The sequence below is a fragment of the Rattus norvegicus genome, chromosome 14 (genome assembly GCF_036323735.1).
Source record: "Rattus norvegicus strain BN/NHsdMcwi chromosome 14, GRCr8, whole genome shotgun sequence".
NCBI lineage: Eukaryota > Metazoa > Chordata > Mammalia > Rodentia > Muridae > Rattus > Rattus norvegicus.
The window spans coordinates 7710522-8218834 of NC_086032.1; the positions used below are offsets into that span (position 1 = coordinate 7710522).

At 46.2% G+C, this 508313-nt stretch overlaps 2 protein-coding genes, 4 long non-coding RNA genes and 2 pseudogenes across 18 annotated transcripts in view; 3 read left to right on the plus strand and 5 right to left on the minus strand.

The window, feature by feature from the left end:
- Nucleotides 1-2320, minus strand: part of LOC120096727 (uncharacterized) — a 6342-nt gene extending 4022 nt beyond the window's left edge. The window contains exon 1 of the long non-coding RNA XR_005493556.2: nt 2132-2320. This is a non-coding gene — a long non-coding RNA (uncharacterized LOC120096727). The remainder of the gene's footprint in view (nt 1-2131) is intronic.
- Nucleotides 2321-27650: 25330 nt separating this feature from the next.
- Nucleotides 27651-53113, plus strand: LOC134481825 (uncharacterized). Its single transcript, XR_010057670.1, has 2 exons — nt 27651-28005; nt 52446-53113. It is a non-coding gene; the product is annotated as an uncharacterized LOC134481825 (long non-coding RNA).
- Nucleotides 53114-59300: 6187 nt separating this feature from the next.
- On the minus strand, nt 59301-76939 carry Pcna-ps3 (proliferating cell nuclear antigen, pseudogene 3; annotated as a pseudogene).
- Nucleotides 76940-118073: 41134 nt separating this feature from the next.
- On the minus strand, nt 118074-124786 carry Tbc1d1-ps1 (TBC1 domain family member 1, pseudogene 1; annotated as a pseudogene).
- A 38638-nt stretch (nt 124787-163424) lies between these two features.
- On the plus strand, nt 163425-404481 carry Wdfy3 (WD repeat and FYVE domain containing 3). Of its 10 annotated transcripts, none has more exons than XM_039091828.2 (67): nt 163425-163527; nt 200630-200718; nt 257423-257633; nt 266846-266969; nt 274309-274418; nt 278032-278193; nt 284300-284492; nt 285778-285964; nt 288605-288771; nt 292361-292828; nt 293622-293723; nt 296422-296615; nt 301813-302270; nt 303494-303577; nt 308685-308862; nt 309596-309810; nt 313039-313151; nt 315402-315633; nt 316628-316728; nt 316851-317069; nt 317986-318167; nt 320099-320330; nt 321599-321759; nt 323689-323800; nt 327091-327281; nt 328258-328410; nt 331528-331601; nt 331685-331846; nt 332781-332875; nt 337446-337566; nt 337900-338117; nt 339724-339959; nt 341411-341545; nt 342932-343111; nt 344150-344383; nt 349828-349927; nt 351326-351486; nt 352837-353066; nt 354306-354415; nt 356041-356223; nt 357213-357370; nt 358341-358418; nt 358680-358907; nt 363268-363321; nt 365355-365523; nt 367738-367901; nt 371751-371899; nt 374020-374140; nt 374602-374687; nt 376509-376589; nt 378321-378375; nt 378570-378689; nt 380772-380889; nt 381921-382027; nt 383327-383480; nt 385256-385347; nt 385545-385757; nt 388658-388805; nt 388944-389098; nt 390088-390246; nt 392055-392234; nt 393065-393247; nt 394399-394495; nt 396893-397210; nt 397442-397553; nt 397903-398100; nt 401158-404247. In XM_039091828.2, the coding sequence occupies exons 3-67, from the start codon at nt 257454-257456 to the stop codon at nt 401279-401281; spliced, it is 10578 nt and encodes a 3525-aa protein (XP_038947756.1). In that variant the 5' UTR covers nt 163425-163527; nt 200630-200718; nt 257423-257453; the 3' UTR covers nt 401282-404247.
- On the minus strand, nt 403583-412825 carry LOC134481826 (uncharacterized). Of its 2 annotated transcripts, none has more exons than XR_010057672.1 (2): nt 412248-412825; nt 403583-410004 (listed from the first exon to the last, which is right to left on the minus strand). It is a non-coding gene; the product is annotated as an uncharacterized LOC134481826 (long non-coding RNA). The 2 variants fall into 2 exon arrangements; XR_010057671.1 differs by having other exon boundaries at nt 411427-412825.
- A 3331-nt stretch (nt 412826-416156) lies between these two features.
- Cds1 (CDP-diacylglycerol synthase 1) lies at nt 416157-476722 on the minus strand. The gene is made up of 13 exons (NM_031242.2): nt 476547-476722; nt 460461-460588; nt 448573-448669; nt 442548-442645; nt 441064-441203; nt 430971-431029; nt 429154-429236; nt 427879-427966; nt 425198-425266; nt 423175-423327; nt 421582-421701; nt 419718-419821; nt 416157-416788 (listed from the first exon to the last, which is right to left on the minus strand). The coding sequence occupies exons 1-13, from the start codon at nt 476661-476663 to the stop codon at nt 416659-416661; spliced, it is 1386 nt and encodes a 461-aa protein (NP_112521.2). The 5' UTR covers nt 476664-476722; the 3' UTR covers nt 416157-416658.
- A 332-nt stretch (nt 476723-477054) lies between these two features.
- On the plus strand, nt 477055-478646 carry LOC108352705 (uncharacterized). Of its 3 annotated transcripts, none has more exons than XR_005493133.2 (3): nt 477055-477921; nt 478028-478228; nt 478405-478646. It is a non-coding gene; the product is annotated as an uncharacterized LOC108352705 (long non-coding RNA). The 3 variants fall into 3 exon arrangements; XR_005493132.2 differs by having other exon boundaries at nt 478028-478220; XR_001841064.3 differs by having other exon boundaries at nt 478028-478646.
- Nucleotides 478647-508313: the final 29667 nt, after the last annotated feature.

Sequence of the window (508313 nt, forward strand, 5' to 3'; positions counted from 1 at the left end):
ATGGGTCTGCTTAATCAATATTGTGAAAATCGCCACATTGCTGAAAGTTAATACAGGTTCTACGCAGCACACATCAAAATTCCAATAACATTTTTTGCAGGATTAGAAAAAAATATAAATTTGTATGGGAACACAAAGACTCTGAATCGCCAAAGAAAAATATTAAGCAGAAAGAATAATGCTGAAGGCCTCACAATATTTAATCTCAAATTATACCACGGAGCAATAGTGACAAAACCAGCTTGGTACTGTCACAAAAACAAACATGCAAACCACAGAATTTAATAGAGAACCCAGAAATAAGCCCACTCACCTACTGCCTCTTGGTTTTTGACCAAGTTGTCAAAAGACTACACTGAACAAAGATAACTTCCTCAACAAATACTGTCCGTGAAAGTAGAGAGCTACAAATAATAATGAAAACCTATCCACAATCCTCACTTTGTACAAAACATCGAATCAGACCTCAACAGAAGGCTTTCGCTCTGGTAAAGGGGAACATGGGGGAGGAGTTCTGCCAAGGACTCCAGGAACTCAGGAAGCAATAGTAAAAACATATCATGGGATTGAATGAAGTGTCAGTGTTTCATCACAGCAAAAGAAACAGTTGCACGGTGAAGAAAAGTCTAAAGACAGAAGAAACCATCATTGTCAGCTACACCTCAGATGAGATTAGTTCCAGAGGAAAGAAAGTAACCCAAAAATTTAAACACTCACACAAAAATCAACGGTCAAGTCACCGCCATAAACACGTCTCTAAAGAAGACACAGAACAGTAAATATATGAAAAATGTCCAACATCCTTAACCATCAGAGAAAAGCAAATTAAAGCTACTTTGATATTCCGTCTCAAGCCAGCAAGAAAGGCTGCTCTGCATAAAACGGTCATCAGAAACCCCAGTTAGGACAGAAGGCGGAGAACAAACCTTTACCACCACTGGTGGGAATGGGAACTGAGCACTGTGGAGGTCAGGGTGAAGGTTCCTCGACGAATTGCCGAAAGAAGCACGAGCCACATGACCCAGCTCATCACCTCTGGCCACACACCCGAAGGAATCTGTCACTGGAATTCCACGGATACTTACACATTCATTTTTTGTCACTCTTTTAATAATCAAGATTATTAACATCAAACCTATGAGATCAGCCCAGACGCCCATCAGCAGACGGATAGTTTTCACTGTGGTACAGGGGAGCTGTAAAGTCAGTTGTATATAACCGCCAATCAAATGAGGTCATTTTAAGGAAAATAGGTAGATGTTAAATGAAGTAAGCCAGAATCAGGAATACAAATATTACATGTCCATCCCATACATAGAATCTAGCTTTATATATGTTTACTTAATAGCTTTATGACATCCATATATATATATATATATATATACGTGTGTGTGTGTGTGTATGTGTATTGTATGGATTTATATCTATAGAGAGGAATACATGATGAAAGGAAGGGGCCTAAAGTGAGGAGAAGGGAGAATGAGAAAGGGCAATTAACAAAATTGGGAGAAAAAGACAGACATCACATGTTTCCAGTCACACAGATAATCTAGATTTAGGTATATTCACACTTGTACAAATTCTGTCTACAACATTTTTGGCATTTTTTCCCTCTTCAACAGATAGATCTCTCTACATGTCTTCTAATATTTATATAAATTTTCTTTTTAAAAACATATTCATAGATTTTTAAACAAAACAAAGGACCTCCCTCTCCCAAAATAAAAGATAAAAACCCATGTGAGCCCTTTGTCAATGCTACATTTAAGGAAAGCGGGAACCAAGGAAACGGTGCTGCTCCGTTTTAGACACAGGTAATGGTTGTGAAGTGTGTACATGCCACAATCATTGTGGAAGTGCAGCTTTGAGGAAAACCTGGAGTCAGCTGGACAAGCAGCTATGGAATGGCGGAAGGGGGCCTGCCTTAAATGGGTCCAAACGCTCTAGCGGCAGGCGTGGGTGGGCACGGTTTACAGTGCACGTGGTAAAGTGAAGTAATGCGGAGCTTCGGAGATGCAGACATGTTTCTGCTATGAATTCTCTCCCAGCAAGCTCAGCTGGCTGCAGCTCAGTGCTTGTACCTGTGGCTTAACTCAAATCTGTGAAATAAAAAAAGAAGCCAAATCTGTACCGTGTTCAAAGTGTCTCCAGTGACTAGTTTTGTTGTAGTGACCTCGTGTTCTAGACTACAGCACCCTCATGTTCCAGACCACAGCGCCCTCTTGTGTTCTAGACTACAGAGACCTCATGTTCCGGACTACAACGGACCCCCATGTTCTAGACTATGGCGCCCTCATGTTCTAGACTACGGTGCCCTCATGTTCTAGACTACAGCGCCCTCGTGTTCTACACTACGGCAGAATTCATGGATATGTTAGTCCCATTGGGAAATTTTTCATTGAAAAAAGAAATTTGTTGAGAGGTAAGAGAATCTGTCATTGAATTAACTGTTTTTAATGGGGCAAGGAGCTGGAGAGATGGCTCCGTGGTTAAGAGCACTGGAGACTCATACAGAGAAGCCACGTTTCATTCCCAGCTCCCACAGGACAGTTCACTTAAGTTCTGGGGGATCTGATGCCCTCTTCTGGCTCCTGGGTGCACTGCACAAAAGTGGAACATGGACATACAGACAGGGGAAACACCCACAAACAAAAAGTAATAAGATAATTATTTAAATGGTGGGGGGGAAAAGTTGTTGATTAATCCTCTGGATCAGCCTGGTACACTTAGTTTATAGAGAAGGACAAAAGAGAAATTGAAGCTCTCTTCAACATCTTCTCATAGCCAGGCACTGGTGGAACACCTTCAATTCTAACACTGGGGAGGCAGAGGTAGGCCGAGCTCTGACTCTGAGGCCAGCCTGGTCTACAGAGCAAGTTCTATGACAGCCAAGGCTACACAGAGAGACCCTAACTCGAGAAACAAAGAAAGAAAAAGGAAAAGGAAGATTAATTTTTCTCATTTCATTTCTGATTTAGCTAGTATCAACTAATTTCCTAATGCTATAGATAAAATGGCCAATTAATTCCTCTTTGGTTCTAAAAATGTACATCCTTTTTCCCTTACATTTTCTACAATCATGTTTCCATCAGGGCCCCACGTCCCAGAAACCTGAGGGGCTGGATCACTGAGAGGACCGAGCTCAACTACAGTCTCTCTTGGACATTGCTAAGGTAAAGGAAATGGACTCTAGTCCTACAGCACTCTTTACTCCTTCAGGGCCTCAGTTTCCTTCAGAGATGATGGGATTAGACTGTAAATTTCCTAGTAAAGTGCTTTTGAGAGAAAATTATATGGACTGCAAACCCACCTGGACAGAGTACAGCCACTAAACCAGACCTTCCTATGGTATTTTCCACAGTCACCTCATTTAATTGAATGTATTTGCACCCCGTGGCATACTACAAATCGCTCCCCATTGGGTCAGGGATTCCCCCTCCATGCCACTTGATAGTTTCCCAGTACCCTTTGGAAAATGAGACTTAACCAAGCATTTCCAGAAAGGTCTGAAGAGACATTACTGCTTACACATGTAACTGGGAAAGGCCGCAGCAGGACTGAACTGATGGTGAATAAATTGAGCTGGCCGGCTGCTGAGCTTCTCAGCTACAGAATGCCGTGTCCCTTGGGTGTAGTTATTAGTTTTGTCTGGCTTCCTCCCATTCTACAGAACGAACTGGTTTCAGGAGCAGGCTGACCAAAGAGGCCGCAGGGAAAAGCACCTAAACATGTCAGCTTGAGGGAGACTAGAACTTCACCCTCTGCTCCCTCTGAGCTGATATCCACTCTGAAAACCTCCAGTTCTTGGCACAAAGACGGAGTGAGCCTCTGATGAGTTTCAGGAAGGAGCCAGTTGTGGCTATACCTGTTCTGCCTGCCGGCTCGGCCTTGGATCTGGCTGACTGCAGAGTGAGAGACCTTTGGCTGTTATTTCAAGCTCTTGGAACAGAGGGCGGACTCTGCCCCCTCCCCCAAATTGGAGATTTCGATTCAAAGGAGTTTAGAGTGGGATACCTTGGTTTTGGAATGCCAAGAAGCAGACAGGAAAGGTGATTTGGTAACAAACACAACACTCAGTGTCACGGGCCTGGGTGACAATGTGCACCTTTGAGGCTTTTGGGGCACGGTTGCAGTGGAATGCACAGCTGTGTGCTTGTGCCTCTAGTGCAGCTTACACAGCAGTCTTAGACCTCGGATTTAAAGAGATGAGACGCACGAGGACTGTTGGTGGTGAGAGGGAGGCCGCAGTTCATGGTGGTTCCACCACATATGGGCAGCTGTTTTTATACAAGGGGCCGGTTTTCCCAACCAGAGCTTCCCATGCATTAAATAAAGCCACGCAGGCCACTGAAACTTCTGGAAGCTGGCCATAGTAGCTTAACCTTGATCTACCCACCAGATATAAACAGTGTGCAGAATGTTTGTTACTATGGTTGTTGATCTCACCGCTTTAAATTATGAATCCAGGCATTGCCCTTAAAGTACACAACAAACGTGTTTGTGTGATGTAAGGCTTTGGGGAACCCGTGTTGAAGTCTTAGCTTTAAGTGTGGGCGTGTACGGTGCCTTCAAGAACAGAAAATACCCATTCATCCTAAACTATCCTAAGGATTCAAACATTTCAAAGACAATGTCGATTCAGACTCTGGTAAGGAGGCTTCTGTAGCCAGAGCAAGGCGAAGCTAGTGTAAGAGTTCTTGTGGCTAAGAAATTTTACAACAGAGGCATAAGGTCCGTCGTGGGGAGAGTGAAAGGTACGTGCGTACGACTATCCACAAGAGATTATCATCATAACCAGGGAAAGTGTAGACAGACCATTTCCCACAGAAGGAACTAGAAGCCCCTCCTAGTGAGCAATGCTGAGCCTTCACAGGCAGAGCAGAGTGTGCACTGACAGATGATGTTCCCTTCAAGAGCTGACCTTCCTGCTAAAACTGGAACCGTGTGGGTGACCAGTCCCTACGGAAACCCATTTCTCAGATCCTGGATCCTGAGAAAACTGTCCGGAATGGAAAGCAGCAGATAGAGGTCAGCATCCCCACCTGATCTCAGGGACTGAGTAGCTTCTGGAATTTTGGGCACTGTCAAATATTGACTGTCCCCTGAAAAATCTTCCCCCCGGATCCAGGCATGGATTTTGTAACTTTGGTGGAAATAGAGCCCATGTCATAATAATCTTTGAAGCTTCCTTTAAAGAGGCTGGAGAGATGGCTCAGTGGTTAGGAGCACTGTCTTGAAAGACCCACCCCATGAGTCTTAACTCAGAGCTGCAACAGGCTTGAACGAGCCCAGGCACGCCCAGATACCTAGGGCCAAGTCACCGTTAAAACTAACAGACCATAAAAGGAAAGGAATACAGAACAGACTAGGAGTACCGGATCTGACTCACAGGCCACCTGGCAGGAAGGGATAAGCCCCTAGCCCCCGACATTCAGGACGTCCCAGCCCGCACGTACTCTCTTACCACGTTACAACCTCATTCAAATATGATTCAAACCTGCCAATGTGTGTAGCTATACCTTATTACCTCATCATGTGAGATAACCAATCATATGTGAACATGTCTATATGCCTCGTTTAAACCCACCAATCCCCGTAACTATGCATCTGCTTCTGTACACCCGTTTCTGCTTCCCCAAACCCTATAGAAGCCCCATGCTGGAGCTGCTGGGCGCGCAAGTCCTCCGAAGAGACTGTGTGCCCGCAGGTACCTGTGTTTTCCAGTAAACCCTCTTGCTGATTGCATCCGAGTGGCCTCGGCTCAGTCATTGGGCGCTTGGGTCTCCTCCTGAGGGAAAGGTCCTCTCTGGAGGTCTTTCATTTTGGGGGCTCATCTGGGATCTGGAGATCCTCCGCCCAGAGATCACCGACCACCCACCGGGAGGTAAGCCGGCCGGCATCTGTCGTGTCTTGCCCTGTCTTGTCTTGTCTTGTCCTGTGCTCGTGTTCAGTTTGTCTCAGTTTTGGACTCAGATCTGGGTTTTGGTCGGAGGAGAAGGCCCAGGGCCTTCGGTGTCTCAGGGTTCAGGACCCTCAGCGCCTCCGTTTGGGCGGGTCAGAGAAGGAGCTGACGAGCTCGGACTTCTCCGCCCGCAGCCCTGGAAGACGTTCCAAGGGTGTCTGGAACCCGGTTCTTTGGGGCTCAGCTCGTATCGGAGGGATACGTGGTTTTGGTTGGAGGAGAGGGTCCAAGACCCTCGGCACCTCCATCTAACTCTTTGTTTTGGGTTTTATGTCGAAGCCGTGCGGCGCGTCTGTCTGTTATTTGTCTGATCGTTGGATTTGTCTGTCTAATTTGTGCCCTAATTTTCTCTGAAGCTACCATGGGACAATCGCTAACAACCCCCTTGAGTCTCACTCTAGACCATTGGAAGGACGTCCGAGACCGAGCACGTGATCAGTCGGTCGAGATCAAGAAAGGAAAATGGCAGACCCTCTGCACGTCCGAGGGGCCCACTTACGATGTGGGATGGCCGGTGAACAGCACTTTTAACAAGACCACTATTTTGCAGGTTAAAGACCTGATTTTCCGCCAGAAGCCATACGGACACCCTGACCAGGTGCCCTACATTGTCACCTGGGAGAGCTTAGCATTTAGCCCTCCTCCTTGGGCAGAACCCTTTGTGGACCCAAATTGGCTTCCTGTTTCCCCTAAACCTGTTTCCCCGAGCCCACCTGACCCTTTGGTTGCTTCTTCCTCTCTCTATCCTGCTCTAACTCTCTAACCAAGGAAGAGCCTCCCAAAGTCCCTCCCCCGAAACCTATCCTCCCAGTGGACCCAAATTCCCCCCTTATAGATCTCCTGTCGGAAGAACCTCCTCCATACCTACAGCCCCGCCCAGAGAAGAGGAAGTGGAGCCGCCTGCTAGACCGCGACATGAGGCGGCCCCTTCCCCTGTGGCTGGAAGACTGCAGGGACGATGAGAGGTGGCGCCAGACTCCACCTCCCAGGCCTTTCCGCTTAGACAAGGGGCTGGCAGCCAGACGCAATACTGGCCGTTCTCAGCGGCTGACATATATAACTGGAAACAACACAACCCCCCCCCTTTTCTAAGGATCCGGTGGCTCTCACCGACCTGATAGAATCTGTCTTGCTCACCCATCAGCCCACTTGGGATGATATCCAGCAACTTTTACAGGCCCTCCTGACCTCTGAGGAGAAGCAGAGAATGCTCTTAGAGGCCAGGAAACATGTTTTCGGGGACAATGGACGCCCCACCTTGCTCCAGGAAGAGATCGATGACGCATTCCCACTTACGAGACCTGATTGGGATTTCACCACGGCTGAAGGTAGGAGACACCTACACCTTTATCGCCAGTTGCTCCTAGCGGGTCTCCGAGGGGTGGCACGACGCCCCACCAATTTGGCTCAGGTGAAACAAATGGTACAAGAGGCTGCAGAGACTCCCTCAGCCTTCCTAGAGAGACTTAAGGAAGCTTATCGCATGTATACCCCTTATGATCCAGATAATCCAGGACAAATGACAAGTGTCTCCATGTCCTTCATCTGGCAGGCAGCACCAGATATCAGGGCCAAGCTACAGAGACTAGAAAATTTACAAGGGTATACGTTGCAGGATTTACTTAAGGAGGCAGAAAGAATTTATAACAAGAGAGAGACACAAGAAGAAAAGGAAGATAGAGTACGTAGAGAAAAGGATGAGAGAGACCGAAAAAGAAGCAGAGTTGAGTCGAATCTTGGCCGCCATAGTTCAGGGTCAAGAGAAAAGGGGAGAGAGGGTGGGAGTTCGAAAGAGGCCAAAGCTAGATAAGGATCAATGTGCTTATTGCAAAGAAAGAGGACACTGGGCCAGAGATTGCCCTAAGAAACCCGAAGACCCTGCCCACAGACCTCCCTCTTGGCCCTGGATGAAGATTAGGGAGGTCAGGGCCAGGAGCCCCCCCCCCCCCGAGCCCAGGATAACTCTTGAAGTTGGGGGGCAGCCAGTCACCTTTCTGGTGGACACAGGAGCCCAGCACTCAGCCCTCACCCAGGCCCCTGGACAACTCAGCGACCGGACGGCCTGGGTACAAGGAGCCACTGGCAGCAAGAGATACCGTTGGACTACAGATCGCCGGGTTCAGTTGGCTACTGGTAAGGTGACTCATTCCTTCTTACATGTTCCAGACTGCCCATACCCTCTGCTGGGCCGTGACTTGCTTACCAAATTAAAAGCTCAGATCCATTTTGAAGAAGGAGGGACCCGAGAAACCGGCCCCCGCGGTACTCCTCTTCAGATTTTAACCCTTCAGTTAGAAGATGAATATAGATTATATGAACCAGAACAGGACAAGCCAAAATCTCTAGAAATAGACTCTTGGGTCACGAAATTCCCACTGGCCTGGGCGGAAACTGGCGGGATGGGGTTGGTGCTCCAACAGCCTCCCCTAATTATCCAGTTAAAGGCCACCGTGACTTCTGTCTCCATTAAACAGTACCCCATGTCATGGGAAGCCTATCAGGGCATAAAGCCACATATCAGGAGGCTCTTAGACCAAGGCATCCTAGTCCCTTGCCGGTCACCCTGGAATACGCCTCTGCTGCCTGTTAAGAAGCCCAGCACTGTTGGGGATTTAGCTCAGTGGTAGAGCACTTGCCTAGCAAGCACAAGGCCCTGGGTTCGATCCTCAGCTCCGGGGAAGGTAAAATAAATAAATAAATAAATAAATAAATAAATAAATAAATAAATAAATAAAAAAGACAAAATAAAAAAGAAGCCCGGCACTGGAGACTATAGGCCGGTACAAGATTTGAGAGAGGTCAACAAAAGAGTAGAAGATATTCATCCAACTGTCCCAAACTCTTATAACCTACTCAGCACCCTGCCTCCCACCCATACTTGGTATACGGTCTTAGATCTGAAGGATGCTTTCTTCTGCCTCCGGCTGAGCCCGGAAAGCCAGCCCTTATTTGCTTTTGAGTGGAAAGACTCTGAAATGGGGCTTTCGGGACAGTTGACTTGGACAAGGTTCAGCGCGTGAGGCTGCCATGGGCACCCAAGTTCTGTCCTTAAAAGACCAAGATCAATCCACATCTCCACAGCCAGAACAGACTGGTTGGCTCTACACCACGGAGGACATGAAGCTCCTACAGAAAATGGGGGCCGTTTGGTAACCACAACTAAAATGGTGGGTCTACACAGGGAAAACAGTTATGCCTACGAAAATGACCTTTGAATTAATCTCCTACCTACATAAATTAACACACCTGGACTCAAGAAGATGAAGACCCTCTTAAGATGAGAAGAGATTGACACCTACCTCCTGGGACGAGATCAGGCCTTGTGGGAGGTGACTGAAAGCTGCAGGGCCTGCGCTCAGGTAAACCCAGGAAAAGCTAAAATTGGACAAGGAGTCCATCCCCGAGGACATTGGCCTGGTACCCACTGGGAAATTGACTTCACTGAAATCAAGCCTGGTATGTACGGACACAAATACCTCTTAGTGTTCATAGATACCTTCTCCGGATGGGTAGAGGCTTTCCCCACAAAACATGAAACGGCCAAGGTGGTGACCAAGAAGCTCCTCGAAGAAATCTTCCCCAGGTATGGAATGCCCCAAGTATTGGGGTCAGATAACGGGCCCGATTTCATCTCCCAGGTAAGTCAGTTGGTGGCCAAGTTATTGGGGATTGATTGGAAGTTACATTGTGCTTATAGACCCCAAAGTTCAGGATAGGTAGAGCACATGAATAGAACAATTAAGGAGACTTTATCTAAATTAACGCTTGCAACTGGCTCAAAGGATTGGGTGTCCCTACTACCCCTAGTCCTATACCGGGCCTGGAATACACCGGGCTCTCATGGCCTGACTCCCTTTGAAATAGTATATGGGACCCCACCCCCATTTATCAATTTCTTTGATTCAAATATCACTGAATTCGCTAATAGCCCTTCCTTGGCAGCACATCTTCAGGCCCTACAAATCGTGCAGAGAGACATCTGGAAACCTCTAGCCGCGGCCTACCAAGACAGGCTTGAACAACCGACGGTGCCACACCCGTTCCAGATCGGAGACACCGTGTGGGTGCGCAGACATCAGACCAAGAATATCGAGCCTCGGGGGCTGGGGATTTAGCTCAGTGGTAGAGCGCTTACCTAGGAAGCGCAAGGCCCTGGGTTCGGTCCCCAGCTCCGAAAAGAAGAACCAAAAAAAAAAAAAAAAAAAAAAAAAAAAAAAAAGAATAACGAGCCTCGGTGGAAAGGACCCTATACAGTTCTCCTGACTACCCCGACAGCCTTGAAGGTAGACGGAATTGCGGCTTGGATCCACGCATCTCACTGCCAAGGCAGCCCGACCTGAGGAAACGGCAGATCACAACATCGCGCCCCAGACATGGAAGGGTCAACGCACTCAAAACCCCCTAAAGCTAAGATTTTCACGTTGTTGCTCTTAACTGTCTTATGGACTAGGGGTGGGGCGAGTCTGGGGGCTAGCCCTCACCAGGTCTACAATATGTCCTGGATAATAACTAATTTAGAGACGGGCTGGTCTCAAGTCCTAGCTAATGGTAAGCATGCTGAAGGAACCTGGTGGCCCCCTTTGACTTTCGACCTTTGTCAACTGGCTAAGGACTCCTGGGAGCATACTGAGCGGACTCCCCACAACTCATACCCACCCTGCAGACACTCTGATTGGTATACTTGTCCCGGAGGTAAGAGGACACGGGAGTGCAGAGGTCCTGAGACCTTCTACTGCGCTAAGTGGGGGTGTGAGACACTCGAGGATGGTGGGGGACCAAGGACTCCTGTTCTCCCTCCAACTGGTGAGAGAATGAGTCAGACAAGAGATTGGTTCAAACCCAGTCCTCATGGATCAAAACCCCCCTTCCCGACCAGCACTGGCACTGCCCCCAGTCGAACCCCCACTATGGCTAAACACCACTCAGAACTCCGGGGATATCTTGACAACTCCCTCCCCGACTAGGGACCCTTCCACACCGGCCCCTCCGCTGCTAGGAACAGGAGACCGGCTAATCAACTTAGTGACCGGGGCATACTTGGCACTCAATTATTCAGAACCTGACAAGACCCAAGAATGCTGGCTGTGCCTGGTCTCTAGCCCGCCCTATTATGAGGGTGTGGCAGTCATGGGGAATTATGCTAATCAGACCATGGCCCGACCAGCTGCATAACCCTCCCTAGCCATAGGCTGACGTTGCCAGAAGTCTCAGGACAGGGACTCTGTATAGGGACCATACCCCCCACTCACCAGGTCCTCTGCACTATCACCAAGAGGATCCCCACTGGAAGCTACTATCTAGCAGCTCCTACAGGCACCTATTGGGCCTGCAACACCGGATTGACACCTTGCATCTCCGCCGCAATCCTCCGACTACTGTGTACTGGTAGAAATCTGGCCTAAGGTCACCTACCATGGGCCCGAGTACATATACTCACATTTTGAGGGGCTGACTCAATTCAGGCAAGAACCCATCACCATGACCCTAGCTCTACTCTTAGGAGGAATCACCTTAGGAGGAATGGCTGCAGATATAGGGATGGGGACCACCGCCCTCATCGAGACGGGTCACTTTCGTCAGCTACAAGCAGCCACGAATGCAGATCTAAAAGCTATCGAGGAATCCATGAGTGCATTAGAAAAGTCCTTAACATCTTTGTCTGAAGTAGTCTTACAAAATAGGAGAGGGAGAGACATGCTGTTCCTTCTCGAAGGAGGGCTATGTGCTGCTCTAAAAGAAGAATGTTGGGGTTGGGGATTTAGCTCAGTGGTAGAGCGCTTGCCTAGGAAGCGCAAGGCCCTGGGTTCGGTCCCCAGCTCCGAAAAAAAAAAAAAAAAGAAGAATGTTGTTTCTATGCAGACCATACAGGATTAGTGAGAGACAACATGGCTAAGCTCCGAGAACGCTTGGCCCAGAGACAGAAACTGTTTGATTCCCAACAAGGCTGGTTCGAGGGGTGGTTTAACCGATCCCCTTGGTTTGCTACCCTGGTGTCCACCTTGATGGGACCCTTAATCATCCTCCTCCTAATCCTCCTCTTTGGCCCCTGCATTCTAAACAGATTGATGCAGTTCATAAAGAACAGACTCTCAGTCATTCAGACCCTTGTTCTCACCCAACAATACCAGAGGGTAAGACAACCGGAAGAGATTCCTTAGAATTCGATTTGAGTAAAGGATTTTACTCAAGTCTAAAAGAAAATGGGGGAAAATGAAAGACCCACCCCATGAGTCTTAACTCAGAGCTGCAACAGGCTTGAACGAGCCCAGGCACGCCCAGATACCTAGGGCCAAGTCACCGTTAAAACTAACAGACCATAAAAGGAAAGGAATACAGAACAGACTAGGAGTACCGGATCTGACTCACAGGCCACCTGGCAGGAAGGGATAAGCCCCTAGCCCCCGACATTCAGGACGTCCCAGCCTGCACGTACTCTCTTACCACGTTACAACCTCATTCGAATATGATTCAAACCTGCCAATGTGTGTAGCTATACCTTATTACCTCATCATGTGAGATAACCAATCATATGTGAACATGTCTATATGCCTCGTTTAAACCCACCAATCCCCGTAACTATGCATCTGCTTCTGTACACCCGTTTCTGCTTCCCCAAACCCTATAAAAGCCCCATGCTGGAGCTGCTGGGCGCGCAAGTCCTCTGAAGAGACTGTGTGCCCGCAGGTACCTGTGTTTTCCAATAAACCCTCTTACTGATTGCATCCGAGTGGCCTCAGCTCAGTCATTGGGCGCTTGGGTCTCCTCCTGAGGGAAAGGTCCTCTCTGGAGGTCTTTCAGTCTGCTCTTCCAAAAGCCCAGGGGTTCGATTCCCAGCACCCACATGGCAGCTCACAGCTGTCTGTAATTCCAGTTCCAGGGGATCTGACACCCTCACACAGACATACACGTAGACAGAATGTCAATGAACATAATACATAAATAAATAAGTCATTTTTAACTTTAAATTTTTTTTTAAGAAACTCAAGGCACGTCAGAAACTTGACATTGGATCCGTGCAATATCTGAGGCTATGGGGATGAAAGACCCCAGCTTAGCAGCAGTAACGCCATTTTGCAAGGCTGTACTTAAGATGACTAGTTCAGAGAAAGGTTAAAACACTGAGTACAAAGCGGCTGCCAAGTAGGATGTGTTTGGTTGAAGGCCTGGCAACAGGACGACTGCGGTTGAGCACCTGACATTGAAAAAAGCCCCGGGAGAGGTCCCACACCCTGGTGGGGGGCCGAGTCAGTCGTTATGTTCCAAGAAGGTAGCTAAGAAACTTGCCCCGGGGCTGAACCCTTGCCATATTAGAATCCACCAATTATATCCCTGTAACCATGCATCTGCTTCTGTATGCTTGCTTCTGCCCCCCAAAATCCTATAAAAGCCCATCCTTGGTTCCGTGGGGCGCGCCAGTCCCCCGAGTGACTGAAGCGCCCGCAGGTGCCTGTGCCTGTGTATCCCGACAATAAACCAAATCCTCTTGCTGATTGCATCCTGTGGTGTCTCGGTCTGGTCTTTAAAGTTGGAGGGTCTCCATCCCGAGGGAAAGTTCTCCCTGAGAGCTTTTCAGGGAAACCACACTCGTCCCATGAGCCATGAGAAACACTGGTGCTGCAAATAACTGCTGTTTTCACAGCTGTCAGGCACCCCATGCTGACACTGACCAAACTAGACATTGGAGAGAGTTGAGTTTTTGGTGGCTTTTTTTTTTTTAAACTAATTTCTTTGAAATCATAGAAGTCGAACAATCTGAGTTTGGTTTTCTGTTTGAAAGCTTAAGTTCATACTCTAACTTTTGTAAAGGCGTGTAGACGGAGAATTTTATTTAAATTTAGGAAAACCTAGCTTGAGCGCTGGAATAGCCTCATATGCTCACTCAGTATCGTTTCTAACCTTGCCCATAACCTTGAACAATGAATGTGGATAAAATCTGGGCAGAAAATGGGAAGTCACGGAATCACACTTTGAGATGTGTCACATACACAATGTCTCTCTTAGACATTTGGGGTAGGGGGAGATGTCTCTCCCATGAGCAAATTCAGACAGTGCCAATAAAGGTCCGACGGGAGTGTCTGGACAATCGTCTCACGACAGTGGAGCAAAGCTACCTCCATAGGCTGCAGATAATCCAAGTAAAACAGCAGCAGCCTGCATCCCTCAGACAGTGTGTGAACCCAGAGAAAATGGGGCAGGCTTTTTCAGTCTTTACCTAACGACCAATTTTCTGAAATGATGTTTTTCCAAGGTTTCATACCCTAAGAGTCAGTTCTCTTACTGGGGAATTTGAGGGGAATTAGGTGGGCAAGGCTCAGAATGCTGTCCCAACTGCCTGGCTTCTGACCCAGTGACAAGGGACTGAGGTACATATTTTGCATTTCAAAGCAGGCCTGACCTCCAAGTTCTCTCAGCATTCACCAGTTCCTACCTGGCATACCCTGCCCCCAGCCCTAATCTTTTCAGTCCAAGGTCTCAGAGGCTCTTCCCTACAGAATCCAGACATTTTGTCCTCCCTCCCTTCCCCCCTCCTCCTCCTCCCCACTCCACCTTGGGGCCAGTGAACTCACCAGAGAGCAGCTTTCCAGTAAACCTGCCTTTAGTATATTCTAATCTGGCTTGAGAAATAACCTATCACCAGCATTCGTGAGGAAGTCCTTTAGATTTTGTTATAAACCGGGGAGCTTCCCAAAAAAGAATTTCCGCATTTTGAATTTGTTCTTCCTGGGACTGCTGTTTGCAATTAATCTACGCTCGTTTTTTGCTACTTCCTTAAATTCATTTCAAAATATTTTTTAATGATCACAAAGGATAAAGGCGGTATTTTGATCTCTATATCTTCACACACACACACCACACACACTCAGGGAAGGAAACCCAAGACCTCGTTCATCGGGTTTTCTTAAGGATGTACAGGATGAAGGAAAAGGACATCCTCTCTCTATTTAGTACGTTGAGGATCGATCCCAAAGAAAGACAAAGGCACCGTGCTTCCCTCGAGTTAACGAGCTAACAAGAATAAGAGCAGAAGTAGATACACCATGCTCAGGGTCTCCAGTCCACCGCCCACAGGTTTTATGTGTGTAAAGGACACTCTGTGGAGCATTTTTGAGCGTCTGAGCTTCAGGGGCCAAGCATTCCTGTCTGAAAACAAGCGTCAGATCAGATAAAAGTTAGGAAGAAACCAAAAGCTGAGGCCGAGCTAATGCATGGGAGTGTAACAATGGCGCCGCTTGGTCCCTGGAAGGTAACCACCCGTGCTCCCCGCCTCTCCCTCCACACTTAGCATCTGTGTCAGCCTCGAGCATCCAATGTGACTGTCAGCAAGATGGCGGTGTACAAAAGCAGCCAGAGCGCTGAGGCAAACCGAGGAACGAGAGGGAGGCGGAGCTTCATCCCAGATGCGCTTGACTCCGGAAGCCCGCCTCCATCTCCTTAGGGACCATGCCAGCAACTCTATTGGCTTATTTAAGGTTTGAAACATTTGCTTTCCTATGACACTGGCCAACTTTCCGAGTCAAATAAATCTGTTCTTCCACCTAAAGTTTAATCACGCCCAGGGTTTTCCTAAAGTGCAGCCATTAGCTGAAGCTAGGGGTACAGGTCAGAACCAGGGGGTTAAAGTCCCACCTTCCTTCTTGTTTCTAGTGTTTCCTATGGCCCATGCTTTCAAACAGTGGGGAAATTAACAGACAGTTCCGTCCCAGTAAAAATCCAACCAGTTAGCCCCCTTCAGATCAACTGTCTGAGCTATTTACACAGCTGCTTATTGTTTTCTGGTTCGTTGGTTTGAGGAAGGGGCTCGCTGCATAGCCCAGCCGGCATGAAGAGTGTGGCTTTCCTCCTGCCTCAGCCTCCCAAATGTTAGGATTCCAAGCATGGACAAGCCAAACTGTTCTACGTCAGAAAAAGATAAACGTTGACTTTGTTTCCGCGCTTAACACCCACAAGGAGAAAACTCCATGCTTCTTTGTTTTGTCTCCAAGTGGCTTCAGTACAAAGCAAGGCGTGATTTTCATACATGGAAAAGCATTTCTTCAGATTTTAGCACTGCCCAACTGTTGCCAGCATCAGACTGTCTAGGCAAGATTTGAATCGTGAACTAGAAAGATTGAAAATAACCAGAGCGCCCTGACCCGCCCCCTCTCCAACCACAGATAAAGACCTAGATGACACGAGAACATGCAAACTAGAGAAGGTTCATGAGTGCCCAGAAGCAGGGGTGAACCAGAATGGAAATGGTATCTGGCTGTCATGAGCTTTCAGAGTTGTAATTAAATATAATAATTCTATGCTACACACACAAACGTGAGCACGCATGCACACACACACACACACACACGCACTATAAGCAAGTTTCCGAGCCATATTCTAGCTTAATCATACATCCACGCTGGTTGTTGACTGATCCACTCTATAGAATTCAAGGGACTTAAGGTGCTACACTCTTCCACATAATTTTGTCTGTAACTTTTTAGTCCTTCTTGTCACTTATGCACAACACACCAAAAACACATTCTCCCACCTCTGAGAGTTCGGAAGTAATATGCAGTAGGAAGAATTCCCCTAAGACTCTAACTCCTCTCGGGGGTCAGAAGCGAACCCCAGGTGAGCACAATTCACTCCCACTGGAGAGCATGAATTGTTTTCCGTCTCCCCCTTCCTCCTCTCCTGGTTGAACTGCCGACAATCTTCCCCCATTATCTTGGTCAGATGAGAAAAGGTGAGTTAATCTGCAGAAATCTCTTGACAAAATCCATGCCTACTGTGTTCTGTCCTCAGGTAATTGGCTCCGGCAGGATGCACTCGCCTCTGAATGGGAGTTCACACTAGAAGCTCTTATTCATAATTGATGCTGACATTGAATACAACCTCTCGACGGCATAATAATCCACTTTAAATCCAGAGTCACGGAACTGGCGGGTTTCGGGCTTAGTCTGTGTGCACCTCACCCACCTGAATACATCTGCGACCTCTGGCTCGCTGCAATACTGTTTTCAGAGGACAAAAAAATCAGACATGATCTCCACATTCACCAACCTTTAGAAGGAAAACTACCAAAGACAAAATAAAACCACTGCATCAAACTTAACACCGCAGCAACCTAGCAAAACACAGCATGCACATGAAAGCCGGCGTTTGCCTCATCAGAAAGTCATAGAGCCTCACAATTCTATTTGGTAAAAAATAAAGCTCACAGCTTTACCCTAACAGCACTGGCATAAACCTTTTCTTCAAGACGGGGATTTTTAGTTGGACTTTTGTGGCTTGCCTAAACTGTTACTGTTTACTTTCGACATATACAACGAACGAATAAATTGTATGTGGGTACTCACAGCACAGATCTTAACATCAGACGAGGAGGCTGCAGACTGAACGCTACTACTGGAGAGAGGCGCTCTATTTTCCTTACAAAATAGCACCCCCTAGTGGCATCTCCGAAAGGATCTAGGCGTGCGGGCCGAGCACGTGATAGGATTTGTTTACTATCAAATTACGCAATGTCAAAACACTCTGGCGAGAACAAAAGCTGAGGGTGGAGGTGACCCGCACCGGTTCTGTGTTCTCCTGGCCTCTCTCTGGGGTTTGTAAATAAAAAGATGTTTAAACATCGTTCCCAGGTCTCATTTGGAAGGTGTGTCTGATGAAAATATAAGCTTCCCACGTAGCATTTTATCATTTCTATTATTATTATTATTATTATTATTATTATTATTACTATGCAATTATCGTCGCTAATAATACTAACAGAAAAGTTACCATTTACTAGAAAACATTCATGGTTTTACATACTAAAACTCACTATGAGTGTGGGAATGAAGAAGCTCAATTGACAGAGAACTTCCTAACTTAGACGAAGTAGGTCCGCGCCCCCGAACTTAGCCAAACGGAGCCTGCTGGCACACACCTGTATCCTGAAGATTTGAGAGGTGGAAACAGGAGGGTCAGAAGTTCTCTATCATCCACAGCTACACTGTAGATTCAAGGCTAGCCTGGGCTACCTGAGAGCATGCCTCAAACAACCAAACAAGCCCACCCCTCCCGGTGAGCGAGTAAATAACCCTAGGCTTAGTCCCAACTGAGGTCTACCTATCTATATATAACATGAGCTGTCCAGTCTCAGTAGGAAGAGGGAGAGGAAGAACTAAGACTGTGTTTTTAATATTTACAAACTCTCAGGACCCTGAGTTGACAAGCAGAAAAGACAGCTAGTTACTTCCAAAATCTAGTCTCGTCAGAATGTAAAACCCAGTGTAAATGAAGGTGACAGACATGACTAACACTTTGATTTTAGTACAGGTAGAAGTTTGGCTTTAAGTTTAGGTTAGAAATACAACCACTTCTTGTCGTTAATAAAAGTCAAATGACAGTGGTAACAGAGAGAGAGAGAGAGAGAGAGAGAGAGAGAGAGAGAGAGAGAGAGAGAGTGTCTAGGAAGCCAGTTTCTCTCCTTGAGTTTTACCATACACTGGCTCATATGCTGTATTCTAGTAAAATAGAGACAGATACATTCATTCAGCTAGGCTTTTGACACATTAATCCAATATTGTCAGCATCACCTCAGTTCTCATGGTTGTCAATGCCCTTGGTACTAAGCCAGTTACTGTGTAAATATCAAAAGTTATCAAAAAAAAAAAAAAGGAAGACCCCTGAGCGAATTTTCCATAGCTTCAAAATGTATCTAGTCCATTCTTAACGTCATACGAGATCCCCAGAAGATAAATGCTTTTTTAATGTTTATGAAAGCTTCTCAAAGGACCAAGAGAAAAGCAAACCAAAAAGAGCATTCTGTGTCTCCTGCATGTTTCCCTGTGGCATCGACTGCATAAACCCTTTTGTTTGGCTTCTTATGAACACGGTGGGGATGCCTCTCCAGCCCACACGGGCATTGGTTCCACCGCATAGCTAACTGGTCCACGGGACCTGAGCCGCGGCAACGCGTATCACCTCCCTGCCCAGCCCACAGCAAACCTTTCTGGTTCCGTGTTCCTTTGCCCTCCGAGTGTCTGTCTGGACAGCCCGTGCCGGGAAGGCATACCAAAGCATGAGATTCAGACAGCTAAAAATCCCACATACTCACAATAAGTAGCATTCAACCTGAGTCAGACCTGACCCTTGTCACCACCAATCACAAGCCCTGTGCTCCTTGTTGCGTCGATGGTCCATCCCTTCGACTCTTCCCATAACAGAACGTGTTCCTCCATACTTTTGTCACTGCAAACCTGAATTTTTGAAGACTCATTTTGCAGTTGTGTGTGAATCAGACTCCGTTCACACGGAATGCCTTGACACTGCACCCAGCTGAAGGGCAAGCCCCTTATTTTGATTTCATGGCGAAGATGAAAAAATATGGTCGGAACGACACCCTAATTAGAAAAGCTTCTATTTGGGGGAGTCCAGCTAGTTTTATTGGCCCACGAAACCATTTCATTAAATCTTATATCAGTGAGCTGAGAAAGTGTGATTCTCTTACAGAAAAGTGGTGGGGGAGGGGGGATGACCGAGACAAAGAACATGGCGCCCACGCTGCTTCTGCTCAGCAAAGCCATACGGAATCCTGTCACGTGACCAAAGACGACATCACAGGATGGAAAGGCGCTCGAGCTCTGCGCTCAGTGAGCATGGGAAACCGGGTCAGGTGCCGGTAGCAGTCCGTGCCGCCGTGCCAGCTCTAAACGGCGTGGATGACGCATTAGAATCTAGCCAATTCTAAATAAATATTTTTTTCACTTGTGCTTTTCTGTGTCCCTTCAATTTTTGCCTAAACATCAGAAAGAATTCTGTCTACCAGGGATCAAACACAGTATTTTGGAGGTCGAACAGGGGAAATGTTTTCAAGACTATGACAAAGTTAAAAGGAAAATAACCGCAATTAAAGTATGGGAAAGGTAACAGAGACATCACGAGTGGGGAAGGGATGTGATGGGGCTGTGAATTGAAGATAGAGAATGAATGCCACTTGAACAGAAATTAGATTCCTGAAACACTCCTGACACACGTGCAAACACACACACACACACACACACACACTTAGATTTTCTTTAAACTATGGGTTATAAGACAGCTCAGTGTCAGCACATAGGGTTTGTCAGCGAATGCAAAGAAGAACAAACGAAAGATGTGTTGGTCAATGAACAGCAGAGGAGAGGGGTGTGGACAAGGAGTCGGGCTGAGGTACAGCACTTTCCTCACCACAGATGGCGTTTGCCAGTCATTTGCTCGTCATTTCCTCGTCACAGAGCCCTCTTAGGTTTGAAAGGAAATTCCTTCTCAAAGGTGTGACCAATGGGTCTCTGGTTGTTAATAGCTTCACCAACTTGGGCATATTGAGCCCAAATTTTGTTTCAAATATTCTGGATCATTCTGATTGGAAGCATCCAAAGAGATGGTGCCTAACTCTGATAAATTTGTTTCTGTTGTCTTACAAAACACCGGTCGGGAGCCCTCTAGGAAAGGCAAAGGCTAGCAGGGGACTTCCCTGGAGGTGGCCTTCTGTGGCTTAGGATGGGTGAGCTCCGAAAGGCAAGGTCTCAAGAGACTTCATCCCAGAATTGCTTCTTGTAGCTGATATGCCTTTCCTGTCACTACTGCATCGCCTAAGGACTCCCGGACAAAGCCCACACTATTGAGCAGATTTCCTGCAAATCAACATAAAGATGAACTTTCATGAATTAATGCTGCTCCGATTTATTAAGAAGTCTATACAATTCCTGGTTTGATTCAAATAATTTTAGGAAGAAAGTTTTAAAAGGTGGTCTTAGTTGCTTTGCTAGAAAGAGGTAATAAAAAATAGAATGTGCCCACTTCTCTTTTTCTTTTTTTTAGATTTATTTGTTTTTATCTATATGAGTGAACTGTTGCTGTCTTCAGACACACCAGAAGAGGGCATCAGACCCCATTACAGATGGTTGTGAGCCACCATGTGGTTGCTGGGAATTGAACTCAGGACCTCTAGAAGACCAGTCAGTGCTCTTAACCACTGAGCCATTTCTCCAGGTCCCTACTTCTCATGTGGTAAGTAAAGGCTGCATAATAACAAATACAGTGAGCTTTCATAATCACACTTAAAATGAGAAATAGGCTTGGGACAAATCTGTGTTCAAGGAAAACATTTAGGGCCAAGCATAAAGCCACAGGTATGCAGTATGGTAAAGTGAGGGCAGTAATAAAACTGTGGCCCAGCAAACACCAAAATAGCTCTTTGAAAATCTGACTTCAAAATCTGATTTCTCAGAACTCAAGTTGCATAGTTCGGTCACATTGAATTTTTGATAAACTGATGAATGAAGAGTGAATGAATGAATGAGAAAATTCTCTGTTTCCTATTATTTTATTAACTCGTTTGACACTTAGGAAATTCCACAGTCTGACTCAGTTTCCTACTTTTTCTTTGGATAACCGAGATGTGGCGTGCACAGAGAGTGAAATTATAGAACAATAGGAGAACTAAAGATTCTCCTCTAACAAGTGAGTGCAGATAATCAGGACAGTGGTCATCTCACTGAACATCGGAACTCCGCGGTCACCGCAGCTCCTGGGACTGCACATGATCGTGTTGTCCAGGTTGGGTCTCACTATCAGACTGAAGCTTCCCTGAGGACTGGCCTCGGGACTGAACAGAGAAGTGGCTTCAGTCAGATGCAATGAGTAGGAAGGAAACACGTGGAAACCAGTTAACTTTTAAGTCACATTTACTCATTCATTTATTTACTTTTGGGGGAGCTCATGGCGGTGCTCAAATCAGTTTGAGGGAATCAGTTATTTCTTCATACCAGGTGGATGCCAAGAACTGGTGGCAGGTGCCTCTACCCACTAAGAAATATCACCAGCCTGTAGGCGTTTTTTAATGTATGTGAGTACACCGTCGCAGTCTTCAGACACACCAGAAGAGGGCATCGGATCCCATTACGGATGCTTGTGAGGCACCATGTGGGTGCTGGGAATTGAACTCAGGACGTCTGGAAGAGCAGTCAGTGTTCTGCATGTGACCATTGAGCCATCTCTCCAACCCCCTGTAAGCAAACTTTAAAAATACTTTTTTTTTTAAATAAAAATGAAAGTTTCTTTTGTTTAGAACCCGGTAGGATGAGGGGATGAGAGAAGGCTGAGTTATATGGGTGTTACTATTCAGAGTTCTCCTGGAGGATTCTTCTCACCTTTGCCGATGAACTGGGCTAGAGGTGCCTCAGCTCTCTTCAATACTGAGCAGAATTGAAGGGGGGAGGGCAGTAGACATATGTAAATTTACTCTACTCGTGACAGGAGCTTAATGTTCCAGCAAAACGGTCTCACTAGTTGGTTTATTTGGAGGACAAAATAAAGTGTACAAAACAACAAATTCACTCACACAAAGTGGAGAGATACTCAGTGGGTTTGGCATGATGGTCCACACAAGCTGACCTGACGGTAAACGGAACGAGTTGCGAGCAGGTTACAACTGCGCTCATCAGAACAAAAGCTCTACAGATGACCAGAGGCGGCAAGGGGTTCCGACGACGCAGGAGCTGAAGAGGACGAGAGAACCCAATCTGTGGTTAGGAACAACTCATCCTAACCAAACGTGTCGGTTAAGTCTTCGGAGCAACTGTCTGTATCCCAAAGGTCACGTGAACAAACCAGCGGCAGGGCACCTGGGAAGGGCAAGATGGGGTCCCTGTTCTCCTTTACCTCAGCCTACAGTCTTCTCACAGAGTTTGCCACGCCCCTCATTCGGGCACACCTTCTCGGGACGCATTAGAGAAAGGTCAAGGTAACTAGTTCAACATGATATTGAGGTGAAGCGGAAAAGAAAAAGCAAACGGCTGCCTCGCCTTTGCTCTACACAGTCTGCTTCCAGATTGTCGGAGTCATCAAGGAAGCGCGCCACTGACAAGCTCTAGGTGTAGAGCAGGGATTGAATAGTAAAACTAGAGTGAGCACTATGCCCCCTGTCAAAGCAACAGTTCTTCAAAGGTCACACAAGCCATCCGCCAAGACTGCAATAAGGTTATAATGATGGAATTGGTGGGCCAGCTGATATCTGGATGCTCCCAACAACCAGACATTTACCAACCAAGCTTCATCACACAACAACCAAACTGCTGCTTCCTCTTCTTCTTCATCGTCATCCTCTCTCTCTCTCTCTCTCTCTCTCTCTCTCTCTCTCTCTCTCACACACACACACACACACACACACACACACACACACACACACACTATAGCTGAAAAAGTCTTCTTGCCAAAGCAAATAACTAAAAGGCATGAATGAATTTCAAGCCTTTGGGATTCATTACTGCTTTAGGGACAGCCCAAGAGGGGAGGGTGCTAAGTAGCAGTTGGTGGAAGCCTAAAATCAGGACAGAGGAAGTTCTGACCACAGATGATCCATTTTCTTCAGCAAGAAAATGAAAAGGAGAAAAATACACACACACACACACACACACACACACACACACACACACACACAAAAGAGAGAGATTCTAGTGAGAACAATTGTGTGCCCTGATGCAGGCAAAGAGCAGTTCTAAGCAATGCTTAGCTCTGGACCTGAGTCATGCTATCGCCAAATAGACACATAGGAGCCAATCTGAAATTTGGTTGTGAAAAGGATATTTACTGATTAAGAAATGGTTGTCAATTCGGCACATCATGGCATTAAAAGCAGTCCTTAGTCTTTAGAATATATTCTGAGTTTTACAGATGCGCACATCATAGGCTGTTTGAATTTTGCTTCCATACCTGATTTAAGAGAGTGCAGCTTTAAGACAGGTGAGCTTTTGCTGGTAATGTCGAAGCTAGGCAGTCAGTTATTCGTACTATTTTCATTAGCCTGTTGTTGTTGTTCCCATAATGAATAAGAGGCAAGAAGAGAGAGAGAGAGAGAGAGAGAGAGAGAGAGAGAGAGAGAGAGAGAGAGAAGACAACTTGTAAGAGTTGATTTTCTTCTTCCACCCTGTGGATTCTAAGGATTGAACTCAGATCACCAGGCTTGGCAGCAAACTCTCTCACCTGCTGAGCCATCTCGCTCTCCCTGCCCCATGTTTTCCTAAGCATGTTTATGTCACTGACTGATGACGCACTTCCGTCGGGGAGCCCTGGCATGTAAAAAGTACCTTCTCATGTTCTTTCTCCGCGGTGGGGAGATGCTGGGGGGCGCCCTTGGCAGGTTCAGGTATGCCACCATCCTCCTTGGAGCCTCTGAGCTGACCTGCTTTCTTGTGTCAGAAATTTTTAAATGCTCTGTCGCTGCAAACAGCCTTTGGAAAGCTACTAACTCATCTCCTGGGTTAGCTAACACGGCATGACAGACCGTTACAATAGAAATCTCACTTCCGGTTCCACAAGGGCTAGATTGGATTCAGTATTTTAAAGCCTGAAACGTAACTGCCAAACTCCAAAGTTCTTGAGAGTCAAACGCGGTATGAAATGGAGAACGTCATAGACAAAGCAGAAATTCATACCTCTGGGTGTGCACCCTGGCTTGCGGAACTGTTTCTGTCTCTGAGGAATGTCGGTCAGGTGTCTAATTCACGGCCTCGAAGGTTATTGGGAATGGCTTCCTCCTCTGTAGGCAGCAGCTGGTATAGCCAAGAATTGAAATTACAGGACTCTGATCACGGGTCAAAAGAACAAACCTGGGCCTAGTCTCTGACCTTGGCGGGTCCATTAACAGATAACTATCTAAGCCTTACATAAAAGGATTACTATTTGATGAAAGGCTTTCTGTCGAAGAAGAAGAGCAACATGTCATTGTCCCCTGCCTTAGAAGAGCTCCTCTAAATGAGTCTGTCAATCACCTGGACAGGAAAACGTTCTCCATGGGATGCTCTCCCCAAGATTTTAGAAACAGCATAAAGTCTGCCTCCTGGTGCAGTGGCCTCTTCGTCCATTGTCCCCTATCAGCTCTTGCTGATATTTTATTTTACTCTGAAATAAATCCTACCTATCCTTACTCCATGTTCTCTGTGCCTTCTGTGAAGACCAAGGAGCGGAGGGGAAGCCCTGGGGAGGTCCCAGTGGCTGCTAACAAGATTTACAAGTAGGGCACATATTTTAACTGCTAATTCCACACAATGTAGAAAGACTTAAGAGGGGATTCTAGTGAGGAGTTGTTCCCATCAGATTGGCCCAAGGGCATGCTTGCAGGAATTGTCCTTAACTACCTGGGAAGGTCCAGTCCACTGTGGGTGACAGCCTTGGGCTTTGGGTCCTGGAGTTTGTTAGATAGAGTTAGCAACTCCATGGTCCTCCCTTGACTTCCCTTTCCCTCCAGATGATGGACGGTAACCTGGGCTGGTAAAGAAAGCCTTTCTCCCCTAAGCTGCTTCCTGAAACCATATTTTATCATGACAACAGAAACCAGGACTATTGAAATATCTGGGAAAAAAGCTGTACTACGTTCTATATCATTTGAACACACACACACACACACACACACACACACACACACATTTAGGAATAAAATTCAAGGTCACTAATATGGTTCCAGAGCAGTGCAAAGTCATAAAAGTTAGCTATCTAAAGATATTTTAACCTCTCCTTAATATATAACTTTAAAAAAAATTAAGCGATGAAAGGAAATTGCCTAGAAAAATGAATTTACTTGAAAGACTCACTTTTGAGATTGATACTTTCTGGGAAAACCTTAGAGTTAACCATTTGCCTGATCATGGAGAAATAATATGAAGATCTGGCAGGAAAGTTAGACGTGGGTAGGAAGAGTTTCACAGTGACAGTCAGAGTGAGTGTCCCAGCCATGGTTCCAGGTTCACATTATCACAAGCTGCACCGTCTAAATGACATTTTCTGGGGCTCAGCTCACTGGGTAGAGAATGAGGCATTTGCCCTTTCCCCTTCCAAGATGACTTCCACAACTTAATAAATCAAAAACTTAGAGGTAGGGAGGGAAGGAGGGAGGGAAGGAGGGAGGGAGGAAGGGAGGCAGAGAGAGAGAGAGAGAGAGAGAGAGAGAGAGAGAGAGAGAGAGAGAATTTGGGGGTTGTTGGGTTTTCTTTTTTAAGCTAAAACAGGAGAATAGCCACTCCACTGGAAAAAAAGAAAAGAAAGCAGCATTAGTTGTTACAGACTTTGCTGAAGAAACAAACCATTATGCTGAGACCCAGTAGGTGAGTCTAAATTGTCCTAGAAGAATAAAACTGAAAAAAAAAAACTATTGATCATGGACAACCTATGACCAAAAATGTTCAACAGTCAATGAGACACCGGTTCCAAGGCTGAGTCCCCAAGGCTCAGGAAACATCACACACGGGAGGTGAGAATGTTCCCACCGGAGGGCGGAGAGGAGTTGCTGGGATCTTCTCTACTCTCTTCCGGACCTGGTGGTTGTATGTAGGAACCCACAGAAGCTGCCCTCGCCCACACAAGATCAAGCCAGGTTAAAACTCCAACCTGGGTGAGAGAGGAGCTACCAATGCCCCACTCTTACCTGAGTATCTACCAGCAGTTGATGGCCGCTGGTGGAAGGAGAGTCACTTTTCTTTGGGAAGGTGACCATTGATAAGTAGTTGTTCCTGCCCCAGTGGATGACTGCACACCTACACACTCATGCACATACGAGCAGTGCTTATTGGACTCAGTGGGTTAAAAAACAACAGCAGCAATAACAACAACAACAATAGCAATAATAATAATAAAGTTGGGATGGATATGTGTTGGGGTATTGGATCCCCCACCCCAGGGAGATTGGAAGAGAAAATGGATGTATGACCAACACAGTCTATACATATGTATGAAATTTTCGAAGAACAAATAACTATTATTAAAGATATTTGAAGGAACTAAGTCATTTCCTTACTATAACAGAGAATTAGACTTAGCATTGCTAAAATTTTATCATTTAACTAATTGAGATTTTGTACGACAATATGCTGAGGACCTTCAATATAATATTGGTGTGGACGGTGTTACCACAGACATAGAACCTGGTCTGTATTGGAACGGAGCCCTAACTGTGCTCTTCTGACTGTAAACCCAGGTTAAAATTTTCGTGCAGATGTGAACAGGGGACTGGAATATTTTTATTCCTTGGGTTTTTTTTGTTTTGTTTTGTTTTGTTTTAAGATTGATGCTATGTTGATCCCTAGGAGGTCCATGTGCTTCTTGAAATTCATTGTGCTTGAGGAAAGAATTGTGTGAGGAACTTAAGTGATGTTTAAGTTACAGGACAGACGCAGCCCCTCCTCCTACAGCTCGCTGAAAGTCATGGGGGTGTTTAATAATACTTATTTATTACTGTTGCTGTAAAATTATTTTAAAAAATGCTGCCTTTTACCCTGCACTAGGTCTGGCACCTTGGTGCCCCAAGATGTCTGTTGGATGTCTTTATCTCAGTCAGCAAAGCCTCTCACCCGCTTTGCTCCATCCCACATCACACTGGCAATGGTTCCTCTCTGAACCTGGCAACAATCTCTCTACCCATCTAGTTCCCAAGGTAGATTGCCACCATGCCAGAAATATACATCCCAATTCCATGGTGGCCCAGTGTCTCCAGCCACCACATTCTCTCTTGAACTTAAATCACCACATGAAAGAACACACAACACAATAACCTCTGACCCAATTGATAAGATAGAATTGCCCACCTGGACATACAGAGCCCTGTACACATCCATCCCTTAAAAGTATTCATAACAACCTATAAATGTGCAGAGAGGAATCTTAACACCTGCCTCCGTGTTCTCTCGGCTGCCTCTCTCTCTCTCTTGGAGTTCCAGTCTCCTCCCCTTCCCTCAAACTTCTCTCCCGCCCATCATTGCTTCTTGTCCAATGACAGGCCTCATTCTATCTTGTACCTGCCTTCCCCTGTATGATGTCATCCTACATGTTACCATGGTTCCACAGCGTGTATCCAACTTATCTAAGAGAATTGAGGGCACTTTCAAGTAAAAGAAGCCCATACCAATTACATGTGCCGCTCTTGAAGATGCCTTCTGCCCGTTGGGATAATATGTCCGCCAGTTGTAATTACAAGTTACTGTGGTAAAAAGTATTTGAAGAATGAAGACACGGAATAACCAAGCAAACATTGCTGATTTTGCACTCAACAGGTATGGATGACAAAGGTCTTTATGTGTCCTTGGCTACTAGGGTCCTGAGAGACAAGATCATACTCAAGGGATGAACTGGAACTGGACCAGCCAATGGTGGTATCCCAGTCCCCTTGGAAGGGGTTGGTTCAGATGGGAATGTGACTGTGGTGGTTTGCATATGCTTGGTCCGGGGAGTAGCACCATATGGAGGTCTGGCCTTGTCAGAGGAGGTGTGGCCTTGTCAGAGGAGGTGTGGCCTTGTCAGAGGAGGTGTGGCCTTGTCAGAGTAGGTGTGGTCTTGTTGGAGTGGGTGTGTCACTGTGGGCGTGGGCTTTAAGACCCTCAACCTAGCTGCCTGGAAATCAGTATTCCGCTAGCAGCCTTCAGATGAAGATGTAGAACTCTCAGCTCCACCTGCACCATGCCTGCCTGGATGCTGCCATGTTCCTGCCTTGATGATAATGGACTGAACTTTGAACCTGTCAGCCCCAATTAAATGTCGTCCTTTATAAGACTTGCCTTGATCGTGGCGTCTGTTCACAGCAGTAAAACCCTAAGACAGTGACCAAATTCTAGTGGATGAGACCAGCAGGTTAATCTGCATTTCTAAAAATAGTTCCCTTTGGTAATAATAATGCAAGAAAAAACTACCGTCTTCCTCTTCACTGTCTGTTGTCTATCATCTATCTATCTATCTATCGTCTATCTATCATCTATAATCTATCTATCATCTATCTATCTATCATCTGTCTATATATCTACTATCATCTATCTACCTATTTATTATTATTCTGTGTGTGGTGCATGCAGTAGGAAAGTTTTTATTCATTTCAGTAATTTAAAATGAAAAAAAATAAAAACCAGGGTCCTAAGGCTTGTGTTATGGCTGTCAATAAAGTGTTTTCCACGAATCACAAGAACCCTGAGTTCCATCTCCCAAGTCATGTTTCAATCAGCAAGGCATGGTGGTACATGCTTGTAACAGCAGATCTTCTGAGGAAGAGAAAAGTTCTTGGGTTCCCCTAGGTAAGCAATTTCAGCCTTATCAGCAAGCTCCAAGCCAGTCGAGACCCTGTCTCAAGAAACAAAGTAGACTGCTCTGAAGAAATGACACCTAAAACTGACCTCTGACCTCTCTCCCCATATACATGCACTCACACAAATATCACACACACACACACACACACACACACACACACACACACACACACACACGGGTCCTTAAGGACATTATAAAGTTACCTCATCAACGAACACTGGAACTTGCCTAACTCCTGTCTTCCCATAATCTAGGGAGTTATACCCTGTGTAAAAACAAGGACAATCATATTATGTCATCCTTACTACATCCAGGACTTGCTATAAGTAAGGACGTGCTATACGTAACACACAGAATTGGAGCACGGACCCTGAAGCAAAGCCCAGTTCCCCATTGACTGGATTTACATTGGAATAGAGATAATTACCTGTCTAGTTTCTTCTCTCTGGCTTTCCTATATACTATAAATTAATCCCAGTTGAGTACATTAGCATGCTGTGTACAAGAGAAGTAGTACATTGTGTTTTGTTTAGAAATAGAACCAGAGGGCCTGTGAGCGTAGTGTGAAATGAGGGCTAAGGACTTGACTCTTTAATTCAAGTCCTTATATACTGGCTGATCAGATAATTTCTTCTTCAATATAGGACTTGTCCAAGTGAAAAGAACCACTATTCTGATTATTAAAATTATGCATATAATTAAAGTTACATAACTTTAGAAGGGTTTGTTGAAAAGCAATGGGCTCTATTTCAAAAACATTCTCAATATTTAAATTGTATATTTCACATATATTAACACAAATGATTAAAAATATTGACATTGATTTTTTGATTATTTCAAAACAAAGTAAGCATACCGTGTTGTCTGGGTGTGCATGCACACCATCTGCCTCCCTGGCATGTCTCTGACACACTTGTTCCAATTTGCTTTTCCCTTCATGCTTTTTTCTTCTCTTGTCTCAAAAGTACCTGCATCTGCTTTGAATTTGCTTTTTCAGAAGTGACAGATTTTATTTCTAAATGAAGTCATACTTAATGAGTTTCTTCTTTCTAGTTTTATTTTTATAATTTTTCAAGTAAAATATAATTGTATAATTTCCCCTTCTTTTTCTCTCTCCAACCCTTCCCATGTGTACCCATTCTAGCTGTCAAATTCATGCTTTCTCCTTTGTTACCACATGTGCATACACACACACACACACACACACACACATGCATGCATGCATACACACACGCATGCACTCACACACATGCATGCATGCACACACATGCATACACACATGCATGCACACACACATGCACACACACACATGCACACACACATGCACACACACACACACACACACACACACACACTTCTTAATATAAAAATACTACCTACTCAGTTCATCTAGTATCTAAGGATGGAGCCCTGTGAGAGTCCTCTCAGGCTGGCAGGACTATTGGTGTTGCCTTGTTGACTGCTGGTTCGGGCTGCCATGTTGACGAGACCTTGTGGGTGTGGCTTCTCTGACATTTCTAGTTGATGCAACCTCACAGCAAACTTCCTGTTCCTCTGGTTCTTGGGAATTCTTCCCATCCCCTCTTCCCTCCAATCCTTGAGCCTTGGGTGCAGGAATTGTGCTGTGGGTGTCCCACTCCATCACTGGCTCCCGCATTTGAGCGCTTGTGGTGTTTTGTCTCGGTCTCCACTAAGAGAAGTTTGATGAAGGGTGCTGTTTTTAATTGGGAAGATAGTTTCACCCTAAAAAGAGTGGGTTTTTGTTTTCTCCAATTAGAAATTTTTTTAAGGAACTCGGTGTTTTCAGAGTTTTCCACTCTTACCTACCTTGAGATCAAATGGCAAACGCTTTTGTGACACAGAATATGTCAGATAAGTTGTCTCCATTCTTTATTCTTGCCTCCTACACACGAATAAAGACCCTGTAGCGGGAGAACTGCAGAAGGCTAGCCCATCCCAGTCTACTTAGGGGAAATGTAGTAATAGCTCGCTACAGTCAGAAATGGTAAATTAGGACAACCCCAGACAGCTCAAGGTACACAGTCATCCACTGCTGTAGTAAAATTATTTAAAATAAAATGCAGTCTTTTATCCCCACTAGGTCCGGAACCACAGTGCCCCAAGATACCTGGTAGATATCTTGCCAGAAACACACATCCCAATTCCGTGGCGGCCCAGTGTCTCTAACCGCCACACACTCTCTTAAACTTAAATCGCTACATGAAAGAACACACAACACAATAACTCTGATCCAATTGATAAGATATAATTGCCCACCTAAACATACAAGGCCCCATACACATCCACCATAACAACTTGTAAATATACAGAGTGGAATCGACGTCAGCCTCCGTGCTCTCTCCGCAGCTTCTTCCGCAGTCTCCTTCCATTCCAGTCTCCTCCTCTTCCCTCAGAATTTTCTCCCACCCATCCTTCCTTCTCGTCCAATGACGGGCCCCATTCTATCTTGTACCTGCCCTCCCCCGTATGACACGCTACAATCCACCTAGGGTGCGATGTCTGCGGACGCTACCTGAGTGTTCCAGTTTTAAGGAGAGTTAAAAAAATGAAGGACTTGCTAAGCAGTCCACTTAGTCAGAACTGTAGACGTTTTCTTTCACTCTCAATCATTAGCCTGGAAATCATGGACACGGAGTACACTTGCCAGGTAGCTTCTCAATTCTAAGTTCTGTCTTCACAGGCTTCCATGATGTGTAAGTAAAGTATGTGATTTGAAACTCAGGCATGGCCAGCAGAAGTGGCTTTAGGGAGGAGGAACAAACGGGATGAGCTTTGGTTCCTTGAGGAATCAGAACAGCGCGAGACTTGGAGAGAAAACAAAAAAGTTCAGAACAACAAGCTTCCCCTTTAAGAAGAGAAATAACTGTTAAGGTGGAGTGTGAAACAATTACTGACTGAATTCGCTTGATTCTGGAGTCATCAGGCAAATTGCCCTCCTTGGTAACAGGCGCCCTGCCTTGCGATGTTCAAAATTATGTATTAGCTTTGCTAAGCTAAAAATCAAAGATTCTGGTTCTGATCGTTAGACTGCGCTCGGCACCCAATGTGCTCCGATACCAAACATCTAAGGGAAGACAGACTCTCAGACGCCTGTGCTCCCTTCTAAACTCCAGATCCTAACTCCTACTCTGGTACACAGCTCAAGTTGTAAGAAATGGTAGCATTTAATAAACACATCACCACGTCTATCTAGCAGACAGGAAAAGGGAATTCTTCCTGATTTCTGCTCACTACCACCGAGAGAGAGAATGAATTTGCAAATACTTCTTTCTTGCGTTGCCTGGGTCTTTCGTTTTCTGATCATTAAAAAAAATAATATTAATAACCTCCACAATGTCATACTCTTAAAAAAAAAGTCAGTGGCTTAATAAATGAATTGGAGAGACAAATCTATGCTTTGAATAAATGATGCAGATGGTCTGCCCTCGAAGGGATAACGCATAATACCTACATCGACTCTCAGGCCTAAAGACCAGTCCAGTGCTTTATCTAAATTAGACATGGGTGAGGTATAAAAACACCTTTCCCCCTGAGGCTAATTGCTTTCTAACTGTGAACCTGTGACAGCAAGGACACATATGCTTCCAAGCTACCACGATGGGACATAAGCTAGGCACTATCATGGGAAAAGAAAATATAAACAAAAGGCAAAAGATTAGCAGGTCACAACTCTAAACCCAATGAGCTGAATAGCATTAAATCTTTATTTTGCTTTTAGTTTTTATACACCGTATGGGTCCATGATTCGCCAAAGAATGATACCTTGGACTCCCAGTATGTGCTAAGAGAGTTTTATTCTGCAGAAGTCCAGCGTGCTGGGGCCTCCCGTGATCAAGAAAGAGAGCCAACCAAGTGAAAGGGCATGCTGGACTTAAAGCACGTTGTAGTTCTGGGGTAGATGAGCTTTATCTTACTCTGTCTCAAGGCATTCCATAGCCATTACCAGGGCATAGAGTCTGGAGCCTGGGTCTTTTTTTTTTTTTTCTATTACTAATTGACTTGCCCGGGCTTGCCCAGTTCTTAGGCCTCATCTTCTGAAATGCCAATTTGAAGCCTGTCGTAGAGTCAGCCTTGCCTTCTCAACATGTATATATTATATATTTAGCATATGCCTGCCTATGTGAGGGTCCAAAAATCATTAAAGGAAGACCCCCAGACTCAGAAAGTAGGCAAACACAAGAGCATTTATTTTGTAGAAATAGCGAGCATACAGGGGTCAAACATTCCTTAAAATGGCAACCCCAGACAAAGGCAGGCAGGCCTTCTTATAGGTAACCCAGGGAACTCTCTGAAAGGATTAGGTAATCTAAAACTTCATTGGTGAGTGTTAGGGGGTCACTGGTGGTCAGTGGTCTGCATTCCTATGTCATGAACGTTCAACCATGTGACGAAACAGGGCTGCCCAGCACAGATGGCCCATTCTGAGAGAAGATATTTCCACATTTTTGTGGTTATCCCCAGGCTGTTCTTTGGGAATGGGTTTTATGAGCTTGCTCTGGATTTTAGGGTCTGTTTCTAGAGCTGGTGTCTTGTGACTTAGTTTCTGGGATTTATGGTCTATTCTTGAAGTTGGTACTTTATGACCTTTTTTGAAATCAGGCCTGGCCCTTAAAATGGAGACAAATGGGGTCCTTCAATGGAGACAAGTGGGGTTTATAGTGTCCTTTCACCCACACCCCTCTACCCTCATTCCCACCCCAACCCCTTCTGATGCCTTCCTTTTTGTCTTCATAGACAACTTTACTTCCATTTTCACGGCATTAAATCGAGTTAGAGAACAAAATCCGAATCCATGTGATGAGTTCCAGATAACATGGGGTAAGGATTCGGTCCCTAAAGACAGAGTCTTCTGCCTCCCTGGCTCTCTTTGGCAAGGTCCTAGGCAAACCACAAAGCCCACTTTCCCAGATTGGGGCTGCATAGTGTGGCTGTACAGTTGTCGGGTCTCAGGAGCATCCTGCCTCTGTGACATTACTAGGCATAGCTCTTCTAGGGTCCCTGTTGGTAGAGGTGTCCTGTGAAAGCCAGAAGTAGGAATTCACGCCACTGAAGCTCTCTCACTCAGGGTCAGCTCAGCCAGCACCGTGTGGACACTGCTCAGATCTGGGACTCACATCTGTTGGTATTCTGTCTAAGCTCCACCCCCATAGTTACCTGGCAACAGCCAGGTATGCTCCGCCCATAGTTGCCTGGCAACAGCCAGGTATGCTCCGCCCACAGTTGCCTGGCAACAGCCAGGCATGTCTGACTATAAAAGGGAACTGCTGCCCCCTTCTCTCCCTCTTGCTCTTGCTCTTTGCTCTCTTCTCTTCCCATCCCCCCTCCTCCCTACGTGCCCATGGCCAGACTCCTTTGTTTCTCCCCTCTCCTACTCTTCTTCTCTCATTAATCCTCTCCACGTGGAACCATGTTGGCTTGGTGTGTGCTGTCTGGATGCGAGCTGAGATTTAAACCCCAACAACATCCCTGTAAAATAATTGTGGGATGGTTTTCTATACCTACCCTTGCTCTGAAATAATGACACCGGGACCTGTTTTTTGTTTGTTTGTTTGTTTGTTTTTTGTTTTCAATGAGCTTCAAGCAATAAACTGGGCAGGTTTTGAACTTTTCTAGCCCAGCTATGTTGGCCTGGACTAATTCCTGGCCACATGCCCCATTAGTTGCTGTCTTGGGGTTTTATTGCTATGAACAGACACCATGACCAAGGCAAGTCTTATAAAGGACAACATTTAATTGGGGCTGGCTTACAGGTTCAGAGGTTCAGTCCATTATCATCAAGGCAGGAGCATGGCAGCATCCAGGCAGGCATGGTGCAGGAGAAGCTGAGTTCTACATCTTCATCCGAAGGAAGCCAGGAGCAGATTGAGCATCCTAGGAAGAACTAGTAGGAGGGTCTCGAAGCCCACCCCCACAGTGACACACTTCCTCCAACAAGCCACACCTTCTAATAGTGCCACTCTCAGCCAGCCTTCCTTTTCCACTGCCCAGTCACAGGTTCTTGCCTTATCTTGTGCCTGCCCTCACCTGCATACAGACAGCAACCCACACTCTGGTCTATGTGTGTCTCATGACTGCTCTCACATCGCAACTTCATGGTGAATCCTGGTCCTCCTCCTCCTCCTCTCTCCCTCTCTTTCTAAGACCCCCTGACTGGGATCAAAAGTCCTGCCCTGTTCTCATCTCCTGCCCAGTTATTGACTGATCAGCACTTTATTAACCAATCAGAGGCGATGGAAAACATTCTCGGCACATCATTGAGCCAGGAGATGCTCTAATAATCATGACAATGTCAATGTCCTGACTGCAGCCAGAGATCTGGGCACAGCAATCAGCATCTGAATACACAGGGCATAGAGCCATCCCCCTGCACACCAGCACATCCTAAGGATCAGGGATCTAAGATGCACTTGCAGTCCTCAGTCAAGGACACAGTATGCTGTGACGCTCTTCCATCGCCTGTTTTTCCCTAGACTCCTGCTCTCCCCACCCTCTCTGCTGACATTACACACAGGCTAAGACTAACAAATGCTCTTCCTGCCTTCAGTCAGTCAGGAACCACAGACACCTGGGCTACAAGCTTATATGATAGACAACTGGTCAATCTCATGCTATAGGACATCTCACTTCCTCCACAGTGTAGAAGAAAGACTTCTTACTCTGCCATGTGAGCCTATTCTCTCCCCTCAGATGTCCGTCATGTTGCTATGTCATTACTAACTTTTAGTAGAGTAAATCTCTTATTCAAACAGCAATCTGCCTCAGTGTTCCCCCTTGAATCCAAAACCTAAAACCTCCCAGAGCTAACCTGAGCAATGTGGGAGCTGCTTGGAAGTGTTGTGTAGAAATATGGGAGGCAGAGGTTTGAAGGATAATTAGAAATCCAGTCCCACAATGCCCTTGACCTTCTTAGGAATCCAGACGTCGAGGCCTGTGATAGGGGTAGCAGAGATGTCTGAAATGCCTCCTCCCTGCAACAGAGGCTCTTCCCACCGCTCACTTCAAAACCATTCCACCCTCTATTCAGTACCCGCCAGGTCCAGGAGCTGCTTTCACTCTGTAAGCTATTCATTAAAGTTGTTGGCAGCAGAAGCTGGTCGCCTCTGAATCCAGCAAAGACATCACCCCTAGGCAACAAGGACCTTCCTGAGTCTGTTGCCATGGCAACTGCCACACATTCCCAGCATGCACCTCACCTGTGCTCTTTACCTGGGCATCTCGCCTGTGCTGTGCGAAGTGGTGTGCATGATTTAAAGACAGAGATCCCCAACCCATCACCCTTTTTTTCTTCACCCCCTCATTCCTCCTCCTCTTCCCCACTTCTCCCAATAAACCTCTTTTCGTGGAGCTGTGCTGGCCTAGTGTGCTCTGTCTGGATATGAGTCGCCTTCTAACACAACCAAAGTTACAGCCTTGTCTCTGACTTACTCCATTTTTGTTACTATAACAAAATACTACAGCCCGGGGGACTGATTTTTTTTTTTAATGGAAATTCAGCTTTTACAGTTCAGAGGCTGAGTCCAAGATCAGGACACCAGTAGGTGTAGCTGTCTGCAGAGGGCTGTTCTCTGATGCCAAGATGGGATCTTGACTACTGGGTCTTTCCACGGTAGAAAGTAAAAGGAGGCAGAAAACCAAGTCCCTCTGTCACCCCCTCTATAATGGCATTCATGACCTAAATACCACCCACAAATACCATCCCAGAACAGTTGCATTGGGGATTAAATTTGCAACATGTGAATTTTAGGGAAGCATTTGCTCCTACTAAGTGGCGTCATTGTCAGTTTCCTAAGGCCTTGTGCTTAATGTGGCCAGAAAAGGAGCTGGCACTTTTGTTAATGCTGCGCTGGGGTTTTGTTGTTAAGAGGGTGGCAATTTAAAAGCACCAATTAAAACAACCTCCTTCTGGATGAAAAGAAAACACTCATTAAAGTGTTTCTTCCTCCGAGCTCTCTGTCAGCTAAAATTGACAAAATAAAAACCATCAAGCATGGATACCCAACCCCAGCCCATGGAACTCTCTACAGATATGTTCAGTCTTTCTATTGACTTTCAGGAAGGTAAATACGAGAGTAAAGGAAAATACTCACTGTCAAGAAGCATCCATTGCATGCAAAAGAATTCTCTGTGCCTTGTCGGATGCTCTGGATAGCCCTGAGATTTGCATACCCTCCCAGTCATTTTCCAGAGAAAAATTAAGACCTGAACCATAAGCATCTTGTTCTAAGACACACAACTCATAGACCTGAAACAGTCTTTGACTGTCCCACCATACCAATGAGTTTCTTGTGGAAGTAGTATATTCTAGAAGGACCTGCTCTTCCCTGGATCAGAGGACAACAGCCACAGAGGAACTGACAGATCAACTAAGATAGCCAGATAGGTCAGCGGCAGGCATCTTCACAGATGAGATTAAAGCAAAGGTTACCCCACTCCTATGGACATGAGCACCTGTCCTTACCATTCATCATTCTTCAGGACAGACATTGTTACTTCCTCTGCCATGGACTTTGTGGTGGTTAACCTTCATTGTTGATTTGATGGGATCTGGACTCATCCTAGAAAGAAACCTCTGGATGTGGATCTGTCTATGGGAGATTTTCTAGATTAGGGTGATCATGGTGGACAACCCATCCTAAGTGCGATAGACACCTTTCCGTGGGCTGGAAACCATGATTGAATGAGAAGGAGAAAAGAGCTCTGACCAGCAACACCTATTGCTCTGCTTCCTCATTCAGGTGCTGTCTGACCAGTGGCCTCACACCTCAGCCCTCTGGCCCCTACTATACTGGACTCTTATAGTCAAAATAAACCCATTTCCCTGTATTTGTTGCAGAATCAGGACAAAGCAACCACTACAAACCCGGAATTCATATCATCATCACTATCACAAAGAAAAACACAGCAGTGTATCCACACTAGGATTCCTAGGGATACTGGCAAATCTCGGAATTTCTAGAACATTCCAATGTGAAGACCACCCAAGGAGACCCTCTGAGAAGGGCATGGAAGCTACTCCTCAGCTGTGCTCACTCCTCTGCTTGTCTGTCTATTGGAAAAGAGCACCACAAAAGATATACATTGTATCTCACACTGCAGTGTATCCAGTGGCCACTACCGCAGCTTTCTGCTGAACTTAGCGCTTGCTGGAAGCAGCCGGCTCCGACTGTCCATACAACAGCGCCAGATGGAGAGCCTGGATGTACTTTTTCTATTGCATCGCCTACATTTTCTGCAGACATTAGGCAGTAGCGAGCCTTGAATGAAAGCACAAACTTAAATAGAATATGAATTCTTAAATAGACAAGGAAACTAAAAATTAGCCAATTATCTGCACGTCTTTAAATCTCTCCCTAAGCTGCAACTGTGCAATAAAACTCACTTTTCTGAATTCTAGGCATTTGGGATGTATGTGAATTTCATTAGAGTTATGAGATGAATCACTGTGTTGTGAGTGATCATGTTTACTTTAACTGTAGGACTTGGAGAGGCCCTTAATAGTAATAGCACAGTATGAGTTTATTTTTAAAATAGCATCTGTTCCTAGCCTGACAATTATCAAACTATGGATGGCCATCGATAATGCTGTGTGTACACACGTGTACGTGCATAAGCAAGCTCATGGGTGTGCACTGCCAACTTCCCACACAAGTCCATGAACTTTGCTGTTTTGCAAAAATGTGAGCATGCTGTAAGTGCTCTTGACTGCAACACAAAAGAAAGGCAATGTAAATGGCTTTTCTACCATATTTTTTCCAGATTTTAAAACAAGCTGTAAAGAGAAAAAAAAAATGTAAAGATTCCGTATGTTAACAAAGCAATATATGCAGCAAAACTTGGCTTGCTATCTTTGCGTCACTGAAAGAGAAATTAGGATAATATCACGGTTTATAATTCTGTTGAGAGCTGGACCAGTAAAGGCTTTCTCAGAGGGAATCTAGTTCTGTGACCTTGGGCAGGCTTTCCTCTCTGAGGAGCCTGAGGCGATCAGTCCCAGGACTGCCCTATGTTTAGCCCGTCACACTCTTGAGATGGCATTGCTTGATTGGCCTCCCCCTCCCTTCGTCTCATTGTATGATAGCTTCTGCTGACTTCATCCATTGCCCCCCTGTAAATAGTACATGAGGTGCTCTACTTATTGGCATTCCACAAAGTCTGTGCAAGACCTCCATCCCTCCGCTTTCTCTCCTCTGCCTTCTATCTCCTGTGTCTTCCTCATCCCCTGGTCTTTTCTCAAGACCCCAGGTCTACTCTTAGGTTACACATTGGGGAAGCAGTCACTGAAGAATGACCAGAACAGTCCAGATCACAACTCTTTGCCAATACATCCAGAATGGGATTTTATTAATCTGTAAAGAAAAATAAAAGTCTGCAGGAAAATGGTTGCATCTGTAAACAACAGCGAGCAAGAGAGTCCAAGACAAAGGCCTTGCGTTCTGTTGCACAGCGTCTCATTTTTCGTGTGTGCCTTTGTGTGGAAGCGAGCACGGATGGGAAGAAGGGAGCCAGAAAGGGGCCCATGAGAGGAGAAGTGTTGAGGGAACCGTTGGAGAGAAGGTAATAGAACATGACGTGGACAAGGTGGTGGAAAAGAAAGTACTGGGGACAGAGGGTTACGAACCGGCAGGCTGAGGAGACGAGCGAAAGGAGAGAGAAAGGAGGACCAGCCACAGCAATGTCTGAAAATTACATGAAGCAATCTGTCGCCGCATATGCTAGTTTGAAACAGCACATGCCGAGAATCCCTGGCTGACAATTTATAACTCTTTGATTTATAATTGTTGATATAGTAACTATTGATTTTCCACTTCCGTGAAGGCCATATACATTCCGTCGGAACCAAATCTGGGCCTCTAGCTGATCGCTCATGACATCTAGCACAATTCTGTTTCAGGATGCGGGGCAGGAACTGTAAGCCCCAGCCTCCAGCCGTGGCCACAGTTATGAGGAGAAAGATGTAGCACAGTGCACTCTGTTGCTAAGCCATGCCGTTTCGTAGGCCAAGCGTATTAAATGCATTTACAACTTACTGTATTTTCTCTATACAGAGGGGTGGTTGGGACATAGCCCTTCATAAGTCGAGGATCGACTTTATATGCAGAGGCTAAATTACAGCCCCTGAAATTAAAATCTCACTAGTAGCTTAGGTTGGGGTGAGCCTCTCGTAAGCGTTTTGTCTTACAGTGTCGCTAACCTATGCCTTTGCCTTTAACTTCAGCTCATCTTCTGGACACCAGCTATGACCTTGAAATTAACCCGTTAGAATTTAATTTTGCTTATCCTAGCACATGGGCCAAGTTCTAACTTTCCACTCATCTCTGAAACACCAATTCTGGCACAGAACTGCCCCCCCTCCCTAATCTTTGCGTTATCCATATTGCTGTGCAGACCTGACCTGTTGCATTTTATTTTAGAGGACTGGTTTCCTTGGAACACTAGACGCAAACACAGCTCTAGCACGGGACTTTCAAAGCGTGGCTCTAACAAGCCGCATTTTGGCACCGTAAGTGGAACACCTCTCAGGACTGGTGCTGTACTCATGTGTGGCTTAAGGACCTGGATATTAGGACACAGTTAGAAATGATGCTGGTGCAGAATGTGGCAACTGTAGGTCCTCCTCTAAGATCCACGACTTTCGTAGCCCTAGTGTAGATTGCTGTCTGTCAGCAGGTGAGGGCAGGTGAAAGACAAGGCCAGAGCCTGTGATTGGACAGTAGAAAAGGAAGGCTAGAGCCTGTGATTGGACAGTAGAAAAGGAGGGCGGGCGCAGAGTTTTGAGAGGCAGGAGAGATAGGAGAGGAGAAGGAAGAAAAATGGAGGAAGAGAAGGACGACCCAGATCCGTGTGGCTTTAAATGGCCACGGGTAGCTATGAATATCTTATAAGGAATAAATAATTACAGGACAATTTTGTCCTTTCTAGGTGGGCGGTTTATATCAATATCAATTGGCTCTGAGTTTATTGTGTGGATGTTTTGTGGGGTGAGGATTTACTGATATAAATCTGATTAATAAATTACAAGCCTCTAGAGTTTTGATTTTACCAGGTTACAGGGATTTGAGACAGCTAACTGCGAGATGGGTCGCTACATGGGGCTGGCATGGCAGCAACCTGCCACAGTAGTTTATCGAGTTGGATAGAGAGATTCAGAGCAAAGGGTCAGAGAGTCTGCCAAGATGAGAACACCCCGCTGGTGCCACGCGGCCCGCCGGTAGTGTGGGATGGCGTATTCCTTTTTTATTATTAACACTCTGGGGATTTGGTTAAGTTTCCAGCCCTGGTACAATTTTTCTCTGTTGAGTGGGATCTTAAATCCGTTTAGAAAGCTGTTGGTTACCAAGATATAAGTACAGAACCGCAGACAGATGCCCCGTGGGAGCACATACGAAGTCTAACAAGCCTACCAATTGATTGGAAAGTTAAAACTAATTGCTTTTTTTAGCCTAGGTTTCCTCATCCGAGGATGGACCAGGGACCACTCAAGATGTGTTTTTCCTCTCAGTTCATTTGTATGGCGCAATTGTCACAGCAGTACTCTAATGAGTTATAGGTATTTGGGGTCTTACTTTGATTTTTTTTTTTGAGTCAGGGTCTTCAGTACGTAACCTACACTAACTTGAACTCAGGACATTCCAAGAGCCCGTCTCCCACGTCCTGGGATTACAGGTGTGCGATATACCTGCTACCTTTCTTGTAACCTGTGAGCAAGCAACTTGAGGAGGAAGAACTTCCTTTGGATCTAGTTTCAGAGTCCATGGTCCACCATGGTGAGAAAAGGTCTTGTGGAATCGGTGTCTGTGAGGGTACGTGGCTGGGACTGCTCATTGCATCTTCCTCGGAAGGAAGAGCTGAGATTAAAAAGTCAGTCACCACCGCGGGTTCTGTCATCCCACAGGCAGACACGCAATCACTAACAATTCCCCTCTATCTCTTTTCTTCCAGTCGCTGTAGGTGACCAATGAGGTGCCAGTTTCCAACTTGGCACCAGCGCACTTGTCCAGTGCCTACCACTGTTTACTTCGATCAAGTTCCCTGTCTCCCAACTTCGAATAGGTCAGGCATAACTCCCTGTCATGGTTCAATCGACCAGGTAGTGGAAGTGAAGCAGCTCCTGGAGTTCAGAAGTAGGCTATACAGAGCCTTGCCTTCAGGGCATACAAGAAATCAACATTTCCAAGGATGGGCAGGAAAGAGATCAGGGTCTTCACTACCAAAAAGGCATTCATTGTGTGCCTGGTTGCACACGACCCAGTCTTTTGTCCTCAGACAGCTCCCAACACACCACAGCATTTGTCAATAATTAGCCGAGGGGTGAGCATGCAGTGGTAGCATGTTCGACTGTCATGGGGCAAGTTAGTGATAAATATCTCTATCACGCACATGTTGGTTAGGATGTGTGAGGTGGGGGAAAAAATCTCTTCTGGATTCTTGTTAAAGGTCTGGTATTCTTTCTGCCTGTTTTAAAGTTATCTTCGTGGGAAAACAAATATCCCAACACCCTCAAATTAGTCTTCCTAAATGCAAAAGATGACAGACAAATCGATGTGCTGTAAGCAAAAGGAAGCACATGCAGTCGCCCTCGCATGCGTGCTGAGTAGACACAAACCGGTATGCGCGAAAGGCAGAGTGGCCCCTCGGAGTCTTTGATTCCGACTTCTGCTCAGTTTGTCTGTCATTCCGGCGTTCGAGGTCTGTTTCAAGAATTGAAATATTTCACATCTCACCCGAGCTTTTACATCCCCATTATGTGATCTCCGTTATTCTTGACAACTCAAGATAAAAGTCTTTCTTGTTCTCCAGATCTTCACACAGATCCAGGAGTTCCTCTGGACACATCATCAATAACAAAGAACAGCAAACGTTGGCATGAGCGTGGGGAGAGAGGAGCTGTTATCCACTGCTGGTACAGCCATTTTAGAAATTGGTCTGGAAGATTATCCAAACAAAAACAAAAACAAAAACAAAAACAAAAACAAAAACTAAAAATAGATGGAACAAATGACTCAGATAGAACACTCCAGCCACAGCCTAAGAGCTCTGCACCCTGCTAGGGACAACTCACACATCCATGTCCCTCACAGCTCTATTCACTATAACTAGGCAGTGGACTCAGCCTAGGCGTCTAAAGAAAATGTAGAATTTTATTCAGTTGCAAAAAAAAATGAATTATGAAGTTTACAGGTAAATGATACACTTTGGTTTTGTGTGTTTAACTCAGTATCTGCGGAGGCCAGGAAATGACAAAGTAGCCATGAAGAGGAGGGAGGGATATGTTGAGGGAGAGGGAGTGATAGAACGTAAGTCAAATGGATTCTAGGAACAAAAGGTTGAAACAGGAGGAATGAGGGTTGGGGAGATACAAGGGAGAGGCAGTGAGGGAGGGTTGATTGAGATAAAGAAAGCTATATGAGAAAGCCAGTCAGCGGTGGTGCACGTCAAAGGCAGGAGGACTCTGTGAGTTCAAGGCTAGCTTGGTCTACAGAGTGAGTTCCAGGACAGACAGGACTACAACTTGAAACTCTGTCTCAGAAAACCAAAAAATAAAAAACAGACAGACAGACAGACAGACAGAGAGAAAAAAAAAGAAAAGAAAAGAAAAGGCAAGAAGAACACTGACTATCTTGTAACTCAATTTTAAAATGTAAAAGAGTGTTTAAAGGAGGTGTTCTGCATGGTTAAATAATACTGTTTCTGGGGGTTGGGGACTTAGCTCAGAGGTAGAGCGCTTGCCTAGGAAGTGCAAGGCCCTGGGTTTGGTCCCCAGCTCTGAAAAAAAAAAAAGAACCAATAATAATAATAATAATAATAATAATAATAATAATAATAATAATAATACTGTTTCTGGAGACAGTGCCGATATGGGATGCCTCCATATAAATTATGGGTCAGGGATGCTCCAGAAGGCTCAAAACAACACATGACTTTACCATTCCTCTCCATTTCCCACAATAACTAAATGATAAGACCCTGTCATTGAAAACGCCACACACCTCAGTAGAACGATACAGAGAAATGGAGCTAAAACTAATCTGGAAGCCTTGTCTGTGCTTTTGAAGTACCATAAGGTGACACACTTCTGGGGAAGAAAACGCACCAAGATCGCCATGCAATTGGGAACACTCTGAACTATAAGACCACTATGATAGGCAAGACGTGGTATAATACCACACCAGTGCAACAGTGGTACAACTGTGGTGCGGTTAACCAACCACTCTCTGATTATATCCCATGCCCGCCTACTCCACAGGACTTCACACTCAATTAACTTATGCACGTCTGGAAAAATCACAGACACAAGCAGGGAACATCTCTGCTGGTTAGCTAAACTGGTATAATGTCAAGCTGTCTTCTAAATACCTATGTTCATACCCACAAATGCTACTCACAACCCAAAACTCTACTCAAAACTAGAGAGGATGTGAGTGTGGACTTCCATGCTTTCTAAGATGTTGAAAATATGGGATGGTTGAAGGCTCAGCCCTAACTGAGACTCGTATCGCACTCCCTCTAAGGCTCAGGGACCAGCGTAGAAGCAGAAAGAATAGATGAGATGGTAGGTAGTGAGAGGAGCTGAGAAACACCACTGCAATCGTGGACTCTCACCAGCCACATGCACTGAGCTGGAACAGGTCTGACCCTCTCGGCAGTCAGTCAGCTCACGCAGCTCTGCCTTTCCTCGATGAACTATTGGCTACCAATAGATTCTAGGGGAAGAAAAGTTATCGTCTCAGAGAGAAGGAGGCGTGTTCAGTTGAATACCTACCGTTAAACCCATCAGGTTCCAACTGAGAGCTCCAAACGCATGGTCACAAAGACACATCTGCTTAAGCTAAGTGGTCACAGGACAGGATGCATGAGGGAGGGAAGACTGACAGGACGGAAGGGAAAATAAAAGACAGTTTGGGGTGAAAACAATCAGAACGTGTGATATGCGCATATGAAATTGCCAAAATAACAAATTCAGTCAACAAACAGTTCTGTGGGATTATTAATTCCTAATTCCCATATATTATTATTTATAAAAAATACCCAAAATATTTATTCGATACCCCCTTATTATTATGTTTTTGCTTGTTGTTTTCATCTATGGCTAATATTATCTCATCTGTTTGGAATATTATGATTTTCTTCTTTTACCCTTTTGCTTATAATATTCCTCTTAAATTTCTTATGTTAATTGTACGGATGCTGCTCCTGAGTTTATGTCTATGCCCCACTTGTGTGCCTTGTACCTGCAGAGACCAAAAGGGGGCATCAGATCCTTTTTAACTGGAATTACAGATGGTTGTAAGCCACCGTATGGTTGTTCAAATCCAGGCCCCCTGGAAGAGAAGCAAATGCTCTTAAGTCATCTCTCCAGCCTTGTTTATAGTTCTCTTAATTTCTACTTATTTGATTTGGTTTCTGCCTTTGGGAAAAGCTATTGGCCCTTGGTTAGCAGCCATTCTCTTGAAGAGTGTAGCTCCAGAAAAACCCTGAGCAGGTGCTCTTTGTAGAAGTGGGAATTCTTGAGAGACACCGACGGACCCTGAAGGAAACAGACCGGATAAACAGTTCTCTGCACCCAAATCCCGTGGGAGGGAGAGCTAAACCTTCAGAGAGGCAGACAAGCCTGGGAAACCAGAAGAGACTGCTCCCTGCACACACATCTCGGACGCCAGAGGAAAAAGCCAAAGACCATCTGGAACCCTGGTGCACTGAAGCTCCCGGAAGGGGCGGCACAGGTCTTCCTGGTTGCTGCCGCTGCAGAGAGCCCTTGGCAGCACCCCACGAGCGAACCTGAGCCTCGGGACCACAGGTAAGACCAAATTTTCTGCTGCAAGAAAGCTGCCTGGTGAACTCAAGACACAGGCCCACAGGAACAGCTGAAGACCTGTAGAGAGGAAAAACTACACGCCCGAAAGCAGAACACTCTGTCCCCAGAACTGACTGAAAGAGAGGAAAACAGGTCTACAGCACTCCTGACACACAGGCTTATAGGACAGTCTAGCCACTGTCAGAAATAGCAGAACAAAGTAACACTAGAGATAATCTGATGGCGAGAGGCAAGCGCAGGAACCCAAGCAACAGAAACCAAGACTACATGCCATCATCGGAGCCCAATTCTCCCACCAAAACAAACATGGAATATCCAAACACACCAGAAAAGCAAGATCTAGTTTCAAAATCATATTTGATCATGATGCTGGAGGACCTCAAGAAAGACATGAACACACTTAGGGAAACACAGGAAAACATTAATAAACAAGTAGAAGCCTACAGAGAGGAATCGCAAAAATCCCTGAAAGAATTCCAGGAAAACACAATCAAACAGTTGAAGGAATTAAAAATGGAAATAGAAGCAATCAAGAAAGAACACATGGAAACAACCCTGGATATAGAAAACCAAAAGAAGAGACAAGGAGCTGTAGATACGAGCTTCACCAACAGAATACAAGAGATGGAAGAGAGAATCTCAGGAGCAGAAGATTCCATAGAAATCATTGACTCAACTGTCAAAGATAATGTAAAGCGGAAAAAGCTACTGGTCCAAAACATACAGGAAATCCAGGACTCAATGAGAAGATCAAACCTAAGGATAATAGGTATAGAAGAGAGTGAAGACTCCCAGCTCAAAGGACCAGTAAATATCTTCAACAAAATCATAGAAGAAAACTTCCCTAACCTAAAAAAAGAGATACCCATAGACATACAAGAAGCCTACAGAACTCCAAATAGATTGGACCAGAAAAGAAACACCTCCCGTCACATAATTGTCAAAACACCAAACGCACAAAATAAAGAAAGAATATTAAAAGCAGTAAGGGAAAAAGGTCAAGTAACATATAAAGGGAGACCTATCAGAATCACACCAGACTTCTCACCAGAAACTATGAAGGCCAGAAGATCCTGGACTGATGTCATACAGACCCTAAGAGAACACAAATGCCAGCCCAGGTTACTGTATCCTGCAAAACTCTCAATTAACATTGATGGAGAGACCAAGATATTCCATGACAAAACCAAATTTACACAATATGTTTCTACAAATCCAGCACTACAAAGGATAATAAATGGTAAAGCCCAACATAAGGAGGCAAGCTATACCCTAGAAGAAGCAAGAAACTAATCGTCTTGGCAACAAAACAAAGAGAATGAAAGCACACAAACATAACCTCACATCCAAATATGAATATAACGGGAAGCAATAATCACTATTCCTTAATATCTCTCAATATCAATGGCCTCAACTCCCCAATAAAAAGACATAGATTAACAAACTGGATACGCAACGAGGACCCTGCATTCTGCTGCCTACAGGAAACACACCTCAGAGACAAAGACAGACACTACCTCAAAGTGAAAGGCTGGAAAACAACTTTCCAAGCAAATGGTCAGAAGAAGCAAGCTGGAGTAGCCATTCTAATATCAAATAAAATCAATTTTCAATTAAAAGTCATCAAAAAAGATAAGGAAGGACACTTCATATTCATCAAAGGAAAAATCAACCAAGATGAACTCTCAATCCTAAATATCTATGCCCCAAATACAAGGGCACCTACATACGTAAAAGAAACCTTACTAAAGCTCAAAACACACATTGCACCTCACACAATAATAGTGGGAGATTTCAACACCCCACTCTCATCAATGGACAGATCATGGAAACAGAAATTAAACAGTGATGTCGACAGACTAAGAGAAGTCATGAGCCAAATGGATTTAACGGATATTTATAGAACATTCTATCCTAAAGCAAAAGGATATACCTTCTTCTCAGCTCCTCATGGTACTTTCTCCAAAATTGACCATATAATTGGTCAAAAAACGGGCCTCAACAGGTACAGAAAGATAGAAATAATCCCATGCATGCTATCGGACCACCACGGCCTAAAACTGGTCTTCAATAACAATAAGGGAAGAATGCCCACATATACGTGGAAATTGAACAATGCTCTACTCAATGATAACCTGGTCAAGGAAGAAATAAAGAAAGAAATTAAAAACTTTTTAGAATTTAATGAAAATGAAGATACAACATACTCAAACTTATGGGACACAATGAAAGCTGTGCTAAGAGGAAAACTCATAGCGCTGAGTGCCTGCAGAAAGAAACAGGAAAGAGCATATGTCAGCAGCTTGACAGCACACCTAAAAGCTCTAGAACAAAAAGAAGCAAATACACCCAGGAGGAGTAGAAGGCAGGAAATAATCAAACTCAGAGCTGAAATCAACCAAGTAGAAACAAAAAGGACCATAGAAAGAATCAACAGAACCAAAAGTTGGTTCTTTGAGAAAATCAACAAGATAGATAAACCCTTAGCCAGACTAACGAGAGGACACAGAGAGTGCGTCCAAATTAACAAAATCAGAAATGAAAAGGGAGACATAACTACAGATTCGGAGGAAATTCAAAAAATCATCAGATCTTACTATAAAAACCTATATTCAACAAAATTTGAAAATCTTCAGGAAATGGACAATTTCCTAGACAGATACCAGGTATCGAAGTTAAATCAGGAACAGATAAACCAGTTAAACAACCCCATAACTCCTAAGGAAATAGAAGCAGTCATTAAAGGTCTCCCAACCAAAAAGAGCCCAGGTCCAGACGGGTTTAGTGCAGAATTCTATCAAACCTTCATAGAAGACCTCATACCAATATTATCCAAACTATTCCACAAAATTGAAACAGATGGAGCCCTACCGAATTCCTTCTATGAAGCCACAATTACTCTTATACCTAAACCACACAAAGACACAACAAAGAAAGAGAACTTCAGACCAATTTCCCTTATGAATGTTGACGCAAAAATACTCAATAAAATTCTGGCAAACCGAATTCAAGAGCACATCAAAACAATCATCCACCATGATCAAGTAGGCTTCATCCCAGGCATGCAGGGATGGTTTAATATACGGAAAACCATCAACGTGATCCATTATATAAACAAACTGAAAGAACAGAACCACATGATCATTTCATTAGATGCTGAGAAAGCATTTGACAAAATTCAACACCCCTTCATGATAAAAGTCCTGGAAAGAATAGGAATTCAAGGCCCATACCTAAACATAGTAAAAGCCATATACAGCAAACCAGTTGCTAACATTAAACTAAATGGAGAGAAACTTGAAGCAATCCCACTAAAATCAGGGACTAGACAAGGCTGCCCACTCTCTCCCTACTTATTCAATATAGTTCTTGAAGTTCTAGCCAGAGCAATCAGACAACAAAAGGAGATCAAAGGGATACAGATCGGAAAAGAAGAGGTCAAAATATCACTATTTGCAGGTGACATGATAGTATATTTAAGTGATCCCAAAAGTTCCACCAGAGAACTACTAAAGCTGATAAACAACTTCAGCAAAGTGGCTGGGTATAAAATTAACTCAAATAAATCAGTTGCCTTCCTCTATACAAAAGAGAAACAAGCCGAGAAAGAAATTAGGGAAACGACACCCTTCATAATAGACCCAAATAATATAAAGTACCTCGGTGTGACTTTAACCAAGCAAGTAAAAGATCTGTACAATAAGAACTTCAAGACACTGAGGAAAGAAATTGAAGAAGACCTCAGAAGATGGAAAGATCTCCCATGCTCATGGATTGGCAGGATTAATATAGTAAAAATGGCCATTTTACCAAAAGCAATCTACAGATTCAATGCAATCCCCATCAAAATACCAATCCAATTCTTCAAAGAGTTAGACAGAACAATTTGCAAATTCATCTGGAATAACAAAAAACCCAGGATAGCTAAAGCTATCCTCAACAATAAAAGGACTTCAGGGGGAATCACTATCCCTGAACTCAAGCAGTATTACAGAGCAATAGTGATAAAAACTGCATGGTATTGGTACAGAGACAGACAGATAGACCAATGGAATATAATTGAAGACCCAGAAATGAACCCACACACCTATGGTCACTTGATTTTTGACAAAGGAGCCAAAACCATCCAATGGAAAAAAGATAGCATTTTCAGCAAATGGTGCTGGTTCAACTGGAGGGCAACATGTAGAAGAATGCAGATCGATCCATGCTTATCACCCTGTACAAAGCTTAAGTCCAAGTGGATCAAGGACCTCCACATCAAACCAGACACACTCAAACTAATAGAAGAAAAACTAGGGAAGCATCTGGAACACATGGGCACTGGAAAAAATTTCCTGAACAAAACACCAATGGCTTATGCTCTAAGATCAAGAATCGACAAATGGGATCTCATAAAACTGCAAAGCTTCTGTAAGGCAAAGGACATTGTGGTTAGGACAAAACGGCAACCAACAGATTGGGAAAAGATCTTTACCAATCCTACAACAGATAGAGGCCTTATATCCAAAATATACAAAGAACTCAAGAAGTTAGACCGCAGGGAAACAAATAACCCTATTAAAAAATGGGGTTCAGAGCTAAACAAAGAATTCACAGCTGAGGAATGCCGAATGGCTGAGAAACACCTAAAGAAATGTTCAACATCTTTAGTCATAAGGGAAATGCAAATCAAAACAACCCTGAGATTTCACCTCACACCAGTGCGATTGGCTAAGATCAAAAACTCAGGTGACAGCAGATGCTGGCGAGGATGTGGAGAAAGAGGAACACTCCTCCATTGTTGGTGGGGTTGCAGACTGGTAAAACCATTCTGGAAATCAGTCTGGAGGTTCCTCAGAAAATTGGACATTGAACTGCCTGAGGATCCAGCTATACCTCTCTTGGGCATATACCCAAAAGATGCCTCAACATATAAAAGAGACACGTGCTCCACTATGTTCATCGCAGCCTTATTTATAATAGCCAGAAAATGGAAAGAACCCAGATGCCCTTCAACAGAGGAATGGATACAGAAAATGTGGTACATCTACACAATGGAATATTACTCAGCTATCAAAAACAACGAGTTTATGAAATTCGTAGGCAAATGGTTGGAACTGGAAAATATCATCCTGAGTGAGCTAACCCAATCACAGAAAGACATACATGGTATGCACTCATTGATAAGTGGCTATTAGCCCAAATGCTTGAATTACCCTAGATCCCTAGAACAAACGAAACTCAAGACAGATGATCAAAATGTGAATGCTTCACTCCTTCTTTAAATGAGGAAAAAGAATACCCTTGGCAGGGAAGGGAGAGGCAAAGATTAAAACAGAGACTGAAGGAACACCCATTCAGAGCCTGCCCCACAGGTGGCCCATACATATACAGCCACCCAATTAGACAAGATGGATGAAGCAAAGAAGTGCAGACCGACAGGAGCCGGATGTAGATCGCTCCTGAGAGACACAGCCAGAATACAGCAAATACAGAGGCGAATGCCAGCAGCAAACCACTGAACTGAGAATAGGTCCCCTATTGAAGGAATCAGAGAAAGAACTGGAAGAGCTTGAAGGGGCTCGAGACCCCAAAAGTACTACAATGCCAAGCAACCAGAGCTTCCAGGGACTAAGCCACTACCTAAATACTATACATGGACGGACCCTGGACTCTGACCCCATAGGTAGCAATGAATATCCTAGTAAGAGCACCAGTGGAAGGGGTAGCCCTGGGTCCTGCTAAGACTGAACCCCCAGTGAACTAGTCTATGGGGGGAGGGCGGTAATGGGGGGAGGGTTGGGAGGGGAACACCCATAAGGAAGGGGAGGGGGGAGGGGGATGTTTGCCCGGAAACCGGGAAAGGGAATAACACTTGAAATGTATATAAGAAATACTCAAGTTAATAAAAAAAAAAAAAAAAGAAGTGGGAATTCTTTTCTCTACCTCTCTGATGTTGAGTGTGAGGTCCCATGTCACTGGCTACCCTGGACACCAGAAGATGTTTACTCTTGGACTGGTAATTTTGACCAGAGAGCAACTCTCTAGTTCTTACTTGAGAGCTGCCCTATTTCATCAGAACCAATGTAGGGATTGAGAAAGAGAGGAATAAACATCATATTTAGATATGTGTTTAGTATCTTCGTTTTGATGGCTCCCTCCTTTCAGTTGTGTCCAAGTTCAAGTCTTACTGAGCCCCTTTAGAAACAACCTCTTCTGCTCTATCCCTATGGTCACTGAGCCCTGATAAAGGAAGACAGAGGAGGAACTTAGCTTAATACACACATGTGTATTCAGCCTCCCCGCAACTCCTTCTCCTCAGAAACGAAAGGAAATGCTGGTCTCCTGGGTTCTGTGATCTGACTTGGCTCCTCCGTGTGTCCTGCTCTTTGATGCTGGGTCTGTTTCTTCAGGTCTCCTAAGTTTGAGACTATTCACCTGTCTGTGTGAAGATGCCAGTGCACTTTGCTCCACACACTCTACGGAGACATCAGTTCTCCTGAGACAATTATATTACCCCGTCAAGTATGGCAGAAAGAGAACCGTGTCAACAACCTATCCCGAGCCTGTTTCTTACACACTCTAAGATCCCTTCTCTTTCAGTAGACCAGTGGGGGAAGCAATGTAGCAAAGCCCAGCTGAGACTAAAGAGTGAGGAGACCCGCCTAAGCCCAGACTTCCAGCTGCCCCCCATCGCCGATGTGGATCAAGCCGTCCGAGGTGCTCTCGATCATCCCAGCAGCCAGAGAAAAGCCACTGATCAACTACAGTGCTCAGGGAATGGAATAACCCTACCGCTGAACCCTGCCCCAATTCTTAAGGAGAGATAGCATGAGGTGTGCTCCTGGGGTTTTCCCTGAAAGACTCCAGGTCTCCTTTCTGCAGAGACTCTTGTCCATCAATGTTGACAGCAGCACTACTCACAACGGGTAAGTTATGGAGACAGGCTAGGCGTCTGTCTACCGAGGACTGGATAAAGAAAATACGGTATACGCACAGCATGGATTCATCTTCAGGTGAAAACAATGAAACTGTGTTGTTTCCAGAAGACAGATGCAACTGGAGAAGACGCATTCTAAGCAGGTTAAGTCAATCTTAGAAAGACAAACATGGGGTTGGGGATTTGGCTCAGTGGTAGAGCGCTTGCCTAATAAGCGCAAGGCCCTGGGTTTGGTCCCCAGCTCCGAAAAAAAGAAAAGAAAAAAAAAAAACTTAACTCTGGAGCCCAGTGTCACGTAACTCAATTAAAATACATTATTAATAAAACAAAAGTATTGTGAGATGCGATATAATTGTTGTGTTAACCCACTATCCTTGGGGATAGTCTTGCAGCCACAGACCAACAAAACAACTTGGCTTTCCCTTTCGAATTGCAAATTACACTGTATCTCCCCCACATCTCTGAGTCCTTTTATCTTTGGGGCTTCATGGCTTTTATTAAATCCATGCCTTGCCATTCCTGGGAGCACTCAGCGGCCGTGAGCTCGTGTGTTATCCATCTTACTTCATCAGAAGTCGCCTCATTCATGCCTTAATCTCTATTACAGTCTGAGCTATGAGTCACGTTGGGCGTATTTTATTATTAGGTTTTGTTATATTTTCCAAGACTAAATGAAAATTTTTGATAGCATGAGAATTCTCTCCCATTAATTATCTCTCCACGCACCAAAGTCATTCTAGCAAAACAATTGTGATATTGAGTTATAGTTCTAATAAAGTTTAGAATTCGTTATTCCTCCGAGAAGAACGTCAGATAGATAACAGCAAGAGTTTAATGTCACGTGTCAGCTTTTTTTTTTTTCCCACAGAACCGAAGATACTGTCCTTTTCAAAAATCTAGTTAAAGGAACATCTAATCTCATCTTTTCCTCTAGCTTCTGACAGGGACCATCAGTAATCAGTAAACCTGAATCAAATTAAAGCTTTCTAACATGTGGTAACAGTCAATAAGGCCATTCATTAGTGTTTGAGATACGTGGAGCACATGGGCAGATGGAGGTAGAGCAGTAGCATGCCGTCTCAGAGACAAGCACGTGACCGCAATTTCCCCGGCGGTAGCATGCCGTCTCAGAGACAAGCACGCGACCGCAATTTCCCCGGCGGTAGCATGCCGTCTCAGAGACAAGCACGTGACCGCAATTTCCCCGGCGGTCAGCCCCGACATATGGCTAAATATCAACTACAGTGACTGAGAGATGTGTATGAGCTTATAACTCCCGTTACTGAGGCTTTCATTATAACAGAGGATCTAAAATCAGGGAAGGTGATTTCTCTCCCTCTCCCTCTCCCTCTCCCTTTCCCCTCCCTCCCTCCCGGCCCCCCTCCCCCCACCTCTCTCTGAGACAGTTCTTGTTGGCCTAAAACTGCCTATGTAGATGAAGATTGCCCTTGAGAAGGCAGAGGCCTGCTCCTGCTCCTAAGTGCTAGCATTAATGGAGTATATTGCAATACCCAGCACGTACTTTTATGTTTTTATTAATTCTTTAAAAGCTCTGTGATCATTCTCACCTTCCCGCCCCCTGCTCCAAGATACACCATGCCTTCACTGCCCATCCAACATCGTGTCTCATTTTATACCAGTGAAGTCCAGTTTATGTTGCCCATATATTCTTGGCTATGCAACCTTCCACTAGGACATGCTCAACTTACCGCCCTATGCTCTTAAAGAAAGCAAACTGTCCCTCTCCCAGTAGCTAACGATTGCCCACGGCTCCTGGGCTGTGGGTGGGACTGTGAGCCCACCTCCCCTCTGCATGCTGGGTATTGGTCTGACTTGAGCTTAAGAAGGTTTTAGGTCATGTGTATGCTGTCACAACACTGAAGTTCACAGGTGCAGCTGCAGTGTTATGCCCAGAAGACCCCCTTCCCTTATAGTCAAACACAACCTCACCACACTTTCCCGTGAGCCTTGACAGGAGAGCAGTGGAATACAGATGTCCTTCTTACGGCTGGGTACCCAGCGGCCTCTTATTTACTCTCTGCACCTTGATCAGTTGTGGGTCTCTGTGTTGATTGACACCTACTGCAAGACGCTTCTCTGGTGAGGAGTGAGCAATGCATTGACCTGGAAGTATAAGAATGACCTTCAGAGTTCCTTGACCCTTCATGGACTATTCACTGAACACCGTTAGAGGGAGCCAGTTTGGAAGAAGGATTCAGCGTCCACCTGTTGGAGTGACAGTTCTACTTCATTGGACCTCACTGCTGTCCCATGTTTTCCATATTTAATAAGATCTCTGTGGTGCTGAAACTGCCGGTCATCAGAATACGTGTTGATAAGTAAAATTGTAGCTGGCTGTTTATGTCTCTCTTCTCTCATTAAATTAAGAATTTATACACACTCCCTTCCACCACTGCTTCCTAACACGGTGTTAAAAGCAAGTTCTTGATAATGTCCTTGGGTGGAATTAAGAGAAACAGTACCCAAGAAGAGGCAAAGAATCTGACCACATATATCTGGCTCCTTGAACAAATGCTAAATGTTTTTTGAAATTCTACTTTTTACTGTTCCTACATGATAGAAACAACATAATGAAACCACCACTGAGAACATGCGAGCAACACAAAAAGGACACCGTAGTCCCTTTCATCTGAGGGTATATAACAGGAAGACAGGACATTAGCTGTGTGACAGGGAATCTAAATATCAATTTGTAAGTGATTATGATCAGATCAATACCCAAATGATTATTGTAGGTGGTGGAGTACACCTGTTATGTTTTTATAAAAAAAACAAAGGGGAAAGAATATGTTTGGTGGAGGCGCAGTATGGTGTGGGAGAAGGGGGTGTCTCTGCTGGCCCATGCTGAGACATCCATTCCCCCTGAGGGACCAGCCACATGATGGTATAGTATAGAATAAGAGTTTATTCAGAGCATGGGGATAGGAGTTGAGGGAGTAGAGACAGAAAAAGGGAAAGAGAGAGAGAGGGAGAGGAATAGGGAGAGGGGGAGAGAGAAAGAGGGGAGGAAGAGGAGGAGGAGGGGGGAGGAGGAGGGGGGGAGGAGGAGGAGGAGGAAGAGGAGGAGGAGGAGGAAAGAGGCCAGCCATGTGCACATGAAGAGAAAGGGGGAGAGAAGAGAGGTGGAGCAGGACAGGAGGACAGAGGGAGAGCAAGAAGGCGAGAGAGGAGGGGGTAAGCAGCGCCTTTTGTAGTGAGTCAGGCACATCTGGCTGATGCCAGGTAACTGTGGGTCAGAGCCTAGACAAAGTGTTAACAACACCTAAATAAGGATGTAGGAAATTATAGCTGGGGAAATCTGGAAAAGTTTGGAAGGATAATAAGTGGAAGGATGGGTGGGCGAATGGATAAACTGATAGTGGAATGGAGGGAGGGAAGAAAGGAGGGAAGGGAGGAGAGCAGAAGTAGAGGAAAGGAGGGGAGGAGGGATAGAAAGATGGAGGAATAGATGAATGGATGGATGGAAGGATGGATGGAGAGACGGAAGGATGGAAGGATGGATGGATGGATGGATGGATGGGGGATAGAAAGATGGAGGAATAGATGAGTGGATGGATGGAAGGATGGATGGATGGATGGATAGATGGATGGACGGATGGATAGATGGATGGATGGACGGACAGACGGACGGACGGATGGATGATGGATGGATGGAGATGGATGGATGGATGGATGGATGGATAGATGGATGGACAGACGGACGGACGGATGGACGGACGGATGGATGGATGGATGGACGGACGGACGGATGGATGGATGGGGGATAGAAAGATGGAGGAATAGATGAATGGATGGATGGAAGGATGGATGGAGGGACGGAAGGAAGGATGGATGGATGGATGGATGGATGGATGGATGGATGGATGGGGATAGAAAGATAGGTAGAGAAGTGAATCAATGGATGGATGGAGGGAGGGATAATGGATTGGTGGATGGATGAATCTGTCTCTCTATGCCTTGGTCTGATATGTGGGCAGGATACATAGATGATAGAACCTTCCCTCCAAAAGGTGCCCACATTCTTCTGCTGCATGGAAGAATTTAACAAGTTTATTTCATTCATTCGACCTGTGATCCAACAGCCCCACTTGCCCTACAGCACTTGTCTCAGCATAGTGAACGCCTCAGGACAAACAAGATACTCTAACATTCTACTGTGACTCTTAAGCTTCTGTTTTATGTTCAGAATGCTCTCGGTAATAAGAAAACAGGCAGGGTTATTTATCCCACGGGACCTGTAAATTCAGTATATAGCATCCTGTATTGCCCTGAAAATGAATCACATCCCAGAGTGCTTCAAAATGAACTTTAGCAAATGACAGAGCCGTGATAAAATTTGCATATCACATTTGAGTGCATTCGAGGTTTCTGTTTGCCCCCGACTCAGCACCGCTCTCCTAAGTGAGATTACACATGTGCAGAGGTGAAGGGGCTCCACAGAATGCCAGCCTGGCTGAAACAGAGACAGGGGGTGACTCTTCGCCCTCTGAGACCACGGGGTTGGGGTGGGGGGGTGCGGGCGGTACTCATGCAAATAGCAAAGCTGGAATTTGGATTTTTCCGGTTGAGTTCCCTTTATTTAGTAGGATTTGATTGTCTCTTACTGGTGGTTTTATGACGGGAATGTGGAGCCATTTAAGATTATAGAGGGAGAAACATGTGACTCATGTTAGTCAAGGCTACTGACACCAGGTCAGATGAAAGAAAAAAAAATGCGAAGAAATCCTCACCCTAACTTCTCAGCGTCCGCTGCACTCATCGGGTGATGCTTGTCTCCCACCTTGCATTATGCACACCTCGCTGAATTTTCTGTTCTCAGAACCTCCTCTTTCTGTGCCTCCACGCCTTGCTTCTCAAGACAGAACGTGGGGACCCCGGAAGAGCTGCTGGGTAGCATTGCACCAGAAGATACTGAGAGAGTAACCACGTGACTCATAGCGGAAGACACAACGAGACAAGCACACAAAGATGCAACCTACATTTACATTCATTTTAAAGGAAAAGCGCAAATTTACTCCAATTTGTCTCCCCAAGCCTTATCAGTCACCACCACCTCAGGGGTAAGTCTGCCTGTGTAGTGTCCTCTGCCTTGAAGGGAGCATGCGCTGTTCAGCCCACGCCTGCTCTAATGACTCAGACGATAGGCCTGCGTGTGTAGGAGGCTCTGAAAGCTAAGTGTGTGCCGTGTGCTGCGTCCACACGTGTAGGTAAATGCACCGATAACACGGAGTGAGGCCCGGAGGCTGTGTTTTACAAAAAGACAGAAGAGAGAAGAGATGTGTTTGATGGAGGCCTGGGATGGTGTGGGGGAAGGGGGCACCTCTGTGGGCCCACATGAGGCATCCCTTCCCCCCACACACCAGGTACCAGCCACATGAAGGTATAGTGTAGAATAAAGTTTATTCAGGGCATGGGGAGGGGAGTTGAGGGGGTAGAGACAGGAAAAGGGGGAGGGAGGGAGGGAGAGAGAGAGAGAGAGAGAGAGAGAGAGAGGAAGAAGAAGAAGAAGAAGAAGAAGAAGAAGAAGAAGAAGAAGAAGAAGAAGAAGAAGAAGAAGAAGAAGAAGAAGAAGAAGAAGAAGAAGAAGAAGAAGAAGAAAGGGAAGGAAGAAAGAAAGAAAGAAAGAGAGAGAGAGGGAGGGAGGGAGAGAGGGAGAGAGGGAGGGAGGGAGGGAGGGAGGAGGGAGGGAGGAAGAGGAGGAGAGAGGCCAGCCATGAGCACATGGAGAGAGAGGGAGGCAGGGAATGGAGAGAGTAGGGGAAGAGGGTGAGGAAGCAGGAGCAAGAGGAGAGACCAAGAGAGAGAGGAGGGGGCAAGCAGCCCCTTTTATAGTGAGTCAGGCACACCTGGCTGTTGCCAGGTAACTGTGGGGCGGAGCCTAGAAGAAATGCCAACATGGAAGAAATCAGAGTCGAAGGAAGAACCATTCTCATCCCCTCCACAGAGAGATTCTTTATGACTTGTCTCATACCTTGAACTATTCATTTAGTGAATAAACAGTTAGTCCCCTGTCTCTGTAAGTCAGACGACCCATTTCTGGGTCTCCGTTAACTCACTCAGGTTGATATTCTTTGAATAGTTGGGAGGGGTCTAACTATTTCTCTTCAAATTTTATGATTTCATGGTTTGTTTTTTTTTTTCCCGGAGGTTTTTTTTTTTTTTTTTTTTTTTTACTTTTCGAAATCAGTTAACTTTATCTAAATTGAAAAATATTTCTTAAAACTGCACTTAGCGTCAAGATCATTTATGAAAATCTCCAGTATCTGTAAGGCACATTTGTAACATTTATGTTAACAAAACCCGTTTCTACTTTAAGCAAATCGTGGAGAACGGAGAGGGGGGGGGGGGAAAGTAGGTTATTGACAGAAGATATCTACATTTTACTTCAATATTTAAGAATACGCAGGCACAAACTGGGTGACAGGAAAGACCTCAGAACAGGCTGGCATCTCAGAAGCAACCTTCAAAGGTTTAGTTTCCTCAATTTCTAGCTACGCCTAAGATCCGTCTTCATCTTCGAACTCGGGGACGCATGTCAGCATTTTATACTCTAAACAAGAGGTTCACCTGCAGACATACTGAGTGTTACTGTGGGAGACAGTGGGTGACTTTTGTGAATAAGTTCGGGTACCTCAGAGCAAAGGCTAGCAGAACTGTCTTGTTCACCCCTCTGGCTACAGCCTCCCCTTCATCAACATTGTTTGTGGCAACATAATGTTTCCTTTGCGAAGCTCTCCACTTGCAGAAAACTTCACCCCACCCTTTCTTTGCACAGGCTATCACAACGGCATCTCCAATATGGCTAATGTCCCGGCATATACGTGCAAATTCACCCGATGGCATCTTTACTACGCCACTGTACTCCTGTTCCGGGATTCCAAGTTGCTCAACGTCTAAGCCGATTAACTTCATTTCGTAGTCTGGAACTTTCTCTTGATTTGGTGCTTCAAATACCAGTGCTAAGGTATCAGCATCATCTTCAGCCGTTAAGGTCACGATGTCTTCATTCCTAGCACATTTTAGAATTTTGGACACGCTGGTGACGTTCACGCCCGTGGCCAGGCTGCGATCGCAGCGGCTTGTGTCGAAGCCTTCGGAGTGCAGAGTAAGCGGCACCAAGCAGACGTGAGACAAGTGCATGCCCTGTAGGTTCGCGCCAACCGAGCTGATGTCCCTGCAGGTCTCACTGATGAGGTCTTTAAGAGCCTCCAGCACCTCCTTCAGGACGGAGCCCTGGATCAGGCAGGTGACAACTACCCCTGCGCCTGCAACCGTTTCTTGCTGATTTCATGCTTCTGACAGCTGAGCGAGTAACTGAGTATATCGCTCAGGGGTATCACCTTTTCTGTCAACTGCGAGCAGGTGAAGGCAGGTGAAAGGCAAGGCTAGAGCCTGTGATTGGACGGTAGAAAAGGAGGGCGGGCGCAGAGTTTTTGAGAGGCATGAGAGATGGGAGGGAGGGGAAAAGGAACGAAGATGGCGGAAGAGAAGGGCGACCCAGATCCGTGTAGCTTATTTAAATGGCCACAGGTAGCTATGAATATCATAAAAGGGATGGATAATTACAGGACAATATGTCTTCTCTTGGGGGGCAGCTTAGATCAATATCAATTGGTATATTTGCTGACATAAATCTGACTAATTACAAGCCTCTAGAGTTTTGATTTTACCAGGTTACAGGGATCTGTGACAGCTGACCACGAGATGGGCGGTTGCCGCATGGGGCTAGCTCTAGAGGCAATGAGATCGCTAGCCTGGAGTGGTGCATCCTTACTTTTTTATTATTTAATGCAACATAGGTTGTTTCTGATTTTTTGGCTATTATGAATAGAGCAGCAATACCGTGGCTAAGCCAGTGTCTCCATAGGAGGATGAACCATCTTTTGGGTATATGCCCAGAGTGGTATAGCTGGGTCTTGGGGGAGAGATATATTTCCAGGTTCCTAAGAAACCACAACACTGACTTTAATAATGACTCTACAAGTTTGCACTCCCATGAGCAATGGAGGAGTGGCCCCTTATTTCACAGCATGGGTTGTCACTTGTATGATCGATCTTAACCATTCTGACAGCTGGATGTGGAACTTTTCTGTCTTTATGTGCTTCTCGACCATTTTTTTTTCTTTTGAAAATTCTAGGGTCATCTCTGCACCTCATGTTTAATCAGGCTGATTTCCTGATATCTAGTTTTCTTGAGTTATTTATATATTTTCGAGATTAGCCCTGCGTCAGATGTGAATTTAGTAAAACCTTCTCCCATTCTGCAGACTGTCACTCTGTGCAAACGGTGGTGACCTGTTGACCTCTGTCATGCAGAAGCTTTTCAACTTCATGAGGTCTCCCTTATTAATTTGATCTTAGGACCTGCATTGTCAGACTTCAGGAAGCCTTTTCCTGTGGCAACAATTCAAAGCTATCCTCTAGTTTCTCTTCTATCGAATTCAGTCTCTCTGGTTTTATGTTGAGGTCTTCAATCCATTTGTATTGGAGTTCCGTGAAGGGTGACAAGCACAGATCTGTTTCCGTTCTCCTACTGTTATGCCCAAGTCTCAGAGACCTCAAAGACCACCAAGGAGTCAATCCCGATGCAAACACACAAGGGTTTTTATTAAGAACTCCCAAGCAAGGTCTCTCACTGCCACTGTCACAGCAGGTCAGAGTGAGAAGCCTGAGTTTAGGGATGCAGGGTTTTTATTGTGGTTACAGCAAGCTTGGGGAACTTCAATACAGGTTAGCGAGTTAATATTTTTTTTTTTTTGCGAGTTAATATTTTTAAAACTGCATTTCTGGCGTAATCTTCAGGAACCAACACAGGGGCAAAACCACCTGACAAACAGGATGGCTAGGTTATCTATTCTCTGCAGAATGTCTTAGGTCATCTATGTGTTCCTTGACCCTGCTGTTGTAGCCTGACTGGCTGTTGCTAAAGGTGGGGGCGGGGTTTACCATGGAATGCTTGCTCAAGCGAACTTTGGGGTTTTCTTCCTGGGATTGGAGTTTAGGCCCTGGTCTCACACAAAATGGAGTTTCTTCAAAAACCTTTACTCTACGGGCAGCCATCCAGTTTGACCAGCGCTGTTTGTCGAAGATGCTGTATTTTCCCAGTGTGTGTTTCTGGCTTCCCTATCAAAAATCAGGCATTCATAGGTGTGCAGATTTATGTCTGGGTCTTCAATTCAAATCGATACACTGATCAACGTATCTGCTTTTAGGACGATACCACGCTGTTTTTATTACTGTAACTATGTAGCACTATTTGAGAGCCAGCATGGTGATACCACCAGCAGATGGCGATATCACTCATTCATTCATTCATTCATTCATTCATTCACTTCCTTATTTCACATCCCATGGAAGCTTCCCTTACCTCCTCTCCTCCCAGTCCCTCCTTCGTACGTCCCCTTCCCCTATCACCTCTCACTTTCTCCTCCAGAAAGGGATATCAACCAGCCTTGGCATATCAAGTTGCAGTAAAACTAGGTGCACCTTTCTCCTGCTGGGCCTAGAAAAGGCTGCCCAATTAGGAGGAAGGGGTCCGAAGACGGACAACAGAGTCAGAGACAGCCCCTGCTCCAGCCATTGGGATCCCAGGTGAGGTCCAAGCTGTACACCTACTACATATGTGTAGGGCGCCTAGGTCGAGCCCATGCACGCTTTTTGGTTGGTGGATCAGTCTCTGTGGGCGCCTAGGAGCCCAGGTTAGTTGATTCTGTAGGTTTTCTTGTGGTGTCCTTGACCCTTCTGGCTCCTTTAGTCCTTCCTCAGCCTTTTCCACAAGATTCCCTGAGCTCCACCTAATGTTTGGCTGTGGGTCTCTGCATCTGTTTCCATCAGCTGCTGGGTGAAGCCTCTCAGATGACAGTTATGCTAGGCTCCTGTCTGCAAGTATAGCAGAGTATCATTAGCAATGTCAGAGGTGAGGTCTGTCTGTCTGTCTGTCTGCCTCTCTCTCTCTCTCTCTCTCTCTCTCTCTCTCTCTCTCTCTCTCCTCTTTCTCTCTCTCCCTCCCTCTCTCTCTTTTCTCAGTATGGGTCTCAAGCTGGTCCAGTCATCAGTTGTCCATTCCCTCAGTTTCTGCTCCAACTTTATCCCTACACATCTTGTAGGCAGGACGAACTTTGGATTGAAGGGTTTGTGGGTGCATTGGTGTCCCATCCCTCCATTGGAAGACTTGCCTGGTTACAAAAGGTGGCTCCTTCAGGCTCCATATCACCTACTGATAGGAGTCTTAGCGAAAGTCACCCTCATAAGTTCCTGAAAGTTTCCCTAGTCCTAGGTTTCTAGGTTTTCCCAGAAATACCCCCATCCCACTTCTCTCTCTCTCCCAGTACTCTCTCCTTCAACCCTATCCAGAGATGATCCCTCCTCACCCTTCTCCCACCCAGTTTCCTTCCTCCACCCTCTAATATCTATTTTATTCCCCTTCTGAGTGAGACTCGCCATTGTCCCTTAGGTTCACCTTGCTATTTAACTTCTTTGGGTCTGTGGATTGTCCCATGGTTATCCAATAATTTATCACTAAGATCCAAGTGAGGACACACCATGCATGTCTTTCTGGGTCCAAGTTACCTCACTCAGGATATTTTCTGGTTCCTTCCATTTGCCTGAAAATGTCACGGTGTCCTTGTTTTTAATAGCTGAATAGTAGTCCATCTTGTAGATGGACCATATTTTTTTTACCCATTCCTCAATTGAAGGACATCAAGGTTGTTTCCAGTTTTGGGCTATTACCAATACAGCTGCTATTAACATAGTTGGACGAGTATCCTTGTGTGATGGTGAGACATCTTTTGGGTATATGCCCAGGAGTTGTATAGCTAAGTCTTGATGTAGAACTATCCCCAATTTTTTGAGAAATTGCCATATTGTCCAAGCAAAGAGGTTGTACAAGTTTGCACTCCCACTGGCAACGGAGGAGTGTTCTTCTTGACCCACACCCTCCCCAGCATGTCCTGTCACTTGTGTTTTTGACCTTAGCCATTCTGACAGGGGTAAGAGGGAATCTCAGAGTTGTTTTGATTTGCATTTTCCTGGTGACTAAAGATGTTGAATGTTAAGTGCCTCTTGGCCATCAGAGACTTCTCTGTTGAGACATCTGTTTAGCTCCACACCCCATTTTTTAAATAGGATTGTTTGGATTGTAGTGACTACTTGATTGAGCTCTTCATATATTTTGGATATTAGCCCTCTGTTGAATGTAGGGTTGGTGAAGATCTTTCCCCATTCTGTAGGCTGCCAATTTGACCTATTGATAGTGTCCTTTGCCCTATAGAAGCTTTTCATGAGGACCCATTTATTAATTGCTGATCTTAGTGACCGAGCTGTTGGTGTTTTATTAGGAAGTTGTCTCCTGTACCAATGCATTCAAAGCAGTTCCCCACTTTCTGTTCTATCAGATTTAGTGTATCCAGTCTTTACGTTGAGGTCTTTGATCCACGTAGACGCGGGTAATGTGCATGCAGACATCCGCTTGCATGCACATTAATTTGTTGAAGATGCTTTTGTTTTTCTATTGTCTACTTTTGGCTTCTTTGTCAAAAAGTGTCTATAGTGTGTGTATTTATCTCTGGGTCTTCAATTCTATTCCACGGATCAACCTGTCGCTGTCAACACCTGTATGTCAATGCCATGTGGTTTTTATGACTATCGCTGTCTGGTACAGCCTGAAGTCAAAGATGGTCATACCTCCAGAAGCTCTTTTACTGTCCGGGATTATTTTGAACAATCCTGTGTTTTCTGTTTTTCCATATGAAGTTGCATATCGTTCTTTCAGTGTCTGTAAGGAATTGTGTTGGAATTTTGATGGAAATTGTGCTGGATCTGTAGATTGCTTTTGGTAAGATGACCATTTTCTTTATTGAGTCTGTGTGGGTTAGGTATCAGGGTATCGTTGGTCTCCTTCTTCTTTGAAAGCCTGGTAGAATTATGTGTTAAAATAATCTGGCCTCTGGCCCTGAGGTTTGTTTTATGGTGTGGGGATAGGGGTCCTAGAGTGTTAAAAGACAATTTCCTTATGGATTATAGGACTATTCCAATTGCTAACCTGATCTAGATTTAACTTTGGTAAGTTGTATCTATCTCTAGGATTCTCTCAGTTTGTGGGAGTGTTTTTGGAGGGTGGGGGTGGGAATGGTTTAGTTTGGCTTTTTTGCTTCTATTTCCGTTTTTGGGTCTCGAACTGTTTCATTCATTTCTGTCACCTGTTTGTATTTTCCTTTATTTCTTTAAGGGATTTCTTTATTCCCTCCTCAAAGGCCTCTATCTCTTTATAAGATTGGACCTGAGGTTATTTTCTTGTGATTTGGCTCTTAAGATATACAGGCCTTGCTGTAGCATGTAGTAGAATGGTTGGGCTCTTGTGGTGCCATAGAGCTGTGCCTCTTCTCAGTTATGTTCTTAGGCTGGCCTTTAGCTATCTGGCTATCCCTGGTGCTGGTAGGCCACCAGGAATGCATGGAGAGTTGTGAGCCTGAAAACAGAGCTCAGGGGAGCAGGTGTAGCTCACTGCTGTTGGGTGAGCTTTAGGGGGACTTACCAGGCAGGGGATTGGTGGGGAAGGGTCTAATGTGGTTGTTCTTGTTGCTCGAAGGCCTCAGGGAATGCAGGCAGCATTGTGGGCTGGAAATGTAGTGTGGGGTCAGGGTGTAGTTGGCCACTGCTGGGTCTGGTTAAAGGGACCAGGTAGACGAAGGACCTGGGGCAGAGTCCTCCCTGGTTGTCCCAGATGCTTGCAGGCCTGGTTGTCCTTGGTGCTGGTGTGCCTCCAGGAGTGTAGATCCAGCCGTTCTTTTAACATTCAGGATCATTTCAGCTGTCCTGGGTTTTTATGTTTCCATAGGAAGCTGAAAATTAGCTTTTCAAGATCTCTGAAATATCGTGTTGTGGAGGTTTGTATTGAACCTGTAGGTTGCTTTTGGTGGTGTCTTATTGTGGATTTTATTGCTGTGAAGAGACACCATGATCGAGGCAACTCGGATAAAGGTAAACATTTGGTTGGAGGTGGCTTACAGATTCAGAGGTTCAGTCCATTATCATCGTGGTGGGAAGCATGGCAGCATCCAGGCAGACATGGTGCAAGAGGAGCTAAGAGTTCTCCATCTTGATCGAAGGCAACCAGGAGGAGACTCTCTTCTGCCTTGGGCAAGCTTAAGCATTGGACCTCAAAGCCCACCCCCACAGTGACACACTTCCTCCAACAAGGCCACACCTATTCCAACAAGACCACACCTCCTAGTAGGGCCACTTCCCGTGGGCCAAGAGCCTTCAAACTTTCAAACCAGCACAGGTAGGGTGGCCATTTTCACTATATTAGTCCTACCAACCCATGAGCTTGGAAGACATTTCTATCTATCTTCCTCAACTTCTTTCTTCCATTTCTTAAACTTCTTAATCATATAAGCCTTTCGCTTGCTTCCTTAGAGTTATCCCAAGATATCTAACATTTTTAGATTACGGCAAAGTGTTGTTTCCATGATTTATTTCTGGGTCTGTTTGTCGTCTGTATACAGGAAGGCCGCTGACTTCTGTGAACTAGTTCTTTTAGCCAGCTACTTTGCTGAAAGCGTTTATCATCTGTAGATGTTTTCCAGTGGGGTTTTTAGAGCCACTTTAGTATGATACTATATCATCTGCAACGAAAGACGCTTTGGCTTCTCCCTTCTTCTTTGTATCTCTTTAATCTCCGTCAGTTGTCTTAATGCTCCAGCTAAGGCTGTAAGTTCTATATCGAGTAGGAATGGAGTGAGTGGACAACCTTGTCTTCTTCCTGATTTTATTGGAATTGCTGTGAGGTTGTTTTTTTTTTTCCCCTGTTTAGGTTGATATTGACCGTGGGATCGTTTTGAATTGCCTCTACTTTGTTAAGGTATATACCTTGTACCCTCTAATCTCTCCTGGACTTTTATCATGAAGGAGTGTTGGATTTTGTCAAAGCTCTTTTCTGCATCTAATGAGGTTAACATGTGGTTTTTGTCTTTCAGTTTGTTTATATGGTGGATTATACTTATTGATTTACATACGTTGAACTACCCCTGCATCTCTGAGATGCAGCCTGCTTGATCATATCGGGTGATCTTTTTTATGTGTTCTTGGATTTGGTTTGAAAGGATTTTTCTTGAGAAATTTTGCAACAGTATTCATGAGAGGCTGATCTATAATCCTCTTTCTTTGTTGAGTTTTTATGTGGTTTAGGTATCAAGGTAACTGGCCTCATAAAATGGATTGGGGAATGTTCCTTCTGTTTCTATCTTGTGGAATAATTTGAGGAGTGTTGATGTTAATTCTTCTTTGATGGTCTTGTAGAATTGTGCACTCAATCTATCTAGCCCTGGGCTTTTGTGGTTGGTAGATTTTTTTTTAATGGCTGCTTTTGTGTCACTAGGCGTTATTAGGTCTGTTTAAATTGAATGTCTAATCTTTATTCAACTTTGATACCTGATATGTATCAAGAAAATTATCCATTTCTTCTAGATTTTCCAAGTTGGTGAAATACTGGTTTTTAAAGTATGTCCTTATGATTGTCTAGATTCCCTCGGTATCTGATGTTATGGTCTCCTTTTCATCTCTTATTTTGGTAATTTGGATCTTTTCTCTCTGCCTTTTGGTTAATTTAGTTAAGGGTTTGTCAATCTTATAGATTTTCCTTAAAACCAACTCTTTGTTTCATTGATTCTTTGTAATTGTTTGTTTGTTTCTATTTTAATGATTTCAACCCTGAGTTTGATTATTTCTTGCTGTTCAATCCTTTTGGGTGTGATTTCTTCTTTTTGTTCTAGAGCTTTCCAGTATGCTGCTAAATTACTAGTATGCAGTCTTTCTAACTTCCTTATGCAGGCACTTAGTGCTGTAAATTTCCCTCTTGGACAGCCCTTATTTTGTCCCATACATTTGGGTGTGTTGTGTTTTCATGTTCATTCTATTCTAGAAAGATTTTAATTTCCTTCTTAATTTCTGTCTTGACTCATTTATTTTTTCATTCAGTAATGAGTTGTTCAGTTCCCATGAGTTTATAAGCTTTCTGTTGTTGTTAATATCCAACTTTAATCCATGGCAGTCAGATAGGATTCAAGGTGTTATTTCAATTATTTTTTTTTTATCTATTGAGACTTTCTTGGTGCCTGAGTATGCGGTCAGTTTTGTAGAAAGTTATACGAGGGGCTGAGAAGAAAGTATACTCTTTTGTGTTTGGGCGAGATGGTCTGTAAATATCTGATAGGTCCATATGGTTTATAATGACAGCTTCAGAATTTCTCTGGTTTGGGTCTGGATGATCTGTTTATTGGCAACAAGGGAGAATTGAAGTCTCCTACTATCAGTATGTGGGGGCCTGTATGTGATTTAAGCTTAGTAGTGTTTCTTTTACTAACTTGGGTCCCTTGTGTTTGGTGTATAGATGTTAAGATTGCAGTGTCCTCTTGGCGGATTTTTTTTCTTTGATGAGTATGCTGTGTAGTTCCCTATCTCTTCTGACTAGCTTTGGTTTGAAGTCTATTAGTCAGGTATTAAAAAGGACACATCTGCTTTTCTTCTCAGGTCCATTTGCTTGGAATACCTTTTTGATCCTTTTACCCTGGGGTGATGTCTAACCTTGGTGTTAAGGTGTATACCTTAGATGTAGTAGAAGGATGGACTCTGTTTTTAAATCCATTCTGTTAGTCTGCATCTTTTTATTAGGCAATTAATGCTGAGAGATATCGATGAGCAGTGTTTGCTCTTTTGTTGTTGGGGTGTGTATCTGTGTGAGTGTGTGTGTGTATGTGTGTGTGTGTGTGTGTGTGTGTGTGTGTGTGTGTGTTGGTGCATGTGTGTTTCCCCTCTTTTGATTTGCTTATCTGGGATTATTTATTCTTGTGTTTTCTGGGTGTGCTTAACCTTTTTAATTTGGAGTTTTTCTTCTGGTGCCTTCTGTAGGGCTGGATCTGTAGACAGACAAAGGGAGAGGCTTCCCTGGTCAGTTGGCTGCCTACTACTCCTACCAGCGTGCCCCTTCCATCAAAGTAAACTATACCCAAGCACAAAACACCAAAGAAGACTTTTTCTTCTATAAGTTGCTTTTGTCAAATGCAGCAAGTGTGAAGTCAAGGATGACCAATCCTTGGGCTCACTACAATGCACTTAAGGGCTCAGGTTAAAGGATTGACTTCATGTCAAATGTGCACACCCCTCCTATAATCTGCCTAAGTAATGTTTAAGGTAAGTTTGTTTTTATAACCACGTCCTGCCTTGAGGCCAAGTGTGCCAATGGTGTGAGTTTGAACAGTACATGTACAATAAAAAAAGACTTGAAATATGCAAGGGCTACAGAAATGGCTCAAGGATTTTTGATTGTTTGCTGCTCTTTCAGAGGATCAGAATTCAGTTCCTAATACCTACCTCTGGGTACACTACAATTCCTGTAACTTCAGCTACAGAGGATCTGATGTCCTTTCTGACCTCCCTGGACACAAACACACACACACACACACACACACACACACACACACACACACACACACACACTGTAAATATTTAATGGGCAGATTGTATAATTCTATTAGAAGTTTGAACTGAGTTGAACAGAAAATCCACAGCCATCAGTAATTAAAACCGGATCTTCAAGGACCAAGGAGAAATGAGGACAAGGACACCAGCCCAGTGCTAACAAGTTCAAACACCCAGCCACATGCTTGACCTTGGAAACACACAGGAGCTCTGGGTCAACTATATCCATTGGAACATTCCCAATTATTTGTCAAAGGCCTACAGCTGCTGTGGTTAGCAGACAGAGAGAAGAGGGAACACTGGGAGATGAGGCGAGACTCACTCCGGACTGTTACATTGTAACTCCTCGATTGTTTCAGCAACGTCTAATTCCCCAAACCCAAGTTTACAAACAGAAGCTGCCAAGCTAGTCATTAAGTCTAATCCACGGGCAGGACTGTCAGTGAACCATGTGACTACTTTGTCTCTAATTTTAAAGTAGTTCATCCCTTTGCTGGGTGTGCAGCTGAGCTATAGAGAAAGTCGTGCATCTGTCACACCAACCGCTGCTGGCATTCCAAGGCTTTAGAAACTTTGGGCTAGAGACATCACTATGCACTGGGGGCTCCCCACCAGCCAACATGCCCCACTTAGGTCCTTGTTGAACTTCACTTTTCAAGCTTATATTGTGCAAATTTCTGCTGAAGTTGAGAATACTCTCCAAAAGTTTCTGGAGTCCCTCTGCTATTATGTTACTGTGAATGATCCTTGAATCCGTAATTGTATTTAGTGCACGGATTCTTTCTTTGTAGAAGTATTTGTAGCCTTGTGGTTTTCAAAGGTCTGATTGTGTTCTCTGAGAATAACAGCCTTGAGAGTCTAGGTGTTTGCTTCCCAGTTCCTCTTGCGGAGTCCTACAGTGTTTGCGGGCCATTGTCTGTGCTCAGTGGGACGGCCCTAGTCCTCTTCTTATGGAAGGAGGGAATGAAGGCATTTGGAGTCTGGGAACAATAGACCACAAAGGCAGATTTGGACTGCTTTGCTTTTGAAAACTGTGTTCCTTGGGCAACTGTGTTCAGATTGCATCCTTCCCAGCATCTCTCCACCTGAATCTCACAGTGAGAAAATTTCTGAAGAATTTTCATAAGTGGACCTCTGAATTGTACCATAGCAAAGGTCAATAGCGTTACCTGGTCTTTTGTCCATCTGAAAAACATTCCAAACTGTTGGGTTCCAGTGAACTCGAGTCTGTAAAGGTTTTTTCCTTCAACGAGACTGACAAAGGATAAATACAAGTCAAGAAAATTCACCAGCAATGTTTTAAGAGGGCTGGTTCACTGGGCTGTGCCCCCGTTCTTCTCATGGCAGAATCAAATCCTCTATCCGAGATTCCTTCTCCCTATGATCTTTAGATAAAGAACCCTGGGCTTTTTCATGGGGAATTTTCAAGGAGCCCTAATAAATTTGTCAATAGTCTCATCCATCCTGGCACTGCCCATTTTGCTACCTGCCTCCTAGGAATCTGTTCCCACTGAGGCATCGTCAAAGCTACTTCAGATTAGTATTTGGGAGGTATAGTTTGGAGCCACTCCGTAAGCGTCTCCTTCTTTATAACCAAAACTCATGAGGACTTACCATCCTAGCACCAGGGTGAGGGACATTTCCCGGACTTCCGCCCCTGATCTTTGTATCTCCATCCCCTTTGTGAAAACGCCCATCATTTCACATGGTTGCCTGTGTCCCCTGCAAGGCTAAAGTACAGGGTTTTTATTGTTATCTGGGCATCTTCAGCCCCAGCTCTGCACCCTCCTCATCCCAAGCAAAGGGCTCTTCCAAGCAAGAGCTGTTCATTATCAAGACAGGGAGCCCGTTAAAGCTGGCTTATCGACATTACACTAAAAAGTGTGACCACAGGCTTCCAGTGTGAACAAGTGCCTTGAGCAGACGTTGGGCACTGGCTCTGCAACTAGTCTCACAACACCCAGAGGAAGCCCGACTCCGAGGTGCTCTAAAACGCTCAGGATCAGACTTGAGGAGGCCACAGACAACAACATCTGCCCCCAACACCGGAGTAACTGGGTCCCCCGGGATCCAGACAGGCAGGAACCCAGCCCGGCCAGGGGCATGGGTCCCTTCCAGTCTGAACCAGTACCCTGGGCAGACATTGGGCGCTGGCTCCACACCCATTCCCATAATTCCCAAAGAGTGCCCGACTCTCACATGCTCGGAAATACCCAGGATCACAGGAGAGGCCACAACAGCTGCCCCAACACCTGGAGAGAATGGATCCTCCAGGATCTAGGGACCCAGGAGCCCCTGCCCAGGCAGGGGCACGGGTCCCTTTCAGTCTGAACCAGTGCCCTGAGCAGACATGGGGTGCTGGCTTCGCAACCAGTCCCACAACACCAGAAGAAAGTGGGAAAGCAGAATCCCAGGCACTCTAACAGGTGCAGGATCAGAGAGAGGGGATCAAAAATACCCAGGCTCACAGGATCACAGAGGAAGCACGACTCCTAGGAGATCAGACACAACCAGAATATCAGAAACACAGGATCCCAGAATCATAGAATCACAGAGACAGCTGGACTCTGAGGAGTCCAGGTAACAGGAGGGACAGGTTGCAGTGAGAGACAGCAGGGGCAGATAACACTAGAGATAACCGAATGTCGAAAAACAAGCACAAGAACATAAGCAACAGAAACCAAGGCTGTGACCACACACTCACAGTCTGAACAAGTGCCTTGAGCAGACATTAGGCTACTCCAGCTTGTTTCTAGCCAGCCAGTAGAATGGCTACTTGGCATCATCAGAACCCAGTTCTCCCACCACAGCAAGTACTGGATACCCAGCACACCTGAAAAGCAAGATTTGGATTTAAAATCACATTTCATGATAATGTTAGAGGACTTTAAGGAGGACAAAAATAACTCCCTTAAAGAAATACAGGACAAGACAGGTGAACAGATAGAAGCCCTTAAAGAGGAGACACAAAAATCCCTTGAAGAATTACAGGAAACTACAACAAAACAGGTGAAAGAATTGAACAATACCATCCAGGATCTAAAAATGGAAATAGAAACAATAAAGAAATCACAAAGGGAGACACCCTGGAGATAGAAAACCTAGGGAAGAGATCAGGAGTCATAGATGCAAGCATCACCAACAGAATACGAGAGACAGAGGAGAGAATCTCAGGGGCAGAAGATATCATAGAAAACATTGGCAAAACCGTCAAAGAAAATGCAAAATGCAAAATGCTCCTAGCCCAAAACATCCAGGAAATAAAGGACACAATGAGAAGATCAAACCTAAAGATAAGAGGTGGGGAAGAGAACCAAGATATTCCCAACTTAAAGGGCCAGTAAATATCTTCAACAAAATTATAGAGGAAAACTTCCCTAGCCTAAAGAAAGAGATTTCCATGAACACACAAGAAGTGTACAGAATTCCAAATAGACTGCACCAGAAAAGAAATTCCTCCCATCACATAATAGTCAAAATACCAAATGCACAAAACAAAGAAAGAATATTAAAAGCAGTAAGCAGGAAAGGTCAAGTAACATATAAAGGAAGGTAGACCTATCAGAATTACACCAGACTTTTCTTTTTTTTTTTTTTTTCTTTTTTTCGGAGCTGGGGACCGAACCCAGAGCCTTGTGCTTGCTAGGCAAGCGCTCTACCACTGAGCTAAATCCCCAACCCCTACACCAGACTTTTCAACAGAGACTATGAAAGTCAGAAGATCCTGCACAGATGTCATACAGACCCTAAGAGAACACAAATGCCAGCCCACTACTATATCCAGCAAAACTCTCCATTACCATAGATGGAGAAACCAAGATATCCCATGACAAAACCAAATTTACACTGTATCTTCACACAAATCTGTGTAGGGCTATTCTCTAGCCCTATAGAGAATAATGGATGGAAAGCTTCAACACAAGGCGGGAAACTACACCCTAGAAAAAACAAGAAAGTAATCTTCTCTCAACAAGCCAAAAAGAACATAGCTACACAAACATAATTCCACTCTAACAACAAAAATAACAGAAAACAACAATCGCTATTCCTTAATATCTCTCAACATCAATGGACTCAATTCCCTGATAAAAAGACATAGACTAAATGACTAGATACATAAACAGGACCCAGCATCTTGCTGTGTACAGGAAATGCACCACAGTGACAAAGACAGACACTACCTCAGAGTAAAAGGCTGGAAAACAATTTTCCAAGCAAATGGTCCCAAGAAACAAGCTGGAGTAGCCATTCTAATATCGACTAAAATTGACTTTCAACCAAAAGTTATCAAAAAAGATAAGAAAGGACACTTTATACTCTTCAAAGGAAAAATCTACAAAGATGACCTTTCAATTCTGAACATTTATGCTGCAAATGCAAGGTCACCCACATTCATAAAAGAAACTTTACTAAAGCTCAAAGCATACATAATACCTCACACAATAATAGTGGGAGACTTCAACACCCCCCCCCTCATCAATGCACAGATCATGGAAACAAACTAAACAGAGACACAGTGAAACTAACAGAAGTTATGAACCAAATGAATTTAACAGATATCTATAGAACATTTCATCCTAAAACAAAAGAATATACCTTCTTCTTAGCACCTCACAGTACCTTCTCAGAAACTAATCATATAATTGATCACAAAATAGTCCTTAACAGATACAAGAATTGAAATAATCCCTTGCTTCCTATCAGATCACCACAGACTAAGGCTAGTCTTCAATAATAACAGAAACAACAGAAAGCCCACATACACATGGAAGCTGAACAACGCTCTACTCAACGATAACTTGGTCAAGGAAAAAAATAAAGAAAGAAATTAAAGACATTTTAGAATTTATTGAAAATGTAAGCACAATATACCAAAATTTATGGGACACAATGAAATCAGTGCTAAGAGGAAAACACATAGCTCTGAGTGCCTCCAAAAAGAAACTGGAAATAGCAAACACTAGCAGCTTGACAGCACACCTAAAAGCTCTAGAATAAAAAGAAGCAAATACACCCAAGAGGAGTAGAAGACAGGAAATAATCAAACTCAGGGCTGAAATCAACCAAGTAGAAACAAAAAGAAGTATACAAAGAATCAAAAAACCAGGAGCTGGTTCTTTGAGAAAATCAACAAGATAGATAAACCCCTAGCCAGACTAACCAGAAGGCACAGAGAGTGTGTACAAATTAACAAAATCAGAAAAGAAAAGGGAGATATAACAGAAACTCAGGAAATTAAAATTAACAGATCTTACTACAAAAGCCTATACTCAACAAAACTGGAAAATCTGGAGGAAATGGACAATTTTCTAGACAAATACCAGGTACCAACGTTAAATCAGGATCAGATAAACCATCTAAACAGTCCCATAACCCCCAAAGAAATAGAAGCAGTCATTAAAAGTCTCCCAACTAAAAATGGCCCAGGACTAGATGGGTTTAGTGCAGAATTTTATCAGACCTTTAAAGAAGACCTCATACCAATACTCTTCAAACTATTCCACAAAAGAGAAACAGAGGGAACACTACCGAATTCCTTCTATGAAGCCACAATTACACTTATACCTAAACCACACAAAGACCCAACAAAGAAAGGGAACTTCAGACCAATATCAGTGCAAAAATACTCGATAAAGTTCTTGCAACCTGAATGCAAGACTACATCAAAACCATCATCCATCACGATCAAGTAGGCTTCATCCCAGGGATACAGGGATGGCTCAATATACAGAAATCCATCAACGTAATCCACTATGTAAACAAACTCAAAGGAAAGAAAGCACATGATCATCTCATTTCCCGTGTGACTAATGAAGCTGCATTATAATTTGCACGCTTTCTTAATATATATATCCAGCCATGTGCACACATAAAAAGAGACTATAAATTAGCAGTGACTCACAACATGTTCTTAAAGTGTACAGTGAAGTATTTCTTAAAGAAAAGAATAAAAGAAAATAGGCAGATGTCAGGAAGAACCAAATGGCACAGGGGCAATTGGCAATCCCATGAACAATGACCCACATCTGAGTCATGAGGAAACACAAATCAGAGCACAGGGTACTACACACCAATGAGAAAGATACACATAAAAAGTGACAAGACCAAATTGTCAAGGACACAGAAAAACTGGATGGCTTACATCTTGCTAGGGTTGGGGGCTTAAAATTAGAAATCCGCTAAATATTCAACTCCTACACAACCTGCCAGCCACTCTCCCAAGCACTGATGCCAGGCATGTGAAATAAAAATTTACAGTCACAAAAGCAACTACATATGAATGTCCTCAGCGCCATTCACAGCATCTCCATCTGTAAGTCCTTCAATACATAAAAGATGTGTGGGTGGTTTTGTCGTTGTATAGATTTTCACATTTTAATGTACAGGTTTGAGCGTTTTTGCCTGTGTTTATGTCTGAACGTCCTGTATGTGCCTGGTGTCCTTAGAGATCATATGAGGGCACCTTGTCCCCTGGAACTGAAGTGACAGATGGTTGTGAGCCACCATGTGGGTGCTGAGGATTGAATCCTGGTCCTCTGTAAGAGCAACACCTGTTGCTCATTAACAAGTGCTCTCCGGCCACACAGGTTTAGTGACATCTGGTATACCTGCACCATGATGCACAACTTGGCAGTAAAATGGACAATCATCAGTGCTTATGACAGCTTTTACTGTGAGAAAAAAAGAGAGCCAACTCCAAAAGGCTGGACACTGTGACTTCAGCTGTATGACATTCTGGAGAGAGTGCATTTATGGAGACAGAACTAAATGAGAGAGTTGGGTAGATGGAGATCAGTGGTTGTGTAGACTTCTGGGGTATTAGGTAACTGGGAGACAGGAAGAGGTCTAGAACCCCAATATTACTTTGTGTGATACTAGCATGGTGGATGGATGCTTTCATTCCAAATTCCTCAAAGCCCAAAAAGAGGTTGAACACTGGGAGCAAGTCTTAATGTGAACAGGGGCTTCGGGTAATGATTGTCGATGTAGGTTCACAGGCTCATGGATCCCAGTAGCGGTTCCATTGCAATCAGCAATGCCAGCAGGGCAGAGGACAGGGCAGGTAGAGCAGAGTGTGTAAGAGAGCTCTCCGTAATGCTCAGTTTGGCTGTGAACACAAACCCACCTATCAAGCCATGCCGACTTTTAAAAGCTTTGACCCTATGTGATTCACCGGGGCACACCTTTGTCAGAAAAGCACAACACAGGAAGAAAAAGAAGATTCTGCTAAAGGGTTCTGGGGATGGAAGGAGGTGAACAAAGGTATAAAAGAGCAAGGGTGCACTCCTTGGGTGGGAACTCTTCGATTTCTCACCTACAAGATGGTAAAACTACATAGAACAGGTACACGTACATGGTAAAACATGAAACTGAACTCAGACGAGGATCTGACGGACTGCAACAGCAGCATCCTGACCAACAGCACAAGAGAACCATTACACAGGGGTGAAGCTGGGCAACCCATGCATACAAGCGATCGGTCAGTCATTGTAGACTCGTTAAAGAACTCCCTAAATCCTCCATCAAGCTTTAAAGAATTTTGAGTGGTGAAATTTGGCAGTCCGATTAGTGGGGGGGTCCCCTTCAGAGACCCACGGGCCGGTGGCATCGGCGCGGAGTGCCCGGGTTCACAGTGCAGCTTGTGGCTCGCGTCCATCTTGCAGGGGGGTCTTGGAGATGAAGGGGTGGGGTGGGGAAATCTTCCTAGGCTTTTAGGAGATTTCACTCCTCTTTTCCTGTTCAATGGTCTCTTTGGTCAGCAGGGTGTTCTTCTCCTGCATCTCCATTTTCTTCAGCTTGGCCTTATCGAAGCTGGTGATTTCCCCCCATGTCCGGCTTGTCTGCTATTTTCTTACAACTCGTGGATTCTCGTTCCGAGCTCGCGCTCCAGGTACTCCCACTTGCGTTGCTGCAGCAAGAGACCCTTTTTCTTTTTTTAATAATTTATTTATTTTTATTTTATGTGCCTTGGTGTTTTGCCTGCATGTGTGTCTGTGAGGGAGTGTTGGATTCTGGAATTACAGACTGTTGTGAGCTGCCATGTGGGTGCTGGGAATTGAACCTAGGTCTTCCGGAAGAGCGGTGTTCTTAACCACTAAGCCATCTCTTCAGCTCTTGACTGTTTCTGGTACCTTTGTTAGCTGAAAATGCATGGGTCTGAATTCTTTTCTGTTAATCTACTGGTCTGTTTTGCTGTTTGGTTTTTGAATGAGTATAGCTTTCTAATGCACACACATTAAAATTAACTATGTTGGTATCAACAAGCTTTGTTCTTTCTTGATATTGCTTAGCTATTTGGAGTCATTTGTTATTCCATATTAATTTTAGGGTTGGTTTTTACTGTTGAAAATGCCCTCATAAATTTGGTAGGATTCCCATTAAATCAACAGATAGTTCTCTATTTGATTTTATTGGTGAGAAAGTGTTAGTACTTACAGCCAATGTTGACACAGTAGCCTAAGCCACCGACATTCACAAGGGAAAGTGTCTCTCTGAGAACAGAAAGCTATTCAAACCTTGAAAATTGTCTGGTGTCCTTGGCAGCTGGGGTGTGCCTCACCGTGCCTTGTAAAGCTACGTAGTCCTGGTTTCCAGAGAGCAAAGAAGCTAAAGTTGACACAGAGGCCATCTAATGTTCCATGGCTCACAAGCTAGTTGACATCGCTGAGCCATCTGTGGAAGCAATCTGCTTAATGAGGCTAAAATGGCAAGTTACAGCCCAAGGGGGAAATCTTGCCATGAAAACTTATGTATTAAAGACGCAGGCAACCACCAACATAAACATCGTGATGTAAGGCTGGGTAGAAAGAGAACCAGAAGGGCTACAAAGATTTCTTCCTCTTCCTCAGTAAAAACACTCTATTTTCATCATGGTCCCAGAACAAAAAGAAGTTTCATTTGCTATGCTATCCAAGGTGATAGATAGATAGATAGATAGATAGATAGATAGATAGATAGATAGATGATAGATAGATAGATGATAGATAGATAGATAGATAGATAGATAGGATAGATAGGTGATAGATAGGATAGATGGATGATAGATAGATAGGATAGATAGATGATAGATAGATAGATAGATAGATAGATAGATAGATAGATAGATAGGATAGATAGATGATACATAGGATAGATAGATGATACATAGGTAGGTAGATAGATAGATGATAGATAGATAGATAGATAGATGATAGATAGATAGATAGATAGATAGGATAGATAAGATAGATAGAGAGATAGATAGATGATAGATAGATAGATAGATAGATAGATAGATAGATAGATAGATAGATGAGAGAGAGAGAGAGAGAGAGAGAGAGAGAGAAAGTAACTGACCCCACTTAACAGGAAATGCAAGACTGTGGGTAGATGGACTTGACATCCTGAATAATCAATTTAGAATATGAAGAGACTAAACCCTGACGAGAACCCAGGTGGGAGGGAGGGAGGGAGACAAGGCTGCTCTAGATCCTTGAATCATTCTGGATTGCATTCCCCTCCTCCAGCTGCTCCTCCTCCAACCACTCTTTTCTGTAGGTTTTTAATTTTAAGAGTTGGGATTCAATCGGGTGGTTTCTCAGAAAAATGAGGAATAGTTCTACCTCAAGACCCAGCTATGCCACTCCTGGCCATATACCCAAAAGATGCTCTACCGTAGCACAAGGACCCTTGCTCAACTACGTTCATGGCAGCCTTATTTGTAAGGGCCAGAAACTGGAAACAACCCAGATGTCCCTTAACCGAAGAATGGATAGGAAAATGTGGCACATCCACACAATGGCACATCTACTCGGCCTTTAGAAGCAAAGACATCACGAAATTTGCAGGCAGATGGATGGAACTAGAAAATATCATCCTGAGTGAGGTACCCCACAGCCAGAAAGACACACATGGTCTGCACTCACTGATAAGTGAACATTAGCCATAAAGTGCAGGATAACCATGGGACACCCTACAGACCCAAAGAAACTAAGTAACAAGGAGGGCCCAAGGATAATGCATGAATCTCACTCAAAAGGGGAAATAAAATAGTCATTAGAGGTGAACAGAGGGAGGGAACTGGGTGGGAGAGGGAGTGAGGAGGGGAACAGGGATAGGAATCAGGTATGAGGAGAGGACTGGGAGTGAGAAGGGAAGTCATTGGGGGAAATCTTTGGAACTAGAGCTGGGACAGGGGAGGCTCCCATGAGTCTATAGGGGTGACCCTAACTGAAACTCCTAGCAGTGGGGATGTGGAGACTGAAGTGGCCACCTCCTGTAGCCAGATGGGACTTCCAGTGGAGGGAAGGGCCCATTGACCCGCCCACAAAACCTACGACCCAAAATGTGTCCTGCCTACAGCGATAAAAACAGAGCAGAGATTGGGGGAAAGGCCAATCAATGACTGGACCAACTTGAGAGCCAACCGATGGGGAAGAGCTGACCCATGACACTATTAATGATATTCTGTTATGCTTGCAGACAGGAGGCTAGCATAACCATCTCCTGAGAGACTTCAGCAGCAGCCAATGGACACAGATGCAGAGACCCACAGCCAAACATCAGGCAGAGCTCAGAGAGTCTTGTGGAAGAGTGGGATAGGACTGAGTGAGCCAGTGGGGTCAAGGACACCACAAGAAGACCTACAGAGTCAACTAACCTGGGCCCATTGGGGATTCACAGAGACTGAGCCACCAACCAAAGAGCTTGCAGGGGCTGGACCTAGGCCTCCTGTAGCAGATATGCAGCTTGGTCTTCTTGTGGGTCCCCTAACAATTAGAGTGGGGACTGTCTCTGACTCTTGTCTACCTTTGGATCCTTTCTCCTAGCTGGGCTGCCTTGCTGGCCTCAGTAGGAGAGGATGTATTTAGTCCTGTTGGGACTTGATGGGCCAGGATGGGTTGGTACCCATGGGGTATTGACTCCCCTTTTCAGAGTAGAAGGGAAGGAGGTATTGAGGGAGGGGTGTGAAGGTGGGGCTGGGAGGAAAGGGGGCTGCCATTAGGATGTAAGGTCAATAAATAAATGAATTAATGAAGAGACAAGAAGATTCCTCATTCAACCAGAAAAATCTTTTGTCTTTACCTGGACAGCTGATTTGTGAGCTTAAGACATGTCTATAAATTCAGACAGACTTGAAGGAAGGAAAAAAAATTCTAGAGATGTATTTGCTTTGGGGACTGAGAAGTTGCTGGAGAGGGGCTTATGCAAAGAATAGAAATGACTTGGTCAACTGCCAACCTGAGTCATTGGCAGAGAGAAAGGAGAGTGTTCTGAAGACCCATTGGTGCACTCTTCCATCCTCATTTATATGTAAATATATATAAAACATTGTCTTAGTCAGGGCTTCTATTCCTGCACAAACTTCATGACCAAGAAGCAAGTTGGGGAGGAAAGAGTTTATTCAGCTTACACTTCCACATTGCTGTTCATCACCAAAGGAAGTCAGGACTGGAACTCAAGCAGGTCAGGAAGCAGGAGCTGATGCAGAGGCCATGGAGGGATGCTGCTTACTGGCTTGCTCAGCTTGCTCTCTTATAGAACCCAGGACCACCAGCCCAGGGATGGGACCTCCCCACTTGATCACTAATTGAGAAAATGCCTTACAGCTGGGTCTCATGGAGGCATTTCCACAACGGAGGCTCCTTTCTCTGGGATAACTCCAGCTTGTGTCAAGTTGACACACAAGACCAGCCAGTAGAACAGTCTTCCATAGTAAGAGATATGCGTAGGTGGTGTTTCTCCTACCAAAGGCAGCACCAGTTTTTCTTTTTGTTTGATGTCCTCACGACAAATAACACCCAAAGTAAGAGAGAGACACTCTCCTGCCTCTTTTCACAGAGAGTCAGGTGTGGCTGTGAGCCACAAGTGCTCAAGTGAAGACCCTCTAGAGTCTGCCCTTGCCTTTAAGCGTACAATGAAAACATTAGCATGTGGTGGTGATGCCTGTGGCCATGCCTTGTTGTGGACATCAAAGACAGCCAGCAAAATGTCTTTGCAGAACTGGAGGGAGTTAAGTAGGACCGCCTGTGAGATCCCAAGAGCTATCTGGGGATTCCAGGAAGGTTAAAAACAAATGAGTTGTGGTCGAGATCACCAGAGATCACATAGTAAAAATATCCTCCAAATAGAAATGAAATAGCAGGCTTCCGGAAGTGTGCGATTTCTCTATAAAGCTCTACAGCACAGCGAAATGCAGCTCTCATGTTCAGGGACCTTGCTTTTGCTTAACAAAGGTCCTGGATTGAAACCAGTTGACTGGGTTGGGGATTTAGCTCAGTGGTAGAGCACTTGCCTAGCAAGCACAAGGCCCTGGGTTCGGTCCCCAGCTCTGAAAAAAAGAAAAAAAGAAACCAGTTGACTGATGGTCTCTTCCCAAGACTACCTAAGTGGTGCTTATTGATGCCTTTCTGGTTATTATATAGTTCGCAAAACACGGCTTTCCCCTTTGATGGGTATCTGTCTCGGTGTGGGAGGAGGGTACTTATGTGTGTTTGTAAATTAGAACTTCAAAGAGTAGTCGCATATTGACTGACTGCCAGGCAGGAACTAACAACGGTGTAGCTGTGAGGCTATACTCATGGGAGGGCGGAAACCGAATCTCCCCATAAAATACACTCGGTTCAGACTTTCAACACCCACTGTGTTCTGTGATTTCACCAGAGTGCCCAATAAATCCCCTCCCCTCCACAGCGGCTTCCCCATAGCCAGTTTCAGTCACTGTTCCCACACGGGAGCTGCACCGTTTGAATAAGGGTCTCTAAGGTCCTTTGTGCTCTATTCCGTGCCTCCTGCATTTGAACTGTTACTTCCCCGGAGGGCTTCGCGCCGCGCACCTTCTCCAGGCTCCGCACTTTATCTGCACAGCCATATTCACCTTCCATTTCTTTCTCAAGAGTGAGCACTGGCCTGGTGTCTTTAGTCTCCACAAGGAGCCATGACACCGGCCCTTTATCTTTGTGGCTGTCTTTATTAATGCCCCCTGACTGTCACAGAAGGTTGGGGTCAGGCAGCGTTCCAAGGCGGGTGGCCTCCAAGCCGTGCGACATGCTTTTATAATAATGTGCATGAGAGATGCATTAGCTTTCCTGATGAGTACATTTCCGCTCTGCTGCACCTCACCTACTAACTGAGCTGATAACCTTCCCTTAGGGGACAGCTATTTTTTTTTTCTTCTTTTTTCTTTTTTTTTCAGAGCTGGGGACCGAACCCAGGGCCTTGCGCTTCCTAGGTAAGCGCTCTACCACTGAGCTAAATCCCCAGCCCCGGGGACGGCTATTTTTATAGATTTTCTTTTTCAGGCTTCGACTTATTTCTTTTCACCATTTTACTAAACTTCTCCTCCATGCTGACAACTATACTCTCTTTAATTAATAAAAGCAATTAAAGGGGCCAGGGGAATGGCTTCATGATTAAAGTGCTGGCTGTGGACACACAAGGACCTGAGTTCAGACCCCGGCACGCCCATCGGGAGCTGGGTGTGGCAGCTCATGTCTGTAAAGTCATCCTGGGGAAGCAATGAGAAGATCCTTGGAGCTCAACTGTTAGCCAGGCAAACTGCAGGGTCAGCAAGCAATCCTGCTTCAGAAATGAGGTACAGGGCTGGAGAGATGGCTCAGCGGTTAAGAGCACTAACTGCTCTTCCAGAGGTCCTGAGTTCAAATCCCAGCAACCACATGGTGGCTCACAACCATCTGTAATGGGATCTGATGCCCTCTTCTGGTGTGTCTGAAGACAGGTACTGTGTAGTCATACATAAAATAAATCTTTTAGGGGTTGGGGGTTTAGCTCAGTGGTAGAGCGCTTGCCTAGCAAGCACAAGGCCCTGGGTTCAGTCCCCAGCTCTGAAAAAATAAAAAAAAAAAAAGAAAAAAGAAGAAAAAAAATAAAATAAATCTTTTAAAATAATAAGGTACAGCAGTATTGAGAAAATTAACCTCGAAAACCTCTGACCTAGGTACACATTCTCACATGCAAATATGCACACATACACAAATACACACACATACACACACACACACATACACACACATACCTACACACTCACATACACATACACACACATACACATACACACACATACATACACACTCACATACACATACACACACATACATACACACTCACATACACATACACACACATACATACACACTCACATACACATACACATACACACACATACATACACACTCACATACACACACATACACACATACACACACATACATACACACATACATACACACACATACACCCACATACATACAAACACACATACACATACACACATACGCACACACACACATGAGCATGCACAAGCACATGAGCATATAAGCATGCACACATACAAACATACGAACACAAACACACTAACGACAAAAATACTTAAAATAATTATGTTCCTAAGTGATACTATTCTCCTAATAAGCAAATTTATGTAAATATTTTATTTCACCATAATACCACATATATTACTTAGGTTTCATGTGCTGTGATAAGACACCATGACCAAAAGCAACTTGGGGAAGAAACGGTTTGTTTACTGTTTCCATATATCTATAAAGATGCACTTTGTGTATCTGACAGAAGAGAAACAACAACAACAACAAACCACTCTGAGCTAGTTCTCCCATTAAACTGCAGCCCATGGTTAACAAATGGAAATGGGTTTGTTTCCCAGATAGCCAGTAGATGACGAGAGTAAGAACGAGCCACGAGATGACCATACTGGATGTATGTACAAGGGTGTTTGGTGAGTACACTGAGCGACGGCTGGGGAAACAGAGAGAGCAGAAGGCACAACAGGCTTTCTGAAAGTGAGGAAGGAGGTCATCTCAACTCCCGAGGAGAGACAGGGACTAAAGCACTATTTTCAGGCTTTGCTGGGGTTAACTTACTTTCCCAGGATACCCTCTAATGCTTGAATCCAATAGGCATGGCTACCGTTTTCAGTGAACTATCCCTCTCCTCTTGTTAAATCCATAAGTTCATGCCATTTTTCTCTGTCACATAGAACCCAAATAAAGACCCAAAGGGATTTCATCTTATTTGACTGAGATCTTCCAAGATCTCATGCAAAAAGAAGCCACAGGCTTGCTGTATATTGTCGCACTCCTTGCCTGTAAACTGGCAACTCCTGCCACCTCGTGGCACACTGTGGTATTACAGCTCGACAAACTAGTATCTTGCGCGCTTTCAGCTTTCAAAGGCAACTGGAAAGGATTGGTTCCCTACATGAATCAGTTATTGTGAGATAATCTCTCATACTGTTATGTAGCGAGTCTTCCGTAGAATGGTATTAGATGAAAGGTATATTTTAATGATTAGAGCCAATCAAGACAAATATCAAAATAAAACTATTTTATGCTAGGACTGTAATTCTTTTTCTTTCCTCAAGGTAAGAACAACTCCATCCAAGTGATCAGAAAGCAGACTTTAGTAAAAACTAGCATTAGGAATGCCTTTAATCTACTGCAATCAGAGTGTTTCCTTTCCCTTTCTTTTTTTTTTTTTTTTTTTTTTTTTTTTTTTTTTTTTTGTCCTGTTGTTGTCTTTGTTTTGAAATAGGCCTCACTCAGTATAGAACCCAAACTGGTCTTGAATTTACAGCAACCCTCCTTCTCCCTCAGGCCCTGTGTGCTGAGATTCCAGGCAGAGGTCACCATGCCCAGCAGATCACACTCTAGACAGTAGTAAGAGCACTCCAGGAACTCACCTACTGCGTCTTATATAGAAAAAAACATTTACAAAGTATCAACATACACAACACACAATAGGCGTTTAAGTGTAATAGCCCGGGACATGACAGAAGAGATGTTAGCATTTCTTCCGGGTGGAAGTTGTCCCAACTCGTTCCCATTTTCAGTCCATAGGTGAATGGGCATACTGTGTGCAAAGCACTCATGGGGCAAATGGTGCCCAGTAGAAAACAAACATGGCTTGTCCCTGATCCCACAGGGCTTATACTACAAGGCAGGAGACAAATAATAGTCACGAAGCAAAGTAAGTCACCCCCATCAGGCAGCCCGTGCTCCAGAGGTAATAACAAGGCAAATAAGTCACCCAACCCGTGCTCCAGAGGTCTGCCATGACACTGCACCCAAGTAAAGGGGCAGAAAGTAGGAGGACTTTCCCCTACACTGACATATGAGGAAATATGTAAGGGCTTTAAAGAGTGAGAAAAACGGTGTCTTGTACAGAATGAACAGGAAGCTCACATAGTTAAAAGTAGGGACTGGCTAAGCATGAAGTGGTAAATACGTAATCCCCTCTGAACTCCCCACTAGAGGCTGGAGCGCGTCTTGCAACCGCCCAATGCTCTGGAATCCCTGAATGAAAGACACATACATGCAGCTTTATTTTTGAAATGTCCTAAGCAGCGCGCAATGGCTGGGCCACTCCCTAACTCCACGTGGCTAACACACACTCCCCTCCGATGTTCCTGAGTGATTACTGACTAAAATCGATATTTTATCTTTGCTGCCCTGGACCTTGCTGGGCAGCCCTCCTGGGGCCGCTTCCCCCTGCACCTACAGGTCGGTTGGCAAGTTCTCCTTCCTGCACCTTTCCCGTGTGGCCTGTCTCCTTCGCCCTCCTCACAATGGAATCCCCTCTTCCTCCTCCTCAGTCCCTTTTTGGGAATCCTAAAAGTCCCACCTCTGTCACCCTGCCCAATCATATGCTGCCAGCAACTATATTGACCAATCAAAGTCAGATGGGGGCGGGGACTGTCAGTGTCTTACAGGCACAGAACCAATCCCCAACATAAGCATGTTTGAGAGGTGACTAAAGATGGCTGGCTGTCTTAGCCGAAGATAGAAAAACAGTAATAAAACAGAGCATTGGGAACTTTACCTCAGAAGAGCCTTGTAAGGGAGAAGGGCAGCATGGACTCTGACTATGTTGTGAGAACTCAGAGCAGAGAGGGGACCTGAAAATCGCCATTGAGCCAACAAGAGTGAGCTGTGGTGTGGAGCTATTTGGTAAAGTATCCACCTAGTCCGGGATTGGGGATTTAGCAAGTGCAAGGTTTGGTCCTCAGTTCCTGGGGATGGGAGTGGGGGTGGGGGAACCAAAAGACAAAATAACAAAAAGTATCCACCTAGTCTTGCAGCGCATCTAAAAGTGCTACAAGCAAACTGTTCAAAACAAAACTAAGGGGCCAGCAAGATGGCTCGGTGTATAAAAAGGGCTTGCCTGCAAGTCTTACCTCCCGAGTTCAGTCCCGGGATCTCCAGAAGGCACATGAAAGAGGATAGAAAGATCTGAATCCATGGAGTTTCCCTCTCTACACATGCCATGGCACGCATGGACCCACATGCCCACAATAAAACAAAGTAAAAATGGTGAGTAAAATATTAGTGAAGTTGGTTTCATTCTGCATTGGGGTACAGAGCTAGACTGGAAATCCAGTTGGGAGGACAAATAGGAATCGGGCAGAAATGAAGGAGTAAGAAGGGAGTATACGAGCCGTTACCACCGTTACTTAACCCCATGAGACCGGTGAGATGTGAAAAGGAAGGACTCCAGGGGTTGGGTGGTGGGAGCTCCACTGTCTAAAAAGAGGTACAAGAAAGTATGCACTGGAGAGTAACACAGGCTAGCGAGAAAAACAGTGGGAGAAAACAAAAGGAATCCAAGTAACCATTAGCATTTCTCTCCAACTAGTAAGTCCCCAAGAAAGCTGGCAGCTGACTGTCCAATTCTTTAAGACATCTCACCACTGATCTCACCCCTGACAGTCACTGGGAACTGGTGTATGAAGTATCACAGAAGCTTGAGTGAGTTCTATGCCAAGCACTGGTGTCCACTGCCTTGTGTCGGTCACACCATCAGGCACCATTATTTGCAGTCTTTTGTATGATTACATCACACCCCCTTCCCTTTCTGCTTCATGGCTGTGCCTCTAATTGACGGATGCATGCTTGGCAAGGTTGCTCTTAGGATTAACACGCTCTCCTAACCCAGCTCACAGCTAAGCAGATGGTTGGCCCTCCATAAGCCACTGCTGCTTCTTAGACTAACGGAAACTACTCATTTTCCTGCTCTCAAGCGTGGGGGGCAAGTTTTAGATCTATCTTTTGCAGATTAGTAAGGCAGGTGCTATCACAAAACATCGCAGACTGAGGTGGGTTAAACAACAAAATTTAATCCCCACAGATCTGGAATCCAGGAAGTCCCAAATCTAGATGCAGCTGATTTAGTTCCCGGTGGGAGTTCTTTCTCGTCTACTGGCACGGTTGCCTACTTCCTGTGTCCCCAATTGGCAGAGCTCTCTTGGGTCTGTCACTTCAAAGTCGAACTCATGATTTTGTTTGACCTAAACTTGCTTCTTTACTCCAAATACAGTTTCTTCCACAGGGGAATTCTGGAGAAGCACAATTCCGTCCACAGCAATCCTGCCGACTGATATATAAACTGTACAGTTGTGTGTACATGTCCCATGGGTGTGTGACATAGAGGGTGTGTGATTCCCAGAGGTAAAGTCTGAAATTTGCTCAACACAGGATGCAGTGTGCACCTGCAGGTGCCCTAACGCATCGCCGTAATGCGGATGCGAAAAGAACCGAGGCGCTTGCCTGACTCTGCAAACTGTAAATGTCGCCGCTCTCACAGGGCACACCGTCCAGCAAGGTCAGCTGACACAAGCTGTAAGAACATAGATGGTTAACTGGGTAAATGTACCAATAAAATCCATTTTTATTATTTCTCTCTATCTCTCTTTGAGTAAAGTAATAGTGAAATTTCAGAGTAAGATGGTGGGTTACCCACCACCAGAGCTCCCACTACCCTGGGCTCACCCAGCCAAAGGGCATATAAAAAGGAAAATGGCAACTTCAAAACAGCACTCCATGCAAACGGAACTAGAAAGCAAATGGGGTCACTACAATGATTACTGAGAAGAGACCTGGGACCAAAATTGGTCAGGAGAGAGAAAGAAGGTCTATTCTACTCAGGAAAGAAATAACTCGAAAAGCTACTACCAGCCCAAGCATGCACATGCAAAACTGCTGTGCTCCATTTCATGAAACACACACTACTAGACATAAATAGGTCTACACAGTACAGAATGACACAGTAACAGTGAGTAATTTCAGCACCCTGCTTCCTCTAACAGACAGGTCACTCCAATAGAAGGAGAGGAACATTGTAATTAAATGGCGTCGTAGACCAAACATCTACAGAAAATTCCATACAAACCAAGCAAATTACACATTCCTTTGGGGAGCTCATGGAACTTTCTCTAAAATAGATTGTGCAGTACAGCAGAGTGAGTCTTAACAAATACAGGAAGATTTCAATCGTTTCTTCTGTTCTGTCCGGTCACAATGGGACAAAGCTAGAAGTTACCAAGAGAAACAGAAGATGCGTCACTCAGGACACTGAACAATGCACTACTAGTTGATGGATGGATCGCCAAGGAAACTAAAAAGAAAACTTTTCAGTTCCTATCAGCAAATGAAAATGAAATCACAGCCTGCCAACACTCATGGGATAAACAAAGGCAGTAGGAAAGGTGTGGGTCATAGCTCTAAGTGCCTATATTAAAAAAACAAAAAACCAGAGAGCTCTCATCCAAAAATGTACCTCACCTTTGATAGCTCAAAGCACGTCAGTGGGTAGGAAAGAAGTAATCAAGATCAGAACATAATGAAATAAAAACAGAAAACACCAGAGAGTCAACTGAGCCAACGGTGGGATCTTTAAAAAGGTCAGCCCACAGCCAGACTCAGTGAAGGACAGACAGGAGCTAAACACAGCTCAGCAGTTAAGAGCCCTGGCTGCTCCTCCAGAGGACTCTGGTTCAGCTCCCAGCACCCACATGGCAGCTCGCAGCCATCTGTAACTCTGCTGCCATTGCACAGAAATGCACTCGGTCTAAACGCCTATCCGCATAAAATAAAATAAACTAATGATTTAAAATATCGAAGAAAGAGAAAACCCAAATGGAATTAAAAGGCAGATGTTACCATAGCTACCAATCCTATTCAAAAAATTTCTAGGACATGTTTTAAAAGCTTATATCCCACCAAATTAGAAAATACAAAGTAAATGGCTAGACTCATCCCGACTCATCTGACCTACCAAATTAAACGAAATATTTGATCAGACCTATAACAAACAGTGAGATTAACATAGTAATTATGAAATCTCCCTCCTTTAAACAAACAGAAAAGTTCAGACAGATAGATTCACTGAGGGATTTTAGAGAACTAACCCCAGTGTTTCTCATACTGTTCCACATTACCTAACTCTCTTTTACAATACCAGGATTACTCTGATAGAAAAACCACATAAACACACAACACCAAAGGGCCACAACAATCCACCTGATAGATAAAAATTTTATGTCAATAAAATATTTACAAACTGAACTCAAGGACACATCAGATTAACATTCACCATAACCATACTAGTATCCAGAGTCGTAGGGATGGTTCAACATATATAAACCAATACCTGTAAAAAAAAAATGAACCCAAGAACAGAAACCACGAGGTCATCAATAGATGCCAAAGGGGCCTCTGAAAAAAAAATAAAGCAACATTTCTTCATGGTAAAAATGTGAAGAAAGTGGGACTAGAAGGAATGCATCTCAACACAGTGAAGGCTGTGCACAGCTCACCTGCAGCAGACAATGCACCAGTGAGATAAAAAATAAGATCAGAACGTCTGTGTCCCATTTTTATTCAATATGATGCTTGAAGACTTTTAGCAACAAGAGGAGGAAGGGAAGTCAAGAGAAGGATACAAATAGGAAAGGAAGTCAGATGTTCGTAGATGCTATGCTACTACATAAAAAAGACCCTAAAGACTCCATGGAGAATGATAAAAACGGATAAATGCTTTCAGCAAAGTATCAAGACACCAAATTAACATACAACAATCGTTAGCCTTCCTATATAACATATACGCTGAGAAAGAAATCAAGGAAACAATACAATTCACATTTACCTTTAAAAAAAATCCACGCAAAAAATATACATAGATATATAGATAGATAGATACAGATATATAGATATATAGATATATAGATATCAGCATAATCTTCACTAAGGGCAGAAAAGACCTCTAAGGTGAAAACGAAAATACAAGAAAGCAATTGAAGAAACTGCTAGACAGTGGGTGGTAAGATCCGCGTACTCGTGGAATTCAGGAATTAACATTGTAAAATCTATCATCAATGAGGGTCAGCTTTCTGTCTCCAGAACAAATATTGAGGGTTTAAAAGAGTAGGGGTTGGGGATTTAGCTCAGTGGTAGAGCGCTTGCCTAGGAAGCGCAAGGCCCTGGGTTCGGTCCCCAGCTCTGAAAAAAAGAACCAAAAAAAAAAAAAAAAAAAAAAAAAGAGTAAAGGTGTCGTTAGTAACGTCTTGGGGTCATGGTCTCTTAGCTACCTTGCTTTTTTGGGACGTGCTGCTGGAGAAAAGTGGCTAAGAAAAACAGCTCACCTCAGAGAAAACATGCAGCGACAAGACGAAGCCAAGTTCTCATTAGCTTCTTCAGGCACAACCTAATCGACTTCCTCTAGGCTCCACCTCCCAGTATCTTCACAGCTACTGGCTGTGAAGACAGCTGGCAATCAAGTCTTCAGCCAATGGCCTTTCAGGGACCTTTAGGGTCCAAACAACAGTTCAACTTCCTCAGTTAGTCCCTAGGCTTAACTGTCTACTTACAGCCTAAAGTGGATAACTAAAATCATATCCATCATGGCCTGACTTACATCAGCACCGGCAGCAAAGAAGGACAAAGGATCTCTGCTAGAATCACATACGGAAAGGAGAGAGTTGCTCGTGAAACCTCGAGATTAAACTAAGAGAGGCCCATAGAAGCGTGAAACATCAGGGATCGTCCCATCCTACGTTCTTGGACTCTGTCAGTCTTCCTTTGTATGTTAAGACGGCAAAGTCAGCCCTTAAATAGCGTGTTTACCATTAATACATTTCTCTGGGAACTTAGAACTGTTTAATATATATGTTATATATTAATTTATATATTAATATATATATAAATTTTATATATACATATACATATACATATACATATACATATACATATACATATACATATACATATACATATACATATACATATATATATAACTGGTTACTACAGAACTACAGAACTGATGGTTTCTACCAAAATACTTAAGCGCTGTGAGGTTTAGGAAAATAACATTTAGAAGGCATTGTTCTTTATTTTTTTTTGTGTGATCATGTCTGAAAGTATTAATGATGCCATACAAGAATAAACTGATCTTTTATACAATTAAGGAACACAAAGCAAAACAACAATAATAACAAAACCTCTAGTCCACTAGGGGAATATAATGAATCGAGAAAGCATTGTTCTATTTCTACCACACGGCACAGTTATCACAAGCAAACAAAAAAGGGAAAATCTCCAGACACGGCCTGGAATTATTCATCATGTTAAAGGAAATTCTCATACTTTTAAAGAGTTAAAGTGTGTGTGTGTGTGTGTGTGTGTGTGTGTGTGTGTGCACGCGCGCGCGCGTGCGTGCCTGCATGCGTGCGAGCCTGAGTGCCTGCGTGCCTGCGTGAGTGTGTGTGTGTGTGTGTGTGTGTGTGTGTGTGTGTGTGTATGTTTGTATGGCTGTGTTCATGTATGATTGTGGTACAAAGGCTATTGTGAGGTATTGTCTTAGTTACAGTTACTGTTGCTGTGGTGAAGCACCATGACCAAAGCAACTTGGAGAAGAAAGGGTTTATTTGACTCACAGTTCTACAGAATAGGTCATCATCAAAAGCAGTGAGGGCAGGAACCTGGAAGCAGAGGTGACGCAGAGGCCTCGGAGGGGTGCTGCTTACTGGCTTGCTCAACACGGCTTGCTCAGCCTGCTTTCTTATAGGACCCAGGACCACCAGCCTCGGGGGTAGCCACACCCACAATGGGCGGGGCCCTCCCCTATTGATCGCCAATTAAGAAAATGACATACAGGCTTGCCTATCGCCTATCTTAGGGTGGCATTTTCTTAAGTGAGGCTCCCTCCTCGCAGATGACTTTAGCCTGTGTCAAGTTAACATAAAACGATTCAGCGTCTTTGATATTCATCTTCAAAACAAAAACAAAAAAACCCAGGATCTCCAGCTAAACTGGAGTTTATCAACTCAGCTAGGCTTCTAGACCAATGAGTTCCAGGGATCTACTTGTCTCTACTTCCTGCCACCTCAGTGCTGGGTCTACAGGTATGGGAGTCACCGCTACCAGCTTTTCCTCGTTTATTTTTCCCATGGGTACTGATGCTCTGAACTGAGGTCTTCATCCTGTGTCTCAAACACTTCACTGAGTCATCTGGAGTTCCTAGAAACGTGGACTTTTCTTTCTTACCCTAACAAAGGACTATCAAAATCTGTTAGGCTGTTCTGAATAACCCATCTTCACTTGGCTAGGGGAGGTTTACAAGACATTGTCATCGTTGCTTTTGTACAAGTCTTTTTCTGTCCTTTTTGCATTCTGTATTTTCTTGGAGATCCCCGGGTAGCCTCTATAGGAAAAGGCTATTTTTGCTTCTAGCAAGAAGACTGAAAGGTAGGATGTTCCTGAGGTTTTGAGTTTACATCAACTGTGCATTGGAATGTCATAATTAGTGTTAATTGTCTGAGAAGGGAGTCTCAATCAAGAGATTGGATGCGTTTCGCCTGTGAGCCTGTCTGCGGGGATTTGCTTGATTGACAGTTGATATAGGAAAGCCCAACCCACTTTGGGAGGTACCGTTTCTTGGGCAGGTGGTCTGGGTTATAGTTTGGGCTACCTTTGAAAGCCACCAAGTTGTTTGAGTACAAATACGACTCCGGAATACCGCGAGATCGATCAACTGTAGAACCCTATTTTACAACAGGGCAGTCCCATTTTTCTTCCAAGCATTCTGTCTATAAGATTTGAGGTTCTTTTCAACCCATTTACTCTCTCATTGATTAAACAGCAGAGTGGGGAGCTATGCACAGCCTAAGCTATGACAAATTGCTTATTAATACCATCCAAATTAATGAGGTGTGTGTGTGTGTGTGTGTGTGTGTTTTCCCAGGGCAAAACGAATATTAAGAATTGAAATGCCCAAAGATCCAAAGATGTGTAAAAGCTGTTTGCATTTAGCAATCAGAAAAGCAGATATCTCGAAACCATTTAATATTTTTCTTCCTGTTACTATGGAAATGCATTTGAGTCCCCTTAGACAAAAAAAAAAAAATCCTACCGCTGTGACAATAAATTTTTATAGTTTTAGAGTAGAAGTTTTAAAATTTCAAATCATCAGTGAATATCTTTTGCACAATGTAAAAATAACCGACTGAGTAGAACTTCGATTAAGAGACATAAATGAACAGCATCCCTGGGCTTCTTTTGTATATCCATCAAAGCTACCTCTGGGAAGCAGAGACCTTCACGATGTTACACTCATTTACCAAACCCACAAAGCAATGACAAGAACAGGGTGAAAGACGTCCCTCTCTTCTGCTAAGGGAGATGCAGTTGATCTCCTATGGGTGCAGATTTTGTCCTAAGCTAAGAGTGTGTCCCACTAAGAGTATGACTGTAATAATTCACCCATAACAACAACATTAATAACAGGACACTGTTTATGAATGGGATTTTGTTTCCTCATAGGGCTTTCCCCTGTCCCACAAATAACAAATGATCCCCAGGCCACGTAAAGTATATACTGGAGATGGCAACGGTGGTAATGGAGGATTGAGGGTGAAGCTTGGCAGACTCTCTTTCCCCGGCAGTGTGACCACATGCAAAGAAAAGCAAAGCCCTAAAACAAAGTGGGCAAACTAGTCGAGGAAACCACTGGTTCCTGGGTGTGTGTAGCTGAACGCTTGGCTACCCACGCCACCAGAGGGGCTTCTCTGAGGACAGAGTGAAGTGGCAATGTGTTAAACACACAGGAGAAGAAAACAACCAAAAGCAGGGCCCCTGAGGCTCCTTGGGGTAGATGAGCATTATGGCAGCCTACCCAAGGGTCCCCTTCTTTCTCCTTTCCTGGGCTAGAAAAGCATCTGAGCAGAAGCAAGTGAAGGTGTCTCTTGCCTTGCTGCTAATTCGTTTGCAAGTTGGTAAGAGAAAGTCAAAAGGAGGTGGTGCCACCTCTTCTGGCCTTGGCAGACGGGATCAATATTGATGGTTTTGTTGGCCACAGGCTGTTTGTCCAGCTGTTAATAACTGTTCCGTCCCCCATTCAAGTTCATGACTGCACCTAAAGCCTCTCCAACCAAACCCTTAGGTGGCTCTAAACTGGCTTTTGACTCTAGCTTTTGACTGACATAGTTAACTAAGAGTTAGGGCTAGGGATAGAATTAGAGTTAGGGATAGAATTAGGGCTAAGGCTAGGGCTAGGGCTAGGGTTAGGACTAGCGTTAAGACTAAGGTTACAGTTAGGGGTAGGGCTAGGTCTCTGACTAGGATTAGGGGTAGGGCTAGGTCTTGTTCTAGATTTACGGCTAGCGTTAGGATTGCTTTCATCAAATCCTTGGGTTGGCTCTGAGCTTTCTTTTAAAAAAAAAAAAAGATTCATTTTTATGAGTACACTGTCACTTTTTTTCAAACACACCAGAAGAGGACATCAGATCCCGTTACAGATGGTTGTGAGCCACCGTGTTGCTACTGGGAATTGAACTCTACCTCTGGAAGAGTAGTCAGTGCCCTTAACCACTGAGCCATCTCACCAGCCCTGCTCTGATCTTTCTTTTGCCTGACTTTGCAGAGTGACTTTCCAGGACCTCATAACCACACAGAGTGAACCATCACTCTCTTCCTTGAAGGTGCCACCATGACATCCACTTCTCTAACTGCTGATGTCCAAAGCTAAGCAGACTCTTTTTCTTTTGTAAGTGTAAGTGCTTATAATACATACAGGGAAGCATACATGTGTGCTGTCCAATTATAATATATTTCTTTTTGAGTAAACGCAGACTTATGGGTGATCATTCGGTTTTACATGTGTTTTTAGGCAACATTTTCTAATTCTGAGGAATGATGAAAATTTTAGTTTTCTCTGTGAAGGAAGTCTTGAATTAAAACATGTTTGAATGGGATGTCATATGTTTCACTCCCAAACGTCATTTGCCAAGTATTCTCATAGTACTTGAGACACCCAAATAGGCACTTCCTGCAGCCAGGAAAAAAAATGGCAATACTCTCTCTTATTGGGTTTCAGTCTAGAAATATCACCATCTGCTATTTATTTTCCTTATTTTGAACGCAGCTCCACGGAGACACAACAAGTCTAGTTGGGTTTGAAAGACTCCATAGTTTATAGATTTCCATCTGGTGAGCTGGGAGAGATTTTAAGGGAGATGAGTCCTTTCCTCTCACTTACTCTTGTGAGGAATGGCAGAGACTCTGAGGACAGGCACGGTGAAGACCATCCCAGCTTGAGGGGAACTGAACCTAGCACCCCAGTTAACTCTTCATTTCCCCATGCACAAAAGGAAACCAACAGGCATCCCTAGCGTTGTGTTTAAAGATGAAATGAGAGAGACTGTGTATGAAGACCAGGGTTCATGTAGCTATCATGGCACAGTAGTCACGATGCGTGAGCTGGGATATAGCCCCAAGCTACACGCCGGCACCCCAGTGTTTGATCTACCCAGCCACTGTTTATATCAATCTATATATGGCTCAGTCACAGTTGAAATCATTGAGATGTCAGTATGGCTTGGGGATGTTGCTAGGTTGACAGGCACAAATCTTCTGTGTGTGAAGCCTTGGGTTGGAACTCCAGCCGTTCATAAACCACATACAGTGACGGATGCATATAGGCCAGTACTCAGAAAGTAGAGGCATGAAGAATAAAAGTTCAAGGTTATCTTCCAAATAATACAGAGAATAAGGCTAGCCTGGGCTACAGGAGACCCTGTCTCAAAAATTATAGATAATAATAATAATGATGATGATGATGATGATGGTGGATGGGGAGAGAGGGAGAGAGGTGATGGATGGGTGTATGGATAGACAGACAGACAGACAGACAGCTGGAAATAGATAGATAGATAGATAGATAGATAGATAGATAGATAGATAGATAGATAGGATGGATGGACAGACAGACAGACAGATAGACAGATAGATGAATATAGATAGATATAGGTAGATGGATAGATAGATAGATAGATGATGGATGGATAGATAGATGATGGATGGATAGATAGATAGTTGATGGATGGATGGATGGATAGATAGATAGATAGATAGATAGATAGATAGATAGATAGATAGACAGACAGAGAGATGGATATAGATATAGATAGATAGATAGATAGATAGATAGATAGATAGATAGATAGATAGATAGATAGATAGATGGACGGACGGACAGACAGACAGACAGACAGACAGACAGAGGCTTCTGAAGCTGGCGATTCCTGTAGTGACCCATACACCAGAGAAGAAATGAGGTTGTTAGGTACTGGCACTCCAAAAGCATGAGAGTCATGGCAGACAAACAACAGAGCAAAGGGGATTCATGTCTCCCCACATACAGTGAGAGGGATAGCCTGTGGTACATCCTGGGAAAGGGATAGCCTGTGATGAACCCTAGGAAAGGCTGGCTTCCAACACATTGGAAGCCAATAGACTATGACATCCAGGTTACTTCTTCCCACAGGTCCTGAGCTTGCTTCTGCCGTGCTCTACCTGCCGCCACTTCTGCACCCAGCACCACACTGTCCCTGTCCTCATTGATGCCGCCTCACGACTCAGCGTGCTGCCCCCCTTGCCTGTCACCCCAGTTGTGGGGTTAAAGAGAACTCGGTGGCCATGGGGAGGAGGTGCTGGAACACAGAGCCACAGATGTTTTCCCTTTCCTTCACCACACTGCCTTCTGCAGGCTGACGTCATGATGCAGGTGAAGGCAGACGAGATAAAACGAGGCCTGTCATTGGACGAGAAGGAAGGGAGGCAGGAGTAGCGGTTTTAGAAGGGAGATCAGAGTGGGGGCCGGAGGGAGGAAGAAGCTGGGAGAACATGGCGGCGGATGTCAAGATTCTTCTCTGCACACAGCTACAGATTGTTATGACTATTCTTAAGGGGTGGGTGTGTACAGGATTTGGTGCTGTCTAGACGGGCAAATTATACCTTATCAATTGGATCAGAGGCTATTGTGTGGTGTATTTTTTCATGTGGTGACTTAATTGAGTTCAACAAAGTGTATGGTGGTGGGATGCACTGGTCCGCCGTAGAACTGGTGTGGGTATGCATGGCGTGGAACTACCCGCCCAGGGAACTAGATGGGTAGAGAGATTGCTGCCTGGGTCACAGAGTACTTGGAGGTAGCATGGAGCTGCTGAGATGAATTAGCACTAATTCCAACGGCCCTCTGGAGCCTGAACTAGCGAGAGCGCCCCCGCCAGGTATGTGTGGGAACTGGTTCTGCCCTTTTTTTATTTTTTACCTAAACAGTCTTCTGTAACTGGAAAGCCAAAAAACCGTACGACCCTTCCCAAACTCCAAGAAGAGGAAAAAGTACAAAATGGAGATCCTGGACCCAACATTGATTGGATTAAGATTCCCTGAATCAAAACCCAGATAGGTTTAAGTGCTATACCTGTTCCCTCTATAACAAAAGCCATGGGGCTGGGGAGGTGGCTCAGAGGTTAAGAGCGCTAACTGCTTCCAGAGGACTCTGGTTCAGCTCCCAGCACCCACATAGCAGCTAACAACTCTGGGTAACTCTGGTCCCAGGAGATCTATTACCCTCCTCTGGCTTCCAAAGGCATTCCACACACATAAAGTAAAAGTGAGTCTCATGGAAAAAGAAGCTGTTCGTGTTTGGGATCTATATTTTCATAGCTTCTGCACCTATGATCTCTTTCCACCTTTTAAGATGTTTTTCACATAGAATCAGTACAGCCGTCCTTGCTGGGAGCCTCTCTGCACCTTCTCCACTGATAATTACCCAGAAGCCTCTCTGCTTCTCCCCTCACCAACAAAATCTCGCTGGAAGTGTGATGTTATTAGTGATATGTCCAGATTAAAAGGAAGGAAGAAAGGAAGAGAGAGAGAGAGAGAGAGAGAGAGAGAGAGAGAGAAGGAGGAGAAGGAGGAGAAGGAGGAGAAGGAGGAGGAGGAGGAGGAGGAGGGGGGGGGGCGGGATACTCGTTTCTAAGAATCCAAATCAGATGATAAGATATCAATGAGACAAAATTCTGGCCAATGAGCTACAGATGGAAGGCTTTGGTAAAGACAGAAAGCTCCTTGGAAGGAGCAGGATTGTGCTAGTGTGGGGTTCCGCACTGGTTACAGAACACGTGGAAGAGGGAGCATAGGGGAGGGGGATTCCTGGAACCTGCCGCCCACGCAGTCTGGCCAATTGGTGAGCCTCAGTTCAGTGAGAGACCTCAGCAAATAAAATGCAGGGAATAATTGAGAAATCTGACATTGACCTCTGGGCTCTGCGTGCGCACACACACACACACACACACACACACACACACACACACACCTTACCTCACACCTCCCCAAGGATGGTTCCAAGGGAGAGCAGAAAGAGTCAGGATGGCAGAGAGGTTCGCTCTATCTATCTGGAACATCTCTTCCAACTATCCTTACATTAGCAGGTTACAGTCAAGCTCTTTTCTATTTAAACTCTACTTAGGGTTTCCATACATTCAGCTAATCTCAGTGTCTAACTCATATATGTGGGTGTCTTAGCAGGGTTTCTGTTCCTGCACAAAACATCAGGACCAAGAAGCAAGTTGGGGAGGAAAGGGTTGATTCAGCTTACACTTCCACACTGCTGTTCATCACCAAAGGAAGTGAGGACTGGAACTCAAGCAGGTCAGGAAGCAGGAGCTGATGCAGAGGCCATGGAGGGATGTTACTTACTGGCTTGCTTCCTCTGGCTTGCTCAGCTTGCTTTCTTATAGAACCCAGGACCACCAGCCCAGGGATGGCTCCACCCACAATGGGCTGGGTCCTTCCTGCTTGATCACTAATTGAGAAAATGCCTTACAGCTGGGTCTCATGGAGGCATTTCCTCAAGGGAGGCTCCTTTCTCTGTAATAACTCCAGCTTGTGTCAAGTTGACCCAGGAAACCAGCCAGTACAGTGAGTATCAGTGTCCCCAGTCACACATAAATGTAAGGGGCACCATGTAATGACACAGTCCAACAGAGAGTATGATGTCTAAGCAGGCATGTTTAATTACATAGTATTTGCATCTTAAAAGAATACTGATGGAATTTGATTGGGGGACAGTTCTTTTTCTCCTACATTCACACTCTTATCCTGCTGGACCATTCCCTTTAGACTCCGAACGCACTGTACTGGACCAATGAGAAAGCACACTGAGAAGCTTAGCAATAATATCCTTCCTCGCCTTCAGAGAAGTCCACAACTTCAGGGAAATGGATGCATCTATGCAATCAAGCGGTGCACATAGGAAAAACATGGCTATGTGGATGATACAAGAGACGTCATGGGAAAACAAAGAAGAGAGCTCCTCTACCAGTTCTCTGATTTCTTTAAAAAAAATCTTGACTAATTATCAAGACATACAGAAAACCAAACTCCAGGAAACTGAGCTACTGTGTTTGAGTCATCTAACCGATGATTTTCTCCTCTGGGAGTGGAGGGGGAGCCATACCAATGGCCTCTGGCAACCTGACCCTCTCTTGGTGTTCAGTATGCATCGAGCCTTTGCCTTGCTTATTATATTCCTGATGTACAGAGGCAAAGTCTATCCCCCAGGTATCATCCCTACATTTAGTCCCTTCTGTGTCTGCGCACAGTCCTGCTACTTACTCTCAGCACTGGACACCATGCCTCTGAGTCCACTATGTAATGAGGCTGTCTCCACAGCGCCCTTCTTCATTTCTGGCCCTCCTGGGTAGGATGGCAGTTGAACTGACACAGTGAGTTCTTCTACTTCTCCTGCGTGGACCCAGGAACAAAAAGTTCCTTCTCTCTAACTGCACTCGAGGGTCCACCTCCAATCTGTGAGCCTAAAATACGAAGACACCTTTTGTTATTGCCAACCAGAAGCTCAAGGAAGCGAATAAGCTGGTTTCTTTCGCTGGCTGCCTGGATGTCCTTCGCTTTCTGCGGAAGGGCATGTTTCCTGAGGTTCTGAAAAGGAGAACACAATGGGAGACTGGGAGACCACAGAACGCTGCCCTTGATCTTCTTTTAGCTGGCTAGTCGTTCACTCACCTTTCACCTCTGACTTTGCATTACGGATCCATCTCCCTGCTCTTGGGAACATCAAGCCTTGCTATGGTGCCTCCCACCAGTGACCAGAGTCAATGTGGAATCACTTGACACCTGAAAAGGCCAAGACAGGTTTCTGAGAAGAGACACAGCATATAACAGTGACAAGAGAGGCAAAGTCACAGCTCACTTCGCTCGTCCCCAGTGCCATTACATCATAGTGTAGACTGTTTCATGTACACATGATAATCCTCTTTGTCTCCGTAACTTCCGAATCAAGGATTCCTACTCCTACCTCACTTCTCAACACAGCGTCTCCAGCGATCCCATTTGTCACCATAGCTATGCTACTTGAAGGTCACTAGTCTGCGGAAACAAAGGCTTCGAATTCCTATCCTGGCTAAGCCAATAACTTCTGATGTGACCTTGTAGGAATTAGCCAATCTCCACACGCTCACTTCTAGAACAGCAGAAGCCATCACCCATCTTGTCCCCATCGGAACAAGGACGGTTTTTCAAATAACGATGAAATGCTTTTAATAAACAAAGACGTGTGAAGCTGTGTGACTGCTCGCAGACATGCTGTATCTTCAATTACAACGTGAGTCATTGATTAAGCACTGTGAGAGCAGCGGTGCCCTCCTGGGAAATGCAGCCGTGTGTCACAAGCACTCCGGGATGAATGTGCACTGAACTCACACTCATATAACCTGATTCAAAGATGCCATTTGATGTTTTCATCATCACAAAGCAGGAGCTCTTGTGTCTGCACATTCGGAAGCTTGGTGGAGAGAGGGCAAGGGTGAGAACACAGGTCCCACCATTTTCCTGGCCGTGTTAGCGTCGAAGAATCACTGATGAGACTGTCACTGATGCTGCCATCTCCTGTCCTATCTATCTGAGCTCAATGCCTAAGGTGGCTGGCTTAGCATGTTGTATAAGAAATCAGGTTCAAATGGCAAATGTGTGCTTGTCACAAGACCCCGGTGTGCTAGCAGTCTTCATTCTCATATAGCAGTCCTCGCTCATCCCCAAGAGACCAACTATATTTTTATGCACTATATAGTTCAGGAGTGTTCAGCCTTCATGCAGCCTAGTGTAGCTTTGAATGCAGCCCGACACAGAGGCATAAACTCGCTTAAGCATTGTGAGATGGGTTTCCGGAACCTCATTGTCCAGTTCTTGGGAATAAACATTGTAGACAGCAATGTTATATGTCGATATTACATGGTGCTGTTTATGTGCATGTGTGGTATCTTGAATGGGAGTGGCCTCCAAGGGCTCATATATTTGAATACTTGGTTCCCAGTTGCAGGAAGTGGGAAGGATTAGAAGATGTGGCTTTGTTTAAGGAGGTGTGTCAAGGTTGGGGATTTAGCTCAGCGGTAGAGCGCTTGCCTAGGAAGCGCAAGGCCCTGGGTTCCGTCCCCAGTTCCGGGGGGTGGGGGGGGGGGTGGGGGTGGGGGGAGGAGGTGTGTCAGTGGGGGTGGACTTTAGGATTAAAGTATTCTCTCTCTCTCTCTCTCTCTCTCTCTCTCTCTCTCTCTCTCTCTCTCTCTCTCTCCTCTTCATGCAAGTAGATCAAGATGTAAACTCTCAGCTACTGCTCTAGCACCATGCCCACCAACCCACTGCCATGTTTCCCATCACGATAGTCATGGACTCGTCCTCCTAGACTCTGAGCCCAGCAAACTCTTCTATAAGTTGCCTTGGCTTCGGTTTCTCTTCACATCAATAGAAAAGTAACCAAGACACGAGGCCCCAGCTTTATGGCGGTACGTGGCTTCTAGTATGTTATCTTCCAAGTACGAAGAGTCAAGTTGGTACCACCAGACTTGACGTGCTCCTGTGAAGGTTTAGCAAGTAAAACCCATGACTGTCAATAATATTCCAGCCTACGGTTGAGACAAGAGGTCCTAAATGTTATTTAGAACACAGGAGTTGGTTGTATTCTTTTTCTTTTTCTTTTTTTTTTTAAAGCTTCCATATGGTTGCTGGGAATTGAACTCGCGTCCCGTGGAAGAGCAGCCATTGCTGAGCCTTCTCTCCAGACCAACAGGTTGCATTCTTATCCCATTGCTAAGGGTACCTCCACATGTTAGCCGTGCTTCAGCACTGCTCACTGTGCTTCACGGTTTCCTCTCGCTCCACACTGCACCGGCAGATGCGACGCAGAAGAGTCCGAACCCTGCTCTTTCCTTTTCGCCTGTGACTCCTATAACAGAAAGAAGCATAGTCCCTTGTCTCGCGTTATTTTCTTAACCCCAACATGGCTTCAGCAACATCTCAAAGGAAAGAAAATATAGGAAAAGAGAGGTTACGTGTCCGACGCGTGAACAGATGACTTTTTTTTTTTTCGGAGCTGGGGCTGAACCCAGGGCCTTGCGCTTGCTAGGCAAGCGCTCTACCACTGAGCCAAATCCCCAACCCTCAGGCTTCAATTTCAGAAAGCATCCTATGCCTGCTGGTCGCCAATTAGGATGCTGGCAAACCCAGTGCACACAAAATGTTAAGTCACAGAACAAAACTTTTTAAAATGTACAACTTTTTTTTTTTTTTTTGGTTCTTTTTTTCGGAGCTGGGGACCGAACCCAGGGCCTTGCGCTTCCTAGGCAAGCGCTCTACCACTGAGCTAAATCCCCAGCCCCACAACTTTTTAAAATGGGGCATTTTTTTAGCCTAAACTTTGTAGATGGCGACGGCACGCTGCAGTGTCACGTGATGCTGTTTGCTCGTTGCATGACCTTGTGGTCTGAACCACAACAATAAAAGACCCTTAAAAAAAAAAAAAAAAAAAAAAAGATGGCGCCTATTGTAAAAGCCAGCTGTGTGCTTGCATATTTAATATCCTCCCTAAAAGCAAAGCTGCTATTGACTGTGAGTGTGTTGAGGAAATATGGAGACCGCCACAGATACAGTACGCCCTGTAAAGGGTGGGGAGGAGGAGTGTTTTAAATCAGTGTCTCAGCAGGCCAGAGACGGGCAAAGTGAAGAAGCTGGAAAATCTATCGGATCAATCCGGAGAGCGGAGCTGCTAATTTTAGCTGCCGCGCCTTGGGATGGAAGCCAGCACAAATCTGCATCTGTGGCTCCGCTGACGTTTATATTAGAGGCACTGGTTACAAGTCCAGCGCCCCTGAAGGAATGGCTTCATCCATCCATCGGCTAAAAGATAGAGCTAGATCAAAGGTTTAGCCGAAGCGGCAGGAGAGCTGTGAACGTGGCTTTTCTCTGTCCATTATCAGCTTGTCTGGTGCAGCTACGGATGGCGTCTCGAGGATGATAGCGAAGAGAGACTTGCAAAATTAACAGAAGACGATACCACCCCAGACTGAGGCCTAAGGAGGTGCTGCTGCACGGGTACATCAAGAAAAGGCGAGCACCCACGCGATGAAAACCGCCGCCATGGAGAAAATCCCAGCAAGGCTGAATTTCCTAAGGACCACGTGATTAAACCGTAGCCGGTTCCAGAAATCCCTTAGAGTGTTGATGCTTAATATGACCACATTATTGACGCATGAGGGTTGCTAAGTCCAGGCTGAATGATGAAAACACTTCTTGGTTTATGACCCGTCAGGTCATTTAATGGTGCCAGAACCAAAATTAACTTGATGATGGGAATCAGCTTGCATATCTCGCATGTATAGTAAACGTAACTGCTCATCTCGGCGAACTAAATTGAGCCTTGAATACAGTGTCTCGAGTCATTCCAGCTGGAACCAAAACTATGTCAGGATCAAAAGAAGGCACAAATGTGCATCTTGACACACTGACCAAACGCACCCATCAGGAGGAGAAAAAGGTAGTGTTGTCTTTCAATTCGGAATAAGACTTTGCAGACAAATGTCAAGATTTCGGTGAAAATAATAGTCTGAATATTCGCGACTCCACTCTCGGTTGGTGTAAGCAGGTTACCTGCTCTTTTTCAACATGGAACGCGTAGGGCTCCAGGCTGACATTTAACCTGAAGAAATTTTGGTCACGTTGTCTTTACTACCTGGGGCCCTAGCTTCCCAGAGACAAACGCCCACGGTTGCTTTCTATCAGTGTCCGCGCTTGCCAACGGTTGTTTTCAAGAAGGAAGCACAGTGAGATTAAACTAAAAAACCGTCCGATGGGCCGCAGCGAACCCACCAAACATGGCGGCTCCTTCCGTCCAACCCAATACCAATGCACTGGTGTCTCCAACGCCCGTGCCTGTAGCCCACTAACTTTATGACAGCCTCTTTTCTTTGCATATATAATGATTGTCTGCTGAGCTTTTGCTCCTGTGTGATGCTGGGTATCGTGGAAACTGTATACAAACCTTTATTTTTCGTCAGCTTTCCTTAGCATGTTTAACGGAAGCCGAGACAACTCCTCTTTGCCTGATAGGGCCCAGAGAAGCCAAAAAGTTAAAGCCCCACCCCCCACCCACTCTGGAGCTTTTATGCTTCTTGTGCTGTGCCCCCCCCCAATCCAAAAATCTCAGCAGAGCTCCGCTTCTGATATCTTTATTGCTAACATTTCTGTGAGGCTTTAAATTTAACCCCTCAAGTATTCTCTCCTAAAGTTCCGTTGCTGATTTTCCTGCTTTTCTTGGCCCTGCCTATTTTGGTTCTCCCACAGTTCCCTTTTTTCAATGTCCATAGTCCCTTTGTGCTCTCCAGTGAAAGTGGTTATGGATGTAATAAAATATAAATATACATAGATAGGGCAGGTGGTCCCTGTTGTCTTCTCCCCCTCCCCCTCCCCTTCCCCTCCCCTTACCCTTCCCCTACCCCTCCCCCTCGTCCTCCTTGGGTGTCTTTCCCCGTTCGGCCAGCAGAGGGCGTTCGGAAAATGTGGATCAGACGCTTAGAACCCTGTGGCTCTTGGAATAAAAAGGTGTATGCTCTGGAGACTAGCTACCTTCCAACCCGTTCCCAAAGCCTCTCTCTGTCCCGCCACGCTAGCAGCCACTCTGCCCTTCTTCCTCCCCGAGCATTGTCAGGAAACCGGGCTCTTTTCCCTCGCTCCCATCTTCAGCTCTGTACTCAGACCTCGCCTCACATTGATGCCAACCCTGCCCATGCTATCACTCAGTCTTCTGAATCTTCGTTACTCTTCTGATGTGTATCCACCACCACCACGAGCGTCACCAATCTAGCCATGCATTTGTTCACTTGTTTGTAAACCTATTCAAATGACTCCGTGACTGATGGGAAACTTGTCCACCACGGCATGCATATATATCCAGCAATTGATCAGCGCGTCACCCAAAGCAAGTGTTCAATAGGTACACGCTGCTAAATGGTGAGGAAAGGAGAAGGAAGGTAGATTGGGGGACAAAGGCCTAAAAGCAGGAGAGAGAGCGGGAGCGAGGGAGAGAGGGGAAGATGTTAGAACTAGAAGGCAATAGCATGACATTTTCAGAAGCTTTTACAAGAAAATGGAGCAGATTCTGCCCACCATCCCCACTTCCTGTCCCTCCCCCTAGAACTTCGAAATCATGGACTCCTACAGTCTTCCCTTGGCAGAGATTTTCCAGGAAATGGAGTGCAATCTTCGGCTAAGCTTAGTAGCTCTTTGCCACTTGTTAACAATGGGAAGTGAAAGGCAGTCTTGAGAGCTCCTACGTCTTTTGTGGCAATTTCTGCTTCTGTGTTAGGAGGCAGTAAAAAAACATGCAACACTTGTAACAATGTCTACAGCCTCGACAGCCCTCCCCAGCGCCTTCTTGGCCATTCCTTGCCCAGGTACTTGCAGTCACGGTTCTTAAGCATTGAGAACAATCTTCCCTGGATATCACCCCTTGATTTTACAAGCAATGGAACACTTTTCAGAGTAGGAAAGCTAGTAAGTAGCCGTCTCAGGGTAGTGTGTGGGGCTTTCTTACTCAAAATAGCACAGAACAGTATGATAATTGAGCCTTCAAATTTTTCAAAGAAAATGACTCACATGTGAGCGGCTTAGATTTCTGCTGTGTTTCCTGCAAACTTCGGGAACTCCAAAGAGACATTCTAAAGTTTAAGAATCTCAGTACTGGGGCTGGAGAGATGGCTCAGCGATTAAGAGCACTGGTTGCTTTTCCAGAGGTCCTGAGTTCAAATCCCAGCACCCACATGGTGGCTCACAACCATCTGGAATGGGATTCGACGCCCTCTTCTGGTGTCTGAAGACAGCTATAGTGTACTTATATAGAATAAATAAATCTTTAAAAAAAAAAATCTCAGTACTGGAGTCCCAGTTTCCTGATGCCCAAGCTCCAACCACTTGACCCTTTGCAAATGACTTCTCTGCTTGTAAGATAGCTGATAATACAGTTAAAACACCTAAGGCTTTATCCTTCACGGTTATGTGATATACCATTTCACATTAATTGTGGTGCAAATTAACATAATTAAAACAAGTTTGTGGGGTTGGGGATTTAGTTCAGTGGTAGAGCGCTTGACTAGAAAGCGTAAGGCCCTAGGTTCAGTCCTCAGCTCCGGAAAAAAAAAAAAAAAACAAGTTTGTGGGGGAGAGAGTAGTGGATACAGGGAAAGGCATCATAAGACCTGAATTCAACCCAGCCTTACTGTCTATTGACTGATTGCACAGGCTAACTAATATCCACTTCCTGTTCGTCCTGGGTAAAGGAAGGTGCTACTTTACGGTGAGTGAACATGAAGAAAAGAAAGGAATCAAGAAATAAAGATGTCAGTCACAGAGCAGTCCGGTGTGGCTGATTACATGACAGGAGACAGGGAAGACGGGAGTGACCAGACAGGTGTGAGAAGCCCTGGGATGTCACGTAATGGCACCCCAAGAAGAAACTGGATCAGAGGAGTCCCTCTGACCACCTTCGTCAAACTCCCTGATAGACAGAACATGGACAGGAGCTGAACCACTACATTTAGAACCGTGGAACCAACTGTACCTTGACAGGGATCGGTCCTGCAGTATGCTACGAGACCCATCCTGGTTGGACTCAAGCCCAAGATAGCTGGTGCGTCCAGCACCTGCCAGCAGCCCCTCTTGTTTTGACATCTACGTTGAGCTTCTCATTGTCTTGACTTTGTGACCAATCACAAAAGTTTCTAGTCTCATCGTTTCTTTGACAGCTTTCATTCACTTTACCTTTTACCACAGCACTGCCGGAAAGCCAAGTATTTTCTTCTCTAAGTCTACAACTGACCAGCTGAATGTGGCCGGGGGGGAAAAGTTGCAAAGACCCAGTGACAGCTCTTCTGAGGAGTTCTGCAGCGAAGAAAATACCTGGCAGGCAGTAGTCACCAGTGAGAGAATGAAGCAAAAGACTTGACTTTGCATGAGAGAAATAGCATTTTGTCTGCACGTCGGGGTGGGAGTAGCCTAGTGACGTGCTAAGGAAGTATGGATGAGACAGTGGAATGTCTTGATCTGTAGGTACAAGCTGCGAAACAGAGTGAGCGTGAGGGCTTAGATATGGGTAGACGTGGGGTGGGAATGTTACAGAAGTTTCTTCTATCACTTCTGCTTTCCTGGCGAAGAGGTTGAAAGGGAGATGGTCTGAAATGTGAAGTGGACGCCTAGGAGGATGGGAAATGGGTCCCACAGACTGCTCCTGCAGGGTTTACCACAAGCAAAACATGGGAATGGTCAGTGCGCAAGACCAAGCTTTCTTCCAGAAGTGTCGAAGTGGATGGACACAGGCTGAGGAAAGGAAATTATTGGTGTAATAAGGATGTCAAAGGCAGGGTTGGTGTTTAAAGGTGCTGACCCCATAGCGGTGGGATGGGGGTGTCAAGAGAACTCAGGAACAAAGAGTTAAGATGGCGGAGGCCACAATCTTCATGCTCAGCGGTCATCACAAAGTCTAGGATACAAAGCCTTGTGAGAGGCTAGAGGCAATCACTGAGAAAGCTCAGAGAACTAATTAGGTCCAGCTTCTTGGAAGGCTTTGTGTCCACATTAAAATCAGCGAGAATCAGGAGTACACCGGACAGAACAGCAAGGAAGGCAACGTGGAGGTAGGTAAGAGGAAATGACTGGGGAGTCACGTGACTGCAGGTAAGAGAAAACGAGAAATAAATGACAACCAAAGAGTAACGTTGAACATCGGAGGTGGAAGTGTTTTATGGAAACATCAATAAAGTCTTCCACCTGAGGGGTGGGTGGGCATGGGAGAGGGATGATCCAGCATTTGAGGCAGCTAGAATCAGGAAGACTGAAGGAACCAGGTCTCCCTCCTACTGGAGAGAGGGGAAATGATTTCCAGGTAATAGGCTGAACAGACAGGGGACTTTGCATCTAAGGGAGCTGGAAGACTGCAGGAAAATGCAGGCTTGTGGGGATTAGTGAAAGGGGAGGGAGAACAGAATGCAAGCATATGGTGCTCTGTGGGGGTTAGAGAACACAAGAGGAAGGCTGACCTGGATATCTAGGGCTTCTTTGAGAGCTGACAGAAATAGATACCAATGGAATGGTGGAGCAGACGCAATAGACTAGAGGCAGATGCAGCATGACTGTGGGTGTCAGAGGGGGAAGGAAGGATGCGTTTCTAGGGCTTCCTGACAACAAGGCTGGAAGACTCTCGTGGGATACATGTGGTCCTGATGCAACAGTTTTCTTTTCTTTTTTTTTTTTTTTTTTCAGAGCTGGGAGCCGAACCCAGGGCCTTGCGCTTGCTAGGCAAGCGCTCTACCACTGAGCTAAATCCCCAACCAGCAACAGTTTTCTTAATCTCTGTCAGTAGAGGAATGGTTTTCTTTTCAGCTTTTAGGCCCTGTAATGACTTAAGAATCCTGGAATCAGCAGATACCATGTAAGCTGTTCCTTATCTCGTCCCCATTCCAACATTGTCCCACCAAGGCGATGGCTATAGTAAGGACGATTTGGAAAGTTAGAACATATAGCAACATTATGGAAGAGCAGCAAAAATTGATGCCCCCCCTCCCAGAAGGTTCTGCCTTGTCTATGTCTCTCCAATGCGATTATCTGAATAACCTAATGAATACATCCATGTAAAAGAAATTGCCACAGGCAACTGCATCATCCAAGTTCCTTTAACCACCTAAAACACTCGTGAAGGGGAGAGTACCATATAGAAAGAGACTCAACAAGGAACCAAATCAGGTGTGTGAAATGAATGTGTTCCTCGGGCAAATCCACAAACCAACGACACCTGTTAGGCCTAGAAGTAGCCATGGTCTTCTGCAGAGAAAGTGCGATTGTTGCCCATTTGTGTCTCAACAGGAAGCCTTCAAAATGAACCACACAGCACTTCCTCTTCCTTCCACCTCCTAATAGCCTATTGTTGGCATTCATTGTCCAAACTCAACTGAAGACCAGAGAGTGCAGAAGCTCATTACTGCAGTCATTAAAACATCTTCCTGGTGCTGACACAGGATAAAGAAGAGAGAAGAGGGGAGAAGGATCCGGAGAGACTAATACAGAGTATCTACCACAGGAGCTGATGCACATGAGATACAACAAAACCATAGGGGACAGGAAATGGAGAGTGGTTATTGATGAACCAACAGGAAACAGGGGAGTGTTACTGGCTGGTTATAAAGTGCCTTCATAGGCTCATGTGAGTGAACACCTAGTACCCAGATTGTGACCTTGTCTTGAGAGGTAGTTGAAAAATGGAAACACAAAATCTAGCTACCTGTTACAGGCAACAAGAAACGGGCCTTTGAGGACTACAGCCCAGACCCACTTCCAAGTTAGTCTTCTTCGTTGCTGCTATGATGTGACCGACTACCTCACACTTCCACTGCACAGACAGAAGCAAGTCCAGCAGCAGGCCTTCCCATCATGGTGGATAATTCCTTATGAATTGTGATTCATAATAAGCCTTTCTTCCCTTGATCTGCTTCCGCTGGGTATTTATTCTGTCACAGTGATAAGAAAAGCAACCGGCACAGAGGACATCTGAGTCCCAAGAGGAAGATTGAAGCTCTGCTGACAGACAGCCGTGCCTCGGTTCTGCTTCCTAGCATCCCTAAAATTGGGACTCCTCATGAGACCAAGACTAACAAAGGAGATCCCAAATGGTTAGAACATTGGGGTTCATGTGAAGAGTGCTGGGTATCAGAACCTAATGACTCAATGCCTTCAAAGTTCTAAGAAAACGTTTAACCTATTAAATTCTAGTTTGTCAAATAATTAAAATGTGGACAAGGGGCTGATGATGTAGCATGTATGAACCCCTGGGTTCGAACCCCCCAGAGTCACATAAGCAGGTGTGTTGGTAAATACCTGAAATCCCAGCACTCTGGAAATGGTAGCCAGAGGATCAGAAGTGCAAAGAAAGCTTCAGCGATGTGGAAAGTTTGAGGCCAGTTTGGAACAAGAAACTCTGTCCAAAAGGGGGTGTACACGTGAACCAACTTGTTTACAGTACTCCCCTTTAAAACTATGTGTGCCTACTGTGGTCCCCCTTTCTCCCCAGGGCCGTTGGCCAACATCCCACAAGGACAAAGGGGACACTGCTTCAGTAGGCCTGTGAGTACAATGGAAGTGGCGATGGCACCACTCTGAGGTGAGCTTCGGGGACACAGATCAGCTTTATTCTGGATTATCAAAGGTTATATAGTTTTAGGGAAGGAAGTAGGAATATCCAGGATTGGCAAAGGTCATTGGATAAGGTACTGAGATGCCATGATGACAGCATGAGGAGGCACTCAGGGATCTCAGGTGCTTCACTCAACGTTTCTTACGAGGAGAAAGGAAGTTGGACCTGTAATCTCACAAAAGCCCCATGATACTCCACAGGTAGAAGATATGGGGGCTTCAAGGTCCCCAGACAAGGTCAGAAAAGGAGAAGCCCTGGTGGTAAAGGGAATCACTATTTTGCATCAAGCTCAGGGCTTTCCAGTAACGTCAGACTTTGACTTTAGCAAGGTCCAACACCTGCTTCCTATCCTCCAGTGTTAAGTCAGCTGGTCATAATCAGACATTCCGAATGCATGTATAGCACACATAACACACACACACACACACACTACTGACTCATTCTCTGACCAAAGGTTTATAAATCATCCCTCCTTTACTTTACCAGGGCCTTCCTTTCAGCTTTCATTATCATAATGGCCTCTTAGGTGGTCTCTCCCACTATTTCCCAACACGCCAATCAATATTCACACTGCTGCCAAGGGGCATTCTCACAGTCCCCTTCATCTTCTCTGAAACTCACCAATGTATCATAAAACCCAGATCCCTTAGCATGACGTAGAAAAACCTAAACGTATTCCCCCAGAGACATCTTATGTCCCAGTCACTCCAAACTTTACACATTTCTCCAACAGAGCAAGATTTTATGTTGGAAATTGTATCTGATAAATTCAATTAATTACAAATCCTAATTGCATTGTATAAGCCATCATTGATTACAAGTCATTCTTCCTAGGAATTAATTGTTGACTAACAAAGGAGGAAGGAAAACAAGCCTCCCACAGACAAGCATCATAGCATGTGAGTGCCTTGAGCATATGGCTGTGGGCTCTGCCAGACGCAGAAGTCTTTGGACTTCTATTCTTGGGTTCTGTTTCCCACTGACATCTATGGTCAATGCAAAGAGCACTCACACAAGGTCAGAGCTCAGGGACAGAAGAGTCAGAGGCTGTGTATGCCAAAAAAGTAAAAACAAAGAAAATATTTAGTTTAGATTTCTCCCATCTTGATTTTTGTTTTGCTTATAATGTAAAACATACTCAGAACAATAGCTTGTGTGTTATTCAAATTTCTGCAAACAAGGAAAATGAATTTCATATTCAGATTTTGAAGCTCTCTGTCACGTAAGCTGTTTTTTTTTCCATTGAAAACTTACAAGCTGACTTTTGATACTGAAGGAATCTTTTTTTTCTTTCCCCTCCCCATCCTCCCCCCATTATCGCCCTCCCCCCAACAATCACGTTCACTGGAGGTTCAGTCTTAGCAGGACCCAGGGCTTCCCCTTCCACTGGTGCTCATACTAGGCTATTCATTGCTACCTATGAGGTTGGAGCCCAGGGTTAGTCCATGTATAGTCTTTGGGTAGTGGCTTAGTCCCTGGAAGCTCTGGTTGGTTGGCATTGTTGTTCATGTGGGGTCTCGAGCCCCTTCAAGCTCTTCCAGTCCTTTCTCTGATTCCTTCAACGAGGGTCCCGTTCTCAGTTCAGTGGTTTGCTGCTGGCATTCGTCTCTGTATTTGCTGTATTCTGGCTGTGTCTCTCAGGAGAGATCTACATCCGGCTCCTGTCAGCCTGCACGTCTTTGCTTCATCCATCTTGTCTAATTGGGTGGCTGTATGTGTATGGGCCACATGTGGGGCAGGCTCTGAATGGGTGTTCCTTCTGCCTCTGTTCTAAACTTTGCCTCCCTATTCCCTGCCAAGGGTATTCTTGTTCCCCTTTTAAAGAAGGAGTGAAGCATTCACATTTTGGTCATCCTTCTTGAGTTTCATGTGTTCTGTGCATCTAGGGCAATTCAAGCATTTGGGCTAATAGCCATTTATCAGTGAGTGCACATCATGTGTGTTTTTCTGTGATTGGGTTACCTCACTCAGGATGATAGTTTCCAGTTCCCTCCATTTGCCTATGAATTTCATAAAGTCATTGTTTTTGATAGCTGAGTAGTACTCCATTGTGTAGATGTACCACATTGTCTGATACTGAGGGAATCTTAGACACGCCACCAAGTACACTGTACTTTCCTCTACCCAGTCAAGCAGCCGGTCCTCTGTGACTTAGTAAAAATACCATTACTTTTGGAAAGTTATTTCTTTCTGTATCTTTACGTCTGCCACCGTGACAGTCTAGGTTGAGTTCTTTCTTTAAGCTTGGCAGTTAGCAATCATATATCATCCCCTGACCCATCAGAGAAGGAACTGGGAGAAGCCTTTCTTCACCACTGCATCACCTTAGGGTCAGGTAACACTTCCTACAGGATGCAATGTGCTTGTTAAAGGGAAGTGATAGAGAAGCTAGGTGTCTATATTACCAGAACTCTACAGGCTGAGGCAGGAGGATTGCCATGGATTTGAGACCAGCCTATGCTGCAGAATGAGACTCTGTCTCAGAAGAAGAGGATGGAGAAGGAGGAAGAAGAGGAGGAGGAAGAAGAAAGAGGACGTTGCTGTGGAAAGCCGCAATAACATTTGCCATCACAAGATGGCGCTGGCTTCCGCTGCGCCAGCCTGACTTCCTTTCAGGAAGCTAGCTGTGTGCGCATGTGCAAGAGTGTGTTCGCGCCAAGTCTTTGCCCACCCCGGGGCGTGCCTATGAGATCATGGGTAAGCGACCAATCAGGTGTGGACGCGCCGCGCTAGGGTGTATATAAACAGCGCCATTCTGGGGCTCGGCTCTCTCCTCTTCAAGATGCAATAAACGCTTTGCTACAGAAGGATCCTGGTGTCCGCGTGTGCGTTCTTGCTGGCGAGACAATAGCGCGGGACACGTTGCTGTGAGTAATTGTGTGATACCTACAGACCCTATGACTCTAAACCTTACTGAGTTTTTTTTCTAGATTATAAATGAAGCATCTTTATAAAGACAAATTCCAGGGCTCTACATTTCTGAGTTATAATAATTGTTTTTCAGCATCCATCGCGGTAATCCACATGCAACCTGGGGGAGCACACTGGAGAAAGCCACCCTGTTAACTTTATACTTGGGGAGTTTCTTCTGAGACTTTTCTGGGAAGACGTGAGAAAAACACCTATTCACCCCAGATGAGGCACCTAGAAGAAACCAAAGAAACAATCCTACCCCTGTCTAACTCCGTGACTTAACATGGGGTCACCTACAGACATGTAGGTGAGGTGTTTCTTATAGGAACATGGACAAAAGTAGCTACATTGCAAAAGAGCCTACCCCAGCCCAGATGATAGATTAGGAAATCCCCAGCAGTTTCCTAAAGGACTTGAAGGCAGCTCCACCAGAGTCCCCTCTCCCCAGCAACTGTCTTCTGCATATGTAACCTGAGAGCATAGCCTTGACACTTGCAACTTCCTGAACTTCTTGAGTCTTGTAAGTTTCATGAGCTTCCTAAGCTTTGTCATTCCATTAGTTTCCTGAGTCTTTAGAGCCTCACTCCTCCCACCAGGGAATAATGCTTCACTTTGGAATGAACTGCTACAAACAGTGCTGATCTTCATGTCAACCATCATCCATCTTGCCTGATAAAAAGGATTATTGGCCTTGTCCTCGAAAAATCGATTTTCTTGCCAAACTCAAAAGAAATTTGGAAACCAAGAGCTCACAAAACATGCTGATAGCTTCAAATGAGCTTTTGTCGGGGGGGAAGGGGGCTGCCATTAGTGCATAACACACAGCCTTTCCCCTTACCCCATGCACAGCGCATTGAGACAACCATGTGTGCCTCTTTGTGCCTTTGCTTAGGAGTAGCTATACTCACAGACTTTAAAAAGAACTGTACCCATGTGAGCAGCTAAAAGTATCATTAGTGCCTGAATGTCAGGGTCCTCACAGTCGATGGTATACTGTATCCGTTAATGGCAACTTTGACCAAAATGAGCAGTGTAAGTTTACGTTGGTTTCCCACAAGGTCACAAGTGTATCTCACAGCTTGTGGTCATAAAGCACGGGACTGCTCTCTTTGTGTGCCTAGATGTAGGAAAAGAAGAGGATTTTTCTAAACAATGCTTGGTTATATAACAGAATGATTTGTAAGTTTTCTAAAGTTGAATTATCATAGCTGACAAGTCAAAAGTGAACTGTGACAGGAGCATATGACACTACTGGGAAATTCAATTTAGAGCAGAGCACACTGAACACTAAAAATGGACCCCTTACCCTATATGTAAAGTAAGTCTCCCTGACTGAAAATATCGAATTATTTTGTGGGGCTGGAGAGTGGGGGGAGTGACATAGAGGGGCATGAAGGAATTTTGGAGGTCGTGGAAATGTTATATATATTTTATTATGGTTGACGGTTATTTGGGCTGCCATATTTGTCAAAAGTATTCAAACGTGAAAAGGAACTTACTTCATTTTCTCTGACTTACACCTCAGTACAGGAGTTTTTAAAAATCGATTGAAGTGAAGCGAAGCGAAGCTCTGATTTTGTTTTCAGGACCCATCGAGTTGCTCTTTTCCATATCGACATTTATCAAGGCTGGGATCTATGAGGTTGTCGTGACTCCTCCTTCCTTCTGGATTAAAAAATAACATATGTAAAGTGAGAGATGATGAAATTCATTTCTGTATGAAGATAAACTGTGAGTGCCTAACAACTTCGTAAAATGGCTGGGCTTCCTGAGTATATTAATATGCACATCAAATTCCATATCTGTAAGAGTTTACCATCCAGTGCCAGGGCCTATTCAAAAGAAATGCAAGTAGGAGATAAACTCATACATTCACAGTCCACCTAAGCTCTGTGCCACATAGGTGGAGAAGCTGTCGCGTGGAAATGAATGAACTTGGAGAAACAGACGAACTTCGATAATGACGCTGGTTATCATCGAGATGATAATCCCCAAGGTAACAATTATTACTTGATGCTACAACTGGTGAGTGTCTGTGATACCGTCCATGAAGGCCCTCGCTTGCATGACCTCACATCGTATTTTAAATATCTTTTCCATTTCATCGTTTTGTTTCTTGAGCTTTGCCCTCCCAAGATAATAAAAAAATTGTTTTAAATAGGAGTGGGGCTATTTCCCACCATTCTTAGCATCTCTCCATTGGATGCATCCACACAGGGCTTTGCACAGCACACGATGTCTGGAGACAGGCAAAGCACTGAGCATGTTTTTCTGGATTGTAGCTACTATGTGGAGGGGAACAGTTCTACAACAGGAGAATTCTTCTAGGTGCTTCCAGGGTTAGGTGGCTTGTTAACTGGGCTAGTCTGTAGTGGGCTCTGGTTAAGGTTCATTATTTCTATTCGATCCGGCTGTTATCTCTACCCCAGTCACTATACACGCTCTCTTATAATGCAGACATCACCCAACTTGTTCATCACCATATGACTGAACCCAGAAGAGTGGAAAGCAGTCCCATAGAGGTTAGAACACTTCTAAGGCTCAGAAAACACTGTAGCAGACAGGACAGGAAGATTTTTTAAGAGCCAGAGGAGCTGTGTGGTGGTACCACGGGCCTCCATGTGTGTGTGTGTGTGTGTGTGTGTGTGTGTGTGTGTGTGTGTGTATTATCTGTTTTATTGCTTGTTTCTTACTTGTAGAGTCAGTGTTTTAGAACAGTAATAAGATGTCCAAAATTCAACATTAAAGCATTCAAACAATGAAATACAAGGTAGGAAGAAGCTGTCCACTGTTACCCTCCTCCCCCCACCCCTGCTTGAACCAACTGGGACGGGTCCTATTGGTTTATGGAGAGAACTCTCTGACCCAAGACCATAAGGGAGCCTTCCATTCCTCTTGGCTATTTGGTGTTCCTTTGAGAGGGCTAGGAGATCCCAAATGACCCCAACAGTGGTGATCTCTCCTTACACCCCAGGCTTACAAGGCTCTTTTCCTACCACGAGAGCAGCAACAGACCTCCATGATTAGGAGGCCAGTAGAGCACAAGGTAGGACCAATTCCGATAAGCAGGAGCCCCCACCCGCACCCCCCAAGCTGGTGATTCTTCCTTATGCCTCTGTTTGTATGTTTAAAAAAAATTCTTGGGGTTGGGGATTTAGCTCAGTGGTAGAGCGCTTGCCTAGCAAGCGCAAGGCCCTGGGTTCGGTCCCCAGCTCCGAAAAAAAAGAAAAGAAAAAAAATTCTTGTTGCACACACAGGTGACGCTCCACACAGGACCAGCTGGAAGCAGGGCGCCTGTGCGCTGCACTCCGCTTGAAGGCACAGGGTCCTCGCCATCCCAAGGAAGGAGTGCACATGTTTGAGTGCTTTTCAAAACACACTTCCTACCTCTGAAAAGCTGTCCGCTGCCACACATCTGACTGCAATTCCAGCCTGGTTTCTTTGGCAGCGTTTCAGAATCCCGGGAGCCCCTGGAAAGCTCGATATGTTTTGTTCCTTCTGTGAGGAATCAGATTTCCAAGAGGTCAAGGCTCAAAGGATGACATAGCTGTGGTACATACACCATTCGACAGACAAAAATAAATGTGTGACCCTATGGTGTGGATACGAAACAATCACAAAGAAGTAAATATGTCAGACCCCAGAGTCACAGGCTGCACACTGGCAATAACAAGGGATCTAAAAACCGTGATTTCTTGTGAAACATTTACTACTGTGACTTCGAAGGGTAAGCGAACACAGTAAAATACTGTGTTTGTAAAGATGAGCTTCTTCGGTACCACTGGGAGTGACCGTGGAGTCAGGAACGACCAAGACGTCCGATTTAAATAAATCCCTTGCATTCTTCCCCACGGTCACGTCAGGGCCCACTGTACCTCATGGTGACACCAAGGGCACGGTCACAGGAACCTTTCTTGCAGACTGACAAAGGGTCACACTTTTGCCTGAGGAATTATTCCAAGCCCTTCTTGCTTCTGAAACCCATGAATGCGCTTTTCACACGACGTGTCTCTGAAGGAGGAGGAACCAGAAAGGTAACGTATTCACGTCCACGCCATCTAAAGCTACAACAGCCAGGACTGAAAGGGGATCGAGCAGAACCAAAAAGAACGATAACTCTGAGATTTTTGTCCTCCATTTCCAAGTCTGAGCTCAAAAGAATCTGCAGGCTGGTCAGCCAGTCTCCTCTGAGAAGCTCTCACGTTTCTGCCTCCAGCTTCTACCCCTTAATTAAGTCTGGGACTGTGTGAGTGGCGCGTGCGCAGTCCTTCCTGGCAGCCATCAGTCAGTGTAGGTTCCCGCAGAGAGCAGTCTGGCTCCCGAGTGCTGGGCTGGGCACTTTGCCTCCGCAGCTCCTCCACTGTCTGCAGCAGCGGGCAGAGCGCTCTACCTCCAGGGTCAGCACAGCCTGCTTCAGCCTACTCTCGCTGATAAGAAGCTTCTCCACCTTGGCTTCAAGGCTTTGGATCCTAGCATTTGCTACCTGCAATTGTTCCAGGAGGTCAAGGTTCTGTTTGCACAAGCTTCTGTTGGTTTTCTCCAATTTATCCATTCTTTGGTTGTCACTGAGAGGGAAGGAATCAGTAAGTTCTTCTTGGAGCACATGGTACTCAACCTCATAGGCTTGTAGCTGTTTGGCGATGTCCATTTCAAACACCTGACTGATGGTCTTCTCCATCTGCACCAAGCCCAGGTTGGGGAGTGTGCTCTTTGTGAAGTCCACTACGGTTTCCGGGTTCGCACGCTGCAGAATCAAGGGATTATGCCTCCCCCAAAAGACTGAAAGCTACTTTAAATATAACCTGTGATCCCTGAAGGAAGATCAGATCAAAGACTCTGGCTTCGAAGCCGAGTGGGAACTGTGAGGTGAACACGGTGAGAAACCAGGGAGCCGCGTAGAGGCTGGGGCCGATCTCATGCTCTTCTGGGTAGTTGTAGAGGTCTCAGTGGTCAACATGGAGGAGCCTCGACAGCTGGTACATCTGGATCTATCTGACCGATACTGTTTCCACAGCCCCGTGTCAAACATCAGGAAGTTGAACATCTTGAACGCTTCTTCCTCACTCATATGAAGGCGCAAAATGCCCGCCACGAAGCTGAGACCTTGACCGAAGTGAGTAGGCCCTCAGAATGTCCGGAAGTGGCAGCTGACCTGCTTCAAGCTGAGCAGAGAAATGTGGATGTGTTGGAAAGGCTCGCCCAAGGTCAATGAGCCCAGCATGCTGCTGAGAGGGCGGCTTCTTCAAGAGTTCTTTGTAGGGCACATCTTTGGCTGCTGTTTACTGGGAAACCGATGTTCAGGGTGGCGCTGCTCAGCTAGAAACTTCCAGATCTCACCGCCGTGATGGCGTGGCTCACCTTACCCGACAGCCGAGGGCACGTTTTCCACATCAAACTTAATTTTGGGTCTTCCTGGAGCGCTAAGCATCTTTTCCCACACTGTAGCTACTTCTGTAAGACAGGGAGTGACTTCTTCATAATCAAGCTTCAAGCATTCGTTCAGCAAATCATTCTCAGAGGCTTGTAGCTTCTGATTCTCCTTCTTCATCCTGAGCAGCAGATCTGCTGCAAGATGGCCCTTCTCCACAGCTCTCGAAGCTCACGAGTGTCCTTTCCTTGTCTTCCTGTACCGGGCCAACGGTCCATCTTCACACACTGGTTCTGAAGGGGAGTGGAGGGAGCTCTCCCAGCTCTGTAGTCCAACTAATCCAACAATGGGCAGCTGTGGAGGGGAAGTCCAAGAATCTAGCAGTTGCTCAGCCCCACGAGGCTGATTATTTCAGCCAACATCTGAAGGTTCCAACAGATGTGCTGGCAAGTAAGTGCAAGCAGGAGAAGACGAGCGGGTGCCACACGCCCTTAAGGCCAGCATTTAGGAGACAGAGGCAGGTAGATCTCTGAGCTTGAGGTCAGCCTGGTCTAGGATAGCCAGGGTTATGCAGAGAAACTGTCTCAGAAAAGAAAGAAAAAAATAAACAGCCAGAGGATGAGTACATTTGCTTTAAGATTGTGTCTCCTGGGAATGTCAGGTTCTACGCCCACAAAGTCTCACTAACAAGATTGTATAACCGTGAGCTGAAGGAGGGCAACAGACACATCACAGTGGACTGTGGAAAGTCCAGGAGGCCTCCATCCTCCACAGAGAATGACAGCAACTAAGGGATGCCGAGATGGGGAGAGATCATCTTCCCAGGCAAGAGCACGTCAACTGGTTATCCAATACCTAATGGTCAGCCCTGAAAAACAAACTTAAAAGTAGCATTATATACAGGCTAAGCAGGTTATATTTAGAGGTGTGTGTGTGTGTGTGTGTGTGTACCTGCAAGTAAAGACAATAAGACAGGAGTGCATGGATTTGAAAAACAGAAGGGAGGATATAGTGAGGGCATGGACAGAGGAAAGTAAGGGATGTGATATGATTATGTTAGAATCTTAAAGATAAAAGAAAGAAGCTGGGCAATGGAGGCACAGGCTTTAAATCCCAGTACTTGGGAGGCAGAGGCAGGGGGATCTCTGTGAGTTGAGGCCAGCCTGGTCTACAGAGCTAGTTCCAGGATAGCCAGGGCTACACACAGAGAAACCCTATCTCAAAGAAAAACAAAACAATACAAATTAATAATAATAATAATAATAATAATAATAATAATAATGAAATAAAAATAAAGACTCAGTGAACTCATGAGTTGGCATTTGGGGGACAAATAGCCAATAAAGTTCTCTCATGTCTCTCAAGTGCAGACGGCTCTAGTGTCATAATGAAGAAGGTCTGTTTGCGGCCTAGAGATTTATATGATTAAATAACAATGAAATTGTGTTGTCAATTAATTTGGTATACATAGAAAAAGCTAAACTTTTATACAATTTCTAGATTTTTATCATAAGGTCAGAAAGAGGTCAATGAAAAAAATTATTAATATATAATGTTATTAGTAAATATCATTTGCTAATCAGTAAACGCTAATAGCAATGCTATCTTAGTAAGTATCCTTGCTAACATAGGCTCTGTGCCACATATGCCGGCGTGCATTTACGTCATCGGAAATTTACCATAGTCCTTTGGATGAACTCCGCTTGCCCGGACGGTTTTAGAGAGTTGGTGGTGACAGCTCAGGCTGTGGTTATAAAAGTGGAGGTGTTGAAGTACTAAACTTTAACCTTTGGAGTTTTAAAAAGGGGGTCAAGAACCGCGAGCACTGAAAGGACCAGAAGGGAAAGTTGTGTGGAGGTTTATGATCACTGGGCTGCAAAACCAGACACGAACGTGAGCAGGAGCTGCTCCAGAGAGTTAGTGATGGAAGTCTGAGAAGTCTTAAAGGAACACATCGGCTAGAAGCCTTGACGCTGTGGAAAATGACAGGACAGGAGCAAGAGATTAAGCTGACCACGGAGTGCGAAGTCGCACACAGGTGGATTTATAACTCAACCAAACGAACGTCTTTTTAGACATTTCAATATTGCCTTCATCTCGTTGTTTATTTCAAAAACTGTTCTCATAATGAGTTTACATTTCTTTTAGGGTAAGGCGCCAAAGTCAGCTAGCTTGAGAGACCCGCGCAGTAGGTAATACCGTACAAATATGGAGGGACAAGGACTGTGTAGAACCTCAGACAATTGTCTCACAGACATGCACTCGTGCATTAAACCAGAGATGGCGCTTAAATCCGCGCCTGCGCCCAGCCAAACAGCGCCCGGAACCCTCACACAGCCCTGGACCAGTCAATCCAATGCCTGAGCGCCTTTTCTCCAGAGTTCAGGCTTGCAACCGGAAATCCAAAGTGTTCTGCTCTTGCTCTGCCCGCTGCTTCTTTCTCCTTCATTAAGGTTTCCCCATTGTCTTGAAAAGCTCTCAGGGAGAACTTTCCCTCTGGATGGAGACCCTCCAACTCCAAAGACCAGACCGAGACACCACAGGATGCAATCAGCAAGAGGATTTGGTTTATTGTCGGGATACACAGGCACAGGCACCTGCGGGCGCTTCAGTCACTCGGGGGACTGGCGCGCCCCACGGAACCAAGGATGGGCTTTTATAGGATTTTGGGGAGCAGAAGCAAGCATACAGAAGCAGATGCATGGTTACAGGGATATAATTGGTGGATTCTAATATGGCAAGGGTTTAGCCCGGGGGCAAGTTTCCTAGCTACCTTCCAGAAACATAACGGCTGACTCGGCCCCCCAAGGGTTCAGCCCGGGGGCAAGTTTCTTAGCTACCTTTCTGGAACATAACAACTGACTCAGCCCCCCACCAGGGTGTGGGACCTCTCCCGGGGCTTTTTTTTCATTGTCAGGTGCTCAACCGAAGTCGTCCTGTTGCCAGGCCTTCAACCAAACACATCCTGCTTGGCAGCCGCTGTGTACTCAGTGTTCTAACTTTTCCCTGAACCAGTCATCTTAAGTACAGCCTTGCAAAATGGCGTTACTGCTGCTAAGCTGGGGTCTTTCAGTCTCCCACTCTGGGGACTTCATTTCATGCTTGCATTCCCATCCAGTTAGACACTAATTGTTCCCTGATATCACAGTTCCGATCTCCTTCCCTACGTTATGACAGCACCGCGCTAGGGGACAGACAAGTAAGGCGGCAGAGGCTTGACGCACAGACTAAAGATAAAGAGTACATTTTGCTGAATGTGGCTTCCCGTTAGGCCTCTTAAAGCAGAACGCGGGAGCTTGATTTGAAATCGTTAGATTTTCATTTAGTTCTTGGTTTGGCCTTTTCATCATTAGCTGACATAACAAGTGTGAGAATGCACCTATACATGTGCGAGAACGTGCATGCGCGGGCACACACACACACACACACACACACACACACACACACACACACACGACATGCTTTTAGCATTCATCCTTGCATTCATTCTAGTCAGCCTTTGCCCGAGCACGCCCTCTGTACAACTGCACTGACTGCTAAGAAACTTCATTTTCCCCTTTATGAGCAGCTAATGTAAAGTTAATCATTGTCCAATATTCTTCTAGGATATCTTCCCCCAAACTAGTTTTACTACTAAAAATGAGAATATTAAGACATTAATTTAGCTGTGATTCTCCGTGCTGACTTAATTACAACTTTTATTGCCTTGCCTGAGTCTGCTGCTCTTCAAGGTTTAATAAGCATGTGCTACAGGCTAGACACCGTCTCTGGGGCAGGTTAACGTCGAAGTGTGAGATAGTCAGCACATACAGTATCACTTCCCTCAGAAGGCTCGCATGAGAGACCTATTATAAATAGTCCAATCTACCTTTCAGCCACATGTTTATGTTACGCATTTTTGGATTTTATTCTGGTTATATTAAACTATTTCCCAAATAAGGTTAGACTTGAGCCTTGGATCTTGTATTCTACAGTTTCGATATGTGATTCCAACTTTGAAATATTGATATCTAAGAACTCCCACATACCCCAGGAAGAAAGTGTAAAACAGACAGGGTGATGTGTGTGTTTGTGTGCACGCACGTGAGCCAATGAGGGCTTTCAGGGTCGCTTACAGACGCAATCACACAGCCATGGGCTCCTACCTGTATCTCCACCACTTTTCTCTACCTCTGCTAAGAATCCTTAGTTACCTATGAAAGCTCAGGAGGGTCAGGGGCTCCTTGAGCTTCCTTCCTCCCTAGTACAACTTCGAAGACCCAGTTCTATAATTCCAGCTAGTGAGAGTTCTAGTGTGTGATAGTCACAGTGTCCCATAGCATTTCACCCTTTACTCTGTCTCATACCTTCCTCAAGCCCCTCTTCCAAGATGCACCCTGAGCCTAAGAGGAGTGACGCAGACGTCCCCTTTAAGGGTGAGCATTTAACAGTCGTCGTCTATCCTCGATGCTCTGACCAGTTATGAATATCTGCAGTAACCATTGTGGAGGGAGGGGGAGCTCTGACCAAAGCTGATAGCAGAATAAATCTACAGTAATAAACACGAATTTTTAGAAGAAAATTTGGCAGGTGCATAATTTCCATCTAATAGAACAACAACAGTAACTTCTCCACCAGGGCCCATGGCATGCCCAGCCACAAGAGCTTCTGACCAGGCTTACCGTACCTGGTGTGAATTCCCTCCTGGAAAATGGTTAATCCAATTAGAACGCAACTGTTTGCCTCCACAATAGTCATGAGGCGATTGCTCTAACGGGGACAGAAGGGCTATTTTGTGTAGACATTTAAGCAGGGAGACTGTACAGGGTTTTCTTCTTTTCCCAATTTCTCAACCTGGCTGGTGCCAGACTTAGAGTGAGCACTAGCGAATAGCGTGTAACTGAAGTGCATGTTTTTGAAGGGAGAGTACAGGTCCAGTACGTTCATGCTAACCTATGTATATCACAGAGACTGAAGTGCATAGTGAACGGAAGCCTATAAGGCCCAAGAAAGTGTCCTGGGGCTCTCCAGCACTAGATGCTCCTCCTCTCAAATCCCCAGTTCCCCAATCTGTGAGGTGCGGTTAGCCACAGTGCTGAGGTGAAAGCTGAACAAGAGGTCAACCACGATAGATTTTCTTGTTTCCCTAACGCTTTTTACTTTTCTATCTTCAAAAGCAGTGTTTAAGGTTAGCTAAGCCAACCCAAGGTCGAGATCCTGCAGCGGCAGAGATTGTCTCTTACAACTGAGCAGCGCCAAGAGCTTTTCTTTAGAGAAGGGGGAGCAGCAATGTCTTGTCAGGAAATGGGTTGGGGGTCTTTTCTAAAATAAGGTGAATCAGAATTAGAAGCATGCATCTCAGAATTCCAAGTTTTACCTTGGCTATATCGGACAGAACGATGGAGCGTTTGTCTTCCAGCACAGCCGCGGTTCTTGCGGAGCCTCACTAGCCGTGAAGAGAATGGGTGAGGGCAGTCTCCCCGGTCCCTGTACTGAACACACCAGTTGCTGCACTTTCACATGCTGACCTTCTTCTTACCTTTTGCTTTCACCCTTATCTGTCCTCCATGCTGCTGACTCGTCCGTCACCATGACAACAGTCCCACTAAAGTTCAGAGAAGCTCCTTCTTGGAGTAGATTTAGCACAGAGACCCACAACTAGACAAAGTGAGAAACTTTGGAGCACCCAGTCATAAATGGGGTGTCTTCATCAAACGCCCCCCGTCGGGGCTCAGAGAGCTACAAGGGAAAGGAACAGGAACGATCAACCATAAGAGCCAGAGGTGGTGGATAGCTCCAAGGAAACTGTGTCTTCCAGACACAGCAGGACTGGTGCACACAGACTGAGCTCACAGACTGTGGCAGCATCACAGGGCGCGCACAGGTTCGGGCTAGACAGGGTCCCAGCTCTAAGATGGAGAAGTGGACCTGGTGGTTCTGCCCCTAACCAAGAAGCTGTCTGGAATTCTTAACTACTAGCAAAGGGAAAATCAGTTTTCCCCAAGAGAGACTCACTGGGTAAATCAACCATACTCTAGGGCAGGCCCATGCCCAGGAATCGTTGGCTAACAATGAACTCAAAATGGTATTTTGTTTCATTTTGTTTTGTTCTGGGATTTTTTTTTTCTGTCTTAGTGTGGATTTTGTGGTTTTTTTTTTTTTTTAAGAGAAAAGAAAAAGAAAATTGAGTGAGTGGGGAGACAGGAGGATCTGGGAGGAATTAGGGGAGGGGGACGACATGGTTAAAATATATTGCATGAAAAGTGTTTTTAGCTAAAGAAAAATGCTCAATGAAGGCTTTGAACAAATGATCAGTAGTTAACTGACTTAGGGGGCATTGCGTGGGGGTGTGTTTGCGTGTAATTGCATCCGTATGAATAGGTGCACATACGGACACACGTCTGAAGACCAGGTGACATGGGTTTCCTCCACCTCATATTTGGAGATGGTCTCTCAGCAGCCTGCAGCTTGACACCGGCTAACGCCTGAGAGTTCCACAGACCCATCTGTCTCCAGGGCTCGAAGTGCCGGGCTTTCAGGTACACAGCACTGCCTGTGGGTGCCAAGGATCTGAGCTCAGCTTTTCTTGCCTGCACAGCAAGCAGCTGATTGACACAGCCAACTCTCCAGGCCTTAATTAAATAATGAATTAAACCAAATGCTGGGAGAGTGAGGGTCATGAAGGAGAAACAGTGATATTTTTGTGAATATTCTTCTCAGTTCATTAAAAGGGTCAGATCATTGTGATTCCCTATTTCACTGATTTTAATGCCTTCCTCTGCTGGCAACGCTACTTATGACCTCTGCAATTAAATTAAAGGAGGCAAGAAGTCAGATTAGCATTTTACACCATTCAAGGGATTAAAGTTAATTGACTCCGTTATTTAAGTCAGCTTAACAATACTTCCACCTGGAGACCTTTCTTCCTCTTGAGTGTCTCAAGGTAGTTTATAAATCCTCAGTTTATAAACCTTACTTTCCACTTTAAACAGTAAGACACAGAGACACAATTAGCTTTAATGAAATTTTCCAGTGAAAAAAGATTCGCTCTGAGTTGAATATGTCAGAATGCAGTTCCCAGGGCATCTCAAGACAGTGTCAAATGAGACATTGTAAACAGTGGGAAATCATTCTTTCTGAGACACTGCAGGGTGCTCTTGCCACCCCTCCCTCTCCAAGAGCCTCTCTTAAAGGGAAATGAAAAGAAAACTTGCAAAAGAAAGTACTAAACCGGGGTTGGGGATTTAGCTCAGTGGTAGAGCGCTTGCCTAGCAAGCTCAAGGCCCTGGGTTCGGTCCTCAGCTCCAAAAAAAAAGAAAAAAGAAAAGAAAGAAAGTACTAAACCAGCTACATTTGGGCCTGGGTGCAAACGCAGAACCAACCTATTAGCTGTGTGACATCAAGCTGCCTAACCTCTATAGTTCTTATTTCCCTTGTGTGCACGATGAAGAGAACAACAGTGTTCCCCACGTGGGACTGAGGTGAGATTGAAGGCTCCATAAACTGAGGGACATTGTGTCTTCTGCACAATGAGCAACCAGCATACACGCTACATCATCATATGGACCACCTGTGGTGGTCAATGGTTTGCTCAACATAGAGAATGTTTTCTAAGTCGGTGATCTTTGAGTAAGTGGATCACCATCTGTAATGAAGATGGGCCTCATCTAGTCAGCAGAAGAAGTAAATGGCTGTCCAATAGCTAATAACAAAATAATGGTCTTTCTAAGAAAGATGCCATGCCTTGAGTCTCAACCGTCACCACAACATTTCTATGGTCTAGGCTGTGGCCCTCAGATTGGAACTAAAAAAGGGGGGGTCATCTGGATCTCACATCAGCTAGCTCCCAATGCAGATATGGACTTCTATAAGCACATGAGCTAATTCCAATAGGAAGACAGACAGACAGAAGGAAGATAGATGGTAAGTAGGTAAATGATAGATGGATGGATAGATAGATAGATAGATAGATAGATAGATAGATGATAGATGATGGGTTGGTAGATGGATAGATAGATGGATCTGTAGACAGGTAGACAAGCATAGGTAATAAGTAGATAGGTAGATGATAGAAGATAGATAATAATAGGTAGATACATAGATAGTATATACATAATATTGGTATGGTTCTCTTGAAACCTCTGAAACAGAACCAGATACAAGCATGGAAACCTAAATTACTAAAAATAAATTTGACGATTAAACACTCGGGTATCAACACACCCGGACATAAGACTCTTAAAAGCATGCAACCTGGAGGCATTAGTCATGCGATACATATCCACTAAATACTTCAAGAGTCTCCCCATAAATATATTTTAGCGCAGCCACGCAAATATTATGACATTTTTTAAAGGAACATGTGAACTGAAATGCGTGAGACACATCCTTACACACGTCATGTTAAAAAGGCGCGAGATGAAGAAGCCTTCAAGTTACCAGCTTTGCCAGATGGCTGGGAGAGCGAGTGAGCTTCCCCAAATGTCAGCCTGGGGAACAGAGTGTCCCAAAGGAACTGAAAGCTAGGGAGTAGATGAATCACATCTGCTGTCGTCATGGATACCGTTCATCTTCTCCTCGTGAACTTGAAAACCGAAAGCACTCTAGAATAGAGTGGCTAGCTCCTTAATTGAGGCCTCATCTGTTACCAAAGACTTAGGCTGATAGAACATCCTTAATGTTTAATAAGCACAGAGAGAGGACTCGGCCTCTCGCAAAACGTGCCAGATGTGCACAGGCAGTCTCTTTTTCCTGTTTGGATATTCTCTCTGCCAGGAACCAATGGGGACATATTAAAACATCTTCAATGCACCCCTGCACAAGATATTCTGACTTAGAAGCTTGAGGTGGCTATTCGAAGGACCCCCTGTGTATTTCTATTTAAACGATGATTCTGTCTTCTTCGTGCCTAGATTCTTCCATGTTTTGTAATCACCTCAGTGCTCCTAATCTCCTTAGGCAGGGAGCCTAAAGAGGCAGGACGGCAGGCAACAGTAGATCACAGGCTGTGCATTGGTAAGAAGCGGGATAGAGAAAGGACTTGAAGCTCACGGTTAAAAACAACATTTCTACCAAGTCCCAAATCTAGGACAAGTACGGGGGTAAAAAGGATTAACTCAATTAGAGACAAAATTGATTTTTGAGTTGTTGTTGTTGTTTTTGGTTTGTTTTCATTTGTTTGCTTTATTTTGTTTTTTGTTTTTTTCCAGACAGGGCCTCCCTGTGTAGCCTTGACTGTCCTAGAACTCACTTTGTAGACAAGGCTGGCCTCGAACTCACAGTAACCCAGGTTATGTGTGGAGAGGAACTCACAGAGAGTGCTCAGCCTCTGCCTTCCAAGAGCTTCGATTAAAGATGTGTGCCACCACCACCCTGACAGATTGTGTGCGTTTTAAAGTAGCAACGTGTCTAAAAATAAGTGAGTTTATGAGCAAATATTGTTATTCTCTAAAACAGCTGTTTTTGTACAAGTAACTGAGTTTTCAATTCTGCTCAATGTTTTTCTCAGCTGCATCTTTTGTTTGTGGAAAGTGAAAATAAAAACTCAGGGCTGTCATTCTCCTTTTTCTTTTAACCAGACTAGTGAGCCTCGAGCCGTGCTTTTACTGCGGGAGACAGAGGAAATGGATGATTAGAAACAGAGACGGGCATTTCCTAGATCAAGTTTGGCGAAATGAATATTCGACGGGGTATTAGAGTGTCTTGGTCTTCCAACAGCATCAGAAGCTCTTAGGCAGCATATGTGACTGTGTTTAGAATATCGAAAGTCTCCGGGTCCCACATAGTAAAGACCCTGCCTCCAGCTTGTCACTCTCAGAGGTCTTCCCATCAGCAGGGTGTTTGCTGTTGGAACCCTGTTTTCCTTTTCTTCCTCTCCACACATAACCTGGGTCATTGGGCTTCCCTGGCTGTTGTCTCCCTTCACACACGTTCTAAACCAAGCAGGGTTGTCTAATCCTGAACTGAAACCTCCAAAATCAAAAGCCAAAGTAAGCCTTGTCTGTCCCTGGTACTTTATGATGGTGATGTTTGATGGTTTGTATATACTTGGCCCAGGGAGTGGCACTATTAGAAGATGTGGCCTTGTTGGAGTAGGTGTATCACTAGATGTGGGCTTTAAGACCCTCAACCTAGCTGTCTGGTAGCCAGCCATTCTGCTAGCAGCCTTCAGATGAAGATGTAGAACTCTCAGCTCCTCCTGCACCATGCCTGTCTGGATGCTGCCATGCTCCCACCTTGATGATAATGGATTGAACTTCTAAACCTGCCAGCCCCAATTAAATGTTATCCTTTATAAGACTTGCCTTGGTCATGGTGTCTCTTCACAGCAATAAAACCCTAACTAAGACAGAACTGTGGTGAACAAACACCATGACCAAGGCAAGTCTTATAAGGACATTTAATTGGAGATGGCCTACAGGTTCAGAGGTTCAGTCCATTATCATCAAGGTGGGAACATGGCAGCATCCAGGCAGGCACGGTGCAGGCAGAGCTGAGAGTTCTACATCTTCATCTGAAGGCTGCTAGCAGAATACTGGCTTCTAGGCAGCTAGGATGAGGGGCTAAAAGCCCATGCCCATAGTGACACACCTACTCCAACATGGCCGTACCTCCCAATAGTGCCACTCCCTGGGCCAAGCACACACAAACATAATGGAAAACTGAGTAGCCCATAGTCAACGCAACAGACAAGTCTCCCCACTCACAGATGCTGTAATTACATAAACAAACATGGAGCTGGACCCCTACTGTCACTGTCAAATCATGAGCTAACTCAGTTCAGAGCATCCCTGATCCCAAATCTCTCAGGAACCTGGGGTGTGGCCCTATAGTTGTTCTTCAAAACTCTGAGGAAGATGGTAGACTGAATGAGCCACTTCTGGTAACAAAGAAAAGAGATTCACTCTGTTTGGTTTTGAGAGTACATATGGATATTTTTAAAGACAGAAATATTTCAAATATCTGCTGATCGAAACCGTGGACTGCAGCAACAATACTTAATAAGCATCACCTCTTTCTCCAATCTTGTTACATGAACATTATTATGTGATATATATATATATGTGTGTGTGTGTGTTATGATAATATTATATACTATATTCTTACATTTGTCCTATCCCTCACACATTATTCATAATCTATTTCTATTTGATAAACCAAAGCAATATTCAGATATGTAAAATGTGCCAACAGGGGCTGGAGACATGGCTCAGTAGCTAAAAGTACTAACTGTTCTCTCAGAGGACCCAGTTCAGTTCCCAAGACCCACATCAGTTGGCTCACAACCAGCTGTAACTCCAGGTCCAGGAGATCCAACACCCTCTTCTGACCTCCACAGATCCCTGCATGCGTGTGGTACACACATATGCAGTTAGGCACACATACACACACACACACACACACACACACACACACACACATAGACACATAAAGTAACACAATAAGTATGAAATAAGTTTTTAAAATGCTAACGGGATTTTGTGATCATTCTTGAATAGGACACTAAAATATAAGGCAATGATAGTAAGTTGAAAAGGTGGTTTGGACTACAGCAAGGTTTAAAGTTCTATGCATGAAAGGATAAACCCAAAGAGAGGAGAAAATATTCATAGCTGCATCCACAAGCTTGAGAATGGTGTGAAGAAATGACCGGTAGGTACCCGGGAACCTCCGCATGACTTACCTAGAAAGATAATAAATGAGACCTCCACAACACACTGTTTTACCTCTATTCAGACGGCTACTGTAAAACTAGCAAGCATTAGTAAGGATGTGGAGAAATTAAAACTTCTCTATGCTGCTGGATGGAATACATGATGATGTAGTTAGTGGATAAGTGCAGGCGTGTGTGTGTGTGTGTGTGTGTGTGTGTGTGTGTGTGTGTGAAAAAGAGAGTGGAGTGTGTGTGTGTATGTGTGTGTGAAAAAGAGAATGGAGTGTGTGTATATGTAAAAGAGAGTGGAGTGTGTGTTTGTGAAAAAGAGAATGGAGTGTGTGTAAAAGAGAGTGGAGTGTGTGTGTGTGTAAAAGAGAGTGGAGTGTGTGTGTATGTGTGTGTGTGAGAGAGAGAGCAGAGTGTGTGTGTGTGTGTGAAAAGAGAGAAGAGTGTGTGTGTGTGTAAAAAAGAGTGGAGTGTGTGTGTAAAAGAGAATGGAGTGTGTGTGTGTAAAAGAGAGTGGAGTGTGCATGTGTGTAAAAGAGAGTGAAGTGTGTGTATAAAAGAGAATGGAGTGTGTGTGTGAGTGTGAAAAAGAGAGTGGAGTATATGTGTGTGTGTAAAAGAGAGTGGAGTGTGTATGTGTGTGAAAAAGAGAGTGGAGTGTGTGTATATGTAAAAGAGAGTGGAGTGTGTGTTTGTGAAAAAGAGAATGGAGTGTGTGTAAAAGAGAGTGGAGTGTGTGTGTATGTGTGTGTGTGAGAGAGAGAGAGCAGAGTGTGTGTGTGTGTGAAAAGAGAGAAGAGTGTGTGTGTGTAAGAGTGGAGTGTGTGTGTAAAAGAGAATGGAGTGTGTGTGTGTAAAAGAGAGTGGAGTGTGTGTGTGTGTGTAAAAGAGAGTGAAGTGTGTGCATAAAAGAGAATGGAGTGTGTGTGTGTGAGTGTGAAAAGAGAGTGGAGTATATGTGTGTGTGTAAAAGAGAGTGGAGTGTGTGTGTGTATGTGTGAGAGAAAGAGAACATAGTGAGTGTGTGTGTGTGTGCGTGTGTGTAAAAGAGAGAAGAGTGTGTGTGTGTGTGTAAAAGAGAGAGGAGTGTGTGTGCAATTCAACCTTTAAAGGGAAAGTGATTCTTATGCATACCGCCCCATGAATGATGAAATTGTATACAAATGAAATAAGATGAGTATTAAAAAATGCTGTATTACCCCATGGATGCCTAGACTAATCAAATCATGTAGGTAGAAAGCTAGAATGGAGGGAGCTATGGAGAGGGAGCCACCTAATGGCCTCAGAAGTTGAGTTTTGTCTGATTGCATGAGTTGTAGAGACAAGTGGTGACCACGGTCATGTAGCAATGGGGATGTACATGAATGTCACGCAGCTATATGTTGAAAAGTTTTAAAGCAAGGTGTGATAATGCACACCTGTAACCCCAGGGCTTTGTAGGAGCCCAAGAGAAGAGAAACTTGGTTTGAGGCCAGCCTGTGCTACTAAGTGAGTTCCTGACTAATCTGGGCTACATACTGAGTTAGGCCAGGGTGGGATGAGGAGGGATGTAAGCTAAAATGTAAGGTGTTCTATGGATATTTTGCCACAATAAAAAATAAATAGAATGAAATCAAATCAATAACTGTCGCTTATTTTCCTCATGAACCCATAATTTGGGCAAGGCTGATAGCGTGGTCAGATTCTATGGAGGTTGCCGTTGAAGATCCAGTTCCAAGATGTCGCACACACAGCTATGAAGCTGGTGCTCCTGGTGGCCAGGCTTCCAGCCCAGGCTGTCAGATAAGAGCTTTAGTTCTCTGTGTAGATAACAGCAGGAGCCTTCTGCATGGCAGTAGTATATGCCTTGTTTCTTAGAACAATATTCAAAGATCCAGGAATAGAAAATTTACAGTCTCTTCAGATCACACCTACACTGTCCTATGGGTAAAATAGTCAAATAATAACAAACAAGCAAGGAACACACTCATTAGAGGGATGAACATAAAGGACCTAGACCTTACCTCCGAGTAAGGAAACTTGACATAGTACATGGTCGTGCACACCTTTAATCCCAGCACCGGGGAGGCAAAGGCAGGAGGATGGGACCAGTCTGATCTACATAGTGAGTTCCAGGATAACCAGAACTACACTGTGAGACCCTGTCTTGAAAAGGAAAGAGAAAGAGAGAGACAGAGAGAGACAAAGACAGAGAAAGACACAGAGAGAGATAGAAACAGAAACAGAGAGAGAGACAGAGACAGAGAGAGAGAGAGAGAGAGAGAGAGAGAGAGAGAGAGGAGGAGGAGGAGGAGGAGGAGGAGGAGGAGGAGGAGGAGGGGGAGGCTGGCCAGGAACACCTGGGGAGAGATGGGAGAGGGGGAAGGGGAAAGAGGGGAAAAGGGAGAAAGGGGTCAGAGAGAAGAAAGAAAAGGAAGAAAGAAAGGGAAGAAGGAAAGAAAGAAAGAAAGAAAGAAAGAAAGAAAGAAAGAAAGAAAGAAAGAAAGGGAAGAAGGAAAGAAAGAAAGAAAGAAAGAAAGAAAGGGAAGAAGGAAAGAAAGAAAGAAAGAAGAAAGAAAGGAAGGAAGGAAAGGAAAGGAAAGGAAGGAAGGAAGGAAGGAAGGAAGGAAGGAAGGAAGATTGTCAACGGATTTGTAGCCATCTTTGGTCAGACACACCAATTAGCTTATTCCAGAGCTTTCCTCCAGCTGACACCTTGTCTTCATGACTCATTGTATGCCCCTTTCACAGAGCTAAGTTCCTCGTGCATAGCTGCCACTGTGAATATATGGTGCAGCCTCGAAGCCGCTATTACCTGCCCGACTCTGTCTTTTTTTTAGTTTGTATAAATAACAGTGAGGTTGTAATTGGCTCAGATTTCTATTTCACATTAAACTATGCAGGACATAGGTGACCAAAAAATGCCTGGCTGCCTTTATACCCAGTACTCATATCTAGTACCAGTCCATCACACCCAGTGTTCATAGCTAGCACCAGTAGCCAATGGGGCTGTGCCACATGATACAAGGTATGGCGTATTGCTTCTCCTAATGCATACACAGTGAGCATGAAGGTCAGAGCCATGGCTGTGTCTGTGTAATGTCTGTGAATACAGCAGGCACCATCTGTTCCCCAAATGCAGTAGTTGCTGGAAATGTTTATATAGATAACAACTGCTACATAAGTCATCACTATGTTAAAAAAAAAAATAGTGATTGATTCTCCCCTTTCTTGTGAGAGTTAATCTTGATTCCCAAGTTGACGTACCTGTTGGGAGACAATCTCGATTGAGAAACTGCCTCCTACAGATTGATCTGTGAGCATGTCTATGATTGCTAATGTAGACGGGCCAAACCCATTACATGGACGATCCGTCCTACACAGGTGGGCCTGGGCTGACTAAGTCAGGGAGCAAGCCTGCAGGAAGTGTTTCTCTCTCTCTCTCTCTCTCTCTCTCTCTCTCTCTCTCTCTCTCTCTCTCTCTCTCTCTCTCCTCTTTGAGCAGGGTCTCTCACTGAACCTGGAGCTCACCAAATTTGCTAGACTACCTGGTCAGCCAGACTCTAGGACCTGGGACCTTCCCGTGTCCCTCCCAGCCCAGGTATCACAGGTACATGGGTACACCATGCCGGATCTCACAAGCTCTTAGCAGATATGTGCTGGGTGCGTGTGTGATGAATAATGTCATTCACAAATATCCAGCTTTCTGCTAGGAAGCTCTTCCTCTCAGTGTACCAAAACCCTAGAGACATGTATAGCCATGATTGATCTCACCTGTCCTCCAGGAGTTGGAAGGCTGCCCCATCTGGAAAGTAGGAAAGACTCAATAGAGATGGAGAAATTAACCCTTAGGAATATGGACGGTGGCAGTTCAACTATGAATATTGCAACTCGAGAGAAGTCAAACACTCTTCCTTTCTTATTAGCTGTTGTATCCAGATGTATAGTTTTAAAAGCTGAGGTAAGAACTTGCCGTTATCCATTAATCTGTCCTGATATCAGAGCGATGAAAAAATAAGGATATAGAAAATAAAACCGATTAAAAGTGCAAAGTTCAGATACACAGTCCCTCAACAACATTTTTGCATTTCCAATTTATGGATCAGGCCCTCAAAGGTATAATAGGAAGTCAAGTAAAAGTACAAAATATTAGCGATCTGCCTTGCATGCTGAGCTTTAAAAAACGGACAGACAGGGTAGGCTTTTAAGGAGCTCTAAAAGGAAACGTCACAGGGAGAGCCTTGCATCTTGCCAGCCAGCACTGTCTTGCACACGTGTTTATCACACTGACACTAAGCGTTGCCCACCAGAATGCACTTCCACATCACAACCTAATCTTCAACACAGGTGTCAAGATGGATAAAATTAGCTCGTAGCACCTGCTGCCAACGTTTGGCATTCATGGCTTCTGCCGGAGCCCCGGGTCATTAGAGCTGAAATATTATAGTATATGAATGTCTTTTTGTTGTGACAAATTGCAAACACCAAAACTTTATAGTTAGCAAAGATAAACAATTATAAAAGCAGCAGATACAGAGATAAAGATTAATAAAGCCTCACTGCTAATTCTATCTCCAAGGAGAAGCTAACAATCGCAATGGCGGTTGTCTATTCTGAATATCTCTGCCTTTCTGCCCTGATAAGTTTCAAAATCAAAACTTCATAGCTAGGAAAATTATCAAGATCAAGATATGTAAGAACAAATTTAACTCCCTGTGCCGTCATCCTAATTGAAAATAAAATAGCAATTGAAACAATCTTGTTTCTATGACTATGAGGTCAAGAGAAATTATCTTTTTCCATTTTTAAAACATAATTTGTTGGATCTCTTAGAAAATCACAGCAGAAGCTGGACCGTGAGGCCACGGCGATGGGAGCTGCTGAGTTTACAGTCATTGCCTAGCAACCAGAATTTCCCCAGACTACAAGTGACTAAACTCAGAAATCCAGGAGAGCAGCTGGGATGGTTTTCTCTGGGAGTCTCAGGTCTACACTGCTACTGTTCTCCACTGTGGTCCAGGCTTCAAAGTCATCTCATTCATCAGCTTGTCAACAAATATCTAGGTATCTACTAAACTCCAAACGTGCATAAACAATGTTCCTAGGGAGCTTACGTTCTTGGCAGGAGATAGGGTGAATAATCAAGTAAGCGGTAGTCCGTGTCCTATGATGGGTCCGCATGTGCCTACGGTTGAGGAGAGAAAAGGCAAACGACAGAAGCGAGTGCTTAAATAGGATGGCCTGAGTCATGCTCATCGGCAAACGGACCTTTAAAATGCTAAAGGTAATAAGGGGTGTAGCTGGGCAGTAACTGTGATCTGTGAGTTCTAGGCAGAGGCACACATGCCCCGAGAGTTCTAGAAGTAAAGGTCGGTGTGACCGGAGCAATGGGAGGTGGAGACGTTCTAAGAACCAGATCATGGCGCTGGAGGGGTAGTGGCATGGTTGAGTTCTTCCTGATGCCCCAGAGTTCCAGAGCTTGGGTCCCAGCACCCACACTGTGCGGTTTCCAGCTGCCTGTAACTCCAGCTCCAGGATTTGACAGCCTTCTCTGTCTTTCACATGTACCTGGACATATGAGCAAACCTTCCCACACACCTATGCACATGCAAAGGTAAATTTTTAAAAAGGAACCAGGTTATGTGTGCTCTTGGAGTCCAATATTAAATGCAGGTAGCAGGTAGCGGGGTTAGCAGAAGGCTTGAGATACCCTTAAAGAGGCCCTGTTCTCTCTTAGGAGGGGGCTGCATTAGAATCTCTATTGTACTCCTGGACTGAGAGAAGTCTAAAGCGGATCAGGGCGTCCCTGTAAACACAGGGGCGGGGCCTGAAGAGTAACCCCTGCAGCTATTGGTCAGCTGCACTCCCTACAGGAGGAAGCCTGGGGACTCCATTTTCTTGAGCACAAATAAAGCCAGAAAGAAGGGAGTAGTCAGACAACATTGTATCTGGTATGCAGTGCTACAAAGCTTTGCATGTGCCCCAGTGATCTTCCAGTGTGAGCGCTTGAGGGAAGAAAAGAAACAAAAGCGGTCAGGAGAGAGCTGTGAGGTAGGATTAACTGGACAGACTGGAAAATTAGACCCGACAAGACAGCAGAGCTTTGACTCCCAGATTCCTGTCATGGGAAATGTATGTGTTGCATGAAGTTAATATTTGGGGGGGGGGGGTGACTGACATTCACTTCTTACTACCAGGAGAACTAATGCATTCTCCCGTCAGTCACGCTTAAAACGTTGCCTTGTTTCTAACTCGATCCGGCATTATTAAATACTTACATAAATAATGCACCACCTTCTGCCTTGCAGGAGCTGTTCCCTCTGGCCCTGAGGTTCCCTCAGCCCTGAGGTGATAGCTCTCGGGCTTAGCACTGGAGTTATGCTAATAGGAAAAAAAAAATCTAAATTCTCCATGCTGAAAATAGATCAATTTTTAGAAGAAAGCTGGGAGAGGTACAATATCCCGTGCTGAGGCAAGGACAGGAAGGAGAGGATTGCTGCTATTAGAACTCCTGCAGAAAAGGAAGCCAGCAACTGTAGAGAGGCTGAGGAGAGCAGATCCACCAGTCGCCCTCTACAAACCAAAAGCCCTCGGGAAGCAGCAGATGCCTGGCTTGCCCAATCTGTGGCAGGAAAACTGAAAGGAAGGCCGAAATGCCCTAGACCAGGACTTGGGGTCACAGGCCACGGATAATGGGAAAGACAGTGTATTCCTTAGCAATGCTTAGGGCTTAAGAAAGGAAACAGAGTGGACCCTCAGGGAAGACAGAGACCTCAGTGGAGAAAGAGAGCAGAGTCAGGGCTCTCCTCCCAGAGCTCCAAATCTATGGATTCACCAACTCAGGGCTGAAAAATATTTGCGGAAAAACTAACGTCTCTACTAAACCTGTGTAGACTTTTCCCTATCATCCCCCCCCCCCAAAAATAGCAAAGTACAGGGGCTGGAGAGATGGCTCAGCAGTTAAGAGCAGTGGCTGCTCTTCCAGAGGCCGTGAGCAACCACATGGTGGCTCACAGTCTGAAACCCTCTTCTGGTCCGCAGGCATTCATGCAGACAAAGCATCCATATGCATAAAAAGAAATCCTTAGGAAAAAATAAAAAATAAAGTACTACAAATATTCTCGTGGCTTTTATTGTCTTAGCTGTTTTAGGTCATCTAGGAATAACTTCAAGTATACCACAAGGATGTGCTTTAGTTCTATGCGAATATTAAATCGTTTTACATAAGGGACTTGAACATTATCAGATTTTGGCATCCTTGGAGTCCTGGAAGAAATGCCCCACAGATATGACAAGGGAGTAAGGGACAGGCAGAGAAAGAACAGACTGTGAGTGAAGGTAAGAATAGCGTTCAATGCAAGGCTTGCTTCTCTATAAACATGGGGGAAATTCGATTACTGAGAGCATGAACCTCTCTTCATAGACCTTTGCACCAGTTTAAGGTGTCTGTCTGAACAGCAATTTTTTTTTTTTTGGTTCTTTTTTTCGGAGCTGGGGACCGAACCCAGGGCCTTGCGCTTCCTAGGTAAGCGCTCTACCACTGAGCTAAATCCCCAGCCCCTGAACAGCAAATTTTTAAAAGAACTGACTAGCTATAGTTCAAAGCAGCATAGGAATGGGTGCGTGTGCATGTGTGCATTCATGTGTGTGTGTCAGGGGGTCATCACTCAAGAAGACAGACTTCTGCCATTGTGAGATATGCCCTAGTCCTGTGACATTAGTAGGTTTATAGACTTACTTTCTGAAGACAGTATCAAGGAATAACTTCCACACTTCTACAGTTCATACTGAAAAATTACAAATTTCAATAAAAATTAAGCCGCAATATTTGTAGTAAATAATAACCACTACTAACTAGTAAAGAAAGAGCTAACCAGACAGAAGTAGGTGTTTTCAAGTTGGACATAGTGCCTATGCCTGTAATACCAGCACTAGGGGGCTGAAGCCCAACGGCCACAGTTCAAGGCCAGCCTGAGTGTTTGTTTTCAAAAGCTCGTTTGAATTAGAGATTTGGTTTTATTGTAAAGTTAAGAAGGTTTTTTTGGTTGGGACGAAAAACTTACCTTTTTTCACACTTGACATACTCTTGCGTATCCCAGACTGGCCTCTTATTGGTTACATCTGACTGACCTTGGACTCCTGGTCCTCGAAATTTTACTTCTCAGGTGTTGAAATTACAGGTGTGCCCCAGCACACCTGGATCAACTTTGAACTTTTAACGCTGAACCCAACCATCACTCGATTTGTTTTTTAAAAATGTTAAAAATTGGGAGGCAAAGTTTAGAACAGAGGCTGAAGGAACACCCATTCAGAGCCTGCCCCACATGTGGCCCATACATATACAGCCACCAAACTAGATAAGATGGATGAAGCAAAGAAGTGCAGGCTGACAGGAACTGGATGTAGATCTCTCCTGAGAGACACAGCCAGAATACGGCAAATACAGAGACGAATGCCAGCAGCAAACCACTGACCTGAGAACAGGATCCCCGTTGAAGGAATCACAGAAAGAACTGGAAGAGCTTGAAGGGGCTCGAGACCCCATATGAACAACAATGCCAGCCAACCAGAGCTTCAAGGGACTAAGCCACTACCCAAAGACTGGGCTCCAACCACATAGGTAGCAATGAATAGCCTAGTAAGAGCACCAGTGGAAGGGGAAGCCTTTGGTCCTGCTAAGACTGAACCCCCAGTGAACGTGATTGTTGAGGGGAGGACGGTAATGGGGGAAGGATGGGGAGGGGAACACCCATGGAGAAGGGGAGAGGAAGGGGTTAGGGGGATGTTGGCCCAGAAACCGGGAAAGGGAATAACATTTGAAATGTAAATAAGAAATACCCAATTTAATAAAGATGGAAAAAAATGTTAAAAATTATCAGTAACTTTTCTAGAGATTGAAGTAAAACATTTGGCTTTGTCTTCATAACAAAAATATTTACATCAGATTATAACCTAGCAAACTACACAAAACAGTTTATACTGAGTTTTTTTAACCTCAAATAATCGCATTATTTCCGTTATTTCTAAAGGTATTAATTTCTTACATTCTAGCAACTTTCTATCTCCACATTGTAAACCCCATGGGAGACAAAATTAGTCTGTCACCTTGGCAATTTTCCCGTTCCCTGCAAAGCCTAGAAATATCAGACATTAATTAAATAATGATGGAACAAGTCAATGATAATGTTGATCTGTGAGTGAGTGTGTGTGTGTGTGTACGTGTGTGTGGGTGGGGTGCACTCGCCTATGGAAGCACATGTCTAAGCCAGAGGGTGACAGTTCAGGTGCCTTCCTTTATCTCACCCTGTATTTTTGTTTGGGGGGATTTTGTTTGCCTGCCTGCCTGTTTACTTCCTTGCTTGCTTGTCTGTGTTTCGCTCTGACAAACGGCTCTATTCAGGAAAGTCTAACAGAAAGTATGAAATTTGCTTAGAGATCTTCAGAGAGAACCTTGAAGACAGATTTCCCTGTGCAGTAACTGAGTCTGACGTACAAACAGAGAGCACTCTTCAGGAACTGGGGGACGCAAGCTATGTTTATTTTAAAAGTGCCGGCTAGAAATAGCCACGCCACAAGAGGAAAGGATGTCTAATGGGAGCTCTAGTTAAAAGTCACAAGGACAGACATTCTAAAATGAAGACGTGGACGCATCTTTTCGAAGCTTCTCACTTGAGCAACTCTAGACAAGGCGAGCCCGCTGGGGCGCAGGACCCATCTTTAGTCCTCAGGAGAACATTAGCGGTGATCAGTGACTCCTGCACGCCACACTGAGCTCTAGAATCCCGAGGAAGCCATGAGGAACGCAAGGGCTGCTGGATAGCAATGACGCCCTTGCGTTAGTCAGAATGACCGAAAAACAGTGAAGAATGAGGTCATAGCTACGTTCTGTTTGTATATTAACCAGGGACTTTCAAGGAGTGACTTTTAAGTGGTGTTTTAGAACTGAATATACATGGCTGGGAACATCACTCAGTGGTACTCAAGGGCATATCCCGAAAATGCAATTCAGTTCTCAGCACTGCAAGAATTATCATCACGGTAAAAAGAATGGAGTAGATCACTGTGGCCTGGCATTCTGTGGAACATACACTAACACCAGGCACCTCACCGCCTCACACTGATCCCACCGTGGTAGGATCACAGGTGGGACGTGGGTCCACCTCCTCCTTCCCCGACATGATAAAGACGAGGAGCAAAGAGCTCAACTCATAACACAAACTCCAGCCACTCGAAAAGCATAACTAAATTCACTTCAGGAGAAGGTATGTCCTGTATAAGTTACAGCACCCACAGTTCCCCCACATTTGTGCTGTAGAAAATCCGGGGCAGCTCTGATGACGTCATCTGCTCCCAATCACATAGTTTATTCTTAGCAAATGGCTATTCTGTGCTTATAATTAAGGATTCATAATGACACCTAGGAAGTCATAGAAAGGTGCAGTGCACAAGTTTACATAATATGTTTATGTAGCAGAAAAGCTATATATAGAGATAGGTGATAAATAGGTAGGTAGGTACATAGATGGATGAATAGATAGATAGATTGATAGTAGATAGGTAGATGATAGATAGATTGATAGTAGATAGGTAGATGATAGATAGATGATAGATAAATAGATAGATAGATGATAGATAGATGATAGATGATAGATAGATAGATGATAGATAAATAGATAGATAGTAGATAGATAGATAGATAAATAGATAGATAAATAGATAGATAGTAGATAGATAGATAGATAGATAGATAGTAATAGATAGAAGATAGATAGATAGATAGATAGATAGATAGATAGATAGATAGATGATAGTAGATAGATAGATAGATAGATAGATAGATAGATAGATAGATAGTTAGACAGACATATGAACACATACATAAATATATAGGTAGACAGACCACAGCAGATAACAGAAAAGACTTTAGATAATTATGATGCCAAAAGTCATTAATCAAACCTAACACATGTATTAATTTCACAATATAGGAATTCATTTAAAGAAGTTACTATAAATGTGTCAAGATAACAGAATAGCAAGTCATCTAAAATCAAGTAAAAAGACATTTTGGGCTGAAGAATTCATAGTTCGCCAACATTTTTGTGCAGTCTAAACCTGGCTCAGATCAAAGTTTAGAGGCCAAAGGTCTAACACAGTCTTCTTGGCACGAACGCTGTGGCTGCCAGTGCCAAACGCTGTGGATGTCTGAAAAGTTTCCTCTAAAACTTAATCATTATCATTCTAGTTGACGTCTGATTCAAAGTCCATCCTATCCCCTTGCCTGCCTCCTTACCCCTAAGTCTCACAGTTAAGAAACCAAACAGGATTAAGATTTAGAGATACTCAGTATAATGATGATTTCAACTAAGCCATGAAACATGGGTCCTCTGGTCTTCTAAGTGGCAATGTCTCAGCTGCTGTGACATAGGCTCTGTCTGAGCTTCTGAGAATGATTCCCAGGACCAGGGACTGGCTGATATGCCAATCAATGTTCCATCACTGACCTTCGTAATAAATAAATAAATGAATACATAAATAAATAATCACATTCACTGTAGCCATCCCAGAGAGGAGAAGTGAGTAGAACAGAGAGACTAAGACCCAGCTCTTCACCTACCAGATAGAAAGCCACACCGCTATCAACTGAGTCAAATTTCCTTTAACTTTGTGCCTTTTAAAGTGGGGTCGTATTGTAGGTACCATTTTATACACAGCCTTATCACTCAGATAACACAGAGCTTTCTTTTTGGTTAGAATCACTGAATTCAAGACACAGGAGCTCATCAAAGAATCTTGGATCAAAAATAGGATCGATGCGGGAATCCCTGGAGGAGGGGCGTCCAGCAGACCCTGCACCGTCATGCATACACAATGTCAACACAACGTAACTATACTCTCTGTGTCTCACTGCAAACTAATTGTCAAGAATTTAATTAATATTTTCCTTGACTTGAAAGCTACAGTGGTTCCAGCAGTCCTAGTGGATGGGAGAATGGTTACTTCAGCCGATCCTTAAGTGAATCCAGTAATTCAAATCTAAAATAGTTACGAGGGGCCAAACATCTCCACTGTAACTTAGAGTCCTTTTCTTCTTTTGAGGCAAGGGCTCAAACAGCCTGCTCTGGCCACCACGTCATCATGAGGTGAACTTGAACTTCTGAGTGTCCGGTCTGTACAAGCCTGGACCACCGTACGCTGCTGTCCACCCTGAATCTCTTGCATTTGAGCATTCACAGTATCGTTTCTCCCGTGCTCTGCGGATCGAGTTCAGGGTCTTCTTTGTAATGGGCACTCGTGTCTCCACACTGCCCCCAGCCCCTCTATCACGTCGAGAAAAAGCTTGGTGATGTGTAAAGATGTTACATGTAAGTGACACTTAATTTGGGATATTTGTATAGGCTCTGGCCATTTCGTTTTGCTTTCCAAGATATATGAAAAGCTGTAATGTTTGTCAGCATGTCTCTGGAGACATCGAAAATTCAAAAATGAAACTCTCGGAAGGAATATCAGAGGTACTTGGATGCTAGAGCCCACTAGCTATCCAATAAAATCTCTTTCCTTCTTCCTAAACATAACCAATCTGCATCACCCGGAGTTCTTGGCACGTAAGTGTGCCCTTGTAACTAAACTCTCATGTATCGTAACATGGGAATGAGTGTCAGGCCCTAGCTTGAGGACGTTGACATGCTTCCTCTTGGTACTGAGTCTGTAAGGCCTCCCTGCTAACCTTCCCCAAAAGAGACAGAGCAGAGAGAGAGAGCAGTAAATGTCTGCTACTCATGCCACTACACCCTAGAGCCTATGTGCTCCCTCAGAAAATGTTGTTTAGTGCATATAATGTTCAGAAAACTCTCATTGGCCTGTGCTCCCTTTGGTGTTATAGGAAAGTTCTATTTTTCTACAACTGACTCAACAGAGAAAGTCATTTAAAATCTTTTCTTTTTTCCTTTAAAAAACTGCTAGGTGGAGTCCACAGTTAAGATCACTGGCTGCTCTTTCAGAGGTCCTGAGTTCAATTTCCAGCAATCACATGGTGGCTCACAACCATCTGTAATGGCATTGGGCGCCCTCTTCTGGCCTGCAGGTGTACATGCAGGTAGAGCCCTCACACATAAAATAAATCTTTTTAGAACTGCTGTGTGATTTGAGCATCTGGGGTTTGTGATCATTTGTGGTTTTTCATTTATGGATTTCCAGTTTCTATTTTTCGATGTCTTTTCTGTCGCGAATTTGTAAGAACTTTTCATAGAAAATGCGAGAAAAAGATGAAATAAGACGAGAAAAGCCTTTCTCACTGTGAAACTGGAAGATAGCACACGAGGGGTTCATTATGTGACTGTCTCTATTTTTGCACACTCAAAATTGTCTATAAGAAGTGAAGTTGCATGACAAATGCAGTGCCATACACTTGTAATCCTAGCACATGAGAGCCAAGGAATTGAGAGTTCAAGACCCTTCAGTCCCAGGGATGTGACAAGACCTAGTATCAAAAAATAAATTTTTATGAAGAAATAATTTTTAAAGTCTTTATTAAATTATTTTATGTATTTAAAGCCCAAGAGTTGCCCCCCTTCCTGGTCCCCCATACCAGAGTTCTTCACCCCACCCCCACCTCTGAGGGGTTGCTCCCCCACCCACCCACCCCCACCTCACCCTCCTCTTCCTTGGGGAGTCACATTCCCTCAGAGTCGAGCGCATCTTCTCCCACTGAGGACAAACATTGTGTAGTCCTCTGCTACACGTGTGCCTGGGGCTGCAAACCAGGACATGTGCGCTCTTTGGTTGTTGGCTCAGTCTCTGGAGGCTCTGAGGGAGCTGGGTTAGTCCACACAGTTATTCTTCTATGGGGCTGTGCCGTCCCCTTCAGTTCCTTTGGTCCTTCCTCTAACTCTTCCACAGAGGTCCCTGACAGTTGGCTGTGAGTATCTGTGTCTCGTCTGTCTCAGTCAGCTTGCTGGTAGAACCTCTCCGAGGACAGCCATGCCAGGCTCCTGTCTGCATGCACAATATGGCCTCAGTAATAGTGTCAGGATTTGGTGTCCACACACAGGGTGGATCCCACGTTGGGCTGGTCACTGAATGGCCTTTCTTTCAGTCCCAGCTCCATTTTTGTCCCTGCATTGCCTTTAGACAGGAACAACTCTGAGTTGCAATTTTTGAAGATGGGTGGGTGGCCCCCTACCTGGGCTGGGAGCTATGTCTATCTACCGGAGGTAGTCTCTTCTGGTTCTATCTCTCCACTATTGGGCATTAATATCATCCCCATTGAGTCCTGGTAGCCTCTCGCATCCCAGGAATCTGGGACTTTCTACGGGTTCCCCATGCCCCTAAGACCCATTTTGAATCATTCTCCTGGCCCTTTGGGCATCCCTCCTATCTCTCCCCATGGTTGATCTGCCCCTCCTTTTCTCTTTCCCACTCCCTTCTCCCACCAGGTTCCTCCCTCCCTCTGCCTCCCATGATTATTCTGTTCCCCTTCTAAGTGGTTACAGGTATCCACACTTGGGCCCTCCTTCTTGTTAAGCTTCCTATGATCTGTGAGTTGTATCATGGGTATTCTGGACTTTTTGGCTAATATCCACGTATCACTGAATACATACCATGCATGTCCTTTCAGGTCTGGATTACCTCACTCAGGATGGTATTTCCTAGTTCCATCCATTTGCCTGCAAAATTCATGATATCCTCATTTTAAATGGCAGAATAGTATTTCGCTGTGTAAATGAACCACGTTTCTGTATCCTTTCTTTGGTTGACGGACATCTGGGTTGTTTCCAGGTTCTAGATACTACAAATATGGCTGCTATGAACATATAGTGGAGCATCCTTTGGGTATATGTCCAGGTATAGCTGGGTCTTCAGGTAGAGCTATTTCCAATTTTCTGAAGAACCACCAAAATAAGGATCCTACCAGAAGCAATCTACAGATTCAATGCAATAGCCATCAAAATCTCAACATGATTCTTCACAGACATGGAAAGAGCAATTAGCAGCCTCATACGGAAAAAAAAAAAAACCAAAAACCCCAAGATAGTCAAAACAATTCTCAACAATAAAAGAACTTCCAGGGGAATCACCATCCCTGACCTCAAGCTGTACTACAGAGCAATATTGATAAAAACCCACATGGTATTGGTACAGACACAGACAGGACAATCAGTGGAATAGAATTGAAGACCCAGAAATAAATCTACACACCTATGGACACTTGATCTTTGACAAAGAAGCCAAAGCCATACAGTGGAACAAAGAAAGCATCTTCAACAAATGGTGCTGGTCTAATTGTCGGTCTGCATATAGAATTATTTATCTCCTTGTACAAAGCTCAAGTCCAAGTGGATCAAGGACTTCCACATAACACCAGATATGCTGGATCTAATAGAAAAGAAAGTGGGAAAGAGCCTCGAGTACATGAGCACAGGGGAAAATTTCCTGAACAGAACACCAGTGGCTTATGCTCTAAGATCAACAATTGACAAATGGGACCTCATAAAACTGCAAAGCTTCTGTAAGGCCAAGGACACTGTCATTAGGACAAAAGAGCAACCAACAGATTGGGAAAAGATCTTCACTAATCCGACATCTGATAGAGGGCTAATATCCAAAATATACAAAGAACTCCAGAAGTTAAACTGCAGAAAACCAAATAACCTGATTTAAAAATAAGGTACAGAGCTAAACAGGGAATTATCAACAGAGGAATCTCAAGTGGCTGAGAAGCACTTAAAGAAATGTTCCACATCCTTAGTCATTTGCATTTTGCAGGGAAATAAAAATCAAAAGGACCCTGAGATTGCACCTCACGCCCATCAGAATGGCTAAGATCAAACACTCAAGGGACAGCAGATGCTGACGAAGATGTGGAGAAAGAGGGACAAACACTCTTCCATTGCTGGAGGATTGGAACCTGGTACAACCACTCTGGAAATCAGTCTGGAGGTTCCTCAGAAAATTGGAAAGAAATAAAAATTTTAAACACATTATTTCTCAGAATTTACTGAAAAGACCTAAAAGCAATAACCAAACTTAATGTCATGTTATTTTTGTACTGAATTAATACTGAATCTTCTTCTGAAGGCTAGCCTTGAACTTGCTATGTTACCCAGGATAGCCCTTGTAACTTCATTAATTCCTATAGGTCTCATCTCTTACCACTGTTGCATTGAATTTTGGGAGTATCGGGACTCAGACATTTAAACCATAGCTTAATACCGGTCATTGTAAGAAAGTTATTAGAGGAAAACTGTAGGTGATGAATGAAAAGCCTTGACTGAAAAAAAATAGAATGATCAAGAAAAAGCTAAAAGAGAAACTTTAGTTGGAGGAGGACCAGGAGTAGTGGCGCACACCTTTAACCTCAGTACTTGGGAAACAGAGTCAGGTAGATCTCTGAGTTCTGGGCCAGCCTGGTCTACAGAGCTAGTTCCAGAGCAGCCAAGGTTACACAAAGAAACTCAGTCTCAAAATAAAACCAACCAATCAATCAATAAATCAATAAACAACAAAAACAAAGCAAAAAAAAAAATAGGCCATTGTGTCACCGGTAGGTGACTAAATCTGACCAAGTAGTCCCAGTACTCAAGAGGCAGATGAACTCTTGAGTTTAAGGCCAGCCTGACCAAAATAGTGAGTTCCAGGCTAGCCAGAGCTACATGGAGAAACCCAGTCTCAAAAAAAAAAAAAAAAAAAAAAAAAAAAAACCAACCAGGGATGAAAACTGTCAATCCATGCTGTGAGCTGTTAGGAACGTGGGTTGGAAAACACCACACTTTCATCAAACAAAAAGTGCAAACGCAGTCCAAACAAAGCTTTCGATGCGCTGGAGCTAAGAAATCCAGAGCGGACGCGTTAGACACATCCCCATGAGAGCAACTGGGTAATAGCGCTGTTGATATCCTGAGGGTGCACGAATCAGTTTGCTGTTGTTTTAATAACAACGCTAAATTTAAAGAGAAGATAAATGAGACTATTTAGGTTAAACGAGAGCACACAATGTAAGTGTGAATCTCTTATGCATCCAATCAGTGGGCCGTGTGTGAATTTTTGTTTGCCTCCTAAGTTAAATAAACAGCCATAGAAAGACTTTTTTTTTTTTTTTTTGCACAACTGGGGAAATTCCAATATAGATTATGTATTAAATAATATTAAGGACATAATCATATTTGATGTAACAATTATGTTTATATTAAGAAAAAATGAAATGCTTGCTTGCTAGTGGTATTAAACCATCTGTGGACAACATGACCTAATATGAGAAGTTTATCTTTAATATTATATAGAGAAGGCAGGAAAGATGGCTTGGTGGGTAAAGTCCTTGCTTCAGGACCTGAGTTTGAATCCCCGGTACCCCTGTAAAATCCAGGCATGGTTTGCACATGACTGTTATGGAGGATTAAAGATAAGCAGATCCTGGGGTCTCATTGGTCATCCACTCAACTAAAATCAATGACCTTCCGGTTCAGTCAAAGATGCTATGTCCAGAAAATGGGGGTTGGGGAGCCGAAAGCGAGCCTGCACTTCCTCTGAGCTCTGCATGTGCTGACATGAACCTACACCACATGCACACAGACCCGGGGTTTTAAAAAGTAAGAAATCAAGGAGTAAAGGGGTGTGAACACAGACCGCAAACACTGAATGGAACCCACAATGGAAATGCGAGCGTTCCCCACACAATCCTCCACTTTAGGTAATTTAAAAAAAAAAAAAAAACCCACTACGTTTTGTTCTCTTTATCTGATTCCAATTTTGGTCTTTTGAAGCTCAATTAGATTCAACATCTAGTACTGCTCAGTTCTCTACGAGCATGCAGATGCACCAGGGACTTCCAAGAGTGTAGTTTAAGGAAGAGCACGGAAGAAAGGGCAGAATTCAGCCTCGCTTGGGAGCATCCCCCATGCCTCTACCCCCAACCCTCACCCCAGGGTGGGGGTGGAGGGTGGGAAGTGGATGGGCGGGGGGGGGGGGGGAAGTGGGAGGGAGGTGAGCGGGGGGAGGGGGACAGGGAGAGGAGGCGGAGGTGGGAGGGGGGATAGGCTTTACCATCTAGCAGTAAACTGTTCTATGCAGAGGATAAGGAAGGGAGGTAGGAAGACCTGGAAATGTTGAAACTTCGGTGCTTATACCATGAAGGGGTTGTCTGGTACTGCTTGTCTTCAAACCTTGAATTCTGTATCCCAAGATCCGATTACTCCAAGAAGAACGAATCCTCATGCGTACCAGCTTTTGTCCTGTAAACCTCTCCCCCAAGGTATTCCCTGATTGGTTAATAAAGATGCCTGTAGCCTATAGCTGCAGAAGAAAGGTGGGCGGGGCTCCGGGTCCTAGGCTTGGGTTCTCAGGCAGAGACCACGAGGAAAAGGAAGTCACCCTGGGTTAGGTGGATCGTGAGTCCATGGCCATGAGGGCTGGCCTGTTGGAATAGGAACAGCCTAGGCTGAACATAGCAAGTGATGTGGTAGGATTTTTGACAGGAAGTAGACAAAATAGCATAGAGGGTTGATATCTGTCCAGCCCTAGTACTTTTAAGCTTATTGTGTACATAAAGGCTTTTTTTGTGTCTTTTCTTTGGGGATTGTACGGTCTAAGTGGGGGAAACACCAAAAATACTATTCACTACAACAATACCATGTTTCTACCTTGCTTTTCTTATTCAGATGTGGCTTGGAACAGGGACTGGAAAACTGATAAAGTTCCGGAGCGGGCCGCCCGTCTGTTTCCGTCATGACATTTTGCTCACTTGTGTTTTCATGTTATAGGCTGTTTTTATGGTACAATGACAGAACTGAGTACTGACCTCATACCTGTAGACGTTCTTTGGATAAATACAGCACCTAAAGTACTCCTTTTCAATTATATGCCAATAAAATATACTTCAAAGATAAATAGTATATTAGATAAATTATGCTGGATGTCACTTATTAAGCATACAGTTCTCTCTCTCTCTCTCTCTCTCTCTCTCTCAGTGGTATCAGTCTTCTGAGGTTGCACTAACAAAATTCTGCAGGTTGAACTGTTCAGTATCTTGGTTCGCAGGTCTTCGGTGCCTTCAGATGACAGGAGGGACTAAAGCACTGTGGGACTAAAGACCCTTGCATAACAAGGTCACTGATCCCAGTCGGGGCTCTCAATCCAGTGTCCATCTCCTCCCAAGGATATGTCTCAAGTTCTAGAACCCTGAGAACTGGGTTTCCTAATCAGGAGGATGCAAACGCCGGCATACGGCAGCAGCGTTTGCAATATGTGGTGAGATTAACATGTCTAGAAAGAAATTGTGACTACTTTATTCTACTATTTTTAATATAGTATTTTGACAATTTTGATCTTAACTTTATCCAGCTACATATACTTTTTTATGTGAAGACTGTATAGCATCTTCCGAAATATGTGCTTTAATGCTTGTTAAAAGTGATTTCAGTTCAGTCTACTCCTTAGGCAGAGAATTGTTGAAATCCGGAGGTTTTTTTGTGTTTCATGAGTTTAGATACTTTTGAATACATTGCAAATCTATTGTTAATTTTTGGAGTGATTTTGGAAATTAGTTCAAAGCCATGGGAACTCTTTAAATGAATTTTTTTTTTTGAGACAAGGTTTCTCTGCATAGCCCTTGCTGGCCTGGATCTTACTCTGAAGACCAAGCTGGCCTCGAAATCAGAGATTTGCTTCCCAAGTGCTGAGATTAAAGTCACGCACCGTCACTGCCCAATCCAGAAGGAATATTTTTAAGCTAAGAAAACCCATTTCCAAAACCCAGAGTTTTAGGAGGTGATATATTTCACAACTTAAACTCTCAGAAGGCAGACATTGTTGCATTTATTGGAAAGACGTGTGTCAGGGACTGAAGTCCACAAGGGAAATGGGTAGAAAAGGCAAAAGAAGCAAAGTCTGCTGGGCCAGCAGTGCCGTACTGCCCCACCACCCGTCTGGAGCAAGTGTGTGTGTGGAAGAAAAGGCCTGAGCCTTATACAGTTTCCCATCACAGGACACCCGGTCTCAATGGAAGGCTGTGAGCTCTGCAGCTCAGACTGATCTGGAAGGAGGTGACCGACCGCAGGATGCTGACCTTGAGAGCTGAGCATCAAATCCTTTCTGACCTGGGCATCTTGACTCACTATGTCCCATGCATCTCATAAAGACAGAAAGTTCCCACAAATCCTGTTTTGTGATACTAGAGGTTAAAACCGGAACTTTGCCCATGTTAGGCAAACATTCTACCTCCGAGTTCCATCCTCAGCCCCCCGGAGACTGTACATTTCAAGGTTCTCTTCACGATTTGACTTCCTTGGAGACTGGGGTTGATGGAACACACCTAGAATCCCAGCACTAGATCTAGGCAGAAGCAGAAACAGTGCACGGTCATCCTTGGCTACATGTAATGACTTTGGGGCCACTGGGGGGCTGCATGAGACCCTGCCTCAAAGTAACAACATCAACGGACTCCTAGGAGATAGGTATAGTCCCTTTCTTATTGTTTAAAGAAACCCCACATTTCCCTTGGACAAGCACACATTTAAGTTTCTACTATCTGACAGGTTTTGGGGGGCTCTGCAGCCACCCCACTCAACAGAGTAATGAACCACGGGAGTGGTTCAGGTCACCACAACTCGATATGAGTCATTTATTATGGGCATATTTAAACACAGCACGGTTTGATGAAAAATTTTCCTGGTGTTATTAAATCAGTGTTGTGTGCAATACAACATAACTATGTCTGAACTCTTTGTACAGTACACACGTGACATTTCTCATAATGATGGGAATTTCTAGGAACTTAGAAAAACAAGTGCTTATCAGGGTCAAGGGAGGATCTGCTGTGGTTTCTGTCATACAGCACTAAGGTCACTAGGCTATTAACCGTCTGCTCCAAGCCTTCTGGGCAGAAAACAGACGTCCATTCTCTTGAAGGAACAACTCTGTGTTTAGCATTCCAGTCTCCCCCGTGGTTGTCTATGAGCACAGGAATCTCCATGTCTCCCACAGCAGGTGGCACGTAGTGAGACGTATAAAAGGCAGTTACATTTGTTACATTGTTGCCTTGAAGAGAAAAGGCGTTTTGTCCTTCTTTTGAAGAAAAATAGGTGTCAGTTGCTGATGTTTGGATCTTGAACATCCTCGGAGGTTCTTGTGTCAAAAGTCTAGTTCCTATCTGGTGCTATTACCAAATGCCCTGAAGCTTTAAGAGGTAGAGCCTGGTGGGAGGTCTGTGGGTCACTGAGGAAGGGGACTATGTGACCCCCCCCACCCCTCTTCTTTCTTTCCCCTTCTGGTCCTGAAGTGAGTTTTCCTCTGCCACAAGTTCCCCCCTTGATATGCTGCCTCGCTACGGGCCAGGAAGGAATGGATTAACCTATCATGTTCTGGACCCTCCAAAGCTGAGAACCAAGGTCAACCTTTAATCTTTATAAGCTGACTTCCTGAGGTCTTTTGCTACAGTCATGAGTACAGACAAATTCAGTTTCTTTGACACCTAGTACAGTCTCACTGATACTGTAAAAGATTTCATGCTTATAGCATACATTTAATACTTAAAGCTTTATCATACATTTTAATTGTATGACATTAACCATGTTGTTGATATTGTTTAGCACTTTGTTTTGTGGGCTTTTTTGCTCGCTTGCTTGGTTACTTAGTGTTTTCTTGTAGAGGAAACTCAAGGCTTTACCTATGTAATGCAAGCACGCTCTCACTGAGCTGTGTATGCTCCTGGCCCGAATCCCTATGCACTTTGTGTACAAATGACTTCAGTCTTGCTTTTTGTATTGATGATGATGGAATACTTGAATTGCAGTGAATTTATTGTTGTCTAAATCCATCTTTGACCTTTTTAACTCTGCAATTCAACTTGGATAATATATGTAATTTTTCTAGGAAACATTGTTTCTATTAATAAAGTTACAATTTTTTTGAAAGCTACCCTATCCAGGCTCATTTTTAAAATTTCTTTATTACCTTTCTCATTACTACTGCTGTTGTTATTGTTTTCATATAGTCTAAGCTAGCCTCAAACTTACCTAAGACTGGCCTCAAACTCTTGCTCCTACTCTCTCTACCTCCTGACTACTGAGATTATAGGTCTGAACCATGCCCAGCCCTGACTTATAGTCTTTCTTCCCATACGATTTATTCTTTTTTATGATTATGAGTGTTTTGTCTATGTGTATTCCTGGTGACTGCGTATGCCAGAAAAAAAAAAACAAATCCCCCTGGAACTGGAGTTACAAACAGTTATGAGCCCCCCAACCACCAGGGGAAGGATACTGGAAACTCTACCCAGGTCCTCTGTTACCCACTAAGCCATCTCTACAGCCTATGTTCCATTTTTAAATTTAACAGCTACTACTGATTTTACTTTAACCTTAAGGGCATTCTCATATGAATTTATGTGTATATAATGTAAGCATATTATATATAGTGATGAATTTATATATATGCTTATACATTGAATTCTGTTTATATTCTATATTCTTCTTATCCATATAGTAATCTAGTCTAAAAAAATCACAGCAGAGTAACCAATTTTAGATTGTAGACTCCCTAAATTGTCCTTCTAAACCAAATGTGCAAAGCTACTCCCACTCCTGTGTTTGCCTCACGGAGCTTTAAATTCCTGTATATGGGATCTATTTTTAACAAAGCTAAACCCCTTAAAATGTGCACTTAGGGAATCCTGTTCAGAAAAGACCAATGGAACAGCAAGACCTAAGCCAGCAAGTAAGGAAGTGACACGCGATCCACTCCTCCTGCCAGAGTGTAAGGTTTTAAGCGATAATGAAAAATCAATTGATAATTTAATTGATACATGGAAATATGAGGAGAGGCAGCCAAATTCTGTCAATAAAGACAACCAAGGTATTGATGCGCACTGCGGCAGCTCAGGAAGTGAGCATTCTCCCTGTTGAGAACTGGCTCAACTGGCTAAACTGAAAGACACAGCCAGAATATGGCAAATACATAGGCGAATGCCAGCAACAAACCACTGAACTGAGAATAGGACCCCCGTTGAAGGAATCAGAGAAAGAACTGGAAGAGCTTGAAGGTGCTTGAGACCCCTTATGAACAACAATGCCAACCAACCAGAGCTTCCAGGGACTAAGCCACTACCCAAAGTCTATACATGGACTGACCCTGGACTCTGACCTCATAGGTAGCAATGAATATCCTAGTAAGAGCACCAGTGCAAGGGGAAGCCCTTGGTCCTGCCAAGACTGAACCCCAGTGAACGTGATTGTTGTGGGGAGGGCAGTAATGGGGGGAGGATGGGGAGGGGAACACCCATATAGGAGGGGAGGGGGAGGGGTTAGGGGGATGTTGGCCTGGAAACCGGGCAAGGGAATAACAATCGAAATGTAAATAAGAAACACCCAAGTTAATAAAGATGAAAAAAAAAAAAAGATACTGGCTAAAGATTAGAATGCCGTTTTGACACTGAGCATCTAGAACACAAATGAAGACAAATGTTATTACTACTTCAGTCGTGTCTGACAGCACAGTCACCTCAGGATTTCACAAGGCTTCCCTAGAATTTAATAAAATTACAGAGCATCTTCTTCAGCTTTTCTTAATAATTCATTAAAGGCAAAGCTGATGTTCTTTACCTTGTCAGCAAAATGGGTGAAATGATACATCTGTTTTAGTCAGGTTCTCTAGAGGAACAGAATCTAGAGGAACGTTACACACTCACGCACGCGCGCACGTGTGCACACACACACAGAGAGAGAGAGAGAGAGAGAGAGAGAGAGAGAGAGAGAGAGAGAGAGAGAGTAGTCTTTAAAATACTGAGAGAGAGCTGAGAACCCTACACTGGGCCCCGGAGGTGGAGCCTGGTCAGTCCCAATTGTCCCACAATAGCGACTCTTACAGGGGCCAATGACCAATCTGGATGGCCCAGGCCTCTGCAGTCCCAGTCTGGCACTGGAGTCACTGGTCAATGGTCAAAGCTTGGAAACGCTCGTTCGGATATCTGCAAAGGAACCGGCAGCAGCTGCAGGACAGATGAACAGGGCGGTAGAAGCGAAGGCCACGAAAGGAGTAGGCGAGATGATCCTCCTCCTGAAATAGCCTCCTCATCTGGGCTGCCACCCACGTGAGAAGCTGCCTCCCTGACTGATCAAGGCAATCAGGACAGTTCTGCAGCGGGTGAGGCTCCCTACTCAGGTGGCAAGTTCACGTTAAAAGAACTGTAATACCAGCTAATGTAGCGGTGAGCCAACAGGCAGAAGGCGTTAAATGATGCAGCCGTTCCTGAGGCTGTGAGAACTCCTTACTACAGCTTGCCTGTATGGGACCTGCCTGCCGAGCATCAGAGCATCGCTGCTTCACCAAGGGGGAATCTGTCAGCATTTGCTTGACTCCGCCCCTTCCCTGTACTTTTCCATGCGTTTTATAACATTATCGATTAAAACCTTACACTCTGGCAGGAGGAGTGGATCGCGTGTCACTTCCTTACTTGCTGGCTTAGGTCTTGCTGTTCCATTGGCCTTTTCTGAACAGGATTCCCTAAGTGCACATTTTAAGGGGTTTAGCTTTGTTAAAAATAGATCCCATATACAGGAATTTAAAGCTCCGTGAGGCAAACACAGGAGTGGGAGTAGCTTTGCACATTTGGTTTAGAAGGACAATTTAGGGAGTCTACAATCTAAAATTGGTTACTCTGCTGTGATTTTTAGACTAGATTACTACCTAGAGAAGAGGAATATAGAATATGAACAGAATTAAAAAGAAAATATAAATTCAACATTTATATATACACATGTATATGAAGATACCATTATCCGTGCTTGAAACGATTGAAGTTTAAAGAAAGAAAGAAAAACAGAACAGAGACTGGAGAGATGGCTCAATCTTCCAAGCAACGACCTCTACTCCAGAGGACCCAGGCTCAGTTCTCAGCGCCTACAGACAGCTCACAGTCATCTGCAACTCTGTTTCAGGGCATCTGATGGTCTCTTCTTTTTTTTTTAATTTATTTATTAAATATAAGTACACTGTAGCATCTTCAGACACACCAGAAGAAGACATTGGATCTCATTACAGATGGTTGTGAGCCACCATGTGGTTGCTGGGATTTGAACTCAGGACCTCTGGAAGAGCAGTCAGTGCTCTTAACCACTGAGCCATCTCTCCAGCCCCTAATGGTCTCTTCTACCTTCTGAGGGCACCTATCAGGTACAAATAGGGTATACAGACATACATATATACATATATACAGCACATATACATATACATATATATAATAAATAAAAATTTCTACAAAACTGGATCATCATCATCATCATTTTTTCTCAGTCTTTTGGCTAAAATCAAGTGCAGCATTCGTTCTTATCAGTTCAAAAGCTGGAACATCAGATCAAAGCAGGAGAGGCAAACACCAAATCTGAGCACTGCTGTAGAGGCAAGAGGGTCACAAGTTCAAGGTCATGTTTGGCTGCATAATGACCTTGAGGCCAGCCCAAGTTACCTGAGACCCTGTCTCAAAAATAAGCAAACACTCTGGATTAAAAAAAAAACAAACAAACCCTGGAACATCTAATTTATAAGTTCTTATAGGTGGCCATGTGCACTGAAGGTGAGAAAGCCAGAGACGCCACTGGGAAACCGTCTGCACTGCCATGCTCCTATAGGGCCTTTGAACTGAACAGGGCAAGGTGCTGGACCACCTGACAGACTTTTCCACATTGGGCATTGTGCTGCTAAGCATTCATTGATTTCTGACCTAACAGGATCTAGAGTCATCTAGGAGACAAGTCTTTAGGTTGTTTATAAAGATGTTTTTAGATCAGGTTCACTGAGGTAGAAAGACCCACACTCGCTGTGGGTGCCACCATTCCATGGGCTGGGGTCTCCTACCAAATGAAGGGAGAGAGCAAGCTGAGAACCAGCATGCACAGCTCTCTGCCTCCCTCCCGGCTGTGGCTGCATCGCTCTCCAGCGGCCGTGTCTTCCCTACATGACTGACTATAATCCTTCAAACGGCGAGCCACAGGAAACGCGTCTCACCTTAGGTTGCTTCCTGTTGAGTACTTTGGCCACAACAAGCAAGGAAAGTAATCATTACAGGGGATTTACTTGTATGTCCGACAGCAGCAAATTTAGCTTCCGTCTTATTTTTAAATCTCAAAATTACATGTGGGAGCTGGATAGATGGCTCAGTTAGAAGAGTGCGCTTGCCTAGCATGCAGGAAGTCCTGGGTTCCATCCTCAGCACAACACAAAGTCAGGCATTGCGGCAACGCCTCTAATCCCAGCAAACAGGAGGTGCCTGCTGGGCAATAGAAGCCAAGGTCTTCCTTGCCTACCCAGAAAGTCCAAGGACAATTTCGAGTAACAAGACTTGTTCTCAAAAAACAGTAACAATTTCACAAATGACTAGTGTCGGGATGGAAATCGCAGCTCGGGTTGAGACAAACCACACCAAGCCAACACGGTCTCACGTGGAGGAGGTTTATTGAGATGGCGGAAACGGGGGTTGGGGATGGGGGGTTGGGGCTGGGGAGTAGGGGAGGGCTACGAGGTGGTAAGAGAGGGAGGAGAGAGAGAGAAAAGGGTAGGGGGCAGGAAAGGTCTGCCTTTTATTTGAAATGCGATGTAGCTGCTCCTGATGCTGGGAATGTATGACCGTTGCCATGGCAACAGATGCGCAGGTGACGTCACTGATTGCTGGAGGTGAAAGCAGTTCCTGAGACCAATAACTAGTTCCTCACATCCAGTAAAGTTCTTTATGAATTCCTGGATCCCACTAACAAGCCCTGTAAGCCTTTGTCTTTAAAGATTTGCTTTTATTCATGTGTGCATGCGTATGTGCGTGCGTGCGTACGTGCGTGCGTGTTTACCACATGTATGAGGGCACCTGTGGCAGCCAGAAGAGGGTATCAGACCTCCTGGACCTGGAATTACAAGCAGTTGAACAGCCCAACATAGGTTCTGGGACCAGGGTCCTCCAGAAGAGCAGCGAGAGCTCTTAATTGCTGAGCCATCTCTCCGCGCTACCTTTCCGCTTTTAAAATGTTTTAAAAATACGTTATATGTGGGCTAAGTTGCTCAACCTCTGAGTCTCGTTTTACTCGTCGTCAAGGTGGTAATTGTCACAATGCTATTTCGGCAGATTGGCTATGATCGTCAACCTGAGTGTTATGTAAACGAGCATTGTTAGACATTCTTTAACTGCTGGTTAATAGGAATTAACCAGTTGAGTAGGATTTGTCAGCCTGTAGGGTACGGAGATCAGGCACGAATGAAGGAGTGTAGAAGGTGGACTGTACAGTGCTATTTGTATAGAAATCTTGGTTTCTAAGACTTTAAAGAATTGGCAGTGGCCAGGTACAGTGGGTGCAAACCTCTGATCCCAGCGTTCAGGAGGCAGTCAGGATCTCAGTGAGTTCCAGGCTAGATCTACATAGCAGGCTGTGGTCTACATAGCAAGATCCAGACTAGAGCTACAGAGTGAAACCCTGTCTCGAAACACAAACAAACAAACAACAACAACACTAACAATTCTTTATATGACAGTAAGGTACCCTGATAATATACCATGATGATATGCCCCAAACTTGAAAATTAACAAATTTTCTCAAACAATGTTACCTTGAAATATCCAGATAATGTATGCATTGGAGCAGGGGGAAGTACTAAATAATAATATCACAATCATATTCAGGTTCAAAGTATCACCCACTCCACAATTATTATGAACTATGCCTTTAATCTTAGTACCAACTTTAATTTAAATCAATTTAAAACTCTTGTTTAAAGAGGTTACACCCAGATTAACTTGTCTGCTAATATGAGAGACTATTATAAACACTAGTTGGATAACTTTGCACAGTGCCTGCAAATGACCAAATTTAACAGTTCCAGGGATTTATTTGTTGATTTACCTGTTCTTGGTGACTTTATTTTTTAAGGCTGGAGACTGACTGTACGGACTCATGGAAAATCACAAACTCCACCACTAAGACACCCAGCCTCCAAGACTAAACCTTTATTTCTACTGCTTTTCCTGATGTCTGCAAGAGTTCTTCCTTTCTCACTAGAACACTACTTATACATAGATTACTGTTAAATAATATTTGATTCAATTTTCTGTTCAGAATTGTAGTTCTCCCCCACTTTAATCTCCTTGTTTGTGTGTATTGGGGCGGGGCATACTTAGACTCCAATCTTCTGAGAATGAAGTTTCCACACTCTACAATCAACCCCATCCCCATTCAGTTGCCAAGCCCCAGACACCCTGACAGTGAAACTGTGTGCTTGGAAGCCTAGTGACAGGAAAGTTGTCTTTCAATAGCTTCCCTTTTCTCTTCAAATTCACACAAAGCAAAATCGTCATGAGTCTTCCACTAGAAGATTTATCATCTCTACCTTAGGATTCTGGTATTGTCACTCCAAACCAGGGCTTGGGATCTCCACACATAAGCCCTGCCACTCACGTGCAGACCTCCAACCCTCTCCAATGTTCAAACCTCCCAGTGTCTATTGACACAGCTCAGATTCCTAAATCTGCTGTTCAGATTTGATCACATTTTCCTCACACAGACAACGCAACCATCACTCACTCACACCGGGTGCTTCTCCACATCTTGTGAGGTCACAGATGGAAGGAAAGGCCTTTCTCCTCCTGTTTCCTACTTTTCCATTCATCACCACTCAGTGATTCATTCATCAAGTATGTATTGAGTACCACCAGAGTACCAGGACCGTGACAACAGAGGAGAACAAGCCAGGGCCTTGTAATCACAAGACACTAAGGCCTGGAGAGACGGCTCAGTGGTGAAGAGCAATGATTGCTTTTCCAGAGGTCTTGAGTTCAATTTCCAGCAACCATATGGTGGCTCACAACCATCTGCAATGCAATCTGATGCCTTCTTCTGGTGTGTCTGAAGAGAGTGACAGTGTACTCATAAATACAAAATAAATAAATAAATAAATAAATAAATAAATAAATAAATAAAGACACTAAAACAACTTATACATGTGTATCAATTACTTTCCTTTTACTGTGATAACACACGACCAAGGGAACTTATAGAAGAAGGAGTTTGCTTGCCTTGTCATTCCAGGGACAGAAGAGCTGGCAGGCTTAGCAGCAGGCACAGGAAGAGGAGAGCTCACATCTTGAACCAGAAACAGAAAGCAGAGAGAGCAAACTGGAAGTGTCAGAGAGGACTTTTTTCCTTAAAGCTTTTCCCCAGTAAGGTTCATTCCTCCAGGAAGCCAAACAACCTAAAGCTCCACAATGGCTCCCCTACTGGAGATCAAGTGTTCGAATGCCTGGGACTGTAGGAGACACTTCTCATACAAACCATCACAGCATGTGGTGGTGAATATTGACTGTCAGTGTGACTGAAATCGGTTAGAAGGCAAACCTCTAACATGATGCCCTTGAGGGATTATATTGATTATCCTAATTGAGGTGCGAAGAGCCACCTTAAAATTGGGTGGTGTCATTCCCTAGGCTGGGGTCCTGGACTGCACAAAATGGAGAAAGCTATCTGAATGTGTGCAATCATCTCTCGAAGCCTCTTGATGGCAGGTGCGATGTGACCAGATGCCTTGAATTCCTGCCAAGTTTTCTCCACCCTTGAACTGCGAGCCAAAATAGACCCTTTGTCTCTTAAATTACGTTTGTCACAGATTTTTATCACAGCAACAAGAAAAAGACACTAACACACAGTAATGGGGAGGGGAGGCATAAAACAGGACTAATGCATACTTAAAATCAGCTAAGGGTTAGTCTAATTTTTTTTCCTAAAATTTGAGAGGAATGTCTCATATTGTGAGTAGGAAAAAAGTTCACTTTGGCAATCATGAAGCCAGGAGGAAAGATGTGAAACATATTTTAGCCAGTGGATAATTGCTAAGAAAGACAAAACACATTAAAGCTAATGAAGATTCCAAGTCATGCTTGAAACATTGTTTTAGCTCATCTTCTACCTACTTGTTAGCCAGCGATTGAGATACAGGGTAATGTGGCTATCCAATAGATGCTACTGTTTCTACTAGATCATGTCCTGCTGGAGGCCAGCAATACCTAGACTTTAATGTATTTGCAACCACTACAAAAAGCGAGGGTTAGGCTAAATGATATATCATTGATCCAATGAGCATTTGTCCTGCTCTCTTCGACCAAGATATTAATTTCAAAGACAACTACAAAAAATTATTCTAAACATAATGACTGTTGCAAATCTCGGTAGTGTGTATTATTTAATTGGCGGTGATCTGTCACTTGTTATATTGCCAACCCGGTGGAAACAATCCATTAAGATAAAACTGTTTGTTTTCTTAGTTTGTCATGGGAACATTTATCTGCTCCCTGCTTGTGCTTGCGGGAAGACACAATTCTCATAACTGGAGTCAGTAGCCCTTCTGTATTATGTGGAAGCAAACAGCCAGTCAATATTCAGAGAGCAAGTGCAATATGTCTGCACCAATAAGGAATGAGGAAACCAGAGGTCGAGACAAGATAAGAGCGGCGAAGCAGATGCAGAATGAGAACAGATCTTTCACACGGGCCAAAGGAAGCCGAGAGGGAAGGAAGCAGACAGACGGAGAAGTAAGCAACATTTAGATGTGGAGGCCAGGCGCAGGTATCTTCACAAGAAGAGTACTGCCGAAAGATCGTAGATTGATGAAGTTCATTGATCAGGAAGGATATAGCAGCTGGGAATATGGGTAGTGGGGAGACTGGCCCACAGACGCCGCTAACAGGTAAAAATCTTCTCCCTGCACTCCCTGAGGAGAGAGATGCAGTTGCCATGCTTCCTCACCTGAACCAGCTACATAATTCTATCTCTGGAGCCTTGTTGGGGAGTTTCTGCCAACCATACACCATACACAATGAGCTACAAATATTTATCCCTGAGCCCCAGGGAGTCCACAGCTCAGTGAGATGAACTGCCCCTGTTTATGTGAAGAAAAATATTCAGTGCCTCAAGACGCTGAAGTCCTTGGGTTCAAGTTCACTGTGTAGAAGTTTCTGTAAACTCAGTTTACTTCTGCTTAATTATTGGCAACAGTTTTTATCTCCATCTTAGACTGTTTCTTGAAGCAAACTTTGTATTGGTCATGGTGGTGATGGTACTGGGGATTGAACCAAGGGCCTTGTACATTCTAGGCAGTGCTTCTCCACTGAACTGTATCCCCAGCCCAGATCGATTAGTTCTTCATGAGGATAATTAAAAAAGAAAAAAATGGAGGAGGAGGAGGATAATAAACCAGGGGTCACTGGAAATGGCGGCTAACACCTTAATTCCATGTCTTAGGTTGCTTCTGTTACTCTGATAAAATATTGAACAACTTGGGGAAGAAATAACTTTGTTTGGCTTGCAGTTTACAATGCATCACTGAGGGATCCACAGTAGGAACTCTAGGCAGGACCTGAAGCAGAAGCCATGGAGGAATGCTGCTCACTGACCTGCTCCCGGGCGGCTCATTCAGTTGGCTTTTTTATACCCAGCCCACCTGCCTCCTCATGTCAGTCACTAAGCAAGCAATGCCCCACAAACACGCCCACCAGCTGCACCGAGACAATTCAGAAGCTAAAGTCCCCTTTCCCCAGGTGACACTAGTGTGTGTGAAGTTGACAAAACTAACCAACACATCCCAGTACCTGAGGAAGAAAGCCAGGAGGATTGCCGTGAGTTTGAGACCGGTCTGAATGACACAGCTAGTTACAGAACACCCTGGGCCTTGTTTAAAAAGTCAAGTGATTGGAAGTGTGAGATGTGTCTAAAGCAGACAGCAGGAGGAGGGGGTCTCTTCTGCTACTACGTCTAGGAGGAAGGATCACCAATGGGGGCTTTTGCAGCACTGTGGCACGGTTGTAAGAAGGAGGCACACACAGAACTTACAGTCGATCGATTCTGTTCACGTAAGGTAAGAGTGCTCCTTATGCAGCTCAAGGTGCTCCTCGACGTTTTACTCCTGAGGTGTGGAAGGATCTACAGTCTGACTTTGACATGACTACCTCAGGAATGAAGTTGTGTTCACAGTGTCAGAGCACCCCACTCTTGGCTTGGTTGGCTCACTGATGACAAACCACGCATGCTTACATCTGGATTTTTGGCTTTCCTTTCTTCCCAATTTTGTGTGTTGCCTTCTGCCTCAGTCACCCTCATTCCTTATGCACCGTGGTGGTTTGAATGAACATGGCTCCCATAGGCTCATAGGGACTGGCACCATTAGGAGGCGTCGCCTTGCTGGAGTAAGTGTGACACTGGGGACGGCTTTAAGGTTTTAGCTCCTCCAGTCAGACCCGGTATGGCCCTCTCTTGTTGCTGTATGCCAGTCCAGATGTAGAACTCTCAAAGACCTCTCCAGCACCCTGTCTGCCTGTGTCCCTCCGTGCTTTCCACCGTGACAGTGGCAAAGAGTTGCCATGGTCAGCCAGGCTTGGTGGCACACGGCTTTAGTTCCAACACTCAGGAGACAGAGGCAGGTTTATCTCTGAGTTCAAGGCCAGCTTGGTGTACACGCAGGGGAGAGAGAGAGAGAAGAGAGAGAGAGAGAGAGAGAGAGAGAGAGAGAGAGAGAGAGAGTTCTAGAACAGCCAAGACCATTCCACACAGAGATGTCCTGTCATAGTATCTCTTCATAGCAACAGGAACCCTAAGACAGGTACCCAGCTCATCTTTTAGGATTGGACTCAGCCAGACACAGTGGTGCACGCCTGTAATCCCAGCCCTCAGGGGGACTCAAGGTACAAAGATTGTGAATTGGAGGTCATCGAAGACTACCTGGTAGAAACTGCCTTGGGGGTGGGGGGGAGGAGCGGTCTATAAAAACCAAAGTGATTGGATATTTCATAAACACAGTACTTACATAATTTGCTTGAAAAACCCCTACAACCTTTAAGGATTTCCATTCCATGTGTGTATTATTTGTGTTGCTCATATGTCCGTGTGCCTGTATGCATGAGAGTGTCGATGTCTGTGTAGGTCAGAGGAAGACACTGTCTCCTGTGGAGCAGCGATTGTGAGCGCTCTGATGTGGGCGCTGGGAACCAAACTTGAAGCCCTCTTAGCTGCCGAACCATCTCTCCACTCCCTTTAGCATTCCACACTCCTATCACGGATCATTTACATTTTGAAATGTAACTATTCAATTTGCCCGCCATCCTAGCCAGATCTGAAGACCCTTGACGTCTGTATAAGACAAGCCGATGGCGAGCGGCGGTCTCTTTACTCTCCACGGCTGTATTAATATTTCATTTCTACCTCTTGCACATTTCGGTAGTAATGGTTGTGGTTTCGTGCTCTGGTAGGCAGGCGAAAGTGGAAGTTTTCCACGTCCCCCTTTTACTTCTAGAGTGGTTTAAATTGTGCTGTTAGCCCGTAAATTGGGCAATCTGATGTTGCCCACCCCTTCTTCACCTTCCCGTCCCAGTGGATGTAACCTATGGAAATAGAAGCAAGACACTAAGTCTTAAGTCTTACCAGCCAAAGGTCTGAGTCTAGATTTCAATACAAGAAATGCATTGACAGGTTAGACACTCAAGTGTGGGAAGTCCTCCTCCAGCCGTGTCCCTGGCACCGTGCTTCTGTATGTGCAGCTTCTCCTGATGCCCTCTATAGAGGTGACAACCGGGAGGAGGTGGCAGGCAATCTGAGAAGGTGGCAGACCATCACCTTTCCATGGTGACCTCACCTATTTCAGCGGTGCACACAGCACAGCCACGATTCCCCAGGACGTGTTGGGACACTGAGAATACAGGAGATGTGGGTTCGGGTTTGAATACCCGTGGCCAGAACACCATGAGGATCTTCATTCCTAAAGCACATTTTATGCAGAGTGCCATCGAGGAGAAGCACCAGGAGTGAGAGCAGGTTTAGGAGATGGTACCCACTTTTAAAGAGCTCAGTATGAAGCGTCAAGAAGACCATTGGCTCTAAGCTGAAAGCGTGGGTTGGATACACTGGTTTATGCCTTCTGTGTATAGCCTTGAAGTCACCAGACTGCAGAAGAGAGCATTAGGGTGATAGCATCAATGTAGCCAGCAGGAATGGAGGTGGGGGGAGTGGATGCGGGGTCAGGCAGCGGAAGCTGGTCAAGCAAAGGAGAAAGCATGAGAGGAACCAGGAAGACACAGAGTGCCCATACCAGGGAAGAGCTTGGCAAAGGGACAGGGCGCCTAGCATGCTGGGAGATAGTGTCTTATGGTGCATTGGGAGCTCATTGAAGACTTTGGTGTGGGCTTCAACAGGGAAGAAGTGTTGGGAGTCAGAGACAGAACTGACAAAGAGTGGATATTGGAAACCGAGGTGTTGTATATCTGTAACCTCAGAACTCAGGAGGTGAGGCCAGACGTCCCAAGTTCCAGGCCAGTTGGCTCATATAGGAAGGCTGTATTTCAACAATGACAAAAGAAGACACTCCAGAAGTTACATGCGCTTATAGTCAGTCTTGAATATCATAGACTTATTTGCTGGGCTTCCCCAGAGGGGGCAGTGACCAATCTGAACATCCTCATCACCGGAAACACACTCTTGGACACAGCGGGATCATTTTTAACCAGATAGCTGGGAGATCCAAGGAATCTGATACCTAAAATTGGTCTTCACAGTCATTGAATGAAATTCAGATTTATTTGAAAAATATTTGGCATAGAGTATATAATGTAATTGATTTTTACAGAACTTTAAATTGAATATAGAATTTAATTTCTTGACAAGACTAGAAATAGGGCACTCTCTGCTGACGAGTGATTCTGTACAGAAGCCCAAACTCTTGAGACAATTTGAAAAAATGCACAGCCGGGCACAGGTAATCCCAGCCCCTGGGAAGTAGAGTCGGAAGGATTGTGAACTTGAGGCTAGCTAGTTACATCTTGAGATTATATAGTAGGACTGGGCTACATAGTGGGTTTACATGAGTTCGAGGCTAGACTGGTCTACATAGCAGGATTCAGGCCAGGAAGGGCTGCATTGTGAAATCCTGTAACAAAAGGAAAGGAAATCAGGGGACAGAAGCAATGGCTCAGTACTACATAAGAATAATTCCTGGTCTTCAGAGGACCCAGGTTTAGCTCCCATTACCTGCATGGCAGCTGGCGAATTGTTATTTCAGTTCTAAGGGGGTCTGGCACCCTCTGGTGGCCTCCCAGAGCATTAGGTACATGGTGCACATATGTACATGTAGACAAGCACTCAGATACATAAAGTGAAATTCATTTGAGGGAAGGCAAAGAGCGAGTGGGCGTGTTCCGTGAGTGGGCGTGTTCCCGGTTGTCTCCTTTGTTATTGCGTCACGCTGATTCTCATTGCATGGGCATGTCAAAGGTTCCACTAAAAAGAAACTTTATTTTTAAAGGTAGCAGATGCCAAGAGGAAAGAAAGAACAAGAGGTAAAAACACCAAATATCAGCTGTGGAAGGTCTAGATCCAGCTAGGGCAGCATCGCACAGATGCTTTCCAAATATGATGCCATCTTAAAGACAGCTTGCTTCCAAATTAGTGATGCCGAGATTTGCATAGCAGAGCCCAGGAGGCAATTGTGAAGAAAACAAATATGTTTTCTACTCTTAGCACAACATATAGGAAAGAACTACGAACAAATAATGAGCCGTATGAATATTTATATTCCAACAGAAAGTAGTCCGTGTTTAAGGTCATCAATAATCCAGGATGTTTTATCCATTCGTTAAATTACTATATTTCATTAAGCTGCGATAATTCCTAATTGCTTGTCGACACTTTTCTACTATGAGGTAAACACTTCTCTAATGGAAAGCAATGTTACCAAAACAGGAAAAGCCCCAACAACTGCCGACTGGTCCTGCTGAGTTTGCAGGTATGAACCAGATATAACCACAGAGCAGTTCCATCCGCGTTGCAGAGAAAGGCTGGCTCAGGGCTTTTATAAATGCGCTTTTGGAGTAGGTGAAGAACAGGCCAGGGTGGGTCAGCCTGGATAAAGGTCCTGTGGCAGAGGGGCAACATAAGAAGAGGAGACTAGAAGCAGGCCAGCATGAAAAAGTGCAAGAAACCACATTCTGAGTGGAGACTGGAGTTATAGGTAGCTGTCCCAAACGCTGTGAAGATTCTTCAGCCGACACAGTGGACCAGAAGGAGTCCAGGGAAATGTGAGTGGAGCAGAGGTGAGGCTGTTGTAGCTGTAATTGGGAAACCAGATTAGTATCAGAGAAAACAGAAAGCACAGTTCCTATTTAAGAAGATGCGGGAAGTCCGGCTGCTTGGCAGTGGACTGGAGGAAGGGGAAGAGAGAGATTGAAATGTCACAAGTCTGCCTGAGAGACTTCCTAGTGAAACAGTTACACTTAAGGAAACCCAGCACAGGAGGGTGAAACATAGACTTCCTGGCAGCCCTGAGCATCGTTTGTAAACGTTACAGCCAGACTTGTATTGTGCACCTGTTGGTAATACTTTGTGTGCACTATTGGGGTAGAACCGAAAATTCTTGTATCTTCTGCCTGGTGCTATTATGTCATTTAATAGTGTTGAATTAGAACATAAGAATTAATTATTCTTCACCCCTTATATTTTTGGCACGATTAGCAGACTTAGAACAGGCTGTGTTATGGCTAACTCAGTAGCCTAACATGAGGAGGCCTTGCTGAAGCCGTAGGCATGGGCGGTGAGCCTGGAATCTAAGTTCTTTGCAGGCAGAGGCCTGTGGCTTGTGGAAATTTCAAGCCAACTAGGGCTACCTAGGGAGAACTTGTTTCAAAAAAAGAGATAAACAAAAGAGAATAAATTCCTAGTTTTTTTTTTTTCTTGCTTCGAGATGGCTGACATTTTCACTCTGGCCGGCAGATGGCGGTATGTTATCTTGTTTAAGCATTTATAATCAGTTTTTGTTTTGAATTCTCCAGGCAATCCAAGAAATGACAGGGACCTTTTGAGAGTTCACCTTACACGTTTTTGACCCCCAAACTCCCTCAAACTCCTGTTCACTCTGAGTTTTACTAGTTTGTTGCAAATAATCATTTCTAGTTTCGTAAGTAGGAACCCCTACATTGTTTTTTTTTTTTTTTTTTTTTTTTTTTTTTTTTTTTTTTTTTTTAAATCTTTCCACAAAACTTTGCTGTGTAGCCCAGGCTGGCCTCCGATTCTCACCACCACATTTATCTTCTTAAACTTTATTCCTTAACATTTCTTTTTCTGAAAAAAAAGTCAATAGTGATCAGAAATTCTAAAAATAAAGTTTAATGTGTTTAATAGGGCACGATTGAAGATTTGACTGGCTTCCCTTTCCCATCAGAAAGATGAACCCCTTCTGCTCTGAAGTCTCTGGGCTTGAGACTTCACAGTCACATTCCCATGGTTGACTGTATGCTGATGCCTTCATATATATATATATATATGTAAATATATGTATATGCTCATAGCTGTTTGATGAATTAACCCCAGTGCTCAGACTGCTATCTTGCACTTGGGAAAACATTAGAAATATGCTGGTTTTGAAGTTCTAAGTTCTTCATAACTCCATAAAGAAATACAGAGAAGTGGGAAATCAAAACATACAAGTGGCCTTGAGTTCTGCAGAGCAAGTCCCAGCCCATCCTGGCCTACATAGTAATTATCTCAAAAAAAAAAAACAAAAAAACAAAAAACAAAAAAACACACCAAAGACAAAATATCAGGAGGCCTCCACTATATCCAGAACTAGGCGTGCTTTCAACAACATCTTCAAAATATCCCATTTCCATTATAATCATGATCATTATGATAATCAAGAGAAAAAGTGTGGCTGCTCAGTTTCCTCCTGTGGTCTTGTTACGCTAAAGCTCACAGAAGCCTCATTTGTGTTATTTACTTAAGTGTAAACAGAAACAATCCACCAAGCTACAAACTCCCCAAACAAAGGGGCTGGACGCTCCAGCGCCTCCTTTGAATGTACGTACAAGAACAAGAGGGAAAAATGCCTCTAATTGGAACTTTCCAAATGCATTTCTCCCCAATTAGAGTCAGTAACGACTGTAAATGGCACCGTCTTGGGGACAGCTCATCAGTTAATTATACGGAGTCCTCTAAATTGAGGAGGGAAGAATGATGCTCGGTTTTGATCATTACAGATAAATATGGCTTGTCATTAATCACTTGAGAGTTTTAGACAGTCTGTCAGAGGCAAACAGGGAGCAGAAATACTCGTCTTTTACAAAGAACAGAGATTATGACAATAGCAGGGAACATTTACTTAACTCTGCCTTCCTGTCTGGGGTATGCTTTTTCACAAACATTTCGGTCACGTGATCCCCAGAGACTCCCATTTGCTTGCCCAGTTTCTCTTCCATCTGCTTCTTCTAAACAAGGGGAAACAATACGGTAATTCTATTATTGTAGCTAATAACCTGGGAAAATGGAAGTACATTTTAAATAGGATAGTTACATAATTTAGCATGTTAAGTGAAATCTGAATGTGTCAATATGGCTAACATCTATGTAACTTTCGTCTTCTAACATCTTTAACACTCCATGTTCTGGTAACATCTTAAAATTCTAGAATTTGCTTCATTTACATACATATGTATATTGTATGAATATGTACACAACGTATATATCAACATGTACATATATATGTATATACGTGAATGATAATCCCATTTGCCATTAACCTTTCATTTTATAAGTAAAACATAAAAGAAGCAATTGTCTAAATAGAGAAATTTGAGTTTATTATTTCTCTTGGCAATTTTCGAATTGCTCTTTCAAAGCATGTCCTTCCTCCTCGCCGTCTCTCCCGTCAGTCACTTGTTGTCCTCTGCTTGTGTTCACAGAGTCACCACGAATCCGTGGCTTTTGCTTGTTGTCGGGCACAGCCCCTCAACTGCTATTGTCTACAGTCACCTCGATTCTGAATGGAAGTTAGGAACCAGACTCCTGGTGCAGAACTGTTTAGCAATAGCCCTTCAGCTTCCTCTATCCCCAGAGGAGTTTGCTGCACATGCCTAGAACTCCCTCCATCTGGCCTCCGCACAAAGGGCTTATCCCACTTTAACACAGTCTTTGTTTTATGAGGAGTGTGAGTTCATCGGAGTGAATACACATGACACAGTAGTCATGTTGCTGGAGAACCTGATCTGACCATTTCTTTTTTCCTAATACTTAACCCCAAGATGACAGAAACTACATTTGGCCGGCAACAAAGATCCAGGAAGGTAAGGGCTATGACGGTGACAGATCTGAAGCAGAGCTGAGAGAAAGCAACTGGGAAGGGTCTTTTCCTGACCATTCTTATAATACTTATATTTGTATGGCTTCGGCAAAACAATAGAAGGCAGCTGGGTTTGTGTTTGTGCACTGGGAGAAAACCTTTGTGAAATACTGTCCATAAGATGCCAGCAAGAACATTGCCACATTTGCATACTGATGCACCCTTGAACTTTATTGCAATGTTATTTTTTCAATGGAAAAAAACATTTATAATCACTGTACTGATGTCTTAAATTTCATAAATTTTCTTCTTACAATTTCAATTACAAAAATTAATTCGAAACCTCATTATTTAGTTGAAGAGCTTCCTTTTTAAAATGCATGGTGGTCTCAGTGTTGACTCAACCGATTTTCTCACCCTAAAGTAGCCATGCATCCAGTAGTTCTTCTCACCACACTCCTAGGCTGAAGAGCCCAGAATTTTGTGGTTACATTTGTGTAATGATAGATTGGAGAAAAGAATCAAAAGATTACACATCAAAGGGCCAAAGAGGAGAGAGCAGCAAGAAGGAAACAGAAGCAGGCACACCCCTCCCCCACCCAGCGACTTGGCCCGTAATGATTAATTTAAAACCGTATTACAGAACGCTGTAGCAAAGACTATTTGGGTTTAAAAGAATTCTGTACATGGCGCAGAATGAATTAAAACAGTCGAATGGCCAGTTTCACTACGGTTTACTCTGTGAGCCTTAGAAGAAAACCTTCAGATTCCTGTTCCCCCTTAGAAGATCTTGTTATAAAAGTAGGTTTTTGAAAACGGTTTGTTCTGGTCTATTCTTTCTGAACTTAAGAACATTTACATTTTTTTATTCTGAAGTCTGATCCTTGTCTCTTCCCTTCCCTGCCTCCCTAACTCAGAGCAATTCTTCTATCCCCCTGAAGCACCCCCCAACCTCATCCATCCCACAGCAGCCTCAGCACCGGTTGTACACGCATGGCTCTCCACACCTGGGTGAAGGTGCTTTTTCCTGCCAGCGGGGGGTGCCCATAAACAGCAGGAACCGCCCCCTCCCCATAAAAGCTACGTCTGTCAGTCCAGTGCTGACTGAACCTTGTAGCAAACAGCGAGTAAATCATTACAACTGGATCCAATTCCAAACACAAACTGGCTTTAAAAAAAGGACACAGCAAGTCCAAATTGCTTCGGTTTTGTTTTGTTTTGTTTTTTTGGTTTTTTTTTTTTTTTTTTTTTTAAAGAGGAAATCCTGAAACTGCTGTAGATTGCAGTGTTGGGAAAACAAGCTCGTGTCTCCAGTTTCTGTAACCCTACTTCCCCACTCTGAGCTGTTTAAAGGAGTTTCAAGCATTCGTGCTGACTCAGTTTCGTCCCCGCTGCCAGAAGTGTGACCCAAACGGTGTGCTGGGTTGACTAGAACAGAGACAAACTGATGACCGCTTGGCTGCTTCAGGTGTTCCAACCAATCCATACTTATTTGGTGCAAACATTGTGTTGGTCAGGTCTATGGAGGTCTAAAGAATGACCTTTCCAAACAGGGCGAACCTAAAATCTCAGTGGAAGGTCTCAAGGTCATTGACCCAGGACAACCGTGGAGACTGGAAACTCCTGGGTCCCCCAGCAGCGCCGGAGGAGGTGGGGGGTTCGAGGCTGCGTAGTGAGAGAGCTGGCGTGGGCAGTTCTTTTGTACTCCAGCTGGAGTAAAATGAACGCAGGCTTGCGTGTTTTCATCGCTGGTGACAGCATTCAGCAATGGGTGTAGGGTTCAGGGGCGCGCAGCGGTGCTTTCTCAGCAGGGTCCCCCGAGAAACCGGCGGAGAGGGTGAGCGCCGCGCCAGCGGATCCGGGAGCCCCGAGGCGAGGATAGAAGGGCACGGGGCGCGGACCGGGCTGCGCTCCTGCCGAGGGTGCGGGCAAGCAGGAGCAGCGGCGAGGGAAGGAAGTAGGAAAGAGGAAGGAAAGGCGGGAGGGGCCGGGCCCGGCCGCGCGGCTGCAGTTTCTGCGGCCGGCCTGGTAGGAGGAGCGGGAGGAGCGGGAGGTGGATCCCGAGCCGTCCGTCAGCCGGCGCGGGAGGTGGGGAGAGCGGGAGGAGGGGGAGGATTAAAGATGGCCACCAGCAGCTGCGGGAGACGGCCACCAGCCCTCACTTTCCGGGATGTTCCCCGCGGCCCGGCCCGGCCTTGATGGAGAGGAGCAGCCCGTGCAGCGCCGAGGCTGAGGCGGCGGCGGGGACCCGGCGAGGGAGAAGACGCGGCAGAACAGGGACCCGGGCGGGAGAAGGGAGCGGCGGCGGCGTCGCTGCCCTGGCCGCCTAGCACGGCTGCCGCCCCGGCCCCGCGGCTCGCGGACTGCAGCGGGCGCTCGGCCCCGGCCCGGCCTGGCCTGAGGGGCTTCCGGGCCCCGCGGCCCGGCCAGCGCGTCCGCGGTGAGTGCTGCTTGCCGGCTCGCCCGCTCGCCCGCGGGGCGCTTTGTTCCTGCGGGGCGGAGGCGCTGTCCGCGCGGGGACAGGCCGCGGCCCAGCCGCTCCCCCACCCGCGTCCTCCTCCGGGCCTGGAGAGGGCGCCGTCGGCGGCTGGTCCCGGGCGGCCGGCGGAGGGGCGTGCGGGGGCCTCGAGGATGGGGAGGCGGGGGTTGGGGGGGAGCGACCGCCGCTTCGGGCGGGCGGGGGCGTAACCCGGCGGCGTCCGAGGGTGGGGGTCAGGCCTGTCCCCTCGGGAGGACCCTCCCGGTGCCCATTCCCGGATCCCCCAGCCCCCACCCGCGCGCGCCAGGGCGCAGCGGAGCGCGGCCTCCATCCCTTGGGCGCCGTCTCCAGGGCCGCGGGCCTCTCCTGGCTCATCCCTCTACGCCCTGAGCTGCAAACCCTTCCCTGTGGAAGGGACCTGGGATGCTTCTGTTCTGCATCGGGGATGTGGTGGCATCACCAGCATTTCGCGGTTATGGCGGGGGTTGAAAAGGCAGCGGTGACCTTTCCGACCAGAGCCCTCTGGACTGTGGTCGCATCCGAGGTGCTGCGTTCCACTGATTTTTGACTCTCTGAGTCGGAGAGACAGATGATGAGTTCTTCCGTCGTAGAAATAATAGGAGAGAATCATAACAAGCAGATGTTTACCGTATGCATAGGTTTTCGGTACCTCACCGATGGTTAAGTGTTTTCTGTGGGAAAATGGTACTTGTGCATGTGAAAAACTATTTTTGTTCACTAATAGCTATGGATTGGTCAGTACCAAGTGGTTATTATGGTGTCTGAAAACCAAAAAAAAAAAAAGAAAAACAAAACCTTTTGCGTCGAGACAGCAGATTTCCACGTTGGCGACTATCAGCAGGTTTCACTGTCAAGACTGTATAGCAAGTAAAAATAACAAAAGAATTAAAATTTTACTCATTTACAGAAAAACTGGATGTGGTGTTAGTGTATAGTCTACTAAAAGACTGTACTCTATTAGTGTATAGGTCTAGTAAAAGTAAATTCCTCTGTAAATAAACGTGTCACCATGGGACCCTGCTGTGTACGAATTAGCTTGGCTTCCATTTATGTTTGAAAAGATCCGTGTTGCATTAGATTTGAGAACTAATGGTATTCGAAATCAGTACGTGTTAAACTTCGAACAGTTCTGCCTCAAGGAACTAGAAATACCGGTCTTTAAATAGTTTCTTTTCCTTAGTTGAAACCCATTCATGTAAAAATATGCTTCTAACAGAAAAATTTCTCTACAAATGTGCTGTGAGTTGGGAAACATGAGGCTCTGAAGTTACTTGGAAAATAGGAAAGGCAGTTAAACAGTAGCGTAATATTCCAGGATGAGAGCCTGTACTCTGAAGACGCCGAACTTTGCAAGCCTTCCGTGTTTACGTCTGGCATCCTCAGTATCACTAGTGTGCGCGTTCACTGGCGTCCTGGAATTTCCAGAAACTACCCTCAGAATGCAGCCTGCATTGGTGCTCCCCCACCCCCACCCACATTTCGGAACCACAAAGGATGGTGAACAAATGGACATCATAGTTAAAAGAATAAATATCATACTTGGGTGTGGTGATTCATACCCATTAGCCCAGTCCTGGGGAGGCCAAAAAAAGAGAATAAATAGCTAGGCCTTGTGGTTGCAGGCCAATCCGAGGAGCACGTGACACCGTCTCCAGAAACTAAAAGTTAGCGTGTGTGCTTTCCACCTGATTGTGTCTGGTGTCTGATGTCTGTGATCGGGAGTATAGCAGCGTACCACGTAAAGGTGGAGTGGATGACAGGTGGCGTGTAGAGCGTTCATTCACTCGCTCTCAATGAGACGTTAGGAAGACGTTGATCCCATTGTACAGATGAGGAATTAGGCAACTTTAGTGAAAGTCTAGGACCCCAGACGGTCTAAACTGAGAGCCAGTGATAGCCGTTGGTAGACGAGTAACGGATGTTTTAGGGGCTTGCTGGGGTGATCCAGGTATGCACACAGCTCTGCAGGCAAACCGCAAAGCCGTTCCTGCGGCATCCCTCCCACAACCACCTACCTTCCCGAGTTAGTGTTCTCTGTGATCCCACTGCACACGTCCCCTGCCTTTCCATCGCTTACGTCTCCGAGAGCCTGCTTGTCTGGCGTTTGCTCTGAGTTCCAGCCCCCTTCTGCATAGCCAATCTAGTCTGCACCCACAGCACCATTCACAAATTAACGACCGACCGCTTTAGTGTTTCTCAGGTTGGGTTTTACTTAGCAGTCATCGCCACGTGGGGACAGTTTACCTGTATCTGCAGTTGGGTGGTCTGTAGTACAGACAAGCGGAGCCTGTTGTGTGTCCCTAGGAAGGCCTTTTCATGCCTCTCCGCTTAGTCCTCAAGTCCTTGGCAACCGTTAATGTCCTCTGGGGAGCACCATCCAGATGCATGGTCGTACAGGATGTTGTCTTTTGTAACTTGGTGCATTCAGTGTAATGCCTGTGCTGTATGTAGAGCAGTGGAATAGCCGTGGGCTGGTCAGTGGGAACAACTGTGGCAATTGTTCTAGAGTAACAGTTATCATGGCCCATAGTAAGCTTTATAAACCAACACGAGAACTCACCCAAGGGCTCTGTTTAGCTGGTACTAACCAGCTCCAACAAACCGCTAACACTATGGCTTTTTTTTTTTTTTTTTTTTTTAAGCACGGTCCTGCCTTTTGTCTGTTCGTGATTGATACAGGTTTTGGTTAGTTAGGAGTACAGGTATTCTTGCCTTCAGCATGCAGGTCTGGTTTCCTTGACTTCATATGCAGAGGTCGAACTTTTAGGCCCTATCGGAAGTATCGAGGCAACTTGATCACGCTGCTGTACTGTTTGGCACGACTGCCAGCAGTGTCGCCATTCCTGGGCCAGCACCTCTTGTTGTTGGTTAGCCATTTATTGTGTCGATATCCATGTGAGCATGTGTTTTTAATATCTTTGGCTTCTTAGTTCATGTTTTCAGTAGTGTCTGGGACAGCAGGAAGTTTAGGACGCACGTCTCTCAGAACCCATTTTTGTCTCAGCTGTCAGCTACCTGTCTCACAGTGATAGCCGTAGCGTAATCCTCAGAGATTTTCCTCGTGACTTAGGACTTACTTACCTTTCATGTTGGGAAGTTAGCTCTTTGTAAGGAGATTGCTAAGAAATTTCTGTTTCAGCTCTTGCTCAGGCTTGGAAAAAAAAAAAATCCCAAGTTGCCATGCAGCTTGGGTTTCTGTTCGACTTTGCACTGAGGAGATTTTACCAAGGCCTTTTTAACAGTTCTAAAGCTAAAGCCAGGCGTGGTGCCAGCACTTGGGAGGAGGAGGCAGGCGCCCAGGAGTCTAAGGCTAGCCCCGGTTAAGTGGCAAGTTCGAGGGAAGTGCTGTATAGTTCTAGGGTAGGCGAAGTGTTGTGTTGAATTATATATATATTCATTGTAAACACTTAAAGTTTAAAAGTACTTATTTAAATTTTATGACACATGCACGTGTATGCAAACGCACCCCAAGAGGCCGGAGGTATGGGACCCCCTTGAGTTGGCCTTACGGGCAGTTGTGGGACTCATGACTCAGGTGCTGGGAATTGAACCCAGGTCCTTTGAAAAGCAGTATGCGCCTTGAATGGCTGAGCCATCATTCCAGCCCCCCCCCCCCCCCCCGTGCATTTAATGTTTAATAGTAAAATACATTTAATTAGTTAAATACATTTAGTCTAATAGTTTTAGAATACTATATTGTCAATTAGGCAGGAATTGTAAAATATGTAAGGAGTCAGATTACAATTTTGAATAATTACACTCGAGTACCTGCCATGTCAGACGCACCTGTGTAACCTCATCTGTTGGGTCATTGATTCTTTGTGACACTCATAACATGCATCTCGGGCAGGCGGCTTGCAAAACACTTGGAACAGCAGAGCTTAGAATCGAGTGGAAGAGACTATTAAACAGAGCCTCGCCTTAGTGATCCCCTGATGCATATGGGGCGGGGAGTCCCAAGAACCCTGATCTCAGATTAGTCAGGATTTCCTGCAGAAGCCCCCTTTACCTGGAGAAATCCAGAGTGCCAGGGGGGTGACTTGGCTTCCGGTGACAACAGGATGTGCAGATTCCCTCAGGAGGAGGGAGGCTGAATAGCAATGCTGTTTTCAGTCTAGTCCTTCACTCACTGCCCAACCTAATCTAGATTTAGGATGGCTAATACAAGAAAACTTGAGAAAAATCCAAACAGCAGGTCTGTTCTCTGCTACTGAGTTGTTATTTTGATAATTTGCCGTAGGTGGGGGCATTTATGGACTGAATACATTTAACTGTGTAGACTTTGATGTTACCCTCAGTCTGTGTTAAAACAAAATCACTACAGGAAAATGCAGTCGTGGCGTTGCTTTTTAGCATGTGTTCTTGGTTAAAGCATGTTTGGTATTTGTGACTACCATTGTGTTTTTTATTACGCACTATTTGTTAGCCTGTAAAGATACGATTTTTTTTTTTGATGCTAACATAAGGTGATATTTAGGTTTTCACAAGGAGAAACATATCTGACACCTAGTCATTCACTTAACATTTTGAAATAGTAGATGTGTAATTTTCTTCTTCTCATTTTGAGACCTGGTCTCTGTAGAATCCATTCTGCACTCTCCTCCTCTTGATGGCTAGCCTTCCTGACCGTTGGTCTGCACTGTCCTCTTGATGGCTGGCCTTCCTGACTGTTAGCAGTACTGTCCTTTTGGAGTCTACCATATCCAACTGCCATTTAATTAAAACAGAGCAGAACCAGCCCAAACCATACTGTTGAGTTCTACATCTGTATGCTGATATCCAACTGCTAGTCCGTGTGTAGCCACTGCGCGGTTGCTCAGGCCTGTCCACCTCAACATGTCTGAAACCTCCCTGGTTTCCTTCTCCCCCAGAGTTTATCCACTGTGCCTGCCTTCTTAGCTTTTTATGCTTCATCTCCTGTGCGGTTACGAGATTGAGACCCAGAATTCGTCACCCATTCCTCGGGAGTCCTGAGATCCACAGTCGCAGATGTCTCAGTCCTAATGCCTTCATCTTCTAAATATTACTCCTCATTGGCCTCCCGCCCCCCAAGATGCTTTTCAGCCCCCTGATTGCTTGGTGAAGGGTTACAGTGATCTTGTAATGATCTCAGCTCCATTCTACCCCAGTTTCCCCATAGATGCCCCTTTCATAATAAATTCTCTTTGTAAATTTTGAAAACTGTGAAACCTTTCACAGATTCATTTCCCCCCCTGCATAGAATCCTCGAATTTCTTGAGTTAGTATCCAATTTCTATGAAAGCAGTCAGCCCCGGTGGAGACAAAGGCCCACTTGACCTGGCCACAGCTCCTCCAGTCCTTTCTCTGTTGGCCACTGATTGTCCAGGGAGCACCTTCTGTCTGCTGTGGTGCACACTGCAAGGTTGTAGAGCTCTCTAACTTGGTGCAAATGGTACAGTGGAGGCATTGATGCCAACCGCGTGCCGTCGTCAGCTACATGGACAACAGCAGCCACTCTGAGCGCTGTTACAGTGTTTGCTATAGCCGTGGGTTCCCCCATGTCCCTGAAGGGCTGTAGGTACCATAGAGGAACAGGCTGGGTTGGTTCAGAGGATAAAGGCAGGACTGGGGTGCTGTGTGGGTGGGAGGAACGCTTTGTGGTAGAGAAGACATGTGAAGTTGTTGGGGAGAGGAAAGGCTGTAGATCTGAGAGGAGAGTTAATGCTGAGACAGGAGGATGTGTGCTGTGTACAGAGAGAGAAGGAAAGGGCAGGCTACAGAGAGGCCAGAGGAGAGCAGCAGTCCGTGTCCTTTGTAGGGACTTTGATTTCTGAGTGCGAGATTTTTTTGGCCCATGTTGCGTTCTCTGCAGGGGCAGAGACGTGTTCCTGGCTTCCTCCTGAAGGCTCAAAGCATGGCGTCCTCCCTGGCCTCTTATGGTCCACGGGTGGTCTGCTGGGTTAGAGCAGAGAGTCGCTCCTTAGTCAGTCTCCTGTTCTTAGGTCAGGGTCTCTGGGGTGTGGAGGGGAGGGCAGGATCTCTTTTCAGTTCCAGAGCTCCGGTTTCAGTGTGTAAATGTTTGTGAAATTATGGAATTGCTGAGAATGGGGTCTGTCGTTGATAACTGGGTAGTGGACACCCTGGGGTGCTGCGGTGAGGTGAGTCATGGCTCCCAGGATGCGGAGTCGGCAGCACCCTGAGGATTTTATACTGTGTGTATGGGTGCTCAGTAAATCCATGTGAGTGGTCAAGTGCAGAGCCACGTGCTGACTCCGAGACTCTTCATCTACTTCCCCCAAGTGGACATCTCCCCAATCCCACAATGCATCTCACCACTGCCTTATCCCCCACACTGATGCCATGCTCAGGAAATGCTACAGTAGCAAAGAGATGGAGACATCACCACAAGCTAAACGTAGGGGTTCATTACAGAGGGTCAGCTCATTCATTCATTCTCCCCTTGCCTTTTTATACAAGACATTTTTTAGGTTAATTTTTGTATGGCCTCATTAGTCTTTATTTGCAAAACATCGGTAGGTCTAGAATATAAATTCTGCATACCTATATATAGAAACGCGAGTCTTTCAGAATTTTAAAAATTTAGCACCCAAAACGCAGCCAACGGTGTTTCTTACTGTTTCGTTTGGCTGAGCAAGGATTTATCCTGTAGTTTATTTACTCAACCCGGTTGGTTTAGGACTTTGGTGGGGGAGGGGGGGTTGAGTCTAGATGTCTCAAATTCCAACAGAGACCTTTCAGATCTGGAGCGAGCATTTTAGTCCCATCCTGGGCATTTGCCACCATTTGCCACCTGCAGTTCTAGGCCAGCCGCTTCTAGTCTTCAGACTCCCAAACCCCGAAGTTCCTGCTTTTTTTTTTAACTTCTGGGGAAGGGCCCTGGGAGACCTCAATGCAGACCCTGCAGAGGCTGTTAAGTCTAGAGGGAAAGCACTCACACCTGTCAGTCATGTGGATCTTGCCTCCCATTACTCTTTAACCAAAAGGCATCATGTCCAGGAGGCCGAACACAGCAGCTCATGAATACTGGGTTATTGATCTTACATAATGTGTTATAGTTTGACCATCTAAGCGGCTGATTTCACTGAAGACTCCTGGGCTGCTGTTTGTGTTTAGTGCTCCCGTGCGAACAAGGTTTGGGTTTTATTTCTCCGTCAGAGTGGTCTCATGCGCTTGGGGCTTTTCAGTAAAGGTTTTTCTTTTTTTTTTTCCCCGTTAAAGTTTTAGCCCCTAGTTAAACTTTTTAACTTTGCTTCCCTTTGTGTATTAGTGTGTTTGAGTGTGCCCTGTGGTTTTACCTGAGTGTGCCCTGTGGTTTTACCTGGTGTTAAGGCCCCTCGTCATTTCCGCATCATTCTTCTTGACGGTCCACAACAGAGCAGTGCTGCCCTACCTACTGCAGCAAGGGTGGGGCGTCACCTGGTTCCCGGCCCAGGGAGAGCTGGCTTCAGTGGGACTTCAGTCCGGCATTGGGTGAGATTGGAAGCTGGGCTTAGAAGCTGTAAGTCAGCGAGCTGGTCTGTGGGAAGGCACTGTAGACTTAAAGAGTGGTTCTTGCCACTTCCCACTAGATGAGCGTTTACAGAGGTATCTTAGCGGCCCGACCCTTCTATGTATGGTCTTGTCCCTTTAGAGTGTCTCTCAGCCTTCCTGATGCTGCAACCCTGTGTAGTACAGTTCCTCAAGTTGTGGTGACCCCCCCCTAAACCATAGAGTCGTTTCACTGTTAATTTTGCCTACTGTATGGATTGTAATGTAAACATCTGTATTTTCTGAAGGTCTTAGGTAACCCCTGTGAAAGAGTCCTTCGAACCCTAAGGGGTTGAGACCCACACACAGGTTGAGAACCGATGCTCTGAGGCCTTTGTTACTACTGTGAAAGATCCGAATTAAAGCTCAGAGGTAAGGCTCCTCTCTCTGCTGTGTGCAGGTCGTCTAGCCTGTCTAACCTCCTCGCCAGCCCTTTTCATTCCAGATCCTCTTCTTAGTACTGACAGCTGAGCTCCTCCCCATAGCCTCAGTTTGCTTGGTTTCTTAAGCCTTTGGTACTTAGTGGAGTGGAGATCATGTGACAAGGTAGTTTCTGACACATCATTGGTATGTCAACACATAATGAATCGTACATGGTCAGTACCAGCACAGCCCAGCTTCCTCTTCCTGTATGCAGTTTCTTCTTGGTGTAGTTGATATTTCATCTCAGACGGGAGGTTCCTATGGGCCTGTTTCCCGCTGTTCTTCAGCCAGTGTGGACTCTGAGGAGGCCTACCATCTGCATTGGAAAAGAAGAATCTAAAACTTGGCCCTTATTGGGTTTGTTAGAGAGTTGAGCTTAAGGATTTTGTGTTACCTGCTGCTTTTAAACCTGCTCTGACCAAAGTCCCCGAGTAGACAAATCACACATGAGCTGCGATATGGGAAGTGTTCTAATTTTGCAAGGGACTCAGCATTTTTACAAGAATTTCTGCCACTCTGTCTTCTCAAACTGTGGAAATTACTTAGTATATTTTAAGCACAAGTTTGGACACTTTGCCTGTTTTAATTTCACTGAATATTAAAACCGTTTATTACCTTACCGATTGTTTTGAAGTGTTTATAAGTGCACAGAAGTCAGAGAGAGAGAGAGAGAGAGAGAGAGAGAGAGAGAGAGAGACTCTCGTTCCATCACCCAGCTAACAGCCACGTGCCAGCTGCTTGAGTGACTTACATCCTATTACTAAGAGCATCTGACCTCTTCACTTGGAACAATGTTGGCAGGTGCAGGAATGTGGATGCCTTTGTCCCGTGTCTCCTCTACTAGGCAGCCCAGGAAAGGGGCTTCTTTCCTCCATTTCCTGCTGATAGTTAACTGGGCTAATAGCTGGCTATTTTCAGCTTGGTAAATCTGTCAAAGCCATGGCCAATAGTCATGTAAAAATTTAATTACATGGCATTTTCTCCATAATTCTCCTTTTTTAACAACTTCCTCTTTTAATAAGTACTGAATTGGCTTACTGGGTACTTTCATCCCTAACATGTAAAAGAAGGCAGAGTGAGATATGTTCAGTCATCAGTCTGGGTTAATTACTGTTGGGCATGCTCAGTTTAGAGGAGCTGTTGTGGGGAAGGGAGGGTGTTTGTATCACACTTAGATGAAGCAATAAACACCACCATCACAGACAGTGTCCAGTCAGCACAATGTTGTACTTTAAACATGGCAAGGCATGAAGTTGGTTTTCATTATACATTTGAGTAATATGTACGTAATAATAATCATCATAGAATTATGTAAGCCTTATGAACACTGCTAAGGGCTTGGGATTTAGCGCACTTGGTGGAATCCTTAGGTGGCACACACAAAGCTGTGAGTTATAGCACCCTGTCCCCACAAGCACTGAATAAAATGGGGCACAGTGTTAACATGCCTGCCTCTAATCCCAGCCTGGGGAAGGTTGAGGTTCAGACATTCAAGATCATTCTCTGCTACATTAGCTAGTTCAAGGCCAGCCAGGGCTTCATGAGACCCTGTTTCAAAATTGAAATAAAGTAAAATAAGAAAGGTTGATTGTTACTCTTGGGAAATGTGCAGCATCACTGTTGGGGGCGTGTCTTCCTTGTCTCTTTTCCGTTCCTCTTAGAAATCCCTAGGTAAACTTACCATCAGATTTTGAGTAGCGTCTCAGTATCTCTGACTCTTAATTGTATGTTCTTACCGTATGATAACTGCTTATAGAATACAGGGCTAGGTGACTTGTGTGCCAGAGGCCATGCTTGTTTTAGAAGACCCTGTCCCTCTGTAGCACAAACTGGCCTTGATCTAAAAATCTTCCCGCTTCCGCCGTATGAATGCTGGGATATGCAGGCTTCTCCATCTTCACTGTGCCTGGCATCAACAGCAAAATAAAAACAAGCTCTTTCATTTATATTTGGAGTAATTGTTGTGCATAGACCGCCTAGTAACTTTGGATTCTGTGGTTTTATTTGTGTAACATATACTGACCAAATTAAAAGCAAAAGGAGTTATCCTAGCTGCTTGGGACCCAAATGATACTGTGACCCTTAATATTAAATTCTGTGATTCTTGCTAAATGTATCACTGGTGATGTCAGGACGCACTTATGCAGCTATAGTTTTAGAGCACAGATTAGAGAATGAGTAGTTGCCTGCTATGTACAGAGGTCTGTGGGTACTTACCGAGTTGAGAGGTTACGCTGAGTGATGTGATTGTGAGAACCCTGAAGTGATACTTGGTTTGGGTGACAGGGGAGTGAGAGAGTCTCCTTGGCAAAACCGGTAAGGCTTACTTTATACCAAGATTATAGAAATTAAAGTTTGGGGGCTGGAGAGGTGGCTCAGTGGTTAAGAGCAGTGACTGCTGCTCCTGAGTTCAAATCCCAGCAACCACACGGTGGCTCCCAACCAAGGGTAATGGGATCTGATGCCCTCTTCTGGTGTGTCTGAAGACAGCTACAGTGTACTCACATACATTGAATAAATAAATCTTAAAAAAAAAAAAAGAAATTAAAGGTTAGTTGGCCTTACTCTTTGAGTCAGAAGAGTCTTAGGGTGGGTATCGTATAACTTAATGAATAGAAACGAAGTCATATGCTTAGCCAAAAACTTTGTGTACCCCGGTACTGTGTGTGGGTGTGTCTGTGCGTGCAAATCCATGTGCACATGTATGGGAGTTTATGCAGAGGCCTGAAGTCAACATCGAGTGTCTTCCTCAGTGGCTCTCCCTTATTTTTGAGACAAGCTCTCCCACTGCCCTGGAGCTCTCCACTAGACTGCTGCCCAGCGAGCCCCAGACTCCACATCCTTACCTCATGGCTCCTGGAGATGGACCAGGGTTTCAGTGCTTGGGTGGCAGGCACTTTACCAATGGAGCCGTGCATCCCTGGGTCCTTTGTTTTCAATTTTATGAATAAAAGAGAACCGCAGTCTGTTCCCTTAGCCGCTCTCCCTTTGCAGTATAATGTATTGTCATCTTTATGTTTTCATTAGAACCCTAGACTTCTTCATTCTGTTCTGTCCCTCGAATCCTTTGGCCTGCACCTTCCTGTTTCCACCACCCCTCCATGTTGTAACCATCACTGAAACTCCACGTGCAGATGGAGTCCTTCATTATTCCTGACCCTCTGTATCTGATTAGTTTACATAGAACCATGCCCGTTAGCTTTACCTGTGTTGTGACAGATGACAAGGTCTCCTCTTTCAGGGCTGAATTGTTTATGTGTAGATAGGAAGGTAGTTAGCTTGGGTCGACTGGTGTCATATTTGTTGTTTTAAGTCTACTCAGGCATCAGCAGAGACACCTAGATTGTTTGTTTGTAGAAACAGTTGCGAGGTCATTCATGTCTGGTCACATCACAGTGAATCTATAGGTTCCTCTGTTAGGTATCTCAGTTCTTTATATTTCAGAGGGATCTTTGGGTCACAAATAATTCTGATTTTAATTTCTTTTAAAATATTATCATTACTTTATGCACGTGTGTGTTTGTTTCTGTGTGTGTCTTTGTGGGTGTGTGTCATTTATGTGTGTGCCTGTGGAAAGCCAGATGAGGGAGCTGACCTGGAGCTGGAGTTACACATGGTTGTGAGCTGCCCAGTACGGGCTGAACTCAGGTTCTCTGCAAGGGCAGGAAGTGCTCTTAACTGGTGAGCTGGCCCTGTAGCTGCAGTCCTGGTTCTGTTCTGTTCTGTTCTGTTCTGTTCTGTTCTGTTCTTTCTTTCTTTTTAAAGATTTATTTATTTTATGTATGTGAGTACACTGTAGCTGTCTTCAGACACACCAGAAGAGGGCATCAGATCCCATTACAGATGGTTGTGAGCCACCATGTAGTTGCTGGGATTTGAACTCAGGACCTCTGGAAGGGCAGCCAGTGCTCTTAACCACTGAGCCAACTCTCTAGCCCACTGGTTTTAGTTTCTTAAGGAGAATCTGTCTACACTATTTCATGATGGCTGCCTAGTGTCTTCCCTCGGGATCTGTTGAGGGTTAGCTCCCAGACCTGGTAGATATAAAAATCCAACTGTGTTCCAGTTCTTTATAAAATGGTATAGTATTTGCATTTCACATATGCACAGCTGTAGATTATATAACATACCTAAAGTAAAACATCCAGTACCATAGAAACACTAAGTAAACATGTCTTGTCCTGTAGTATTTAGGAGAGAGTTACAAGAAGACAAAAGTTTCTACGTGATCAGTGTAGACACATTTTGTATTTTGTCAGTCAGGTATTGAATCCCAGGTCTCCCAGTCCAGGGAGACCTTCTGCCTCTAAACAGTGTGCTGAGCCCTATCCCCACCCTCCCTTACATGTTTCCCACCCGGGAGTGGTTGAATCCATGGAACCAGAACCTATAGATACATAGTTTCAGTTTATACCTTGAAGGTAGCATAGTGTATTGTATAAAGGGTAGATGTGCTTTGAGAATTTCATTTAATATGTTAACTGAAGAATAAATTAGGTGACATATATTTGGTCAAAATGAAAACTGATATTGCTGGGTTTGTTTGTTTTCCCCTTTTAAAAAAGACTTATCTAGTCATTTCATGTATGAGTACATTGTAACTCACTCATTGGATCCCGTTACAGATGGTTGTGAGCCACCATGTGGCTGCTGGGAATAGAACTCAGGACCTTGGGCAGAGCAGTCAGTGCTTTTAACCGCTGAGCCATCTCTCCAGCCCCTTTTAATTTGGGAAGTTCTAGTGTTTGAAGTATCTCTTTGCATCTCTCCCTTTTTTTTTTTTAAGATTAGCACTGAAAGAATTTGGGAGTATTATGGGATGTAGGATTGCTTAATGGTCAGCTTAAATGTCTCAGGGGGAAAAAGAAAGGACAGTTGGGTGAGTGGCAAGTGACAGGAGACAAGGGAGGGCCAATGCCTCCTGTGTAATGGGTTGGTCTGCTAAAATTCTATCCTATTTCCTTTCCTGGGGGGGGGGGTAATTGCAAGGCTATAGCGCAGATATAAAAGGACAAGGAGATGAGTGAGATTGGGGTACATAATCTGAAATTCGGAAATAATCAATAAAAAGTTCAAAAAATAAGGTAAAGAATTATAGAAGAAAACACTGTACCCCCACCTTTGTTCTCCACACATTTGCATATGAATGAAAGCACCCTTATGTACACACACACACACACACACACACACACACACACACACTCCTACTAACAGTCGGTATTAGAATTACGTGTACCAAGCTTAAGTCCAAGTGGATCAAGGACCTCCACATCAAACTAGACACACTCAAACTAATAGAAGAAAAACTAGGGAAGCATCTGGAACACATGGGCACTGGAAAAAATTTCCTGAACAAAACACCAATGGCTTATGCTCTAAGATCAAGAATCGACAAATGGGATCTCATAAAACTGCAAAGCTTCTGTAAGGCAAAGGACACTGTGGTTAGGACAAAACGGCAACCAACAGATTGGGAAAAGATCTTTACCAATCCTTATATCCAAAATATACAAAGAACTCAAGAAGTTAGACCGCACGGAGACAAATAACCCTATTAAAAATGGGGTTCAGAGCTAAACAAAGAATTCACAGCTGAGGAATGCCAAATGGCTGAGAAACACCTAAAGAAATGTTCAACATCTTTAGTCATAAGGGAAATGCAAATCAAAACAACCCTGAGATTTCACCTCACACCAGTGAGAATGGCTAAGATCAAAAACTCAAGTGACAGCAGATGCTGGCGAGGATGTGGAGAAAGAGGAACACTCCTCCATTGTTGGTGGGATTGCAGACTGGTAAAACCGTTCTGGAAATCAGTCTGGAGGTTCCTCAGAAAATTGGACATTGAACTGCCTGAGGATCCAGCTATACCTCTCTTGGGCATATACCCAAAAGATGCCTCAACATATAAAAGAGACATGTGCTCCACTATGTTCATCGCAGCCTTATTTATAATAGCCAGAAAATGGAAAGAACCCAGATGCCCTTCAACAGAGGAATGGATACAGAAAATGTGGTACATCTACACAATGGAATATTACTCAGCTATCAAAAACAACGAGTTTATGAAATTCGTAGGCAAATGGTTGGAACTGGAAAATATCATCCTGAGTGAGCTAACCCAATCACAGAAAGACATACATGGTATGCACTCCTTGATAAGTGGCTATTAGCCCAAATGCTTGAATTACCCTAGATGCCTAGAACAAACGAAACTCAAGATGGATGATCAAAATGTGAATGCTTCACTCCTTCTTTAAATGAGGAAAAAGAATACCCTTGGCAGGGAAGGGAGAGGCAACTCAGGGTACCTAGTGCAGCTGAAGTCTATCCTCCCAACCTATGAAGGGTAGACATTTTTGGACTTAGTTGTGCAACAGATGTTAATGGGAATTGTCTCACTATATCCACTGCGCTCCCCACCCCCTTCTTCACCGACACCCAGATTAACGTCTGACTCACGGGAGTAAATAATCTCTGTGCCGCCCAGCTAGTGCTGGGTTACATAACCGTGCCGGGTTGGCCTAGGTGTGCTAGAGCCTCTCCGAAGGGGACGGGGAAGCTGGGGAAGACATGGCCACTGCTCAGAGCACTTCAAGCCTTGCGGTCACTGGTGTGGACGTGTGTGCTTGTGACAGGGTAGTGGGTCCACTTGCTGGGAATTCAGCGGCTTGGAGGCAAGTTGTGCATCTCTTTAAAGAAAGAGCTTGACTTCCTCTATGTGGATTTTCATATATTTTGACTTTTTCCTCATCTTGACTAATTTTCTCTTCCCTCTGTTGGGGATCAACCCTAAGGCTTGACCCACAGGAGGAAAGTCCCATAAGGAATATTTCCATTATTATTATTATTATTATTATTATTATTATTATTATTATTATTATATTATTATTATCATCTTATTGTCATTACTGATGATTGTTAGAGAAAGGAGCTTTGCATTGGAGCCTCTCTTCTTGATAGTCTGGTAGGTAACCGGCTTAGCCAGACATTACTTGTTATGTTGCATATTCTGAGTCACAGGACTGAGAAGCTCTCCTTTAAGTAAAAGCACGGTTGTAGTGGAAACGTTGTTTGCACCTCTGCATCTAATTGCAACTTGGGTATTTCTCCCACGTGGTCTCTTAGGTGAGTTGATGGCTGCTTATAACCCCCCCCTTTTTTTTTTATAATATTTTCTCCTCCTGATGGTTGGTTTCCATCAACTTGGCACAGATTGGAATCTCCTGGGAAGCTGTACCCTCAACTGAGGAACTGCCTCTGTTAGGTTGGCCTGTGGACAAGTCTAGGGGACAGATTTTTGATAAATGTTAGATGTGAAAGGCCCAGCCAACCAAAGGTGATGTCACCTCAGAGCAGGTGGTCCTGAGTCAAGTGAGAGACTGGGTTGAGCAAGCTAAGAACAGGCGAGTAAGCAGCTGGCCTCTACAGAAGGGTCTCTGCCTCTGTTCCTGCCTTGGTTTCCCTGTGGGAGGCCTCCACAGGGGACCAGTCTCAGGCTGTAAACAGCAGGGAAGAGGAAGCTGAGGTTGAAGCTCTCTACACACACTGACATTTGTCAGAGTTTGCACTCAGTCAGTCATGGGGAAGGCCTTTCCCTCAACTTGACCTGGGAAGGCACTGGGGTCCTGGACACAGCCAGGCTCTGTCAAACACTACATGTTCCCTCTGGACTTCATCTGCTTTCCACAGGAAAACAGGGGAGTATAGAATTAAGTGAAAGAGAGTTGCTCCATAAGAGGGTGAGTGTGAACAGAGCAAGTGTGTGTGAGGGGCGTTGCCCAGTGGAGCCATAGGGACCCGTGTGAGTACAGGGTCCTCCCTGGTGGCAGGATGAGTGTGTGACACACCTTTGCTACCACCCGGATCCTTTGCCTCAAGCACATTTCTATTGTGTCCACTTGATAGGCGGAAACTGTGAAGTGGGTCTGATGCTGTTCCTCTGTGCACAGCACGCTCGGCCTGTCAGCTGGTTTAGATTAGGAAGAATTAGCAGCACAGCAGCCTCCGCTCCCGAGTGCCCTTGGCTTCCGGTCTCACCCGTGTTTGGAATTCCAGATTCAGCCTGTTACACTTGTCCCACAGCTCTGGTCTCCTGGGGCCTCTGGCAAACACACGTACTTTCCTCTCTGAATCTTGGCTACTTGGTGTTTAGTGCTTTATACCGTAGAGGACCTCATTTCTTGTTTGTTCTTTAGATGGTATCTTGCTTGTAAAGAAAGCCAGTGACCAGAGCAACTCCAGCAGGACTGTCCTCGTGACCAAATAGAATTATGGTAAAAATGGTAGGAATTCCATTGGAAGGCCATCGTGGGCTTATAAGTCTAATGAGTTTTAGTCATTCATTCATGCTTTATTTTATTTTGAGACGGGGTCTCACTATGTAGCTTTAACTGGCCTGGAAGGAATTTTCTATGTAGACCAGGCTGATCTCAAACTCCCAGAGGCCCCACCTCTGCCTCCAGAGTGCCGGGACAAAAGGAGTGAGCCACCATGCTGGAAAAAAAAGAAGTCAGCATTGATGCAGCGACATTGGTTTCTGTGACCACAAATGTACACCATCTTATCGTTCTTGTTTACCTTGTCTGTTCTATATCGTGACTTCTGCTGAAACTTGGGAATCAGATGGTCATCTTGATACTTTTATACCCCCCACCCACCCCCCACCTCCCACACACATACACACCACACCACTTTTTTTTCTCTGTATTTACAGTCTGTAGTCTGGTGATTGAAAAATGAGTAAAACTTGGTCTGGAAACATCCAGCCACTCTTCCTGCATTGTTTTGCTTTTGTTTTAATCAAGCAGAATTTCAGTTTCACACAATGTTTCCTTTTCCTTTCTGTTTATCTAGTTGTATTTCTAAATTTTTGGTGTTTACTTCTTGTTGCCTTTTGTGAAAGCTTTGTAGTATTTGTTCTTGGCCAGAGCACGGTGGTAAGTCTCAGAGCTGTTTCAGAGCTGGCTAGACGGTTGGTGTTACACTGGATGGGCTAGACTGAGTGACACGAGTTACAGCCAGTCTAGCCAAGTACAGGTGCTAAGGGGCCTCCTTGGTAGCCATGGCAGCGGCAAAGCGGCTGAGAATAGTGCAGCTCTGGGATTCAGGTGAAGACACACATGGAGTGTCTGTACAGGTGGCGGCTAGCTAGCTCTCTGTATACCCTGGGCTGCGGGTTATGGTTTACAACCACTCTTTGGGTTTGGGGCTGGTAATGCGTCCTGGTCTTTGGAATGGTTGAGACAGGGACCAGAGTAGAGACCTCTAAAACAAAACAAAACAAACAAACAAACAACTACAAAACCAGACAAACAAACCCCAGAAGTCTGCTTCTACTAACTTAGCTGTTGAACAGGGTTAAGATAGTGAAGCAGGAGCAGACGGCAACAGTGTAACAGTTTAGAAATCCTAGCCACCCACCTCAGGAGCAGAGGAGAAGCAGCGGGATGTCTGTCCAGGTTGCCATTCTTTTCTGTTAGGTGCCTTTTCCGGGTAAGATTAGCTCCGGAGTTAATCAGTGACCACCCTTCTGCTCTGTTGGCATCACGAGACCTCCGAGAGTGCTGACTTTTTCCAGTGCTGCCTTCAACCGGGAACTGGTGCTCACAGACAGAAGTAAGCTCTGTGGTGGATGTGCTTCCTTGCAGAATTTCTAGGAGGATGTGAGAAAGCACTTGGGGCCTCTGGCCCTGATGTCGCAGCTCTGGAGGCGAACTCGCATGTGGAGTGACAGGAAGCATGGTTGTGAGGCCACTCCATGGTGAGTGTGAGTGAGCTTCTGGGGTCCCGCAGAGCAGACTTTTAGTTGCACTTGGTGGAGAGAGGGACCACATGGGAATTCAGGAGCAAGACCTGTTCTGGGTGTTATTAGTAGGAGTTCCTTGGTCATTGTTGAGACGGAGTCTGTGGCCCAGACTGGATTTGGAGTTACTGCTTTCCTGCCTCAGCCTCCAGGTGTTGATTACTGGCGTGTGTTTCTACACTGAGGGGGTAAGAGGGTGGGTGATGGCGATAGTTTTTAGACATAACCTTTCCCCAGGCTCCTGACATGAACGTTGCTCTGCTGGAAAGATTGAGTTGGATCAGCCCTGTTCAGGTCAGGATTGGCCCTGTGAGAGTAGAGATAGGATACCTGGCCAAGAGCCTGGGGTTCGTTCTTTGTGCACTGAGGGCCATCCCCAAAGAAGCAGAAATCAAAATTGCCCTTCCTAGCAGTGGTTAGAATGTCTCCTTGGTAACCCCATTTTTTTGTTCTGTTGCTGCTTATACTTACAAAGAGACATAGCCCTGCCAGCTTATCTCTTTTGTTTGTTTGATTCATGGTTATTTGAAACAAGGTTTCGAGGTTTAGCCCAGGCTGGCCTGGGACTCCTGGTAGTGCTCCTGCCTCAGCAGTGTGCACCAGATCACTAACCAGGGGCTAAGCAGTCGGCTTGGGCAGCTTTTCCTGTGGAAGGAAACCCAGGTGCAAGCTGACGTGGCCCAGCAAGAGTCAGAGTCGGGGTAGCACAGACTGGGCAGTTAGCAGGCAATGCCAATGTCCTTGTTTCTTGGCATTGCATATGGCAACTGTTTTTCCTGTGTGATGGAAAAAAATGTATTTAGAGAAAGATCAGAGGTCCTTGCTGCACTCTGGGACCAGTAGGGATGTACATGGTGGCTGAAGCCCTCAAAATGTCTGTCTTGACAAATCCCAAACCAGTTCACTCCAGACTCGATAACTTGCTCTCTGCTACGGTTTTGGCTTATGAGGGCCATGTCCCTAAGCAGGCCAGCTCGGTTTTTCAGTCCCCAGAGGCTTCTTGGTCTTCCCAGACCCAGGGTACAGAGGCAGATTTCCCTTAATAGTCAGAGAAGGCAGCCAGTTCATGCATGTGCTTCCTTTCTCTTCTCTGTGTATGGTGGCATTTTATCCCTTTCAGAATTGAAGATGGTTTCATTGGTTAAGTATCTAGGAGTTGGTCTGTCACGTTGGGTCCTTAGCAAAAAGTGCTAGGGGCAACGATCCCAGTATTAGGTAGACAAAGGTAGTAGGATCCCAAGGCCAGGTTGGCCAACTGGTCTACCTTCATCAGTGAGCTCCAGGTTCTATGGGAGACCTGCCACAAGATAGCTAGATAGATGACACAAGACAGACAGACAGACAACTGACAAAGGCACCCGCTATTGACCTCTGTGCCTATGTGCACACAACAGTTACTGTGTACTTACACACCAAACCTATGCTTGTTTGCTAGCTTTCTTTTAAATTGAGTTGATGTTTTGTTATATATGTCGAATACCAGTTTTTCACATTTCACAAATGTTTTCTCCCAGTTTATAGCTCCTTAATTATATAAGTGCTTTTTAAAGAGTAGACATTAATTTTGGTGGTCATAGGCAGGGTACCAGGAACATGAGAAAGCTGGCCACCCTGCATCTGTAGTTGGTTGACAGAGATGAATTCCAGTGCTGCCTTTCTCCTTTCCCCTTTTTTATTTAGTCTGGAACCCAGCTCTGTATGGTGCCTCCCACATTGAGGGTGAGTCTCCCCAGCTCAATTAAACCTTCCTGGAAACACCCCCATGGGCACACCATGATTTAGAATCATGGTGATTCTAAATCCAGCCAAGATAGCAGTGAAGACGGCCACCATAGCTCTACCTTGTCAGCTTGGTGCTTTCTATCACAACATTACACCCTGGCCACCAATGTTTCCCTTTTATCTCGATATAAAATTCTCTTAGTCCTCAGTTTTAGGACTCCATAGCCCTCAGTCTTTGTCAGTGCCAGTACTGTTCAAAAGTCTCTTCTAACATTCAGGCTGATCTCATAATCGTGAGTCTCTATTAAAAACGAACAGGGGACATGCATTTAATGCACACAGTAAACATTCCCATTTCAAAATGATGTAATGGGCAGATAGCGAGCAAACTTGCTCAATACCAAACAGTCCTGCTCCATACCTGGTGACCGGGTTTGACCCTGTGATCACCTGGGTCCCGTAGGCAGCCAAGTTCTCCAGCTCTGCTGCCCACTGTAAGGAGCAGCTCTTACACTTGATGTCTGCAGCTTTCCTCGGAGGACGTCCCATGGCCGTGGAGTTAGGAGTGTCAGAGACACACCAGATTAACAGTCAGACCCGTGAGCCACCGAGTAATTTGTATGGCTGTTTTTGTCTTTCGTTTATTTTTTTATTTTTATTTTTGGGAAACCAGGTCTCACTCTGTATCCCGGGCTGCATAATTCTACTGTGTGCTGGGTTTCTGCTTTCATTGCTTGAGGCTGGAGACTTTGTTTTTCCTTCACGGTTAATACCTTCAGATATGCGTGTGAGTTTTGGCTCGCTAATATTTTGTTGAAAGTTCTTGATGTGCGAATGCACGGGGCGTTGTTTCCAGTCATCCCTTCTCTTACTGTCTAGCTTTGTTGTCATGGCATTGCTGCTGTGTAAGATTTGTAGAGATCTTCAGCCTGGATGGCGATGCTGTCATTTGTGAGTAGAAGGGAAACAAAAGTGTACACACGTCTGCTTGAATTTATCAAGAGAAGGGATAAAGAGAGGTGTTGTGGTCAAAGGTTTAGGGAAGGGAGTGGCACTTGAAAGTTACACCTTTTTATATACTTTTTCAAGCCTGCTACTTTTAATATTTAAGATGAGAATGGGAGTTGGGAAAATCCCGAATTGTCAAAAACAAGCGAACCAGGTTACATTTTCAATTAGTAATCTAAGTTACTTATTAGCACTGCTGAAGCATTTACCCCTCAGCTTGAACGGAGGCGGAGGAACAAAAGTCCTGAACTCTTTCTAGTGTGTTTAGTATTTGCACTCATGTGGACAAAATACTTTAGGGACATTGTTAGGTATCTTGAGGATTGAGTTTTGACTTTTGAAGTTGTTGGAACAAAGGTCTCCTTGAGAAAGGAGAGATGTATAATATGGGATAGGAGGAGGCAAATATAAATTTTTGGGGGATGAATTATAGTTGAAGACACTGGTTTATCTTTTGTGTTTTAAAAACCAGTATATATATATATCTATATATATATATTAATCCATATCATAATAAACTGAATAATAAGCAAATGAGTGGGGGTCGGCTCTTGCTGAAGTAGGACTCAAGTTTAAGAGCTGGGCTGTCACTGTCACTTTGTAGCCAAGTAGCATGTCTGGTGATGATTAGTGGCCTCAAGGATGTAAACAAAGGCAGGGGGACACCGACCAGGGGCATGGATTCCCATGCTCTTAAAGCATTTCCCTACCGTCTTAGTTTGGTTTTTAACTACTGTGACCAGACACCATGAAAACAATGAGTTGGGCCTGGCTTCCAGTTTCAGAGGATCAGTCCGTTGAGAAGCTTGACAACATCCAGGCAGACATGGAGCTGGAGGAGCCGAGAGGTCTACATCTTGATCTGCAGGCAGCAAAGGAGACCGAGTGCCACACTGGGCATGGCTTGAGTATAGCAGACCTCAAAGCCCACCCCCACAACGAAACACTTCCTCTAACAAAGCCTCACCTCCTCCAACAAGGCCACACCTCCTAGTAGTGCCACTCCCTGTGGGCCATGCATTCAAATACTTGAATCTATGTGGGCCATACCTATTCAAACCATGGCACCCACAGACTGTGGGATTTGTAGCAAGGAATGCACAGCAACAATATGGAACTGATGGTCACCGTGTGACTGCATTTACGACACCCCAAAGGGACACATCCTCATCTGTGCCCGAAGTGACCTGACCTCAGACTGGGAGCAAGGGTCATGCAAATCCTAAATCAGAAATGTTGCACTTTTTAAGAAGGAGCAGATGGGGAGGGGCTGAGTTTTAGGAATAAGTAAGCTCTGTACATGACCAAGGCTGCAGAGTGAGCCTTATTCCCGTGAAAGGCTGGGAGGGCAGAATGAACCAGCAGTATGACATGCGACCTTACACTGGATGAGAGCCGTAGGGGACAGTATTGGATCACTTGAGGAATTTGACCACACAGACCAAGAAATAGATAAAGGTTTTATAATGACTTCAATCAGCTGGAGTTGATGGCTGTGGTTTGTCTATAGAGCAAAGTACCTACCTCTAAAGAACAGCACGGTCTAGTGAGGAAGCCAAGGGCTGTGATGCGCATGGCCCGCGGGATTCATCCCGGGCAGGTTGGAGGTGGCTAAGAACAGATAAACACAGATTAAAGGGGGTTGCTGATAATAGCTGAACCTGGGTGTGATTCTGCCTTTTGTGTCCTCCAACAGCCCCTGTAAAGTTGGAAATTATTTCCAAGCAAAATATCTGAAACATTAAAGACAATCCGGCCTTTATTTCAGACCTTTCTCATTTACAAAGACCTCGTTTCTTTGTCTGGAGCTGGGATTCGGAAGGAGCATTTTTTACAATATTTCCCTCTGTTTCGGTGTTGTGAGCTACCCTTGTTAAATGTGGCAGTGGTTAGTGGAAACCAAGCCATTCTGTGGGCTGTGCAGCCTCAGTGTGGGGGTGGGTTTTACCAGTGTGACCGAGGTGACACCTGCTACGGCAACGGCTGTCGTCAGGATTGTCATTGTGTCATATTTTAAAGACATTTTAGAATGGTCAACTTGTATTTAAAAAGTGCCATGAGTTTATAGCTCTTTACTCCCCTAATAGCGATGAACTTGCTTGATGAACTTGCTTATTAATTACCTCTCGCTGTTACCCTCTCCCCTTTGCCAGGCATTGACGGTGTAACATCACACAAAACAAAGTTTCTGCTTTCATGGGGTTTAGTTTTTTATGTGTGTTGGGGAAAGGAAAAGTTTGGAAGAGCCGGGAGAAATCAGCTGGTAACGTTGGAGAAATATCAGAGGAGGGATCTAGGGAAAGCCAGAGCTGACTCAGGAGGAATACCCAGGAGGCATTTCAGCAGTGACTTAGAGATAGGAGGGAAAGGCTGTGAAAAAATGTCTCATAAAGACGCCTCTAGACAGAACAGCAAGTGGAATGGCCATGTGGCGTGATGTGCTCAGTTTGCAGGAAGTGTGAGCAAGTTGTGGGAAGTGGTGTTGGGAGCTCAGCGGATGTCATATTGGGTCTTCCGTGACTGCGCCGGTTCCTACCGTGAGGCAACGAGAGGGTGAGATAGGGGTGTTTCTCACGTTGTATGGTGTAGGCTGTGTGGTCTGATCACCCTCACTACGTTGACGAGAAGGGACTGGAATAGTCGTGTAGACATTGGTTGGTCAGCTCCTAAGCTGGTAGAAACTCGAGAGGGAGGATGGCGCAGACGTCGAGGTGCCCAGGTACTGAGGGAAGTAGCAGACTCGGGGTTTACTTTGGGAACAGTCAGTAGCAGCGTTTGCTGATGGAGTACGGGGAAGGGACCGGAACCAGAACTCCTGAGGTTGGGAAGAGGGGGAATCAGTCAAGGAGGAGATGGGGAGGCAAACCGAGAGTGTGAGCAGCAGGGAAGGGAAGCACGCCAGAGTGCGGCAGACATGCCAGGTGCTGCCCATAGCTCAAGAGGGATGGGGTCTGCCGGCCTTCAGAGTTCACGGTGTAGGTGATGGGAAAGGCTTGTGTATTGTCTGGTAACTGAGGACCTGTCTTGAGAGGAGACAGACAAGGGATTTAACAGCACTGCTCCTCCTCAGCAGGAGGCTGACGCCTGCAGTGGCAGAGGTTAGACCACCTGTGTCCTGAGCGGACGCAGTGGGAGGTGGGTGCTGTCAGCCCCTGCCCAGGTCGGATGGTCTGTGGGATCAGGTGAGCATGTGGACGGCACAGATTTCGTGTGGCTCTGTCGTTTGTCCCCTGTGTGCTTTTCATTATATGATCTGGCAGGTGTCCCACAAGGGCCATGAGAGGTTATAAAACTGCTTATTAAAAGTTTCTTTCAAGAAAATGGGCATTTTGTTATTATTTGATGCTCCACTTTGTTTAAACCCAGAGACCCCTGAAAATTGCTAAAGACTGAGAAACAGTATCATCCCCACTGATCTACAAACTGAAGAGTTTGATTGTTTTTTAGCCTCTTAGACTTTGCTGGGTGAACCCTTGTGTTTAGTGACACGGGGTTCCGTGAGACAAAGGTGTAGCTAAGTCTGGACTTCAGGCGACTGCTTCTAACTTACATGATTTAGTTTGGAAATTCAGATTTTTATGTATGAGCATTTGTGCATTTAAAAAAAAATACTCAACCTTTGATATCATACCAGATTTATCCTAAAGTGGAAGCAGGCAAAGCATGAAATAAATATATGTATGTTTATAAGGGTCAGAGTTGAAATACTGTCTAACTTGTGGCCTGTTTAGAACTTGGCACCTTGCAGTTGGGTTGTGCACTGTGGTTGGAACGTACCTGCATCATTTCCTAAGCGTTTCTTTTGGCTGAGCCTACACTGAAATCAAAGCTTAGAAGGCTCCATCAGCTGGGTAGTATTTTATGTCTGCGTCCCACAGTGTCTGTAGATTGCACGCTGCTCATCAGGATGGACTGAGGTTGGCGCTCTAGCTTGCTGTCTCCAGTTGCCTGGCTTCCGGCTGCCTCTACTTCTACTTATCTGCTATCTGCTTGGGCCTGGCCACTGAGAACTGGCCAAACCAGATAATCTGCACCCAAAGCATGTGTAAGAGAAGAACAACCATTCAGGAAGAGAGTGAGCAAAAGATAGGGAAAGGCCGGGCTGGAGAGGTGGCTCAGCAGTTAAGAGCACTGACTGCTCTTCCGGAGGTCCTGAGTTCAATTCCCAGCAACCACATGGTGGCTCACAACCATCTGTAATGGGATCCGATGCCCTCTTCTGGTGTGTCTAAGACAGTGTACTCATATACATAAAATAAGAATTTTAAAAAAAAGATAGGGATAGGCCTTTCACCAAAGGGAAAGCATGAATTCACCAAAAATATAGTCAAATGTGCACCATCATTAATGAGCAAGAAGATGCCAGTCTAATCCATTTTATATCCTCCAAGTAAGGAAGTGAATGGGTGTGGCTAAATAGGGATGGTTATAGAGCGTAACTGCTGAGCACATTGTGGGGAGTGCATTTGGTGTCATCATGAAAATTGTATGGACGAGTCTTGGAAATGTAATATTGAATGAAAGTATTGAGTCTTGTAAGACAAGGTCTGGTTTTTTTTTTTTTTTTTTGGTTCTTTTTTTTTTTCGGACCTGGGGACCGAACCCAGGGCCTTGCGCTTCCTAGGCAAGTGCTCTAACCACTGAGCTAAATCCCCAACCCCGACAAGGTCTGTTTGATGTCACTGACTTACATCCTTGAGTTGGGTCGGTTACCTAGGTGTTCTGCATTTTGTTTGTTGTGTGAGCATGTAGACCAGGCTAGCTTCCAGTTTGCTGGGTAGCTGAGGAAGGCCTTGAATTCTTGAATACTCAGCCTCCACCTCCCAGGCTGCTGTTGCCAGTGGACGTGGTTCACTGGGTCTCACTGTAGAATGGCCCTGTGCTCTGTAAATGGACCCCGGTGTAGTGACTATCTCCTTGGTTAAAAACGTCACATTTTTGTTTTGCTATTTTACATGTATATGCTGGGAAAGTTCTGGAGCTTGTCTCCTGTTCCACATGTCATAATTCTCCTGAAATGCACGCTGAAGAATTAAGGAAAACATGTCCATTCAGTTTTCATCTGGTAGGATTGAGAGACTTGAGCCCGGTGATTTTCCTGCTATTGCTTTCCTTTGGGTTGAACTAAATATTTACAAATAATCGTTGTAGGTAGCAAATATAATTAAGGCTGGGCCGTCGTTCTCTTAGTAGTTGCCTAGCATTTCTGGGTGTTGGGAACGAAATACTGAATGAAACTGTTAAGTCCTGTAAGACAAGGGCCATGTGATATCGTTTCTGTGGATTTGTTTGTGGAATCCCCAGCATTCTGTGAATGAACTGTGAGGGCTCACTCCTATAATCCTCGCCCTTCAGAGGTGGACACCGGGATCATCTGTAGAGGGAGTTCAAGCCCAGCCTCTGTGCATAAGACCTGATTATTAAGCCATACTCTGAGGACAGAATTTAGGACACATGTTCATCACTTCTCGTTTCTCCCCTACTGGCATTTGAACTCCTTATACTGCTATTAAGTTGCTCCGTTTAAAGGCTTCTCCCTCAGTAAGCTGGTACGTGCTTGTCTACTTCTGATACAGCGTACAGCTGAGACTTGTGGAAGATGCGATACAGTATTTTAAAAAGGAATGTTTATTATGTGAGCCTGTGTCTGGGGGAGGGCTGCCTCTGTGCTATGGCATACTGTCCGAGTTCATGTTTCCTTGCTGTGAAGAGACACCATGACCAAGGCAACTCTTATACAAACGTAATTGTGGCTGGCTTACAGTTTCAGAGGTTGGGTCCATTGTCATCGTGGTAGGAAGCATGGCAGCGTACAGACAGACGTGGTGCTGGAGGAGCTAAGAGTTCTACATCTTGATCTGAAAGCAGCCAGGAGGAAACTGATTCTTCTTCACTGGGCGGAGCTTGAGCACTAGGAGACCTCAAAGCCCAGCCCCACAGTGACACACTTCCTCCAACAAGGCCACACCTCCTAACAGTGCCACTCCCATGGGCTGAGCGTATTCAAACCACCGCACATGCTTCCGAAGTCAGGACAGCTTGCCAGAGTTGGCTGTCTTCTTCCACCATATGGGTCCTAGGGTTGTATCCAGGTCATCACGTTAGGGACAAGGTGCCTTTCTTTCTAACTTTGCCTTCTAATGAAGTAAGCAGCAGCCAAACTTGGTTGGCGTAATGGTATATGCCTGTAATTCCAACACTTAGAACAGGCTAGACTGGGTTGCACAAGACCTTATCTCAACAAATAAACACAAATAAAAATCCTAGCAACAATAAAAAACACCAGCGAAGGAGTGAGGTACTCGTCACAACTAGATTATCCTTGAATAGGTGTTTACATGGTAGTTAACTGATTTCTGTTTGAATTGCTGTATTATGGTCAAAGGGTTTAACAAGGTTTTTGATCCAGTCTAGTAGTATGCAGAAAAGCAGAATGTTTGGTAACCATGACGATGCTTCTGGAGGCACAGAATACTGGTCAAGAGTAAGAATGGTGTTAGGAGGTTTGGAATTAGTGCAGGCTACTCATTCCTGCAGACGGGAGACGAGACCAGGGAAGTAATTTAAAACCGTGGAAAGTTTCTAGAGCAGAGTTGGTGTTGCCCCAGGCCTAAACTCCATATCCGTATGCTAGGGCTCTCCTACTGAAATATGGGCTCACAAATCAGAGAGGTCCTCAGGTAGTCTGTGTGATGTGGCCAGAGTGTGACCGGCGAGGGAGGATGGGGATTTCCTGGTTTTAAATCTGCGCACATCCAATCAGCTCTCTATTTGGTTTACCTTCCGATGCCTGACAATCGCACCTGCGGAAATACTCTTTGGTTCTTTGGCCTTTTATCCTCCCCAAAGGGGAGAGGAGACAGTGTGCTCTGTGTTATGCCCCCAAGGGGTGGAGCTAGGGTTAGGTCTGCCCCGACCCTGACCATGGTGCCAGCACAGTGTCTTACGTAACTTCTCCAGGTCTCAACTTTTTCACCAGCGAAAAAAGCCAAACTGGGTGATTTGGAGTGAATACTTGAATTGACCTACTTTTTGTGGATTTTTTTTTTTTAAAGCACATCAGCTATATTTCTTTTTTAAAAGCTTCTTTTTACATTTTATATATTCACTGTACATGCGTGCACACATGCCTTTGGCAACCTTGTGGAGGTCAGAGGAGGGCTTGCAAGTATCAGTTCTTTCCTTCATAGGTTCTAGGGTTCAGACAAAGGTTATGGTTGTCAGGTTTGGTGGCAAAGCACCTTTACCTGCTCAGCCATCTTGCTGGCCCCCTTTTCACTGGTGTTTTTTTTTTTTTTTTTTGTTCTTTTTTTCGGAGCTGGGGACCGAACCCAGGGCCTTGCGCTTCCTAGGCAAGCGCTCTACCACTGAGCTAAATCCCCAACCCCTTTTTTTTTTCTTTTTTGTTTTTTTTTAAGATTTATTTATTTTATGTATGTGAATACACTGTAGCTGTCTTCAGACACACCAGAAGAGGGCATCAGATCCCATTACAGATGGTTGTGAGCCACCATGTGGTTGCTGGGATTTGAACTCAGGACCTCTGGAAGAGCAGTCAGTGCTCTTAACCACTGAGCCGTCTCTCCAGCCCTATCACAGATTGTTTTAAAAGCTGCTTATCTCCCTGAAGTGGCGTATTCTGAGGTGCTAAGGGAGCAGAGAGGGTGCTGGGTGAGCTGGTATGCTGAACACGAGCTAAATCTCGCCCTTTGTCTCTCACAGGTGTGACACTTCCCGACATCTGCTTCAGGAAGAACGTGCCTGTCACTCCTGTCTTCGCAGATTCATGCCAGCCCAGCACACAGCGTCAGGTCAGTTGTAGGGCCTCAGAAAGGACAGAGGGATGGAATCCTTGAGACACAGCATGTCTACCGAGCTGGGATTCAGAAGAACCAGGTTTCAATCCCGCTTCATCCCTGCGAGCCGGGTCAACTAGGGAAAGCCATTTTCCCACCACGACAGTTAATATTCTCATCCAAACTAGGTATCTTGGGATTCACCATCTTCGGCGACAAGTGTGCCTTTAAATCAGTATTTTTGTTGTGGGTACCTACCTGTAAATGACAAAATTAGGTGTTAGAAACATTTCCTTTATCTCTTTCCTGGAAACTGCCATTGAGTTCTGATGGACTAACACATCAGAAAACTAAATTATAGCTGACTGTTAGTGCACTGACCTTGAGGGGCTTCGTAGCCTAGCAACAGGACCTGCCCACTGCAGAGCTTCAAACACCCAGTTGCCTGACCTGTCACTCACCCTCCTGACTTGCTGACTGGGAGCTGAGGCTCTCTGCCTCTGTCCATCATCAGAGAATATTACACCATCCCTGGCCCCTGGGAAAGATCAAAATTCAAAATCAAAAGCGAGGTTTGTAGGAGACGGGTACTGTTTGAGCCGCAGCGAAGTCAGCAGCAGGGTGCGGGGACCATCTGTAGTTACGTCAAAGCGCAGCCTCTGTAATCAGCTACGCTGCTCCCACTGAGAGTGACCGGGTTGAGTGGAAAATGGCATTGTAATGTACCTGTGAGTCCCAGGACTCAGCGACTGCCTTGACTGGTGTTCCACTAACTGTGGGCTTTTACTTTTTCATGACTTTCAGCCCTTTGGTAATGGTTTTTACTTAAGAGATGGTGCCTTTCTGGTCATGGTAGTTCTCTGCTGGTCAAAAATCCCTCAACTGAAATTAGCTTAACCACAAAGGGCAGGGTGTCAGGCTTTTGGGGGTGCTCCAGACACACGTCCATGGCCAGAAACACAGCTGACTAACACAGACGACTAACACGACTAAACACAGAGGCCTAAGGACAGAGCTCTCAGCAGAGGGCCTGTCTGCTGCACACACAGGTGTTTCCCTGTCCTCTGCACACAGCTGTGCTCACCTTTCACCGTCTGCTGCACACACTGTCTTTTGCTGTCTCCGGCACCTTGCCGTCTTTAGCCCATCCTTTGGACAGAAGCACACTTAGTCACTGTGTCTTAGTGTAGACTCCCCTGGCAGGCTTTTCTACCAGGTACCAACCTACACTTGCCAGGGTCCAGCATTCCTCACGCAGCCCCAGGCAGGCTTAGGAGAGCCACATTTAAAATCTAAAATCACCTGACTTCTTCCTCCTGACGTGTGGTTACAGTAGTCGGCCAGTGCCCCTCAGCAGACAGGCCCCGAAAGCTCACTGGAGCAGCACATGTTGACATTCAATTCCCAGCACCAACTGAGGAGTCTTGAAAAGTTCAGGGAAGGAACTCAGAAAATCCCAGGCGAATTTGCGAATACACATACTGACTGTGAAACTCAAAGTGCTGGGGGGGGGGGGGGTGTAAGAAGTTTCTGTCATCAGAAAAGACAGTGGTGAAATAAAATCGCGTGGCTAATGCTTTAGAATTTAAAGTTATAATTCGGTTTTCCTTAATTTTAAGAAACGATGGTTAAAACTTAGGACCCAGGAGGTCTAGATGAGCCTCCATTGTTGGTAGAGCACCCGTCCGGCATGGTTAAGGCCTTGAGTCTGGTCTTCTTCACTGTAGATAAACTAATGCCACTAAGTAAGTAAGTAATTTAAGGCTCAGGAATATCGATAATCTTCGTCAGACCTTTATCTCTTGCTGTGGAACTTTGTGTAGTCTTTCCCGTTCCTGTAGGCTTTAAGTAATGCCTCGTTCGCACACCATCTCGCTGAGCTGAATTTTAAATCCATTGTACTCTCCACAGATAGAGCACTGACTTGGAGAGCAATGTGTCCGTTGACCTCCACTAGTCAATGAAAATCAACCCCCGTGGAGTGTCCCTGGTGGTATGAGTGGGAACCCAAACTATTTAGCTCATGGCCTGGTTGCTGTCAACTGTCTGTTTGGGGCGGGTTTCCTGAGCTCTTCTCATTTTGCATTGGACGTGGCTTTGTTCTTGGTTGTTAACAGAACAAAGTGTCTGGTGCCATGGTCGCTCACAGGCAGCCTGGCACAGTCGGTGAGAGAGCTTTGCTTGACCTGGGAAATGGAGCAGAAGAGACACAGGGATGCACTTCTCCTCGTGGCCTGGCCAAGGATGCCAGCCGTGCCCCCCACCCCCCACTGCTTTTTGTTTGTTTATTCATTTTATATCCCAATCTCAGCCCCCACCCCTTTTCCCAGGCCCACCCTTACAAATTCCTTCCCACTATCCCTTTCCCTTCTCAGAGGAGGAGGAGCCCCTTTTGGGTACCACCCTCCCCTGGAGCATCTCATCCCAGCAGGACTAAGCACATCCTCTCCCACTGAGGCCCAACCATGGGTAGGGGGAGGGGATCCAGTGGCAGGGAACAGAGAGCGAGACAGCCCCTGCTCCACTTGTTAGAGACCCACGTGAAGACCAAGCTGCACAATTGCTACAAATGTGTCGAAGGCCTAGGTCTTGGTCCTCCACGCGCTCTGGTTGGTAGCCCATGCTCTTGTGAGTGAGTCCCTGTGGTAGTCTTCTATCTTTCTCTGGTAGGAATCTCAGCTAGGGTCACCCCCATAGGTTCCCTCAATCCTCCTGCTCCGAGCCTCTAGCTAGTCACCAGGGATACCACCCCATGCCCTGCCCCCATTTCCCTTCTCACCCCCAGCCCTCTCACCCCCACAACACCTGATCCCCAGCCCTGTTCCCCTCCTCATCCCCTTTCCTGCCCGGGTCCCTCTCTCCATCCACCCCTCCTGACTCTTTAGTTTCTCCTCCCAGTGAGATTCTTGAACGCTCCCTTGGGCCCTCCTTATTACCCAGTTTCTTTGGGTCTTTGGAGTGTAGCACGGCTATCCTTTACTTTATGGCCAGTGTCCACTCATACACGAGTCCAGACCATATGTGTCTTTCTGTGTCTGTGGGGTGTAGCACGGCTATCCTTTACTTTATGGCCAGTGTCCACTCACAAGTGAGTCCATACTATGTGTCTTTCTGGCTCTGGGTACCTCACTCAGGATGATACTTTCTGCAGAATTCAAGAATCTTTGTTTTTAACAGCTGAATAGTATTCCACTATGTAGATGTACCACACTTTTTTATCCCCTTGTGGACTATTTCACCAGGATCTCCACTAAGACCACTGGAATGTATTAATATGGTTGGGAGATATCTGTGGCTGCTTAGGGACCTCCTGAGGGAGCTAATCTTTGAAAAAAAAAATGTATCTGTGGGTAAGTAAAGAGAAGGGAGGAATTCAGAGGAGGAAGTCGCCCCTACCCAAACACTTTGACCTAATTTGGTCAGGCATCAGACATGTGCCCAAACACTCTTTTTCCCTTTATATAATAAAAAGGAAGCCTGCTTTTTTTTTTAGGAGTGCGTGGGCACTTGTAACCCCAACACCTGGAGGCCACAGTTGGACTGTGAGGTCAGCCTGGACTATCAGGGATATCCTGTCAGGAAGAAAAGAACAAACACAAACGAGTCCTCATGCGGTACAAATGACACAGAAGAGAGATAGGCAGTGGGAAGTCTGTGGAACGTGAGCTCTTCGGGAGCTGGGCTTTGCATGCATTGAACAAAACAAAACAAAACAACAAAACAAAACTGGCCTAGACTCATACTTCAAAAGTCCAGGTTCAAGATCCTGTGAATGCACGGAGGTTTATATGAAGGCAGGTGGGGTGAACAGCCAGATGTGTGTGTGTGTGTGTGTATGTGTATGTATATATGACTTACCTTCTATATAACATATATATATATATACATACACACACACACACACATCTGGCTGTGTGTATATATATACACACCTACCTAATATTTTTTAATATCAAATTAAGGCTGTCTCATTTCCTAGTTCAAGAAAGGTCTTTAAGAACCTCACAGGTGGACTGGAGAGAGGGCTCAGTGGTTAAGAGCACTGACTACTCTTCCTGAGGTCCTGAGTTCAATTCCCAGCAACCACATGGTGGCTCACAACCATCTGTAATGGGATCCGATGCCTTCTTCTGGTGTGTCTGAAGACAGCTACATATAACAAGTAAATTAATCTTTAAAAGAAACCAAATACCTCACAGTTAGAACTATTTACCTCTGCCACAGTTTTGATTTAAAAGTTAAAATTTAAAGAGCAGAGTTAAGATTTGGCTTAGTTAAAAAGCACACCTTACCTTGTCCATTAATCAGCAGATAAGCAAGTCTTGTGTTTTGCCAGGCATGTGCGTGTTTACATATCTTTGAGGGAAAGCTACTAAACGTTTTCTAGAAAGCAAGCAATCTCACTTGAAAGAATGGTTCATGGCAGGCTGAGGGGAAGGCAAGTCTCAGCCAGACAAGACAGCGAGTGTCTTCAGTGACAGATTGGGAGGTGGGGAGAGGAGACTTCCTGGGAGCTATGGTCTGGGGTATGTAGTAGCACATAATAAAGAGACTGTCTCAGACCAGACAGAGTGCAGGCGCTATCCCTAGGGCTGTCCTCTGTCTTCCATATGCATGGTGTCTCTCTCTCAAATACACACTCATGCATGCACACACACACATACACGCACATGTACGCATGAGTACACACATATGCACATGCATACACATATACACACATGTACACACATACACAAACATGTACACACTTGTACATACACAAGTAGATATACACACATGTACACACATACGTACATGCAATGCATACACATATACACACATATGTACACATATACACATAGCTACACAGACACACATGTACACACATATACATACACATATACACATACACACAGAGACACATACATATACATACCCACACAGAGATACACATACATACATACACACACATACACACACATACATACATATATACACGCGTGCGCACACACACACATACACACACACATACATATTGAGGATTAAGGGACAAAAGAATGCACTGTGTGTGCCTGGCTGTGGGGTCTTCCCACACACTTAGTTTGCCTAGAAACCAGGGAGCACATTCTCATGTGGATTTATCTTTGTCTCTGTTTCTTGGATGATGCCTTTCAGTGTTTTTCGTGTCTTGCACCTGCCGAAGAGTGGCCTGTTCAAAGAATGTAGATTGATAATGTCGTATTTATAGTTGAGGTCCGCCCACTTTATCTCAATAGTAGCTAATGGTAATAAAAAGTATTCTTAGCAGGTAGCACTTACTGTTTCTTTCTTCCTTTGTTCTTTCTAATAAATACACTCCATTATTGTTATTCTAATTTTCTGTGGGGAGGCGAGGGGCTCCCCAGCAACTGTGTGGGAATCCCAGGGAAACATGTCACTTTTCCCTTTTTTGACTCTAAAAGGGTATAGAGCGTTTTGACCGTGTATGGGTTTGAATTTAGTATCTGAAGATGACCATTAATGGCCTATGGAAGGTTATTGTGTTAAACTTGGGTTTCAAACATCTTATTCTGTCTGTGAGAACAATTACAGATTCCTGGTAGGAAAGTGTTTGGAGTAAAGTGTTTCATGTCTGCTCTGACTCTGGGGTTAAATTCTATCTGGGGAGAGAACGTCCTGACTTGAAACTGAATCTCCAGCATTGCCGGACCTGGTCGTATTTTTGCTATTTAGTGCGTTATTTTACTGTGTAGGCAGACAGGTGCCCACGTTTACCCTTCTCTGTGGACAGTGCCGTGTACGAGACAGGATTTCACTTGGTAGTCCCTGTAGGTTTCGAACTTGTGACCCTCCAGTGTGCAGGGATTACTCCACAGCTGGCTTTGCAGAGTTACTTTGAAAACTGTTATCTTAGTGCCAAATACTACAGGACTCCAGCACGGGAAGTGCGGCTGGGCTGCGAGAGTCAGGATGTTATAGGTGTCCGTCCCTCTGCTTCTGTTCCAGTGTAGCTTGTACTCTCGCTTTCGTTTCTTCCTGCTGATTGCCCGGCTTTCTTAGCATGTTCAGAGTCTGTGTGTGAAGGCCAGCTAGCCAGCCACCTTGGTTGTTCTAAAGGATGACCAGTAGCCATTCTCGAAGGAGGCCATTCGGTAGGAGAGAAGAGTGGCCCCGTTCTGAGGGCTGCTGGTAGCCGTTCTCAGAAGAGTCCAGTTTAGTGTTCACACTGGAGCTTGCTCTCGGGAGCAGGGCGGGGTAGGAGGATTCTCTATGACGACGCAGTGGCGTGGCGGGGAGACAGTGAGTATGTTCACTGTGGTTAACTACGGAGGGAACTGAGAGACTCGTCCCTGCAGAAAACCTTTGAGATTGAAGTTCAAAACTCTCTCAAGGTTATTAATTGGAGGTAGCTCTTCTTTATGAGTCTGAGTGAGAATAGATCTAAATCTCCTAGTGCAGCCAGGTGTCTAGCCGTATGAATGCCTCAGTCTGACCTTGTAGCTCTGTTCGAGGTGCAGTGGCCTCAAACAGGTCAAACCTGCTTTGGTGAGTACAGCAAAACCAGGTGTGACCTTTGACATCTTTTCCGTTGTCTCCAAACTGAACATACGACTCGTTTTTTGTTTTTTGTTTGTTTTGTTTGTTTGTTTGTTTGTTTAGCTTTATTTTATCTTCCCAGACAGAATCTCAGTCTGTATCCTTGGCTGTCCTAGAACTCACTATGTAGGCCGGACTAGCCTTGAACTCACAGAAATGCACCTGCCTCTGCCTCATGGGTAGTCGGATTACAGATTACGGAAAACGTTTGCTCCTTTGGTGTGCAGATGTGTGGCCAAGCACTGACACCGCATTGCAGGTGGGGGTCCCAGGCCTTCAGTGGTTGTCTCTGTCCTACCACCTCGTGGCTTCTAAAGCTTGGGTCATCAGGTGGTGGCAGGTGCCCTTACCCTCTGCGCCATCCTACCCGCCCTCTACTCCTCCTGAGTCCCGGGTCTCAGAACGTTTAGACTTTTTAAGAATAGAAAACAACTCACCCTATAATTAGTAGACGGGACGTAAGACATTGTAAATAATTCATGTTTTATGAGAACATAATTTAGTCCTCTAATTTTTGGCTTTCCCTGCTGAGACACTCCACTGAGCCCTGTCATATGTGTGCGTTAAGGAGAGATGTGTGCAGCTCAGCCACATCTCCATCCGTGCGCCAAGACAGTGACCTGGCTCTGTGGTGGAGGAGAGTCACGTGCATTTGTTTACTGAAGGGAAAGAGAGAGCAGTCATCATGTAGGGTTCCTCTCACCTTTACCCTGACCCCACCGTTCTGAGAGCAGGTGGTGAACACTTCCAGGAAGTTCCTTCCACTCCGAGGGGCGGGGGGCGCTGGAAATGGAACCCAGGGACAGGGAGCTCAGTAGCAGAGCGTTTGCTGAGCGGGCGTGGGCTTTGTTGTCAGGGCTCTAGAGCTCCCCCAACAACACAAACAGCCGAAACAAAAGCCTGAGAACTCTAAAACCAGTGAGAGTGTGACTTACTCCATACATGCGTGCGTCCCCTCTCACTTTTCTTCTTGGGACAATCTCACTTGGTAGCCCAATTCTGCATCAAACTTAGGATTTTTGTGTCTCAGCCTCCTGAGTCCCAGGGTCCTAGGCACAGCACCCAGCCATGCCCGAGTCCCGGCGTCCTAGGCACAGCACCCAGCCATGCCTGAGTCCCAGGGTCCTAGGCACAGCACCCAGCCATGCCCGAGTCCCGGCGTCCTAGGCACAGCACCCAGCCATGCCCGAGTCCCGGCGTCCTAGGCACAGCACCCAGCCATGCCTGAGTCCCAGGGTCCTAGGCACAGCACCCAGCCATGCCCGAGTCCCGGCGTCCTAGGCACAGCACCCAGCCATGCCCGAGTCCCGGCGTCCTAGGCACAGCACCCAGCCATGCCTGAGTCCCAGGGTCCTAGGCACAGCACCCAGCCATGCCCGAGTCCCGGCGTCCTAGGCACAGCACCCAGCCATGCCTGAGTCCCAGGGTCCTAGGCACAGCACCCAGCCATGCCCGAGTCCCGGCGTCCTAGGCACAGCACCCAGCCATGCCTGAGTCCCAGGGTCCTAGGCACAGCACCCAGCCATGCCTGAGTCCCAGGGTCCTAGGCACAGCACCCAGCCATGCCTGAGTCCCAGGGTCCTAGGCACAGCACCCAGCCATGACTGAGTCCCGGCGTCCTAGGCACAGCACCCAGCCACGCCCAGCTTTTCCCCCCATTGTAATGATGGTCTTTGGAGATAGATGAGAGTTAATTCTATGGAAACCCACATTCTTTATTTGTTTCTTCCTGAAGTCTGCCTAGGGAGGTGAGAAAATATCCCTGTCCATCGTAGGAGCAGGAAGCTATGTGAGCTTAAAAGAAAATCCCAGGAAGTTGGATAGCAACAGAGTAGTTATGGCTTGACTGAGGTTAATGTATGAGCAGGTGAGGTTTCTTTCAGGTTAGTGACTCAGAGTGTGGAGCGTAGTGAGCCCGGGTTGGCGTGATTTTTGTTTGGAAGGCAAGAGACATTTTGTCAGTTTGTCAGGAGGCTTTCTCTGCGGGTGCACAGGTTAAAAAAAATATTTCGAATTGCTTCTTGCAAATTTTCAAGGACCTATTCAGAGTCCTGCTTTCACACGGTGGTTGTTTGACCATGTGGTCGTGGGACGAGATTCAGAATCAGATTGCGGTTGTAATCTGGTTTCTATCGGTGTTAGGTAAGCAGCTCCATTCAGGCCTGGAGCCTTGTGCCACTCACTTCCTTCTTTGTGGTGAGGAAGCCCCTGGTGTAGGGAAAAGCCCTGGTACTGGCACAGGGACCTGCGACTGCCTCACTTCGTTCTCAGCTTAGTAAATTAGTAACATTCTTCCCAATTAGTAAAACTAAAGATACTCTTCACAGCTTGCTCTAAGCACCAAAAATTAACACCAATAGGATTGATACTATCTCCGTCATCGGATTTCTTGTCGGGGTTTAACAAGCTAACTTGTGATGGATGCTGAAAGTTGACTCGAAATAGGGCAGCTTCTTGGACCAAGTCAAGTGTGAGGTCACTGTGCTGAGAATAAAGGCCTGCGCAGAAGGCCTGCGCGGAAGGCCTGCGCGGAAGGCCCGCGCGGAAGACCCGCAGACGCCTTTAGGAAGTAAGATGTGGGTCTGAGCCGTGCACGACCGTCATCCACATTGCAGAAATGTCTAAGTAATGATGTCCTGAGGGACACAAGTAGTACGTGCTAGAGAGTAAGGTTTCATTGAGAGACCATTTGAAGAGAGCAGCGTGGAGAGCTGTTTGCATATAGAGCGATGGTTCCTTTGATCTCTCCGTGTAGACCGCTGAGGTTGGAGCGCCTGAGCGGCGGCCGTATTTGTAGTCTCCCAGTGCATCCCTTTTGATGTTGCTTAGAGGAACTTGCTTTATTTTTAAACATTTTTGTAAAAACAAAATAATCCTGTCACAGCACTTGCAGCTTGACAGCGAGCGGAGAGTAATGCCAGCTCACGGGGCTAAGGGACCGTTCTGTGATCCAACTGGAATTTTAATTTTTGACGCTTAGACCCAGCTGTGAAAATAGTCTTTAGTTTACTGAATATCTCATTGCCCTTTCCCATGTAAGGAGACAAAATCTCAGCTCTGCCTTCCTCTGGCGGGGCTGGGCCAGGTGATTAAGTTGAATACTGACAGGCTAACCCGGCTGTTCCACTGCCGTGGATGTGGGAAGGAGAGCGCCTTGAAGGAGCAACTGACTTTGCCACCGAGGTTTTCATCTGGGATTGGCTGCTGTGCTGCTCTTCTGAGCTGTGCCAAAGGACACCTTGGACGAAGGAAAATGGAGCAAGTCTCATTCTATGGCAGCCAGCAAGCTGAGAGATGGGGAAGGTAGGAAAGGGCGGTGTCCTTCAACAGCTTGCCCATGGTGACCCATGGCTGCCAGCCAGGCTTCACCTCCTTCTTCCTTCTGTCACAGCTGGAGATTTAGCCTGTCACACATGTACCTGTGGGGGACATTTGCTATCAAAGCGATAACATGTCACATGGTGCAGAAAATAAGGGGACATTTGATATTAAAGTGATGCTGCACGTATAAGAAATAAGGAAATATTTCAGAAAGAAACAAAGAACTGGAGAAGCAGCTGGGATAGAACATTTCTGTAGGAAGTTGAACAGAATGTTAAGTTGAGAGAATCTGATGAAGGCAGGATGGTTCCTTTCCATGGGGTCCTTAAACAGGGAGAGGCATGGCTAAGACAAGGGCAGGGCCGCAATGTTGTCTGCCCTGGTTTTCCAATGACATCAGGTTCTCATTCTTCGTGATGAAGACCTAGGTGCTTCTAGTAGAAAGTGAGCATTGTCTACATGTGGATTTTATTCCCCTTGTTTAGCCACACGTGGCGACATTGCACACCTGTAATCCTAGGATGATAGAAGTCGAGGCAGGAGGACTGCAACAATTAAACTACAGCCTGGAGTAGTTTAAATAATTTTAAATTCAAAGTAGTGTGAATAAGAATGGTGCCCTAGGCTCACATATTTGAGTGCTTAGTCATCAGGGAGTGGCACTATTTGAGAAGGATCAGGAGGTGTGGCCTTGCTGGGGTGGGGCTAGCCTTGTTGGAGGAAGTGTGTCTGTAGGGTTGGGTTTTAAGGTTACCAAAAGCTCATACTGGGCCCAAGGTTTTGTTTCTCTCAGCTGTGGATCAGGGTGTAGCCCTCAGCCTCTTGTCCAGGGCACTGTGTGGCACCATGCTCTCCTAACCTCTGCCACAGTGATAATGGACTAAACCCCTGAGTAAGCCCCGGTTAACAGCTTTCTTTTGTAAGAGTTGCCCCTTCATGGTGTCTTTTCACAGCCATAGATCAGTGACCAAGACAACTGCATAGTGAGTCCCAGGCAGCCTGGGTTACAGAGGACCCTGACTCCATCTGCCAGTCGGTCAGCTACTAGGAAGGGGAGCAGCATGGAACAGTGTATTTTGAGTCTATTTTTGACTTCCGCATCCCAAAAGGCCAATATGGGTTCTCTCTCCCCCAAGAGGAGAGGCCTAAAGAGGAAGGAGCTCTTAGCAGCTTCCAGCTAAGTGGAAGTGAAGGTCAAACAGGGTCCACATTGGGCTCCTTTTAGTTCTTTAAGCAGTCTGTATGAAAAGCCAGTTAAATGACTTGGCTGCACATAAAATTCTGCATTGTGTTTCGTTTTGTTTAGCAAGAGCTAAATTGGAACTGAGAGGATCTTTGACCTTCCCCCCTCCCACGACGTATAATTTAAGTTAAAGATTGAAAGCCAAATGCTGTCTTATGAAAATAGTCATCAAAGGCAGGGTTTACGCTCTGTGGAGAGAGGTCACACTGTGCACGGGTCCTGGGATCTTCACACTTGTGTCCAGCTCTCTGGCTTTTTCCCCTGTGTGAAGTGGAGGTCTACCCTGGTCCTGAGTAGCCGAGACTCCTCGTGGATCTCGACATCTGTCGTGTCTAACATTCTTTGTGTGGCACGTCAAGGAAATATTTATGCTTATAAAATATTCCAAAGGTTCCTCATGGAGGTTACCTGAACCTGTTACTGTTATCCAAAGTCAGTAGGTCCGGTAAGCCAGATACAGGTACATTGTCCAACTTTGGTATACAGTACGCATAGGTTTGTGTGTGTGTGGCTTCAGGCATCCATGGTTGCGTGTTAATTCCCTGAACTAAACAAATCTGCAGAAAGAAAGCAACAGAGACAGCCATTTCAGTTCTTACAGAACATGTCGCTAGGACTGTCCCATGTCACATCTGAGGTGTCAGAGAATGATAAAAAGTGGCTCTTCAGAGCCAGCCTTGATGGTGCAGCCTCCCCGTGAGTCTAGCCTGTGATGCATGGTGAGACCCGGTCTCCAACAAAGCAGATAAACAGCAGTTTTCCCTGGTGGTGTCCACTTGGCTTGTCTGCAGGATGTAGAGCCTGGTTAATGCTTAGGATGCTGCCTTGTTAAATAGACGAGGGGCTGCTGTGCTGTGTAATCTGACAGGACAGACTTCCCTCATGTTCTCTATGCTCTCCGCCCCTTTTCCTTCCCTACGCTGCAACTCCTCTCCATTTTCCTTACCCTCTCTTCTCTGTGTTTCCTCTTCTCTTCCTGGGATTCTGCTCCCTGTCATCTGTGAAGGAAGCACAGACTGAATCACTTCACAGTAGGTGCCATGAGAGTGGCTCCCAGAGGGCCAGCCCAGCGGGTCAGCAGGAGAAGGAGCTTGCCTGAAGCCTGGCAAATGGGAAGTTCAGTCCCTGGAACCGACGTGGTGGAAAGTGGGGACCAACTCCTGGGAGTTGTCCTTGACCTGCAAGTACACAAACACGTGCACACACATGCACACTAAAACAAACAAACGTCAAAGGAAATAAAAGATGGCCTCTGCAGTGGCCTCCTGACTGAGCTCATGGTACTCACTGGACAGTACCTTTGGGAAGTTACAAAAGTCCCTGGGTAGTAATATTTGCACATTTCTCAAGATCCAAAAGGAGGAAGAAAGATCTACAAACACATCTGCAGTGCATTTTGTCAGTGCCGTGACTTTTGAATTCATATAGTAAGTTCTTTCCTGTCTAATCCACTTCCTGTTAAGTAACCTAGAAGGATCATGGTCAGATTTCATCTGACCATGGAATGAAGTGGGACTCTAAGCAGTGTGCAGGATGACTCCTGGCCATGGCGAGTAGGTGACAATACTCATTAGATGAAGTGCACAGATGCTGGGCCACTTGATCGTGGACGGGGAAAACCCAAAAGTAGGCAGCTATCTCGAGGGTACACTTTTGGGTGTGGGGCTTGAAGGAAAGGGAGGGAAAGTGATATCATTGCATAATGTAGGTCATGGGCAAGCTTTTTAGCTTGCCAATTGGTTGCCGCTAGACACCTGAAATAGAACAGATCTGTTTCGGAGGTTGTCTTTCAGAAATAATTTCTAACATTATAGAGAAGTTACAAAAGATAGTATAGAGAACAGTGTTTCTTTTGCATATTGTTGTCCTTTTCTTGCAGGGGATTTATTACTCATTTAAGTGTGACTGTTTCTATGAATACGCCTATGTATATGTATAAACACACACAGACATGTAAGAGCTCCATCAATACGTGACAGCCCTTTTGCTATAAGTCTCAGTGTGGATTCTAAGAATGTAATCTCTTAGTCATCAGGCTTCTGTGTGCCCAAGCCTGCTATGTTACCTTAACCTACCATTTTCCTTCCGCTTGGCGGCAGACGAATGGTCTTTAAGCAGCTTGCTCTCCTTCCAGTGCATGAGCTCATCTGTGGTCCTGTGCTGATCTGGATGTTGTACCAAGTCCCCTTTGCTTAGCTGTGATCAGAGCTCTGAGAGAGAACTTCAAGAGGAGGGGGTGCTGCTCATGGTTCCAGAGGGTCATCCCGTGGTTGGGTGGTCCCACCACTCGGGCAGAAAATCGTGGATGCTAAATTATGGCAGAGGCTCAGCTTCTCAGGATGCAGAAGAGGTAAAGGAGACTAACCATCAGAGTTACCTTGGTAACCTCCTTCCTGCCAGGTACCACCAGCTAAAGTCCGAGCATTCAATACCTGAGCTGGCTGGGGACATTTCATGCTCAGGCTGTAGCTCTGACTGTCTCTCACTCTGGAATAGGTGTTCACACCATGCCTGTTGTTGAATGTCTTGAGTGTGCAGCGTGCACTTACCCCACCTTTTCCTGTTTTACTGTGCGCCTCTTACTTGCCGTGATTGTGTCCTTGGATGAAATATTACATGAGGAACATGTCTTGCCCGTTATCTGAGATAACAGATTTTGACCACCCATTTCCCTGTCTGATTTCCTCCCCTTTGTGGTCATTGTAACTCCTTGGCAGCGAGTGAAGACTCTGTGGGCAAGGAGGCACTATAAGATAATGGAAACGCAATTCCTCACCATATTTCATCTTCTGAATGTAACATTTCTTGGTGATAATTGTTGGAGTTATTACTCTTTGTTATTGGCATGCATTCACTCTTTTCTCCCCCCTCCCTCATGATTATCGATTCATTATTTTCTCAGAATTGGGTTCTCAAACTGCCCTTTGTCTCACTGGACTTTCATGTGCCCAACAATTCCTTTTAAACGAGCCTGTCCTTATTTTTACCCTTCATAAAGGCTTATCATGTGCCTTGGACACTCAGCACTGGGAGTTAGTCAGTGCCCCGAGTGGATGTGGTTCTTCACCAAGAAGAAATCAAGATGGAGACCCTTGGCACATCTGTCAGCGCTGGGTACTTTGTTTATAGGCTCCCTCAGGGAACAAAGCTAGTAAATGTATGTGTCTTTAGACATAAAGACATATCCATATGCGTGGATCGTTTGTGTGTATATTTCATGCTCCCGTTACATAGATAGATGGATGAAGTTATGTTTTGCTGCTGTTTGCTCTTTTGAGGCAGGGTCTTCTGTAGTCCCAAACTCACTATGTAGCCAGGGATGGCCTAGAACTCGTGAGCGCTAAGATGACAGGTGGACCAGGCCCAGCTGCATTTTGAAATACAGATTCACGTTAACCCCTTCATCTGACCCTCCCTCCAATGAGAACGGGATCCTCACCCATCAGCTTCTTCACCTGTTTGTGCAAAAGGAATGGCACAAGGAAGGTACTTGTCACATTCCTCCGTTTTCTCCAGGTTTCCGGGTTTCAACCATTCAACCCATGATGCATTAGTCGAGCTGCTCTGTCACACGCATCGTAAATGTTTCCTTATTTGGCTTTTGACATCGCTTACAGTGGGTTTTGCCGCTCAGAGATTTGAAGCTTTTATGAATCCTATTTGCTAATGACTCTGTTTTGTTCTAACGTTCTGCATAATAGGAAACACAATGAATTTAAATGAACTGACCGTAAAACAGAAAAGAAGCGGAGTAGTCATTTTCTAGAGAATAGGACTGATTCTCCATGCTGTCAGCATGTCATAGTCTTACGTGTTAAAGCTGGAGTGTCATTTCAGTTACAGCGTAAACTTCCTTTCTTTAAACCTCACTACAGGATTTTCAAATACCGTAGGCTGTATCTGTCCCCTGGCTTCAGTGGTCATCGGTCCTCTGAAGGCTACCAACCCACGTGGCCGAGACCCCAGCTCTCGGTGAAAAGGGGAGTCTGAGCTCACCCAGGGGCCTTGGCTGGTCCCCAGGTCTCTCTCCCTTTTTAGTGTTCTCGGGACAGCCCTCCCCGAGCGCTGCAGCCCAGTCTGTAGCTCTGTCATCTGAACAAGTCAGAAATTTATAGAAAAGGGATGAAGGATATCCATGCAGTGCTTCAGATGGCTTGTTAGATTACAAATCAAAATTGTCTGACCTTGGCCAGGCATGGCGTTGCACCCCTTTCATCTGGGGAAGTTGGGGTGTAGGAACCAGAGGATCTTTGTGAGTTCAAGGCCAACATTGTGAGTTCTAGGACTGCCAAGACTACGTAGAGATCTTGTGTCAAAAAGGGCGCCAGATCAATAGATAAAAACTGTCTGTCTAATTTAAGTCAAGGAGCACGGGATTTACTGGATAGGAGTCGGTGAAGTTGTGAGTAGAGGTGGGCCGTTGGTATGGGGACAGCTTGTCAAGGAAATCCAGTGTGTCAGCCCTGTAGGCATGGCAAAGTCTTCCCTTCCCCTGGTGAAGCTCAGAGGGATGGCAAACCCTTCCTCAGGATGAAGTGTGAATGTTGACAGTGTGTGCAGAAAGCATCCTCCAAAGCCTTCTCTCCCCAGATGTTAATGGCCTAAGACCTACTTAGCTTAGCTGACCCCACCTCGTTCTTCTGCTGTATACACTGACCCCGCCTCCTTGTTCTACTGTATACACTAACCCCGTCTCCTTGTTTAGCTGTATACACTGACCCCGCCTCCTTGTTCTACTGTATACACTAACCCCGTCTCCTTGTTTAGCTGTATACACTGACCCCGCCTCCTTCCTGTTTAGTTGTGTATAATAAACACTCTGAGCTTTCACGGTGTAGCACTTCAAAGAGCCCGGCCCACCAGTCACATCCTAGATTTTTTTGTATGCGTGCCTTCTGTGTATCTGTTTTTTCTTTATTCCCCTGCCACTCCAGGTGGGCCAACCCTTGGAGCTATGCAAGGACACGGCACTGTGGATTTTTATGGTCGATGAATTTAATCATAATGACATAATTAAGTCATCAACAATGGCTAATATTGTTAAAGTAGAACTACCAGTATCATGGTATTGGTGGGGTCTAAAGAGGCAGCTTATAAACATTCGATGGTCAGAATCCAAACGCAACAAGAGAGGATTCTCAAAACTTCCAGTTTGCTCAAAGGGCTATTCTTAGCCTCTCGGTTTTAAACGGCAGTCACACTGAGTGGAGTTATTTTAACTCTGTGTATTAATTCTAGTTTATTAAGAGTTGGATTAATTTGAAGAATGATTAAAGATCACAAGAGGTCTAGAGTTTCTTTTTATTCTTGATTGATTCTGTTGTTTGACAATCTCGACTCTGTTGGGATTCCTCTCCCTCACCCCGCCTCTTACCTCCCTCCCTTCCCTGACAGGCCCACTCACCATCGCCAGTTCCCAGGCTCATGACTAATGATTTTGTTTTGTGATGATATGATTTAACTGGGGCAATCTGTGTGGCTGTTGGATTGGAACTATTGAGGCCTGGTGACGTCATCAGTGGTTCTCCATCCCCTGAATCTGTCAGAAGCAAATAGTCCAGCCGTGAGTGGTACGGACGGTCTCCTGAGGCCGGACTGACTGTCGGTGGGCTCATTTTTGGGCAGAATCGGTGCAGGCGTCCACAGCTGCTGTGACTTTGTGGTTGGCATGGCTGTGTCCTGACTAGGAAATAGCGTGTCAAAGCCCTTCGTCTGACTCTTACATTGTTCCTGTCCTCTTACGCTATTCCCTGAGCCTCAGTGCAGTGTCTTGTGTAGGGCCAAGCATGCATTCACCATTTGTTCCTGCATTCCCACTCTCCTCTGGAGAAGCGAGGCTTCTCTGATTCCGGCAGAGAGTAGCCTGTGTCAGCGTCAATGGGTATAAACACAGCTGTTTAGAAGGCAGCTTGGCACTGTGCTATTTGCTAAGATACCGTATTGAGAGGGCATGTGATTCTCCCGCCGTGGCTTTCAGGTTTACAGTCCTGTGCGTGGATTCCTTCCTATGGAGTAGAGATCTCAAGTCTGCTCAGAGAGCAGTTGGTTACGCACTTGGCTGTAGAACCACTATTGCACAAATGGGCGTATCTTGCCTGGCAGCTGGGCTAATTGATGTTCTCAGGTCGACTCACTACCCCAGCAAGCCTGCACAGTGGACTCTGGGACAATGGACGCTGTCTGCCTGCCAGGGAGGAGGCTTCCAGCTCACTTCTGCTCCATTTCTTTCTGTCATTGTTCAAGGAGTGTGGTGCTTTGGGCAAGAGGGTGGTGGGCAACCACAAGTACGTCAGGAACCTGCACTATTTGGGGATCTTTTGGGGCCTCCTTGCAGGTATCCCATACCTGTCAGTGGAGTGTTAGTCAAATAACCCACGGCTTCTGGTAGCTTTCTGTAGCTCTGTACGGTGTTCCCCTCAAGCTCTTCTTTAATCATCGTTGTAAGTGATATCATTTTGTTTATTTGGTTGAGCAAAGGTCTTACTGTGTGTTCTTTGCTGGCCTGGAGCTCAGTGTGCAGGCCAGGCTAACCTCTTCTCTCCCCTTGTCCTCATCTCCCTGCTGTCTCTGGCTCTCATCAACACCCCTCTCCACGTGTGCTCCCCAGGTTCTCCTAGCCCCCCTCCCTCAGTAGTTCTCTCTCAGTGGCCCTTTTCCAGTTCCTGGCTTCCATAGATACTCAAAATCAGATACACAAAGTTAGAGACTCGAAGCTAGGAGCCACCTAGAACAGAGCGCGCACGCCGTTGGTTTCTCTGACGGAGTAATGCTCAGTGTAGTTTTTCTAGCTCTATACGTTTGCCCGCAAACTTCATAATATTTTTTACATTTGAGTAAAATGGCCTCCTTGTATTTATATACCATATGTTCAGTCTTTCCCTTCCTCCATGATGGACACCTAGGCCGATTCATTTCTTAGCTATTGCGGCGTAGATGTGCCATTTGCAACCCATTCTGGGTACCCTGGAAGGCAGGGGAAGTTTGCAGTGAAAGCCTTTCCCTCCTGCTTAAGAAGCAGATTGCCTGCTGGTAATCCTAGGCTGCCTGGCGATCTCCAGGATTGGGAAGGAAGACAGTAGCACTTCACTCGCACTGACAGTAAAGAGCACATCTGGTTCCTGCTCACGGGGACCTGCAGTGGGGCCACAGAGACAGGCAGGTCTGACAGGAATTGGGTGAGGAACGGAGTCACTGTGGAGCTGCAGCTGCCTGGACTTGTGCTGTTTCCTGTGGCCATCTCTTGAGAGCCGCCCAGAGGGACTTCTGCCTGCGTTTCTTGACCTGTTGTCTTTGTGTCTTCTGTTTTTAGCTCATGACGATGTTTATTGCCTCTCAGAAATTACAGGCCGTCTGCAAACCGGATGTTTTCCTGCAGCCAGCCAACTCATAATAAAACACGAGCTTTTTAAAATGAGCGCTTGCCCTCAGACCCATAACAGGGCACTGGCTTTCCAGTTAAGAGCATCAGCTGTAATTTCAGGGTTAGCGGATTACGAGACGGGCTCTTGATTAGTTTGTGAAGAATGCCAGCCCTCGTGACTAGAAAACAGCACAGAGGGTGTTTGGCTCTGCACCACTTGGCAGCATCACGGAGCTCACCATCGGTGTGCGTTTTTATAGAATTAGGCCTTTTCTAGTCTCGTCCCTGTTAACTAAAGCTTGGGCCCTATTTCTGCTCCCTGCTGGTATCTAAGTTTTGGTGGTTTTCCTTTACTGTCCCCTTTTAAATATTAGAGTGCATATATTTTCTCTTGGGACTCCTAGCTTTTTAAAAGAAAAGTTTTAATTGTTTATTTATTTAGTTTGTATGAGTACGCTGTAGCTGTGCTGTCTTCAGACACACCAGGAGAGGGCATCTGAGCCACCACCATGTGGGTGCTGGGAATTGAACTCAGGACCTTTGGAAGAGCAGTCAGTGCTCTTAACCACTGAGCCATCTCTCCAGCCTGGGGTAGGGTGGGGTCGATCCTAGTTTTAAGCTAGAATAACAGAGAATTTGAGATATGGAAATAGAAAATATGTAAAAATAGACAACCTAAGACCTCCAGCCTTCATTGACCTTTTCTTTTATTTCTTCAGAATGTCTGAGTTTCCCTCACAATTTGAATCCCATGGTCATGCTTTCAGAGCAAGCGCATCAGGCTCCTTGGTTGTCCTGTGTAATGTGACCAGAGCATTCACGCTCTGTCAGCCATGTCCACTTTTACTCTGAATGGTGTCAGTTTATGTTACTTTGGAATTCCGTTTTACCAGGCTTTAGATTCGTTCAAATCCTACGAATAACGTAGTAATAAATGAATCTTTACTACGACTGGATGTGCGCACTCTAAGAAGTGCTGTCTTGATTAGACGAAACCGCAGTTCATTGATACTCTGTGCACTCAGAATGGTTTGCAGGCATCACTTCTAGGTCCAAAACTTTCCATTATCTCAGATAGAATCTCCACTGACTCGGAGCTCTCCTGCTGCTTATTCCTGGCCCCTGGCAACCTCTGTTCTACTCTCATCTCTGCGTATGCCTATCTCAGTCAGACACTTCACGTGTGACCTTAAGACATTTACCCCTTCACCTATGCCTCTTCTATTTAGGGTGTTTACAAGGTTCATCCATGTTGCTACATGTATCAAACCTTTTTTGTTTTTAGGGCAGAATGATACTTTATCATGAGTATTTGCCACGTTCTGTTGTAGACTTTTCTCTTGATAGACAGTTGAGTTTTATCTACTTTTTGGTGTCATGAAAGCCGCTCTGAGGACCTTAGCATCTCTGTCTGAGTCTGTGTTCAGAGCTTTAACAAAAAAAGCTTCCCGAGTCATACAGGTACCAGTCTTTTAGGAAGCTCTGAGCTCACATTCCGCATGAGTACATGGTCCATAGTAGTAACACGTAAGTGTTTGTGTGTGTGCGTGGGGCGGGGGGGGGGTGGAGAGGGGGAGCGGGGGGAAAGGAAGAGGGGCAGAGACTCTCTCTTGGCCAGGACGTGGCACTGTTAGGAGGTATGGCCTTGTCACTGTAGGCATAGGTTTTAATACCCTTGTCTTAGCTGCCTGGAAGCCAGTCTTCTGTTTACCTTCCTAACAAGATGTAGAACTTTCAGCTCCTCCTATACCATGCCTGCCCTGGATGCTGCCATGCCTTGATGATAATGGACTGAGTCTCTGAATCTGTAAGCCAGCCCCAATTACATGTTGTCCTTATAAGAGTTGCCTTAATCATGGTGTCTGTTCACAGCAGTAAGCCCCTAACTAAGATACTTGGCTATTTCAAGATTGTGTTAACCTTCTTGTTGGTGAGTTATAAGGCACCTCTTTGTATACTGGATATTAAACCACCATGAGATACATCAGTTTTGTTGATGAGGTCATTAATACATCGAATTTTACTGAAGATTTTTGTTTCTACTAATATCTACTATTTTCTTGTTTTGTTGACATACTTGAAGCAAACCATGGTGACATTCAAGATCACAAAGATCTGCCTGTTTGCTTGTTTGAGCTTTATAGTTTCATCTTAAAAATTTACATCGGTAGTGTATTAGAAGTCAGCTTTCACATAGTTATTACTATTTTCAGAGTATTTTTGTCATTTATGTAGGCTTTTTTTTTTTTCCTCTGGTGAATGGTCCTAGTCTCCCTATCCCATTGGAAATCCATTGGCTGTTCGTGCAAGGGGTTTTCCTGGGCATCCAGTTCTGTTTTATAGCCATGTGTCCATCATTCCAATGGCATGCTATTTCATTATATTAACTTGCCATACTCTGTGTGTGTGCATGTGAATGAGTGTTGGCACCTCAGCCATCCACTCCCATCTCCACTGCAGTTTCTCTGCTGTGTGACTAGAGCAGCTGCCTGTGAGCTTTCATGGATTCACCTGCCTCCACTTCCCATCTGCCCATCGCAGACCAGGTGAGATCAGATGCTCCTGACGTTCATCTGCCTTCTAACATGTGCCCATTGCTGTGATTCACCAGTCCAATTTTCCAGCCACTAGATAATACTTTTAATATATAATTTGAAAAAATATTTCTAAGGACTGGGGATAAAGTTCAGTGAGAGAGATGCACACGCACACGCACACACACCCACACCCACGCACATATTCATACACACTCACACACATACTCACATACATTCACACACACACATACACATACTCACATACACTTACACACATACACACTCACACATACATATTCATACACACACATACACACACCTACATGCACACACATGCACACACGCACACACACGCACACACGCACACACGCACACACGCACACACGCATACACACGCACACACGCACACACGCACACACGCACACATGCACACATGCACACACGCACACACGCACACATGCACACACACGTGCACTCCTGATATATTTCTCAAGTCATGCTGTTGAGACCCTTGACCCCGCCTCCTGACTGCTCGGGGTTGCAAGCATGTGCACAGATCCATCTTAAGTTCTGCCCTTAGTTTCATTCACTTTGTGGTACTTAAGAAAGAACTCCAAGTGTCAACTTTATTATAAATTCCGATGGGTGTCGTTTAAGCAACATCAGTGCCCAGCTTAGCAAATGTTTGGTTATTCAATTGGTGCTGTGATTTCTTTAGTAACTATATACTTGGGGCTGTAGAGGTAGCTCGGTGTTAAGAGCTTCTTGTTTCAGAGGACCTGGGTTCGATTCCCAGCACCCACAGGGCTCACAGCAATTCATTATTCCAGTCCCAGGGAATCTAACTCCCTCTTCTGACTTCCTAGGCCACCAGGAGTGCATGTAGCCCACAGACACGCATGTGAGCGAAACTAGGTACTTAGAAAAGCATGAGGACATTAATGATTACTTTATACTTCATAATCGACTGCAGGAAGAACAGAGGAAGGAGAGATGCTGATTATCGACATGACGAGAGATCGATCATTTACACGATTTTTTTTTAAGTTAGTGGCTTGGTTTGGTTTTGCTTTATTTGAGACAGATTTCCATGCCCTCAAATCTGTTTATTTTTCCAGCATGTGTTGGTGGTATTTTAGTATGTCTCTGTACATGGGGAGCATGTTTGTATGCGCACACAAGTATATCTGTGGGCGGGTACACACTTGCATGTCAAGACCCAAGATTAACGTCTTCTTCCTTGGATGTCTCTCTTCCTTCTGTGTTGAGGCAGGATTTCTCCATGAACACATCTCCCACCATTTCTGTTTCTCCCTCCCCAGGGTAACTGGGATAATTACCAGATTACGCGCCTGGCATTTGTATTGGTTCCGAAGACCCAAACTCTGGTTCTCATGTGGTTCAACCATAATGCTGTCTCCTCTGCCCCCAAACTTGAACTTCTGATCTTCACTGTGATCCGTCTTGTGGACTGCAAATCTGTGCACCGTGCCTTGAAATCCTGTGTTCTGTCAGCTTTGGCTGAAGCGAGAGTGTGGTGCCCAGCAGTTTTCTTACCCACAGAACTCGTGTCTCATTTGCCACCCACCACTCTCATTCTCTGCCCTTCTGTTCTCCTTCCAGAGCAGCTCCGCTCCTCCTCCCCCATCCTCTGGAACTTTATATTGTTCCCTTAGATTCTCAGGTAGTATTTTATATTTGTTTTATTTATGTATTTGTTATTATTATGGTTTCTTTGGGTGAAAGTCATGTTATGTAGTCTCGGTTGGCCTGATACTTGCCATGTAGTCCAGAATGGCCTCAAACTCACATTAAGACACCTGCCTAGGTCTCCCGAGTACTGAGATTTTAGGTGTGAGCCACCATACCTGGCATTTATGTATGTATTTGTAGAGCGCCCACAGAGTGATGGTAGGGTAGGCTGCTCTTTCCCTCTGTGATAGTCAGCTAGGTCTTGTGTTCCTGCTGTCTCCATAGGATTTGACACAGAGGAATGCAGGACAAAGGAGTGCTGACCAGTAGTCATTAAATGAACACATGTGTGTTAGTCACATCATGATGCTATTCAGACATGCCAGCTTAGAAAGACACACCTATTTTCCTGATTCCTGTGGGCTAGGCATTCAGGACGGGGTTAGCTGAGTGGTCTGGCTTTGGATGTGTCAAGAGATTATAGCCAGAACGTTGGCTGGGCACCTAAGGTTGTCACTGGGCGGGGCTCCTTTCCCGGATGGCTCACACCCATGGCTGCTGACTGAGACTGCAGCTTCTTACTGGTTGTCTTCAGGAAGCCTCTTGTCTGCTCACATGGGGCTTCTCTATAGGGCTGCCTGTGCGTCTTCACTGCATGGAAGCCGGCTCCCTTCAGAGCAAATGGGGTATGAGAGAGGCAGAGGAAGCTGCCTGCCTTTCATGAACTAGCCACACATCATCACTTCCTCTGTGTTCCTCCCTAGGTGTAGGCCACAGAAGGACAGGGCAATTAGGCTCCATTTGAAGGAGGTATATAAAGCAAGAGTCTGCATGCATTTTATAGCTAACACAGAATAGATGGTAATATACTTTTTGGTTTTGGACCTGGCTACAATGTATCATTTTCTCGATCTTAAAACAGTAGTCCCATAGAAATAGTTATAGACATTTTAAATAGTACTTTTAAAATATTTGCTTGTTTTTTTCAAATCATGCCAAGTAGCAGGGCTACATATAAATATAATTAATTGGGTTGCTACCTAAATATTTATAATTTTATTTCAAATTTTTTTACCGAGAATCTGGAAATGTGAAAATTGTGTGTGGAGTTCTATGTTGCCTGGAAAAGAAGTGTGGTGCAAAATCCACTGCATCTTCTAGACGGAATTCTGTGGATGCATTTATGCAGGGGTGGAGAAAGAAGTATAGTCTTTTGAAATTTGTAACCTAGAACAATTTAAAATAAACAACAGTTAAAGACTTATTTAAAGCCATAATTTCTTGCATATTAAGAAAAATTTGAGTTTCACTGAATGCCATGTACTGAGTATTGATCACAAGACAGGCATGTCCTGTCTATGTGGAGGTCATGATCTGGTGGAGAGTCATAGTAACACAATATTGACAAGGGCAGTGTGTGGGATGCATAGATATTTGTCAATATTGATAAATAAGGGCAGTCTGAGGGAAGACAAGGACAGGTGAGGGGACAACACAGTGAGGAGAGAGATGCACCTGCGGTGTCAGAAACACAGTAGAGTGAACCTTAAAGTTGAGGACTAAGGCTCTCTTGCCAGGAGCTCACAGCAGGAAGCAGGCCCTATGCCCTGAGCAGTGGGTGTGTGAGGAGTTGAAGTGATGCTGGAGCTCTTCAGCTGGAGACTGGAGAGGGAGGAAGCGATCAGATCACCTGGAGTCATGATAGAGCATGGAATTTATCCAGTGCATGGAGAACTATTTGTGGGCTCACCTTTGCCAATTAGGGTTTCTGTTAATTAACCAGAGGTGCCTTGTCTGCAGAGATAGAAATGACGGCGTGCAGAATTGTTGAAAACAGGAAAGAGGCCATCACAGTCCAAAGACAGGATGGCGTGGCAGTTACATATAGAGTGATCAGAAAAATAGAAGGAGCTGAGCCATGGGTTGGTAGAGCTGATGAGAATCACAAGGTATGCAGGACATGAGGAGAGTAGGTTTGTGGTTAAAGCAGATGGATGGATGGATGGATGGATGGATGGATGGATGGATGGATGGAGAGATGGATGGATGGATAGATGGATGGATGGATGGATGGATGGATGGATGGATGGATGGACAAATGGCGCTGCCATAAAATGAGACCGAGGTTGGGAGACAGAAAACACACATTTATTTTGAACATGTTGATTATATGTGGCCTGCCTGTCATCTGGTAGAGAAGTTGCTCAGCCCTGGAATCTGGGGGCTTTCGAAGAGATAAGTAACGGACATTTAAAGGTATGAAGTGGGTCACACTGGGCCTGGGAATTGCAGCTTTGAGTGTGTGTGCGTGAGCCATGTTCTCACTTCCTTCATCACAACGAGAAAGGGCAGCACAGAACGCTTGCTTTGCTGATGTACACACAGGAACACCAGGGCATGTGTAAGCTTATTTTCCTATTGCTCCAATATGATGACCCCACAAATCAAGAACTTGATCCCTAGTGCATGTCTCCAGGGAGGTCAAGCTGAAAGGACCTGAGGCATGTGATCATTTCATATGCACAGACAGAGCCAGAGAACGATGAATTTTAATGCATGTGTGCTACTGCCTGGCTCATCTCTATGCGAGTACATCAAAATCTCCTTCCTAGAGAATGTTGCCTCCCAAAGCGGATGGGTCTTCCCAACTCAATTAATACAGTCCACCCCCAAAACTGCTTCCGGGTCAACCAAATCTAGACCCTACTCAGAGACTCTCCAGGTGATTCTAACCAGTGCCAATTAGTCAATTAAAACCAAGTCACAAGAGAACATGTGTTTTCTTTTTTAATTTTGTTGAGTCCTGAGAGAGATGTGAGTCTTCCCATTGGCTGGCTGTTGAGTGAGCAAAGACACACCCTTGTTTGGCTTCAGGAGTTACCTCTGAGCCTTACCTTGTGCCCTAGTGACAGCCGGCACGGAGTTATTAGTAAGGTTAAAGTGTCTCTGTCAGCCTGTTCACAGTAAGCACAAAGCATTCTTTTATTTCCCCATTCTTTGCTGTCATTTTGTGGATGCCCTTGAGTCAGAGGATGCTCAGTGTCCCTTCTCTTATGTGGTGACTTATATTTGTTTGTTTTTTTTTTTTTCTGAGACAAGGTCTCACTCTGTAGCCTTGGTTGGCCTGGATGTAGCCTAAAACTGGCCTCAAACCTAGAGAGATCTGTGTGCATCTGCCTGCCTGCTGTGTGCTGGGATTAAAGGTGTTCACTTTCATACCTGGTCCTCACCTGTGGTTTTAGATAGCAGGTACATATCACATAAATATATGAAGATAGGGCTCATATATGAAGTGTGTGATGCTCTTCCTGAAACATCCATTTTAATTTCCTCATGCTTTTCTCAGTCTGTAAAAACTTCAATGCAGCAGCGTTCAGGTTTTTTACTTAAACTGCAAAAGTCTTAAACAGTGTCTTACTAATTTTTAGTGGCTAGAATCACTTGAGAATCTCTGAGGGAGGGTCTAGATTTGTTTGACCCATGTCTAAAAGTTTTAGAGTCTGTTGAGTAGAGCAGATTAATTATTAATAAACAATTTAGAGCCAGGCTGTCCGAGATTGGTCTGGTGCCGCTATGTATTCAAATGCTAAATACTGGCCCACAAGATCTGGCTGAAGACTAGATGCGCTTTCTCATGCACGCCAAACTTTGCTCACCTAGGCTGGTGTAACTTATGAACTATCTCAGGTTCATCAGGGTCTTGGCACTGACCTGGCAAGGGCTTCTATGTTGTGCCATCATGTGACAAAGGGAATCATGTGGCACAACAATAAGCCTACTCTATGTTCTTCCAACCTGTAGATTAAGTAGAGCCGTTTTTTATTCTATGGCCGCTCTATCCAACTCTACTCTATGGCCGCTCTATCCAACTCTACTCTATGGCCGCTCTATCCAACTCTACTCTATGGCCGCTCTATCCAACTCTACTCTATGGCCGCTCTATCCAACTCTACTCTATGGCCGCTCTATCCAACGCTACTCTATGGTTGTGCTATCCAATACTCTATGGCGGCTCTATCCAACTCTACTCTATGGTTGCTTTAACTTATTCACGAGGACAGAGCCTTCATGGCTGCTTCACCTCTTAATACCATTATTAGAGGTAACTAAATTTCAACATGATGCAAAGACTATATTTGATAAAGTGTAAAATCCAGTGTGAAGCTCTGCAGCTCCTGAACAGCTATTACAACCGTATCACGGTTTGCTGCGATGTCTAGTATTTTGGTCCAGTTAATTTTGATGTATGATGTTTTTCTTTGCAGTTTCTTTATAATAACGTTATTATTTACCAAAGCATTTTACAATCCTGTAGAACATTGCATATACTCTACAATCAGAGGAAGCAGATGGAAGCGATTTCAGAATCATGCTAAATTAATATGATAAATAATTCACATGTAATGTAGATTACATTATAAAAAAGGCTTATACTGTCATCTTTATAGATTTTGCTGATTTAACAAGTTTATATTCCACCATGTACTGGTAATAGATGGGATTTTAACCAATGCTTGCCTTTTAGAGTTTCTCTCTTCCTTCCTCCTTCTTTCTACCTATTCATCTCATGTAGATCAGGCTGGACTCAAACTGATTTAGCCACAGATGGTCTTGAGCCTTACATCTTCCTGCCTCTACCTCCCACATGCCGCCGAACTCCAGCCACGAGCCACCATGCCGTGCCAGCTTTTCTGGAATATCTTCATAGGAACTCACAAGCTTTGCTTAGTTACATGAGGATGGTTACCTTTCTTCTTTACTCAGGTACCTTTCTAACTCAATGATTCCTTCAGGCTTCATTTTAAAGTATCCATTCCAACAAGTTAATTCCATGCCCAAGAGACTCAAACTCAGTAGTGGAGTGTTAGGCTGAAGTCAAAGCCCATGGTCCCAAAAAGAAAGGAGAAGCCACACAAACTGTGGCTTGGATGAAGGTCGTCTCTACCTTCCAGGGACGGTTGCCAAGCTGTGAGAGCACAGCCTCTGGGCTTCATTTAGGTCTGGACGGGCAGGGCTCTATGTAGTCAATGTCTCATACACAGTCACTTCATTCACATGCTCCAGGATGCTTGCCAGGTAGTTGCTCCCAGAATGGCCATATCACTGAAGTATACAGCCATTGTTTCTTCTTGTAGATCTCATTTCTGCACTTCCTGCAGTGGAACTCTTCCAGAAGAGTCTCAGTGCCTCGGCCATTAAGCAGGAACTTTTACTCATGTCCTTGTCTGTAAATTTTATGTGAATAGACAGGAGATTTCCGCGTTGGAGTGTAGTGTAGATTTGGGGATCCAGCCGTCCTTTATGTGGATAGCGTGACGAGTCTTAGCAAGCTGTGTGGCTCGCCTGAGAATGGCAGGTTGGTATCCGTGGGCTAGCGTTTGTCTGTTTCTGTACATGGCATCACTCATTACTGAAGGTTCTACAGTAGAGTTTTGGCCAACTACCACGGATCCGTAATGCTTGGAAATGTCGTTCTCTCTCCAGTGATAGCTCAGCTCGCTCGCCATCAGCTCCCACTAAGACCACGTCATTCATGGTGTTACCCACATACCAGGTGGCGAACTTACTCCATTCCTCTTGTGAGGAGAGCATCATGGCGGCCAGAGGGTGGTGGGGCACGCTGCCTACCTCAGGGCAGCCAGGATACCGAGCTCTTGCTGGCCCTTCACTAATGGGTGAAGCATAATGTGACCGATGCTCCCTACGCTCCGACTGCTCACAGAACGCCATGGGAGGGAAGTCAACCTAATAACAAGGAGATTTCTCTTCTACATCTGCATTCTTTGTGATACGAGTTGATTTTTTTTTTTTTTCAGTTGTGCTCACCTTTCACTCGGCGGCATAATTAGGCTTTTAAATTTTCAAATTCTGAGAACGTTTCTTCAGAGAGACCGAAGCCTAAAAGGAGTTTCTGAGAAGCTGCTGCTTCTCCTTCTCACACATACTGTGGTCTGGTATCAATCAAGAAGCTTTGTATTGCTGATGCCAGTGACAAACCAGGAAGGGAGATCAAGGCCGGGTTGGGATGTGGACTCCCGCCTGACCAGTTCTCAGAAGTCACATGGTGTCCGTCTCTGTGTATTTATTAGGACTTCCACTCAAGGGGAGTAGAGAAGGGGTCCATTAAAGGTAGGCCTGTGGGTTGACGGACTGGCATTTTAATCGCCACAAACCAGAACTGCTGGGGATTTCAGGATAAGCTGCTCTCTGGTGGGAGTTTTAGTTGGCTCTTTGGTACCTATGTAAATGAACTCCTGTCTACAGGTTTTAGCCATGGATGGGTTCTGTTACACACGGAGTACCTATTCTGGGTAGTTCACAAGCTCCTTTTACTATGTGTGCATGTGTAAGGCGTTTGCATGTATGTGGTGCACAAGGGTACGGGTGTATGTATATGTGTGTGTGTGGAGAGCAGAGGCTATGTTAAACGTCTTGGCTGACCAGTGTCCAGTGTCTTGCCTGAATGTAGAGCGCTTGCTCTTTCGAGTGGCTTAACTGGCTCAGTAGAGCCTGCGACTCTGGTTCTCAAAGTGTTAAGGTTGTGGGAGGGGGGCGGGCATCACCCCTCGTCATGCTTTTGTGGGCTCTGGGGATGGGAACTCAGGTTCTCAGGCTTGCAGAGCGATTGCCCCTCCCCCCGACACACACACACACACACACACACACACACACACACACGTTGCTTTTCTTATAAGGGCTTGGTTGCTTTTATGGTGTTCTGGTGCAGGGGAAGTGAGATTCTAATTCTTTACTAACACCTTGGAAATGGGACAAAGCTTTGAGAGAATGGGAAAACTTGCATATGTGAAAATGACTGAATTCCCTGATGTAAACCATATCTCTGTGTCTACAGTTAGTCTTCAGAACAGAAGGAAAGCACTCTGAGAGATAACATGAATCATAGCATTTCCTTGTGTCGTGCGTCAAGTTCAGCAGGGAAAGGGTAGCACATTCAGATGCCAACTGATAGTTATTTCTCCACCAGTGAAATGAGCTAATGCAAGGCGGGTTAGATTATATTAAAGGCAGGGATATATATTAAAGGAGCAGCTCTTGGGCAGGTGCGTTCTCTGGCTCTGAGGAAGGAAGCCAGGGAAGTCACCATGGGGTAAGAGGGAGGTAGGAGAGGGGGAGAGAAAGAGAAAAAAGGCATGTATGTTAGAGAAGGGAAGAAATAGAAGAGAGAGAGAGAGAGAGAGCGCACACGAGCGTGCAAAATGTCCAGATTATATGTAGGGAGGAGCCTCTGGGCTGGAAAGTTCAAGGATGGGGGCAGGGTATGCAGGTAGGGACTGAGGGATGCTGGGAGAATCTGGAGGCCAGGTCTGCTTTGGTAAAATATGCACCTCATTCCCTTAACCTGGGTCAGAAACCAAACACCAACTTATCAAAGTGTACAGAAAAACCATAGAAAATTAGCATCATTTATTGACTTCATGCCCTGTACTGAGCCAACGATAACATCAGGAATGAAATCCACACCCGTAGAGACTCAGATTACACTTTTTCTGCTGTTCTTCCGGGGAAAGATTGCTCGAATTTGCCAGGTGGCCGTACTCGTCTTCAATTCCAGCCCCGGGGAAGCGGAGGCAGGCAGGTCAGTTCAAGGCCAGCCTGGTGCATGGAGCAGCGAGTTCCAGGACAGCCAGGGCTACACAGAGAAACCCTGTCTCAGAAAAACCAAAGCAAACAAAACAAAAACGAACAACAAAAAAGAAATTGTTCAAATTCTTTGTCCAGAATTTAGGGGACAATTTTTTGTTCGTTTTTTTTAACTATCTTCTCTTTTTGTCTATATCGCCTCCTCCAAGATTTAGTTCTTAAAACAACTGAAAACTGATGGCTGCAGGAGGTGACAAGCAGATCTCAGTAATGGTTGGATAAACCTCTTATTAGAGTCTGTACAGAACAGTTGTTCCCCCTCCCCCATCTCCTCTCCCTCCCCCCTCCCTCCGTCTGAGGAGCCCTCATTGTCAGTCACAGCTACTCTGCTGCCTCTGAGCTGTGAGCCCAGCCAGGATGTCTGTCTCCGCTGTCTGCCCAGATGTTCCCAGTGTAAAAGCCATCACTGGAATGTCTGCTCAGAACAGCAGCTCACCTGATGATAAGGCCTTGAAGACCACATTGGTCAGTGCCAGTTGAGGCCGCCATCTGTGTCGGGGACGTCGCGTTTGATGTTGGTTACATTGGACATAAAGAGCAGTTTGGGGGTAAAAGAGAAAGGCCAGCCATCTTGGGGATACCGAATGCCGATGATGTTGGAGTTGATGGGGAGGCAAAGGGTGCCTGTCTAGCTGTGATTGTCTCTTTTGTCATGTCCCAGGACTGTGAGGGCATCAGAGCAGGTCCTGCTTACCTTGGGGTCAGAAGACGGCTGCATAGTCTTGGGTCGGACGTACTACTGTTGATAGGATTTTATGTGTAGCTTTGAAAAGCAAGCTCTTCCCTGGTTTCTGTTGGCTTGTGATCGATGGTTGGAGCACCGTTCTTCTGCCAGTTTAATGTAATCTTTGAACATTGATTAAAAACCATAGACTGTTTTCCCGGATTACATTGACAAGTCAGGATGATATTATTCACAAGGTAATACTGTGCAGTTTAACCTGCTTAATAACTGAAATGCCCCACATGGTTTTCTCTAAGGGGACCATGACTGACCACAGTCCACATGGGACACATGAAGTTTTCTACCTAATATACTGAAATTAATATGAGTTTAAGCCACGTGAAGCCGATGGCTGCCGTAGTGGACAATACAGACTCAAACTCTTCCAGGTTCTGTGGGTTAGAAAGGTCTGCATGCGGAATTGATTTAGAATTTCATTTGCTCACCTCCCTTCTGAATATCGCAGCCAGCTGGTAGTCATAGTACCCCGCTGTCTAAGTGAATCGTAACACTCTTTTCAGGGTTGGAGTCTGTAGTGAGAGTCCATAGTCGGTTGGTCCCGGGCTGTTATGTTTATTGAGATGATGTAAGGCGAGTAGCTGTGGAAGGCTTTGGTGGAACCTCCTCGTTACTGTGTCCCCGTTAGGACTCTGCTGATTTAAAGCCATAGTTGCCCAGACATTTAAAAAATGGGGCTCCCGTACTGGAACATCACTGAGGGCTAAGATCAGAACTTGAGCAGTGGTCTTTATAAAATCTCATGTTTTATTTCTGTGGTGATGGTTCTCAGTCTTGGTGCGTGTTAGAGGCAACGAGGAAAGTCTTATGTCCCTGCCACTGCTCCAGCCTCGGGCTTCCCAGCTTGGGCAGGAGAGGGTGTGGGCAGCAGGGCTTGTACACCTATGAATGGAATAATTAGTGGGCCTGAGGTAATTAGCAAATGTGGGTTTCTAATTCATAATATCCCTTCCCTTTTCCAGTTGGAACCCCGATTTCAAGTCCTGAGTGAAGTGCCATCTGTGGATGGGACCCACTGTGCTCACACACTCAGAAGGAGCTGTCCAAGGAATGCCCTAAAGGTCAGTGCTTGGGAGAGAGAGATCCAGAGGGCTTGTGTTCAGTTGTTACTGTCATGGAATTTATTAGGTCACTGCGATGATGAATTTGTGAGTAGAAATGGCTTCTTAAGTTGACTTGATTAATAGTTCTGTCTTCATGCATGGTGATTATTTAAAAATATTAGCGACTATAAAATGTCTTAGGAATTACATTGGACTGGGCTGTTTAAGGCAGGATGTATAGTGGATGTTCACGTATATAGGTGTGCAATGTGCAAGGAAGGACATTCAAGAAATGGCGGTGGGGATGGAGACTGGAGATGAGGCTGGGGGCGCTTTGCAGCGAATATTTGTTTATTACTATGATCTTTTAAAACGACTGATTATGCTAAATTAAAAAAAAATGACCGGCTAAAAATATTTTAGAATTTTTACGGTTTTTCACACTAAGAAGATAGAAAGCAAGACAGTTTTTGTTGGAGTTGGTGGCCCCCCGCTGATTTGGCTTGGGTGCATGACTTAGGGGCAGGGCACTCTTCAGCTTTCCCTATCCTGAACCCATGGCGTAGGGCTTGGTTTTCCTATGCATCTTCTCATGCTCCATTTAATTCATTGTGGCCAGGTTTGTCTTTTTGACCTCTAATCATAACTCTTAGAGCGGGCTCTTTCTCCAGGTCAGTTCCAGCGCACAGCTGGATGTCAGTGCTGTGTGTCTTATCCTATAATTCCGAAGGATACAAGTTCCCAGGTTGTTGATCCTGTGTTGATGATGGCATCCCTTGCCCCACCGCTACCCCACCTTTGTCAAGGAAGCAGCATTAAATTCATCCACCGAACAGCACACACTGTGTTTAAAGATTATTATCAGTTTCACACATAAGCCTTTAATGATCTGTTTGTGTCTGCCTTTCTTAAGCAGGTCTAACATCATCCCCCCAGGCTCACCCTGTGTTCTTACCGTACCTGGTAGTGAGAGGACCCAGGGTACGTCTTATGCACCTCCCTCTGATCCCTGGTCTGTTTACTGTGCATTAGGCGAGGTCCATGTCTGGTTCAGATGTTGCCTCTGTGTTTCCAGGCATCCTGTCATTTAAGCGTTGTCACTGTAGCCCGTACACCTGACAGATGTCTTCTCATTCATTCACTCACAAGAGTGTGGCCTGCTGACTTTCCTGTCACTGACATCTAGCCTTCTAGTACCTGGATGTGTTTCCAACTGATCACGGAAGTAGAAGTTAATGTGTTCCGGCTTTATATTCTTGCCTGTAAGTACTTGCATTGGCCACTTCAGTGTTTTTGATAATTATATAAGACCTCACTAAAATTGACATTTATGAAGAAAAGGATCATTGGGTTCTTTTACTTGAGAAGAACAGAAATGATCATCTTTAAAGGAACCAAACATGTTTCTCACCAATGTCTCCTGTGGCGATTACAGGCCAGGTGGACTTCCACTTTACATCCATTGCTTTGCTTAGACGGTTTGCTTTCTCTTCCCTACACTGTCATTTGGACATTGGAATGTTTGCCATGTTGTGGTTTGAGTGTACACCTGGTTAGAAGTGTACACACCTGGTTGGAGGTGTACACACCTGGTTGGAAGTGTACACACCTGGTTGGAAGTGTACACATCTGGTTGGAAGTGTACACATCTGGTTGGAAGTGTACACATCTGGTTAGAGGTGTACACACCTGGTTAGAGGTGTACACACCTGGTTGGAAGTGTACACATCTGGTTGGAAGTGTACACATCTGGTTGGAAGTGTACACATCTGGTTAGAGGTGTACACACCTGGTTAGAGGTGTACACACCTGGTTGGAGGTGTCCACACCTGGTTAGAAGTGTACACACCTGGTTGGAAGTGTACACACCTGGTTAGAAGTGTACACACCTGGTTAGAGGTGTACACACCTGGTTGAAGTGTACATCTATTTTTATACACGCCGTGCTCTAATGAACGAACTTTCAGAGCTGCCTCTGTGCTGAGAAACTACTTGTAAGTGTGTGGATCTTGGTGTTTTAGAATTTTTCAGTTTTAGAATTTCTCAACATTCCAAGTAGGGAAACAGGTTGGCAGAGAAGTTTAAGTTCTATCCATCCCGGTCCAAGTATGTACACTGACATATAGCAGAGGAGAAATGTAAGTTCTGCCCACCATCCAGGTTGTGCACTCTGACAGACAGGAGATGAGGAAAGGAGTCCATTCAGACTTGGCGGAAGTGGGCACAGCAGAGAGTGTTAAGGATACCTGTAACATTGTTTCTCTCCTTCCCTTTAAAATCTAAGCTCTAGAACGACACATAATTACCAAACCCATTTTAACCACTTAATAAATACTTGATAGATTGAGCCAGATGTGTGAGCTCACAGCTGTAATCTCAGTACTCGAGTACTCAGGACTGAAATGGGCCGGTCACAGGTTCAAGTACTCAGAGTACTCAGGTCTGAAATGTACTGGTCACAGGTTCAAGACCAGCTTGAGCTGCATAGTATAGACCAGGTCTGCCAGGACTACACCAAGTTATTAAACAAACAAATATACATGAAGGACTTCTGATAGGAATTGTCCAAGGAGAAGGGTTACGAGCCGTTATCGTCCAGTGGCAGTAAATGGTCCTTGTTTTGAGTCTCATTCACAGATGAGAACTATAGGAATAAGGATGACACTGATCAGATGATTCGGAAGCTGGGTTTTGAGGTGAACAGTGGGGGTTAGCCAGGTGTGTTGCTACATGCCTGTAAGTCCCAGCACCAGGAGGGTGAAGGATCTCAAGTTCAAGGTGTGGACTTTGTGGCTATCTCCTGTAATTCCTGCTGCTCGGGAGGTGCAGTAAGGGAGATTGTAAATCCAGGGTTGGTGACAGACACTCACTGGGTGGAAGGGCCCGTCCTGCTTGCAGGTTCCCATCCTTAATGGAAGGAAGTCGTAGCAGGAGCCTCAGGGAGGAGCTGAAGCAGCAGTCCCCCAGGAGCAGTGGTTCGAGGCTTGCTTCTAGACTCAGGCTCAGGCTCAGCTTGTGCAACCCAGGCAGCCTGCCTAGGAATGGCTCTGCCCAGAAATGCCACAGACATGCCCAACCAGCCCCATGTGATGGAGACAGTTTGTTCCCTCGTCCCAGATCCGTCAGGTTCATGGATACCTAGCATGTATGAAGGCGTGCTATTGGCTTCCAGTCCACACAGACCAGAGATGCAGCTTTTGGAAAAAGTAGTTTTGATCCATTAAAAGCAAAAGAGTTTGGCAGTGGTAACCCAGGCCCACCATCCCTGGTGTTGGGAAGTAGAGGCGAAGGTCAGTTCAAGGTCAGCCCCAGCTGTGAGAGTGAGTCCCTCCTGCTGTTTGTCTGTTGGCTGTCCTAGAACTCACCAGACCAGATGGCGTCCGCATCTCCCTAGTGCCCAGATTAAAGGTGTGTGCCACCACGCCCAGCTCTGAGGCTTTTTTTTTCCTTCGACAAAACCAAACATTTTCCTATAGACTAAATCCCAAGGCAGCATACCTGCCCTCTGATTTCCAAGTCCATGACTCAGTTTTCCTGATCTCTGAAAGGACATGGCCACTCTTCCACGTGGCTCAAACACGATAAATACTCCAACGTTAGGGGTCAGTCTTAATTTTAGAATGATGTTCAGCGTGGCTCTGCTGCCTCCTGTGTAAAGCTAAGGTGAACCTCAGTTCAGTGCCCTGCTTTTAGAGGATCAGCTTGAAAGCATCTGCAGCCTCTCCCCTCCCTTTCTCTCTGTGTTGGCTCTTTTTGTCTTATCTTATGATATAGCCCTCAAACGCAATCCTTTGGCCTCGGCATTCTGAGTACGGTGGCCATAGGAATGTCCCCTAATGCTAACTGATGTTTTTCATTTCCCCCCTTGGTCTAAAGGATATGGAATGTTATGATTCCTCTATGAATATGAATTGTTTCTTATTGGGCATTCTGTCTTTACATTTCAAATGTCATCCCCTTCCTCCCCCATCCTGTACCTGTCCCCCGTACCCCGGCTTCTGTGAAGACGCTTCCACCCACCTACTCCCACCTCAGCACCCTGACATCCCCTACCCTGGGCCATGGAGCCTTCCCAGGACCAAAGGCCTCCCCTCCCATTGATGTCTGACAAGGCCGTCCTCTGCTACATATGTAGCTGGAGCCATAGGTCCCTCCACGTGTAATCTCTGGTTGGTGGTTTAGTCCCTGGGAGCTCTGGTTGGTTGATATTGTTGTTCTTCCTATGGGGTTGCAAACCCCTTCAGCTACCTCAGTCCTTTCTCTAACTCCTCCATCGGGGACCCCGTTCTCAGTCCAACGGTTGGCTGTGAGCATCCGCCTCTGTATTCGTCAGGCTCTGGCAGAGCCTCTCAGGAGACAGCTGTATCAGGCTCCTGTGAGAACGTACTTCTTTGTATCAGCAATAGTGTCTGAGTGTGGTGTTTGTATGTGGGGTGGATCCCCATGTGTGGCAGTCTCTGGATGGCCCTTCCTTCAGTCTCTGCTCCACACTTTGTCTTCATATTTACTCCCGTGAGCATTTTGCATCCATGCTTTGGTCTTCCTTCTTCCTGAGCTTCCTGTGGTCTGTGGACTGTTGTTTCTTGGGTGCGTTTTTCATTTTGCAAGCTTATAGTGATTCCCAGTGAACGTTTAATAGATTATTTACAGTATATTCCTAAAATATAATGCCAAGGTAAGGTTGTATGAGAAATGCACACATAGGTGCTGAACTAGGGACTGCAGAAACAGCACCCGTTCCCATCAGTTCAGCAGGGATGCTGTCATCCAGCACCAGGGAATATCCAGTCACGGAGCAGAGGGAGAGGCTGAAGGAACACCCCAACTTAAACAGATTTCCCTGTCCTGTGCTACAGAACAGACTGCTAAACACACTTTTTTTTTTTGGCTCTTTTTTTCGGAGCTGGGGACTGAACCCAGGGCCTTGCGCTTCCTAGGTAAGCGCTCTACCACTGAGCTAAATCCCCAGCCCCTAAATACACTTTTAAAATTTATCCTCACTTTATGAATGTGTGCTTTGCCTGCACAAGTGTCCCCAGTGTCTGAAGATCCAGAGAGGGTGTTGGGTCCCCTGGAGCTGGAGTTGTAGACAGTTGTGAGCTTCTGTGTGGGTGCTAGGACCCAAACTGAGTCCTCCGAAAGGTCAGCAGTGGCCCCAAACTCCCGAGCCACCTCTCCAGCCCCCACTACAGACGTCTTCCATGTGGGTGTGCAGGAGATGTGCGGGCCTGGCCAACTCAGAGTCCTCAGAGTCGTAGGCCAAATTTCCACTGTGACCTGATGATGCGTGTTACTTGAATTGTGAGTAGACTGTCGTTTTTAAATATTTGAAAACTGTCAAGAAAGAACAATTTGCAGATCGTAGCCACACTTACTGCGTTGACTGCTCTCACCTCTACAATGGCAGTGCTAAGCAGGTACAACATAAACTGCCGGACAGAGCTGTTATTCTCTGGTCCTGAGTTACTATTGTTCATTTCCTCCCCAACCCCCAGTTTTAAATATTATTTTCTTATTCGTGAAGACGTTTGTAAGGACTTTTAAAATCCTGTGCCACATTAACTGCCAATGTAGTTCTCCTCGATGAGTTCTTCCAGGGACTCGTCCTGGAATATTCCGAGTGCTATTCTCCTTTGGGCCTAGGGCACAGTCGCTATAATCAGGGGAAAACAAACGAAACAACAGGAAATGTTTAAGAGAGAAGAAAATGTAGCTCAGTGTCTAGAACACTCCCCGAAGGTCAGATGTGTCTGGGGACATTAGAATTCTCTGGCAAGGTTATAACACATAGCAGAATTCTTGTCGGTTACTGTCTGGTTACAATGCTGGTGGAAGAAACAGAGTGAACATAGGGTCAGTCATATTCGAGCACTGCTGTGTTTGTCTGTGTGCATATGCATGCTCATGTGTGCATGCGCGTATATGTGTGCATGTATATGTGTGTGTACACACATGAGTTGTGTGTACATGTGTGTAAATGTATATGTGTGTGTGCTCATGTATGTAGTGTGTGTATATGTGCCTGTGTGAGTGTGGTGTGTGTGCATGTGTGTGTGTGTGCGTGTTGCTTTGTGTGTATTTGTGGGTGTTGTGGGTGTGTGCATGTGCACTTGTGAGTTTGTGCATGTTGTATGTGTGTATGCGTGTGTGAGCATGTGCGTGTGTAAAAGCATCTTTTTATGTAAAAGTACTTCATGTGGTGGTTTTCTCTGAATGCTAGAAGAGGAACAAGTCATATTGCCTTTGTAGGACTAGCTAGAAGATAAGATATCATTTCAATATGTAGTTATTTCCTGGGTCGGAGAGGTAACTGGGTGGCTGACTGATGACTTCAGTGTAGCACCCCAGCACCCATTTAAAAGCAGGCTGTGGCCGTGTGCACTTGTAAGCCCAGTACTTGGGAGACAGGCAGCTCCTCAGACTCTAAGTCCAACCAGTGAGCTCTGGTGTCTGTGATTAAGGAAGGAAGATACCCTCTGTGTCTACAGGCACCGGCAGGGACGTATGCAAATGTGCACACACATCGCGCACACGCACACACACATACACACACACACACATACACACACACACAATGTTATCCATGAGTTAGCTTCCAATTGATAATACAAGATTAGATAAGGAGTTCTCTATCTTAAAATTTTAGCTAGGGTTGGCTTTTCAATCTCCCTGCGAGATTTTAATCTCTCTGAGTGTGTTTCTCCATCGCTTATTTTGGACAATAAATACATGGATCCATTTCTCTGAAAGTACTGGATGCTGTGTGTGTGACCAAGGATCTTAGGTTGCACTTCCAAAATGAAAACTGACCCACAGGCAGGAAGCAAGAGCTCCCTAGGGACTAACGCCGGCCCTGACTACTAAGTGCAGACGTGGTCCAGTTAGACTCTTAACATGATTCAGGGGTGGAAGAGCTGGTGGCTTCCCTTTGGGAAGACTGCTTACTAGCCGAGGAGGGCAAAAGACTGAGCAGTTAGCAGGCAGAGGCTGCACTGGTCTGAAGACAGGCTAAGGACCACCGTTCGCTTCTTCTTGAAGTCAAAAACCTTGTAAACATGTATGTATGTAGCCGGGACATTCTTCCCCCAAGGCCCCAGCTCCCAGCAGCTGGGTTCTGTTTCCCTTATCAGCCTTGCCTCTCTCTGCTATAAAGGGCGTGGACCTCTCATCTATCTGTATTTTCACCGCCACCAGATTGTCTCAAGGGAGGTGGCATTCTCTGGTAAATGGCATGTGACTCCTGCTGGGCGGAACTTACTGTATCCTAGGGACCTGCTTACCCAGGGGATGGTTAACAACTGGTAAATTATTCATGACATGTCATTTAGAGCCACAGTTCTTACCTTATAGCCACAGAGCAGATGGGAGGACACAGTAAAGTTCATGGTGAACCCCCAAATACAAACAAATCGGGAGTGATTGACCACTGCAGACTTGGTTCGTTCTGATGTTGTTGAAGATCGGGGAGGGCCCGCCTTGGGAGTATGAGATCAGATGTACTGGGTCATTGAGCATGGCAGTTTGTCTGGATGCTATTTTAAAGTACTCAGTTTTATTCTTCTTTCTCCCTTGCGTCGGAGTCTTCGTGGGGTTGAGGGAGCTGACTAGTTTGTTCCTTCTCCTTCTCTAGAGTCTCTGGGCTGGACTCCATTTCCCTAAGGACAGACACTTGCCAGGTTGCCACGAGTGGCTGGGAGAGCAAGAACCCTTCCCCAGAGGACAGAGAAGCCTCACCGGGTTTTGTTTGTGTTTATAGGAGTCTGATGGTCACAACCGCTAACCAAGCCTTAAAACAACCACAACAAAACCTAACCTACTTCCAGCTAAACAGATCTCCGGGTGTAGAACTTTTCTTGTTACTTGCTGAACAGACAAATTATATTTCCTTTAACTTTTTTTTAAAGGTTTAGAGCATTAAAATTGGTGTTTAAATATTTAATTTTAGGTGTCTAATGTAAATCTATTATTTTTAAAAATTAGTGTGTGTGTATGTGTGTGTGTGTGTGTGTGTGTCTGTGTGTCTTAGCTTTTGTGTCTATGTACCATGTGAGTACCTAGTGCCTTTGGAGGCCAGAAGAGGGTACTGGGTCCCCTCAAATTAGAGAGAGCTGCCCAGGAACCTGTCCTGGAACCCAGGTGCTCTTAAATGACACATGATCTCTCCAGCCACCTATAAATAAATTCATATACAAAGTTGTCATTTGTTAGGGTTTGCTTAACGAAATTCAGAAGTATTACAGAATAATTAAATCCTTTAAAAAGCTGTGCTTTTAGAGAGGGTTTATTTTGTTTTTAAGTATGTGTAAATGTATGTCTGTATGGGGGATGGTCTGTGCACATCTGTGTTGAGAGCCCAAGCAGACCAGAAGAGGGTGTTGGATCCCCTGAGTTACAGGCCTTTGAGAGCCACGAGGTGTGGCTGGGAACTGCACCCAGGTCAGTTCCTCGAGGGGCAGGCAGGCTTTGAACTGTTGAACTTTGCCTCCAGTCCCTACTTGCAGTTTTGTTTAATGATGGAGATGCACAGCCATTCCAAAGCAGGTGATGTCAGCTGGTATTGTTATGTTTTTGAAGTTGTGTTATGGGTATCTTTGCATTTCTAAAAACTAATATTTATTTAACCATCTTTTGAAGTTCTTTTTACCTCCCACTGTATTCTTTAAGGGCTCGAATTATAAATTGTGTGAACTGTATCATTTTAAGTGGGTCTGCATGGTTGTGGTTCATCTTGTTCTGTCTTTACTTGCTACTCTAACTTTTTAAAAACGTTCTATTGTGTGCATGTATGAGTGTGTGTGTGTGTATATGTGTATGTGTGTATTTATGTGTGCATTTGTGTGTGTATTTATGTGTGCATTTGTGTGTGCGTGTGTGTGTATTTATGTGTGCATTTGTGTGTGTGTGTGCGTGTGTGTGTGTGTGTGTGTGTGTATTTATGTGTGCATTTGTGTGTGCTCATGCCGGTGAGCCGATGAGTAGAAACAGGCTCTTTCCTTTGATCTTGTGGGTCCCAGATCTCAAACTCAGGTGACACTTGGTGGCAAACTCCCTTCCCCACCAAGCGGTGGCGTCATACGCTATGCATGTTCTCAGTGCCAGTGCCTGCATAGTTGCTGTCAAGGCCATAGCACCTAAAGACAGCACAGGGAAGTCCTTGTGCGAGCCCCATGTCATGGGCATTTCTTGAGCGCAGAGTTGGAAGCAGGGCTCTTGAGATGCAGGAGTCCCCTTGGAGCCCTCTGCTGGTGTGTTCTCACAGCCTGGAGCCTGTCCACAGACACTCTTCGCTTTCTGACCAATACTGGTTCACAGCATTTCCTTGTGTGACCTGTACCTCCTGGTGTCAGTGTCATTGAAGCATCCTGGTGTGTCTTATATTTTGCCTTCATTAGATTGCTGTACTCTGCTGATTTGGGAATTATTTGTAACGCCCAGTTGCTGACCAGTTTAGATCATTGAGATTTCTTCTTCCCTTGTGTTCCCGCTTTTCAGTTGGTTCACAGTATTCTTTCCAAATTATTTAATTTCAAATCCTGATTTCTCCAGAAGATAAAATTTAATGTTTAAAAATAAAAAAAAGAGACTGAAAAGCAGTTAGACTTCCTCACAGTTGCTCCTTGGTTTATTATATATTTGTGTTGTCTGCAAACAACACAAAACCAACAACACAGACCCCAGTACACTGGAAGAGTCATGAATTTTGAAAGCACAGACATCCCTAACACACGAGAGCCCTACCTTGGTGGCGTGCTGTGCTGCAGCTCGTCACGGTTTTATTTGGTGGTTGACTGAGAACGGTAGCTTGTTGCCACTGCCCAGAATACAGTAGCACATGACTAGTCCTAGAAAGGTCAGAATGGACAGCCTGTCGTACGGTCCCTACTGATTGTATCTCTCTGCTCTGTGCCATTGAATTGTTGAAGAATTGTAATCCAAGCCATCCTAAGCCAGAAACCCTCTGTGTAGTTATTTAAGCTTTTATTATGGTGTGTGTGTGTGTGTGTGTGTGTGTGTGTGTGTGTGTATGAGAGAGAGAGAGAGAGAGAGAGAGAGAGAGATATCAGGGGACAACCTGTGGGAGCTGGTTCTTCCCTTCTGCCATCTAGATCCCAGGGATTGAACTCAGATCATCTGGGGTTTTTACCTGTAGATTTACCTGCTGAGCCATCTGTAGATTTCAAGAAACTTGTAAAGAATTGTAGAGCCACCCCTTTAAGTTGAAAACCATTTTTATATTTAAAGAAAGCAATTAAGAAATCTAATGCAGTTACTTTAAAGTAATATATAATTGTATATTTGATAATAAATATATAATTGTACCTAAAAGACACTGATCAAGTATCTTCAGCTTGTAAATTTAAAAAAGTCATAGTGCCTGCTAAAAGGTTGAACCCTTGTCCACATTGGGAAGCTCAGAAGATACAGTGTTCAGGAAACTTGACAGTGAAGTTAGGTACGTCTTAGACTGAAAACAGCCCTTCTCAAACCTTGGTAATCAGTCCAGACAGTTATAGGAAGACACCAACTGCGGGGCAGAGGAGAGGAACTGGGAGACACAGCCTCTGGCATCTGACTTTCTCGAGACACTGCTGAGTGGACGGGTGTGTAAAACTACTTTCTACGGCGCACTTTGTGAACCAAAGACCCAAATGGGAGTGGTGAAGTTCAAGTTGTTCATGTGGCTATCCTGAACTGTTGTCTTTAGTTTGTTCAATACAAACTGTCATTCCTATCATATATGTTAACATGTATCTAACACGAGCCACTGCAAGCACACATCGAAACTGTGTTGTGACCATTGAGACTCTGTTACTTCCCAAGAGAATTAGATGACGACATGAACAGTTACGTCCTGCATGGCAGAGTTTTCTGTTTAGGCCATTAGACAGGAAGTGTACACAGGAGAGTATTACTTGGCTTTGACTGTCAAAGGCAGCAGACATGTTTAACCTATTTCAGGTGTGTGCCTCTGTTCCCATCCCAGCTCTTGTCAGCTGTTGTCAGTGGGAGAAGAGACTGGCCTCACTCTCCATCCTGAGGAGAAGGCCGCACATCGTCAGGCTGTTAGCCCATGGTGCCTGGCGTTGTTATAGCATGTCTTCAAACACACACTCAATCCTCCACCATCAGAGGAGAAGTCTAAGGAACTATTTACGTATTTTATGATGCGGCGTCCGTCTTTCTTCTGAGAGGAAGATGGGCCACCAGAAGAAGATGTAGTGGGCGGATTCAGATGTGGCCCAGACTAACTTACCCACGGGTTATAGAAAGGCAATGCCTTCAAAGGAGTGCCTCTGTCACATGGGTTTTGCGCACACGGCATGGCTGGCTGATGAAATCCACATCTGTCCGAGCAGCAAGCAACTCTCTCCAGACTGAACGTGTTAGCTTAACCGTATGTGAAGCTGACCGGGCTGGGTGGAAGAGTGCATCGAGGAATGCTCGTACTGACCGGCGGTGAGCATCTTCCCCTGTAAATCCAAACTTATGACATATGTCTTCTCTTTAGTCATTTAGTGAGGACGCATGAGTGGGAAGGTGGCATCTAATGTCACCCAGACACAAACAGCCTTGTTACTCTCTTATTGATCCCAGCTCTTGGGAGACAAGAGGCAGGAGAGTTTAAGGTCAGCCTGGACTACATAACTAGTTCTGAGACATCCAGGGCTAAGCAGTGAGATCCTGTCTCCAAATTAAAAAAGAAGAAGAAAAGGAAGAGGAAGAGGAAGAGGAGGAAGAAAAAGTTAGGGGAGAGGGAAGTGGGGATTTCCCTCTGTTTCCCCCAAAGGTGGTTTTTGAAATGGCCGCATGTGACCAACAGTGAAATGATGTAATTCGGACATTGCTCTCTGTAGAAGCCAGTCTTGTGTTCTGATAATGCTGCAAGGGTCAGAGGTATCAGTTTCTTACTCTTTCCCCCTTCCCCACCCACCCCTGCTCTGCTTTTTTTTTTTTTTTTTTTTTGGTTCTTTTTTTTTTCCGGAGCTGGGGATCGAACCCAGGGCCTTGCGCTTCCTAGGTAAGCGCTCTACCACTGAGCTAAATCCCCAGCCCCAGAATGAGTGTTCTTAACAACTGAGCCACCTCTCCAGTCCATCCTGCTCTGCTTTTTAGGGTTCATCCCTCAGGCCCATCAGTGGGACCAGCCCTTGCTCCCCAAACACAAGGCTGAAGGTGTGGTTTTTATTCCGTTTGTGTTTGTGAGCTATCGTATAAACCCTGCTGCTGCTGAAACAGAAGAGTGAATAGCTCTGACAGGCGGTCTGATCCAGTACTGAGGGCTGTTTGTGTCTGCTGGGTCGTTACTAATGCCGCTGGTATTTAAACGTGTTCCTTTGTGGCTTCATAGTACCTAATCTTCCCATTCGTGTGTCCTTGCTGGGTGGCTAAACAGTAGATGGTATCTTTAAGGTAGTTTTGTTAGAGAATTTACAGGGAAAAAATGACTTACTGTCAGCAAGAATATTCCTTGGCTCATCCGGCCCTGGCGTGTCTCACACTTTTGTTAAGATAATGTGTTCAGTACTAGGGAGATGGATTAGTCAGTGAGGGGCTGGCTGCTCAGAGAGGAGAGACTATGTTCAGCTCCCAGAGCCCACACTGGGTACTGTACTGCTGTATACGCCTCAGAATCCAAGCAGATCCCCTGGGCTAGAGAGCCCAACCAGCAGAGCTGAAATGGAGCTTACGGCTCATTTAAGAGCCTTGTCTCAGACATTGGATGGCTCAGGACAGGGAAACACTGTGCTCGCCTGCATCCACAGGAAGAACATCCTCAGTGTGCAGCAGACCGTGCCGAACACTAAAGGCAGGCATGTCAACGAGAGTAGCCCACAGGTCTCTGATTGACACGAAGTATATGTAAAAGCAGTCGTAGTCACATGTTCCTTGGAAATCCCCCTCAGAAGTCCCAAGACACTTTTACTGACCTCTGGTAGGTTGAGAAATGGCCTTGGGGATCAGCCTTGGTCACTGGCTGCTGGCCAGCACATCCTGATGGAAGGACTGTGTGTGGTGTACGCAGAGTGTACTTTGACCAGCAGTGAGCAGTGACTGGTTTTGGCTAAGTGGGTGTGAGGCCAGGCAACAGCAGACCTGCAGGTAAGTGTGTAAACGGGCGTCCTCACAGGGCGGGGCTGTGGAAAGTTGAATTCAGTGCTTATTCACTACGTAGTAAGGACTGGGGCAGGCACTTCACATTGGGAAGAGCCTTCCCTCCGGTAGCTGTACCCATTGCATGAGGCAGGCGTGTTTTCCCACGCTTCCTTTCGCAATTACAAAGCCTGCTGTATACACACATGCACACACCGAGGGGAGCAGCTGATAAACTGGTCTTGAGAGTCTTTTACTTTATGATCTCAAGAATTGCATTTTAATTAGAGTTCAATTTCATGGATATACCCACACAGTGTGTGTGTGTGTATGTATGTGTGTATCATGTGTGAGTGTCCGAAGACTGAGATAGGGGAAGGGCAATAAAATGTCTCATGGAATGTCTAGCAACTGATCCGCATGGTGAGAAAGTTTTCAAGGTCTATAAATTGCAAAATGTTCCATGATATAAAGACATGGACTTGGAACTGAATTGGGAAATCAAAACCGAAAAGCACAAACAAGTACCCCCACTTACATGACCTTGCATGCTTCAGGAAGCCACGCCTCCCATCTCCAGGGAGCAGGAAGCCACGCCTCCCGTCTCCAGGGAGCAGGAAGCCATGCCTCCTGTCTCCAGGGAGCCACCCACTTTCCTGCTTATTTCTTCCTTCGCTTTCCATGTGTATTGAATATGAACAAAATGGAAAGAATACATCGTAGACTCACAGTTCTACAAACAGTATTAACAGGAATGCGTACGTAAGGCTGTCTGGTTGTGTTCCAGAGATTTATTTCAAAAAGTGGTATAACAGCACATGTTACACTCTTACTGTTTTTATATGTAATCATGTAGTAAATCACAAATTATCCCCTGTGGATGCTCCTTCTCCAATACATCCTGTGCACACGAAAGAGGGCCTCTGCGCATGTGCCTGGGAGCAGAGTTGCTGGAGGAGGCAGCGTGCCGTGCTCGGTGTCACCCCATTGCCAGGCAGTTTCCTTGGTCTTAAGTTTTTACTTTTGGGTCCTGAGGTCAGAACTCCGAAATTGCACTAACAGTGCAAATGGGGTGTCCAGGAGCTGTCTGGGTTCCTTCTGAAGGTATCGGGTGAGGCAATGTGAGGCTCTTCCTCTCCCTCGTCGGCTTCTGGGGCTGCCACATTCCTGGCTCTTGGCTGCATCTCCCTGATGCCACGTCCACAGCCACAACTAGTCTCATTCTCACACTCCTCCTCCCGCTGACTTCGTGGTCACACCAGCACGGCTGAGACCTTACAGAACGTTCTCATTTCAGGGTCCCTGACTTCATCATACTCTCAAAGCCCTTTTGATTTGTATTGGGGGCCGGCCTCACTATGTAGCCCTGGCTTATTTGTTATGCTTTGGGGGCAGATTTCAACTATGTAGACTAGGCTGGCCCTGAAGAACAGCCTGCTGGGATCAAATGCAGTCAAAAGCACTTGCTCCCAGCTGCCTCTAACTTCTGTCCTGGCACACGTGAGGGGGGAGTGGGCACGGACGGACGGGGGCACTCCCGCGCCCTCTTCTGGACGCCAAGGGCACTGCACACACGGTCTATTTATATTCAAGTACGTAAAAACACACACATAAAGTAAAAATAAAGTTTTAAAAAAGCACGTAAAGACACGTGTGCCACAGTCCTTTTCTGCCATGTAAGCCACCGTGTATCGTAGGAGTGAGGGTGGAGCTAACTTTGGCTGAAGCCTTATCTGCTTTATATAGATGTGAACTTTCATTTTATTGTGAGATGTTATCTTGGCTCACTCTAAACTTGTTTTATTAAGTTGTGTTTCCTTTATCAGTAGCCAGGTTGCACAGCCTTCCTAAGACTTGTGGTCATTCATTTATTTTTCTGTGAAAGTATCCTTGTGCTTCGCTCGAGTTTGGCATGGTGTTTATTTGCTTTTCTGTCATTGATTTTGAAGGTGCTCTTTGTATGTTTTGGATCTCACGCTTTTCTATTTGTGTAGATATCACAGGTTGTTCCCTCTTCCCAGTTTGGACCTTGCATGTTATTAGTTTGTGTTTCTTTTGTTGACTTGGATGTGCAGTGGCTTTTAATTTTGACAAAGTTGATTGTGTGTGCACATGTCTAGTTTTGCTTAACATTATTTTTATCCTGAACATTGTGAATATTTTTCATTGCTGTTCCCCCGCAACACTCAGGAGAGTGTATGAGGCAGGAGGACCATGACTTTGAGTCCATCTGGCTTACATTGCGAGACTCTTTAAAAACAAGTTTTATTGTCCCTCATGTCTATACTCCGGTGTCGAAAGCAGAGGGGGAGTGAGTGACCGTGGGCATTTGTGTGTTCACAATTGCCTTAGGACTGGGAAAATCAAGTATGCATGGTAAACTGTCGGGCAGTTAAATTTTAGTTTTCATTTCAAGCAGAAGAAAGTCTCTGTGGAGAAAGCTCAGGTTGCAACATGCATGGCAGGTTGAGAGAGATGCATGCGTCCGTCCAGAGTTTGAGGACCTCTGGCCTAGCGTATGGTGGTCCGGCTCACTTTTAGGCAGAATACGTACTAACTTGTTAGAACTTTGGGGAAAGACGTGTCGCCACACCATGGATGGAGTAAACACTGGAGCTGGCATTTGTGCGATGTTTTATATATGACAGGCACTCAGGGAATTCAATTTCAACAAAGCTTTCCCTGTGGCTAGAATCCAACGACAGTGACCCCAGCCCATTGTTGGTGGCTTCAGTGGAATTCTATGCTCAGTGAATGGGCACACAGACTTTGGGGAAGTCTGGGAACAAAGTCAGATGAGGAAGCTGGGTAATTTCACTTTTGCTAAAACAGACAAGGTGACAATGATTTTTACATGGGGCTTCTTAGCACTCTGAAAGCCGTTTAGGTGTGTGGCGGAGCCTCCAGACAGGTTCAGCTGCACCTCACTGCATAGCCCAGGTTGTCCTCACCTCACTGTGTAGCCCAGGCTGTCCTTGAACTCACATTTCTTTTGTCTCCACCCACAGAGGTGGGATCACCCTTGTTTTAGTGAACTGAGGATTAAACCAAGTATCCTACTTGCTGGGGAGATGCTCAGTTGCTGCCCTACATCCCCAGGCCCTCCAATTTACTTTTCCTTATTTTGATTTTGAGATGGAGTCATACCTTATCTCAGGCTGCCCCACCCCCCTTAGCCTCGAGGGCTAGCATTACAGATCTACCAGGGTCTTGATACACACACACACACACACACACACACACATACACACACACACACACACACACACACACACACACACACACAAGCTGGTCTCCGATTTGAGCTCCTCCCTGCCTTTGCTTCCTGAGCTCTGGGATTGTGGGTCCCCATCCCTGTGCTTGGCCACCTGACACGTTTTAAGTCGTCCGCACTGCCTCTGCCTTGGGATACCTTTAATTTATTCATCTCAACTACATTGCTCATCCTTTACTCTTCCATCAGTCCCTTTGTCACACTCTCTCTGTGTGTCTCTGTCTCCTCTCATTGAGACAGTGTCTCACTGTGTAGTCCTGGAACTGATATAGACTAGGCTGCCCTCAAACCTCCCACAGATCCACCTGCCTCTGCTCCCCAGTTGCTGGGCTTAAGGCGTGCTTCTTCCTGCTGCTTCTTTACCACGTATCGTCAGGATTGGGCTAGAAAAGTTGAGTGGGGCATCACCTTTGCTTCCTGCTCTGTATACTTCTTTTGATCTGGTGTTGGAAAAAGACAATAGCAATTCCACAGTGCACTGTGGGGATGAGAGAGAGACTTGCTGTGAACCCCGGGGGTTGGGGGGAATGTTAGGGAGGCTTTCTCCAAAGAAGCTGAGCTCTTTAGTGGCACAGAGAAGCAAGTCCTGGGTGTCACAGTCCCGCCTTCTGTGCAGGGACCACACAGGGAAGCCCCACAGAGTGGCTGGTCACCTATCATCAATTGTCCGTGCACTCACCTCTTCACTTTTAGTGTGCACTCGGCCCCATGAGTAGCTGAGGATTTGTAGACCACAGGGAGATGTGAGGGAATTCACACATCGGGGAGAGATCTCAGTGATCGGATAGCAACAAGTTTTCTTGAAGCAAATTGGTACCTTTTCAACTTAGACAAATGCATAGCCCAGCCTTTGTCCTGCAGACAGTTAAGGGGTTTTGTGAAGATTTATTCATTTGGTAAGAAGCAGCATACATAAATTATGAGTTTTTAAAAGATTACATGCTATAATACTTAACTTTTTGAGGAACAATGAATCTGGCCTACACAGAGATCCGAATAACTTGAGAGAAAAAAAAGGTCTGATTTTGCCACTTACTGGGCGGTTTTTGCCTGCCGGTCCTGAGAGCGCACCCGCTGGCTCACGCAGCAGCTCATCGCAGTTCCCCCCAAGGTTTCCACTGGTTCCTGACTCCACAGGTTTCTGATATAAAGCAAACTTTTTTACCCCATCCCTCCAAGGCCAAGAAGAGTCTTTCCTGTTTACTCAATGGCTTCCTGTGTGAGGGCCAGAATCTTAAGAATTTTATATGATAAACTCTAGTTTTGCTTTTTCTTTAACTTTTTTCTGTAACTAGTTTTCAACACTCTATCTATACTTTGGGCGCACCACGCCATACCACTGCCAGCAGCCGTTCCGTTCATGTGGGGGCGCGTCCCGGTAACGATGAGTCCTGGCCAGCCTTCGGTCTGATGGAGAACCCAGAGGTCATAGACCACTCGGCACCTTGCATGGTATGTGTGTGACCTCCGTATCCTGTAGAACAGGATTATTAAGGACGTAGTACGTGCTGAGAAACCAGTCATGGAACCATCGGATGCTCCAGGAAAACAGTGCCTTAGGCTCTCATCAACAATGTCTGCACCTCTCCATTTTTGCTGTTGTTGCGAAGTACGTAGTTTATAAATTCTTAGTTTTGTCAAACTGATAAACAGATACTTTTTTGTTTTATTTGCATCTCTGGTGCTCTCGATACACGCACAATGACCTGCTCGTTTTACCTGCGGTGGTTTGTTATCTTAATAAATTGATTTGTGGTTTTCATCGAGACAGCTAGCCTTGCTCTTTAGGCCTCCTGGGTGCCTGGATTGTACATGTGAGCTGTTTGTTAGGTTTGTCTGTTTTTTTATTTCAGGTACATATTGGTCTAGGGTGTTTGATTAAAATAAACCCGTAGGTATTCTAGCTGCTAATTCTCGATTAAACAATGCATTTTGTACCTGTGTTTTTTATTAGCTCATTTCTTTCTGTCTTTGTTGTTTATTTATGTTTCTTTTAGACAGGCATGTTTCTGCTTGTCTTGTATGTCATAACGTTGCGATATTTTTACTCGAAAAAAATTTTTTTAATCATAACATTACCTTAGGTTTTTTGAGATAGGCTCTCTCTGTGTAACTCTGGTGAGCCCTGTCTATGCTGGCCAGACCGACTTCACAGAGATGTGCCTGTGTCTGCCTCCCAGTGCTGGAGCGCTGGGATTAAAGGCCTGCGCCACTTGCCCATCATGACATATATTTTAAACTGGGTAAGGAATGGTAGAATTTTTCTCCACCTTAGCCCAGCAGCAAACTTCGAGGTTGGGAAATTCTGTGGTTGATCTTATCCAGGTGTGAATTCTGGGAAACCGTCAGAGTGAGAGTGCGGAAGAGTGGAGAGCCGAGCACCTGACCTGGACTTGAGCAGAATAATCTAGAGTACAAAGTCTGTCAGGCAGCCAGAAATCTTTTACAGAAGCCCTGAGCTGTAAAAAAAAAAAATCTTTACAAGTCTTCCATCCAATATATAGACATTTGCTTTTAGAGCATGCCAGTGATTGTGGGTATGACTAAAAGCATTTATTTCACAGTGTAATCGAATTATACTAATTCGTAATACCAACTGACCTTCATTAGGGTAAATGCTGCTCTGAGGTGTCTGTCAGCGATGGTTATCCTGATAGAGGGAGAGCCCTGGGAGTCCGAGCCGGAGGTGGTCCGATGCTTGCCCGGAGATGTCTACAGTATCTGCTCAGAGCTGTCAGTCTTGCCTGAGTGTTCTCGGTGGTTCTGAGCTTCTTTCGTATGCTTTCTTCGCTGACAAAAGATTAAAGAATTAAAGGGATGATGCGTTTAGCTTGGAGAATGTCAGGAAATAGGTATTTTGTCCTGTAAAGGAAATGGGTGGTTTTAGAACATCTCACAGTGAGCTAAACTCTTGGTGACTGACATTGAAAGGCAAAGAGCTCAGACCTCAGGGGCAGAAATTCTGTCATCATTTCGTCATCATCCTCATTCTCACTGTGTAGTCTAATGTTCTGTGTTGCCTTGAACTCACAAAAATCTACCTACTTCTGCCTCAAGAATGCTGGTATTCAAGCTGTGGCCACCACGCCTGGTAAGAATTTCACGTACTCTGAATAGTCTTAGTGGCGGTCGCCCTGGCCATTAGGATCTCTAACCGATGTAGAATTTTTAAATTGTGGCTCAAAAGTATGTCTGTAGCTGTTTTCTAATTCACATGTGAAGTCATTGCCTTACCTGGACTTTGTGGCACCCTCTAAAGTTTGGCCCTTACTCTTCCAGTGTAAGAAAAATCAAAAGGAGGAAGCATGTGTGTGTGTGTGTGTGTGTGTGTGTGTGTGTGTGTTTCTTCTAAGATGAAGCCTCTGGGAGGCAGTGCAGACTTCGCTTGGGCTGTAAGCCTCTGTGACTTAAGTAATGAAAATCCTTTTTACAGGCTTTTGGAGGGGGGAGGTGTAAAATGGTTTTCAGGCATTAGCATGAAAGGTTAGATTAAGGAGTACTGTCTGGATTCAGGCTCTTTATCCCACTGATACTGAAATACCCTCCTGTTGGTAGTACAAACACTTTTTTCTTGTGTTGGGGGAAAAATTGGGTTTAACAGGAAAGCCTGTGAAACACAATAATCTTCATAATTATATTTAAGAAAAAAAAAAACAACCCTAAACCTATAACATTCTTCCCAAAATGTAACTTCATAGTTTGTTCTCCTGCTGGGTATCTTCTATATTTCTCTAATCTTCTGCTTGAGAAGTCTCCTCTTGCGTTGGGCATGGTGGCCCAGGCCTTTAAATCTCCTCAGCTCCTAAAAGACTGAGCCATAAGAGCCTAGTCAGACCTCAGGAGAGCAGTAGTATAGCGGGCAGACTCTGTCCAGTCCAAACAATAACATCTGTCCTTGAGCCTCAACTACAGAATTAATTAATTATTTTTTACTCAATTCAACAGCTACAGTTATAAAAAGGAATGAAGTCTGATAGCCAAGGTAATGGAAGAAAGTAAATGTTCACTGAATGTCAGCAATGCACTTAGAACGTCACATAAATGTTTGCGTCCACCAAAAGGCTGTGAGGGAAGATGTCGCAGGTGAAGCTCGGTGCAGGGCGTTGAGAGCCGTAAGCTGCAAGCTCTACGGAGTTCTCTTCCTTCCTGTAGCTGTGGGTTTGTCATGACCCTCTAGCCTCAGCCTGTGTGTGTGGGGCAAGGGCTAGCACCTACGTGTGTAGCCTTGCGGGTTTTCTTTCTTTTCTTTTTTTTTTTAAGGAGTGAAATTTTCTTCATTTATCTCCAGGAAAAATTCCAGATTCTGATGATTTCTTTATGTTAAATGAACAGGAAGTTTGCAGTTTCCAAGAATCGTTTGCTCTACAATAGATACAGAAGAGCTGGAAAGCCAGATGCAGAACGAGTGAGAGAGGAAGGCCCAGAGTCTCCTCCAGCCTTATTTTCGCCCCTCTGGTAATAGAGGTGATTTATTTGTCTTCTCGTGGACTTTGTTAGAAAGAGAAAACAGTTTCCCAGTAGAGCAAAAACGCTATGATTCATAGCCATGAGCATAAGTAAAAGATTTCTACACTAAAATTACTGATCACTGATGAGAGGTGGAGGGGAGACGGGTAAAGCAGATATTCTGTGCTTGGGGATCGGGTGGATTAATGTAAAAACGATCGCAGTGTCCGTTCCATTGCTGTCCAAACCTAGAAGGGAATAAACAAGTGAACGAACCAAACCATGGATGAACGGCAGCAGCGAGGGGCAGGGTGCACTGGTGTCCAGGCTGTCTGTGCAGGAGGCGCGGACAAGCAGCCCTAATGCAGACTGGAAGTTGGAGGCTAATGTTCAACATGGCAAGATCTGCTCTTGTCTGAAGTAAAAACAAAGCAAAAATCTTAATAGAGATACTCACAGCTTACAGCGGTCTTGAAGAAGAAAATATTAACAAAGCTGGAGGCTTTCTGTTTTCTGGTTCCCAAATACATCACACATCAAGGGTAGCTCTAAGGTTTAGATCAGTGAGAGAGAACAGCCAAGTAGAGGGAAAGAAGTAAACTAGATTAGAAGTAAACTCACCTTCTTCAGCAGATGTACCAAGGACACACACGGTCCCTATAATAAATGGACTTGGGGAAACTGGGAACCCAACCGCAGAGAACTGAAGTTAGACTCTTAACTTTACAGGGTATGTAAAGCCAAGTCAAAGTAGTTTAAACTAGAACCAAAAGCTACTAGGGAAAGCAGTGAAGGCTTCTTGCTGTTGGTTTAGGAAATAATATTGTTGGTTTTGGCACCAAGAAGTCAACAAAAGCAGCCAGTGAGACTGCATTAGGGGTGAACCTCTCTCTGCAGAGCAAAGGCAACAGCCAGGAGTGAAGAGACCACCTAGGGGCAGCAGGAAATGCCCTAGGTGCCTGTATCTGTTAAGAGGTTAGGTCTCAAACGTATGAGAGACTTCGCCAGTAAATTCCCAGATAACCCAATTAAAAACTGAGCCAAAGGCCTGGACAGATACTTCTCAAAAGAATGTATTACAGCGGGCGAGCGAGGTTTATATGGAAACCGTGCTTAGTACCACCCAGCTTCGGTGAGATGCAGACCCAAACCACAGGCTGCTCCTGTAGTGTGGGGGTGGCTGTTACATAAGAAATGTTGGCCGGGTTGGGGGAAAGGCAGCCTTTGTACGATGTTGGTAGGAATGGAAATGAATACAGCTATTGCAGAAACTGCAGAGGAGCATAAACATGCTAAAATCAGAGCCAAGCAATAACCCGGCAGTCCTACTTCTAGATGCTGAAGTGACATTGATCGCTGATATCTCCCTTCCCTTGCTTGCCCTCGGGTTATTCACAATAGCCACGTTAGAGAAAACAACCTACAGGCCTCTTGCTGTGGTGGTTTGAATGTATATTGGTGCCCGTAGGCTTCTTTCTGTCTGTGGATGTTTGGTCCCCAGTTGGTGGACTCTTTAGGAAGTGTAAACCCAAGTGTGGCCTTTGTTGGAGGGAGGGTTACTGGGAGTGGGCTTTGAGGTTTCAAAAGCCCACACCAAGCCCAGTCAGTCTGTCTCCCTCTCTCTGTCTGCCTTCCTGGTTGTCTGGCTGGCTGGCTATCTTGTACATAAGATACAAGCTCTCCACTGCTGGTCCAGTGCCGTCTGTGCCTGCTGTGCTCCCTGCCATGATGAGCACGGACTAATGCTTGCTTACGTGACATTGTAAGCAAGCCCCTGTTAAGTGTTTTGAATAAATCGCCTTGGCCATGGTGCCCCGTCACCACAATAAAACGGTAACTAATACAGTATATAAATGGATTAAAAAGAATGGCTTAAGAATATGTACCCAGCGGAATATTACTCAGCCATAGAGAATACAGAAAAATACAGAAGCCCTTTCATTTGCAAACGATAAGAGATGAACCTTGAGTTCATTAAGTGTGAATTAAGATGGCTTTGCAAGCACAGATACTGTATGTTGCCTGTTACGTGACAACTCAGGCTACTCAGACACTAGAGTTGGGGTAAATGGAGGAGCTGTTGATCCGGGTGCAAAGCTCTGGACACCCGCTCCACAGCAGTGTGACTCAGTGACCTCAGTTGAGTGAGCAGCATTTGCTAAGTGGACCGATGGACGGGTCCTCACCTGTAGTCCCCTCCTGCCCCCCCCTTGTTTTTTTACAAGATTCATTTTTTGTATGAATGTGTGTGCTCTCCCGTGTGATTTTTAAGGGCACCGCATGTGTGCAGGTGCCTACGGAGCCGGAGGAGGGCACCGAAGGCCTTGGAACTGAGGCCGCAGATGATTGTGTGCGTGCTTACCAATCCCGACCAGGATTGTTTTTCATCTGGAGGTTTCTCGGAGGTTTCCAGCACGTTAGTAGGCCTCTTGGATGTGTTTGCTGAAATCCTTTTACTAACACTGGGCGGACTAAAGTCATACTTTTAAGACATGAGTATGTGGGCATCCCTGAACCGAGCCATTTTCCTTTGTTACTTTGTAGGTGTTTTTAGCTCTTTGCCTGTGTCCAAGCCCTCCTTGCGGCACTGGGGCACTTGACTGTGTATTGATTGTGCTTTGCACAGCAGGGCCTCCACACACGCAGCACAGCCCGAGACAGAGCAGGGGAGATAGAGTGCCAAGTCCTGACCTGTGGCCAGACACAAATCCTCGCTCAGACACAGCCTTTCATTTCCTGAGCAGTGGCACTGGTTCATGTAACTGCAGCAAAAATAAAAGCAGGCGTGGCTACTTTCTTGCAGACTGAAAAGAAACTGTGTTTCATCCAGATTCTCCTTATCCCTAATGTTCTTCCAGCCTTCCTGGTTCTTTTGTTAGATTTCCTGGCTTTGTGTCTGAGATTAGCTAATTCCCGGCACAGTCCGGAGTAATTGGATGGCTGTTGATGCTTTCTGAACATATGATTGAGTCCACATATTCTTGTGAACTCAGTGGTTAGTTTACTGGCATGGGTCCAGCAAGGAATGCATGTTATGTAACTGCACAGTGTACAGGAATGTATCTTACCTAAAATCTGCATTACTGGAGACTGACCACTCTTACCACATGCAGCCCATTGGCTTCTTCTGCGATTTCTTTTTAAAAAATGTCTATTGCTGTGATGAGTTAATGAGACTTAACAAAGGTTTCCAACCACAGTTTAAGAAAGCAGTTTTGAGTTCTGCCATGAACCTTTTTATATTTATAACATGTAAGGGGATATCATTCCATTTAAGTTTGTGTCTTTCGAGATTAACAAATTGCTCATCACATGCACAAACCCTTCACATCAAAACGTTTTAAAATTGCAACTAGAAAATGTGTGGGTTTTGATTTTAGGTGTTCTAGGTCAGGGTTCACTTCCTGGATTTATTCCTTTTACACGTGCTTAACTGGTAAGCCACAGGGGTAGCGAGGTTTCTGATCCCTTTGTGATTTGCACTTGATATTAAATGAATGGGGAAGCATTTTTTTTTTTATTTGCCCCATTGTATTGTATATAAATTGTTGGAACTGGTATGGAGTTGAGGTTGCGTGGTTCATAGGGTTGTTCTGGGGGTTTACCAACCCTACCTCTGTGTTTAAAGAATGTTGGCCCGTCATAGGACTATTTAAAGTTCTCACATGCTTGCTTAGCCGGGGCAAGGCGGGGGACATGCTGACTCTCCGTGTCTTGACATTTTCCTACAGAAACAGAAGTGCACTTCGCCCACCAGCCAAGATGAACATGGTGAAGAGGATCATGGGGCGGCCTCGGCAGGAGGAGTGCAGCCCTCAGGACAACGCCCTGGGCCTGATGCACCTCCGACGGCTCTTCACCGAGCTGTGCCACCCTCCGAGGCACATGACCCAGAAGGAGCAGGAGGAGAAGCTGTACATGATGCTGCCAGTGTTCAACAGGGTGAGTCCAGCCTGCCAGAACCCTCCTTCCAGGACAGCTGTTGCTGCGGAAACCTTACTGTGGCTGGCAGGCCAGCGGTGGATGGCAGCAGGGGTCCTCTTTTGTTTAGTTTGCTGTCAGCCAGATGTTGAGCACACGTCTCTCAGTAGTCACCGAACCCCGAACCCTGGAGACTGAGAAGATGGCAGGCCCACTGTGGGGAGAGCCGCAGTGGCTCTAAAGCTTTCCGCTTTCCGTTAGTGAGAGGCTGAAAGCTGGCAAGTGTGGCAGGATGACTGAGTCCTCGGCAGCCCTGAGGTAGAAGAGGCAAGATTGCCCGTTGTCCTGTGTTACTCTGTTGTGCGGTTGCCAAGCCCTTTGTAGCTCCGAAATCATCACAGATTTTGAAATGGCAGTGCCCCCTTTAACCCTGGCACTCGGGAGGCAGGTGGATCTCTTGAGTTCCAGGCTAGCCTGGGCTACATAGTGAGAGCATCTCAACCGAAAAAGCCACCACACCGTGCTCTGCTCAGCTGACTTTCCTGCCCGTCCCGTAAGGGGATAGTCTTTGCCTACAGAGAACGTAAGGCGGCCATGTTTTCTTGTACTGCTAACACAGCACTAAATGGTATTGTCACACTTTTTAAAACAGCTTTTTGGTATCGACCAAAGGTTTGCATGCGTGCAGTTTTGAGAAGTTTGGGAGCTCGGTGGTGGGCTTGGAGCTCACTGCTAATGCTGCTGCCCTTAACGCAGGCTTTTATAGTTCTGCCCTGACTGTCCTTTTGTAACTGACTTCCTACTAAAAATGTGAGAACTTGCTTCCTGCCCCTCCCAACCCCAACACACTCAATCCCCTGCCTCACACACTCAATCCCCTGCCTCACACACCCCTCTCTCTCCTCCTCCATGTAGTTGGGCCTAATGAGTTCTCAGTGTTGTTGTCCCCTGGCTGAGGGAGGGGTCAGTGTCCTGCAAAGATGAATCTTTGTCACCTTTGCTCCTGATGTAATCTCTTGAGTTTCTGACTCTCTCCTCCCTGCCTGTTCTTCCTCTTCTCTCCCCACCCCCATCCCCCCTTCTCTCTGATCTCTGTGCTCCTGGTTCCTTTCTTCTTTCCTCTCTCTGTTTCTTACTCCTGACTCCATCTCTCTGTGCCTCATCCCTCTACCACACATCCCTCAGGTCTCCTGTCTCTTCCTCCCTCCCTAGTTTCTGACTCACTCCCCTCATCTCTACATCATTCTCTCTGTCGGCATGTTGTCTGGAAACCGTGCAGACTGTTCTTGTCTCCCAGTCGTCTGCGCTGATATTTAAGGACGAGATATTGAAAATATTCTGGAAACTACATGTATAGAGAAGTGGGAGCTCGTGTGGTGATATGACATGGCTTCCGTAGTTGAGATCTCTCCCGGTCATGAGACCCACAGGGCTGATTTCTTGAGTGTGCTCTTATCTCAGGAAGCAGGAGTTTTTACCAGCTTGACCCTAGTGTTCTCCTAAAGCCACGTTGTGGAGTGAAGTTGATACCTCATATTCATCATGTAAAATGTTACCCAATCTCCAGTTTTCTGTATCACTGCCTTGCCTTTGTCTCAGCTAGAGTCAGGATTTCAGTTGTGTTATTGCTCTTGGAGAGAGGCAGTCATCTCTGTTTTCTAGGCTGTAAAATAAGAACAGATTTCCACCTTAGTGGTTACTTTTCTCATTACCGCATTAACATTCCCGACCAACATAACTTAAGGAACACTTAACATTCGTTCTGACTCTCGCTTTAAAGTCCTGGGCTGTAGAGGTCGTAATGGCAGGAGTTTGAGGGAACTGATCACATCGCATCCACAGTGGGGAAGCAGAGAACGATGAGTACTCAGTGCTCCCCGAGTTTCCCCGAGTGCTGCTCAGTTAGCTGAGTCCTTCTGCCTCAGTCAGTATGAACTAGATGATCCCTCTCAGGCTCACTCAGAGGCCAGCCTAAACAGAAGTCCTCATGGGAGCCCCCAGACGCTAACCTGGCTAACCCTAACAGTCTTCACAAGTGTGCCCAGATGCTAATAACCTAACCAGAAAGCCCTCAGGTGTGCCCAGAGGCTAACCTAAGCAGACAGTCCTCACCAGGCATCCCTCACATGTATGCCCAGAGGCTAAGTGGGCTAACCTGAGTAGACAGTCCTCACATGTATGCCCAGAGGCTAAGTGGGCTAACCTTGCTAACATAAGCAGACAGTCCAGAGTGGAGCTAGAAGGCAGAGTTGAGGAATGAATGGGAGAAGAAAGGAATATACTAGGTTTGCTGAGTTTGAAAGAACTTCTAAAAAAAAAAAAAAGATACCAGTACAAGTTCAGTTAGCCTGGTGCCACTATAATGAAAACACCTGAGGTTGGGCACTTTGGGTGAGACAAGTTCAGTTAGCCTGGTGCCACTATAACGAAAACACCTGAGGTTGGGCACTTTGGGTGAGACAGAAGTTGGCAGTTCTTCACAGAAAAGGTGCTGAGTCGGGCTAGAGAAGCAAAAGAAAGATCACGTGGGTCCCTGAGGGAAATCAGTGGAGGAGCTCAGGCAGGAGCAGGAGGAGGAACCGTAGAGAGGCACTGCTCCCTGGCTTGTTCACCCTGCTTCCTCATACAACCCAGAGCCCTCCGTGGAGTGGGCCTCCCACGTCAGTCATTAATTAAGACGGTGACCTGCAGATACCCACCGGCCACCTGTGGAGGCCACTCCTCATTTGAGGAGTCCTAGATGACTGCAGTTTGTGTCGAGTTGGCAGAAGCCTAGCAGCACATAAGGGGGTTTAGTGGGGTTTTTGTTTGTTTGTTTGTTTGTTTTGTTTTGTTGTACGTTTCAAAAATTTTGCTCTTTTTTGAAGATTAGGAAGATTCAGGCTTAATCGTTAAAAAAAGGAAGAGATTTGTAAACTTTCAGGGAGAGCAAACTTAGATCAAAGGGGGAAGAGCCCGATGTCAGGGTACAGATGGATGGATAAGCAGGGCACAGTATCACCGAGCTTATCGCAGGGAGACACAGTCACTGGCGTGAGTGCAGACTTGGGATGCTGGTGGGGGAGACCTTCCCTGGAGACCTTAACTTCCTGTTGGTTTTGGCAGAAAATGTCCTTCGTGGACATAGAGTAAGGAGACTGAGTGGTGAGCCCAAGGAAAGTTGGTTTTACTTTAGTTTTGGAACACTAGTGTGGACTGATTATGATTAAGAGTGGAGGGGCCATCGGAGGTGACTGCGTCCTCACTGTGTGCTGTCCAGACTGTTCTGTTGTGGAGACAGCGGGTCCACCTTGTGTTTGAGGATGCGCTGGCCGGTCAGTCGGAAGAGCTGGGATAGGAGGAGCGCTGAGAGGATTACATCACACTGCATCTACTGGGCTGTGCTCCGTAGAATACAGAGAGAATGGAAATACCAGTACGTTCACAGAACATGCTTCTCTTTCCTTTGCTATCTGCAATCTGCAGAGAATGCAAGAGTGATGAGGGAGGAGACAGTAGAAGGTTAAAACAGCCATTTTAAAATGGTAGCAGAAATCAGCAGTGAGCGGGGTTCAAGCCCTGTTCAGAAAAGTCATTGGTCTTACTGGAACCAGCAGAATTTACAAGAACGCTGTAGGACTCTTGTCTTTTCTACCTCCTAGTTGTCTCTCTAAAACATTTATGACACTCTCCTGCCCTTGGTTAGTGTAGGATGATTCCCTTCTCCCAGCCTAGGAGCATTTCAAAGGCACGACAATTGCTCAAAGTCTCCTGTGTGCTAGACAAGAAGTGTACCCCTGAGCTACCTGCCCAGTTCACTTCTGTCTGCCCTCTCAGCAGGACCTTTAATGTGGCATCTGACTTCTGCCTGATTAGAAGTACAGGTATATACAGTTTCCTAAGCCTCTGAATATTGAATTACTTGACCCTCAGAAGTTTGGTACCACCACCCCACCCCAACCCCTGTGCCTGCATGCGTGCGTGCGTGCGTGTGTGCGTGAGTGTGTGTGTGTGGTGGGCACGCCTCTTACATGCGTAGGCAAGTATCCTACCACAGAGGTACACTTAGCTTCCTAGGAAAGTCCCAAAAGATGTAAGGATTAGATGTAATCTCTATACCATTATGACTGATAAAAATATACGATTTACACTCACTACATGGACACTAACAAGCACAAATTTCCATTCCTATCCAATCTATGAATTGATAATTATTTCTTTAGTAATGTTTGGCCATGTGTGTGTGGACATTCTCTGCCAACAGGAAATAGTTTTGGTGAATTGAGTGACTTAGTATGGCGATATGGCCAACCAGTGTTTGCGAAAATGAGTTGATTTTTTTGTGTGTAGCTTTGCCTAATTTGTGCTTCATGCTAGGCAAACAGATTTGGTTGGACACAGGCTTCTCTATGCAGGTAGCTTCTAAAGTTTGCCTGTGAGTGTTCTCAGCGTGTGACGTTTCTTCTCGGGACATGGGTTGGCATTGACATGTGCTGAGCATTTTTTCTGGGCCAGGCTTTAGGCACAGAGCTTGAAATGCCTCCCGTGGTCTCCGTCATGGACCTGCAGGGGGCGTTGCTGTTACCCCCCCCCATCTCAGACAAGAGATTATGGGGAGTCTGAGAACAGAGGATAATGTTTACTTGGCATTCTAAAAAATAATTAACCTTTCCGTCCAGAGACAAAGCCGCACAGGAAAAATGCTGAGAATGAACCTTTTCAAAATGAATTAGGTTTTTATTGTCGGATATTTCATAAGAGGCCATTGTTAATTAGCATAGTATATTATCGTAGTCTTATTTTGAAATTAATATTTATGAATTCGATCCTCAAGAAATTCCTCTTTCTTTTGAAAGCACTTCCAACTTCTGTTTGAGAAGTATCCAAGTTGAAGACTGTCCAAGTCCTTACAAGTGACTTTGCTTTTAAAACTGTAGACAGGGACACTCACGCTTAGACTCAGGCAAGAAAAAGATCCCGAATTCAAACAGATTATGTGTTTTATTGCATCTTTTATATCCACAACAATTTATTTAAGGACCATTGGTCAGTATCATAATTTATTTTGCATATTGCACATAGTTAAGATACAAAATACCCTATGTAGAAGATTTTGTAAACATTCCAACTTCTTTTATTCCCTGTATGCCCTTCATGTTTAATAATATCATTCAATAACAGATACAGACTAGGGGCCCAACTTATGCATATTGTTAAATAACGCCATTCATTTATTTTCTCTGAATATGCTAAAAATATTTGTTTTAGTTCAAGTGCTAGGAAATTTTTCAACATTTAGGTAGATATTAAAAATTAATTTTTTAAAAGATTTATTTATCTATTTTACACATATGAGTACATTGTCACTCTCTTCAGACACACCAGAAGAGGGCATCGGATCCCATTACAGATGGTTGTGAGCCACCATGTGGTTGCTGGGAATTGAACTCAGGACCTCTGGAAGAGCAGTTGGTGATCTTACCCGCTGAGCTGTCTCTCCAGCCCTGAAAGGCGGATTTAGGGAATAACATGTCTGTCCCATGCGCAAGGCCCTAGGTTTGGTTCCCAGCACTGTTACGATTAAACCCAGAGGGGTAGCTCTCAATGCCAAGTCCGTCCCGTTCCATCTTGTTAAAGCGTAAAGTATTCAGAGTCACAAGGATAGGGCTCAGCGTTCACTGAGAGAACTGTACCAAGTGCTTCTCAGAGTACTCTCGCTCCCTCTCCGTCTCCGTCTCCGTCTCCGTCTCCGTCTCCGTCTCCCTCTCCCTCTCCCTCTCCCTCTCCCTCTCCCTCTCCCTCTCCCTCTCTCTCTCTCTCTCTCTCTCTCTCTCTCTCTCTCTCTCTCTCTCTGTGGCATATGTTAACTTAGCTGACCCTTAAACCCCTTAGCTGTGAAGGGAGAAGGGTAACCGCCCCTGCCCTGTAGAGGTTAATTAGACTTAATTAGTGACGTCTTCAGCATTTGAACCCTGCTAGAAACTCTGTGAATCCTTGTCATTTCTAAGTATTCTTGTAATTGACTGTGTTACGCGGCATTTATGTTCCTCAGATCTGTCATACCTGCAACCCACAGTCTGGGTCACAAATGGCGCAACTCTACTGTACAACCACCCTTTTTGTGTTAAATGTGCTGAGTCTCCTTGACTCTCTCCCTTGATGGGTGGGGAATCACTTGAGCAGAAGTTTCAGAGAGACAGAGACAGAGACAGAGACAGAGAGCATTGGAGGACAGCACAAGAACCCGTCTCCTCACAGCTCCACGCGCTCTCCTTCCCGGCACACGTTTCTGTGTGTTGCTTTGTTTGGTTGAAGGTGTTTATGGATGGAGTTACTGCAGTCAGGTACATAGAACACGCTTTGGTTGGTGCCCCCATGTGGTCATCTTCCCCACACTGAGGCTTTACCCGCTCGGTTCGTCCATCTTACCTTGGTCCAGGTCATCTTCATCCTCTCTCTACCACTGTGACCTCACTGGACTGTGACCTCAGTGGACTGTGACCTCACTGGACTGTGACCTCACTGGACTATGACCTCACTGGACTGTGACCTCACTGGACTGTGACCTCACTGGACTGTGACCTCACTAGACTGTGACCTCACTGAACTGTGACCTCATTGGACTGTGACCTCACTGGACTGTGACCTCACTGGACTATGACCTCACTGGACTGTGACCTCACTGGACTATGACCTCACCGAACTGTGACGTCATTGGACTGTGACCTCACTGGACTGTGACCTCATTGAACTGTGACCTCACTGGACTGTGACCTCACTGGACTGTGACCTCACTGGACTGTGAGCTCACTGGACTGTGACCTCACTGGACTGTGACCTCACTGAACTGTGACCTCATTGAACTGTGACTTCACTGGACTGTGACCTCACTGGACTGTGACCTCACTGGACTGTGACCTCACTAGACTGTGACCTCACTGAACTGTGACGTCATTGGACTGTGGCAGTATAGAAGGTAGTCATCATTTGCCTGTGAGTTCACAACTCTTAGATCACAGCTTGGCACATGAGAGAGGTCAGGAGCTGTTCACAAATACTTTTGAATTTTTTGAAAAGATTTCTTGATAAATAAAGTAAAAAAAAATCAAGTGTGCTTGAATCACTGCATTCTTATGCTACAGGAGACGTGACTTTATAAACTTTCTTCAACTCTTATAAGCGGTAAGAATTCAAGTGCATGTCACTAATAGGTGTTTGAATTTTCATCATTTCGTAGTCTGTTGAGGTTTATTGGTCCGACTTGCAGTGTAGCCCAGCTGGTAGAGATACTTGTCCGGCATGCTTGAAGCTGCGAACTCAGACACAAGTATCTATGTCTTATTTAACAGGTAATAGATTTAACTAGTTTTCTTTTCAGAGACTTGTAGCAAGGGACTGGAGAGATGTGTCAGTGAGGATCTGGAGAGATGGGTCTGTGAGGGGCTGGAGGGATGGGTCTGTGAGGGGCTGGAGGGATTGGTCTGTGAGGGGCTGGAGGGATGGGTCAGTGAGGGAATGGGGAGGTGGTGTGTCAGTGAGGGGCTGGAGGGATGGGTCAGTGAAGGGCTGGAGGGATGGGTCAGTGAAGGGCTGGAGGGATGGGTCAGTGAGGGACTGGAGAGATGGGTCTGTGGTTAAGGACACAGGCAGGCAGGCAGGCAGGCAGGCAGGCAGCCTACAGCAGGAAAGAACTGAGGAATTCTGTAAAAATAGATTTGTTCTTTGACCCTGTAAAAATTCCTCCTGTGCAGTTGCTGGAACAGGTTACCCCTTGATCAGAGCAGCCTCTGCACACGGTTTCTGTTGTCTTTAACTTAATTTGAAGCAGTATCAGGATGTAGGAAACCTCTTCCATTAAAATGGTGTTGTGAGGTTTTCTGCATATGTTACTAGGCTCTGTGGAATAAAGTCTTTTATTATTATATGGAAAAGCCCCCATACATATAGCATTCGTGTATGATAGGTGCTGAGAAGTCCACAGGCATACATGTACAACATGCTGACACGTCCACATGCATGTAGCATACATGTTTGACAGATGCCGAGACGTCCACATGCATATATGTTTGACAAATGCTGACACGTCCACATGCATGTAGCATACATGTTTGACAGATGCTGAGACATCCACATGCGTACAGTATACATGTATGACAGATGCTGAGACGTCCACATGCGTACAGTATACACGTATGACGGGGCTGTCTTGGTGATGAGTAGGAGTATAATTGCTAGGCTTTTCTCTTTGACTAATTGAGCCAACCCTTGTGAGCACAGCATGGGCCCCTCTGTGGTTCTGGCTCTTCATCCACTGCTTTGCTTTTGGTGTTGAGACAGCGTCTTACTATGCGGCACAGGCTGGCTCTGGCCTGCGGGCTCCATCCCAGCGTCCTGAGCTAGGGTAGAGTTGTGTACGGCCGTTCTTCCTTTCAGCCCCAGCATCCCCATAACAGTCTCCAGGTAGCATTTGCTTGTAGGAACAGCCTTCCACGTAGGGGGCGCTCCTGCAAAAGCATAGTGTGGTGTTGGCTTGGGGAACTGTGTGAACTGCATTTGATCTCTTTATAGTGACATTGGAATAGTAAATCCATATCATAAATGGGAACATGGCTGTGAGCCACCATGTGGTTGCTGGGATTGAACTCAGGACCTCTGGAAGAGCAGTCAGTGCTCTTAACTGCTGAGCCTTCTCTCCAGACCAAAACACTACTTTTCTCATGACAGGCTGCCCAGTTTTCACTCTGTCCCTCTTTGCTGAGCCCACACCAGCTTATCTGTTAGAATTATTTATTCCAACGTTCATTTGTCTAATTTCCACAAAAGCAAGTTTATTTACGAGCTTCCTATCCATTCCTTAGTCATTTTCCCGACAGCCTTATATTAGAGATGAGAAACTTCTGAAATATCAAATGAAGGGTGAGCCCTGCTCACTGTCTGTCACCCCTGCATCTTCCCCCTTCTGTGACATCTCTCTAAGGTCTGGGTGAGGTTTCCTCAGAGAATGGTTGTGTTTTCTGAGGTTGAGACGTTCCCATTTGACTTAGTCATATACTCAGTACATGTATAAAGACGTGGCCAGATGTGTTCTTTCAAAAGCCATGATCTTTGGGTGTGAGCAGGCCCAGAGTAAACGTAGCTGCACTCGTGTGCCTCAATCTTCAAGTTACACTACATTTTGAACTTGATGATTTAAGAAAAAAACCAAAAAACCAAAAAGGGGCGGCAACTCATTAAATGCGTTCTTTCACCTACAGGTTTTTGGAAATGCCCCGCCAAGTACAATGACAGAAAAGTTTTCTGACCTTCTGCAGTTCACCACGCAAGTCTCCCGACTAATGGTGACGGAGATTCGGAGGAGAGCGTCAAACAAATCCACAGGTACTTACAGACGCAGACCTGAGTCTACAAGTGCTGTTGAAATTCAGTGAGAGGGTGTCCAGTCAGTCTGCAGTCTGCCCACCCAGCGGCTTCTCTTCATTCTTGCTTCCTTTCTGTATTTTCATCAAAATAAGATTTTGCAGCCTGTGCACACACTCCTTTCTGGACAAGCTCCTCCCCCAAGGACAGTCCTTACCTCAGTTTCTCTCACTGCCACCCTGGAATGCTCTTGACTGCTGTAATCAAAACAGTTTTCTTCCAAACTACTCTTCTGTTTCTCAGCTTCTTGAGTGGGATGTGTGCGCACGCAAGTGCACGTGTGTGTGTGTGTGTGTGTGTGTGTGTGTGTGTGTGTGTGTGTGTTCCCTGTTACACCATAAACATCTTAAGGGCTGTTGTGTTTGTTTTCAGCATGACAAAAGTTACAATCACTTGCGCTGAGGGAGCCTCAGTTGAGAACAGTGCCCTCACTAGATGACCTGTGGGGCATTTTCTTGATTAGTGATTGCTATGGGAGGGCTCAGCTCACTAGGCAGAGGGCAGGCAGCTCTCTAAAAGGCAGTGCCACCCCTGGACCCATGACCTTGGATGGTTTGGGAAAGCAGGCTGAGCAAGCCAATAAAGAACGTTCCTCCATGGCCTTTGTTTCTGTCCCCTGCCCTGAGTTCCTCTGACTCTCCTGAGTGATGGGCTCTTGCCTAGAAGTGTGAGATGAGATGAACTTTTCCTCTACAAGTTGCCTGTGGTCATGTGTTTCGTCCCAGCAATAGGAACCCCAGGTTGGGTTAGGCCAACGAGGTCACTCTGCAGGAGCCCGCGGAGGCAGTCATCGGGACAATCTTGTAGCAAGGATTGGATCAATCCTTTCAACAAAAAGTTCTGGTTGTGGCTACAACCCGGTTCTGTGAGGTTGGAGTGAGGTTGCTGTCTTGAGTCATTTTGTTGGTGATTTTTCTCTTCATGAAAGAAGGATTTCCGAGAGAATTATTCAGACTGTGCCTAGAAGACATTATCTGACTTGGGAGTTTGAAAGCCAACAGGAGGGGAGGAGGAAGGTTGTGCACTCTCTGTGTTAAGTTTCTGCTTTGTCCTTGTATACTGGTGTTTCTTCTGCTTTACAGATAGCTCCCATCTCTCCCTGAACTCAACTGGGAGACAGAAAGCCAGCCAGTTATCAGGACTTTTGTACTGTGTGTACTCATCCCGTTGTGAGGGACTCACCCTGCTTTCTTCCCAGACGCCCAAACTGTGCGTCAGGTCACAATGGGAGTTCAGAACAGAGCAGGGGCACTTCAGCAAATAGTGAAGTGCATGACCTGAGATGTTCATCTTAACCCAAGCCCGTCAGGTAGCCTGTGGAGTAATTAGAATGTCTTTAATTGAGGTTTAAATCCATTCATGTGGGGCAAGACAATATGTGATTCAATGAACAGATTTGAAACTAAGGAGGCTCTGACTACGTTTGTACCTGAAAAGCATCTAATGAGAGGGACGGTTAAAGTGTCTGACCCCACTCCCTTCCGCACCCAAGGTGGGACTGAATCCTCTCTTAGCACACACTCTTGTTCTAGTTGATTTTGTCAGAATGAAGATTTGTGATGTAAGATTTGTGTGGCTTTAGACAGGTGGCAGGAAGGGGAATTTTGCTGTGATGTTAGCTCCGGTCATCGTGTTTTCTGTACAGGTGACACCTGAGGTTAGGTAAGGGTCCCAAGCTTGTTTCACTGGCTTCTCTGTCACCGTTGTTGATCCTTTCATGCTGAGCTGTCTGTGGGAAGACACGCTGCTAACTACAGATTTGTGTCCTTTACTCCCTTCAAGATCTTACACGCATAAGACAGTCTTCAGGGTGAGATGGCAGATGTCTTAAATAGAGCGTTCCGCTCTTAATTACAGTAGCAGTTATGCAGGTATTATAAGTTTTAATTGTGAAGTATTTATAGACACCCCCCCCCCCCGACATAGCAAGAGTAATACAAGAATGCAGTACACTAATGCAAGGATCTCAGGATGCCCCTCATTTACTTTCTCCATTGCTGGTGTCTTATTATTAAGGGATTTGAAGGTGTATAGTTACCATATTTTTTTTCTTTTTTTTCGGAGCTGGGGACCGAACCCAGGGCCTTGTGCTTGCTAGGCAAGCGCTCTACCACTGAGCTAAATCCCCAACCCCTAGTTACCATATTTTATATAATATTAGCTTTAACATTTTAAATCTTACTCAGGCTTCCTAAGAGTTTTCTGCGTACTCTTACATCTTCAGTGTATCGTGGGTGACACTACTACATGCAGAAGCCCTGGTTAAACCCGGTAGTGCCACCCCCAGTGGCACCATGCTGGGGGTAGAGAGAGAGGCTGGTGATGATGGCCCAGCCCTCTGGTGACAGGGTTAAAGACTTGTCACAGACCCCCAGTTAGATGTCCCAGCCTTCCTTCCCAACCTGAAAAACAGTGTGCTGTGCTGTCCTCCACGGAGTTCAGAGCCACAACACTGACCGCCCGGTAATCTCGTCCCCAAGGCGTGCATATGTGGCAGATAAAGAGAAGCAAGTACAGAGGCTGTGGAAATCTGTAACTTTACAGGTCAGTTTTTTTTTTCTTTCTTTTCTTTTTTTTTTTTTTTAAATTGGGTTTTTGGGGTTTTTTTGTTTGTTTTTTGTTTTTGTTTGCTTTTTGTTTGTTTTGTGAGAGAGGCAAGGCTATTTAGGTCTTTGTTTCTCCATTAATAAAATGAATGCTGTAACACTACAAATTCTACTCACACAGACATCCTGAAGCATAATTGGAACGAGTAGCTTGTCCCTTCAGGGTAATTCACAAAGGGAGGGAGGGAGTGGACTTCGCCAGTCGCTCTAAATTTGTCCTCTAGAGCTCCCTGTAGTTTGTGTGCATGTTGCTGGAACTTACGTCTGTCTTGAGGGTGGGTGCGTTCTTGGCCTCGTTAGCCCAAGCCAAGCTCTGCTGTCTGCGTTAGTCTTTTTCCTTCCGTTTCTCTTGGTGTGCAGTGGAAAACGTGAGACTTCACCACTTGTCGAAACTCAGAGTTAATGTGTGTCTTCACCGACGCTATCACCCTTACGTCATCGTCCAACTGAGATTTATTAAATGTTACTAAAGTTAAAAAACACAATGTTTGTGGCTAGAAGTCAGGGCTTTTTTTTTCTGTAGCCTGGATAAATGGTCTTAGAGATGCTGTAAGTGACGTTTATGCTTCCACAGCCTGCTTCCTCACTTAAGTAAAGAGTGGAGGACCGCTTCGACTGTAAATGACAATAGATCGAAACTGGCAGGTTAATTAAAGAGCAGGCTGTTTCCGCACACATTTATTTGTTATGTGAGGACATAATCAGTTTCTTGTCACTGCTTAAGGTTATTATCTTTAGTTACCTGTTTGTGCATGTGGCCTGTTTGTGCGTGCGCTTGAAGATCCCTTCGGAGATGACAAAAAGGCGTCTAAACCCCAGGAACTGGAGTCCCAGGTAGTTATGAGCTCTCCCCTGTGGGTGCTGGGAATTGAGCTCCAGTCCCGTAAGAGCAGTGTGTGTAATCAATCACCGGGCTCTCTCCCCAGCCGATAGCTCGTTTTACCAGGGGAGTTTGGGATTTCTCCATTTATCCAGCCACAAAGACCCAGGTCTGTGATTCAAAGCCCAGCACCAGTTGCACCACTGTACCGGTGTGACTCCGGTCTTTCCTACCTGCTCCAAAAGAATTGTTCAGCAAAGGTGTTCAAGAGAAGGATTATACTGACTTTGTCCTTTTTGGTTTATTTCCACTATTTTCTTTATTTGGCATTCCCACAGAGCATGAATATTGTTACCAGATAATGCCTGCCCCCTTCCCCCCAGCTCTTTTAAATTATGAAGAGTCTCTTAATGTTCACTGTCAGAGAAAATGCATTAAAAAGTTCTTGCCAGGCATGGCCGTGGGGGTTGAAGCAGAGGGCTAAGGCGAGCAGGGCTAGTCGAGGCTGCATGAGAAAGAGTCTGTCTCAGGACAAGACAAATAGAGCCAACAAGATGGCCCGGTTGGTTAGAGTCTGACCATGTAAGGTGGTAGAGAGAGCCAGCTCCCAAAGTTGCTTCTAACTTCTATGTTCATGCTGTGTAAGGCCTTGCATACCTGTGCGCATGACCAAGTGCACACATACCCCATGATGATGATGGTGGTGGTGGTGGTGGTGGTGGTGGTGGTGGTGGTGGTGGTGGTGACTACTTTCAAGTATAAATGCTTATTATTTACAGATAAATGTAATAAGCCAAAAGTATTAATGGTTTAAAATCCAAAGTACATTTTGGATGTTTTGGTTTTAACACCATGTGTTTAATAACTGATAGTCTTTTGAATGGCAGTGAAAAACATGTTTTATCATTTTCTTTTAAAGTTAATAGTATTCATTCCAAATGTATTCAAAACCCTCACGTGTCTATGACCTTTGGCCCTCTACGCCAGGAAAAGGTCAGTGTTGTGGCTTGTAAAGTTGATCTAGTTCTTTAAAACCCTTTTTCTCCTTTGTGAGCAACACTGGGGACACTGACCAGTGCTGTTGTTAGTGTGCCAGCATGCCAGGAGACCCGACATGGTCGGAAGTACAAGTCAGATTCTAAAGATGTTGCCTGATGAAACTGGAGGCGCACAGTTTAAAATAACAGTTGCCCAGTTGTAAAGAGTGAGTGCATTTGGTCTGCCTTGGTCAGGAGTTAGAGCCACCTGGGGACTTGTCTACCTTGTATCTGTTTACTTACTCTGAGGGGAAGGGGATTATGGTTTCTGACCCATGTCAGTGGCTTCTTTGTAGCCTCTCAAGAAATAGTTTCAGTTCAATTTTACAGCCATTTCCCAAGCTACAGTTTCAGAAGTAGACTGCTGAATGATGGTCTTCTGCCTTTTCTGTGAATGAGATTGTCTCAAATTTGTGAGATACAAGTTCTTTTCTCCCCTTCCTTAAGATTGAGGAATTCCAGCTGCCCACAGTGAGTTGGATCCGGGTGACGCTAGGCCATCTTTCCTGTGCTCTGGTCAGGCTGCCTGTCAGCAGGTACTCGCTGAGCACACTCTAAGTGGCAGTACTGTGTTCAGTCAATGACCAGGACCCCAGGTTACCAAGGCTCTTGAGAAGGGCTGGAGAGCCAGCATAGGTTAATGTAACTTCTCAGGTACTGGGTTCCACTTGGCTGCTCTGGTTTTGTTTGTTAGTTCATATATGAGTGTGCGAGTGTGCATGCACGTCTGTGTGCACACACATGTACACACACGTTGAGACCAGAGGCCAGCCTAGGGCCTGTTGTCTGGGCAGTGCTCACTAGCCTGGAACTCGCCATAGGCTGGGCTGGCCAGGGAGCCCAGGAGCCTGCTGTCTCCACCTCCTCACAAACCCAGCTTTTATTCCTTTTAATTCTTGACACTCTTTCACTTGTACGCAATGAGCTTTAATCTCTTCCCATTCGTGTCTCTCTTCCCTTTCCTCTTTCACCAAAACCCTCCTTTCCAACAAGCCCTCTCCTGCTGTCCTGTCTGTTTCTTCCCTAACCCACTGAGCTTAGCCGGGCTTGCTCGCTTGGGCACAGGGGGAGGCAGTTTTCTGGTGAGCGGGCAGCTCTCCAGTGTGCTTGCTAGTGAGGAGAGTGACCCTCTATCCCAGCCACCATCAGGAGGTAAGGGCCCTCCTGAGTCCCTCCCCTTCCTGTAAATGTTGAAGGCCCCAGTCTGATCCAGAACATCTGCAGATAACTGCAGCCAGACGGTGTGCACCGTCACACACTCCCTGTTCTTGCTTTCTCTCTGTTAGCATGGACTCTGGAGGCCACGCTCAGGACCTCGTACCTGCACAGCCAGCCTGACCACTGAACTCTCTAGTACTGTCTGCCTGTCTGCCTGTCTGTCTCATATTTTTCTTTATTTCTTACAGACTAGACAGCTTGGATTTAAAGATGAGTTTAAGGCTGGCAAATTACTTACCTTGTCCACTTTTTAAATTTTTACCAGAAGGGGCTTAGCTTATTAATAGAAATCACTCATCCAGTTCTGTGAAAACTGACTAAGCAGGACAGGGGTCCTGAAAGTGAGCTCAGGCTCAGCGAGAACAAATGGTTTGATGTTCCCTGTTAAAAGCTCTTCAGGTGCATGCACATTAAGGTGAACGTGCCCGGCTCAGCATCGTGTATGAGATTTGAGCTGTTACCTAAGCAAACACGTGTGACTCTGTTACAGTGAGGAGAAACAAGACATCTCCGAGGCTTTCCGTTCCAGTCAGCTTCCTTGGTGTGAAGTGCGTTCTGCTGTCTTCCCCCAGCCCCTCAGAGCCACTGCCATCTGACAAGTTTTACTCATGCCAGATCTTAAAATTGGCAAACTGCTGGTAAAATTAAGAGGCTGTCTAGAGATTTGTCCATTTTCATCTCTCTCTTAATGAGTTATTATAATACATTGTATATGTGTCCAGAGTACACTGGTAGGCAGTAGGAGATGGCCTGTGGGAGCCATTTCTTTCCTTCCTCTGGTGAGCCCCGCTCGAATCTCATCACCATGCTTAGGAACGGCTCCCTTACCCGCTGAGCCGTCTTGCCAGTCCCCCAAGTCTAAAGTCGTAACTGACTAAGTGGACTTTCAGGTGTTCTTGTAACTCTAGCTTTCTGTGAGTGAAGCTCTTACGCCCCACTATTGCCCCAGGCTAGCCTCTCGTGTAGTCTAGGTCTACAGAGTCCCCTGTGGCCACGCAGCCTGGCAGCATCTCACTCTTATCCTGTGCCTACCGTTGTCCTGGTCCCATGGTGTGCCACACACAGGGCTTTCAGGTTAACAGTCTTAAAGTAATATGCCTTCCCTTGTTTCGCCTTACCCAGATCAAGTTCAGCCCTCAGCTCCTTCATAATTTCACATTTACTGATCACGCCAGTGCTCCTAACAGGGGCGTGGTTTGGAGCCCGTGCTGCTCTGGATGGTGAGCGGGTTACTTGCCGTGCTCTGTGGCGTCGAGCTGGATCCTCTGCCCCTCTCTTGTTTGATCGTCTCGCTTCCATTTTCTCGCTGCCCTCACCTCCCCAGTCCTTAGCCACCATGCTTGCTTCCGAGGCTGCTATACCTCAGGACTCACGTCCTCCCTCCTTCAGTGCTGTTGATTGGTTTACCAGGGGCTTTCCCTAAAGTACCTTTTTAGATCCCCACCACGGTGACATAAAGTATATATGTACACAGACATAACCATTATAAGATTGCATTTAATTTTTTCATAGAGAAAAAATAATGCTGTGTGCTCGCAACCCTTTCCCTGGTATGTTTTGCGGGTGTTTTAAGTTTTTAAGGAGTTTCTCTATTTACTGGCTTTGCTTTGGTTTCATAGAGGCTGCAAGCCGGGCCATAGTCCAGTTCCTGGAGATCAATCAGAGCGAAGAAGCCAGTAGAGGCTGGATGCTCCTAACAACAATTAACCTGCTGGCATCCTCTGGTCAGGTGAGTGCTGGGGTTGTGTGCGGCCGAGCCCTCCTGTGGTTTCCGATTCAGTTCTTTGTAGTCCGTGGATCCTGCACTTCTCACGACAGCTTGTCAGCCGCTGCGTCTTAATGTTTCCATCCCATGAGGCATTGATGGCCCCGGTAGGGTTCCCGTCTTTGTCATGTTGTGAGACATATAAACGTACCGTAGTGGAGCAGAGCACGTAGCAGCGAGGTGGTCATTCCACAGGTGGCCAGCGGGAAGTGGCCAGCACGCCCAGCAGGCCTGAGTCACGCTAGGAAACTTCTGACCTGAAAAATGTACTCATGTGATCTCATAAGCTAATGAATAAATGACACAGAATATTGATGAGCATTTCTGATTTTTACAGAAAGTAAGGAGTAGTACCTATCACTTTGAGTTTCGGGATGGTGTATGTTTTTCACCTGATTTATTCAGGAGACTTCTCTCACCTCTCCCGGCTCGGCTTAAAGCCTCTGACTCGTCTGTATTGAGTGCATTCAGGAGCCATTTGCACATCTTGCCTTCTGTCCTTTGACATTCTTGGATGCAAAGGAACACTAATGTTGGCGCCTGTGTCCTAACCCAGTGGACTTAGGAAGCCCAGAGTCCTTAGCGCTGGCCCTTATGATAAAGGCAGTGAGAACCTTTAGCAGCTACAGTCTTAAAGCCCTCTCCAGCCTAAGCACAGCGTGTGGGCCTCTTCTGAGGGACAGCACACGTTCTCTGTAGCGGGCTGTTTTGTCCGTAGCCACGTGTTCCAGTAGAGAACCTGCCGCATCAACTTGTCCTGACTCCAGGACTTGAACTATTAACCTTTCAGCCTAGAAAGCCCCGCATCCCAGACATCCCCTGAGTCCCAGGCCAGCGGAGGTGGCTGGCCACTGCCCCTGAGGAACTAGGAAAGTTCTCATTCCCATCTGCTGTTGGTGATACCTGTAGACGTCTCTACACCACAGCACCAAGATGTGGTTGAAAGTGTCATATCGCTGTGTGCTGTTTGAATGTTAATGTTTAAGTGAAACAGTTGCCATCCATGCCCTTGTATTATGGCTTCATTGGAGTGTTTCTGGGTTAAGTTTTAACTGAAGTGTTTCTGAAGGTTAATACTGTCTATCAGTGCCTAGGCCGTCTTCTCATCCCAAGTGCACTGTAGCACAGAAACAGTAGCACTGTAGAAACTCACTAAATGTACATGAGCTATGTCCCTGAATGCATAGACTAAGAACAGAGGCTGGCACGGTGGCACACACCTATGAAAGAGACACCGAGGCAGGATGATGGGAAAGTGTGAGGCCAGCCTGGGCTAGACAGTGAGTTAGAGGCCAGCCTGGGCTAGACAGTGAGTTAGAGGCCAGCCTGGGCTAGACAGTGAGTTAGAGGCCAGCCTGGGCTATGTAAGGGAACGAAGTCTCAAAAACAGGAAAAAGTCTATTGGCGCCTTAGTCATTACAGGATAACAACCGGGAGATGGCGGTGTGGATGCCAAGTGTAAGCGGAAACCGTACTGCTCTGCCCAGTGGGAGAGGGAGCTAGTGATGACTGACGGAAGATGATGCATTAAAAAGCAAGTTCAGTGTGCCTTAGGCTGCTGCTTTTGTTTGAGCGCGTTTCCTGCTGGCCCCACTGTGAAACCAAGATGGTGGTGGTTCTGACTCTACGTGTAGGAGAGAGAGAGACAGTAGAGTATCTTGACATACAGTGATGGGCTACATGTACGTGGGAATGTAGCCCCTTAACAACAGAGATGCTGGAACTAAACGTATTGAGGTTGAGGGTTAGGTGAAGGAATTGGATTTAGGAAAGTTGGAGAAAGACAAAGACTTTAACTCTCTGTTAGATAACTGTTAGGTGTCCTGGGGCGTTGAGAGGCAGTGAGTGGCAGCTGGGTAGAGCAGAGGGCCTGCAGGAATGGATGCTGTCAGTGTAGCCATTGCTCTGGAATGGCTCTCCCTCGCCCACTACTGTGTTTGATGAGGCTGTCTCTCCTGTGGCTTTGTGTATGAGTTTCTATACATCGCTGATAGTTTATGGCTTGTGCAACTCTAGGCTGATGATTCGAATTTTCCTTCCGAGTTTTGCTTCCCTTCTCTTTTGTTGCTTCACTGGGTACCAGCCATCAGTTTAGGAGAATGTGAGCCCATGTTTACTGGTCGCTGAGCTAACCCTCTCAGTTAGCTCTCCCCTACAGCAGGCCGTGCAAACGATGTCTCAGTTGCTCTCTTTGTAATGCGAGGACCATGCAGTTCCAGTATCAGCCGTACAGTGTTGACTCCGAGGAATAAATCACGGACCTGTGAACCTTCTGTTCCTAGAACAAGGACTCACTATTGTGGTTTTCAAGTGTCTGCCATTTTGGACTCTTGAGTTCTTCAGATATGCAGCCATGTGGTCTGACAGCCTGTGTGTCTCCAGGCGGCATTTTCCCCTACTTACTTTAATTATTCATAGTTACCTGGTTCATTCCAGACATTGTGACCATTCCCTTTAGGTTGTATGAGCTGGCACTGTCAGTGGGAGTTTGTGTCGGAGTTACTTAGATCCCCTAGTGCTCTTAGAGAATGGTCCTTTGAGAGGGAGGGATCCCCAGTCTTTGCATGCAGCTCTGAAACTCTCCATGTACCCATCTGTCTCACATACACTCGATTAATACGCCTGACGGGAAAGCGAACGAGTGAACTGGGAGATAATAATGGTCCCTCCTGTACCATAACCTCATTCCGCACCATGGGCGTTGGTAGCGACATCATACTAGTTAGCTTGAAACAGTTCCTAAAAGCTTGTCTATAATTTCTCCTTGTAAATCTTTGAAAGTAACCCAGTGTCATTTGTATTGGTGATGGCTCTGTCTCTCAGATGTCCTCCCACCCAGGAATGCCCAATGAGAATAAAGATAAATGTGGTATTACAACAAATACTAATATACAGCTTAGTGGTTAATAACTCTATTGATTGATTGATTGATTGATTGATTGATTCATTCATTCATTCATTTATTCATGTACTTTTTTGTACTAGGGTTAGACTCGGGGCAAGAATTTTACCCCCAAGTTTATCTCCAGCCCTGTTCTAATTTTTCTTTTGAGACAGGCTCTCAGTAAGTTGACTTGACTTTGAACTTGGGCTCATCCTGTCTCTGCCTTCTGAGTAGCGAGGACTGCAGGTGCTTGTGCCACCTGGCTTGGCTTTTTTTTTCTTTTTTTTTATTCTGTATTTTAGCTATCACATTTATCCTGCGATGTATGCTCAGTTCTGTTCATTTGTGAGAGAGCCGGAGAGGATGAGCAGGGAATTGGGTAGTTTCACCATTTGTTCTGACCGTGGTTTTCTTAACTCCCGCAAGTTCGTGTTCTTTGAAACAAGCGGCTTCCTAATAAATAAGTAACACGTTTAATAAGTAACTCCTGGCACGACTGGCAAACCAGTCTCAACATGTGATTGACGTTTGTCCAAATGACAAACTGACTGCTGGTCAGTCTGAGGTGGGTTTGAGCTCCCTGTGCACATAAACGCACGAGGCTGGTAGATCACCGTCCCGTCTGTCCCCAGCTGTCCCCGTCATGGTGGTTCCGTCTGTCTATCTACTCACCTCTGCTGGTTTGTTTTGCAGAAAGCCGTGGACTGCATGACAACGATGTCAGTGCCATCCACCCTGGTTAAGTGTCTGTATCTGTTCTTTGACCTTCCCCATGTGCCTGAGGCAGGTGGGGGCGCCCAGAGCGAGCTACCTCTAGCAGAGCGCCGCGGACTGCTCCAGAAAGCCTTTGTGCAGGTAAGGGTGCCGCGGCTTTGCATGCTTGTTTCTGGAACAGTCTTTAAAGTGAACCAGAGCATGTCCGGCCTGGTCTGCTTTCATCTTGTTCTGTGTCAGGCTCTCACAGCGTAGGCAGACTGACCTCAAGCCCACAGCTCCCTATCTCAGCCCCCACATGCCGAGGTCCGGGAGCGAGTGAACCCTGCACCCGCTTGCTTCTTCCCCTTCTCATGGAATCTTGTCCTGTTTATTATGCTACGGCTTCTCCTCGTAACTGCATTTCTGTGTAAACGCAGAGAGAATATGGACGTACTTTCTGGGGCGTTTGGAGACAGTGTTAGGTGTTGCTGCATTTGTTCCTACTAACAACACATCCAGCTGTTAAAATTACATTCGAAGCATCAATAATGTCTCTAAAATGTAATTGCTAAGGAAAATCATTTTTGATGAGTTTATCATATAGATATTTGGGGAATATGTCTAATAATGACAAGAATGTCCATGTAATTTCTACTTTTATATGAGTCTCTGAACTTGTAAATACTAAACTTAGAAAACATTCTCAGTCCGATGGTTAGCTGCAAGCATCCTCATCTGTATCAGTAGGCTCTGCCAGAGCCTCTCAGGAGCCATCCATATCAGGCTCCTGTCAGCAAGCACTTCTTGGTATCAGCAATAGTGTCTGGGTTTGGTGGCTGCAGATGGGATGGATCCCCAGGTGGGGCAGTCTCTGGATGACCTTTCCATCAGTCCCTCCTCCACTCTTTGTCCCTGTGTTTCCTCCCATGAGTATTTTGTTCTCCCTTCCAAGAAGGAATGAAGCATCCACATAATGGTCTTCCTTCTTCTTGGGCTTCATATGATCTATGATTTTTTTCTTAGATATTCCAAGCCTTTGGGCTAATATCTACTTATCTGTGATGCATACCATGTGTGTTCTTTTGTGACTATGTTACCTCACTCAGGATGATATTTTCTCGTTCCATCCATTTGCCTAAAAATTTCATGCAGTCATTTTAATAGCTGAATTATTTTAATAGCCATTGTGTAAGTGTACCACATGTTCTGTACCCATTCCTCTGTTGAAGAGCATTTGGGTTCTTTCCAGCTTCTGGCTATTATAAATAAGGCTGCTATGAACATAGTGGAGCATGTGTCTTTGTTATATGTTGGGGCATCTTTTGGGTATATGCCCAAGAGAGGTATAGCTGGGTCCTCAGGTAGTGCAATGTCCAATTTTCTGAGGAACCTCCAGACTGATTTCCAGAGAGGTTGTACAGCTTGCAATCCCACCAACAATGGGGCAGTGTTCCTCTTTCTCCACATCCTCACAGCATCTGCTGTCACCTGAGTTTTTTGATCTTAGCCATTCTGACTGGTGTGAGGTGGAATCTTAGGGTTGTTTTGATTTGTATTTCCCTGATGACTAAGGATGTTGAACATTTCTTTCTTTTTTTTTTTTTTAAGATTTATTTATTCATTGTATACAAGTACACTGTAGCTGTCTTCAGACACACCAGAAGAGGGCATCAGATCTCATTACAGATGATTGTGAGCCACTGTGTGGTTGCTGGGAATCGAACTCAGGACCTCTGGAAGAGCAGTCAGTGCTCTTAACCGCTGAGCCATCTCTCCAGCCCTGAACATTTCTTTAGGTGCTTCTCAGCCATTTGGTATTCCTCAGCTGAGAATTCTTTGTTTAGCTCTGCACCCCATCTTTTAAATAGGATTATTTGATTCTCTGGAATCTAACTTCTTGAATCCTTTGTATATATTAGATATTAGCCCTCTTTCAGATGTACAGATTGGTAAAGACCTTTTCCCAATCTGTTGGTTGCCATTTTGCCCTATTGACAGTGTCCTTTGACTTACTGAAGCTTTGCAATTTTATGAGGTCCCATTTGTCCATTCTTGATCTTAGAGCATAAGCCATTGGTGTTCTGTTCAGGAAATTTTCCCCTGTGCCTAAGTGTTCGAGGCTCTTCCCCACTTTCTCTTCTGTTAGTTTCAGTGTATCTGGTTTTATATGGAGGTCCTTGATTCACTTGGACTTGAGCTTTGCACAAGAATGGGTCAATTTGCATTCCTCTATGTATGACCTCTAGTTTAACCAGCACAAATGGCGGAGTTAGAGAAAGAACTGAAGGAGCTGAAGGGGTTTGCAACCCCATAGGAAGAACAACAATATCAACCAACCAGACTCCACCAGAGCTCCCAGGGACTAAACCACCAACCAATGAGTACACATGGAGGGACCCATGACTCCCGCCACATATGTAGCAGAGAATGGCCTTGTCCAGCATCAATAGGGGGAAAAGCCCTTGGTCCTGTGAAGGCTCAATGCCTCACTGTAGGGAATGCCAGGGTGTTGAGGTTGGAGTGGATGGGTGGGAATGGAAGTCTCCTCATAGAATCCTGGGAGCAAGGAGGAAGAATGGGAGAGGGGGGAAGGGGATAACATTTGAAATGTAAATACATAAAATATCCAAGAAAAATAAAATTAAAAACAAGAGAAAAAAAGAAACATTCTCAATTATACTGGCTCCCGCCATCTCCCACTGGCTCTTGCCACCCTCTGCCCTTTGGAAAGCCCCTTCCTATAACCACCACTGTTCTTTTATAGGACAGTGGGTGAACAGAGGTCTAAAAGATCTTTCTAAAGTGCCCGGGTAATACAGGTACCCTGTATAGTGTTCTTTTGTGGGGAAAAAATTTTTTAAACAAACATTGAGAATATAGTGTGTCCATGGGCCTAATATAATTTTTAAAAAGCCACCTTTATTTCAAAAAGACAAATACTAAAATGATGAATTCATTCAAAACCGAAACCACTGAAAATTCGACAGTCCCATTGCACAGCAGTGCACATAATTAAGGCTGCAGACCGTCACGTCCTGTGCTAAAGATAATCAACTTGGTGACAAATGGTGCCAGACAGAGGGTATGGCCCTTCCACTTACAGGGTGAAAGAAGGTGCACCTGAGGCTTTTGACTTTTCAGCTACGGTGCTCTGCTTACCACAGGCTAGACTTTAGGGCAGCTCGCTGCTGTTGCCACTGAAGCACAGGCTGACTGGAGAGGCCTGTGGCTCTGTGCTAGAGGAGAGGAAACCGGAGGCTGCATGGCTGAAGATGGTGGTGGCCCATGTGGGGCCATGTGGGAGAGTGGTCGCCTTGAAAAGGTGCCACTGCAGCAAAGACAAAGGGGCTGGGATCACCAAACTGAACACCAGCTCAGTAAACATTTGGGAGGCCTGGAGGCGTGGCTCAGCTGGTAGAGCGCTTGCCTAGCAGGCAGGAATTCCTGGGCTCAACCTCCCCCATCCCCATGGCAGAAGGCAGGAGGGGACGGGGTCAGATCTTCAGGATCAGACTCGGTACCAGTGTGCTAGATGGAACCCAGCTCAAAACACACAAACCAATCTTCCAACTCCTGGTTCCGTGCATGTGCTTGAACTAACGTTGAACGCTTCGTGCAGTGTAACTTGGGAAGCTGTTTAACTTCAGAGCCTTTACTCTTCTCCAAAATGGTTGTATTGGCAGTTGGTAGATAGATGTTGGGTTTAAAGACATCGGGAGATCTTGCTGATCAGTGTAGTGGATTAATGTTGGCCCCATCTCAATGAAGCCTTTCTTTAAAAAAAAAAAAAAAAAAAATTAGCTAAGACCCTAAGCCGCAGTGGAAGCTGATTTCCTTAATTCTAGCAAAATTCACATTTTCTTTAAGCACTTAATTTATGCCCGGTGTTGGAAAGCAGTGGTGGTGACTTTAAGTCAGCACTGGGCTCCTGTAAATGTGCTGCAGTTGTTGAGTGCAAAGGACAGGACGGCTTCAACCAAACTCCCCTTTACAGTGTGAGATTTGATGTCATGTGTATGACCCACAGCAGCCACCCATGGAGAGGACCCTGCCCCTCCCACCCATGGTGAGGACCCTGGCCCCTCCCACCCATGGCAAAGACCCCGCCCCCTCCCACCCACTGTGAGGGCCCTGCCCCTCCCACCCATGGCAAAGACCCTGCCCCCTCCCACTCATGGTGAGGACCCTGGCCCCTCCCTGCCCAGTGCTCCCTCACTGCTCCAGTCCCTTTGATTCCTGACTTATCTCAGACCACACGCCCTATCTTATCAGTTTGCTCAAGAAACTAATAGAGACAGCTAATTAAATGTTTCAAGCTAGATGCATTCTCCGTGTTTGTGTTATAAGCCAGACAGTTGCTGATTTGTGCAGGCATTCGGGTCAATGTGAACAGTCCTTCCTCCACCACACTTGGTTGCCCTTTGTAAAGCTTCCCTACTCTAGAAGCACTGTCGGGGAGGAGAGGCAGGAGCATTAGACTGTACTTCCTGCCCTCTGCTAAGGATTGGGCTAAATGATTTGCAAAAGTCATTTTGTCGGTAAAGTTGGTAGCCAGTTACCTTAGAGCTCAGCAGTGAAGGAATCATTAAATCTAGTTGACTTTGAGAGCAGGGATTTAGTGTGGATTTTATTTCCTACTTTGTACTATTTCGGTTTGTTTTCTGTTGTGAATTAGAGAGGTGGCATCTGTCTTTCTAATCGCATAAGGCAGCGCCACAAGCAGAAACAAACAGAGCTGACACATCCTCCGTGTGCAGCCTCTCCATACTGTGTTTGCTTGGGCAAAGGATGCATGCACACATCAGTGGGTGCTCTGCACACAGACGTTCCTCCCGATCTTTGTAGAGAAGGTGCCTGTGTCTGCAAACCATGAGAGCCTTCCACCCGTTCACTCCTCAGGCCTTCTCTCTTCCTGTGGGGTGGCAGGTCTGAGCTAGGAATCCTGTGTCATTTAAGAACATTTTGGCTTTGAGTAGAACTAGGAGAACGTAGCTTTGCGGGCATGGTATTCAACATACTTCCTTTCTTTAGTTGATTTAGGGACGTTCTTACTGACCCAAGATGGCCCACATTTCATGTAGAACGTTTTTTAAGCTGATGGAATGATTTTGTAGTATTTTATAACTCAAAAAAATATTTAGATGAGGGAGTTTAGCACAGAGAAAAAGAAGTTAACTATTCCTGACCTTGAAAGGTCACAAGAAAGGGACCATTGAGGGCAAAATCTAATTGGACTTCTCTTGTAGAGGAGACCCTGGTGCAGCAAAGCATGGGGCTAGAATGGGCTCAGAGGTCACAGTTAGGGCTTCATTTCTGGAGCTGATAGTCTAGAGTGGGCTCAGAGGTCACAGTTCGGTCATTTCTGGAGCTGATTGTCTAGAGTGGTGGTTCTCAACCTTCCTAACGCTGCAACCCTTTATTGCAGCTCCAATGTTGTAGTGACCCTAACCTTTTGTTGTTGTTGATATTTCATTACTGTAATTTTGCTAGTGTTACAAATTATAATATGGATATCTGTGTTTTCCAATGGTCTTTGGTGACCCCCTAAGAGGTCCTGACCCACAGGTTGAGAACTGCTGGTCTAGAGTCTTCTGTTATAAGCAAGATTTCAGAAAGTTTCTGCCAATTGGATGTAGCTAAAGATACTTTCAAATCATGATTTACACTATTTGAACATCTCCTCCTTGTATATAAAATGGAAACAATTTAACAGTCACTTCACCTCAGCTATTTTGTCAGTGCCTTTTACAGTAGAAAACTGTATAGAAAACTATATTGTCAGTGCAAATAAAGAACTAAATTAAATCAGAAAGTTAAAACTTCCAGTTGTGGTGGTGCATAGCTTTCATTCCAACACTGCAGAGGCAGTAGGATCTCCGTGAGTTCCAGGCCAACCTGGCTTACATACTGAGTTTCAGGATAGCCAGAGCTGTATGGAGAACCCTGTCTCAAAAAGCCGGGGGGGGGGGGGGGGGGGAGCGGGAGCTGAAGTACTAACCACGAAATGGCAGTGCAGTACTGCTATTTATCCTGATTCGAGCAGAATCAAAAACAGAAGGAAGACTAGAGTGAGTATTTTTTAAGGGAGTTCTCTTTAACACATACCTAAACCCTAGATGTCCTTGTAACATCCCTAAGAGCAGTGGTCCTGGTGTCCTGAGTGCCCAGCACCCTCTCTAAAGCTGAGTGGTATTTGGTCTCACGGTTCCTATCCTGCCCGCCGTCACAGTTCTGGCCTGCATTCTCTGCTTTCCTTTCCGTTTAGATCTTAGTAAAACTCTGCAGTTTCGTTTCTCCGGCGGAGGAGCTGGCCCAGAAGGACGACCTGCAGCTTTTATTCAGTGCAATAACCTCTTGGTGCCCCCCCTATAACCTGCCGTGGAGGAAGAGCGCGGGGGAGGTCCTCATGACCATCTCGCGCCATGGGCTGAGCGTGAACGTGGTAAAGTACATACATGGTGAGGACCACATTGTCTTCCTTCTTTCTCTTGTCACCTCTAGGTTGCCCAAAGGTTGGCCTTTCGGTTAATTAATTATGCATAAAATTTGACAGGTCTGGTTTGGCTGAGGCAGGGAAATGGAGGATATAAGTTAAAATTACTTCTTCATTGTGTGAATGCCCAATTTTAATTTGGTGTAGGTTGTCATTGACCAATCCTTCCTCTACCAAAAGAAGCAAGTATTTCCAATTGCTGTAATTGAAAGGACCAGGATTGGTGCGGGGCACCAAGTATACAGCACTAAGGAGATTTATTTGCCCCAAGGGACAGAGGGCAGGGGATGAGAAACAAATACAGGAGAGAGAGGATGAGGGAGACCGGAAGGGATATTTGCCGCTGCCTCTGAATTGACAGGAGACAGATGCGGCCCAAAGGCAAATACATGGTGGTTTAAAAAGGGAAAAAGAAACCCGTGTTAGGACAAGTGTTTGATTTTGATTGGGCATGTTAATTAGATAAGCCAAAGGAAGCTGTTGATTGCTGGCCTTCGTATTTTCATAGCTGGACCTTGGTAGTCAGCTCAGGAAGAGGAACTCGCCAATAAGGAACAGACTTTGGGGGCTAGTTTCAGGAATGTAATCTGGTGGTTTTTAGCAAGGCGGAGGGAATGGAGGAAGGACCAGGCCTGCCCCAGCCGTGTGTGCCATGGTTGGACCTGTTAGAACCCTTCAGTTATTGCCAGTGTTTCCGAAGCTATTTCAAAAATAACCAGGTATTCTTTCTGGTGCAAAATAGATAAAATAGGTGGACTTTAAAAAATACATCATTAAAGAGAATCTACCTAATGTATACATACTATCTTTTGTCCTTTGAGATGCTCACGTGAGTGGTAATTGCTATAGCTTCTCAAATGGTTTACTTGTTTTGCACTGATACACATATATACCAAAGTGTCCTAAAAGTTTTGAATTAACTAATTGTTTTCTTCTACATGTGGGAAACCTAATACACCAGTGAAAAAAAGGTCAAAAACAATTTGGTAGTGAGCAGTGATTTAGATTTGGTTTAATAATGACATCAAAGCGTAATGGAAGATCTTTGATAAGAGCTTGTTCTCAGCACTCTCCTGTGTCGAGCCTAGAGCCTGCCCAGGAATCTGAAACTTTGTTTGCCCTTAGAATAATGAATATGTATTTACCTTGCGCCGTGTTATCCATACATTAAGACTTGATGCTTCAGTAAGCACCCTTTCTCCTCAAGCAGTGGACATAGATAATACATGCGTAATTTTTCATTCTTACAGAAAAAGAGTGTTTGTCTACGTGTGTTCAGAATATGCAGCAATCAGACGACCTGTCTCCCCTCGAAATTGTTGAAATGTTTGCGGGACTCTCTTGTTTCCTCAAAGACTCCAGTGATGTTTCCCAGACACTTCTGGATGATTTTCGGATATGGCAAGGATATAATTTTCTTTGTGACCTCTTGCTCAGGTAAACCCCTCAACTTAAGGATACATTTTAAACTTTTGATGGAGACTGTGATAAAATCAGAAGAAATCAGTAAACACTTATTTAGTACATTCTCCGGGGTCTTGTTGGCTTCGTTCCCCTTTCACTCCCAGTTTCCTCCAGAGGACAGGAAGAGAGTTTTGAGTGAGCCGGTCAAATGCAGAGCTCAGTGCTGAATCTAAGCCCAGACAGGAGAGCAGAGTGACCTCTTTCCCAGGAACCAGGGAAATGGCTGGAGAACAAGTTAGCCTGGCTCTCAAGTGTGGACTTCTGATCAGTTACAGTTTTGCTTTTTTCATTTTATACTACTAACTCTGTGTGTGTGTGTGTGTGTGTGTGTGTGTGTGTGTGTGTGTGTGTGTGTGTAAGAGAGTTTGAGTTTTTTTTATTTTTTTTTTTTATTTTTTTTTTTAGTTTTTTAATTTTTGAGATTTCATTTGAGTACTGCATTTGGGTTACACACACCCCACTCCCACCCCTCATGCTTCCCCCTTACTCCTCTCAAGTTTATGGCCTCTTTAATTATTGTTATACGTATAAAGCCTGGTTATTTTTAGTAAGTTAATGGCAAGAACGACCATGCAGAGACCTCACAAGTGTGTGCATACGACAAATTAGTCACCGCTAAATGTTTTGCATCCTTTTCTAGACCCAGTACCTGTGTTCATATTTTGCAGAAACTGTAGCATCTGCCGCACTAGCCTTCCCTTGGACGCTCATAACCTTTAAAACATTTGCCATCTTGTAACTTGCAGCTTACTCCCACAGTAACAGTTTATCAAGCAGTGCATTCTGTTTGCTGCTGGCTAATATCAGTGCTTCCCCATGTACGTCCCCATCCTCGAGAGAAGGCGAGTGAGCATCACCACCACATAGGATTGGTGCGTTCCAGTGCACATGATCCTAGGTCCATAGCGGCACAGTCCAACCTTTCATCTGTGTGAGAGACTAGGATTCTTTTTTTTTTTTAATTTTTAAAAATTTATTTATTTTTACACTCCAGATTTTATTCCTTTCCTGGTCTATCCCCTGACAATTCCACAGCTCATACCCCACCCCTACCCCATGTCTCCACAAGGGTGTCCCCCCCCACTCCACCAGACCTCTAAACTCCCTGAGGCCCCCAGTCTCTTGAGGATTAGGTGTATCTTCTCTGGCTGAACCCAGACCCAGGAGTCTCCACTGTATATGTGTTGGAGTCCTCACCTCAGCTGGTGTATGCTGCCTGGTTGATGATCCAGTGTCTTAAGAGATCTCAGGGGTCCATGTTAATTGAGACTGCTGGTCCTCCTACAGGGTTGCCCTCCTCCTTAGCTTCCCCAGCTTTTCCCTACTTCAATCACAAGGGTCAGCAGCTCTGTTCATTGGTTGGGTGCACATATCTGCATCTAGAGAGGAAGTCCATTAGCATATTAGCTGCTATCGCCATGGTTGGCTCTGAGTGATATCAGAAGCATGTTTCAGAAGGAGAGCTTCTGTAGACACAGAGCGCATATTTAATACTTAAATGGGAAAGAAACAGGAGGCTATACCATTGTGAATATGGTAGGAAAGTGAGCAGCGTAGAGACTGACTTTACTTGAGAAACCACAGATGCATGCTCCCCAGCCTTGTCCTCAAATGTGCATAAGCATTGTTACTAAAGAGGCTTGGGTGTAGAAGAGTCTGGGACGAGTCACTGATTGGCGGTGTGGGAGGACTTGGAGGTGAGAGTTGGGACGGACATGGTCACACACACAGAATCTGTGAAGATCTCAAACAATACTTAGGAAGCACACTGGCACGGAAAACTTGTCATGAACTCGTCATAAATTGCATCATAGAGCTGACTGTGTCTTTTCTCCATTCCCAGTGTTTTGCATTTCCCAAGTTTATATGGATGAGAACTACTAATCTATAGTAAGGAAATCTTATCCTTTAAGAGAATGAGACTCTTTTAAACATTTTAAGCCATAGTAAAAGTCACATCCTCATGCATTCACGACCTCAGAGGGCCACTTATGACCTCAGGCTGGCTGCTCTCATGACCTCAGACAGGTCTCTCATGACATCAGGCTAGCTGCTCATGTGACATTGGTTGGGCCTCTCATGTCCTTAGAGGGCCTCTCATGATCTCAGAGAGCCTCTCCTGTCCTCAGGGCCTCTTATGACCTCAGGCTGGCTGCTCACATGACCTCAGATGGCTACTCTGAAAAAGTCAGCTCAGCTCAGAAGCTTGCTTTGGGTTCTCAGAGCTTCAGATGGCAGTGTCCCCTCCACAGACACATGCAGCACACACAGCTCTTAGAACTTACCATAAATTTTATTTCAAACATTGTCTGCCAAGAAAGTGTATTTACAAAAGCAAGCAAACCATCTTTGTACCAAGGTTAGTGGCTTACTTATTGGTGACAGAACTTCAATGCCATGTTTATTGATCTGGGTACCTTCCAATTGCATCATAATGCAGAATAATAGGATTTTTAGATTGTTTTTTAAAAAGTATATATTTATATGAGAAAAATATAAGATACTTCTGTAAGTACTTTATACAATAATTATAGAATCTGAAATTGACAGTTCTGTATCAGATTTAAGACTATCAACAGAAGAGAAAGAGACTCTGAATCTAACTTTTTCTAGACTGGAACAAGCGAAAGAGGCAGAGTGCAGAGATGCCTTGAAGGATCTGGTGAGCCTGGTGACCTCTCTGACCACCTATGGGGTCAGTGAGCTGAAGCCAGCTGGTGTCACCACAGGGGCCCCCTTCCTGTTGCCTGGATTTTCAGTACCTCAGCCAGCGGGCAAAGGTGAGTTTTTTCCAGCTCTGTTCTGATTCTGAGCTTCTAGAAGTGGAGAAGGAAGGGATTTACTCCTTGTGTGCATTACCCTCTGAACGTGATTGACATTTTTCCTCAAAGTTCATGCTTAGCCTGTAGTAGGGCTTCCCCAGTCTTTACTCTGATAGACCAACAGTGAAAACACTGTTTAACATTATTAAGACAGGTGAGATTTGTGTTCTATTCATGCATTTGAAGCATGTTGTCATGTGGATCTACCTCCTTGGATGTTGACTCCTGTGCCTGTCTTCCTCACCATAGGGAAAGCAGTATTTCATTTAGAGCCCTGCAAGCCTAAGACAAGTCACATTGTTTCATTTACCTAAGACAAGTTACATTGTTTCACTTACCTAAGACAAGTTATATTGTTTCACTTACCTAAGACAAGTTACATTGTTTCACTTACCTAAGACAAGTCACATTGTTTCACTTACCTAAGACAAGTTACATTGTTTCACTTACCCAAGACAAGTCTCATTGTTTCACTTACCTAAGGCAAATTACATTGTTTCATTTGCCTAAGACAAGTTACATTGTTTCATTCAGGTCAGGGAATAAACTTTCTTACAATTTTCCTACATTTTTCTAGCATTTTGATCCTCCTGTAGTGAGGCTCAAACTTCCTTACAGGAAAACTTCTTCTGTAATTAAGAACACCTAATTATGAGCATAGTGGCAAACAATGGGAGATGGAGGCAGGGGCATGATGAACTCTGGGTCAGTCTCAGCTACACAGCATGTTTGGGGAATTACATGGACCCATCCCAGAATAACAAATTAGTGGCATAAGAATGTTAAGAATTGATTGGCTTTTTTAATGCAATAATAACCAGTCTTCAAAATGTGACTGTAGAGCCCTCTAACAGTAGTTCCTGTTGTTTGGTACTCATTAAGGATTTGATCGTGTTGAACCCATGTAAAACTTAACAGAAATACCAACAAGTAGTTTACATTTCACAATAAAGTCTACTTATTTTATGAAATAGCTCTCTTGGTAAATGTGAGTGGATGGAGAATTCAACTCACTGCTGTGCCGTGCTGTGCCATGCCTTCAGAGCCCAGGTTGACCGGTTAAGAGGTCCTCTGAAATACATGTAGGCTCTCACACATTCAGAGTTCTAGAACACAGTAATCTGTCCAAGATCTAAAACCTCGAGTGTTTCACTTAACTGTTTCTGTGAGCTGATAGAATGATGGCTCCACAGGAGCCAGCAAAATGGCTCCCCAGTAAAAGAAACTTGGCGTGCAAGTCTAGCAATCTGAGTCCATCCCCAGAACCAGTCAAAGGTTGGAGAAGAAAATCTATGTTGTCTGTAAACATAACTTATATTCTCCTGATGTAATTGGCATCTCCATGTCTCCGACTGCTAACCTAGGCCTCATTCTGGAAGCCTTTACAATGCAGTCTCATCTAGGCCTAGAATGTTTTCAGCCTAGGAGACTTACTGCTGAATCAGCTCACCCCTTCCTAGTTCTTTCTGAGCTCTGGTCGGCTGGTCAACTCAGCTGTTCTAACTCAAACTCCTCTCTATGTTGATTAATTCACTCTGGCTTCTCTTTTGGCCTCTTCTGAACTGCTCTGCTTGGCCTCATGCTAACTGTGGCAATCTGCTCTAATCTTCTGGCTCCTTCTCATTCTCCAGCTCATTCTGTCTTCACCTGTGTCTAGCTTGTTTTCTCTACAACTTGTCTCTGTACAACTCTCTGAGTAAAAACTGCTTCCTTTCTTTCTTTCTCTCTCCCCCCCTCGAAAGTAGCTTCCCTTTTCTCTCGTGTGAGAGTCAGGCATATCCTATTCTGTCAAATGTTTCTCTGATTTTTTCTGCCACTCACTAAGACATCACTTTGAAACATAGGTGCTTCCTTCTACAAACTAACTTTACCTTCATTGTTTGGGGTTAAAGGTATATACTAAGATCATGTCTGCATTCCAAGTAGAGGAATTGTAGGTGTTTGCTAAGGCTGAGCCACACTACTAGAAACAGGTTTTTCCAGGAAAGAACACAATTACATGGTTCACGGTGTGATCAAATGTCCTGCAACAGTTGTCCCCTGACCTTCATACACATATTGTGGCTCGCACAGTCAACATGTACACATAGCCACATGCACATGCACACATGAACATGCATGTGCATACCAGAAATGACAGTGATATAATATAATAAATAGTTTAGCAGAAAGCATGGGTGTGCAGGAGTCTCTGTGGAATGCAGACTGGGAGTCCTTCAGGCGATGTATGTGGGTCACATGACCATGTTTTCTATGCCTAGTGTTTTGAAGAGCCAGGTTAGTTTCCATGGTTGTTTACAGCAGTCTCTGTCCCTCCCAGCAGTGGTCAGCATTCTTCTCTCCCCACAAATGCATCACCATTTATTGTCTCACTGGGGATTCCTGTCCATCCTGGAGTTTGTAGAGCAGCCATCCTCAAACTCACTGACTTCTGCCCGCCTTCCCCTCCCAAGTGCTGGGCTCCCACACCTGACGCATTGGTTTTCTTGATGATAGCAATAAAGATTTTTCAAAGAGATGCAGTGACCAATAAGTGAAATGAATATCGGAATCGCTGTTCCACATTCTTAGCTTTACGTTTCTAGTTCCATTGTCTGCCTAAGCCTGAGTTTTAGCTGACTACAGATAATAAAAAGTATCTTCTCAAAAGAAATCGAATATGACTGTGTTTTGTACTTCCTATCCCCAAGATGTATTAGTATGTTATAAGTGAAAACTGAACTAATATATGCTCTGAAAATTGGGGAACTTTAATAATTTTTTTTTTCAGAAATGTCCATGCTGCCTACCATTTCTGAGTGACTTTTGACCCATGGTGTACTTTTCTAGTTCACGTTTTACTCCCTTTCTAGAATGTTGTTTATTGTATAAAGTTCAGTGTTAATTTTGTCACTTCATAAGATGTAATGCTAATATTGTGGGCCCAGGGACAGTTTTTATAGAAAAAAAAAAAACCATTTGTTTTAATGTGCTTCAAATCCAACTTTCTTTATAATTATCATTATTAAGTTTTCTCACAGGACCTATATGAGAAGATGTTTGATTGTTCCGTATGATGTGTTTGAAAAGCAAGTTTAAGGACGGCACTAGTGGCCATAGGTTGTCCTGGCATATGTGTGTTTTCTATGAAAATCCCTGTGTTGCCATCACACAGGAGACCGCGAAAGAGCACACGTCCCCCTCTTACTCACAGCCTGCTGTGCACATGCTGCCTCTTGTCTGACTGAGAGCAAGCGCTCCTCAGGCACGGTCAGTCCACCATCTTGTAAACTGTTTCCACAGTCAGGAGGCTGGATGTCTGTGATGCATTTTCATTCTCAGGCAGTAGTTGTCAAGAAACGGTATTATTAAAATATCCATCACGGCGCATTGAACGTTTGATTGGTTCTAGTTATTTTTAACGATTTGAACTCGATGAAGAAAAATAAGATCTTACCTGAAAATGGGGACATTGTCTTACTACATTCGCTAGATGGTGACACTCATGGCTCTTGACCGTGATTAAACGTGGCATAGCACCCACTCGTGTCCCTGCTTTCTGTTTTAGGTCACAGTGTGAGAAACATCCAGGCCTTCGCCGTTCTTCAGAACGCATTTTTAAAAGCAAAAACCAACTTCCTTGCCCAGATCATCCTGGACGCCATCACGGACATCTACATGGCGGACAGTGCTAACTACTTCATCCTAGAGTCCCAGCACACCCTGTCGCAGTTTGCAGAGAAGATCTCTAAACTCCCGGAAGTGCAAAGCAAGTACTTCGAGATGCTGGAGTTTGTCGTCTTCAGCCTGAACTACATCCCCTGTAAAGAGCTCATCAGCGTCAGCATCCTGCTCAAGTCCAGCTCTTCGCACCACTGCAGCATCGTGGCGATGAAGACCCTCCTGAAGTTCACAAGGCACGACTACATATTCAAAGACGTCTTCAGGGAGGTGGGCCTGCTGGAGGTCATGGTAAACCTTCTGCATAAGTACGCGGCCCTCCTGAAGGATCCAGCTCAGGCGCTCGGTGAGCAGGGTAAGCACTTCCCCGGTTGACGCTCGGTTTGGGAAGCGGGTCAGGGAGCTGCTGGGGCTGAGGCAAGCCTGGGCTGTGTTCATCCGTCTGTCCATGTGTGAGCGTGCTGTGTTCAGTGAGTATTTCCAGCATTAACTTTTCCTTCACCTTCTGTTAGGGCATTGGGTAAGGGGAGCCTAGAATTATGTTACGGTAGCGGAAGGGAGTAAGGGGGAAGCATGTATGGTCTTTGTGATTGTGTTTATTACTTTTTATAATTAAGTACAATTAAACGTGGGTATCTGAAAGTACTTTTCATTAAATTTTGAGAGCAAACATGTCCATTTAGGGATTCTTCATAAACACCGTCGGATGCCTTTTTGATAAACATGAGTAGGGCCCTAATGTATCTAGCCATTCGTAAGTTTTCATTGTGAGCTGATTTAATTGTGAATTAGTGCCTGTTGAACAGACAGCTGATTCATAAGCAGCTTCCTCTTAAACTTGATAATTCTCTGCTTGGCCTCTGCGGATAGACTCCCTGTGAGGGATGCATTTAACCGTGTCTGGCATTTTCATTTTGAATATTTGTTACAAAATTAACTCCTCCCGCACTAAAATAAAGAACTGTTAACATCAATTTGAGCATATTTTGGGCAGGCGCTGGACATGTGTTATTTTCAAGGGTGTATTATTAGCATCTGTGATAGGGAGAAAGTAAGTGTTAAAGGCACAGTAAGGAGAGTAGTAATCCAAGTGGCACTGGCTGAAGAGCAGCGCTTTTATCATGTGGGTCTTTGAACCTGTTTTCTAGGGGACTCAAGAAACAATAGTTCAGTTGAAGACCAAAAGCACTTGGCTCTGTTGGTGATGGAGGCCTTGACTGTGCTGCTTCAAGGGTCCAACACAAACGCAGGTGAGCAGAAAAGCCACAGGCCAGAGCTCCAGGAGTGGGTCTGCTTGTCTCCTAAAGCTTCTGTCACTGAAGGAAAGCAGTGGCTCAGGAATGGTACAGTCATTCAGTAATGGTTCAGCCGTTCTGTAATGGAGGTTATCCAGTAATTATACAGTTGTTGAGTAATAGTACAGTCATTCAGTAATGCTACAGTCATTTTAGTAATGGTACAGCTGTTTAGTAATGGTCCAGTCACTCTGTAATAGTACAGTTGTTGAGTAATAGTACAGTCATTCAGTAATGCTACAGTCATTCAGTAATGCTACAGTCAGTCATTTTAGTAATGGTACAGTCATTCAGTAATGGTACAGTCATTCAGTAATGGCACAGTCATTCAGTAATGGTACAGTCATTCCGTAATGCTATAGTTATTTTAGTAATGGCACAGTTTGTTCAGTGTTGCAGGGAGTTTGCTAACTTCTTGGTATTCCCAGTGGCTGCTGCACCCACCCAAGAACTCTCTGGATTAGTGAAAGACAAGCAGACACACACACACACACACACACACACACACACACACACACACGTCAATTAACTTTGATATGCCCTAATAGTTGGGCATCTCCCGGCTGCTAGCCCATTCTCCTGTCCAACTTTGCTGAGTCAACTTGCTGCGTCAGTATTTCATCTCTGCTGCCCCAGACCCTGTTGGGGAGTGGCTCTAAGGGCCACTTATGGGATTCTTACATGTCCTGTGCCTCTTATGTCTCATCCCCAGTCTCAGAGTCATGGAGATTCTCCCTCTTCCTCTCTCCCACTTCCTAGCCCAGGCAAATATAAAGATTCTGTCCCTCTCTCTCCACCCAGCCATAGGCTGTTGGCTCTTCAGTGAGCCATCAAAAACCAATTGGGGACAAGGACCTTCAGCATTTTACAAGCAAACATGGGAATTCCCATGTAATTTGGAAATCCATTAAATCAAGTCCCCAACAGTTTGGTAACAGTCCAGCAATGGTACAGTCGTTCAGCAATGGTACAGTCGTACCCTAAAAATGAGATCTTTGGTCAGCAAAATCTGTAATGCTGTTACTGCCTTAAAATATTTTATTGCTTTGTATAGCATTTTTCTTTGAGATTTATATAGAATAGTTCTATAGTATAATGTATTTTCTAAAGTTATATTGTGTACTCTTGTTCAAACAATTGCCTTATCAATCAAATCTAAAATACTTATTTATAGCTGTGGGTCATAGGTGTGACACATCAGGATTTTAAGCCTAGCCCCTAGGAGGTAGAGATAGGCAGATATCTCTGAGTTTGAGGTCAGCCTGGTCTACACAGACAATAAACGCCAGCCAGGGCTACATAGCAAGACCCCATCTCGAAAAAGCGAAAACGAGCCAAAAATTCTAGGACCATCTGTTCAGTACAAGCTGAAGGAAGTGAGCTCAGGTGAGTGGGCAGGCTTATCCCGGAGACTGAGGGCAAGGAAGAGGATTAGAGTGTGTGTGAGGGAAGCCATGGGAGAGTGAGGAGGGAGGGAGGGGGAGAGAGAGAGAGAGAGAGAGAGAGAGAGAGAGAGAGAGAATGTATGTGTGTGTGTGTGCGTGTGTGCATGTGAAGCCGTGGGTGAGCAAGCAGGGGGTTGCATGAATGAACCTAATGTAATTGTAGGCCTGTTGGTGGGAACAGAGAAACCTGCCTTCTACATAGTAACATGCATTGTGTCGCAGCTGGCAGAAAGCTCACAGTGACGAAGAGAGAGGTGCATCCTGAGAGAGATGTAGTACGTTGTTATGTAAGTGATTATCGGCAGTACAGTGGTGGCGAGTGCCGAGGCCTGGCTGTTCGCTTGACTGTCTTTATTGGAACAAAGTAGGAAGAAAGCCCCAGTTTTGTGGGTGATGGAATGTGTAAACAACAGTAACAATATGGACAAAGCTGGAGTGGAACCGAGATATATTGTAAGGAGGAGGGTAAGAACCACATGTAAGAAATACAGATGGGTGCGACCTGACTTGAGCTGGTTCCTTAGAGACTGAGTGGGGGTCTGCAGTGACTAGAACAGACTTCTGCCCAGACACGTGACCCCGTGCTGTCGGCTACCGGCTGTGACTGTGGATTAAGTAACACACAAGGAAGGCTCACCCCACGGCCGATGTCGTCTGTTGTAGAATTTATCTTTTGGGTTGTAGCGTTGTCCCTTATTTCCTTGTAATTTTCCCACTTTTTTTTTTTTTTTTTTTTTTTTTTGGAGCTGGGGACCGAACCCAGGGCCTTGCGCTTCCTAGGCAAGCGCTCTACCACTGAGCTAAATCCCCAACCCCTTTCCCACGGTTTTTAAGTTGTTTTTCTCCTCTCCACGGTTTCAAAAGCAGATCTCACGTTTCTGGACAGATCTCGATTATGGGGGTGGAGAGGGGTGTCATTCATATGAAAATCTGACTGAAGGGCATTGCAAGGTGCCTGCCTATAAAATCTTGAGATGTTCTAGCAGTGGTCACGGTGACTAGCACTAATTGTACGTTAAAGCTGTAGACAGTGTCTGTGTAGTTCCCGACATCCTCCGGTGCAGTTTGTACATTGTGATATGAAAAGTTAAATAGCCGTGCTGGGCTTTCAAGCACTTTTCTTGAGTTACTGTTCCTACAGAAGCAGTCGAATTGTAATTGACCCCACCTGCCCCGGATGTTCTAACCTGAACCTCTGACCCCTTCAGGAATATTCCGCGAGTTTGGCGGTGCAAGGTGCGCTCACAACATTGTGAAATACCCGCAGTGCCGACAGCACGCCCTGATGACCATCCAGCAACTGGTGCTCTCTCCCAATGGGGAGGATGACATGGGCACTCTCCTGGGGCTCATGCACTCAGCCCCACCCACGGAGCTGCAGCTGAAGACCGACATCTTAAGGGTACGTGTGACAAATACGCCTGCTTCCTCACTGTTAAAGTCCGGGGTCCTTTGGGAATTACGGGGACTTAGTTTCAACAAGGACATTCTTTCCGAGATTTAGCGTTCGTCACGTTTGTGTGTTTGGGTGTTTTCCACGTGTCAGTGTGCGGTGTTAACTGGGTGCCAGTGAAGGCCAGAGGCATAAGAGCCCATGGAGCTGGGACCGGAGGGCCGAGTGAGCTGCCGGGAATCAACTCTGGTCATCTGTAAGAGCAACACGTGCTTTAACTGCAGCCTGCAGCCTGCCAAAGAGAAAATCCCAAAGTCCAACACAGCAAAGCCCCCATCCATCTGTATGCATTTGTGTCTGGAGAAAAGTCATTCGTGTCTTCCAGTGCGTGAGCTCCTTCTAGGCATTGACGTTCAAAGCAGCTGCCCTGCTCATCCGAATCGTGGAATTGCTAAAAGCTAAATATGTATGTTATCATTGCTCAGGTACCAAGCAGCCAATGTTATGCATACACGAAACCTGTTACGTGATGCTGTATGTACATGGTTATGCATCTCCGTGTCCATAGTAGGCCCTTGTAAGTATCTAATGGTGCCCTTCGAGGTTAACGTACCCATCGATCATCCCACGCCATGGCAAGCTTGCAGAGCAGTTAGGGCACTGATCTGCAGAGCAGGAAGGTAGTGTGAGCTCGGCTGGCTTCCCCTGCACAGGGCCTCTACCTGCACTCTCTGCTGAGCCGTCCTTCCTCCTAGGATCTGTGCACGTGAGTCTCCTCACGTTGCTGGCACTGTCATGTGGGACATTTCTAGAGCCAACTGAAGTTAAACATCTCTCTTTTAATTTGTTCGAGAAAAACATCGTAATTATAACAGCAGCTAACGCTGTTCCCTGTGTGTACATTTTGTTCTATACATTCACACGCATCCATGCACATAAACCTCTTTGTTAATGAAGGTAGGTGCTATTCATGTGCCTGTAACATTTTACTTATTTAATTTGATTCATTTCCTTGCAGTCCCTTGCAGTCTCTATGCTAGAGAGACCTTGTCCCTGAGACCCTCCCTGTGGTTTAGACGCTCTCACCTGAAGCTCAGCTTCAGTAGACATCTGACGTGTGAGTCTAGTGGTGGAGGATGAGGTTGGGGCACGGCGAGGCACAGAACTGTGTGTTTACCTTCTGCGGTGTGAGTAAGGAAGTTTAACCGAGAGTCTCACCGGGCTTTCTCTCGAAACCTTTGGCATTTAAATGACATCTGCCGAAACCAGAGGAGTCACTAAAACTCTTGTTGTCATTAACTTACTGATCCATGATTTCTAAATACGATTTCCATCCTAGGCTGCCACCACGTCCTCAGAGAGTGGGACAGTGGGAGCGTTAGAACTGAGGCAGATGAGACAGAGTGAGCCCAGAGCTTCCCATTTAGACAGAGAATAGGGAAGAGCAGAGCAGGGAAGTCAGGAAATGCACGAGGCAGTGGGCACAGGCAGCGTAGCAGAGCCGCTATGCTCAGACACAGGGGATAGGAGGGGATTCCCTTGCTTTTCCCTCTCTCTTCTGTAAAGATTTATTTATTTTATGTATATAAGTGCTCTGTTTCCCCATACATCATAAGAGGGCATCAGGTCCCATTACAGATGATTGTGAGCCCACATGTGGTTACTGGGATTTGAACTCAGGACCTCTGGAAGAGCAGGCAGGGCTCTTAACCACTGAGCCATCTCTCCAGCCCCAGTAATATGGTGACCTCCTGTCCAAGTACCATCCAGTCCCAGCCCTGCTCAGCTTACGAGATCAGGCGAGATTGGGCATGATCAGGGTGGTATAGATGGAGCTTCCCGAGCTGCATCTTACCACACTAAAGCTGGTTAACCTAAGAGCAGCATTGGTCGCTGAAGCACTTTAGCCAGCGGGAGAGCTCCAAGCACCTTGACCTCACTCAGGACTTGAACCTCAGTGCTGGGAGGCAGTGGGGGATGTAGGGTCTCAACTCGAATTTCCACTTTGCTGTTTACAAAAGTGCCTCCCACAGACTCCAACAGCGTAGACCATAGATGTCTGCTAATTTGCTTTGCAGTGATGTCTGCGCAGACCTGAAATCTTATGCCCTTCATCGTCCCGCTGACACGTGAACTGCATGTGTTAGATTTGTGCCAAATCAGTGATACATAGTGGAATTCTCTCATGTCGCCCCGGGATCCAGATGTTATGATGAGTTTATTCTTCTCTGCTTGTTATCATGTATTGATTTAAGTAAGAGGCTCAGTGGCACTGCTTCTGGAGAGTTTTCCAGTAGTGACTGTTGCTGTGGCAATGCCAACGGGTAGCAGTTCTGAAGATGGAGGAGACAGCCATGTCCCAGAGCAGTAACTCTCAGACTGAGAATCCACACCACTGTTCTCTAACCCATCCCGACTGGCCATATGGGTAACTCCGAACTCATCCCTGGTCATAGTCCATGCACAGGGGTGTCTCTGTCATGGATAAAACAGTCATGATGGGCTCAAAGTTCCTGTTCTTCTTGTGCCTTTCCTGTTAGACATGTTCACATGTCAGGTACAGTGTGCAGCACAGTAAGATGCTTGGAATCTGAAATAATCTATCGTGACTAATGTTCCATAGTGTGTGTATGTATGTATGTATGTATGTGTGTGTGTGTGAGTAAGTGTGTGTGTATGTGTGTGCGTGTGTGTGTATGTGTGTGTAAGTGTGTGTGTATATGTGTGTGCGTGTGTGTGTATGTGTGTGTGAGTAAGTGTGTGTGTGTGTGAGTAAGTGTGTGTGTGTATGTGTGTGTGTATGTATGTGTGTGTGTGAGTAAGTGTTTGTGTGTGTGTATGTATGTATGTGTGTGTGAGTAAGTGTGTGTGTAGGTTTGTGCGTGTGTGTGTGTGTATATGTGTGTGTGCGTGCGTGTGTGTGTGTATATGTGTGTGTGCGTGCGTGTGTGTGTAAGTGTGTGTGTATGTGTGTGCGTGTGTGTGTGAGTAAGTGTGTGTGTGCGTGTATGTATGTGTGTGTGTGAGTAAGTGTGTGTGTATGTGTGTGCGTGTGTGTGTGTAAGTGTGTGTGTATATGTGTGTGTAAGTGTGTGTGTATGTGTGTGTATGTATGTGTGTGTGTGTGAGTAAGTGTGTATGTGTGTGTGTGCGCGCGCGCGCGCGTGTGTGTGTGTGTGTGTGTGTGTGTGTGTGTGTGTGTGTGTGTGTTTGGTGAGTTCTAATTATCTCTGTCTTACTTCCTGAAAACCCTAACACAGGCAGGGGAGTAAGTGGCATAGTAAAAGTACTTTAATGTTGGAGCCAGACTTGGAATCCCAGCATTCCGGCTCTGTGACCCGCATTCACTCTCATAACTTTAAGATCTTTATAATGTTGACATGTCTGAACATGAACTGTAATTGTTAAAAAATATAATTTACGAAACCTGGCAACATACAAATGCTACCAAACACTTTTTAAAATGGAAATTCTTAGCAAAAGAGTGGAAGGCTCACACTTTGTGTCTTAGTAACATGCACAGATTATATAGTTTCTTTTAACATAACAAGTTAATAGTATGTAGTGAAATCTTCATCATTGTTGAAGTGGTGTGTGTCAGATGGACAGCTACTTACAGTATGTGCATTTATGTCTTGTATTGGCACATAACCTTATGTGGATGGTTACATGCAATGTGTGTAGTTATAACCCATGTTAGCACACGGCCTTTTCCAGATGGCTACACACACTGTATGCAGTTATAACCCATGTTAGTACATGGTGCTTCCCGGATGGCTACACACACTGTATGCAGTTATAACCCATGTTAGTACATGGTGCTTCCCGGATGGCTACACACACTGTATGCAGTTATAACACATGTTCGCACACGGCGTCTCCTGGATGGTTACACACAGTGTATGTAGTTATAACCCATGTTAGCACACAGCCTTTCCCATCCTTGGGCTTCCCTTAGAAACATAATATTTGAAGAAAATGGATTTCTGAAATACGCTGGCTGCTGAGATTAAGGTGTATCTGGAATCTTGGTGTCCTAAGAGTAGGAACCTGGGTCAACAGATGTTCAGGACAAAACGGTACTGTGATTAGATGCATTTGGGGAAGTGGAAGTTCCTGGGCTTACGCCCTCCCTTGGCCATCCACTTAACTCAGTGTAGAATCCTGATAATTTTTTAAAATATGGCCTTAGTTCCTCACCCAATGATGATGGTGATGATGGTGATGATGATGGTGGTGGGTGGTGGTGGTGGTGGTGGTGGTGGTGGTGGTTGAACAGCTGTTTTGAAAATCTAAAAGAACTCCAAACTCTAAAACTTAAGAAGCATTTAGTTCATGTGCATGTATGTCTGTGCACCACGTGCCTATGAGGCTGAAAGAGGAAGGATGCCGGATCCCCTGGTTACAGACAGCTGTGACTCCCCGTGTAGCACTGGAAACTGAAGTGCAGTCCTCTAAGAGTGCTCGTAACTGCTGAGTCAGCACTCCAGCCTCAAATTCTAGAGCTTTCTGATATGATGCCCCATGTAGAGAATCCCCTATGGTGGAGCTTTTTGTCATACATAAAAGTATTTACACATACATACACACACACACACACACACACACACACACACACACGCACATAAGCACACATATTTTCTGTTCAGACTTCACTCCCATACACACCCATGGTCCTTACTCTGAAAACAGTTGAAGGAGTTCCTGGACCTAAGGCTCTTGGATAAGAAGCCCTCACTTTACATAACACTGCACTATTGGGCAAGTAACGTTGGCAGAGTGTGAGGGTTCCTAGTACTAGTGCCTTGCACACTTAATCGACAAGTTAGCATCAGATGGTGTCAAGTGGGTGACAAGCAGCCGCTTGATGGGACGGCTTGGTTATTAGGTCAGATGGCTGACTTGGGGTGGGGCCATTTTTTGATCCTTGGGTTCTAATCCTCGATAGAGAGACTGACTTCTAAGTCCTCTACCCTGAGAAACTGTGTGTCTGAATCAGAGCCCTCAGGTTTCGGCTGCCCTTCCTCATCTTCCCCCTTGGAATAACCCATGTGATAATCCACTGAGACACTCACAAGCTTTCGTGGTCGTGTGATACCAGACTACGTATTTTCCTTATGTAATACAATCGTTCTGCTAAGATTGAATTCATCATCTTTAAAAAGGTAAGTGAATAACAACTTGTTTTCCTTCTCTTCCCCTGCAGGCCCTGCTGTCCGTCCTTCGAGAAAGCCACCGTTCGAGAACCGTCTTCAGGAAAGTTGGCGGGTTTGTGTACATCACATCCTTGCTCGTTGCTATGGAGAGATCTCTGAGCTCTCCTCCCAAGAATGGCTGGGAGAAAGTGAACCAGAACCAAGTGTTTGAGCTCCTGCACACTGTGTTCTGCACGCTGACTGCCGCTCTGCGCTACGAGCCAGCCAACTCTCACTTCTTCAAGACCGAGATCCAGTACGAAAAGCTGGCGGATGCCGTCCGGTTTCTCGGATGCTTCTCAGACCTCAGGAAAATAAGTGCCGTGAACGTCTTCCCCTCAAATACTTCGCCTTTCCAGAGACTGCTGGAGGAAGGGGCGGTGCCCATGGACTCCGTGTCACCTACCCTGCGGCACTGCAGTAAACTCTTCATCTATCTCTACAAAGTGGCCACCGATTCTTTCGACAGGTACGGACCTGCTTTGCCTTCCGAATTGCAGGGCACGCTCAGCGCAGTCTGAGCATTAGACTCCAGTTAACTGGAAGGACCATGAAAAGCCGGTGACTCTTCTGGTTGCTTGAGGCCTGTCACTCCACTGGGGACCCTTCCCGTTGTCCAGATGCCGGTTTTGGAGCCAGGAGCCTGTGCCTGAGTGAATGTGCGTTCAGTTAGCACCCGTTACTGGGACAGCTTCTAGGCTGTTTTCTTTTGTGCCATGTTTCTTGTTCCCTACTCTCAGAAAACAGTAGGTGTGTGCGGACGGGTCCATCCTGGTCGTCCTCTGGAGAACATGGTTATTAGGATACATATTGCCAGGCGATAGCAGATAGCCTGTCATCACGCTTCGTATTTCATAGTCCCTGGACGGCGGCGTGCCTCCTTAAGAGGCCCGAGGTACTCATCGCAGGCAGGAGTCCGTCATTATCATTTACCTAGCCCTTCAGGAGGCCAGTGCTTGCAGGAGAGCTGCATGCCAGGCCGCCGTGCATTCGGGCCCTGAGGCATTGGATCTGCATGGTACCATCCGGGTCCTGGTCACCGTTCACTAATAATGGCCACATAGATATTTTCAGTGTGAGGTGAGGCATCCTGTGATGGAGAAGTTCGGGTTCCTCACAGGAGAGCTATTTTACCCGGGGTCATTTATTTTCACTGCTTGGACTACGATTTCAATTAATCTCCACTTTGGAGATAATGCAGTCATGCTCTGGTTTCTCCGGCTTAAGCGTTATCTTTTCTTTCATAGAGTAAGTGACTCTTTTTCTTTCCATTTCAACCATAAATAGACCAAGTAACAGGAGATACTCTAAATTGTTTCTTGTTTCTCGTCTTTCAGGTAATTCATAGTTTATGGGCAGCAGGATGTTGTATGGTACCAATGTGCTGTGTGCCGAAGGGATGGTGTGTGTGTGCTGCTGCTTTTCTCCTCTGGCTGCTGACCCCAGTCGGTACCCTTAGCTCTAGCCGCGTCTGTTTAACAAGGTCCATGTTAACACTGTAGGAGCGGCTCCCGCCTCCTCCGACCGCCTTTCCTATTGTAGTCGCTGCGTGTGTTCTGCCTGTGGTCCCCACTCCTGCAGAATATGGAAGATGTTTCTCATGACACTGACCCTGAGTCTCCCGTGAAACTAACCAGCTGCCGGCGGTGCTCTCTCCTAACCTCTAACCCGTGTCTGTTTTGTCATCTGTAGTCGCACAGAGCAGATCCCTCCTTGCCTGACAAGCGAGTCTTCTCTCCCCTCTCCTTGGGGGACACCAGCTTTGTCCAGGAAAAGGTACTGACCTCGCACGGGAAGGCAATCAGGATTGCCATGGGTTCCCTGTGCCTGCTTGTGGGTTGATGGACTGATTGTGCTTTGGGGCACAGGGCTCTGGCTGAGGTTTGCTTTGGGGCCTTAAAAAAAAAAAGATACTTTTCAAGTGTTGAGATTACTAATTTGAACTAGAGTATGTTGATAAAAATAAGATGTTTCTTCCATAAGAGTATGGGGACATACAGAATTCCTCGTTTATCCTTATTATGCAGATTTCACTGTTATTCGTAGAGCAGCTTTACCTTCTCTTAAGAATATTGTCCTGGGGTTGGGCGAGTGATCAGTGGTTAAGTGCTTGCCGCACACGTCTGGTGACCCGAGTTCAGATCCCCAGAGCTCTTGTGAAGCACGTGTCTGTAATCCCAGTGCTTAGGGGGGAGATGTGGAGCAGTGGCAGGAGACTGTCCAGAGAATTGTGGGCCACTCGCTTAGCACACACAGTGGTAAACAATGAGAGAAAGACCCTGCCTCAAACAAGGGGGGTGCAAGGACAGCTCCCTGAGGGTGCTCTGACCTTTCCACACATCACCCGGATACGCCTGTGCTCCTTCATGCACAAGCCATCCCACCACCCTCCTCACACAGCATGAACACACACCGGGACGCTGTGCCAAGAGAAGCTTGCCCTAACTGTAAAATCGCTTCTCTGAGACCCCCCGCTCTGCACTGCAGCTGGTGCTCAGCTAACCACTGCTCTCCTTCAGCGGAGGAATGACTTTCCCTGTAAAATAGGTAACCAGTGTGGCCTTCGTGCCTCGCTAAGTAGGCTGCTCCCCCTTTCTCATTAGGGACTGTTGGGGTTGTTCTTGCTTTTACTGTTACTGCAAAGTGAACTTCAGAGCCCCAGAATGTTTCTTTTCCCAGTCAGGTTTAACCAGTTGAGATTAGAGGCTGTCACAGAGACATGTCAAAGCTTAAGTTCTGAAAAAGGGAAAAGAAAAACCTAATAGGTTTTTAATTTCGTATATTCCATGAAAATGTATAAGCTGGTTCAGTTCATCGAACATCTAAATTTTATAAATCAAAAAAAGAAAGAAAGAAAATCAAGCCAGCAGTTGATAGGCCGAGAAAAGCTGAGATCCATTTCAGGGTCACGGCATCTAATATGATCAATCTCTGCAGCTGGCACTGCTGTTCCCTTCTGTCCTCCGCTGTCCCCATAGGCTACAGCAGTTCCTTAACCCTATACAAACATCTCCAGGCAGGGTTCATGAGGAGTGGATCCGAGAATCTGTTATGTTGTGGTTTTCACCCCATTGACAGTTGTTCAGATTACAAAACAAATACTATTGTAGACAGTGGGTCAACAGTATCATATGCTGTGTGTTGTTCCTGTAAGTTTAAAAGGCGTCAGATTGAAAATCTGGTTTGTAGGGAACACATACGGGCTTTTTCATCTTCTTGCCTGACAGATAAAGTCTAAGAACCACTTGTATTGTATAGGGTATGATAGATAACCTAGGTAGGGGAATGTACCCCACTTGACATGTGAAAGTTGAGCACACATGGAGATGGCTCCCCAGAGGGTTCAGGACCTAATTCCCTGGGGATACCCGGACCAACTAAACGCTATAGTAACAGGCATTGGGATGCGAGGATACTTTCTATTTTTTTTTTTTTTTGTCGTAAATTTATACAGGGGCTTAGATCTCTTTGCAGTTAGTTAATCATGAGTAGCATTAAATAAATTCAGCATTGTTCAACATATTTGTACCCTCAATAACTTTTTCTTTTTTATGTGATACTATAAGTAAACAGGGCTCTGTATGTACCAAATTATTTTCTCTTAAAGCATTGAGCTTAAGCCAGCAAGCTGTAAAATAACTTTAATTTAAGCCTCATAGCTTTCTTTTGCAAATTGAGTATGGTAAGGACATGTAAGTTTTTGATATGACTGTGTTTATGGTCTCAAACAATTAGTAAACATTAGAGAAAGAATTCTATTTATGAGGTAGTTGAAACTACTAAAACTCCTGACTTTAAAATGACCACATCATAAGTGATAAAGGCCTATAATTTGCTGTGTCCCTAAACATTTAGTTCTTATATGCATTCACTGAAATTCAGAAAGTAGAAATCAACAGTCTAAAGAATGTATTTCCTTGGGGTTGGGGATTTAGCTCAGCGGTAGAGCGCTTGCCTAGCGAGCACAAGGCCCTGGGTTCGGTCCCCAGCTCTGGAAAAAAAAAAAAAAAAAAAAAAGAATGTATTTCCTTTAAAATTTCCCAGAAGAGTGGCTTATTTAAATGGTAAATGACGAGGAGGAAAGTGGGTCTGTATAGAGGTCTGTGTTTAGATCAGCAATGTGTTTTCATTGTTCGCAGTGCAACTGTCTGTAGAGATAGGGGGATTCGACTTAGAAAAAAGCCGTCCCTCAAGCAGCAAATGTATGTGAGCAGCCCTAATCCCCACGCTCCCCCAGTCTTACAGCCGGTGCCACCTCACTGTGTCCATGCTAAAATTAATGTTGCCCCACCCCGACTGCTTAGGATTAATGATGGCCACTTAGACACGCTCGGAAAGCACTTTCCCCCTGAGCCACATCCCTACCCTCTACACAGTTACAGGTTGCCATTTAGGTCAGGTCACCCCCTCCTGAGTTATAATCAGGCAACTAATGCAGCATATTTATTCACACGTCCAAATATAGAGGGTTTTGAAATTAGAATTGCAGTCACTTAGTCACATTATTTCTAGAATTCAACAAATTACATCAGCTCCTGGGCATCTCTTCCTCTTGGCAGCACAGACCGGGTTTGTTAGCCAATGACAGACCAGCTCTGTATTGTGTTTGCACGATCTGTAGAACATTCTGACACTGACGAAGTCTACACTTGTGACCCTTGTCTTACATGAAAAACCTGGATTCTTCCCTGTGTTTAGAATAGGAAGAACCAGCCTGTCTGGTATTTAGGAAAGTAAAGGACGTGACTTTTCTGTCGTTTACAGCTCAAGAGACATACCAGGACAAAGCTACTATTGGTTGAGCAATATTGAGAGGAGAAGGCAGCCATAAAAGAGTCAGAACTAGATCTGTGTGGGGAAGACCACAGCCACTCAGTACCGCACACAGCCTTGAAATACTTAATACCATCAGCGTAGACTGAGTGTTTGACCATGTATTACCAAAACCAGAATGAAACTTCACTGTATGGGAATTTAAGTTGGAATATTAAGTATCAATTTCTAGTAATTACAAATGACTACAACAGTCATGTTAGCTGACATTTGAAATGCCATTTTATTCCCTTTTCAAACAGGCCTTGCTTATGAATTAACTACTTATAAGTTTATCATAATCCATAATTAAAAATTGATCACACCTACTACTTGCTGTATAGCCGCCCTATAAATGCACCCAGTTTTAATTAATAAAAAAAAATACTTGTTTATGTTTCTAACAATGTTCACTCTGTTATTCTGGTTTAAAAACCACCTGCTTATGACGTCATTGTCATACTGGGTTTACAGAGTTTGATGCTATAATATTTATGAAGAGTTTAGTTTCTGAGGACTAGAAGGTATCTTCCTGAGTATGACCACACTTTAACTTAAAATTTGAGTTCAGCTGTTAACTGGGAAATGAGTTTGAAAGGAAGACGTGTGTGTGTGTGGAATGTTCAAATGAAATGTTTTCCTCAAATTCGATTGACCTCTTTGTTTACAATGAAAATACTTTCTATGGAGTTTTTAAAATATAGACAGATAAAAGTATTTAGGAAACAAGGGGAGCAAGTACAAGTCAGGGGCCACTAGTTAAGATGTGCTTAGAAATCTCTTTTTTCTAGAATTATTTTTAAGTATGAGTCCACTGCACCGTCTGGTGCCCACAGAGGCCACAAGAGGGCGACAGATCCTTGCAGCCGTAGGTAGAGATGGCTCTAAACTGCCCTGTGGGTGCTGGGAACTGAACTCGGGTCCTCTGCAAGAACAGCACGTGCTCTTAATTTCTCAGCCATTTTCCCAGCCCACAGATCTGTCCTGATAGGTTTAGAAATTACACTTCCCTGACTGTAAACCAGCCAAATCCAGAGAGCAAAACCATGAGTGGGCACAGGATCGCTGACTTAAGCAATCGAAGGGAACACGTGCGCAGCCAAATGCTTTCCTAGAATTTCTGTAAACAGAGGAAGGACTGTAGGTTTTTCTGAGAACGTGACAGTGCCAGTTCTTTTATGAAATCACTGCCGTAAGGTGTCTGTTTCCAAGCCGCTCCTGACTGGAAAGCAGCTCAGAGCTCTGCTGGAATCAGGCTGAGACCCACCTCCAGGAGCATGAGCGCAGGCTGTGGCTACAGCATCTTCTCCTGGTGTGCGAGCCTGAGCTGTAGAAGATAATAGGAGGTAGACAGGGGAGAGCCTTGGGGGAAGGGGAAATGCTTACTCGAACGGCTTGACTGTCCATCTGTTAGAAACGTGCATAAAACACGCCTCTCCATTCATAAAGGCTGAATGCTTTCAGGAACGCTGCACAGGCGCCCAGACTGTGAATACAGTTCTACATAAACCAAAGACTTCTCAGTTGAGCCAACACTCACTCAGTTGCTTCTGTCAGAGAAGACCACGTATATCTTGTTAGCCCAGGATTCTCTTGCCCTTGGGTCAAGAGAAGATCAGAACCACATAGGTAGTTCTAAGGGATCTCATTGAGTGCTTCAGTTTAGTCAGATATCATCGGAGCTGTTGTCTTCTTGGAGATTTGAATCACTTTTTCACCCATTGTTAAGAAAATGCCTTCTGGTACAAGTGCCAGTGTTTAGTGAAACAGCCCAAAGAGTAGATGGCACAGATGGTCCAAGCCAGGAATCCATCAGTTGTCTCCAGGTAACTTGGCGAGGTAGCGATACATTGTTTCGCTTCTTTAAAGCCTCACCCTGCAGGTCTTGTGTGTGAGGTGGCGATACACTGTTTCATTCCTTTACACACCTCACCCTGCAGGCCTTGTGTAACTCCCTGAATTTCAAGGCTTTTGCATGTCCTTGATTGAAAGTAACTGGAGACGAAGAAAATGAACGATGAATGTGGTCTTGAGCAGAGTCCAAATAAGACTTAAATTTTTCTTTCCGTAGGCATGCATTTCACTGCGTTTCAACTCCACCTGTGTACCCTGCGAAAAGCGTCACCGACCTAAAACTTCAGGTGACAAGCTCACCCCTGCCGAGCTCCGAGGCCGTCATCATCCACCCCGGGGCCATGTTAGCCATGCTCGACTTGCTGGCCTCTGTGGGCTCAGTGACACAGCCAGAAGTAAGTTGGGTCATGGTAGTTGTTGGTTTAGTCAGAGAAAGGGCGGTGTGTTTCCCTGAGGAGTAAAGACAGGGAAGAGCATGGAACGTAGCCAGCCAGTTAAATCCACAGTAGGAGGTTCCCGTTGAGCCAGGCCTTCCAGATATCCATTCTGGTTTTGAATACAGTTGATGCCACTTAATACCACTAGGGCTCCAGTGTTTGCTTCTGGTCTGAGACTCTCAGTTTCCCCTGAAGAGTTCAGCCCAGCACTGGAAATGGCTCAGAGGTGACACAGAAGGAAACGTGCCTACAGACACCACAGTGAGCCTGTTTGTTGATCCGTTCTGTCCTGGAACACTCAGAAGTTTGAGGTGCTTACAGTTGGGGTGGCCATTTCTGTTAAAATGCTGTGTGGTTCCCAAGCCCCAAATGTGAATGACCAACTTCCTTTAAAGCTGGTTGTCTGACACTGTGAAAAAGGCTTTACACTCCAGATACGGTGTCACACAGCTTTAATACCAGCACTCGGAAGGCAGACGGAGGCCATTCTCTTAAGTTCAAGGCCAGCCTGGTCTGCATATTAAGTTCTTGGCTACATAGTGAAGCCCTGTCTTAAAAAGAAAAGGGGCCTTTACACCTACAGTTTCTGGGATGTGCGTATGTTTTCAAGCAGCACATAGGAAGAACTACTGCCTGTGTCACTAAGGATGCCCTGGTGACAAACATCTCTCTGACACTTTGTTAACTCTAGCATGCTTTGGACCTTCAACTTGCCGTGGCCAATATTTTACAATCCCTGGTGCACACGGAGCGGAACCAACAGGTCATGTGTGAAGCCGGTCTTCACGCACGGTTGCTGCAGAGGTGCGGCGCTGCACTAGCCGACGAGGACCACTCGCTGCACCCTCCCCTGCAGCGCATGTTTGAACGCTTGGCCTCCCAGGCCTTGGAACCCATGGTGCTGAGGTCAGTACGTCCGTCTCGGTATTTACGCAAGTCAGGAAAGGCAGTCCTTGGAGTCTTTGCTCTCTGGTCTGACCTCGTGGCGAAGGCCCACAGTCTCAGGTACTCAGGAAGCCGGACCGGGGGATCCTAAATGCAAGGACTGACGGGCGGTGATAGTCTGGAGAGCTCAGAGCCGTGCTTCCTCCCAAGGAAACGTGAATGGAGTCCGGGCTGAGGCTCGGTGCTTGTCTAGCATGCAGGACGCCTTGGGACCAGTTCCTGGTACCATAGACAGTCACAGCTTTCCTTTCATGGGCTTAATATAGATTAAATGTGGACAAACCACAACCAAACTAAATAAACTATTTAGAAATGGTACAGCTCCATGCCTAGCTCTCAGGAGTGCGGGGCAGGAGGATTGTGAGATGAGGTAAGGCCGGACTGGTACGCCATGATGATTCATACCTTGGTTCTAAAAATAAATAAATGGATGGATGGATGGATAGATAGATAGATAGATGAATAAATAAATATAAATAAATAAGTGGATAGATAGATAGATAGATAGATAGATAGATAGATAAGTAAATAGATAGATAGCTGTGTGGTGAGCAACATGTGTGCTTACTAACAACATCTCAGTCTATGGCTTATTTCTTACCCTTGAATCTAGAAAACTCATTTTCCTTTAAGATCATATCATACTTCTTAAGAATAGGAGTTAAATCTATTTTGTATTTAAGGATATTTTGTTGTTAGAACTCTTTTTAAAGGGGCTAGCGAGATGGCTCAGTGGTTAAGAGCACATGCGCTTTCAGAGGACCCAGCACCCCTATCCGGTTATTCACAACTGCTTGTATTTCCAGCTCCAGGGCACTCTGACTCGCCTTCAGCTCCGTGTAGACACTGCAGTAACGCACAGACCTATGTTGAGGCGTACACACACACTCATATAACTACAACTGAAATAAAACTTAAATAAAGTGCTTCGTAAAGTAAAACATATATTTATATTTTCAAGTAATTCTATGTTACAGTTCTTGGGAAGACCAGAGTTCATTATCTCTCTCACCCAGTCTTCCGTGGTTCCAGCTTCTGCCGGTTTACCACAGTATCCGCAGGAAGGTGGCCCTGTGTCATCCATGCACACACGCATTTCTTTCTTTCTGTTGGGATCCATGTGTAAGTCCACCCTTGCTTTTCGGAGGTGGGCTTTTATTAGGTAGTGCAAGCAGTTTATTTCCTGACACCCACAATCTCCCTCGTCAGCCTCCTGGGTGCTGGGATTACAGGCGTGTACCAGGTGCATTTTATGTGACCGCTGCACAGTTGTAGATCCCACGAGGATCTTGCTCACGCTGCCCCTCTGTGTCCTACACACCCCTGTCCTGCAGTCCCTGACTGGCGTACCTTTTCGTCCTACACACCCCCTCCGACCGTCCCTTTCCAGCTCCATGATTTTGTCATGTTGGAAATGTTTTGCTTGCACACGTCCTATATAACACGTGACATTTGTAGATAGGTACTTTTCCTTTATCACAGTGGGCACACGTGTGTGCATATGTGTGTTCTGAGAATCGAGCACTCTTCCACTGAGTATGTCTCTAGCTCATGAAGAAGGCAAGTGTTTTCACTCGAGACAAATGCTGTCTTTACAAATGGAACCTGGTTAGTTTTTAAATGTGTGTGTATGTGTGTGGGGGGGGGGGGTGAGATGGCTCAGCAGTAAAAGCGTTGGTTGCTATTCCTGCAGACACACATTGGGACTTAAAACTCTCTTTAACCCAGGTCCAGGGGATCTGAAACTCTCTTCTGGCTTCTCTGGTCACCAAACACATGTGTGGTGCACAGCCATACTTAGAGGCAAAACACCCATATACATAAAATTAAAGCAAATCTTAAAAAAAAAAAACCCTTCAGTTTACTTCAAAATCATACAGCCAAGTAAATGTAGTCATACATTACCTTTTCCGTTCTTTTAAAAATACACCTGTGGGCTGCTGTTCTGAGACCATACACGGTGTCTGTGATTGCTCTCGCCTTCCGTTGAAGTGCTGTCATGGTATGAAACTTTAAAGGCTTTACAAAAACATGGTTGAGGTGTTATTTGTGCTTTTTAAAGCCCATTCCAAAGTTATTATTGATTAAGAAAAATACTTGACGTAAACACGTGTCGAACAGAATCCTATGCGGTGTCATGGCAGCTTACGTGCCCGGCTCTGAAGGAATCCTACGTGTGCCATTGCTAGCCAGTGTGCTTTGTGTGCACACCTTGTTTCGGAGGACATGCTTCACGGACTGTGTCTCCTACCCTTTGCAATCCTCTGCAGTCTTTCTGGTGCTTAGAACAAGAACAGAAGTAGCTTGTTTTATAGCCACTACAGACATGGGGCCTTGCTCCCCTAGTCTGACACATCGTAACTTGAACCCTTCATCTGAGATGTAAGAAAACATCGGTAACCAGATAAAGAAGGAGCTTTCTCACAGAAGAAGTGGGAAACTAAAATACCACATAGTAGATTCCATAGTAGCAGTGTTGTAGAATTTATTTAAGGGCAGCTTGTCCAAAAATCGTAGGGAGGTTGGCTTTCTAGAAGAATGACAGTTTAGAAGTAGAATACGGAAGATAAGTATCCTGATTGGATTGGGGAAAAACATGGAGTCTCTCTGCAGTGAGAGAGACAGGCGTCATAAGAAGTCAGTTTGTGGGTGGGTGAAAAGGGAGTGCAATGAAGGGGTGTGGAAGGTAACTCATGTCACTCTCATGTCACTGTGGCCTTCCCTGGCAGCCTGTGGGGAACTGGGGTTTCCATGTGCCAGGAACGAGCAGCCATTGACGTGTTGAGCAGGACAGTGACAGTGAGTAGATGGTGTTGGGACCCGGTGGGAGCCCCTGGAGGTGACACAGACTGCTCCTAGACACAGAAACAGGGCGCTCAGTCTGGGTGCCCTTAGACGGCTGCCGAGGACAGGCACGTCAGATTAGCACGGTTTGGGGATTTTATGAATGTAGAAAGCAAAGTGAATGGAAGACTCCAAGCCTGTTTCAGTGTTGCTGGGTAGAAGGTGACGTAAGGGACTGGGGTCCTCTGGGGTGCATAGTAGATGCACAGCTTATGTGGTGACTGTAATATGAAATTAACATCATATGTCGTGTCATAATAACTACTCGTTACAGTCCATCATCCCCCACCCCTTGACTCGGTGTCTGTAATCTCAGTGGAGCGTACCTTTGCTTTCTCTTCTCAGGGAGTTTTTGCGTTTGGCAAGCCCTCTGAACTGTGGTGCGTGGGACAAAAAGCTGCTGAAACAGTACAGGGTTCACAAACCAAGTTCGCTGAGCTTCGAGCCGGACATGAGAAGTAAGCTGAGCTCGGAGCTTCCTGGTCATGGTCATGGTTATGGTTCATTTTGTCTGTCACTCAAATCCACGTGGCTGGGGGTGGGTCTGTGTGAGAACTATTATAAAGAAAGGAGGTCACTGCTGTTCAGTCAGTGACATACAGTCAGGTTGGTTAACCCAGTGAGAGAACACTTGGGGTGTGTAAGGAGTGATGGGCAGTGTAAGGAGACAGGCAGCTTAGCCCCTGGTGTAGGGGAGGGAGCACACTCCTTCACCTCAGAGGATTCTCTCTATCTCTCTCCCAAGTGGCCTTTGCAGCCTGGACTGGGGAATGTCCATGATCACGCTGTTTAAATGCAGCAGTCTGTTTGCAGGGCATAACAAAGAAGTCAAATCATGCCTCAGAGGGAAGAACGGAAGCTAGGTGGCTTCTGGAGTCAGGTGTCCTGGGATTGGAAGGCAGGTGTCCTGGGATTGGAAGGCAGGTGTCCTGGGATTGGAAGGCAGGTGTGTGGGGATTGGAAGGCAGGTGTGCTGGGATTGGAAGGCAGGTGTCCTGGGATTGGAAGGCAGGTGTGTGGGGATTGGAAGGCAGGTGTGCTGGGATTGGAAGGCAGGTGTCCTGGGATTGGAAGGCAGGTGTGCTGGGATTGGAAGGCAGGTGTGCTGGGATTGGAAGGCAGGTGTCCTGGGATTGGAAGGCAGGTGTGTGGGGATTGGAAGGCAGGTGTCCTGGGATTGAAAGGCAGATGTGCTGGGATTGGAAGGCAGGTGTCCTGGGATTGGAAGGGAGCTGTGCTGTGATCTATCACATGAAGGAAACAACTCGTCCAGCAGGATTGTTTGGATGGAACAATAGAGGAATAAGGGAGACAAGGGGAGATAGGGCCCCTAGACATTGTGGTAGATCTGCTGAGTAGCCTCCGAGGAGATGTCACACTACGCAGAGGGAAGAAAAATGACCAAGGGAGTGAGTACAACGTAGGCCCTGCCTACTCTGTCAGGATCATGGCAGACCAACAGGCACCATCCACCCAAACTGGCGGGCAGTGTCTTAGTAAAGCCTACCACTGGATCTCTGATTAATCCTATGGTTTTTGGATTTCCTCCCATGGTTAATTCTGTGGTTTTGTACATTTTCTTTTTCCGGAGATTCTGTTTGATCAGCGTGGTGGAAAGGCTGCTAAGGTAGAATTAGAATAAATAAATTAGTATTTAATGCCAGTGCACCATGCAGGACAGTTCATAGGAAGTCAGAGAGACTGCCTTCCCCTGGGTTGTCCTTTGGTTTTTGATGTGCTGGTGACTAATCCAAGGCCCTCCCCTGTGCTAGGCCGCTGCTCTATCCCTGAGATACATCCTCCAAGCTCACAATGACAGCTTTGAAAGGCAGAAATGTGCCTCTCATCATTCCCTGCAGTTGTGAGGGGAGACTTCTGAAGTCGGCGTATCAGCCCTCAGCCATTGCTCCCTGCTGCCAGGGATCGCCATTGCTACTCTAGCATGGTTTCATGGGAAGGCAGGATATGATAGCTTTTCATATTCGTTAATATACATCCCTTTATGTCCTGTTTGCCCTTTTTGTATTATACCCAGTCCTTTAGAATTGAGTTTTAATTTCCTTTCTTAAGAAGAGAGACAAAGTAGGTAGTCCCTGAAAGAGTATTAGAACACAGTTGTGGTTGATCCAGTATCAGACACATTGAAGGGAAATGGTTTGTGCTCTGGTGCGGTTCTTCACAGAGAACATTTTCTGTTGGTTTGAGACGTTTCTGGAAAGATAGGACTGCTTGTCAGCACTCGTGCGTGCGTAGACGCACAGTGTTTTTACGGTCGTTTTTATTGTGATAGATTTAAGGATTCACAAGACAGAGGAAGGCAGGAGAAGTGAGTGTTGCGTTCATCCCTGAGACAGCAAATTCCTTTCTGTTCTGGTGCTTCTAGGGGAAATGCCTTCCTTCCGAAGAGAAATGATAAGCAGTGTTGTGAAGTAAGAGCCCCCCCCCCAACTGAGATTGAAGCCATGATTGTGGGTGCTGCTTTTATTCCTGTCAGCACTCGTGTCTGATGTCTCTGCAGTGTATACATGGCTTTGATCGTAATTTAAAAGGGAAAACAAGTTCTTCGAGTCTGAAAGGGGACAAGCACCATTACCACTGCACAAGTGTCCTTGGTATTGGAAATAACTCTAGCGTATGAAAATAGCTCAGTCAGGTGAAGTTACCGTAAAATTCTGAGCATTCCCCAAGTTATTCTGTGTCGCACGCAGGTAGCGTGGTCACCTCTCTGGAAGGTCTGGGCTCCGACAGCGTTTTCAGCTCACATGAAGATAACCATTACCGGATAAGCAAAAGTCTGGTGAAGTCTGCAGAAGGAAGCACTGTGCCCTTGACCAGGGTGAAGTGTCTCGTCTCCATGACAACCCCTCATGACATCAGACTTCATGGTTCATCTGTTACTCCAGCTTTCGTTGAATTTGACACATCCCTTGAAGGCTTTGGGTAAGGAAACTACAAGGGGGCCAGGCCTTGCTCTCATGAGAGCTTTGCAAATAGACTTCGGGTTTAAATTGCTGGGCTGACACGTTCTGTGATCCGTACGATGGCGTGTGTCCTCACGTGATTCCGGTTCTGTGAGCATGCTGTTTTTAAGATTTCCGAGTTCAGCTTTCTGAATCATTTATCATATTGACTATGCTGGTGTAATACTGGAGTTAATAACTGACGTTCCATGGTTGAGAAAGGCCTTTTTTTTAAGTGTGATTGTGGATGAGGACATTTTACCATGTCACATGCAGTCCATTCCTGTGACTTTGCTGAGTGGCAGAAGTGTGTCACCCTAGTAGGAAGTCTTCTGCACCAAGCAAGGGTCTCATGGGGCTCCATCCAGAAAGCTGGCCAACTTGTGGCGGTGTCAGCGTGAGATACAGATGACGGATAGAGTTAGGAGTCAGCTCTGACTGGCCTCTGTCACCTTGTCTCCAGACTGTCGAGGACTGTGTCTTCAGCCGTGTGAGATCTCAGTGACACCAGTGGCCTCAGACAAGTAACCTTAAATATCAAGAGGCTGCTCCAGTTACAGAGGCAGCCACAAGGACCCCAGAGTGAATCACCAAACTTGTCAGGCCCACTAGCTCAGAGCGTGCACACACATGTCCAAGGCTGTATTATGAAGAAGAGTTACAGGGCGTTTCTTCTGTGATAACGAAACGACTGGCATGTTTGTTATGAAGACTGTATGTTTCATTTACATATGCAAATATAACCACAAGTTTTAAATGATTCGCTGTTTAAATGGCACTGTTAGAGGTTTTAAAGTACACCGTTTGATATTCTCCCATTATTAAAAGAGAGCAAGGGCTTTGCCTGGTCCCCAGGTTTGTTCTATAATCTCTGATCTAGCTGCAGTTACATACTTAGTCATTAATTGAGGGTCTGCACGTCCGTTGTGTTACGACAGAGTGGATCTCTAACTGAGCTGTGTTTTCTTTTCTAGCTGCCTGTTTCTACCCAGCCTGGCTCCCCACAACGCCCCTACCAACAATGCCGTCACGACAGGTCTTACCGATGGGGCCGTGGTCAGCGGTATTGGCTCTGGTAAGTATCATTCCTTCTCCGGTAGATATTTTTACTAACAATTTATGTACTGTTGTTGCCTCATTTAAAAACATAGATGTGTGCCACAAGGCTCTGTCCCTGGCTTTCTCCTCTGACTCCAGGCGAGAGGTTCTTCCCCCCGCCTTCTGGCCTAAGCTATTCCTGCTGGTTCTGCATCGAACACTTCAGCTCCCCTCCAAATAACCACCCGGTCAGACTCCTCACTGTTGTGCGGCGAGCGAATTCATCCGAGCAGCATTATGTGTGCCTTGCCATCGTTCTGTCTGCGAAAGACCGGTCCTTAATCGTCTCCACGAAGGAGGAGCTGCTCCAAAATTACGGTCAGTGCTTGACACTCATATCTTTTTATGCATGTGCTGGATGACTGAGGCCAGGGCTCCATGCATGCTAAGCACATGCCAGCTCCGTACTCTCTATGACATTCTTCACACCCCTCGGTCTGTAACTGTGACCCCTGAGGCCTTTGAACTTCACTCCTGTGTGTGTTTCTCGGTTCTGCTCTCACTGTCCTCTGCCCAGCTACAAACATCGAGGAAGGCTGGGAGTGTGTTCTAGCCCAGAGGAAGAATAAAAATATGTGCAGCCGTGTGTTTGGCTCTGGGTTTGACTCCCAGCACCACCAAGAACTACAAACAAAGGCAGGACATTAATTTTCAGTTAGACGAATGAGAAAATGAAATTCGTATAACCCTTTGTTTCTTTTTTGTTATAGTTTGTCAAAATCTATCCTTAGTAATTTATTGAGAAGGGAAATGGGAAGGATCTAGGAGCAGTGGGGAGTCGGGAGGGGAAAGGTTTAGAGGAAGAAAGGGCAGGGAGTTATGTGATTAAATTATAACTTCAAAAATAAGCAGTAACTAACGCAGAAGGTTCTCGTGTCCTGTAATATTAGTGTTTACCTGTGAGGAAGCTGCGGTTCTGTAGCTTGTCTGACTGGCGCTGCGCTGCAGTCAGCGGGGAGAGTTAGGCCGTGCTGGCAGAGGAGGTGTCTGTTGGACAGCGCTCTCACAGGAAGCAGACACTTTGTACACGGTGCCACGCAGCACCGCTCCCCGCAGCTGCCGTCCTGGGGCTCTGGCAGGGTGATCCCAGACCAGCAACGGGTTGTGGGATGTGCAGTATGCCTTCCTCTGCATCGTGGACTGTCAGAATCTGCTGATCTAGAAATTCGTGACACAGAACAGGGACAGTGTGGGCAAGCGCTCTCCTCACGTCTTTCCCCTCGGCTTTATCTAGTTGACGATTTCAGTGAAGAGTCCTCTTTCTATGAGATCCTCCCGTGCTGCGCCCGCTTTCGGTGTGGAGAGCTGGTGGTGGAGGGACAGTGGCATCACCTGGCTCTGCTGATGAGCAGAGGCATGCTCAAGAACAGCACGGCGGCCCTCTACATCGACGGCCAGCTGGTCAGCACCGTCAAGGTAAGCGCTCTGCCGCGGTGAACACCAGCTCTCGGCTTTCCCTCACATGCCAAGAGTCCAGGCACAGGTTCTCATGCTAGAGCGGCAGCCACTTAGTGAGCCATGTCCACAGCCTTTTGCTAAAGGAATGGGTGTGAACATTACTGAGGACACCACGCTCTGGTCTTCAGGAGCAGCTGGGAGGAAGCACTAAAGAGCTTCTTCTGAATAAAGAGGATATTGTCACGGGTGACTGTCCCCAAACCTAAAGTCCAAAATACTCCAAAATCCAACGCTTTCTTAGTGTCAGCATCTTCACAGAACAATTTGCAAATTGCTAAGTGTTTTGAATTTCTCATTTTCCTAGTACTAAAGTTTGCACAGGTGTCCCAGGGACTGGAAGATGCTGCGTGAAGCATTTCTTCTGGTCCCCAGCACTGCACAGCAGGCTGTAAGCTGTTCTCACTGTCCACAGAACTCGGAGAGGTTAATGTTTCTTAACTTGTGTAAGACAGTGTCTGTCTTAGACCGATAGTGCTGTTCTTGCAAATTGGTCTTTTTGTGTAAAATCAGCAGTTTCTGTGAACAAGTTTCCTTCCCTAACAGTAGTGATGTTTTATTGTGACCTTATATACTAAGGAAATGCTAAACTACTCCATTGTGGTGTACACTAGATAGATGGATAGATAGATAGGTAGGTAGGTAGATAGATAGATGATAGATAGGTAGGTAGGTAGGTAGGTAGATAGATAGATAGATAGATGATAGATAGATAGATAGATAGGTAGGTAGATAGAAAGATAGATGATAGATAGATAGATAGGTAGGTAGGTAGGTAGATAGATAGATGATAGATAGATAGATAGGTAGGTAGGTAGATAGAAAGATAGATGATAGATAGATAGATAGGTAGGTAGGTAGGTAGAAAGATAGATGATAGATAGATAGATAGGTAGGTAGGTAGGTAGGTAGAAAGATAGATGATAGATAGATAGATAGGTAGGTAGGTAGATAGAAAGATAGATGATAGATAGATAGATAGGTAGGTAGGTAGATAGATAGATAGAGAGATAGATAGATAGAAAGATAGGTAGATAGATAGGTAGGTAGGTAAATAGATAGGTAGATAGGTAGGTAGATAGATAGATGATAGATAATATATAGGTAGATAGATATGTAAGTAAGTAGTTAGATGGATGTGCACACACGCACGCACGTACTCACACGCACGTGAGTAATCAGGAGTAGTATATACATGAAGGTCTTTATTCTCATGCTTGAAACAACCCTGGGACCATTCTTCAATATATAAGAAACCAGACGTGATCTGAAGCTCATATATGAAAAAGCAACTCAATGGAAATGTCCTCCCCTATGACAGAGGCTGCCCCTTCCCTGTGACAAGGGCCACCTTTACCAGCAGTAACTCGGTGTCTCATCTCACAGCCTGCCTAAATATATATTTATTTAACATGGGTAGATTGACAATTGAGGTGTCTCATCAGTAAATAAAAGCATTGTCAACTCTAAAAATGTCAGTCAACCATGCCTCTCTCGTATTGAGATAATATTTGTGCATATAAATTATATATTTTACTTTTCTAACTGTTGAGATACTTTTAATTGGGAGGCTCACATCTAAAGTGCTTTATCATAGAACAGTGAACACCTCTTCTTCAGAGAAGCATCATTAATATAAGTAGACCACAGGAAGCAAGTGACGTCATCCCTATATTTAATCGTTGCCGTGTCTAGATATAGTGTACTTGGTGAAAATTCGATGGCAGAGTTCACACTGAGTGCCCAGTTACAGACCCTAGAGTCTTGCCTTGCGTTTCTCAGCTTGGTTCTGAGATCTGTAAAGTCTTGAGGTAAGGAAAACATGAACAATAAAATGGTTATTCCCAGGCTGGGGCGTCCACGTCTGTCTCACACCCGTGTCTTCTTCGCAGCTGCATTATGTCCACAGCACGCCTGGGGGCTCGGGCTCTGCAAACCCCCCAGTGCTGAGCACAGTCTACGCTTACATCGGCACTCCACCTGCACAGCGGCAGATGGCCTCACTGGTCTGGCGCCTGGGGCCCACTCATTTTCTGGAAGAAGTTTTACCTCCCTCCAGCGTGACCGCTATTTATGAACTGGGACCAGACTATGTGGGAAGCTTTCAGGCTGTCCTCGTGCCATGTGAGTTCATGTACCATGAGTTCTTGACACCGCACAGGGAGTAAGTCCTGCAACGTAGGGTTGTGCATGCCTGCGTGTGTGCATGCGTGTGTGCATGCCTGCGTGTGTGCATTTGGCTGGGGAAGAGCTTTCCCTTCATTTTCTTTGGGATAATTCCTTTGATTGCTCCTGTTGGAAGTGTGTCTGCGGTTGAGGATGTAGCGGGGTTAGTGTGCGTGGCTAGCATATCTGGGCCTTCATGTGAATTCCCAGCACTGCAAACGAACAGGCAGGGGAAATGAAATATACCACTTCTCCCCTCCCAGCACCACGCTGCCCTTTTCTGATTCATTATCCGTTCGCTAGCTAGTTTTCCCAGGTTACTTCTTGGATTGAAGGTGAGGGCATTCACTCTGTAAGAGAACAACCTCTTTCCTGGTTTCTTTCTGTAACTTCTATTACAACACGAAGCAATTTAAAATACTTAATGTTACGAAAGGAACAAACATTCTCAAGTTTAAAGCTATTATTCCCGATCGTCCGTTTATTTTTTGAAATCCCCCTTTTTCAAAAGAAATACAGAACAAAGGAACTGACATGGCCTACGGATTATTTGTGCTGTGCAAATGTGTCACCTCTGCCTTCCCTTGTTCTTTTCCTTGCATGGTCTCAGAGAAGTTCCGACAAGACAGTGTGCACATTAATCGCCGTCGATAGTCGAGCTCTGGTCACTCGGCATTGATTCACAGAGCGTCTAGGCAGAGCTAGCATACCCCGCGCTGTCAGTCAATATGCCCAAAGGTCGCACTCGCTCTCAGCCCCTCCCCCGTGTATTTATTTAATCCCCAAACAGCGTTAGCTCCTCCCATTGTCACTCCCGTTTCATCCATGTGGAAGCTGAGGCAGAGACAGTTTCCACTTAGGTTTTAAGTAAAAGCGAGATTACAGCGTGCATATTCTTCCCCGCTGTGCGGTGTGGTCCTGAGAAGGTGGGAGGTGTGGGTGAGAAGAGAGGTCAGGCCCTCTAGGCTGCAGACACTAGGCATTTTCATTCCTTCCCATATGCAGTCGAGGATTGACGACTTGTTAGACAACAAGTGACTTTCTTTTCCTTCCCTCACAATGGTCCTCATGGGAAGGCAGTTGGAGAGTAAGAAATAGACACGAGGGGAAGATGAAGTGAAGGGCCTTTCTTCAAGTGAAGTATATTTAAGCTCCGCCCCAGGCGAGCGACAGAGTAAGCACTGTGCCCTGAGGATGAGGTGTGAAAAGAATCTCCTCTTTTGAAGGTAAAGACTCGAAATCGGAAGGTATCATCCCATCGCCGGTGTCTCTGGTCGCAGAGGAAAAGGTGTCATTTGGACTTTACGCCCTGTCCGTGTCCTCACTCACAGTGGCAAGAATCAGGAAAGTCTACAACAAGTTGGACAGCAAAGCCATTGCAAAGCAGGTAAGCCAAGTGTTTTCCCAGTGAACCATGGCAGCTCTCCCTTGGAGGATAGGGTCGACATGGGCCCCTTCGAACCACTCAGGCCTCTCTGTGGTGACTGCCAGTCTGGTAGAATGGATCATGTCTGGCTTTAAGGATGAAAACAAGGCCCACAGGCCAACAAATGCAGGTAGGAAGAGAGCGGTCTGTTCTCCACAAGCAAGACATCCCTGCAGACAACCACTCTAGGCCACCTGGACCATTTCTCACATCCGAGCTTTAGAGCTAAGATAGCAAAATTAAGTCATCATTAACTTGATGGTGATTTGGTAAAGCGGCCATAGACTGTTGTGATCTTTCTCCCTTGGGGGTGGAGTTACTGACTGTTACGTTCTGCAATAATAAGCCTTCTCTTCCAGAACATCCTGTGTATTCACTTCTTGTTCTGGCTTCGGTCAGTATGTGACAGGATCCTCGCAGCTTAGGGGTGGGAAAGTTTCTTTCCTCCTCGATTTCCGTCCATCATGGAGTCAGGGTTGGGGCACGAGCAGGAAGTAGAAAGTAGAGGACCCCTGCTTGCTGGCTGCCCCAGACATGCTAAGCTAGCTTACTTATTATACAGCTCAAGACGGCCTGCCTAAGGATGGTGCTGCCCACAGTGGGCCAGCCCCGCCTGCATCAGTTAGTCAGACAATCCCCCACGGTCAGATTTAGACAGTTACCTTTTGGAGGATTCTCTCTCAAATGTGTCAAGTTGACAATTCAGGCTAACCAAAATACTCCCTTTGTTGTATTGTTGTCGGGTTTCTGATGCAAACCTGGAACATCTGGAGTGATTTTTCTCAGGGAGCTTCCATATTTTTTTAAATATTCTATCTCTAGAAATTCAAATGTGTTATACCTAGGCTTTTGGGGAAATTTGTGCCCTGATTGGTTTCAGTATAAATTCACATTTCACTAACTTTTAGTAATTATATTTGCAGATAACTCCTACTACATTTTCTTAATTTTATCCTGGGACTCTAATTAGCACATCGTCTTCATATTGCCACCAGAATGTGTCATTTGTATGTGCTTTATTTTGCTCCTAATTTAGGCCAAACATTAAGATACTTCGTTTAATTGGGAAAGTTAGAACGTCTGGCTGAGGGCCAAAGCTGATGTTGGCGATTTAGATTTTAGCCATGTGTATGGCCCAGCCTTGGAACACTTACTTTCCACACACCTAGGCCTGGCACCACAAAAAGCTAATTAAGAAGGAAACCTTTGTGACACTAGAAAACATAATTGCTGGGGTTGTACTGCTTGGTAATCTGCCTGGTTGTCGTTGTGGCTTTCTGAGGCAGATTCTCACTACTTGACCCAAGTCAGCCTTCGCCTGGCAGCCCCCATCTCAGGCTCCCAGACACTGAAATTTTAGCTTTGACCATCACACACACCTCCCTGTGGTTTTGTGGTTGTTTGTTTTGAAACTGATATTGTTAAATTTTAAGCATATTAATGAGAACATCTATCTCTCTATTCCTGGCTCTGTGGCAGTAAAGCCTAGTCTGTGTGTCTGATCTTTATTCTTAAAATTTTTATACAAAGGAACCTGATGGGATGTAGAATAAAATTGAATCTTCAACAGTATTCTCCTCTGAGGCTCTGAGTAATGGACACTCGCCAACCTGAGGCAAGAGTCCTTCAGGAAACTCTCAGAGACCCGTTTAAACATCTCTGCCAACCTTATCTCTGTAGACTGCATTTTAAATTACTTTTATAAAGTTTCACACTTTGGAAGTGCTTGCCCAATTAAAAGAATTTTTTTAAAGAATACTCACACGTTACATGTTCTGCTAGGTAGGAGACAGTAAGGATGTGTTATCAGCCATAGAGGTGATATGAAAACGCCAGGCCATTCTTCTGTGATTACATTGATTATTTTTTTTTTCCCTTCCTGTTCTCCAGTTAGGCATTTCCTCCCATGAGAACGCCACACCCGTGAAGCTGGTTCACAATGCAGCCGGCCATCTCAATGGGCCAGCTCGCACCATCGGGGCTGCTCTCATTGGATACTTGGGTGCGTTAAACCATCTGTGTGTATACAAATAATGGGGCCAGGGGATGTCTCAAGCTAACATTTTTAAGTACCTGATTGATCTTATTCCTACAATGCTTACAGATGAATCCTGAATATCAGTGAACTTTAAAAATCATGAGCTCTCCCTGGACTGTGTGCTTCTGTACTAGCTGCAAACAGCGGCGTATAGAATAGAAAGGGGTGAAGAGCAGAACATTGGACACGTCAGGGTCAGGGCGTTCTGCTCGTGTGTCCTCCTCTTACCTAGAAATCAGCTAGAAGTGGGACTGGAGCTCCATAGGAGAGCCCATGCCCAGGGACCGAGAAGCCCTAGGTTCAAGGCCCAGCACCTCCAGACAACACAAAGATCTAGAAGGAAGAGCTTCTGGGCGTAGGCACTGACCAGCTTTAATGAGTGTCAGAGTTGCTGCTTCCTCTGGAGATCCGAGCGTCCTGTCCTTCAACAGCGTTGAAGTTGATGGTTAGCGGGATCTGAGATCTAAACAATGCAGTCGGGCCACGACTTCTGGAGTAGCCACGAACATGCACATTTGCGTGTGGTACTGATTCCGCCCAGCCTTCTGGAGTAGCCATGAACATGCACATGTGTGTGTGTGTGGTACTGATTCCGCCCAGCCTTCTGGAGTAGCCATGAACATGCACATGTGTGTGCGTGTGGTACTGATTCCACCCAGCCTTCTGGAGTAGCCATGAACATGCACATGTGTGTGTGTGTGGTACTGATTCCGCCCAGCCTTCTGGAGTAGCCATGAACATGCACATGTGTGTGTGTGTGGTACTGATTCCGCCCAGCCTTCTGGAGTAGCCATGAACATGCACATGTGTGTGTGTGTGGTACTGATTCCACCCAGCCTTCTGGAGTAGCCATGAACATGCACATGTGTGTGTGTGTGGTACTGATTCCGCCCAGCCTTCTGGAGTAGCCATGAACATGCACATGTGTGTGTGTGTGGTACTGATTCCGCCCAGCCTTCTGGAGTAGCCATGAACATGCACATGTGTGTGTGTGTGGTACTGATTCCACCCAGCCTTCTGGAGTAGCCATGAACATGCACATGTGTGTGTGTGTGGTACTGATTCCACCCAGCCTTCTGGAGTAGCCATGAACATGCACATGTGTGTGTGTGTGGTACTGATTCCGCCCAGCCTTCTGGAGTAGCCATGAACATGCACATGTGTGTGTGTGTGGTACTGATTCCACCCAGCCTTCTGGAGTAGCCATGAACATGCACATGTGTGTGTGTGTGGTACTGATTCCGCCCAGCCTTCTGGAGTAGCCATGAACATGCACATGTGTGTGTGTGTGGTACTGATTCCACCCAGCCTTCTGGAGTAGCCATGAACATGCACATGTGTGTGTGTGTGGTACTGATTCCGCCCAGCCTTCTGGAGTAGCCATGAACATGCACATGTGTGTGTGTGTGGTACTGATTCCACCCAGCCTTCTGGAGTAGCCATGAACATGCACATGTGTGTGTGTGTGGTACTGATTCCGCCCAGCCTTCTGGAGTAGCCATGAACATGCACATGTGTGTGTGTGTGGTACTGATTCCGCCCAGCCTTCTGGAGTAGCCACTAACACATGTGTGTGGTACTGATTCCTTCTTAGGTTAACAAACAATCTTACTGGTCTACCCACCTTCTGTGTTTAATCAGTTTCTGCAATTTTTAGTGCCCTTTGATCGCCAAATCCTGATTCTGCTTTTCTTTATTGGTAATATTGCATTATTAAAACCATTCCCTATTTGATACAGCACATGGTAACAACCCTTTTTTTCTAATTCAACATATACTTAGGGAGCATCGCTTTAGGGAGCACTGCTTTAGGGAGCACTGACTTACATCCTCTCTAGAACTTGAGGACAGTGTGGTGCAGTGGAAAGCAATGAGCAAAGCCTCTGCAGGGTCCAAGTTCTGCTCTCCTAGTGACTCAGGCCAAGCATTTAAGCTCTTTAGACTTTCTTCCCTGTAAAGTAACGCCCTGAGAGCCTTAGAAGATAGTTTTCAAACCCAGCATTCTCATGCATTGAAACGTTACAGTTGCTGCAAAGCACTTTTTAAATAGAAAATTTATGAAACATTTTAGTAAAAATATTTAAAGCATAAAACTCATATTAATATGTGGGAATGTTTTGTATTGCTTCTTTCTTTTTACTTACTTAAATTATAACTACATCTCTCTCCTCCCTCCTGTCCCTCTCAAGTCTGAGTGCCCCTCCTCTTCACAGCCTGTTCACTCTTAACCATTGTTATGTGCTGATATAAACGGGTCAACCTAGACATACGGCCTGCTGAATCTGTTCAGTCGTCTGCATACGTGTGTATTTAGGGCCCATTACTTGGTATTGGATCTCCAGTCAGGGAGCATCTGTGTAGGAGACAAGCAAGGGCTATAGCCATAAACCGTATTGTTTCAGGATTCTCTTGGACTCTCCTCACCAATACCTTGAAAGGTTTCCCTTGCCTGGTACTAGTTGGGGGTCTGTGAGTTTGTAGGGGGAGTTTTATCTCCCCCACATGACGCCATTGCATTTGCAATGTACGTTAGTGTGCGCGTGAGGAGGTGGACCTCTCGAAGTATAAAATAGCGACTCCCTGCTGCTTTCATGTAACGCTGATCTCAGCTTTAAGTGCCCTTCCTCCACCCTTCTCAGTAACAGGACTGCCCAAGCACCTTTAATTTTTTATATTTAATTACGTGTATGTGTGGGAGGTGAGGTGCACACGTGTGCACTAACCCTCAGAGGTTAAACACGTTATAGGCGGTTGCTAGCCACGTAACACGCGTGCTGAGGGTTGGACTCGGACCCTGTGGCAGCGCAGACTACATGCTTATCCGCCGAGCCACCTCTCCAACACCTAGTTCTACATTAAAAACTCAGTCCTAAAGAACAGGCATGTTCAAGTGCATAGTGTCACCCTGCACCCCGTCCAGAGTTCCCCAGTACATCCCCAGCAGGAACTGTTGAGGACTCAGATGATCTTCTGGCCACTGCCCTGTCTCTGTCAGCCTCTGGGCCAGCACTGTGTGCTGGATGACGGATGCTCTCCTTAGACCCACCCTGTGTGCGTCCCTCGCACCTTTCTGGGAGTCCGTAAATTATCGTTTATTGCCTTCTCCCGGATTCTTTCTTGGCTGCTTCATTTTATTTTATTTTATTTTATTTTAGGAATATGTGTGACTGTAAGCAAACTGTGTAGTACATCTTGCTCACATCTCATTTACACACTTAATTTATTGTAATCATTTTCACCTTCTTTTTAACCAGGGGTAAGGACGTTTGTCCCGAAGCCGGTCGCCACCACCCTGCAGTACATCGGAGGAGCTGCAGCCATCCTCGGTCTGGTGGCCATGGCCTCTGATGTGGAAGGCTTGTATGCAGCCGTCAAGGCGCTGGTCTGTGTGGTCAAGAGCAACCCGCTAGCCAGCAAGGAGATGGAAAGAATCAAAGGGTACCAGGTCTGTGGCCGTAGGCTTTGCTGCCACCTCCCTGTACAGCAAATGAGCCAACCCCCACCGTTCATTCCTTTTTAAACTCGGGAAGAATTCTGATGTCCGAGTAAACCTAAAGCCATCGGCTCATACTGGACAAACAAAAACACATGAAGCGAGAAGTGTGTGTAGGGTTTGGTTTAATTTTGGTTTCCTCAGTCCCCCCGGCCATTCACAGTTCAGTGGACTGCTGCATGTTTCTGCTCTGATGCTCTGTGGGCCCTCTGTGGGCCCTCACTGCCCCGAGGAATGGTTCCAGGACTTTGCCCTGTCTCTGTGCACACCTCATCAAATTGTGTGGCTTGTGCATACGGCCTGGGTGTCCCTACTGTGCTGGAGTAATCTCTTGAGATATTTATCGCCCCTAATACACTGTGAACGCTGTGCTACAGTACTACACAGGGTGGTATTTAAGGGATAATTATAGGAAATATCTGGACATAGTTTCGAAGATATTTTTGATCTTCATTTGACTTAATCTGTACATTTAAAACCCATGGGTAGCAAAAACCAGTCATATTTTCAGAGCAGTTAGTTTGCCGAGACATTCTTTCTCTCCATGCAATAGAGAATGAACTGAAATCGGATCATATTGGATCCAGCGTGAGGGGGCTTGGGGTCGATGAGCTGTCTCTCCCCATTTTCTCTGGGGCTCCCTTCCACATCACACCCCTCCACCTCGAGGTGCCTTATTTACTCAAAAGCTGGAAAACTGTTAAACAATGACTATTCCATTGTTGTTCCTGAAGATCCAGGTCTTTCCAGGCACATCCCCAGTGGCTCATTTTACCAAGTGAGGCCTCACCTGCCACGATGCCATTAAGTCGTGAGCCTGAAAAAGAGTCAACCCACTGATTAGGTGGGGACCCCTAAGGCCCAGTGTCTGGGGTGTGAGCTCCACACTGCCGATCTTTCAGCGGCCCGCTCTGTTTCTGTCCTCCAGCTGCTGGCCATGCTGCTTAAAAAGCGACGCTCCCTTCTCAACAGCCACATCCTCCACCTGACCTTCTCCCTGGTGGGGACGGTTGACAGTGGCCACGAGACTTCCATTATTCCCAACTCCACTGCCTTCCAGGACCTGCTCTGTGACTTCGAGGTAAGTAGACGCACTGACCGGTGGTAATAGAGGGCTCGTGAATACATTTCTCTCTCTTTATCGTGAGTTACTCTGTTTTATCTCATAAATTATAATTTCCTGATAATCAATCAGTACCATTTAGTGAAACTTAAGTAGAATAGTTGTTTCCTTTTCTCCAAATATATCCGGCTCTACGGATGTTACTGAAATCAGATGCAAGACACAAATCCTGAAACTGCCCATCCTCACTGTGCCTGTCATTAAGGAGGCATTTCCATTAAGCAATTCTGATATAAACTTTTCCACAATAAATAAATAGAATCTAGACTTTAATTTGGATTACTAGCAGCGTCATAGTGAAAGAATGCTTGCCCTAGAGACTGAGGTTTTCAGCCAGGCAGTGGCGGCTCACGCCTTTAATCCCAGCACTCAGGAGGCAGAGCAGGAGGATCTCTGAGTTTGAGGCCAACCTGATCTACACTGAGTTCCAGAATGGCCAGGGCTACATAGAGAAACCCTGTCTTGAAAAAACAACAAAAAGACCAAGTTTTTGCTGCTTCTGTCTCCCACCCTTAGTGTGCCCTGCCATCTTCTCCACACAGTGCGCGCCCATGGCCTTGGCTCACTGAACCTCGAAGCTCTCTTCACTCCACGTCACTGTACTAACTGTTCTCGATGTATCCCTTGGGAATAGCAGGATCTCTGGGCATCATGGACGACGATTCTGTCTGCCTCCATCTTTGTGTCTGTACCACACAGGATGTCACTAGGACCTGTTGATGACAAGCAGTGCTTACAGATACTAAGCCCCAGCTCAATCTTTTATCACGACTCCAACACAGTGTTTGGTCCAGCCAACAAGCAGCGCCCTCACCCTCACCCTCACCCTCTAATGAGCCTATTCCAGCTTCCTTGGGAGTAGCCATCCCCCCGTGTTCATCCCTTTGCATCTACCCCAGTCAGCACGTGTAGTTGCTCTCCTCACAGCTCTGTCTTCTGCCAGCTCTCAGGCGCGATCACCATCCTGGTCCTTTTACCCACCCCGCTTCTCTTAATGTGATCCTTCTCCGTGACAGTGATGACATGTTCACCTTTCTCATCTGTCTAACCTTGGCCTCCAATTCCAGACTTACTTCTGACTTCATGCCCAATGTTTCTCTTGTTGTACCCTAGCAACACCTTAACTGAACTTGGCATCCTTGGCCCAAATTAGTACTTCCTTAACTTCTTTTTCTGTTAGTAACCCCACCATTCCGTAGCATTGAAATTAGGAAATCAGCTGCCTTTTTGCTCCTGTCTGTGAACAGTCGGGCATGGAATCCTATTGATTTCACCCTCTCACTGTGCAGTGTCTGTCCTTTCTGCCTCCACTGCGTCCTAATGAGCTTCTCAATCAGCTCTCTTCAGACATGCTGGGATAACTGTCAATCATTCCTCAGGTTATGCTGTCTACCTTTGGAGGGCTCATTCTTTTGTAAAGACATAATTATATCATATCTTCAAGAATTTGTAGACATCTCTCCTGCACAATAAAGTTTTCAAAGTTATAGTTCTTAGAGGTCTTTGAGGAAGATGATGGGGTCTTCATCTTCTTTCTTTTTCTTTTTCTTCTTCTTCTTCTTCTTCTTCTTCTTCTTCTTCTTCTTCTTCTTCTTCTTCCTCTTCCTCCTCCTCCTCTCCCTCTTCTTCCTCCTCTTCTTCCTCTTCTTCTTCTTCCTCTTCTTCTTCCTCCTCCTCTTCCTCCTCTCCTCCTCATCATCTCTGTCTGGCCTGGAAATGACAATGTAGACCAGGCTGGCCCTGAAGTCATAGAGAACCACTGTTTCTGCCTGCTGATCGCTGAGCTGAGATTAAAGATCTGTGCCGCCACCCCTGACACTCCCTGACTGAGCCAAGCGCTGCATTAGTTGGTAAAGATACACAGACACACAGCCATGTGTCCAGGACGCTGACTGGTGCACTGCAGAAAAACAAAAACAAAAGTAAGTAAATATGTGTAAAAGCTAAAGTTCGAAGACCACAGAGGGACAACAGCAGTAGGAAGGCTCACGTGTAAGTCCACCGGCCCCTGTAGTAAGAAGCCCCACCTCAGCCCGATGGCCTGTGTTTCCTCAGGAATTTCCTCTGGTTTCAAATCTGCAATTAATATTTAACGCACAAACATCATAAATTTAGTCGAATACCAAATTTTGGCTCCATTTTGCAGAACCTGTACACTCTGGCTTCCTGGGACTGCTTTCTTTGCCAATCTACAACTAGTCTATAAGTAATCCCTCCCCCTTTTATAAAACAGCAATTCAACAAATATAAATGAATCCTAACAGGATACAAACATTTTTCTAGAATCTAAAATAACGTGGTTTATCTTTGAGAAATAGTGGGCCATCTCCATTTCTTCTTTCTCATCCTGTGGTGGTATACATATTTTAAAAATTTTATGATCTCCAGAATAGTTCTTTTCCCGATTTTTTTTGATTGATTATTTTTAAAATGCATTTTAAAAAACCTTTCTCTGCTCAGATACATACTGTTTCCAATTCTTTATCCTTTTTAGAATTTTATTTTTGTTTTTTTTTTAAGTGTGTGTGTGTGGGGGGGGAGTACCCACGGATGCCGCCATCGGGTTTCAGATGCCCCAGAACTAGAGTTAGCGGCATTGGCACCATCTGACTAGTGCTGAGGACCGAGGCGGTGTCCCCTCAGCCTCACTACACGGTCTTTAGTGTAAATCTGCCTGGTGCTTGGATTGCTTCTCTTTGTAGCAGAGCCCTGCTGGAAAGGAATCTCCCATCTGAAGAGGGTTTTGTTTTTTTTTTTCCTGTTTTGTTTGTGAAAAGATGCTTTTATATGAAATGCACTTCTGGTTGGCCGTTTTCGTTTTTCCACGCTTTAGAAACGTCACCGATTATGATCGCCTTTCTCTGGCATTCCTAAATGTGTAGAGTATTTAAAAGCACGCTGCTTCCATTTTCCATCATGCTGGGTCTGTTCATCGTGACTGACTTTTCTCCTCCATTTCCCTCTGTATCCAGCTAAATACATGGCTGGAGGTTGTCCCGAATGCTGTCCTTGGTTTTGCCGTCTAACAGTGGGGACGTCAACCTCGAGTATCCTGTTGTTTATGTTTTCTTACAGGTCTGGCTTCATGCTCCGTACGAGCTCCATCTTTCTTTATTTGAACACTTCATAGAGCTGCTCACAGAGTCCAGGTACCCGTCAGCACTCTCGTGGCTAGCCGGTCAGTTGTAGGAGAGAGCATGCTACCGTGTGTTAAGTCGTCTCTCTCTTGCAGTGAGGCTTCCAAGAATGCCAAGTTAATGAGGGAATTTCAGCTGATCCCCAAGCTGCTCCTGACGCTCCGAGACATGTCCTTGTCCCAGCCGACCATTGCTGCCATGAGTAACGTGCTGAGCCACCTGCTGCAGGGCTTCCCTAACAGCAACGATCTGCTCAGGTGGGTTCATCTCTGCCGACTGAGGGGAGATGAGGGAGGTGAGTGTGATGGGCCCCATGGTCCTGTGCGCATGTGACAGCTGCATTTCCACTAGCGTGTGAATAAAGCACAGGAAGGGGGTAGAAATGAGAACTGGCTGACCTAGATATGAACGTTTTCAGTATAGGAATTGTCAGTCCCTCCATACTCCTGAGACTGTTAAACCTCAAGGGTGTGTGTCACACAGACTCACACTTACACATGGGAAAACACGCCTCGTTCACACTCTTACACCACAGTCATGTGCTCTTTCGTGTGTGTGTGCACGTGCCATGGTTAACTCATTTATTTAATGTTGTTCGAAACATAGTTTCTCTGTGTAGCTTCGTCTGCCCTAGAACTCACGCTGTAGACCAGACTGGCCTTGAACTCACAGAGATCCACCTGCCTCTGCCTCCCCAGTGCTGGGATTAAAGGCGTGTACCAGCACCACCCAGCCCAATTAACTTCATTACCATTGTTTATTAGGGTTTATTCTGCCCTATGATCACTTGTCATGGTCATTTAGAACCTCATCAAAATTTTAACTTTTTCATTTTCTTTATAAATGAAGAAACCAGGGCCCAGAGAGCTTATGCTACTTGTGTCTTTAAAAAGTCAGTCGGTGAATGTGTGTGTGTGTGCGCGCGTGTGTATGTGCATGTATGTGTGTGAATGTATGTGTCTGTGCATGTGTGTGTGTGGTATGTGTGCATGTGTATGTGCATGTGTGTGTGCATGTGTATGGTGTGTGAATGTGTGTGCATGTGTGTGTGTGCATGTGTGAATGTGGTGTGTGTGTGTGAATGTGTGTGTGTGCACAGGTGTGTGTGTGTGTGTCTGTGTTTTCTCATTTTGTATTTTATGATTTGGGGGAAAGAAAAATGAAACTTTTTATTTTCTGCTCTACCTAAAGGTTTGGCCAGTTCATTTCTTCTACTTTGCCCACCTTTGCCGTCTGTGAGAAATTCGTGGTTATGGAAATCATTAATGAAGGGAAACCTGACTCTGGTGAGTTGGCCAAGGAAATCATCTGCTAATTGTTCACCATCATGGCACAAGCCAGGCTGAGCTCCACATGAGAATACATGACTTCCCCCTATGTCACAGTTCTTGGCTTTTATTGATTATGTTTCTCTTGTATCAAATCTATGTAGTATGCAGAAGTGTAGTGTGGCCTCAAAAATTGTAAAGTGTATGAAATCTTTCCTGATCGTAGGTTATGGTGAGCATTAATAGTGTAATGGAGATCATGTCTGTGTTACTCATATCATTTCCCTGGTAAGTATTGAGCAGTCAGTGAGAGAAACACCTGTTTACTGGGATCTTTCTATGTAAGTCCCATGAAAGGAATCTCCTAGGTCATGAGATCCCGTGTCTGTGAGTCAGCAATTCTTTAGCTTGTCTGCTGTCCTAAGACATACCTGTATTTTTAAGCCATGTATGTTTTTGGCTGCATGTTTGGAAAGCACTGAGGGACCTGTGTTTTCATTCCTAGTTTACACAGTTCTCCTCTCCATGCCTGCATGCTACATGTCTGGATATTGAAGCATTCTGGGAAAGCATCTGTCACAGAGGGCTTCCCTGTCTTCTCACTGCTCATGTGGCATTGCTGGTGTCATGCACCACAGATAGAGATGATTTCAGGTCGAGGCTTTGTGTTGGTGACCCACACATACGTCTTCAGTGCATGCTGGGAAGGGCCTTGAGCATCCGTGGGTCTTGGTACGTGAGGGTGTGGTAGAACTGACTCCCCACCGACACTGAGAGACTTCGCTGTTGGGCATTACCGATGTTGTTGCCCTGTCGAACACTCAGAAAGGCTACTGTGTGATGTTTAGAGCTTACAACCTACAGAAGAGAAGGGCTGTATACTTCTCCAATAAGAGAAGATGGTGTGACCTCAACTTTGAAAGGACAGACAAGAGACTGGCACCCTGAAGGTCTACAGCCTGTATTAATGACAGACTCAGGACCAGAGCACACAGACCCTGCCTAATTCTCTATTGCCAGTTCTTTTGAAATCACCTTGATCTTCCTTTGGTGGAAAAGTATTAGCAGAACTATGACGAGATGGACGGACAGCACTGGTTAGCCAGTCTCACAACAGCACTGAGCTGTGCTTACTGCTCCCTCAGGGAGGGAGGGAAGAAAGGGCCACTCAAAAACATAACCGAAGAGAAATTACCTAAGATCGTGACCAAGGTAGCTCAAACCAACCTATGTTCTGAGGGCTTTTAACATAAAGACCGGTACAGTATATTCTGATTATTGTTCCCCTCCCCCACCCACTCCCAAACCCTCCCCACCTTCCCACTCACCCAGACCCACACCCATCCTCTCTCTCAGAATACAAACAAGCATCTAAAATAGTATAGTGGGGAAAGATAAAGTAAAAACAAACCAATGTGGACAAAACAAACAAAATAAAAAAAAAAATGCCAGAGAAAAAGAATGAACACAGAAAGCTGCTAAGCCACACACATTCACATGCACAGAAAACACATAAACAAGATCGGAAACCAGGACAGCTGAGCAAAGGATGTGGAAAGGAAAAAGAAAGCAATACCCAAAGCATTATGAAACCAAAGGTAAAAACCCTCCAGAAACACCGTTACTGTGGAGTTCGTTTTGTGCTGCCCCTCTCCTGTTGGGTGTGCTGCCCCTGTCCTGTTGGGTGTGCTGCCCCTCTCCTGTTGGGTGTGCTGCCCCTCTCCTGTTGGGTGTGCTGCCCCTCTCCTGTTGGGTGTGCTGCCCCTCTCCTGTTGGGTGTGCTGCCCCTGTCCTGTTGGGTGTGCTGCCCCTGTCCTGTTGGGTGTGCTGCCCCTCTCCTGTTGGGTGTGCTGCCCCTCTCCTGTTGGGTGTCTCCTGTTGGGTGTGCTGCCCCTCTCCTGTTGGGTGTCTCCTGTTGGGTGTGCTGCCCCTCTCCTGTTGGGTGTGCTGCCCCTCTCCCGTTGGGTGTGCTGCCCCTCTCCTGTTGGGTGTGCTGCCCCTCTCCTGTTGGGTGTGCTGCCCCTCTCCCGTTGGGTGTGCTGCCCCTCTCCTGTTGGGTGTGCTGCCCCTCTCCTGTTGGGTGTCTCCTGTTGGGTGTGCTGCCCCTCTCCTGTTGGGTGTGCTGCCCCTCTCCTGTTGGGTGTCTCCTGTTGTGTAGCGCCTTCCCTTACGTGCGGTTGTGTCCTCGGTCACACTCCCTTTGCAGGTGGTTATCAGCTAGAGGTAGCCTCTGGATTGGGGTGGGGGTTGGGTGTACTTCTCACTGCTGGGACCCCGTGTGTTCTAGACCTGTGTATGCCGCCGCCACCTCTGAGTTCACATGTGTGTCAGTCCTGTTGTTTCTAGGAGGCCTTGTTTGCTTGGTGTCCTCCGTCCCTCTGACTCTCACAGTCTCTCTGCTGCCTCCTCCCCAGAATTCCCTGAACCCTGAGGATTAGGAAATGTTGCTTAGGACTAAATGTTTCCAGGCCCACCATTCATTGTGAATCTACATGTGTTCCCATCGACTGCAGGAGGAAACTTCTCTGACGGTGGCTGAGCAGAATACCATAGCACACAGTAGTATTTGGTTTTCCCCTGGCTTCATGGCCTGTCTGGCTTCAGGGCTGTGGTCACCTGAGCATGTTGAGCATGTTGAGCATGTTGAGCATGTTGAGCATGTTGAGCATGTTGAGCATGGGTTCCGTCTCACCGAGTGCGCCTTGACCCAGTCAGATGGTGGTTGGTTACTTTTACAGCTTTCTGCACCAGAGCGTGCGGTGGGCAGTAACCATCATAGATCACGGCGTTTGTGTCGTGCTTGGTGTTTACCTTCCTCCTACCCCACGGTCAGTGGGGGCAAAGGCTCAAGACAGGTATCAATTGGTTGCTCCATGTCAGTGAGTATGTATATGTGTGTGCTGATAGGGCCTTCCCAGAAGTATGTGGAGAGCAGCCAGTGTCTTGGCAATTGGTTAGTGTCTTAGGGCTTCTATTCCTGCACAAACATCATGACCAAGAAGCAAGTCGGGGAGGAAAGGGTTTATTCAGCTTACACTTCCACATCGCTGTTCATCACTAAAGGAAGTCAGGACTGGAACTCAGACAGAGCAGGAACTTGGAGGCAGAAGCTGATGCAGAGGCCATGGAGGGATGTTACTTACTGGCTTGCTTCCCCTTGAAGCATTGTAAGGAATAAAGCAATATATTCACTTTGGGGATGATCTCACTTTGTATCTTTGGCTGGGATTAAAGGCGTGCACCGCTATACCCAGCTGAAGGCATTTGTTTGCAGTAGGTATCTCTCAAGCTGTTCCGGACCTCACTATACAGATGGGACTGGCCTTGAACTCACAGAGATCTGCCTGCTTCTGCCTCCAGAGTGTTAGTGACCACAGTCAGCTAAGTCCACATTTTAAAGTTTAGAGTAGTCTGCGAGACAAAGAAGTAGACACGTAACTCCACAGTAAGTTCAGGCTCAGCCTCGATGCTAGCAGAAGCAGACGTGTGGGTGGGGCCCAGGCACACAGCATGCCTGGCACTGTGGGCTAGTGATGCCCACACTCTGGGCTCCCGGACACTCCACTGAGAACCTCGGAGCCAGTCCTGCTCTGGTTCTGTCCAGGTCCTTTTATACGGGCTTTGCCGCTGTCCTGAGGTCTACAATCCTGACTTTGCCTTCTTTCTGTATTGCATTTGTTGAGTAAACTAATGATTCCTCTCTTCAACCTTTAAAGTCTAGTTTCAACACCAAGCATAGCTCTCATCTCAGAGAGACCAAGAAGAAGTTTATTCTTGAGTCAGTATTGAGTGACCATGGCTTGGGGACCTGGGTTCAGGTTGCCTCAGATAACAAATTTCATGAAGTTTACAGAACAGAGTAAGCCAAGATTTTCAAATGCATGGGGAGACGCATGCACGGGTGGACACATGCACAGGTAGAAGAATGCACAGGCAGACGCATGGTGCAGCAGGAGACATTGGTAGGGAAACGTCTACAGTCAGGTCAGATGTCAGCTGGAAGGTTCTCTGAACTGTGGCTGGTGAAAGCCACCCAGCTGTGTGCTGAGCTGCTTCCTTTCAGAAGGTTTCGCCATTCGGTCTCCAAGACCTTAGTTCAGACCCAGAAGTGAGTGAAGAGCTTCGCGCAGCCTAAGGCTGCCTGGGTCTGGGTGTGCCGCATTCCAAGTCTTCACAGCATGTATTGAGAGTTCCGCTGCGTATGTCGAAGCTTTAGGATAGGTGTTGCCTGTTCTAGGACCGTGAGTTCCCAGCGCTGCGTCTGTCTGTGTCCATGAAGAAAGAGGAGGTTACCAACCCCTGGGAAGCTTCTCTGGGAGCCATTGTTTTCATTCGTAGTTTTCACTGATGGCTTCCTCTTCCTGAGGAAGAGGGGAGAATATTAAACATGAAAGAGGACTAAAGCCTTCATTGTCACAACTCTTGCTAACATTGGAGGGTCCTAAAGAGGAATTATTTACCTGGTTCATTCTCTTTTCTGCTGTAGTGGAAAGCCATTCTGAAGAAAGTGTTTTCAAGGGGATGTCAGGGTACAGACCTGGTGTTTATCTGTCACCTCTGGGTGTCTAATGTGTTTGTTTCCTTTCAGGAGCAGAAGAGGAGTTTGGAGGTCTTGTGTCTGCTAACCTTATACTTCTGAGGAACAGACTTCTAGACATCTTGCTAAAGCTAGTTTATACGTCCAAAGAAAAGACAAACATAAACTTACAGTAAGTGAAGCCTTTTTAGAATTGGTAGTCCTGGCCAAGCAGTAGTGGTGGATACCTTTCACCTCAGCAGTCAGGAGGTAAAGACAGGGGGATCTCTATGTGTTCAAAACCAGCCAGGGCTATATAGTGAGACCCTGGAGGGAGAGGGGGAGAGGGAAGGAGAGAGCACGTGCTCCACTAGTCCTGTATGCTGCCACTTCCTGTCAAACAGGATGGGCTGACTTGAACCCTGAAACTCATAGTACCTCAAAACTGAGGCTCAGTCGTATTTTTCCAATATGAAATGTGAGCTCTCCTGAAACTATTCCGTTGACGCCATCTGTCTTTGAACAGGGCTTGTGAAGAGCTGGTCAGGACGCTGGGTTTCGACTGGATCATGATGTTCATGGAAGAACACTTGCATCCCACCACAGTCACGGCCGCCATGAGGATTCTCGTTGTCCTGCTGAGTAACCAGTCCATTCTCATCAAATTTAAAGAGGGACTCAGTGGCGGGGGCTGGCTGGAGCAGACAGACTCCGTCCTGACAAACAAGATCGGAACTGTGTTAGGTAAGAGACCTCAGGAGCTCTCGCTGTTTAAAATAAGCTGCTGTTCTCTGCATTCAAATCCTGTGTACTCCATAGCCATTAGGAGTTGTGAGTTTTAGTAACAGTAAAAAGAAAAACTTAGTCTTCCAGATTCAAGCTAACACTGGAGAGTTTTAAGATGTAGAACTGATTATGCTTTGATTGTAACGTACAGCCTTCTTGACCTTTAACTCAATAATTTCAAGTGACAGGCACTGCCCAGTAGGAGGGACCAGGTCTTTTCCTTCCTGTGTCAGTAACTACCCATTTGCCACGTGACTGGGTGGGGCGTAAGTGTACTAGTTCATCCACCTCTCACAGACTAAAAGGCAAAGAAAGTGAGTAACACAGCTGGGAGGTGTCAGAATCTGAGCCCCATTGACTCAGATGTGGCAACATACTAAGTCACATGATCGTTGTGATTTAGAAATGAGATGTTGGGTGCACAAGCGTGGTAGATTGCTGTACAAATTTTTTTTTTTCAATTCGGTCACACTGAGGAATTGATTAAGATACCTATACTTGGGTGCTGGAGAGATGGCTCAGCAGTTAAGAGCACTGACTGCTCTTCCAGAGGTCCTGAGTTCAATTCCCAGCAACCACATGGTGGCTCACAACCATCTGTAATGGGATCTGATGCCCTCTTCTGGTGTGTCTGAGGACAGCTACAGTGTACATAAAATAAATACATTTTAAATTTAAATACATACTTAAAAGCAACCTAGACATAAAATTGTTCCTATTAAATAATCGTCATTCTTGTCCTCACACAGCACTAGAAAATGTGTCTCCACTTGGAATTTTAACAGCTTCAGAGGGAAGTCAGTCACTGGAGCCCTGGCTGACATTCACTCTGCAGTGAACCCTGCCCGAGGGATGGGGTGGCCAAAGGCCGGGCTTGGGTTGTAGGCAGAAGCTCATGTGTGCTTGGGGATTCCAGTGGAGACTAGGATGGTGGACATGTGCATGTTCTTGGCCATAGCAGTGGCTCCTCCTAGTGATCTCCTGGTAAAGCTTCAGAGGCCATTGGGTGACCCACGCAGTGGTTGGGACCACAGCCATAGTGAGCCTGGATCTGCTTTTGCCACGGTTGGCAGCCTCTGACACAGTACAAGGAAGTAATAGTTTCTTCCTGTAATCTTTAACATGAATTCATACATAATTTAAGCGCAACACATTTAATGGTTTTCTGGGGTTTTGTTGTTGTTGTTTTAGTTTTTTAGGACAAATGAGATGTATTAATTGCATTTTACTGAGTACATTTCAAAATGTGCCATCTTCTGTTAGACTCTCCATTCAGCTCCATTAACTCTTGGAAACCTGAGCGTGGAGATGTTAGCGCTCTTTTGGATCAAGATCCCTCTCCTAAGGAACAGGGCTTGTTTCACCAGGAGAAGCATTCGTAGACTTGTATCTGGCTCTCCCTGCATTCTGTCAGAACCTGTATCCTAATGGGCAGCCACATTAGAGATGGGGTCTGCTGTGAGCAAGCAGCCAGCCAGCTTTGCTTGTGTGCGTCGTGGACAGACATGTCCGTCCCACAGTTGGGAACTTTGTTGCTAACTCTCTTCCCGACTCTCTTCTCCAGGATTCAATGTGGGCAGGAGTGCCGGAGGGAGATCCACGGTCAGGGAGATTAACCGGGATGCCTGCCATTTTCCCGGGTTCCTGGTTCTTCAGTCTTTCCTCCCTAAGCACACAAATGTCCCTGCCCTCTATTTTCTCCTTATGGCCTTGTTTCTGCAACAGCCAGTGAGTGAGCTGCCCGAGAACCTGCAGGTCAGTGTGCCTGTCACCAACAGCCGATGTAAGCAGGGCTGCCAGGTAGGAATTACCTAGTAAGGCATCACTGTAAAACTTAAGACTCTGTTGCTTCTGACGTTTAAAGTTTGATATGAGACTTTAAAAACTGAACATTTGCTAGGTAATTGCCCTAAAAAGACTCGCTTTTGTTTTGCTTCTTCTCTTGTGGTTGTTCTGTCTGATGGTCTGTGCACGTGGACCTTGGTGACAGTAACAACGGAATAAAGGGTTGTAATGTGACTGTACCTAGGAATATGATTTCACTTTCAGATCATTAAAAATGAAGGGAGGGTCGGGGAGACACTGAGCCTGCAAGGTGCTTGATGTGTAAGCTTGAGGAGCTGGGTTTAGATCCCCAGATCCCAAGTGAGAAGACATTGTGGCTGCACACCCTGTGGGTGACCCCTGGAGCTCATGACTGTGTTAGCCAAATTAATGAACTTCAGGGGCAATGACAAGACTTTGTCTCAAAGCATAAAAATGAAGGCCGTAGAGTGGTCAAGGAGAGGCACCAGGGGTCAACCTTGGGTCTCCACACACATGGCTTATCGTGTATGCTCGCACGTATTTGCAGGCACAAACACACACACACACACACACACACACACACACACACACGCACGCACGCACTATCAGTGAGTAAGTTTAAGTTCCAATTTGAAAACTTTTAATTACTTAATGACTAAATACCATCATGTTTTCAGGAAACCAGCAATGATTTGAGTTGTCCTTGAAGACTATTAAATTTGTCTAAATGTATTTTGCGCCTGTAGCTTCATAAAGACTTTAGCCTTTAAATTCAAATTTGCTCCCATCCAACGCCACATGACATGCAAAGCACTGTCAATATTTGAGCAAACATTTTCCATGAAGTCCTGAGCCGTGCCGTTACAGTAACTCAAGGTAGACTCGCTTAGCAGGACGCGCTCCCCAGTGCTCATGACTGGCACAGTAGTCATAAGTGTGACGTAAACTACCCTCAGGACGTCTTACTTTGCCAAATCTTACTTGTCAGTAACATAAGTGCGAGTCGCTGCTGAGTTTGGAAAGTGAATGAATTGTGCTCCTCACAAGTTGTTGCTTGAGACGGACCGTCACATCTATAATTTCATATTTCGCTACTGCGTGTGGAGGTTGTGGCCATATTTTGTATTGAAAAAATTAAAAAAAAAAAAGGCTGGGGGTTGGGGATTTAGCTCAGTGGTAGAGCGCTTGCCTAGCAAGTGCAAGGCCCTGGGTTCGGTCCCCAGCTCCGAAAAAAAGAAAAAAAAAAGGCTGAAGTGAAGCAGGATGATTGCTGGTGCAAAACAAAATGACCAAGTTCTGACAGAGAATGGAGGGTTGGGACTGACCTGTTTGTCATTACTCAGGGAGGGAGCGTAACTCTAAAGACATTCTAGGACATTGGATTTCTAAGGATCTCCTCTAGAAAAGGTGCAGGCAGTGACCGTCTGCTGCTCTCTGATCCACAGTTTGACCTGGACTCTATCTGGACGTTTATCTTCGGCGTCCCGGCCTCCAGCGGGACGGTGGTGTCCTCCATCCACAACGTGTGCACCGAGTCTGCTTTCCTGCTGCTCGGGATGCTACGAAGTATGCTGAACTCGGTGAGCTGTGCAGGGCGAGCCTGCGTGCGAGCTGCCTGTCCCCAGACCGTGTTCCTCGTCGTTTACTGGGGCCACCTATCCCCCTTCCCTCCAGACCCCACCCTGTCTCCTTAGCAGTGATGTAAGGACAGAGAGTAAGACCACAGGTTAGATGCTAAGGGTGTGGCTCGGTGGCAGACTATTCCCCCCCGCCACGTGTGAGCTGGGGTCTCACACTCGGCTCTTGTGAGACCTGAAACCTCAGACTCCGGAAGCCAGAGTTCGCTCCTGGTATTCTGGACAGGCTAACAGCTTCTTTGTGCTTCTGTTTCCCAAGTGTAGACGTCTGGTGGTAACAGTGTTTACCTCATAGTGCTGTGAGGATTTAAAATTTATTTTTTAAAGATTGATTGATTGATTATATATAAGCACACTGTAACTGTCTTCAGACACTCCAGAAGAGGGCATCAGATCCCATTACAGATGGTTGTGAGCCACCTGTGCTCACTGGGATTTGAACTCAGGACCTCTGGAAGAGCAGTCAGTGCTCCTAACCACTGAACCACCTCTCCAGCCCCCGAAAATACTTTAAAGCATATCATAAGTACTAACTAATATCACCAACATTAGATATATTCAGTAGATACACATATGTAATCATGGTATCGTCTATAAATTATATAATTACACATTGAGATTCTAAAACTACCCTCATTTAGGTGACAAACACCAGCAGACAAATGTTAACTTTTTCACATCTTCTTATGTTGAACTTAGAGATGAATTAGAAGTGACAGCTGCTGCCCCTCACCCCACCCCAGTTGGTCCAGTGAAAGATGACGTAGCTCACGCACGGCCTAGCACTGTGTGTCAGGAGAGAGGCTGACCTAGATCCCTGGACTTATATGATCTGACGGCTGTAATTTTAATTCACACTGTTGTTTCTACCTTCTGAAAACAAAACATTGCTATTAAATGACTCCCCTTAGGGTGCCCTGGGGGAGGTCTCACATTCTCACTGCTCCATAAACAAATGTAAAGGAAGACGCCCCTGTCGGAGCAGGTATCCGTTTTTCAAATGCTTACACGTGCGTCTTTCCTGCTCACGTTCAGTGCTTACGAGGGCTGGTACTGGTGCTGCACTGCGCTGTAATGCAGGGCTGTAGGGAGAGCACGACTCTGAATGTTTTATCTAATACCCGTTTTCTGATAGGATGCACTGTGGGGGTGCTAGCCAGGTTTCTAAGGGTGTGGCTGAATTTCTGGCTGTTAGGTTTGTTAACATGTGTGTGCACACATCTTTGCTCATGTATGATTTATAGTTTTCACCGTCCACGAGCCCAGCTTCGGTGCTCCTGGAAGTGTCGCTGGGTTAATGCAGCCGTTCTCTCTTGCCCCTGTGACCAGCCCTGGCAGTCAGAAGAGGAGGGTTCGTGGCTGCGAGAGTACCCGGTGACCCTGATGCAGTTTTTTCGGTACCTGTACCACAACGTCCCAGACCTCGCCTCCATGTGGCTGAGCCCCGACTTCCTGTGTGCCTTAGCAGCCACCGTCTTCCCCTTCAACATCCGCCCGTACTCAGAGATGGTAAGGCGAGGGAGAGGATGGCCATGCCAGTCAGGCTGGGTCTAGTGCGCTCTGGTGGAGAGCACACCTTTGTTTTCCTAAGCTCCTGACCTGTTTGTCCCTTTGTGTCCCACCTCTCTGTCACCGCTGTGAAGGCTCCCCACTACTCACTCCTTCTGCTTTCTTTCAGAGCCTGAGCTCTGCCCTGCTATCCTCCTCCTCCCTTGTCCGTGCTCTCTCTCCTTCTGATAGCCCGAGCCAGGTAGCCGCTCTTACAGACCTTGCCCACAAGGTGGTGGCTGTGTCCTTAAAAAATTCTGGTAACAGTACTGTGGCCAAATCTAGCTGCTTTCTTTTTTACTTTAAAAAGTAGATGTTCGTTTTTAACAAGTGGCCCATGGCATTGACTTTCTTCGTAAATGGTAAAACGAATGTGATTCGTTCTGCTATGCTTTTCTTACCTCGCAAATGTTAACAGGGAAACCTTAGGCTGTGGTCAGACACAGCATAGACACTTCTGTCCTCTCACACAGGCCCAGAGGCATAGCTCTTGATTCCTGCTCCTAGCATGTGTTGCAGGGTCTGAAGTAAACATCCTTCTTCATACTGGTTTTTCTATTTATATAAATACAGAGCGCTCATTCCAGGCTTGTAAAGAGATGAGAGAGAGAGAGAGAGAGAGAGAGAGAGAGAGAGAGAGAGAGAAAAGAAACCTCAACCCTCCGGGATCACCATTACACTATATTCTGTGACCTGTGACATTGGCTTTTCAGTAGCCAAACTTCAGATGTGTAGACGGTCACCCTCGTGCTACCAGTTCATTTCTCTGAAGTGTTTATAACCCACATGAGGCTGATGTATACTCACGGTCAGTCAGAGTGGCACGGCATAGCACCGGATGGCTACCTTGAAAGCAGTTTACAGCCATGAGCTCAGAGCAGATAGCGGGCTTCCGATGGCCCAGCCACAGTTTTGATCTGTTTTGTATTTTAGCTCCTGTACGTACGGTGGAGGTGCTACGTAAACTCTGATGTGATTCCGCCTGCTCCCTTCCCGTAGGTGACAGATCTGGATGATGAGGTTGGGTCTCCAGCAGAAGAGTTTAAAGCGTTCGCGGCAGACACGGGGATGAACAGGAGCCAGTCAGAGTACTGCAATGTGGGCACCAAGACCTATCTGACCAATCACCCAGCCAAGAAGTTCGTCTTCGACTTCATGCGAGTCTTGATCATTGACAACCTCTGCCTTACCCCGGCCAGCAAGCAGACGCCGCTGATTGACCTGTTGTTGGAGGTGAGGGCAAGGCTGGAGGTGGGTAGGCAGCGCTTGCCTGCGTGCCCTTGTAATGAGATCGTTCACCGCCGATTATGTTCTGCGCAGAACACTCTTAGGCTTCCAGTTCTTCCGGGTGACGTGCAGGCAGGGCATGCGAGGGCGCACGGTTTCTAATGTTACTCGCGTGTTGGACCCTCTCTGTTCTGCTTTTTTCATTCTCTCAAACATGCTTCCCCTTCAGTCCTTTATCACCCTGTTTTCCTAGGGCAGACTTTTCCAGTAAGGGTCAAATGGTACTTCAGGTTTGTGTCACAGTTCTTCACCTGTGCCATTGCGCTGTGAACAGAGCTAGGGAAGACACAGGGCCCAATGAGTATAGCTCTGCTCCCATAGATCATTGTCTTCAAAACAGACACAGGCTACGTTCAGCGCATAGGCAGGAGTGTGCATATGCCGGCCCTCCCTGTGCGGTACTCTTCCCCATGTCCTAACTTCAAGGAGTCCCACTCATTCGCCACCTCCCCCATTACTGCCCCAGTGTGGCTTACAAACCTTGCCAAAAGGCAGCAGGGCTCCTGTACGTCACTTCCTGTGGTAGATGATAGGAGTCAGCGGCACTGGCGAAGAGAGACTCCAGCTCAGGTGTCATCATGGCTGGCTGAAGAGGTGAACATTCCCTGACAACTGCTTTCCGATGTTCATCTAGAGCTGGGCATGCTGCTCTGTGGGAGACTGCACAAGGCTGTGGCTCTGATTCTAAACAGCGGTGTCAAATGACCAAGACGAGAAAATATTCACCTATTGACATCACTAAAGAAAATAGATCAAGAAAGAGAATCAAAGTGACTCATCCTTGGCTGGTTCTTCTGGCCCAGAGCATGTAGAAGGTGCCAAAGAGCCCTTGTGTGCAGCATGAGAGTCCAATGTGTGGGGGCCACTCTCTTCAGAGGGAGGATGGGACAAGTGCTCAACTCTACAAACAAGCGTTCCCCTGCTCCCTCTAGTGGCCAGTGCAGTTATGCACCCTCAAAGCATGGAAGGTGTTTTTCACTGCTGTGAGAAACATCTCAGTTTGCCCAATTAAAAGAATTAACAGAATCAGGGAGCATTTTAACCAGGCAGAAAGAGTAATGTGTCAGCAGAAAGCCATGTGCTTACTTGGCAGAACTTGTTCCTTCGGAAGCGTTGGGGAGTTCAAGGCTCGAGCTGGAGCTTGCCATGGCGCTCAGTGGGGGAGCCTCATGGCCATCAGTGACAGAGCTCAGTGAAGGAGCCTAGCAAGAGAGCTCCATGGTGTGGGGTTCCATGATGGACAGACCAGGCAGCTGGAGAAGGGAGACGCTCAGCACCTCAGTATCCAGGGTTAAACAGGAAACAGCTGTGAAAACTACAGTCACGAGATGTCTTCAGTAGATTACATTCAGAGACAAGTGGGCCTGGTGTGGCAGTCCTTAAGCTTCTCTGAACACTAACAGCTAGTTAACTAGTTATGAGTAACTTACAGTTAGTCATGAATAACCTGTGGACTCCTCCTTCACTTACCCATGTCAGCTCCAATGTGCTCTCGACATGGGTATGTGCAGTCATGGCCCTTTCAGACCAGAGAGCTGAAGGTGAGAACTGCAGTTCAGGAACAACCGGAGTGTCAGATTGAAGCCCCAGACAGACATTAAGATTTATTTTATTTATTTATTTTATTTATTTATGAGTACACTGTAGCTGTCCTCAGACATACCAGAAGAGGGCATCGGATCCCATTACAGATGGTTGTGAGCCACCATGTGGTTGCTGGGATTTGAACTCAGGTCCTCTGGAAGAGCAGTCAGTGCTCTTAACCACTGAGCCATCTCTCCAGCTCAGTGGTTAAACTCTTTAAAGCCATAGATAAATTTTCATGTGTCTTTTTGTCTACTGCCACAGGTGGCAGAGTCCCTTGGTATGTTAAATACTTAAGTCTAACCACATTCCTGTCAGACAGGGAGATTTGGCACCGTTTTAACCAGAAAGGTTGGAATTTGTTTTTTAAAAATAGAGATGGAGAGATTGCTTAGGCCCCACACAAATGCTCTGCACACATAATGTAAATAAAAAAGTCTCTCAAAAAGAACTTTCTACTTAAGGAACTGCACACACACACACACACACACACACACACACATTAAAAAGCACGATTCTTCTGGTTGTGAAGCCTATCCTGAGGGGCTTCAGGAGCAGAGCTGTCTTCCGCTTCCCAGCATGAGGGGGTCCTCGTGCTCTCTTTAGTCTTATCGTGGCTCTGCGGTAGAGAACAGCTGTGTTGATTACATCCGATGAAAGGGCACATGGGTTTGTTTTCTTTAGCAGTCTCTAAAATTACGATTCATAGAGACTGTCTAGTGTGCCCGTGAGGCCGCTGTTCATACAGAGCGTTTGACTGTGTCGGTGACGCCCCTGTTTATAGTGAGCGTGACGCTGAGGCCCCGACCATACACAGTGTTCTGAGTTACTGCTGAGGCCTGCTGCAGGCCTGAGTGAGGCCTTAAGAGAAGAGAGTGGAACTTTCAGTAAGAAATACTTGGGTGGGATCTGCTCTGTTTGTTATGGAAGCGTGTCCTTCTGAAACTCCATTCCTTCTTTGTAAGGGAGCCCTCAGGTTGTTGTGAGGGTCACATGTGTGCAAGTTACCCAGTAATTCTGAAGAGTCTCATGTGTAAGGTCGCAACTGTGTGACCTTGTCAAACTCTATCCCTACTCTACTGTTCATCCATCTGGACAGGGATCTAGCCATCGAACCATCTCTGATAAGTACAGTAAGACTTAAACAAGACAGCACAGGTAATAGTTAGAACACAGTCCCAGCTTCTGAGACATACAGAGAAAGCCAAGTGGCCTGGCGTAAGAGTATCTAGTGATGGTTCTCGAGTCCTCAGCTGTTGCCACCCAGATGCTCCTGATAGAGGAGATGGACTTGCTACAGGTCAGACTGAGAGGGGTGAGGGATGGGAGGGAGCATGGGCGTGAAAGCCAACAGCTCAGCTGAGGTTGGTCATGAACATTTCCTTTGTTCTATATGACGTCATTATTTTTAGATGACAAAAGATGGCAGGGGGTTCTATCAAGACTCCTGACACTGTTCTGAGAAGAAGGAAGGGCATCTTGTTCATAGTCTTACTTGAGCAGACAGCCTTAGAATAACGGCATATAGGGACGTGTGACCATGGCCTGTCTGGTCCCTGGAACATCCTAAGAGTTCCACACCTGCAACTAAAAGCTGAGAACCTTAGGGGACAAGAACTGGGTAGTTTCATTAAAATTTCCTTGCAGTTGGGCAAGTGGCCATGTTATCCAAAGGCTTGAGCAAAATCGAAGGTGACCCAGGAGTAGCACTGCCCACTCCATGTATGTAACAGCTCTGGGGACTGCAGTCCTCCTGAATCCCAGCCAACCTGCGGTGGTTAGGGACACAAGCATTAGTGAGTGGGCCTACCCAGAGTTCTGTCGTCGACTAAACAGGGAGAGGCAGAACTTAGAAACTTAGTGCGTTTCCAAGAACAACCCAAGGCTCCTTTACAGAGAAGGACTAGAGCTTCAGAGGAACAAGCAGAGCAGAGCCAACCCCAAGCATTTCTTCTATCAGAACTTACTGCTGCTAAAAGGGGTTTCTAGTTCCAGAAGGACTTGTGGAAGGATTTAGGCCTCTGACACTTCAGGGTGACGATGCAATCCACATTTGTTACTGGCCTTAGTTGCCTGGTTCAAATGGTCTTCCTGGGAGACACAGCAGCCTAACTTTGAAAGAACTTAAGATCTTGGGAACGTGGACACCACTGTGACCTTTAAAATAATTCCTTAGTGTGTTCTTATGTGCCGGCTCCAGGGCCTTGCTGCAGACATTTATGTCATTAACTGGCAAACGCCGCTTTGAAATAGGTAACATCCGAATTTTAGAGACGGGGTGTGAATGTTGGTTATTGTCAGCTTGACACAAACTGGAGACATTTTGGAGGAGACGCTCACCACAGGTGGCACTGTGGGCCCCTGGACAGGTGGTCCTGGGCTGTGTGAGAAAGCGGCTGAGCAGTGAGGAGCGGTGAGGTGGTCAGAAGCAGTCGGAGGGCTGTGCTTTCCTGTTGTCTGCAAAGCCCCAGCAGCACACCTGCCTCCACCTACATACACGAGAACGTAGTGACGGTTGGAATTGTCCGCTGCGTGGCAAAGGCTGGCATTTCAGAAGGACAGCAAAGGGATTCTCGCTCTTTGCCAAGTCTTGAAAGTTAGGTGCCTGGGTTGTTCCTCTGAAAGACCAACAGAACTCAGCTGTCAGCCTGAGTTCAGCATATGGAGTAGGTGTCAGCCGATGTCAGCCCGGAGCTCAACTGTGTCCTAAGGTTTTGCTCAGGATGAACAGTCCAGCCGCACGCAGCTCACTGTGCACAAACCACACTGCTCACAGGCAGCTGCAGGAGCGTCCTCATTGGCCCCTCGCAGACGGGAACAAACACGACTCTTAGTTCCTGCATCTCAACGCGTGCAAAGCTCAGCACTGAACTGGGCCTTAATTAGACTTTGCTTTGAGTGTCTCATCCCCATTGAGGACTCTTGGCTACTGTATTTGAGTTTTTACTTTACTTTAATGGCTCTATGGCTTATTTTATATATGTTTCCTTATAAACTGCTGAAATCAGATATAATGGTAAATACCAAATATTTTCCACATAGTATTGTTGCAGTAAATATTATTTGGGGGGGTTACTTCACTTAGACCATATAGTTCTCAAATAAAAGATGCAAAAACCTTAATATTTATAGTAAGCCGTAAAGCACTAGAGCAGGGCAGATCTCAACCCTCTGTGCCATTTTGTCTACTCCCTGTCAATCACCCTGGGGTATCACTTGCCACGTTCAGCTTGGGCCACTCCTACTCCAACAGACCAGCCATCATGGCCATGCACTCAGTCTACCTACCCCATGGTGATAGTAACGTCTTCCTTCCTCCTCCTCTTTTCTCACATGGTCTCTGCCTGAGTCCCCAGTTGGACCTCCAGCCCTGCCTACCTCTCCTCCCAGCTACAGGCTGTGGGACCTTTACTCATGAATCAGGGATAATTTGGGGGCACGGTTTACACAACAAAAACTGGTATTCACGAGGATCCGTTCATCTTGGAGCGAACGGTTCTGGGGTACAATATTTAGTCTTTGAATACATAGCAGCACCAGGCCAACCCATTACTTACCTTTGGGGTCAAGGTTTGGAAAGAATCATTTCAGAGATGGAACTTCTTTATACTGTTTAAAATCCTGTGGTGTGAAAAGTCAGAGTAAGGCCGTGTGCACACACGACCCTCCTGTGCCATTCTCCCCCGCGCACCAGCTTGTGCTGGTTTCATCTTTCTGCCATAGCTTACAGTGTGACTATGGTGGGACCGGTGTCGATGTAGGCGGTATCTTTCTGAGTCTGATGTGTGTGCTGTTTTAATGTGCAGGCGTCCCCTGAGAGATCCACAAGAACGCAGCAGAAGGAGTTCCAGACGCACATCTTGGACAGTGTGATGGACCATTTGCTCGCGGCTGATGTGTTGTTGGGTAATTCTGTCTAACTTGTAAAGTGCTCGTGTTACCACTTTCCCCTCTCCGAGCTCCAGCTTCTCCTTCCTTCTGTCTTTGTAGTCTGGCCAACTGTATAACCTTAGTGTTTGAGGTGGTCCACTCACGTCTTCACATGCAGCACTGTCAGCCTCACTGCAAAGCGCCATGCCTCGTGCACACGCGCTTCTTCATAGTACGGCTGACAGACGTGGAATTTTCCACCGCTGTAAGCCCTCTTATTCAGGAGCTGCAGACGTGTGTAGGATGTGTGTCTGTAGGGTAGCTGAAGCTCCATTATGGGTGTGCACGCTTGTCTGCAGGATGTGTTTCTGAAAGTCAAAACGCACTGGACTGTATTCTCTTAAAAGCGTCTGTATTGAATTGCAATAGGAAAGTAACACTGGAGACATTTACAATAGAGACATCATTTATTTATCAGACAACACAAAATTTCTAAGAGAAGCAAGTGTATCAGTTTGAACCTAGGTGTAGTACGGCCACCTGTCTGTACGGCCACCTGTCATTCAGGCATGACGCCAGAAGCTACATGAGGAGGATTACAGGTTCAAGGAAAGCCTTGCTACCTCATGAGACCCTCCTCAAAAAGCAAAAGTATAAAAAGTCTTAGCAATTTACTTTGTATACTACTCTTGAGTGATCACTTGAATTGTAGAACCTCTGTGCTGGTAAATTAATATTTTTTTTGTAATTTGCAGAGGTAATCTTCAGTCAGTATGTAACACTGTTCTCAAAACTAGACATCAAGTTACACATTTGTGCCTGTTCTTCTCTGCTGAGCTCATCTGTGCCACAGAAGGACACAGAGTGAGAGGCTTAGCAGGGGGTAACAAACGATCTTGTGTGTGGCACCTCCAGATGGTGCAGTGTGGGCGAGGAGGAGGGCTGGCCCCAGGCAGTGTGCTGACAGCAACCCACTGGAGACACTGGGGTCACCTGGTTAGGAGAGACTGCACTCGGGTCACAGCTGCCTGTGGCACTTGGCTGAAGCCCCTTGGTTTCTCCTGAATCTTAGGTCATTTCATTGCTGTGGGAAGTGCCTCGCCACGAATCGTTTTCTTTGGAGGACTTTTTATTTCCATTCACTATGCGCAGTCAGTCCATCTTTAATCGGGTGGAGATGCAGTGCTGGCAGTTCTAGCCTCTCACAGACTGGCTTTCGGTGCTAAGAATCCCTGCAGGGACTTCCAGCCCTCAAGCTTTAAACTTGGGGAAATACTCTTCTTGGTGTTTATCCTGATTTCCGACTGTACAATCTTAAAATAGTCCCTAAAAGCACACTCTCATGGTTCATGAGAATGGTGTACCCACCCAGCCTGTGTCCTTGGGGTCTTGTGCCTCTAGATAACAATTTTCTTTTTTCCTGCTGGGTTTTAGGGGAAGACGCATCTCTGCCTATTACCAGTGGAGGAAGCTACCAGGTATTGGTGAACAACGTGTTTTATTTCACGCAGCGCGTGGTGGACAAGCTTTGGCAAGGCATGTTCAACAAAGAATCTAAGCTCCTTATAGATTTTATAATTCAGCTCATTGCCCAGGTAATCCATCGTCACTGTTAACTGTGGGGTGCATGCTTTTCTTTGGATAATCTTTTTTCCTGTTGTGTCAAAGTTCCTGGAAGTAGATGTAACTAATAAGATAGTGACCGTTAACGTTAGATATACCCAAGCTTTGTAAAAAGTGAATTAAAAAGTTCACGCTTCGACTCTTCCTCCTTCCCCTGGGGCCAGTGCTCTCGCTCTCCGTAGGAAGGTGCCTGCTGTTTTCAAACCGTGGTTGTTCTCCTGCTAAGCACTACATGCCTTAGTTAAGGCAGCTCGATAGATTTCAGGATATCATTGTATGACGACCATGGGCATCGCGTCCACACTGAGGGAACGTTCTCCCGTCAGCTGAGCCGCCATGCCACTGTCATGCACAGTCCTTGGAGGATGCATTTACTCCTGTGGATGCCTGGCCAAGGCACATGAGACTAATCTCACTTTGTCATGATGTAGAAAAGTGGGAAACTTTTCCCCTGTATATTATGGTTTCTGGTTTTGCGAGTTTATGGTGTGTGTGTGTGTGTGTGTGTGTGTATGTAAATATGTGTGTGTGTGTGTGTGTGTGTGTCGTTTCTTGTGTTTTGTTTTCTTTTTTTCAGTTGTTCTTTTCACTGTTTTCTAAAAAGAAAGAAAAAAGATAGAAAAGAAAGGTGGGCATGTAGTTCAGTGGGTGGGGAGAATCAAAGTAGTTGGGAGGGAAAACCTGATGTCAGAATCTATAGTCAGAAATAAAATTTTCAATTAAAAAAAATGGCAAGTTTCCTTTTACAATTACATGAATCACATATGGTGATTATGACCAAACTTAAAGATGTAAAAAGTAAATGAAAAGGAAAAAAAATCATCTCTGTGCCATACTTCAACACTTGCCTGGAGCTGCGTTCTGCTGGTGTGGTAGGGTGGACCATTCCCTCTGAAGACATGCATTTGCAGTTAAGCTGAAGAGAGCAGCTCTCAAGTGGGCAGTGAAGCCAGAGCACAGCATAGCCCCCACCGATGTTCTCGTGTCCTCTCTGGTCAGCATAGAGACCAGTCATCCTAACTAGGGTAGTGCGGTAGAGGCCCCCTCCCAGGGGCATCTGCGTGCCCTGTAACAGGAGCGTGGACTCTCCTCACTCACAGGGGCAGTTTGTACAGGACTATCTTCACTCGTAAATTGCATTTATGTATCTCATGGGTTGGGAAACTGTAATAGCAAGGGCTCACTCAGTATTTTTCTGCCAAGCGCTCTGAGGACTTAGCATGGCACCAGTTGTGTAGTAGCTGATGTGAGTGTGCTTGTGAATGACGGCGGGGTTTGCATTTTTTATCCTGTTACTGAAAAGATCTCTTTCATTTCTTCAGTCCAAGAGGCGATCGCAGGGCTTGTCGCTGGATGCAGTGTATCACTGCCTCAATCGGACCATCCTGTACCAGTTCTCCCGTGCGCACAAAACCGTCCCACAGCAAGTAGCGCTCCTGGATTCACTCCGGGTCCTTACTGTGAACCGGAACTTAATCCTGGGACCCGGAAACCACGACCAAGAATTCATTAGCTGTCTTGCTCACTGCCTGATTAATCTACATGCTGGAAGGTAAGTCAGGTTCCGTTTGCTCTGTTGTCTTTGATTCCTTCTATCTTTTGTAATAACGATTGCGGGGGCTGGAGAGATGGCTCAGAGATTAAGAGCAGCGACTGCTCTTCCAGAGGTCCTGAGTTCAAATCCCAGCAACCACATGGTGGCTCACAACCATGGGATGTGATCCGTGCACATGTAATGGGATCCGATGCTGTTTTCTGGTGTGTCTGAAGACAGCGATAGTGTACTCATATACATGAAATAAATAAATTAAAAGAAAGAAAAGAAAAGAAAAAAATAACAATTGCCTTGCTTTTAATCATTTTTTTTTACCGCTTTTATGAAAACCATACAGGGCAAGTGTTGCATTTTAGCACAAACAATGAGGATTTTTTTCTTTTCATTTAGTTTTACATCTTTGAATTTTTCCTAATCACCACATATCATTCATGTAATTGTAAAATGATACATTTTATTGGAAAAAAATTGTTTTATACAGTAATTCTAATCATGGTTTCCCCATGAGGTTCTCCCCACTGACCCAACAATACACCCTTTTTCTTTCTCTCTCTTTAGAAAACAAACAGGCTAACAAAACGAAACAAAAATAAAAGCAAATAAGCAAGAATAAAAAGAAAACAGAAAAACTGCAAGAAACTCACAGGCCCACGTATGCACACACAAAACACTTAAAAGCACACAACCAGAAACCCAGACGTGCAGGCTAAAGCCAGTAAGAAATAAGCAAATAAATGGATAGATAAACACCAAAGAAATGTGAGACAAAATGCCTACAAGATGCCATTGGGTCCCCACTGTGTTAGCCGTTACTGCTGTAGGAGGAGGAGCTTGGCGCTTTAGCAGCTGTTCCGTGCCTCACTGCTACTGAAGCAAAGAGTGGGCTGCAGACTGGAGAGGCCGCAGCATGCAAGCCATGGTCTCAGGGAAGAGACCTTTTTGCAATTTTAAGATAAATGTTAATGCTATGCCACAGCGCCTTTAATGTTAACATGGCAGTCCGGATCCCTAGAAACGTCCTGAACCACTGCAGCTCTGTGCATCTGTGAGGTCATCCCTTAAAAGTGGCACCTCTGTGGCAAATTAGGAGTCCCGTTTTTGCGTCTGAGGAATGTCTGTCTGGCGGTAGTGGAAAGATGTGACGGGGCCAGTGCTTACCCGTGTCCGCAGAGTAATTCGTAGTAAGTACAGCTTCCGGCTATACCGTCCCTCAGATATCTGGTTTGACTGTTTCAGCAGTGTGGAAGGCTTTGGGCTGGAAGCCGAGGCACGCATGACCACGTGGCACATCATGATTCCCTCGGACATCGAGCCAGACGGTGGCTACAGCCAAGACATCAGTGAAGGTAATCTTCCTGTTCAGTTCAAGTTCTTAGATATAACAACGCTGGCTTCAAAAACTACTAACCCAGCCAACCTGTACACATGCAGCCTACACGCAGACCGTCTTCGAGCGCCAACATGAGCAAAACGCTGAGCCCGATGACACTAACCTTGAACCTTCTTAGGAAACGTGGTGGCGTTTGTGCCACAGATGCTGACCAGCATTGTCTAGAACTGCTGGTGTTGTGTTGGCACATCCCCGCCAGAGACAGATGTCTTCTGAGACGGGCTGTCATTGGTACCACGTGATCACTTCGCTTATGTGTTTATTTTTGAGTCATGGTTCCACTACATACCTAGGCGGGCCTCGAACTCACTATGTGAGTTCTACAGACCAGCATCGGCAGTCTCACTGGGAGCTCCTGACACTGTAGATTGTGGAGCAGCTTGACTGTTGTTCACAAGCCCTTCTAGGGACTCTAAGGCTTGCTAAGGATGGATGGGCAAGCCGCTGTGAGTGGGGGTACAAACAGATGCAGCTACGTGGGAGTGGGGAGGGTCCTCAAAACAAAAACAGAAGAAGCCAGCTGTGGTGGGACAGAAGTCAGGAGGCAGAAGCAGGCAGGTGTCTGCCAGTTCAAGGCCAACAACCAAGACTATAAGGAAGTCCTGTCTCAAAAGAAAACGAGCTACTGTGTGACCTACCTTACTCTCCTGAATGTACACCCAAAGGTCTCTGCTTACCATAGAGATAGCTGACATCCATGCTTACGTCTGTGCTGGGCCACTACTCACAAGAGCCAGGAAGTAGAAGCAGCCTAGAAAAGGAATTACGCACACAGACACAGTGGGATTTTGTTTTAACCATAAAGGCACAAAATGAAATCTTGCCATTGGTAGGAAAAAATAAGACGGTTGTGGAAACCATTATTAAGTGAAATACACCAGACTCAGAAAGAGATGCTATGTGGTTACATCATACGTGGGATCTAGATTTGAATGTGTGTACATGTAAGAGAGATGGGGGGCCGTGTCGTGAGAAGTAAAGGGGTCACCATGAGAGAATGGGGAAGGTCCTGAGAGTAAGGTGAGAGAAGAGTGTGGTGATGCAGGAGACAAGGAAGCAGAGATGGGGGGGGGGGGGGTACCAGCATGAGAGAGTGGGGGAGGGCATAGAACAGGACTAACTGAAGTGTGTGTGTGTGTGTGTTCCATAATGAAAACACCTAAGGACACTTGTAGCCTATCTGAAAATTTAAATATAAAGAAAATAAAGTAAAAAGTCGTTTTTAAGGGCCTGAGGAGACAGCCCACTGTACCTGTGTAGTGCATGCAGGGACTTTGATTCAGTTGGGGGTAAAGGACAGTTGGAGACATCAGTTCTTACCTGGAAGTTGGTAGATAAATACTTGATTTTTATTTTATAAATAAACAATACAGCACCTTCTTGTGGATGTAAAGTTTGTTTTCTCTTTTTTAAAATATTTCCCACAGTCAAACCTGGCTTTTCTACATTAAGTACCTCTTGTCATTGCACTGAGTGTGACCTAACTGTAAAATTGTGTTTTACCATTAAATACAGTGAGTGGTTCCGTTTCCTAGACGCAAAGCATCTGTCTGCATCCTCTCCCTTCTTCCCGCGTTCTAGGGCGGCAGCTTCTCATTAAAGCTGTCAACAGGGTTTGGACTGAGCTGATCCACAGTAAGAAACAAGTCCTGGAGGAAGTCTTCAAGGTCAGCCTGCCCGTGAACGACAGGGGCCACGTGGACATAGCCGTGGCACGGCCACTCATCGAGGAGGCTGGTCTCAAGGGCTGGCAGAATCATCTGGGTAAGGAGGGCCCCGGCTCCCACTGCTGCTGCCCCTGCTCGCCCCACAGACTGCTCCCGCTTGGGGCGGCTCAGTGCTGCGTTGGCCACCCATGTGAGGGTTTAGACGCTAACACCTCGCAGATGGCCCAACCCAAGCCACATCCTCACAGCCTGTTATCGGTAACTGAGATTTTAGAAGACTGTAAAACGTGGTTTTCTTATTAAAACTGCCTTTCTAGCTATTTTTATCATATTAGGTACAAGCATTCATCAGCTTTGGCTGTGGTGATATTAAAGTGCTAAGCTGTGGTATCCTGCCGTGGATCCTCAGTGGTTTACAGTGTACAACATTTGCACAGCATAGCCTTCTCAAAATGTAAAACACTTTGTGTTCCAAGATATTCTCAACAGCAAAAGTTTGGGGATAACAGATTGTGAGTCGGTCGCAGAGAGACACGCGATAATTCCAATTCTCACATTAGTGGAGGAATGTTGTCCTCACAGCCAAATACTAACCCAGCCACCACATAACCGGCAAGAACCCATCCTTAAACAGGATCAGCAATAACAAGTCTGTGATAACTGAGAGACGTGTCCCTCTGAGATAGCGTCCTGTAGCAGTTCTTCATCTGGGTGACTCATGCCCAGATCTGCTCACGGGCGCAGGAAAGGAGCGGGGCCACAGGGCTCTACGTTGCTGTGTGTCCTATGTCTGCAAGCCTGAGGAGGTTTGTTTGCATGGGCTCAATGGCGGACTGCGAATCACAAGTGTAAAGTAGGACAGCGGTCACCAGAACTGTGAGAGAAGCTGCGTGTGTGGCCTGATTCACAGTCTAATTTCTTGTTGCCTTGCGGTCAGATTTTCTGACTGCACTTGGCCTCTGAGAGCTGCAGCTACGGGAAGGGGATGGCGGGTACTGGGGAGAGGGCTGCGATCTGTAATGTGAAACAGTAAAAGACTAATAAGTACATGATAATCCGTGCAGTTACTTAATCTTAAACTTACAGCCCACGAAAAGAAGTGCATAAGTCGAGGAGAAGCCTTGGTGCCTACCACGCAGTCCAAACTGTCCCGGGTGAGCAGCGGCTTTGGCCTGTCCAAGCTAACGGGATCAAGAAGGAACCGAAAGGAAAGCGGCCTCCACAAACACAGCCCTTCTCCCCAGGTACAAGGCTCCCTGCATGACCCATGTGGTTAGTGGTTAGATCTCCGGGGTCGCTGTGTTTTATATGATCTTGCCAACATACGCAAGCAGAAGTCTTGAAGTGGAACTTTTCTCCATTCTGCTTTAGAAGAGAGAGGACTGACAGACTCCAGGGTGTCTTCCTTTTGCAAAATGCACGTGGCACTCACAGTATATATCTGTCTCATAACTGCACCCAAATGGCAGTCGGAGACTGACAAGACTATTAAAATGTTTTCATTTCACGTGTTTTCCAACTGTGAATAATGCCTTTATTGATAATTACAGGAATCATAAGGCAGTAACAGAGGAATGTTTACCCTCATAGTCTAGTTGTAAATACTTGTGATTGATTTAAACGTCATCTCCCTCCTCCATCATCCTCACACTTGACCACCCTTCTGCCGGGGCAGTGCGGAAAGGTCTGAAAGAGTCAGCGTGGACCCGGCATAGGTTGTGCCACGCTGAGCTTCTGAGAAGGGAACTTAGAGGTGGGGTCCAGTCTATAAGACGAGGATTAGGGGATGCCCTGAGAATCCATTCCTGTGGAAAGAACACAGAACTGTTCCCTGGGAAGCCCCCCTGTAGAGTGCCTCACCCGACTTGGCTGAGGAAGAACATGGGCCACACTGATCTCTCAGCCTCAGTCGGTCTGCACTGAGCTGAAGCCACCAAGCCTTTGCACCGCAGTTCAGCCTTGCATTGGCTCTGGGGACTGTGGCACCTCAGGCCAGAACGCTGATGCTGGGGCAGGCAGGAACCTGCAGAGAGAGCTGTGACTGCCACGCCACCCCAGTCGCATAACTCATCAGTAAGCCTGTTTGCTTTTGTTCCCTATGGCAGCACGTTGGCCAGATTTCAGCTCACGGTTCAGTGTTAATTTCAGGCACTGTTAATTTGTAGTAAGTAAATAAATCAGGAAACTTGAAGGCCTTTCTCTCTGGTTTGTTAGGAGATTTCCCAGTGGATGTTCACACACATCGCTGTCGTGCGGGACCTGGTGGACACGCAGTACAAGGAGTATCAGGAGGTGAGTGTCCAGGACAGTGGCACTGATGTCGGGTGTCCTCGGCCGTGATGTTTGCTAGCGCTTTCCAGTGTCACATTCCTGGGCCCCAGCAAACTCTGCTTCTCGTAAAACCACTAGCTTTCTTTCCTTAAACTATAAGTAAAACATGATTTATAGTAGTTGCTGAAATGGCTTGGATCGAACTCGCTTCCCCGTTATAACTCGATTTCAAGTCAGCTGAGCTTTTTTATTGAGAAACCAACCTGGCCTCTCTCCCTCCAGCGCCAGCAGAATGCTCTGAAGTATGTGACTGAGGAGTGGTGTCAGATCGAGTGTGAGCTGTTGCGGGAGCGAGGGTTGTGGGGCCCCCCCATCGGCTCCCACCTAGACAAATGGATGTTAGAGATGACGGAGGGGCCCTGCAGAATGAGGAAGAAAATGGTGCGCAATGACATGTTCTACAACCACTATCCTTACGTGCCGGAAACGGAGCAGGAAGCCAGCGTGGGGGTGAGTACACACCAGTCTCATGACGTTCTTCCCAGTCCCTCACTTATTTTTCTTCTTAACCGGTTGGTTACCTGTTCAGGTGAACGATGACTGGAGGACTGCGTCTGTAACTAGTGACATTGCCATGAGTGGTGTAGAAATGGACTCTGGAGCCTCGCTGTTCCAGTTTTAGACGCCATGCTGCCACACTGCGTGTTACAGAGCCCCCTTAGTTTTCCACACTTCCATGTTTAATGTTGGGAAGCAGGTTCTACGTCAGAGGCTTAGGAAGATGACGTCAGTTGAGGATGTAGAGTCTTAGAGTAGTATCTGCCTCGGAGTTAAGCACCCAGCACCTCTTGTCTTCCTGTGTCAGAGTCCTGGCTCCATTCATCTTGTACTCTGTGGTTTCAGCCCGTTTTCTAGTGTTGCCAGGGATGCAGGCCTTAGCGTTCGCCTGGTGTCCGTCAAATGCTGCCTAGGATGCAGACCTCAGCGTTCGCCTGGGTGTCTGTCTACGGAAGACAGAAAGTGCAGCTCATATGCGGGTGAACAGTCTTCAGACTGTAACAGGAAGGACATGGTGTCATTTTTAATACCCAGGTGTATTTGGAGACTCACCAATTGAAACAGGAGATACAGAGAAGGAAATTCCAGTTTCCCGTAGCGTGGTGTCTAAAGCACCCCGGCTCAGAAGCAGAGGGAGAGTGGTGGTCAGTCAGGTAGTGGGATGTGGCCAGGCTGTAGTTGGACACTGACCTCTCATGGCGGAGCAACCAGAGCTCATGGTCGTGTAGTATGTTTCACCGTTGGTGGGAGTTCATGTGCTCCTAACAAAATGATAAAACTTGAAAGAATATGTTAGCTTTATTTAACCATTGCAAATTTTACAAATTGTATGTGTAAGATCACTTTTTACCTCCTAAATATATTTGGACATAATTTGTCAATTTATAATATTTTTAAAGAAAATACAGATCTTAGACTATTAATTAGTTGTCAAGATTATTAAAAGCAGCTCCTTAAAGGCTGTTATCTCAAAGCTGTCAGCTCCATCAGGAACTAGTGTATCTGTACCTTCAAACACAGACCCTGTGAAGCTTTTCCAGCACCTGCTTTTGTGAGGCAGAGCAGTGATCTTTAGCTTTCGGTTCTTCCCTCCACTTCAATTACTCATGCATGAAGCCTGTTACCCAGCAGCACCCCGTGTGTCTGCAAAGCGTCACTCAGATGCTCGCCAGAGCAAGCTCTGTGAGGCTTCACTTATGTACGTCTCACGGGAGCCCTCTCAAGTCCAGGCAGAGTACCTCTGTTCTACACACAAGAACCGGGGTAAAATATGAAATCCTTCTGGGTTAGAGCTGTTAGATAGTGGGGTGCGATGAGAGCATAGGCCAGCAGCCCCTAGTGGTCAGATCATAGGACGGCTTCCATTCCAGTGTGGTAGTGCAGACTCTAGTCAGGCCTCCTGGCACTCAGGAGTTCAAGGCTATGCTGGGTTACGTAGCTGCCCTGAGTTATTCTACACAGGAATCGTTTCCTAAGCTTCCCCTCCATGGCCGAATGCCTCGTGGTTAAATGCTGAGCTGCTGGGCCACCAGTGCTCTGTTCTCCTCCTGTTACAGTCTGGTTTGTCATTGCTTCCTAGTCGGCCATCATTCAGGAGGACTTTTTTAATTCTGAAGTTTTTATACTACATATAGGGATATATATATATACTAATTTGGGAGGATGGCTATGACAGAAGTCATTTTATGTGTGTAAAGAACAAAGTATGAGTGAGTGTGTGTATATATATTTTTTATTTTTATATATATTACATGTATACATGTATATTACATATATAAATATATTATATATACATAATTACATATATCTTCGTAATGAATATATGTGTGTGTATGTATGTATATATATACATACACACACACACACACATATATCTTGATAGTGAAGTCCATTATTTTATATGGTAACTTAAAAATACATTTTTAAAATATCCACTATAAAGGACGGAAGTCAGTTTCCTGGATCCTGAAGTTGACGTAGCGTAGGTGAACCTTTCCTCTGAGAGGAGGAGGAGTGTGGAATGCAGACATGAGAGGACGGGCTAGGGGTTTTAAGAGAGCCACAGGAGGTGTGCCCTGTTGGAATTTAAGCTCCATGTACTCAGTGGAAGTCCACTTCTGCCCTCAGCCATGTCAGACCTTTAGAATCAGAGGTCACCTGACTCTTCTCTCAACTCCCTAAACTCATTGCCACCCAGCTGGTAAGACACAGCCAGACGCTTGCCTGAAGGCTGGCAGCAGGGCGGCTTGGCTGGAGCGGGGCCGACGCGTCGGTCTTGTGCCTCATTTACTGAGAGTGGTCATCATTTCTAAGTGATTTTCATTATTCCGTTGCATGAGCTGAAGGATCCAGCCATGATTAAAAAGCTAATTCTGTTTTAGATCTTTCTGTTAGAAACTAAATCAGTGCAGTAAAGCATGCAGCAAACATCAGAACTGGTGCTCTTGTGTTTACCTCACCCTATCCTGTTGGGTTTCGTTTTATCAATTTCAATATTAAAAAATGTTAGGAGCACTTCTGTTTATTATTAATTTGGGTTCAGTATTTTTGTAACTTTTTGTTGGGGGTGAATTGTATATTCGTTGAAACCACAAATCTTAAGGATTAAGCCCAGAGCCTTACACTGTACCCCTGAGCTGCACACCTCACCTTCTTTCTCAGTGCTGAAGTTAAGGAGCGGATGCTTTGCCTTTTAAGTGGTTTTACTTACCTCTGGGTATGGGAGCTCAGTCCTCCGGTGTTTAGGGAGCAGAGGCCGAGGATTGGCCTTGATCGGGGGCTAGTATAGGCAACATAGGGATTTCCCAGCCAGGAATGAATAATGAGACCCTGACTCAAAAACAAAAACTTTTTTCAGGGATTGAACCCAGAAAACTTTTACTTACATTGTGCTCTAGTCAGTGAGATTTGGCGGATGACATGTGCACCTGACCCTCCTAAGACAGCACACCATACATGTGCATCTCACACCATACATGTGCACCTGACCCTCCTGAGACAGCACACCATACATGTGCACCTCACACCATACATGTGCACCTGACCCTCCTGAGACAGCACACCATACATGTGCACCTCACACCATACATGTGCACCTGACCCTCCTGAGACAGCACACCATACATGTGCACTTCACACCATACATGTGCACCTGACCCTCCTGAGACAGCACACCATACATGTGCACCTCACACCATACATGTGCACCTCACACCATTCGTGTGCACCTCACACCATACATGTGCACTGGACCCTCCTGAGACAGCACACCATACATGTGCACCTGACCCTCCTCAGAGAACACCATACATATGTGCACCTGACCCTCCTCAGAGAACACATACATGTACACCTGACCCTCCTCAGAGAACACCATACATGTGCACCTGACCCTCCTCAGAGAACACCATACATGTGCACCTGACCCTCCTCAGAGAACACCATACATGTGCACCTGACCCTCCTCAGAGAACACCACTTCGGTAGCACCCACACCTTTCCAGTGAGGACTTCACAGGGGTTCCCCGGTCTGGGACACTTGCTTATTTTCTTTTAAAGCTCAAGATTCACTGAAACTCAGAGAACTGAGTATTTAAAAGTGTCACTCCCCGGGGTCTGCTCTGTCTAGGGAAGGAAACACGGTAGGAAGTGTTCACTGCAGGACAAGGTCACGAAGTCACCCTCAGATAGGAGTCCTGGAGAGGAAGTGCTGTACCAGCACTCAGGTTTGCCCTCTGTCAGTCAGACGATTGTCTGCCCGTACCACCCACCTCCCCTGTCGGCCCCTCCCCGTGCTGTCTGTAGGTGTTAGAGGGACTGACTGTTCAGGGGCTTCCATGGCTGCACGGGCATCAACCAATCTGCCCCGCCCATTTTCACATGTCAAGGGTTATTGTAGATAACAGCCTAACCCTCGTGAGTTGGGGGCACGAAGGGGAAGAACTGTGGGGACAGTGTCGAGCTGAGATTCCGCTGCTAGCCTTTGTGTTTTGGTTTTTCGCTTGAAAGCTCCTGTAAAGTCATCCACAGTGGCAGTGCTGACGCTCTGTCTGGTGATGGTTAAGTCTGTCTATGGGACACTGAAACCTTCGGCGTGTTTAATTTTACTTAAAATGCTGGTCCTCGGTCGTGGAAGGAATGGCCACACAGCGTGCCTGGGGCTTGTGTAGAGCAGAGTAGATTTTGTTAATTCCTTTTGAGTTGAGTATGTCTTCTGTAATGCTTATGGTCCTCAGGGAAATTTTGGTTTTGTGATCTGTGTGTGTATTTTTCCCCCTTATGTGTCTATTCTTAATAAATACCCTGTTTTCAGTCTGAGATCCCAAGTAAACAACCCGAGCCTCCCGATGATGTCACTGCTCAGAAGGTAAAACACCAACTGCCACAGACTGCAGACCACCCACAGCCTTGATCTTAGTGCACGGTAGACGGTAGACAGACTAACTTCCAGACTCACTCTCTCTCGCTCGCTCTGGGAGCCCCCTGGGCTGGAAAACCCGGTGTTCTTCACGCTGAGACATCTCCCCTTCCTCCGCTGGTCCCAGGGTCTACGCTGCCCACTAACAGGCTGGGCTCGCACCTCTCACCACGTGCTGCTTCACGCGTAACTAACCAGTTACGGCCATGTTAGTAATGGGCAGCCTGCAAACCTCAACCTTTTAAAACGTGATGCAATTATTTTAAATGCGGAGAGCGTAAGACTCTTAAACTGCTTTCCAGTCAGAAGAGATCAATCTGGAAATGAAGTGTGTGATCACTGTTTGGAGTTTAATTGGCATTCATTCTCCATTGTTTTTCTTTCTCAGAAAGATCCAGGACTTTCAGTGTAGTTAGAGAAACGCATCACTGTATACCTGTTAATCCATTATCCTGCCCATCACTAACCATGCCATCACCTTTAAAATGTCAGCACTTTGTGCAGGTGATGCTCCGGCTACTGCCCAGCCTCCTTGCAGGCTCCTAAATCATTCTCTCTGTTTTATAAGCAATTTTGAGTTGAATATGATCATTTCACTTCATACAGAGCAACTATAAAGGTAATAAGTCTGTTGCTTCCTTTCGTTTCAAGCACACACTGCACTGTCTGTGTTCGTGTGCCCATGAGATGGCATTCCCAGACATTGGTGTAATGTCTCTATCTCCTTGGTTTGCTTCCGGGTGTCGGTTCCCCAGGCCCACACCGACAGAGAAGGCCGTTGTGGCCTCGACTGCGTCTCTTTCCTGGGAATCTGCCCAGTGTTTGTTCCATCCTGAGCATCCCACCCACACAGGCACCTGTTTCCAGTTTAGTTCGAAGTCAGTTTTAAGAATGTGAAAGCAAAATAGTATTTCCAGGGCTGGAGAAATGGCTCAGCGGTTAAGAGCGCTGACTGCTCTCCCAGAGGTCCTGAGTTCAATTCCCAGCAACCACATGGTGGCTCACAACCATCTGTAATGAGATCTGATGCCCTCTTCTGGTGTGTCTGAAGACAGCTACAGTGCACTCACATATATAAAATAAATAAATCCTTAAAGAAAAATAGTATTTCCAAAGGACACATGTTCTCATTTGTCACAGAGGAGAAATGAGACATTGTCTGAAGAGGAAGCCCAAGCCATGCTTCAGACCCCTCAGCTTGTGGAATCTTTGATCCAAAGCCTGAGTCTAATCCTGGTCTTAGCAGTCTGTGTTTAAATACAGTTTTAGGAATTTTCAGCCATGACTTTCTCCCTATATACAGTTTTAAAAAGGAAAGCAAGTTTAGCTCAATTAGAAAACTCATTTTAGAGTAAAGATCAATCTGTGAAAGGAATGTTCTGCTGTGTCCAGACTGTTGAATCTTTTTTTTATATCCCTAGATATTTATTTTTTTTCATCCAATGCCTGGTTCTTTCTATGCCCTTTAGTATATGTTACCAGGAGGTACCAGCTCACTGCGCAGGCCAGCCAGAGAGTGCCATCTGGTGTTGTTACCTTCTGTTCCGTCAGGGTACAGAGGTGCCCGGTGTTGGAACTCCAGAGTCCTGTAAGACCCAGGACCACGGAGCATACCGCACAGTTCTAACTCTCTTCCTGAACACCCCCAAAGCAAACACTTGAGGTTGTCCCAAGAGAACCCGTGTCCTTCAGGCTCCTCAGACTGGACAGTGCTGTTGTAGCCCACTGCCCCTCATGGCTGGCACACTCCTCTGCAGCCTCAGAAGGTAGAGAAGGGAGCCGGAGCAGACCGGGACTTCACCAGTTCAGGAACGTTACTTGGTTAAACATTTCTCTTTGGGAAGAACAGAACTGCTAATACCGTTCACTACATGTTCTTTTATAAACCGGAGGTTCTTTAATGGAGCAGCGTAATCTGAAAGCCTGTGTATTAGTGTATATTGTATTGTACTTGTTGGAATTCTTTTCTTGTAATTTCCTAGAAACCTGCTCGGTACCGAAGGGCCATAAGCTATGACAGTAAAGAGTACTACCTCCGCCTGGCCTCTGGTAACCCCACCATTGTGCAGGATGCTATTGTAGAGAGTTCTGAAGGAGAAGCCACCCAGCAAGAACCAGAGCACGGGGAAGACACCATTGCCAAGGTCAAAGGTCAGCCTCTTCTTTGATTTTGATTTGAAATCGTTCTGGATAAATCCTTCCACATGATAGCATATAAAAATAGAAGCATTTACAAACAGGAGGGCCAAGTATAAACATATCTGTGCACCTGACCATCACAACTTACAGATCAATTTATGAATGAGAAAAAGCTGTCTCTATTCTCTCTAAATGTATGTGTGTGTCAGTCTCATGGTCATTGGCTCATTAGTGTGTGTACGTGTGTGTGTGTGTGTGTGAGTGTGTATGTGTGAGTGTATGTATGTGTGTGTGAGTGTATGTATGTGTGTGAGTGTGTGTGTGTGAGTGTATGTATGTGTGTGAGTGTGTGTGTATGTGAGTGTATGTATGTGTGTGAGTGTATGTGTGTGAGTATATGTATGTGTGAGTGTATGTGTGTGTGCGTGTGTGTGAGTGTATTATGTGTGTGAGTATGTGTGTGTATGTGAGTGTATGTATGTGTGAGTGTATGTGTGTGTGAGTGTGTATGTGTGAGTGTATGTATGTGTGAGTGTGTGTGTGAGTGTGTGTGTGAGTGTATGTATGTGTGTGTGTGAGAGTGTATGTATGTGTGTGTGTGCGTGTGTGTGTATGTATGTGTGAGTGTATGTATGTGTGTGAGTGTGTGTGTGAGTGTATGTATGTGTGTGAGTGTGTGTGAGAGTGTATGTATGTGTGTGAGTGTGTATGTGTGAGTGTATGTATGTGTGTGAGTGTGTGTGTGAGTGTATGTATGTGTGTGAGTGTGTGTGTGAGTGTATGTATGTGTGTGAGTGTGTGTGAGAGTGTATGTATGTGTGTGTGTGTGTGTGTGTGTGTGCGCGCGCGCGTGCGTGCGTGTGTTTGGCAGAGCACTCAGTGAAACCTGATTCTAAGCAAGTAAATAAATAATTCCAAAGTTAAAACATTCGGAACATCATCAATATGTAATATTAAAAAGGAGCAGTCTTTCTGAAACTGAAGAAGTGATCTCACATTTAGGCTCCTGGACTTCAGTGTGGGGTGGGCTTCACTGCAGCCACCTGCTGGCCGCCTCTCGGGCTCCACACCGCTCTCGCCCCTTCCTGGAAGCCTGGGAGCTCAGCATAACAAGCCCCGTCCCACAGCATCCGCCTCTAAGTCTGGCTCCTGCCCGGGTGGAGCTTTGCTCTCCTCCCTTGTGTGCGTGCACTGTGTTCTCTCTCACTGCTTCCTGACCCTTTTAGATGTGTCCATCTTGTCAAAGGCAGAGACCATTTCTTTTGTGGCGTTTGCCTGTTGTGTGGGTTTCCTGTGGAAGCCCAAGGTCATCACCTTGTCCTGTGCCGTCACTCACCGGCCTGCAGTTCACTGATTCGCCAGGCTGAGTGCCCAGCAGTCCTGAGAATGCTCCTGTCTCAGCCACACCGGTGCTGGGATTGCACTCAGCTTACAGCTAGTTTACCTCCTGAACCCTCTCTCCAGACCCAGATCCTCTCCGCCCCTTACTCTGACGGCGTGTTCTAGCACAATAGAAGACCTAATCTGTGTTGAATGTATAAATTAATCCTCTGCTTTGACTTTCTTGAAGGGTCTGAGTGACTACAAACTCAAAATGTTTTCAGTTTCGGAAACTAAGTCCCAAAATGTAAATTAAGAACTTTCAATTAAAAGTTTTTAAATTAAAAGCCAGGATATTAAAATTTAGTATTAAAATTGTCAGTAAATTAAAATCCTGTTTCAGGGCTGGAGAGATGGCTGATTGATTGGGTAAGGGTTTTGCTGCTCTTCCAGAGGACCCAGGTTTGATTCCTGGAACCCACATAGTGGCTCACACCGTCTATAACTCCACTTGTAGGGGATCCAACGCTCTCTTCTGCTCCTGTGGGCATCGGGCACACATGTACAGACAGGCATGCAGACAGAACACTTGAGATTAATTAAAAATGAGTGAAATCTAAGCTTCACATCCAGTTGAGTGAATAAAGAGAACGCTGTCTAATAGTACTGCCCTCTGCTTCCGTTAAAACACGCATGTTCTCTCGCAACCACCTCGGCTGAACATTTCAGAACAGACCTGACATTCCCTGAGAATCAGTCATTCCAGGTGAGCAGAGACTGAAGACCTCCCCTGGCACCACAGCGGAGTCCAGAGCTTTAGCATGTGGGCCTTTAGAGGCCACCCACACCATAGCCAACTCAGACCCAACTGTCCCCACACGGCCCCCGCTGCTCTCTGTATTCTAGGCCTGGTGAAGCCACCCCTGAAGCGCTCTCGGTCTGCGCCTGATGGAGGAGACGAGGAGACCCAGGAGCAGCTCCAAGACCAGATCGCCGAGAGTGGCTCCATAGAGGAGGAGGAGAAAACAGACAATGCCACCTTGCTGCGCCTGCTGGAGGAGGGAGAGAAGGTACGGCTTCTGAGGAGGGAGTGCGCTTAGCTTTCCAAGACAAGGTGGAAGAGGGAGAGAGGGAGGAGTGAGCTTAGCATCCCAAGACAAGGTACAAGAGAGCCCGCTAAGCAAGGGCTTTGTCCTGTTTGCACTCAACAGTGCAAAGTTTCATCAGAAATGGGGTTCACACTGACCTGTGATTCACTCTCCTCTGACTGTTGTTAGACCACACCTCTCTTTAGGGGTATGGGGACAAGCCATCCAGCTGTCTCAGCCAGGTGCTTTTTTCCTCGACATCGCTGTAAACTCTAGCTGATCAGGCTCTCACCTCCAGCTCACATTTATTACTCAGTCACTCAACCACCCACCCACTCACTCACTCACCCACTCACTCACCCACCCACTCACTCTCACTCACCCACTCACTCACCCACTCACTCACTCACTCACCCACCCACTCACCCACCCACTCACTCACTCACTCACACACCCACCCACTCACCCACTCACTCACCCACTCACTCACTCACTCACCCACCCACTCACTCACTCACTCACACACCCACTCACTCACCCACTCACCCACCCACTCACCCACCCACTCACCCACTCACTCACCCACTCACTCACTCACTCACCCACCCACTCACTCACCCACTCACTCACTCTCACTCACCCACTCACTCACCCACTCACTCACTCACCCACTCACTCACTCACCCACTCACCCACCCACTCACCCACTCACCCACTCACTCACCCACCCACTCACTCTCACTCACCCACTCACTCACCCACTCACTCACTCACCCACTCACTCACCCACTCACTCACTCACTCACCCACCCACTCACCCACCCACTCACTCACTCACACACCCACTCACTCACTCACTCACACACCCACTCACTCACCCACTCACTCACTCACTCACACACCCACTCACTCACCCACTCACCCACCCACTCACCCACTCACTCACCCACCCACTCACCCACTCTCTCACCCACTCACTCACCCACTCACTCACTCACCCACTCTCTCACCCACTCTCTCACCCACTCACTCACTCACACACCCACTCACTCACTCACCCACTCACTTACCCACTCACTCACCCACTCACCCACTCACTCACTCACTCACACACCCACTCACTCACCCACTCACCCACTCACTCACTCACTCACTCACACACCCACTCACTCACCCACTCTCTCACCCACTCACTCACCCACTCACTCACTCACCCACTCACACACCCACTCACTCACCCACTCACTCACCCACCCACCCACTCACCCACTCACTCACTCACTCACCCACTCTCTCACCCACTCACTCACCCACTCACTCACTCACCCACTCACCCACTCACTCACTCACCCACTCACTCACCCACTCACTCACTCACTCACTCACACACCCACTCACTCACCCACTCACTCACCCACCCACCCACTCACTCACAGGAAGCTGTCTATCACACCCCCCTCATCTGCCCACCTCCAAGCCTGAGCGCCTCGAGTGGCTTCCACGCTGGCACTCAGGCACCCACCATGGTTTTAGCTCCAAACGTTGCTCACACTGTTTCTTCTGACAGCTCCCCTTCATGGCCATGCACTGGTGACCTCTGAGCTAGTGAACCCTGAGTTGTTAGTCTTAAGGTCTGTAGCCCCATTAGGGCTGTCTCCCTGGCCTGCTTAGCCTGCTCAGACGCCCTCCCTCAGTTTTGGTGGCCTGCTCAGTAGGTATCATGGATCGTTGGCCTGTCGTGATTGATTGTTCCCGAGTCTCCTTTCCCTCGATGCTGTGCTTGTGATCATGTGATCGAGTGCTGACTGTCACTCATGGTCCTGTCTTACACAACCCAGTCCTCTAACAGACAGGAAACCCTTGGCGTAGTAGTTAGCTACAGGAGGAATGGTAGCTAAGTTGGTTACTGTGTCACGAATTTGAGTTCACCCATCTTAAGAGGCGTTCCTCACTTTTGCCTGTAGTATTAGCCCTTGAGATCTGTCCTACCTCAGAAGTTGTAATAAGAAGCTGGTGTACAATTAAAACAGTGCTGATGTTTTAGTTCAGAGATGTGCGCTGAATAATTTTGAATGACATTATAAAATGAAAGAACATGTAACTATGAAAGTTCATCCATCCAGAAGACAGCTTGAGAGGGGCTCTGTGGCCCCGGAATGGTCGGCATCCCCAGCTGACACTGCTCACACACTGTGTTGCTAGCATCCGAATGCTTAGAAGGCCTGTGTGCCTATGATGTCAGTCTGTCTGCTCCCCCCCTCCCCCCGTTACGTTATAGCTGTTACTTTAAAGTAAGTGAAGCCCAGGGAAGAGCTTGGTGGTAGAACAGCGTCCGACCTGCATGGAGCCCTATTTCATCCCTAGCACCATAGGGAAAAAATTAAACCTATCTGTGCCTTGGGATGCAGCTCCTCTGATAGAGTGCTTGCCTGGTACACAGGAAGCCCTGGGTTTGAATCCCAGCCCTGATTAAATGCGGTCAGTGGTACAAGGCTGTCGTCCTAGCATTCTGATGGGGCGGGGCGGGGGAGGGGGTGGTTGAGGCCAGCCTGGCATACATGAAACCATGTTTCAAAAAGTTAAAATAAAATACATTGTAATGTGTGGATCTCCCTGCAAACAGCCTGCTCTTTCACTGAAATGATTCAGGTGTCCTGTGGAATTGACTTAATACCTGCATATTCGAGAAAATGTATTTGTGTTTTTACCTTGAAATTTTACTGACAAGCAGTTGGATACATCTTTAGGATACAATGTGGTATTCCTAATTATGCGTAAAAATATTCAGTCACGCCCATCGACACACCGATAGTTTATTAAAGGTTGTCACTGAAACACACCCCCGACTCCACATAAAACTTCTGGCCCTTTGGGAAACATTTTCCCGTTCTACTCCTGTCCCCTAAGCTCCAGTTGCCAGCTTGATATTCTCCGTTCCCTTCTCAAACCTTTGATCTCATGAGCCCGTTCTCTCCTGGGGTCACTTACGTTTGAAACGCTACAGCAACTAGACTCAAGTGACGTCTCTTGATATTTGTTTGGCTCTGATTTAGTCGCTGATTTTTTTCCCCTTTGACCTGTGTTAAAATGAGTTAACAAGAAGGAATGTTTACTAAGAATGAGCCTTTTGAAAAGAAAACAATACCACATTGAGAGATTCAGTAACCTGCCCTGTGAGGAAACAAGCGTCTGCTTGGCTGGGCTGGCAGAGGAGTCAGGGGCTGGGGGGGGGGGGGGTGAAGGACACATTCCATCCTGTGGCTCCCAGGGGGTTCTTGCACAAAGGACAATGACCTCCGGAAGAGAAGACAGCCAACGAGTCTAATGCGGTTATAAGCTTTATCTCAGGTGAGCCTTACAAGCCCACGGTGTATGTTGGCTACAAAGCAGATGCTCCAGGACACCAAGGCCTCCGACCACATCTGAGAGGCTGTAGCCACAGAGCCTGGGCCTTCTCTGGGGCTCACATCCCTGCAGAACATCTGCAGTGCGGCACGCTGCCCATTCCAACCTTTCTATATGTGTGCTTCAAACCTCCGTTCCACCAGGCTGTGCTCGCCACGAGAGCCCCAGCTCACTTGTTTCTCATTTGCAGACACTAGCCCAGGTGTGCTTGGCATAGCAGATGGGGGCCGGGGTAGGGTACAGGCCTCAGTGGATGATGAGAGTGAGTGCTTGTCTCCTGTTACTTACCAAAAACATCTACAGGCACAACATGAACTCAGGTCTAATATGCCTAGCTTCCAGGTTTACTCTAACAGTAACGAAAGGGAGAAGTCACCCAAACCTCTTTGAAGTTACAGGAAGAAATATTTATGACTCTCTTCATAGATTCAGCACATGTACCGCTGTGCTCGAGTCCAGGGCCTGGACACCAGTGAGGGGCTGCTTCTCTTTGGTAAAGAGCATTTCTATGTGATCGATGGCTTTACCATGACTGCCACCAGGGAAATAAGAGACATCGAAACCTTACCTCCAAAGTAAGTAAATGACGTGAGGAGACACCAGGTAAAGCTGCCTCTAGATGACAGCAAATGTATTTGCAGTGTTTCTTAATCCCAAAGCCATGTCCTAAGACATGTCACCTCCCAGTCTGCGTGTGCCTTGGGACAATACTGCCATACCCTAAGTCACCTCCCAGTCCATGTGTGCCTGGGGGCAGTACAGTTTCCACCACCAAGAAGGTGCTTGTTCTTCAAATGGAAATTGTTTTTATGTCTCTTTATCACTAGCATTATATGCCAAATTATAGTCCTCATTAACCTACTGTTTAGTTAGGTTCTCTCTTGCTGTGATAAACAACAGCTTAGGGAGGAAAGGGTTAATTTGCCTTCTCTTCTCCCTGCCAGAATCCCTCATCCAGGGAAGTCAGGGCAGCATTAGAGGAGCACTGTTGATTGGCTCCTCACTGGGCTAGCTTTCTTATACAACCTACAGCCACCTGCCTAGGGGATGCCACTGCCCACAGTGAGCTGGCCCCTCTGACATCAATCATTAATCAAGAAAATAACCCACAGATATGCCCAAGGGCTGATCCTACAGATATGTTTTTACAATTGACTCTAGCTGTGGCAAGTTAATAAAACAACGTAGCAGCGTACCCATCCACTTAAATGTTCCTTCTGAGTTTGTAAGATCACTTTTAAAATCGTTGTTACAGAGGCTACACAATCATGAGAGCCTGAGTTCAGATCCCAGTACCCACCCCACCGCACCCCACACCACACCACCCTCCCAAAAAAAAAACAAATAAAAAAACAGACAGACAAAAACACAAAGCTGGTGTTTTGGGGTTTTACTACTGTGAAGAGACGCCATGACCCAAGCAACGCTTATAAAGGCAAACTTTTAATTGGGGTTGACTTACAGTTCAGAGGTTCAGTCCATCATCATCATGGCAGGAAACATGGCGGCGTCCAGGCAGACACGGTGCTGGAGAAGGAGCTGAGAGTTCTGACCCAAAGCAATCAGGAGCCTGTCTCGTCCAGGCAGCTAGGAGAAGGGTCTCAAGCCAGACCTCCTAACAGTCCCACTCCTTGGGCCAAGCATATTCAAAGCATCATATAAGGTCACACAGCCACCCGTTACCCCAGGGCCGTGGAACTGAGACACAGAAGTTGCTAGGGCTCGTGGCCGCTCGCCACGTTCCAGGTTCAGTTGTTCCTTGTTGCAAAGGAACGAGGCAGAGAGTTGACAGATCAGGACATACCTGGTGCCCTCCACTTTCGTCTGTTCCAGCACACACATGTGCATACACAGACACACCTCTGCACACCTAGACATGTGCATACAGCTATGACAAGAACAGATGTCGTGCTCGAGTATTAGAAGTGTGGTGACCAGAGCCCACATGTGCTGACTGGCTGACTTCTTTCCCCTCTCCTGTGCCTCGCAGTCCTGAGGTAATGGTGGGTTAACGGATCAACTCTGATCAGAAGACACTCATGGGCTGAGTCTCCTCCTTTAGCCTTAGTGAACACCTAGCTCTGGTGCTCATGAGACATGGTCTCTGGTTCACTCCTAGGGCCACTGCAAATGTCCCTTTCTTCACCAGCCAAGGCCACATAACGACCATGAGACCTTCTTCCGTATAGAAAAACTTTTTAATCGTCTTTTGTGATTCTTAAAAAATAAAACTGTGTTTTGTTAATATAAAGATAGATTCATATCTAAATATTGTAGGTCATTTCCTCCTATTCTGATTTGGAAAGAAATAAACTGTATTTAGGGACCCCCAAGTATGTGCTTGGCTTAGACCCTGTGCCAACCGAGAGGTGGAAAGGCTGGGCCTAAGAAGAGACAGCACTCGATGGTAATCCTCAGAGGGCTTCCCCAGTCTCCAGCTGGTCCTAAGAAGAGACAGCATTCAATGGTAATCCTCAGAGACAGCACTCGATGGTAATCCTCAGAGACAGCACTCGATGGTAATCCTCAGAGGGCTTCCCCAGTCTCCAGCTGATAGATTACATCACACTCTAAACTGGAAACTATGATATATCGTCTGCCGCGTGTCTTCTGTTGACGTGGCCTCCCTGTGTTGACCTCGCGTTGATCCGTGCCATGGTTTTGTGTGCTTCCCTTTCCCCTTGTCTCCTCACAGCATGCATGAACCGATTATCCCCCGAGGCGCCAGGCAAGGCCCCAGCCAACTCAAGAGAACGTGCAGTATCTTCGCGTACGAAGACATCAAGGAGGTTCATAAGAGGAGGTATCTGCTGCAGGTGAGTGGACAGCACACCCTGGAGGCCTCACCCTTTGTCTGTTCCCAAAATATCACTTTTAGATGGACCAGTGTTGTGAACACTGCAGCGTCCACATTGCTGTCTGGAGCCTGCGATCCCAGGACGCACAGCACCGTAGAGTGCTTCTGTGTTTTCTGACTCATGGTCTGAACTCTGCGGCTCCCTTCCGCACACAGCCCTTGCTCTCTGATTCAAGTGCACGTTTGTCTTTTCTTATAAAAATTTACATCTTCATCGCTTCAGGGGCCTACTTTTTAATTACTGTTTATCATTCCATTTTTAAAGATTTCTTTAATTTTGAGTGTAATAAGAAAAAAATGTTTTGACTGTATGCCTAAATATAGAGAGAACTCAAGAAACTCAACACTGTAGAAATTCAGTGAAAAAGTTAGCGTGTTTCTTACAATCTGTTTCACCGTTTCTTTCTCTAACCATTTCAGCCTATTGCTGTTGAAGTTTTCTCTGGAGATGGACGGAATTACCTCCTGGCTTTTCAAAAGGGAATTCGGAATAAAGTCTACCAAAGGTCTTGTTCACGGGACTTCCTTACACGTTGTTTTGGGAAGAGAGGGGGAGGGGGACCACTGAAGCCTGTTCAGCTAGTTGCTTAAAATCCAGACCAGTGAGGGGAGGTCTTTGCAGACATATTCCTTTCATTTCCCAGCCTCTTAAACTATGATTCCTCTCACTAGCTTTTAGGACGATGCCAGCTCCTTTATTAAACAGCTTTCTCCCTTCTGGTAACTTAGAGTGAGAACAACCAAAGGCCATTCCATCACAAAGTCTAAGAGAATAAAATGTCACCTTACAAAGGTAAACAAATAAAATAAAAAAGAGAATAATGCTTTGGTAGACTCGAGATGGCTCAGTGTTAAAGACCTTTGGTACCAAAGTCCAGTGACCGCTCAATCTCCAGGACCTACGGAGTGTAGGAGAGAAGCTATTCCACATGGTTTCCCTCTAGACTCCACACAGGTGCCATCACACACGCGCCCACATGTGTAGGACACATGCACAACAATAATAAATGAAAATTAGATGTCCCACCTTTACCTTGCTGTGGGGCTCCAGAGCTGAGCGCCCGGAGAAACAGTGTCCACTGGAGAGCACTCGGTGCCTAGAGGGAAAGTTTAGCTCCTTCACTTGAAAACATTTCCTCAGTGGTGAGATCTAACAGAGGACATACTCCTGGTGTCTCTGTTCACGTGTGAGTCAGGAGACGGAGGCCTCGGTGCGGGAGGGATGCTGGAGCTCCTGGCAGTCCTAGTCCCTCAGTTCTGTGTCTAGGTTACAGCCACCAGGACTAGCTAATACCACACAGTGCTGCCTGTCACCGTAGAGCAGCGCCATCTGTTCCCCTTTTTCACAGTGGGGACCTGACAGATGAACCTTGGGGACCTGCAGATAGTACTGAGTCCCAGAAACACTTCTCTGGAGCCTGTATGTGCATCCAGGACAAGACTTAACTTGTAAATTAGGCAGAGCAACAGAGTAGCAACAATAAAATAAATGGAATCAACTGTATCAGTATACAGAAATGAAAGTTATTTAAAACTTAAAATTTTTTTTCTGGAGTTTTCATTTAACATTTTTGTACCACGTTTTTTAATATTCTGTAGTTAGCCATAGGTAATTTAATGTATGGTGTGTGAACATATAAGTGAGTGTCCTTTAATTCAGCCTAGACCGAGTAGTGATGTAAACTCCTTCCCCGTGAGAGCAGGTAAAGCTCAGGTGCGTCCCACCCCACCCGTGTGTGAGAGTGGAGAGCTCTGCCACCCTCCTCACCTGAGTGCAGAGGAAATGCTGTTAACCGTCACCCCTACTAGGTGTTGGGAACAGATGAGCGTGTCTTTCCTTCAGAAATTCCTTCTCGTCTTCCAACTTGAAGGCCTCCGTCCTTCCCAGGGTCCTCCCACCACCGTGCTGCTTTGAGATCTAAGCCTTTATACGCTGATGTCACAAGCATCTGCAGACAGCCAACGATGTCACAGAAAAGCTGTGCCCCGCACACCTCCTCTCACTTAGTGAAGTCTGTGAGCATTGGTGCAGCTGTGTGTCGCCCACTGTAGGTGGTTGCTTAGCTGCAGTTCCTCATGAGCACCTCCTGTGTTGACTCCATTCCTGCAGACCACTGCTCAGAGCTCTCCCACACCCTCCTGCAGCGTGGGTCCCAGCCCGGATGGCTGTGGCCCCTCATGGTCAGCATCCTGATCATGTAGCCCTCTGCCTGCCGTTTCCTGGCCAATGGGAGGGAGGGCCAGCGGCAGGAAGCTCTAAGAATTGTTCTTCTCTGGGGTCCCTTAGGTCCCTGCTGAGACTTGACGTGTAATTTGAATTGTTTCAGGTTCCTGGCAGTTGTGCCCTCCCTCACCGACAGCTCAGAGTCTGTGTCTGGGCAGAGACCGAACACCAGTGTGGAACAAGGGTAGGTACTAGGATGCTCGCTCAAAATGATGGCACTGTGAGATTAAGATGACTTATATCTAGAGAGAATTATGGTTTTCTCTCCTCAGTTGCTATAGATTTCCCACCCTCAAAAAGCCTCTTGGAAAACATAACCTCTACTCGCTCCCCTGTTTGCCCTGCGTATAAAGCATTCTCTCATTTATTTTAAAATTTTTTTTATTTTTTGATGCCATCCTTTCCAGGTTTTCTTATAGCACTGAAATGCAATTCCTCCTTGTTTGGGTAGACTGCCCACTGTGAAGTTAACTGTGCACGTTCTAAGGCTCCCTGCATCACCAAACCAAAGCGCTGCACAAGAAGTTCTCCATCTGTTTGCTGCCCCCTGGATTGAGTTGTTGTCTGAGCAGATACCGGCTTTGGCATTAACTGTTTACATTGTAGATTGCAGAAAATGGTTTCTTGTGTAATTGTTTATCTCGCTAAGATATTCTTACACTGTGTTTGTCAGAATGGTTTCTTGTATAATTGTACATGAGTACAGCTGCACTTATCTGTTGTGACTACTCCTGACCTGTGCCCACCTTTCCTTCCTTCTTGTCCTCGGGTTACAGGGGCGCGCTCTATAATGGAGCCTTGACTATGCCTCTGCTGTTGCAACCTGCCCGTCTGGTCTTTAAGTTTAAACCTCTGGCTCTGCCACAAGCCCTCTCGTCCTTCAGAGCTTCCCCTGGGCCACAGCCAAGCCGAGGTCCCATACACTCCCACTATTTGCAGTCACCCAGTGATGGGCCACCTGGAAACGCCCTGTGCTTTCGGACTACAGACTAACTTAGAGATCGCACACACGCACACAAGCACACACATACACACACACACACACACACACACACACACACACATATGCGCGCACACACGCACGATGGAAAAACTTAATAGAAATTCTTTTATAAATGAATTTTTCCTAACCCGTATACATGAAAATATATTAAGTTGATAAACTATTGCCTTTAATTTTTCTTTAAGCAATAGCAAGAAAAAATTAAATATGTACATTTGTTAACCTCAGAAGCAGGCCCTAGAAGTTCCAGACATTTTCATCGTTAATATAAACACGGGAGGGAGATAGTCTCCCTTCTCTGTCTTACAGGAGTGAGGAATGTTCTAGGTGGTCTCCAGAGACAGTTCTGCTTGTGCACATGCTCAGAGAGTGGCACCCGTAACACTGGCCCTGGTGTGTGTCACCAAGGTGCCTTTGGCTAAGGACCAATGAGCAACTTCTAGTACTCAGCAATGGCATCCTTAAGCGGCATTGTCTAGAGCTCTGACAGAGTGCACATGCCGAAATGTAGCACAACCGTGTTTAAAAGAACTGAGCCGCTGTGCTACCCTGCTGTAAATTCTCACTGTCAGTCGCTTGTTCAGGGCCAGTCTCAGAGGCCTACTATGTGGAGATTCCTGCATATTTCTTTTCCTCTACTTCTTGTACTCATGATGAACAGTGGGATGCGCCCTCTGCTTCACCCCAGGTCATAGAACACTGCCTCCCTTGGTATAGGCGATGCCGTCTACATTTTCTTTGGTCCAGATAGTTCCTGTTTCTAAATACTCATCATAGTCCTCGGAAGTGATCACGGCCCTCATTAGCAGATCATCTTGTGCGCTGAGGAACTGTACAGGGTGGGTGGATGCCTCCCTTGTAAGGCCGCTCAGGTCTGCACCTCTGACCCACGCCTGGTTTCCCTCTGTGTAGGTCTGGCTTACTCAGCACCCTGGTTGGAGAGAAGTCTGTGACTCAGAGGTGGGAGGTGAGTGCAGCGCACGCTGAAGGCCTTCCCCGCCTTGCACAGCACGGTCCCCAGAAGGAAACATTTCCCTTTTGTGGATGGAGGGGTGGGGCATTGAAATCTTTTTTCTTTAATGTCCATTTTTGCGTGTAAAGTTTTTTAAACATCAGAAATAATTTATTGCGCTAAGATTGGTCTTTATTATCTTTCCTAAGAGAGGTGAAATCAGCAACTTCCAGTATCTGATGCACTTGAACACCCTGGCCGGCAGGTCCTACAACGACCTTATGCAGTACCCTGTCTTCCCCTGGATCCTCGCAGATTACGACTCCGAGGTAAACCTCAAGTCACCTCCCCAAGAGCAGTTCATTCATGAAATGAAAAATTTCAGTTCTCACATGCTTGTGTTTTAGATTAGAAAAAGGTTAATCACGCTCAGAATCAAAAATTCATCTGACTTTGTCTCTCACCACAATCAGAGCTGATCAAATGATCAGAATTTCTATTTGTCATATTTTGGAAAAAGTTTGTCCTCAGAAAAATACTAGTGTACGAAAAGACTCAGCAGCCTACCCTGTCCATGCAGGTGTGAGTGCCCTGTCCATGCAGGTGTGAGTGTCCTGTCCGTGCAGGTGTGAGTGCCCTGCCCGTGAAGGTGTGAGTGCCCTGCCCGTGAAGGTGTGAGTGCCCTGCCCGTGCAGGTGTGAGTGCCCTGCCCGTGCAGGTGTGAGTGCCCTGCCCGTGCAGGTGTGAGTGCCCTGCCCGTGCAGGTGTGAGTGCCCTGTCCGTGCAGGTGTGAATGCCCTGCCCGTGCAGGTGTGAGTGCCCTGCCCGTGCAGGTGTGAGTGCAGTGCACTGTGTTATCCTGATCCACCATTGAGTCATGACTACATCTTACATGGTGGTCAGGGGTAAAGACCCATGAGATGAAAACATCTAAGTTCATCTGATTAGGAAAACTTTAAAGTGTTGGGGAATGCAAAACAGTGAGGTTTTGTGGGGCGGGCATAGGGTCCCTCACTTCCTAATCTAATCACAAACCTAGCTCTGTAGACACCACTTCTAGCTTCCATCCATGCTGCTGTTCCAGTGACCAAGGCACGCCTCCCTCTGAATAAATACCCTGGCTTCCTCCTCCACCAGTTTTGCCAGCATGCCTCTCACTGGACAGCTGCCCCAGGCTTCCTTCTGATCCCTACTCTCTCCTCATCAGGATCTGATAGCGTTACACCTGCTTTGCTCAGTGGGATCCCTGCATCCCACTCCCCACATCCTGCTCCCCCTCAGTAACCTGCCTAGAATTGTCCCAGCTTTCAATTCCTCATAGCCTGCCTTGCCGTAGTGTCATTCACAAGTCATGAATTAGGAGCCATTTAATCCACACACAAGCACACTGCTGGTGGGACGCACTCTGATCTTCCTCCTCCCTCCCAGGCCGAGCGTGCGAAGTTCTCTGTTTTCACTCACAGGGCTTGCACAGCACAGTCATGCTTTTGACCCTGCTTGTTAGTGAGGTTCTAAGCCGAAGCCCAGACTCTTCTCACGGTTCCCTCAGATACCCTCTCAAGAGCAATGTCTGGCACGTCCATGTTAGCAGTTGCCAAGTTTAGTATAGATGAGGTGCTTCCCCTGTAGGCTCTCTATGGACAGATGCAGCAAGTAGACGTATGTTCACTCTCGTGGATCAGTTTCTTGTGCCCGAGACTTTGGGTGTTTGGTAAAATTGTTAAGAAGGGCATGTATTAAACATTCCACAGACATGCATTTCAAATTTCTACCTTTAAGAACCCGAAGGGAGTAAATTTCTTCTGAATATGTAAATTAGGTCAGCTAGTGAAAGGCTTTTAAAACGATCCCTGTTAGACTGGGAAGTACTCGGTGTGTTTGGCAGTCACTTGATCGGGTTATGAGCTGATGGCTAAGTGCTGAGTGCTTCCATTCATCCCCCCGTAAACCACCTACATGAGGAAAGTGCTCAGGCTGAAGTTAGATGGAACCAGGAGGGGCAGGAGGGGGCATCAGGAGACTGTCCTCGGGTACAGGAGAGATGGAGATCGTGCAGAATGGGAGTCTTTGTGTCTAAGGTGTCCTGCTATGTCCCTGCTCAGAACTAGAAGCATTGACTGTTGCCCTCCTTCCTGTTATTGAGATCCTAGGAGTCTCCCTGTGAGACGCCTAATTTCCAAAACACCTGTCAGGCAGTGCCACTTACCAAGCTCTGCGTCTGAACGGAGGGTGTGGGTAAGCGGCCCACAGACTGGTTTGTTTTTTTCCTTTTTTTCACAAACGTATCTCTAACTCCACTTCTGTCTACCCATGCTTCAGGGAGGGTCACTGCCCCTACAGCCGCTGCATCTGCGCTGGGGAGGAGAGAGGGCGCCTGGTGACTTGGCACTGGGGTTTGGTTTGTGTTTCAGGAAGTTGACCTCACTAACCCTAAGACATTCAGAAACCTGGCTAAGCCAATGGGCGCGCAGACGGATGAGCGACTGGCCCAGTACAAGAAGCGCTACAAGGACTGGGAGGATCCCAATGGTGAGGAGAGCCTTCTGCCTTGTGAACGGTGTAGTGCCCTAGCGCCCATGGGTGTGCCCGCTGTTATAGATGCACACCTGCACACGTGTACAGCAAAAACACAACAGTCCTGCAGTGGCCACCTCTCCAGATGTTTGTAGCTGGCAGGACACTGTCTCCAACAACACTTAGTCCCAGAATGACACATTCATTTCTTATGTCTCCTTTAATTTCATTTAGGTACCTCTTAGAATTCCCTTTATTTTAAAATTATGATTGATATTTGTGAACTATACAATGTATTATATGTAATGACTATTGCTTCCCCCATACATAAAGCAAAGGAAAAATATCTTGAATTTAAGCCTATTAAATTTAATCCTATCCCATTTTCTTTCTCTCCTTCTCCCTACCCTATCTGCCAAGAAAGATACACAATAAAAATATATACCGTAGTAATATAAAAATAATATACACTATAGTAATATTATAAAAATAATATACACTATAGTAATACTATAATAATAATATATACTATAGTAATACTGTAATGATATATACTACAGTAATGCTATAATAATATATACTATAGCAATACTGTAATATCTACTATAGCTATACTGTAATAATATATACTGTAGTAATACTATAATAATATATACTGTAGTAATACTATAATAATAATATATACTATAGTACTACTATAATATATACTATGGTAATACTATAATAACATATACTATAGTAATACTGTAATAATAACATACACCGCTGCCTTGCACTTGCACACAGCAGTTTAGAGAACTGTTTAATTACAGAGCCATAACCTAATGAAAACAAGTAGCTTCAAAGTCGGTATCCTGCTTCAGCGGAAGACAGCTTGCCCTTAGAAGTGATGGGGGACCAAGCGGACAGTGGTGGACATGTTTGCTTGTCCTTTGGTGTGACGGCTGCCCGTCACACCTGCTAACATTCCCAGACCTGCTGGTTCATACCACGCTCACCTTCTCCTTTCCTCCTGTTCTTAATGATGCTCCAACCGTCTGGAGCAGGGGAGACCCCAGCCTACCACTACGGCACCCACTACTCCTCCGCCATGATTGTGGCCTCGTACCTCGTGAGGATGGAGCCCTTCACACAGATATTCCTACGGCTTCAGGTGAGCCTCATTAAGTCTGCTCTCATTTAGTCTTTCTAAAACTGTTATCTTCTAAGGAACACTGAAGTGTTACCGGTAACAATTTGTCATTCAGAAGGGACCTGAAATTCTGTTAGGCTTACATCGATAAATAAGCTAGAATTAATTCATTTAGAGTGAAAAAGTTCAGGATCTCGCAGTTAAAACGTAAATATTCCAGCCAGGGAGAGGGGGCTTAGCATTAATTAGTTGGATTCAATCAGTGTTTTATTTTAAAAGCCCCTATGCTGTGTCCATGGTTACAGTCACCCCTCCACGTTCTGTCACTGGTCAGTGCGTGGAGACAAAGCTCTATCTTGCACTTGTAGGGTTTTAGATAGGGAGACGCTAAACACTGGTCTTAGCGAGCGATTGGTAATTTCTCTTACGAGTGATCATGAAATGTTTTTAGAGCATGATCAGATGTGTCAGAAAGACACAGATAAGGAATGGAGGGAGGGGGGCAGAGGCTGCTCAGGGATCTCTGGGGTCCTGCAAACTCCAGAACACAAGGCCCACAGCAGGGCAGATGCCTGGCATGGGAGGTGAGGACAGCAAGGGGCAGGGTTCCTCAGAACAGAGTTAGGAAGTAAAAAAGTTCTGAGCAAGGAATGAAGTGAGAAACCATCCAGAGCAGCCAGCCTGGGCAGCCACCTTGGCATTCTCCTATAGCGACTGTCATAGACATGCTCTGTGTTCACTAAAGCACGGACAGTCAGGAGAAGAGCTAGAGGCTGACATGTCTAGGGGGCTGCTGCATACGTAAAAGTGCTCTCCAACTTGTTTTATCAACCATGAGTGTCTCATAACCTTCTATTCCACTCATGGCTGTGACAGTTGGATGCCACGTTAATTGACAAAGAAGTCAGGGAATCAACCAAAATCAATTGGGAAAGCGCCCTGCGTGGAAACCTGTTACTTAGTAACTTAGTGTAAAAGATAGACTTGGCCAAACCATTGTCCATACCTGGAAGCTTGCCTTGCCAATTACCTGTGGTTCCCATGAAATTCTTCCCTCAGGGGTCCCCTAAAGACTAATATTTTAATGAACTTTTATTGTCTTCATATTTGAATTCTGCTTTGACTGCAAAACAGACGCACTAGGCATCCTTCATACAGAATACACCAAAGAGAGAGATTATAAAGTTTGTTTATTTAATGTAGGATGGCAAGAAGTCAGAATGTAGCCAAAGGTATTTGAGGTTTTTAAGCCCTTGAACTTGACAGAAACTTCATGGCCCAGAGGTTCCCTAATAGAGACATGCCTCCTCCTGCCCCCAGGGTGGTCACTTTGACCTGGCAGACCGGATGTTCCACAGTGTCCGTGAGGCCTGGTACTCAGCATCAAAGCACAACATGGCGGATGTGAAAGAACTCATCCCAGAATTTTTCTACCTGCCGGAATTCCTGTTCAATTCTAACAACTTTGACCTAGGTATGTAGACGAGAGGCTTGGTAGGAGTGTTGGCAGGAGACGTGGAGGGAGGCACATCAGTGTTCACGGTGCCATGATCCACCCTGCTTGCTTTGCTGACTCCCCATGAGTGTGCGTGTAAATAACACGCAGAGAGAGCAATCTCCTGCTGCCTAAGAGAGCTGGTTGAGCTGAGCGTCCGTGGGAGACTTAACACAGACACAGGGGGCATCCAGTAGTCAGGGCCATGTTGTTTCTGTGAAAATCATCTTGCAGTGATCCTACTTTTATTCACACACACACACACACACACACACACACACACACATACACACACACTCACTCACTGTGGAGGGTATCATCTGAGGGGGTTAGAAGTATGTGGTCTCTATACTGACTTGACTTTTTGTTAAGTCATACGGTAACTTCTAACCCACCCAACACACTGGTGAGTAAGCCGTTTATCCGTGTGCCACATTATAAATAATCGAGCCCAGTGATGTGCACCTGACAGTTTCTACAGGACGTATTTTTCCTGGCTTCGTCTTGGATGCAGCCCAGGGCTCGCTAAACCTCTGAGCACAGCGTTTGTGGAGTCGCCTGCCGTGAAGTCCCTCTGGTTTATTGTTTTCAGCCAACTTCTACAGTGCTGATCTCACTTGGGCTTAGGAGGATTGTAAACTAAAATGCCTTTCTAGAGTTAGTTCATTAACAACAACAACAACAACAAAAATCCACCTTTTTTAGATGATAATTCCAATTAGTTCTTTAAATCTTATAGAGGATGGTTTCTTGTTTTCTTACGTTGAGAATCTTTTTTTCTAGCCCACACTGACTTGCTGTGTAGCCTAGGCTTGCCTGTTGCATGCTGTCTAGCCCAGACTGGCCTCCAGTGTGCCATCCCCATCTCCCCATCCTCGGTTTTAGGATTAGAGATGTGAGCACCACGCTGTGCTCAAATGATTCCTTTAATAATGTCAGATTATCCCATATAACTTTACGCGGAATAAATGCCAACATTTATTACAAAACGATGTTTTTGTTTCTGCTAAGTGGCCTTAGTCTTTCCAAATATTTTTTCTTTTAATGTTCCAAAAATGTGTTTCAGATTTTATTTTTTAATAATAAATATCTGTGTCCTATCGAAGCCTCTTAAGATTTTAAGCCGTGAATAGTGGCGCATACCTTTCATCCCAGCATTCGGGAGGTAGAGGGATTGTGAGTTCAAGATTAGCCAGAACTACACAAGAGACCCTTCGTGCGTGTGTGTGTGTGTGTGTGTGTGTGTGTGTGTGTGTGTGTGTACGTGTGTGTGTATATATTGTATATGTGTATATACACACATTGTGTCAAAAGATGAGAAACCTTAAGTACTTAAGTTTTATCATAAGAGACCCTGGTAGCTGCACCTATGCCATTGAAAAGAGGTTTGTAGCCAGCAGCATTCTAGAAAATGCTGTGTTGCTCTTAGAGGACAGTGAGCTTAGCCTAGCTGAGCCCTGAGGAGTCTTACCAGGAAGGAACTGTTTAACTTTGTAATGTCAACTTTCCAAAAGACACTTGGGAGAGTTTGGCTTGGTTTTGCTAACAGTCAGTAGTCTTTCTGAGGTGTGCTCTAGGGAGCAGCCTTGGAGAGACGCCACGGCAGACAACTTCAGGAAAGGGCACGGGGTGGGGTGTTCTGTGGTGAAGCCACATAGCCCTTGGTAATGAATCTGGCATGGGATTTCTGTCTCTTCAGTAGGGAGCTAACTGCTGAACTCACCCATTTTTTCCTAATGTGTCCAACTGCTCAGGCTGCAAACAGAATGGCACCAAGCTTGGAGATGTTATCCTTCCACCCTGGGCAAAGGGGGACCCGAGAGAGTTCATCCGCGTCCACCGTGAGGTAAGAAGGTTTCGTCTTGGTTGGCCAGTGACCACTGTGGAGAGAGGGCCCTGAGCAGTGTGCTGTGCATACTTTAAATCACTTGTATTGTCCTCGTGGCTCTTAAGTAGTTTAATTCCTGTGACCGCAGCCAGGTTTCTTTTACTGTGGGATCAATAGTAAAAGCTAGGCAGTGACCGGCTGCTTCGGAATCACAGGCTCTGGAGTGCGACTACGTGAGTGCCCACCTGCACGAGTGGATCGACCTCATCTTCGGCTATAAGCAGCAGGGCCCCGCGGCAGTGGAGGCTGTGAACGTCTTCCATCACCTTTTCTACGAGGGCCAAGTGGATATCTACAACATAAACGACCCGCTAAAGGAGACGGCCACCATCGGCTTCATTAACAACTTCGGTCAGATCCCTAAGCAGGTACGGCTGCTCCCGGCATTGGTGGGTCTGGTTCTCTTTGTAGGTGTGGTCTATTTCTCTCGGTTGGTAGCTGATCGTACAAGTAGTTAAGACTCACTAATGCAGCCCTTGCATTCACCATTAAACTCAGCAGATGGCTTGTCATCGATCTCCTTTCCGATTTACAATCACACAAGTAGAATTCTTTCGTGGCACACACCTGCATACGTGCATGCACACACACAGACACACCACGGAACACACACACACACACACATGCACAGACATCACATCACACCCCCACATAACACACACACGCACGCACACACACTGCAGAGGAGCACAGATGGGGAAGCAGAGTGCGCAGCCACGGTTTAGTCCACTGCTGTGCTGTGGTAAAGGACCCTGAAAAGAGCAGCTGAGGGAAGGAAGATTTTCTTCTCTCGGCAGCCGCAGGTTGGGGTCTATCAGCAGGCAAGGCTGGAGCGTGAAGCAGCCAGTTCATGTCGCATTCACAGTCAGAGGCTCACTGCGTAGGTCACCTTCTCATTCTTACAACCCCAGGCCAACACCTGAGGGTGCTGTGCTAACTGATGGCCGTGCTGACAGCTAAGACATTCAGAAGCCCCCACAACATGCTCAGAGGCCAGTTTGATCTTGATGGAGCCTCAGTTTAACTTCAGGAGACTCTAAGTCAAGCCTCGTGAGAATAATTGTGGTAGTCTGAGCCACAGTATTGACGGAGAGAATAGGGGCTCTGCTATGGTAGGACCGGCTGCCTCCCCACCATCTGGATCCTGGAAATATTGACCAGGAGCCAGGGCTCGCAGCACACAGAGTGGAGCTCACCACTGCACTGCAGCCAGTGAGGAGCAAACCTCCTTCCTTCATCGCCCCATGCAGGGTACACAGGATAGAGGGAAACGCCATAAGTGGCCACGAGACCATGGGGACACAGGCAGGGTCAGGCTGCTCATGCACCTTCCTGTCACGATCCTGAAGGCTTTGTACTTGGGTCCCAGCCCCCTCAGTCCCTGCTGCACCCGTTTGTCTGGAGTTGCTATCTGTTGGTTCGCCAGCTCTGAGGTTTCCAGTGTTGACAGTGGGAACACACAGAACAATGGCGAGCCTTCTTGTGGAAAAGCAGGGACAGACCAGAGGACAGCCAGTACAGAGTCCTCAGAGCTTCAGGCTGATCCTCCCACGAAGAAATGAGAAGCTTCAGACCAGAGGGCCGGTGCTGCTTCCCTCTCCTTAGTTGAGCCTTTGTCCCTTCCTGAGGGTGTCAAGGGCAGGCGTTCTATAAGAAATGAATACATTCAACGAACAGGAAGACCCACTGCTGTCCCATGGGACTCCAGTTCCATTTTCAGCACCCACACTGGTAGTTCAGGGCCACCGTGACTCTAGCGCTAGGGGACCCTCACTCGTCTTCTGACCTTTGAGGGCACTTGTGGAACACACGCGCGTGCACACAGTTTCATAATAGCTTTTTAAAAGATGTCTGTACCACTGCAGGATCTCTGTGTTACTTTGGTGAAAGAGGCCAAGAGAGCCATTTCTAAGACATCCCATTCAATAAAAGAGAATACTTTCATACCTAGATTATACGGTCACTGTGGGTACATAACTTTCTATGACTGTGACTTTGCACAGTGCCATAGCTTTTGTCTTTGTCCTAGTTAGGACTTCTACTGCTGTGACAAACACAGTGGACCAACAGCAACTTGGGGCAGGATGGGGGAAGGTAGGGTATTTTATGTTACAGCTTCATCCAGGGAAGTCAGGGCAGGAGTCTGGAGACAGGAACTGAAGCAGAGGCCATGGAAGAATGCTGCTTGCTGGCTTACTCCCTGTGGCTTGCTCACACTGTTTTCTTATACACCCCAGAACCACCAGCCGAGGAATAGCACCACTCACAGTGGACCTTGGCCCTCACACATAAGTCGTTAACCAAGAAAATGCCCTGCATGCTTTCTCACGGGTCAGCCTGGTTGGGGTCATTTTCTGAGTTGTGGTTCCTTCTCCCAACTCAGCTTATGCTGAGTTAGCAAGTCTTCCCATAATGACTAGTCAGTGTGCTTCATAATGTGTGTCTGCTTTACACCTCTCTAATGCATAGACAACCACAGAGCTGTGGCCACATCCCTCCATGTGTCTCAGATCTGCCCTTTTGCCCCAGCGATCCAGTAAGGGCTCACAGGTCATCCTAGAGCTCAGACATGCTCCTCCAGGAATAGTCCCTGCAGAACTGACAGGATGAGTGGTTCAGAGACAGCGAAAAGTCTTTAAGTGAACTTTTAATATTTTTAATCTTGTAGAAACAATGACCAGAAAGAAAACCAAAGATTTTTCTTCTTTTAAAAATACGTCTCATCGCAAAAGCTGTGAATTAGTCTGACAGAGTGAGCACCTTGGTGGCACAGCTCCGCCCTCATCACTGCGGCGTGCACACTCGGGATCCTCTCTGCCTCTCTGAATTCTTCCCTCACAGATTGGCAGCAAATTATGGGCACCTCAGACACCAAAGAGCCATTGCTAAGTCATATTAGGGACGGCCGTGAAGGGCAGGAGTAAACCCTGTTAGAGGGCCTGCTGCCTTCAGGGACAAAGCGATCAGGTTGTGGAGAACTTAACATCATTGTAAAATGGTTGTCCACCAACTTGGAGTTTGAATGGATTGTATCTCTTCAGAAAGTTGATTCAGCCCAGCAGTGAGCATGCTCGCCCCGGCTGGCTGTGGCGTGGGGGCACTGCTTCCATGTGTCACAGTCTTCTTGGCCTCTTGAATAGCTCTCCGCAGACAAGAAATGGGGATGATATAGTGTATGGTCCTTGTAAAGCTTGTCAGTGGGGGAAACACGCTCGACAGAAAAGGGCGGAGTTCGTTATTATCCCATCACGTGTGTTGTCCTCTTCAGTTGTTTAAAAAGCCTCATCCACCAAAGCGAGTACGGAGTCGGCTGAACGGAGAGAATGCAGGCCTCTCTGTCCCACCAGGAGCCACCAGCGACAAGATCTTTTTCCATCACCTAGACAACCTGAGGCCTTCCCTAACACCCGTGAAAGGTAAGATGATGGCCCCAAGCTCTGCCTTGAAATTCCTTTTCAGAGTTCTGGTCGGGATGCTTTCGTGGTGCGTGAGACTCAGGTCCTAAGTCCTCAGGTCCTAAGTCCCCACTGCCTAACACGATGATTTCTCTGTAGAACTCAAAGAGCCCGTGGGGCAGATCGTGTGCACAGATAAAGGCATTCTCGCCGTAGAGCAGAACAAGGTGCTCATCCCCCCTGCTTGGAACAAGACCTTCGCCTGGGGCTATGCAGACCTCAGCTGCCGCCTGGGGACCTACGAGTCAGACAAGGTATACACTGCTTCCCTCCACCCCTTCGTGGTCGCAACAACCGGGCTTGACAGGGGCAGGGAGAACCAGGCTTTGTCTGCAGCTCCTCCAAAGGCAAGAAGGAGGATGTCCTGCTTCAGAGGGAGAGGGCTGGCAGGGCAGCCACTCGGTGCCTGAACAAGAGGGTTTAGAAGTTTGTGAAGTGGGTGCGAGCTTCCCCCAGCACTCCCAGAGTTCTAAGATCCTAGCCAGCGAAGGGCTCACCGTTTCTGCAGCCTGAATGGCCTCTTTTTGGCAAGTCACACTCTGGCTGGTCCCTTGCCGTGTCAGCACCCTGAAGGAGCCCCATCCCACACACCAAAAGCTGCCGAGTCTTAGAGAAGCAAATCTGTGGTCTCTTCGTGGCCTCTGAGGGATCCTCCCACCCAGACAGACCGCATGGCCCTCAGGTGGTAGTGGGCACTGTTCTCAGTCGGCGGAGTGCTCCCTGAACAGCACGTGCTCCCTGAGCAGCACATGCTCCCTGAGCAGCATGTGCTCCCTGAACAGCACGTGCTCCCTGAGCAGCACATGCTCCCTGAGCAGCATGTGCTCCCTGAACAGCACGTGCTCCCTGAGCAGCACGTGCTCCCTGAGCAGCACGTGCTCCCTGAGCAGCACGTGCTCCCTGAACAGCACGTGCTCCCTCTGAGCACTCTGCTTGGCTACGGCATACATGCCTTTCACCATGCTGATCACATGGGCTGAACATCGTTTTCCCACACTGGATAAAAACTAGAGGGGGTTACCACAGTCGCTCAAATTTGATGCTTAGCAGCCACTGATGTCGGGCAGCTCGGGGTAGAATTTGAGTGGGACTGTCACTGTAATGGAACTCTGCCAACTGTAACTGAACCTGACCCAGAACGAGCTCCGTCCAGAGACCTTACCCTGGGAACTCGGCTCTGCCCTCCTCTAGCTGAAGTCTGAGGCACTCGGTGACACATGGCTCGCGTCTGCTTTGTTTACAGGCAGTGGCTGTGTATGAATGTCTGTCCGAATGGGGCCAGATTCTCTGTGCAGTTTGCCCCAGCCCCAAGCTCGTCATCACGGGTGGAACAAGTACAGTGGTGTGCGTCTGGGAGATGGGCACCTCCAAAGAAAAGGCCAAGCCCCTGACGCTCAAGCAGGTAACCGTGCAGCTTGAGGGGAGGCCGGCGCATTCTTCAGGCTCCAGAAATTACGCAAGGCCTCCTTAAGCCAGAGCCAGCCTTGGCAGGCAAAACCAGAACCTGGTTGAGGTGGAAGAGGGTTGCTTGGGATGAGAGGTGGGGCGTATGTTAATCTCTGCTTAAGATTGCTTCCAGCCGTGTAGTCTAGGCCGTCTTCAGACTCCTGGCCCGGCTGCCTGGGTTTTGGAATCGAGTGTACATGCCACCACACCTGACCAAACCTCGGTGTCTTCAGTAATCACACTAGGCTTATTTCTCAGAAACTGCCCCTTAAAGTCTAACGGAAGTTGTCTTTAGGAACTGTATCTCAGGCCACCTAAGAAGCACAAGTGTTTCTAGAATTACACGCACACTGCACGTTTGCAAGCAAGGTTATATTTGCTGTGGGTTAACGCCTCTTACTGTGGCCTCTACTTACCTGGACCACCGCATCTCAGTTTGCTTCTTTTGTCATTGTTATACCTAAGGACATGACAAGTTCATCCACGTGTCCAGAAAACTCCCCACTGTGTTGCTGACGAGTATTTTGACCATTTAATCAGTACGATTCTGTTATTGATTGTTAATTAATACAGAAGTTTTTTATTTCTTCGTTTTTACTTAAGCTATTTTGTAGAGTCCATCCCCTCCTCCGACTTTACACGGATTCTAAGACGTGAGCTCAGGCTCCAGGCTCGGCTTGCACTCCTCCGCCCACTGTACTCCGCCCGTTTTGTGACACTGTTTTCCGTGAGGATTTATCATGGGCACTCGTAAATAAGGAGAGTGTGTCTGTGGTCTTAGGATGTAATTTAAGAAGCGGTGTAAGAGCCTCATCGGTTCAGTCCCTACTGCGTTCAGGGCGTCACACAGAGCACTGAGCCTCAAGTGACGCATGCCGACGTTACCTTTGAGATAACGCCAAAATTTAAGTTCAAATCACCCCAAGGCCATTTTAAAGCCAAGTCAAACTTCATTAGGCTTATATAAAAAGAATTAGTCCCTTGTAGAATAGAACAGCCTTCCACGGAGGCCAACGCTCCTTGGTCCCACTGAGATTAGCCAGGTGAAGGCAGGCTCAGCAGGGTCACCAAACTCCCTATGTAAAATACTTGGAAGCTCCTGAGCCAGTGTTGTGGACTGAGGACTTCAAACAGCTTTCTGTGTTTGCTCAGCCCGGCGCCCAGGGCTGGCAAGACCAAGCTCCTCTTTCAGGGTCACAGGAGTAACTTCAATCTTAATTTCTTTGCTTTGGGATAATAAAATAATTGCACGTGGTCCATACACCTTTTTTAAATTATGAGTCCTCAAAATTGTCTAAATAGGGGCTGGGGATTTAGCTCAGTGGCAGAGCGCTTGCCTAGGAAGCGCAAGGCCCTGGGTTCGGTCCCCAGCTCCGAAAAAAAGAACCAAAAAAAAAAAAATTGTCTAAATAGGAGTTTGTGGCGAAAGACTAGAAATGCAGCTTACGGTCTCTGCTTTGGGACCCATAATCAGTATGGGATCACATGGGAAGAGCGGAAAGAAATCCAAGCCAGTTGCAGCTGGTATTTCCTCTTCCTTCAAAGATCTGGGTCACCATTTTCCCTCCCTCCAAGAAGAATGTAAAGGTGAAAAGAAACACCCGGGCTGTCACCTCACACCTGTCCTGGGCATCCGACTCTGTGGTGACTGGTTGTTAGCCTGTCCTTCTGCTGATACATGTAGAAGTGAGGAGTCGGCCAGTTGACCCCCACCCGTGCCCTGCCGTTGTGACCGGCCTGGTTTCTTGCTGCTGTCTTTTGCAGGCTCTACTTGGCCACACTGATACTGTCACCTGTGCCACAGCCTCCATAGCCTACCACATCATTGTCAGCGGGTCCCGAGACCGAACCTGCATCATCTGGGACCTGAACAAACTGTCGTTTCTCACCCAGCTCCGTGGCCACCGAGCGCCCGTCTCCGCCCTTTGCATTAATGAGTTAACAGTGAGTAGCTGACCGAGGAAACGTGCTGCCAAGTCCATTTGTGGGTGCCACTGCGTCCTGCTTGGTTAATAAGTCGCTGGAAAAGCCAGTGGGTATTAAATTTTGTAATCCCTGAAAATCCATTCCCGCTGCACACTTTAAAGAGAGCAAGAGGCGGGGTTGGGGATTTAGCTCAGTGGTAGAGCGCTTGCCTAGCAAGCGCAAGGCCCTGGGTTCGGTCCCCAGCTCCGAAAAAAAAGAGAGCAAGAGTCATTGAAAATAAAGCATGGTAGAGTATACTTCCCTAGTGAGGAGGGAGTCGTGGGGCTCATCAAGAGTGTGAGAGCCCTGCTAAAATTGTTAGTGACACTTTCCAAATTGCTGACTTACAACGTACAGTAAGAAGTATTATTTTACAGTAGCTGTCCCAGTAGCACGTAGGATCTGTGTCGTCTCAGTCACTGAAGAGACAGACAGACAGCACACCCGAGCTTATCCTTCCACCCTCTGGGCTTGGTGTTGAGGGCCAGATTCTCTAAGGAGAAGCAGGAACAGATTCTGGCCACACCCAGAGAAAGTCTCAATCCCAGTAGAATGGTCCCTCTCATCCTTGGGTGACACAGCTTCATGGAGGGAAAAGAGCTCAGCTGAGGCAGGAGGTGAGGTGCCCAGCAGGGACTCAGCTTTGAATTCTTGAAGAAGCTTCTGTTGAAGACATTTAAATCAGCAGGCACTGGATCCCAGGCCACCTCAAATCATTCAGCCACTAGTCTAAGGGCTGACAGGTTTTGAGAGCTAGACCTGTGCTATGAAGCTCAGAGAAGAGAGTAGCAAACTCCCATTCTCCCCAGGGGGACATCGTGTCCTGTGCTGGCACATACGTCCACGTGTGGAGCATCAACGGGAACCCCATTGTGAGCGTCAACACCTTCACAGGCCGGAGCCAGCAGATCGTCTGCTGCTGCATGTCCGAGATGAATGAATGGGACACGCAGAATGTCATCGTGACAGGGCACTCAGATGGAGTGGTCCGGGTAAGTAACCTCAGCGAGAAAGCTACACATTACCCACACACAGAGGCCGGCCTTGAGGCCTTCCATCCACTCTCAGGCTGGTCCCCTGAAACAACGCAGCACACCATTTTGGCTGCTTTCTCTGTGGTAGGTATCTCAGAAGAGGCAATGCATGTACTACCTCTCTAGTTCCTCAAATGGCTGGGTTTCTCTGAGGAGAGTTTCTTTTTCTTTGTAGCTATATATTTTTCCCCTTTGGGGCCTAGTTCCCTTAATTGTGCCCTTTGTCAAAGCTGGGTGACCAATTATCACCCTCCTTAATTACAGGCCCAAGTTTAGAGACAGTGACGCTGACTCCACTCCCAAGTCACACGCTGTGGCTTAGCCAGCAGTCCTGCAGGGCACACCCCTGCCTGCTTCCTGAGGCAACAGTTCCCACTGCTAAATGTTTAAGACAGCACCAAAATTGTCACAGACAAATGTGCTTGGAAGTGGAGTTTGCATTCATCACACAAGACTTGGAGAGGTTCTTGTAGGAAGTTTACTTACGTAGTTGTCTATCTTAGTTACTGTTCTTAGTTACTGTTCTGTTTCTGCGAGGATGACCAAGGCATCCTACAGAAGAAAGCATTTAATTGAGGGCTCACGGTTTCAGAGGCTGAGTCCATGACCGTCATGGCCAGGAGCATACCAGCAGGCAGGCAGGGCACAAGAGCAGGAGCAGAGAGCTTACATCCTATCCTCAAATTGAAGTCAGAAAACTAAGAGTAAAAGGGGTTAGGGAGAAGGAGGGAGAGAGAGAAAGCCTGGGCTATGAAGCTTGTGAAACCTCAAAGACCAACTCTCCGATCCACCTCTGCCAGGAGGGCCACGCCTCCTGACCCTCCCTGAGCCCCACCCACCTCTGCCAGGAGGGCTACACCTCCTGACCCTCCCTGAGCTGTCCACTCACTGAGACCATGGTCACCACACTGACCATGATTTTAAACTTTCACGGCCAGGGTTCTCTCTAGTGAGGGGCAGCTACCAGGTGAGGTAACGGGCCTCATGGGTTCAGAAGCTCCTACCTAGAGGTGGTCACTGGACTCACCCACCTAACCCTCAGAGCACCCCTCCATGAGCTATCCAGTCTGCTTCCTGAGTGGTGCTATGTGCACATTGTCTCCCCACAGTTCTGGAGAATGGAATTCCTGCAGGTTCCGGAAACACCAGCTCCTGAGCCTGTCGAAGACCTGGAGATGCAGGAAGGCTGCCCGGAAGCACAGATAGGTACTTGATGAGCAAGTGATGTATGTAGGTCACCATGGAAAAACTCACACTGAATAGCTTGAGCGAGCTGGGTTGGGCTGGGCTGGGCTGGACTGGGCTGGACTGGACTGAATTGGACTGGGCATGGAGCAGCACACACAGCACTGCCTGCTGCTGTCACTCTGGGCTTGTGTGCCAGCTTTGCTTGAGGTCACCAGGGCCCGCCCTCCAAGGGGTGCAAGCATAGTTAGCTAAACATAGGAGTGATCTCCCACAGCTCATGGGCCTGCGTCTCAGTTCTCTGGGGCACAGGGTTGGGTAAGTCAGGTGCTCCCCACCTCGGTTCTACAGCTGCTGTGCCCAGCTCGTGCCATGATTGTGGGTGGAGACAGGAGACTGCCAGGCTCTTAGATTGCTTACAGGCCTAACACCAGCACTCACCCCACCTGACCCTGCTCACACGGGGCATCAGTTCCAACTGAAGACCCTTATCTGTAACTCCTGAAGCATTCATTTTCTGGTAAAACAGAGCCAGGTGATTTCTCTACAGAATGACTGTGGACAGCGCCATAGAGCCAGCAGCCTCCTGTCCTGCACTGCTGTCCCTCCCTGGCCTGGCACTAGTGACTTTTGGGAAAGCAAATGACTGACTTTGGTGATGTAAGGAGCTGCAGCATAGAAAGGTGCAGGGACTAATGTATGGAGTGTTGTGAGTGAAGTGCGTACACAGGTGCGTGCGTGGGTGCGTAAGCCACACTGTGTGTTAGAGCTAAGTTGAATCTGGACAAACGTCTCTCTGGCCATATCAGGGAACACAGCTCATTTCTGTGGGAATGGCCCCCACACAACAGTTGTCTGGGGCCTTAGAGATTAATATACTGTTCATTTTCAGAACAGTAGAAGGTTCTGTTAGGTTTTGGGGACTAGAGTGAAGAACTACAAGCTAGGTGGTTTAAATAAACAAAAAACATCACTGTCACAGCCCCAGAGGCCAGAAGTCTAAAAGTATTAACAAAACATTGCTTCTTAAGGTTCTGGGCGGGCACTTTCACATCTCTCCTGGCTTCTGCCAAGGAAGCATCCAGCTTTCCTTGGTTTCTAGACACAGCATAATTTCCAGTTGTCTCTCTCGATGTCTTTCTGCTGTGTCCACAGTTCCCTTTCTGAATGTTTACTCATTTGTCTGAGTGTGTGTGTGTCTGTGTTCAGGTGCTAAAATAAATTGGGAGATTAATGTTCTAAAAAAAAAAGAAGAAGAAAGGCGGGTGCCCAGAAGTGCAGTCTCTTGGTAAACTCAGAACCTGCCTTCTGTGCGGGAAGAAGAAACCCATAATCAGCACGTTCTGATTCTTGCGTGATCTCGGCGATGTCAGTTCCCACGGGCTCAGCCGTAGCTTCAGAAGAGGCTATGGGAAGTGTTGGTAGGAGGAACATAAAATTTCTAATCAGTAACCGTTGGGGGTCGCCTGTCTTACCCCTGAAGTGAGTCACGTTTCTTTAGTGAATGACTCAATGATCATGGTGGGCTGGAAGAGGGCAGGACTAGGCGTCGAGGCAGCGAGTGTCATCCTCTGTGTGCAAGGGGAAAGTCCACAGAGAAGGACTGAACGGTGCATACCATGGATGAGACTCAAGGCCAGCCTGGCTCATGTGTGAGTAGGTGTGTGGAGCGTGCTCTCTCCATTCCTCTCGTTTCCACGTGCTCACACCTTGCCCGTGGATCTTCCCTTTGAGAGGCATTGTTGGAGGCAGTAGGGAATGGTGTGTGTGGAGATGTAAAGGGACAGCAGGAAGATTCAGACTCGTATTAGAAGTCACGTGGTTACTGATTGCACGGATGAGACTCATGTTTGCCGTCCTACCACCATTACCACACACACACACACACACACACACACACACACACACACACACACACGCGCGCGCTGGAACGCGCCATGGACGTGACTCACGTTTGTTCTCCCCTCGGCCACTGTAAAGAGTGCAGAGGTAATGGTTTAGAGAGGAGCATAGGAGCAAGAGGCTTGGCAGGGGGAGTTTGGAAGAGGGAGGAGGTGCTTTGAGTAGAAGGTATTGGGTAAGATTTTAGACAGTGAGGTGTCGTCGGAGACAGGTGACACCAGTGCACCCGGGCTTTCTGAAGACAAGTAAAGTAGCATCAGTGCTTGGCGCTCCTGTGAGGGGGAGCAAGCAGGTGGAGCGAGCACCTGAGGAGCCAGGCTATCTGGGAGAGCGTGGTTCGGGTTTTACTAGGAGGGATCAAATGCCATGCTAGCGATTTTCTCAGTTGTGGTCTAGGACATGGAATTCTAAGGAGGGTCCTGCGTGTTCTTACCATGTAGAATCCGGCTGCATAGACTTGGTTGTGGCACTAACTGATGAGCCCGCCATCTCTCATTCTCCCAATGCTTTACCCAGGGCAGCAAGCCCAAGATGAAGACAGCAGTGATTCTGAGGCAGAAGAGCCCAGTGTCAGCCAGGATCCTAAGGACACGCCCAGCCAGCCCAGCAGCACCAGCCACAGGCCTCGGGCAGCCTCCTGCAGAGCCACCGCCACATGGTGCACTGACAGCGGCTCTGATGACTCCCGGCGCTGGTCCGACCAGCTCAGTCTTGATGAGAAAGATGGCTTCATATTTGTGAACTATTCAGAGGGCCAGGCCAGAGCACATCCTCAGGGCTCCCACTCCCACCCCAACCCCACTGAAGCACGAAGTTACAGCAGATTGAAACCTGGTAACTTGATGTTTGCTGTCTTTCCCCCTGCCCGTGAGTGTTGTGACAGGTCCTCCGGCTATGGGTCCGTCTCCCTTGAGCTCTATCCTTGATCAACTCTGTGCCTAAGCCAAAGACAGAGGCTTCCTGTAGATCAAGTGGGGCACGCTATAGAAAAGGAGCCACAGTCCGAAAACTCCCTTGATGGAACGCCCTAGGTTCAGTTCGTCTGTCTTGACGTCTCCATTTCAGGGTACCGGTGGGAGCGGCAGCTGGTGTTCAGAAGCAAACTGACTATGCACACGGCCTTTGATCGGAAGGACAACACTCATCCAGCTGAGGTCACCGCACTGGGTGTCTCCAAGTAAGAGCCCGGCTTTTTCCAGCCCACCTCCCTCTCTGGGTCATTGGACAAGGCTAGGGACCCACATTTTAACCCGGTCCTTGAAGCACACGTTGTCCTAGCTGGTCTGGTGCTTCTGGCCTAAAACTTGCCACTGTGTGGGTTTTAATTCTCAACAAATAAACCAACATCCGTGTGTGTGAAAGACATAGCAAGTGTTGAGCCAAAGGAAATTAAAATGGGAAAATAAATTCAGGTTCAGTTTTGATTTTTGTCTCCTTTAACTTCCTCTGAGGGAATCGGGGCTCCCTCTGAGCCCCCTCCCCCCACCCCGAGCCCTGAAGCAGAGGTCGTCTCCTGTTTTGCACAGGGATCACAGCAGGATCCTCGTGGGTGACAGCCGAGGCCGAGTGTTCAGCTGGTCTGTGAGTGACCAGCCTGGCCGTTCTGCGGCCGACCACTGGGTGAAGGACGAAGGTGGTGACAGCTGTTCAGGATGCTCTGTACGCTTCTCCCTCACAGAGAGAAGGCACCATTGCAGGAACTGCGGGCAGCTCTTCTGTCAGAAGTGAGTTTCCTGGGGGCGCTGTGCCCTGCATGGGCGCTGATTTGCATGGCCGTGTCCTGTGGGGTGGGGGTTTATGTAAACCCATCGTCATTTCTGCTCTTTCCTTTTCTACAATCATGAGCGACCTCTCTCATAGAGAACACAGAAACAGCTGTCAGCCCGACTTTAACACGCATGTGTATTCCACCAGATCATTCTAGAGGCACACAGGGCATGTGCGTGTCCACCCCACACACAGAACTTGTGTCCTTCCCCATCTACTGCCCTGTGTCTCTACTGCCCTCAGTGTTTGTGGCTCTGCACACAGTGTCTCGTTTCTCCGCTGTGCACTTCTCTGTAAAGTAGTACTCCACTGTTTGAAATCCACTCACAGATGTCAGCGATCGTTGCCTATCTGCTCTACTCCTGTGCCGGGACCATGTAGGAGTGCGTGTCCCTCACACTCACCCCCTAAGGATTCCTGGGGTCGTCTTTCCATTTTGCAAATTATGTAAAGCTACAGTGTGTTCTGGTCCAAGTGCCAGAGTTCTCTGCTGGAGACAGAGTAGAACACGCCACAGCACACGGGCTTGACCCTGGGTCTTAACCGTGCCTTGTAAATGACCCTCACAACTGTGCTACTACGAGTGCCGCAGGACCTTCCAAATTCTTAGTCCTCTGTGGTACGGCTGAGCCGTTTCCCCTTTGCCAACTCAGTGGCTAAGGAAATAAATGTGCCTCGAGGGTTTAACCTCAATGCTGGGGACCCTGGTGATCTTCTCAGATGCCACTGGGAGACTCCTCATTTTCCTTGAAGGTTTGTCTCTTGCACTCTTTTCTCCCTCTTGGCGGTCTCTCTCCTTGAGTTCCATGGGTACTAGGACCAGATCCTTCCGTGTCTGCACACACTTCCTGCAAGTCTGGGGCTTGTATTGAGTTTTGCATTTGTGCTGTCTTAGTACTAAGGTTCCAGTTTTGGTGTGGTTGCACTTACTATATTTGTGGTGTGTGTGTGTGTGTGTGTGTGTGTGTGATTTTAAGGTTTGCAAGTTTCACTTTTTAATCTATTTGGAGTCTGCATTGGGTCATGGGCAGGAGTCTATCTTGGCCCAAAATGAGGATGAACTCGCTATCCCCCGATTACACAGACAGCCCCCCCTCACCCAGCACACACACCCCAATTACACAGACAGCCCCCCTCGCCCAGCACACACACCTCGATTACACAGACAGCCCCCCTCGCCTAGCACACACACCCCGATTACACAGAAAGCCCCCCTCTCACCTCGATTACACAGACAGCCCCCCTCGCCCAGCACACACAGCTCTGTACTCTGACTCTCACAGTGCCTCCGTCTAAATGCTTCACAGAAAATTCCTGAGTAATCATTTTCTACAGCAAGTTCTGAGGTTTCATAGGCAGTGTATGGATTCTGGTGAGGAGGTGGCCTTTCCAGTGACTCTGATCTCTGTTCACCATTACCTCGGGTTAAGTGACTGAAAACCTTGAGCTTGTTCTCTGTGGCTAAAAGATGGATAAAGACAGCTTGCCCTGAGAGCAGCCACAAGGACCGGATGATGTAAGGATGGGAACGTAAGGATGGCAAGGGGGTGAACGGGTCGTAGTTACTATTTATTTATTTATTCTGGGAAGTAGGCTGCAAGATGAATTAGCAGGCACGCCCTGCCGGCCTTTCTGGGTGGGGCCGTCACGGCCGTGTGTTCTGACCCTGCAGTTACAGGTGGAGCACAGCCACCTTGCTGCTCTTGGGAGTGCTGTCCAAATATTAAGTATAGGTGATTCCTAAGTCAGCCACTGTTCTCATTGGGAGCACTGACTGCATAGTGCCAGCTGCTGCCAAGCCAGCCCAGGGGAAAGTTCTGTAGAGAGTAGAACCCGGCCCAGCCTTCCTGCTCTGCTGCTGAGAACAGCCACACTCCTGAGGGTTTGCACAAAATCTGACATAGCCAGCCCAGTCACCCTCCTGAGCACCCGGTTGTCCACAAGCCAACTGGATGGAGGTGTCCTTCATTTGAGACTCTCCGAAGGTGACTTAAGTGTCACTGGTACAGCTCCACAAGATGTACAGATCTCAGTTTAAAAACTGAATGTGAGGGGTTGGGGATTTAGCTCAGTGGTAGAGCGCTTGCCTAGGAAGCGCAAGGCCCTGGGTTCGGTCCCCAGCTCTGAAAAAAAGAACCAAAAAAATAAATAAATAAACTGAATGTGAAACTCCAGCGTAAGGCAACAGTGCCCCACAGCATCGCTCCAGAGTGGCCAATCGTGAATGTCCCAGAGCAAATTGAACTGAGGAACATTTGTGCCAAGTGAGGTAGGCCGTGCATACAGAGAAAGACCGTATACGGACGACGGCACACGTTCATGGCCATACGCTGAAGCTAACAAAGGCTGGCCTGACCTGGAGGTGGACTACGTGCTAGTTAAGGTGCTGGGGGAGGGAGACAAAGCCAGAGAGGAGTGGTTAAGATCAGAGCACGCTGTACATGTGTACAGAAATGTCACCGAATGCCATTAATAAACATATGGTATGTGTTGAGAGGAACAAAGTGAGCGGGTCCCAAGGAGGAAACCAAATTCAAAACAAGGAAACAAATCCAATGTTGGAATGCGGTGAGCACTGAGTCCTCTGACCTAAGTGGGGTTAGCACTCGCCACAGCTAAAGGCGGGACAGCAGGGCACACGGGGAAGGCAGCCCAGTGCTCAGTCAGAGGTCAAACTTGGACTGCCTGGCTTAGCATCGGATTGCTTCCTCCAGCCGTCACTGGTCCAGACCGGTGATCAGGACTGCTGCAGCTTCTCAGCCTCTCTGTGGGAACCCTCACTTTGTTCTGCTTTTCTAATTTCTCTGCTCAAGTAAATGGCCCCCTGACACCTCTGTAGGCTGTTAATGCAGCACCTGAGGGTCAGCAGCAAGAGCACCAACTGATCTAGCCTGGGGCACTGCTCCAGCAGACTGCCTGCTCTCCGGTCCAGCCTCACAGCATTCCTGAGTGCCTCCCCCTGTGGTGGCTCTCGGGGGACGACCTGGAACTAACTTATGCTCCCTGTCCTTTAGGTGCAGTCGATTTCAGTCAGAAATAAAGCGACTGAAAATCTCGTCCCCAGTGCGTGTCTGCCAGAACTGCTACTATAGCTTACAGCACGAGAGGGGGGCAGACGATGGGCCTCGGAACTGCTGAGACAGACGGCGGGACTGACGAGAGGCCACAGCCTGAAGGAGCTCTTCCTGCCCCGTCATGGCTCCAAAGGCACTGAAGCAGACTCCGTTTACACAGATCTGCACACTGAGTGTCTGAAGTGTTGAGTTCAAAGGGATCATTGGATCGGGTTCCGAGGCCAGTGACCGGCACGGGCACTAAACCGTTAGCAGCACAAGAACGCAAGGTGGTCCCGGAGCATCTCAGAACCCGAGTCTCCCATAGCGTAGCTGTCTCCGAGAGCAAACTCCTGCTCCCCAACTGTCTTTCTTGTATCTCATTTTTATAGAGCTATTCATCCTTATTTGGAAAAATCAACAAAAACTTTAAAAAAAAAGGCTTCTAGAAAATGGTTGTAAATCTGACTTCTTTGCAAGCAGCTGTGTATATTGTAAATAGGTATAAAGGCCTTTTTTTTTTTCTAAATAAGGACCTAATTGCCTGTAACATGAGACTTCAAACTAAGCCACTAACTCAATGAACCATTTAAGGTCTGTCTAACGTCTCTCAATTATAAATATGGGGTTTTTCTAATCCTCAGAGACATTGTCTTTTTTTTTTTTTTTTTTTTTTTTTTTCCTGTTCAGACCAAGCCTGTGTGCCTGATGTCACTTCTTTCAAGTTGCCCACAGCGTCTCCACTTAAGATAGGCTAGTCACCAAAATCCTGTAGCCCTGCTTTAGGAGCTGGTGTGGGAGGAGAGAGGTCTGGTCATAAGGTAGCCGCAGATAGCCAGCACCGGTCTGAGGCTGCTTACTGCTCCAGTGTAGTAGTTGTGTGCCCGACCCCTGAAACTGACCCTCGGGCTGTGTGGTCCCAGCCCGGCCCGGCATCACGGAAAGGGGATCACACAATGGATGTCCGGCAGGATGCAGCCCTGCCTCAGTTAACGGAAATATATTTGCATGTCACCCCAAATTAGCTTCTCTGCATAGAACATAACAAGTGTGTGTATTTGGGGACACGTGTGTTCTACTACAGCTTATTTTCGGAAGAAAAAAAGGTGTACAGAATTAACATTCAAACCTTGTAAAACTGGATCATGTCAGAAGTGCTTCAAATGAACCTTTACCGTTTCATGCCATCTACCTGAAAACAGTGAGATTTATACTGTACCAATGTCTATTTTTTTGGTTTTGCTATGAATATAATTACAGTATTTTAATATTTAGTTATTTAATTTGTTGTACTAGTTGGATACCGAAGGCACACATTCAGGAGGATGAAAGCTGGTCGGGGCTAAGAGACGTTTATAGGAAAATGGCTTTGGTGGTGGGATTTTTTTAAATGTGTGTTATGTACATAAATATAAATATATATATATATATGAAATCGAAACAATTAATCTAGATTTTAACATTTTCAGATACTTAGCACTAATACTATGAACAATTCTAAAAGCCCTGTGATTTGAACAACATGGGTTCACTAATGGCCCAAGAAAGAAAGGACAGGCCTTGACACCCTCACAGAGGGAGGTTTCTAGCAAAGGACAGTGGCTTTGGCTTCCCTCACTCTCCATCTTTAGCCCTGGTGACAGGCACACTTATGCACTAAATGCACATATATGCACATGTGTCCAGAAACAGGCATGTGGTACAACGGTGACCTTGTACCCTATGGGCTGAAAGCAGCTGCAGAACAAACTTGTTCTTCCTGACAAGCAGGTCTCCAGGAGAAACGGTGAAGGCTGCTTTAGTGCCTTATGCTTCCTAAATTTAAACCTTCCTTTATAGGTTTCAGCCTCCAGTCTGTGATACATATCAGAATTGACTCAAACACTTCCATTTCTAAACGCTCAAATACACACGTGAACAAAAGGATTGTCGGCATTAACGCTTTCCACTTGAAAACTTGCTTTGCTTTCTCCTCCTCTTCGGTGTCTCACACCCCGCCCCCCGCCTCCCCTACCTCTCCCTTCCCCCTCCCCCCACGACCCCCCCCCCTCCCGCTCCCCCAGCCCGTCCCTGTCTTCAGAAGGACTCTGGTGTTCCTCCACTGCAGAAACTGCTTTTGCATGGTGGTGGGCTGGCCCTGGCTGCCTCTGGATGCTTTGCAACAGTGTTACTTTACACTTTTGAAAAGCAGCGCCCTCCTGTGGCAGAGGTGTTTTCAAGACTTGAACTTAGGAGTGTGTGTGTAGCCACTTGAAGCTTGTTCCGCTGTCTAACCTGACTGACGTGCTGTGGGACAAAGGCTCTTCAACTTTCCAGCCCAACTCCCATAACTAGTAGGTGGAAACCAAACCCCTCCTTCCCTCTGGCAGCTGGTGCTGTGGGCAACTGTCTTGTTTCCACCAGCTTTTGGTTTTTGTTTTCTTTTCACTTCTGCAGAAATCACAGAGCCACTCCTCCCTCCCCCCGGGCACTGGGCTCCATTGCTCGTCTGGCTATGTATCCCCCGTGTTCTGTGCCAATCTGCTTACCAATATACACGATGTGTGTCCACCTTCCCGTGGTCTGCATTCTTTTTCTAAGTACCTCACAGGGCTCCAGCCTGACCTCTGTTCACCCTTCACCCATCCACCCACTGCTCATCCATGCACTCAACACACACCCGAGTGTAGTGTGCAAGTGTGACGTCATGCTTTTGAAGACGAGAAGTAGCTGCCCGTAGCAGCCAGCCCTCTGGAGAATAGCAAAACACTCTAGATAAGTTATTTTGCACTTTCTTATGTATAAAGGTGGTAGAAACTTATTTTTGCTTTGTATCATTTAAATACATTTTGTTTTTGGTAAACAACTGTGTATAAAATATTTACGCTGTTAAAGCTGTTTTTAGAAAGTATTTTTAATTTCAGCAAGTTTGCTTACTTGTTGCATGACCATTAACACAACTGACTTTTTGTGTCAGTGCCATGTATATTTCTGTCCTGTCATTAACTTGTAAGCCCTAGTAACGGCTAATCGTTTGTACAGCAACAGAAGTAAACCGAAGATACTGGCTAAGACTGGATTGATTGTGGACTTTTGTACTGTATTGCAAAATCCGATCTCTGTTTCTCTGGTGGTTGTGTAAAGGCTGAGGAATTCCTACCATGTGCAGTCTGTGGTCTGGGTGTTCACTGTATCTCTGTCTGATGCATAAAGGTAGGCAGTCGCAGCCCGTGCTAAATGCAATAGTCCAGGTACTTAAGTATTTTTTTCATTTCAAATAAATACCTACTATTTACCACAAAAAAATTTTTTTAAGTTGTTTTAAGATCTTCAGAGAAGAAAAATTATTCTGATTCTCCTCCGTACTTACGTAATGTCTCCCTGGTTGTACCTATTTCTTTCGTCTCTGCTTAAAGTTGCAGAAATTGGCTGCAGTTAGTTCAGGCCCCAGTTTGATCCTTATGAACCAGGATCTCTACATCCTGGACTTCCCAACTATGCCGGACTCCCAGGCTGGTGACTGTTGGGGGGTGGGAGGGTGGCAGGAAGGGAAGGCCAATGGTCTGGGGGATGTGGCTTTCAAATTTGAACCGGCCTATCAAAAAAGACCTTTTTGCATGATTTGGCTTTTTCCTGAGCAATGTTTTCATCATTGTGAAAAGTGTGTGTGTGTGTGTGTGTGTGTGTGTGTGTGTGTGTGTGTGTGTCCGTGTGCGTGCAGGTGTGTGTGATGTGTGTGTGCGTGTGCCTGTGTGCCTGCATAGGCATGTGCTAGTCCCACCCCACCCTTCTCCTGAAGTCTGACAGAGACTGTTAGCAGTCTTTCTTTGCAGTTTAACATCCCAGACTTACACTCCACAACCCACCACTTGTGTCATCATCATCACTAGCTATTTGGTTTTTAGGTAACAGTGTTCCCACAAAAGAAATGTACAGAGAAAGGCGTAGACTGTTTGAGTCATTTTTAACTTAGATGTCCTCTGACTTCCCCATAGGGAGTATGAGAGAGTAGCGAGTAGTGTGCTGCCAACATTTCGGCCTTAGACTCATCATTAACATTTTTTGAGAACCCTCATATGGTTAACATACATCAATATTTAAGGTGTATATATGTGTGTGTGTGTATATATATATATTCATACATATGTATGTATATTTGAGACAGTTTGCTATGTAGCCCTGGCTGGTCTGAAACTCACAGATTGAGCTGCCTGCCTCCAGAGGGCTGAGAGTAAAGGCATGTGCCACCACCCCTGGCATAGTAACTCCTTTTAAAGTAACAACGATGAAACCATGTTAACAAATTACACGTGTCCATAAATCACCGTAAAAAATTATTTTGATTTGGCAGTCTCAGCTCTGGAGAAGCAGAGGCAAGGGGGTCTCTGGGGCTTACTGAATTCTAGTCTGGCCAAACCAGAGCTTCAAGTTCAATGAGAGAACTGAGGGAGACCCTGATGGCCCCCTCTGACCTCCACTCACGTGCACACACCAATAAAAATAGAAGCATGGAGTTTTAACTTTTGTTTCGTCTCTGTGTGTGTCAGGAAATCTCTGAGAAATGAATTCTCTTCTTCCACCATGTAGATGCCAGGGACTGAGCCCAGCTTGTCAGGATCGGTGGCAAATGCCTTCTACCTGCCAAGCTGTCTCAGTGGCCCAGACTTGTTTTAGAGTTGGGCGAAAGCCATGTTTAGCTTAATAGTGGACAGAGAGGCTCCTGGGTCCGCCGCCGCCTTCTGTCTGTTCTGTTTCTCTTCAGTTGAACAAGTGAAAATCCTGGCTAACATAAATGTTGTAATAACCTTTTCAAATAAGTCCTTCTTAACAGAGTTAGGCTCCTTTAGAGGCTTTGGGTTGTTTGAGGGAGAGGTGTGTGTGTGTGTGTGTGTGTGTGTGTGTGTTTGTGTGCGCCCGCGCGCGCGCCTGCCTGTCTGTCCGTCCATCTGTCCTGTGTCTTTTCCCTTTCCATAATCATAAGGCTTCCTGTACTACAAAAGCATAGTGCCCATGCCATAGGGGGCTGTGCACTGCTGCTGCAGAATCTGGGCATTTTCCAGGTGCTCACATATCCCATCGTGATGTCCCCAAAGGTACCTTATCATATGTAACATTGAAATGTTACCAGCACCATAGGAAATTCTACGTTCTGTGGCAGTAGATAATTGTTCTCCCCAAGTTCTAATTTTTTTCCTTCAAACCTAAAACTTTGTCACTAGCCATCAAAAGCGTCCACTGTTGTCCTTGAAGTGGCAGGCTCATGTTTGATCAGCACAAGTGTGTCTGCCACAGAGCCAGAGTGTGTTGGTTCTGTGAGGGGGCGGGGGAAGTGCTACAGGGAAACAGGGCTGGTCACACACAGTCCAATCCCAAGGGTTTCTTCAGAGCAGCTGGATGCCTTTGTGTGACTCCTTGTCATGTGTCACTTCTGAAAGTCAGAACTGAACAACCCCATCCTTACTGCTCCACCAAGGCTGTTCTTGAGTAAAGCTTATACTTTGTTCTTGCCAGTGCTTGGTGGTGAAGACACACACACACACACACACACACACACACACACACACACACACACACACAAAGTGATCCATGCCACAATTCCAGTTGGAATCAGACTTTAGGGTTGAGAGTCTTGAGAGCCAGCTTCCTGAAACCCACCAAGAAGGTCTAGGGACTCACAGGGTAAGGACTTTCGACCCACTTATCCAAGGAAATGATGCAGGAAATGCTTGCTGCCCATGCTGTGGTGGCATGCATGCAATCCTGTTTGGTGGCAAATTCAACTCCAGCACGTCCTCTGGCCCCCCAGTGACGCCCGCCAAGTGTTAGGATCAGACCCCATCACCTTGGACAGGGTTTTGGCAGCTACACATCTCGAGAATTCCCCTCTACAGTTTGAAGCACTAGGAAAGCACACTTTGGAAGTGTTGGGGTATCTAAGGAGGACTTAACAATCACATTATTATTAATTAACCCTTAATTGTCAATCCTATTATCAAGACTAAAGTTTGATCATATAAAACTAATACTTCATGCAGCCCTCAAAAGTATAAGGGACTGATCAGGCCAAGAGCTGTTTCCTGTTCTATTGCTTGAGTGAGTGACCTAACCTCTTCATATCTGAATTTCTTACATGCGAATTTATTAGGACACCTGCCCCTCAAAAGAAATGTTACAAAGTTTGGGTGTTTGGTCATCGTTAAAGAGTAAAGGCAGGGGGCTGGGGATTTAGCTCAGTGGTAGAGCGCTTACCTAGGAAGCGCAAGGCCCTGGGTTCGGTCCCCAGCTCCGAAAAAAAGAACCAAAAAAAAAAAAAAAAAAAGAGTAAAGGCAGTACTGATGTGTGTCCTCCATAGATTACGTCATCTGGAAATGAACAAGAAAGGGTGTGCGTGGAACCTGAAGGCAAATCGAGGGGAGCTGTCTGTCCATCTGAGGAAAGGAGCTGAAAGGTTGAGTGAAGGGCTCATGGCCGGCCCACAGCCTCCCTTGCTTCAGAGGGATCTGAGCTCCTCCCTCACACCTACGACCTATGCTCATAGCTCTTGGCCTAGGCTCACAGTTCTCGCCCTACCTTCCCCAGAATCCTTTTCGATGACTGCAACGAAAGCACACTGAGAACACAATCACACCCAAGCCCTAGAAAGCATTAGAACTTCAACCCCGATGTGCATCTATCCTGCTTCCTGCTCAGAGGCGAAGTAAAAATGTGAGCCGTGCCCCAGGGCAGAGGTCAGAGTCGGTCCAACAAAAACAACTTGTGCTCGGCCTCCCCTGGAGCACTACTACCAACTCCGAGTGGATGCTGGGGCTCGAACGTGTGGCTTCTGGCTGGGGACCTAGTGCAGTGACAGAGCACTCACTGAGGCACGGGCTCCAAGCCATCCCTGGTATCAGAATGGAGTGCCCACGACGGGAGGACACTCCTTCCGGACTGAGTCTGCAAAGAACGGCGGGGAGCAAAGGGTAGCCTCAGCGGCCAGAGACCGTGCACCCCCAGACACTTTGGAACGTCCGGCTCTGCTGTCTGAGTCTGCCACGTCACCAGACTCACTTCTAATTCAAATCCAAACCCACACATGGAGAGTGCTGCCTTTCCTTCTAAGGAAGCTATCCCTGGGTTCATGTGGACACATTCTGCTGGGCCATCGGCAAGTGAGACAGCAACCCTCTTCTAGAACTCCCAGCCTCAGCGCCTCACCTTTAGCTACCTGGGCTTCCAGCATCGACTCCATGCCCCATTGTTAAAAAGTCACTGAGGTCTTATTCTCCTCCAGTGTGACTTTTGGCTCTGCGGACCTCCCGTTCTGATTTTGACGCTCTGTTGAAGGTGTGCTATTTTTAAACAGTCATGACACAAAGCCTTGCCATGTGTCCCCTGGTGTCCTTCCCTCTCGGACGGACAATGTACTTCACAAGGCGGCAGCAATGCCAGGTGGAGTCACTTTGCCGATTAAAACCCTGAGCAGCTTCTCTATCCCCGCCCAAGGTGGTTCTTTGTTCCTAACCGAGCCCTCTGCCTGCCCCAAGCCAGCTCTTCTTCCTCGATTGCTTCAGGCCTTGGCTGGCCCGTCCATGAGACACTAATATAGACCCCAGCGCAGTGCCAACAGTCCTGGCTGTAGTGAATGTCCTGTGGTACCAACAGTCGTCCCGACCACACTGCTGTCCCTACCCACCTCCTCACTGTCATGCTCTGCACTGACTCTTGGTAGGAACTCCCATGGTCAGGTGTGGAAAGGCCTAGCACTGTGTCCTGCTCACCAATGTGCAGAGCTCCTCCCGGCGTGCCTGACAAGGAGGCAGCTAAAGTTGCCTTGCTTCTGCTTGAACGCAGTTTGGGCAGAAATCTTAAAGCATTTGAGTCTCTGTGAGTCCAAACCCCAGGCCTGAGCGTCTGTATGTAAAACTCACAGACATGTGCTTCTAAATCTTCAACGCCCAGTAGTCCTTGAGGGCCTCTTGACCATGTCCTGGCCACAGTGTGTTTGCCCAGAGCCAGAGAAGAAAGGAACCCCTACCCCCAGGCCACCCTCTACCTTCTGTTCACAAGCCCTGCCTCCACTCTAGCCAGCAGGTAATCAGCTGCACTTGTCTGCCCCTGTGGCAGGGTAGCTGTGGCGTGCCCTAGCAGCACCCCCTGTCCAATCCTCAGTCCTGGAGTGTGCCTTGCCCCTTCTGCCTGTTTGCAGATCCCCTAGTGCAGGCATCACAGTGATGTGAATAACTTTGAGATATCCTTGCCAGGAGCGGGCACGGTGGCTAACACCTCTAACACCAAGCCATTATGACGACCCCCTTCCGTGTGCACTCAGGAAGCTGAAGCAGGAGTGCGACCAGCGTTGAGGCCAGCACGGACCACAGAACGACTAACGGGACGACCAGGGCTACGGACTCTTGAGAAGGTCTCAAATACACAAAACTCTTAACCCTGTCTACCTGTCTCTGTGTCTGTCTGTCTGTCCATCTGTCTGTCTGTCTCTGTGTCTGTATGCATTTGTGACTGTTCATCCATGCCACATCCCTCACTGCCAAGCAGAGGGCTGTTGTGTGACTGATACCATGTCTGACTTACCCATCTACTAGTGATGGACACTTGGGTCATTTCCGTCTTGTGACTGTCACGAACATTCACATACAGCTTTTCGTGTGCACGCTTTCAATTTTCTTGGCAGAGTAAAACTCCTGGCTCATGTTAGCCAGGTGGCCTTTCCTTCCACTGCCCTGAGCAGGGCTCCAGTGGGCTTTCTTCTCGGGGGGCCAGCTTCCAAATTCCTCTTACAATGCATCTCTGACCTGGGGACAGGCCGCTTTCTAGTCTAAAGAAGGTATCTGTTTTAAAAGAAAAAAAAAAGCTACAGAATGTACCAGAGCCTCGGTCCTTCTTGGGCTTTCCCTGTTCGCCTGTTCTTCCCTTACTCCTAGCACTAGCCCAGGTTAGCCCTTCCTGAGTAGATTGAAACGCAGCATCCTCTTGACACATCTTCCCAGCTGACCCGGAAGTCTTTTGAGGACAGATTGTGGACTGAGTTGTCTGAGTACTAAAATGGTGTTTCAGTCAGTCAGATGCTTCCCATACCTTTGGTTATCTGCCCTTCAGAAGCTATGGTTTTAGGAATTGTTTTGGTTAGGGTTACTGTTGCTTCGATGACATCACAGGCCACTGAAAGAAACCAGGGCAACTAACACTGCACCTGGAGGCAGGAACTGCTGTGCAGGCCAGAGAGAGCGCTGCTTACTGACTTGTTCACTGTGGCTTGCTCAGCCTGCCTTCTTACAGGACCCAGGACCACAGCCCAGGGATGGCCCCGCCCACAATGGGTGGGCCCTCTCGCTTCCACTGATTAAGAAAACACCTCACAGGCTCGCCTGCAGCCTGATCTTCTGGTGTTGTTTTCTTAGTCATCCTCTCCGATGACTCTAGCTTGTATCAAGCTGATATAAAACTACCCAGCAGGACGACGGTGGAAATGAATATTCTTAGCTGTATTATACCCAAAGGAAATGTTTTTCTTTTTCTTTTCTTTCCCTTTACTCGCTATGGTGCCCCAGCTGGCTTCAACTCCACAATCATGCCTCTGCCTCCGGGGTACTACAGTTCCAGGCATGGGCCGACACAGCAGGCTGGAATTTGAGATCTTTTAGACCAGAATTACCTTTCTCTGTGCCTATAAATGCTCCACACTGTGGGTAATGGAGACCTCAGTGGTCTGTGTGAGGCTCTTGCCTTTGCAATCTGGAAGCTAGAAGAGCGCCTGCCTCGAAATTCCATCGAGTCTCTTTGGCCTAGGCTTCCTGTCTTTTATTTTTTAACATTACTGGGTATGCTAGATTCTAGTCTAAAGCTAGGGCCGATACATTTGGACAATGCATTGTTCCTTCTTCCCCACCCCTTCCCTCCAAGGGGAGGGGGAGCCCCAAAACAAAAGCCAGAACTATCAAAGTGGGGCTTCCTAGTTCTGTCTAGGAAATCCTCTCCCTAGAAAAGGATCTGTGAAGAGGACATGGGGCAAAGGTCTCTTCTTTGAGAAGGGCGCCCAGTGCTTGTCCTCAGGGGCTTTTCCTTCCCAGCCAGCTCTCCCAGTCTGTCTCTAAGTTTGCTCTCTACTGATACAATAAAACAACATTACCGAAGGCAAGGCTGGGGAGGGAAAGGCTATTGACTTACAAGTACTACAATCAGTCATCGCTGAGGAGTCAGGGCAGAAGCCTGAGGCAAGAACTGAAGCAAAAGACACGGGGAACGCTACTTACTTGGCTCCCTCAGTCTTTGTCTTTTCTGGCTGTGAGCTTAGCCCTTCAGGCTCAGCCATCTCCCAGCTCTCAGCCAGCTTTCTTACACAATTCCGGATGGCCTGCCCAAGGATGGCACCGCCCACATGGGGCTGGGCCCGCCCATATCAGTCATTAATCAAGAAAATGCTCTAGAGACTTGCCTAGAGGGTCCCTCTTCCCAGGTGACTCTCGTTTGTATCTGGCTGAGCAAAAGGTAACAATAAGACGGATCAGGGGCCCAGTGATAACTTTTTTGAAACAAGTTTGTCAGTTCTCTAATTCAAGCAGTTCAGAGGCAGAGTCCTCAGCCGGGTTCTAACACGGAGCCATTATGACAACCCCCTTCCGTGTGCTGAACTGCAGAGTTCCCTTTTCCTGTGTAGTAAGGTTGGGCCTAAGGGATATCTTGTTATTTCTCCTTCCTCTCTCTGATTATTCTTTAAATTCCAAGTTTTGGGATCCCAGAATTTTAACATAGACCTGATTTGTACTCTTTCCCTCACTCCCACACCCCCAACTCCAGTTTAGTTTGGGGGTGGGGGTGGACGGGGTTGCCAGTTCAGAGGTTCACAGAGGACAGCATCTTTGTGGTTTTCTTTTTAAATTCCTCCCTTATGGAAGCGGGTTTTTCCTGCACAGTCAGCCGGCCCTCAGTTGCACGTCTTATCACCAGTGACAGAGGCAATGCAATCGGTGCCACAGCCGCTCGCTAGCCCAGGGTAGCCCATTTGGATGTGCTACTCTCAAGGACCACAATACTCTCTCTAGACCATCAGCGGTTGAAGTGGCTCTCTACTCACCTGACTGACTTTATGCACCACAGAGGCCGCCCACTCCGTACCACATACAAGACAGCCACCTGGGATTTGCCACAGATTCTCGGCCCTCAGACAGAAGAGCCCCAGCTTACCTTAGCCTTGTCTTGTCACAATAGTTGGGGGGTCAAGCAGCTACCACCTCCTCAAGAAGGCAGCCCTGCCTCATGATCCCTCCAAAGTCCAGGAGGAGATGCTAATCTGCCCAATCTTATAAGGCTACCTGTGAGATCAGCTGCTCTCATTTCAAGGGAACAATGGCCTCCCTCATCGGGCCAGGAGAACAAAGCTCCCAAGCAGAGCCACAGGGAATGAAGGGACTCGGGAAGCAGGGGAAATGACCGTCTAATATTTAAACATGAACTCACCACACAAGCCTAGCGATCTGTGGAAGAGAACCGAGGGCGTGTCCATACAGGCAGTTATTTCTAGAAACTCTTTCAGAAACATTTTTTTTCATAAAAGCCCCAGGTTGGAAATAACGCAAGTGCCTATCAACTGGTAAGTGGATGGCCCAAGTTCAATATTCATAAAAAGTTAAATAGTGATGCATGAAAAACAGTATTAAGCACACCCTTGATTCCTTTAGTACAGAGGCAGACTGAAGCAGGAAAGCGGCAGCTTGCGGGGGGGGGGGGGGGTGTGACCATATTTGGACATCTGGACAGGAAGTAATGCAGATGGGCACCAGGAACTCTTGGGGAGAACATGGAAATGGTTCCAACTATCTTTGGTCTGAGTGAGTTTTGATACACGAATCACAGCCGCTGCCGCTGCCATACTGAGAGGCAAGTTCTCCTGTAGACCCAAGCAGGTCTGGAAGTGAGGCATGGCTAAGGCTGGCCTTGGCCTTGAATATCCTGCTTCCCCCTACTGTAGGCCTGACAGGCAGGCATTATGCTGTCCAGCCTGGCCTGTAAACACATCTCAACAAAGTGTCTGGGACAGGATGGGGGGGCCGGAGGGAACGTTCTTATCAATTAAATATGTCTATCTGACCTAATCAAACTAATGAGAAATATATTTACAAGTTTTTTTTCCAAGAATATTCCCCCAACTTAGCTCTTACCCAGACCACAACTGAAGGTTAAAAGTCACATGACTGGGAAAAAGCCCTCTGAACCCACTAAGCTCCAGTTGGACCCAGCAGAAAGGAGGCTGGAGTTCAGGGGAAAGGCCCCAGCGGACCCTGTGGGCTTGGAAGGAGAGCGATTTGGAGTTCTGTCCTTCCAGTAAGGAGGACAGAGTGGTTTCCTTTCTCCTGCTTAGGTGGACGACCTGACTGTCTCAAGGATTTTCTCTGTGCCCCTTGTACATGTTAGGAAACTGGAGCGGTGTTCCCTGCTCCTTCTGGAGAACACTGCTGTCAAATGACGTTTTTGACTAAATGACCCAGGATGTGCTGAGCCCACAAAGCTCGCCACATTGCTACGTGAGGACACAGGGCTGTCAGAATGGCTACTGATTTGAATTGTCTGGGCCCAGTTTTCTTTGCAGCAGCTTCATAGGCTTCCAAATACAAAGTCCGTGAATGTTCAGGAAGGGAAGGAGAGTCTCAAAGGAGCTCAGGTGATGCCCATCTCCCATGAACCTGGGCTTTGCACCTCCCCCACTCTGTCACCCGTGAGGTCTACTCATGTCTGAGTGGGGCTGAGAACTCTGAGTTCCAGTGTTGTTTCCAGAGGGTCCCACTGTGCTATACGGATGACTGGGGGGTTCCGGGTTGGCTCGAGTGAACTGGGAGGCTGTCTACCATTGGAGAAGCACGTAATCCACCAGAGCAGCCACGGCTGAAGCAGCGGCTGGTTTTCCGCTCAGCAGCGCCAGCTGCCCTTTGCCACTGGAGAAGGGCAGTAGTGGAGGTGCAGGCAGGACTAACCAGCCACTGTGCACTGGACATCAGTCAGGGCACTCTCACCTGTGATCCACAAGGGACAAGGAGGCTCACCCTAGCAGTCCGTAAGGTGACACTGGGGGATGAGGAGCCGTCTAGAAGCCCAGTGCTTACAGAATGCTGCTCCTCCAGTGAGAAAATAGCACCACAAAGTCAAAATGCCGTTGGATTTTTATTTTTCTATCCCAGTTTCAGTATAAAGATTTAGAGAACTGATTGACACGTATCATAAACTCTCACCCTGTACAGTATATACACAGCGCCTCGACCTTTCATCAAACCAGGTGTCGCCATGACAGCAACTGTCTGTGCAAACCCACAAGGAAGGCTGGGGAGAACGCCCCATTCTCGGACATCATCATCCCACGGGCTAACAAGTCAGCAGCAGTTCAAGCGGCAGTTTTCCACTGAAGGGTCCCCGCCTGGAGGGCCTGACATTTGTCCACTGCGTCACTCCGCTGGATGAAGCTTCTTCCAGTGCAAATGTAGCGCTCATCACATGGCTCTTAGGATGATTGCTTGCTGAAGTATAGTCCACTTTAATATACACGCTGTGAAAGTACGCTAAAATGTTCATCTCTAGGGCGTTGTCAGGGAACACCCTTGTTTTAATATGGCGTAATGGACACCCAGCTCTAAGAAAATCTATTTAAGAAAAGCTTTTGCCGTAACCTGCTTTCATCCTTTGTTTAGAAGAATATTGACTTTTAATACGTGTATTAAATAATGCTCTCATAATTCTGCCTCGCAACCCCTCACGACGCCTGGACAGCACGGTGGGTAAGGAGAATCCACCCTGTCCCCAGGCATCCTTTACACCTTTGCAAACTGCCCTGTTCTCGGGGAATGATCCTATCACAAGGCTTCTCTCAGCTTCCTCGGTGCCTGCAACTGGGTCATGGTCAACTTCTGGGGCAGGGCGCGGGACAAACAAAAGCAGGGAAGCTGACATCAGCTCCCCGGTGTCCTGACTGAGAGGGAGTCACTGTAATGTGGCCAATGCTCCCTCGGCTGCCTGCGTGCAGAGGACACAGCCTGAATGGAGCCCAGGGTCACAAGTCACCTAGGGGCCAACAGTGGCATTTTGGGACTGAGGACCACAGCGTCTGCCATGCTCACACATACGCCATGTGCTTACAGAGCCCAGGATGGCTGTGGGTTCATCCACACTGGGAAGGAAATGTGGTGACTGGAATCCATTTCTAATTTAAACAAAAATATTTACTCTTTCATGACCAAATTATCCTTTATGGTGTCTCCATTTCTCCACCTCTCGGTGCTGAGCTTGGAGAACTAGGTCATCTCTGCGGGTGACCCTGACATTTGGTTCAATATGGCTGCAGAGCACACTTGGAGGCAGCTTAGTTAACAACGGTGCTGTGATGGGCTAGAGTGTTTACAGTGCCCTGCCCACCTACAAAAGAGGGCGTGGCTTTCCTGTGCTTTTCTGCTTCATGGCTATTATTTCTGCTTGATCTTTACTCTTGGTTTTCATGGCATGACAGGAAGTGCAAGGTGACAGAGGTTAATTGCCATCAGGGGGCTGGCTCTGAGCTGGGTCTTCAGGGAAAACCCTCGTCTCCAGGTGTGCTGTACACAGAGATGGAGGCAGGCCTGGCACCGCCTGCAGTGCTCAGCTCACCCCAGGCAGCCTGCCGACTCAGCCTCCACCCCTGCTCACAGCACCACCGTCCTGGGTGAGGTGTTTTGGTGGAGGAGCAGGACCCACTCTGAGTCTCTTGGGAAGTTGGTTACGTGCTTCTCCAAAAGTTTCATCAGAGATGGATTCTGATGCCTTCTTTTTAAACAAATCAATAGTGGGGTAAGTTTCAGCCTCTACCTTTTGGTTTGAAACTACTTAAAACCAGGGTGTTTCCACTGGGCAGATGGCTGTTTCTCTGAAAGTAGGCAGTCGGTCCAGCCGGAACAGAGCCTAGGAGTGGGGCGCCTGCCTGGTGTGTACAAACAAACAAAAAGAAGAGAGAGAAGTGGACAAGCGCTCTTTTTCTTTCTTTTTTAATCTAACTCAGCCTGCAGAAATGCCTGAGGTCAGTAGAGGAGGAAGCCCTAGGCCTCGCTTCCCAGGGTGCCTGCTGAGCATCCCCAGCCACAGAGAGGCAGCTCCCAGTCAGTGCAAAGGTCAGTGTTTGTGAGAAGGATCACACTGCCAGGCACGAGCCTAAGGGGGCCTCAGCCTCAGGTGACAGTGCTTGACTCTTTAAACCTCCTACATCATGGAGCCCGGCCAGTAAGGGCGGAGAACTTAACATTGGAAAATACATCTTAGAAAAGCACGGATCTTTCACGGCGGCGACTGATGCGCACTCGTCTCAGATCTCGTGTTTGTTAAATATTCACAGTAATTTCAGAGAAAGAGAAACATTCGTATCTGCAAAACCTGCATCTACTGAGTTTCTAGCCCCAGGCTGGCTCAGTGCAAGACTTCAGTCGGAGCTGCTCTGTGAGCTCCTTCCTCCTCAGCAGTCTGTCCCCTCAGGACAGCTACACCTTCCAGGTGGGCTGCAGGATGCCTTTCTCCGTGAGATGTATCTTCAGGGTTCTGTAGATGTTTAACTGCTGCTCTGGCTGAAGCACTAGGAGCTGCTGGAGCACTTTGCTGGGATTCGGACCCCTGGTGATGAAGCAGAGAAGACCGGGTCACACGGCTGGAGCACACTCAGAAAACCCATTTACAGAACTGACACAGCTCTGCACAGAGCACACGAGTGTCCAGGGCTCATGAGAGGGGAGCCAAGGGGCCGAACCCCTGTGCCCTGAGGTCCACGGAGAGTGAACGTGGAGGAAACAGATCTGAGGTCTACAGACATTCTCACAGGACAACTTGACAGAGAACAAACCTTCAGAGCAGTGGACACAGGACCAACCCAAAAGAGGCACATGAAGAAACGTAAAATGTTAGCTTCTGAGAGACTCACAGACCGTGGAAGGCACTTTGTTGAAGAAATATCCTCCACCGAAGCCCCACCTGGGATGTACCCCGGATGTCAGGGCCGTCTTCAAAATCTTAGGGACACCAAGCAGCAAGCCCCGCCCTCGCCCACCTGATGCAGCAGCAGCTGCCCACTCAGGAGGAAGGAGCCCAGGGGCAGCTGTGTGACCGCTGGGCAGTGCCCCTTGGGTCCACTCTTCCAAGACCCCGCCCCAGTCCTGCAGTGTGCACCTCATCTGGGGCGCAAAGATCTGGAGAATTCCAGGCAGAATCCCCTGGCTTCTGGTAATCCTGTCACAGTCTCAGGAACCCAATTTCCCACAGGCTGGCTGGAGGGCCCAACATATCCGCATACGTACAATTCTAAAACCCTGCTACATGAAATCACACAGACATGGTGGCTCACAACCGTAAGCTCAGCATTGGACATGCTGAGGCAGAGGAATTACTGTGAGTTGGGTTACATAGTGAGTTCCAGGTCAGTGTGGGTTAAAGAGTTCCAGTAATGAAGCAGTGTTTTCTGTAGAGTAATTATCACACTGGGATGAACAGAGGCACAATTTACTCTGAAAACCACTGACTTGCCACAGCGGCTCAGGAGCACAGGGCAGCCATCCCCTGGTCCCCTTCAGTCTCGAGACAAGCTGGCAGGACCTGTGACCATGCGCCCCTCACAGCCAGAGTCCACTCACATTACAGCCCAGCTTGGCCTGTTACATTCCCTGGCATGAGAGTAGCGACTGCCCACAGAGAGAGGAACATCCCCACAAGCTCTGCTACATGGAAAGTGACGTCAGCAAGCGCTTTCCGCTCTCTGGATCCCAAATAGGTCAAGGATCCGCTTTCAGTACAGGAGCAGCTCAGCATGGCCCGGCCACGGACTGCACAGGCAGAGCCCTCTCAAACAACAAATGCGAACTAATGCCTTAGAAACTGCTGTCTTCTGTCTCTGTGTTGGTTTGGGTTTTGTTTTTGTTTTTAGGGATTTAACTATAAATTACTAGTACCAAAATCTATCAACAAAGAAATGCAATGCAAAAGACAAAAATGGTCAGTTGGGGCTATAAAAAATAAAACAAGAAGAAGAGAAGAGAAGAGAAAGACACTGTTAAAATGAACAGAAGGGGATGTTAAAAACAAAGAGATAGAGAAACAGCATGTAAACCCCGAAGGACACTCTGGAGCCATCCTGACATCAACGGAGCAGGCTGGGAGAGGCAGTAAAGATGGCCACAATACTACGTGACCAAATGAGGAACCACACAGAGAGGCTGCTGGGCTAAGGTAATGTGTTCAATGCAGCCTAAAGGAGAGGATCTAAGCGTCCATGCTCTACCCGAGGAGGAAAAGCAATGGCCTGTGGTCGCCACCCGCAGGAGACCCCTGGCTCTCTGTTCAGGTGGAGGACAAGCACCTGGGACTCAAATGGCCACACTGAGCACTGAGAAGAACTTAGTCCCACAGACACCATCGTACACCTGAGGCCTGCGAGGTGAACTTCACCTGTCTGTGGACTCCCACCGCATGGGCCGGAAGTGACGTGGTAGTCCATGAAGCAAGCTTCGGAAACTTAAGAGGTAGCATGGGATGCTTCTTTCAGCCACATCTGATCTAAGGTGAAGATCAGTGAGCAGAGAGGAAGAACAAAAATGTCCTGGTTTGTGTGGAATCAATGAATATGTGTCTAACTAACCAGTGTGTCAAATGGAGAAAGGGGCGTACGAATCAGTGAGGGAGGAGACGTGCCACACAGGGGAAGAGGTCTTCACTGTGAAAGGTGAGCGCAGCTGGGGCATTGTAAGATGGCAACGTCCTCCACCATGAGATTAACACAGAAATTCTCATGCTGCTATGGCTACAGATTAATTGTGCATTTATGAATTCCTAAATGTAAGTCTCTCTCTAAATGACTGATGAAAACATTTTCCAAGGCCCTCTGGGCCCTAGTAAAGACCATGGACGTTAAGTCACTAACTCACTCCAGTCCACTTTTTCCATGCTATGCTGCCACTATAGGGCAGATCTGAAACATTCATCATCAGTGACAAGAGACTAAGCAGCACTTCTCCTGCCCCCTCACGCGAGCAGCCATAATCTCTCACCTGCTTCGCTTTTGCCATGGCTCCTGAAACCATCAAGACTACTTCGTTATTACTCTCTTCCGACCCTCCTATCCCTCTGCAGGAAGTGCGGACGGAGGACAGGGGTTCACTTTGCTTTATCGTGTTCACACTGAGAGCATCCTGTGACTGTGACCGGACACTCAGGCAGAGCTGGGCTGAATGAACTGTCTCCTCCTTAACGGCAGTCAGAGAATGTCTCCCACCAATGGCAGTAAGAAATGCAGTCGCTCATTCTGAACCCAGCATGAGGCACATTAGCTGGGTCCTCATATTGGGCTTTTAATCGAGTCCTGCTAACAATCACGGTACAGACTACGTTTAGGCTGCTCAGATGCTTTAAAAAACAATGGAGGTTGAACCCTGCTATGCAGAGCTATGAGTCCATTTAACTTGACATAAACGACTGTTGACAGAAACAGTTAAACTAACCGATGACATCCCGGGAATCATGCCATGAACAGTTTTCATTTGTTTTAACAGAAGAGTACCTGATGAAGCTGGTGATGTACACGTGCACGAACGTCGCCATCAAATACTGACAATCGAACCTGTCCATTATCCCTCCATGCCCAGGAATAGTGTTTGCAAAGTCCTGTGGAAACAGACGATGTGCAACAAATCACCCATGCCAAGTTCTGTCAGATTAATGTTATCAGTGCTATACACCTTATAAGGAAAACAACTTTACTATTCGTTTTCCCAACAAATACAGATAAATTAGAATACAACCAACAAATTAAAACGTTATTTTCCAAATCTCTACTCACCATTTAATGATTTCTGAACAGGTCGGCAGCACTGAAATAACACTAAATATTAATTAAGCCTAGCGCCTTTTCTCATTAAGAAAATTTTAAATAGAACGTCTGTCAAGCATCCTTCTCTAATTTCATGACCGCCCACGTCCTGCGTGGCCGTGGCTATGCGGGGTCCGCCCTGGTGCTCCATCTATGCTCAGGCGTTTCCGACTCCGGCTTATCCAGAGGTTCTTGCTCTGGGTCACTCCAGGGACAAACAGTCTTTGCAAGCACTGAGGTAAACACAAGCAGCTCCCTGAGAACACCGTCTTAAGTAGCCTGCAGAGAGGCGGGTAATGGTAGGGTGATGGTACGGAGGCTGCTGCCTGAAAACAGAGGTGACTCCAGGCTCTTCCAGCACACTGGGCACCTAGCACAAGGACACAACAGTGCACCTTCAGGGTGAAAAGAAAAGTTCTCCCTTCAGTGCAGACCCTCAGAGCCTTTTTAGAATGGCATCCTAAATGCCTACTCTCCATTTAAAACAGTAACTGAGCAGCTCTGTGACAACTTTTTGCCAGCTCTTTCGTCAGTCTCTGCTTGGGAAGCATGAGGGAGCCACGGTAGCCTGACCCCACTCTTTAAGGCAGTCACCACAGACCGCACTGCTCCGCACCCTTCCCTCCAGGGAGGGAGCATCGAGGCCAGGGACCTTGTAGGCTTCCCATGTTGCCTTCCACCCACCACAGCCCTCCTCAGGGCGGAGGCTCCCTGAGTTCATTTGTTTCCCTGGTCAGCCTAAGGCCTGTGCGGTCAACTTTCCAAACACTGTGTGCTCAACCGTTCTCTAACACAGCTGCTCTGTCCGATCCCCACTTTGACAAGTCACCTCCTCCTTGCACTTGCTTCAACAGCTTCCTCAGAGCTGCCTTCCCTCCACATCCCAACAGCCACGCTACCCTTAATGAGCCAATTCCACCTTAACATGGTACAGGCGGGCAGAGGACTGAAGGGCAGAGGACTGAGATGACGCCACTTTGGATGACCCAGCTCCTCTAAAGCTTAGGGACAACTGTAATTCTCTGGACCAGAACCAGCCCACCAGATCCCACAAACCAAATCCAGCCCGCAAGTATGTCCTATCAACAGGGTTTTATTGAGACAGTCACGGCCGTGTCTGTGGGGCGAGCTTCATGCAGCACAGTTAGGGGGGAAACGCTGTGGTGGAAGAAAGTCCTTTCAAGCCTGACATCACCAAGTCTGAAACCCCCCTAGCCTGCAGGACAGGCAGGAGCTCGCTCCCCTCCAAAAGGTCCTCTGCAGAGCCCTCAGGAAGACTGGGAAATGCTAAACTGCAACAGATTCCTGACCCCTCACATCAGCAATGAGGGGGCTTTCCACTTCCAGAAGACGCTAAGACTTCAAAATGAACAACCATGGCATAGCCAAATCTTCCATAAGGAAAATACACTCAAACCAGCCAGCCAGCGCCTCTGCGAGGCTGAGATCTCAGCACGGTGTGATTTCCCTGGGGCTTGTGGATGACATCGCAATGACAATATAGCTCCTAATTATGTGTATGACAGACAGCATGACCAAGAATGTAAATACTCACCTTGATTTTGAAAGCTCTTTTGAATCCACTGGCGAAGAAGCCTCCGAATGGGCCGATCAGTGATGCAAATGTTGAAAGGGCAATGCTGTGTATCTGGAAGGGGTACAAGCTCACGGTCTCCTGAGGGGAGAAAGCACAGGGGACCTGCCCATTAACCCTGCACTCACCCAGGAACCGCACCAGACATGGGAGTCAAGGAAGGCCACATTTTTGTTGACTTCCCAAACTTTGAAGACCACAGGAGAAAACCTGTTACCACAGAAGTCTCATGCTGGGCCAACCCCCTGCCCCACACCCACCACCTCCCGGTCACACCTGTAGATTTTATAACTATCAAATTTCAAATGATGAAAATAACAAGTTGTCTTCCTTGCCAAAACTGAGTTGAAAGCTATGGAATCGCACAGAAATAAGTTTCTTAAAACATTATCAAGGGGGGCTGGAGAGATGGCTCAGAGGTTAAGAGCACTGACTGCCAGAGGTCCAGAGTTCAAATCCCAGCAACCACATGGTGGCTCACAACCATCTGTAATGGGACCTGATGCCCTCTTCTGGTGTGTCTGAGGACAGCTACAGTGTACTCACATACAAGAAATAAATAATTCTTTTTTAAAAAATGCTATCAAGGGGTATTGGTATGAGCCTGTTATTCCGGCACTCTAGAGGCTGACACGGGAATACCTCGAGTTGAAGGCTAGCCTGAACTATACACGGTAAGACGCTGTCTCGAATGAAACAAAACCTGTCGAAATGAGCATGAATGAATGATCACAGACGACACGGGGAAATCATCCAAACAAAACTTCATTCAAATCATCGAAGTCTAAAGTTCTTTCCCCCTTAAATAATTAAAAACAGCATGCGATGAATACGGTCCAAGAAAGACGCTCAGCCCACAGAGTTCAGATCTGTTCTCAAAGCAACAGCATGGCTGGTTCTAGCTCAGGCCTTCTAGCATGTGATTGGTAGTAAGCACGGATGTTGGGAGAAATGTCTGGAATCCACATCCTAAGCCCTCCTACATCAATCATCAATTAAGAGACTGTCCCACAGGACAGTGTGATTCCTCTTCCCGCATAAGAAAACAGCCCATTCTACTTCCCATGTTAGCTATGCAGCCACAGACAGAGGGGTGCCGTGGGGAGCGGGCAAACATTCTCAGGAGTGACGCCTCCGAGATGCTTACAGGTGGCGGTGGGAAGACTTGTTTAGAAGGTGACTCCATTAGGAACGAACCCTAAAACCAAGGGTTCTTTCATCTGACGAGCCCTAACTGAGTTGTACACTGATTTGAATCATATCAGAATCATGGGATTTTTAATTCAAATCATTTATTTGTAAAAATTTTTTTAATTTATTTTTAAATGTTTTAAAACACTTAGACAACACAAACGAAATTGCTACCAGTATTTAAATCATTATGCAAATAAATTCCTACTATACAAACAAATACCCTGAACTGTTAACATCCACTTGAAGAGGACACACACACAATCCACCTCTATATCTTTCTTTAAAAATCAGAGCTTCTTTTTAAAGGCAGCTTAGTGGGGCGGGACAGCTCTAACCATGTTAAAGGGACGATTGTCTCACCCGGCTCAGCACTGCCTGTAGGAACGGAGGGAGGGAGTAATTCTGAAGCTGGAACAGTTCTGAGGGCTCACATTCTGTCACGAAGGAGTTGACGTCGCTTCGGTACTCCACCGGGCACACAAAGTACTGATACTTGGACAACACATAGGCAGCCTGAGGAGCAAAGCAAGAGCTCGAGACAATGCCAGGTTAAAGGAAACCATGTGGCACGAAGGACACAGCGGATGCCTGCTGGGGTGTCCCTCACGAGCACACGGCTACACGGTTACACGGTAGAAGGCCAGGGTGGTCCCAGGGAAAGCCTTCCAAGACCTTCAGAGAATGAAAGAACTTTTGAAAGCAGTGAGATCTCCGTACAGCCTAAGAAGGGGCGGGGCTGATGCAGTCTTAAAAGAGCATTTTACTGGGGTTGGGGATTTGGCTCAGTGGTAGAGCACTTGCCTAGCAAGCGCAAGGCCCTGGGTTCAGTCCCCAGCTCCGAAAAAAAGAAAAGAAAAGAAAAGAAAAGAAAAAAAAAAGAGCATTTTAGGGGATCTTACTTTCCAATTTATCTTCTTACTGCTCTAAGTGTGTGTGTGTGTGTGTGTGTGTGTGTGTGTGTGTGTGTGTGTGTGTGTGTGTGAGATGTGTGCTTGCCTCAAAACAGCTCTATGGAGTCCGTATGGACTTTTCCTTTTATGTGGACTCTGGGGATCAAATTTGTGCCCCCAGGATCTGCAGAGCAACAGCCCTTACCTGTGGAGCCATCTTGTCAGCCCAAGACCTTACGTCTTAAAAGTCTACAAAGTAACCCTTGGCAGAGGCTAGGACTATCAGTAAAGGAGTGGGCTACAGAGATATGGGGCTTGCTGCACACAGGCTCGCACTAAGCTCGTCGGCTGACACAAAGTCACTGAGCAAAGGGGGCACAGCAGTGCAGGTAAGATGCCACTGTCCCTTACCAGCCAACGCCCAGGACAGCCTTTAAAATGAGCTGTCCTCAGCCATGGAACGTGGGATAATAAAACATCCTCTGTCCACTCAAGCTGCTACATAAAATTCCCTTCCAGCCACACACCCCGTCCTTTTGCTCAAGATCAGCAGAAACTCAAGTGTGATGTTGCAAACCAGCGTCCCCCTGGCTGCAGGTCCCGTTCAAGGGCCAGATCTTTGCTCCTTCCAATGATGGGGTCTCTGTACTGTGCTGCTAAATAACAAACTCTCACAGTATCATTTAACGTGGTATTTTACCTTTGATGCACAGGCCTTAGGTAGGATCTTCTGTGTGTATCAATGAGTACTGATGTTCTACCTCAAACCTTGCTTTATTTTCCCCCAAATTTTATTAAAATCTTGAGAATTAATTGTTTAAGAATTAAATTGAGGGTCAGTCTCCCCATACAAGACAATGCCACATTTCCAGTTATTCATGAATTTATCCTCCGGAAGCTTCACTGTTGTGATTACACTGTGTTTAGATGTAATATTTTTATATCAACTACATCAACTTTATATCAACTTATATCAATGTTCAGGGACTAGTCTTGAAAATCTGACATGGTCTTATAGCAGACACCCTGTCTTCTGGCTCTAACAATCTCAGTGATGTTCCCCGAGCCTAAGGTGTTGGGGTTGAATGTTGACGTTAGTGGGGTGTCAGCCTGTCCTAGACCCACAGGTAAACATGGCTCTCACCTGTCACCAAAGAAACTTCTTTAGGCAGCAGACTGGGGGAGGGGGGCAGCAGACTGGGGGAGGGGGCAGCAGACTGGGGGAGGGGGGCAGCAGACTGGGGGAGGGGGGCAGCAGACTGGGGGAGGGGGGCAGCAGACTGGGGGAGGGGGGCAGCAGACTGGGGGAGGGGGACAGGCATCTGAGAAGACCACGCTAATCAAACGCAGAGAATGACTGACTATGGGCACCTACTTAGTAAATTTTAATAAAAATATTACTAGCATTTTGTGATTTTGTAGGTTTTAAAAAGGCTAAAATCTAACATGGGTTTTCAGAGTACAAATACAATTAAAATCCTAATAAAACTCACAATGAATCCAAATATGACTGTGGAGAAGAAACCACCAATGAATCCTTCCCAGGTCTTCTTAGGAGACAGCTATGGAGACCAAACGAGAGGGAGGGTTAGTGCAGGTGCAAACCTGGGAACACAAGGGCCTCTAGAGTTCCCCCGACCCCTGTACCTCTCTCTCTTCCCCTCCGTCCGTCCGTCCCTCCCTCCCTCCCTCCCTTCCTCCCTCCCTCCCTCCCTGGTTTTCCAAGCAGGGTTTCTCTGGACTGGAGCCCTGGCTGTCCTGGAACTTGCTCTGTGTACTAGGCTGGTCTCTAGTTCAGAGAGCGCTGTCCGTGTTTGCCTCCTGAGTGCTGGGGTTGAAGGTGTGGGCCACCGTGCCCAGCCTTCCCTTTCCTCTTACTTCAATGATTTAAAACTCCATTGCTCACTGTATGGTTGCAATTTACCTGAGCAAGTGTCCTGAGAAGCACTTAATACACAGCAGACCCCCGTGTGTGTGATGTATTACGAATGTCTATTCATCTCTGTTAAATGGCCTCAAGGCCTTTCTCTTTTTTTTTGTCTTTCAAAGGGCTGTAAATTCAATACTGAAACCATGTTCTCTTGACTTGTGTGCTCCTCTTGGAATAAGGTTGTTAGCCACCCTGAATACACACCACCAGAGCGGCCCTGCCCCTGATCAGAGGGCATAAGGAATACAACAGGGCCCAGGCACTGTGACACTCCGGTCATCTTATTTTGGGCAGGTAGGTTAGGGGGACAGGGTCTCATGTGTAGCCCATTCTGGTCTAGAGTTTACAGTCTTCCTGCCTCAGCCTCTCAAGTGCTAAGATTACAATTGGTACTTGCATGTTCAGCTCAGTTCTAATATGCAATGTCTATGAGATTCCCTTCCAAAATGAAATATTCAACAGCCCCAAATTAGTGTGTGCTTGCACGCACGCACGCGCGCACGCGCGCACACACACACACACACACACACACACACACACACACACACACACTCTACATCTACCTTCAGAGAGAAAGAAGCATATTGTGCTTCTAAGAATAGACACTGGGTATGTTTCAGTCTGCCTCCCATTTCCCAGTCAACAAGATATTCAGAGAGAAAAATCTGGAGGTAAGTCATGAACTTTGTAGAATAAGGAGAGAAAACTTGAGTCTGGTCCTAAGTGCCCGGAGCTGCCCACTCAAGGTAAGAACTAAAACTCCTGTCAGTCAAGGGGACCCGCAAGGACAGAGCTGTCGGAGAAGGGGTCACAGCCCAAGCTCCTGAGCTCCTGGTAGAGTTCTTAACCTTTAAGCTGAGACATCTCAAAGCCAAACTAGCTGGCGGCCTAGCAAACCTGGTAACAATCCTGCCACAGAGAAGAGCCAATGCCCTTCTGGATAATCAGAGCCTGTATTAGTGCCGTCAAGTGGACTTAAAGTATCTGCTGATGACTTAAGAAAGCCTCAGCCGACTCCTGGCAGATCACCAGACATCCTGGGTGCTCAACCTGCTGCGTGTGTCGTGCACCGTGCAAATAACTTCTTCGGTGAAATCACTTGAAAGGTGTTCAAAGCCAGTCACTGGGACTCTGCACGGCTCACAGCCCCCCTCATGGCGTGCAAGGTCGGAGCCTGTGAGCATGCTCACTGGTGCTGCCACCGCAGCTTTGGAAACAGGCTGGAGATCTGCACCTTACAGGCCAGCAGCCCTGCAGCTCAGCCTGGTTCCACGTGGCTGCCCACAGCTCCCCAGGAGCCTCACAATGCTCAGCTAATCCCTTATCCAACAGCGCCCCTGCGTCCTCCAGAACTGTTGTCACCTCAGCCAAGGAGACTTTCCTGAGACGCCCACTGACCACTGCTCAGGATGGAATGGATCCCTGCAGGAAGCCCCAACAGAAAAAGCTCTCAAAAAGGAAAAAATCAAACCAGGTGACAGTGGTGCACCCTTTAGTCCCAGCACTCAGGAGGCAGAGGCAGGGGGATCTACATGTTCAGGTCCAGCCTGGTCTACAGAGTGAATTCTAGGACAGTCAGGGCTACACAGAGAAACCCTATCTCAGAAAACAAAAATTAATCAGTTAAATCAGTACCAGGAAGAGCTTGGGGGTTTTGTTTGTTTGTTTGTTTCTTTCTTTCTTTTGTAAGAACCTGTTTCTTGCTCAAAAATGAGATCTGAGTGATTTAACTCATGTCCGTGCCTCCACTGTCCATAAACAGCACCAAGCCCAAAGCAAGGGCTATCACAGACGCTCTCTGGCTGTCTTGAGCTTTTTCTATTTGCCTTACCTCTCTAGTCTTATCTTTAAATGGCCTCGGTCTCTGTGCACACAATGTGTGCCCTGCTCTTGTGGGAAGTTTAATGAAGGGAGAGATGGCAGGGCGAGCAGAGTCAAGGCTGGCTGTGGGGCTTGCAGGGATGGGGTAAAGAACTGAGCAAGGGTCAGGGAAGGAGAAACCAGCAGGGAGCTGAGGTGAGCATGAGGAGCAGGGGAGACGGAGCCCGGCTCCCATGGAGGACCCAACTGAACACATGAGAGCAAACTCTGAGAAGGCATCTCGCTGCCCTGCGGTGGGCTGCTGCTTACAGGAGCTCCAAGGCTCCCTGCAAATCCATCGCCCAAGAGTGCCAATGGTTGAACTGTCCCTGGGGCTCGGCCCTAAGGTTATGGGAAGGGCTCCCTTCTGACATTTCCCATTACCTTAATTAAAGGAGTTCTTCCAAAAAAAAATCCAAAAAGGTAAGCCGTGATATCATTGCAGATGACGCTTGATATGGGGACAAGGAACCTTTAAAACAGTAGCAGAGAGAGGAGTGCACGGTTAAACAGCAGACACTTACCCGGCTCACAGCTCAGAAGGAACCCACATGGTAACCCTTTAGATCACAGTGCACAGAGCAGAGCACAGCACAGGGCAAAGGCCCAGGAGAGACAGGAAACACCACAAATCACCACTACACTAAGACGCTGAGAGCACGGCTCCGGAAACACTGAGTAGCCAGCCCGGTGCTAGTGCTACACACGTTCATGCTTTAACTTTAGGAGGAGAAACTAAAAAAAGACCCCTCGTTCTTCTAAGAGCAGCGTTGTGGGATGCAAAACGCAGGCCACTTGTGCAGGCAGATAAAGTGATAAGTTTACCTCAAGCTCTTAATGCAAACTCTCAGGAAAATAATAATTTTAATTCTTCCTGTCTTAGCCTATGACTGCCAAACTGACAATTCTGCAGAATCTATTTATATAAGCAACACTCCTCCCTCGACTGAAAGGTTTTATATGACATCTGTCCGAAAACTGGAATTAAATGTTTACACAGACACATGCACATTTTGGTAAACTGTAAGGGGGTAAAACCTATCCTAGCAAAATTCCAGTTAGCTCCAGAAGATTCTAGTTGGTGACGTTTTGGTGGGCTGGGGAGGGACCGGTTTTCACTGCACACACTCGGGTCCACAGAACCTTACCAAGCTTCCTCCCCATCCCAGTTCATTTCTCACCACTAAGCTGGATAACTTTTAATTAATTAATAAAAATGCTTTCTGAACCTGCAAAGCCCAGTGCTGAGGAGCTCACGGCTCTGTGCGAGCAACGATCTAGAGGCTTGCTCTTCCCCACAAGTCACCCCACCCAAAGGTCACCCGGAGAAAAGATTTCTCCAGCCTGCGCTCTAAAAGCCAACTGTCACACACCTCGCGTTCTGTGTACATAGCATCCACCCTTGTTTTGTTTGTTTTTAAAGTAGCATTGGGATGGATTAGCTGCGAAAGCGTAAATGCATTTTACTTGAACTAAAGGACTGCAGTCCTTACTGGGGCGTTGTGTGCTCAGTTGTCAAACAGTAAGTGAAATCCAGTAATTTCTGCTGGGGCGGACCAAGTGTTGCTATGGAAACAGGACAGCTACTGCCTGTGTTAGTTAGGGCTTGAAAGGCAGGACACAAACACAGAACACAGCATAACGCAGCATATCCCTTACCATATCATGCCTTCAAACAGATTTTGGATGACAAGATGTGACTGAGTGACGGTTATCAGTAAAGTGACGTGAGTCCATGCGAACTGTTAATAGCCCAACAACACAAGGGTTAGCAACGCAGTTCATCAGGCAGCCAAGGAGCAAGAGCAGTTTTGAAACACACATTTTCTGCCATGACTTCTGATCAGAATTTGTATAATAAGGTCATACAAGCAAAACAAGTGAAGTTAGTCCTTCCCACTCTTCGTACTAGAGCCCTGAAAGGAGGATCACGGGCAAAACCGCCGTGATTCCTAGATAAACCCGGGACGCTAATACCATGAGATATACACTATGTTCTGGAAACTCCCCGTGGACGACCGAGAAGCCACAGTTGCTGTGCTGTGTGGAGAGCGGTCTGGCAGCTCACTACTTCAGGTAACGCACTGAGGCTGCTTTCTTCCCTGGGTTTACTGTGACAACCTCTCCGTGCAGAGAGTTACTTCTAGCTTTGAAGAATTAAAACTCTCTGGATTCAACTGCCCTTAAGTTCCGTGTTTTCATGCTGAAAGCTGATCTTTCTCATGTCTGTTCAATGACATTATGCGATGTCAACCCTTCAAAGCCCTCTGCCGTGTCTCTCACCCAGCGCTCCTTCCCCACCCCTCCCTTGTCCCTCACAATTACTATGGCAGAGTGAGCCAAAAGCAGTCATAATTCTATGATTTCATCTGACAATTTTGATTGGCAATTATGAAGTGATTTTTTAAAATAATTCAGGTTTTTATTTAAAAAATAATTTCTCATTTCAGACAGGTATTTTTTGTTGATTGTTTCTTCTGTTCCACTGCCATACACTTAAAAGAACCAAGTATTTTATACTCAAAAGGCATCATTTTATAGTTGGCCCTCCTGTACCCATGAATTCAGGAGCCCCACAGATACACAGATCAAATGCTCAGACCTGTTTCTCCTTGTCATTAGTCACTATAACTGTTCACATAGGATTTGATTCTGTTAAGTCTCATAGTTAACTAAGATGATTTCAAAAGCATGCATGAGAGGATGCCAAGCGGGCCAGACAGAAACATGAGATCCAGTGTGCATAGCATTGTTGTTTATAGTGGCCTAGAACCAGCTCCTCAGATGAGAGTTCGTTATTTCCAATCTGCCCTGCTTGTTTTTGTGTTTTGTTAAGAATTATACTATAGGATTGCCTGAAATTAGAAATTTAGGAATATTACAAATTTCTTAGCAATAATAATTTGTAGAATGTTTCCATTAAGAAAAGGCCGAGTGGGAAGAATGACCTAATCTGAATGAGTCTCGCTGACCCTGGGTTCACAACTCAGCTTCGCTTTAGGACAGTAAGAAATGCATTGTGCAGAGTAATGGCTCTTAGGAAGCGCAGAACTGCTTCTCTAACCGAACAAAGACTCTTAGGCAGCAAGACTGTATGGCTAACCACAGCTGTCACAAAGGCACTCGCTCTGCCACTGTGCTTATGTAGGCAGCAGGTGTTTAAAGTCCACTGCCACAAAATCCACACAGCAGGTACCTCCTGGGCTCTAGCAACCATCCAGAGATGGCTTCCAAACACACCATTTTCATTTTCATTTGGTCTTGGGATTTTTTTTTGAATGTTCGATAACACTTTAGGAACTGATGTAAGTTTTAATTCTCAAAGCCCTTTCAACTCCAGTATTTTATATCTATGAACACAGGGGTTAAAGTGAAAAACTTCTTCAGGCTCAGGCAGGCATTAAGCAGCTAATTTACCGTTCTCTCTTAAGGACAGGAGGAGGACGAGTGCGGCTATGGGAGCCGCGGATACACACCATATAGAACTGTAGTCGGTAGTGTTTCTTCACCAAGCTCAGGACGAACATGCAGAAACCTGCCCAAGAGCAAAAGACACAGAGGACGTGTGTGATTCTGTCTCCTGTATGAGATTCTAGGGATCCCTCTTCCCCCAATGACCCGTTTCCTGCACCACATAAGCACATCTTGGCCATCACCCGCCCCAATGCTGCCTCTCCGCTAGTGGCTTTAGGAGTTTTCTAAAGGAACGATTTTGAAATCTCTCAAGTGCCGGATAGATTCCATGGAAAGAATCCAACCACTATCCCCACATTAGTGAAATGAATTCGTCCCTTGCTAATATGCAAGCTGAAAAAATTTTAAATTATCACTCTATCATGAGCAGGCCGGTAGGTCAGTGGAAGAGTGTTTGCCTAGCATGGGAAGGGCCCGATTTCCAATCTTCAGTTCAGCAGATCGTACCACGTAAGATGTCAACTGATTGAGAGATCACAGAGTACGGTAACGTCTACACTGTTACAGCAACTAGTGCCCACTAAACACCGTATGTTCCTAGCCCCCGCCTAAGCTTGTCTGTGTGACTCCATCCTTCCAGTGTCCTTGACGTAGCTACCCACATCACCTGCACTTCACAGACGGGGACCGAGGCCCACAGAAGGGAAAGAAATGCTTAGATGCTCCTGCCCTCAAGTCACGCCACTCCACAGGGACTCACGGGACACCACTCAGACAAAGCATAACTTGAAGTGTCCCAAACCAGAGGTACAAATGCGGCAAAATGCTGTCGAGTAACGGCTTCTCTCCCAGTGTTTGACTGCATCAGACACCTATGACAACTGCAGTCGCCCGGTCCAGTCAGTCCCTAATCCATACCAGCATGAGAGGCTTGCTCAGACACAGCAACCTGGGAAAGACGTGCTTCCAGCACGGGCGGATCCCGACAGGGCGCAATCTGCGCCTAATCTGGACGAGCGCATGAGCTCCACGGTGGGTTTAGGGCGAATCTTACACACAAACTGAATCTGTTTTTGTCAACCGACCCACACTACACGAGAGAAATGCTAGCTGTTACATCACTGTACTCAGTACACAGGGCAGTAAACTCAGGGTGCATCTCTCCTCGGGGCAGAGAGCCAAGCAGCAGCTGCCTCTGTCTGGCTTTGAAGACTGAATTTAAATGTCCACACGTAAGGATTATGGAAAAATGAGGGCGGTGGGTACCGGCCACAGTCCCTGCATCCCGCCATCTACAGAGTAAACTGCTCACTGGACTGCAAAGCTGGTAAGAAGACACTCTCTGGTAGAGACATCCAAAGGCTGACACAACAGTCCGGAGTGGAGGTAGAGAGGATGTGGGTGAAGGAGAGGGGCGAGGACATGGAGTCCGTGCTGCTTCAACTGAAAAGTCTCATTTTAAATTTTCCTGCTGTGATGACTAGGTCTGTGTGTTCTTTATTTCTTTATTGTGTATTTATTATTTTCCTTCCCTCCCCTCCCCTCAACTCCTCAAATTCATAGATGCCTATATATAGACAATTCAAACTGGAGACACATCTCTCACACTGTACAAATCAACTCAAAATGGATCAAAGACCCAGAGAGGCTGACACTCCTAGAAGACATGTAGGCGGCAGTGCCCACAGGACACAGGGGAAGGAGCATACTCTCTGAAAGGGACTCCGTTTGCCTAGGTATTAAAGCCCAGAGTAGACAAGTGGGACCTTCCAAAACTAAACATTCAGTACAGCAAAGGAAAGACTCCGGCAGGTGAAGAGGAAGCCTGCAGAGGAGAGAATATCTGACAGTAAAGGATTTACCCAGTAAAGGATTAATACCCAGAATTCACAAAATGGTCAAGAAAATAAATGACCCAGTTAAAAACTGGGCAAAAGATCTGAACAGAGAGTTCTCAAAAGAAATAAAAATGGCTAAGAGATATGTCCAAATGTGTTCCCCATCCTTCTCGACTAGGAAAATGGAAGCTAACGCCACTTTGTGACTTCACCTGACTCAGCAGGAAGGCCAAGGTCAAGAAAACAAACAAAACAAATGCCAGCGGGTGGGAGGGGCCAGCGAGGGTGGGAGGGGCCAGCGAGGGTGGGAGGGGCCCACTCTTTGTTGGCAGAACTGCAAAAAACTGTGCAGCCACTCTGGAAACCAGTGTGGAGAATTCTCAAACACTGAAAATCAGATCTACCCTACAACCTGGCTAGACAACTCCTTCGCACGTGCCCAGAAAGACAGATGCCACAAGATCTTTTACCTACTAGAGATTTCCGCTTTAGTATTCAGCTATGAGGACACCATCTGAAGGAACTGCAGAAACCAGGAAAGTGGGAAGTGGGGTGGGGGTCGGGGGAGGAGCTCTAGAGAGGGGGACTGTGGGTCACAGGTACTGTGGAGGGGGAATGGACAAAATGGGCTGGGGCAGCACATGGGAAACTCGCCTGCAGACGGATGTGGGAAGGAAACACAGAGGGAGGGGATAAATAACACTAAAGATCTTTGACAAAGAAAACCATGTGGCGCGCGTGTGTGTGTGTGTGTGTGTGTGTGTGTGTGTGTGTGTGTGTGTGTGATGCAGTTTAAATGAACTGGTGCTACTTTGGTAACAATGACCATAAACCACGATGGCTATTTTTAATTGTCAACTTGGCACAATCTACAATCACTTGAGTAGCAAACCTACAGGTTTTCTAGATCAGGCTGGCCCGTGAGTCTGCCTGTGGGCTGTCTTGTGTTGACTGGATGGTGGATGGGGTGGAAGGGGAGAGGACAAGAACACAGGCTGCATTCTCTCTGCTCCTGACTGAGGCTGTGACTAACCGCTTCAAGATCCTGTCTTGACTTCCTCGAAACAATGGACTGACCTAGAATTGAGAGCTAAAATAAACCTTTTCTGGACAAAGTTGCTTGATGTCAGGGGGTTTATTACAACAGCAGAAATGAAGGTGAAACACCTCCCACAGCAGGTAGATATATCTTGCTGTTCAAGTAGTGATGGGACGTCTGCACCACTGTGCACTGCTGGTCTGTGGTTGAAGCTGCATGTCCAGGGGACTGGACCTACCTCTCTGCCCAAGCACACCCCTCAGTCCCCCTGGCAAGGCCACAGGAACTTCTGGATACCATGAGCTATGAGTCATTCACACTGAAATCCACCACACAGAATGATAAGCAGACTCCTTCTGTACTTTCCTAGTTGACATTTTATCTAGAACAATCTTAGTGCATTTTCACCTACAGGCCACAGTTATTCAAGAACGAAATACTTCAGAACCACACCCGTCTCTAACGTCAGGGAAGGAGGTGTAAAGAGCATTGGTTTGGATAAGAGTGGCCCTCAGAGGCTCCTGTATTTGAATGCTGAGTCACCAGGCAGTGGCATTGATTGAAAGGATTAGAAGGATTAGGAGGTGCAACCTTAATGGAGGACATGTGTCACAGAGGATTGGCTTTCTCATTTCACAAGTGCCCTCTCCCTCCACCCCACCTCTCAGCCCGTGGACCAGGATAAAGTTCTCAGCTACTGCTCCAGTGCCAGGCCAGCCAAGCTACCAACCATGATGATAATAGACTAGGTCTCTGAAACTGTAGGCCAGCCCCTAACTCAGTAAGAGTGGCCTTGGTCATGGTGTCTCTGCACAGCACAGAACAGTGACTAAGACAGCGAGTTCATCAAAAGCTAAACATTTTTAAAGAAAAGCATTCTTTTTAAAAAACAAACATGAACTTCACCATTCACAACTACATGACTATGTGAATTTATGCTTAAAACATCAGAGTATGTACATCTGATATCTTAATGACTATAGAGAAAACACACTTTATGCATCTGGATCCAGTCATACCTTTCTCTGAACTAGCAAATGATATTTACATAGCTATGTTTCCAATTAACATCATGGGCTTTGTTATATTACAACAGCACTCACTGGAAAGGCTGCCTAGGTTTTTGTCAACTTGATACACAGTAGAGCTAGCTGGAAAGAGGTCACTTCACTAGAGGAACACTGCCTTTGTCACAGGGGCTTGTGACCTGTCTGTGGGGCACTTTCCTGATTAATGATCTGTCTGTGTGGGAGGGCAGTGACACCCCAAGGCCAGGGGTCCTGGAGCATCTGAGAAAACAGCCAAGCAAATCATGGAAGCAAGCCGGTAGGCCATGCTCCTCCATGGCCCCAGCTTCATGCCGTACCTCCAGGTTCCTGCTGTGGCTTCCGAGACCACAAAGCATAAACCAAGTAAACTCTTTTCTCCTCGAGGTGCTTTTGATCAGTGCTTTATACGGCAGCAGAAAGCACACTAGAGCAGGTCCCTGGCACACACAGCACTGGTGCAACAGCTCCTGGCTCAGTGCCGCTGCAGAGGTGAGCATCTTACACCCCATCCCAAGTACTCCTCAGGCAGCAGCCAGAGCCAGGTCCCAAGGAAGACACACTCACAGCTAAGGACAGAAGCAAAGGGCGCTGTCCAGCATGCCAGGGAAAGAGAAGCAAAAACAGAATTTCAGAAAACGAGTTAACGATTTAAAACTTAGCAAGCATTTACAAAATTCCAGATGCAAGATAAAGAAAAACTGAGCTTGGCAGGCATGAGCACTCCAGAGCTCCCTGTCCAGCTGAGGAGACAAGACAGAACAAGGAATCTGTCTTAAATTTACCCTCAGCGACTAAGCATCTTCAGTCCCAACAGCCCTGAGGATGGGCCTCGGTCTGCACAAGGCGCTGCTAACTCACTGACATCCTCTGCTGGGTTAGGCTACCTGATAAGACTCACACTTCTGCCATGTCTGAAACGCAGTCAGAGGCCACAGCTGAGCCGTTTACACAGAGGTTAGAGGCGGAATTAGGAAACTAAAGGCTATGCAAACAGCCACGTTAGCTGAGATTTAAAAGAATTGCTGTCGAAGGACACTGATCAAATACCTTAAGGATTTCAAAGAAACCAAGACGACCACATATAAATGTATTCAGAGTGATCACGTGACTGTAGCTGGTGATGTCCTTTGGGGTCCAGCACCCCAGATCCCTGAACCTGTCTGAACCTTTCATGGTCTTTACAGGACTTGCAACCACACACTTGCTCGTTCCTATACAGCCTGAGTCCAAGCCACCAAGCCCAGCAGATGCTCCTTTTTTATGCAAATCTGGCTCTGCAGAAGCTTGTATTATTTTCAGTCTCACTGACTTTTTTCCTTTGTTTATTAGTCAAATTCACTTTGTGACAAGATTATCTAAAAGTCAGAATGACTTCTAGACCCTAGTCAGTAAGTCTCCTTGTATGATGGGATGCATGCCATTGAATTTCATGGCCTCTGGTGAGGAGGACAGACCCAACGATGCCTACATTTTATTCCAACAAAATTCAATGTCAGTGAAACAGCTCTGCTACCTTTGCTTTTAGTATCTGCAAAGACATACTTCCCAAAGTCCTTGATCACTTTTAATATCTGCAAAGACATACTTCCCAAAGTCCTTGATGACTTTTAATATCTGCAAAGACATACTTCCCAAAGTCCTTTGATCACTGCAGTAAAAGCAGCGTTTTCACAGCGCCCTTTCACACTGTAATAAATAGTACAGATATGTGAACACGGCGCCTCCTACTTCCCCATACCGCTCCAAAGTCCAGCTCCACCAGTCAGACTTACTGTTCTGCTAACAATATAAAGGGTCATCAAGACAAAAGCCAAGGCAAGGAGGCTGAGGTGACAGCACTCACAAGCACCAGTCCTCATACACACACACACGCGCGCACACACACACACACGCACACACACACACGCACACACACACACGCACACACACACACACGTGCGCACACACACACACACACACACTCCCAAGCACCGTGCATGGCCGTGCACAATCTCAGACTCCCAGTCATTTAGCACCCGCAGGCTTAGCACAGAGCTCTAGGAATGTACTGGGTGGCACACACAGTGAGAGACATAGTTGGTACCTCTAGTTAACAGGGCCACTTTCAGGCCACACTGACAGGCTCCTGGATTGGAACGCTTAGTCACCAGAGTGGCACTGTTTGAAAGGATTAGGAGGACTGGTTAAGGTTTACACTCCTCCGTTGCAGTATAACCCTGCACGATTCAGCTCTGCCTCCCCAAGTCTCCCGATCAACTGCTTCCAGCAGCACGTTTTCACTTAGTCACAGATTTACTTGTATCTTCCCTGGGAGAAGTCCAAGCCCTTCCCATGAACATGGACAGCTCCTCAAGATGCATGCATGTGCTTTCCAGGCTAGGTCATGCCATCGTCCCTCAGCTCTGCTCCTGGCTCGGCTAGCTGGTCCCTCCCCCTGGGATGGATGGCAGACACCTGCCCACTAGGCACTCAGCATGTACTGGTCGCCTCTTCTCCAAGGTGCTGTAGTCACAGCCTCCCTCGGAGGGAAGGAGCTTTTCCTGCTCCTGTAATTCTTGCCCATATGCATTTGTGCAGTCAACTGGAGGACCTAAGACTCACGGGCTCTGCACACGGGGTGCGGGGTGTCAGCTGCCTGCCTTCATGCTCTCTGGGTGGCCATACTTAGGACCCTAGCACTGGGAAGCACTTCAATGTTTGTTTACAAAATAATGGGTGGTGGCTTTCCAATGAGCTTCTGTGACCCTACTCATGCTTGTGGCAAAATATGTCTGTGGCAGAAATCAGCCCATCACGGGGGTAGGGGTTACGGGGAGAAAGCAGCAGTAACTGTATGTTATGAGATTCTAAAACTTTCTTGTATAGAACAATCACTGAAAGGAGTTGGTTGGGAGACAGTGTGTAAATGTATAAACAGAAAAAACAAGAAAATCAGTTCACTGTCTCTGCTCAACAGAAGCTGTTCCAAGCTTGAGCTCCAGCCATCAACAGTGGGAGGAAGGGGAGGAATGGGAGGAATGGGAAGAAGTGGCCGCCTCTCACACACTCACACACACTCATACACGCTCACACACGCTCACACACGCTCACACTCGCTCACACATGCTCACACTGTGCCCACTGGACAGCAAGCAGCTGTGTCTACAGGTCGGGAGACACAGGTGGATTCAGATATGCCAGTATAAAGCTGCCCTGATGTACATTAACTGGAAACTATAGAATAATCTGTTCTTCTCTGTCTAAGAAAGTAGCTGAGGCCTGAATACTCTGGAAATTTCTAGAGTAACTTCAGTAAGGCAAGATCAAGATGGCTCCACTGAATACACATTTGTTTTTCTGAATGTTTACTATGGGCATGCGCAAATATATATATATATTTAATATTAATATACACTAAATATATTATTATATAATATATATATATATATATACATATATATATATTTAAAACACCCTATCTTAACAAGAGTTTTAGGATTTTGGCATGCTTCCCACTCAGAAGGCAGCCTATGGAGAGGCACAGACCAGACCCTGGTCAGCAGCGGGCACAGGTCCAGCCCTCCCATACTACTTAGACTCCACAGGCTTTGGGCCCTGTGGTAGAAAAGGTGGTTACCCCTGACAGCCCACAGGCCTGAGACACCGATGGGCTATGAAGGACACGGGAAGGATGCAGCCCACGTCAAGGTGGTTATGAACATGTATACTCATTTCCATTCTGCCCTGGCAGCTGCTGAAATGCCACTAAAGGAAATGAAGATGAAGACCAAGCAGAACATAGAGAACAGAAGGAAATCATGGTACTGAGACTGCAGGGCTGACTGAGGGTCTTCCCTAGAACCACACAGACAGTGAGGCAGAAGCACCAAGTGAAGGGCTAACGGCAGGCACAAGCCCCTGTCATGATGTCAGTCACGACGATAGACCGAAGAGACCCCAGGACACTAAGAAAGCTGTCCTGTACCTCAAACAGGGCACTACTGGGTGCCCTACTTCTGCAAGGTAGGGGTGATGTCCAAAGGCTGGGGGACCCGGGAAAGAACTAAATCATGAAGGCAGGGAGCCTCTGTGCAGCTGGTCCACAGGAGGAGGGGCCTGGAGACCTCCAGAAAACAAACACACAGAATACTACGGAACATGTGAGCTTGTCCCCAGAAAACACGGAAGGCTCTGAAGCCAAACTGTGTGGGAAGGAAAAGGTAGGGCAGTTGACTCAGTGGAAGGAGAGTGGAGAGTCAAGGATGAATAGAGGGAGGCTTATTGGATAAGAGCATTGGCCGCTATTCCAGAGGACCTTGGCTTGATTCTCAGCACCCACGTGGTAGATCGTGACCATCTCTAACTCCAGCTCCTGGGGTCCAACACCCTCTTCTGGCCTCCTCGGGCCCTGCATGCACATACTGAACAGACATATGTTCGGACACATACACTCATGGGTAAACTAAAAACCTTTAAAATAGGAATGGAAGTGGGATGGTGTTTAGCACAACAGGAAAGAAGACATGGCTTAGGCACCTGTTAGGTACCTAAAGGAGGACCGAAAGGCCTGAGCGTGTGGACTGTGAGACAGAGTCTGACAACAAGTTGACATCAACACACACAGTGGCAGAGAGGAACACGTAGCTACCTCACTCACAGAAACAGAACATGAGGGTGGCTGGGGCAAGGACACTGTTGGCGACCACGCTCTAGAAACTCATCTTTTAAAACTAGTAAGTAGCACGAATGGTTTATACTTTAATTAACCATTAATTTCACTAGGCAATTATAGTAACAACATGAAACGAAGCAAATCTGTCAGGGGTAATGACACAAGGCACACTGGGAGATGTGGGACCCTCAGTCTGAGCCACACCAAAAGCCATAAAACAAAGAACAAACCCAGAAAAGCCTGAAGCCACTACAGCTCTTTCCTGCCAACGTCACTGTTTTAAACAGCAAACTGGGATGATATATTCCACCTCCTAAGGAAGGACTCCACCTTGGAATCAAGCCTTCATAGTAATCAAGCTTGTTGTCTGGTGAGAGAGCAAGATATGGTGGCACAGATGTGTACCGACAGCCAACAGCACCCTGTCTCACGCGACCAAACCTCAAGGGGACCTTTCAGCAGGTGTCACTCACTGCCATCTCTTTGTGACCCCTTCCAGCTGCCTAGAATTCAAAAGGACCAGCCACCTCCAGACTGAAAGTACGGGGATATTTTAGAGCCTACTTCTAAGAATGTGTCTTCTGTAAATATAACATTGATAACTTTTAAAGATTTATCTGATTGCATGTGTATGAGTGTTTAGCCTCCATGGATGTGTGCACAGCATGGATGTGTGCACAGAAGAGGTACTGGACCCCTGGAGAGTTGTGAGCCATCACGTGTGTGCTGAGAAAACCACGGTCTGGGACAAGAGCAGCCAATGCTCTTAACCACTGAGCCATCTCTCCAGTCCCCAATTAGTAACGTTTTAATTAAGGGGGTAAAATCGAAAACAGGATTGGATATGGGGAAAAAGCTGATATGAAATGAGAACAATCCTTAAAAGCCCCCCCATTCTCCAAAAGCCCCCCCATCTTCCCCTTAAAAGCCCCCCATTCTCCAAAAGCCCCCCATCTTCCCATGCTGTGTTCCATGTCTCGTTTCTTAGTATCAGAAAGTTAGGGAACTAGAGGCCTCATCAAGTCCAGACTGGAACCAGCGCATTCTAGCTCTTCCTTAAGCAGCCGACCTTCAATCTAAAGCAGTGAAAAGGAGGCCAACATCCATCCTGTCAACACATTTGCACACATACTGCGCCATCTCCAGATTATCAAATTAAGAAGAAAGCTTTATTCCCTAGGGACATTATAAATATATATTTGTCAAATTTTCTCTATAAATTATATTTGGTTAATAAGTGCTCTGTGTTTCAAAGGTTTTTAAAAGCTATAAATTGAAAAGAAAAATCTCAAGAAGATAGCATGCTATAATTATGTATTTTTATTTAATTGCCACTAGAAAGTAAATGCTACTTACGACCACAATGGAATAAGTAACTTTATACATGAGAAACAGTTTAAGGAGAGCCCAGAGTAAAATGTGACAGAAAAAAAGACAAATGCATTTAAACAGCCTAAGCATCCATTAGCCTAGGAAACCATTAGCCTAGCAACCATTAGCCTAGCAACCATTAGCCTAGCAAACCGTTAGCCTAGCAAACCATTAGCTGCGGGTCAGTACAGAGCAACCTCAAGTTACCTGCCAGGTAGAGGGCGAAGGATATGAACCTGTGGTAGCGAATGAGGAACTGCAGCTGCTCCTCCCTCTGAACGAACGTGGCGAAGTAATCTGCCACTGTCTCTCCATAGAAGAAGTAGTTCACACATAGGAGGAAGTACCTGGAATTGAAACCCGTTAGCTTGCTGTGTGGAAATGCTACCCCCGCCTCAAATGTACACAATTAGCCCCTGCATTTTGATGCCAACACTAAGATCAAAATCAAATTAGGTGATTAATCCAAAATGTGCTGCACCACACTGCTATTTCCTCATTTTAAACTGAGTTTTAGACCTATTAGCCGACCGCAACCAGCAATCCAGGGCAATTCATGTGTTTACTTCAAGCTATGATATCAGAGCCAGCAGCAGCAAAATACAGCAGACACGGGCACACACGCCCACGTGCCCACATACACGCACGTATACACACGCACACAGACACACGCACACAGTGCTAAGTTTATAATGAAAAGAACTCCTAGCTGCTCAATGGCCCCATGTTTAATAACAAACACCGAGGACACAGCTACGTGGGGAAGGAGGAGAAGACAGCAAGCATCGCCCAGGACTCTCTCTGCACAGTCCTCATGTCTCTCCCATTGTGTGTATGTGTGTGTGTGTGTGCATGCGTGTGTGTGTTCGTGTGTGTGCGTGCGTGCATGCGTGCATGCGTGCGTGCATATGTGTGTGTGTGTGTGTGTGTGTGTGTGTGTGTATTTCCCATATCTCTAATGAGAAATGAAGAAAACTGACAGAAGACAATTATCTCTTCCTGACAGCCACCTACCCACCCTGCCACTCCCCCATCTCCAGGATCTTACTCTATATCTTAGGCTGGCCCTGACCTAATGGTTGGTTTATCCCCCTGCCTCAGACAGTCAGCAACTGAGTGAGTTGCTGTGGCTGTTGGATCCCAGAACCAGGGTTACAAGCTCTGACCACCGCCCTTGGGTAGGGAACTACTTAGAAGATTAGCCCCAAGGGTGAGGTACATCTGTCTTAGCAAGCCAGTGGCTCCCTGGAAGATGGTAATGGAATAACTCCCTTAAGGGAATGACCACGGAGGCTGAAAAGGATCTGTTATAGTGCCACGTTTCCTACTCAGGGTCTGCATAGGGATGAGTACCTGAAGAGTTTAAAGAATGCATACAGCAAATGCACGTGCATTTGTACATATCAAATATTTTGTGTTCCCTTGACTATTTGGGGGAAAGATAAATAAGCCTTTTCACAGAATCATGATCAGGAGGAGTTAAAACATCATATATATTAATCATTAATTAGATATCATCACAGAGACTGAACTGCAAGGTTGAGAAGGGCTGTGCCAGAGAAGGAGCAAAGGTTATTTTCGTCTCTACAAATTCAGTGGCTGCACCTTTCTCTTTCTTCAGTATCACTGTGTGATATCAGAACTTAGAAGTGAGTCAGATCTGCTACTGTGAGCGTTTCAGGGCCACTCACCAACTTAGTGTTCTAAACCACGGGAGGTCGTAGGAGTGGTAGACCCTGTACCCGATGGTTATGATCTCCTGGAAGCACTTCACCTGGATGCCCAGAACCTGAAAATAGAACACAACAGTCAGTCACAAGGCTCCCACCGTTTCTCTCTGCTGTGTCACTAAAAGCAAGTTCTTCGCACATGTATTTTAGAAAATCTTAATCTTTGGACTTTTAATTATTCTACATGGCTACAGCAAAAAGGCAAGATTCACTCTTTCAAATGAAGTGGTGTCTAACTGAGTAGCAGAGGATGTTTAAATGAAGGCTGGCGATCTTCCTGAGAAGCCTGAACAGCGGTTTAAAGTGCAGGGCAGCTCATGTCCCTTGGCAGTTGAAAGGGCCTTATCCATTCATTTTTATTATTTTTATGTATGCGCGCCACTCCTCAAGATGGGATACTCTTTTCCTTTTGAGACAGAGTCTCATCTATGGAGCTAACTGGCCTCTAACCGGCCATCTCTGCCCAGCTCTAACCTTTTCATTTATGTCTCGTACATTAGTGTAGGAAAAGGACAACTTAACAGATGTGTGCTTGTATGGAGGCATCTTTAGTCACGTGCTCCAGCCCACATATAAAGATGGTGGTGGGACTTTCAACCTTAGCAGACAGGAGACAACGAAGCAGACCTCTGAGAGTTCAAGGCTGGCCTGGCCTCTATGCTGTGAGCTGTAGACCAGTAGCAGCCAAATAGTAAGGCCCTATCTTTAAAAAAAAAAATGCCCAAGACAAATAGGACAAACTCTCCATCTTTTGGCTGCAGGCCATCGCAGGGCCAGCAACAGTGCCGGTCACTCTGAACAGTCACTGCTAGCCTTCCACACACGCACACCCCGCCCCAGCCTCGAAGGTCACAGAGTTCTGCTTGCACCATGTGTCTGTTTATGCTGATGTTCTGCTCGAAGCTCTTCTCAAAGACCCATGCATCCAGGTGAAACCCACCCACCACCTGACTTCGGCTTGGCCTACATCGGTTCCAAGACTCAGTCTGCACAGGGCACAGTGAAAACTTCTGAAGCAAGAAGCGAGAGTGTGCACACAAGAGACCATTCTCCTTCCTCTTAGAGTGCACGGCCAAGGGCTTAGGATTATACAATCTTGTACAGAATAACACTTCTATAAGCTTAAAGAGCTTTAAAACTCTTTAAGAAGTATCTTGGGATTATATCACATATCGATTTGCAGATTAGAATCTAAATTTTCAAAACTCATGTCCAAAATATGTATTATTTTATTTCTTTTAGTATTTAGTTATTAAGTTTGTAGAAATGAGGCAGTGGGTAACTGACACAACTGCACAAGCTTGGGGAACTAAGCAGATGCGCGGGAAGGCCAAAGCCCAGCACTGAAGGAAGGGGGGCGAGACAGGCAGAGCCCAGGCCTTGCGGGCAGCAGCCTCCAGCCTCGGTGAGAGAGCCTGCCTCAAAAGACACCGTGTGGAGGGATGGGAGCAATCGCTCAGCATCACAGGAGAGTGCGCACGCATGAGTACATATGTGTGAATTCACACAAACGCGCACATGCACACACACACACAGCCAAGGATGGGGTTGGGGGGAAGGAGTGGCTTCTATAAATTAGTCTTCTCAAATCTGCCATTCAGATCTTTTTAAGCTATTCTGTCACCAAATACTTGTCATTGTATGTCCAATCGCATGCTATGAGAAAGCCACACAATAAAGACGTACTGTATCCAAGTCTACAGAGCGCGCGCTGGTAACAAAAGTCATTCATGCATTGTAAAAACAAAGGCTATTTAGAGGCCATTCTGTGTACATATGAAATAAAAGGTTGTTTTCACAAAACCAGTCCAGACTGGAGACAATGTTCGGTGTCAAGACAACATGGCAAGCCACACCGTTTACAGAACAAAGAGCATTTAAAATACCAAGGGCCGTGATGCAGTCTCCACGAACACTCAGTCAGCACTCCATGCCGCTCTACTGAGGAGAGAGGGCTTTATCTAACAGCTTATGTTATCTGTACGCTGATCCTTACGGCTTACAAGGGGAATAAAAAATGTCTGGGGAAATCAAAACAAGGAATTTAAAACACCAGAGGCAAAATCTTTAAAATATAATTATATTACTAAGGACTAGGAGGCTGCACAGGAATTGATACCCTGTACCATTGATATTGGTAGCAATAAACATTGAACGAGTTCATTGACACAATTGATGCGTTAAGAGCCTTAAAAACAATAGCTAATTCTGTAGAAGCCTACTTGTCTAGTCGCTGAGGACGCCTGGAAGCGAGGCAGTGCATGTGCTCTCAGAGCGCATGTGATAAGCACAAAACGCTAATGCCACGTGAAAATAACCACGTGCCCCTGTGGCGGGGGACCAGCAGTCATGCCTGGGGGCATGTTACTGTATGTGCAAGAACTTCCGTGCCGTCAGAATGTACTGGTGCAAACAGAGCTACTCCAGGGAGGGATGTCGGGAGGAAGTGCCTGAGTATTTGTCCACATAGGGAGTGAGCATGGACTGGAGTGGTGGCAAAGCAGAGACAGTAATGCAGGCTTCATGACATGACAGGGCCACAGCAGCAGAGGGCGCCGCACAGGGGACACTGGGAGACTGGATTCTGTCAAGAAGGAAACAGGGAATGTGCCACCTGACAAAAACGGCATAAAGGGATTTACTTCAAACGTTTTAATTCAGAGTTTTGGGAGGATCACAGTAGGAGGGAGGGCACAGAGGAGGCCACGACGCACACATCAGATAGAGACGAGCCCACGACAAGATACAGCCCCCAACCCACACCCTCTGATCTCCTTCCTCCAACCAGCCTCACTGTTCAATTTCCACACCTCCCAGTAAGAAGGAGTCGCTGATTAGGTCAGAGCCTGTGACCTAGCATCTCTCTCAGTGCCTACACTCCCCAGGGGCAACCAAGCCTTCACTGACGAGCCTTTTCAGGGGGCACTCTTACACCATGAGCCGAGGGGCTAAGGATAAGGAGGAAACAGAGAGGAGTCAGGACAACCTGGACAACAGATTCATGCAGGACTGCCGCCGGGCAGAACACAGGTTCTAGACATGTTGAATGTCATCAACATAGCAAACAAGAAAGGCTATTTTTAATTTTAGAAATCTATTCTAAGAACATAATCTGATTTAAGAAATCAGAATTTTTTTTCTGCTGGAGTATGTTCAAGATAGTGTTACTCATTAAAGAAACAGAACAAAACCTCAACGTTTAAGAATAGCACCGTGACTTAAATAGCACAAGGCTTCACATACCATTAGAGAGCAGAGTCTACCACAGTTGGTGAGAGAGACTGTTCGATACCAGACTCTGAAAGGTAGGGCCTTGAAAAATTTATTTTGAAAAACGGAGCACAGAATTTTAGTTATAGTAGTGTTCCAGCAGTGATTTTTAAAGCAAAAGAGAGATACCCAGGGGCAGCGCGGTTTGGGTCTGGGCATTGATGGCAGACTTGGAGTAACTGTGAGAATGTCCAATCTGTTTCCATCCTCACAAGGGAAAAGCTAAGGACAATCAAAGTGAACCCTGTAATATGAATTAACAACTACTATAGAGGGCGAGGAAACCTCTTACAATACCTTCTCTATGTCTCCTGTGCCTTTAGCTCACAGTGTGTGCAGTAATGACATCACTAGAAAGCTGGTGCCTGTGAGGACAACAAGCCAAGAACTATAACCCGGGACAGAGGGATACTCTGTGTGAACTAAGATGTGTCCTGTGGCAGCCAGCATTCCCTCAAGTGAAGGCTTAAAGAAATGCATCATCTTCTTTATCTCTTGAGTTGTTTGTTTTTGAGATAAGGTCTTTCTGCAGACTGCCCCAGAACTCCTTCACGTCAGACTAGCTTCCCAGTTTGACCCTCCCACTTCTGCTGGAACAATGGGTGTGTTATCCCACCATGCTTGTTTAGAAAGGATGGGACAAGCTAAGGCTTGGCAGGGATAGGTAAACTGCTCAAAACAGACCCAGAAAGTGCGGGAGGAGAAACAGAAATAAGGTTGCAAGCTCATACCGTAATTTCACCTGAGTACTGTCTGTCTGAGCATCTCTATTCTCCCAATACGAATATACAAAACTCCATGTGCATGCACGTCCATGAAGTCAAACAGTCGAAGTTCACATATTCTTTGACCGAATCTTTACCATTCCTATCTTTTTCCACTGACTTACCTCGCCAAGCAATCAAGTAACTTGGAAAGAAACAACCTTTATTTTCCTTTCAGAGCAGTAAAAGTAAAGAAGTCCTTTTTTTTCCCCCCCGGAGTTGGGGACCGAACCCAGGGCCTTGCGCTTCCTAGGCAAGCGTTCAACCACTGAGCTAAATCCCCAACCCCAGTAAAGAAGTCCTAAGCATTTTAGGAAGATTCATGACTCTTTTACAAGTTGAAACCCAACTTAGCATGGTGGCACACGCCTGCACTTCCGGCATTGTGGACGGACGCTGAAGCAGTAGGATTGCAAGTTCGTGGCCCGCCCTGCCTATAGAGCAAGTTCTAGGCCAGCTTAGGCAATAACAGTGAGACCCTGCCTTTACAGCAGTCAGGATCCACATCTAAACCTGATCCGAACGCTGTCCTGAAAGAGTAATCTGGCCCTGAGCTGATGACATTTTTTGTGTGACTAGTTTTACATGCAAATGTATTTTTAATAAAAGAAAAACTACATCATGTTGCTGGTGATGACATCAGTAATCAAGAAGACAGAGCGCTGGGCATGAGAGACAGAAAGACCGGTAAATGCATTCGAAAGCTTTAAGAGGCAGGAGATTGGGAGAGGCTGAACGAACTGAGACAGGTAAGCAGTAGGGACTCAGGGAGAGCAGGCACAACTGTGTGCACAGGGAGAGCAGGGGCCACAGTAGTAGCAGTGGGGACTGGTCAGGAGAGAGCACAGTTTTACCCAGAGAGCCTTCTCACCTTCCCAGGTTACCCTCATAGTAATGAGGGACACCCACCGTGTGCCCCCTCCCCCTGAGAATGCTTGTCACTATTCACTGCTAAGCCATGCTGGCAATACTTGGGAACCCTGATAAATCTGTTCAACTAATGGGTTCCTCCTGGCTCCCACTACTGGGGATCACGTGTACTCCCATCTCCTCCCTTCTCCTCCTTGACTTCTATTTAACCTTTAGACGGAAGCTCCCATGTTGCACAATGCTCCAGAAAGTTCTTCCTGCTCCCAGAGTATGGGCCTTTATTTAAGACACTGCAGTCTGTGGTGAGAAGCAGCTAAGCCGGTCTTTACAGTGTACACAGCAAGCTCCACCAAAGCAGCCTGGGATGTTTTCCTCAGCGCCACCATCAGCATACCCGGGTGCTACTGTAATGCTTGGCACACACCAGTCACCTTGGAGGCATTTATCAAACCTGAAGTAAGAGCCTAAGTTATCCGCCTGCCTTCATGACTTGTTTGGCTTCCCATGCACATCTCAATCTCCCAGGTCAGCTCAGATCCTGTGCTGAGGTACTGCCTCTCTCATCAACCCCTGGGGACCCACCTCAACGTCCACCTTGCTTTCTCTGTGTGACCCTCAAACTTGGGCATCACCTCTCTGCATGCCCTTCGTTCTCCCTGTCTCACACCGGATAACGTGCCTCTCTACCCTTCTGCTTAACACTGTCTGCCACACAACATATCACCATTTACCTAATACCAGACCCTCATCTGACTAACTCAAAGTTCCTGCTGCTACACTAAGTCACTTGCAGTCGGGGACCTAGTCATAGGTAAACACATGGAAGTGGTATGTTCAATGCTCTGCACAATACTGGATCCACAGATGCCTACATATAAAAGTGCTCTTGGTCTCTGGTGAATGGGCACAGAGAGGAACCATTTTTCAAACAGTAAAGATGAGTCTAGGTCATTTCACGAACTAGAAAATGCTTAAAGGCACTGAGTTGCCAAGTCTTGGGTTACCTGATTACACTCTCAGAATGCATCTAAGGTACATACACACTAAAAACCAAGGCACTCAGGAAGACGCCAATCACTTACCAGAAGCATCAGCATGAAGGACCCCATATAGATGATCAGGAAGAAGAGGGAGATCATGGTCAGGGTGAGGATCCCACGAATCCACCAGTTCTTCCATCTACAGAGAAGGTATAAAGTCAGCACTTAATAACATGATTTTAACGTTTCAGTGTGTGTGGTTTCACTACTGAATTTCCAGAGTCAGTAACTTTTTCTAACCGTTCTTTAAGAAGATCTTACTTCATTTTCTATAACAACAAGCAAACGGCAGTCACTCGCTGACAGTTAAAGAAAGTGATTGTTATTAACTGTGAGTGAGGGTAAGTCATGAGCACAGAGTTAGGTCAGTCTGGATGAGGGAATGGGCGTCCCAACAAGGACCTTGTGAGGAGGAGGAGGAGCCTAGAGAGTCGGGGAAGGGAGGAAGCTCAGGTAGTGGAGTGGTGACAAAGGTAAATAAAGAGCCCATTTAAGGAGGTGGTGCTGCTAGCAGACCCGCCATGCAGAAACTCCTATTTGTCTCCTAGGGCAGGCATCCCAGCAGGCACTAAGCCCCCTTCCACTCAGCTGTAGATTGGTCTCCCCCAGACCTCCACTTTAAGACTGAGATGCCCAACAACGCCATCCTCTCAGGCTGCACCCCACAAGAAAGCCCTCCGAGAGGCCTCACACTCACCCTTATTTGGTCATGCCATGAGCATGCAGACAGGCACCATACAGAAACCCAGCAATGATTCAAGTGCATGGACTGTTGCTTGTAAATCATGCTACAGCTCCTGAGGCTGGGTTCAGTGTCACATACTGCCCAGGCTATGTGAGATACAGTGCCAGGAAGGTCACTTACACCAAGAGGATGATGCTGGCCTTTGCAGCACCAAGACCCTGTCACAGATTCTGAAAACATCTGTATGTGGGTCACTCCGGGTCCAGACTCTGAGGCTTTTCTCTAAGAGTTTACTCATTTTGCCACATATGGTTTAGGCTCCACCCAGTCTGAGGCACCCACGCATATCCAACCTCTTCTGCCATATTCCCTGAGTCCATGCATCCGCCATGAGCTTCTCAAGCATGAAAGTCCACGGTCCACACCAGTGCTGTGGCTTATGTGCATGTACGTACACTGATTATACATTTTAAAATAAATCTTTAAAAAGTTGTCACTGCAAACAAAATATCTGTCAAAAAGCAAATGTGGGGGACAGTGTGGTGTGGGGTAGGGAGGCGGAGCAAGGGCATGGCGTGGGGGCAGTGACAGCCTGATCCATGTCACCAAGCAGCAAGTGGAGTGCCAGTGCCCTGCAGATGTCTCCCTTTCTCTCAGTCCAGAACACCAGCCCACGGGAAGGAAGGGAGCTGCCACTCACACTCAGGGCAGACTCCCCACTCCACCCACCGTGCCGTGACCACACTGACACACCGGGGCATGTGCAAAGTCAATCAAAACCGACAATCCAAATTAACCAGCACGAGTGACTTCTGTCACTTCCAATCACAACATTTAACCTGTATTGCGAGAGATTTGACTCAGTTTAGCCTGGTTCATGTATCTCATTCTAGACACAGGTCTTTCCCTTTTTACCAGAGAGATGGCGGCTGACTTCATCTGCCTCATCAGATGCTGACTACACTCCCTGCTCTCAGACACTCTCCTACACTATGTGGCTCATTTTATTTTTTATACACATAAAAAAAAAAAAAAAACAGGAATCAATCCTAAGTACAGCACTTGTGTGTCTGTGTGAGTGTCCATGTGTCTGTGTGGGCATGCATGTATTGCGTGTATGCGTGTGTGTACTAGGTAAGCACTCCACCTCTGAGCCACACCCTCACCCCACCCTGCATAGCTCAGACACTTCTTTTGCCAATGACCCTTTCATGCCATTTCTGTACTCAAGGATCCAAAATGTCAACATTAAACCCAACAGCTTTTTGCTTCCTTCCCGGGTTTTCCTGAAGCGCTCGCACTGAGTTCCTTCCTCCGTGTGTCCCCCTACTGTTCAGTAAACTATGTATTATTGTGATTTCTTTGCATCAGACTTTGGACTTCAGGCCTGAAGAGTCAAACGCACAGCTGAACGGCTGTTTGGTTTTAAAGACGGAACTCTGTGGATTACTGACTGGATTAGGAAGCTGGGCTGAGTCATAAAGCGAGGCAGAGGTACATAAAGAGCCGTAAGCCAGCCACTGATGGTAACCTGCCCCGGCTGAGTGGGACCTGAAGAAGAACTCTCGGCCAGCCAGTGCCATCACAAGCCAGGTCCTGGTGGGGGCTGCCACCATCCCGACGCTGTCCATGTCTGGTTCTGAGCTGGAGAGAAATGTTCTCCGCAGCCGCTGAGAACCAGAAATGTTAAACAGGAATCTGCTCTTCTCAGAATTACAGACACTACAAACCCAGCCCCCCAAGGAACATGCTCTAGTTAGTTACCTTAAAGTAAAAAAAAAAGTTATTAGCCTCCAAACGAATGGGTATCACTGTGGCCTGCACCTGCTTATGCAAAGATATACTCCATTCTCACCCTTCGTCCCCCCTGCCCCGCCCTGCCCCGCCCTGCCCTGCCCTGCAGGCTCACCCCTTCTTCTCCACCAAAACACTCCCTGTTCCTCCTCCCTGGGCCTGTGGGCTCCTCCTGCTGCTCCACTACCTACCCTCACACCTCCTCCCCTCTCACCGTCTCTGTGTACACGCGCACACAGAGACATACATACACGCATGTGCCCGCTCTCGAACCCACAAATTTAAAGCTAGACTCCACACTATGCTGAGTCTGGCTAATCCCGTTTAATGCGGTGATCTCGGAGGATATGCACCTCACCTTCCTGCTACGTTTATCTGTTGAGGACATCCCTGTCCGGGCCGCTGTGGACCGTGAGCAACGGCATCCACAAGGAAGCAACTCTGTGCGCTGACTGGGAGTCCCCGAGCGGCACCGGTGGGCCACACTCCAGTCATGTGGGTATGTATGTGGGTGCCAGCATGTGTGAGTACAGAGGACCGGACCCCCGGAGCTGGAGTTACAGGAGGCTGTGAGCTGCCCACACCCTGCTGAGAAAAAAGAGCTGTAAGCTGCTCTCACTCCAGCCTCTCTTTAGGAAAGACTGCAACACTGCATTCATTTTGTGAATTCATTTTTGTGCATGGGTAAAATGGGTCTCTTTTCAGAGAAGGGAAGAGAGAATACCTCACTGTAAGTACAGGCTTTGAAGGAAGCATAGCAGGGATGAGGCACTTCAGTCAGTTCCTGAGACTTACCTTCTACCCCTGGGGGAACCAAGTGCAACACTTATAGGCTTTATGTTCTGGGAGTCTCTTGGACAGCCTGGCCAACCCCAAAGAGGGATTCTCGTGTCTGGGACTGGGGTGTTTGTTAGGTGGCCTCTCTCTCTTAGAGGAAGCTCCATCAGCCCAGATGAGAAAAGTTCATTAAAACTATTTATGCGAATGTATACACAGGATGACATATATAATATGTTTGGGGGATTTTTGTTTTTATTTTTTGTTTTTTGGTTATTAGTTAATAGTATGATACAGATGGCTTTTCAAACATCTTGTTATTTTACCTAACTCTCTCCTTCCCCGTCCCTACTGCCCCTCCACCTTCTATAGCCCCTCCCCTTCCCTACGAAACCTCCCCCTTTCTACAGTCCCTCCCTTTCTCTACAGACCCATCCCTTCCTACAGACCCTCCCCATTTCCCGTTTCCCTAACTGTCCACTTGTATCTCACTATTCTTAACCCTGCATGCAAGTGCCTCACCACTGAGTCATCTTTCCAGCCCTACTGTGGAAAGTTCTGATGAGGATTTCTGTGTCAACATTCCTCCAGAGAATGTGGCCCCCAGTTTTCTCTGCTACGTTTTTACCTCATTTGTGTTGGTATAACCACAGAGTGACTTTGTCAGTGTTCCTTTCCTGAACAGCTGGAGGGTAGTGGATGCCAGTTTGGTAGAATTCAGCAGTCAGTATTCAGTCGGGTTCTTTGGAGACTTTAAAAGTCCACTTTAAATGATTTTCATTGAATAGCTTACTGCTCTGTTGTGTCTAAGAATGCACCCATTTCTTGGGATTTTCTAGTTTTCTGAAACATGAGCTTTGAAAGTGTTCCCTCATCACCCTCTTAATTCCACTGGAATCTGATGGATCTTCCCACTTTTACCTCTGATTTTATCCATTTGTGTCCCCGCCCCCAGGCTTCTAAAATCTTGCTTGTTTTTCAAAGATTCTATACATTTACTTAATTTCCAGTGCACGGATTTCTGCCTGGCCTTTCCTCCTGCATTGGAATAGGCGTGCTCTTGTGTTTCTAAGCACTTGGCATAAGTATCATTAGGTTTTGTGTATAAACTTTCTTCTTATGACTTCCTCAGCTGTATTCCAAAGTTCTAGTAAGTTCTACTTTCATCGATTGTGGGGTTTTTATATTTCCCCTCTGTTTTTTTTTTTTTGTTTGTTTGTTTGTTTTTTGTTTTGTTTTTTTTTTGGTTCTTTTTTTCGGAGCTGGGGACCGAACCCAGGGCCTTGCGCTTCCTAGGCAAGCGCTCTACCACTGAGCTAAATCCCCAACCCCCTCCTCTCTGGTTTTTTTCAGTGAGTCAGCTGGTCATTCAAGGGTTCACTGTTCAGTCTCCCAGTAATAGCAGTTTATAAACTTTCTTTTGGCATTCCATTGTGATCTGATGAGATACAAAAAATTATTTAAGTTTTTTGGCATTGTAAAAGGCTTGCCCTGTGACATAGAGTTGTATTGTGCTCTTAAGGAGAGTCTTAGACGTCTGTGGATACTGTGTGTCCATGTCTCTTGCGTGGACTGCTCTGTAAGTATCCCGTAAGTCTGTCTGTCTGATATGGTGTCTGTCTGATATGGTGTAGCTTTACTGTGATGCTCTCTGCTGACTTTTAGCTTCGATAGGCTACCTAAAGATGAGGAAGGGTTATTAAAGTCATATAGATTATGGTACCAGGACTTGCCTGACCTTTAATGCCAATTATTCTTTATGAAATTAGGAGCCTCAATGCACGCGCGCGCACACACACACACACACACACACACACACACACACACACACACACAGCGCACACTCACACAATTTGTTACATCTTCTTGCTGAGTTGTTCCGTTTATTAGTACACACTTAGAGCTACGCCCACTTGTTCCCTTCCACTGACCTGGCAGACCTCCACCCTTCGCTCTTGGTCTGTGGTCATCTCTGTGCAGCCAGCTGTGTTTCTTGCAGATGAGATAGTTGATCTGGTTACTTTGTTTCCTTTTTACTGCGGCTAGCCATTCTGCTTCTCTTAACTGGAGAGCTGAAATGCCTTACATGTAACCTTATTACTGAGGACTGTTCGCTAAGTCTGACAACCTCAGCGCCTAGATTGCTTGCCCCTGAGTGGTTTGTTCTTTCCTTTCCCCACTACTAATACAGGCAGGCCTTGTGTGGCTGTGTTGGACATAACAGATTCCCTTTGCTGGCTTCTCCTTTCACAGTTTATGCCTTTCCGTGACCTTGTGGTTGAGGCTGTCTTTGTTCCTCTTTGCAGCGCTGGCCCCAGGTCTCTCCTGCAGCGCTGGCCCGGGTCATCAACTGCCTTAGTCCTGCCACGTTCTTGTTTCTTTTTCAGTTAAAAGGCGCCTTTGGTGAACACAGCAACCTTGCTTAACCGTTTATTCACTTCTGGGTTTTGAAATATATCCTTTCCTCCTCCTCTGGCCTGTAGATGGCTCATACCTGATATTGTTTTATAAGCTTAACTTTTCCAAGCTGCTAATTTTCCTTTATAATTTTTAATATTTTAAAAGAATTTTTTTATATTCTGACTATAATACATCATGGAGAGGTTCTTCTCTGGGATGTCCATTCCCATAGATTTGGGGTTTTCTCTGCTGTGGCATCCATCTCGGTTCCTTCTCCTGTCCTGTGTACTCTCAGGCCTGACTTTTGTGTGTGGCAGAGGTGCAGGCCATGGTGCCTGCGGTATCTCGTGTCTCGCCTATGCTGCTGCTTGAGTGTGGACTCTCCTTGCCCTTCCCTTGCATCCCTGGTGCACTTCCTTCCCTTTTGGTTGAGTCTATTGAGAATGCTTTCCACCGTAGCTATTTGCTCCGTCACATTTTTCATTCCTAAAATCTCCCCCACCCCCAAGACTTCCGTTTGCCTGCTGACTCTTCCTCTGTAGCTTTCTTTTCCATGTCTGCCAAGGCCACTGGTCACTTTTACAAGTCATGGAAAGCCTCATGCAGCAGGTTTAAGGTCTTCGGAACCTTCCGATTCAGTAGCTGAGGCATTCTGAGCCTTTGGAGAAGCCATGGTGCCTTGTATCTTATTATTTCTTTTATTTCCATATCATGACGCACACATCTGTTGGTCTGGATGGATACTCTTACCGCACAGCCTATTCTTGGGGCTCAATCCCCAGCATCATACAGTGAGGACAAAACCCATGTGTGCAGTGAATGCCCCGCTCCCTCCCACCAACACCGGCCTGCACTGCATCCCCTGCCTCTTCCCTTTCTCTGCCTCCTCGAATCTGCTTCTTTACACATTCTACACGGTCTCTGTGAACTTCCAAAGCTTCCCAGGAAAACAGTGGGAGCGTCCAGTCTTGCCCAGAGCTCTCTATTCAGCCACATTTTAATGCATAGCTAATTCTTCTCCCGATAAGATAAAAAAATTAATTTAATTTCTACATTTTCCAAAAATACGAAGTCAGAAGATTAGGTCACACTCGTGTGTTCTGTATATGGAAGTGGCAGTGTCTTTAGTCCACTTTCTGCTGCTGTAACGAACACCTGAAGCTGGCTAATTTATGAAAAACAGATTTGTCTCTTACAGGCCAGAGTCAAGGTGTGGTATCTGAAGAGATTGCTGCTCCACCGAAGAGAGGGACAAAGGGCAAGCTTCCAGGAAAGTCACCTTTATGACAAGAGTGCTTGTGTGCTACACGCCCATGTCACCGCACTGTCCCTCTCACGGGGGCTCATCCAGGCCACACCTCCCAGCCCTGCTCACTAGGGAGCCAGTTTGCCCCTGACAACTTTGGGAAAAACCTGAAACTATGTCATCTATAAACCAACACTGCCTTGCAGAGCTGAGGGACTCAGCTAAACTCAGCACAGTATGGAGGGCTGGCAATCAGTGTGGCCAACGTGGGGTTGGGGGTTGGGTACTGAATCTCCTCGGGTGCGTCTCCCTCAGAGGTGACACACCTGAGGTGCTGCTTCAATCCCTAATATGACCAAGAAAAAAAACACCACCACCACCACCACAGCAAAAGCAAGCATCTTAAGTGGTTATGCACTGATTAAATCTCAGTCACGCTGCTAATGCAACCAGTGAGTCACTTTTGTTTCCAGCGTTAATGACATGGTTTTTTTCCTGGAGGCACAAGCATCATGAGTCACCAAGAACTTGCGTGGTCATGCAGTTTACTTAAGCCAAGGATGAGGACCCAGAGGGGGCCTGGGGAGCAGGATCTGCCATCTGATGGTGACCGGAGGTTCAGACAAAGTCCATCTACCAGCCTCAGGCAGAGGTGGACAGGAAGTGTGTGGCTTCTCAGAGAGGGGAGATAGCAGGACAGAGTTCAAGGGCACCAGCAGGCTTCGCCTGGATCTTTCCAGGGCTTCTGTTGATCAGCAACACTTGGACCAGACACTCTGCTGTAACATCATCCTTACAGTACCCAGCTGTCCCTGTGCTGTGATGTCATCCCTACAGTACCCAGCTGTCCCTGTGCTGTGATGTCATCCCTACAGTACCCAGCTGTCCCTGTGCTGTGATGTCATCCCTACAGTACCCAGCTGTCCCTGTGCTGTGATGTCATCCCTACAGTACCCAGCTGTCCCTGTGCTGTGATGTCATCCCTACAGTACCCAGCTGTCCCTGTGCTGTGATGTCATCCCTACAGTACCCAGCTGTCCAAGTCTCTACCCACCACCGGCTGCCAGCAGTACCAACCGCACTGACTCCATATACTGCCAAGCATTGCTAGAAGAGGATCGCCTAGCTGATGAGCACACCCCTCGGAACACGCTCACCCTCCCTCCCGGCTGATGGTCACCTCACCCCTCCCTCGGAACACACTTGGCTGAGGAACTGGCTGGGGCAACTCCAGTGAATGGAAACCTTCGGGCCTTCCCCAGTGGCAACAGCATATTTCTTTTGTGGGATCACAGAGTAAGCCTTGGAAGTAAGCAGCAACCTAGGCCAAGCAGTTCTACTGTTTAAGAAAACTATGGTCCACTTTAACAAAATCATGGGTTTCTAGGGACAAGCTACAAAGAAAACGTTTACTATACATGTTTTTCATTGTGAAGAGTAAGACATCGAATGCACTACCATTTCCACACAGTGGGACACCTCACTGAAGTGTGCCTGAGAATACTGAACATGGGGGACATTGCCGCCAACCCCCCCCCCCGAACAGACTAAAGCAGCAAGACAGAGGGAAAGCCCATGTTTGCTCACTCCCCTGCAAACACACGATGCACAGCGGAGAGGGTCTGCGAATGCACACCACCACTACAAATGCATGTTCTGGGCCTTCAGAGCTCCTCCCTGCAGCTCAAACAAGCTTCTGGCAGTGAGGGTTTTAACCCTTTTTCTACAAACGCAAGGCTCCACGACAGCCTCTTTCTGGTCTGTTACACTAAAAGATGGCTTCAAAGCGTGTATTGTACAGAAACACTCATGATGAACTCTTTACAGAGCAGCTTCCTGAGACTAAACTGTCAGGCCATCTACTGTTCTGGTTTTCATAAGCAAGTCTCTCATCGGCACTGTTAAAACTTCTTTTCTGGTTTTGAGAGCTACTCCCTCATTACACTGGGTGAGGAAGAAGGCCTCCCTCACCATGCCTGTCACAGTGCCTGGGCTCACACCATTCCCCTTCGCCTTAGCTTCCTCATTTGCAAACCTGTTATAGGCATAGCCATGTTACAGGGTTGCTGTGGGATATCAGTGTGTGCTGAGTGCTGCAGCAATGCTTAGCACACTGTGTGCTCGAGAAACAGCGGCTACTGTGTGCTATTGTTTTATATTAAAGTCATTGCTGAGGGACAGTCTGACTGACACATGGGAATTCAGCATCGTTATTACTAGGCCTCACAGACATGCACACACACATGCACACACATGTACATATATACACATGCACACACATACCCAAAACATATACACACCTGTACATATACACACATAGACACGTATACACACATGCACACACATATGTACATATACACCATGCATATACACACACACATATATACACGTGCACACATATGCACACATGTACACACACATACACGTATGCATTTATATAACACATGTGTGCATCTCTCTCACACACATGCATGCACACACACATGCATACAATCTAAACAGATCTGAGGAGATTTTTAAAGCAACGATGTGTCTGTGAACTTGGTCACACAGCCATTGGGAAGAGGGACATTAAAATCACAACCATGTGTTCAGGAAGATGGCACACCTTTGTTCCCTCAGCTAAGCACAAATTGAAATGATTTATCTAATATGGTTATGAGACTGACAGATTTTTTCCATGTTCAACTACAATTCCAGCCCTACAACCTCCCATGGTCTTTATTTTCTCAAGGACTAAATTAATGCTGGGCCAGGTGAGATCTCAGATGCAGACTTCAAAAGGCAAATTTCTCCTCACTGGCCTTCACCTGCCCTCCCTCCCTTCACCTACTTCCTTCTATCCCTCTTTTGCTGGCCACAGAAATGAGGATTATTTTTTTCTCTGAGGTGGGTCACAGAAACTTAGACTACTCCTATTTTCCTTCAGAGCTGGCTATAAAGCAGTATTCTACTCCACCCTGACTGGAAGGGGGCCAGAAGACCTCCATTTGAGCAAAGTCCTATCCTATCCCAGGAGGAAGGAACACTGTCCACTGGACAAGAAGACTCTGGATGGACAGATGGACAGACAGGCAGGCAGGCAGGCAGGCTGGGCTGGGTCCCTGGCTCAGCAGTCTACTCTTAGCTCAGACTTTGTCTAGGCCCTCACAGTTCTGTCAAGCGGTCTCCTAGACCCCCAAAAAATGAGGTGGGAGGAATGCTGGCAGCCGAAGACAGCAGTCCAGGAAGGTGAGCAGGGACTTGTCTACATTCCAGGAGGAAGTGACGCCAACTCCACAGGGACAGAATCCAGCGAGGGACATGCAGCTCGAATGCGTCCCTGCAGCTCTTTGACTCCTTTGTCAACAGTCCACTACGATTGTTTATACAGACCAGAAATGTGAGCTGCTTAACGGAGTCTAACGAGAGGGTCAGTGGGGACACAATCAGTGTGTGGTCAGTCTAGAATTCTGAAGGCCTGACTCGGGACTCGTGCCTGGAGTGGGAACAGCCCTGTGCCTCAGCCCATTGGCATCTGCTGTCTCCAGGCACACAGTGTCAATGCAGACACCAGTGGGTGCTCTCTATAGAGCTGCCTACTTGCTGGTGAGAAGCCTCCCTGCTACACCGACACCGACACACACACACACACACACACACACACACACACACACACACACACACACAGAGGGATCACAGGAGTCATCTGTGTGAGGGTCAAGTAGGACAGACGGAGCTGAGCTGGAGTCTTCCTTTCTATCTCCACTGGTTGTCGAATGGTTGTCGCCCAGTGCAAGCAGGGAACTTTCGGATTACCTTTCCGATCTGACTACCCCAGCGGTGTAGGACCTGGGGGAGTTTTTGTTTGTTTGTTTGTTTGTTTTTTTCCGGAGCTGGGGACCGAACTCAGGGCCTTGCGCATGCTAGGCAAGTGCTCTACCACTGAGCTAAATCCCCAACCCCGGACCTGAGGGAGTAAGAGCCACCATTTCTCGTTCAGTCCAGAAGAACGGCACCAAGCAGAAACAAATCGGAGGATATCGCATACATTTACAGCACTGAATCCTTCCGAGCCCTTTTGTATCTGTGTCTCTCGGATGTGACATAAAATGCATCTCTTTCCATGGTGTAGTAAAAAGGGAAGCACTGTCCATGCATAACATCTCACATAGTAACCTGGATGAAACTTAACACTTCCTTCACTTTCCTAAGTGTTGTGACTTAAATTACCCAAGTGTACAGTGCAGGGAAAGATAGAATTAGCTGAAATCCCATACTCATAAACACTTTAAAATGGCACAAATACAAAATGGAGAAATGCCGTGTCTTAGACAGTGATTTTAGACTCAGTTAAAGAAAGATATTCTGGAGGCTGAGCGATGGCTTGGGCAACAAAACCCCTGCTGTGCAGGCAGGAGCACCTAACTTTGGATCCCCAGTGTCCGCATTGAAGCTCAGCTCAGTGACATACTGCAGAGCAGGGGGTGCCCGTAGGGTGGGGTGGGAGCACCCCAGCCAAGTCAGCAAGCTACAGGCTCTGCGTGAGATCCTGTCTCAAAAAACAAATAATAATAATTGGAGAGCCGGTCAAGAAAATCACCTGATGTCAACCTCTGGCCTGTGTACACACATGAGCACTCCCACAAGAACACGCACATGCACCATATGCACATGAGCATGTATATCACACCTACCACACACACACACACACACACACACACACACACACACACACACACACACACACCATCAAAGAAAAGGTTAGAAGTGACTACTTTTTCCTGGCTTTTAGGGAACACACAATGGTTTTCATTAGGAAGCCCTTGACAGCAGCACATCTAGGAGTCTGGGTCGTCTTGCGACCTTCAGTCGACCTATCAGGCACTAGTGAGGCACTTCAAATTACCCCTATTACCACCTTCTCCTCCTCCTATGGGTCTCAAACACACACAAAAAAAAACAAGGGAACGCACAGACAAAGCAGGGTGACCTCAAAGCCTGTTCTTGTGCTGGGTAGTGAGATGGACTTGGCTTCACCCATCCTACCTTGATGACAGTCCAGACAGGGCTTTCTTGAGAATCTCGGGGGTCCTGTCTGAGGATGGTGGGACCTCAGGAACATCGGAATCTCCTCTGGCATCGAGATCTCCATACCTGTCATCAATATCTGTTTCCTAAAATTAAAAAGGAGAACTATTGGCAAAGTATTAATGCATACATTTATTCTGAGAGCAGCCCTGAGATGGCCCCTGTGGTCCTCAGACTCTGACCCTCCTGTCCTCCTGTCACGTGCTGGGTGTTAAGTGTGTGCAGCCTGACATTCAAAGGCAGAGTATTCTTTCAAACAGCACATGCTCCACAGTGTGCTCCCTAGTGCTCTGTGTGCCAAAACAAGGTTGCATAATCTAAGACAAAGACAGCACCATCAGCCTAGATCAAATGCCCGAGCGCCGCCACAGTTTCTTGCTAAGCAAGCTTTATTACCTTTGGTAAAATTCCAAAATAAAGGATTACCTTAAACAGAAGACAGAACGGCTCAGGTTACATAAGTCAGATGTTTACTGACAGAACTAGATATTTACTGTTTGCTTCTCATCTGGGAGAACAGGGTTATTTCCGTAGATTCTAATTGGCCATTCAGTCTGGTTTTATCTGACTAATGTCCCAGCATCAGGAGTGTGAGGTTCTTTGCTGGGCACAGCAATGCAGACTGTAACATCCATCATTTTTATTAGATCCCAGCAAAGCAGATCAAACAGACACTAGATTTTTCCAACAGATCAACAGTGGTCAAAAGTGTTTTTTTAGCTGTCAAATTTGAGGTATTCAGCACCTAAGCTAACTTTTAAGAGCCCACACATACAAGGGCTATGGTTATGCTAGAGGCCATGGGAGCCCACAGTTTCTGGGACAAAGGCCATCCGAAAACTTTCAGGATAGGGTGGCCACAGCATCTGTAAGAACAGACAAGGAATGAGCTGTTCGACTTTGACACTGGTCTTGACTTCCATAGCCTTCCCTCATTTCCAACCCTTCTTCTTCACCATCCAGGCTCCAGCAACCAGCAGCCTTCAGCAAGGAAAGAGATTCATGGGGTGAGACTCCCAACAGACAAGGACAGAGGTCCTGAGCAGAGGTCAGGTCAGGACGCTCAACCCAAACTCCGCTCTCATTAGCTACAAAGCGTGGGCTCCAAATCTCATCACTGCCGTTCACGGCACCTCCCTCTCTAGAGGAGGCGTTTGCTATGATGCCGAGGCCAAGGCAGATTCAAGCAGGTGGTAAGCTACCAGGGTTAAATCGAGTCTGCCCATCCCATAGGTGAAATGCTAGCATTTGGGCCATATTTTCAGACTTCATAAAGCAAATGTCAAACATGAGTCTACCAAATGCAACTCTTATAAACTAGAAAATTAAGTGCATCCCTATGCCAAAGACGACAAATGAGACAGACATGATCCCAAAACAGCTAAACAGCAGAATGCTGACTGCTAACGACTGACTGACGTCAACCCCAGGAGTATCTCTGCACCAGCAGCCATCGAGCGGGGTCACATGACTCCTCGGCCAGGAAACAGAGTGATGCTTTTTCTTGACATTCGTTCTAACTTCAGTGATCCAGAGAGGGGTATGGGTGGTAATGCGGAGGGTGACAGAGGAAGTGACTCCCCAAGGAATTGCAAAGACAGGAAAAAGCACAGGGGTGTGGATTGGGAGGTGCCAGGACGCATCTCACCTCGACTCAAACGCTCAGTCTGGCACCAGGCTAATCCCGTGACCCTAAGGGAACGAAGGCTTGAGTTTCCACTTGGGAAAAAAACCACTGGGCCGGGATTCAAATCATTCTCTTCAAATCAGCAACATTTTTGCAAAGCACATCCAAGTCCAGTCAGCAGTGACAGGGTTATGCTCAGGCCTCCCCTCCTATGCTGCCTAGTTCTGTCAACTTGATCCAAGTCAGAATAACCTGGGAAGGGTTATAAGGTGTTACCTAGATCAGACTTGCCTGTGGGTCTGTCTGTGGGGGCCTGTCCCAAGTGTTGACGCTGGAAGACCCAGACCACTGCAGGCAGCACCACTCCCTGGGTAGATCCTTGTGATGGTCTAAATGAGAATTCCCCCAGAGGCTCATGTGCTTACACGCTTGGTCCCCACTCGGTGGGACTGTTTGGGAAGGATTGAGAGGTGTGGCCTTGTTGTAGGAGGTGTGCCACTGGAGGTAAGCTTTGAGGTTTCAGAAGCCCATGCCAGGCTCGGTCAATCTCTTTGCCTGCTGCCTGTGGATGTCAAGTTTTCAGCTACTGCTCCAGTGCCGGCTGCCATGCTCCCCACCATGATGCTCGTGAACTGACCTCTGAAGCTGTAAGCAAGCCCCCAGTTAAATGCTTCTTTTTCTAAGTTGCCTTGGGCACCCTCTTTCATCACAGTAACTAAGACAGCCCTGCATGGCTGGTCTCACGGTGAAGAAACCTGGCTACCAAGCAAGCGGTTAGCACAGCACGGTACATTTGCTCCCCCTGCTCTCAACTGTGTGTGAGGTGCGCTGAGGTGCGGTGCGGCCAGCTGTCTGGGACTCCCGCCCTGGTGACCTGCCTGACACTGATGGACTGAGAAGTCCAACCTAAAGCAAACTCTTTCTTTGGGCAACACTGCTTGTTCTAGATTTTTTTTTTCCACAGCAACGTAAATGAAACCAGAGCCCTTCCCCACCCTCTACGCTGCCTTTCTTAGTCACAGTCCCTGAGTTCTGAGTTTTACCTTACATCCGCTAGAGAAGTACAATCTAAAATTTAAGACTTAATCTTGTAATAACTAAAGAATAAAAGGCAATCCCCAAACACAGCATGCTACACCACCGTTCGTCAAATGTCAAACTGAATTCCTGGTATGGACCCTCTGTTACAAAGACGGTGAGCCTGAGAGGACATCAGGGGACAGACGAAGGAGCCACCCACCCGGGCCAAGCAAGCCTGAGCTCAATGCCTAGGACCAGCAGTGAAAGGGACACCTGCATCCTGACTCACATGTGTGATGTGGCATGTGTACACATGTGTGCATGCACACACAAGTAACAGAAGTAAACTGCATTAAAGCTGGGCCTCCGTCTTATGGGCCTTTCCCTTGGCCCACGTACTGAGCCTACACGGAGCCCGCCTTCCAGAGTCCCTTCCATCACCATCACCATCACCATCAGCATCACCATCACCATCAACATCACCATCAGCACTTCCTGCATCGCCCTCTCCCTGTGCCTCAGCCTCCTGTCCGCCCACAAGAGCCTGCTGTGCACACTGGAGCCAAGACAACTTTACAAAGCCACATATCTGATAGTACCACTTCCCTGCCAAAACGCATCAGGATGAAGGCAAACCACTGTGCTGTTTAGGCCGTTTCCACACGGGGACCCTGATCCTGTGGGCCTCCTGCTTGACATCCCACTTTTCATAAGTGTTCTCCTATTCCCTACATGGGGATGCTTATTCTCTGTGTGAGGTGTAAAGTTACACTCCCCTCTTGCCCGGTCTCCTGTTTCTAACCTCCCTGCCCCATTCCTTGAGCCTGGCTCCCGCAGGGCCACTTCTTTAGAACCTTCTTCTCTGACTCCCGGCTCCAGGTTAGCCACACTTCAACTATGCTTCCAGAATTCTCTTTAGTAGTGAGGCCGTTTGCCAGTCTGTATTTGTTACTCATCCTCATCCTTTGTGGAGAGAAAATGGCGACCACAGGCACCACTCCTGACTCCAAGGAGCTGACCCTGAGCAACATGTGCTGAACAAACCCGGGGCCGTCAGCCCAGCTACAGCCTTACACTGAACATGACCTCACCTGCACTCGCTATAGGTGGTCTTGGGTAAGTCACCTAGGTGGGACCTACGTTCTACCGAGGTGAAATGAGGACTTCTGAGTAGGGGATGCTATTCTCACCCAACCAAAAAGCTCAAATAAAAATGTCTGCTAGACAGGTGTGGTGGCACACACTTTTAATCCTAGCACGTTTGAGGCAGAGACAGAGTCACACTGAGTCTGGTCTACATAGTGAATTCCAGACAACCAGAACTATTTAGAGAGACATGGTCCCCACTCTACATTCCCCACAAAACAAAAAACAAAACAAAACAAAATGTCTGCTAATAAACTCTGAAAGCTGCAGCAGAACTCCCAGCTCACCATCAAGTCTGGCTCCTACAGTGAGGCTGATGCTGGAGTGCTGGAGCACACACTTCCCAGAGAGGACGAGAAGGGCCGGGGCAACTGAAGAGCAAAGCTAAGGGACGGGCACTGCTTGTGTGCAGGGCTCTCACAAAGCCACTAGCAGGACCACGCGGCTGTGAAACAAGACGGGATCTCACCAGAACAGAGTCCAGCAGGAACTCCACACATATGTACTCAACTGAGTCTCATCAACTTTGCAGAGAGGATGCGATAGGAAGGGCTGAAATAACTACAAAGCAAAGTCCATAAACTCTCCAATCTCACTCGGATTAGGTCCCAGAGACTTCCTTAAATACAGTAACAAAAGCATGCCCCATGAAAGGAGAAGAAAACAAACCTTATTATTTTTGAATGATGCTAAGAGAATGAAAAGACACACCAAAGACTAGGAGAAGGCATCTGACAGTCACACAACTGGTGACGGCCTGACAGCTACAACAGGAAAGAGAATCTGTCAATCACACAGCTGGTGACAACCTGACAGCTACAACAGGAAAGAGAATCTGTCAATCACATAGCTGGTGACAACCTGACAGCTACAACAGGAAAGAGAATCTGTCAATCACACAGCTGGTGACAACCTGACAGCTACAACAGGAAAGAGAATCTGTCAATCACACAGCTGGTGACAGCCTGACAGCCACAACAGGAAAGAGAATCTGTCAATCACACAGCTGGTGACAACCTGACAGCCACAACAGGAAAGAGAATCTGTCAATCACACAGCTGGTGACAACCTGACAGTTACAACAGGAAAGAGAGTCTGTCAATCACACAGCTGGTGACAACCTGACAGCCACAACAGGAAAGAGAGTCTGTCAATCACACAGCTGGTGACGGCCTGAGTGCTAGAATACACAAAAAACTCTCAAAGTTCACAGGAACACAGTCAACGATTACAAGGCATGAGCAAATATTTTAGCCGACACTCTCCACCAACAACAGAACACAGATGGCAAGCAAGCACAAGATGCTCCACATTATAACTCAGCAGAGAGATCAAAACCAAAGCCTGCAAGGATGCAGGCGTGGGGCACAGCGAGCAAGTGGCAGCAGGCTGAGCGGGAGCACAGTGAGTCTGAGGCCAGCCTGGGCAACAATCTGGTCATCTCATTCTTGGCATTTCCTCGGGAAAGAGGAAAGCATGCATCCTACTGTGTGTGGCTGTACATGTAAACTCACTGTAGTTGTATCTGAGTACAGTCAAACCAGAGAAAACCAGAAACCCAATGTGGAAACAGGCAGATGATGTTACTCTACACGGTGAAGTGCGCCCATGCTCACTCCTGCCTGCTCTCTCTCCCTCTGCGAACTACTGCTACCTAGGATGTATGGGTGTATCTTTAAAAGAACTGTATTAGATAGAAAGGTCTGGAAGCCAGCTGTGATGACGCCCGCTAACCCTAGGAGGAGCAGGAGTTCAAGGTCATCCTACCCAGTAAGCAAACTGGAGGCCAGCCTGAGCGACATAAGTTCCTGTCTAAAACACTTAGACAAGGAAAAAGGGCCAGACAAATGTACATATAATATGCATATGAGTGCATGCCTGCATAGCACATAGCACTCTTCTTACATACTTACATATAATAATGTATCATATGAGTACATGCCTGCATGGCATCCACTTACATACAATATGCATATGAGTGCATGCCTGCATAGCACATAGCACTCTTCTTACATACTTACATATAATAATGTATGAGTACGTGCCTGCATGGCATCCACTTACATACAATATGCGTATGAGTGCATGCCTGCATGGCATCCACTTACATATAATATGCATGAGTGCATGCCTGCATAGCACATAGCACTTTACTTACATATAACATGCATGTGAGTGCATGCCTGCAGACACTGCACTTGTGTAACATAACCCTGACCTACAGTGTTAGAGAGCATACCAGTGAGCATGGAGAGGTGGGCAGAGAACAGCAAACAGGTGGGGGTGGGGGAGGAACTTCCAGGAGTAGAAGACAATGCTCGTTATTTTAAATTGTGGTGCTGGTCACACAGGAAAAAAATGTCAAAACTCATCAAACTGTGCCTGCTATGGATTCCCCCCACCAGGTCATCCCTGTTGCCACTCAATGTGACAGCACTGAGACAGACCCACATAGGTGCAGAACTAGTGTCCTCACGGGATGGGACAGATGTTCTCTCTCCACATAAAAGGCAGCAGTGCCTTCTGAGAGTAGGAAAAGGACACCCTCACTAGGAATCAAGAGGCCAGAGCCCTCCAGAACTGTAAGAGATAAATCCCTGTTATCCAAGCCGATCAGTTCCGGGACGTGTGTTATAGCAGCTTAAGCCAACACCACCACTTTGCGCTCAATTTCAGTGACTATCGCTGGAGAATGAGGAGAGGCCCACAGAGGGCCGAGGCTCTTCCTGACAGCAAACACTGAGACATCAGAACAAGGGCAGGGACCAGGGAGGAAGGATATGGTCCAGTCTACATCCCACAGCGCTCAGCAGTTTCCAATGACACTCGGGTTAATCTCTCATCCATCTGCGCCCTGAACCCTGTGAGACATTATGGTACAACACAAGGGGGAAATACAGTCACGGCAGCAGCCAAGCAACCGGCCTTGAGATGGAGAGACCGTCCTGGACTGTCCATCGGCTGCAAAGGAGAGTGGATGGAGTGGGTCTGAGGAGACACAAGAGCGGCAACAGTGAGTACGACTGGTTCTGAGAAAGGAGGGAGGGGCCACAAGCCATCAGATGCAGAAAGACTGGGGAGCAAGAAAGGGCAAGGATTTTCCTTAAAAAGCTTCTAGAAGAAACTTAGTCCTGCTGATACCTGAGTTCAGTCCCTGAGGCTCAGACAGCTGATTACAAAACCATAAGACAGTAAGTCTCTGTTGTTTTAAGCCACTGTGTGAGGTGAGACGATACAGAAGTTATCAGAAATGAAATTCCAGAAAGCAGCCGCAGCCGGTCCATGCAACCTGCCTCTGCCAGTTTCCATGACTCCATTCTCGGCCTCCCCACCTGCCAGGGTTACACCCACCCATGGCTCTGCCTGTACCTGAGGACTCAGGGTATGCCAGGGGGCTGGTGACAGCCATCTCTGTGACTACCAGCCTCTGGGTGGCCACACCACTGTTCCTGCCATCTTCTGCTCTTTAAAATGCCACGGGCAGTACCGGAATCCCACCTTCTCTCGGGCTCAGCTCTAAGGTGTCCCTGCAGTCTGGGCACACTGTGACCTTCCCCTGGGAGACATCACTCTCAAAGCTACACGGCGCCTAATGGTGTCATTTATGTACATCTTAAATCCAAATTAGAACTAAAGACCCCTGAAGGGCTAACGGAACGGGATGATAGAGAAACTCTGATGGGCTTCATTCAGACACCACTTAGGGTTACCGTAGTGAACATGCACTTTACCTGAGCTCTTATGAGCGCTTTGTCAGAGACTCTGCTGATTTCTCAGCACTTAACCCATCGGAAAATAAAAACCAGCAGATCAGCTGAGAAGAACTTGTCCTACTCCAGCATCTCCTGCAGGGTGTTGGGGGAGGCGGAGTTCTGGGAAGAAGCGTTGAGGACAGTGAGAAAATTAGAGTATGGATTAGGTGTGTTTTGAAGATGGGTCTGCGCTGACCACACTAGCCCTGCACCCCTGGGATGACCACAGTAGCCCTGCACCCCCGGGATGACCACACTAGCCCTGCACCCCTGGGCTGACCACACTAGCCCTGCACCCCTGGGCCGACCACACTAGTCCTGCACCCCCGGGCCGACCACACTAGCCCTGCACCCCCGGGCCGACCACACTAGCCCTGCACCCCTGGGCCGACCACACTAGCCCTGCACCCCTGGGATGACCACACTAGCCCTACACCACTGGGATGACCACACTAGCCCTGCACCACTGGGATGACCACACTAGCCCTGCACCCCTGGGCTGACCACACTAGCCTTTACCCCTGGGATGACCACACTTGCCCTGCACCCCCGGGATGACCACACTTGCCCTGACCCCCGGGATGACCACACTAGCCCTGCACCCCTGGGATGATCACACTTGCCCTGCACCCCTGGGATGACCACACTTGCCCTGCACCCCCGGGATGACCACACTTGCCCTGCACCCCTGGGCTGACCACACTAGCCTTTACCCCTGGGATGACCACACTTGCCCTGCACCCCCGGGATGACCACACTAGCCCTGTACCCCCAGGATGACGACACTAGCCCTGCACCCCTGGAATGACCACACTAGCCTTTACCCCTGGGATGACCACACTTGCCCTGCACCCCCGGGGTTGACCACACTTGCCCTGCACCCCTGGGATGACCACACTAGCCCTGTACCCCTGGGATGACCACACTAGCCCTTACCCCTGGGATGACCACACTTGCCCTGCACCCCTGGGCTGACCACACTAGTCCTGCACCCCCGGGCTGACCACACTAGCCCTGCACCCCCTGGCTGACCACACTAGCCCTGAACCTCTGGGCTGACCACACTAGCCCTGCACCCCTGGGATGACCACACTAACCCTGCAACCAGGGGCTCAGTGACCCTCTCATTTCAACCTCCCAACTAGCTGAAGTGTGAGTGTCTACCACTGTGACCAGCTATGTGAGACTTGTTCATTGTTGAACTTGTACTGGTACTCTAGCTATGTAGGACAATGTCTTCGGGAGATGCAAGCACTCAGCAGGCAAAGGCAGGAGGATCAGCGTTCAGTGTCATTCTTGTTACACGGCAAGGTCAAAGCCAGCCAGTGTCAAAAGAATGGAAAGCAGTGTGGCTCTGCTCCCAGGGAGTGCAGGCACATCTGCGTTTACTTTCAAGCCTTTGCCCGTAACTTGAATACCCACATGATCGGGCAAATTAAACGTAGCAAAACATTTGTTATTATTTAAAGATAAGGGCTGGATATTGATGATGCTCAATACTAAACAGCACACTGTTTGAGGATGCAACATATGTGTTAAATCCATCAGGAGGAGAAAACAAACCGTCACCCAGATGAGTAGTTGCAGGGTGTCAGGTAACAATCCTGTACTGATACAGTTCAGTCCAGCAAACAGGAGTCCTACAGGCAGAATCCAGGGGGGCAACACATGCACCAGGCAGCCCATGCACTTGACCCCACACACACCTGACCCACACACACACCTGACCCCCACACACACCTGACCCCACATACTCCTGCCCCCACACACTCCTGCCCCCACACACACCTGCCCCCCCACACCTGACCCCACACACACCTGATCCCACACACACCTGACCCCCACACACACCTGACCCCACACACACCTGACCCCCACACACACCTGACCCCACACACTCTTGCCCCCACACACACACCTGACCCCCACACACACCTGACCCCACACACACCTGACCCCACACACCTGACCCCACAGGCACTGGGCTCTACTTGCACCTGACCCCACACACACCTGACCCCGCATGCACCTGACCCCACACGCACCTGACCCCACACACCTGACCCCACACACCTGACCCCACATGCACTGGGCTCTACGTGCACACCATCCCACACACCTGACCCTGCACGCACCTGACCCCACATGCACTGGGCTCTACGTGCACACCATCCCACACAGCTGCTAAAAGGCTCCACCTGACAGTAAGTGGGTGGAAGAAAATAAAAACCACAACCAGGAAAGAGCCCTCGGTCTAATCTTGTTCCTCATCTGGGTTTCTACATCTTGATGTGAAATGTCTGTGAAGTCCAGGATGAGCCTAATAAATGTTTACTCTTCCAAGCACCACCATGTATCTGAAATGACCCACTTGGGACAGGATAGCAAGGCAGACAGCCCTCCTCTTAATGCCAATGTGTTTGGTGCCCCTGGGCCAGGTGGATCACGGGAGATGGGCTTCAACATTCTATATCCAGGGCTCAGCCAAGAGTCCTGTCACACAGAGGAACTGCTGCCACAGCCAAGAAGCAACCCTCAGGGTCACAAACGTTCAGGATAAGTAAGATCCTCCCAGAGGATTGGACTCTTCCGTTCTGTGTGTGTCAATGTTCTGTTTAAAGCAAAGTTTAAAATCTTGTTCTGACAAACTCTTAGGCAGATATAACAGTTACTACAACAATAACTTTGATCCCTGGTCCTCTTGGAGCCCAGGACATACCATGCGGAGCTCTGTCTGTAGGAGACCAGAGGTACAGACAGACGCAGAAGTCCTTGAGCTGGTTACTCTGCGAATGCAGCGCATGGAGATGGCTCTGGAAAGCTGGCCTGTCACCCAAGGCATTTCTGTATATTAAGGAAACTGCATTTAAAGGCACCAGCCCCATAAAGGGGAGGCTCCCAGCAACTTTCCTACCAGGGATTGTACAACAAGCAACCCTTGCTCACCGTAGACATCAGCAGCATCTGGGCTGAGCCTTGCTTAGAGAGGCACAACACATCTGCCCAAAACCAGATCGAGCCTCAGGAAACGCCTGAAGGTCCTGAATGACCTGTTTCCTTGTGCTGAATTAAAATATGTTTCTAAACAGTATACTCGGATACAGAATAGTTATGGGAATATAGACAACAGCCGACCCATGTTTTTAGCCGAGTCATTTATGAATATATAAATCTCTTGTTTCGCAAAAATGGACATATGTCAATATATAAACACAAAGAGTAAACATACTCTATTATTGTATACTAGCATTATAATACCTTTACGTGATCATTTTCCGAAGGACTGGTTTAAATTGTCCCTCTTCTAGCCAGGATGACTATTCTCTAGAAAGTCACCAAAGGGGCCAACATGGAGAGAAAGAGGAGAGCCCTGGGGTGTATCCTCTAGAGACAAGAAGGGTGACTGTGAAGATGAGGGCCTGGGTCATACTTAACGAGGGTGCCCCGTAGATGTCGCCGTAATGAAACAGGAAGAGTCTATGATACCCAGCCTGCTGCTGGCACTGTCACTATAACTGTCAACGTAAAGCGAGATTCTTGTCAATGATCGCTGACCGTAGTAAGCTCTCTTGCTCCAGAGCTGAGAGCAACACTAAGGAGTGAAGGAGAATGACCAGGAGGAAAAGGAAGCAGAGACACTGGGTTCAACTGAAGAGCCACCTCTCTCCACCTCCTAGAAAAGCAACTTGGTGAGAACCAATGAAAAGAAGTCTGCACTGCGAGGGGCCATCTCCCGGCCCCCCACCCCCACCCCCATGAATCCACAGCATGACTATCCAAAAAAAAAAAAAAAAAAGACTTCTAAAGGGTAAAACACATATCTTAAAATAAATCAAATGTCCCGCCTGTCCCTGGTACACTTAGGACGTGCACCACTGATTGCTGCCATCAGAGAGTGGAGGAGAGGGATAGCTGGTTAAAGACAGCTGATGATATTCTACAGGAGACCCAAAGTGTAAGCCTTCATGCCTAACCCCAAAGATGGAAGGAGGCTTTCGAAAGCCCAGCCCTCCCGTCCCACAGTCCGCCCGACGACAGGTCTGTAGCTTCTGAAGCGTCTTTAGCGGCAGAGCTTACTGTTCCTGAACACGCTTGCGCAGGACGGCCCTGCTCCTTCCAGGCCCAGAGAGGGAACGTGTGAATGTCACATCGGCTGCTCCACAGGAAGCACTGACGCCCAGTTCCCTCCGTGGGCCATGCTGAACTTCAAAAATCCTTTCCGGCTGCCTCCTCAATCCCGCAGTTAGCTGTGGGAGTTTCCCACCCTAACCACGCCTCCCCCAGTTCTCATTCTGCCACACCTGCTTTCCCACTGTGAGGCACCTTCTGCTCTTCCCCTCAGAACACACCTTGTGAGCGTGAACAGACTGGGACTCTGTGAACTAAAGTCCTCTCACAAACACCGACAGCCTCCCTCCCACGGCTAACTTAAGAGCTGTGTGGATTCGGCATGTCAACGCTGTGGCCAGCAACATCCTCAGCCTTAGAGGTGACACTACCAGTGCATTTGGCTTAAGCACACTTGTTACTAAGATCCATCAGGGCTGGCCGGTTCTCCCTCCCTGTTTGAGTGAGAAAATGAAGGGCCCAAGGCAAACACGTGGGTTGCCGGTCTTCTGCTGCCTCTACTTCTGCTCTGTGTTTCCTTCAAGAGACACCCTTCCTTCCTTCCTTTCCTAGTATCTATGCAATCATTCCATCTGTGCTCGCTACGCGCTCTGCTAGTGCTTAGGGCTACCCACCGAGTCTCTAAGGGCGGGCACCTCATCTCTCCCTGACTTCTTTCCAAGAACACAACCCCCACCCCCATCCACCGAGAAAGGAAAAGACTTCTTCCTTCATCCTCTTCTCTATGAAAAGTAAATGCATACAATACATTTTGGTCATGCCCTCCCCCAGGTCTTCCCCACCTCCCTATCCTCCCAGCTTCTCCCCCCCACCCCCACCCCCAGCCTTTCTCTGCCTTGCCCGGGGTATGACTGAGATACCCAATGACACTATTTTGGAGAAAGCTGACGTTCTCTTTGCAAGCAGGTCTCAGGTGCAGGCGGTTTCTTGAGGGAGAGGCATTGCCCACTTCACCCTGGGTGCTGGGGACCTCTGGCCTGAGCTGTGCAGGCCCTGACATGCTGCCTCTGTCTCTAATGGGTCCTTAGATCAGTCCTGTGGTGACTACTATCACCTCTCACGTCTGCGCACCTCCTCCTCTGCATGCCTGCCTGGGCCCTGAGGAGAAGGTCCTCCGTCCAAATGCCCATCCCAGCAGCAGCTACCACCTGTGTTCCTCGCCCTGTTGCAGTAGAAAGCCTGGTGTCCACTAAGCTCTTGTGATTGCCTCGGCTGTACCGCTGATGGCACTTTCTAAGCAACTGCTCCTCTCAGCACCCCCCCCCCCCCCGTGACTTGGCTACTCCTTACATCCCTAGCTCTTTTCTAACATGGACACCTTTTCATAGTCTCACCATGAGCACCCCGGTCAGGCGTGCCACCAATCCGGCTCTCTCCAGTGTGGGACACTATCTCCCCTAGACTGACTAGTAACCCCATCAATTCCCCCTGGAGGGCTCCACAACACCCTCCTCGGGGTTGTCCCTTCCAGTAGTTTCCAAACCACGGCTCTTGGGCTACGTATACGCTGACGCTGCTGCAGAACTTTGCAGGGGCAAGCTTGTTGTGAGCACACGAACACACACACACACAGAGAGACACACAGACACACACAGACACACAGACACACAGACACACACACACACACACACACACACACACACACACACACACACACACACACAGACACGTTATCGCCAGCACAGGAGTAAGGTGGGTTCCAGGTCAGCCGGGACTCCACAGGAAACGCTACTCCAAAGAAAACCAATAACCAGAACAACAACACAGCCATATCCCGTAGCTTCCCAGAGTCCATTAATAAGAGGAACACCAAAGGCCACATGGCTCTCAAGTGTTCAACCTCGCCTCCCACCCAAGCAGTTTATGGTCTGGGATTTCTAATTTCTGTGCTCTGTCTAGAAGGCTGAGTCGGGAGGCACGTCTGTATGCCTTCTGACTAGAACACTCTGCCCTAACCAGTCCTAAACCCCGTCCACTTGACTGACTCCCCCAGGCAGTTCAACACTCATGTCCTCCTTAGAGCTCCCCCACCCCGCCCCGCTCCAGTCTTCACGTCCAGTCAGGCCCTCCCTGCTGACAAGGCCTTCACAGCTGTCTACTCAATGCAGCCCATACATGGCTCCCAGGTGGTAGTGGGTTGAGGTGGGCCCTTGTCCTCTGACAAGTACTACTCCAGGGTTTCAAGTCCTAGAACATTCCCCCTGCAGGTAAGAAGTACTTTTTCACATGCTAATTCTGTGGAGTACATTGAGCCCTGTCTGGGCATCAGTCTGGGGTCCTGAACAGCAGAAATGGCACATTAGCCAGACCGTTAGTTATAAAGACTACATAATGTCAAGGCATAGGAGTGTGGAGTAAGGGGCGTGGGGTACTCCTTTACTTCCTGCATTAATTTCTAAAGGTGTTTTTAAAAAAACCTGGCCCTTTAATATAACGACACTTAAAAGAGTTTCAATGGACCAAATATTAACCAGCCTCCAACGGGGCAGCTGACTTAAAAATAGCCCTTGACCTGGAAATATAGGTGTGTTCAAATACACACCCTGATAAGAAAGGACACAGGGAGGATGCAGTTCAACGTCTGAAAGCTCTGAAAGTCAAGGGCTCCTTGAGGCGGGACTCCAGAGTGACAGGGATATTTCATCACAGTTTGAACACGCTCACCCTCCCCTAAGAAACGTTGACAAAATCGGTTGCAGAGGGACACAGTGCATCTGGGAAGGCCACATCTACCGAGGTGTGTATCAATCCACAGCCAGCAGCAGCAGCAGCATTTATAAATAAACAAACAAGCCGGTGGGGTAAGCAAGTCACCAAGGGATCAGCCTAATGAGTCAAGACACCGCAGAAGCCGTTCCAATTTTAAATACATCCTGGCGCTTAAAATAAAACAGTACACTCAGAGGCTAGTTTATGCGCCGTTTCCCCATTCCCCGTTTCCCTGTTTTGTCTTAATAAAGGCTTGTTAGGCTTCCTCCAGTTAAGGAAATCGACATGAGGAGGCTGGTATTTCCTTGATTCTAAAGGATACCAGTGCTAAACAAAATCCCAACCTAATTAATTCTATTTTGGGTCTGGTTTCCAAGGCACTTTTCACGGAGCTGCTCTCAGTCCATAGCTTCCCGTGTTTCAGCCTTCCACAGCTGGAGAATGGATTCTGTGTCACTCCTCCTCGGCACAAATGCTTCCCAGACTCTCGTCTTAACTTCCTATTCATCGGTAGGAAAAGAAGCGGTGGTCCTAAAGTCACGTATTTATCGCTAACCGTGTGGTCGAGGCACAGATTTGCAACTCAAGCTCCATCAAGTTCATCAGTATAAATTTTGGGAGAGCTTCCCCTCAAGCACACAGCCAGAGAGTGTCAGGACAGCACAAAGCAAAAGAAAGAAAATAGAGAAGTTAGGTTCCACTACTAAAAGGCAGAGAACTTGACCTTGGGTCATGTCAAGTCCATTTGGGTTGTCTGTCTTCTTTTGTTTGTTCGAGACCTGGGCCAACCTTGGGCTTACTACAAAACTGAAAATAATCTCGCCTCCACCTACCCCCAGTGCTGGGATGACGGCAGATACCACCACCACGCAGTCCTCCAAAACCAAAACAAGCAAACAAAAAAATTCCAAGAATGATTCATAAGTTTTGAGTTTCTCAAGCGAAGTGGAATTCTGTAAACAAACTTTTATAGCAAATCTACTCTCTGGCCCAATTTCACAATCTACCTAGCTCATGAGACCATAAAACCTTTTTTTCTCCAAAGTTCTTATTGGCACCGGTGTATCAGGAAACACACCTAAACTCTGGACTCTTTCTAGCTTCAACGATAATAGTTATCGTACACATCTGCATATTTTAAAATAGGAGGCAAAGTTCATCTGTTTTAAAGCACGGGGGTGGGGGCTAAAATGCCGGAATTAATCTGTTCGGTTAAATGAAATCCACCGGTGGGACAACTGCCTCGTCTGCGGTGCGCTTACACGTTCCCCATATAGGACAGCCTCAACCCTCGGAAATCTATCAGCCGGAAAAAAAGAACAGAGAAACGAAAGCGCAGCTTGGAGGAGCTCCAGAAGCCTGTCTGCGCCAGGCTCCAATGACAGGCTAAGACCCAAGGTGCCCGTCTTAAGTTTACTCCCAACTTTGTCGCCCTTCCGAGGAAAGGCGAGAGTGGTGGCAGCCACTAGACGGCCAGAGCGCCTGCGGGGACGGGTTCCATCCTGACCCCTGAGCGAAAGGGTCGGGGAAAGAAGCTAGAGTGCAGTCTGGTTCCGGAGCGACTACCCCGGCCGCGCACGCCCCAGGGCGGGGGAAGACACGCAGGACCCCCGCGACACGCCCGCTCCAGGGGCGCGGCCCGGCCCCGCCGCACTCACTCACTTTGTCGCTGGTGCTCTCGGTTTCGTGGTCGCCGCCGGCCGCCTCTCCCTCGCGGGGTGGCGGCGTCCCCGCTCCCCCGGGGCCGGGGCAGCCCCCGCGGTGCCGCAGCTCCAGCATGTCCCGCTCTCGCGTCGCTGGGCTGGCGTCGACTAGCGCCCCGCCACCGCGGAGCCGCGCCGGGTCACCCCCAGAACGGCATCAACGAGCGAGCGCTCGAGGCCGCCGGCAGGGGGTGCGGACCGGCGCGGGCGGGGACGCGGCGCCGTTGCCAGGTGCGCGGTTCGACGCACTGGCCCCAGGGGGCGGAGGAGCAGCCGGGCCCTCCCACCCTCGCGCCTCGCGACCGCGCCACCCGGCCCGACCGCCCCACCTCCCCGCGGCCGAGCTCCCGCAGCACGGTCACGCGCCGCAGGCCCCGCCCCACCCTCCCCTCCGCGCTGCACTGCGGTGCCCGAGGCCCCGCCCCTGGTGATGACGTCAACGTCCAGGCCCCGCCCCGGCTCGCTGCGCAGGTGGGGGCTCGGAAAGGTGCGCGCGGGGCAGAGGGTGTGGGACCAGCCAAGGGCTGGAGGACTCACGGGGCGAGCCCGGGTGCCGCCCGGAAGTTCTCCTCGGCGCAGGGATGTCAGGAGGAGTTCAACCGACTCCTCCAAGGGACTCAGCCCAGCTTAACACGCCGTAGCGTGGCGGAGCGTCGCAGGCGTCCCCAAGCAGAAACTTGCTGGGCAGGACAGACCCGTTGGCTCCGCGTTCCAGCCAGTGCTTAGCCTCCCTGGTGCCTGGGGAGGATGAGTTGGCCAACAGTTTCAATCTCATATCCAGGCTCTGTCCTGGGGAAACTCGGGGTTTTTTGAATTTCACACATTGTTCTATCGTAGGGTTCAGAAAGAGCCTTTGATGACCTTAGGGCGCTGCTGCTGACCACGGCTCTGAAAGACAAGGACCTTGGGACGCTAAAGGTGGAACAGGGCAGACACATGATCCGTGTTAATTCTGTTAAGTCTAATCCTGTTAGCGGGTGCTTAGTTTTCTTCACAGATATTTGTGAGCTGGTCCTTAAAGGTCCTTAAAAACACACTCATGTAATTCACACAAGCCAGACAGGGGAGCACCTTTATTGTAATTAGTCAATAATTTATTAGGTCATTACTAAAAACAAGTGATAGGTTGTTTTTAAATCCTAATGACTAACAAGCAAAAACAAACGTCAGAGTAGGATGCAATGGAAAACAGCAGATCCGGGTAGAGACGCTTGCAGCCAAGCCTGATGACCTGAGTTCAATCCCCAGGCCCTACATACACGATGGATGTAGAGAACTGCCTCCAGAAAGCTGTGCATTCTTATCCGCGTGCTTACACCCACACATATAAATAGGTAGGTATCATTTAAAACTAATGGAAGATATGAGATGGGCGTGGTGGGGTTTTTCCATAAGGAACAGAGGACTGAGAGTAATTAGGTCAATTGATTTTTTTTGGAGGGCCAGAGAAAAAATACTTCTGGATAGAAAGATAAAATGACCTCGGAGCAGGCCACAGAGGCTGGAATGGGTTGACTCTGGCTGTTGATCCTACCCAGCAGAAAGGAGGACCAGGGTTCTTTTCAACTTTCTTCCAGAAGTTGAGGAGCCAGTATTCCAACTCCAGTGGTGCGGATTATCCCCGTGGCCTCTAGTAAGTGGGTAAGCCTATGTCTCCGTCTGTAAAGGACCAGTAAGGAGATTGGCCTCCCTTTTAGCTGCGACAGTGTCAGACTCTGGTCCTTGTCCACATGGGCACAGGGAAGTAGTACTTCTCTCTCCCTCCCACAGTCCACCCCTCGGTGGTTTTCTTCCTTTTCTTTCTTCTCCTTTTGCAGTGGGAGAGAAGTCAGTGAGGGTAACAGAGTCCACCCAGGGAGGAGGGACAGTACAGGGCCATCACCTGCAGCTCTGCCACTCCCTGTCGTTCAGCCGTGATTCATTTCTGTCTTCATTATCGTTATTGACTCGATGCGTGATCGATGGAACCACAGGCTTGCCACAGAGCCAGCCCCCACCCTCAGACAGTCAGCAGTGTTTGCTGAAGAAGTGAAAGAAGAAATAAACGGTTAGAAATCTATAGCCTGATAGGAAATTATCTGGCGTTTATGCCTTGTGTTTTACGTTCTTGGTCCTCAACTTGGCTACATCTGGAGTGAACTAAAACCCTGTGAGGGCTTTTTCTCGATTGGATCATTTGAGGTAGGAAGACCCACCAGAAATCTGGGTCACACAGTCTGGTGGCAGCCTGTAAAGAACATGGGGAAAGGGAGCTGTTTGCTCTTGCCCTCCATGGCAAGTTCGTTCCTTCACGGTATCAGGGCCCACTTCTTTGGGATTCCTGGGTGTACTGACAACCAGCTGAGATGTCCAGCCTCACGGTCTGAATGACTTTTATCCGTGTGGACTTTCCAACAGTCATTGTTGAAATATTCAGAATGCAACCTGTAAGCCAACTCTAATAAATTTCATTTAAATAAATGATATACAGATTGGTGATAGATAAATATATATGATACATAGATGAATAAATGATAAATAGGTAGGTAATGGATAGATTCATTCAGTCAATGCTGTGTCTCTAAAGAACTCTGGCTAATACATGGGTATCCATTTTTCTTCCTTTTTCCACTTTGCCTGTAAAAAGAGATTAAGTCTAACATATATTGAAAGAAGTTCTAGTCATGATTTTATATTTTACTTAAAGCGTATCCCACCATCACCAGCTTCACTTACGCTTGCAGACTTTTCTCAGTGTCTCCCCCTCCCTTTTTTCATGTTTGTTCACATATTCCATATGTGGTTGATGACACGAATCTGACATGCAATGATTCCCAAGCCCCTCCTGTCAGTCTTGCTACAGTCTTCCCTGCCAGAGGGCCCAGGAATCCCAGAGTACATGGGAGACGCTGGGCCAAGACACACTTTCTTGGCTAGTTTGAAGACTTTCCACTGCAGTGGGCTTGGGATTTCTCAGCTCTTAGCAAGGGATTTGCTGGGCAGTGTGGAAACAAGGAGTGATGTTGTTGTTTATATGGTACTATCTTAGTTTGATTTTTACATGGTATCTACCTTTAGCTTTTTATTTATATGGTATCTATCTTAGTTTGTTATTTATATGATATTTACTTTATTTTTTATTTGTATGGTATCTATCTTAGTTTGTTATTTATATGATATTTACCTTATTTTTTTTTTTCCGGAGCTGGGGACCGAACCCAGGGCCTTGAGCTACCACTCTACAGCTCTACCACTGAGCTAAATCCCCAACCCCGTTACCTTATTATTTTTTTTTAATTTGTATGGTATCTATCTTAGTTTGTTATTTATATGATATTTACTTTATTTTTTATTTGTATGGCATCTATCTTAGTTTGTTATTTATATGATATTTACCTTACTTTTTTATTTGTATGGTATCTTAGTTTGTTATTTATATGATATTTACCTTATTTTTTATTTGTATGGTATCTATCTTAGTTTGTTATTTATATGATATTTACCTTTTTTTTATTTGTATGGCATCTATCTTAGTTTGTTATTTATATGATATTTACCTTATTTTTTTATTTGTATGGTATCTATCTTAGTTTGTTATTTATATGATATTTACCTTATTTTTTTATTTGTATGGTATCTATCTTACTTTGGGTTTAACTCACCCCATCACTCACAATGTCAGGAGCAGGAGAGGCAGGCACCTGCTACTGCTTCCCCCTGAATGGCCTCCCAAGGTTTCCAGACTGAGACAAGTCCCCCTCTTAGGTGGGGACTTGAGCTTGCTTTCCACAACAAAGGTTCTGAGGTACTTGGCTGTACCATCCCCAGCTTGCCAAGGGAAGAAAAACTCTGCCTTGCCAAGTGCTTCTGGTTGCCTAGATACCCTTCCTATAGCTTCTGTGGCTCCACCTAGCTCCTCCTCCACTGCTGCCCCCCTCCAGCTCTCTCTATAGGTCGGAGGTAAGCATTTCCGACTTAAGAGAGAAGGAGGAGGAGGGAGGTAACATAACAATGTAGGTGGCTAAAAAAAAAAAGCCACAGGAAATCATATGATTAACTACTCACCAAAAAAAGAAAAGAAACATAATGCCTGTAATTCAGTGTATAAATGTGTATATACAGTTTTAGTGAACTTTTCTCATCCAGCGATCCCTTCAAAAGCCCTGGGAAAAGAATGAAGTCCCCCCCGCCCCCCATAGGCTCATAGATTTGAGCGCTTGGTCACCGGGAGCAGCACTACTTAAAAGGGTTGGCAGTGTGGTCTTGTTGGAGGAAGTGCGTCACTGGGCTTTGAGGTTTCAAGGGCCCAAGCCAGGCCTAGTGGCTCTCACCTCTTCCTGCTGCCGGCTGGTCCACCTGTAGTACTCTTAGCTCCTCCAGCACCATGTCACCTGCCTGCATGCCACAGTGCTTCCCACCATGATGATAATGGATTGAACCCCTGAAACTGCAAGCCGCCCCCAATTCGACTCTTTCTCTTATAAGAGTTACCACAGCCACGACTCCTGTCTTAGTTAGGGTCTTATTGCTGTGAACAGACACCATGACCAATATAAGTTTGATAAGGGACAACATTTCATTGGGGCTGGCTTGCAGGTTCAGAGGTTCAGCCCATTATCATCAAGGTGTGAACATGGCAGCATCCAGGGCAGGCCTGGTGCAGGAAGAGCTGAGAGTTCTACATCTTCACCCGAAGGAAGCCAAGAACATTCTGGGCATCCCTAGGCAGCTAGGACGGGGGTCTCCAAGCCCACCCCCACAGTGACACATTTCCTCCAAGGTCACACCTTCTAATAGTGCCACTCCCTGGGCCAAGCATGTGCAAACCATCACAGCTATGTCTTCACAACAATAGAGTACTAATATAGTCCACTGGGAAAAAAAAAACCAATATCTGATGGGAGAAGCCCTCTTTTGAGTTATTGGCCAGAGCTGACCAAGAGACCCCTAAGCTATATAGTCTATCACTTTTGCCCTAGGTTACACCCTAGAGGTGGAAGGGCCCATGCTGAAGGCACCCAAGTACAAGAAAGAGGGCCCAGAGTCTAGGGCCTAGCTAGAACTAACCTGAATGGTTCACCCTGAGAACTGGGCATCAAAAGGCACCATTTAAGCCTCTAAAGAAGAAAGACAAACAGCTGTCCTACCCTGCTGTGATACCTGTGAGTGACATCAGTGACCACCCGACCCGTGCAGTAGCAGCACATGTAACTTGGCAGTAACCACCTGCCCTCTATTTGGCCTTGAGGTCTGCATGAGAGAGATTCCATGCCTGGTACTGAAAACCTGCCTGATTGATCAGTGCTAGTGAAATCATGTTTATTGGAGGAGGATCCACAACCACCCGATTTCTCTTATATTTTTGGTTGTGAGCCTAGCCTTTAACGGCTGAGCCATCTCTCCAGCCCAACCACCCGATTTCTAAAGCCAGCACAGTCCTTAACAACATCCTACAAACGTGTGTCTTTATACCCACGTACGAGTGTAGTCTTCACCCTTCGTCACGACTGTGTCTCACTGCAACAGAACAAGACCAGCACAGGCAGACACAACCAGTCAGGAACGGAGAATCTTAGAGCCCAGTCACAATGGACGCAACTACAAAACACTAACACGCTTGAAGCTCAGGGACACGGTGGAAGAGGGGCAGAAAGACTCTTAAGAGCCAGAGCTCAGGGGGTTTACTGTGAGATTGCGTCTCCTAGTAACACCAGAAGCTACGCCCATAAAGTTTCACCAACACGACTGTCCAAACATGAGCTGAACAAGGAAGATACCAACAAATAAGCCATACCATATGGCACAGGGAAAAGCCCACGAGGCCTCAGCCCTACCCAGAGAATTATAGGCAACTGAGTAAAGCTGGGAGCAGGAGAGGTGATCCTCCCCAGGGAAGAGTCCTCCCCAGGGAAGAGTCCTCCCCAGGGAAAAGTCCTCCCCCAGGGGAAAGTCCATCAATTGGCTGTCCAGTGCCAGTCAGTCCTGAAAACTAACATATGGATTGGACAGGTTGTATTTAGAAATATTTATGCATCTACAAGTACATCTATGCATGCAAAAGTAATTAGTAAAAAAGAAAGTGTAGGCCATGAATTTGAAGGAAAGCAGGGAGGGTTATATGGGAAGGTTTGGAGGGAGGAAGGGAAGGGAGAAATAAAATACAATCTCAAAAATAAAAAGGTAAAATAAATTAGTAAAAGGAACAAACCAATCCTGGTTTAGGCCTGTCAAAGAAGCATCTTACGGGAAAACCTTGAAGGAAAATTGATGTTCACCAGCCTCTTTTTTTTTTAAATTTTTTAAAAATACTTTATTATATATGAGTACACTGTAGCTGTCTTCAGACACAGAGAAGAGGGCATCAGATCCCATAACAGATGGTTGTGAGCCACCATGTGGTTGCTGGGATTTGAACTCAGGACCTCAGGAAGAGCATTTGGTGCTCTTAACCACTGAGCCATCTCTCCAGCCCTCACCAGCCTCTTAAGTTCAGGTGGTCAGGTGCGTGTGGGATACAGCGAGGTCCCAAGGGTAGGAGCATAGAGAGCTCGGGGTCTTCACCTTTGACCCCATGTACCGGCATGCTCATCCAACTTGGCCGAAGCATGTCCTAGCCACCTCACCCATCCAAAGCGTAAGTAATGGCTCTTTAGGCGACGCTTCACAGAGCCCCCTCACACGCACCATTTCACTTCCTCTGCTTCACCTGGAAGACACGGCAAATACTACAATGATCCCAACATTACAAGAAAAAAGTCAGAGGGGAAAAGTCAGGCTGATAGGTTTCTAGAGGTGCTGTGTTGAAACCTAAGGGTGAGGGTGGGAGGGGACGGTGGGGCTGTAGGTGTGTGTGGGGGGATGGTATGGTGGGGAGGGTGGGAGGGGCTGGAGCGGGTATGTGTAGGTGTGTAGGAGGGCATAGGGGATGGATGTGTGGAAAGTGGGGAGGTGGGAGGGGTGGAGAGGTGGGGGTAGGGTGTGTGTGTGTGTGCACTCGAGTGTGTGCGTGTGTGTACGTGCGAGTGTGAGCACGTGATTGTGACCTGTTACTGTTTTTCATATTCTTAAAATCCATATTTCTCAAAGAGAACAATATCGGAAGGATACACTAACAGCACTTTGACGGGGTAGGTGGAAAGAAAAACACCAGGTCGGGTGACTTGGCAAGCAAAGTACAAAGAAGTCAGCATAGCACCCAAAAGAATGCTTGCCTTGTCCCTGAGAGCAGGCGAACGTAGCACAAACAGAGCTCCGTTAACTGGAACCAGTTGTGTACGTGTACACAGTGTGCCAACTGGAAGGTCTTACACTTAAGCTCCTTGCCGATTCCCACGGCCACTAGGAAAAGCATGTGCTGGTGATTTCTTTGTAAAGCAGACGGCAGGCACTTTCTCACCCCCCCACCCCCAAGCTGGAGACCGAACCCAGGGCCTTTCGCTTCCTAGGCAAGCGCTCTACCACTGAGCTAAATCCCCAACCCCCCCCTTCCCCCCGCAAGCACTTTCTATACATTTACAATTTGTCATTTTAAAGGATAGTGTGCTTAAAATCATGACTTTCCTTGGACAACTGGCGAAGGCACACTTTAAGCAGAGGTAAAATTTTTGTGCTTTTAAATAAGCACAAAGCAGTAGAGATTGTCTGGTGGAAGACTAGATGATGCAAACACACCCAAAATTAAAAACAAATCTTTAAACAAGATTAGTGATTTTTTTATTTTGCATGCCTCTGATGCTGCGTGGTCAAGCATTTTGCTCTTCAAATACAGGTGGAAACCGGACCAAGTAAATAACCACTGCTGGGAAGCTTGGATCACAGCCAGGCATGGAGCATACCTACAATCTTAGCACCTGGGACACTGAGACAGGGGGATCACTGTGAGTTGAAGGCCAAACCATTCATTCATAATTCCACACCAGCTTGGAATACAAATGATCGAGATACTGTTCCCCGAAACAGAACTAGACAAACAGCAAAGGCAAAAAAATCAAGCCAAGTACAAACAAAATCAGGGCCGAGTCAACAGATTTCTGCAGACTCAGTCAATCAACTCTTGTTCAACAAGCTGCTGGAATCCACAGGTAGTGAGGTTCCCGAGTTCAGAGACAGAAACTGACCCTGGTTGGTCCTGCTGAGAAAATATTCTACCATACTCCTGTTAGTCATCACTCCCGTCCGTACCCAGCCTCTCAAAGGTCCATGCGTTGAAGGCTTGATTGGCAGCCTCTGGTGTTATTGGCAGAGGGTGGAGCCTTTAGGAGAGAGGGCCAATAGATGGATGTCAGGTCACTGGGGCCTTGCTCTGACACCACAGCTCTCCCTCCTCCTCGTCCTCCTCCTCTTCCTCTTCCTTCTCATCTCCCTCCTCCTCTTCCTTCTCTTCTTCCTCTTCCTTCTCATCTCCTTCCTCCTCTTCCTTCTCCTCTTCTTCTTCCTTCTCATCTCCTTCCTCCTCTTCCTTCTCTTCTTCCTCTTCCTTCTCATCTCCTTCCTCCTCTTCCTTCTCCTCTTCTTCTTCCTTCTCATCTCCCTTCTCATCTCCCTTCTTCTCTTCCTTCTCCTCTTCCTCTTCCTTCTCATCTCCTTCCTCCTCTTCCTTCTCCTCTTCCTCTTCCTTCTCATCTCCTTCCTCCTCTTCCTTCTCCTCTTCCTCTTCCTTCTCATCTCCTTCCTCCTCTTCCTTCTCTTCTTCCTCTTCCTTCTCATCTCCTTCCTCCTCTTCCTTCTCCTCTTCCTCTTCCTTCTCATCTCCCTCCTCCTCTTCCTCCTTTCCTTCTTTGCTTGCCTCTCCTTCCTCTATTTCCTGTTTCTCCTCATTTCTTCCTCTCTCCTCTCTCCTCTCTCCTCCCCCCCCCTTCTCAACCACCAGACAGCAAGTAGCAGGTTCCTCCTACATTCCCCAGGAAGCTTTCTTCATCATAGGCCAAACCGCCATGAGCAGACATCTCTGAAATTACTCTTTCCCACTTTTAACTTGATTTTCTCACAGCTTTGGAAAGTTGACCAATACAGAAACCATGGTTATGATCTCTAAATGACGATGTCACTGAGCCACTCAAATAGAGCATTGTCAAGATGGATTACAGTTGGGAGTTGGATAGGAAAATCACAAATCTTGGATTTTTCCAGATTGTCCCAATTACATGCATTGTAAAAAAAAAAAAATACAACCCAGGGCTGGAGGGATTGCTCAGTGGTTAAGAGCACTGACTGCTCTTCCAGAGGTCCTGAATTCAAATCCCAGCGACCACATGGTGGCTCACAACCATCTGTAATGCGATTCGATGCCCTCTTCTGGTGTGTCTGAAGGCAGCTGGAGTGTACTCATATATAATAAATAAATAATTTAAAAAATACAACCTAATTATTAAATGTGTAGGTGTACATCGTTAAGATTTTTAAAATATTGACAAACTTTCACATCAACATGTTATCAGACTCCAAAAAAAAAATCCCCTGGGAGACTGTATGAATCCTCAGCTTTGGTTGGGAAAATATAGTCATCATCATGTTTAAAAAAAATTACTACATCAGTGGGTGGAACAATAGCTCAGTGGTGAAGGGGGCTTACCAAGGACCTGAGTTCGGTTCCCATGGCTCACCCAAGGCAGCTCGCCATAGTCTGTATCTCCATCTCTAAAGGATACAATGGCTTCTTGGGGCCTTCGTGAGCACCTGTACAGTGCACATAACCCACACAGACATGCAGACAGACGCAGAATTAAAACAAATCTTTATAAAGTACTGCATTAGTGAATATGTTTTATTCTTGCACGTTACAAAACATGTCTACATTATACATTTCTTACATGTTGCCTGGTAGCCCTTTTTGTCCACACAGTTTGACCCACTAAAAATATTTGGCCATTTTTTAGAGCATCTACTGACTTCTTCCTCAGACTAACATCAACAGCCCAATACTTAGGGAGAGTAAGTTGATCCCACCTGGCCCCATAACAATAATTTACTTATTCACTGTGTGATGTGATTTGCTGCATTTACTCGGGAAAGGGTGATGCATGTGGTTGCTAAAGGACCCAGACGCTCCAGTGTGGACTCCAGATACTTGGGAAGAGCCCAGAGCAGAAAACCAATGAGTAACTGAATGGAACGGGAGTGATTGCTAAACCAAACTGCTCGAGAGTTTCGATTGGTTCTCATTTTGCAACAGTGGGCTTGGTGTGGTTCCTCACTTTTGTTAACTGCACTGATTTTCCTCTGATGGCATGATAAGAACTGTATCCAAGCTGTGTGAATACAGGGCGGGCTGAGCCTGCATTGTTTGTTTCTCTGTACTAGCCTGAGGCCTAGGCCTGGAAGCCTCTACCTTCTGTACAGTCTTATCTTCCAAACTGACTGGTTCAATCTGGCTTTGGCTTCTGACTGAATTGCTTTGCCTGGCCTCTGACTTACTTTGACAATATACTCTAATCTTCTGGCTCCTTCTCATTCTCTGCCTCGTTCTGGCTTGTTCTCTCTGTAACCTGTCTCTGTAAAACTGTTCTGGTAAAACTGCCATTCATACACACCACCCACCATCCACCACACTGTCTCTCCATGCCCCTGCCTCTCTCTTTGCTCTTAAGTAGGCCCTCTTTCTCTGCTGTTTTCCTGTGAGTTGGGCGTATGGGTGTATCCTATCTCTGACTCATTCTGTCAATATTTTCTCTGATTCATCACTTTTTCTACCCCTCAAAAATCACTTTCAAGGGGTTGGGGATTTAGCTCAGTGGTAGAGTGCTTGCCTAGCAAGCGCAAGGCCCTGGGTTCGGTCCCCAGGTCCGAAAAAAAAGAAAAGAAAAAAAAAAATCACTTTCAAACATGGCTGCTTCCTTCTACAAACTAACCTTGCCTTCACTGTTAGAGATTAAAAGTGTGTGCTAAGGGTGTGTGTGTATTCTAAACAGATCACACGGTAATCCAGGGTGGGTCTGTATTCCTGCCGGACGTGATCCCTCGACAGACCATCCAGTGTTGCCAGATTAAAACTCCTCCACATACTTCAGCAACGTCTGGTTCAGCTCGTAAATACTTTTCCATGGTGTTTAGAGAACAAATTTGCTCTCTTATTAGCTTCTGTCAACTTATTTTCAGTCTGTCTGAGGACCAGATTAGTGGTACTGTGAGAACGTTTTCTACAAGGATATCCAGAAATTTCCAGAAGGCGACCATTTGGAGTTTCCCTCACCAGGAAAGCAGACCAAGTCTGCCTTGCTGCCTGGCCATCTTGTCAAGAGGAAAAGTGACTAGAATCTAACTGCTATTCTGTTGTATACATTGTGCACATTGAAGAATTATTCAGATCTATGGGGTCATTGACAAATATTTAGAAAGGTGCTTCACATGTTTCGAAATGTATAGAGTGATCAAAAACATGGCAAGGCAAGGGAAAATTAACCAAGTTATGAAAACAGGCAAAAGAAGTTTCTGGCTTTCCTTCCAGTGGGCTTTGGGCATGTCCAGTATGCTCACCACAAAAGTGCAACTTTTAAAGTTCCTTTTCTGTGTTTATTCTTTTATTTTTAATTTTAATCTTTACATTCCAACCATAGTTTCCTTACCTCCATGCCATTCCTCCCAGTCCCCCAACCCCAGATACATTCCTCCTCTATTTTCCTGAAGGGGGAGGAGGAGGAGGAGGAGGAGGAGGAGGAGGAGGAGGAGGAGGAGGACTTCCCAGAAATATCAAACATGGAATAAGAAATTACAATGAGGCATTGGGGGCTGGGGATTTAGCTCAGTGGTAGAGCGCTTACCTAGGAAGCGCAAGGCCCTGGGTTCGGTCCCCAGCTCCGGAAAAAAAAAAAAAAGAACCAAAAAAAAAAAAAAAAAGAAATTACAATGAGAGTAGGCACACACCCTTATACCGAGGCTGGATGAGGCAACCCAGTAGGAAGAAAGGATCCAAGGAAAGCCAAAAAGTCTCAGAGATACCCTACACTCCCACTTTTAGGAGTCCTACAAGAACACAAAGCTACACAACCATAATGCAGAGAACCTAGCTCAGACTCTTACAGGGTCTGTTTTGTTGTTTCAATCTCTGTGAGCCCCCTCTGAACCCTGCTTAGTTGATTCTGTGGGCCTTGTTCTTGTGGTGACCTCAACCTCTCTGGTTCCTGAAACCCTTCCTCCCCCTCTTCTGCAGGGGTTCCCCTGGCTTCATCTAGTGCTTGGCTATGAGTTTCTGCATCTGCTCCCATCAGTTGCTGGACATTTCTCTGATGATGACTAGACTAGAATCTGAGCTACGAGTCTAGCAGAATACCATTAGGAATCATTTCATTGAGTTTTTTTTTTTGTTTTGTTTTGTTTTTGTTTGTTTGTTTTGCCTGTCATATGGTGTCTGAACTGCCGGGTCTCTGGTTCCTGGCTATCGGTGCAGTGTCAGGCGTGGACTCCCTCTCATGATCTGGGCCTCAAGTTGGACCAGTCACTGATTGGCCACTCCTACAACTTCTGCACCCCCTTACCCAAGCACGTCATACAGGCAGAACATATTGGAGGTTGAAGGTTTTGAGGGTTGATGTCCCAGTCTCACTCCTGGGAGACTTGCCTGGTTAGAGAAGATGGCTGGCTCTGGTTCTGTATCCCCCATTGCTAGGAGACTTTGGTGGGGTTGCTCTTGTAGATTCCATGGGGTTTCCACTGCACTGGGTTTCTACGCTGCTCCTCCAATGCCCCAAATCCCAGTACTCTCTCCTGCCATCGCCTCTCCCCTGGCCCAGACTCCCCTCTTCCCACCCCACTGACCCTCCAGTCTACCTGCAAATTCTATTCTATTTCCCCTTTCCAGGGAGATCCATGGTGTTTTCCCATACGAAGTTGGTTATTGTTCTTTCAAGGCCTGTAAAGAATTGTGCTGAAGTTTTGATGGGGACTGCGTTGAATCTGTAGAGTGCTTTTTGGTAGGGCGGCCATCTTTACTGTGTTAATTCAATTCTACCTACCAACGAGCATGCGGGATCTTTCCATCTTCCAATATCTTCCTCAATTTTTTTTTCTTCAAAAGTTCTTGGCACACAGGCCTTTCATTTGGTTGGTTAAAGTTACCCCAAGATATTTTATATTATTTATGACGATTGTGAAGGTGTTATTTCCCTGATTTCTTTCTTACCCATTTGTTGTTTGAGTATAGGAGCATTATTTTTCTTTTAGTTAATCTTGGATCCAGCCACGTCACTAAAGGGGTTTATATCAGCTGTAGGAATTCACTGGTAGAATTTTTGGGGTCACTTATGTATACTGTCAGATCACTCACAAATAGTGATAATTTGACTTCTTCCTTTCCAGTTTGTATCCCCTTGATCTCCTTTAGTTGTCTTATTGCTCCAACTAGAACTTCAACTACTATAATAAAGAGATATGGAGAGAGTAGACAACCTTGGCTTGTCCCTGATTTTAGTGGAATTGCTTTGAGTTTCTCTTCGTTTAAGTTAATGTTGGCTATTGGCTTCCTGTAAATTGACTTTGTTATGTTTAGGTATGTCCTTTCTTTCCCTAACTTCTCCAAAACTTTTATCATAGTGGGTTGCTGGATTTTTGTCAAAGGCTTTATTAGCATCTAATGAGATGACAACGTGGTTTCTTTTTTTTCTTTCAGTTTGTGTATATGGAAAATTACATCGACAGATTGTTTTCATGTGTTGAGCCATCCTGCATCTCTGGTCTGAAGCTAACTTGATCACGATGATTTTGATGTGTTCTTGAATTTGGTTTGTGAGTGTTTTATTATTTTTGCATCTATGTTCATGAGGGAATTTTGTCTAAAATCCTCTTTCTTTGCTGAATCATTGTGTGGTTTCAGGATCAGGGTGTCTATTACCTCATGAAATCAATTTGGCAATGTTTCTTTTGTTTCTATTTTGTGGAGTAATTTGAGGAGTATTGACTTAGCTCTTCTTTGAAAGTCTGGTAGAATTCTGTCCTAAAACTGTCTGGCCCGGGGCTTTTTTTTTTTTTTTTTTTTTTTTTTTTTGAGGCTTTTTAATGAATACTTCTATTTCCTTGGGGCTTATAGGACTATTTAAACTATTTAGCTGATCTTGATTCAACTTTGGTAAATGTTAGCTATCAAGAAAATTATCCATTTTTATTAAGTTTTTCAATTTGGTAAAATACAAGTTTTTAAAGTATGACTAATGATTCTTTGGATTTCTTCAATGTCTGTTGTTATGTCCCCCTTTTCATTTCTGAGTTTGTTAATTTGGATATTCTATCTTTTAGTAGTTTGGATAAGAGTTTGTATGTCTTGTTGATTTGTTTTCAGAGAAACAACTCTTTGTTTTATTGATTCTTTGTATTATTCTCATTGTTTCTACTTCATTGATTTCATCCCTCAGTTTGATTATTTTCTGCCATCTACTCCTCTTGGGTGAGCTTGTTTCTATGGGTTCTAAAGCTGTCAGATGTGCTGTTAAGTTGCTAGCATGAGATCTCTCAATTTTTTTATATGGGCCTTTAGTGCTATGAACTTTCCTTTTAGCACACTTTCATCATGTCCCACGAATTTGGGTATGTTGTATTTTCATTTTCATTGAACTCTAGAAAGTCTTTAATTACTTAATTTCTTTTTCTTTCTTTGTTTCTGCCTTGACCCAGTATACATTCAGTATCGAGTTGTTCGTTTCCATGAGTTCATTTGTTTCTGTTGTTGAACTCCAGCTTTAATGCATGGTAGTCTGATAGGATGCAGCGGGGTATTTTAATTTTATCATTCTATTGAGCCTTGTTTTGTGACAGCATAAATGGCCAATTTTGGAGAATCTTCCATGAGGTGTTGAGAAGAAGGTATATTCTTTTGTGTTTGTGTGAAATGTTCTAAGATATCTATTAGGTCCATTTGGTTCATTAAGCCATTTAGTTCTAGTATTTCTCTGTTTAGTTTTTGTCTAAATGACTTTTCCATTGTTTAGTGGGGGTATTGAAGTCTCCCACTATCAGTATGTGAGGGTCAGTGTTTGATTTAAGCTTTAATAGTGTTTCCTTTAAAACATGGGTGCCCTGTGTGTGGAGGCATAGATGTTAAGAATTAAAAAATTATTTTGGTTGATTTTTCCTTTGATGACTATGAAGTGTCCTTCTCTCTTTTGATTAACTTTGGTTTGAAATCTATTTTATTAGATAATAGAATGGCTATATCAGATTGTTTCTTAGGTCCATTTGCTTGGAAAATCGTTTTCCAATCTTTTACTCTGAGGTAGCGGTTATCTTTGATATTGGTGTGTGTTTCTTGTATGCAGCAAAAGGATGGATCCTATTTTCACATTTATTCCGTTAGTCTGTATCTATTTATTGGAGAATTGAGTCCATTGATATTGACAGATATTAATGACCAATGACTGTTAGCTCCTGTTTTTTGTTGTTGTTTGTGTTGTTGTTTTGTTTTGTTTTGATTTTTGTGTTGGTAGTATGTGTGTGTTTCCATTTTTTGGATTTTACTTGTGTGAGATTATTTATTGCCTGTGTTTTTGTCAGTGTAGTTAATCATCTTGTGTTGGAGTTTTCCTTCCAGTACCTTCTGAAGGGCTGGATTTATAGATAGATGTTGATTAAATTTGACTTTATCATGAAATATTTTGTTTTCTCCATCTATGGTGATCGAAAGTTTTGCTGAGTGTAGTAGTCTGGGCTGGCATCTGTGGTCTCTTAGAGTCTGCAGGACATCTGTCCAAGTCCTCTGGCTTTTAGAATCTCCACTGAGAAGTCAGATGTAACTCTAATTTAAAGTCTGCCTGTTTATGTTACTTGGCTTTTCCCCCTTGCAGCTTTTAATAGTTTTTCTTTGTTCTATGTGTTTAGTGTTTTGATTATTATGTTGCGAGAGAACTTCTTTTTTCTGTTCCAAACTATTTAGTGTTCTGTAAGCTTTTGTTCCTCTATAGGCATCTCTTTCTTTAGGTTAGGAATGTTTTCTTCTATGATTTTTGTTAAAAGTATTTTCTGTGTCTTTGAGCTAGGATTCTTCCTCTTCCTCCTCCTCTTCTTCCTCCTCCTATTTTTCTTATGATTGGTCTTTTCATAGTGTTCCAGATTTCCTTAATGTTTTGTATCAGGAATTTTTTTAGATTTAAGGTTTTTTTTTAGATTAATGTATCTATTACTTCTGTGATATCTTCAAAGCCCGAGATTCTCTCTTCCATCTCTTGTATTCTGCTGGTGATGCTTGTATCTGTAGTCCTGTTTGCTTACCCAGATTTTCCACTTCCAGAATTCTGTCAGCTTATGTTTTCTTTATTGCTTCTATTTCCACGTTTAGGTCTTGACTTGGCTTTCTTTAAGGGACTTGTTAATTTCCTCCAATTTTTTGTTTGTCTTCACCTTGATTTTTTTAGGGCATGTGTTCATTTCCTCCTTCAGGGCTGCTATCATCTTTATAAAGTTGGTTTTAGGTCATGATCTTGTGCTTCAGCTGTGCTGGATGGGCTGTTTCGGGCTTGCTTGAAGTAGGATGACTGAGTTCTGGTGGTGACATTTAGCCCTGGTTATTGTTGATTGTGTTCTTACATTGGCGTCTAGATATCCGAGTTTTGGGCGATCCGTACATCTAACCGCCAGATTTCTGTGTTTATCCTTGTTGGGTTGTATTTTGTTCTTTGATTTCTGTTTTCTCTTTGGTCTTCTGGCCAGAGTTGCCTGTGTCTGAGTAGCGGCTGGACTTCTGATAGCCAGGGTAGCCTCTGATTAATCAGAGGGTCTTTGGGGGGTCTGGGTACCCATGTGGCCTTTGGTGGAGCAGGGGGTAGAGGTGTAGGCCTGGGCAGGTGCTGGGGAAGTGTTGGTAGTCCATGTGTGGGAGCTTACTTGGTGTTCTGGGTGCTAGGGTATTCTCTGGTGGGGCGGGGGAGGGGGTTCCTTTTCCATGTTTATTAGCAGACTCTGCCTATAAAAATTCATGAAAATATAAATAAAACCAGAATGGGGTAAAGATTTTATAAAAATCTGAAAGTTATACAAAAATATTAAATATAATGTTAATAACACCGAAAACAGTATGCAAACACCCCAAATGGCAAAACTTTATAAATTCATAATTACACCAGCCTACAATAAAATATGCAGCCCTTAAAATTCTGGTTTTGGAAAAAAAATGTCAGTTTCATAGTCACTAACTTTGAGAGAAAAAAAAAGACATAAATCTTATGACTGAAAGTATTAATCTACCTCCCCATAGGAGAAACGCCAGATAAGATAATGTGCTATAATATTAATAGTCAGATGTAATATCTTACTGAAGGTTGAAAACAATAATGTGTCCTCTCTCGTGGCTTTATTTCCTTTTTTTCCTGTTCCATAACCTTCTTTCTGCTTTAAGTTGGCACATATTAGCACCCATTTCTGACGCTCATGGGTGACAGAGGATGGTGTACCAGAGTCCATGTTCAATATGTAATGGTCAAGATATTTCCTCTCTCTCCCCAACCATCCATCCTGTCTGTGTGTTGGGAATTTTTGCCCTCTTCTTGTTGTGAATTATTCTGTAGGTTGCTAACCTGTGTATAAAGCAGCCTCAGAACTCCTTCCCTGTGTGACTTGTGTTTCCTGTTGACTAATCTTCACACTCCCTCTCCCCTGCCTCTGGCGACCACTAGTCTGATCCATTCTTCCAGGAGATGGGCATGTGTTTCCCCAGATGGGGGACAGTGTGTGCTTTTGTCGTTCCATGTCTGGCTTATTTAATGGAGCGTCACAACTTCCATGTCTATCATGCGTCTGTGAACTCAGGGTTCTCTCTCCTTCTTCCTCTTCTTCCTCTTCTTCCTCTTCTTCCTCTTCTTCCTCTTCTTCCTCCTCTTCCTCCTCTTCCTCCTCTTCCTCCTCTTCCTCCTCTTCCTCTTCTTCTTCCTCCTCCTCCTCCTCCTCCTCCTCCTCCTCTTCTTCTTCTTCTTCTTCTTCTTCTTCTTCTTCTTCTTCTTCTTCTTCTTCTTCTTCTTCTTCTTCTTCTTCTTCTTCTCCTTCTCTTTCTCCTTCTCCTCCTCCTCCTCCTCCTCCTCCTCCTCTTTCATTTTTTTCTATGCTGATCAGTATTTATTGCATAAACAGACCACATTTTCTTTAGCCGTTGTTCCACTGGAGGACAACTGAAGAAACGTATGTTTGCCTGTCTTTGTACAACTGGGTTATTTTACAATTCTGTTGGAGTAAAAGTTAATCTTAAGAAAGACGGTCATATGTGTGGTGTTTATTTGCGGAATAGGAATGCATACATATGGACTATAAGTGTGTTTTGTCTGATGAATGATTCGAAGTCGAAGTCCTTTTTGGTAAGTCCTCTAACTTTAGTATCTCTCTAGTTCTACCACTGAGCATGGAATAAGTGCTAGTTCCATGTTTACCTTATATTCCCATGGAATGTGTGGTCCTCACTCTGGCTGTAACTTGTACTTCATCTGTAACAATACACGCTTGCTTTTATCCAATAGATATTCTTCTCCTTATGTAGAAAATACTCTTGAACACCTTCAAAGTCTAAGCGCAGTTTTAGGGACTTCACAAAATACATACATATATGCACATATACAAATTGTACATATATACATATATATACGTGCACACTTGAAGTTAAAAAGTTAAAGAATGCAGTATTAGCGGGAGTATACTGTGATATAAAATCTGCTTTCCAACTTCCTAAAAAACATATTTCTTTATCTTCAGATATTTTTGCATGTCTGTATTTATTTATTTATATCAGCCTATGGCATGGCCTGGAGATACAGCTCTGTCAGTTGGTAGAGTGTTAGCCCAACATGTGTGAAGCCCTGGGTTCAATTCTGCATAAATGACATAGTAGCGTCCACCTGAAATCCTACCATTGAGGAGGTGTTAGGAGATTAGGTCATCCACATATTTAGTTTGGAGCCTGCCTGCAGTGCCTGAGACCCTGTCTCAAAAAAACCTTAAGAGAAATTAAGTCTATGGTGTGTGTGTGTGTGCTCTGTATGACACTCTGAAATGCGCTTTTCCCTGAATGGTGTGCTTTGGAACGGTTTTGTGTTGGGTTACAGATACTCATCCTTCCAATCACTGTCCTCACAGTGGGATCGAAACTCATTTAACCTTTCCTCTGTTGGTGGACACGTAGGGCTCGCTCCATTCTCACCCTTGTTAAAGTTATACTGTACATAATTATAATGTAAGTCCGCTGTTCACGCTTGAGGATAAGCCCACAAGAGAAGTATGACTTTATAAATACGTAGGCAAGGACGGACAAAGTCAAAACCATGCGCTACCACAGGAGACTGTCTTCCAAGCCAGACTGCTACCATCTTCAGGAGTTCGGCTGGCTGCTCACCAAAGTTCATACGGGCAGGACTTGTTGATTCCCTTCTTTAGAAAGAGGGACTAAGAAGAGTCACGGCACCCTCACCTGAGGAACCGCCACCCATCACAACTTGTATGGAATTCTGCCATGATTGTTTGTGGTCCCCGGAACACTGAGAAAAGGGAGAGGCTGAAGGTGGGGATGGATTAGGGGAAGGGACAGCCCCAGAGGTGTCACTGTGCATATATGCATGCTGGGTACAGACCTTCCCCAGTGGCAGCTTTAAAGTCATCACTGTTCCTGTGTGACCCACAGACTGCTCTGTAAGGAGCCTAAGAAATGCATGGGCTTCCCAGAGTGAACGGCAGCGGAATCTCACCCCTGTTTGTCTTTGGGACAGAGGAGAGGGTCCTGGATGTCCGCCATGTTTAATGCCCTCCGCACCCAACAAGAAAAAGAAATTTAGCAACACGTGCTTTTAATACATTGACAGGTTCTGTAAGATTTCCCTACCAAACAATTGTGCCAGTTTTATGTGTTTTTTTTTTTTTTGTTTTTATTTTTTTTTCGGTAATTCTGAGGATGGTGAGGGATGGAGGTAGACGTGGGCAGGATGTGCCATTGATTATCTGCTGGATACGTGGCCTTTTCCTTTCTCCAAATGAAGCACTGTCTTAGTCAGGGTTTCTACTCCTGCACAAACATCATGACCAAGAAGCAAGTTGGGGAGGAAAGGGTTTATTCACCTTACACCTCCACATTGCTATTCATCACCAAAGGAAGTCAAGACAGGAACTCAAGCAGGACAGGAACCTGGAGGCAGGAGCTGATGCAGAGGCCATGGAGGGATGTCACTTACTGGCTTGCTTCCCTGCCTTGCTCAGCTTGCTTTCCTATAGAACCCAGGACTACCATCCCAGGGATGACACTACCCACAATGGGCTGGGTCCTCCCCTCTTGGTCACTAATTGAGAAAATGCCTTACAATTAAATCTCATGGAGGCATTTCCTCAAGGAAGGCTCCTTTCTCAGTGATAATTCCAGCTTGTGTCAAGCTGACACACAAAACCAGCCAGCACAAGCACCCATTGAGTTTTAGAGCTTCTGTTTGAGAAAACTGGGCCCAAATGCATGAAATGAGCTCACCCTCTCCCTGACACCTTTTCTCTCTTGCCGTCACACAGAGACATGTTCCAGAGCTTGCTCTCAGACCCGGAACTGCCTGGCTCACCACAAGCTGACTTGCCCGGCTTTAGCCACTGTACCCATAACAGGCTATCATAGACTTGGCCGAATTCTTTTCAACCTGACTCCTCTTTCCTCTAGTCACCGATGTCCTCTATTCCTTGTTCCTACTAGACACGTCATCAGAATGGCCTGAGACATCACCTACTAGTGTTAATGTTGGAGATTGTTAATGAGATCTTGAAGAAGACAGAGCTTTCTCTCCAAATCGCTTTGCTCTTCTGCACATGATATGATGGCCGTCAATGCCCTTATAGCTGTCTATCAGCATTCTACTCATGATTGAAACTCTTTCTAAAGCACATTTCAAAGTCCTTCTGACCTCTTCCTCCAAAAGCTCACGCACATGTTTAGTCTTTTATTGCACAAAGCGCTACTCTTGGCATGAAAACCTGTTTGTAATTTCAGCTGCAGAGCATTGTGGACTGGGTAGTTCAAACAGTAGAAATCTATTGTCTACCTGTTTATCTAGGAGGGGCCATACGAGGCTCCTCTATCCACACTGGTGTGTCAGCTGGGGTTGTCATCGTGCAGGTCTTATTTTGCCAGTTTGTTTTTGAGATTTTTAAAGTGCAGCCTCCTCGTCCTATAGAGAAGACATTGTCTCACAGCAGACCTCCTGGCCTCCTGGCTTTCACACTCTTTCTGGCCCCTCTTCCCTGGTTTTCCCTTAGCCTTACACGTGGGGGTTGTGTTGTACAGTGTCTACAGTTTGTTCTCTGGATTTTGACCAGTTCCGGACTTCTGCTATGATCTCTGTCTGCTTCAAAAAGAAGCTTCTTCTTTTTTGAGAGGTGAGAACAACACTTACCAGCGGACACAGGATAAGGACTTAGAATTTGCAAATTGTACTGGCTCAGGAAATTGGTGGTAATACATTCTCCTCTGGACTCCATGACCGTACCAGCTGCGAACACTTGCTTAGATTTTCAGTACCAGGAATGAATTCCCTCCCTCCTGAGCAGCTCTTAAATTCAACTGCACAAGTACTGTTTACCCTTGGGACCTGAGTGCCATTACGGAACCTTTTGGGATATCTTGCCAGTCTAGTCATTGTGGTTCGTAAGTATCACAGCTGTGGAGGAGGATAGATTGCTTTACCATCTAACATAACCCCTGTTGGGACTACAAGAGCCAATCTTGTGGGAGGAGGATTCTGGGACATGTCCAGCTTTAATTCCTCTAAATCCTATGTCCTAAGTATGTGTTGCTTTCAGTAATAGGATCTCACCTTTTATTTCTGGGAGGCAACCCAGGACAACATCAATAACCTATGTTGTTTCGGGAGTTCCTTAGACTCTGCTGACAAGCAATTCTAAAGAAAGTTTCCCATGCCTGGAACTAGAGGCTTTGCTAGATAATCCATGACTTTCAGGGGGAACATTGTCATCCCAGGTAGTATAACTTCATCTCAACTCTAAGCTTATACATATATACATTTATATGTGATACATAATTTTAAATAAGCATAAAACAATATGAAATAAAGAAAATTAACTTCTTGTGGTTCAGAAGACATGATCGAAGTGTCAACATGGTTGGTTTCTCCTTCTGGATTGCAGATGGCTGCCTTCTTGTTATGGTCTTAGGTCACGAGGAGGGCAGTAGTGTCCTCTGGAGTCTCTTCTCAAGGACGCCTATCTGTTCAGATAATAGTCTCATCCTGATGGCCTCATATATAATCTCAGTTGCTTCTCACTGCAGAACCAAATACTTAGGCCAGACCATGAAATCCAGGCGACCTGACCTGCTGAGCAGTTGTGTGTAAAGCAGACAGGGGGACACTTTAAGAACAGTGATGAGGTGTTTATGTGGGCAGCCTACTGTCTGGTGGCACCATTGTTGGAGAAGGGGACTACAGGAGGGGAGACAGGATGAAAGGAAGACGGGCATGAGTATCTAGACATCTGGAGTGGTAACTACAAGGCACCAAGGAGTCCTTGGCACACAATGTCTTTAATCCACAGGTTTACAGGTTTTCCTGTTGATATTTCCTGATAAGAACATAGAGATTCACTTGAACAAGCTCAGACAAGAATCACCAAGAAGTCATGTCTGCAGCCGTACCTTGGCCTGTCTGCCCTGGTCCATGCATCTATACGTGCATATGGTAAGTCGTAGGGAATTTTGCTGCATACGAGGCAAGTGGCAACAGGAACCTGGACTTACTGGTTTTTGGAACTGGAATATTCACTTGGAAACCACTGTAAACAGCAGGAATAAGAGAAACGTTGAGGATAAGAAAGGTTAGAGGAGTTCCCTAGGGAGTGTGTGAGCGCCAGCCATACGTTATTTTATGTTATTTTCCATCAGGAGCACCAGGTGTTTTGATGATCTAATGGGCTTGGAGGAGTTACAGATAGAAAGTAGATACACTCAACAGTAGTCCTAGACCCAACACACTGCCCAAACATCTGTACGGCAGTTAGAACATCTACAGCAAGCCAGCTAAGGGAATTTCCTTCCAGATGTGAATCCACTGGACTTTCATAAAAAGTAGCTAGTATTGTGACATCCATTGGCTCCAGGCCTGCTCCTAAGCACAGTAGCTTACTCGAAGGAACCATTCAATATTTATTTTGTACTAACAAAACTGTACTAAGTACTGTCATTCTTACTCACTATTGGATTCTTTTTTGTGGTTCTGAGACTCAAACCCAAGGCATTGTACACAGTAGGCAATCACTCTGCCACTGAGTGGCACACCCTGTCCTGTCCAATCTTGTTTTGCCTCTTTCACATCTTAGGAACTTTCTTATGTAATTTAAGTGCACCATAATTGAATACCTGGTAATCCTAGAATGGTCCTAGGGATATTTATTCATTTATAACTATCGCTTTAGTGTGTGTGTGAGTGTGTGTGAGTGTGTGTGTGTGTGTGTGTGTGGTGTGTGTGTGTATGTGTGTGTTGTGTGTATGTGTGTGTATGTGTGTTGTGTGTGTGTTGTGTGTATGTGTATGTGTGTTGTGTGTATGTGGTGTGTGTGTGTGTTGTATGTGTGTGTTGTGTATGCGTGCCATGTGTTATTCAAGGTTCTGGGCTATGACAGTTATATAGGGAGACAAATCTCTTCCTCTTGGGGTACCTAGAGAGCATCGAGCACGTCTGTCAACTCATATATTAGTCAGTCAGCTTTTTGGATGAGAACATGGAGAGGGTCACTTACACAAGGCTCAGACAAGGCTCAGCAAGGAAGGGAAGACAGAAAGGAAGTTTATGGACCATTGGGTGGTGAGGAGCCTATAGAGTAGCAAGCAGTTGGACGAGAGAGGAAGGGATTGTGAAGGAGTGGTGAGGTGCAGGGCAGGGGCACTCGGTTGTGTTTAGCATCCTCAAAGGAGACAAGGAAGTGAAGGGGCAAGTCTCACAGACAACCCCAGTAAAGAACACAGCAAGAACAAAGGCCCCTGGGGTGGGAGTTTGCTAAACGCACCTTAGAACCAGCACACAGCTGTTTCCAGAGCTAACTAAATGGAAAAGAGGTTGAGTGGCCAGAGAAAGGGCTCAATGGTTCGCCGCACTTGCTGCTCCTCCAGAGGACCAGGATTCAGTTCTTATCCCCCACATGGCAGCTCGAGGTGGTCTGTAACTCCAGCTCCAGGCAATCCAGCATCCTCTTCTGAGTCATCAGATCAAGGAAGCCCTTGAAGGCTATGTCATTATGAACTTGGGTTCTGAGTGAGCCAGTGTTGGGAAGCCTCTGGAAGGGGTTGAGGCTTATGAGTCAGTCTTAAGTCAGTGTTCTTGGTGCCATGTTTAGGGTCTGCTCTGAGTCTTACAGCACAGTAGGAGAGTGAGGCAGTAAGCTTCTAGGAATATGGCCGCTTGTCCCAAGGGGAAAGCAGCAAGGATGCTTCAGACGACTTGGAGATAGCACCAACCCTTTTAGCCCTTTTGGTGCAGGATGTGGCAGAACAAAACAGATTGAGTGCAACACCCAGGGTTTTGCCCCGAGTGTCTGAAATAATTTTTTTTTTCCCTGAGGCTTAGAGATTGGGCAGGCAATGGAAGCCTTCTGCAGAGCTGTACTTCTTAATTGTGTCTGTCCCCACATGCTCAGTGGTTAGGAGCATGAAGGAGAACTCCTGAGGAAAAGCCGTGCCCTCGAAGCCGATGAACTGATTTAGAACCTCAGCGGTGGGAAGAGGATAGAGCGTTGCAGGCAGAGAGCGCAATTAAAATTTATCTCGGCCTATCTTTGTCTTATTAAATAATTATTTCCTTGCCCAGCTCTGTGTCAGATCTAACATAACAATAGAAAAAAAAAAAAAACCAACAAAAAACCCTAAGCTCTTTTGGAATGTCTTCACTTAACAAAACCCTAGTTTCCCACCCGTCAAAGGACTAAGTGTGTCAGATGATAGCTCAGGCCTATAGCAGAGCTCCCCCCATCTTGTTTTAACTTAACCTTACGTGCCCATTAACATACTGGACAAAAGTCTTGATTTATGACTTTTCTTTTAGTCTTACTATAAAACGTCCACTTCACTGAGATGGGGTGACCCGAATCTGTGTTCCCGAGCTGTGGCCACTCACGTTTGGCTCCAGAATAAAATATCTCTTATTCCCTTTTAGGTAAGAGCCAAGGGGAAATATGAAACTATGAAGTTCAGGTTGTGGATCTGGGCAGTGGGGCCCGGTCACGGTGAACAGCTTTGGTGAAGCAAACCAAAGCTTTGAGCTCGGTATCTACTGCAGAATGACTGCGTTTGTCAAGAGCAAGGGGACTGAAAAGAACTGTTTTCAGAGATTCAGTCCATTATCATCATGGTGGGGAGCACAGCAGCAGGCAGGCAGACATGGTGCTGGAGGAGCTGAGAGCTCTATATCCAGACTGGCAGGCAGCAGGAAGGAGAGCCACGGGACCTGGCTTGGGCCCTTGAAACTTCAAGGCCACTGCCAGTGACACACTTCCTCCAACAAGGCCACACTTTCTATTTTCCCTATATAGTACCGTGCTGTGATGACCAAACATTCAACCCTATGAGCTTTGCAGGGCCAGTCCTATTTAAACCACTGTAGACAGGCTCTCACTAGGTTTGGTCTCCAACTTGCAATCCTCCTGTCTTAGCCTCCAATAAGTGCTGGTATTGAAAGGGTGTCCTTATGTGCAGCATCATTGACCCTACAGATATGAACCTCTCAGACATCTTTCAGATCTGCGGAGACCCCAAACTGAGGTGTAGAGAGGTGCTACATGACTCACCTGACATCACACGACTGAGCGGTAATGAACGTAGGATTTGAACTACCAGTCTGTTCTAGAATTTATTTATTTAAAACATAGTTAAAGGGAGAAATTTTCCCCATCACTCCATTGTAGCAACTGAAAGTCTTCAGTCTCATTTCATTCACAATAACTCCCTGGGTCTCAAATTTGAAGCCATGGTGACCTTTAAAAATAGATTCTACATGAAAAACTGGATGTAGTCACACTGTGAGGGGTGGGGGGAAAGCAAGATCACTGGGGCTTCTGACTGCTATCCTAGCCCAGAGGGTGAGTGCCAGGATCAGGAAGATGCATCAGGTTCTGAGGGGAATAAGACAAAGTGCACATATACCCCCACACAGCACACAGCAGACACACACACAAAAGTACACACAAACCATATACATATAAACATACCACACACACAAATACACACACATTATATACCACATATACATAAATACACCATACACAAAAATACACACACATCACATACACATGAACACACTACACACAAAAATACATATACACACTCACACAGACAACACACAGACACAAATCACACACAAATACACAATACACACACACCACATATACATAAGCACACCACACACAAAAACATACATACATACCACAAACATGTAAACATACCACACTCAAAAATACACACAATATACACTCACAGACAACACACATACACAACAACAGACACAAATCACACACAAACATACCTTACATGTACACACTGCATATACATAAACACATCACATATACAAATACACACACACAAACTCACACATTCATACAGACAACACATATACACAAACTACACACAAACATACCACACACATGTACCACATAAACATAAACACACCACATATACAAATATATTCACACTCACACAGATATCACACATACGCAAACCATACCTCAAATACACACATACACACTCACACAGGTAACATACATACACAAACCACACACACAAACACCACAGACAAACATACCACAAAAACACCACATGCACATAAACACACCACATACACAAATACACATATACACACTCACATGGATAACACACATACACAAAGCACACACAAAGCACACACAAATACCTCACACATACAAACATACCACACTAACAAATACACACACATACACACTCACACAAACAACACATATACAAACATACTACACACAAACACACGCATACACTTCACAAACACACCATACAAAAACACACCATACACATACGACATACACATGAACATATCACATCCACAAATACACATATACACTCACATATTCACAAACGAAAGACAAACACCACACACACATACACAAACACACCACACACACATCACACAAACACATCACACACATCACAATTTTATATAGGCTTTTATCTTTCAAATGGTACAAGATCATGTAGAAAATTAGTAATGGAAACACGCAAGCCACAGACTCTTTTCCAGAAACTATGAAGTGGTTGCTAGGCCTCCTGTCCACTCAGAACCAGTTTCATCCCCAGGACAGACAATGAAGAAATCAACGTGTCTATATGTTTACTGAGCATTTAATAGATGCTAGGCATTCAAGATTTTTTTTTCAGAGATGTTGTTTAATTTGTACCTTATAGCAAATCATTGAGATGCTAGTCTGAGGAGATAGGATCTTAGAATAAACAGCCTTTCAAGACTACAGGACTGGGTAAGTAACAATGGCATTTCTAATACACTCCATGTAATCCCGCCATAGCCTACTTCCTGCCATCTTCCCCAAAGCATTGCTCCCTCCCTCAAACGACCCTAACATATAGATAGGATCACATGTATGTATCATGCATATACCTGGAATTAGATTATGTAATCAAAGTGCTGCTTTATTGACCTAAGGCCACTAAGGTTTTCTTTTCTTTTCTTTCTTCTAGTGAAATAATGTCTTTTCAATATAAAAATTAAATAGATTCTCCAACTCCTCCAGGATGATTGAAACTGTGTTCCTTTGATCAGCATCTCCCTGTGCTGGTTAAGTTTTGTCAATTTTATGCAAACCAAAGACACCTGGGAAAGGGGGCCCTCAGATTATTGGCTTGTCTGAGAGGCATGTGGTTGACTGCAGTTGATCGAGAAGAGCCTAGCCCACTGCGGGCGGCGTCATCCATAGGCCCACAGGCCTGCATTGCATAAGAAAGGTAATCAGACTGGGAACAAACCAGTAAGCAGCATTCCTCCACAGTCTCTGCTCCAGTTGCTGCATCTAGGTTCCTGATTTGAGTCCCTACCATGGCTTTCCTCAGTGATGGACTGTAACCTGTAAGTCAAATAAACCTTTTCCTCCCCCAAATTCAATTGGTCACAGTGTTTATCACAGCAACTGAAAAGAAACTAGAACATTCCCCCCAAACCATTCTCCTCCACTCGCTGCTATCTTCCTTCTTTCCCTCCTCCCCTTCCTCTCTCCCTCATTCCCTTTTCCTCTCCCTCTTCCCCTCTCCCTCCTCCCCTTCCCCTCTTTCTCCTTGCCTTCCCCTCTCCCTCCTCTCCTTCCCCTCTCCCTCCTCCCATTCCCCTCTCCCTCCTCCCCTTCCCCTCTTTCTCCTTGCCTTCTCCTCTCCCTCCTCCCCTTCCTCCCTCCCTCCTTCCCTTCTCCTCTCCCTCCTCCCCTTCCTCTCTCCCTCCTTCCCTTCTCCTCTCCCTCCTCCCCTTCCCCTCTCCCTTCTCCCCTTCCTCTCTCCCTCCTCCACCAGCCTATCCCTCTTCTCCACTGTGTCATTTCATCCTAAATATTGTCTTCCCTACCTCCTCCCCAAAGCCTCTTTTTGCTGTCTCGTGGGCCCCTTTCTAGTCTCCTGGTCTTTACCCATGCTTCCTCCCACCCACACACACATAATTTACAATTATAAGTGGGATCTGCATATGAGAGAGAACATATGGTGTTTGTCTTCCCCAGCCTGGGTTACTTGCTTAATATAATTTTTTCCAGTCCATTCATGTTCTTTCTGATTTTGCATTTCTTCATAGCTGGGTAAACGTTCTTTATAGTCATGGCTCACACCGTCATCATCCATCTGTCTACTAACCCGAGAGCTCAGCTGAGTCCATCTCCCTGCTCTTGTGGACGTGTCAGCAATGGACACGGATGTGCGCTTGTCCCAGTAGCAGGATGTAGAGTTCCTTGGGTATATGCCCAGGTGTGCTATGGCTGGGTCATATGGAAGTTCTATTTTAGTTTTCCGAGAAGCCTCCCTGCTGATTCCCGCAGCTGACACAAGCGTCTACTCCCACACCCTCACTGCTCGCCAGCTGTTTTCTTAATAGCAGCCGTTCTGACCTGGGTGAAAGAGAATCCTAACATCGTTTACATTACAACAAATCACAGCATGGTCTTCTTCAACGAGACAAGCTAGCATTATGTACACAAACCGCATTTTCTTTGCACATCCATTCATTGACGGTTACTCCGAATAATTCCATATACTAGCTATTGCTAGGAGGATAGGTGTCTCTTCAACATACCAAGACACCCATTCCCCAACATCTATAAGCCACGTGTTAACCACACTTAGATACCTGTGCTCACTCTGTGAAGTTTACTCAGTATCTAAAAAACATGATGGTACCCACTTCTCCTCAACCACAGCAGAAAACCCAGAGTCTCTGAAGGACTCCGTGACCTCAGTTCAATAGATTTCAGTTGCAAATAGAAGGTTGCTGACTTCTCTAATTTATGAATATTAACTATGTGGTGTTATTTGCCTTTTGTCTCTAATTTCTTCTCTCTGGCCAAAGCCAGAACCAATATGAGACATTTTCTGCTGCCCTCTGTGTTACTGTACCATCCTGGCACCACCTATGAATGACTAGGAAGCCATACTTAAAATGAAAAACTCTGTGCTTGAGGACCAGGATGCAGGCTAGCCAGCAAATAGAACTAACTTAATCTAGAATAAGCCACAAAGACCCTGTGTTAAAAATGTGTCCCATGTAGTATTTGCAACATAACTAACCTAAAAATAGTTTCACTGTTTATCTAAATGGAACTTTAAATGGGTACCCTGTGCTTTCCTTGGCAGCTCAGTCAAAGTATGAATGTCAGATCAACTTTCTTCTTCTTTTTTTTTCTTTTCTTTTCTTTTCTTTTTTTTTTTTTCCAGAGCTGGGGACTGAACCCAGGGCCTTGCACTTGCTAGGCAAGCGCTCTACCACTTAGCTAAATCCCCAACCCCAGATCAGCTTTCTTCTGACTTGGCAATTTAAATCAGTTCACGCTGACAAGCCAAGTCATAGAACGAGAACGCAAGTGGAATGTTGTCTCTGGGCTTGAACTCACCCGGAACCAGTTCTAAGCCGTGCGTTGGGTATTCTGATATTTTAGGCAGTAGGAGGGCAGGGTTTCCACTCACTTCCGAGTTCTCAGCATGAGAAATGTAGCTAGTACTGGACAAAGTTATATGTGTGTTCGCCACAGTCTGAAGATGCTGCCCCTGTAATTCATATATTGAAATTCTCACCCCTGCTGTGATGCCATTGAGAACCTCGTGAACAGGATTACTGTTTACATAAGAGTCTCGAGAGATGGCTCTTATCCCTTCCACATACACAGCAGACCGGCCTCGACTGTGAGCCACAACTGTGCTATCACCAGACACTGGCTCTGTCTCCATCCTGGAGCCCCGGTCTACAGCACTGTGGGGAACGAGTTGTGCTGCATACATCCCCTTAGTTTGTTGGATTTTGTTAAAGATGCTCAAAAGGACCAAGAGTTGTCACTGAGTCTGGGAGGCTCCTGGCTATCCGGTCTCAGCATTACCAGGCTAAATCTGTGTAATTGAAAAATTAGGACCGATTTTAATATTTTTCGTTAAAACGGAATAGTGATCAAAATCCTTCCGCCAAGGGGTCTTCTGCTTTAAATGTCTGATTTATAACCTGATCGTCTGTTAGGGTTTTCTGAGCCAGGGTCTCCTATGCAGCCCTGGCTGGCCTGAAGATGTTATATAGACCAAGTCGGTCTTTCTCATAGAGAGCCACCTGCCTCTGTCCCGGCCCCAAAGTACTGGGATTAAACTCAATTTTAAATGTGTCACAGTACTCTATTTCTTATGTATAAAATTATTAAAGGTAACAGAAACAAGCGTGCTTGCAATTGGAATAGGCAGACTGTGTGATTTCCCTAACTTTAGTCTTTGACAGGATGAATGCGTTTCTATGCTTTGACGGTAAAGAATGCCCATGGAGGAGCTGGAGAGAGGGCCCGGCAGCTAAGAGCAGCTGCTGCTCCTGCAGAGGACCTGGGTTGGGTTCCCGTTGTGGTTTGCCCTGAAGTTATCTGTATTTTGATGCTAATTCCGCTCCCCCAGGGTCAGCTGCCTAGTCCAGTACTGAGGAATCAGGTGACTTCACCAGAACCTTCTCCCCCATTGAATATGTAAAATACAGGTGAGGGGCAGGTACAGAAGGAGACCTGTCATTAGAGGAGAAGGAAGGATGGGAGGGAGAGAAGTTTGCAGGAAGAGGAAGAGGAGACTGGAACAGAGAGAGGGAGAGACAGGAGGGAGAGAGAGGGAGAAGCCATGGCAGGACGATGGAGGCTGACGTAAAGATCTCACTCTGAATTTACAGGTTGTTATTAATGTTCTCAAGGGATGGATGGTACTGGGCATTGTATGTTTGAGTGGGCAATTATATCTTATCAATTGGGTCAAAGATTATTGTGTTGTGTGTTCTTTTATGTGGCGGTTTGAGTGTAGCAAAGTGTGCATTGGCAGGAGACACTGGGCCACCGAAGAGTTGGGATGTGTTTCCGCCAAGATATCTAGCAGACATCTTGGGGCACTGCGGTGCTGGACCTAGCGAGGTAAAAGACAACAATACTTTTTTAAATTTTTATATTTTTACGACAGGTTCCCAGCGCCTACACGGTGGCTCATAGCTGTCCATAACTCCAGTTCCAGGGGATCTGACAACTTTTCATCTCCCTGATCACCAGGCAGTAATGTGGGGCACACACATACGTGCAGGCATAAATAAAA

Bases quoted from the DNA above. Each gene is read 5' to 3' on its own strand.
- Wdfy3 (XM_039091828.2), top strand. From the start codon at position 257,454: ATGAACATGGTGAAGAGGATCATGGGGCGGCCTCGGCAGGAGGAGTGC. The intron at 318,168-320,098 runs GTAAGCGCTCTG...TCTTCTTCGCAG, and splicing joins AGCTGGTCAGCACCGTCAAG to CTGCATTATGTCCACAGCAC. The intron at 344,384-349,827 runs GTGAGGGCAAGG...TTTAATGTGCAG, and splicing joins TGATTGACCTGTTGTTGGAG to GCGTCCCCTGAGAGATCCAC.
- Cds1 (NM_031242.2), bottom strand. From the start codon at position 476,663: ATGCTGGAGCTGCGGCACCGCGGGGGCTGCCCCGGCCCCGGGGGAGCG. The intron at 423,328-425,197 runs GTGAGTTTTATT...TTTGCTCCTCAG, and splicing joins CAGTCATATTTGGATTCATT to GCTGCCTATGTGTTGTCCAA. The intron at 421,702-423,174 runs GTGAGACAATCG...TTCTCCCCTCAG, and splicing joins TACAGGCAGTGCTGAGCCGG to GAGACCGTGAGCTTGTACCC.